The 557184-nt window shown below is 48.0% G+C and overlaps 14 protein-coding genes and 5 long non-coding RNA genes across 57 annotated transcripts in view; 9 read left to right on the top strand and 10 right to left on the bottom strand.

Annotated features, from left to right (window-relative positions):
• The window catches only part of LOC308591909 (protein-arginine deiminase type-2-like), a 153215-nt gene extending 110773 nt beyond the window's left edge, over positions 1-42442 (top strand). For all 3 annotated transcript variants that reach the window (XM_081203052.1, XM_081203050.1, XM_081203051.1), the window contains 10 exons: positions 8942-9120; positions 11336-11439; positions 13247-13358; positions 14270-14377; positions 30996-31147; positions 32253-32397; positions 34023-34116; positions 38568-38653; positions 39858-39986; positions 41452-42442. In XM_081203052.1, coding sequence (XP_081059178.1) covers positions 8942-9120; positions 11336-11439; positions 13247-13358; positions 14270-14377; positions 30996-31147; positions 32253-32397; positions 34023-34116; positions 38568-38653; positions 39858-39986; positions 41452-41685 — 1343 coding nt within the window. In that variant the 3' untranslated portion in view covers positions 41686-42442. The remainder of the gene's footprint in view (positions 1-8941; positions 9121-11335; positions 11440-13246; positions 13359-14269; positions 14378-30995; positions 31148-32252; positions 32398-34022; positions 34117-38567; positions 38654-39857; positions 39987-41451) is intronic.
• On the bottom strand, positions 42062-58484 carry TRIM62 (tripartite motif containing 62). Of its 2 annotated transcripts, XR_014010301.1 has the most exons (6): positions 56584-58484; positions 55770-55865; positions 51415-51671; positions 49172-49287; positions 46217-47693; positions 42062-46072 (listed from the first exon to the last, which is right to left on the bottom strand). XR_014010301.1 is itself a non-coding variant. In XM_081203115.1 (5 exons), exons 1-5 carry the CDS (start codon positions 57028-57030, stop codon positions 47143-47145), a joined length of 1467 nt encoding a protein of 488 aa, XP_081059241.1. In that variant the 5' UTR covers positions 57031-57046; the 3' UTR covers positions 42062-47142. The 2 variants fall into 2 exon arrangements, 1 of the variants encoding a protein (XP_081059241.1); XM_081203115.1 differs by having other exon boundaries at positions 42062-47693; positions 56584-57046.
• An 845-nt stretch (positions 58485-59329) lies between these two features.
• SVBP (small vasohibin binding protein) lies at positions 59330-61383 on the top strand. Its single transcript, XM_081203316.1, has 2 exons — positions 59330-59529; positions 61014-61383. The coding sequence occupies exons 1-2, from the start codon at positions 59368-59370 to the stop codon at positions 61098-61100; spliced, it is 249 nt and encodes an 82-aa protein (XP_081059442.1). The 5' UTR covers positions 59330-59367; the 3' UTR covers positions 61101-61383.
• Positions 61384-62819: 1436 nt separating this feature from the next.
• On the bottom strand, positions 62820-82675 carry TMEM269 (transmembrane protein 269). Of its 4 annotated transcripts, none has more exons than XM_081203233.1 (7): positions 82433-82675; positions 78894-78954; positions 69108-69255; positions 68074-68171; positions 65995-66138; positions 64686-64886; positions 62820-63849 (listed from the first exon to the last, which is right to left on the bottom strand). In XM_081203233.1, the coding sequence occupies exons 2-7, from the start codon at positions 78916-78918 to the stop codon at positions 63740-63742; spliced, it is 726 nt and encodes a 241-aa protein (XP_081059359.1). In that variant the 5' UTR covers positions 78919-78954; positions 82433-82675; the 3' UTR covers positions 62820-63739. The 4 variants fall into 4 exon arrangements, with proteins under 4 accessions (XP_081059359.1, XP_081059360.1, XP_081059361.1 ...); XM_081203234.1 differs by lacking the exon at positions 82433-82675 and adding an exon at positions 72179-72243; XM_081203235.1 differs by lacking the exons at positions 78894-78954; positions 82433-82675 and adding exons at positions 72179-72316; positions 72349-72647.
• An 11547-nt stretch (positions 82676-94222) lies between these two features.
• On the top strand, positions 94223-100254 carry LOC308592095. The gene is made up of 2 exons (XR_014010371.1): positions 94223-94379; positions 99701-100254. It is a non-coding gene; the product is annotated as an uncharacterized lncRNA (long non-coding RNA).
• A 10036-nt stretch (positions 100255-110290) lies between these two features.
• LOC308591496 (proproteinase E-like) lies at positions 110291-135120 on the bottom strand (the record flags this gene model as incomplete). Its single annotated transcript, XM_081202259.1, has 9 exons — positions 110291-110359; positions 112525-112677; positions 115353-115495; positions 116479-116615; positions 118787-118921; positions 120078-120175; positions 122013-122098; positions 133769-133852; positions 135108-135120. The coding sequence occupies 9 exons, from the start codon at positions 135118-135120 to the stop codon at positions 110339-110341; spliced, it is 870 nt and encodes a 289-aa protein (XP_081058385.1). The 3' UTR covers positions 110291-110338.
• Positions 135121-136886: 1766 nt separating this feature from the next.
• On the bottom strand, positions 136887-148589 carry CELA3B (chymotrypsin like elastase 3B). The gene is made up of 8 exons (XM_081203239.1): positions 148533-148589; positions 147371-147456; positions 144881-144978; positions 143168-143302; positions 142128-142264; positions 141057-141199; positions 138075-138227; positions 136887-136957 (listed from the first exon to the last, which is right to left on the bottom strand). The coding sequence occupies exons 1-8, from the start codon at positions 148570-148572 to the stop codon at positions 136940-136942; spliced, it is 810 nt and encodes a 269-aa protein (XP_081059365.1). The 5' UTR covers positions 148573-148589; the 3' UTR covers positions 136887-136939.
• Positions 148590-159963: 11374 nt separating this feature from the next.
• HSPG2 (heparan sulfate proteoglycan 2) lies at positions 159964-384441 on the top strand. 17 transcript variants are annotated; one of them, XM_081202849.1, is made up of 106 exons: positions 159964-160375; positions 210657-210792; positions 213690-213773; positions 221064-221147; positions 228453-228562; positions 229530-229588; positions 231777-231937; positions 232043-232081; positions 237665-237790; positions 239054-239167; positions 240091-240351; positions 241883-242002; positions 243946-244077; positions 245680-245824; positions 245920-246071; positions 247443-247589; positions 249839-250002; positions 253261-253440; positions 255540-255736; positions 257628-257775; positions 257937-258064; positions 260232-260318; positions 261304-261362; positions 262963-263001; positions 264455-264522; positions 266393-266533; positions 267452-267634; positions 269907-270086; positions 273287-273405; positions 275322-275433; positions 275580-275693; positions 277674-277801; positions 277902-277988; positions 280490-280539; positions 280854-280939; positions 282538-282678; positions 283975-284166; positions 286738-286788; positions 289373-289465; positions 289928-290173; positions 291810-291908; positions 292859-292942; positions 295434-295526; positions 296508-296588; positions 299443-299673; positions 299754-299867; positions 300894-301021; positions 302619-302705; positions 304309-304367; positions 308269-308442; positions 310127-310237; positions 310616-310716; positions 312403-312583; positions 313659-313718; positions 314089-314211; positions 315028-315180; positions 316462-316604; positions 318414-318494; positions 320587-320722; positions 321550-321701; positions 322766-322913; positions 323717-323859; positions 323954-324089; positions 325304-325455; positions 327888-328017; positions 328160-328311; positions 331325-331463; positions 332197-332351; positions 332958-333093; positions 333794-333945; positions 334272-334410; positions 337133-337284; positions 338129-338267; positions 340155-340306; positions 341636-341774; positions 341868-342008; positions 343620-343754; positions 345531-345712; positions 346218-346410; positions 347987-348166; positions 354636-354896; positions 355665-355842; positions 356849-356946; positions 358309-358575; positions 358659-358774; positions 359627-359774; positions 360517-360633; positions 361121-361138; positions 361791-361875; positions 362110-362254; positions 363735-363834; positions 365134-365243; positions 365974-366082; positions 369035-369133; positions 369231-369452; positions 370799-371043; positions 371229-371400; positions 372360-372482; positions 372614-372670; positions 373530-373605; positions 375959-376037; positions 377239-377280; positions 378782-378852; positions 379184-379267; positions 380281-380384; positions 382290-384441. In XM_081202849.1, the coding sequence occupies exons 1-106, from the start codon at positions 160265-160267 to the stop codon at positions 382460-382462; spliced, it is 13659 nt and encodes a 4552-aa protein (XP_081058975.1). In that variant the 5' UTR covers positions 159964-160264; the 3' UTR covers positions 382463-384441. The 17 variants fall into 17 exon arrangements, with proteins under 17 accessions (XP_081058975.1, XP_081058966.1, XP_081058982.1 ...); XM_081202840.1 differs by having other exon boundaries at positions 289370-289465; XM_081202856.1 differs by lacking the exon at positions 221064-221147 and having other exon boundaries at positions 289370-289465.
• A 7988-nt stretch (positions 384442-392429) lies between these two features.
• Positions 392430-394557, top strand: LOC308591495 (uncharacterized protein). Its single transcript, XM_081202258.1, has 8 exons — positions 392430-392569; positions 392624-392738; positions 393005-393139; positions 393311-393436; positions 393606-393764; positions 393872-393975; positions 394093-394197; positions 394453-394557. Exons 1-8 carry the CDS (start codon positions 392562-392564, stop codon positions 394517-394519), a joined length of 819 nt encoding a protein of 272 aa, XP_081058384.1. The 5' UTR covers positions 392430-392561; the 3' UTR covers positions 394520-394557.
• Positions 394558-394567: 10 nt separating this feature from the next.
• On the bottom strand, positions 394568-410467 carry LDLRAD2 (low density lipoprotein receptor class A domain containing 2). Of its 5 annotated transcripts, none has more exons than XM_081203156.1 (6): positions 410148-410467; positions 401719-401848; positions 397792-398265; positions 397532-397681; positions 396539-396676; positions 394568-394811 (listed from the first exon to the last, which is right to left on the bottom strand). In XM_081203156.1, exons 2-6 carry the CDS (start codon positions 401840-401842, stop codon positions 394588-394590), a joined length of 1110 nt encoding a protein of 369 aa, XP_081059282.1. In that variant the 5' UTR covers positions 401843-401848; positions 410148-410467; the 3' UTR covers positions 394568-394587. The 5 variants fall into 5 exon arrangements, with proteins under 5 accessions (XP_081059282.1, XP_081059281.1, XP_081059280.1 ...); XM_081203155.1 differs by lacking the exon at positions 410148-410467 and adding an exon at positions 404194-404213; XM_081203154.1 differs by lacking the exon at positions 410148-410467 and adding an exon at positions 402574-402901.
• A 4379-nt stretch (positions 410468-414846) lies between these two features.
• On the bottom strand, positions 414847-416215 carry LOC308592065. 2 transcript variants are annotated; one of them, XR_014010335.1, is made up of 4 exons: positions 416148-416215; positions 415830-415978; positions 415604-415726; positions 414847-415007 (listed from the first exon to the last, which is right to left on the bottom strand). It is a non-coding gene; the product is annotated as an uncharacterized lncRNA (long non-coding RNA). The 2 variants fall into 2 exon arrangements; XR_014010336.1 differs by lacking the exon at positions 414847-415007 and having other exon boundaries at positions 415458-415726.
• LOC308592059 lies at positions 414995-415449 on the top strand. Its single transcript, XR_014010325.1, has 3 exons — positions 414995-415095; positions 415174-415292; positions 415406-415449. It is a non-coding gene; the product is annotated as an uncharacterized lncRNA (long non-coding RNA).
• A 3-nt stretch (positions 416216-416218) lies between the features above and the next one.
• Positions 416219-417259, bottom strand: LOC308591558 (uncharacterized protein; the record flags this gene model as incomplete). The annotated part of the gene is made up of 3 exons (XM_081202325.1): positions 416219-416568; positions 416835-416949; positions 417081-417259. The coding sequence occupies 3 exons, from the start codon at positions 417257-417259 to the stop codon at positions 416383-416385; spliced, it is 480 nt and encodes a 159-aa protein (XP_081058451.1). The 3' UTR covers positions 416219-416382.
• Positions 417260-418748: 1489 nt separating this feature from the next.
• LOC308592086 lies at positions 418749-421018 on the bottom strand. The gene is made up of 2 exons (XR_014010363.1): positions 420943-421018; positions 418749-420281 (listed from the first exon to the last, which is right to left on the bottom strand). It is a non-coding gene; the product is annotated as an uncharacterized lncRNA (long non-coding RNA).
• Positions 421019-427653: 6635 nt separating this feature from the next.
• Positions 427654-437362, bottom strand: KIAA2013. Its single transcript, XM_081203078.1, has 2 exons — positions 435372-437362; positions 427654-431174 (listed from the first exon to the last, which is right to left on the bottom strand). The coding sequence occupies exons 1-2, from the start codon at positions 436390-436392 to the stop codon at positions 430315-430317; spliced, it is 1881 nt and encodes a 626-aa protein (XP_081059204.1). The 5' UTR covers positions 436393-437362; the 3' UTR covers positions 427654-430314.
• A 135-nt stretch (positions 437363-437497) lies between these two features.
• On the top strand, positions 437498-476374 carry PLOD1 (procollagen-lysine,2-oxoglutarate 5-dioxygenase 1). Its single transcript, XM_081203033.1, has 19 exons — positions 437498-437705; positions 445135-445226; positions 446601-446737; positions 447538-447701; positions 451109-451221; positions 451737-451800; positions 453395-453492; positions 454203-454304; positions 457532-457663; positions 457813-457934; positions 458678-458782; positions 460785-460910; positions 463267-463408; positions 464632-464745; positions 466516-466581; positions 467933-468037; positions 471245-471391; positions 473119-473244; positions 475106-476374. The coding sequence occupies exons 1-19, from the start codon at positions 437624-437626 to the stop codon at positions 475259-475261; spliced, it is 2193 nt and encodes a 730-aa protein (XP_081059159.1). The 5' UTR covers positions 437498-437623; the 3' UTR covers positions 475262-476374.
• LOC308592072 lies at positions 445146-478578 on the bottom strand. 2 transcript variants are annotated; one of them, XR_014010345.1, is made up of 3 exons: positions 478470-478578; positions 477797-477928; positions 445146-445242 (listed from the first exon to the last, which is right to left on the bottom strand). It is a non-coding gene; the product is annotated as an uncharacterized lncRNA (long non-coding RNA). The 2 variants fall into 2 exon arrangements; XR_014010346.1 differs by lacking the exon at positions 445146-445242 and adding an exon at positions 473178-473300.
• On the top strand, positions 478569-520431 carry MFN2 (mitofusin 2). Of its 8 annotated transcripts, none has more exons than XM_081202999.1 (19): positions 478569-478657; positions 483765-483886; positions 487536-487714; positions 489251-489386; positions 495512-495674; positions 496724-496848; positions 498481-498589; positions 500663-500770; positions 500864-501017; positions 503239-503306; positions 504412-504533; positions 506230-506356; positions 507124-507228; positions 507661-507763; positions 508717-508937; positions 512142-512297; positions 513875-514071; positions 515568-515702; positions 517721-520431. In XM_081202999.1, the coding sequence occupies exons 3-19, from the start codon at positions 487540-487542 to the stop codon at positions 517788-517790; spliced, it is 2274 nt and encodes a 757-aa protein (XP_081059125.1). In that variant the 5' UTR covers positions 478569-478657; positions 483765-483886; positions 487536-487539; the 3' UTR covers positions 517791-520431. The 8 variants fall into 8 exon arrangements, with proteins under 8 accessions (XP_081059125.1, XP_081059124.1, XP_081059123.1 ...); XM_081202998.1 differs by having other exon boundaries at positions 478592-478692; XM_081202997.1 differs by having other exon boundaries at positions 478597-478663.
• Positions 520432-522988: 2557 nt separating this feature from the next.
• On the top strand, positions 522989-549557 carry MIIP (migration and invasion inhibitory protein). 4 transcript variants are annotated; one of them, XM_081203125.1, is made up of 10 exons: positions 522991-523165; positions 525144-525314; positions 528232-528708; positions 531575-531677; positions 532921-533032; positions 534370-534434; positions 535626-535755; positions 538771-538867; positions 540502-540609; positions 548982-549557. In XM_081203125.1, the coding sequence occupies exons 2-10, from the start codon at positions 525159-525161 to the stop codon at positions 549078-549080; spliced, it is 1347 nt and encodes a 448-aa protein (XP_081059251.1). In that variant the 5' UTR covers positions 522991-523165; positions 525144-525158; the 3' UTR covers positions 549081-549557. The 4 variants fall into 4 exon arrangements, with proteins under 4 accessions (XP_081059253.1, XP_081059251.1, XP_081059250.1 ...); XM_081203124.1 differs by lacking the exon at positions 548982-549557 and adding an exon at positions 544141-544524; XM_081203126.1 differs by lacking the exon at positions 548982-549557 and adding an exon at positions 543980-544284 and having other exon boundaries at positions 522992-523165.
• The last annotated feature ends 7627 nt before the right edge of the window (positions 549558-557184 follow it).

Genomic DNA, 557184 nt, shown 5'->3' with positions numbered 1-557184 from the left:
TGGCGGGAAGGTAAACGGCATTTCCGTGCGCTGCTCTGGTTTGCCAGAAGCGACTTAGTCATGCTGGCCACATGACCCAGAAGCTGTACGCCGGCTCCCTCGGCCGATAAAGTGAGATGAGCGCCGCAATCCCAGAGTCAGCCACAAGTGGACCTAATGGTCAGGGGTCCCTTTACCTTTACCTTTTAAGCTAGTGGCCATCACGGACCCTGTGGAAGGGAGTTACACAGTTTAACTGTGCGTTGCGTGAAAAAGTCCTTCCTTTTATCCATCCTCAAGTTCCCACCATTCATCTTCATTGGATGTCCACAAGTCACGAGAGAGATCGAGGATGGCTTTTCATGTCTGTCGTGTCGTCTCTTGCACGCCTTTTCTTGACGCCAAAATGTCCCCAACTCTGCGACCTTTCCTCGTAAGGGAGCCGCTCCATCCCCTTGATTGATTTGGCTGCCCTGTTCTGAACCTTCCTCAATATCCTTTTTGAAGTGAAGTGATCAGAACTGCCCACAATATGGCAAGTTTAGATTCACATGGGCAGTTTAATTTTGAGTTCCTTTTCTAGTGATCCCTGGAGCATGGACAACATCCTGGCACAAGACTCTTTGGGGGTTGTGCTATTCCTTTCCTCACTTTCCTGGGTGTTGACTGAGCCCCCTGTCTCTTTGGGACCACACTGCAAGGGGGTCTGTCTCCCTCTTCCAGCTTCTTTTAATTCAGAAGTTGGGTGGCATTGGTTGAGATTCCTGCATTCCAGCAGGTTGGACTGGATCGGGCATAGGCAAACTCGGCCCTCCAGATGTTTTGGGACTACAACTCCCATCATCCCTGACCGCTGGTTCTGTTAGCTAGGGATGGTGGGAGTTGTAGTCCCAAAACATCTGGAGGGCCGCGTTTGCCTATGCCTGGACTTAGATGACCCTCGGGTGTACCTTTCGAACTCTGATTCTCTTCTTCTCCCCTACTCCCCTAAGGCAGAAGAGGTGCATCTCTCTACTTCTGTTAAATCCTTTGAAGACAGGTTGCAGCCTCAGCAAAGGTGGCATTTTTCCATCTCCGCCATATTAAGCAGTTGGTCCCTTACCTCTCTCGCCCTGATCTGGCCAGTGTGATCCATGCAACGGTCACCTCCAGGCTTGATTATTGTAACTCAAGGGCTGCCCTTGAAGCTGACCCAGAAACTCCAGTGGGTGCAGAATGCCGCAGTAAGTCTCCTCACGGGGTCTCTGCCATGGGAGCATATTCACCCAGTGCTTTTCCAGCTGCGCTGGCTCCCGGTGGAGTACAGGGTCAGGTTTAAGGTGCTGGTTTTGACCTTTAAAGCCCTATGCGGCCTAGGACCCACTTACCTACGGGACCGCCTCTCCTGGTATGCCCCGCGGAGGACCTTAAGATCCACAAATGACAACACTTTGGAGGTCCCAAGTTGCAAGGTGGTCAGATTGGTCTCAAGTAAGGCCAGGGCCTTTTCAGTACTGGCCCCGACTTGGTGGAACGCTCTGTCACAAGAGACTGGGGCCCTGCGGGAATTGATATCTTTCCGCAGGGCCTGCAAGACAGAGCTGTTCTGCCTGGCCTTTGGTTTGGTCTCAGTCTGACCCTGATGTTTCCCTCCCCTTATGGTTTTGATCTATGGGTTACTTTCAAAATGAGGCTGCATTTTAAATAGCATTTTAACCTGTATTTTAAATTAGTTTCCTCCTCCCCCCCCCATTATGTTTTTAGTGTAATTTTACTGGTGTTAGCCGCCCTGAGCCTGGCTCTGGCCAGGGAGGGCGGAGTATAAATAAAATTTATTAATATTATTATTATTAGTGAATAGGTGGCACAATTTTTAACCTCATCTCCCCCCCCCCCGAGAAAGGCACATGTCACGTTAATTCTCGCACCTGCATCTCATTTGTAGCAAAGAGCAGCTTGGGAATAATTAGGCCTGATGGGTCGTCAACACATCTAATTAGAAAGGACCCCGGTGTCTTCAACATTCCAGTAGCTCCGTTGGCGCCCAGAGACGGGCCCACCGACAACTCGCTGAAACTAGGCATTGCAATTGGAGCCGGCCGAGGGGAAGGGGCGGCATTCCCTGGCAAGGAGCTCCAGAGGGGCTTGTCAATCAGCTGCTAACTCTGCCTCTGTCAGGAGCTGCTCTCTGAGAGATCCTAGGGAAGCCAGCCAAGCCCAGTGGCCCGGGGTTACCTCTCGGCGTTCTTCCTAGGGAAGGAGGCTGGCTGTTTGCTTCTCTGAGCCGTGGAAGAATTAAATGGGTGATCTGGGTGAAGGCTCCCTAAAATCTCTGGCGAAGGAGGACATCCGATGTGAAGCGGGGCAAAGAGGGAAGGGGTGAAACTTCTGAGCTCCCTCTTACTAATTTAAGGCTCGCCAGTTGGTGTTTTCATTGATATTTTCTTAAACTCAAGCTTGGCCAAAGTGGAGCAGGGATCGCATTTAAGCAAATATTGGCTCATTCGATCTTATTTTTCTGTTAAGCTACAAATGACTAGTTGAAAGTGTCCTGGGCTTTGTTACTTTCCGTGAACTCTTTTTCCAGAGTGCCTTAAGGGAAGAGATGTAGTAGCTCTGTGACATGCAGAAGGTGCCAGGTTCAATCCCTGGTAGAATCTCTAGAAAGGCACTCCCTGTCTGAAAACCTGGAGAGCAGCTGGAAGTCAGTGTAGACACTGCTGAGCTACATGGTTTGACTTAGCAAAAGGCATTTTCCTACGTTTTAAAATCAGCCCTTCATTCAGCACAATGAGGACTAGAATCTTGAGAGGGGGGAAACATAGCTTAGTTGGAGGTCACTTGCTTTGTGTGCAGAATGTTCAATCTCTGACATCCCCTAATTAACGGAGTATTTTTCAATTGCAAACAAGGTGAAAGGGCTCTTTTGGCCTGGGATTTTGGGCAGCAGCTGCTGGTCAGAGTTGGCAGCACTATTCTAGATGGACAAATAAATGCGAGTTGGTATAAGATTGTGTGTGTGTGTGTGTGTGTGTGTGTGTGTGTGTGTGTGTGATGTTGGTATAAGAGATATCTATCTATCTTATACCATCATAACATATTATATATATATATATATATATATATATATATATATATATATATATATATATATATATGCAGGTTTTGGTGTCTTCGGGTATCTTCCCGTGTAAGAGTTGGGGTGTCTAGGCGACGTTTCGACGAGGTCTCACTCGTCATCTTCAGGCTGGTGCTTTCGGCTTCTTGTTACTAGAACAGAGTTCTAGTAACAAGAAGCCGAAAGCACCAGCCTGAAGATGACGAGTGAGACCTCGTCGAAACGTCGCCTAGACACCCCAACTCTTACACGGGAAGACACCCGAAGACACCAAAACCTACATTCCTGTACCCGTGAAAATCTACGAAAGCAAATATATATATATATATATATATATATATATATATATATATATATGGGTGGGTGGCACTGTGGTCTAAACCACTGAGCCTAGGGCTTGCCGATCAGAAGGTCGGCGGTTTGAATCCCCGCGACAGGGTGAGCTCCTGTTGTTCAGTCTCAGCTCCTGCTCACCTAGCAGTTCGAAAACACGTCAAAGTGCAAGTAGATAAATAGGTACCGCTCCGGCGGGAAGGTAAACGGCGTTTCCATGCGCTTCTCTGGTTCGCTAGAAGCGACTTAGTCATGACCCAGAAGCTGTCTGCGGACAAACGCCGGCTCCCTCAGCCTATAGAGCGAGATGAGTGCGCAATCCCAGAGTCATCCGCGACTGGACCTAATGGTCAGGGGTACCTTTATACACACACACACACAGACACACACACACAATGATATCTTCCCATGTAGATTGACAAAGGAGTCAGCTTCTATCCATCTAGACATTACCCAGAATAGACCCATTGAAATGAACAGACTGAAGTTAGTCATCATGTCCATTAATTTCAGTGGGCTTATTCTGAGCAGGGCTCAGTTGATGGCAACGCTCAGTGTTAAACAACCGAAGGTCATGTTTTCAAGGTCTTCCAGTGATGGGCGTTTAGCTTAAACGGAGCTGCAGGTGGGTATGAGGCCCACCCACTCCAATAAAAGCCAACCTTTGGCGACCACCTCATTTTACAGCGGCCACAAGACATTTGCTGCAGCCCGTGACATCATCCCTCTGTTTGGCCTTCCCTAATCCCCAGGAGACATCTCTGCCCCCGACGCGCCTTGTTGTGTCTTTTATTGCGGGTTATAAAACCAGATTTGGTTACGGGGATGGGGCTGAAGAAGAGGATGGGGGCAGTGGAGAATGCTGCCTGTGTTGGAGAGGCCTGGCTGGTGGGACTTGCAGTAAAGCCAAGGCAACACGATGACCAAGTACAACAATGCAATATCAATATAAACTCTATATAGTCTATATGGAACATTGAACAATATGAGAAACCAAATAAACAGAAATCTTACAAATCTCTGAAAGTCACTAAATGTGCACTCTTGATAGATTCTCTTGAAAACATAGAAACAAATAAACATAAGTCTTATAAGTCTCTGAAAGTCTTTGAAGACTATGCAAGTCTCTGAAAGAAGCAATAGGTCAGATTCTTATCTGATGAAAACAAGCCGTAAAGCTTTATGACGTCCAACGCTGCTGAAGTGGTCCACAAACAGACGTAGTGAACAGTGAGTTATTGTAAGTTACCATGTATATGCTGGTCATCGTTTCAATAATTCATTTGTAGTCTATGAAACATTTCTGTATCCTTCTGCTGTGCTGAAGAAGAATTCTACGAAACAGTGGGTATATCCAGAATCACTGTTCACTGCGTCTGTTTGCAGACCACTTCGGCAGTGTTGGACGTCATAAAACAAAGCTCTGTGTTTTCAAGAGAATCCATCAAGAGTGCACATTTAGTGACATTCAGAGATTTATAAGATTTCTGTTTATTTGGTTTCTCATATTGTTCAATGTTCCGTATAGACTATATAAAGAGTTTATATTGATATTGCATTGTTGTACTTGGCCATCGTGTTGCCTTGGATATTACTGATAATTGTTTGCAACACAGGGGTTTACAGTGGTACCCCGCAAGACGAATGCCTCGCAAGACGGAAAACCCGCAAGACGAAAGGGTTTTCTGTTTTGGAGGCGCTTCGCAAGACGAATTTCCCTATGGGCTTGCATCGCAAGACGAAAGCCCATAGGGAAATGCTGGCGGTCGGGAGCAAAGACTTTCGCCCACAGCCGGCCTTCAGAAGAGGACCTCTTCTGAAGGCCGGCGGGGGGCAAAAGTCTTTGCTCCCCCCCGCCTGCCTTCCCCCCACCTGCCCCGGGCGATCTTAAAATGCTGGCGGGCGGGAGCGAAGCGTTCGCTGCCGACCCCCAGCATTTTAAAATCTCCAAGGGACAGCAGAGAAGTCTCTGTCCCGGGGAGGTTTTAAAATGCTGGGGGTCGGGAGCATTCGCTGCCGACCCCCAGCATTTTAAAACGATGTTCCGAAGTGGGGAGGTGGGGCGGGAACATCTGCCCCAGCCGCCCCACTTCGGAACGATGTTCCGAAGGGGGGAGGTGGGGCGGGAACAGCTGCCCCATCCGCCCCACTTCGGAACGATGTTCCGAAGGGGGGAGGTGGGGCGGGAACAGCTGCCCCATCCGCCCCACTTCGGAACGCTGTTCCGAAGTGGGGAGGTGGGGCGGGAACAGCTGCCCCATCCGCCCCACTTCGGAACGATGTTCCGAAGGGGGGAGGGGGGGCGGGAACAGCTGCCCCATCCGCCCCACTTCGGAACGATGTTCCGAAGGGGGGAGGTGGGGCGGGAACAACTGCCCCATCCGCCCCACTTCGGAACGCTGTTCCGAAGTGGGGAGGTGGGGCGGGAACAGCTGCCCCATCCGCCCCACTTCGGAACGATGTTCCGAAGGGGGGAGGTGGGGCGGGAACAGCTGCCCCATCCGCCCCACTTCGGAACGCTGTTCCGAAGTGGGGAGGTGGGGCGGGAACAGCTGCCCCAGCCGCCCCACTTCGGAACGATGTTCCGAAGGGGGGAGGTGGGGCGGGAACAGCTGCCCCAGCCGCCCCACTTCGGAACGATGTTCCGAAGGGGGGAGGGGGGGCGGGAACATCTGCCCCATCCGCCCCACTTCGGAACGATGTTCCGAAGTGGGGAGGTGGGGCGGGAACATCTGCCCCAGCCGCCCCACTTCGGAACGATGTTCCGAAGGGGGGAGGGGGGCGGGAACATCTGCCCCATCCGCCCCACTTCGGAACGATGTTCCGAAGGGGGGAGGTGGGGCGGGAACAGCTGCCCCATCCGCCCCTCTTCGGAACGATGTTCCGAAGGGGGGAGGTGGGGCGGGAACAGCTGCCCCATCCGCCCCACTTCGGAACGCTGTTCCGAAGTGGGGAGGTGGGGCGGGAACAGCTGCCCCAGCCGCCCCGCTTCGGAACGATGTTCCGAAGGGGGGAGGTGGGGCGGGAACAGCTGCCCCATCCGCCCCACTTCGGAACGCTGTTCCGAAGGGGGGAGGTGGGGCGGGAACAGCTGCCCCAGCCGCCCCACTTCGGAACGATGTTCCGAAGGGGGGAGGTGGGGCGGGAACAGCTGCCCCATCCGCCCCACTTCGGAACGATGTTCCGAAGGGGGGAGGGGGGGCGGGAACATCTGCCCCATCCGCCCCACTTCGGAACGATGTTCCGAAGGGGGGAGGTGGGGCGGGAACAGCTGCCCCAGCCGCCCCTCTTCGGAACGATGTTCCGAAGGGGGGAGGTGGGGCGGGAACAGCTGCCCCAGCCGCCCCACTTCGGAACGATGTTCCGAAGGGGGGAGGTGGGGCGGGAACAGCTGCCCCAGCCGCCCCACTTCGGAACGATGTTCCGAAGGGGGGAGGGGGGGCGGGAACAGCTGCCCCATCCGCCCCACTTCCGAACGCTGTTCCGAAGTGGGGAGGTGGGGCGGGAACAGCTGCCCCAGCCGCCCCACTTCGGAACGATGTTCCGAAGGGGGGAGGGGGGCGGGAACAGCTGCCCCAGCTGCCGGGCTTCGTAGCGCTGCTGCGAAGCCGGGCGGGGGGGTGGGAACACCTTCTGAAGGCGGGCAGGGGGGCGAAAGTCTTTGCTCCCCCCTGCCTGCCTTCCCAGGGGCTTTTAAATCGCCCCGGACAGCGGAGAAGTCCTCCGCTGTCCGGGGCGATTTTAAAATGCCGCCCGCCAGCATTTTAAGATCGCCCGGACAGCGGAGAAGTCCTCCGCTGTCCCGGGGTTTTTTAAAATGCTGGGGGTGGGAAGAAAAGCCCTTGTCCCCCCCCCAGCCTTCAGAAGAGGTCCGGGGACAGACTGTCCCTGGACCTGGTCTGAAGGCGGTTTCCCTAGGAACGCATTAATTGATTTTCAATGCATTCCTATGGGAAACCGTGCATCGCAAGACGAAAAACCCGCAAGACGAAGAGAATTGCGGAACGAATTAATTTCGTCTTGCGAGGCACCACTGTAATTGTTTGATTACTTATTGGCGGGATTTGCAGCCAGGCCAGGCGTGAGGTGGATGTGCCTGTCGAAAGGGGATGAGTGGAAGATGGATCCCCAGAGCTGGCATCTATCCACCTATGGGGAAGGTCGTAGCTCAGCAGTAGGACACCTGCTTGGCATGCAGAAGGACCCAGGTTGGATCCCCAGCACCTCCAGGTGAGACTGGGAAGGATTCCCTGCCTGGTACCCTGGAGAGTCATTGCTGCCAGTCCGTGCGGACGATAATTGAGCTATGCGGCCCAACAATCTTAACTCAGTATAAGACAGCTTGTCTGTATTCCTAAGTCCTACTCAGAGCAGGTCCACTGAATGAATGGACCTACCTCACACAGCTGTTGTGGGGATTAAATCAGGGGCAAAGAGAAAACCGTGTACACCACCTTGGGGGCCTCTGGAGAAAACGGTGGGATTGAAATGCAAAAATAAAATAAATACAGTGGTGCCTCGGGTTAAGTACTTAATTCGTTCCAGAGGTCCGTTCTTAACCTGAACCTGTTCTTAACCTGAAGCACCACTTTAGCTAATGGGGCCTCCTGCTGCTGCCGCGCTGCCGGAGCACGATTTCTGTTCTCATCCTGGAACAAAGTTCTTAACCTGAGGTACTATTTCTGAGTTAGCGGAGTCTGTAACCTGAAGCGTATGTAACCCGAGGTACCACTGTAAAATAAAATAAAATAAAATAAAATAAAGCTAGCTGAGTCTATTAACTGCAGTGGGTTTGCTTGAAATCAGGCTAGCTTTGGGTACAGCCTGGAGTAATTCCCACTCCCCCCAAAAAGACACATTTAATATTCTCCCCACCCCTCGCTTTTCCAGCAATAAAAGGTTTACCTCAGAGCATCTCACATAAATAAGCACTGAAATAATAGTTCCCTTTCAGAGAGCCCTCCTTTCTCCCTGGCCTCACAGCCTCTGCTTGTTTTTGAGTCCTGAGGATCAATTGTTTGGCGTCTCTCAAGGGCATCAGAGTCTGGTGACTGGGTGAAAGCTAAGACCTCTCTGGCCAGGTTGCCAAATAACTGTTCCCCGGGATTGAGTTGCAGGACCTTGAATTCTGGACATTCTGCTTTCCGAGCCAGGCATTCAATTAGCGTATTAATTAGCTGGGTTGGGGGAGGGCAATGGAGTTGCCTTCACCTCCTCAGTGGATAGCAGGGTTGGGTGGGCTTGCTCCTTGGGTGTCGGTTTTCTCAGACCCTGCCCAATCCCAATTTCCTCCCAAATCACAGGAAAGGAACTCGTATTTGAACCTGGCCTTCACTAACCCAGTGAAGATGCCGATGAAGACGCAGTGCTGTGGGTTGCGAACATGCCTCCCGCACGGATCATGTTCACAACCCAAGCATCCACTGTATATCATTTCCTGAAATTCTTTTGCTACCTGACATTTCCACCACATATGATAAAAGGTGCCTTTTCCCCCCCCCCTTACATTTCCAACATATATTTGACCCGCAGATCCCTTCTTTGGCCAGCGCTACATCCACGTCCTGGGGCCACGGAAGCTGTTCCACGTTGTGAAATACACAGGGGGCTCTGCAGAGATGGAATTCTTTGTCGAGGGTCTCCGCTTCCCAGACGCCGGCTTCGACGGTCTCGTCACCATCAACGTCAGCCTGCTGGAGCCAGTCGCTGAGGTTCGGCCAGAAAAAGAGGGGTGGGTTGGTGGGTGCAGCGGAAGCAGTGGAGATGCCTTCATCGGGCAAAGAGGATGCTTCAAATAATAATACTTTTTAAAAAATTTATATGCCGCCCATCTGCCTGGGTTGCCCCAGCCACTCTGGCAACCTTCCAACAAAATACTAAAACACAAAAAGCCCTTGAACATTAAAAACTTCCTTGTACAGGGCTGTCTTCAGGTGTCTTCTAAAAGTCAGGGAGATGCTTATTTCCTTGACATCTGACAGTAGGGCATTCCTTTTTTTATATAATAAAGCTTATTAGATTTTCACAAATTTAATGTATAAAATTCAGTGTTGCGTAAGGTTCCCATTCGGGCTGGTATGACATCGTCATTACAGTTTTAAGGACCACCTCAAGTGCTGCTTTTAAGCAAAAAGGTTGTGAAACGTAAGCTACAGAACGTTGATCAACAGCGCAACGCTGCGAGGGAAGTGAAAGGTCTGTGCGGGTAAGGAAGCTGGTATGGCAGGGCAGGATGTTAGTCTGATATTTATTGTATTCACAGCCCACCTTTCAAGCACATGGGTCTCCCTCTCCCAAGTTACTCCCCACAACAACCCTGTGGGGTAGGTTAGACAGAGGGCCAGAGGCTTGCCCAAGGCCACTCAGCGAGCTTCATGGCCAAGTAAGGGGGATTCGAACCCTGGTTTCTCCCAGCACTCTAACCACTATGCCACACTGTCTAAACAGCAGTATGCAGCCCTTTTAGCAAGCAGCTAATGGAAGTTGTTGCTTTCAGGCAGCCAAAAGCCGTCCCCTCCTCCTGGCCACTGGCATGGTGTAACTGCAGAAGGAGCTGCTTGCTGATGTTAAGGCTCGACACTTCACTTCACACTGTTAATGTGCCAGTTTTCCCTTGGCAGGTGGCGGGTTCGCTTTCAAGTTTCCCTTTTCTCTTTGTTTGCTACTTCAGCCACAAAGAGGCTGCTTGGTGTGTGGATCTCTCTCGCTGCCTCTCCCGCCCCCTTCCCACCTGCCTCTTCACCCCCACCCCAACAAAGCAATACGAATTGGGGGCCGCTAGAAGAAAAGGCCAGCTTTAAATTAAGCTGGACGGCCTTCTCATGTTCTCTCACTCGCCTGCTGGAATGCTGCGCATGACTCTCGTGGGGCCTGCAACTTCTATTAGCCACCTGCTAATCTGGCTAGGGATCCCTAATGGATCTGTGTTCCGCCTTCTGCTTCCTTGCCCCAGCAGACCTTTCTCTTCCCTCACAGAAGCTGTGCTGTTGATCAATGTCCCGTAGCTGCCTCTGTTTCTCTGGGCAGCCAGTTTTTTTTTTAAAAAAGGGCCGTCATGTTTAATGGATTGGTAGCTTTTTATCACCGGTGCATTCTGCAACATTTCATTGGTGCAATAACAGGGTATTTAGCTGACCCAGAAACTCCAGCGGGTGCAGAATGCGGCGGTGAGGCTCCTTACGGGGTCCTTGCCACGGGATCACATTCATCCAGTGCTTTACCAACTGCACTGGCTCCCGGTGGAGTACAGGGTCAGGTTTAAGGTGCTGGTTTTGCCCTTTAAAGCCATATGCAGCCTAGGACCCACGTACCTACAGGACTGCCTCTCCTGGTATGCCCCACGGAGGACCTTAAAGTCCACAAATAACAACATCTTGGTGGTCCCAAGTTGCAAGGTGGTCAGACTGGTCTCAACTAGGGCAAGGGCCTTTTCAGTACTGGCCCCAACTTGGTGGAATGCTCTGTCACAAGAGACTAGGGCCCTGTGGGACTTGATATCTTTCCGCAGGGCCTGCAAGACAGAGCTGTTCCGCCTGGCCTTTGGTTTGGTCTCAGTCTGACCCTTATGTTTCCTTCCCCATATGGTTTTGATCTATGGGCTGCTTTCAAAATGAGGCTGCATTTTAAATTGCATTTTAACCTGTATTTTAACTTGGTTTATTTTTTAATTGTAATTTTACTGGTGTTAGCTGCCCTGAGCCCATGCACCGTTCTGTTTCACCAGTTGTTCTGAGATGCTACTAGCCAGCGTGGTTCTCTGCCACCATGGTTGGAGGCAGCAATCCTTCTGAATACCAGTCCCTGAAAAAGAGCAGAAAGTTCTTCCTAATGTTTAGTTAGAACCTCCTATCTTGTAATTTCAATCTGTTGGTTCGGGTGCTGCCTTCTGGAGTAGCAGAATACAAGATGGCTCCATCTTTCTTCCAGGGTATTCCACAGACCCCAATTTTCACAGACACCGTAGTCTTCCGGATTGCCCCATGGATCATGACCCCAAACACTTTGGCGCCAGTCAGCGTTTTTGTCTGCAGGTAAGGTATCAGAAAAGGAGGAGGCGGTGGAACTTAACAGGAGATGTTCTTAATGCAGGGCTTGGTTTGAATTTGTAAAACCAGCTTTTGCGTCCTGAAACTCGGTTGGGGTTCAGGTTCTGTCTGTGGTGGGTTTCTTTTTTTCCAAAAACTAAGCATTCGACAGCAACGAGGGAGATGCAACAAACAGCAGCTGATAGTATAAAAAGAGAAACATTTTATTATGACCATCACTGATGTTTAATGCAAGTGCCATTTAATGACACTTTACAAAAGGATGAGGTCAGGAAGACATTCGATCCAGTTCGCATTGTAAAGCAAATCTACCTAATTCTCACCGCTCCAAATTTTGCAGTGAAGTTCCCTAACCAAGTTGTGTGTACAAAAAAAACACCATACACTGGTGCAAACTGTAAATGAATATCATACAAGAACGTGCTGCAGTTAGGGGAAATTGCTTTCCAAAATGTGTACAGTGGTGCCTCGCAAGACGAAATTAATCCGTTCCACAAGTCTCTTCGTCTTGCGGTTGTTTCGTCTTGCGAAGCAGAGCTATTAGCGGCTTAGCGGCTATTAACGGCTTAGCGGCTTTAAGAAAAAGGAAACAAACTCGCAAGAACTTGCAAGACGTTTCGTCTTGCGAAGCAAGCCCATAGGGAAATTCGTCTTGCGGAACGACTCAAAAAACGGAAAACTCTTTCGTCTAGCGAGTTTTTCGTCTTGCGAGGCATTCGTCTTGCGGGGCACCACTGTATTTACAAGAAGTTACAAGAAGTTCAAAATGCAGACTGACGTGGTACGTTAGGAGAAATTCTCCCTAAAATGCTGATGATTTTTTATTTAAAAGCTGGTGTGGAAAGGTGGAGAACTGAAGGGAAGGTTTGAAAAAGTTAGAAATCGAAATCAACAGGTTTTCTCATCCATAGGCATCATGCTAGGTGGTCTGGAAGGCAGTAGTGGGAGAAAAGGGAGAATTGTTTGTGATATCCTGGGGGTGGGGGGGGTAGCCTCTTGGCAGGGGCTTTGTCGACTTCAGGGGAGAGGAACATCTGCAGCACTCCAGAGGTTGCTGGACTCCAGCTGCCATCACCATCCCTTAAGTCATGCTGGCTGCTGGGAGTTGGGAGTCCAGTGACACTTAAGGGGCCACAGCTTCCCTGTCCTTGAACCCAGACCCACACTTGCCTTTGTTGGCCATACTTCGCACCTCAAACACTTGCCTTTATTACCTGCAGCTACCCCTTTCACAAGGACGCGGGTGGCGCTGTGGGTTAAACCACAGAGCCTAGGACTTGCCGATCAGAAGGTTGGCAGTTCGAATCCCCGCAACGGGGTGAGCTCCCGTTGCTCGGTCCCTGCTCCTGCCAACCTAGCAGTTCGAAAGGACATCAAAGTGCAAGTCGATAAATAGGTACTGCTCCGGAGGGAAGGTAAACGGCGTTTCTGTGCACTGCTCTGGTTTGCCAGAAGCGGCTTAGTCCTGCTGGCCACATGACCCAGAAGCTGTACGCCAGCTCCCTCGCCCAATAAAGCAAGATGAGCGCCACAACCCCAGAGTTGGTCACGACTGGACCTAATGGTCAGGGGTCCCTTTACCCCTTTCACAGCTCTGCCTCCTTTTAATGGGGAACTGGGGGTACCCTACAGATGTTCCCAGCTCTTGGCATCTCTGACCATTGACCATGACGTCAACATCTGGAGGGCCACAGCTGTTCCCCAGCCCTGCTCTGTGGAATCCACCCCACCCCACTTTCAAGCTGGCCATGAAAGCATCCCCAGTTAACCCATCTTTGTCCTCCCCTGTCAGTGTGAAGGATAATTACCTCTTCCTGAAGGAGATCAAGAACTTGGTCAGCAAAGCTAACTGCAAGATGTCGGTCTGCTCACGGTACATGAACCGAGGGGACCGGTGGATGCAGGTGAGTGGGTTGCCAGTCTTAACCCCTGGGGAGCCGTTGCTGCCAGCCAGTGTGGACAATACCAAGGTACTTGGGCCAACGACATGACTCAGCCTAAAGTGCCCAATCCACAATTCTGTCCACGCTTCCTGAACTGCAGTTTCCCAGGTTTTCAGTAAAGGTAAGCTGTAAGAAGAGATCTGCTGGATCAGGCCAATGGCCTATCTAGTCCAGCATCCTGTTCTTACAGTGGCCAACCAGATGGCCATGATGGGAAACCCAGGATTCCAACACAAGAGCAGTTTTCCCCTCCTGCAGTTTCCAGCAAATTGGAATTGCTGTTTCCAACTGCAGAGGTAGAGCATAGCCCTCGTGGCTAGTAGCCACCGACAGCTTTCTCCTCCTCCATGAATTTGTCCAGTCCTCTTGTAAAGCCATCCAAGTTGGTGACCCCGTCTTGTGGGAGAGAGTTCCACAGTTTAACTCCGTGCTGCACGAAGAAAGACTTGCTTTTCTCTGCCCTGAATCTCCCAACATTCAGCTTCATCGGATGTCCTCGGTTTTAGCTGTGGGCTCCCAGCTTCCTGGCAGGATGCATGTTTAGCATGCAGAGTTTTTATTTTTTTGGGGGGGGGGAGGAGAAAATGATTTCTATCCCCAGTGGGTCATTAAGGAACTGAGCTGGCTAGATTAAAGCAAAGCCCTTTGTGAGGAGGCAGCTCTGCATCTAATGTTACAAAAGTTGGGCAAGTCCCCCTCTTTGGCAAGAGCCCATGGGGTCCAAGCACTCACCCAGGGTCTGTGATCCTTCGGAGAATTGAGACACGGCAGAGATTGCCATAGCTTTAAGAAATATGGCTTATTCACCTATTTACACCTTCAGTCTGCATGGAGGGAGTCCAGATCTTGCTGATTTCTCTTTTCCTCTGCAGGATGAGATTGAGTTTGGCTACATCCATGCCCCCCACAAGGGCTTCCCGGTGGTCCTGGACTCCCCGAGGAACGGAGGCCTCGAAGACTTCGCTGTGAAAGAGATTTTGGTAAGAGCATCCTCTTCTTACCGCCGTTACCACAACATGTGATTTATCCTGAATTCCCTTGTGCGAAGGAAGTTTTGCTAAGGTAAGGTCTGCTCTCATCTGCTTTGCCATCCCAAACATGTATCCTGCCAGCAGTGGCGTAGCGTGGGTTGACAGCACCCGGGGCAAGGCAAGTAATTTGCGCCTCCTAACCCATGGATTTGCGCCCCCTAACCCGTGGATTTGCACCCCCTAACCCCCAGATGTTGCGCCCGGTGCGGCCGGCCCCCCCTGCACCCCCCACGCTATGCCACTGCCTGCCAGGAAGGCAGACTATGCTGGCAGAGAGCAGAGCCACACTGTCCGTCGGACGCACATCCAGCCCACTTTTAAAGCGCAAAATTTCCATAAGAACCTAAGGAAAGCCTGCAGGATCAGGCCAATAGCCCATCTAGTCTAGCATCCTGACCTTACAGTGGCCTGCAGGAAACCCACAAGCAGCGCAGGAGCTATCTCCCCTACTACGGTTTCCAGGAACTCATATTCAGAAGCTTCACACTGCAGAGGCAGAGCACGACCATCGTGGATAGTGGCCACTGATAGCTTTAACTTACTCCGTGAATTTGCCCAACCCTCTTTTAAAGCCATCCAAGTTGGTGGCCCTCCCTGCCTCCTGTGGAAGTGAGTTCCACAGTTTAACTATACTGTTGTTGGGCTCCCAGCTCCCGTCCTCATCCCTGACCGCTGGCCCTGCTGGCTGGGGCTGAAGGGAGTCAGAATTCTGCAGCATCTGGAGGCCAGCCCATTAGCTATCCCCTTGTGTGTTTGGCAGGGGGGCCAAATGTGGGTATGGGAACTCCAGAAGGGTGATGTTGACCCAGTGTGATGAGGGCTGAGCCTAGCTCATTTCTCCAGAGCCCTCACCAGACCTTGTGTGCTTTTCGCTGGGGAGAGAGGGCAGCAACGGAAAGGGCAGCAATGGTTAAGGGCATCTGGGAGCAGCAGGAGGCTGACATGGAACCCGCTGGGTCAGTTACCTGAAAAGAAATGGGTTTTTAATGCTGCTGTTTCGCTCTGTGAGATCACGCTGTCTTCATCTGCTCTGTTCCCCTTGGAAGGGGCAGAGCGAAGACACTGGATGATGCAGCACAGCTGGACTGCGTCATCTCCCCTGTTGCTCCCCTGCCCCCTAAAAACACCAAGATCCCCCCTTTTTAAAAGTTTTTATTATTTTATTTTGACAAAGTAATAATCATAAAAAAATGAGAATAAAAATGTGCACCCCACCACCGAGACCATTCCATTGTAACTTATCCAACCTCCCAAAATTTCAACACCTTTTGCTATGGTTTGACCCCTTTCCGTTTTAACAGTACAAATTCTACAAGCACCTTCCATATCTCCTTGAAATCATTTCTCCTGCATATTCCCCGTCTTACCTTAATGGCACATGTCAATTTACCATTAATAGCTATATCCCACGCACCTCTTTATACCATCCTTACATTTTATATTCTGCTTGCCCCTTCCACTTCTTAGCTATCATAATCCATGCCTCTGTCAATAAATTTGCGAGCAAGTCCTTCATAGCTTGCGAACCTTCCACCCCATCGTAAATTGATAATAATGCCACCTCTGGACTTTCGGTCAGCTTTAACCCAGTGATTTCTGTTATCTCCTTAAACACCCTTTGCCAGAAAAAATGTACATATTTATACCCCACCACATGTGAACATAATTCCCTGTTTCCTGGCATCCCCTCCAACATAACACCGAAAAGATTCCCCTTTTCTGTTTCCTTACAGTGAATAGAAATAAGGGGTCCGCAGTGGTTCCTCTGAGGCATCCCTTGACTCGTTTTTTAAAAGGCCCAAATTAACTCATAGGAATCTGCCTCATATTGGGTCAATCCATCTAGCACAGTATTGTCTGCACTGACTCTACAACTCTCCAGGGTCTCAAATAGGGAGTGTCTTCCCAGCCCTACTTCGAGATGCTATGGACTGGACCTGGGACCTTCTACATACAAACCAGGTCCTCTACCGCCCTGTTGTGGCCCTTTTACTAAAAGTAAAGCCAAGGTTCTAGTCCTCAATGGTTTTGGAATAAGGGGCTGACTTAAACAGCACCATAGGAGCTGCCTTTATACCCTTGGTCCAGCTAGCTCAGTATTGCCTACACCGGTAGTGGTAGTGGTTCTCCAAAGTTTCAGGTCTTTTCTAGCCCTACCTTAGGATGCTGCTGAGGACCTTCTGCATGCAAAGCAGATGCTCTGCATCACTCAGTTTTACAGCCCTTTCCCTTTTGGATCAACGGCAGCTCGGAAGGGCTCTCCAGGCCTTCTTGCTTTGGGATCGCACATGCCTTCAGTCGGAGAACATAAGGGCATAGTGGGCCTCCTCTTCTCACAAGGGCCCGCCAGATGCCCCAAAGCAAAACCAGCAAGTAGGATTCGCTCCTTTCTTGCCCTTTCCAGCAACTGGCGTTCAGAAGCATTTAATGCTGTATTGTTTTTAACACTCTATTGGGAGCTGCCCAGAGTGGCTGGGGAAACTCAGCCAAATGGGCGGCGTATAAATAATAAATTTATTATTATTATTATTATTATTATTATTAATTTATTTACTGCCTCCAAACGCAAAGCATGGTCATCGGGCTAGTAGGCATTGACAGCCCTCTCCCCTCCATGAATTTGCCTAATGCCCTAATCCTTTTTTTTTAAAAAAAAGCCATCCAGATTGATGGCCATTTCTGCCCCCTGCAGGAGTGAGTTCCGCAGTTTAACTCTGTGCTGCACAAAGAAGGACTTCCTTTTATACATCCTGAATCATCCATCCAACGTTCAGTTTCACTGGATGTCCGCCAGTTATTGTGTTACGCTTTCTCCTTGCCAGGCGTAATTTTATCACGTTGCCACCTTTTCTCTAAAGTCACAAACGCTGAAGCCTTTCCTCCTAGGGGAGTCTCCCTTTTCTGAACCGTTTCCACCTCTCCAGGATCCCTTTAGAGGTGAGCATCAAGAACGGGCGAGGCATCTAAAAACTGCCCCCTCTTGCCGGACAGCCCACTGACGGCTTGCGTCAAGCAATGTCAGCCAAGGACAGGCAGGAACCCTTGCCAGCAGCGAATCAGAAAAGTGGGCAGGGTGAGGGCCGAACCTTTGGCAACCCGTTAACCTCATTGGACCTCAAGTCTAGATTTGCACCACCAGATCTGGTCTGTGTGTGTCCTTCTAGCCTCTCGTGAGATGTCTGTACCCCTGAAATTTAGGGGGTGCCTGGGCACCAGTCTGTCTTGCCGCTGGGCGCCACCCCGCGTCGCTGGTAACAGGAGACGGCAGCGCGGAGCGCTGTTGCCACCCCCCTCATGGTCCGCGCCCGCCTCAGAGAAGGTTAATCGCTTTTAAACATGGTGAGATCTATCATTTATCATGCCTCGAATGAGTACAGCCAGTCCTGGATTTGTCATGCAGGAAAGGAATACCACGTTGATCTCTGGCTCTTACTTTGCAAATATATATAAATATGTATGCAAGCAATCGCCCCTCTAAAAGGGGGGGTGGGTGGAATAATAGCATTTAGAAAAGCAATTTTGGACTCTGGAGCGAGCTGAACGTATTATATTCCAATTGTTTGCTTTGAAGCCTCCTCTATTCTGCCTCCTATCTTTTCCAATCTCATTTTCCAGATGGGACACTTTAGCCAAATATTCTCGCCCCCTTCTCCAGCAAGGCACACGTGGCCATCCATAAGCCCTTTGTGGGGCTTAATGGAAAAACTGAGAGGCGGGGGAAATTATTTCTCTGCGCAGAAGGACTTGGCTTGAATGAACCAAGGGGAGAAGCAGTCCTAGCCGCAATGGTCCCATCTGAGCCATTATAGGAATGAAACTGGGATCTTTCCCGAAGGACCTTTCCTAAAAGCGGCAAAGTAGTTAGAATCTCAGAGCGTCTCAGTGAAAAGTCGCGGAATTGTGGAGTTTCTAGAAATTGGTGTTCAGAATTGATGCTGCCTCCAACTGCAGGACAGAGCTATATCTAGTAGCCGTCACTAGCCCTCTCCTCCTCCCTGAATTTGCCCAATCCTCTTTTAAAGACATTGGCGTTGGTGATTATCACATCCTCCTGTGGAAACAAGTTCCCCCAGTTTAGCTCTGTGCTACGCGAAGAAGTCCTTTCATAATTTTATCAGCCCTGAATCTTCCAACATTCAGCTTCAGTGGAGTTCTCGCTTTATGAGAAAGGAAGAAAGCATTTCAACTCCTCTATCGCATCACCTCTTATTTGCCTTTTCTCTGAACTAATAGGTCACAAACACTGCAACCTTTCCGTCCCCTTGATCATATTGCTTGCACTTATCTGGGCCTTCTCCAGCTCTGCCATCTCCTTTTTGAGGCAAGGCCTCGGGAGCCGTGGGTTTTGGAATCACCCCACCCCCACCCCTCGGCAGCAAAGTTTCAAGTCTCCAATCCCCCATGAGCGTGAAGAGGAATGAGAAGAAGGCTCCATCCCATCACCTCCCGGAGTTAATTGCCTCTCCGCCATTTAGGGGAAGCAAGTGGAAACCCAGGCACTAACCCAATACATCCTCATTCCTGCATAAATCATCCTTATGGCAGCCTCCCTCTCCCCACTGTGCCCACCAGAAATTGTGCCCTCGGGCATGCGCAGAAGGACGCTGCAGTCTTCTCTTTCCACCAAGCGCAAGATAAACAAGGGCTGTGATGGTTCAGGGAGCTGCTGCAAGAGACGGGGTGCCAGGAGCCTGCCCCACTTGGTCAGGTGGTGTCGACTCCTTGGGGTGCCCCCTTTTCCCTACCTTATTGTTTTGTTGTTTTTGTTTTAATTCTTTAGTAAAGGTAAAGGGACCCCAGACCATTAGGTCCAATCGTGACCGACTCTGGGGTTGCGGCGCTCATCTCACTTTATTGGCCGAGGGAGCCGGCGTACAGCTTCCAGGTCGTGTGGCCAGCATGACTAAGCCGCTTCTGGCAAACCAGAGCAGCACACGGAAACGTCGTTTACCTTCCCGCCACAGCGGTACCTACTTATCTACTTGTACTTCGACGTGCTTTCCAATTGCTAGGTTGGCAGGAGCAGGGACCGAGCAACGGGAGCTCACCCCGTCACGGGGATTCGAATCGCTGACCTTCTGATCAGCAAGTCCTAGGCTCTGTGGTTTAACCCACAGCGCCACCCGCGTCCCAATTCAGTTTATTCTGTGAACAAACCTGTGATCTTGTAATGAAGGGTGATATATGCGTTTAAAACATCAACATCATCATATACCCGTGTGGTGTTGCTGCAAGATTTCTCTGAAAAGATGTACTTTATTCAGCGACTTTTTGAAGAAGCACACACAAAATTAAAATGTCCACAGGAAGACAGGAAGCTGGGTTATACTGAGCCAGAGCCTTGGGTCCACCTAGCTCAGAGCTCTCCACACAGACTGGCAGCAGCTCTCCAGTGTTTCAGGGAGGGAGTCTTTCCCAGCCCTACTTAGAAGATGTCAGGATTGAACCTAGGGCCTTCTGCAGGCCAAGCAGGTGCTCTGCCACTGAGCTGTGGCCCCTCCCTGCTTGGAAATGCTGCCAGCATTGATTGAAATGGGGTCCTCGTCCGCCACGCAAAGCAGGGGCTATACCGCTGAGTCACAGCCCTGTCCGAAAACAACTGTGCAATGATTGTAAATCTCACCAAGACAACTGATTAAAAGTTTCTGACATATTTATTTCACAAAATTTATGCACTGCTTGATTGTAAAAAGGGGGGGGCGGAACCCTCAACACAATTATCCATCAGAATAACAAACAACAATCTTCCAATGCATACAGAAAGTCACAAATTTGCAAGAGCAAAATGTGCTGGGGTGTTTTGTTTAGTTTTTGAGGTTCTTTTGGGATTTAACACAACATCTCTTGACCCAACTCCACCCAGGCAGATGCCCTTATTAATGCCATTTAGTGGCCCTCCCCTCCCCTCCAAAATCTTCCAGTCCTTGGGCTCCAGCGATGCAGCTTGCATGCTGCCCCCTTCCCAGGGAGGCTTTTGCAGCCCTCCCCATACCACGAATTCGTAAGATGGCATCGCAATTGGCTACGGCCACGAGGCCGCCCCAGTTATCCTCGGACAAGCAAAACAGGCCTTCGCAGTCAGGATTATTGAATGACGAAGGATTAAGGCGATGAAACAGATACCCTGAGTCATTCTGAAATCTATTTGGAGGTAGGATTCGTACGGGGAGCTCTGGTAATGTTATCCAGGCAAAAGACTCTGCGCTTTCTCTGGTGGCTTCCTGGCCATTCCGAGCCCACAAGGCCTTTAAGGAAAAGAGACGTTTTGTCCAAGGACATCACAGGGAAGGAATCCCAGTTCTTTCCTGGCCTTGGGATGAAGCCGTCAAGCTGTCGTCGGCCACAACTTTGCTTTCTCCTTGGCTGGGTTGGCGCAATCGCCGAAGCATCTTCTGGCAGGAAGAAAAAGGGCCCTTCTGCGATGCACTTCGTTGCACCGCCCGGTAACCTAATCGCGGAGATGGGATTACACCTTGCAAAGTAGGTTCAAACAACCTAATATCCTGCCAGGCCGTTTTTCAGTGCCAAGTCTTGTTGAAACCTAGACCCTTTTTGTGATTCCTTTCCATCTTTCCTGCTCTGAATCCCTGTTCTCCTTTCTTAAAAACATAATAAGAGCCCTGCTGGATCAGGCCCAAGGCCCAGCTGGTTCATAATAATAATAATAATAATAATAATAATAATAATAATAATAATTTTTATTATTTATACCCCACCCATCTGGCTAGGTTTCCCCAGCCACTTTGGGAGGCTTCCAGCAGATAAAAAACATAATAAAACTTCAAACGTTAAAAACTTCCCCATACAGGGCTGCCTTCAGATGTCTTCTAAAAGTTGTGTAGTTCCTTATCTCCTTGACATCTGGTGGGAGGGCGTTCCACAGGGCGGGTGCCACTACCAAGAAGGCCCTCTGCCTGGTTCCCTGTAGCTTCACTTCTCTCAGGGAGGGAGCCACCAGAAGACCCTCAAAGCTGGACCTCAGTGTCAGGGCTGAATGATGGGGGTGGAGATGCTCCTTCTGGTATACAGAGCCAATGCTGTTTAGGGCTTTCAAGGTCAACACCAACACTTTGAATTGTGCTCCAAAACATACAGGGAGCAGATGTAGGTCTTTCAGGATCGGTGTTATATGGTGGCTGCTCCCAGTTACCAGTGTACCTGCCGCATTCTTGATCACTTGTCATTTCTGGGTCACCTTCAAAGGTAGCCCCACGTAGATCACATTGCAGTAGTCCAAGGAGGAGATAACCAGAGCATGTACCATTCTGGCGAGAAAGTGCATGCGCAGGCAGGGTCAACCGGTGTACCAGATGGAGCTGGCTGGACCAGATAGAGCATCCTGTTCTCACAGTGGGCAACCAGATACCCATGGGAAGCCCACAAAGAGGATTTGAGTGCAAATGCAACTCTCCCCTCCTGTGGTTTCCAGCAGCTGTTATTCAGAAGCATTGCTGCCTCTGGCTGCAAAGGCAGAGCCTAGTCATTGTGGCTAGTAGCCAGGGATAGCTCTCTCCTCCACAAATTTGCCCAGTCCTCTTTTTAAAATATCAAAGTCGGTGACTGTTATGGCTTCTTGTGGGAGCGAGTTCCACAGTTTAACACTGTGCTGTGTGAAGAAGAACTTCCTTATATCCTAAATCTTCCAACATTCAGCTTCATTGGATGCCCACAAGTATTGTTTTCGGAGAGAGGGAGGAAACTTTTATCTTCCCACTCTCCATGCAGTTCATTTTTTAAAAATAATGTTTATAAATCTGTCTCTTAAATCATTCCTGTCCTAATCCCTGTTGGCCTTTCTTCAGCCTCGGAAGTTGACCCATGTTAAATTGCTGTATACAAGCAGCACGCGGGTGGCGCTGTGGTCTGAACCACTGAGCCTCTTGAGCTTGCTGATCAGAAGATTGGGGGTTCAAATCCCTGTGACGGGGTCAGCTCCCATTGCTCTGTCCCACCTCCTGCCAACCTAGCAGTTCAAAAGCACGCCAGTGCAAGTAGATAAATAGGTACTGCTGCGGTGGGAAGGTAAATGGTGTTTCCATGCACTCTGGTTCCTGTCATGGTATCCCGTTGCGCCAGAAGCGGTTAGGTCATGCTGACCACATGACCCAGAAAGCTCTCTGTGGACGATGCCAGTTCCCTCGGCCTGAAAGCAAGATGAGCACCGCAACCCCACAGTCACCTTTGACTGGACTTAACCGTCCACGGGTCCTTTACCTTTTACTTTTCTACAAGCAGAGCATTTGTGTGTATTCACCAGCAGTGCATGGGGTGTCTCAGGTCTAGATCAGTTACTCCTCTCCTTTTCCACTTAGAGGCAAGGAAGAGGTGAGAACAATAGATAGAATCATCTGCAGAAGTCAGTGATGGCCACCAACTTGAATGGCTTTAAAAGAGGGTCGCACAAATTCACGGAGTAGAGGGGTGAGCTCAGTTGGTTAGAGCATGGTGCTGATAACGCCAACGTTGCAGGCTTGGTCCCGGCATGGGACAGCTGCATAATTCTACATTGTGCAGGGGGTTGAATGAGATTATCCTCAGGGTCCCTTCCAATGCTACAATTCTGTGATGGCTACTAGCCACCATGACCGTCCTCTGCTTCCACAGTCAAATGCAGCAATGCTTCTGAATCCCAGTTACTGGAAGCCACAGGAGTGGAGAGGGCTCTTCTGCTCAGATCCTGCTTACAGCTTTTCCAAAGGCAACTGTGAGAAGAGGATGCTGGGCTTGTTGGGCTGTATGATGCAAGGAATTGTGGGAGTTGTAGTCCAAAACAGCTGGAAAGCATCTAGCTGCTGGAGGCTGTATTGAAGGCTCTTGTCCTGAGGTCAGTGTGGGACCTTTTAAAAATAAAAATCCACGAACTTCCCTGTGTGTTTCTCTCCCTCCCCCAGCCAACCCCTCCCCTTCAAACATCTCCTTTTCCTTTTTGGGCAGAGATTTTTGAACTGCCAAATTGCAGATTCCCTCTCTGCCACTCGTAAATCTTCCTGGTGCTGACTTGAATCCATGACATCTTATCCCTGCAAGACAGCTGGTCCCCCAGCAGTTGGTGGCTACCGGCTTTCAGCACCGCAAACCTCCGCATACACGCAGACATACACACCCCAAAAACGGAGGAATGATATGTTCGCGTCCTCGCTCGGGGGAAGAAGGCAGGTGGGCTGGAGATGTTTCCCTGGGTACTGAGACATCGTTTGAATTGGTGGCCTCTGTGAAAAGTTCATGGAAGGGCCATAGCACAGTGTGGTACTAGGGGCACCTGCTTGGCATGCAGAAGGTCCCCGGTTCAATCCCCGCTGGCAGCATCTCCAGGTGGGTCTGGAAATCTCCCCTGCCTGGAACCCTTGAGAGCCATTGCTGCAAGTCAGTGTAGGCAACATTGAGCTACAAGAACCAATAGGTTTGATTCAACGTGTTGTAAACAAAATCTGCCCTTCTTCCCTTATGGGGTATCCAAGAGCCCATATAGAGTCCTTAAGTGGGTTCCCTATTGGTAGGAGAAAATAACAGAGGCCAACCAGAGAATATTGAGAAGCAAAGCAGCTAGTAAGCCTGATCTTTATTGATCTGTTGCAACAGGGTGCTCCCCTCACCCACAGGAAAGGAGGAGGACCCAGAAGAAAGGTGTGCCTGCCCTTATATAGACATTTTAAATTCCCTGCCCTGGAGCTCAAAACCACCCCTCCATACATCATACATACATCACAGAAGGGGTATAACCCAAGACCAACCCCCACAAACATCATTGCCTTTCCTGGTAGTCTGCCCATTCCTTTGAGATGGTGATTTCCCAGTTCCTGAGACAATGGGAAGGCTCCCTGACCCCCTCCCTCCTTGCAGAGAAAACATTTGGTCAGTTTGGGAGTTAAAATGGTTTCAGGTTGGTCTTCCTGTGCTGATCTATGTACGTGCTTGGTTGGTACATTTATGAACATTTATTATATATGTAAGACCTTAAATTTTATTATTACAAACGTAAGGCTGCTTCCAACATTTCAGTTTTATGCCCAGTATGTAGCTCTCTTCGTGGCCCCCAAATTTGGACTTAATTCCAAATTAAGCTGTGTGGCTTAATAAACAGAGGCTATGTGCAATTTTCTGGCTGCCGTCTGTGTGCGTTTAAGTAGATATGAGCTTGGGTTGCAGATGTGAGCTTGGATTAGGTGAGGCAGGGTGGGCTCTTAGCCCAGACCTTACCATATTTAGGGACGTTCGTCCTGGAAAGATGCATTTGCTTCACCTGTTCCCTTTCCCAGTTAAAGATCCCTTTTATACTTTGCTTTGGACTGCAGTGCAAAGTCAATAGCAAGAGTGCCTCTGAGCATATGTTGTTCCTGTTTCTTCTCACTTTTAACCCTGCTCTTCCCAAGGAATCTGTTTAAGATTTTAACCTTGTTGTGGTTTTAGACTGGTTTGAGTGGATGCCTTTTTCCATTTATATTTGTGGCTCTGAGTGTATATATATGAATGATAATAGCAATAAGTTAATTCATTAAAAGCAATCTCTTTTCCCCGACACACACAGATGCAAATAATCCTCAGAGAATTGCCACGAGCTCAGCAGATAAAGTGAAAAAGTCAATGAGGGGGGCAGGCAGCCCACCCAGCTGAACTCTAGCAGATGCCCTCCAAATGGAGCTTATGGGGGATTTAAACAGCTCAGGGAACTGCGGTGGGCCTCACTGTGGAGACATTTCATGCTTATTAGCAGAGTATTGTGACATCTTGTCTGTCAGGACAGCTGCTTCACACCTCCAAGCCCTCTGCAAGATAACATTAGGGCAACACGTGCCTTTTCTGCCCTTTAGAGCCCAGGAAGACTCCCTGAGTGAGTGCTTGTGGGCCCTGCTTTTGCCACTTACCATCTGGCTTGAGGCGGGGCCTGGGGCCTCACAAGGACTGCGTGCTGCTTGCTGCCTGCTGCCCAGGAAGACTCCCTGAGTGAGTGCTTGTGGGCCCTGCTTTTGCCACTTACCATCTGGCTTGGGGCGGGGCCTGGGGCCTCATAAGGACTGCGTGCTGCTTGCGGCCTGCTGCCCAGGAAGACTCCCTGAGTGAGTGCTTGTGGGCCCTGCTTTTGCCACTTACCATCTGGCTTGGGGCGGGGCCTGGGGCCTCACAAGGACTGCGTGCTGCTTGCTGCCTGCTGCCCAGGAAGACTCCCTGAGTGAGTGCTTGTGGGCCCTGCTTTTGCCACTTACCATCTGGCTTGGGGCGGGGCCTGGGGCCTCATAAGGACTGCGTGCTGCTTGCGGCCTGCTGCCCAGGAAGACTCCCTGAGTGAGTGCTTGTGGGCCCTGCTTTTGCCACTTACCATCTGGCCTGGGGCGGGGCCTGGGGCCTCATAAGGACTGCGTGCTGCTTGCGGCCTGCTGCCCAGGAAGACTCCCTGAGTGAGTGCTTGTGGGCCCTGCCTTTGCCACTTACCATCTGGCTTGGGGCGGGGCCTGGGGCCTCACAAGGACTGTGTGCTGCTTGCTGCCTGCTGCCCAGGAGGAGTCCCCTGAGTGAGTGCCTGAGGGCCCTGCTCCTCCCTGCCACTTACCACCTGGCCCGGGGCGGGGCCTGACAGGCCTCACTAGGACAGTTGTTACTGCCGGAGGGGCACAGAGTGTTTTTAAAATGTTTTTAAAAAATTTTCTTTGGATTTTTTGTATGTGGGGGGTGGGGGTGGGATGGATGTTTGGTTGGGCTTGGGGAATTATTATTTTTTTTATTTTGATGTTTTTGTAATTTTTACATTTTTTTTGTTTGTATTGTTTTATTGGTTTTGTTTGTTTGTTTAAGGTGTTATTTGTTTTTAGGGGGAGGGTTCAGGGCTGCCGGGGAGTGGGCCCCAGCCCACAAAATGGCTGGGGCATGTTCCACAGGGGGGGATGCACTGGGACAACCGATCTCAGTGATCACGGGTAGGAGGAGGAGTTACGCTAAGACCAGACCATGTCATTACAGAGGAGGCAGGTTTAGTCGTTGTCTGAGGACTATCCCTGCCTCCGGGTCTGGTCCTGTCCGGATGGATACTAGAATCAGCAAGGGATACCCACGTGACCTGAAGGTGCTGCTGTGCAATGCCAGGTCAATGATTCGTAAGACCACTGCCATCCATGACTTGATCATGGATGGAGGATTTGACCTGGCATGTGTAACAGAGACTTGGTTGGATGAAGCAGATGGGCCTGTCCTTGCCGCTGCTTGTCCACCAGGTTTCTCTTACGCACAGCAACCCAGGTCACGTGGGCGGGGAGGGGGGGTTGCAGTGATTTTTAGGAAGTCATTAGTTTGCACCAGGCGTCCTATTGGGAAGACCCAGTTTTCTGAGTGCATGTTCTGGAAGTTGGGCAATAGGGGCAGTACAGGATTCCTTTTGGTGTACCGACCTCCCCGCTGCACCAAGGATTCCCTGCCCGAGCTGCTTCAGGTCGTGGCGGATGTTCTCCTGGAGACACCTAGCCTGGTCGTCCTAGGGGATTTAACATCCATGCCGACACGACCTTACAAGGGGCCGCTCGGGACTTCGTGGAAAGCATGGCCTCCATGGGGCTGTCCCTGAATAAGTCTGGCCCAACCCATAGCCGTGGACATGCCTTGGACCTGGTGTTTACCTCTATGGATGTTGGTGATCTGACACTAAGTAAAAGCGAAATGAAAGAAGTGCCATGGTCAGATCACTTCCTGGTGCAACTGGACTTCTCTGCGACCCATCCCCTCTGCAGGGAGGTGGGACCAATTCGGATGGTCCGCCCCCGCCACTTAATGGATCCAAATGGTTTCCAGAGAGTGGTAGGGGATGCTTTATCCCATGTTGATGGCCTTTCAGCCGATTCCCTGGTGGCCCGCTGGAATGTGGAGTTAACCAGGGCTATTGACTGTTTGGCTCCGAAGCGCCCTCTCCGATTGCATGGAGCCCGGACAGCCCCGTGGTTTTCCACGGATCTGAGGGCAATGAAACAATCGTTGAGACGGCTAGAGCGCCGGTGGCGGATAACTCATTCCGAATCTGACCGGACACAGGTTAGAGCTCAACGTCGAGCCTACCAAGTGGCGATAGCGACGGCGAAGAAGAATTTCTTCACCGCCTCTATTGCATCTGCAGAAAACAGCAGCAGGAGACTTTTTCAGGTGGTTCACAATTTAGCGGAACCACCTGCAACATCGGGGCCCAGTACGGGCCACATGTTCTCCTGCAATGATTTTGCAAAGTTTTTTGCAGATAAAATCGCCCAGATTCGGGAAGAAGTAGACTCCACCGTGGGAGCAGGGCCGGGGCGGGAGAGTGCTAGAGTTCTGTCTAGTCAAGTTGAGTGGGATCAATTTCAACCTGTTACCTCCGAGGATGTGGACAGGCTGCTTGGACGAGTGAAACCAACCACCTGTCTCCTGGATCCTTGCCCATCCTGGCTTATAAAAGCTAGCCGGGAAGGACTGGGCGATGGGCTTCGTGGGGTGGTGAATGCTTCCCTCCGTGAGGGAGCCTTCCCAGACCCGCTGAAAGAGGCGGTTATTAAACCGCTTCTTAAAAAACCATCTTTAGATGCGGCCACGATGGCCAACTATCGCCCAGTCTCAAATCTTCCATTCCTGGGCAAGGTGATTGAGCGAGTGGTTGCTGAACAACTCCAGGCACGCCTGGAAGAAGCGGACCATTTGGATCCCTTCCAGTCGGGATTCAGGCCTCATCATGGGACTGAAACTGCCTTGGTCGCACTGGTTGATGATCTCCGGCGGGCTAGGGACAAAGGTGAGAGCTGTTTCCTAGTTCTGCTGGATCTCTCAGCGGCGTTTGATACCATCGACCATAGCATCCTTCTGGACCGTCTTGAGGGGCTGGGAGCTGGGGGCACTGTTATACAGTGGTTCCGCTCCTTCCTCCTGGGCCGTGTTCAGAAAGTGGTGGTGGGGGATGAGTGTTCAGACCCTTGGGCCCTCACTTGTGGGGTGCCTCAGGGTTCTGTCCTCTCCCCCATGCTTTTTAACATCTATATGAAGCCGCTGGGAGAGATCATCAGGAGGTTTGGGCTGGGTGTTCATCAGTATGCGGATGACACCCAGCTCTACCTCTCTTTTAAATCAGAACCAGTGAAGGCGGTGAAGGTCCTGTGTGAGTGTCTGGAGGCGGTTGGAGGATGGATGGCGGCTAACAGATTGAGGTTGAATCCTGACAAGACAGAAGTACTGTTTTTGGGGGACAGGAGGCGGGCAGGTGTGGAGGATTCCCTGGTCCTGAATGGGGTAACTGTGCCCCTGAAGGACCAGGTGCGCAGCCTGGGAGTCACTTTGGACTCACAGCTGTCCATGGAGGCACAGGTCAAATCTGTGTCCAGGGCAGCTGTTTACCAGCTCCATCTGGTACGTAGGCTGAGACCCTATCTGCCTGCGGACTGTCTCGCCAGAGTGGTGCATGCTCTGGTTATCTCCCGCTTGGACTACTGCAATGCGCTCTACGTGGGGCTACCTTTGAAGGTGACGCGGAAACTACAACTAATCCAGAATGCGGCAGCTAGACTGGTGACTGGGAGCGGCCGCCGAGACCATATAACACCGGTCCTGAAAGACCTGCATTGGCTCCCAGTACGTTTCCGAGCACAATTCAAAGTGTTGGTGCTGACCTTTAAAGCCCTAAACGGCCTCGGTCCAGTATACCTGAAGGAGCGTCTCCACCCCCATCAGTCTGCCCGGACGCTGAGGTCCAGCGCCGAGGGCCTTCTGGCGGTTCCCTCACTGCGAGAAGCAAAGCTACAGGGAACCAGGCAGAGGGCCTTCTCGGTAGTGGCGCCCGCCCTGTGGAACGCCCTTCCAGCAGATGTCAAAGCGATAAACAACTATCTGACATTCAGGAGACATCTTAAGGCAGCCCTGTTCAGGGAAGTTTTTAACGTGTGACATTTTACTGTATTTCTGGTTTTTATGGAAGCCGCCCAGAGTGGCTGGGGAGGCCCAGCCAGATGGGCGGGGTATAAATAATAAATTATTATTATTATTATTATTATTTGTGTTGCCCAGCAAGGTTTGTTTCAAGACCCTTCCCTGTTATTGACCTAAGGCGCCATCTGCACTGTGCATTTAAAGCACTATCATCCCACTTTGGCTTCCCCAAAAAAATCATGGGAGCTGTAGTCTGTTATGAGTGGTGAGGGTTGTTTGGAGAGTCCAGTTCCCCTCTGAGAGTTCCCAAAATTTCCCTACAATTCCTAGAGTTACCTGGGAAGAGGGATTAATTATCAACCCATGAAGGAGCTCAGAGACAATTTATTGATGGTTATGGCTATTATTTCAGGCAGCCCTCTGTTGGGAGGTTTTTAATGCTTAATGTTTTTATTATGTTTTTAGATATGATGTAAACTGCCCAGAGTGGCTGGGGAAATCCAGCCAGATGGGCAAGGTATAAATATTAATAATAATGATGATGATGTTATTTCAATTTATTTTTGTGGTACCTTGGTTCTCAAACTTAATCCGCTCTGGAAGTCCGTTCCAAAACCAAAGCATTCCAAAACCAAGGTGCGCTGCACTTTCCCATAGAAAGTAATGCAAAATGGATTAATCCGTTCCAGACTTTTAAAAACAACCCTTAAAACAGCCATTTAACATAAATTTTATTATCTAACGAGATCATTGATCCATAAAATGAAAGCAATAAACAATGAACTACAGTGGAACCTCGAGTTGCGGACGTAATCCGTGATGGAAGCATGTCCGCAACCCGCAGTGCTGCGCCCGCACACGCGCATGACATGATTTGGCGTTTCTGCGCATGCGTGAAGCATGATTGGCAAAACCCGGAAGTAACCCTTTCCGGTACTTCCGGGTTTCCCATGGTACGCAACCTGAAAACGCATAACCCGAAGCATTTGTAACCCGAGGTACCACCGTACAGTAACACAATCAATCAATCAATCAGTAGCTGAACTGAGTTCCACAGAGCCACAAAAAAGGAGCCGCAAAAACAAAAAAACAAAATAAATAGGAAAAACAGACAGACCTCAGCGTAGCACTCAAATCAGAAGTGTGGCACTCAAATCGGAAGCGTAACACTCAAATTGGAAATGTGGCACTCAGAACGGAGCACGTTCAGCTTCCGAAAAAAGTTTGCAGACTTACTTCCGGGTTTGCAGTGTTTGGGTTCCAAACTGTTTGAGTACCAAGGTACCACTGCAATGCCCTTTATCAAAAGATGTCAGGGCAGTGTACAACATTAAAGCACGAATTACAAAGCATCCGTGATAAAAACATAGTAAGAAGCATGCTGACAGACAGACTAATGGTAAAATAATCATAATAATAGCAACCCTTTCCCCCACACTTTTACAGGCCATAGATTACTTAATAATCAGAGGCCTGGGTAAAGAGGAATGTTTTTGCCTCATGTCTAAAGATGATGGCACCAGGTGAGTCTCTCTGGGGAGAGCATTCCACAATCAGGGAGCCACCAATGTTTCAATGGAATCTCTGAGTTGAACCCTTTCAGCTGTACACACAGGCATTCACCATTTCCGTGTCAATTTAACAATGATACTTAACATTGTAGTGGGAGCCCTGTGACTGAAGCAGATATCTTTCCCCTCTGCAGGGCCCAGATTTCGGCTACGTGTCCAGGGAGCCCCTCTTTGAAGAAGTCACCAGCTTGGACTCTTTTGGGAATCTGGAAGTCAGCCCGCCAGTGACTGCCAATGGAAAAGAGTACCCTTTGGGGAGAATCCTCATTGGAAGCAGCTTCCCTCTGTAAGAGAGTGCATGCGGATGTCGATATTGTAAAAGACCAGACGACCTGAATTTCTGGTTTTAAAAAAAGACAACTCAAAACCCACCACTGACCATTATCAATCATAGGGCTTGGGCACCTTTTTTTTGCCTTGTGCAAAGCCTCCCGCTGTTGCCTGCCATCGTTGGATGAGAACAGAGGCTAAAGGGGCATGGGAAGAATTAAGATAAATATGCATTTTCCTGCAAAGGACAAAACATTCAGCTCTCTCTGTGGCCAGAAGCTGGTTGAACGGGCATCTGAGCCTCATGTCAATGGTGGCAAGAGGGATTGCAGTGAAAGCAGTGCAGAGGCGAAGATGAACTCTGGCAAAAGAGAAGATCTGCCACCTGCCTCACTACTCAAATGATAGGGCCGGCCCTGTAAATACATGTCTGTTTTCACTGGCCCCATTTCTCTCTCTCATTCTTTTCCTTCTCTTCTTCTGGGGGAATGTGTTTATATAACTAAATATCCAAAGATATTCCAAAGCACTTATCATCCAATAGTTTTTTTATACAGTCAAACCTCGGTTGTTGAACGTAATCCATTCCGGAAGCCCATTCAGCTTCCGAAATGTTCGACAACCGAGGCGCAGCTTCCGATTGGTTTCAGTAGCTTCCTGCACTTGGTGGAAACCATGTTGGATGTTCAGCTTCCAAAAAACAGTCGAAAACCGGAACATTTACTTCTGGGTTTTCGGTGTTTGGGATCCGAGATTTGACTGTACATACATAACCTCTTCTTGACATCCCACCCCTCCTTTCCTGATGTTTATTTTTATTACTCCTTTTTATTAGCTGCTTTAAAACACACATATTTTTTATTATCTAAGTCCCAATATTGCTAATACTTTCAATAATCTGCTGCTTATATTTCAAAACCTGCCTGTGACTTCATGTATGGGTGATAGTTTAGTAGATAACCCATCAATGGTTTCCATTCTCCCTTAAACAATTCATCATTATGTCCTCTTCGTTTAGCAGTCATTTTCTCCATTTCAGCATAGTCAATCAGTTTCATAAGCCATTCATCCTTAATTGATTATCCTCCTTCTTTTTCTTGTGGGGGTGTTGACCTTTTCAGGTCCGCAGGGCGGAGGATGACCAAGGTGGTGCGGGATTTCCTCTATGCCCAGAAAGTCCAGTCACCCATCGAGCTCTACTCTGACTGGCTGACGGTGGGCCACGTGGACGAGTTTGTGACTTTTGTCCCCATTCCTGGCAAAAAGGTGAGCATCAGCTGTGAAGGTCTGTGACCCTTACGCGTTGTCGCTAGTTAATTATGTGTTTTGGGCTGAGAAACAGTGATGAAAGCATAGCTGGTGTGGCCATAACCTTCTCCTCCTATGGATTCATTCAGTCCTCTTTTAAAGGATTGGACGGAGACTATGGAAGAGTCATGGGGACACACAGGGAGTCACACTCTCCTGAGTGTGCATGTGTGAATTCAGCAATGCTTAGCTTGTTTTGGGTTCTTAGTTCGTTAATGTTGTTAATATTGTTTTGTGAGTTATGAGCGCTGTAACGCTTTGTGAATTTTATAATACAGTGGTACCTCGGGTTAAGTACTTAATTTGTTCCGGAGGTCCGTTCTTAACCTGAAACTGTTCTTAACCTGAAGCACCACTTTAGCTAATGGGGCCTTCTGCTGCTGCCACACCGCCGGAGCACGATTTCTGTTCTCATCCTGAAGCAAAGTTCTTTGCCTGAGGTTATATTTCTGGGTTAGCAGAGTCTGTAACCTGAAGCATATGTAACCTGAAGCGTATGTAACCCGGAGTACCACTGTACGACTTTTCTTGTGGTTGTGTTGTTTTCTAAGTGGTTTTGTTAATGGTGATTAGTTGATTATTTTAAGTGATTTATGTTGCGGTTGTGATGATGATGATGATTAATAATAATAATAATAATAATAATAATAATAATAATAATAATAATAATTTATTTGTACCCCGCACATCTGGCTGGGTTTCCCCAGCCACTCTGGGCGGCTCCCAACAAAGATTAAAAATACATTAAAATGTCACACATTTACAACTTCCCTGAACAGGGGTGCCTTCAAATGTTTTCTAAATGTCAGGTAGTTGTTTATCTCTTTGACATCTGATGGGAGGGCGTTCCACAGGGCGGGTGCCACTACCGAGAAGACCCTCTGCCTGGTTCCCTGTAGCTTTGCTTCCCGCAATGAGGGAACCACCAGAAGGCCCTTGGCGCTGGACCTCAGTGTCCGGGCAGAACAATGGGGGTGGAGATGCTCCTTCAGGTATACTGGGCTGAGGCTGTATTCTGCTGTGTTATTATTTATGGCATGTAAGCTGCTTTGTGACTCATGTGAGTTAAAAGCGGCATAGGTATATAATAAATAAACCAAGCAAGCAAGCAAAGGTAAAGGGCTCCTGGCCAGTTAAGCCCCGTCAATGGCAACTGTGGGGTTGCGGCGCTCATCTCACTTTCAGGCCAAGGGAGCCACTGTTTGTCCATAGACAGCTTTCCAGATCATGTGGCCAGCATGACTAAACCACTTCTGGTGCAACGGAACACCGTGATGGAAACCAGAGTGCACGGAAACGCCATTCACCTTCCGCTGCAGCGGTACCTATTCATCTACTTGCGCTGGTGTGCTTTTGAACTGCTGAGTTGGCCGACCTTCTGATCGGCAAGCCCAAGAGGCTCAGTGGTTTAGATCACAGCATCGCCCACATCCCCGATAAGCAAGCAAGCAAGCCATCCAGATGGATGGCCAGCATGGCTTTCTGTGGGAGGGAGTTCCATAGTTTTCACCATGAGCTGCATGGAAAAGTCCTTTCTTTTACCTGCCCTGATACGGTCCTTCATTTCCCTTTCCTCCTCTCAGCAATTCCGGATGCTCATGGCCAGCCCTTCTGCCTGCTACAAGCTGTTCAGGGAGAAGCAGAAAGAAGGTCATGGAGAAGCCGTCATGTTCAAAGGTAGGCTGTTCAGACAGACCCAGAACAAGAGTATAAAAAGAAACCCTGCTAGATCAGGCCGGTGGCCCATCTAAGCCCAGCATCCTCTTCTCACAGGGGCCAACTAGATGCATGTGGGAAACCCGAAAACAGAAGCCAAGCACAATAACCCTTTCCCCTCCGTTTGATGTTTAGAGTATAGCCATCGTGGCTCGTAGCCATTGATAGCCCTCTCCTCCTCCATGAATTTGTCCCATTTTCTTTTAAAGCCATCCAGGTTGGTGGGTCGTCCTGTGGGAGGGAGTTCCGCAGTTCAACACTGCACAAACGACTTTCTTTTACCAGTTCTGAATTTTCCGACATTCAACTTCGCTGGGCGTCTGCGAGTTGCAGTGTTACGAGAGAGGGAGAAAAGCTTTTCTCTAGCCACACTCTTCATGCCAGGCATAGTTTTATATACCTGTCGTGTTGCCTCTTACTTGCCTTTTCTCTAAACTAAAAAGTCCCCAAAATGGCAATCTTGCTTCGTGTAGCTGCCTTGGAACAGAGTCCTGCCTCTGAGGAGGGAATGGACTCTCTGGCATGTTTGCATTCGTTCATTTTTTAAAAGAGCTTGTACAAAATTGGCTCATCAGTTTTATCGCTCGTTTCGCAAAGCACTTTGTAACACAACCCAAAACTCCCCCCCGTGTGTGTGTGTGTGTGTGTGTGTGTGTGTGTGTGTGAGAGAGAGAGAGAGAGAGAGAGAGAGAGAGAGAGAGAGAGAGAGAGAATCACACAAGTGGCTTTGCCCATCCTTATTCTGCACCAATGTGTGGGGAAGGAGGACAAAGATGTCTCACGGACGGCTCCTGCAATTGCCTTATGTCCCAAAGAATGGGGAGGGGAGGCCCATAGTTGGAACACATCATGGACCCTGGCTTCAAATTATCCAGCCTCCTTGTAGGGGATAATCAGATCCACTTCTTGCCTTGGACCCCCCAAGCTGAGCGTTTGCTATGTTCGAAATGCAGCTCCCCCCCCAGCAGATACTACTGCAGTCTCAGCTGTGTACGATAATATTGGCAACATTACAGAAGCAGCAATGGTCACACCATGCATTTAAGGTCCATTTAAAGTACAGTGTTCTCCCCCCTCCCTCCCAAAAAACCCAATAATCATGGGAAGTATAGTTTACACTTTGGAACTCCCTGCCTATTGAGATCAATCAGGCGCCTTCAGTGTCCTCTTTTCAGCACTCGCTAAGAACATTTTTCTTTGGGCCAGCCTACCCATACAGTATATTCAGTATCCATTCTTAATTTGCGTCGACAGGCAATTCGTTCATATGTGGCTAGTCTGTCCATATTGTCAATCCATGTGCTCAATGGAATCTTTTTGCGGCTCTTCCAATTCATCAGAACATGTTTTTTTGCTTCAAATATGGCAGTTTGTTGTTTTAACTTGATTATTGTTAATGTCCCTTTTGGTCATTTTATTGCTTAAACTTTTTTAATAAACCACTTCGAGCTTGGGGGGGAAATAGCAATCAAGCAGTGCATAAATTTTGCGGAATAAATAGCGTACCTCTCACAGAGCTACAATACCCAGCACCCTTAAACTACAGTTCCCAGGATTCACTGGAGGGGAGACGTGCTGTATTTCAGGGGTTCCACTCAGAGAGGTGGTCATCGAGACTTGGGGGTCTTGAAAACCAGGCACCCGGTTTCCTAAATTGGAGTCCCTGGAGCATGTCTTTAGGTGCAGAAACTTCTCCCCGACCTGGTTCATTCCCTAGCTCGAAACCACACTCCAGAGATTAAGAGTCTCATGCTCTACAAATGGGGTCCTTGAATTTCAGGTCGTGCCTTAAGGGAGAGAGAGAATGACACTGTGCTTGTGGAGATGAACCTCTCTCCAGGCGATAAGCTCCAGTGGCAACAGCTGGAGGGTCACCACGGCCGCGAACTTCCCAGCACCTTTGCATCCTGTCTTAACAGCTGTGCCACCTCGCCTTTTCAAAAGAAAAGGGAGAGGGAGACTCTTTTAGCGTAACCAGGCTCAAAATAAAGCCTAACACTTTCCAAATCATTACGGGAGTTTGGCTCGCGTAGTTCAAAGCCTACAAGCCCTGGGGCGCCAGCTCTTCAGCTTAGCTGGTGTATCTACTTGGCACGCAGAAGGTCCCGGGTTCATTCCACAACTTGACAGACTCCTGCCTGAAACCCCAGAGAGGTGTGCCAGGCAGCACCGGCAATGTACTGAAAGTGCAAATCAATACATTTATTAGGTAAAGGTAAAGGTACCCCTGCCCGTACGGGCCAGTCTTGACAGACTCTAGGGTTGTGCACTCATCTCACTCTAGAGGCCGGGAGCCAGCGCTGTCTGCAGACACTTCCAGGTCACGTGGCCAGCATGACGAAGCTGCTCTGGCGAACCGGCACCAGAGCAGCACACGGAACGCCGTTTACCTTCCCGCTAGAAAGCGGTACCTATTTATCTACTTGCACTTAGAGGTGCTTTCGAACTGCTAGGTTGGCAGGAGCTGGGACCGAGCGACGGGAGTGCACCCCGCTGCGGGGATTCGAACCGCCGACCTTTCGATCGGCAAGTCCTAGGCGCTGAGGCTTTAACCCACAGCGTATTTAAATGTAATAAAAATACATTTATTAGAATCATAGAATTGTGGAGTTGGAAGGGATCGATCCCCAAGGCTCATCTAGTCCCACCCCGTTATTTTATTATTAGTCCTTTCTTTCCTCTGTCTTGAATCTTCCAACATGCATCTTCTCTGGATATTTGAGCAAACAGACTGACTTCATCTAGTTATTCACTTAGAAGGGCTTAGCTCCCTCTGTAGGTGATTTATAGCCTGCAACAAACTCATCTGCTTGCTCCTGAGAAATACCATTGCATCCTCTTATAGCTGCCAATGTGTTTTCTTCTAGTGCCATCGCTGTCCAAGACATTTCATATTCATGTGTGTGTGTGTGTGTGTGTGTGTGTAGTGCCAAATTTATGTATAAGCTTGTTTAAGCTATAGCTTAGTGCTCTACTCTCTTGGGGGCCCAAAAATTTTTTAAGGGAAAACAAAACACTGGATGTACATTTCCAAAATATAAGATTAAAACAAATAAAATAAAACCCACATACAGCAACAGTGTTTTGTGTTGTGTAGGCTCCTATGATGTAAGTAATGGGCCCCGCCTGCTAGCCTGCTCCCTAAAATATCACTGGTTTGCTCATTTCTATATATAGGGTGCCTACATTCTGCTTGGACAGGTTGCATGGCAAGATGTGCAAATGGCTTTAGATACCTAATAGGTCCATCAGTTACCATATAGAATATATTCAACACAAAAAACAGTGACAATTTGTTGTTGAGAAAGGACAGCTGGACATATAAAAAGCCCCATTACCTGTCAGGAGCTTGTCCTACACTCGAGTAGGACCCTGGCAGGGACACATGCCCGACTGGCATGTTCTCTCCCTCCTGGTCGATCATTCAGGAGCTTCAAAAGCTTTCTTCTGCCTGAACATCACAGCGACTGATGCCAACAGACATCGGCACACTTAGGGATCCGCAGAGTCTTCACAGCTTGCGTAACAGACCTCAGCAACTCAGCATTTTGGCTAATCTACTTTATTTACATATAAACACACACGGAGCACTGCAACATGGCTCCCTCTCTCTCTAGGGCAGTGTTTCCCAAACGTTTTTGGGCAACGGCACACCTGCTTACTGAAAAAAAATCTCGCGGCACACCACCATTAAAGCCCCGCCCCGTGACGTCAGCGCGCAGCGTCACGCCGGGAGGGACGCACAAAAGTGAAAGTTTTTCCCCTCCCCCTTGCCGGGGAACCTCCAAGCTTTGGGCAGGCAGGTAGGCAGAGCTGGGAAGGGGGTTTCCAGGGGACACGGCAGCTCCTCGAAAGGCTTCTCTCAGCTGCGCTCAATCCTCCTCGGAGAGGATTTCCCCTCCGGTCCCATGCCTTCGTTTGGGGCATCGCTCCGGCTGCTCCCTCTCCCGCCGCGCAGGAGCGATGCCTCTCTCTGGCTCTCCCTCCGCGCAGGCTGAGGGAGGGAGGGAGGTGCGCGTGTGACCCGTCTCTGCTGGGAGACCAAACCCAGCGAGGCAGAGTCGCACGGAGGCGCCCAGGCAGCGCTGCCGGCTGCGAGGAGGAGCGCCAGGCAGCAGCAGGAGGCGCGGCCTCTCCTCGCCGCCGCCGCCCCGCCTCTCGCCGCCTGACTCGCCCGCCTCCCTCCAGGCATCTCGCGGCACACCAGCCGATGTCTCACGGCACACTCGTGTGCCGCGGAACACCGGTTGGGAAACACTGCTCTAGGGCCTCATCAAGCCTAAATCCAGCCCTGTGTGTGTGTATGTGCAGTAACATTTGAGTTCCTTTCAGAAAATAAGAAGCTGCCAAGCCCTGTGGGTGGCTTCTAGGAATAACCTTCTTCCCCCCCGCCTTTTGTTCCCCCACCCCAGGGTACACCGGCACAGACACGAAGCGCGTCACCGTCAACAAGGTGCTCTCCAACGAGGTCATGGTGCAAGAGAATCAGTATGTGCAGGTATGTCAAGGATTAAAGGTAAAGGGACCCCTGACCATTAGGTCCAGTCGTGGCTGACTCTGGGGTTGCAGCGCTCATCTTGCTTTATTGGCCAAGGGAGCCGGCGTACAGCTTCCGGGTCATGTAGCCAGCATGACTAAGCCGAGCAGCGCACGGAAATGCCGTTTACCTTCCCGCCAGAGTGGTACCTATTTATCTACTTGCACTGCATGCTTGCACTGCATGCACTGCTAGGTTGGCAGGAGCAGGGACCGAGCAACGGGACTCACCCCGTTGTGTGGATTCAAACCGCTGACCTTCTGATCAGCAAGTCCTAGGCTCTGTGGTTTAACCCACAGCGCCACCCGCGTCCCTAGTATACAGTATAAAGCCCTTAACAACTTGGGACCAGTTTTAACTACCAGATCACCTTACCCCACACAGGCCCATTCAACCGCTTCAGTTGGCAGAATTGGCAATACTACACATAACCCTCGTTGTACATTTGTAAGAATTTGGTATTTTAGTATGGCAGCATCTATCCTCTGGAACTCCCTGCATGTTGACATCAGGTGGGTGCCTTCACTGTGCTCTTTTTGGCACCTGCTGAAAATATTTTTGTTTAGAACAAGCCCACCCAGACATATAGAATGTTTCAGGAAGCATTGCAGTGATTCCCAACCTTATTTTGGCCATGCCCCACCTAAGCATGTCTAAAATCCTGATTCCTCCCCCTGCCATGACAAATAATTCTTAATATTCAAAAAGTGAACTCCTATTCACTTGGAGGAAGCCTAAAAAGCCATTCACTGTTAATAACTCGTTCTTGAATTCCCCCCCTTAAAAATCAAATTGACCCCCTGTGGGGCGTGTGCCCTACATTGGGAACCACAGGGTTTAAGTTTGATGTTGTTCCTTTATTTTTGTTAGAAGCTGCCCATCAATCAGATGGGTGGGGTATAAGAAATTATTATTATTATTATTATTATTATTATTATTATTATTATTATTTATTATTATTTCTATTGCTATTTTTAGTTCATTGCTTTTTTATGTTTTCAAGAGTTGCCTTTACTGCTAATTTATGGTTTTATTCTCTTTGTAAATCACACTGAGATTTTTTTTAATTTTTTTTTTGCAATCAAGCTGTGTGTAAATTTTGTGAAACAAATCACATTATCTGAGGTCACTAAATCTGCACCTGTCACTTCTGAACCTTCCCCAGCGGTGCATTGACTGGAACCGGGACATCCTCAAGAAGGAGTTGGGTCTGGCAGAAAAGGACATCATTGACCTCCCAGCCCTCTTCAAGATTGACAAGCAAGGCAAAGCAATGGCTTACTTCCCCAACATGGTGAGAATTGTCACGTGGGGTATTTAGCAAAAGAATTGGCTGGATCCCAGGGCTAATCACAGTCTCCAGCAAAAGAGAGTCCCCAGCAGAGTTTAAAAAGTGTAGCATTAAACCTTTTAATATCCTGTTTGGTCCGCTACCAGAGCTTCTCCATTTCTACCGCTCTTAGCATTAAACATACCAGACACCTTAGTAAGTTTAAAAGCTGTACTTACGAAACTCCAATGGTCAGATTCAAGCATTATTCTGTGCAGCAGCAGCAAGAAGAACGCAGGCAGAAAGCCTACATCCTATCTCGGGGAATTCATATAGTGAAAGACAAAGGAGGAAACTTAACTTCCTTCCAGGTGAGGAGTGTGATCTAATTGATTAACTAGCATATCCAAAGTAGAGCCTGGATAGCTCAGTTGGTTAGATCCTGGTGCTGATAATGCCAAGGGGTCCCGAGGGCCATCTAGTCCAGCCCCCTGCAAATCAGGAATATGCAGCTGTCCCATACAGGGATTGAACCTGCAACCTTGATGTTCCACACTCTAACCAACTGAGCTATCCATATTTATTTACAATCAAGCGGCATATACATTTTATGAACTAAATAAATGAACCAAATAAGATGGGTGCTGGATAAAGCAGTTGGCTGGAGGAGACAGCCCAAGGAAGTACCGCAGCCTGGTCTCTTTTTTTGCTCTCTCCGTCTCCCTTTTGTTTTGTTTTGATATATAGTTTTATTAAATCTCCAAAGATATTTCAAAACACTGACCACCCTAAAGAGTGTTTTTTTATACATGGATGACGACTTCTTGACTTCCCACCCCTCCTTTCCTGATGTTTATTTTTATTACTCCTTTTTATTCGCTGTTTTAAAACACACACGTTTTTATTATCTAAGCCCCGGTATTCTTTCAATCATCTGCTGCTTGTATATCAAATCCTGCCTGCGATTTCATGTATGGCCGATAAGTTTGATAGATAACCCATCAATGGTTTCTTTCCATTCCCCCTTAAACAATTATGAGGAACGGCTAAGGGAGCTGGGCATGTTTAGCCTGGAGAAGAGGAGGTTAAGGGGTGATATGATAGCCATGTTCAAACATATAAAAGGATGTCACATAGAGGAGGGAGAAAGGTTGTTTTCTGCTGCTCCGGAGAAGCGGACACGGAGCAATGGATCCAAACTACAAGAAAGAAGATTCCACCTAAACATTAGGAAGAACTTCCTGACAGTAAGAGCTGTTCGACAGTGGAATTTGCTGCCAAGGAGTGTGGTGGAGTCTCCTACTTTGGAGGTCTTTAAGCAGAGGCTTGACAACCATATGTCAGGAGTGCTCTGATGGTGTTTCCTGCTTGGCAGGGGGTTGGACTCGATGGCCCTTGTGGTCTCTTCCAACTCTATGATTCTATGAAAATTCATCGTTAGGTCCTCGTTAGCTCAGCAGTCAATGTCTCCATCTCCTTTTGCATCCAGGTGAACATGATTGTGCTGTCCAGAGACCTGGGCATCCCCAAGCCATTTGGGCCTATCATCGAGGCGGAATGCTGCCTGGAGCAGCATGTCTGCTCCCTCCTGGAGCCACTGGGCCTGACCTGCACCTTCATCGACGACGTTTCGTCCTACCACAAGCAGCTGGGGGAGGTCCATTGCGGCACCAACGTTCACCGCAAGCCTTCTGCCTTCAAATGGTGGAACGTGACTCCATAGTAATAAGGGGAGATTTCCTGAAAACTGACCCCGGGGGTGGGTGGGGAGAGGATTCGGACAAGCAGTTTTACACCCCACGTGCCTTTTTGACCCGAGTCCACCAATCCCGAGTTTCGAATCGGGTTGGTGCCATCCCAGGCGAACGATGGACTCAGGAGACCTCTGTTGGTTGGAGGAGCTGCACAAATCAATAGATGCTTTGTCGGGTGAGTGGGAGAAAACTGTTTGCCTGAATCCTCCAGCAGATGCAGCTTTTTTTCCCCTGTTGTTTTCCGTTGCTCGAGGACTGGTGGAGCTCCTTTGGGGTGTGTGTTAACTAGATTTGTGGGGGCTTTCTTTTTCACTGACGACTTTGCGGGTGCTGTGTGCTTCCCCCCCCCTCCCTTCTTTTTGCCTCCCAAAGTCCTTCAGCAGAATGCCAGCTTCCTTTCTCTGTGCATGCAAAAGAAGAAAAACAGAAGACCCGAAGCCCATTCCATATTCTGTGTGTTTTGTGTGTGTATATGCTATAGCTTTTTGGAAGTCGTGGCAGCTGGAGACGGGGGCTCGTATCTAGAGAAGTCCTCCCTGGCTTGTAGGCCCCTTAGTGTATTAACTTCCATGGGTCTACTCTTGGGTAGGATCGGATACAAGCCTATATAACTGGTTTGGGGCATTATACCAAAAATAGTATCATAACAAATGGAAAGACGCTTCTGAGTTGGTAACAATAATATTAATAAAATGGGGAAAACGCTCTTGTTGGTCTTTTTAAAAATGGTTGTATTTGTGCATTCCTTTGGGTTGCCAGGATTCTTTGGGTTCCAGATCCCTTACATTCAAGGTGTTCAAAGCAACCTTCCTCAGCCACCAGGTCAGTGGTGTCTTCCTGATGTTCTCTACACACATTTATGGCCCCTCGAAAGCACGGAGGTTATTCGTGGAGAATTAGTCGTAGGGTGCAGATTTCCACAAGAACCTAAGCAGCACCTCTTGGATTGAGCCAAAAGCACCCTGTTCTCCCCCAAAGGGAGATCCAAAAGCAGCACCCAAGTCCAACGCAAGAAGATCCATGGGGAGAGGCAACCCTCTGGGCCCAGGACCTTGAAATCAGCAAGGCTGTTGCCAGAGAGGCCCGTGCTTTTGACCCTATGAATCTGAGGTTTTTATCTGCGCCAGCCACAGACACTGGTGCAATTGCACAGCTCGCCAATCGGTGTGGAAGAGTGAAAAGGTTTGCAAGCATTGGAAGAAATTGGTCTTCCTCCCAGAAACTTGAGGACTAGAAACTTAAACCTTTCTGTAGGAGGAGAAAGAACAGGTTCCCCAAAAGAATGAGGTAACAGGCCTCCTCCGAGGAAAGGTATTCTTTGCATGTGCCACATTAATATCCAAATGTGACATATACAGAGAGAAAGAAGAGGCCAAAATCAAGAGCCCCCTGCCCCTGACAGGGGTATCAAATGAAATGAAATGAGGGAGATCGGATTAAGAGGGCCGCAGGGGTGATCTGAGAAGGCCCCCAGCTGCCGTTAAAAAAGTAAATTAAAAACCCCCACAAAACTTCCCAGGCATTCGGACAGCGCCACCGCTGACAGTAATGTCAGCCGGAGCTGAGCAATGGAATTAAAATTAGTCCCGTGTCTTTCCAGTGGGGTTAAGCATCTCACATGGTGCACGACCCTCCTCTCAAATACCGGCTAGGAGAGAGAATTGCAATGACATGGCCGCCTCTGCTTGGGCACATGCCAACTCTGGGAAGCTGAGATGGCGGCCTGAGATGGAGCGCATAACTCCCTGGAGTCGCGATCGCCTCTCCCCCTTTGTTGTGGGCGAGGGTAGGGTTACCCACCAGCAGCTGGAGCTGCAGCAGCTGAGCCCAACGAAAGGAGAGGTGGCCCTGTGTCAGGACCTCTGGCTGGCCAGCACATCGTTGCCCCCATCCCACATAGATGCTAATCCCGGAATTATTGACATGTCGCATGCCTCCCAAACGAAGGGATCTAATGATGCCATCTAATACATGAAAAATGTTGGCTGAGGACGACCCCCGTTCCCGGCCCCAGCTAAAGCAAGGAGGGCCAGAGCTGGATCCCTGAGACAGTGGATCCACAAGGGTGATGAGGGAAGGGGGCCGCAGATTCCAACTAGCCCTGGAATCCCCTTTCCCCCCTTACTTAAAACAGTGCCCCCTTTCCCCCAGTCCTGCCTGACACCACAGCTCTCCTGTTGGTGCAGAGCACAGGAGCTTGCCAGCTATGGAAGTCAGTCTTTTACTCACAGTGGTGAGGACTAGAAACTTGCAACTCACCAGCCGGGTGCTCACATTGCAGGCAGGTCCCTGGTTTTCTCGCCAGCATTGCCAGGTACAGCTAGGAACGTGCCTGAAACCTGGGACAGCTGATACCAGTCAGAGTAAGCCAAGGTTTCCCAGACTTGGGTCTCCAGCTGTTTTTGGACTACAATTCCCATCATCCCTGACAACTGGTCCTGCTAGCTAGGGATGATGGGAGCTGTAGTCCATAAACAGCTGGAGACACAAGTTTGGGAAACCCTGCTCTAAGAGCCTGACTTGACATAAGACACTTTCCTCTGTTCCTATTTAAGTCACCCCTCAATTTGCAGCGATAAAAACAAAGCATGCTTCTAGTCCTTAAGGGAAAAGATGTTCAGTTCTTGACATCTCCAGGCAGGGCTGGGAATGGAACCTGCCTGGAAACCCTGAGAGCTGAAATCAATTACCATTGCTTCTGGCAATTACAGAACACAAACAGAAAACAAACCAAAAACCCCACCCTCTGCCTTCCCCACCAAGCACCTGACATGACCCACTCAGCTCCTTTGCAAGATAAGGTAGCCCTGCTGAATTTTGCACAGCTCAACTACAGAGCTTTTCCCCCTTTTCCTGTTTTGCATCCATTGAAGATGATGATGTCTACGTTCACTGCAACAACTTGAGCAGGGAGAGTCAGGCTACTGACCTCCAACCGTCATTGGTTGGCTGATGGTCATGCATGAAGGGAGCTGGCATCCGTGCATGAAAAGAAGGCAAAGTAGTGATGGCCGGAATTAGGGGCAGTAAAGGCAAGTGACGGCAAAGGTGAGTGATGGTGGGAGGAGGAATCAGGCAACACCAGGGGGGCTGCGGCTGCTACATCCCTGTGTGTAAGGGAGGCAGAGTTATGATGGAGACCCAGGGGCAGGAAAGGCAAGCGATGGTCAGCCTGCAACAGCGGAACCTGTGGCCCTCCATACATTGGCAGATGCCAACTCCCAAGATCCCTGCCAGCCGGCATGCCCAGTGGTGAGGGTCGCTTCAGCTCAGTAACCTTCAAAAGGCGCCAAACTGGTGAGCCCTGACCTAGAGAAAGACACCAAAGCCATCATTCTGCCGCCTACAGGATGAAACATCACCGCTATTTGGACATGCCTAGCCAAGCAATCAACGTGGGGAGATACTTTACATTCCTTGCTGAAAGGGAAATAATGCCGCTCCCCCAACTCACTGCGATTAAACTGTTCACTTGTGGCACAAATTCAGGAAATGCTACCCTCTTCTGGACGGTTTGGCTAACACAGTTTGTCACCTCAAATTTCAGGGGCGTCCTATGTGAAGCCAAAACCCAGCCTTCCCTGTCTCCCCGCCTCTCGCCTTCCATTGGATGTCGTACTTGCGACACCCCACAAGCTCTACATATCGGTCGTGCCCCCCTGGATGCACCTTTAGCAAACTGAGAGGCAAGCATTTCCACCGCACACAGAAAACTTGCACCAGCCGCCTCCTGCTTGCAGCTGCTCAGCATTGCCAGAACCATTCCTCCCACAGCTGTGTTCGCTTGTTAATTACCACAGAGCCTAGGATTTGCCGATCAGAAGGTGATCGGCGGTTCGAATCCCCGTGACGGGGTGAGCTCCCGTTGCTCGGTCCCAGCTCCTGCCAACCTAGCAGTTTGAAAGCACATCAAAGTGCAAGTAGATAAACAGGGACCGCTCCGGCGGGAAGGTAAACGGCATTTCCATGCACTGGTCTGGTTCACCAGAAGCGGCTTAGTCATGCTGGCCACATGACCCGGAAGCTGTACACAGGCTCCCTTGGCCAATAAAGATGAGTGCCGCAACCCCAGAGTCGGCCACGACTGGACCTAATGGTCAGGGGTCCCTTTACCTTTACCTTACTCCACCACTGAGCAGCAACAATCCAGCAAAAGGGCCTCATGGCTCCCAGATGCTGGGAGCCGGAGTCTAGCAATTTATTGAGAACCACAAGCTCTCCATACTTGAACTGGACCGTCACTAGCCTTCGCTGCCCCTAGCTGCCATCATGCTAGTCATCATCCCTGAATATAGGCCAGGCTGGCTGGTGCTGTTGGGAGTTGGGAGTCTAGCAATTTCTTGAGAACTACAAGCTCTCCATCACTTGCCTTCACTGTCCTTAGTTGCCTCCAATGCAACTATGGCTTCTTTAAACACAGGGACAAGGAATCTTCAACCATGCAAATGTTAGCATGGGACAACTCCCATAATCTCTGATCGTTTGGAGTCTCTGGAAGACCATCGTCCCTGAACTGGACCATCACTTGCCTGCCCTGCCCTGAGCTCAACGCTTTCCTTTAATGCAGGGGTGGGGAACCAGTGGTTAGACTCGCTCCAAGCCAGCTTCAAGGATCTCAGGGCGGCAGTCATGTTCCATCCCAAGACTCTCCCATAATCTCACAACAACCCTCCGAGGTAGGTCGCGCTGAGAGATCATGATTGGCCCATGGCTGGGGAAGAGAACAGACCACAGATTTGAACCCAGGTCTCCCTAGTCCTAGCCTGACACTGCAAACAACAACAACACCAATCTGCACACCCCACAAAACATCCAGCAAGGTTTGGGGCCCAAACGTTCCATTTATTTCACCGTTTCCTTCTTTCCTCCCCCTCCCCGGTGCTCCCCAGACGCCATTTTCCTCCCAGCCTCCCCAAACAGGAAATCAGACCAACTAATACAAGTCCATACAGACATAAACCCGTTCCCACTTAAACCAGCCAGCGGTGGGGGCCGCGAGGTTTCGTTCTGGTACATGCACCTGCCTGTGGGCCTGGAATCTGCGCCACGCGGACTTTGCCGGGAAAGAAAAGTTCAGAGCTCTGTTCCCTCGCAAAAACGCCTCGTTCCTCAGCTGGCCCACCTCACTGCACCATCGCCGGCCGCCCACCAAGCTGCGTCGAGGGGCAGCACCCAGAAACGCCACAAGCAAGAATCCCGACTCCCCTCCCCTGGTGGACCTCACGCCAGTTTTCTGTCCCTAATTGAAAAGCCCCGCTCTTCCGGAAGCTCAAGCAAGGAACCCTGCGTGTTCACCCCTGTGTTCTGCCAGTCAAGAACAGAACCACAGAATGGTAGCATTGGGAGGGACCCCCAGGAGTCAGGCATCACGGCTCACAACAGTCAGTGCCGTGCCACTGACGGTTCCCCCACCCAGTCGGCAGCCCTTAAATGCGGACAGTGTTGATCCGCAGCGGCTGCACGTTCTTCCCGTTGGCGTGGCTCTGCCCCGGGCTGAAGTAGGAGCAGAGCTTGCCCGGGAAGCGCTCCCGGAAGGTGTACAGCCAGGACATGTCGTCCGCATTGTAAAAGATCAGGAGGCCGCGGTCGTAGTCCAAGAAGACGCCCACCTTCTCCAGCTTGCTCTTGACGTTCAGCCGGGTCCAGGGCTCCGTGCAAGCGCTGTACTGGTTGCCGTCGTGCATGACGATGCAGTAGAAGCCGCGGCTGGGCTGGATCTGGATGCTGCCCTTGCGCGTGACGGCCTCGTGCGCCAGGCCGATCATCCACTGTGTTTTCTCCGAGACCACCACCTCCCAGTAGTGCACCCCACCGCCAAAGGCCTCCGAGCCCAGCACCGAGACCTCCACGTCAAAGCGCTTGGGGGAGTCCTGCAGCGGCTGTGGGTGCAGGTTGCCGTAGGCCACGATGGTGCAGTCGTCGGAGAGGATGAGGCGCTGGTGGGCCGTGGAGGGGTCCAGAGTGAGGGTGGCAGGCACTGTGGGGAGAAATATGTTGCTATTTATTCATTTTGTAATATTTCTACACCGCTTGGTTATGGGAGGGTGGGAACTCCCCTGGGCCGTGTTCAGAAAGTGGTGGTGGTGGGGGATGAGTGTTCAGACCCCTGGGCTCTCACTTGTGGGGTGCCTCAGGGTTCTGTCTTCTCCCCCATGCTTTTCAACATCTACATGAAGCCGCTGGGAGAGATCATCAGGGGGTTTGGGCTGGGTGTCCATCAGTATGCGGATGATACCCAGCTCTACCTCTCTTTCAAATCGGAACCAGTGAAGGCGGTGAAGGTCCTGTGTGAGTATCTGGAGGGGGTTGGAGGATGGATGGTGACTAGCAGATTGAGGATGAATCCTGACAAGTCAGACGTACTGTTTTTGGGAGACAGGAGGCAGGCAGGTGTGGAGGAGTCCCTGGTCCTGAATGGGGTAACTGTGCCCCTGAAGGACCAGGTGCGCAGCCTGGGAGTCATTTTGGACTCTCAGCTGTCCATGGAGGTGCAGGTCAATTCTGTGTCCAGGCGGCTATCTACTAGCTCCATCTGGTATGCAGGCTGAGACCCTACCTGCCCACAGACTGGTACATGCTCTGGTTATCTCTTGCTTGAACTACTGCAATGCGCTCTATGTGGGGCTACCTTTGAAGGGGACCCGGAAACTACAACTAATACAGAATGAGGCAGCTAGACTGGTGACTGTGGGCAGCCACTGAGACCACATAACACCGGTCTTGAAAGACCTACATTGGCTCCCAGTACATTTCCAAGCACAATTCAAAGTGTTGGTGCTGACCTTTAAAGCCCTAAACAGCCTCGGCCCAGTATACCTGAAGGAGCTTCTCCACCCCCATCATTCAGCCCGGACACTGAGGTCCATTGCCGAGGGCCTTCTGGAGGCTCCCTCACTGCGAGAAGCCAAGTTACAGGGAACCAGGCAGAGGGCCTTCTCGGTAGTGGCACCCACCGGTATTTTAAACTTTCACCACTGTAACTAAGCCAAGTTTTACTGCCTCTGCAACTTTTTTCTGAATGCTGTATGGAATAGCACATGAGTGTGACCTTTGGAGAGTTTGTAAGTATACCATTTTTAATTTCCCAAACATGTGATCTTTTTAGATGCGAGGGGAGTTCTGAAACTCACAAGGGCATATTTCAACGGTCTAACAACCTATATCTCCATGCTTTACTTTGCTGCGTCCTTTGTGATTTTAAATCTCTTCTTGGGTTCTCTCACCAAACGTGGATTGTGGCATTCTACTTTTACACCTATTTTTTTTCCTTGCACCAACACCAAGAACCTTCCTTTCCCAACAACACCTTTGAAGTGGAGGTCTTTTATCCCAGTCTACATCTACCTCAAACTTGCAACTGTCACATAAAGCTGGTTTTGTTGTGGCCGTTCACTGTTAAAATCGGGATATTTTTACAGGAAGCAATTCAGAAATGAAGCAAACACATTCGCTCACCTGGGTGGATGTCCTGAAAAAGAGATTTCCAGATCGTGTACTGCAAGGGACCCATATACTTGGAGGTGGGGAAGTCCTCGTACGTGAGGTTCGTTTCGTGGATCTTGCCCTTGAGCCTTGTGAGGAGGAAGAGAACCAGGGTGAGCAAGGAGCACGTGGGCTGCACACACTTTCAATGGGTCGACTTGATGTTTGCTAGACACGGTGGCTGTACTCTGTCTCCATGGCCAGAGGCAGTGATGCTTCTGAATGCCAGGTGCTGGAAAACACACCTTTAGTTTTTCCTTCCTTTCCCTTCTCCCTCTCTCTTTTACTTGTCTTTTCTTTCTTTTTGTCCTTTTTTAGACTGTTTATCTTAATATAGCATAAAAAGTAGCTGTTTTGTCTTCGTATTTTATAAAAAAAGATGCTTTGCAATGGCTTTGTATTTTTGTATAGCTGTGAATAAACATCAAGCTGAAAGAATGAAGGAACACAGGAGGGGAGAATTGGTCTTTTACTGAGTTCCATCTCACTGGAGCATCTGGCTGGCCCCTGAGTCAGTAATATCCAAGGCAACACAATGACCAAATACAATGATACGATATCAATAGACACTCTTTATATGATATGAAATACCATATTTTTTCTCTATAAGACACACCCAACCATAAGACACACCTAGTTTTTAGAAGAGGAAAACAAGAGCAGAAGGATACAAAAATGCTTCATAAACCCATCTATATGGTGAATGGAAAAGTACCGTATTTTTCGCTCTATAAGACGCACCGGACCACAAGACACACCTAGTTTTTGGAGAAGGAAAACAAGGGAAAAAAATATTCTGAATCTCAGAAGCCAGAACAGCAAGAGGGATTGCTGCGCAGTGAAAGCAGCAATCCCTCTCGCTGTTCTGGCTTCTGGGATAGCTGTGCAGCCTGCATTCGCTCCATAAGACGCACACACATTCCCCCTTACTTTTTAGGAGGGGAAAAATGAGTCTTATAGAGCAAAAAATATGGTATAACAACAATTGCTATGAAGCAGTGGTCATAAAGTTATGAAGAATAATTCCACGAAACAGTGGGTATATCCGGAATCACTGTTCACAACGTCTATTTGCAAAGTACTTCGGCAGCGTTGGACGCCATAAACAAAGCTTTACAGCCTGTTTTCACCAGATAAGAATCTGATACATTGCTTCTTCCAGAGACTTGAATTGTCTTCAAAGACTTTCAGAGACTTAGAAGACTTATCTTTATTTGGTTTCACGTTTTCAAGAGAATCCATTAAGAGTGCATATTTGGTGACTTTCAGAGATTCGTAAGTTTTCTGTTTATGTGATTTCATATATTTCATGTCGGATTCTCAAGCCTCAGTCAGAGGAAACTGGCCACTCTCCAGGCACCTGGCTTGAGATCCTTGTTGACCTCCCCGCCTCCCTGCTCACGGTGGCCAGCGTGATTGATAACCCCTGGGGAGTGTGCCTCCACCGCTCGTCTGAGGTCGGCAAACACCTGGCTCGAATCCTGCTCAGCCGGCACCAGGTAGGAAGGTGGCTTGACGGTCACAGCCCAAGTCCAAGTGTGCCTGAGCTGGGGAAAATCTTGTCAGGATTCTCAGCCACAGTCAGAGGTCACTGGCTGTTGCTCCAGGCATTCGGCTGTTGACCTCCCTGTCTGCGTCTCCCGGCAGGATACAGGCGAGGTCACTATCAGCGATCCCACTCAGCGTGAGAGGGACACACCACTCCTCCCTCCTCCCCTCAGGGAGGGGAAAGAGACAGACAGAAATCTATTTACATGTCTTTATTTCTGTCATTGCAGCAGTACAGAGAAACGCGTCTGCACTCTCCAGACTTCAACAGTAGAGAGAGAATAACTCCACCCCTGTACTTCCAGTACAGGTCAGATGACACTCTGAGCTAACATCCGGTGCTCAGAACAGTGAATAGACTGCCCCTTCATTCCCACAGTACAGTCCCAAACATTCACATCCTGTTTTGCTTTGCAGCCACCTGCAGCTCGCTCTCGCATTGCTGCTTTTTCCTGACATTTCATATTCTATAAAGAGTGTATATTGATATTGTATCATTGCATTTGGTCATTGTGTTGCCTTGGATATTACTGACTACTGCAACACAGGGGTTAAATTGTTTGCCCCCTGTGAGAACAGGAAGCTGGCCTACGAGTGATGTTTAGTCTGAGGCAGCTGGGGAAGGCTGCTCTATCCCTGGTGTCAGCCGCCCGCGCAACTCGGCCTACCTCTCGGACAAGGACGCAATGCCGGCCAGGAAGGAGTGCTTGTCCGCCTCGGCCAGCCGCTCCTGGAGGATCTGGCTGCCCTCCTGGACTTTGCGGAGCTGCTGGCTGTAGCGCTGGATCTTCTGCTCGATGTCCGTCAGAGTCCGGGCCGTGTCCGCCTCCAGCTCCTCCAACATGGCCTTCTGGCGCTCGCGGAGCAGGCGGTGCAGCCGTTCAAACGCCTCCCCGATCGTGGCCCGCAGGCTCTTGGCGGAGGACTGCGTAGAGAGAATGAGATGCAAGCAAGTCATGGGCAGAACTTGGCTTCCCCCTGATGAAGACCCGTGATCGCCTCGATACCACCCTGCAGGATTGTACTGCGAAGACGGGGATCTTGCGGATCTTGTGACTTGTTTAAAGCCGTGGGGGTGGGGGACGGGGTGGGGAAAGAGATCTCCCATTTTGATGAGAGGTGTGACTTTAAAGTTGCAAAATAACCAAGCACGGGACTGAGTGAGGGAGAAAAACAATGGGATATCAGCTCTGCCCAAGGCATGACAGATCACAGAAACAACTGGGGAAATATATATATCCCATTTTACAAGGACAGGAAAAAACAATATGGATGGAATAAATGTCACACACGGGAAGAACAAGGATATAGTTTTGAGATCCTCACTTGTAGTTTCATAAATCATTTAATGTGTCAACACAAATAGAAATTCTAAATATTGCAGCTGTTGTATTATTATGACTGGAATGTAACTGAAATCAGTAAGATTTTGGAATGCAGAAATAAAGAAAATCATCAATTCTAGAATGTGGGGGGCACTTTATCTAAACTATATAATTTGGTATTTAAATGACTGATTTTAGTAATTGTATTATAAATTGGTATTGTTATAATGAGGCTTTTAATGAAGGGGTGGAGAACCCTGGGCCCTCCAGATGTGGACGGCCTCCTTCAACTCCCTTCATCCCTGACCACTGCCCATGCTGGCTGTTGGGAGTTCGAATCCAGGAACATCTGGAGAAACACAGGTTCCCCATCCCTGCCTTAAAAGAAGGGCTGCAGGTCAGCGGTAGATGCCCAGCTCCATTTGCAGAAGGCGCCAGCTTCAAACCTCAGCAGCACCTTCAGGTAATACAGTGGTAAAAGGTAAAGGTAAAGGGACCCTGACCATTAGGTCCAGTCGTGGCCGACTCTGGGGTTGCGGAGCTCATCTTGCTTTATTGGCCGAGGAAGCCGGCGTACAGCTTCCAGGTCATGTGGCCAGCATGACTAAGCCGCTTCTGGCGAACCAGAGCAGTGCACGGAAACACCATTTACCTTCCCACCTGAGCGGTACCTATTTATCTACTTGCACTTTGACGTGCTTTCAAACTGCTAAGTTGGCAGGAGCTGGGACCGAGCAACGGGAGCTCACCCTGTTGCAGGGATTCAAACCGCCGACCTTCTGATCAGCAAGCCCTAGGCTCTGTGGTTTAACCCACAGCACCTCCCGTGTCCCTTAATACAGTGGTACCTCGGGTTAAGTACTTAATTCATTCCGGAGGTCCGTTCTTAACCTGAAACTGTTCTTAACCTGAAGCACCACTTTAGTTAATGGGGCCTCCCGCTGCCGCCGCACCGCTGGAGCATGATTTCTGTTCTCATCCTGAAGCAAAGTTCTTAACCCGAGGTACTATTTCTGGGTTAGCAGAGTCTGTAACCTGAAGCGCCTGTAACCTGAAGCGTATGTAACCCAAGGTACCACTGTACTGGGACATCCTCTCCATCGCAAACCCCTGGACAGAAAGTCACGGTCAATCAGGGATGAGGATCAGGTGGTCCTCCAGATATTCCGGAACTACCACTCCCAGCATCCCTGAACACTGGCCACAGTGGCAGAGGCTCTTGGGAGCTGGAGTCCAGCAACATAGCCACCTGCCAGGGATTCCTTGGCCGTGATTCCTGCATTTGTGGAGGAATTCCCTGGTCCTGAATGGGGTAACTGTGCCCCTGAAGGACCAGGTGCGCAGCCTGGGAGTCATTTTGGACTCTCAGCTGTCCATGGAGGCACAGGTCAGATCTGTGTCCAGGGCAGCTGTTTACCAGCTCCATCTGGTACGTAGGCTGAGACCCTATCTGCCTGCGGACTGCCTCGCCAGAGTGGTGCATACTCTGGTTATCTCCCGCTTGGACTACTGCAATGCGCTCTATGTGGGGCTACCTTTGAAGGTCACCCGGAAACTACAACTAATCCAGAATGCAGCAGCCAGACTGGTGACTGGGAGCGGCCGCCGAGACCACATAAACCCACATTGGCTCTCAGTACGTTTCCAGGCATAATTCAAAGTGTTGGTGCTGACCTTTAAAGCCCTAAACGGCCTCGGTCCAGTATACCTGAAGGAGCGTCTCCACCTCCATCGTTCTACCCGGACACTGAGGTCCAGCACCGTGGGCCTTCTGGCGGTTCCCTCACTGCGAGAAGCCAAGTTACAGGGAACCAGGCAGAGGGCCTTCTCGGTAGTGGCGCCCTCCCTGTGGAACGCCCTCCCACCAGATGTCAAAGAGAACAACAACTACCAGACTTTTAGAAGACATCTGAAGGCAGCCCTGTTTAGGGAAGCTTTTAATGTTTGATGTATCACAGTATTTTAATATTCTTTTGGAAGCCACCCAGAGTGGCTGGGGAAACCCAGCCAGATGGGCGGGGTATAAATAAATTATTATTATTATTATTATTATTATTATTATTATTATTATTATTATTATTATTATTATTTGACCCTTGGGGATCCCTTCCAGCTCCACAATTCTATGATTCTGTAACGTCAGGAGAGCTGCAGGTTTCCAACCCCTTGCTGCAGACACAGGCAGGTGACGCATCCGGACCATTGGCCCAACTAGCTCAGTGCTGCCTACTCTGACTGGCAGAGGCTCTCCAGTTTTCCAGGCAGTGGTCTCTCAAAGATGTCTTTGGGGACTGAACCAGGAGCCTTGCACAGATGCTCGGCCAATGAGCTACAGCCTTTCCTGCAAGGCAATGTCGAGCCTGGTGGACTCCAATGGTCTGTCTCACTGTAAGAAACCTCCCTTGTATGCTTCTGCATGCTTAGCACCCGAGCAACTGTCAGCAAAGGGGCCTTGGATGTCGAAACATGAGCAGCGTCACCACCACAAACCTTTTATCCGAAAGCGCTGCAGTATTTGCACTCTGGGGGGAGCGATCGGATCTGAGCAATGCTCCCAGCTCCCTTCAGTCCCCAGAAAACAAGGGGGCTATTCATTTGGTGAGAAGGCAGACACCTGAGGCTTCAAAATCTCTTCCGCAGCTGATATCAACAACTAGAAGGCTTTAAACTAGCATGGAAAGTTTTTTAAAGGGCTCCTTTTAGCAGAAGGCAGGAGCAAAACAGGTGAAAAATCTCTAGTATTGGTTTGCAGTCTTAGAACACGAGTCAAATTTTTCAGGGGTGGGGAGACAAACTGGCATTTATTTAAACCCCGTTTACTTAAAATCAAGAGTGGGGTAATCTGTGGCCCTCCAGATACCACAGAGCTTAAGTCACACCATTTGTTCAGAGCCTTGTTGAGGACTAGAAGCCTGTATTTTTATTTTTTGAGGAAAGGACCACAGCTCAAGGGCAGAGCATCCTCTTAGCATGCAGACCTTAGCATGAAGGTCCCGGGTTTCATATCTTGGCAACATGTCCCTACAGGGCTGAGACTGTCTCCCCAGACTAAAACCCTGGTTGGTCAGTGTTGGCGATACTGACCTAGATGGACCAAAGGCTTGATTTGGTACAGTGGTGCCCCGCAAGACGAATGCCTCGCAAGACGGAAAACTCGCTAGACGAAAGAGTTTTCCGTTTTGGAGGTGCTTCGCAAAACATATTTCCTATGGGCTTGCTTCGCAAGACGACAATGTCTTGCGAGTTCCTGCGGGGTTTTTCCCCTCCCCCCCTTTTTTCTAAGCCGCTAAGCCACTTATCAGCTGATCCAATCAGCAGATAAGCCGCTAAAAGCGCTAATCCTTCAATGGGCTTGCTTCGCAAGACGAAAAAACCGCTAGACGAAGAGAATCACAGAATGGATTCTTTTCGTCTTGCGAGGCACCACTGTATAAGGGAACTTCTTATTTAAACCAGCTCTTTGTCCAGAACAATGAGGACTAGAATATTACTCTGTTTTCAGGGGAGGGCTATAGCTCAGCGGGAGACACCTTGGTCCCAGGTTCAAACCCCAAAGGCACCAGCTAGGATGAGGAATGTCACCTGCCTGAAACTCAGCGTAGGCAATGATGGGTTTTGCTCAGGAGCAGAGGAAGCTGCCTTCTGCCATCACCCAGGTACACCTTTGGGGCCAGCCAAACCACCACCCCAGCCTTTACCTTTGTCTCGGCCAGCTGCCGTTTCAGGAGAGCCAGGGCTTCTGTGTGGCCGCGCTCGCTGTCCTGCAGAGTCTGCAGCTGCTCCTTAAGTTCCCTCTGAAAAATAGATGGGCAGCAAGGAGGTGATGCAGTGCCCGCAGTTTCAGCATCATCCATGTGGGTCTCGTACCCATACCCTGCTCTCGCTGCAGAGCTCAGGGGCCCTCCCAGAAGGAGGCAGTTAATCAGACAGCACAGAGTTAAACTACGGAACTCCCCACCACAGGAGGCGGTCGTGACAACCAACCTAGACGGCATTAAAGGAGGACTGGGCAAATTCATGGAGGAGGGGAGAGGTGGCTTTTAGCCACAATGGCTCTGCTGTTTGGCCACTGCGAGAACATATAGCTAGACTATATGGGCACAACCAGGGCTTTTTTTCTCAGCCCAAGATCACAATAACTTAGTTCCGGCACCTCTCCGGTGAGCGCCATCGGCGCTAAGAGAACAAGGGAGGAGTCCATGGTAAGCGCCATGGGACCCTTCTCCTCCAGCTCATACAGGGGCACAACAGGCACCCTTCTCCAGTTCCCTCCGGGGCAGAACTGGATCCCCTCCCCTCCTCCAGAGGCACAACGGGCACCTTCCTACAAGGCCACAACTGGACACGTCTCTTCCAGCTTCCCAAGGGGATAACAGGCATCCTTTCCCGCCAGCTCCTACAGAGACACAGCAGGCACCCTCCTCTCTCCAGGGGTGCAGCAGACAGCCTCCTCCCCATCCCGGCCTCCTCCTGCTGCCCAGGCGCAGCAGGCCCCTCCTCCCCTCTGCGCACCTGGAGCTCCTCGAAGGCGTCCTCGAGGCTGGTGACTTGGTGCTGCTCGTGCACGGCCGGCTCGTCGCAGAAGAAGCAGACGACGGCGCGGTCGGTGAGGCAGAAGAGCTTGACCTTGCCGTGCTCCTTGGCGCAGGCGAAGGCGGAGGCGCCGCGCTGCTGCGCGCTCAGCAGGATGGCGTCGAGGGGGAAGGCGGCGTAGCGCTCCACGATGTTGGCCAGCTTGAGGCTGGGCGCCAGCGCCGGCTCGGCGAAGGTGCGCCGGCACTCGGGGCAGTCGCGGGCCGGCGCCGCCTGCGCCTCCTGGCGGCTCCAGTGCTCCGTGATGCAGCGGCGGCAGAAGTAGTGCTCGCAGCCGAAACTCACCGGGTCCTGGTAGATGCTCAGGCAGATGGAGCACAGCAGCTCGTCCTTCAGGCTGCACGACGCGCCCGACGCGCCCGCCATGGCGCGCCACCACCTGGACTCAGCCGCGGCCACCGCTTTGCCCGATCCGGCCCGGCCCAGCAGCCAGGCGCCTTCTCCGAGCTCCCTTTGTGTCTCCTCCGGAGGACGGCGCGCCCAGTGGAGAGATGGAGAGGGGGCCGCGGCGGAGAGGAGCGCAAACCTGGGCGCCTGGACGGCGCGCCCGGTGGAGAGATGGCGAGGGGGCCACGGCGGAGAGGAGCGCAAAGGGACCGAGAGGAAGGAGAGATGCGTCCGCCGGCCGGCCTCGTCTTGCCTCCGCCTCCTGCTTCTCTACCTCCGGCTCCTCCCTGCGCCCCCGACGGGCTGCAAAAGGAGGAGCAGGACGAAGAAGAAGAGGCGAGATGGATCGGAGGAGCAGAGCCGGCGCTCCGCCTTCCCGTGTTGGACAAAGTGAGCCGGGATCGCAGGCTGGGTGGAGGCTGCGCGGCCCGCTAGGCGGCGCCGGGTTCCGGTCTCCGTCGTTTTCACACCATCCCCGAGGGATGTCACACAATCGCCTCTCCGCGCTTGTGACAACTCGGTTTTAGGGGGCCAAGCCTTTGGAACTCCCTGCAGAGGGACATCGGGCGGACGCCTTCGACGTACCCTTTCCGGAATCTAGCCAAATCCTACCCAGGTGGTAGGAAAGTTGGTGCAAGTTAAAAAAGAAAAAGAAAGGGCATACGCAAAAAAGGAAGTATGCAAACACAACTGAATTGACATTAAAACTAAACACGCATCCAAAATACGAATCTGGGTTGTTTAGTGCAAAATCCCTGGAAAGAATTACCGGTAGTATTGGCAGTGCTGTTTTCTGGAGGTACGCAGGGGTACGCACACCCTAAACATGTGAATCTTTGTACTTTTGTCCATTTACTGTGTTTATTTTTCCTGATTTGAACTATAAAATGGAGATTTTCTTGAGTCAAAATGAGAATACTGTACCCATAAACTTTTTTTTTTTTTAGAAAAAAGTATTGGGTATTGGGAAACCCAGCCAAATGGGTGGGGTATAAATAATAAAATTGTTGTTATTATTGGCTGATGCCAGTTTCCATCTGTTTCAAGTCTGTTGCTATTTTTAACTTTCTGATACAGTAGCTTTAAATTGCTGTTGTCGTTTTTCTTGTTGGTAATTTTATCTCATTTGTAAACTGCTCTGAGGTTTGTTTTGTTTTGTGGCCAAGCAAATTTTATGAAATGTAAATAAAAATGATGGGAGTTCTGGAGGTGTCTCCTCAGATCCCCTCCAGCCCCGGGCAGGACTCTGTTTCACGCTATGGCTTTTTCAGTGTTGTCGGGCCCTCATGGTGGTTCTCCATAAAACTTCTTGGCACAGGGAGCAAATCAACAAGGGTCGCAGGGGGTTGGACTAGATGGCCTTTGGAGGTCTCATCGAAATCTACCATTCCATGATTGGATGAGGATGAATGGCAAAGAGGTACAAATGAAAACCATAATGTTTGCATGTGTTGCATAGGGAGTTGAATAGGCAGAGGAGAGGCATGAGTTTGACCAAACTGCGGGAGGCAGTGGAAGACAGGAGTGCCTGGCGTGCTCTGGTCCATGGGGTCACGAAGAGTCAGACTCGACTAAACGACTAAACAACAACAAAAGCTCAAAAAGACAATGAGAAACTCAGCAGCCTTTACCAGTTGTATTACCTATTAATGCAAAAGGAACACAAGTAGATCACAGATCATAGATTTGTATGGTTGGAAGGAACCAGAAGGATCATCTAGTCCGACCCTCTGCAATGCACGACCCGGAGATTAAACCCTCCTTTCAGGCAGTGCATTGTTAAACTAGCGGCTACTCCAATCTCTGCAGAGGAGTCCACGAATACAATTCTTAAAAGAGGGACGGTTCCTGCCAAAGGTCTAGTCGCAGGGAGTTCCGCGGAGCAGGACCTATCACATTAAAGGCATGGCCACTAGTGAAGGCCAACCGAATATCGGCAACGGCATCCCTTTTTCTTTTGGCACAACTAGGCTAAAATCAAGGATTTCTCCATGGAGATATCTCACCTCTAAACGTGAGATATTTAAGAATGCTTTTATCCAAAGCGAGCCCGGAAGCGCCCGTTCCAAACTCATAGAATGTGTAACTCTTCCTATTCCTATCTCTGATATCACCGCAGCACCCGTCCTCGCGCATGCGTAGAGTCCTCACGTATGAGCGCCGCATCATAGAGACGAGGAGTGGAGGGGTAGAGCGGCTACCTCCCCAATCCCGTGCGAAGGTGCGCTTCTTGTCCCGCCCCCACTACGCTCCTCCCCCGACGCATGCGCCGTCCCTACCTCGGCCGCCATCTTCCTTCGCGGGAGGAGGAAGAAAATGGAGCCCGGCGGGGCCCGCCGCGAGAAGCTGCCGCCGCCTCCCATGCCGCAGCCGCAGCAGGGGACGCCTCCCAAGGGCAAGGACGGTCCCAGCAGCCGCCTGGAGAAGGCCAAGCAGCGCGCGGCCCAGCAGGAGCTCAAGCAACGGCAACGGGCCGAGGTGGGCGGGGCCATGCTAATTGGGCCGGCCGGTCTTCTCGGGCTTGCGCTGCTCTCGCGAGACATGACTGACGGGGAGGGGAGGGGGCGCCTTCTTGAAGGCAAGATAGGGGTGTGGCTGTGCTAATAAGGTGCGTACGGTGTTCTCGGGTCAGCGCTGCTCTCGCGAGACGTGGCAGGGAGCAGACTGGCGGAAATTCCGCCCGGTCGGCATCATTGAAGGGCGGCAATTGACCCGGGGAACTCCCTGCCACTATTACTGTTTCAGGTAGGTAGCCGTGTTGGTCTGACGCAGTCGAAATAATAAAATAAAAATAAAATTGTTCAGTTACTTAGAGACCCAACTAAAAGACCAACTATTATTATTATTGTTGTTGTTACAGATAGGTAGCCGTGTTGGTCTGTCATAGTCAAAATAAAAAAATTCCTTCCAGTAGCACCTTAAAGACCAACTAAGTTAGTTCTTGGTATGAGCTTTCGTGTGTATGCACACTTCTTCAGATACACTTATTGTTGTTGTTAATGATTATTATTATCGGCTTGTATGGGGCTTTAGGCGAGGGGCAGGGTGGATTTGATTTAAATCAAATCGATTTAAATCACTAGTCAGTAAGACTTTATATAATTATTTTTTTTTACAGAAAGACTTATTATTGCTGGTATAATCTTAATACAGTATTTACAATCAGATGAATATTTCATTTTTAGAATAATTTTTTAGAGCAGTTTTTACTATTATATCAAGAATTACTGATTTGATTATACTATTAGATATGCATAGACAGATAATTATGAAATTATTGTGAGGTTTAATAAGTTAACCTTATATTTGGACAACTTTTCTGCTGTACTTTATTGGAAGGAGAAAAATAATCACTTCCTTAAAAACAATTTAAACTATGTATTTAACTGAAGCAATAACATTATAGCATATGTATCCATGTTTGTTAACTGATGTGGTTAAACTTTTTTTAAAAAAAAAAACACTTAAAACAAATCCTTATTTCCTGATTAGCCTTTGGACTATAATGTAACCTAAAAAGAAAACAATCTTTAGAAAGGTTTTTCCTCCAAAAGCATTTTATTTTAAAAATCCAATTTCAATCAAAAACATCTGGATATTTTTTTTAATCATTGATTTTTATCCACTCTGTGGACATGTCATGCTCCTTCTGCGGTACTTTGACTATCTTTGGTCCCCGCTCTGCACTCAGCTCTCACCTGTGGCTTCTAGAAGCTGTCAACACGCAACGGCAGCCTCACCCTGGGAAACAGCTTTGTCCGGCTGCTCCTTCCCCCCACCCCTAAAGAAAGTTTGTGGACCCCTGAATTAAGCAGGAGCCTCTTGTGGCAGGGAGTTCAATAAGTAGCGAGGGCATTTGCGGTAGGAAGCTTGGCTGTGCTTTAAAATCGTTTGTATCTATTAATCTACTGCCCAGAGTCTTACGTATTAAAACCGTAGAGCTGTCCTTGTTGTGCCTGTAGATCTACGCCCTCAACAGGGTGATGACTGAGCTGGAGCAGCAGCAGTTTGACGCCTTCTGCAAGCAGATGCAGGAATCCAGCGACTGAGGACGGGAGCCGCGCTCCAGGCGGGCCGCTCAGAAGACCAGCACTTTCCCACCCATGGCTGCAGGCAGCGGCCAGGCAGAACTGAACACCCAGGAGCAGGGAGGAACAGCCAAGCTCTGCTTCCGATGACACATAGCTGACACTGCCTTACTGGAACATTCCCCTGCCAAACCTTCCATGAGCGGAGTTCTCCCTTGAAAACCTGTTTGTTTGTTTTTAAAAAAATCCTATTTATTACTTTGGTTTGAGAAATAAAGTTGTGTTTTTTCAAAAAACAAATAAATGCTTCGCTCTCTCTGTGATAGCATATTTCAGCCTTCACCAAGCTGCTGTCTTCTGGCTGCTTTTGACTGCAAATCCCAGCACAATTCGTAAGATGTTGGGGCTGATGGGAGGTGGAGTCCACAGCAGCTGTAGGTTACGGTACATAGCAAACATAGTGTGTTAAGGCTTTCAGAAGAGTCATCTGGTCTCAATAGAAGCACCAGCCTTCCATTGCCAATAACCACAGCCTTACAGTATGACATAAGGAGAGATCTGCTGGATCAGGCCAGTTGCTCTTCTGGTCCAGTACCCCATTCTTGCAGTGACCACCAAGATGCTTGCAGGAAGTCCGCAAGCAGGACTCTTCATTAGGAAGAATCCAGAGCAGGTGGAACTTCCAATAAGCAAAGTGGGGCATTATGTCATTCTTATCGCTGCTCGCTCCTGGCCAGTCTTTTGTAATGATAAATACTTACCGTATTTTTCACTCCATAAGACACACTTTTTTCTTCCTAAAAAGTAAGCGGAAATGTCTGTGCATCTTATGGAGCGAATGCGTGGTCCCTGGAGCCGAATTGCCCAGGGGCGAAAAGCAGATTGTGCTCTTTTTTTTTTTTTTTTGAAAGAGGGAAGTGGGTGTTGAAACAAAGCCGCTGATCGGCAAGCAATTGGGAGCGAGATAAGGGACGCTAGCAATAAAGGAGGCTGCCTGGGAGCGGAGAGGTCAAATTGCATATCATGTCTGTGGCCACAGCAAGAACCACAAAAATCATATACCCACAATCAGAATATTTTTTTTCTTGTTTTCCTCCTCTAAAAACTAGGTGTGTCTTATGGAGCGAAAAATATGGTACGTAGCTGAAAATCTTCCAGCCATCCTGCTCCTTTAGTTCTTCCTGCACCCCCCATCCAGGCCTGCTGACCAATCCCGTCGTTCTTTTTTGAACATCCTTTGTACCACTCAAATTATCCGTGATCTGAATGCTGCCGTTACGAATTGTCGCACGCATTCTGGATTTCCCTTTTTATCTGTCTATTCAGACCAGCTCCAGAGACAGATTGTTAAATCTATACGAGATCTTTTGGTACCGAGGGCCTTCTTGGTAGTGGCACCCACCTTGTAGAACGCTCTCCCATCAGATGTCAAGGAAATAAACAACTATCTGGCTTTTAGAACACATCTGAAAGCAGCCCTGTTTAGGTAAAGTTTTTAATGTTTGATCTTTTATCATCTTTTTAATATTCTGTTGGGAGCCACCCAGAATAATTAGCATCATCATCATTGGTTCCAGAAGCAAGCTAGTTTCATTTTCCCCACTTGATGTAACTGGTGCCTCTTCTCTGGGAGACTACTCCATATGGGAGTCTCTCCCCACCCCAAACCTTCCATTCCCCTTGCAGCTCTACCCCACTGCAAAAGAAACCCCTTTTCACACAATGCCAGATAGCAAAAACTGTGTTTTTAAAAGTTTATTTTTTAAAAAAATGCCAAAACAAAAGAACTTGTTTCAAATGTACATTTCCAGTAACACAAATCATCTCCCTTTCCATTATTATCCCCTGGGGGATGGGGGCAGGAAATAAGTTTTCCAAATATTTCAGTAATATAATCAATAAAACAAAAACATTGACGGTGCTCCCTGGCAGAAATATTTGATACACCCAATCTTAGAAAGGCAAATCTAGGATCCATACAGGTAATTTGATGGGTTCAATTTATTTTTGACCACCAAGCCTTTCAGGAGGTAAAGAGAGGTATCACCACCCCTTCCCCTATGGGCCAGCTTTCACCCCACATGCAGTGATTCTGCGGTGTTTCACCAGCCTGCTCAACTTAAGGTTTCAAATCCAGCTAGTTTGTACGCTGAAAACCCAGATGCTCTCTTTAAATAAGACTTTCTGGCGAGGCTGCAGGGACCTATCCTTGGATTAGTCGAAAAAGTTAGCTGGTGACGAGATTTGGAGGCCAAGTTCTTTAAAAAACCACCAGCGAGTAAAATTGTGGACTAAAAAAATAGAAATCTAAAAAAGCTGAACTCATTGTCAATCTTTTTCTATATACATATGTAAAGACTCTGTATATTCGTATGTACACCAAAAGTGGGGCTTGGGAGTGTTAGCCAGATCACTCACTGTGTTCCCCAGACGCCCAGCCTTCGCAGGGCAGAAATCCCACCCCCACGGCAGAGATCTCGCAGTTGTTCTGTTCCTAATCAGGACAGTGGAAATGTTTCTAGGAAGGTTTTAAGCGATGTGTGGATATTAATGCTAGGTAGGCATTTAGGGTCCTGGAGGGGGTGGCCCCACTGGGCAATTGCCCCACAGCGAGGTGCAAAAGCCGCTGTCCGTCCACGCATGACACCACGCTAGCAAGGTTAGACTCTGTGGCTCCACAGAGCAGTTGGGAAGAAGATATACGATGAGGACCAAAGCAGGTAGTAGAGCGAGGCGAAGTAGGTGGCAGAGAACATCACCATCAAGATCCCTGCAATGCCAGAGAGAGAGAGAGAGAGAGAGATTTCAGAATTGTAAAGTTGGAAGGGACTTCCAGGGCTCATCTAGCCTAACCCCAAGCAACGCAAGATTTTCAGCGTGAAATTCTGTTTCCGCAAAAACGGAAAATGCATGTTTGCTTTTAAAATTTCATTTATTCTGATACAGTTTTTTTAGACTATTTGCCGCCAACGGTTCCCCACCAGGACTTTCGACAATAAGCATGTAGACTGAAGCCATACATGATTTAAAATAACCAAAGAAACACCAATTTGTCCACGATCGTTGGACAAAGGCTTTCCAGGCTACCAGCATGCAAGTTAATCTAGAAGCAGGGAAAAATCATTTCTACAGTCAAACCTCGGTTCCTGGACGGCTCCGTTTTGAATCGTTTCGCCTCAAAAACCCAGAAGTAAATGATCTGGTTTTTGAATGTTTTTTGGAAGCTGAACATCTGACACGGCTTCCGTTTGAGTGCGGGAAGCTCTTGCAACCAATCGGAAGTCGCACCTTGGTTGTCAAACATTTTGGAAGCCAAAGGGGCTTCCGGAACGGATTTCGTTCGACAGCCAAGGTTTGACTGTATAAGGATTGCAGGTTTTCGGGCTGAACTGAATCATGGAATTGCAGAATTGTAGAGTCATCCAGCCCCAAACCCTGCAATGCAGGAACCAAGGTAACATTTTGCTGTGGCCTGACGACAACGTTTCTGCACGAACCCATCTTAGAAAGGTTTATTATCTTTAGACAGATGAATAGCGAGCGAGAGAGATTACAGCATGAGGGTATCATTATTTGAGCTGAAGGGGCCTGCTGCTCTGCACTCACCTCCTGCGAAGACGGCCTTCTTCCAGGGCTGAGATTCCAGCACCTTGTCGTGAGGGTAGAAGCCCTGGTCCACCATGAAGAGGATCATCACCATGGCGATGATACGCATCACCAGCAGGTTGCCTCCTGTCAGGAGGTAGGTGGCGGCCAGGACAGATGCTCCGTACGGGCAGGGCAGCCCCCGGTACATGAACGGCATCCCTAGGGAGACGAGAGGAAAGGGAGGTGGTGAGTTGACTCGGAGCGAACTGTTCGTGTGGATGCGCCAAAGCAGAAACATGCAAAACTAATGTGCGGAGGACAAAAATCAAGATTGGTTACAATACCACCAATTGAACGACATCTTTAAGATAGATTAAAAAAATTGGTTTTGTGACGGAACTATCAGAATTAAGAGAAAGGTCTATTAAAAAATAAAGACAAATTACTTTCCAGAATGTACAGGCTATTATTGTTAGACGGGAAATAAAAGAAGAAGTAAAATCGGTTATGGTGCAGTGGGCAAAGGACTTTGGATATAATCAGTGCCGGATTTACATATAAGCTTAACAAATTATAGCTTAGGGCCCCACTCTCTTGGGAGCCCCCCAAAAAATTAAAGGGAAAAAATGGATGTACATATCCAAAATATAAGATAAAAACCAAATAAAATGGCTTTAGATACCTATTAGGTCCATAAATTACCATATAGCTTATATTCAACACAAAAACAGTGAAAATTTGTTGTTGACAAAGGACAGCTGGAGTCCCATTACCTTCAGTAGCTTAGAGCCTCATCAAACCCTGGATATAACATACAGATGGCGGAATGGGAAAATTTATGGAGAAGGGAACTGAAATTTACGGCTTGTTTTACTGTAAAAGAAAACTTCATGAAGATGCTATTCGGATGGTAGATCACTCCTAGCAAATTGGCCAAAATGTACAAAACCAACTCAAATTTATGCTGGAGGTGTAGAGAGTTAAAAGGGAACAATGTACCACATGTGGTGGGGTTGCCAAAAAATAAAGAGCTTTTGGGAACTTATATATAATGAATTAAAAAAACTGTTTCAAATGAAGTTTATCAAAAAGCCCGAAGCCTTCCTCTTAGGTATTATGGCACCAGACATTCCTAGAGAGAAAACGAATATATATATTTTTGTACGTAACAGCAGCGAGGATGCTGATTGCCAAGGGGAGAAAAGAATATAAAATCCCATCAAAAGAGGAGTGGCAATTTAAGCTACTTGAATATGTGAAACTAGCGAATATGACCCCTGCAGCCAAACTTAACGGGGCTGTGTTATCGCCACAGCTGTGGACTCACCGCTAGAGAAGAAACACAGGCGCGTGAACACAGCCAAGACGTACACGATCACCAGAAGGCCGTCAAGGATCCCGTGGGCTTGCAAGAGAAGGGCGGTGGCCAGCCCAAATGAAGTGAAATCAGCAAAATCGTCCAGCTTGGCACCTACAGAATGTCAAAGACGGGTGCTAGTTAGTCCTGGGCAGGAGACAAGATGGGCACTCTGTAGAGGCCGAAATACGTAGTGACGTTTCTCCATTATGGCCCCCTGGAGGGCATCAAACTCGAAGGTTTAATTTATTACGAGTGTTAAGTCGTGGGTGAACATATCAGGCGACACAGCGATTCTTCAAACAGCTCTTGTTTACTCACAGGCCAGAACAGAACTGGACTGAAGGGTTCAGCCAGCCTGCTTATATAGAGCTCAACTACAAAGCAACAGTAACAACTTTCTGTAACTATCCAATCACTGAACATCACTTTCAATTCCTTATTTGCATATGCGGACCTGAGTGAAAACTATCTACAGTATCCCCCTGCTGGCCCAGGGTGAGAACTTCAGTACATAACAACGAGAGCCAGTGTGACGTGGTGGTTAGGCTGCTGGATTAGGACCTGGGTGGACCTGGGTTCAAAATCCCCCATGCAGCCATAAAGGTCACTGAGGGGCCAGTTCCTGTGCCTCAGACTAACCCACCTCGCAAGGTTGTTGGGAGGATAAAATGGGGAGAGCTGTGTGCGCCATCTTGGGCTCACTGGAGGAGAAGCTGGGATATAAATGTAATGAATAACAATAAATAAATATTGGTGGCCCCACCACCTTCCAAAAAAAGTCCCAGGAAGGGGTACCAGAATAATTAAAAAATACAGTTATATATCTAGAAAATGCATAAAGGCACCAGCCCAAAACAAAGAGCACAGTATCGGAAGGGGAAACTGAGCGGGCCTGAAAGCGATGGCTGTCTCCCCACTTGTGATTCCTAGCATACTGCCTTCGACAGAGGGCAGAGTATTTATTTCATTAAGGAATTTGTGTTTTCCATTCTGTGCCTCAAAGCGGCTTACAGTAAATAATAATAATAATCCCTAAAACATACAATATACAAGATTTAAAACAGAGCTTGAAACATCAGAAACGTACTTATTTCATAAAAGTTACATACCACTTGATTGTACAAACAAAGCATAATTTCAAAGCACTTTGCAAGAAGAATAAAACGATGACACGATCAGTATAAAAAAACCCAACAGTGTGAATGGTTCAAAAAATAATTGCAATAACTGATAAGCTAAAAGCCAGATTCAAAGACACCCCAGCTTTCTAAATGTCTAGGTAAAAGGTAAAGGTAAAGGGACCCCTGACCATTAGGTCCAGTCATGGCTGACTCTGGGGTTGCAGCGCTCATCTCGCTTTATTGGCCGAGGGAGGCGGCATACAGCTTCGGGTCATGTGGCCAGCATGACTCAGCCGCTTCTGGCGAACCAGAGCAGCGCACGGAAACACCGTTTACCTTCCCACCAGAGCAGTACCTATTTATCTACTTGCACTTTGAACTGCTGGGTAGGCAGGAGCAGGGACCGAGCAACGGGAGCTCACCCCGTCACGGGAATTTGAAACGTTGACATTCTGATCGGCAAGTCCTAGACTCTGTGGTTTAACCCACAGCGCCACCCGTGTCCCTAAATGTCTGGGTAGGCTTGGCTAAACATAAATGTTTTAAGCCTGCCTGAGGTCAAGAGGCAGGGAGTTCCAAAGTAGAAGATGGATATCTTACAGGACGAGTGATGTGTGGCACCTGTAACAGTCCCAGTGGAGACATTCAAAAGCTTTCTGCAATGAGGCTTGTTTTGACCTGGCACCCAAAACTTAGCAGGGAGAGTGCCTGTCTGATTTATCGCTGGTGGAGAGCAGCCATTGCTAGTTTTTTCCTCCTTGGAAATTTTTTTCTATAATCCTCTTTTTGGCACATCTTGTGCGAGCAAATGCCATCCTGCCTAACTATCTGATCAGATGAGATCTTCCGGATGAGCGCTTGTGAGCTTGCTAAGCAACGCAGGTCCAAGGCCAGAGCGTGGAGGCTTTCGCAAGGAGGTACTTACCCAGCGCGGAACAAGCGTTCAGCTGCCTGGCAACGGCGCCGTCCGCAAGGTCAAGCAAAAATCCGATCAGGACCAGCCAGCATGCATAATTATATTGCCTGGTGGGGGAAGAGACGGGAGAGTCCTGTTACGCATTGCCACGGCTGCCCTGCTGAGCGGCCTCAATGTTCCCAAAGCCGCCAAGCAAGCGAAGGAGCGGTCAAGCGCATGAGGAGGGGATCAGGGCCTATCAAAGTGTCTTCGACCATGGCCCTACCTCCTGCGCCGTGATGCATGACCCTGTGTGGATGAAGGCAGACCCTCAAATGTCCCTATTTTCCAAGGGACAGTCAGAAACCATCCTGGTTTCTGATTTGATCCTGGAATGTCCCGCTTTTGCCTATTTAAATCGGGAAAATGTTGGAGGGTATGGAGTTATGCCCCTCCCCCCCAGCCCCTGAGCCAAGGAGATAACTAACTATAAAACCTTTAGAAGATATCTGAAGCCAGCCGTGTATAGGGAAGTTTTTAAATGTTCAATGCCTTGGGCTCTTGGATAGGAAAAGGAGCAGGTGTTTTTTTTTACAACAGTGGCTGGGTCAGATGAGTGGGCTATTGTTGTTGTTGTAGAATAGGTAAAGGTAAAGGTACCCCTGACCGTTAGGTCCAGCCGCAGACGACTCTGGGGTTGTGGCGCTCATCTCGCTTTACTGGCCGAGGGAGTCGGTGTTTGTCCGCAGACAGCTTCCGGGTCATGTGGCCAGTATGACTAAGCCGCTTCTGGCGAACCAGAGCAGCGCGCGGAAACACTGTTTACCTTCCCGCCAGAGTGGTACCTATTTATCTACTTGCACTTTGACGTGCTTTTGAACTGCTGGGTGGGCAGGAGCAGGGACCAAGCAACGGGAGCTCATCCTTTTGCGGGGATTTGAACTGTCAACCTTCTGATCGGCAAGCCCTAGGCTCTGTGGTTTAACCCACAGCGCCACCCGTAGAATAGACACCCCTATTTTCACAGGAGAAATGTTAGAGGACATGTCCGGGGTCTGGCTTACCCATTCAGACTGCAAAGGACAGACGAGAGACCCATCACCAGGTTGGCCATAGAGATGGAGTTGGCGACATTCCGGCGCAGGAACTCCAGAGCCTGCGCCCGTCTGGCCTGATCGCTCAGGAACAGCTTCTTGGTGTGTTGGAATATACCTGGAAGGCGGCAGAGGAAGCAGTGAGTAAGAAAGGGGGAGATCCTGGGAGGGATGTCCCCTATGTGCTGAGCATACACCCCCAAAAAGGGGCAGGCATTAAAATCAGGTGCATTAAAGTTCCATCCCATCTGCCCTCCGCCAATCCCTTAAGGGGAATGTTGGGAAGCGGCCAATGGGAGCTGAGTGGAGGGGTAACCGGGCAGATCACCACTCCAGAATTTATGCTTTTTGGGAAGAGAGGGCCAGACCTACAGTGGTGCCTCGCAAGACGAAATTAATTCGTTCCGCAAGTCTCTTCGTCTTGCGGTTTTTTCGTCTTGCGATGCACGGTTTCCCATAGGAATGCATTGAAAATCAATTAATGCGTTCCTAGGGAAACCGCCTTCAGACCAGGTCCGGGGACAGTCTGTCCCCGGACCTCTTCTGAAGGCTGGGGGGGGGGGACAAGGGCTTTTCTTCTCACCCCCAGCATTTTAAAAAACCCTGGGACAGCGGAGGACTTCTCCGCTGTCCGGGCGATCTTAAAATGCTGGCGGGCGGCATTTTAAAATCTCCCCACAGCCGCTTGCTTCAAAAGAGGTCCGGGGGCAGCGGGAGCGCTTCCCGCTGCCCCCGGACCTCTTTTGAAGCAAGGGGCGGTGGGGAGAAGCGATCTCCCAGCCGCCCCTTGCTTCAAAAGAGAAGACCCGCTGTCCCCGGGGCAAGCTTCGTTTTGCGAAGCAAGCCCATAGGGAAATTCGTCTTGCGAGGCAACTCGAAAACGAAAAACCTTTCGTTTTGCGAGTTTTTCGTCTCGCGAGGCGTTCGTCTTGCGGGGTACCACTGTACTTGTGTGAGTGCCTGGAGGTGACTGGAGGATGGATGGCGGCTAACAGATTGAGGTTGAAACCTGACAAGACAGAAGTACTGTTTTTGGGGGAGAGGGGGCGGGCTGGTGTGGAGAACTCCCTGGTCCTGAATGGGGTAACTGTGCCCCTGAAGGACCAGGTGCGCAGCCTGGGAGTCATTTTGGACTCTCAGCTGTCCATGGAGGTGAAGGTCAATTCTGTGTCCAGGGCAGCTGTCTACCAGCTCCATCTGGTACGCAGGCTGAGACCCTACCTGCCCGCAGACTGTCTGGCCAGAGTGGGGCATGATCTGGTTATCTCCTGCTTGGACTACTGCAATGCACTCTATGTGGGGCTACCTTTGAAGGTGACCCGGAAACTACAACTAATCCAGAATGCAGCAGCTAGACTGGTGACTGGGAGCGGCCGCTGAGACCACATGAACCCACATTGGCTCTCAGTACGTTTCCAGGCATAATTCAAAGTGTTGGTTCTGACCTTTAAAGCAAGCCCTAAACGGCCTCGGTCCAGTATACCTGAAGGAGCGTCTCCACCCCCATCGTTCTGCCCGGACACGGAGGTCCAGCTCCAAGGGCCTTCTGGCGGTTCCTTCCCTGTGAGAAGTGAGGTTACAGGGAACCAGGCAGAGGGCCTTCTCCGCATAGCTGTCAACTTTTCCCTTTTCTTGCGAGGAATCCTATTTGGAATAAGGGAATTTCCCTTAAAAAAAGGAACAAGTTTGACAGCTATGCTTCTTGGTGGTGGCTCCCGCCCTGTGGAACGCCCTCCCGTCAGATGTCAGGGAAATAAACAACTACCTGACATTTTAAAAGACATCTGAAGGCTGTCCTGTACTGGGAGGTTTTTAATGTTTGATGTTTTATTCTGTTTTATCTGTTGGGAGCGGCCCAGAGTGGATGGGGAAACCCAGCCGAATGGACAGGTTATAAATATATCATCATCATCATCATCACCCTACAATTTGCAAAATTGTAAGAGAGAGATCGAGATCTACCTGGACTTTAAAGTTAACGCTTTGTTCTCAGTTTGAAAGGGAGATTTTCTGTAAGCCCCAAAAGGCAGCAGAAGGCGGAAAAGTCAACGGGTGTTTGGCTCCTGCCACTGTGCAGCCTCCAAAACACTGGCCATTTGGAGGGTGGCGGATGATCCCAGCAGCACCCCCTGGTGTTGGCTCCCATTAGTGCAGGAGAAGAGTCTGCTGGATCAGGACAGTGGGTAAGTAAAATCCGAGCACCAGAGCCCTCTCCCCACTTGCAGTTTGTCTAATATTTTTAAAGCCCTCTATGTTGGGGCAATCGTTGGCTCATGTGGGAAGGAGTTCCGTAGATTAACATGCACTGTTAAGGCATGCTCAACCTCCCTCCATGCTTGCATCACCTCCATGCCACCCCTGTGAGATTGGGCATGCATTAAGTTGTGTTTTCCCCTCCATGCTTTTGGGGTGGGGGAACCCATAAGTACAGCCTGCCAAGAACTTTGTACAGCTTTAGGGTATACCTCCCCTCCCTAACTGCTGGGCCAGGTGAGTCTTCAGCCTTAACCCTGGTTAGCAAACATCGTGCCAGTGAATCTTGCTTCCTGGGTGCATCTACTGCCTCCCAACCCAACCCAGGGAAGCCTTTAAAAGCCTGCAGTGGCAAGGTGCTTTGCAGAACTGCAAAACCATGCAGGCAAAATCTGGAAGTGGGATCCCCGCACCCCAAAATGGTACCAAGCTGGATTTATACCAAACACAGTAAGAGGCGTTTTAGGTTTTGCAGAAGATGAGGTATCAGCACAGAAGGAAGCGAACAGCAGCCCACATGCAAAGGTATAGCTCAGCCCGTCCCGTTAGCTTTTGTCTCCCAGCGCTGTGACGATCCCAAAAGCATCTTGTTCTTAGTGATGCTTCTCTTCTCATTCTTCCCCCACCCAATTTTAAACATAAAGACCAGCCCCGCTCACAATTCATAAAAAACAACAACAGCAAACTAACAGCCCTACTCGCTAACACTAAAAATATATTATAGTTTATCATAACCCCAAGGGGGAAAGGTCTGCTCTTGAGAAAGTGTGAGAAGGGACATGTCCTACTAGCATGTTTTGCACCCTGCCCTTGTCGCGTTTCCAAATCCCGGAAAGTTCGCGAGATTCTTCATCTGAAAGAAAACAGCAGATCAGAGCAACCCCGAAAAAAATAAATTTAAAAAAAATCACCCAGGAATGTGAAACCTGGGTTCACACACACACACACACACACACACACACACACACACACACACACAGGCACACACACAACTGCTTGAGCCCATCCCTCTGCCACCGCTGGGCACCCACCAAACCGCCATGATCAAAAAGCACCCGTCAGAATCATGGAATGGTAGAGTTGGAAGGAAAAACAGTGGGCATCTAGTCCAACCCCTGAAAAGATGCCCCTCTCCGAACTCTAGGTAAAGGTAAAGGGACCCCTGACCATTAGGTCCGGTCACGGCCGACTCTGGAGTTGTGGCGCTCATCTCGCTTTATTGGCCGAGGGAGCCAGTGTACAGCTTCCGGGTCATGTGGCCAGTGTGACTAAGCCGCTTCTGGCGAACCAGAGCAACGCACGGAAACGCCGTTTACCTTCCCGCCAGAGCGGTACCTATTTATCTACTTGCACTTTGATGTGCTTTCGAACTGCTAGGTTGGCAGGAGCAGGGACCAAGCAACGGGAGCTCATCCCGTCACGGGGATTCAAACCGCCGACCTTCTGATCGGCAAGTCCTAGGCTCTGTGGTTTAACCCACAGCGCCACCCGCGTCCCAACTCCAAACTCTACCCAATGCAAAAAACCCAGAAATGCATTTTGCTCATTCAAGAGCTGAACTGATTGTTGGGGCAGCAATTGTGTGTGTGCTTAAGTTAACAACCACCTCATTCTTTCTCCCCTTCCTTTCTTCTAAAACCAACAGTTCAGACTCTTGAATAACAGTGATTGATCGGTATAGAGCCCGCCATCCAAAATGAGGGTGGTTTTTTAATGACGGACTTTAGATCAAGCATACTCTTCCTCACTTGAGAGCGCTACCCAGCAGTAACTAGATTGGTGCTCCCACCGAAGGGACTGATTTCTATACAGTGGTACTTTGGTTCTCAAATGCTTTGGTTCCCCAAATGCCGAAAACCCGGAAGTAAGTGTTCCGGTTTACGAACGTTTTTGGAAAGTCGAACATCCGATGCGGCTGTCGGCTATTGTTTCTGGGGCGCCTGCACCAATCAGAAGCTGCGCCTTGGTTTTCAAATATTTCGAACGGACTTCCGGAATGGATTAAGTTTGGCGCTTCTGTTTTTGCCTTTTATTTTTTGAGGCTTTTTTGGTGCATTTGTTTTTGTGACTGTGTGGAACCCAGTTCAGCTACTGACTGATTGATTGACTGCGGAAATGGATAAAAAAAACCCATCCAAACAATATCATCAGTGCAGCTAAGAAAAAAAAATATTTTTCATTTTTATCATCTACAATCCTGTCTTATTTCTTTTATAGTACAGTATATTGATTATTGCTTTCATTTTATGGATCAGTGGTCTCGTTAGATAGTAAAATTCATGTTAAATGGCTGTTTTAGGGGTTGTTTTTAAAAGTCTGGAACGGATTAATCCATTTTGCATTACTTTCTATGGGAAAGCGTGCCTTGGTTTTGGAACGCTTTGGTTTTGGAACGGACTTCCGGAACGGATTAAGTTTGAGAACCAAGGTACCGCTGTGTTTACATCACACAGCTGAAAACATTTTCAAACACACTTTCCTCACTTCAGAACTTGCAAATACTTGCATTGTGAACTTGGAGAGAATTACTGAGTCCACCGCTCCAGCCAGGGACGGATAACAGCGACTGTTTTCACACCATCTCTGGGAGAGAGTCGGTGTCCCCAAATATCTGTGCCTTGCCCCCAAACAATAAGGCAGGCCACAGGTATTTTACCTGAAACCAGAGGACTTTGTGCCTTCGCAGTTAAGAGATGTCAGTTCCATACAGAGATTTATCAGCTGCAGATAAAACTCAAAGGTTGGCAGGTTGAAGACATACCCGTGGCTCCCATTTGCAATGTCCCCAGCCCCGGTTTCACTGGATAACAATGCAACAGGCAATTAATAAACCCTGTTTGTGTCATACCCATAAGTCTGGATTCCCCCCCATCTCTCCACAGACTTAATGCTGGCTGAAAATTTTTGGCAAAAGGAACAGAAAGCTGCTCTTGAATTTGGATGGAAAGCGGACCAGTGAGGGCCTTGGGGGGGGAGGGGACTTCGCTGCTTCTGGTAAAAAGGTAAAGGTACCCCTGCCTGTACGGGCAAGTCTTGCCAGACTCTAGGGTTGTGCGCTCATCTCACTCTATAGGCCGGGAGCCAGCGCTGTCCGCAGGCACTTCCGGGTCACGTGGCCAGCGTGACAAGCTGCATCTGGCGAGCCAGAGCAGCACACGGAACGCTGTTTACCTTCCCGCTGGTAAGCGGTCCCTATTTATCTGCTTGCACCCGGGGGTGCTTTCGAACTGCTAGGTTGGCAGGCGCTGGGACCGAACGATGGGAGCGCACCCCGCCGCGGGGATTCGAACCGCTGACCATGCGATCGGCAAGTCCTAGGCACTGAGGTTTTACCCACAGCGCCACCCACGTCCCTGCTGCTTCTGGTACTTGGCTGCATATATGGGGCAGTCCTTGTAGGCAGTTCATGGGTGGCAGCGGATGCAGAAGGTGGCAGATACCAAAGGAGAGGGTGCTGGGAAGGACATCAGTGTTACAACATACCCGCTTCTCATAATGCCCATCCCATAATAGTTTGCAAGGGCTGGCCTGGTCTCTGTTGCATTTACAACCAGATGGCTTTCCCAGGTATCGACTGGCAGAGCTTCAAGATCTTGAGCAGGCATTGGTGCACTACAACTCCCATCATCCCTGACAACTGGCCAGGCAGATGGGATTTGTAGTCCAGCAACACCTGGGCTTTATGTAGAGGGTGCTACTGTGCAGTGCTCCGTAAAAATAGAGTCCACACATTTTGAGGCAGGCAGGGGGACACTCCCAGACCTCCTTGCAGATGCTGCTGAGGACTGCACCGACATTCTGCATTCCAAGCAGGTGATCTGCAACTGGGCTACAGCCCTTTCCTTTCCCTCTGTTTGGGACTCAGGCCCTGGCTCAGTGGTAGAGCATCTGCTTGGCATGCAGAAGATCCCAGCTTCCGTTCCCCAGCAGCATCTCCAGCCTGAAACTGCTGGAGAGCATCTTGCCAGTCAGTGTGTGGACAATACTAGCCTAGATGGGCCAAGGCTGTGACTCAGTCTAAGGCAGCATCATGCCACATGTGAGTCTGACTCGGCCACTGGATGATCTGAAGACCGATCTTGAGATACGCAAGGCAAGTGGGGGAATCCTTTGGCATTGCCCAGATGGACAGAAGGACCTTTGTGTAGTTCATGGTCACAATTAGGGTTGTCAGCAGCATCCCAAACCCTGCGATTTCAGGGCCCAAACCTGAGACCTAGGGACAGCCCCTGGTGATATCACAGGAGAGAGGCATCCCCTGGAGACAGAGGTTAATTGGGACAGAGGAGGGCAGTGATGTCACAGGGGCAGGCCCGAGAGACGGAGGTTAATTGGGAGAGGACATGGGCAGACACAGATACAGACACACACACACACACACCTGCCCAAATATCTATGCTATAATTTGTAGCCAGCTCCTGCTGGGCTGAAGCTTGCAGGCTACATAAACAGACTTCTTAATATAATATAAAAGCCTCTCTCACCCACCTGGAGATTTCAAGCCCTGAACCTGCCGCCTGGAGGGGGCTAGGCATCCCTGGAGGCTTCAAGTCAGACGTGGAGGTCTGGCAACGCTTAGTATCCATCCCTGTTTCCTCGCCGTAAGATCCCTCCCCAAATTCCGTTGCCACCCCACCTCCCAAACAGACACAGCATCCTGCCTTCCTTTAAACCTTGCAGTCCAGTCTTCCCCAATGTCCTCCTACTGTTTTGAACCACAGTTCAAATGCCCCCTTCCCCAAATGCTTCACCATTCTGCTTATTTATAACTACAGTGGAGCAAACTCAAAAAAGCAAAAATCCACCCACATGCTAGTATTATTATTATTATTATTATTCACACAACCTCAGGCAAACCGGATCACAGCAGGCGTGAATTCTGCCGGAGCTCTAGGATTTTTCTGAGCAACAAATATATAAGCGTAGCCAGTTTTCCTCGGCAAACTGGATCCCAACTCCTGCCATTTGAGGCAGGTTTCTGTACTTATACTATGCACAGGGGGCTGATGGCCGTTGAAGTAATGAAAGAGTCGTAGAAAATAATCATAATTAAGTCAGTTCTGATTTGTCAAAGCTCAGAAGAACGGGTTGTGCCTGGGATCAGAGAGCTCCGTGGAAAACCTCCAAGGACAGAGCGGAAGGGAGAGGAACCAGAGAGGAACGGTTGTTTCACAGATATCTGCAACCACTTGACCCTTCTGCCTTCTTGGGAATGTGGGAGACACCCAAAACGAATTGGCTGTAAATGGTATTCACAACAAACTGATGGCACCGGCCTTTGATACTGGCATCTAAAGGGTCTGATTTTTTGAGGACATGTGGTGGATCCTCAGCCTGGGAGTCATAAATATATTTAATGGGCCCAAGTCAGCTGTGTCTGTTAATTTCAATGGGTCTGCTCTGAGTAGGGCTAGCATTGGGTACAACCTAATATCCTGGAGATTTCACTTTCTCTCTCTTTTTTAGTTTTTTATTTATACTTTTCAAATTTATACATTTCGTTAGTTTTACAATCAATTTAACATTTTAAAATTTGACTTCCTTCCCCCTCTTTCTGCAATTCCTTAATTTTTTTTAAATACCTTCTGCATATCCTAATAATAATAATAATAATAATAATAATAATAATAATAATAATAATTTATTATTTATACCCCGCCCATCTGGCAGGGTTTCCCCAGCCACTCTGGGCGGCTTCCAACAGAATATTAAAATACAATAACCTATTAAACATTAAAAGCTTCCCTAAACAGGGCTGCCTTTAGTTCATTTAACTTGCTCATTTAATTATATGCTATAAATAAATACTCTTATAAAACTGCAGGTCATTACAATAATCCTGCCAATGTTTTTATCTGTTTTATCTGTAAATATTTAATAAACCATTTCTATTCTTTTATAAAAAGTTTGCTATCTTGATTTCTTATTCTTCTGGTAACTTTTGCCATTTCTGCATATTCCATAAGTTTTTGTATCCATTCTTCCTTTACTGGGACTTCTGATTCTTTCCACTTTGGGGCAAGTAGCATTCTTGCTGCTGTAGTAGTATACATAAATTTCTATAAATTTAGGTAGTTCTGTCCCTAAAATTCCCAAAAGAAAAGCTTCTGGTATCATCTAGCCCAGAGTTTTCCAAACTGTGTGTTGTGATACATTAGTTAAAAGGTCAAGGACCCCTAGACAGTTAAGTCCAGTCAAAGGTGACTATGGGTTTGCGGCGCTCATCTCACTTTCAAGCCAAGGGAGCCGGTGTTTGTGCACAGACAGCTTTCTGAGTCATGTGGCCAGCAGGACTAAACCGCTCCTGGTGCAACTGGACACCGTGACGGGAACCAGACCGCACGGAAACACCGTTTACCTTCCCACCACAGCGGTACCTATTTATCTACTTGCACCGGTGTGCTTTTGAATTGCTAGGTTGGCAGGAGATGGGACAGAGCAAGGGGAGCTCACCCCATCGCAGGGATTCGAACAGCCAACCTTCCGATGGGCAAGCCCAAGAGGCTCAGTCATTTAGACCACAGCGCCACTAGTATGTCAGCTGCAGTGTGTAGGTGTGTCGCACAAAGGCACCCCGCATTCCTCCCAGAGCTGGAAAGGGGTTAGTTTAACTTTGCTAGCAAAACCAAATTAGGTAACGGTAAAGGGACCCTTGACCGTTAGGTCCAGTCATGACCGACTCTGGGGTTGTGGCACTCATCTCGCTTTATTGGCCGAGAGAGCCGGCGTACAGCTTCCAGGTCATGTGGCAGCAGGACTAAGCCGCTTCTGGCGAACCAGAGCAGCGCACAGAAACACCGTTTACCTTCCTGCCATTTATCTACTTGCACTTTGACGTGCTTTCGAACTGCTAGGTTGGCAATAGCAGGGACCGAGCAATGGGAGCTCACCCCGTCACGGGGATTCGAACCGCTGACCTTCTGATCGGCAAGCCCTAGGCTCTGTGGTTTAACCCACAGCGCCACCTGCGTCCCTGCAAAGCTGAATTACTCTGTCGCAAAATGCTGCCTGGCTAAAAGGTGTGTCACCAACATGAAAAGTTTGGAGAGCTCTGATCTAGCCATAAAGGATCCCTTTACAGGGATTGAGCCTACAACCTTGGTGTTCTCAGCTCCATGCTCTAACCAACTGAGCTATCAAGATGCAACCTGAACGCTGAAATCAGCTGAGAACAGTTTGCAGGCTGTCTTCTGATACAGTGTGTGTGTTTCGTGTGTCGAGGCCAGGGTAAAGAGGTGCAGTCTTCAGCACAAGACGCAGTGCAACAAAGGGGTCAGAAGCGCCTCCGTGGGGAAGCATTCCTCAGCACAGGGGCTGCCAGAACAATTCAAATCAAGTCACAAGACTACGTTTTTTGAAATATCATTTGGAATTTTCCTTCCTCTCTGGTTCCCAAGCAGGGGGTGGGGGTGGGCAAGGATATTCCACCCATCAAAAACCATCCATGAGTAAGAAGCAGCCCAGGAAGAGTGAGTGGGAAAGTGAGCTATATTTGAGACTCACCAGAAGGGGGCGACAGCATCCACATCTTTGCTGGATTTCAAGAGGACCCTGCACTCTGTAACTGGAGAGAAGAGAAAGGATGTTTAGAGATTTACAGGGAGTCACTTGCCAGGTTCTCAGGCAGTGGGAACACCATACACTTAAAATAAACCTCCCAAAAACTAATATACTACAGTCCGCATGATTCTTTTTGTTAAAGGTACTGGAGATTGTAACTCTGCAAAGGAAAAAGTACAGGTGCCAAGTTCCTTTTTGCAGAGGGTGCTGGGAACTGTAGCTCCGCAGGGAATAAACTACAGTTCCCAGAATTGGGGTTTTGTGTGTGTGGCTATAAACCTTATGCAGCCTTAGATTTCAGATGACGAACTTCAGCCAAGCAACAAGCAGGGGGGAATAAAATATCCAGGGAAGGTTTGTGTATATTATTAAACCATGAGTGAGATTCACCACCCACAATTTGGAGAAGTTCAGAAAAAGGGCAACGCAGAATAATCACGGCTGTAACCAGGGAGGGGGAATCTAAAAAAGCTGGGCTTGAGTGTTGCAGGTCAGTGATTAGTCCAATTCTAATCTACTCTGTTCTATGAATCGTAGAATTGGAAGGGAGCTTGTAGGTCATCTAGCTAAACCCTATAGGAGAGTCCACAACTTCCCGTGGGAGGTGGTTTCCCTATTGAACGGCTCTTACTGCCAGAAAGTTCTTCCTGATGTTTAGTCATAATCTCCTTCCTTGATGTTCCTTTTTAACCAGGCCTTTGGTCGACCTGATCGACATGCGATACCCTAAAATGTGGCTCTTTTGGGGGGGGTTGTTATTGGGTTATTGTTTTTATTTTGATTTTATATATTGTGATCTTTTCTGTGAACCGCCCCGAGACCTCCAGGTGAAGGGCGGTATAGAAAATTCAATAAACAAATAAAATAATAAATAAATTAAAGCTATTTTTCAGCTGGAACTAACAGGAACTCAGTTCACAAGGGGGTGTGCCACTGACATTCTAAGAGAACAAGGGAGGCATTCACGGAGAGTTCTGGCACCTCTTTTTCTAGAAAAAATAGCCCTGTTTAAATCCATCGGTTTGGATTTATTCCTAATTGCCCGCATAATCCTGGCAGAATAGAAAATCCATTTAAAAGGCGTCCGCTGGGTCTCTGTTGGCAGGGCATTGCACCAGACTGGGTCAATGACACGAAAGGTTCAGTTTGCTGTTAGCTGGCTCCGTTAATCACAGTGGGTGTACTCTTGAGTCGGATCCAGCCCAGGGTCTTAGACCCCGTCCTTGAGAAGGCAAAAGCATCTCTCAAACCCTTTATCAGACTGGTGTGTGTGTGTGTGTGTGTGCTTGAGAGATATGTTCCTCTTGAGAGAGAACAACACACACACACACACACACACACACACACACACACACACACTTTCCCAGGACCAAAGTCTTCTCAGCTGACGCATGTGAAGTCACATGGCACTGGGACAGAGGCCATGGAGTGCAGGGAGATGGCAAGGAGCCAAGGCCATTCAGCACCCCCGCCAAATGCTTCCCGACCCAGTGACCCTCTCCCATACGCATATCGCGTTTCCGAAACCCCAGCTCATTTCATGGGGTGTGCCTCTGTCTGGAGGTGGCAGAGTGCAAACGTCTGTCCCAGAATGGAAGATCTAAAGGGAAGCGGCAGGTTCAGGAAATGTGGGCGGCAAAGGGAGGGACAAGCTGTTCTGAACTTCTTGTCCCAACATCCAAAGTCCTCCTACAAGCAGCGCTGGCTTGTTTTCCGATTAGGAAAGAGGGCTGGCTTAAGCTGTTCCTCTTTTCTGCCCATCCCCGGAATGTAAGAACATAAGAAGAGCCTTTGTGGATCAGGCCAGTGGCTCATCCGATCCAGAATCCTGTTTCCACAGGGGCCAAGCAGATGCCCACCAAGGGGAGTCAGCCAGGAGGATTCGAACACAAGACCAGCTCTCCCCGCCTGCTGGAACTCCCCTCCCCTTTCCAGGAACTGGTATTCAGAAGCATTGCGACTTGGCAGAGTAGAGCCATCTTCTCCTTGTCTAATCCTCTTTTAAAGCCATCTGAGTTGGTGGCCATCACTGTTTCCTGTGGCAGGGAGTTCCGTAGTTTAACTATGCACTGCCTGAAGAAGGACTTTCCTGAATCTTCCAACCCTAAGCCATTAGAAACTCTGCCCCCACCTAAGGGTGTCTTTCTCCTCAGCACTATCACCCTATCGCCATGGCAACGGGGGGAACCGCCACTAGCCACAATGGCCAGGCTCCTCCTACCTGTTTGTGGCCTCCGAATAATACCAAGTGGGGAGAGTTTTGCAAGTGGGGAGAGTTTTGCTCTCGCACTCAGCTCCTGCTTTGGGGTTTCCCAGAAGAGGCATCGGGGCTGGCTGCTGTGAGAGAAAGATGCAGGGCCCAATTCTGGCCTGATCCAGCAGCCAGGCTCTTCTGATATTTGTTAGTGGGCCAATTTCATCTCAGGGTATCAAAGCACAGGAAAACCAAAGCAGCCCTATCTGATCCGCGTGAGCATCCTGCATCTTCACTGTTGTCCAATGGGAATCCTTCACGAGAAAGCAAGAGCCCACCCCCTCCATCCTCTCCCAGTACCTGACGCTGAAAGGTAGACTGCCTCTGCAGCTGGAGGCTTCAACTGGCGATCCCACCCAACCGCCCTTAACAAAAGGGGTTCTTCCGAGTTGCAGAGGGGTCCTGACCTCCGCAATAGAAGGAAGACCGCTTCTGAGCAGGTGCAAAGTGCCCTTTCTGACTCCCTCTTTCCTGATGGGGGGGGCCACAACATACTTCTTCACTCTCTCCCTCCTCCAGGAGATTTGGAGGCTCGTGGGCGGCGGCGGGGGGGCTCTCACAGCGATGCCCAGCTAAGGTGGCGCGCATATCCCGCGGATATAGCACTCCTTAAGGGAGGGGTGCGGGCAGATGACTGCCGCTGCTGCTACTCTCCGGGGGCAGCCTCCGTCCCTCCCTCCCCCGTTGCATCCAGGGGGTGTGTATCACCACGTGCGCCAACCAGCAGGCCAGGACTGGAGCTACGACGCGTCTTTCCAAAAGCGCCCAGCGCTGTGCCCAGGGCGCACGGAGCCACGCGTCACCGCGCTTGCCTTGCGCCCATCCCCAGGAGATGATTCCGGGCGGAATTTATGCAAGGGCCGTAGCTCAGGGGCAGAGCTTCTGCCTTGCTTGCCGAAGGTCCCGGGTTCAATCCCCCGCTGCCATCTCCAGACGGGAGGGACAGATTCCTGCCTGAAATCCTGGACAGCTACTGCCGGACCAGTCTGTGCAGACAATATTGAGCTAGCTGGACAAGGGTCTGACAGCTATTCTGTGTGCTCTCCTCTCGGATGCACACAGAATCCTAGTCGAGTTGGAAGGGACCCAAGGGTCATCTAGTCCAACCCCCAGCCACGCAGGAATCAAAGTGGGGCTCGAACGCACGAGCCGGAGATTAAGCGTCTCCTGCTTTACCGACTGAGCTTCTGAGTAAAGGGGGTCTAAGCTCCGGCGCGCACTCACTCACCAACTCGAATCCGGTGCGACGCCGCTTTCACCCTCTCCGAGAGCTGCTGATGCGCTTCAACGCTGCGGCTGCTGCTTATATGTTGCGCATCTCTCCCCTCCTTCCCCCCCCCTTCCAGATCCAGAAAAATTCCACAGGAAGGGGCGTGGCTAGGGTAGGCACCCTTTCACACACACCCCTCGTCTGTCTCCCTCGCCTCTGGACTGCACCCCGAGAGGTCCATGCCCGCGGCACCACGCGCCCCTCCGGCCTCCGGACGCCTTGCAAGCGGAGACGGAGGGAGACGCGGGGGGAAGGAAGGATTAAAGCAAGATCCCTTGCCAAAGTGCCCTGATCCACTTCCTTCATTTGCATATTATGCAGATGAGTTGTTGATGCTGTTAATCACGTGGAACACGCACACCCCTTTCGTAAGCGCTGCAGCTTGGAAAGGAAAAAGCGAGATGCGTTTGTTTGGTTGGTTGGTTGTTCCACGGGCGTGGAAGCCCACAAAGGACTGTAAGGAACATGGAGCCGGTTCCATGCTGGTCAGGAGCCGGATGACACCAGCCCAGCCCTGCACGCCTTCCCGGGAGTAAAGCTCTCCGCACCACCCACCCCCGCCCTGTGCGCTCCTCCCGGCGCGCGTAATCTCCATCAGATGGTGGCAACTGGGAGCTATGGGAGCCGTAGTCCGCCTGGCTGACGAAGGCTGAGCTGCACGGTCGACTTATTTGGCTCTCCCCCCCCCCCAGCCCAACTGCGTTGCCGCTTTAAAAAAAAAAATCTGGGCATAGAAGTCCCTGAAAATAATTCCCGGTTCTGCTGGTTGCCTCCGGCTTCATTACCATGCAGAGCAGATTCATCCAAATGACCAGATCTAAGTTAGCTTCCATTCCTGGATCGCAGGGGGTTAGAGTAGATAACTTCGGAGGACCCTTGCAATGCTACAGTGCAATGATTCACTGGAGCCATCTGTCAGGGGTTCTTGAGCTGTGATTCCTAAATTGCAGGGGTTGGACTAGAATATTATTATTATTATTATTATTATTATTATTATTATTATTATTATTATTATTGGTAAAGGTATGGGGACCCCTGACCATTAGGTCCAGTCGTGGCCGACTCTGGGGTTGCGGCGCTCATCTCTCTTTATTGGCCGAGGGAGCAGTCATGTGGCCAGCATGACTAAGCCGCTTCTGGCGAACCAGAGTAGCGCATGGAAACGCCGTTTACCTTCCCGCCAGAGCAGTACCTATTTATCTACATGCACTTTGATGTGCTTTTGAACTGCTGGGTGGGCAGGAGCAGGGACCGAGCAACGGGAGCTCACCCTGTTGCGGGGATTTGAACTGTCAACCTTCTGATCGGCAAGCCCTAGGCTCTGTGGTTTAACCCACAGCACCACCCGCGTCCCTCATTATTATTATTATATTTGTTATATTTATTTATTTATACATACCCTGTCCATCTGGCTGGGTTTCCCCAGCCACTCTGGGTGGCTCCCAACAGAATATTAAAAACAGAATACAACATCAAATACTTCCCTATATGCTTGGGACGTAACCTTCCAGCTCTGCAGTTCTGCAGTTAATTCCAAGAGGCCTACTCTGAGTTGGAACTGTAAACAAGGATTACAGTCCTGTGTGAGTTGGGGCTATTTCCACCCACTGTCTTTAATAGTTCTACATCTGACTTCGATCCCACTCTAAATAATCATCATAATAAGCTACTAGCGGTGTTTCTTTACCCTTTCAGAACATAAAACTATTCTTCCCCACCCCATACACAAAGTCTGCTGCTGTTTCTCCTCCCAGAGACCTGTATTAATGTACTGTACCCTGGTTGGATGGAGCAAAGCTGCCTTCTTACTCCACGGCCAAATGCACTCTAAGCCCTCCTGGCATCCATTCAGTAGCTGGCATTTCACGGCCTTGCGCTGGCATTATGCCCGGCTCCTGGACTTTTGCCCTGGTACAACAGCAGGACCCCATTTCCCCACAAGGCTGTCCTTCCCCTGTTTACCAAAGAGGGAATTGACACATTTAAAAACACTTCTGTGTTCCAACAAGCCTATCTGGGACACAGTTTTAGTCTGGTGGCTCCTAAAGTGGGCAGCAGCAGCATCACGGGGTGGGGTGTTTGGCTTACCCAAGGGGGTGCTAAGAGGCAATGAGGGGCAATATATTGGGGGGGGGCACTGGAGGTGTCAGCGACCATCAGACTTAGAAAAGTGAAGCAAGTTCATCCATTTTGCTGAAGCAATTGAACTAAACAGTTTTTTCAAAAGGGATTATGAATTGATGTGCAATTGTTGCCGTTTTGAATTTTTGTCATGTTAACATCTCCCTTAGCTAGTTGTCCAAACTGCTGTTGTGAATCATGCTTTTTATGGGGTGAGGTAGGGGGTTCTGGGGATGAATTTATGGGACTGACACCGAGGGAACCGTGGTTTGAAAGTTTGGGAGCCACTCATTTAGGGCTCATCCACACTTTGGTGTTTCTAAGCACAGGTCTGGGACTTGAAGCTCCATCTCTGAGTGGTGATTGGGCTTGGTTTTTTTTAATCCCAGTATTTTCCCCAAGAAAACCTGTGTTTGACTGCTGAATAATCACAGCAAACAGCAGTTGGGCTCTTCACAGATTTATGTTTGCTCTGTTTCACATGCTTTCCCAGAAAAAGTATACACATTCTTTAAAAAGCACAGAGCAAAGGTTAGCGTGGATATTGTATTCCTTAGTTTCATCTGTTTTCAGTGAGGTTCCCTCCCCTTAATTTTATTCTGGCTTACGTTGCTTTTATTTTATTTCACATGATTTAAATACCATTCCATCGTAACGAAATCCTCGATAAGTGATTTACAAACAATAAAAATAAAAGGCAGTTCTAAACAGGTACTTAAAAAGCTTTAGCAAGCTAATTTAAGACAGCTAGCAAGAGATTAAAACACATGGCAACGTTATCCATGCCCGGATAGGCTTGTCTGAACAAAAATGTTTTATGTCTGTTTTAATAAAAACCTGCTCCTTTTCCCTTATGGGGTATCCAAGAGCCCGTATAGAGTCCTTAAGTAGGTTCCCCATCGGTAGGAGAAAATAACATAGGCCAGCCAGAGAATATTGAGAAGCAAAGCAGCTAGTAAGCCTGATCTTTATTCAACTGTTGCAACAGGGTCCCCACTCACCACACGCAGGAGGGAGGAGGAACCCAGAAAAATGCTGTGCAAGGCCTTATATAGACTTTAAATTGCCACCCCGCAGCCCAAGACCACCCCCCAATACATCATACATACATCAGAGAAGGGGCGGTCTACAACAGAATCCTGTCTGGCAGGAAACCTTTTGATTGGTTTCCTTGGCTGTTCATGGGTTTACCTGGAGAGTCTGGTCATTCTTTTGTGATGATAAATACTTAATTCCTGAATCCAGGTCAGAGGCTCACCCTATTCATATCTTAAACGTGCTCTTAAGGCAGGATTTGTGAGCAAAGAGACAATGGGGAGGTTTTTCCCATTTCCTCCCTCCTTGCAGAGAAATATTTGAGGTCAATTTGGGAGAGGCAAAATGGTTTCAGGACTTTTTTCCTGTACTGTTTCAGACATGCAGTTTATATATTTATGTATGTGTTTGCCTGGTACATGTATTTTATATCTTAGACCTTATAATTCCCATAACATGTGGCAGCCACTGAAGGTGCCTGCCTGATGTCAAGTGGCAGGGAGTTCCAAACTTCAGGTGATGCCCAAGCTACTCTCATTGGTTGCTCTCATTGGTGGCTTAAGTACAAAGAAAAGGGTGAGGGGTGGGTCTCTCTACAACCTACAGCATCTTTATTTCAGCCCTACTTGGAGCAGGCATGTCCAAAGTCCATTTTGGGGCCTAATTCGGCCCGCCAGTCAGTTTAATCCGGCCCTTGTGGCAGTTTATCTCCTGGGGTAAAATCATAAAAAAGCTCACCAACTTCAGTCCTAAAAAAAGCTCACCAACTTCGGTTGGTCCTTCGGTCGGCCCTCACGGCCCTTCACTTCATCAGATCTGGTCCTCTTTGAAAAAAAGTTTGGACACCCCTGAGTCTTAGAGGATGGAGCAAGAGGCAGCAGAGATCAGGGGATTAAGTTCTCTCCACCCTGGAGCACGGAAGGAACAGAAGGTTTCCCCCTTTAGATTATAGGCAGGGGCTGGGAGCAAAGGTCTCTCTCCCCACTCTCCGCCCCCCAGCTAGGAAGGATGAAGCAGATCAGAGGGCAGCCTTGGGTTGTGGAGCAGCCTTTGCTAATCTGGTGCCCTTTGGATGTGGTTGGACTACAACTCCCATCATGCCCCAACTAGTGCAGGCGTGTGTGTATGTGATGCGGGGGCTGATGGGAGTTGGAGTCCAGCCACATCTGGAGGGCATAAAAGTAAAGGGACCCCTGACCATTAGGGACTAAGCCGCTTCTGGCAAACCAGAGCAGCACACGGAAGTGCTGTTTACCTTCCCGCTGGAGCGGTACCTATTTATCTACTGGCAGGAGCAGGGACTGAGCAACGGGAGCTCACCCCATCGCAGGAATTTGAACCGCCGACCTTCTGATCGGCAAGCCTTAGGCTCTGTGGCTTAACCCACAGCGCCACCTGCGTCCCGTTCTGAAGGGCATATCCCTCCATTAAAAGAAGGCAGGTCTGTGATGGGGGCAGTAAAGGCAAGTGACGGTCTAGTTCAGGAATGGGGAGTCTGAGTTCCTGCAGGTGTGGCTGGGCTCCCAACTGCCAGGAGCACCAGCAGCCAGCAGGACCAGTGATCAGCATCTCAAGGGCACAGATGTTCCGAACCCTGCTTTAAAGCTTACCCTTGTATTTGAGGATCTGGAAGACATTTCTGCGCTCCCTCAACACAGCGGGCAGAAACGCGAGCGAAATTAGCTGGTGGGACAGGGAACCTGCTTCCTTCCCTCCCAGAATGCAACAGGGTGTCAAGAAACAGTCCTTTTTAGGGCTGGGGAGTCTTCGCATTGCAGTTCAGAGAAGATCCAAAAGGATGCTTGAGACCAGGGCGTCGTTTTTGGAAACAGCAATGCAAAAGGCCTCACCTGAAACTCAGCTCAGCTCCCTGCTGTGCCAGAGGAAGGTGGAGGAAAGGTCTATAGACTGAAACGCAGGTCAACCCTACAGAGCTAAATCCCAAACAAGTATATTTGAGGGGTTTCCCCCCGTTTGTGGTACCATCTGCCCAGGAGAGTAAACCGCATAGCCCGATCTCTGCTCCCAATGAGCTTCAGCAGACATCTCCATGAGGTGGGGTCATGTTTGCAGAACATTGATTGCTGATAAGCCACCCGTCCTAGGCAAGTTGGATATTCTACCTCTCCTTTAAATCAGAACCAGTGAAGGCGGTGAAGGTCCTGTGTCAGTGCCTGGAGACGGTTGGAGGATGGATGGCGGCTAACAGATTGAGGTTGAATCCTGACAAGACAGAAGTACTGTTTTTGGGGGACAGGGAGCGGGTTGGTGTGGGGGATCCCCTGGTCTTGAATGGGGTAACTTTGCCCCTGAAGGACCATGTGTGCAGCCTGGGAGTCATTTTGGACTCACAGCTGTCCATGGAGGCGCAGGTTACCTCTGTGTCCAGGGCAGCTGTCTACCAGCTCCACCTGGTACGCAGGCTAAGACCCTACCTGCCCGCGAACTGTCTCGCCAGTTCGGACTACGCTTGGACTACTGCAACGCGCTCTACGTGGGGCTACCTTTGAAGGTGACCCGGAAACTGCAATTAATCCAGAATGCGGCAGCTAGACTGGTGACTGGGAGTGGCCGCCGGGACCAAATAACACCAGTTCTGAGAGATCTGCATTGGCTCCCAGTGCGTTTCCAAGCACAATTCAAAGTGTTGGTGCTGACCTTTAAAGCCCTAAACGGCCTCGGTCCTGTATATCTGAAGGAGCATCTCCACCCCCATCATTCAGCCCGGACACTGAGATCCAGCGCCAAGGGCCTTCTGGCGGTTCCCTCGTTGTGAGAAGTGAGGCTACAGGGAACCAGACAGAGGGCCTTCTCGGTAGTGGCGCCCGCCCTGTGGAACGGCCTCCCATCAGATGTCAAAGAGATAAATAATTACCTGACATTCAGAAGACATCTTAAGGCAGCCCTGTTCAGGGAAGTTTTTAATATGTAACGCTGTACTGTTTTTAACACTGATTGGGAGCCGCCCAGAGTGGCTGGGGAAACTCAGCCAGATGGGTGGGGTATAAATAATAAATTATTATTATTATTATTATTCAGGTGGACATATTTGTCCGTTCCGTTTTGAAACGTAGTTAGGTCGCTTTCCCCCAGCTGCTCACAATTCGGCCCAGAAGACACAGTCTCCTTCGAACACAAAGCAGAAGTCTCCAGTGGGATTCAGAATCAGGAGGACTAGAATATCTGTTTTTAGGGGAACGGACTTAGATCAAGGGTAGATTATCCGCTCTCCATGTCCAAGATCCAGGGTTCAGTCCCTGGTAAGGCCTCTGCCAGTCTGCAAAGGCAAACCCTTGGTTATACAGCGGTAAGGTAAAGGTAAAGGGACCCCTGACCATTAGGTCCAGTCGCGGATGACTCTGTGGTTGCGGCTCTCATCTCGCTTTATTGGCCGAGGGAGCCAGCGTACAGCTTCCAGGTCATGTGGCCAGCATGACTAAGCCGCTTCTGGCAAACCAGAGCAGCGCACGGAAACGCCGTTTACCTTCCCGCCAGAGCGGTATCTATTTATCTACTTGCACTTTGACGTGCTTTCGAACTGCTAGGTTGGCAGGAGCAGGGACCAAGCAACGGGAGCTCACCCTGTCATGGGGATTCGAACTGCCGACCTTCTGATCAGCAAGCCCTAGGCTCTGTGGTTTAACCCACAGCGCCACCTGTGTCCCAGTTATACAGGGAATTGTACAGCAAATACAGCAGTTAACTGATGGCCTGACGAGCCAACTTCCTATGCTCCTATTTTAAAAACCAGCCTTTTACTCAATGAGGACTAGAAACTTGCTGCATTGGGAAAGGAAGGACCATAGCACAGTGGCAGAGCTTTGCAGGAGAAAGCTCCTAAGGTCAGCACCTGTTAGCATTTCCAGGTATGTCCGGGAACGTCCTCCGCCTGAAACCCCATTAAGCTGATGCCCGTCGGTTTTGTCAATGCTGAGCTGAGCGGATCATCGGGTTCCCTGAGTCTGCTCCCATGGGTTGTAGCCAGGGCTCGTCCTACTCTAGAATAGACCCGCTGAAGTAAACTGGCATGGCTAATTTAGGCCCTTCGATCTCGTTGGGTCTACTCAGGGTCACATAAGCAGGAAGTCAGTGGCGGCAAGAGCAGATCTGGTCCTGTGTGTACACTGTATTGCCTCTGTGTGACCTGAAGCCAACCTGACCTGGCAGCCTGCCACGTGGATGAGTCCTCTGCAAGCTTTGGTGGCCATGCCACATGACCTGTCATTCGACTCAGGTGACCTGGGAGGGGACCTCCCGTGGGATTTAATGTTTAACCCGTTTTTATTCTATACGCAAAGTATGGGCGCTGTGTGAAATGTCACAGTGACCCACTTGGAGCCTGCGTGGGTCAAGGAGGCTGCCGTAAAGAGGAGACTGTAGCCCAGAGGATGTACATGGGCAAGAAGGACTACAATCCATCCTCCCCTTGCCCATGTCTTTGCCATGATGGAACAACAGCATCTGGGCTACATGCACATTTATTATTATTATTATTATTATTATTATTATTATTATTAGTATTATTAGTATTATTAGTATTATTAGTATTAATTTTTATTGATACAGCAAGAAAAAAGAAAAAACACAAAAACCAAATTGCACACAGAAATAACCATAGACACATCATTTTCTTAACAAACAATAAAACATCTATTGGTCTTAACACGAAAGACCCAACCTCCCGTCTATTCCATATTTCGATTTCATATTACTTATTGCCAATACATACTTTTATCATAATTAAACTTTTTCTTAATATATCTAATTTCTTATATCTACCTTGCAACTATTACTGAAGTTCCTCAAATGCTGCAACAGAATTTAAACTACTATATTTATTTTTCAAACATTCTTTGAAAACCTCCCATTTTGAAACAAATTCCTGTTTTGATTTATTCTTTATTTTTTTTCTGATAGACAGTCTAATTTGGCATATTCTGTCAGCTTTTGGATCCAATCTTATATAGAGGGGATTTCATTACTCTTCCATTTTGCCGCGATCAGAACTGTTGCTGCCGCCGTCGCATATAAAAAGATACCCTTCCTCTTTTGCAGAATATCCAAATCTGTTATTCCCAGGAGGTAGGCCTCTGGTTTTTTATTAAAAGAGATCTTTAGCATTTTTTTGCAGTTCTGCATGGGCTGCATGCACATTTAAAGCACACTGACCCCATCTGCCCTGGGAACTGTAGTTTGTTAGGGGTGTTGGGAATTGTAGTGCTGCCAGGTACAAACTGCAGCTCCCGGGATTCTTTGGGAGAAGCCATGTGCTTTGAAGATTTAAATGCCCAGGCCTCTTTTCAAGGTTCCCTCCATCCCATCCATGGGGCTGGGGATTGTGTGAAATGGCGGAGATTGTACGAAAAAAACCCCGCAAGGGGGTTAACCTGCGCTCACACCAGGAGAGATCGCCCAAAGTCCAAGGTAAACAAGGTACTGTGGCAAGAGGTCTCGAGTCCACTCTGAGCCCAACTCTCTTTCTGCGCTTGATGGTTTATGACGGGGAATAAACCTGATAGCTGTGTAAGTTGCAGGAGGCCCAGGTTCCAGAAACACAACCCATTGCCCTCGAGAGAGAAATTGAGAAGCTGGAGTACAGTACAGTCAAGGTGAAGGCCATCACTCGCTTCTCTTGAGTGCTGAAAAACAACGCGGGAGAGCCTTCTGTGCAGGGAGGGTGTCGATAACCCAAAGAGGCCTACAATATGAGGCTGCCTCTTGCAGGAAAGTCTCCTTAAAGGAGGAGGAGGGTTTTTATGGCTATTACCGTATTTTTTCGCTCCATAAGACGCACCATTTTCCTCCTAAAAAGTAAGGGGAAATGTCTGTGTGTCTTATGGAGCGAATCATAGCTATCAACTTACAGATTTGAAAATAAGGGACCAGCAGCCTCGGAAATAAGGGATCAGCAGCCAAAATAAGGGATTTTCAGAGCACAGGGATGTTCGACTTCTGAGCCCCTCCGAGCCAAAGGCAGAAAGCCCAGCCAGTAGCCAAATGAAGCCTCAAGCGGTGGCTCCCACAGCGCAGCAACCCAGCAAAGGGGATGCAGCAAGGAAAACCACCGTCACCTCTCCGCTGGGAAGCGCTGAGCAAAGGTGAGTCTCCAGGCAACGCGGCCGATTTGATCGGCACAAGGCATGCAAGCTCCACCCCCCAGTCGTTCTTAGACTCCTTATTGGGTGAGCAACGCAGCCAAGCAATACAGTTGGAGCCTCCCTCCTTCCTGGCCAGCAGGGAGGGAGGGAGAGGAGCTGCTTCCTTTGAAACCCGGGAAATTTAAGGGACATCATCAATAAGGGACAGCAGCGGGACACGGCGCTGGAATAAGGGACTTTCCCACCAAATAAGGGACGGTTGACAGCTATGGAGTGAATGCATGGTCCCTGGAGCCAAATTGCCCAGGGGTGAAAAGCAGATCCTGCTTTTTTTTTTAAAGAAAGCGGGAAGGGGGTGTTGAATCGAAGCCACTGAGCAGCTGATTGGCAAGCGATCAGGAGGCAGATAAGGCTGAGGATAAAGGGGGCTACTGGGGGAGCGAGGGAGGTAAAGACAGCGAACTTGCAAGGGGAGGAGACAGGAATAGTAAAACAAGCAATGAGGAGAGTAATTAGAAGAAAAGGGGGAGCAAAAAACTGCTCCAGCTAAGGAAAAGACGCTAAGGCAAACAAGAAGGAAGGGGGTGTTGAAACGAAGCTGCTGAGCAGCTGATCGGCAAGCGATCAGAAGGGAGATAAGGGACGCTAGTGATAAAGGAGGCTGCCTGGGAGCTCACCGTCAAATCACATATCATGTCTGTGGCCACAGCATGAACCACTAAAATCATACATCCACTGTTTCATTCAGAATATTTTTTTTCTTGTTTTCCTCCTCTAAAACTAGGTGTGTCATGGTCAGGTGCGTCTTATGGAGCAAAAAATACAGCGATTTCCGTTTCCATTTTATTCCTTGGAGATGCGATAAGGCATTTTAGGCAGCCAGTGTCTGCGCGCTCGTGTAATTCCCTTTCTGCGTTTCGAAAGTTGTTTGTTGTGTTATTTCAGATCTATCATTCCTGCATGTACAGCGTGGAGGAAGCAAGCAGAGAAAAACTTTTATTCTCCCTCTCTTTTCCATTTAATCTTTATTGGTATACATGACAATTTTCTTTCTCCAACATAAAAGAAAAGAATACTTAAATGTTGAAAATTAAATAAAATTATATGCTAAAGTATTAAGACTTCCCTCCCCCCGATAGTGGGTCCTCTACAATTCTGTATTAGCTGCATATTTGAATAACATCTGGTTCATATTTATCCAATAGATCCATAAGTTTGTCACCTTGCAGGAGTCATTCAAGGCCTGCCAAAGATTTTGAGATTACAATGATCTTTTAGGTATTGTCTGTATTTATCCTGTTCTGGGTTAAATTATTGGTCACCATGATTCCTAACTTTCCCCATTAATCTAGCCCTTTAAGCCTGCTCGAATAATTGTGTCTGCAGGCAGGCAGGCAGAAAACTTTTCTTTTCGCATAACACTGGAACTTAGGTAAAGGGACCCCTGACCATTAGGTCCAGTCGTGGCCGACTCTGGGGTTGCGGCGCTCATCTCACTTTATTGGCTGAGGGAGCCGGCGTACAGCTCCCGGGTCATGTGCACAGCATGACTAAGCCACTTCTGGCAAAGCAGAGCAGCGCACGGAAACGCCGTTTACCTTCCCGCCGGAGCGGTACCCATTTATCTACTTGCACTTTGACGTGCTTTTGAACTGCTAGGTTGGCAGAAGCAGAGACTGAGAAACGGGAGCTCACCCCGCAGCAGGGATTCAAACCGCCAACCTTCTGATCGGCAAGCCCAAGAGGCTCTGTGGTTTAACCCACTGCACCACCCACGTCCCTCACTGTAACTTATGGACATCCAATAATGAAGCTGAATGCCAGAGGATTCAGGACAGTTAAAAGAAAGCCCAGTGTTAAACTGTGCAAGGAAACACCTTACATTTGTTTCATTAATAAAATCACGATGGTGTTTAATCACTCTAGCCTTTCTAAGCAACCATTTTCCCTGGCCACCAACTTGGATGGCTTTAAAATATTAGACAAATCTAAGGAGGAGGATGACTCTACTCTGGATCGAGTGACCCTTGAGTTTTGGAAGATTCAGGAAAGTCCTTCAAGCAGTGCTTAGTTAAACTACGGAACCCCCTGCCACAGGAAACAGTGATGGCCACCAACTCAGATGGCTTTAAAAGAGGATTAGACAAGGAGAATGGCTCTACTCTGCCTCCACAGTTGGAAGCAGCAATGCTTCTGAATACCAGTTGCTGGAAACCGCAGGAGGGGAGAGCTGGTCTTGTGTTCGAATCCTGCTGGCTGACTCCCCTTGGTGGGCATCTGCTTGGCCCCTGTGGAAACAGGATTCTGGATTGGATGAGCCACAAGGGCTCTTCTTATTTTCTTACGCTCCAGGGGTGGGCAGTAAAGAGGAACAGCTTAAGCCAACCCTCTTTCCTATTCGGAGAATAGGCCAGCAGTTGCTTGCAGGAGGACTTTGGACAAGGAGTTCAGAACAGCCTGTCCCACCCCGCTCCGTCCCTTCGCCCCCCACATTTCCTGAAAGAGCCTCTCCCCCCGAAATGGATGCTCTGTGCATCTTCTCTCCCCGCTGTGACTCAACTGCCCTTTAGATCCTCCATTCTGGGACAGACGTTTGCACCCTGCAACCTCCAGGCAGCACACCCGATGAACTGAGCCAGGGTTTCGGAAACGTGAGATGTGTGTTTCTGCGTGCCAAGTGTTTGCCAAGGCCTCCAAGCTCCCAACAGGGAGGGCCACTGGGTCAGGAAGCACGGGGGGGGGGGGTTGCTGAGTGGTCATGGCCATCTTTCTGCCCTCCAGGGATCCTGCCCCATTGCTGTGCGACTTCATCTGCAAAGATGGACCACCTGTTCTTGATCTATACCTTGCGGTTTCTTGAGAAACACGGGGGTTTGATGCGTTTCCCCCCAGAAACCAGCTCCCGTCTGATTTGCAGAGCTGATTGTTGAGCTTTTTTTATGATTTTACCCCAAAGTTGTTGAGAGCTTTTTCAGAGTTGGAGTTGTTTTTAGAATTTTACCCCAGGAAATAAACTGCCACGGGGGCTGGATTAATCCGAACGATTAGGCCCCCGGAACAGACTTTGGACATGCCTGCTTTAGTTCATGGGTAGGCAAACTAAGGCCCGGGGGCTGTATCCGGCCCAATCACCTTCTAAATCCAGCCCACTGACGGTCCAGGAATCAGCGTGTTTTTTCATGAGTAGAATGTGTGCTTTTATTTAAAATGCATCCCTGGGTTATTTGTGGGGCATAAAAATTTGTTCTTTTCTTCCCCCCCCCCCCAAATATAGTCCGGCCCCACCACAAGATCTGAGGGACAGTGGACTGGCCTGAGAAAGTTTGCTGACCCCTGCTTTAGTTCCTGACTCCAGGTCACAGGCTCACCCTATTCACCCACAAATATGCCCTTAATATGCAAGCACAAAGACAATGGGGAAGCTTTTCCCATTTTCCTCTCTTACTGCATAGGAATATTTGAGGTCAAAATGGCTTCAGGATTGCTCTCCTGTACTATTTCAGACACGTGGTTTATATACTTGTGTTTGCCTTTGTTGTAAACAAAAAAAATGCCCTTTTCCCTTATGGGGTATCCAAGAGCCCATATAGAGTCCTTACATAGGTTCCCTATTGGTAGGAGAAAATAACAGAGGCCAACCAGAGAATATTGAGAAGCAAAGCAGCTAGTAAGCTTGATCTTTATTAATCTGTTGCAACAGGGTGCTCCCCTCACAGGCAGGAAAGGAGGAGGAACCCAGAAAAATGGCGCACAAGGCCTTATAAAGACTTTAGAAATTGCCACCCTGTAGATCAAGACCACCCCCAGAAACATTATGCATACATCACAGAAGGGGTGTAACCTAAGACCACCCCTCAGATACATCATACCTACATCACAGAAAAGGCGGTCTAAACAGAAATTTAAATATTGTTTATCTCTTGTCCTTGTTTATCTCCTGTCTGGCAGGTTTCTTGATTGGATTTCCTGGGTTGCCTGGCCAGTCTTTTGTAACGATAAATACTTAGTTCCTGGCCAGGTCACAGGCTCACACCATATTCAAACACAGACATACCCTTAAGACAGGATTTGTGAAGGAAAAGACAATGGGGAGGCTTTTCCAGTTTGACCTTGCAGAGAAAACATTTGCTCAGTTTAGGAATCAAAATGGTTCCAGGTCGGTCTTCCTGTGCTGATCTATGTATGTGCTTGGTTGGTACACTTATGAACATTTCCATATATCTAAGACCATAAAATTCCTATTACACCTTGTACATTTATGAACATCTAATTTATATATTTGAGACCTTAGAATGCTTAGAACAAAGTTAAGCTCGCGTGTGTTTGAAACAGCCACTGCTCATGCGCAAAGGGCAAGGAAACCATATTTGACATGTGCAAAGACCTCCTTGTCCCTTCTCGGCTATGTACTATGAAGTGTTCATGATACTTGAAATGCAGCCAGGGCCACAGAATGACCTCGCTGGCTTTAAGCCTCTCCTGTGTACATAGGCTTAAATCTGATGAACCTGCAATGCTCGGTTTATGGCTCTAGCAGAGGTAGTGAGTATTTGCAGCGATTTAATTCATCAATCTCTGCCCCACCATTTAAGAGCAATTTTGATAAATTGGTCCTGATAAAGGAGACTTAGCACCTTCCTCTCTCCAGTCCTCTCTCACGTGCCAAGCAAGCTGGGTCGTCTTCCAGCTCTGCCTTGGCTCCTGGTTATTTAATGAATTTATACACACACACACACTTTGATGTGGAAGGATTTCTAGAGAGGCGCAGGTGAAAAGTCAAGCAGAACAACTGCAGCAAGTCAAACCTATAGAGCAGGGGTAGGCAACCTAAGGCCTGTGGGCTGGATGCGGCCCAATCGCCTTTTCAATCCGACCTGCGGATGGTCCGGGAATCAGCGTATTTTTACATGAGTAGAAAGTGTGCTTTTATTTAAAACGCATCTCTGGGTCATTTGTGGGGCCTGCCTGGTGTTTTTACATGAGTACACAGGTACCTCGGGTTACATACGTGTCAGGGCTGCCTCAGGTCTCAGCTCACGAAAGACCAACGCCAAGTTCTTCTTATATACAAGGATGTTTATTACAGTTCATAGTAAGTTCCACAACCGAGGCGTGCAGCCCCCACGTCTGTTAACCTTAGACGGTAGAAGTCCCCTCTGAATCCGTCCCTCCCCTACACCAGTTTAAGAGGCTTACGCTGCTCCACCTCTTTCTCTCTTTCCTTTTCCGCAGGGTCCTTCTGCCCGCTGGGGTTCCGCTCCTTCTGGATTCTCCTGACGCTGAATCCTCAGACTGCTCTCCCCCCCTCCTGCGTGCTTTGGGACCCTACGCTGCGCTTTGGTGGGGAAGCCGGCCCTGATTCCCAGCTGCCGCTTTGGGGTCCCCTGCTGGCCCCCCGCTCCTGACACTCTCCCCCTGGGGCTCCCCTTGCCCTGACCACGGGCGCCCCCTTCTGGGAATCCTCTGATTCGCTGGAGAGACTCATGGAATCCCTTGCATCATTGTCATCCTCTTCCTCGCTGTCCTGGGATTCCTCTCCATCGCTCTCCATCTCCTGCCTTCCCTGTGCCTCTGTCCCTGTACCCCTGACAATACGCTTCAGGTTACATACACTTCAGGTTACAGACTCCGCTAACCCAGAAATAGTGCTTCAGGTTAAGAACTTTGCTTCAGGATGAGAACAGAAATCGTGTTCCGGCGGCACAGCAGCAGCAGGAGGCCCCATTAGCTAAAGTGGTGCTTCAGGTTAAGAACAGTTTCAGGTTAAGAACGGGCCTCCGGAGTGAATTAAGTACTTAACCTGAGGTACCACTGTAGAATGTTTGCTTTTATTTAAAATGCATCTCTGGGTTATTTGTGGGGCATAGGAATTCGTTCATTTCCCCCCGCAAAATATAGTCCAGCCCACCACACGGTCTGAGGGACAGTGGACCGGCCCACGGCTCGAAAAGGTTGCTGACCCCTGCTATAGGGCATGAGACTCTTAATCTAAGGGTCGTGGGTTCACACCTCATATTGGGCAAAAGATTTCTGCATTGCAGGGGGGTTGGACTAGATGACCCTCATCGCCCCTTCCAACTTTACAATTATATGATACTATGCAGTGCTTTTTTCTCCTAAAGAATGTTTAGGGGTACTCTCATTTTCCTAAACCTGTTGAAATACTGCCCCACAATGAGGCCAAACTTAGATTCACAAAATGTTTAGGGGTATGCTTATCCCTGCGTCCCCCCAGAAAAAAAGCACTGTTTCTATGATTCTGTTGGTATATGGCACACATTTTAAAGCAGGAAGAATCCCAGCAATGGCAGTCTACCCCCTCACAGAGCTATAGTTCCCAGTACCCATAAAAAACTACCATTCCCAGGATCCTTTGTGGGACTAACCCCCTAGGTTAGTTACAGATAGGTAGCCGTGTTGGTCTGCCATAGTCAAAATAAAAAAATTCCTTCCAGTAGCACCTTAAAGACCAACTAAGAACTGGAACAGATGCGGCTGTAACGTAGTGCCTGGCTATATACAATGGACTGTTTGGTATGTTTGGGATGGTAGCTAGAGGCATGTAGATATGTTTGTCGGTATATATGATGGTCGGTAGATATGATGGTAGCTAGAGGCATGTAGATATGTGTATCTGAAGAAGTGTGCATGCATACGAAAGCTCATACCAAGAACTAACTTAGTTGGTCTTTAAGGTGCTACTGGAAGGAATTTTTTTATTACCCTAGGTTAGGCATCCCCAAACTTGGCCCTCCAGATGTTTTGGGACTACAACTCCCATCATCCCTGACCACTGGTCCTGTTAGCTAGGGATGATGGGAGTTGTAGTCCCAAAACATCTGGAGGGCTGAGTTTGCCTATGCCTGCCCTAGGTGGATCTACACACAGGGGGGAAATGCTATAAATAAGTCCAAAATTAAAACATAACACCACCACTACTATGGAAAATCACTTAGAAATTATAATTTTTTTGCCCCACATGGTGTTGCATCTTTAAAACATATTCAAAACACTTTCTTGACTAATGTAGCTGAGTCCCCTTGCCACACCGTACAATTAAATGGTATCATATCGCTTTAAACAATGATACCACTTTAATTCCTCCAAATAATTCTGGGGTCTGTAGCTTATGGCTGCTGAGAGTTGCTAGGAGGCTTCCCCACTATTCCCCTTCAAAGAACTACAATTCCCAGAGTGGGTTAACTATCATTCCCTCTTTACAGAGAACTCAGAAGAGTGTGGATTTCAAAGGAAATCTGTGCTTTGGATCACAGACACCCCCACCCCACCCCCGAAATTGTGAGCTGCATAGGCCCACCATTAAATTCCAGATGGGAAACCTAGCCAGATAGGTGGGGTATTTTATTATTATTATTATTATTATTATTATTATTATTATTATTAAACCTGAATGGAATTTCTCTCTCAGATGCAACTAAGCAGGCCTAGTTGCATCTGAGGACAACAGGCTAGGCTTGGGTTGTGGGTCAGCTCAGGTGATGTCATTATTCTTACTATTATCATTGTTTTTATTTGTATGTTTCCTTTTCCCCTGACGGAGACTCAAGGTGGCTTACAGCTAAAATAGAAACAGTCAAAGCATAGCAGGGAGGAGAAGCAATCATTCAAAAACAACAACACATTAAATGTTTATAAAATATACATGCTCTATTAAAACATACAGATGTTTTTTCTACAATCCAAGCAGTATATAAATTTTATGAATTAGAAAACATCACGGCACCACCAGCCCTTTCTTTTTTAAAAATAATTTTTATTTAAAAAATATTTTTACACACACAATTGTTTACATTTAACCATAGTGCATATCAGTACATTTATGGGGTTCCCTGAACCCCCGGACTTCCCCCTCCCTTGGCTGCCAAAATCTATCTTCTTTTTTTACTGCATCTAATTACATTTATCTAAATTATTACACTTCGGTTTTATCCTTTGTCGTTTTCAATTACAGGTGCTATATCGAACCTGCTAACGTAGTTAAATGTTTACCGTGCAACACCAGCCCTTTCATTGAGACACCATCAGTTCCCAAAAGCCTGTTGGAAGAAGAAAGCTTTCATCTGCTGGCGAAAAGGACAGCAAGGAGGAAGCCAGTCTAACTCCTCTACGGAGGGGATGGCAAAGTTGTCTGGGAGGAGCCACCACCGAGAAGGCCCTCTCCTGCGAACCCACCAAGAGTGCTTGCGAGGGTGGCAGCACCGAGAGAAGGGTTTCCCTGAAGATTTCGGAGCCTGGGAAGGTTTGTATGAAGAGTCCAAACTGGACCCTGAGATCATCTTCCGAGGCCCTCCTTCATTTGCGTCCTCCTCGAGAGGGTGGCAGTGCAAGAACAGGGCCTTCTCTGCAGTGGCTCCCCGTCTGTGGAATGCTCTCCCCAGGGAATTTCGCCTAGCACCTTCATAAGACACCTTTAGGTGCCAGGCAAAAACGTTCCTTTTTTAACCAGGCCTTTGGCTGATCTGTTTGACATCCTATACCCTTTTAAAACGTGGCTCTTTCATGGAAGGTGTGTGTGTTATTGTGTTGTTGTTTTCATTCTGATTATATATGCCATGATCTTTTCTGTGAACCGCCCTGAGACCTCTGGGTATAGGGTGGTATATAAACTATAATCATAATCATACGGTATGTCAGATAGCTTGGGACTGAGCCATGAAATTGGGGTGGGTGGAAAGGAGCAGAAAGAAGCCCCAAATGGACAGATTTGCCTGTTGCTAGTGTTGTAAACAAAATCTGCCCTTTTTCCCTTATGGGGTATCCAAGAGCCCATATAGAGTCCTTAAGTGGGTTCCCTATTGGTAGGAGAAAATAACAGAGGCCAACCAGAGAATATTGAGAAGCAAAGCAGCTAGTAAGCCTGATCTTTATTGATCTGTTGCAACAGGGTGCTCCCCTCACCCGCAGGAAAGGAGGAGGAACCCAGAACAATGGTGCGCAAGGCCTGATATAGACATTTTAAATTCCCTGCCCTGTCACTCAAGACCACCCCTCCATACATCATACATACATCACAGAAAGCGTGTAACCCAAGACTACCTCCCACAAACATCATGTCTACATCACAGAAAAGGTGGTCTACAACAGAAATTTGAATGTTGTTGTTTTTGCTGTTTGCCAGCTTATCTGATAATGCCTTATCTGATTGCCTTTCTTGGTAGTCTGGCCATTCCTTTGAGATGGTAATTTCTCAATTCCTAAGACAATGGGAAGGTTCCCTCACCCCCTCCCTCCTTGCAGAGAAAACATTTGGTCAGTTTGGGAGTCAAAATGGTTTCAGGACGGTCTTCCTGTGCTGCTCCAGACATGTGGTCCACATATCTATGTACGTGCTTGGTTGCTACATTTATGATCATTTATTATATATAAGACCTTAAATTTTATTATTACACTAGCAACCAGGCTCCATGGACTCCACCTTCTCCTGGCCTGCTATGACCTTTCCTGGTTTGGTACAGCCACGCGCTTTTTCATGGGCTGACTCGACGAGGGCCAGACTAGGTGCCTCCGAGGAAATGTGTGACCCTAAGCAAACAGCCTCCGCCCTCCCTCCCCTCCCGCAAGGGCGAAATGGATGCACAGCCCTGTCCCATCACGCCTCCCAAGGGTGCTGGCTTGATCTTTATCCTTCTCTTCCGCAGCATGCCAACATGATAAAGGCAGCCGGGACATTTGCGGCAATAAAGTTATACAGCCCTTTATTTAACTTGCCCAGCTGACGAAAACAAATCCCGCAGCCCTGTCAACAAGAGGCTGGCTGATCTTTCTGGCTGCTCATATTTCTAATTGTCCATGTTTTCACGTTAGTTTGTGGTGTGTGTGTGTGTCTTTAACATCCTTGTGAAAATTCACCAGCATTTTTGTGAGAGAATTTCCCCAGGACATGCACGTAGTTTCACCTGATATTCCCATTTTTGCCTAGCGATAATTTCCTCCACCATGTATGCATCCCTGCATGCTATTTGCACTGTTATAAGGCACTTTAAAGGACGCGGGTGGCGCTGTGGGCAAAACCTCAGCGTCTTGGGCTTGCCGATCGCATGGTTGGCGGTTTGAATCCCCGCGGCGGGGTGCGTTCCCGTCGTTCGGTCCCAGCGCCTGCCAACCTAGCAGTTCGAAAGCACCTCCGGGTGCAAGTAGATAAATAGGGACCGCTTACCAGTGGAAAGGTAAACGGTGTTCCGTGTGCTGCGCTGGCTCGCCAGATGCAGCTTGTCACGCTGGCCACGTGACCCGGAAGTGTCTGCGGACAGCGCTGGCTCCTGGCCTATAGAGTGAGATGAGCGCACAACCCTAGAGTCTGACACGACTGGCCCGTACAGGCAGGGGTACCTTTACCTAACGCACACTAAACTCCACTGCATGTGCTTTCCTACTGGAGAGATGTAATGCCAAGTTCAGAGAAGCGCAGATTGCAGACGGAATTTTGCTTTTGTTTCAGGGAGCGCAAATCGAGTGGGTTGAACTGAACCATATTTCTTTCGCAGGTCTGCCCAAGTTTCCCTTCCCTCTCCCAGCCACTTTGGACTTCAGGCAGCGTAAGAAACGGGTCTTTTGTTCCTCCGGCTAGCTGACAAAGAGCTCAGCCATTAATGAGGGCCCCAAGAGGAGCAACGGGCACGAATCCAGGCCAACCCTTAGGTAGAGAAAGTAGTAAATTTCCACCACGAGTGAGTGGCCCAGACCGCCCTTGAAACAAAGGCAGGCTTAATCCTCTGAGCCTTCCCTTCTTAGCGGAGAGATTATGGGATGCTGCTGGCTTGCCTTTGCTGGCAATCCCCTGGCTAAAGTCAAGGCTGCAGGAGCTGGGACCTGTGAGGAGGATCCTGCAATTTCACCAAGGAGGATGCACTCCTACCCGGAAGCTACAGATCTATGAGACTCATTGAAATCAGTGGGCCTAAGTTTAGCTGCATCAGTTATTTTGAGGAGCTCTGCTCTGATCCAGCCCAGCAAAACCACTGCTAGCCAACATATCTTAAAATATAAAGGTAAAGGTAAAGGGACCCCTGACCATTAGGTCCAGTCGTGGCCGACTCTGGGGTTGCGGCACTCATCTCGCTTTACTGGCCGAGGGAGCCGGCGTACAGCTTCTGGGTCATGTGGCCAGCATGACTGAGCCGCTTCTGGCGAACCAGAGCAGCGCACGGAAACGCCGTTTTCCTTCCTGCTGGAGCGGTACCTATTTATCTACTTGCACTTTGAGGTGCTTTCGAACTGCTAGGTTGGCAGGAGCTGGGACAGAGCAACGGGAGCTCACCCCGTCACGGGGATTCGAACCACCGTCCGTCCTAGGCTCTGTGGTTTAACCCACAGCACCACCCGTGACCCATATATCTTAAAATATAATAGAACATTTAACAGCTTCGCTATTCAGGGCTGCCGATGGCTTGAGGGTTGCATAGCTCCATACCCTCCAATATTTCTCCAATGACATCCAAAGGAAAAGCAGGACATTCCGGGATAGAATCAGAAACCAGGATGGTTTCTGTAAAATCAGGACTGTCCCTGGAAAATAGGGGCACTAGGAGGTTCCTTGAAGGTTTTAAAGGAGAGGTTGAGTGGCCATCTGTCAGGGGATTGGACCAGATGACCCTTGTGGGTCTTTCTGACTCTACAATCTTTTGGTTCTATGACTTTACCCCGTCCTTTCATCTCTTTCTTTCTTTCTTTCTTTCTTTCTTTCTTTCTTTCTTTCTTTCTTTCTTTCATCTTTATTGAAAGTTCAAAAAGCACATAATTATATGGTGAGACGTAAATAGAAAGGAGAAAAGGAAAAAGAGAAACAGAACCTGTGTAGAAGGGAAAATAAAGGGGATGTGGAACCCAAAACTGTATACTTTACAAGGTTGTTATTGTACTTCACCAGATCTTAACCTATTACAGTGGTACCTCGGGTTACAGACGCTTCAGGTTACAGGCTCCACTAACCCAGAAATAGTACCTTGGGTTAAGAACTTTGCTTCAGGATGAGAACAGAAATCGTGCGGCGGTGGCAGCGGGAGGCCCCATAAGCTAAAGTGGTACCTCAGGTTAAGAACAGTTTCAGGTTAAGAACAGACCTCCAGAATGAATGAAGTTCTTAACCCGAGGTACCACTGTACAGTATTTGTAAGAATGGATTCCAAATATCATTGAATTTGTCCATGGCAAGTCTGCGTTTATATGCAAGTTGTTCACATGTTGCGAGTTTATATAAGTCTTCAATCCAACCGTAGTAGGGAGCTGCATTTTTATTTTTCCAATTCATCACCATCAGTCTTTTTGCTGTGGTAAGGGCACAGAGAGTCCATTGGTATTGTCTTTTTGTAAGTTTCCATGTGCTGGGTATATAATTCAAGAGGATTTTTTGCTCTGTAAATGTAAGGTTGTTCTGTACAGTTCCGTTGATGGTTTCAGTTACCTTCTGCCAAAAATCTTTCAATATAGGACTGTGCGGGAAAAAATGTTTTAGAGAAGCATTATCCCTATTGTATCTCCAACAGTCCTTTCATCCCTGTCATCATTCTATAGCAATGGGGAAGGAGCGTCGCAGCTTAGATAGGAAGACTGGGTTGAGTCTTTGGGGAAGGTGTACAGACAGGACTAAGCTGTCATCATCTGCCCCATTCCCCAAAACTGCCCTCTCTACCAAGCAGCCAGCAGCCCACGGGATTTTGCTCAGCCCATCAGAGCTCTGAGGATTATGGCAACATGTCCCCCTCCCTCTGAGACTGCCTGGCTCCCGGTGGGCTCTGAGTTCGCTGGGTTCGCTGGGGCCAAAGAGTGCACCCGCACGTCCCACCCCCCCACCCCATTCCAGTGCCAACTCCAGCTTGACTTGACAATCTGATGTGTTGCTGCGCTTTGCCAGCTGACCCAGCAACCGCAATAAAAAGCTTCTAGCGCAAAGGCAACCTGGTTTGGCATGTTCTTGGCTGAGCTGCGTCATGTCTGCGCCAGCAGTGATAAACACTTTATCCCCTGCCAGCTCTGTATCGCCGGCGGCTGAGATAGTCACAGATGGGAACAGAGAGGATCAGCGGCCCTGGCTGTCGATTTGCACGCTGGTGCAAAGCGCACATTACCCACTTCCGGAAACGGCTAAAAGCTCCTCATCCCCCTCTGTTAGGAAACTGACGCGGTCAGTTGCAGCCCCATAACCTTTACGCAGGCCAAAATATTTGCTGGGGTCAGCCCTGTGGGCTAAAAATAGTGTCTTCTCAATGATTCAGCAAAGCGCCATCAGCTTATAGGTTGCACGGTGCATCGTGTACGTCTTTGCTTGGTACATTTATGAACATTTATTATATATATATAAGACCTTAAATTTTTTATTTCACCATCAAGAGCAGGTGACCTCCCAGCCATCTGGTCTAGGGAACCACCCAGTTTTGCCTGCCTTCTTAGCTTTGAACTTGTCACCCGGTAAGGTTGTTTTTCCCCAAAGCCTCCTGAGGACTAGGGTGTTGTCGTTTGGGGCCAAAGAGGCTTCCACACGCCCAGAGATCAAATTTACAATAAAATCACGCTGCTTCTTCAATAAAGAACAAAAGCAAGGGTCAGGATGAGTCAGGGCAGAGACACGAGGCCGAGGTGGTCATAAAGACTCATGTGAAAGAGGGAAGACGGAGATTGTTCCTCTTTCGGCCTGGAACGGATCTAACCATTTGAAAAACAAACTGGAGCAAGGTCTATACTGAATGCCTTGCTGGATGACCCTGAAAGATCCCTGTAGGCTAGTCTCTTGCTTCCTCCTTAAATACAGTGGTGCCTCGGTTCTCAAACGCCTTGGTACTCAAACAACTTGGAACCCAAACACTGCAAACCCGGAGGTGTGTGTTCCGGTTTGCGAACTTTTTTCGGAAGCCGAACATGCTCCGTTTTGAGCGTTATACTTCCATTTTGAGTGTTCCGCTGAGGTCGGTCTGTTTTTGCTGTTTATTTTGTGCTTTTGTTTTCGCGGCTCTTTTCCGTTTTGTTTCTGTGACTGTTCAGCTACTGATCGATTGATTGATCGGTTGTGTGACTGCAGTACATTGTTTCTTGCTTTCATTTTATGGATCGATGGTCTCGTTCGATAGTAAAATTCATGTTAAATGGCTGTTTTGGGGGTTGTTTTTAAAAGTCTGGAATGGATTAATCCGTTTTGCATTACTTCCTATGGGAAAGCGCGCTTTGGTTTTGGAACGCTTTGGTTTTGGAACGGATGAAGTTTGAGAACCAAGGTCCCACTGTACTTGTGCTTGTACCTGCTTCTGAGCATGGATGTCATAGGATTTCAGATAGATAGATAGATAGATAGATAGATAGATAGATAGATAGATAGACAGACAGACAGATTTCCTAGCATAAGGTTACCAGATTTTTTCCCAAAGAATCCAGGGACACTTTTTTTTTGAAACAAGGAAAAAAAAGTTATTAATTTTTTTTTTTAAAGAGGTAATATCTGCACCGCTGGGCAGTCAGCTGGGTGCTCTTGCTCCCGGCTCGATTTGGGTTGCAGCGGTGGGGGTCCAGCGGTTCCCCTAGTTGACATGCCAGGCATCCCTGGTTCCCACTTTGCAGTTGCAGCAGCAGTCTCAGCAGCCTGGAGCCAGCCTGGTAGCGCAGTTGGCTCTGGCTGGCATCAGGAGCTGCCCGCTGTCGTGGCGCTCACCATTTTGTCTCGCTGGAAGTCCCCATCTGATGTGTCTTGCGCTGTTGAACCAATCACACAACATTCATTCCCTACTAATAAATCTGCAACACTTAAAATATAAATCTGGGGACATTCCAGGGACGGATTTTGTCCGGGGACGATTTGTAAATCCGGGGACTGTCCCCGGGAAATGGGGACGTCTGGTAACCATATCCTAGCAAGATGTGCTGAGGCGCTTCTTGATGGCATCGGCCCATCCCATGATATGCCCTCGATGCCCTGTCTTGCAAAGTGATCAACCTCAAGTGGAAACAGAAAAGGACTGGACTAAGTAAGGAAACTGGGAATCAACACTTCAGTGATGGGGTGGGCTGTAAGGGGAGCCCTCTATTTTTATCCTAGTACTGTAACTCGTGTAAGACTCGAACTCGTGGGCATCCAATGAAGCTGAGTGCTGGAAGATTTGGGGAGGATTAAAGAAAGTCCTTTTCCACGCGCTTCCCGTGTTAAACTATGGAACTCCCTCCCACTGGAAGCAATGCGGGCTACCAACTGGGATGGCTTTAAAAGGGGATTAGATAAATTCATGGGGAATAACGCTGTGCTTTGCCCTCCACAGTTGGAGGCAGTGACGCATCTGCGTCTGAATCCCAGTTGCTGGAAACCGCAGGAGGGGAGAGATCTCTCATGCTTGGATCCTGCTTACGGATTTCACAATAGAGGCATCTGCTTGGCCGTTGAGAGAACAGGGTGCTGGACTAGGTGTGCCATGGGCCTGATCCAGCCAGCTCTTAACAGAGGCACCCAAAGGCTCCCCTCCTACCAGGAAGTACCAGCAGAATCCAGCTGAAATCCTTCTGCAAGATAAGTGAGAATTAAGTGCCCTGCAATTGCTATTATCTGTCCTGGTCATTAGCAATCTATCTGGGAAATAAATAAATAGATTGCAGTGGGCAGAAGTGCAAGAGAGAGAGAGAGAGAGAGAGAGAGAGAGAGAGAGAGAGAACGAACACACAGGAGGAGGTGTATATACTGAGGAGTTTATAAAACTGTAGAGTTGAAAGGGACACCCAAAGGTCATCTGGCCCAACCCCTTGCAGTGCAGGAATCACAACTAAAGCATCCCTGACAGATGACCACTTTGGGTCAGTCTGGATGACCCCCTGAGTCCCTTCCAATTCTTGGTGTCCGGTCCCCAATGAGAATCTAACGAGAGAAGCCCCACAGGCACAGCCCTCCCCTGTTGTTCCTTTCCCAGAATCCGAGTGCTCAGAGGTAGACTGCCTCTGACCCTGGAGGTTCAACATAGGCACCATGCTTATTTATTAGCCACGGACAGATCTGTCCCTTCAGGGATTTGTCTAACCCCCTCCGAGCACCCTTGTAATCTATAGCGGTCAGGAGGAGGAGGCACCCATTTTGGACACCCGGTCCCAAAATGTCCTCCACCCCTGCTTCAGGTACACCCCTAGCACGCCAGGGCCTCGCCAGGACACACTTTTGCCACCAAGTTTCAGCTATGAAAAAAAAAAAGAGTCCCCCAGATCATGTGCAAAGTGCTATCGCTGAAATCAGGGCATGCATAGGGTCACAGTTCCAGAGTCAGAGACTGTGAGGGATGTGGGGTTGTGGCGGTGGGGTTGGACTCAGCGCCTCTCTCCTTTCTGTAAAGGAATATCCCTTACCCCAGGGTTCAGTGATGAAACCCTTCTGAGTCTTAAAGGGGGGGGGGGTCTTTGGTCGCCCTAGCTCTGCTGCCACCTGCTGGTGAGAAGCCTTGTTGGCGTTTTGGACCTGGGGACTTTTCAGCTTACAGTGGTACCTCAGGTTACAGACGCTTCAGGTTACAGATGCTTCAGGTTACAGACTCCACAAACCCAGAAATAGTACCTTGGGTTAAGAACTTTGCTTCAGGATGAGAAGAGAAATCACGCAGCAGCGGTGTGGTGGCAGTGGGAGGCCCCATTAGCTAAAGTGGTACCTCAGGTTAAGAACAGTATCAGGTTAAGAACGGACCTCCGGAACGAATTAAGTTCTTAACCCAAGGTACCACTGTATTCTTCTTCTTTCTTCTTTTTAATTGGGTTTTATAAACAAGAATAATGTTTACAAATAAGCGTGCCAAGTTTTCTCATGTCATTTGTATATTAGCATAAGTAATGTGGAAAAAATATCTACAACGTATGTTTCACTATTAGTGGTCAATGTAAAAGGTAAAAAAGGTCAAGGACCCCTGGACGGTTAAGTCCAGTCAAAGGCGACTCTGGGGTTGCGGTGCTCATCTCGCTTTCAGGCCGAGGGAGCCAGCGTTTGTCCACAGAGAGCTTTCCGGGTCATGTGCCAGCAGGACTAAACCACTACTGGCGCATGGAGGACCGTGATGAATGCCAGAGTGCATGGACACACCATTTCCCCACCGCAGCGGTACCTATTTATCTACTTGCACTGGTGTGCTTTCAAACTGCTAGGTTGGCAGGAGCTGGGACAGAGCAACGGGAACTCACTCCGTCGTGGGGATTCAAACCACCGACCTTCTGATCAGCAAGCCCAAGAGGCTCAGTGGTTTCCACCATAGTGCCACGCGCATCCTAGTGGTCATTGTAGAAGTTCTTGGTCCGTGTAGTGGTTTAAACCACTAGGAAGAAGAAGTGGGAAAGGGGGGAAGAGGGGAGAGGGGAATGGTGAGTGGGGAGGGGTGGTTATGCTTCTATTCTTCTACTTAGTGTATGTGTGGGGTTTTGCGTCAGCGTTACTTGTGTGCATTCTCTTACTATTAGCTTGTTGTATTTCCTTGGTGGCGAGAGAGGTTTTGGGTGGCCTAGAGTGTGGTTGGTTGTCTTCGGTTGGCTGTAGTGAGATTTGTTTTAGTGTGAGAGCGGGGGGTGTGTATTTTTGAATCAGGAAAGCCAGATGGATTCGTATGCTGTTGGCTGATTCTTGTTGTTGACTCTTTCGGCTGTGTACAGTGGTACCTTGATTCTCAAACTTAATCCATTCCGGAAGTCCGCTCCAAAACCAAAGCGTTCCCAAACCAAGGCACGCAAAACGTATTAATCTGTTCCAGACTTTTAAAAACAACCCCCAAAATAGCCATTTAACATGAATTTTACTATCTAACGAGACCATTGATCCATAAAATGAAAGCAATAATGTACTGTACTATAAGACAGTATTGTATATGATGAAAATAAAAATTATTTTTTCTTTCTTATCTGCACTGATGATAGTCATTGTTTGCATGGGGGGCTTGTATTCATTTCTGTAGTCACACACTCAATCAATCAATCAATCAATCAATCACTAGCTGAACTGGGTTCCACACAGTCACAGAAACAAATGAACCGAAAAAACCTCAAAAACAAAAACGCAAAATAAACAGCAAAAACAAAAGCGCCAAACTTAATCCATTCCAAAAGTCCATTTGACTTCCGAAATGTTCAAAAACCAAGGCGCAGCTTCTGATTGGTGCAGGCCCCCTGGAAGCAATATCCGATGACCGCGTCGGACATTTGGCTTCTGAAAAATATTCTAAAACCAGAACACTTACTTCCGGCTTTTTGGTGTTTGAGAACCAAGGTACCACTGTATGTGATAAAGGGGAACCAAACCAGGGTGAAGGCGTCTTCTTCTATTTGTCCCCATGTCAGTTTCAGTTTATTGGTTAGTTTTTGTAATAGGGCTGTCAGGTAAGGGCGCTGAGGTCCGTTTTTTTGCCTACCGTGAAACACGGTGTTTGCACTGCCAAACGTTGCATGGGGCAATTTGCAGATGTTTGGCGCCGTTTTCGAGTGAATCGGATGACGTCAGAATTTTGGCGAGAACAGTGACCCCACGAGGGTGCTGTTTGGGTTGTGTGTGTTTTGCATTTGATAGAAGACGCCGAAATAAGCAAACGGAAACACCAGTGAGATATATCTCAGCTGCTTTTTATTCTGGGACTAAGAGGAGTCCTGCAAAAGGCAGGTCAGGTCATCATGAATGGTTAGTGATGGTCTGGAAGAAAAAAGGAAAAGTATTTTAGATATAACTCCTGATCTAGAATTAGAGGCTGGGTATAAATGATAGCATCACATTACAGGCAAGGGGAATTCAGTGGGGCAGCTTGTCAAAGGAGAAGTGTTCTGTATATGGACCCTCCCTGGAGTCGGATAATCGGTCCGGGAGCAAGGGATCTGAAGGGCTGACTCTCTGCGTAGGGTCTGTTGAACCCTTGCTTGAAACCAAACCGGTTTATTGTCATGGGTTATGTACTGTATACCGCTTGCTGGGAGGGCTCTTAACACAGGCCTGCAGCAAGGTTCCTTCTGGTCCAAGGGCAGAAGGGAAATGGAGGCCATGTGCCAGACCTCCATCACTAAGAATAAATGCCAGGGCTTGCTCTCTCCTCCTCCTCCCTCCTCCTCTCTTTTCCTTCTTTGTCATGTCATTTAGACTGTGAACCTGAGAGCAGAGATGATCTGATCGCTGATAACACACCCTCCAACATCTCTCTGATGAAAAGAGGGACGTCCTTTTAAATAATGGTAATAATAATAATTAATAATAATAATTATACCCTGCCCATCTGACAGGGTTGCCCCAGCCACTCTGGGCAGCTTCCAAAATACAGTGGTACCTCATTTTTCAAGCATCTTGAAAGCCAAACATTTTGGTTTCCAAACACTGAAAACCCGGAAGTAATTGCTTCCGTTTTCTAATGCGCCTTGGAAGTTGAACGGCTTCCACTGTGCATTTTTCAGATTTTTTGCAACCGAACTTGCAGCCAGCCCTTTGCGCCTTGGTTTTTGAACGTTACGTAAGTCGAACGGTCTTCAGGAACAGACTACGACCGAGAACCAAGGTACCACTGTATATAAAAACGCCCCTATATCAGATTGCCTGCAGACAGCTCAGGGGTCGGATAACTCCATACCCTCCAACATTTCACAGATAAAAATAGGGGTGTCCTGAGGGAAAGCGGGACATTCTGGGATCAAATCAGAAACCGGGATGGCTTCTGTAAATCCGGGACTGTCCCTGCAAAATAGGGACACTTGGAGGGTCTGCTGATATTTGAATAAAAACGATTTTAGTAAGAATAATAATGATTCAACCATCACTTGCAATGGTTAGGAAGCCCAGCCAGATGGGCGGGGTATAAATAAAAAAATATTATTATTATTATTATTATTATTATTATTATTATTATTATTCCTGGGGCATCGACAAAAACGCCCTCCAGTAACCCCCCAGCTCTTACTCCCAAGTAAACTTTTGAATGGAAGAGCCTCAGCTCAGGGGCAGAGCAGCTGCTTGGCAGGCAGAAGTCTCCAGGCACGGCTGGGAAGAACGACCTGCCTGAACCTGCAAGTCAGTGCAGACAATATTGAGCTGAATGGACCACTGGTCTGACTCTGCAGCTTCATACATGTTCCTATTCTTGGGGTCCCTCCCAACCCTACAATTCTATTCTAGGAAGACCTTGGCCCCAAGGAAGGCCTTGCTTGGATAATTTGGGGCTGAGTAAAGGTAAAGGGGCCCCTGACTGTTAGGTCCAGTCGTGGCCAACTCTGGGGTTCTGGCGCTCATCTCACTTTACTGGCCGAGGGAGCCAGCGTACAGCTTCCGGGTCATGTGGCCAGCATAACTAAGCCGCTTCTGGCGAACCAGAGCAGCGCACGGAAACGCCGTTTACCTTCCCGCCAGAGCGGTATCTATTTATCTACTTGCACTTTGACGTGCTTTCAAACTGCTAGGTTGGCAGGAGCAGGGACCGAGCAACGGGAGCTCACCCCGTCATGGGGATTTGAACCGCCAACCTTCTGATCGGCAAGTCCTAGGCTCTGTGGTTTAACCCACAGCGCCACCCGTGTCCTAAATCGTGCTTTGTGCATGCGCAGAAGTGCTGAATCACAACCCGTGCGTGCGCAGACGCGCCGCTGCGGGTTGCGAACGCTGTGGGTTGCAAACGTGCCTCCCGTACAAATCACATTCACAACCCGAGCATCCACTGTACTTGCGTGCAGACGCTGTTTTGATTTCACATCCAGGGGTTTGGGAGGAAAAGGAAGCTTCGGAAAGGGGGCTCTCCCAAATTATTTTCGATTGTCACCCCGCCGTGCTGAAATGCACTTCCAAGCATGGGAGCCACCGGGTGGGTCTCCTTCGCAACCGCTTACCTCCTGAATCCAGGTCTCGAAATCGGAGACGCGGGTGAAGACGGTGGGTTTCTTCAAGGCGTTACACCCCAAGGCGGAGACAAAGCTGGCGATGCCATGGACCTCCCATCTCCCGTCAGCAGCCTTGCAGTTCAGGGGGCCGCCAGAGTCGCCCTGGAAAACGCAGCAAAATATATATATATGGGGGTGGGCTAGATGACCGCTGGGTGTGCCTCTACAACTCTGCAATTGGAAATAAGCTGTACGGTGAAAGCACTGAAGGGGGAGATTCTGCTTAGGATGCGGGCCCCCCCAGCTACTACCCCGAACCGAAGTCTCACCCCCAAATACTTTGCGCTTCTTTGAAACTTGCGGCTCCCCCAGGTTTTGCAGAGGCAATGCCATTTTCGCTAAATCAGACTCCCCGCTCAGAAAACAATATTGCTCTTATGGAGTATACATACTTACCCACTATACCGTATTGGCCCGAATATAAGTCACACTTCCCCCCCCCCAACCCAAATTCCGACTGTGAAAAGTTAAAGTGCGGCTTAAATTTGTGACCTTGCAAAAATTGGCTTTTACGATATCGCTGCTGAAGCAGATTTACGGTAAAAAGGAACAAAAAAAATTTATTGGGAGCTTGAGGCTGTTGTGCAATTAATTCTAATGTCATTCATCGCATTCCCCGTATTTTACAGTGCAGTATTGTTTCATTTGTTTGTTTGCTTGTTGCATTTACGGTGCTACAGACAGGTGTTTAACCCACTTGTGGGTCCTCGCTAGCAGCTGTAGGATTTTCTTCTACATTTGCCATTTACGGGTGCCTGCGGAGTTTTAAGGAAGCGGCTTATATTCGGGTATTGCCTTTTTTTCTTTTTCCCCACTTGAATTTTAAAGGTGCGGCTTATATTCGGGCCAATACGGTACTTGCCAGAAATGTGGTTGCTGTCTTAAGCTCCCAGGAGGAAAGCTGGACTATAAATTCAGCAAGCAAACTAACCAACTAACAAGTAAGTACCTTGCATTGCCCTTCATCCTAAGGGGAATAAAAGGAGGCCAGCATTTGTAAGCCACTTTTGCACCGTACATTTAAAGTTCTAGATACCACTTTGAACAGCCATGACTTCCCGCAAAGAATCCTGGGAACTGTAGTTTGTTAAGGTAAGGTCACCGACCTTATACAGTGGTACCTTGGTACTCAAACGCTTTGGTTCCCAAACGCCAAAAACCCAGAAGAAAGTGTTCCGGTTTTCAAAGGTTTTTTGGAAACCGAACATCCAATGCGGCTGTTGGCTATTGTTTCCAGGGTGCCCGCACCAATCGGAAGCCGCGCCTTGGTTTTTGAACATTTCAGAAGTCAAACAGACTTTCGGAAATGATTAAGTTTGGTGCTTTTGTTTTTGCTTTTTACTTTGTGTTTTTGAGGTTTTTTCGGTTCATTTGTTTTTGTGGCTGTGTGGAACCCAGTTCAGCTACTGATTGATCGATTTTATAGTACAATACAGTGGTGCCTCGCAAGATGAAAAGAATCCGTTCTGTGATTCTCTTCGTCTAGCGGTTTTTTCGTCTTGCGAAGCAAGCCCATTGACGGATTAGCGGATTAGCGCTATTAGCGGCTTTTAGCGGCTTATCTGCTGATCTGATCAGCTGATAAGCGGCTTAGCGGCTTAGAAAAAGGGGGGGAGGAAAAAAAAACCCCGCAGGAACTTGCAAGACATTTTCGTCTTGCGAAGCAAGCCCATAGGAGATTCGTTTTGCGAAGCACCTCCAAAACGGAAAACCCTTTCGTCTAGCGAGTTTTCCGTCTTGCGAGGCATTCGTCTTGCGGGGCACCACTGTACATTGATTATTGCTTTCATTTTATGGATCAATGGTCTCGTTAGATAGTAAAATTCATGTTAAATGGCTGTTTTAAAAAGTCTGGAACGGATTAATCCATTTTGCATAATTTCTATGTGAAAGCGCATCTTGGTTTTGGAACGCTTTGGTTTTGGAACAGACTTCTGGAACGGATAAAGTTTGAGAACCAAGGTACCGCTGTAGTCCTCTCCCTGAGATATAGTTCCCAGAGTTTCCTGGGAAGAATGATTGATTGTTAAACTTCTCTGGGAATTGTAGCTCTGTGAGGGGAGGGCGATGGGGTGGGATTATTCTAACAACACTTGGCACTCCTTAACAAACTTTACCATTTGTTTTTTTAAGATTGTGAATATTTTGACAAGTGTTTGGACATGGTTTTAACCTCAAGAACAGAGTATTGCTCACGAGCTTGGCTTCCTAGCTGCAGTTTAGCTACTCCTCTTCCTCCCTGTCTTGTTCTCTTGACAATCACCCCGTGAGGCTGAGAGTGAGTGACTCAAGGTCACCCTGTTATGTACTGAAGTTCTCACCCTGGGCCAGCAGGGGGATACTGTAGATAGTTTTCACTCAGGTCTGCATATGCAAATAAGGAATTGAAAGTGACGTTCAGTGATTGGATAGTTACAGAAAGTTGTTACTGTTGCTTTGTAGTTGAGCTCTGTATAAGGAGGTTGGCTGAACCCTTCAGTTCAGTTCTGTTCTGGCCTGTGAATAAACAAGAGCTGTCTGAAGAATCGCTGCGTCATCTGATATGTTCACCCACAACTTAACACACCCATTGAGAGCTACCTGGCTAGATGGAGGGGGTAGGATTTGAACCCAGGTCTCAGTCCGATGCTCTAACCGCTATGCTACACCGGCTCTCGACGGCCACATCTGGAGGGCTGGATGCCACAGCACATCGGCTAGCCCTGAAAGCATCTTCTCCAAGACTCTTGTTCCTCCGTCTTCCAAGAGCCAAACTCCCATTTCCTCCCCGGACTTACATTGCAGCCGGCACGGATGTCCCCTCCTGCGCAGATCATGTTTTGCCGGATGACGCCTCCCCACCAGTCCTTCTGGTTGCAGTGTTTGTTGTCCACCACAGGAAGAATGGCCTGCTGGAGTTTGGATGGAAGGGGGCCGTTCGCTGCAAAGGAAGGCGCAGTTGGTCAAGGGTCAGGGTGGATAAAAATCAATGGTGTTTTTTTAAAAAAATTAATAAAATAAATTGGATTTTTAAAAATTTAAACTGGATTTTTTAAATTTAATTTTAATTTAAATTGGATTTTTGAAATAAAATGCTTTTTGAGGAGAGATCTTTCTAAAGATTTCTGTTTAAGTTATATTATAGTCCAAAGGCTGTTCATCAGGAAATAAGGATTTGTTTTAAGCTTTTCATGTGTGCTAAAACTCAGTCTAAGTTTTTTTTTAAAAAAAAAATTGTTTAACCACATTAGTTAACAAACATGGATATATATGCTCAGTGCTTTTTTTCCTGGGGATACGAAGGGGTACGCATACCCCGCAACATTTTGTGAATCTTTTACCTTTGTCCATTTACTGAATTTCCCCCCAATTTGAACTATAAAATGGTGATTTTCTTGAGTACCCTAAACATTGTTGTTTTATTTTATTCTTCTATGTTATTTTTGAAAAATTAATAAATTGTTATAAATAATAATAATAAAAGTCCACTATTACCAAAGAAAGAAAGAAAGAAAGAAAGAAAGAAGGAAGGAAGGAAGGAAGGAAGGAAGGAAGGAAGGAAGGAAAGAAAGAAAGAAAGAAAGAAAGAAAGAAAGAAAGAAAGAAAGAAAGAAAGAAAGAAAGAAAGAAAGAAAAGCAGGTGTTTTGCCCTTGAGCCCGTCCCCTAAACCAAAATCCCATTCCACTCTGTACAAACAGACAGGAGCGCCAAGGACACAAAGCTTGTTTATATGCGTGCACCGTAGCATTGTTGGGAAGGACCCCCAAAGGTCATCTATTCTAACCCTCTTGCGATGCAGAAATCGCAGCTCAAGAATCCCCGTCAGATGGCCACCCAACCTCCGTTTTTTTAAAAAACCACTAGCCTCTGTTTTAAAACCCTCTCTCTCCAGGCCCCCTTCAGATAAGGGCGGAACCACTTACTGTACAGCCGTCCCCAGCCGCTGATGTAACAGGGGTAATCATTGGGCAACACTTCCCCTGCGGGGGGGAGGCACCCCAGCTGAACCGTGTTGCTCAGCTCCGCAGCGCGGGACAGCTTCATCAGGGCGATGTCGTTGCTGGACGGAGGCAAGCAGGAGAGAGAGAGTCAAGAGGGTGCTCTCTGGGTGGGGCAGGCCAGGCCAATCCATAGGGCCAAATGTGGTTCTGCCCCGCCAGCTTCAGTTCCCCCAAACCCACTGGTCTGCCTTCTGACATCTGGGTCAAAGAATAGCCCTGCCTCTCCTCCTCCTCCTTGGTACAGTGGTACCTTGGTTCTCAAAGTTAATCCGTTCCGGAAGTCCGTTCCAAAACCAAAGGGTTCCAAAACCAAGGCACGCTTTCCCATAGAAAGGAATACAAAACAGGTTAATCCGTTCCAGACTTTTAAAAACAACCCCTAAAACAGCCATTTAACATGAATTTTACTATCTAACGAGACCATTCATACATAAAATGACAGCATTAATCAATGTAAGGTAAAGGTAAAGGGACTCCTGACCATTAGGTCCAGTCATGGCCGACTCTGGGCTTACACGCTCATCTCGCTTTATTGGCCAAGGGAGCTGGCATACAGCTTCCGGGTGATGTGGCCAGCATGACTAAGCCACTTCTGGCAAACCAGAGCAGCACACAGAAACACCGTTTACCTTCCCGCCGGAGCGGTACCTAATTATCTACTTGTACTTGACATGCTTTTGAACTGCTAGGTTGGCAGGAGCAGGGACCGAGCAACGGGAGCTCACCCCGTCATGGGGATTCGAACCACCAACCTTCTGATCGGCAAGCCCTAGGCTCTATGGTTTAACTAACAGCGCCACCCGCTTCCCTCTAATAATCAATGTACTGTACTATAAAATAAATAAGACAGTATTGTGGATGATGAAAATTAAAATTAATGTTTTTTCTTACCTGCACTATGATAGTCATTGTTTGGATGGGGGCTTTTATCCATTTCCACAGTCACACAATCAATCAATCAATCAATCAATCAATCAATCAATCACTAGCTGAACTGGGTTCCACACAGTCACAAAAACAAATGAACCGAAAAAGCCTCAAAAACAAAAATGCAAAATAAACAGCAAAAACAAAAGCGCCAAACTTAATCCATTCCAAAAGTCCATTTGACTTCCGAAATGTTCAAAAACCAAGGTGCAGCTTCTGATTGGTGCAGGCACCCCGGAAACAATAGCTTACAGCTACATCGGACGTTCGGCTTCCAAAAAATGTTTGAAAACCGGAACACTTACTTCTGGGTTTTCAGCATTTGGGAACCAAAGCGTTTGAGAACCAAGACATTTGAGTACCAAGGCGTTTGGGAACCAAGGTACCATTGTATACTCCGAAGGAGGAGAAGGAGGAGGATGGAGAGAAAATATACCGGTAACTGAGTTGGCTCTGCCTATCATTGACTCTGACGCCATCTGCTGGTCAGCTCCCTGACTTCCAACCCACCAATCCCAAGGGGCAGCTGATAGGGATCTGGCCCTGAAGTTTCAGCTGGCCCAGAATGCTGGTGCCGGACTAGAGATGGGTTTATTTATTTATTTCATAAAATTTATACACCATTTGGGGGGGGGGGGAATTAGCAGATTTTTTTTCTAAACAGCTTAACAAAATAATCACCACCATCATCATTAATTCAATTTATATAGCATCGTTTATCAGAAGATCCCAGGTACAGTGGTACCTTGGGTTACAGACACTTCAGGTTACAGGTGCTTCAGGTTACAGACTCTGCTAACCCAGAAATAGTACCTCAGGTTAAGAACTTTGCTTCAGGATGAGAACAGAAATCGTCCGGTGGCACCGGGAGGCCCCATTAGCTAAAGTGGTTCCTCAGGTTATGAAGTTTCAGGTTAAGAACGGACCTCCAGAATGAATTAAGTGCTTAACCCGAGGTACCACTGTACAACATTAAAAACACATTGCAGAAAACCAGTGATAAAAACATAACAAAGCCATAATAAAAAGCATACAGACAGATAATAAAATAGTCATCATAATAACAGTCCTCTCCCTCCCAGTTTCTCAGGCCATAGATTATTTAAAGCCATAGGCCTGGGTAAAGAGGAATGGACCAGACTGCCCCTGCCCCCAAGATGGAGCCAGTTTTTAATGTTTGAAGTTTTATTCTGTTTTTGGTGTTCTGTTAGGAGCCGCCCAGAGTGGCTAGGGAAGCCCAGCCAGATGGGCAGGGTATAAATAATTAAAATATTATTATTATTATTAGCCACAACTCACTTACCCACAGGCGGCACAAATAGAGATCCATTTGGGGTGCACAAAGATGTCATTCGAGTTCACAGGAATGTGCTGCTCACTTCCTTCTTCTGCATCCATGTCATATTCACCTACCACAACTTGATATGTCCGAGATTTGCTGTGAGAGTGTAGGAGAAACACAGAGAAGAGGCCATCATAGACTCATAGATTTGTAGAGTCATCTGGTCCAAACACCACCATCTCTGCAATGCAGGAAACATATCTAGCAGACGGCCATCCAAACTCTGTCCTAAAGCTTGCAGTTCTTGAAGGAGAGTCCACCACCTCTTGAGGGAGACCGTTCTACTGTCAAACAGCTTTCTTCATCAGAAAGGTCTTTCTAAGATTTAGTCGGAAATTCCTTTCTTGCAATCTGAATCCATTGGTTCGGGTCCTATCCTCCAGAGCAGCAAGACACAAGCTTGCTCTGTTTTCCACATGGCAACCCTTCAGATATTTGAAAGTGGTTCTCAGTCTCCTCTTATCCAGTCTAAACGTACCCAACTCCAGACCCGTCTTAGAGCGTCTCCACCCCCATTGTTCTACCCAGACGCTGAGGTCCAGCACCAAGGGCCTTCTGGTGGTTCCCTCGCTGTGAGAAGCCAAGTTACAGGGAACCAAGCAGAGGACCTTCTTGGTAGTGGTACCCGCCCTGTGGAACGCCCTCCCACCAGATGTCAAAGAGAACAACAACTACCAGATTTTTAGAAGACATCTGAAGGCAGCCCTGTTTAGGGAAGCTTTTAAAGTTTGATGCATTATTGTATTTTAATATTTTGTTGGAAGCTGTCCAGAGTGGCTGGGGAAGCCCAGCTAGATGGGTGGAGTGTAAATTAAGTTGTTGTTGTTGTTGTTGTTGTTGTTGTTGTTGTTGTTGTTGTTGTTGTTGTTGTTGTTGTTGTTGTTTTCCCATACCCTCCATCACCCTGGTCGCTCTTCCCTGCAAACCTTGCAGCTTCTCCATGCCCTCCCTAAACTGTGGTGCACCCAGAACTGGACACAGGACTTCAGGTGGGGTCTGACCAAGGCATCACGAGGCAGGACCATCCCATGTCACCTGCATCCCTGATGGAAACTGACAGAATACGAAATGGACCGGTTCACCTGTCTGTAAGGCGACCAGCTCCTTCTGCCTGTAAACTCTCTCTCTCTCTCCCTCTCCCCCCCCCTCTCTCTCTCTCTCTCTCTCTCTCTCTCTCTCTCACACACACACACACACACACACACACACACACACACCGTGCCCACCCCTTACCACCTCCAAGATAGCTTACGAGATGCAGTGGGCAGCAGTCATGACCCAGTTGGGGGCGATGAGGGTGCCCCCGCAGGTGTGACGGAATTCGCCATCCTTCTCGTACTGGAGGGAGATCTGTGGGAAGGCAAGAGAGGCGGCGGGGAAGGGATTAAGACACCATCCTAGACACAGATCTGTGAAGGGAGTCAGAATATACAGTGACAGAGATCAGGATGTGGGGAGGGGGGGCGACCTTTGTTACTGCTATAAGAAAAAAACTTCTCCTTTTCGCTTACGGGGTATCCAAGAGCCCGTATAGAGTCCTTAAGTGGGTTCCCTATCAGAAAAGGGCCGACAAGAGAATACAGTGGTACCTCAGGTTAAGTACTTAATTCGTTCCGGAGGTCCGTTCTTAACCTGAAACTGCTCTTAACCTGAAGCACCACTTTAACTAATGGGGCCTCCTGCTGCTGCCGCACTGCCGGAGCACGATTTCTGTTCTAGTCCTGAAGCAAAGTTCTTAACCTGAAGCACTATTTCTGGGTTAGCGGAGTCTGTAACCTGAAGCGTATGTAACCTGAAGCGTATGTAACCCGAGGTACCACTGTATTGAGAAGCAAAGCGTCTAGTAAGCCTGATCTTTATTAACTGTTGCAACAGGGTCCTCACTCACCACACGCAGGATGCAGAAGGGACCCTGAGCAATGGTGCGCAAGCCCCTATATAGACTTTTGAAATTGCCCACCCTGTCACTCAAGACCCACCCCCTAAAACGTCATACATACATCACAGAAGGAGGCGATCTACAGCAGAAATCCTGTCTGCCAGGAAACCCGATAATGGTCACTGATTGCATTACCTGGGCAGCCTGGGCATTTTTTTGTGATGGTTAATACTTTTAGTTCCTGACTCCAGGTCACAGGCTCACCCTATTCATACAGAAATACGCCCTTAAGACTGGATTTGCAAGCAAAAAGACAATGGGAAGGCTTTTCCCATTTCCTCCCTCCTTGCAGAGAAATATATTGAGGTCAATTTGGGAAAGTCAAAATGGCTTCAGGATTCCTCTCCTGTACTATTTCAGACATGTGGCTTATATACCGTATTTTTTGCTCTCTAAGACTCACTTTTTCCCTCCAAAAAATAAGGGGGAATGTGTGTGCGTCTTATGGAGTGAATGCAGGCTATCACAGAAGCCAGAACAGCAAGAGGGGTTGCTGCTTTCACTGCGCAGCGATCCCTCTTGCTGTTCTGGCTTCTGAGATTCAGAATATTTTTTTCCCTTGTTTTCCTCCTCCAAAAACTAGGTGCGTCTTGTGGTCTGGCGCGTCTTATAGAGCGAAAAATACGGTACTTATGTATCTGTTTGCCTTGTACATTTATGAATTATATATATATATACATATATTTGGGACCTTAGAATTCTTATAACATCTCTAAATTTGGGCTGTATCCCAACTGAGCTCTTATTGAAGAGAGCCCCTGTTGCACTAACTTCCCGCTTGTGGGCTTCCTAGAACAGGCATCTGGTTGGCTGCTGTGGGAACAGAGCGCTGGACTAGATGAGGGCCCCTTTCCATACCCCCCCCCCCAACATTTCTCCAATGAAATTGGAGATGTCCTAAGGGAAAGCAGGACATCCTGGGATCAAATCAGAAACCGGGACGGCTTCTGTAAATCCAGAACTGTCCCTGGAAAACTGTCCTTTGGAGAATCAGCCTTGGCCTTGACCCAGCAGGCTTTGCTTATGTCCTTATGGCTATTACTTCCAATGGGTATACTCTGAGAAGGATGAGCATTGGATAGGAGCCAGTGAGTATTTTATGCCATTGGATGCAAAAGGTTTGGAGATATTCCTCTAATTAAGTGGTATATAAGTTGTGTTGTTGATGTTGTTGTTGCTGTTTTTTTATTTTAAAAAAACGGATCTAAATGTGGCACAAGATAATAGAAGGAGAAGCAGCATCCTTACCTGCCAAGGCCAGCTGTAAGGGATGGCGTCTTCACCATTCACCACCCTGGCATTGGGGGTGTAGATAGGTGTTCCACAACTGGAGGCTGTGGGGAGAAGTCAGTGGTGGCTGTGAGTTGTGGGAGAAAGGAAGTGTTGCGTTCTGAAGGTAAAGGAAGGACTGGACCCTGATTAATACAATAGACCAGCAAGACCTCTGGGAGAAAGTGCGCTTGTCACCCCCTGGCCCAGGCCATTTTTATTAAGAAAAGAACTTTTACACAGCATTTGTAAAAACCAATCAGATTTCCTCTGAGCATTTCAAAAACCCCACGTGGGGACAAAGTCAGATCAGAGGAAGCCTCTTAACTGCAAAGAACTATTTCCTATTTGAGCATGCATTTAGGCTAAATAAAACAGGAACCAAGGAGGAATGCATTTAGCAAACTCCGGAGGTCATAAAAGGAAAGACAGGCATTTTACCACCTCCATGTGAACTCTGTTTCCTGGCCCTAAAGATTAACAAAAGCTACAGCAAAGCTACCTATCTTTATGTACCCAGGATGCCTGGTGAAGCAACTGGTCTGTGTAGAATGCTTATACGTGACTGCCAGGCATAGAGAAAATGGGGCAGAGTTGCAGAGGCTTGTGGGACTGAATCAGAAATCACGTCAATGACTCAAACCCAGTCAAAGCAATGCTTTCACCGCTGACACAATGGCTTGCTTCATTTTTCATAATTCCTCACAGCAATCCCACATGACCACCACAGGAAGGAAGGAAGGAAGGAAGGAAGGAAGGAAGGAAGGAAGGAAGGAAGGAAGGAAATCATAGAATTGTAGGATTGGAAGGGACTCCAAGTGTCATCTTGTCCAACCCCCTGCATAGCTGTCAACCGCCCCTTATTTGGCGGGAAACTCCCTTATCCCAGCGCTGTGTCCTGCTGCTGTCCCTTATTGATGATGTCCCTTAAATTTCCTGGGTTTCAAAGGAAGCAGCTCCTCTCCTCCCTCCCTGCCTGCCGGCCAGGGAGGAAGGAGGCTCCACTGTGTTGCTTGGCTGCGTTGCTCACCCAATAAGGAGTCTAGGAACGACTGGGGGGTGGAGCTTGCATGTCTTGTGCTGATCAAATCAGCCGCATTGCCTGGGGACTCGCCTTTGCTCAGCGCTTCCCAGCAGAAAGGTGAAAGGTGACGGTGGTTTTCCTTGCTGCATCCCCTTTGCTGGGTTGCTGCGCTGTGGGAACCACTGCTTGAGGCTTCGTTTGGCTGCGGGCTGGGCTTTCTGCCTTTGGCTCGGAGGGGCTCAGAAGTTGAACATACCTGTGCTTGGAAAATCCCTTATTTTGGCTGCTGATCGCTTATTTTTGAGGCTGCTGGTCCCTTATTTTCAAATCTGTAAGTTGACAGCTATGACCCCCGGCAATGCAGCCGTCACAGCTAATAATATACAAGCAATTACTAACAGGCACAAAAACAACCCCACTTGCTCTGAAGCTTTCCTCATTTTCAAGCCTCCCTCTGATGGAGGTCTGATTCAGAAGACAGCGCCACAGCAGATGGAGTCCAGGCATCAGGCATGCTGTCTGGCCGGCCCTACCACTAGCCAGGTGGCAGATTCTGGGTGGCAAGCCCCTGAGACCAACGCCGGTTTTAGAACAGTGCTGCACATGGCACTGAGCTGAGGGGGTGCAAAATTGAGAAGATCCGTTTGTTGGTGCCAAATTTTGGCTTCGCACAGGGCGCCATTTTAACGAAAGATTATCAAAGTCTGCCTCTTTGCCAGAGGACTTGCCCCTAGGTGGTTCCTCTCAAGTTTCTAAGCTACCCTACTTCTTGCCCTGAATAATTATCCCATTGCCGATGTCGAAGTAATATTCACCTTGATAACTCATTCAGTTGGAGCATGGTGCTGATAACACCAAGGTTTCTTCCTTTCTTTAGCAATTTAATCTTTCCTGATTTTATTTTTAAATATTAGGTCCCTTCACCACAAAAAGAACAAAAGGGAAAAAACCCAGATCCCATCGATTACAAAGAAAATGTTACATGTAAAATAACTTTGTTCCATATGTTGAGACTTCCGTCATCCTCCGTATGGGTCCTTTGTTTCCTTGTTGACTGCATATTTGTATATTCTTTAACTTATCATAAATTATCGATAATCTTTGTAGCATATAGCATTGCAGAAGTTAATCCAAGCATGTCAGAGATTTCATATGAGAACAATGTTCTTTTAAATATGGTCTGAATAAACCCCATTTTTTCTTAAACTTTTGGTTTGTCTGGTTCCTAATTTTTCCTGTCATCTTTGCCAATTCTACATACAGTGTTACCTCAGGTTAAGAACTTAATTCGTTCTGGAGGTCCGTTCTTAACCTGAAACTGTTCTTAACCTGAGGGACCACCTTAGCTAATGGGGCCTCCCGCTGCCGCCACACGATTTCTGTTCTCATCCTGAAACAAAGTTCTTAACCTGAGGTACTATTTCTGGGTTAGCGGAGTCTGTAACCTGAAGTGTCTGTAACCTGAAGTACCACTATATTCATATAATTTAACCTGCCACTCCCTTTTAGTTGGTATTTTATCTCCTTTTCACCATTTAGCTGTTAACATTCTCGTGGCAGTAGTTGCATACATGAATACCTTTCTCAGTTCCTTCGGAATATCTGCATCAAGGATGTCTAAATGAAAGGATGCCGGTCTTTGTCAAGGTTTCAGGTTCGATCCCCGTATGGGACAGCTGCGTATTCCTGCACTGCAGGGGGTTGGTCTAGATGACCCACAGGGTCCCTATCCCATCTACAATTCTAGGACTCTGTGATTCTAGGCTGCCGGTCCAGCCAGCTGGCAGGAAGGTAGCCTAGGGCATCTTGTCCTTTGCATCAAGCGGCAAAGTATCTTGGGCTAAGTCATGGCCAAGTGGAGTCAAGGGTGGGGCAATTATGGGGCAATTATGGGCGTCCGTGTTTTGAAAACAGGATGCTGCAAAGGCTGTCCCTGTTTTGGTTTGGGAGAGAAAAGGAGTCCCTCTTGTACGATTAGAGGCAGGGTAGGGCGAACGGTTGGCTCTCGCACATTGCATGAGCAGGATGAGAGGAAGAGAAAGATTAAGACAGACGGCAAGAAGTTGTTTCGATGCATGCTGAATGCTGGACGATTCAGGAGGGATAATAGAAAGTCCTTTGCGCAGCACGTAGCTAACCTATGGAACTCCCTGCCACAAGAGGCAGCGATGGTCGCTACCTTGGATGGCTTTGCAAGGCAAATTCGTGGCTTTATAAGACAAATTCGTGCTCTGCCGTCACAGAGGCAGCATCCCAGTTGCTGGAACCTGCTGGAGCGGAGAGTGGCTGTTGTGCTTGAATCCTACTTGCGGGTTTGCAAAATAGTGGCATCTGGTTGGTCACTGTGAGAATACGATGCTGGACTGGATGGCTCGCTGGCCGGATCCAGCATAGCTATCTTTTTCTGGGGGGACGCCGGGGGGATGCATACCCCTAAACATTTGGTGAATCTAAGTTTGGCCTCATTGGGGGGGCAGTAGTTCAATATGAGTAGGAAAATTAGAGTACCCCTAAATGTTTTGGTTTTTTTAGGAAAAAAGAAAGCACTGACTCTTCTTATTGGTTTATGTTAGAGAGAGAGAGAGAGAGAGGATCTCCTGGGTGCTGTGGCTTTCCCAATTGCCAAGGCCATATTAAAAACTAGGATATGGGACATAGATCGCCAGGAACTAATCTCAGCTGCAGAAGAAACATGCTCCCCTCTTTATTTTTGACTCTCTTGGGCGCAGGAATTTAACCTTAATTATTTACAATTTTTATTTAACCCGCAAGAAAGAAGGGCTTTTTCGCTGGCTAGGTTCAATTCTAATCCTTCTAACCTCCTTTGGGGTAGGTTTGCGGGTATGGCAGAAGGAGATAGGATCTGCCCATGCAATGCCCACCTGGTGGAAACTCTAGCTCACATGGCCCTTAAATGTAAAACGTATGATGATCTCCACCAACAATTTTTAGACCATCTATGTATTCCATATACATAGATCCGTATAGTTAAAGCTATGGTTTTCCCAGTAGTGATGTGTGGAAGTGAGAGCTGGACCATAAAGAAGCTGATTGTCGAAAAATTGATGCTTTTGTATTATGGTGCTGGAGGAGACTCTTGAGAGTCCCATGGACTGCAAGAAGATCAAACCTATCAGCCCTGATTGCTCACTGGAAGGACATATCCTGAAGCTGAGGCTCCAATACTTTGGCCACCTCATGAGAAGAGAAGACTCCCTGGAAACGACCCTGATGTTGGGAAAGATGGAGGGCACAAGGAAAAGGGGATGACAGAGGACGAGATGGTTGGACAGTGTTCTCGAAGCTACCAGCATGAGTTTGACCAAACTGCGGGAGGCAGTGGAAAACAGGAGTGCCTGGCGTGCTCTGGTCCAGGGGGTCATGAAGAGTCGGACATGACTAAACGACTAAACAACAACATGTATTCCAACATGGAAACCAGAGACAGAGGTTATACACTTCTTATTACAGGGGAGAGACCAGGAGCATACCATGACAGTAGCTAAGTTCCTCTATTTGATTTTTTGTACGCTACAGGATCCTGCCCTTGCTGGAGACCCACAGAGTTGAAATAGATTGCTTGCCTCTTCTTCCCTTTGGCAAATAACTGTACTGTTGGAATGGTGATGAGATCGCACTGGCCTATTTAGTCTGAATGTTTGTATGTGATGCCAATAAAGGTTTGATGATGATGGTGAGAGAGAGAGAGAGAGAGAGAGAGAGAGAGAGAGAGAGAGAGAGAGAGAGAGGAGGGAGGGAGGGAGGGAGAAAGAGATTCTTACCACCAGCCACCAACAGAACGGGTATCAACAGCGCGAGCATCTTGACTGGGAGTTGCTTAGAGGCGCTGCGAAACTTTTAATACCCCTCCTTATCAGCACCAGGAAGTTTGGGTGTCCTGCACAGGTGTTGAACTCTCTCGTTGCCAGCAGCCAAGGCCATTTGAGGGGGGGTCAGCAAGGCAATGGAAGGGAAAAAATCTACCCGCTCTTGGGGTGAGGAATCATAGAACTGCAGGAGGCCTCATTAGGGAAAGTGCGCCTCGGTATAAGAATGATTTCGGTTTAAGAATGGACTTTGTAAACCGATGTACAGTGGTACAAAGATTCACAAAATGTTTAGGGGTATGCACACCTCTGCGTACCCGCAGAAAAAAGCACTTTAAATATGTAATAAAGACATTTAAAGCAGTAATTTGGGAATTGCAGGGGGTTGGACTAGATGACACTTGTGGTCCATATAATATAATATAATATAATATAATATAATATAATATAATATAATAATAAAATATATATAATAAAATATATATAATAAAATATAATAATTAAAATTAGACAAGTCCCTTTGTACTGAAACCTCCCTCTTGCAGCAAGTCTTTTAAGGAGTTGTTTCTGGCTGGTTTTTTTAAAAAAAGACTTATCTTATTTTGGCAATGGCATTTTAGAAAGAAAAAGTGAGAAGAAGAACAGTTCATAATTTCTACTCAGCTACAACTTTGGCATTCTGGGGCGGAAAATAAGCCCCCGATGGCAGGAGCGTGCGAATCCAAGATCCGCTTTCTCCTTCTGTTGTAAGAGCTGGAAAAATTAAAAATTATTTTTCCACGAAGGTGAAACGCCCTTGAGAAGGAGAACAGGTGTCTCGGGCAGCTGGAATCTGTTAACAATTAACCCTTGTTCAAAAAGAGACATTTTTGCACAAGGACTAAACCCCACCGCCAACCCAACCGCCACGTTCTCAAGGTGCCGATAAAAGCCAGGGGAAGGCCAAGGCTGGATGCAAGACCTTGATTGATGGCTTGCTGGCTGCAGGCTGGGGAAAATGATATGCGTATAATTTTCGCCCTCTCTCTTTGGAAACTCTTTGGGTTTTCCTTCTAACCCGGGTGGGAAATGAGCATACTGGTTCTAAATCATCCATGGGAGTGTGCCCTCTGCTGTGTCTATGAAAGGCCCAGGGTCAGCTGCATGTAGTATTTTTTGCACCATAACACTCACTTTTTTCCTCCTAAAAAGTAAGGGGAAATGTCTGTGCGTGTTATGGAGGGAATGCCTACAGGTGGCATGCCTACGGATTTTCCTCCTCTAAAAACTACGTGCGTGTTATGGTCGGGTGCGTGTTATAGAGCGAAAAATACGTTATTTATTTTTTAATGGTTTTTATTAGTTTTACAAAACAAATCTCACATTTAAAAAATTAAAATTTCAAATTTAAACAAGATTATTCTGCATCTTAGGACTTCCCTCCTCCCCTCCGTGGGTCCTTGATAAATCAAGTGTATATCATAATTTCTCCGCATTAAAGTGCTCCAAAGTCTCTGTAACATTGCAGGAGTTGTTGAAAGCCTGCCAAAGAGCTCAAGTGATTACAGTGTTCTTTTAAGTACAGCTTCTATTTGTCCCATTCCCTATTGAAGTTTCGATAGTCCTGATTTCTGATTTTCCCCGTCAGTCTCACCATCTCTGCATATTCTAATATTTTCATCTGCCAGTCTGCTTTTGCGTGTTGAGACCTTTCAACCTCCCCCTTAAATAAATTCACACAAGACTCAAATTTTGCTTTGGTTTTTGGCAGAATTTAGGCCACAACTTTATTGATTACAGCAAGTGACTGGTTGCATAGTGTTATGTACTAAAGTTCTCACCCTGGGACAGCAGGGGGATACTGTAGATAGTTTTCACTCAGGTCCACATATGCAAATAAGGAATTGAAAGTGACATTCAGTGATTGGATAGTTTCAGAAAGTTGTTACTGTTGCGTTGTAGTGGAGCTCTATATAATCAGGCTAGTTGAACCCTTCAGTTCTGTCCTGTCCTGGGTCTGTGAATAAACAAGAGCTGTCTGAAGAATCGCTGTGTTATCTGATATGTTCATCCACAACTTAACACATAGGCTCTGGTTCAACTAGCCCCCTGTACCCTTGCAGGTAGCGCTGACCCAGGGCACCAGCCTAGGTCAGCCTAGGGTGAACACCTGGATAAGCGGAAAGCTGGGAGCAGGCTATCTCCGCCACCCAAATGCCCCCCTGGACTCAGGCATGGGCACAACCCCATCACAGGGTTGTCCAAACCTTCGAGTCCCTGGATTCCTTTAACGGAATACCCTTCACATAGGGATGGCAAGAGCATTCTCCCATCCCTATCACCTGAACCAGAGCCTATCTGCAACCTTACAAGTTGTCACGATTTGCTACGCGTCAGGCGAAACCCAAATGGCAACAGCCAATCAGCCAAAGTAGGGAAAATTCCTGCCGTGCCCCTGTCCCAACGACAGACGACACATGACGGCGTAGCAAGGTCACGTGCACAAGCCCTAAATATAGGGAATGGTGGGTGGGTGTTCTGGTGCACGAACCAAAAGAGGAAGCTCTGGGTCACGTGCATGGGTACCTCAGGTTAAGTACTTAATTCGTTCTGGAGGTCCGTTCTTAACCTGAAACTGTTCTTAACCTGAGGTACCACTTTAGCTAATGGGACCTCCAGAGCATGATTTCTGTTCTTATCCTAAAGCAAAGTTCTTAACCTGAAGCACTCTTTCTGGGTTAGTGGTGTCTGTAACCTGAAGCATATGTAACCTGAAGCGTATGTAACCTGAGGTACCACTGTAAATAGGTCCCTTGATCCATTTAGCCTGCGTCCCATTGGCTTGATTGAACCCTCCATCAAGGGACCTACCAATCGGGTATTGTGGCTATCCAAACGTACCCACCCACAAAGCAGAGTTAGGTTGCCAGGTCCCGCCACAACACGTGCCCTCTTTAAGGGAGGACCCGATTTCTCGGCGTCTTCTCCTCTTTCTACCGCTGGGCAAAGCAGCATCATTGCAGCCATAGCAGCGGACATAAATAGTTTTCTCAAATCTTTCGGTATATCTGCACCTAGAATTCCTAAGAGAAAGGCTTCTGGTCTTTTAACAAATGTTATTTTGAACATTTGCTTTAATTCGTTATATATCATTTCCCATAATTCCTTTATCTTTTTACAATTTTACAATTTTTGCAGTTCCAACATACATTCGAATTGGTGCTACACATTATCGCTAAACTACTGGGTGTTAAGTACCAATGGCACATCACCTTCGTGTGATTTTCTTCCAGCGTGTAGCACGCTGTAAATTTCAAATCATTCTTATGCTGCCAACTGTATATTATATCCAAAATCTCTTGCCCGGTGAATCATTACGGACTTAACATCTTACCGGGTCTTCTGTGTGTAAAGTAGGGGTTCGGCCACGGAGTTACAGGCTCTCATTAAAAATAAAGTAAGATTCTGCCGCTCAGATAAAGGGCAAATTTAAACTGGAGCAAAATAAACTGCCTTATGCTGAGTCTGACCCTTGGGCCATCTAGCTTTGAGGTTGAATCCTGACAAGACAGAAATACTGTTTTGGGGGGACAGGAGGCAGACGGGTGTGGAGGACTCCCTGGTCCTGAATGGGGTAACTGTGCCCCTGAAGGACCAGGTGCGCAGCCTGGGATTCATTTTCAACTCACAGCTGTCCATGGAGGTGCAGGTCAATTCTGTGTCCAGGGCAGCTGTTTATCAGCTCCATCTGGTACGCAGGATGAGACCCTACCTGTCCGCAGACTCTCTTTCCAGAGTGGTGCATGCTCTGGTTATCTCCCACTGGGACTACTGCAATGCGCTCTACGTGGGGCTACCTTTGAAGGTGACCCGGAAACTACAACTAATCCAGAATGTGGTGGCTAGACTGGTGACTGGGAGCGGCCGCCAAGACCACATAACACCGGTCTTGAAAGACCTACATTGGCTCCCAGTACGTTTCCGAGCACAATTCAAAGTGTTGGTGTTGACCTTTAAAGCCCTAAACGGCCTCAGCCCAGTATACCTGAAGGAGCGTCTCCACCCTCATCATTCTACCCAGACACTGAGGTCAAGCACCGAGGGCCTTCTGGTGATTCCTTCGCTGTGAGAAGCCAAGTTACAGGGAACCAGGCAGAGGGCCTTCTTGGTAGTGGCACCTACCCTGTGAAATGCCCTCCCACCAGATGTCAAAGAGAAAAACAACTACCAGACTTTTAGAAGACATCTGAAGGCAGCCCTGTTTTAGGAAACCTTTAGTGTTTAATAGACTATTGTATTTTAATATTTTGTTGGGAGCCACCCAGAGTGGCTGGGGAAACCCAGCCAGATGGGTGGGGTATGAATAATAAATTGTTGTTGTTGTTGTTGTTGTTATAAAAAATAATGAAATTATCATAGCTCTGTATTGTCCACACTGACTTGCAGTGGCTCTGCAGGGCTTCTGGCAGGTAGTCTCTCCCAGCCCTACCTAGAGTTGCTGCCAGCAATTGAACCTGCAACCTTATTCCACATTTGTCAGAACTCAAGCTTTTAGGGTGCTTTGGAACGTCCTGCCTGTTGATATTGTGCAGGAATCTTCACTGAACAGTGGTACCTTGGTTCTCAAACGCCTTGGTTCCCAAACGCTGAAAACTCAGAAGCAAGTGTTTCAGTTTTCGAATGTTTTTCAGGAGCCAAACGTCTGGCGCGGCTGTAGGCTATTGTTTCTGGAGCGCCTGCACCACTCAGAAGCTTTGCCTTGGTTTTTGAACATTTCGGAAGTCAAACGGACTTCCGGAACGGATTAAGTGTGGCACTTTTGTTTTTGCTGTTTATTTTGCGTTTTTGTTTTTGAGGCTTTTCCGGTTCACTTGTTTTTGTGACTGTGTGGAACCCAGTTCAGCTCCTGATTGATTGATGGAGTGACTGCGGAAATGGATAAAAGCCCCCCATCCAAACAATGACTATCATCAGTGCAGGTAAGGGGGAAAAAATTAATTTTAACTTTTTATCATCTGCAATACTGTCTTATTTTATAGTACAGTACATTGATTATTGCTTTCATTTTATGGATCGATGGTCTCGTTAGATAGTAAAATTCATGTTAAATGGCTGTTTTGGGGGTTGTTTTTAAAAGTCTGAAATGGATTAATCCGTTTTTGCATTACTTTCTAATGGGAAAGCGCACTTTGGTTTTGGAACGGACTTCAGGAACAGATTAAGTTTGAGAACCAAAGTACCACTGTACAGTCATACCTCGGGTTGAAGTAGCTTGGGGATAAGTATTTTTGGGTTGCGCGCTGCAGCGACCCGGAAGTAACGGAGTGCGTTACTTCTGGGTTTCACCGCTCACGCATGCGCAGACAGTCAAAATGACATCACGAGTATGCGCAGAAGCGGCGAATCGCGACCCACGCACGTGCAGACGAGGAATCGTGTCTTATGTTCGCTTCAGGATGCAAACGGGGCTCCGGAACGGATCCCATTCACATCCAGAGGTACCACTGTATCTGAGAATGGCCATTTCTCATCTGCCATAACCCCTGCCCCACCCAGGCATCCTCCTTCTTGCCTGGGCAGTTATGCAAGGGCAATGCTAGGGACAGGTCCAAAACATACATTTAAAGTGCATTCTGCACACATTTTAAAGGTAAAGGACCCCTAGGCGGTTAAGTCCAGAAAGGCTACTATGAGGTTGCACACTCATCTTGCTTTCAGGCTGAGGGAGCTGGCTTTTGTCCGCAGACAGCTTTCTGGGTCATGTGGTCAGCAGGACTCAACCACTTCTGCCACAATGCGACACCATGACGGAAACCAGAGTGCACGGAAATGCTGTTTACCTTCCTGCCACAGCTGTACCTATTCATCTACTTGCACTGGCGTGCTTTCGAACTGCTAGGTTGGCAGGAGCTGGTACAGAGCAACAGGAACTCTGTTGCGGGGATTCAAACCGCTGACCTTCTGATCAGCAAGCTCAAGAGGTTCAGTGGTTTAGACCACAGCACCACCCACATCCCATTTAAAGCACACATTTAAACCACATCCACCGCCTCAAATATTGGGAATTATTGTTTGTTAAGGGTAGAGGGTTGCAGGTGGCGCTGTGGTCTAAACCACAGAGCCTAGGGCTTGCCGATCAGAAGGTTGACAGTTCAAATCCCCACAACAGGGTGAGCTCCCATTGCTCGGTCCCTGCTCCTGCCAACCTAGCAGTTTGAAAGCACGTCAAAGTGCAAGTAGATAAATAGGTACCACTCTGACGGGAAGGTAAACGGCGTTTCCGTGCGCTGCTCTGGATTGCCAGAAGCGGCTTAAGTCATGCTGGCCACATGACCCAGAAGCTGTACACCGGCTCCCTCGGCCAATAAAGCGAGATGAGCGCCGCAACACCAGAGTCATCAGCGACTGGACTTAACGGTCAGGGGTCCCTTTACCTTTAAGGGTGCTGGGAATTGTAGCTTGGTGCAGGGGTAGATGCAGTTCCTGAAACTCTTCGGGGGAAGTTATTTGTTTTCAGGCGGGCCAGTGAGGGCTGGCAGAGGGCACATTGGGGTTGGTGGTGCCCTCACTTATCCTGATGGACCACCCTCTGCCTCAGTGACTGTCAGACATTTTCCCAGCTGAAGGGAAGGACAAGATGTGACTGACTGACCCCCCCCCCATTCCCCACTCCTTGTGCAGAAGGCATGGATGGACTTCGGGCTTTCGAATTCCAGCAGCATCCTGTAATACAACAAACTTTGCCCCCCCTTCCCCCGCGCCTCTTGTGTTCCTTTCTAAGTCATTGTTGTGGCACCCAATGTCAGCAAAGCAGTTGTGCGCCCCTAAACCCGTCTCTGCTGAAGGTGACTGGGCTGGAAGCTGAATCGTTCTTCCAGAGCACCACAGGGTGGCTTGAGACTAACTCAGCAAATTGTAGGAAAGCTCTGTGATCCAGTGCGTCACCCCCAGAATTTGCTGCCTGAAGCAGCTTGCCTTGCTGTTATGTACTGAGTTGAATAGGGTCCAAAATGCAGCAGCCTGATTGGTCCTAGAACAATAGGATCCAGAATGCAGCAGTCTGATTGGTCCTAGAACAATAGGATCCAGAATGCAGCAGTCTGATTGGTCCTAGAACAATAGAATCCAGAATGCAGCAGTCTGATTGGTCCTAGAACAATAGGATTCAGAATGCAGCACTCTGATTGGTCCTAGAACAATAGGAGTCAGAATGCAGCAGTCTGATTGGTCCTAGAGCAATAGGATCCAGAATGCAGCAGTCTGATTGGTCCTAGAACAATAGGATTCAGAATGCAGCACTCTGATTGGTCCTAGAACAATAGGAGTCAGAATGCAGCAGTCTGATTGGTCCTAGAACAATAGGATCCAGAATGCAGCAGTCTGATTGGTCCTAGAACAATGGGATTCAGAATGCAGCAGTATGATTGGTCCTAGAAGAATGGGATTCAGAATGCAGCAGCCTGATTGGTCCTAGAACAATAGAATCCAGAATGCAGCAGTCTGATTGGTCCACAGGAACTACCCAGTTCAGCTCCAGGTGGAAGTGAATCTGGGACTTTCGGGTTGGCGCCTCTGGCAATGGCGGATTTCCTCTGATCGGGAGGAACCCGCTCCGTGGAAAATAGGGTCTGAACCGCCACGGCGAGGCGGAGACCCGTCAAAAACCACAGGTGGGAGAAGCCTGTGGACGTGGGATTTGGCTAGCACCTTTGCACCCCCTCCACTCGCGGGGAAATCCTGTTTTGGGGATCCGGAGCGACGTGGGGTGAGTGGCGCGGTGCTTTGAATCGACTGCTTCTTTCACGGAGTGAAGCCGCATTGCTGTTGCCGGAGAGCACTGACTTTTTCCTGTGGACAATTGGATTTCAAACAACTGCCCGTGAGTAGAACGGAAAATTGGACTGTGGAAATTTTTTAATTAGGCACCGAAAGCGGGAAGGCCTAAACAGGAAGTCCGCCTTCCGCTTTTTGTAGATAGATTGAAGCAAAGACACGGCAAGCTAGAGTTCAGAAAGTCGTTTGTAAAGGACTAAATTTTCATCATTTAAAATAACTGAACCCCCCTTGGAAGCAGGAGAAGAGGGGGGAACCTTTTTTAGACTGTTTAAACCTGCAGAAGAGAGAGTAAAGAAAGGTAATTTCCCACCGTCTTGAACCTGGGAGCGGGGTGTCAAGACAGACGTTTTGGAGAAGTTCATTGACTATGGACAAACGTTTTTGACAGATAGGTAAAAGAATAGAAACATATTGATTCCATTGTTCCCTTTCGCTTTTAAAAGGAACAAAATATTGACAAAATATCTGAAAAAGGAAAACTTTGTTGCTAAATCTGCCTTTAAAAAAAAAAAGAGGAGGAAAAAAGACGGATACAAATAGAAATTGCTTCCCCTAGAGGGAGCTTGTGAAACTTTTTTTAAAGTCGAACTGGGGAGTTTTGCAGCTGTAAAAGATTAAAGATCGTGGGACCAGACTTCAACCTTGAACAAGAATGTGCTCAGAGGCTTTGGTGCTTGCCTTTTGGAAGACAAGTGCTTTATTGGAACAGTTACATGAGAAAATGGATTTGATGACAGCTGCGATAGGAAATTTTGGACAGGCAGTGGGTACCTATATAGAACCCACTCAGGAATTAATCCAGGAATGCGCTTTGACAGATGAGATGAGGGAGGAGGCTGTTGCTGGACCTCGGGTGGCAGAGATGGAGGGAGCTGTGGCCCAGCAGGAACATGAGTCGTTGGACTTGATGAATGAACCTGGAAAGAGTCAGACTTGGAGAGATGGAGTTCTGCTTGGCTTGGAGATGGGGGGCTGGATGGACCCCCCCCCCTATGCAGAGATGTTTTGACTTTTCAAGTCTGGCTTTAGGCCGGGGGGAGCTCGGAGCTGTGGGGGCCCCTAATTTTGGAGGGGCCTTGAAACATGCCTTTAAATATCACGTGGATTTCAGTGTTGACTATGGAAAAGGGGTTGACTTGTCGAGAAGGGACAAAAATATTGTCAAGTTGGAGTCTCCCAGAGTGAAAGGAGCAGAAGACAAAGTAAAGTACAGGTATAAACATGAAGTAGACCTGCGGAAGGTACATGGAAAAGACCTAAGAGCCTCGGATATAAGGTCACCAGGTTGATAGACTAGATGGATGGGACAGAAAGGACTGACAAAACCCAAGACCAGGAGAAGAGACGATGGATGAAGATTGGAAGAAAGTTTTAAAAATTTATTTAGAAAAGTATCGTAAAATTAATGAGTATTAGAAAAATGTTGGAATGAAATTATTTGGCTTTAGCAGAAATGTTAAAAAGAATTATGTAAGAATATGTTATGGTTAAAAGAATTTGGTATAAGTAAGATTTAAGTTTTAAGTTTTAGGGTTTTTTATGGTAAGATAAGGTTAAAATAGATTAAGGTAATTTAATGACAGAATATTGCGAAAGATGGAAAGGATTTGCTGAGATAATTAACAGCTAGTATACAAAAAAGGGAGGTGTGAGGAGGTTGATGAAATAAGTTAATGAAAGTTAAGGATTTGGGAATATTGGATTTGTTTTTAAATTTGTTGTATATTTTTGTTTTTTTGATTGTGTTGTATTGTGTGTTTTGTTTTTTCTTTTTGATTTTGGTTTCTATTGATTTGTATTGTTTAATTGTTACTTTTATCTACTGTTGTCTTTCTTTTTCTCTTTTTCTTGTTTTTTCCTTCTTTTTTTCTTTGTAATTTTAAATTTTTAAATAAATATCATTTTTTTTAAAAAAAGGAAGTGAATCTGCAACCTGATTGGCCTACAGGAGAATCCCAGAATTAGCCAATCACGTGGGGCCCATTGTGTAAATAATGTATATAAAGCAGACATTCTGGGGGAACTTCCATTCCTCCTCACCACTATGAGCTGAATAAAGACCATGAAATCCACTCTCAACTCCAAGTATATTTCACTTGCCTAACGGTAGGGCTGGCCCAGAGAAGCAACAAAGGTGAGAGAGAGAGAAAGAGATGGTAGGCAGGTGAGTGCATCTTTAAATTTTTATTCTGAAGAATCCATCAAGGAAGGGATTCGGCTGCAGTTGCTGCTGCTTGACATTAATGGCTGGAAATGGTCTGCAAGGGGGAAAAAGAGAGTTGCAGTGTTAGGAAATGTGCCAGAGGTCTTTGGGCAGATCCACGCCATATGCTTAAAGCATGTGGCTTCCCCAGAAAGAACCCAGGGAACTACAGTTCCCGGCATCCTTAAACTATAGTTCCCAGGATTATTGGGGTGGGGAACCATGTGCTTTAAGTGCATGGTGGCTGGCCACTGTGAGGACCAGATACAAGACTAAATTGGCCATTGGCTTATTAGGAAACCAATTACATAGCCAATTATAAATTTGGGGTGGCTTCCCATGTGCTGTACTTCAGGGTCCGATTCCCTTTAATTCTGCCTCCACATTATTGCTCAAACTAAATACAACCCATTCTTGATAAAACCCCTTATTCCACAGCTACAATGATTAACTTCAATTCACAGCAACACATATAAAGGTAAAGGGACCCCTGACCATTAGGTCCAGTCGTGGCCGACTCTGGGGTTGCGGCGCTCATCTCACTTTACTGGCTGAGGGAGCCGGCATACAGCTTCCAGGTCATGTGGCCAGCATGACTAAGCCGCTTCTGGCGAACCAGAGCAGCGCACAGAAACGCCGTTTACCTTCCCACCGGAGCGGTACCTATTTATCTACTTGCACTTTGACGTGCTTTCGAAGTGCTAGGTTGGCAGGAGCAGGGACCGAGCAACGGGAGCTCACCCCGTCGCGGGGATTCGAACCGCCGACCTTCTGATCGGCAAGTCCTAGGCTCTGTGGTTTAACCCACAGCGCCACCCGTGTCCCTTTTATCAACACATATAGTAATTTGTAAATTCGCAAATGAAGTTCTCGTTTCTTCTTCCTCTGTGAGGTTTTAATTTCCACCGATTATTCCTTTCTCAAATATGATGTCCATATTAATTATTCCTGATCTCCTTTGTTGACTCGGAGTTACTCTGGAGAGGTCTTTTTCTTTGTTCTCAACTTTTCTGATGTAAAATTCCACCTTTGATTTCAAACAGGGAGTCACCTGCCAAAGCCCTGGCAGACCTCCAAGTTCTCCCCTCTGCCTCCAGTCGAAGCAATTAATTATAATTATTTGTAAAAGAACGATCTGGCGGCCCGCCAGATCCCTTGCATGCAGGACGTACCTCTTCAATCCAGTTGTTGAAAGCAGAGACACGGGTGAAGACGGTGGGCTTCTTCAAGGTGTTGCACCCCCAGGCAGAGACGAAACTCGTCACCCCGTGGACGTACCACCTCCCATCAGCAGCCCGACAGTTGAGGGGGCCCCCGGAGTCACCCTGAAATAATAGGCAAGGTGTGAAAAGGATCTCAAAAGCTGCACCCTGTTCAAATGATGATATTAGATCCATGTTGTTAACTTCCCTGATAATTTCTTAAAGTCTTTAAATTTATTACTGGAAGAATCCGTGATCAGAAAGAGGAGGAACATCAAGAAGATTGGAAGAAATTTAAGGAATATTTAGCTAAATATTATAATATAATATAATTGGAAATACTTGCAAGTACTAAATTGGTTTAGGATTAAAGTATGTTGAATGGTATAATACTATGGATTGAGAATATTATGAGAAGAAAGGAAGTTAGTAATTTGAATAAGTTAATTTTATTAGAAAGTGGATATTGGAAAATTGCTAAAATGAGATTTAATGAAAATCAGTTAGGAAGGATTCGAGGAAGTCACTTAACAATGAAAAGTAATTTGGATTTTTAATAGCAAGAAGTTTTATATGTTTGTTTGTTTTGTTTTTTAATATGTTTTGTTAGTTTGTGTTGTGTTATATTTGTTATAAATTTGGAAAATTAATAAAAAAATGAAAAAAATAAATAAAGCCTTTTAATTTATATTCTCCTCCCTCTTGTTTTAATAAATTTCTGTAAGTTGTCCACCCTTCTATCATATTCTTTTCCTTTACCGCTACAGCTTCCAACGGTGAGAGCCAAAGTGGTGCTTTTGCCTCGAATAAATTATTGCATTTATCCCATACTCTATACATCCCCCCAATTATATGATTATGATTATGAACTTTCGCCTTTTCATACCATAAATATGCATGCCAACCAAAAATATTGTCACGACCTTCCAAGTCTAGAATACATGAATTCTCTAATGTCCTCCATTCCTTCAACCAGCAAAGACAGGCTGCCTCATTGTATAGTTTCATATCCCGCAGGGAAAAACCTCTTTCTTTTGCATCTGTCAATATTTTAGATTTTATTGTCAGTTGGGAAATGTTAAAATGATTGTAAAATTAGTGAAATGTATAAATCTGAAAGGCATAAATCATTTTTTAAAGAAAGCTGCTCCCCGGGCAGTAATTGGCGAGGTCTGTAGCTCTGCAGTAGGGTAGATCATTAGAACTTGTATACTATCTATTAAATTCATATACCACCCACGAGCTGAAGATGGCAAAATGAATAACGCCAAATGAATCAATCAGTCCCTGTAGAAACGAGTCTTGGGTGCAATTGCTGCCCCACAGGGGGTTGGACTAGATGACCCATGAGGGTCCCTTCCAACTCTACAATGCTAGAGTTCAAAAGTAAATCTGACCTTTATTGCTCCGCCCACCTTTGCCTCTGGCCACACCCACCAATGGCACAGGGCACCCCCAGGAAGTTGCCCAGAAGGGAATGTGGCGCCCCCCAGTTGAGAAGGGGTTCCTGGCTCCTGGTTCAAAGTGCCGCAAGACCCTTTGCTGCGTTCTTGTGCAAAAGACTGGCTTTGCATCCTTACCGTACATTGCAAAGCACACAACTCCCCCCTGCCGCAAAAGGATCCTGGGAACCGTAGTTCCCCCCTTGCGGTGCTGCAATTCCCAGCAGCCTTAACTACAGTTCCCTGCATTCTTTAGGGGAAATAACATGCTGTTAAATAAATACTATGCCCGTTTCCTATAGGCAGTGCCTCCTCTGGAAATCCTTCCTTCCTCCCCCGCCCCAATTATATTTCATTAAGTTTCAACATTTTTAACACATGCAGTCAAAACACAATTTCGTCTTTTATTTTTCTCGACTTCCCACCCCGTTCTCCACGGACTTGTTATTTTATCCCTTCTGCTGCACCCTGTCTTCTATCTATCAAATCAGAACCACAATATTATAATCTAATTTCTTCTTTTGCTTGTAGCTCAAATCCTGCTCATGAGTTCATCGTACCATAATATTATAGTATAATATACTATATCAGGCGTGGCCAGCTCACAAGAAACTGTGATCTACTCCCACTATAAAAAGAACTGGCAGTGATCTACCTGTTGGATTGACCAAAGTTGTTGAGCTTTTTGTGGGGGGCCATCAGCAAAGTTGGGGGAGAAAGGCCCAAAGTTGTCGAGCTTTATTATTATTATTATTTATTTTATTTTTGGGCCAGTCGATCAGGATCACGCGATTGACCGGGATTGGCTAGGGACACCCCACGATCGCGATCAACCGGTTGGACATGCCTGTACTATATACTATAATGTTTCCTTAAAAGGTAAAGGGACCCCTGACCATTAGGTCCAGTCGTGACCGACCCTGGGGTTGCGGCACTCATCTCACTTTATTGGCCGAGGGAGCTGGCGTACAGCTTCCGGGTCATGTGGCCAGCATGACTAAGCCGTTTCTGGCGAACCAGAGCAGCACACAGAAACGCCGTTTACCTTCCCACCGGAGCGGTACCTATTTATCTACTTGCACTTTGACTTGCTTTCGAACTGCTAGGTTGGCAGGAGCAGGGACCGAGCAACGGGAGCTCACCCCGTCGTGGGGATTCGAACCGCCAACCTTCTGATTGGCAAGTCCTAGGCTCTGTGGTTTAACCCACAGCGCCACCCGTGTCCCTTAATGTTTCCTTAAACAATCTGGAAAAGGCATCCTATGGAAATCATTTCCCTCCTTGGGAACACTAGTGGCTCGGTGGCTGCTAACCAGAAGGCTGGTGGTTCGAGCCCCCCAGGATCCCTTCCAACTCTACAGTACTATAGTTCTACGACCAGCCCTTTCTGCCTTCCACTGTCTTGCCCTCAGGATAGCTGGAGATGGGGCTCCATCGCTCAGCATCCTCTGGGGCAATAGCACCGCTGGTCCCTTATACAGTGCCAGCCCCTTCTTTGCGGTTTACTGACGTTGCAGCCAGACCGGATGTCTCCCCCGGCGCAGACCATTGTCTCCTTCACGGTGTAGCTCCACCAGTCCGGCTGGCTGCAGTGGGCGTAGTCCACCGACGGGAGCAGGGCTTGCTGAAGGATGGAGGGGAGTGGCCCGCCAGCTGTAAGAGAAGGGAAGGGGTTTTGGGAAATACAGTGGTTCCTCGGGTTATGGACGCTTCAGGTTACAGATTCCGCTAACCCAGAAATAGTACCTCTGGTTAAGAACTTTGCTTCAGGATGAGAACAGAAATCGTGCTCCGGCGGCGCAGTGGCAGCAGGAGGCCCCATTAGCTAAAGTGGTGCTTCAGATTAAGAACAGTTTCAGGTTCCATTATGGAGGGGGTGACAAATTATCAAGGAACAATTACTGCCCTACTAGGGTGGTTCATAAAACACTTAAAAAAAAAAAAAGCCTGCTCCAAAGGTCTTATCTTACTACACTAGGGATTATATATCTATATGTGAAATTTCATGCATATCGGTTAATATCTTGACCCTCCTCCACGAAAATAGCTGTTTACTTGCCTGTTTTCCTATGTCGGGAAGGCTGAAATTTAAATTCAGTGGAGCGCTTACTGTTCCCAACCCTAACCCAGCGGAAAGCCACCTAATTAGACTTTAATTTGATTTTGACATGTTTTTAGGAGGTAATTTAATAGTTGTTTGATTTTATACCAGTGTTATGTATCTGATGTTAGCCGCCCTGAGCCCGACTTTGGCTGGGGAGGACGGGGTATAAATAAAAGTTTATTATTATTATTACTTCTTATTATTATTCCTTTGTAAGAAAATATGAAATAATGTAAAACCATTTTTGCAGGCAAAAAATGAAATAAAAATCAATGTGGGGGGGGGGTGGCAAGAAATTTTCCACACCAGATACCACCTGACCTTCCTATGCCTCTGCTCTCAGCCTAACCTACCTTGCAAGGTTGTTGTAGGAATAAAACAGGAAGTTGGAGTACCACATTTGCCCCCCTGGAGTTCCTCAGAGGTTCAAAAAAAGGGGGAGAGAAATGCAACAAGTAAATAAATAAGGTCACGTACTGTAGAGGCGCCCCCAGCCGCTGATGTAGCAGGGGGATCCATTGGGGAGCAGGTCTCCCGGGGGTGGGATGCAACCCAGCTGCACTTTGTCGTTGAGCTCTGCGCTGCGAGAAAGCTTCAGCAAGGCAATGTCATCCCTGAAAGAGGAGGAGGAGGTTTTGTGTTCAAAATGCAAAGGGAAGGAGGGTACTGTTTACCATATGTGGTGGCCATGTACACGGCTAAAGGCTTCCTGGGAAATGATATACTGTATTTTTTGCTCTACAAGACTCACTTTTCCCCTCCTTAAAAGTAAGGGGAAATGTGTGTGCGTCTTATGGAGCGAACGCAGGCTGCGCAGCTATCCCAGAAACCAGAACAGCAAGAGGGATCGCTGCTTTCGCTGCATAGCGATCCCTCTTGCTGTTCTGGCTTCTGAGATTCAGAATATTTTTTTTCTTGTTTTCCTCCTCCAAAAACTAGGTGCGTCTTATGGTCTGGTGCATCTTATAGAGCGAAAAATACGATATAATGAATTAAAGAAAACGATAAAATGATTTAAAAAGTACCATCCTTCTCTTTGCATTCCCAACACAAATTTGAACTTGTTTTGTACATTTTAGCAATTTTAGGTAAAGGTAAAGGGACCCCTGACCGTTAGGTCCAATAACGGACGACTCTGGGGTTGCGGCGCTCATCTCTCTTTATTGGATGAGGGAGCCGGCGTTTGTCCACAGTTTTTCCGGGTCATGTGGCCAGCATGACGAACCAGAGCAGCACACGGAAATGCCGTTTACCTTCCCGCCAGAGCGGTACCTATTTATCTACTTGCACTTTGACGTGCTTTCGAACTGCTAGGTTGGCAGGAGCAGGGACCGAGCAACGGGAGCTCACCCCGTCGCGGGGATTCGAACCGCCGACCTTCTGATCGGCAAGCCCTTGGCTCTGTGGTTTAACCCACAGGGCCACCCGTAAAAATTAGCAATTTTACTTGATGTTAAATACCAACAGTGTATCATTTTCATATAAGAAAAAAGATAAGCAGTTCTCCTTCCACTTACCCACAAGCCACGCAGTTGCCGTTCCAGCCAGGGTGCACATAGATGTCCTCTGAGTTCACCAGGATGTGCTGCTCTGGGCCTTCCTCTTTGCTCCGGTCGTACTCACCCAGAACCACCTTGTATTTGCGGGATGGTCTGAGAAGAGAGAGGTGCGTTAAAAACCCTCTGGCTTTTGTGTGGCTGGAATGTAAGTTCACTGTAGGAACTCCTTGCCTATTGAAGATCAAGCCGGCGCTTTTGCCGTACTCTTTTCAGCGCTTGCCAAAAACACTCTGGTTTAGACAAGCCCTTTTGGACAGTCAGTGCGAATCTTAATCTGATTTTAAGTCTATTTTTTAAAAACCTTTCTGACGTTTTTAAATTATTTCTGCTCTTTTTTGTAAAATGTTACCGTTTTATCTACTTTGTAAACCATTGTGAGGCATTTTATACAATCAAATTTTATGAAGTACAGTGGGACCTTGGCTCTCAAACTTAATTCGTTCCGGAAGTCAGTTCCAAAACCAAAGCGTTCCCAAACCAAGACACGCTTTCCCATAGAAAATAATGCAAAATGGATTAATTTGTTCTGGATTTTTATAAACAACCCCCAAAACAGTCAATTAACATGTTATTTACTATCTAACAAGAACTCTGATCCATAAAATGAAAGCAATAATCAATGTAAAAAGGTAAAGGGACCCCAGTCATGGACAACTCTGGGGTTGCGGCGCTCATCTCGCTTTACTGGCCGAGGGAGCCGGGGTTTGTCTGCAGACAGCAGTGGCCAGCATGACTAAGCCACTTCTGGCGAACCAGAGCAGCGCACGGAAACGCTGTTTACCTTCCCACCGGAGCGGTACCTATTTATCTGCTTGCACTTTGACGTGCTTTCGAACTGCTAGGTGGGCAGGAGCAGGGACCGAGTAACGGGAACTCACCCCATCGTGGGGATTCGAACCACCGACCTTCTGATCAGCAAGTCCTAGGCTCTGTGGTTTAACCCACAGCGCCACCCGTGTCCCATAATAATAATAATAATAATGTACCCTACTATAAATAAACAAGACAGCATTGTAGATGATTAAAATTAAAGTTAAAAAACAAAAGTGCCAGTCCGTTTGACTTCCAAAATGTTTGAAAACCAAGGTGCAGCTTCTGATTTGTGCAGGTGCCCCGGAAACAATAGCCAACCGCCGCATTGGACATTTGGCTTCTGAAATACATTTGAAAACCGGAACACTTACTTCCGGGTTTTTGGCGTTTGGGAACCAAGGCGTTTGAGAACCAAGACATTTGAGTACCAAGGCGTTTGAGAACCAAGGTACCACTGTAAACGTTTCAGCATAGCTCACTTGGTTAGAGCATGGCGCTGATAACACCAAGTGCACAGGTCTAGGACAGCTGCACATTCCTGCATTGCAGGGGGGTGGATTCGATGATCTTCAGGGTCCCTTACAACTCTACAATCCAAATTTTAAAGAAATATACCTGCTCCTTCCCCCGCTTTCCCTTCTGACGCTGCCCCCCACTGCCGTGCGACTCTCGGGTGATTGCCCGTGTGGTCTCAAGGTACCAAGGTATGCGTCAAATCCATTACCCTGCCTGCTAGGCCCTCCTAGCAGTCCATGTGGCCCTTCATTGATTGACCACATGGCCCCCGGGTTCCTACCCCCGTTTCATGGGTGTGCTCAGTGCTTGGCTCCGGCACGCCTTGAGAGAGACCGCACTTACGAGATGCAATGTCCAGCCGTCATGACCCAGTTGGCATCGATGAGCGTCCCTCCGCAGGTGTGGTGGAATTGTCCTCCACTTTCATATTGCAGGGAGACCTGTAGAAGAGGGCGTAGATGATGGAGGAGCTGAGATCTGGCCAGGCTGGGAGGTCTTCTCCTTTCCTCCCCACCTGAAAGGACTTTCCTTTTTTTAAAAAATAAATTTTTTATTAGATTTTCCACAATGATAACACAAACCACAAAGCAAAATGATACACAAAAACAGAAAAAGAAAAAGAAGAAGAAAAAAGGGAACAAAGATAAACAATAACAACAAACTTAATTCTTCACAAATCCAACCTTTTAAACATCTTGGTTGACTTCCTCAAATCCCTCCCTTCTGAGTTTCCTTGTAATTAAAAGTAACAGCTTTCCAATATCATTACTAAACTAAAACAATTTCCAATTATAGTCCATCTTATGCACTTTTCTTAACATTCTAAATCCCATTTATTTAATTATAACTTAGTTTAATCTTAGGCCTATTTGTTTCTTTCAAGTAATTTTTAATTTTTTATATTACAATATTTATTCAAATAGTCCTTAAACTTCCTCCAGTCCTCTTGAAACTCCTCTTCTTTCTGGTCGCGGATTCTTCCAGTCAGGTCAGCTAGCTCCGAAAAGTCCATCATCTTCATCTGCCAATCTTCCACTGTTGGTAGTTCTTGTGTTTTCCAATTTTTAGCAAGTAATATTCGGGCGGCCGTTGTGGCATACAAAAATAATTTAACATCTTTCTTGGGCAATTCCAAACCTATTATTCCAAGAAGAAAGGCCTTTGGTTTCTTAATAAATGTATATTTCAATATTTTTTCCTGTAAGGACTTTCCTAACCCTTTCCCGCTCCGTTCCTCAAGAACGGGGGCAGCTGTCCAGTTGCCGCTGAACTGCAGCCCCCAGCAGCCCCAGCCAGTGGCGTAGCATGGGTTACCAGTGCCCGGAACAGGGCAAGTGTTGTGCTTTGGTCGGGGCATGTGCCGGGGGGGGGGGCACGTGCTGAGTCCACTTGGAGGCTGAACCGATTCTGTCTCCAACAGGGATGATGGGAGTTGTAGTTCAGCCATATCTGGTTAACCAAAGGCTCCCCACACCTTCTCAAGAGGTCTGGGACGGTGGGCGATTCCAGACTGTTGCTGTGTGTGATAGCAGCTAAGAAGGCTGGATGAGGACTTCAGAGCCCCGGATTCAAATCTCCACTAGGCCATGAAGAAGAGTTTGGATTTGATATCCCGCTTTATCACTACCCTAAGGAGTCTCAAAGCGGCTAACATTCTCCTTTCCCTTCCTTGCCCACACCAAACACTCTGCGAGATGAGTGGGGCTGAGAGACTTCAGAGAAGTGTGACTGGCCCAAGGTACCCAGCAGCTGCATGTGGAGGAGCGGGGAATCGAACCCGGTTCACCAGATTACGGGTCTACCGTTCTTAACCACTACACCACACTGGCTCACTGGGGTGACCCTGGGCCAATCGCTTTCTCTCTCAGCCTGGCCTACCTCACAGGATGGTGGTATGGATAACAATAGGAAGAAACTTCGAACTTTATGCGGATGTGACCACAGCTAAAATGAAAAGTCTCCCCACCCGTTAGTTGTTCCTCGTAGGGGAGTTTCCCCAGTGCCCCCCCCAATTGCTCCAGTCAGCCTTCCGCTTTCCCAGTTCTAGAATAATAATAATAATAATTTATTATTTGTACCCCGCCCATCTGGCTGGGTTTCCCCAGCCACTCTGGGCGGCTTCCACAAAGACCAAAAATACACTAATATGTCATACATTAAAAACTTCCCTGATCAGGGCTGCCTTAAGATGTCTTCTGAATGTCAGGTAGTTGTTTATTTCTTTGACATCTGATGGGAGGGCGTTCCACAGGGCGGGCGCCACTACCGAGAAGGCCCTCTGCCTGGTTTCCTGTAGCTTTGCTTCTCACAATGAGGGAACCGCCAGAAAGCCCTCGGAGCTGGACCTCCATGTCCAGGCAGAACGATGGAGGTGGAGGCGCTCCTTCAGGTATACAGGGCCGAGGCCGTTTAGGGCTTTAAAGGTCAACACCAACACTTTGAATTGTGCTCGGAAACGTACTGGGAGCCAATGTAGGTCTTTCAAGACCGGTGTTATGTGGTCTCAGTGGCCGCCCCCAGTCACCAGTCTAGCTGCCGCATTAGTTGTAGTTTCCGGGTCACCTTCAAAGGTAGCCCTATGTAGAGCGCATTGCAGTAGTCCAAGCGGGAGATAACCAGAGCATGCACCACTCTGGCGAGACAGTCTGCGGGCAGGTAGGGTCTCATCCTGCGTACCAGATGGAGCTGGTAAACAGCTGCCCTGGACACAGAATTGACCTGCGCCTCCATGGACAGCTGTGAGTCCAAAATGACTCCCAGGCTGCGCACCTCGAACACTAAGGTGCGATGACACCACTAGGCAATGCTCCCCCGTCCCATGGAGGTACTCACTTGCCAGGGCCAGCTGTACGGCACGGCATCTTCGCCGTTCACCACTCTCCCCGTGGGGGCATAAGAAGGTTGTCCACAGCCATAGACTGATGAGAGAGAGGAAGGCATTTTGTGTTGGGGGGTCATTGATGGAAATTACCGAAATCCTCCTGCAGATTTCACTTTCCCTGCGATTGCCTGCAAGGCAGGGAAGGTAACCCACATGCCCTCCAACATTTCTCTGATGAAAATAGGGACATCCTATTCTATATTCCCCCCCCCCCTATTTATAACCCGCCCATCTGACCTGGTTGCCCCAGCCACCCTGGGCGGCTCCCAACATATATATAAAAATATGATAAAACTTTTTAAAAAACACCCCAAAGGAAACCCCCTTCCCTATTGGGGGTCGGATAACTCCATATCCTCTGACATTTCTCCGATGAAAATAAGGACAGGAAAAGGGGGACATTCCGGGATTGTGTCAGAAACCGGGACGGCTTCTGTAAATCCAGGACTGTCCCTGGAAAATAGGGGCACTTGGAGGGTCTGAAGCCAGGGTGGCTCCAGATTAGGCCTCAAATACCCCGATGCCAAGGGACGCGGGTGGCGCTGTGGGTTAAACCACAGAGCCTAGGACTTGCCGATCAGAAGGTCAGCAGTTGAGCTCCCGTTGCTTGGTGCCTGCTCCTGCCCACCTAGCAGTTCGAAAGCACGCCCAAGTGCAAGTAGATAAATAGATACCGCTCCAGCGGGAAGGTAAACGGTGTTTCCGTGCACTGCTCTGGCTCGCCAGAAGTGGCTTAGTCCTGCTGGCCACATGACCCGGAAGCTGTACGCCGGCTCCCTCAGCCAATAAAGCAAGATGAGCGCCGCAACCCCAGAGTCGGTCACGACTGGACCTAATGGTCAGGGGTCCCTTTACCCTTTACCTTACCCCGATGCTAGCTTTGCAACTGGCTCCAAACCCCTGGAATCAGGGCCAAAGCAGACGCGTTTCCCCGCATTTCTGCTCTCAAAGCAAACAGGGGAATCTGCATTATACTGCTACGTTTATACCCTCAAGACCACAGTCCACCAAGCGGGGGGAGGCCCAGTATGAAAAATGACTACAGGCATGGTGGTGGTCTCAGGTGAATTGAGGAGGTGGGCTTCTAGGTTGCATGCGGGGTGTGGACGTTACCCTCAGCTGCCAACAGGAATGGGACGAGGAGCCTCCACATTGTGGCGCGAGCGACCAACTGTCTGGGAGAGCGAGAATAAGCGGCAGAGCCTTTAAATACCACCCACCCTGTCTCCAAGTGGGCTGGTTCCTAGCTATTGCAGGAGCCGCCAAGGGCACTGTTCAGCCTTGGAGGCTGCATATCTATTTTCCCAGCGCAGAGGGACATTAAGGTAGCAGGAGGAGGTCAGGGCAGCTGTCTGGAGTGGGGAAGGTTCCAGTTCCACCCCGCCCCCAGCACCTCCAGGGACAGCTGTCGGTGGAAATTGTACAAAGATGCTGCCAGCCAGTGTGGGCAACACTGAAGCAGTTGGTCCAAGGGTCTGGCTTGGGATAAGGCTGGTTCCTATGTTTCTATTCAGATCAGATCTTTATTCAGATCTGAGCATGAGACTGAATCTCAGGGCTGTGGGTACAAGTCCTGTTTTGGATGAAAGATTCCCGCATTCCCAGGACTTGATGATCCTTGTGGTCCCTTCGAACTCTTTGTTTGTTGTTATTGTTTAGTCGTTTAGTCGTGTCCGACTCTTCGTGACCCCCTGGACCAGAGCACGCCAGGCACTCCTGTCTTCCACTGCCTCCCGCAGTTTGGTCAAACTCATGCTGGTAGCTTCGAGAACACTGTCCAACCATCTCGTCCTCTGTCGTCCCCTTCTCCTTGTGCCCTCCATCTTTCCCAACATCAGGGTCTTTTCCAGGGAGTCTTCTCTTCTCATGAGGTGGTCAAAGTATTGAAGTCTCAGCTTCAGGATCTGTCCTTCCAGTGAGCACTCAGGACTGATTTCCTTAAGAATGGCTACAATTCTATAATTCTACCTTATTTTTAGAAGGAAGCAGTATCTCCACAGCATATCCAGGAGTGTTTTTCAAATGTCCCCGTCCTGGGGAGCTGCTGCCAACCTGTGTAGACAGTATTAGGTTAAATGGACCCTGTCTCAGTACAGGGCATGCTTCTGTGTTCCTAGAACGATAGGAAAATCTTTCTCGAAGCGCCTCTCAGGGCTCAGTCCTGGACATCAGCTTCTGAAGATGTGAACTGTCCAGGAAAAGATTGCCTCTGAATATAATAAGAGTGCCTTGCCTTTACCTCTGGGCACAAGAAGACCCGCAAAGGCACCCTGAGGCATTTCCTCTCAGCAGGTTTAATCAGAGACACCTTGGGTTTTAGAAATGAAACCCCAGCAGTCTGATTTTCATGGCCATTAATGGTAATATGCGGTGCTGCGGTGCTGCTTTTTTTAAACTCGCCAGCTGAAGCATGAAAGGGGGGGGGGAGAAACTTCCCAGCTTTTGCAGAGATCACTAGTAAAATAGGCAACAGCTGTGAATTAAAATGGCATTTGTGAACCACAGGCTCCTCTTTGGTCTGGACTCCAGGTTATATACGAACCACCCCAATCGCCAAGCAGTCTCCAGGAGCTTTCCCAGAGTTCAGTTTCCTTGGGATGAAGGTTGGCAGAGATGATGGTGTCTTTAGGATACAGTGGTACCTTGGTTCTCAAACTTAATCCGTTCCAGAAGTCCGCTCCAAAACCAAAGCGTTCCAAAAGAAAGGTGTGCTTTCCCATAGAAAGGAATGCAAAACGGATTAATCCGTTCCAGACTTTAAAAAACAACCCCCAAAGCAGCCATTTAACATGGTTTTTACTATCTAACGAGACCACTGATCCATAAAATGAAAGCAATAATCAATGTACTGTACTATAAAATAAATAAGACAGTATTGTAGATGATAAAAATGAAAATTTTTATTTTTTTCTTACCTGCGCTGATGATAGTCATTGTTTGGATGGGGGGGCTTTTATCCATTTCCGCAGTTACACAATCAGTCAATCAATCAATCAATCCGTAGCTGAACTGTGTTCCACACAGTGACAAAAACAAATTAATTGAAAAAGCCTCAAAACCAAAAACGCAAAATAAATAGCAAAAACAAAAGCACCAAACTTAATCTGTTCCAGAAGTCCGTTTGACTTCTGAAATGTTCAAAAACCAAGGCATGGCTTCTGATTGGTACAGGCGCCCTGGAAACAATAGCTGACAGCCGCATCGGATGTTCGGCTTCCGAAAAACGTTCAGAAACTGGAACACTTACTTCCAGGTTTTCGGCGTTTGGGAACCAAGGTGCCACTGTATCTAGTTTGACTCACACATATGCACAACCTCAGCATGAGATGAAGGGCTCACGGCATTGACACCCCAACACATTTTGCATCTTCATTAATCACTGCTTTGGCTCCAGCATAGATGAGGCAGGTATCTGGGTCTCTATCTACCATCCTCAGCTCTCTGGCTCTTGTTCTCCTACCTAGCAGCTAGGAGAGTGGAGTCCATGGGCCTGGAGGATACAATCCCTCATAGCCTGGCTCATTCTTTGGGGATGTTGATGAAGACACTTAAATGGCCAGCTAAAGCCATCATCTTACAAATAAACTTGTCGGACCAGTTCAGTGATAGAATCCTCTCTTAGATTCTAACCCTCGCTTTCTCGAAAGATTGGAAAAGACTCAGGGCATCATCCATACTGATATTGTGAGGCTGCATCTCTGATCAATTCTTGGGAGGCAGAGTGGTAATGGAGGACGTTTGGGGCAGTAAGGGCAAGTGAGGGTCTAATTCAGGTTTGGGGAACATCTGTGGTCCTGCAGATGGTTTTTGGACTGGCATATAAATCCCTGAAATAAATGAAGGTGCTCTGACTCCAGCTCCCATCAGCCCTGGCAACTGTGGTCCGACAGTGTCTGTAAGGTCACAGGACCCCTGGCCCTGAACTTGACCGTCACTTGCCTTTAGTGCCCCAGTTTTAGGAGTCAATAAAAGATGCCGCCGGCAGAGAAAGCACATTTCCCCTTGAACAGGACAGAGGTGAGAGATCAGTAGTCATAGCTGTGCCTTGGAAACCACAGAAGAAGAAGAAGAAGAAGAAGAAGAAGAAGAAGAAGAAGAAGAAGAAGAAGAAGAAGAAGAAGAAGAAGAAGAAGGAGATTTATACCCCGCCCATCTGGCTGGGTCTCCCCAGCCACTATGGGTGGCTCCCAAAAGAGGACTAAAAACAGAATAAAACTTCAAACATTAAAAACTTCCCTAATCGGGGCTGCCTTCAGATGTCTTCTAAAGGTCAGGTAGTTGTTTATCGCTTTGACATCTGATGGGAGGGCGTTCCACAGGGTGGGCGCCACTACTGAGAAGGCCCTCTGCCTGCTTCCCTGTAACCTCACTTTTCACAGGGAGGGAACCACCAGAGGCCCTTGGAGCTGGACCACAGTGTCCAGGCAGTATGATGGGGGTAGAGACGCTCCTTCAGGTATACTGGGGTGAGACCGTTTAGGACTTTAAAGGTCAGCACCAACACTTTGAATTGTGCTCGGAAACGTACTGGGAGCCAATGTAGGTATTTCAGGACTGGTGTTATATGGTCTTGGCAGCCACTCCCAGTCACCAGTCTAGCTGCTGCATTCTGGATTAGTTGTAGTTTCCTGGTCACCTTCAAAGGTAGCCCCACGTAGAGTGCATTGCAGTAGTCCAAGTGGGAGATAACCAGAGCATGCACCACTCTGGTGAGACAGTTTGCGGGCAGGTAGGGTCTCATCCTGCGTACCAGATGGAGCTGGTAAACAGTTGCCCTGGACACAGAATTGACCTGCACCTCCATGGACAGCTGTGAGTCCAAAATGACTCCCAGGCTGCGCACCTCGTCCTTCAGGGGCACAGTTACCCCATTCAGGACCAGGAAGTCCTCCACACCCGTCTGCCTCCTGTCCCCCCCAAAACAGTACTTCCTGTCTTTTTTCCAGTACTAAAAACATTTTTCCTGTCTCTCCCCCCGCTTCGCCTCCCCTCTTCTAAACTTGCATGGCCTGGGACCCATAGCAGGTGTCAAGGCCGCTGGGATGGCAGATCATTAACCAGCCGTTGATCTGGGAAGGTTACCCTGTAGCCAGCTGGGCAAGCAAAGAGGGGACGTGGGCATCTGCAGTTGGGTGGAGAGCCAGCTCTGTGAAATAGCAGTGGGCTTCACCAGTGGGTGAAGTCAAATGAGGACGCCGGGTATTAGGCGGGGGGGGGGGCAGCTGCGGGGGACGAGCAGCAGCTCCCTCATCATTCCCTTTAAACTAGCCTGCTCTGCGCCTCCAAAGCTACAGACCTGCAACATCAATTCCTTGCCCTCTGATGCAGCTGCCACAGAAATGTCCCCACCTGAAATCCTGGGGCTCTGCTGCCGGCCAGTGTAGAAAATACTGAGCTAGATGGACCAAGGGTCTGACTCAGCCTTCCAGCCCCACATCTGGGGTGATGGGGGCAGCGACTTCGGATTCCACAAGGGGGAAGAGGCTGCAATCTGTGAGCTCTTCTGGCCTTAACCCAGGATGAGCGATTATGTCAAATTCAGTTTCTCCTTTCCCCAATCTTGAATTCAGTTCTGCACATCAGCCTATGTATCACAAATCATCGTTATTATTTTCAATGTGCATGTTTTTATGCCATTTTTTCCCCCTGACAGAAACATGTTTTGCAAAACAATTTTCCTTAATACAATGCATCTGCAGATTCAGTATGCATTTTTATGGACACTTTACCCCAGGTGGCACTGTAGGTTAACCCACAGAGCCTAGGGCTTGCCGATCAGAAGGTCGGTGGTTCAAATCCCCGTGACGGAGTGAGCTCCCGTTGCTCGGTCCCTGCTCCTGCCAACCTAGCAGTTTGAAAGCACCTCAAAGTGCAAGTAGATAAATAGGTACCGCTTCGGCGGGAAGGTAAACGGCGTTTCCGTGCGCTGCTCTGGTTCGCCAGAAGCGGCTTAGTCCTGCTGGCCACATGACCCGGAAGCTGTACGCTGGCTCCCTCGGCCAATAAAGCGAGATGAGCGCCGCAACCCCAGAGTCGGCCACAACTGGACCTAACGGTCAGGGCTCCCTTTACCTTTACCCCAGTGCTTTTTTTTCAAAAGAAATGTTTGGGGGGACTCTCTACTCATATTGAAATACTGCCCCTCAATCAGGCCAAACTTAGATTCACAAAATGTTTAGGGATATGCACACCCGTGTCCCCCCAGAAAAAAGCACTGCTTTACCCTAGTTATATGTCTCTCTCTCTCTCTCTCTCATATATATATATATATATATATATATATATATATATATATATATGATACACAAATACTTGGCCATAGAACTGCATTGCAAATTCTGGAGAAGTGCAGATTTTCGAAGGTTTGCCATGTTTCGGCTCCCAGAAAGTGCTAACCAGGTAAATGAGAAGTGAAGTGAATTTCTCCTGAAAGCTTTGGCTCTCTCTCTCTCTCTCCCCTAAACCTTCACTCTATTTTCCTCCTTCCGCCAGAGGGAGCAGAGTCGTCCCTTTCTCTCTCCTCCAACCTTTTTGTCGCTCCACAAACCCTTGCCCCCCCCCCTTCTCTAGGGAGAGGTCTTGAACTCTGCAGACCATCCCTCCAGTTACCTTTGACCCTCCATTTAATCTCCCTGGGAAGGAAGGAACTGGGGAGGGGGGATAGTGTCCCAGCTAAGCAGGAAAAAACAAGGCAAAGTGAATTTCTCCTGAAAGCTTTGGCTGCCTCTCGCTCTCCCCTAAACCTTCACTCTATTTTCCTCCTTCTTCCAGAGGGAAGGACCCATGGAATCCCTTTCCAGCCCAAGCAACCCTGGCCAAAGGTGGCAGTCGGCTCTCCCAGCAACTCTTGGCTATTGAGCATCTTTCCTTTGGACCATGGCTGCGGACAAATTTAGAGCACACAGATTCCCCCAGAGAGAATCCTGGGAATTATAGTTTGTTATGGGTGCTGGGAATTGTAGGTCTGCGCGGGCTGAGATACAGTAAGTCTCTGCAGTCTGCGGGAGAGTTTCAGCTGCAAGTCCCATAGATCTCAGAAGCCAGCTCCACGGTGGCTCGGAGCAGGGCCTTTGGTGTGGCTCCCCTGTTCCGCGGTGAAATATATTTGGAGCTGAGAGTGGATTTCATGCTCTTTATTCAGCTCATAGTGGTGAGGAGGAATGGAAGTTCCTTCAGAATGTCTGCTTTATATACATTATTTACACAATGGGCCCCACGTGATTGGCTAATTCCGGGATTCTCCTGTAGGCCAATCAGGTTGCGGATTCCCTTCCACCTGGAGCTGGATTGGGTGGCTCCTGTGGACCAATCAGACTGCTGCATTCTGGACCCTATTGTTCTAGGACCAATCAGACTGCTGCATTCTGAATCCTATTGTTCTAGGGCCAATCAGACTGCTGCCTTTTGGATCCTATTCAACTCAGTACATAACATGCGGAACAAGGGGGAGAAAATATGGCTTCACTTTACAAAGACGTATTTGTTCCAACAGGCTTTCCAAGCTGCATCAGTGGGTCTTTGCCACAAGGGTCCCTCAAATGTAGTTGTTGTTTTTTAATGCCCTTTTATGTAAATCACCTTGAGACAGGTGATTTTAGGAGGCGATTAAGAACCTAAGAAGAACCTGCTGCTTCTGGCCAATCTAGTCCAACCGCCTGTTCTCACAGGGGCCAACCAGATGTCTATGGGAAGCTTGCAAGCAGGATTCGAACGCAAGAGCGTTCTCCCCTCCCCTGAATAGCAACTGCTATTCAGGAGCATTTCTGCCTCCAACCATTACCGCTAATAACCACATGAATTTGTCCAATCCTCTTTCAAAGCCATCTAGGTGATCATTGCTGCTTCCTGCGGAAGTGAGTTCCATAGCTGAACTATGCGTCCTGTGAAGAAGTAAAATAGGTCAGTGCTTAACAATAATTGATAATGATGATGATGATGATGATGATGATAATAATAATAATAATAATAATAATAATAATAATAATAATAATAATAATAATTTATTATTTATACCCCGCTCATCTGGCTGGGTTTCCCCAGCCACTCTGGGCGGCTTCCAACAAAGTACTAAAATACAGTGGTCTGTTAAACATTAAAAGCTTCCCTAAACAGGGCTGCCTTCAGGTTTCTTCTAAAAGTCTGGTAGTTGTTTTTCTCTTTGACATCTGGTGAGAGGGCGTTCCACAGGGTGAGTGCCACCACCGAGAAGGCCCTCTGCCTGGTTCCCTGTAACTTGGCTTCTCGCAGTGAGGGAACCGCCAGAAGGCCCTCAGCGCTGGACCTCAGTGTCTGGGTAGAACGATGGGGGTGGAGACACTCCTTCAGTATCATCCGAAAACCACAGCCACCCCTCCAAAGTGAATAGTTTTGTTTTGAATCAGCCAGTTTTCATGACAGTTAAATGAATACAGTGGTACCTCGGGTTACATACACTTCAGGTTACATACGCTTCAGGTTACAGACTCCGCTAACCCAGAAATAGTGCTTCAGGTTAAGAACTTTGCTTCAGGATGAGAACAGAAATTGTGCTCCGGCAGCGCAGCAGCAGCAGGAGGCCCCATTAGCTAAAGTGGTGCTTCAGGTTAAGAAGAGTTTCAGGTTAAGAACGGACCTCCGGAACGAATTAAGTACTTAACCTGATGTAGCACTGTATTAATAATAGAATGGGGGTGTACGGTGTGTACACAGCTCTGGTTATTAAAACTGCTACACCAGACAGCCTGGATAGCTCGGTTGGTTAGAGCATGCTACCAATAACGCGAAGGTTGGGGGTTCGATCCCTGCATGGGACAGTTGCATATTCCTGCACTGCAGAGGGTTGGACTGGATTATCCTTAGGGTCCCTTCCAACGCTACAATTCTATGTTACACAAAGGGAGGGCTAATGGGACCGGAGGTGGGGTGCATTACAATATATCACCCCCTCCCCGCAAGAAACACATCAACATGACACGTCAGAAAACCACAGCCACCCCTCCAAAGTGAATAGTTTTGTTTTGAATCAGCCAGTTTTCATGACTGATCAGATTTTCCCCAGTTAGGGAAAAGCCACATAAACCAGCAAGGAGTGAGAGGTGTAATTGGGACGTGTTCAACGTTAGCACGGCAGTCAGTGCCTGGCAATGTCAGTGTCCTAAAAAATTACCCCCTGGGCTGGAAGGAGGTAGGGCAAGGCAGGGCTGAGGTGCCTCCATTGCCTCTTTTTTCCAGACTGCCTTGGAAAGAGTCAATTCCGAGAGAAAGAAGGAGCGTGTCCCTTGTCTGCCGGGAGAGGGCAGCCGCGAGAGATCTTTCCTGCAAGCCTGTATTGCACTTTTTAAAAAAAATTCCCAGGAAAACATCAGAAAGAGCCAGGGCGAGTGGATCAGACCAAAAGGCCATCCTGTTGTGCCCCATCCTGCTTCACACAGCAGTCAAGCAAGGGAAAGGCCTAAGCTCAGTGGTGCTGTGGGTTAAACCACAGAGCCTAGGGCTTGCTGATCAGAAGGTCGGTGGTTCAAATCCCCGTGATGGGGTGAGCTCAAATCCCCGTGATGGGGTGAAACCTAGCAGTTTGAAAGCACATCAAAGTGCAAGTAGATAAATAAGTACTGCTCTGGCAGGAAGGTAAACGGCTTTCTGTGCACTGCTTTTGTTTTGCCAGAAGCAGCTTAGTCATGCTGGCCACATGACCTGGAAGCTGTACGCCGGCTCCCTCGGCCAATAATGCGAGATGAGCGCCACAACCCCAGAGTCGGTCACGACTGGACCTAATGGTCAGGGGTCCCTTTACCTTTACCTTAGAATCATAGAACTGTAGAGTTGTAAGGGGTTCCAAGGGTTATCTAGTCCCTAACAGCCCAGTTTAGGGAAGTTTTTAATGTTTGATGTTTTATCGCTTTGTAATAAATGAAAATCTGCCCTTATTCCCTTATGGAGGACACAAGAGCCCTTATAGAGTCTTTTGCAGGTTCTCTATCGGTCGGAGAAAATATCAGAGGCCAACCAGAGAATATTGAGAAGCAAAGCAGCGAGTAAGCCTGATCTTTATTGAACTGTGGCAACACACAGGAGAAGGAGGAGGGCCCAGAACAAAGGTGTGTGTGCCCTTATATAGACATTTTAAAATGCCTGCCCTGGAGTCCAAGACCACCCCCCAGACACATCATACCTACATCACAGAAAGGGCGGTCTACAGCAGAAATCTGAGTGCATTGTTTACCTCCTATCTGGCAGGTTACCTGTTAATGCTTACTTGATTGGATACCCTGGGGAGCCTGGCCAGTCTTTTGTAATGATAAATACTGAGTTCCTGAGCCAGGTCACAGGCTCACCCTATTCATACACAGACATACCCTTAAGACAGGATTTGTGAAGGAAAAGACAATGGGGAGGCTTTTCCATTTTCCTTGACCTTGCAGAGAAATCATTTGGTCAGTTTGGGAGTCAAAATGGTTTTCCTGTGCTGCTTCAGACATATGGTTATATATTTATGTATGTGTTTGCTTGGTACATTTATGAACATTTATTACACCGGTATATATAAGACCTTATTTTTTTATTTCAGCTTTATTATTATTATTCTGTTGAGAGCTACCCAGAGTGGCTGTGGAAACCCAGCCAGATGGGCGGGCTATAAATAATAATATATTATTATTATTATTATTATTATTATTATTATTATTATTATTATTATTTTGATGAGGACGGTATTGTGTGGATGTTGTGCCCAACTTCCGTGCCTGAGCAGCAGCGAGTGCAAAATGAAAGGCCTTGTGGAAGGAACACACCAGGAAAGGGGGGGGGGTTCTGTTTCTCAGTGGAGAGGGGGGATGGGGTCCGGCAACAGCAACCGGGGAGGAACAGGGTCTGCAGAAGCTGCGCCCACATCAGGGCAGAAGGCGGAAGCAGCACACTGGGGCTACCTGGATAATCTTGGGGCCAACCTTCCACCTGGCTTACCTGCTCCCACAAACAGACAGCTTCTCCCTCACTCAAACAAGATATGGGGAGTGAATCATTAACGGCACTCAGATTGCTGAGGGCTGGGGCCTGATGCGTAGACCCCTAGGGGTGGGATGGGGAGAATGGGACAAGCAGAAGGAGATACCTAACAATGTAAGAAAAGCGCCCCCTGGGTCATGCCAATGGTCCGCCTGGGCCTGCCCCCTGGAGAACCCCCTCTCCCAGGTGTGGGGCACTGAGGAAACAGCTCTGTTTGCTCCCCCAGTCATGATGGAGAGCCATTGGTGGGTCCTGGGTCCTCCCAGGAAGAACAGAAGTGAATGAGTACAAACAGGCAGGATATATGTGTGAAATATACTTGGAGTCGAGAGTGGATTTCATGCTCTTTATTCAGCTCATAGTAGTGAGGATGAATGGAAGTTCCCCCAGAATGTCTGCTTTATATACATTATTTACACAAGGGGCCCCACTTGATTGGCTAATTCCGGGATTCTCCTGTAGGCCAACAAGGCTGGATTCTATTGTTCTAGGACCAATCAGACTACTGCATTCTGAATCCTATTGTTCTAGGACCAATCAGACTGCTGCATTCTGGATCCTATTGTTCTAGGACCAATCAGACTGCTGCATTCTGAATCCTATTGTTCTAGGACCAATCAGACTGCTGCATTCTGGATCCTATTGTTCTAGGACCAATCAGACTGCTGCATTCTGAATCCTATTGTTCTAGGACCAATCAGACTGCTGCATTCTGGATCCTATTGTTCTAGGACCAATCAGACTGCTGCATTCTGAATCCTATTGTTCTAGGACCAATCAGACTGCTGCATTCTGAATCCTACTCAACTCACTACACAACACCGTGGTTCCTTCCTTCCCAACTGCTTCTGACTGGTGGGAGAAAACGCAGGACCGATTGGATGGGCTCTACTTTCCTGTGCATACACAAACACACAGGGAAGAGTTGCAGCCCAGCAGGAGAGCACCTGCTTTGCATGCAGAAGGCCCCAGGTTCAGTCCCCGCTGGCAGCATCTCCAGCCAAGGCGGGGAGACAATCCCTGTCTGAAACCTCTGAGAGCAACCGTATTCTGCCAGTCAGTGTAGGCAACACTGAGCTAGATGGACTCAGCAACAGGCAGACTCCTATGCTTCCATTTAAAGGAGCCCTTTCTTCATGAGGACTAGGAACTTGCTTTGTTTTTAATTTTAAAAAGACCACAGCTCAGCCGTGGGTGGGGGGGGGCATCTACTTTGCATGCAGAAGGTCCAGGGTTCAATCCCAAAGAAGGCCTAATCCAGTCCAGCCTCCTGTTCTGACAGTGGACACAGTGGTATTCTGAACCATCACTACCTTAGAGGCAGAGCCGAGCTAGTAGGCATCGGGAATAGTGGACGGAGGCCTGCCCCTTCTCAATGGGTGGCGGAAAGAGGGCTTTACTCCCCAGGCCAGGTCTTTGGGGGGCGAGGGGAAACGCCCCCTTCCCCTCCCCATCTCACCCCCGTCCCGTCCCGAGAAACTCCAGGCCAGCTTTGCCGGGAGGCTGGTGGAGCCAGAGATTTGGGGCGGTGCTGCTTTGGCAAGGGAGGGGAGGAGGAGGAGGAGGAGAGGCGGCCGGGAAGGAGGGGTCGGGGTGGGGGGAAAGAAAAAGTTTTGCTGGGACCGCCGCGGGCTCGCCCTTTCGCCCGGCGAGCGCTCTTGCAGGAGGAGAGCGCGCGAGAGGCGGCCGATGCGCGGACGGGGCATCTTTGGCGACATCCCCCCCAGCTGCAGCAGCAGCGACCGCGCCGTCGAAGAAGCGAGGAAGGAGGAGAAGAAGGAAGGCTCGGTGCGCGCTCCCGGGCGCAGGCGGAGGAGGAGGAGGAGAACGACCCGAAGCTCTTGCTGCTCCGCGCGCTGCAAATGGGAGCCGGGAAGAAGGAGCGGAGGAGGTCGCTGGGCTCCCCCTCGACGGCGCGCCCCTCCGGCGGCTGCTTCTGCTGGGCGCTGCTCCTAGCCGCCGCGCTCCTGGGCGTAAGTGGCGCTGGATGGTGGTGGTGGGGCGCTTGGCCAAAGCGGATCGGTGCTGGGCGTCGGGGAGATCGGAGGTTGGAGCGGGAGGGGGGGGGCGTCCGGAGATGCCTTCTCCTTTCTTCCTGCCCCCTTCCCTGCGCCTGGCTGGCTCCTGCCCCTCCCCGGCCGGCCCTGGGTGGGGTGCCCGCCTGCCTGCTCGCCTCCGGGGCGTCTAATTTTAAACGTGGGGCTGGGGAGGCTATTCATGGCGCGGCTGGCGTCGGCGGGCTGGCCCAGGCCCGGCTCGGCCGGCCACCGGGCTCCGCCACGTCCCCGGTGGAGTTTGGACCATGCTCGGCTGGAGGGCGCGCGGCGGCGGCGGCTGCCAGGTGGAGAAATGCCGGCGTACCCAGGGCACTCTCCATCCTTCTCTTCTCCTGGCCCGGCTCTAAATTTAAATGCTGACGGGCTCCAGAGAGAGAGACAGGGAGACCCGTAAAAATAGCAGTCTTAAAATAAAATGGAAAAGTGTTCGGAGCGGCAGAAACTTGGCCGCGCTCTTCGAGGGGCGAACATTGCGCCCGGATGGAGAGAGAGGGTGAAATTTGGAGAGGTGGGGAAGACCTGCCCACCTGTGGTGCCCCATTAGGGGGGATTTGCCCCCTAATGTGGGGTTCTGAGTGTTTCCACACCACTGGTACCCCCTCCCCAAACCACATTCCTTTAAGGGAGCCGCGTCCAGCAAAATGGCGAGATCGCTGGGATCCAGTTTCTGCGCGCCGTGGGCGACTGGGTTTTGCTTCCTGGCGAGCGGAGAGGCGAAAGGTGGCAGCCCGCTATGTGGTCTGTGGGCTTTTGAGCTGGGGCAGGGGTTTGAGGGGTCCGACATTGGCGCCCCCTAGGCAGGTGTCTGATTGGAGGGGGGGTCCTTCAGCGGCGACAGACGGCTCCTGAATTCAGCGCGTGGTTGTGGGAAGAAGTTGCTTTCTATTACCGAGTCAACGCCTTGATCCAACGCCTGTGTTGTCTGCACAGACTGGCAGAAACGGCTCTGTCCGGGTTTCAAATGTGGGGCATACCTGGAGGATGCTGTGTGGGGATTGAACCTGGAGCCTTATGGTTCTATAGGGGACTGCATTGACCCATTTAGACCCAGACCGGCAGCATTGATCCATTTAGACACTGACTGGCAGCAGCAGTGGCTCTCCCCAGGGTTTCAGGTAGGGGGGAACAGCCCTGCCAGGAGATGGAGGAAACGTACAGGCCAGGGAGATGGTCCGCCACTGAGCTTGCCTCCTTTCCTCATTTGAGGTTTTCACGTCAGGCACCAAGATATTAATTTGGCTTTTCCAGCCAACCACACACCCCTCTCCTGACTCTGCCCTCTCCTCTCGCTGTGCCAGATTCTGCACTGTTGCTGCTTTTAGAAGATGCTCCATTCCGAAGCCATGAGCTTTTGCCTCCCATGTTTAACCACCCGCCCCTTGGCAGCCAGCTGTTCCAGCAGCCTCAGTTCCCCCTTACTTCAGCCTCCCAGCAAGCCCAGTACATTTCCGAGCACAATTCAAAGTGTCGGTGCTGACCTTTAAATGCGTCGGCCCAGTATATCTGAAGGAGCGTCTCCACCCCCATCGTTCAGCCTGGACGCTGAGGTCCAGCGCTGGGGGCCTTCTGGTGCTTCTCTCCCTGCGAGAAGTGAGGTTACAGGGAACCAGGCAGAGGGCCTTCTCGGTGGTGGCACCCACCCTGTGGAACGCCTTCCCATCAGATGTCAAGGAAATAAACAACTATCTGACATTTAGAAGACATCTGAAGGCAGCCCTGTTTAGGGAAGTTTTGAATGTTTGAAGTTTTATTCTGTTTTTAGTGTTCTGTTGGGAGCCGCCCAGAGTGGCTGGGGAAACCCATGCAGATGTGCGGTGTATAAATAATAAAATTATTATTATTATTATTATTATTATTATTATTACCCACCCTCTTGACCTGCTGCCTTTGCCATCAGGGGAGGGGGGTGACTGGCAGGCCAGCCTGCTCTCCCCAGGCTAGCCAGCCTGCCTTTCCACCCACACAGCCAGACCTCCACACTATGCGCCGCTAACAATGGCCTGCTTTGTGCATGGCTCTCCGAGGGTTATGGGAAGAAAGAAGGGGGGAGGTCCATGGCCAGCCACTCCTCGCCCTGGCTGGGCCCTTTTCCTGGAGGGCACATTCCTCGAGGCCTCCCCGTGGTATGGCCACACCCTTGGCAGAAGGTGCTGCCGCGCCACTATGTGCTATGCACACAGCCTGCTGGTGTGCGAAGGAGGGGGGCCAGCTGGGGACAGGGGTTGGGGTGGGGGAGAATGTGCCATGGGGTTTGGGCCAAGTCGAGGGAAGTGGGGGCAGCTTGGCGTGCCGGGCAGGGCTGTGGCATTCGGAAAGCCCCCCGTTGGTTGCTCTGGAGCGATGGAAGGAGGAAGCCGCCTTGTATTGAGACAAGACAGCCGCTCCACCTGGTTCAGTAGTGCCTGCACTGGTTGGCAGCAGCTCTCCTGGAGACACCGGGGACCTTGCACATGTGAAGCAGGTCCTCTGCTGCTGTAAAACGAAACCAAGTTGCTAGTTCTCATGGTCGGATTTAACGAGAGGCTCAGGAAGCTGCCCTATAGTGAGCCAAAATGTTCCATTGCTGGCTGGCAGCAGCTCTCCAGGGTTTCAGACAAGGGGGCAGTGGAGAGATGCTGCCGGGGATTGAATTTGGGACCTTCTGTCTGCCAGGCAGGTGCTCTCATGCTGAGCTTCAGCCCTTCTCTCAAACACAGGAACGGACAAAGCTGCCTTATGCTCAGCCAGACTTTTCCTCCCTCAGTATTGCCCACACTCTCCAGGGTTGCAGCGGGATTCCAGCCCACTGTGAAAATGTGAGAGTCTAGTCCTCGTGGTTCTGCAAAAGGGCTGATTTAAATAAAAGCTGCCTTATTCGGAGTCAGACCATCGGCCCATCCCACTCAGTATTGTCTGCACTGACTGTTCGTGGGATTTCTCTTCCCAGCACTACATGGGCGTGTTGCCAGGGATTGAACCTGGGGCCTTCTGCAGGCCAAGCAGTTGTCCTACCACTGAGCTACGTCTGTTCTCCAAAGGCCTGCCTTCTGTCTCCTCTTCTCCCACCCCCAGTTTTTAGGGGTGCCTGTCTGGGCTGGGGACTCTGGAGAGAAACAGCAGGTTGGGGGACACATGTCCTTTCCTGGGGGGGGGACTAGTTTCCTCCTCCTTTCCCCAACCCCCACCAGCCTGACTTCTTCCTGCACCCCACCCAACACACACACATGCCCTGGCTTGCTTTTGATGGGTGGTTTGATTGTGGAATTTGCATGCGGGGGGGGGGGAGAGGAATCCCTCATCCCAGGGTGGGATCCTGTTTGCGCTTCTGTGTGAAGTGGGGAAATGAAATACGAGGCATGGCGGAACTGTAAACAGCTCTCTAAATATAACCCATTTTTTGCGCCTGGGTTGGCGAAGCTGGGAACGCCCTCTTTCCCCCCCCCCTCACCCCCCGGACTTTATTTGGGCCTTGTCTCACTGGCAGGCAATCTCTCAGAAGTGCTGCGGGAACCCAGAATTTGCAAAGGCGGTGATGGTGCGGTTTCTGGCTGCTTCGGAGGCATGCGCAAAGTGCCTTCTACCCCATAAACACCAGGAACAACTCTTGTTCTTGAATCTTGCTTGCTGGTTTCCCCAAGGCATTTGGTTGTCTGCTGTGAGAACAGGAGGCTGGACTAGGTGGGCCATTGGCCTGATCCTGCGGGCCTCTCTGATTAGAGCCAGGGATTGAAATCAGCTAGGCGCATTTTGCACCTGGCTGTCGGCCACTTGCGACCAAGTGAAGATGCCAGGGCTCCAGGATCGTGCCTGACATCTCTTGCGATCTGGAGCTGTGTGCCTGGGGATCCATAGATCTTGCCTGCTTTTCACATGCTAGCAACACACCCCGTAGAATTCTGTCTGAGATTTTTTTTTTAATCTGCACAATCAGAACGAGATTCAGGGACCGAAATGTATTGGAAAATACGACTGGCCACCCAAAATAGCAAACTAGACAATTCGTTTTGGCGACTGTAACCCTGGTTTAGGAAGCCATTTGACACCTAGCTTATATATCGTGAGTTTCTAACACTGGGTAGCATACAGATTTCAGACTTGGTGTCTCTTTCTGCCCGAGGGGTGACTCCCCAAAGAATGGGGGAGCTAGATTGTTAGTACACTTATTTTTTGGCTGGGTGGGGGAGTTTGGGGTGGGTTAAAGATAGTCATGGAAGAAATGCTCCCAGGGTTGGAAAAAAGCTGTTCTCCAGAAACACAGGAAACCTCTTTATACTGAGTCAGACCTTTGGTCCATCAATCTCAGCATCTCCTACTCTGACTGGCAGCAGTGCCACAACATTTCAGGCAGAGAGTCCCTCCCAGCTTTGCCCAGAGAGATCGCTGGGGATTTATTATTATTATTTATTTATTATCTTAGTTCAGGGCTGGGGGAGATCTGAGCCCTTCGGATTCCCTTATACTATGAACTTGCATTTTCCCAGCCCATTGGCTGTGCTGGCTGCTGGGGGTTAGAGTCTAGCAACACCTGGAGGCCCGCAAACTTCCCATCCCGGAACTAGACCATCCCTTGCCTTCACTGTCCACTAGCTACCACCATCACATCTCTGCCTTCTTTTAATGGTAAAAGGTAAAGGGACCCTGGCCATTAGGTCCAGTCGTAGCCGACTCTGGGGTTGCGGCGCTCATCTCGCTTTATTGGCCGAGGGAGCCGGCGTACAGCTTCCGGGTCATGTGGCCAGCATGACTAAGCCGCTTCTGGTGAACCAGAGCAGCGCACGGAAACGCCGTTTAGCTTCCCGCCGGAGCGGTACCTATTTATCTACTTGCACTTTGACGTGCTTTCGAACTACTAGGTTGGCAGAAGCAGGGACTGAACAACGGGAGCTCACCCCATCACGGGGATTCAAACCGCCGATCTTCCGATCGGCAAGCCCTAGACTGTACGCCGGCTCCCTCGGCCAATAAAGCAAGATGAGCGCCGCAACCCCAGAGCCGGTCATGACTGGACCTAATGGTCAGGGGTCTCTTTACCTTTACCTAACTGCCCATCCAGGATATTTAAGCACCTGTCTGATTGTTTAGCTTTCTTACTTTTCTTTTTTTTAAAAAAGAGAGATCTCAACCCATTTTCTTTACATGCGGAGATACAAAGGGGGGGGGGAATATTGAGGTTGTATTGTACACAATTAAATTTAATAGACTATCTGTCCTGGCTGTTGTGTGACTATTCCCCCACTCCTTTTGGCCCCCTCCCCTATTTCCAGCTCCAAGCCAACATCTCTCTCCTTCCCTAGGTGAAGTTGACCCACCTGAGTTTCCCTGCAGGGATCCCCAAAGGATCCCCTGGAGAAGAAGGTTTGCTAGATGACTGTTAAAACACTTATGGCTTTTCAGTTGAGAGAGCAGGATGGAGGCGCAGAAAATGATGGAGAAAGCGGGCGAGGAAAAGGGACTTCTCCCTCTCTCGTAACACACAATAACTCGGGGCTGCCCCATAAAGCTGAATGTTGGGAGATTCAGAACAAAGAAACGCCCTCTTCACGTAGCATATAGATGGACTATGGAACTCCCTCCCACAAGAGGCAGTGACAGGCACCAACTTGGATGGCTTTAAAAGAGGTTTGGGCAAAGTCACACAGGAGGAAGGCTCTCCAGGACTACTAGCCAGGATGCCTATGACCTGCCTTTGCCAATAATAATAATAATAATAATAATAATAATAATAATAATATATTTATACCCTGCCCATGTGGTTGGGTTGCCCAGCTGCTGTATTGTTTTCAACAGATCCAGACTGAGCAGGACTTGGAAACCAAATAATAATAATAATAATAATAATAATAATAATAATAATAATAATAATAATAATGATGGTAGTAATAATTTTATTATTTATACCCTGCCCATCTGGCTCGGTCTCCACAGCCACTCTGGGTGGCTCCCAACAGAATATTAAAAACAGAACCAAACATTAAAAACTTCCCTAATCAGGGCTGCCTTCAGATGTCTTCTAAAAGTCAGATAGTTGTTTATTTCCTTGACATCTGAGGGGAGGGCGCCACCACTGAGAAGGCCCTCTGCCTAGTTCCCTGTAGCTTCACTTCTCACAGTGAGGGAACAACCAGAAGACCCTCGGCGCTGGACCTCAGTGTCCGGGCAGAACGATGGGGGTGGAGACGTCCCTGAATATCAGTTGCTGGTAAAGTACAGGAGAGGAGAGGTCTCTTCTGCTCAGATCCTCCTTGCAGGGGCCTCAGGTTGTGATTCCAGGCTAGCTGGGCCCTCCATTCCCCTGATCCAGCGGCCGGGCTCTTCCGAGGGTGCGGCTTTCGAAGGGAATGGGGTGGGCTCACAGTTTTGAGGCAGGTCTGGTATGGCCTTCTTAGCGCATTCTTCAGGGAGGCTGTGTGTGTGGCTTCTCTGCCTTTCCTGGGTGTGTGCCACCCCTTGAAGGGGTTAAACCGCACCGTCCTTTCCTCCCCCCACCCCCTACCTCTGCGGAAGAGGGCAAAGGGCACCAGCAGGAATGTCTGATAAGCCAGGTGGGGGCTGCAGGCAGCAGCGCCCATCAAAGGCTCCCAGGCTCTGGCGGGAGGGAGGTGGCAGAGAGCAGATCAGACTGGGGAGGGCCAGAGAAATGAGAGGCGGGTCTTCCGTCCTCTGGCATGCAGGCAGCTGGCAGGGCTAGCTAGCCAGCATCCATGGCCTTGGAGGTATCAGGGCAATTTGTCCCCATGACTGCTGCTGGGTCACACCAGTGACCCACCTCGTCGGGCATCCCGTTCTCACACTGCCTGATCAGATGCCCATTCAGTGGGAAGCCCTCGGAGCGGGACCTGAGCGCAGCAGCCGCTCTCCCTTCCTGCGGTTTCCAGAAACTGGGATTTGGAAGCATCTTTGCCTCCGACCGTCGAGGCAGAGCATGGCCAGTAGCCACTGACAGTGTTATTACTGCCTAATCCTAGACAGCATCTTAAAAAGCAGAGACATCACCTTGCCAACAAAGGTCTGTATAGTTAAAGCTATGGTTTTCCCAGTAGTGATGTATGGAAGTGAGAGCTGGACCATAAAGAAGGCTGGTTGCCAAAGAATGGATGCTTTTGAATTCTGGTGCTGGAGGAGACTCTTGAGAGTCCCATGGATTGCAAAAAGATCAAACCTCTCCATTCTGAAGGAAATCAGCCCTGAGTGCTCACTGGAAGGACAGATCCTGAAGCTGAGGCTCCAATACTTTGGTCACCTCATGAGAAGAGAAGGCTCCCTGGAAAAGACCCTGATGTTGGGAAAGATGGAGGGCACAAGGAGAAGGGGAGGACAGAGGACGAGATGGTTGGACAGTGTTCTCGAAGCTACCAGCATGAGTTTGACCAAACTGCGGGAGGCAGTGGAAGACAGGAGTGCCTGGTGTGCTCTGGTCCATGGGGTCACGAAGAGTCGGACACGACTAAACAACAACAACAGTCCTCTTGTAAAGCCAGCTTGGTGGGCATCGCTGCCTCCAGTGGGAGGGAGTTCCGTAAGCACACAAGGAGAACCTGCTGGATCAAGCCCACCTGGTCAAGGAGGTGCCCCCTGAGCCTTCTCTGCTCAGGCAATCTCTCTTTCTCCCTCCCTCCCTCCATTCCCGGGGCCCCACCCTGCCATGACTTGCAGGGAGAATCCCTCAATCGCCTGCAAGCGTCTTGAGGGTATCCTGGCAGCGCCGGACGTAGGATCTCTCACCCGAACCCTCAGGGCGCAGGCAACATCTCTTGATGTCAACGGTCATGCTTGTGGCCTTTGTGTCTCTCCCCCCCACATCCCCTCCACCCCCAATCCTCTCCTTGCAGCAGCTGCTATTTTTGAGCCGGCCGTGACGGATAAATTAGGCACTGTTGCTCGGGAGAGGAATGTGCCCATTCCTGGTCCAAAGCCCAAGCAGGGAATAGCCATGGGTCTTTAAAAGCTATTCAAAGATGGGCCGAGGGGGTGGGGGGAAAGGAGGTGAAGGCCGGCGGCGGCCTGAGGGAAGTCGGTGAGCCTCTGAGCATGTGCAGAGTGTGCACTGCCTCCTGGGACGAGCTGCCTTTGCACGCTGACCTGATGTTCCTGCGTTTGTGCAGAGTGTGGACCCCGGTGGTTTGCCTTGGACACACCGGCCCCCTGATGCCCAAGAGGAGCCAGTTGCCCCCCTGCACGAGTTCATGTGCTCAAGGCGAATCGCACGTGTGAGGGGAGAATTGCTGTTGCACTTGAGTTCTGCTTTGTTGTTGTTTAGTCGTTTAGTTGTGTCCGACTCTTCGTGACCCCATGGACCAGAGCACACCAGCCACTCCTGTCTTCCATGGCCTCCCGCAGTTTGGTCAAACTCATGCTGGTAGCTTCGAGAACACTGTCCAACCATCTCGTCCTCTGTCGTCCCCTTCTCCTTGTGCCTTCCATCTTTCCCAGCATCAGGGTCCTTTCCTGGGAGTCTTCTCTTCTCATGAGGTGGCCAAAGTATTGGAGCCTCAGCTTCACGATCTGTCCTTCCAGTGAGCACTCAGGGCTGATATCCTTCAGAATGGAGAGGTTTGATCTTCTTGCAGTCCATGGGACTCTCAAGAGTCTCCTCCAGCACCATAATTCAAAAGCATCAATTCTTCGGCGATCAGCCTTCTTTATGGTCCAGCTTTCACTTCCCTACATCACTACAGGGAAAACCATAGCTTTAACTATACGGACCTTTGTTGGCAAGGTGATGTTCTGCTTGTATAATAATAATAATAATAATTTATTTATTTATACCCCACCCATCTGGCTGGGCTTCCCCAGCCCCTCTGGGTGGCTTCCAACAGAACACTAAAATACAATAACCTATTAAACATTAAAAGCTTCCCTAAACAGGGCTGCCTTTAGATGTCTTCTAAAAGTTTGGTAGTTATTTTTCTCTTTGACATCTGGTGGGAGGGCGTTCCACAGGGCGGGTGCCACCACCGAGAAGGCCCTCTGCCTGGTTCCCTGTAACTTGGCTTCTTGCAGTGAGGGAACCGCCAGAAGGGCCTCGGCGCTGGACCTCAGTGTCCGGGCAGAACGATGGAGGTGGAGACACTCCTTCAGATATACTGGACCGAGGCCGTTTAGGGCTTTAAAGGTCAGCACCAACACTTTGAATTGTGCTCCAAAACATACTGGGAGGCAGTGTAGGCCCTCTGCCTGGTTCCCTGTAACTTGGCTTCTTGCAGTGAGGGAGCCGCCAGAAGGCCCTCAGCGCTGGACCTCAGTGTCCTGGTAGAACGATGGGGGTGGAGACACTCCTTCAGATATACTGGGCCGAGGCCCAGCTTGGGGAGCTTTCCAAATGGGAGAACGGGATGTTGGACTCAATGGGCCCCCTTTGGCCTCATGCAACTGTAGGGCTCTTAGGACCGAGGTTCTTAGACAGGTCCCCTGGCAGTAAATATGAGCTTCACGCAAAGGTGGAGCTTCCGTGTCCAGAGGCAGTCTACCTCCAAATGCTGGTTGCGCTGCATGTACAGTATGCCAAATGCTTGGATGTTTGGATAAAACCTCCCTGTCCAGTTGCGGATACTCAGGTCCTGTTTGCAAGCTTTCCAAGTAGGACACCTGGTTGGCCACTGTGGGAAGAGGATGCTGGGCTGGACAGGCCCGGTTTGGCCTGATCCAGCGCCTGAGCTCTCCTAAGGTCTTTGTCCTGGCACTGGTAAGGCTTTGCACTCTCCTTCGCTGGAGGGTTTCAAGCAGAGTCTGGATGGCCATCTGTCATGGATGCTTTAGTCGAGATTCCTGCATTGCAGGGGGTTGGGATAGATGACTCTTGGGGTCCCTTCCAGTTCTATGAGCTAGGCTGCTTTTCATCTTGGGGCCACCCTGCTTCCCTGCCCTCAGCCTTGTGAACATAAGAAGAGCCTGCTGGATCAGACTGACCAGTTGTGGGAAATTTGCAAGCAGAATTTGAGCACACGAGCCCTTTCCCCCGCCTGTGGTCTCCAGCAAGTGATATTCGGAAGCCTCCAACTGTAGAGGCAAACAGAGCATAGTCACCATAGCTAGTAGCCATTGATAGTCCTAACTGTGAATTCGTCTAATCCTCTTTTAAAGCCGTCCCTGTTGGTGGCCATCGCTGCCTCCTGTGGCAGGGAGTTCCACAGTTTAAAGGTACCGCCTGAAGAAGTCCTTCCTTTCAGCTGTCCCAAATCTTCAAACATTCATCTTCGTTGGATGTCCGCCATATTATAACTTTTCTCTATCCACTTTCTCCATTCCATACATAATTTTATAAACTACTGCATCGCCTTGCCTTTTCTCTGAACTTTCTTTGCCTTCCTTGCCTTCTCTCTGAACCTTCTTTGCCTTCCCTTCCTTTTCTCTGAACTTTCTTTGTCTCCCTTGCCTTTTCTCTGAACCTAAAAGTCCCAAACACCGAAACCGTTTCTCATAGGGGAGTCACCGCTTTCGCTGAGATTCCTGCCTTGCAGGGGGTTGGACTGGATGACCCTTAGGGGTCCCATTCTACAATTCTATGATTCCCCACCCCTGATCACTTGGGCTGCCCTTTTCTGAACTTCCTCCAACTCTGCAACACCCTTTGAGAGGGGAGGCGACCAACACAGTCCGCAGCGTTATTCCAAATCCCCATAGACTTGTAGGACAACGTCCTGCTATCGGGAGGTTTGTTCGCAATTCCTTCCCCGCGGACGTTCTGGTTGCCCTTCTGCCAACCTGTGGCCCAGACTGAGTGCTGCTTCCCACCTGCTCCTCCGTCCATCTTTCCGCCCCCCCCCCAGGGGCTGTGCTCATCTCTCCCTTTTCCCGTTCTGAGCAAATAAGGCAGATTAGGGCTTGTTTTGACTGGGGTCAGTGGGCACGATGCCCGCACGTTGGCATCTGGGTGCCAAGTTATGCACGCTCTGGGCTGGGCTGGCCCTTTGCCCAAGGGAGAGGAGGAGGACACGGCTGGGTTGGCATGAATGGGCATGATCGCAAACAGAGACACAATCGCCTCTTGGCAGCCGCGGAGCCAAACGGGTGGCCCCGATTCTGGGCTGAGGGCATCCCGCTGCCTCACCCCTCTTGAACCTGGGTCGGCAGAGGGATTTGGGGGCCATTCGGGACAGGAAAAGGAAAAGCTCCGAAGGCCCCGCTGACGTGGGTCAGCCTTGGTGTGCAGGAAGCAAGGGGGGGTGGGACTCACTATAAATAACCTCCCCTCCCTTTCTCTGAGAGCTGGCAGTTGCTCTGCTCAGATCTCCTGGGCTGTCTGGGCCGTTCCCCAGCCTGGTGCCCACAAAGATGCTTTGGACTTCAACTCCCATCAGCCCCAGCTCTTTTGGACCACACCCCCCAGCCCTCATGCCCATGGATGTGAGTCAGGTGTTGCAGCCCCTGCTGCCTGGACGCAGGGCTCTGGCCCAAGAACATAGGGTGCTGGTCCCTCTAGCTCGCCTACACTGGCTGGTAGCAGCAGCAGCAGCAGCACTCCAGGGTTCCAGGCAGAGTTTCTTTACCCATCCCTCCCTGGAGGTGCTGCCAAGAATCAAACCTGGGACCTTCTGCATGCCAAGCAGGTGCTTTACTGCTGATCTGTGTGTTCCTCTAACAGCAAAGAAATATTCTAGTCCTCATGGTTCTCAAAAAAGGGCTGATCGATTTGGAAGCAACCTTAGGCAGAGGCAGAGCACTGGACTGAACCTGGGACCTTCGGCATGCCAAGCAAGTGCTTTACTGCTGCATACCTTCCAACACTTCTCTGATGAAAATAGGGACGTCCTGTTCCATAACAACAACAACTTTAATAAAAAAAATTCCTTCCAGTAGCACCTTAAAGACCAACTAAGTTAGTTCTTGGTATGAGCTTTCGTGTGCATGCACACTTCTTCAGATACACTGAAACAGAAGTTGCCAGATCCTTCTATATAGTGAGAAGAATCACAAAACAGAGAAACCAGTAGGAGAACACTTCAATCTCCCAGGACATTCTATACAAGATCTCAAAGTAGCTGTTTTACTACAAAGGAATTTCAGAAATAGACTGGAAAGAGAAGCTGCTGAATTGCAACTCATTACCAAACTTAAAACCATGGAGAGACCTGGTCTGAACAAAGACATTGGATTCTTATCTCATTATACATGACTAAGCCATTTTTCACCTTCTCACCCCTTGCCTTTTCCTGTAAGACCTATTACAGTCGTTAAGAGTCGTCAACAAGCTCATCTCAGCTATCTGCCTATCTCCCATTCCCACCACCCTTCTGAGTAATACCCCTCCCCACCTTCTCACTATATAGAAGGATCTGGCAACTTCTGTTTCAGTGTATCTGAAGAAGTGTGCATGCACACGAAAGCTTATACCAAGAACTAACTTAGTTGGTCTTTAAGGTGCTACTGGAAGGAATTTTTTTATTTTGACTATGGCAGACCAACACGGCTACCTATCTGTAACAACAACAACTTTATTATTTATACCCTGTCCATCTGCATGGGTTGCCCAAGCCACTCTGAGCGGCTTCCAGCTAATAATAATAATAATAATAATAATAATAATAATAATAATAAACATTAAGGATGGAAAAAACTTCCATATAGAGGGTGCCTTCAGATGTCTTCTTAAGCAGGTGTCAGCAAACTTTTTCAGCAGGGGGCTGGTCCACTGTCCCTCAGACCTTGTGAGGGGCTAGACTATATTTGGGGGGGGGGTGAACGAATTCCTATGCCTCACAAATAACCCAGAAATGCATTCTACTCATGTAAAAACACACTGATTCTCGGATCGTCCGCGGGCCAGATTTAGAAGGCGATTGGGCCAGATCCAGCCCCCGGGCCTTAGTTTGCCTACTCATGTTCTAAAGGTTATACAGTTATTTATTTATTTATTTATTTATTTATTTATTATAATATCTTATTAGGTTTTGACAGTAGAAAAGTCTAGAAAACACAAAAGGCAAATGCAAAACAAATACAAAAACACAAAAATACAAAATACAAAAATACAAACATTAAACACAAAAAGTAGAAAAAACACATATAAAAGAAAAACAAAATTTCTCTCTTTCTTAATCTCTCCACTTTAAATTAACTTATTTTCCTGACTTCCTCGCGTCTCCCATTATTGTATCCCTTTTAAATTTAGTTCAGCAAGTTATACAGTTATTTATCTCCTTGGCTCAGTTGTCGTATAGCTCTATACCCTCCAACTTTTCTTTGAAAATAGAGACCCTCCCCCCAACATTTATCTGATGAAAATAGAGACATCACCCCAACTTTCTCCGATCAAAATAGGGGCGTCCTAAGGAAAAGTGGGGCATTCTGGGATCAATTTGGGAACTGGGATGGCTTCTTTAAATCCAGGACTGTTTCTGGAAAATAGGGACACTTGGAGGGTCAGTACTGCTGATCTGTTTTGTTCTAACAGCAATGAAACATTCTAGTCCTCACAGTTCTCTTTTTATATAAATTTTTATTAGTTTTTTACCATATCATTTTCAACAATACTTTAACATCTTAGACAGTTTTTTTGACTTCCATCAATCACATCTGAAAATTTTCCAATCTATTCACTTAATATACATTTCTTACTTTCACTATTACATTTAAATCTCATAACTGACATCTCTATTCTTTTTCTACTTTGCAATATTCCGTATATTTCTCCTTACAAAACTTCCTGTAGTCCTAATAACGTAACTTGATTACAGTTGCTCTTCAAATAGTTCGGATATTTCTTCCAAGCTTCTGTGAATCTCTGGTCCCGCAGGTTTCGAATCCTTCCTGTCATTTTATCTAATTCGGCGTGGTCCATTAATTTTGTCTGTCATTCTTCTTGAGTCCTCACGGTTCTCAACAAAAGGCAGAGATATTTGGAAGCTACCTTAGGCAGAGGCAGAGCTCTGAATTGAACAGGGCACCTTTTGCATTCAGGGCTCTACCCCCAAACTGTGGCTCGTGCCTGTTTTGCCGAAGCCATTTTGGGACCCTCTGTGAGTATTGTTTGTTCCTCCCAGGCAGGCCCCGGGCTGCTTCCCCCTCCCCATTCACTTTGCCGGATCTGCTACTCCAAGGTTGACATGTAACATTAGCCATGCCTGTCCTAGAGGAAGCAGCGAGGCTGAAGTTACACTCCCACCCCCTTCTTCATAGGAAGCCTTTGCCAAAGCCTCAACTTTCAATAACCTGCAGTGGCAGGTTGACTTCGGCGCTCGTGGAAAAGAGCAAATCTTTTGCAAAACAAAAAGAAAAAGTTTTTGTTTTCTTAATAAGCAAGATAAGTCAGGGCTAAAGAGCATAAAGAAATTGTGTTGCAGAAGGTTGAAAACAGCCTAAAGTTGGACATAATAATTGATCCCGGTGTTGCAAAACATTATAGCAAAATGCCCGTTTACTCATAAACCTGCATTCCCCCCCCCTTCCTTATGAACAGGGGTGTGTGTGTGTGTGTGGGTGTATGTGTGTGTGAACTGAAATCGTCCTACCCAAAATGGCAAATATACTCAGCCCAGGTTGAGACAGTAGTGGGTATTTCTACAGTGGTACCTTGAGTTAAGTACTTAATTTAAGTACTTTAGCTAATGAGGCCTCCCGCTGCTGCCGCGCCGCCAGAGTAAGATTTCTGTTCTCATCCTGAAGCAAAGTTCTTAACCTGAAGCACTATTTCTGGGTTAGTGGAGTCTGTAACCTGAAGCGTATGTAACCTGGAGTGTATGTAACCCGAGGTACCACTGTATTTATCTCTTTCCCACTCATGCAGCTCCTGCGAATTAAAATGACCCTGATAAAATAATAAAGAGCTAAAAATATTTTGTTGATTCGGAAGAATCTTGTTTGGTTTTAAAATTCAAATGTGAGATTTATTTTGTAAAACGAATAAAAATCATTTCAATTTTTTAAAAACCATATATATATATATATATATATATGCAGGTTTTGGTGTCTTCGGGTGTCTTCCCGTGTAAGAGTTGGGGTGTCTAGGCGACGTTTCGACGAGGTCTCACTCGTCATCTTCAGGCTGGTGCTTTCGGCTTCTTGTTACTGGAACAGAGCAGGATCTCAGTGTTTGAGTTCCTATAAATACTGTTGAGGGGGTGTGGTGTATAGCCTCCAACGTTCTGGGCAGAGAGGAAGTTCCCAGGTTAGTGTGCCTTTTCTTCTTTTGTTCATTAATTACTTGAGGGATATCTTGAGTGATTTCTTGAGTGATATTCTGAGTACCACCGGATGCTGCACCCCCCTGCAATCCCTACACAGATCTGGCTGGCACAGGGCACAAAACCACAGCTCGCCCCTATACACGAAGCCAAGCCAGAGCACAACTAAGTGCAGTACAGCCATCTTCTCAGAAAAAACTCTTCACAAGCTCAAGAGGTCAAGACACGAAAGCTTTAGCAACTAATCCACACCTAATGACCCTCCTAAGTGGTACTCAGAATATCACTCAAGAAATCACTCAAGATATCCCTCAAGTAATTAATGAACAAAAGAAGAAAAGGCACACTAACCTGGGAACTTCCTCTCTGCCCAGAACGTTGGAGGCTATACACCACACCCCCTCAACAGTATTTATAGGAACTCAAACATTGAGATCCTGCTCTGTTCCAGTAACAAGAAGCCGAAAGCACCAGCCTGAAGATGACGAGTGAGACCTCGTCGAAACGTCGCCTAGACACCCCAACTCTTACACGGGAAGACACCCGAAGACACCAAAACCTGCATTCCTGTACCCGTGAAAATCTACGAAAGCAAATATCTCACCTCTACGGGGAGGAAACCTTCCAGCTGACAAGAACCTACGAGAAACTAGAAATCCGAAGAGCCACCATCTTATGTGATCTCTTGTTCCTACGCAACTGCCGAGACAACAACTTAATTCCCACATGCTTCCAACTTAAATTCCACTCTAAAACCCCAGCTACCGAAAGGATCCTGAAACGAACTGAACTATCCCTAATCAGAAACGAACTACATAAGAAAAGATACCTACTAAACCAAACCAACAAAGATCTGCTCACTCTTCACCTCAAACTTTGTAACAAAATCCACCCTGCACTCTGGGACAAATGCAAACAACTAGCCGTTTGGAGAGCTGAAACGGAGTCCTCACATAAGACAGACACACACACCAACAAACTCCACAAACTAGAGAAACGCCAGAAGCCCAGCCATCCTCCACAACAACCCATGAAACAAACAGTACATAACATATCAGACAGGATCCTCACCTCAACTGAAACCAAAGTACTCTCCAAAGGTTTCAACTTTGCAGTCGCCCCGAGACGCATCCCCACGGAAAACATCATATGCGGAGTCGAAGCTAGCCTAACCAAAATCAACCCAGATGAAGCCAATAAAATCAGACTTGAAGTCACCAACATCCTCTGCTCCAGCAAACCACCCAGAAGCAATTTACACAAAGAAGAACAGAAAGCACTCACCAACCTGAGGAAAGACAACAACATAATCATTCTCCCAGCAGACAAAGGTAATGCCACTGTTGTGATGAACACATCGGACTACCAAGCAAAACTATCAAATCTACTCCAAGACCCTACCTACCAACCTATAAAAACAGATCCCACCACCTATCTGGAAAAAACCACCAAATCCAAAATAAAAGCCTCTCCTATCAGTGAAGAAATCCAGCTAAGAATCATCCCCAGAGAAAAATCATCCAGATGCCCCAAACTCTACGGTCTCCCCAAGATACACAAAGAAGGAACACCACTCAGACCAATAGTCAGCTCCATAGGCTCACCTCTACAAAATCTCGCTAAATTTCTCGCTAAGCAACTTCAGCCCTATGCAGAATCTATCGCTTCACACGTTACAAACTCCTTCCAGTTCATAGAAACAATAAAGAAGCAAAACCTACATCCCGACGACCTACTTGTGAGCTTCGATGTTGTATCTCTCTTCACACAAGTGCCCATTAATGAAGCCTTGACAGCCATTCAAAACAAATACAATCCCCCCGAATACATCCTGGACCTGACCAACCACTGCCTAACCAACACGTACTTCATCCACAATGGACAAAGATACAAACAGATAGAAGGAGCACCTATGGGATCACCCCTCTCACCGGTCATCGCAAATCTGTACATGGAACACTTTGAAACCAATGCTTTAGACAAGTCAGAACACAAACCCAAACTTTGGCTCAGGTATGTTGACGACACCTTTGTAATTTGGCCACACGGGAAGAAAAAACTAGATAGCTTCCTCACACATCTCAACAGCCTACACCCCAAAATACAATTCACTATGGAAATAGAAGCCAACAACCAACTTCCCTTCCTTGACGTCCTAATCTACAAAAAACCTGATGGCTCCCTAGGACACACTTTCTACCGGAAAAAAACACACACCAACCGCTACTTACATGCACAATCACACCACCACCCTGCACAAATAAACTCCGTAGCCAAGACTCTCATCTCCAGAACCAAACGCCTGGCTGACAAAGACCACTTGACAACTGAGTTACAGAATCTCTCAAATGTGTTAATCGCCAACGGATACCAGCAAAACAGGGTTACGAAGCTAATCCAAAAAGAAACACCCCCCAAAAACCAAGACACAGAAGAAAACAATGGCATGGCCCTCCTTCCTTATATCAAGGGCACTACAGATAAAATTAGCAAAATCCTCCATAAACACAATATCAAAACAGCCTTTTGCACCAACCAAAAAATAGCCAATATCCTCAGAAACCCCAAAGATAAAATCCAGTTAGAAAACCAAGGGGTCTATGAAATACCCTGCAAAGTCTGCCCAGCCACGTACATTGGACAAACAAACAGACGAATAAATGCACGTATCGCAGAACACAAGAATGCCGTCAAAAAAGAAGAAAAAACTTCCTCTCTTTACCAACACATGAAAGAAACAGGACACGAAATCAATTTTTCAGATTCCAAATTGCTCTTTAACATGGAACACCACCACAAGAGAATAATCATGGAAGCCATCGAGATAGAGAAACACCCTCACAACATGAACAAGCGTGACGATACGTCCCGCCTGCCAGACATCTGGAAAATAGCCCTCCCCACAAAAACCGACACCAGAACCAGAGGCACACAGAACGCCATCTCCAATCAACCACACCAGACCCAAACCCAGACCCTCTCCACAGATAAATTACAGACACCATCCAGTAGCCAAACCATAGTGGCACCTCCGGATGCTGCACCCCCCTGCAATCCCTACACAGATCTGGCTGGCACAGGGCACAAAACCACAGCTCGCCCCTATACACGAAGCCAAGCCAGAGCACAACTAAGTGCAGTACAGCCATCTTCTCAGAAAAAACTCTTCACAAGCTCAAGAGGTCAAGACACGAAAGCTTTAGCAACTAATCCACACCTAATGACCCTCCTAAGTGGTACTCAGAATATCACTCAAGAAATCACTCAAGATATCCCTCAAGTAATTAATGAACAAAAGAAGAAAAGGCACACTAACCTGGGAACTTCCTCTCTGCCCAGAACGTTGGAGGCTATACACCACACCCCCTCAACAGTATTTATAGGAACTCAAACACTGAGATCCTGCTCTGTTCCAGTAACAAGAAGCCGAAAGCACCAGCCTGAAGATGACGAGTGAGACCTCGTCGAAACGTCGCCTAGACACCCCAACTCTTACACGGGAAGACACCCGAAGACACCAAAACCTGCATTCCTGTACCCGTGAAAATCTACGAAAGCATATATATATATATATATATATATATATATATATATATATATATATATATATATAACAAATAGATTGAAATGCAGGTGGTAAAAACAACACAACACTATTTAAAAGTCGTTTCCTGAAAAGCAGAGTCAGCCCCCGAAAGCCTGTTGGAGTAGAACAGTCTTGTTGGAAGGGCAGCAAGGAGGGAGCCAGCCTGGGAGCAGCCACCACTGAGAAGGCCCTGCCTCTACAGTATTTTGAGTGGGGGGCAGAGTTGCCAGGGGCTCAAACCTAGGGAGTGGGTGTCGTGGAGAGTCAGGAGCGTGGCCTGGAGAAAGTTGCCTGGGCCACAGGGAGAGAGAAATGTCCCTGTGGAACATTTTTGACAAAGCAAAGGTCCAGGAAAGACAGAAAAAAACCAACAACCATGATGAATCTGGCCCTCATCAGGGAGCTACCCCCTTGTAAAATTTCACAATCTTGTGAGGTAGGTTAGTCTGTGGGTAAGTGGTGGATTCAAGGATACCTAGTGAGCTTCAACGCTGAGGAAGGCAGGAATTTGAACCCTGGCCTCTCCCAGGGTTTCCCAAACTTGGGTCTTCAGCTGTTTCCAGACGGCAACTCTCATCATTTGATTCCCTCCCCCTCTTTCTTTTTCCTTTCTCCTCCTGTGATGAGGCTGCATTTTAATGTTTTAACGTTGTATTTTAATCTTGTTTTTTTAAGTTGCATTTCAATCAACTTGTTTTTTATTGGTTGTTAGCCGTCCTGAGCCTGGTCTTGGCTGGGGAGGGCGGGTTATAAATAAAATTGTATTATTATTATTATTATTATTATTATTATTATTATTATTATTATCATCATCATCATCATCATCATCCCTAGCTAGCAAGACCAATGGTCAGGGATGATGGAAATTATAGTCCAAAAGCAGCTGGAGAATCATAGAATCATAGAGTTGGAAGAGACCACAAGGGCCATCGAGTCCAACCCCCTGCCAAGCAGGAAACACCATCAGAGCACTCCTGACATATGGTTGTCAAGCCTCTGCTTAAAGACCTCCAAAGTAGGAGACTCCACCACACTCCTTGGCAGCAAATTCCACTGTCGAACAGCTCTTACTGTCAGGAAGTTCTTCCTAATGTTTAGGTGGAATCTTCTTTCTTGTAGTTTGGATCCATTGCTCCGTGTCCGCTTCTCTGGAGCAGCAGAAAACAACCTTTCTCCCTGAAAAACACAGCCCTAGTCTAACCACCAGGCCATGGTGACCCCTCTTTCCAGCTCCTGGCTCATCGCTTCTGGGGAATCTGCGAAACTCCCAAGAGGGTCTGCCGCATTGCCTGCAGCCTTTCTTTGTGGCAGAGCGAACAGCCCCTGAGTTTGTGAGCAGCTCCTCAGAGGAGCAACAACTGCCTCTCCGCTTACGCAGAAAACTCTCCAGCCAGTCTCATCTGGCCTGTGTTATCCCTGCGTCTTATGCAATGTGGGAAAACCATCTGGGAGGGAGGGAGAGTCATAGAGGCTTTTTGGCTTTTTGGACAGCTAGGCGCTGTCTTTGCACTTAAGGGAAGTTGGCTGTGAGCCCGTTCCTTCCAAGGAGAGTCTGGGCTTTGTGACGTGCCTCCCGCCATGCCGCTAGTCCTCATTGCCGAAACCCAGTGCATGTGTGTTTGTGCGCAAGCTCGTGCATTGAACCTTGCATTGTCCGCTGTCCTGGTTTTGGAGATGCCCGTTGGACTCACCCCCCCTTACTGCCCCCCCACCCCACGACTGCTCTGCCTTGAGAGGATAATAACATCCCTTACATAAAGCTGCTCTGTGGCCACATCTGGAATAGCAAACGCCTTTCTGGTCGAAAGAAAAAAGAAAATGATATCATTGCGATGGAAAAGGGCAACCCGGATGGTTTGGGGCACGAGTGCAGGGGATGCCTGCCTCCCTGCAGATGTTGTGGGCCCTACCGGCCAGCATGCCAGTAGTCAGAGCTAGCCATCACTCCTAATTTCAGGGTTGTGGGTTCGAGCCCCACTGGGCAAAAGATTCCTATATTGCTCTTCCTCTTGATCAATGAAGGAAAACCAGGGATGATCAAGTATTTTTAAAAGGCTGGAGTAATTTTTAAAATTTACTTAAAAGACCACTGTAAATGGTTAAAATCATTGGCAGGGATGTAATGACACAAAGCAATGACAAACCTAGACAGCATCTTAAAAAGCAGAGACATCACCTTGCCAACAAAGGTCCGCATAGTTAAAGCTATGGTTTTACCAGTAGTGATGTATGGAAGTGAGAGCTGGACCATAAAGAAGGCTGATCGCCGAAGAATGGATGCTTTTGAATTATGGTGCTGGAGGAGACTCTTGAGAGTCCCGTGGACTGCAAGAAGATCAAACCTCTCCATTCTTAAGGAAATCAGCCCTGAGTGCTCACTGGAAGGACAGATCCTGAAGATGAGGCTCCAATACTTTGGCCACGTCATGAGAAGAGAAGACTCCCTGGAAAAGACCCTGATGTTGGGAAAGATGGAGGGCACAAGGAGAAGAGGACAACAGAGGACGAGATGGTTGGACAGTGTTCTCGAAGCTACCAACATGAGTTTGACCAAACTGCGGGAGGCAGTGGAAGACAGGAGTGGCTGGTGTGCTCTGGTCCATGGGGTCACGAAGAGTAGGACACAACTAAACGACTAAACAACAACAACAACGTCGAATTAACTACGGTAACTGTGGATAATACAACAGATGGACAATGGTAAAAACTGCAGTAAATTTAATCTTAAGCATGGAACCCAGGGAGAGAAGGAGGCCCGAAGGTTCAAAAGAACCTTTTATTTTAATGTTTGAAATGGTTAAAGTTGAAATGTATAAAATGGTGAAAAATCAATTTTAAAAAATAAGATTCCTGCTTTTGCAAGGGGGTTGGACTAGATGACCGATGGGTCCCTTCCAAACTCGATACGATTCCACCCTGAGTCGAGTTGAAATCTGTGGGCCAGCGCAGCTGCCTTGCCGGGCTAAGATCCATCCCTGGCATTGCCTGGTGTTTTGCAAAACTCTTCCCAGATTATCAGCCGCTGGTCCTCGGAGGGATTTGCTGGGCTTTTGCGGACAGGATGTTCTCCGTAAGATTCCAGGGCAGGAGGTGACAGGCAGCAAGCAAAGAAATGTGCAGCTTCCGGTAACCGGAGCCCGGCGGCAGCAGGGGCTCTCTCAACCCCTTCCTCCAGGCACCCCTCCCAGCCAGCCAGCCGTGGCGGCCAACAGGTGCTGTGCGACTTTTTATACTCCATCCAAAACTTCAGAGCCGCAGCCCTGGAGATGTGTACATGTTCAACTCTCCTGTTGTTCTACTGAGAGCTGCATCCTTTGGCAGGGGCGGTGTTCATGGCGAAGGGGATCTGTGCTTTGCCCCAGGCAGGATACGGCCCCAGCAGAAGCCTGCTGCATTGATTTGTTCTTTGTGTTTACAGTCATACCTCGGGTTATAGATGCTTCAGGTTATGCTTTTTCGGATTGCGGACTGCCGAAACCTGGAAGTACTGGAACGGGTTACTTCCGGGTTTTGGGGGCCGTGCATGCGCAGAAGTGCTAAATCGCGCTTTGCGCATGCGCAGAGAGCCTTCTTGGTAGTGGCACCTGCCCTGTGGAACGCCCTCCCACCAGATGTCAAAGAGAACAACAACTACCAGACTTTTAGAAGACATCTGAAGGCAGCCCTGTTTAGGGAAGGTTTTAATGTTTGATGTATTATGGTATTTTAATATTTTTTTGGAAGCCGCCCAGAGTGGCTGGGGAAGCCCAACCAGATGGGCGGGGTATAAATAATAATAAATTATTATTATTATTATTATTATTATTATTATTATTATTATTATTATTATTATTATTATTATGGCTAGCTGGGACTTGTGCATGGCAGCGGTTTGGGCTAGATGACCCTCGGGAATCCCTTCCGACCCTACGCTTTTAGGAGGATGAAAGGAAGGGGTGGGGATCTGCGCCTCCTGGAGAATGGTGGTGGGGCTCCTATGGTTGCCTTCCCGTGTAGGAAGTGGGCTCCTCCTTGCCCTTTCCCAAAAAGCGGCCGTTCCCGCAGGCTCCCCTGCGTCGCCACCCTGACTGCCGCCTTGGTCGGCTATTTTCGGGAGGCTTCTCTGCTTTCACCCGTGGCCACCGTTGACTCCTCTCTTCTGTCAGGTCCCGTTTTTGTTTTAAATGTCTGTGGCTCGGCTCGGCTCGGCCGAGTTCTGTTTATCACTGGGCGACGGCTCCTAAAATTAACGCAGTAGGCATTGAACTGGCGAAAGTAAGCGATCCATACAGGGGCCGAATTATGGAAGAGTGGAAGCCTTTTCTGGCCTATTTGGGGGAAGAAAAATAGCCAAATGGAATCATGGGCAGCGCTTTAAATTTGAGCCACGAGAAGAAAATGATCAGATATGAAATGGAGGAATATGTATTAGATGAGATGTGGGATATGATGCGGTTTGCATAAAAACAGCACAGAAGGGGAGGTGGGAAGTCAAATTAGAAGAGAAATGTATAGCAGATTTTGAAATTCATCAGCGTTATGAAACTCTCAATAAAAATCTTAAGTAAAAAAAAAAAAAAGGTTTATCACTGTGAGGACTGCAGATCATTGCTTAGCATGCGAAAGGTCCTTGATTCAGTTCCCCCATGGCTTCTGCAGGTAGGGCTGGGAGAGACCCCTCCCTGAACCCCCACAGAGCTGCTGCCAGTCAGTGTTGGTGGGTCAAAGCACTGAGTGCCCAGCAGGCCTGTGTTTGAATTGGCCTTTCTGTTCAGAACCCGCAAGGACTAGAGTCGTAGGCTCAGTGGCAGAGCGGCTGCTTGGCATGCAGAAGGGTGCGGCTGGGAAAGACCCCCTGCCAGATACCCTGCAGTCAGTGGGGATAATACTGAGTTAGATGAATCAGCAGAATGTTAACCTATTTAGATCAGAACAATGAGGTCTAGAATCTTGGCTTTGATTTTAAGGAAAGAGCCATAAATCTGAGCAGAGCCCTTGCTTTGCACTCTGAATGTCCTGGGTTCAATCCCCATGGGTGTAACCTCGGGGGGGGGGGTGCCCTGCCTGACACTCAGGGAGACGTTGCTGCCAGTCAGTGTCGACAGCACTGAACTAGATGGGACCCCATGGTCTGACTCTGCATAAGGCAGCTTCCTAGAAGGGCTCAGCAGTAGACCAGCGTTTCAATCCCACACCACTGATTTGCAGAGCGCCCTTAACCGTTATTTGCAGTTTTGTTTTCCGCCTCTTTCCAAACGCTCCACAATATCCTTTAAAAAAGAGGACTGTGCCCAGTCTTCCAGATGTCCTTCAATCTGAGGCTGAGAAGACCTGAGAGGGTCCCTGAGGAAGCAGAGAGCTGGTTGCTTCCCGTACAAAGGAAATCTCTTTAAAAGAAAAATCCCCGCAGAACTGGTGATTTTGTCCAGTCCTTAAAAAAGAAAAATACAGCCGAGAGGAAGAGGCCGAACGGATAACAGTATTTCCGAGAGCAGCTGATTCCTGGCTGGGGGATAACGGGAGGGGGGGTTGTGTGTTTTTTTTTTTTGGGGGGAGGCCTCTGTAGTGGGGCAGGACGGGGGTTCCCAGAGGATGGGCGGCTGCCAATCTGTGCGTGCACAAAGGGCTGGAGGTGTCAGGATGTTGCAAGTTCCTCAGCGGAAAGTTCCCTTTGTCCTGATTCTGTTTTTGCAAGCAGGAGAGAGCCCTGGAAATGGAAAGGGTTGATTTTGGAGGCCAAGGATAATGTTTGCCCTGCGAGGGGGTTTGGAAATCTGACTTCCAGGAGGCAGATAATTAGAGAGGAGCCTCTTCTGAGGCGGCAATTGCGGGGGGGGGGGCATTTTCTCGGTTTGATTTTCGTCTCCCCGCCCAAGGGTTGAGGTGGTGGCGTCTGGCTGTCAGTATGGCCCCGTGTAAAAAAATGCTGGGTGCCTATATAGATTGGGTGGGTGGGAGCAGAAAAGCCCGGTTTGAAACCTCTACCTCTTATCCCATAATTTGCAAGAACAGCTGCAATGTCTTTGCGTAAAACATGTGATCTGCAGGCCCTTTGGTGACTGAGTGGCGTCATCTGGATTCTCCTTCTCCTTCTTTATCCTTTTTTTTTTTTTTTTTTTTTTGCTTTCTGTGGAGAGACAAGGCATTTGGGAGATTCCTAGGCAAGACCAGAATATTGGAGGCCACGACGGGTGGGAGACTTTAAAGCCCTTGGCCCATTGGACCAAACTCAGGAGTGTCTTGCTTTTTGATTTCACTTTAATTCTTTCTGGGAGCCTTTTTTGGCTGAAAAGCAGGGTGCAAATGCTCAAAATAAATAAATAGAACAAATAATGGAGGAGAGAGCCGTCAAAGGCTGCTAGCCATGATGTCTTTGCTCTGTCTCCTTCTTTGGCGATCCCTCGTAGCCGAGTAAGATTGTCTTCCATAAACACGGTTTTAACAATGAGTCCGTAAGTGACTGTGGAGGCCAATTCTGGATCCACTTGTCCTTCCACAGTGGGGACATTGGTTTCCAGGCGGGAGTTGATCACGGTGTGGATTTGCCAAGTGTGCCTTCCTCTTAGCACTTTTCTCCCTTGCGTCCTGAGTTCAAGTGTCTTCAAAGCCCGTGACATCTTTGGTAAAGGCTGTTCTCCAACTGGAGCGCTCGCAGGCCAGTGTTTCCCAGTTGTCAGAGTTTATACTACTTTTTTTTAGATTTGCCTTGAGACAGTCTTTAAACCTCTTTTGTTGACCACCAGCATTACGCTTTCCATTTTTAAGTTCGGAATAGAGTAGTTGCTTTGGTAGATGATCGTTTCGTCTGGTGGTTGTAAGTTGCCCATGACTCACCTTCATAAAGCAGCGTAAGCCTGGTAGACCTTCATCTTGGTATTGGATGTCAGCATCACATTCTCCCATACCCTTTTGGAGAGGTGGGCCATTGCCAATGCAGTGGTTCCTCAGGTTACATACGTTTTAGGTTACAGACGCTACAGGTTACAGACTCCGCTAACCCAGAAATAGTACCTCGAGTTAAGAACTTTGCTTCAGGATGAGAACAGAAATCTCGCTGCTGCAGTGCGGTGGCAGCAGGAGGCCCCATTAGCTAAAGTGGTGCTTCAGATTAAGAACAGTTTCAGGTTAAGAACGGACCTTCAGAACGAATTAAGTTCTTAACCCAAGGTATCACTGTACGCTTGTCCAGCTCAGCATTGATGGAGAAATTGCTGGTTATGGTGGAACTCGGGTAGTCAAAATGGTCTACCACAAGTGTGTGGGTACCAGCGTTGATGTATGGAGTGCTGGCGACATTCCCACCCAGAATGTTGGTCTTCCAGCAGACTCTTCTTATCTTTTTTTGGTTCTGAGATTTAATGTCCAGGAAGCTGTTTTCCAGCGAACTCTGTCCTGGCTCTGGAAATTGCATTTTGATGTCCTCCTGCAATGCCTGGCTGTATCCAGAGTCCCCTTCTGGAGACCTGCTTCCTTGTGATGGGCCATCCTTCTTTCCTTCTTCTTTTGTATAATTTTTTAATTTGATTTTAAAAAGCATAAACATACAACCAAAAACAGTTCCGAATCCAAATATCGAGATTGCTCTGAATCTCCTGACTTCCCCCATCCCTTCCTAATGATATTTTTTACAACTGCATCTCAATACTTATCCAAAATTTTAATCCTTCTAAATCATCCATACTTTCAAGTGTGGCTAAAATCCTGCTAATGTTTTAACCTGCTTACAGTGGTCTCCTTAACAAACTATAAACTTCCCCATTCCTTGTTAAAGTTCTTGTCTTCTTGATTTCTGAGCTTCCCAGTTAATGTTGCCATTTCGGCATAGTCCATCAACTTGGTTTGCCATTCTTCTCTGGTCGGGGTAGTTTCTTCCTTCCATCTCTGAGCATCCTTGCGGCTGTTGTCACAGGTGAGCCATCCTTCCTTGCCAAGGCTCCAGAATCCCCCTTCCTCCTTTAGCTGTGATCCCTTCATTGCAGGGGGCTGGACCACCCTACAATTCTGCGATTCCCCCTTCCTTCTCCCCTGTTTGTCCGTGTTTTATTCCGCCGCCAGAACAAAGCTCAGTGTTTACTGTGGGTCAAGAGGAAGATGGATGGAGTCCCCGAGCCAGTCATTTCCTCGCCTTCCTGTGTGGGGCCTGTGTTAAGTGTCAAAGGAGGAAGCACGTGGTTGTCACGCCCGGCAACCTGGAGTGGTTGTCCTGATGTTTTCTGGAGCGGAGTCAAGTGGCGGAAGAGCTCCGCCTGCCTGTCTCCATCCCTCGCTCTCCGAGGTGGTGCTGAAAGCCTGCAAATGAGTCAACAGGGCTTGGGCATCTTGAGAAGGCAAGGCTGGGCTGCTCTCTTGCAAGGGCAACAGAGAGGTTCTTTGGATTAAGGGGGCTGTGTCTCAGTAGCAGAGCCCCTGCGTGGCATGCAGAAGGCCCCAGGCTCAATCCCTGCTGGCAACAACCTCCAGATCTGCGTTCGAAATTCGCTAGGCATCAGACACATTTTGCACCTGGCTATTGGAGACTTGCGACCAAGCGAAGGTGCCAGGGTGCCAGGATGGTGCCTGACGTCTCCACCATCTGGAGGTGCTTGCCTGGGGTTGCTTGGATTGGGGCTCTTTTCACAAATTAGCAACGCATCCGGTCGAATTTTGTTAGATTTTTATCTGCACAATCAGAAGGAATTTCAGGAACCAAAAATTAATATTGAAAAATAGGGCTTCCTAGCTGTCTGGCCCCAAAATGGCAACTGGACATTCCCTTTTGGCAACTGTAACCCTGGTTTAAGGAGCCATTTGGCCCCTAGCTGATATATCTGAGTTTCTAACACTGACTGGTTCTGGTCCTGCCATCTGGAACAGCCGAAAGCAAAGCTTGCTCCATTTACCATGGGACAACCCTTCAGATATTTTAGGATGGCTGTCATACCATATCATCTCTCTGCCTCCTCTTCTCCAGCCTTAACATGTCATCATCATCATCATCACTTATTATTTATACCCCGCCCATCCAGCTGGGTTTCCGCAGCCACTCTGGGTGGCTTCCAACAGATTAAAAACAGAATAAAACTTCAAACATTAAAAACTTCCCTAAACAGGGCTGCCTTCAGATGTCTTCTAAATGTCAGGTAGTTGTTTATTTCCTTGACATCTGATGGGAGGGTGTTCCACAGGGCGGGCGCCACCACCGAGAAGGCCCTCTGCCTGGTTCCCTGTAACCTCACTTCTCGCAGGGAGGGAACCACCAGAAGGCCCTTGGTGCTGGACCTCAGTGTCCGGGCTGAACGATGAGGGTGGAGACGCTCCTTCGGGTATACTGAGCCGAGGCCATTTAGGGCTTTAAAGGTCAGTACTGACACTCTGAATTGTGCTTGGAAACGTACTGGGAGCCAATGAAGGTCTTTCAGGAGTAGTGTTATATGGTCTTGGCGGCCGCTCCCAGTCACCTGTCTGGCTGCCACATTCTGGATTATTTGGGTTAGCCTGGCTCCCTCAACTCTTCCAACTATGGCTATAACCGTTTCCAGCATTAGTCCTACTCTGAGTAGACCCTATGAAACTGAACGGGGGGCTGGGCTGGGCTTACCCAAAGCTGGGGGGGAGGAGAGAGAAGGGAGACAGGAAGGGCGTTGGAGTGCCAAGGGACCCTCGTCTTCGCGAGGGATTTCCCGTGGCTACTGTTTGCCAGTTCAGCAACTTCCGCAAGACAATTTCCGGAAGAGAGTCAAGGCCACCAGACGGCGATTCTCCGGCCTTTAAGTAGCCGGGCAGTTTGGTTCTGGAAATAGCTGCCATTGTTCTGATGGGTGGCTGGACCAGAGAGCAGGATGGAAAGTCGCTTTTCCCAGACGGCAGGAAAGGAGACAGTGCGGGGAGCGGGGAGGGCGCAGAAACATCAGGTTTCCAGAGAAGGACAGAAGCAGAGCAGTCGACTCGTTGCTTTACGTGGTTTGTTAAATTTGTGTCCCCAAAGGAGCCCAGGGTGGCAGGTAGTCTGTAGTCCATGCATTGGTAACGTTGCAGCTAGATTACTGCATTGCGCTGTTTGTGGGCCTAGTTGGGAAGCTTTTAGTCGAGAACATGGGGCCCGTTGTTAGAACATCTGCCCTGGCTGCCCCTCTACTGCCGAACCATGTTCAAGATCCTTGTGTTTATTTATGGAGTCCTGAACAATTTAGGGTGCCTTGGGGACTGCCTGAACCCTTATACAGTGGTGCCTCAGGTTACAGACGCTTCAGGTTACAGATGCTTCAGGTTACAGACTCCGCTAACCCAGAAATAGTACCTCGGGTTAAGAACTTTGCTTCAGGATGAGAACAGAAATCGTGCGGCGGCAGCGGGAGGCTCCATTAGTTAAAGTGGTACCTCAGGTTAAGAACAGTTTCAGGTTAAGAACAGACCTCCAGAACGAATTAAGTTATTAACCCAAGGTACCACTGTACCTTGGTTCTCAACCGCCTTGGTACTCAAGCAACTTGGAACCCAGCTATGCCTTGGACTACTGCAATGTTCTCTACTTGGGGCTACCTTTGAAGGTGATCCGAGAACTACAACTAATCCAGAATGCGGCAGCCAGACAGGTGACTGTGAGTGACTGCCAAGACCATATAACACTACTCCTGAAAGACCTTCATTGGCTCCCAGTACGTTTCCAAGCACAATTCAGAGTGTCAGTACCTTTAAAGCCCTAAACTCCCTCAGTCCTGTCTACCTGAAGGAGCGTCTCTACCCCCATCGTTCTGCCCGGACACTGAGATCCAGCTCCGACGGCCTTCTGGCAGTTCCATCCCTGTGAGAAGTGAGGTTACAGGGAACTTCTCGGTGGTGGCACCCACCCTGCGGAACGCCCTCCCATCAGATGTCAAGGAAATAAACAATCACCTGACTTTTAGAAGACCTCTGAAGGCAGCCCTGTTTAGAGAGGTTTTTAATGTTTGATGTTTTATTGTACTTGCAATTCTGTTGGGAGCTGCCAAGAGTGGCTGGGGAGACCCAGCCAGATGGGTGGGGTAAAAATAATAATAACAATGGTGATGATAACTTGGAAAAAGTAAGGTAAAGGGACCCCTGATGGTTAGGTCCAGTCATGGCCGACTTTGGGGTTGTGGCACTCATCTCGCTTTATTGGCCGAGGGAGCCGGCGTACAGCTTCCGGGTCATGTGGCCAGCATGACTAAGCCGCTTCTGGTGAACCAGAGCAGCGCATGGAAATGCCGTTTACCTTCCCGCTGGAGTGGTACCTATTTATCTACTTGCACTTTGAGGTTCTTTCAAACTGCTAGGTTGGGCAGGAGCAGGGACCGAGCAACGGGAGCTCACTCCATTGTGGGGATTCGAACTGGCGACCTTCTGATCGGCAAGTCCTAGGCTCTGTGGTTTAACCCACAGCGCCACCCGCGTCCCAACAACTTGGAAAAGAGGAGCAGACAAATTCATGGAGGAGAAGGCTATCTGTGGCTACCAGCCACAGTGGCTATGCTCTGCCTCCACAGCTTCTGAATATCAGTTGCCAGAAATGGTGCTCAGGTTGTGCTTGCTAGTTTCCCACAGGCATCATGGTTGGTCAGTGTGAGAACAGGATGCTGGACTCGTTGGGCCACTGCCCAGCAGCCAGACTACTTACGTTCTTATGGAACCTCCAGTTCCAGAGGCAGTCTATCTGTGTTCCTCTGTTCTTAGAAGGTATTTGGCTAGTGTGGTAACAGATGAGATGGGCTACTGTCCTCAATTGGCAGAGCTTGTTCTGGTGCTCTTATGTCCCCACCCCCCTGCTCCCCATGGTGTAAATTCTGATTTGAGGTTCCCAGCTCTTTCCAAGTGAGTTGCAGGGTGACCTGTGGCTTCTGTTGGTGCAGCGGCTTCTGAATTGGAACACAGATCTCCTGTTTTTGCTCCAGGCCGCTACTCTGAGGCGATTTCCTTCCAAGCTTCATGAAGAGACCAGGAATCAGCAGTGAAGTCAGTGTTTCCAGGCTGCAGAGAGGACTTGAGCAGGGACGCTTTTGCAGAGAGAGAGAGAGGGGGGGGGCTTTGAGTGCATGCTTCTGGCTTGGCACCCACGCTGTCGACTACGTGAGAATCTGCCCATCAGAGGGGCAGGATCTCCCCATAACCTCTCCCACCACCCTCCACTCCCCGGCAAACCACTCTCTCTCTCGCTCTCTGCCAGTACCAGACGCCGCCTCTCGCCTCCTCCTCATTCCTTCCTTTGTAGCCAATGCCAAAGAAGTCTTTTCTTCCTGGTTCCCAGCTGGCACCAGTCCCTCCGCACTGCAGGGCAGGAATTTCCAACCGTTAGTCAGCAACTTACCTGCCTCCCTCGTGGCTCCAGACCGCAAGCCCGCCCTCGGCAGAGTTGACACACACAAATAGTGCTGCCTTTCAGGTTATTTACTTTGTGTGCCCGCTGGGAGCTTTGCCACGTGCCAACCAGGGCCAGGGGCCGCCCTAGACACAGCTGAAGCATCTTCCCTCACCCCCCCCCGCAAAGAAACAGCTTATGAAACAAAAATGAGATTTTGGGAGGTGTTGAAACAGGAGGGGCATGGCAGAGAGAGGAATCGGGCTTAATGCCCAATTTATGCCTTGGGCAGATCCACAATGAAATGAATGAAACTTGAGTTTCAGGGCAATGAATCCACATTGCTTAAAAACAAAAAAATCAATGCAATGGTCGACCCGATTTGAATCACATGGCTTAAACAGATTAATTTCTAGTTGCATATATTTCCACAATCCCAATGTTGTGCAGGTGCTGCCAAGGCAGCAGTAAGTTGGCCGTTCTGCTGAAGAGTGCTGAAATTCTTTCTGCATCTCGTATCTCGAAAATGAGCTTGCAAGGAAGCTCTCCAGACTTGAATATGTTGCTCGAAAAACCAGGAAAAGAATATTTTGCAAAATGCGCTTTCCGTAGTATGTATTCTTACCGGTGTCTAAGACGAAAGAGGATATTCTCTGGTCTTTTTTAGGCTTTATTTGAGCTTTTGCAACAGAGGTTGAAAAATCTGTCAGAGATTCTTGAGCTGCAATTCCTGCGTTGTAGCGGGTTGGACTAAATGACCCTCGGGGCCCCATCCAACTCGGCCATTATACAATTCTATGACTTAGAAGGTGTTGGGCTCATCTTCCTTGGAGGTTTTAAAGCAGAGGTTGGGATTCTTCCTTTTAGTTCTGTGCGTATAGGATTCTGGCAGCTGTTGTTGCATACACAATTTTTTAAATCGTATTCTTTGGGACACTTGGCCCCAACATCCCTAGAAGGAAAGGTTTGGTTTTCTTGGGAATTGCCAGTTTTATCTTCTTCCTGAATCTTCCAATGTTCAGCTTGCGATCTTGGGAGAGCGAGTGTGGTGTAGTGGTTAAGAGCATTGGACTCGTAATCTGGTGAACCGGGTTCGCGTCTCCGCTCCTCCACATGCAGCTGCTGGGTGACCTTGGGCCAGTCACACTTCTTTGAAGTCTCTCAGCCCCACTCACCTCACAGAGTGTTTGTTGTGGGGGAGGAAGGGAAAGGAGAATGTTAGCCGCTTTGAGACTTCTTCGGGTAGTGATAAAGCGGGATATCAAATCCAAACTCTTGGGAGAGGGAGAAAAACCTTTCTCTGTCCACTCTTTCAATGTTATCAACTTCTATCACATCGCTTCTGACTAGATTGCAATGTTAAAAACAGCTGTTGCCCAGCCCTACCAGCGACTTGGAGATGTCATTGCAGATTGTGCATGGGTCCGTCTGCATGCCAAGCAGCTGTTCTGCCACTGAGCTGTGGCCTAGCCAGAAGTGTCTGCTCACACTCTGCCTGGTGCTCAGAATTCATTCCTGGGTTCTGGGCTGAAGCTGTGAGGATTCCTTTGACTGCCTCCTTTGAACCCTCTTTCCCCCTTGGAGTGAACCTCTTGCAGCTCAAGAGAGACTTTGAACAGCTTCTTCTTCTTCTTTTAAGTTTTTTTTATTCAAAATTAGAACAAAACATATTATCCAAAAACATATCACCCTTGTTTCCTCCCCCCCCATTTTTCCTCCCTCCCCCTCCCCTCCCAAACAAAACCCACCCACCCCCACTTCCCGACTTCCCTCAATTCCAGTCTTTGGTTTCTCTGAGACTGCTGTTTTCTGCATGTTACAAAGTTATATAGATCCTCAAACTGTTTAGCTGATTATTATCAATAAAAAGTTTGTGAATGTTTATTCAAAACCTACCAATGAGTCCAGTTCGCTTTGTTGCGTCTTCAGATACTTTGTAAAGGGTTCTCATTTATCTTTAAAGTCACAGTTATCCTTGTCCCGTAGCTTATATCAGTGTTTCCCAACCACTGTTCCGCGGCACACTAGTGTGCCGCGAGATGTTGCCTGGTGTGCCGCGAGATGTTGCCTGGAGGGAGGCGGGCGAGTCGGGCGGCGAGAGGCGGGGCGGCGGCGGCGAGGAGAGGCCGCCCAGCGCGGGGCTCTCGCCGTCTGCCTGCCTGGCTGCCTGCGAGCTCGGCGGGCAGCGCCTCCGTCCGCAGCGCCCGCCTCGCGGCTCTCATTCCCTGCCCCTGCCAAAGCTCACCCAGCCAAGACGCGCTCTCCTTCCTGCCTCGCTTTGCTGCCTCCTCCCCCCCACCCCCAAAGCTTGGAGGTTCCCCGGCAGGAAGGAGGGAACTTAATCCTCTCCAAGGGCTGCGGAAAACAGACATGCAAATGGGGGCTTGCCAGCTCTTCAAGCGCCGCCGGCTTTCTTCGGGAATTACCGCCCGCCGAGCCCGGTAACGCTGACAGGCCGAGCCGCGGGGCTTGGCAGCGCAGCCGGCAGAGTGTGGGAAAGGGCGGCCGCCACGTGCCGGGCAAGGCGAGACTCGACGGGGAGGACACCGGCAGCAGCGCCCCCCCCCCCGAAACCCGCTCCGGGCAGGTAATTCACAGAGAGTGGACAGAAGGAAGCCTTAAAGGGCTTCAGCCTCCCAGAGTGGCGGGGAATAATAATAATAATAATAATAATAATAATAATAATAATAATAATAATAATAATTAAAAAAAAAATTGACAGGTGGTGTTTTTCTAGGTGAGGGGGTGGGGACTGTAATAACCAAAAAATCAGCTGTATATCAACCGCTGTTTTGCAATGAGGAATTGCAAATAAGGAAGATCAAAAGGAGAATGTTTTTTTGGGGGGGACTCTATTCCTCTTCCTCCTCCTCCTCTCGTTCTTGCTCCTCTTCCTGGCAAAAGGGCTGCTGAGACCCCTTCTCTCTTGGGTGCCGGTGGGTGCTGTGACGTTGACGCTGCTGTGGCAAGTGCCTTTACTTAGCAGAGTGCATTCCCCTTTACACAGGAGGGGAGGGGAAAAAATTGAAACTTACACTTTCGTGCGTCCCTCCCGGCGTGACGCTGCGCGCTGACGTCACGGGGCTGTAATGGTGGTGTGCCTCGAGATTTTTTTCATCAAACAAGTGTGCCTTTGCCCAAAAAAGGTTGGGAAACACTGGCTTATATGTCAATTTTGCCAGTTCTTGCATAGTCCGTCAATTTTTCTTGCCATGATTCTTTAGCTGGGGTGTCTTCAGTCTTCCATCCTTGTGCTACCAGAACTCTCACGGCTGTTGTCTCATACATGAAGATGTTTTTCAGCTTTTTGGGCAGGTCTTTCCCTACAATTCCCAACAAAAATGCCTCAGGTTTTTTAACAAATGTTAAATGGAACATTTTCTTCAATTCATTGTATATCATTTCCCAATTTTTTAAAATTACATTACAATCCCACCACATATGATAAAATGTCCCTTCCTTTTCCTTACACTTCCAACATATATTTGAACTAGTTTTGTACATTTTCCCTAACTGCACTGGTGTTGTGTACCATCTACACATCATCTGATAAGCTTCTTCTTAATTCATCTCCAACTGCTGTGCCCAGTGCTTTTCATAGAATCACGGGATGGTTGAGTTGGAGGGGACTCCAGGAGTCATCTAGTCCAACCCCACTCAGTGCTAAACACTCCCAACTAAAGAATCCCGAACAGAGGGCCACTCTGCTTAAAAGCCTCCGAGTTTGCCCCCCTGAGAAAGTTCTTTCTCCTGGTTAGCCACACTCCTTTTTTCCTCCCCGGTTGGCATGCCTTGCCTGTGCCACCAGGACGGATGGGTGGCACCCCTTTGTGCCAGGAGCCCGCTGACCGGCGCCAAGGCCACTTTCTGGCCAGCCTTAGCCTGGCACAGGCCACACAAAGCCCACGGAAGAAGCAAGCCTCTCTGCAGAGAGCCCGCTCTGCCTGGCTCATCTCCCGCCGCTGGCATGGTGCCCTGTTGGCATTTGCCGCCGGCATGGCCTGCCAGCTCCTGTTTCCCATCTTGCCTTTTCACGCCCTTTCAGGCGGCCCGGCCCGGCTAAACCCCCTTTTATGTCTCCGGCCGTAGCCATTGTCCCGGGACCGCCCAGCCTTCAATAATGCGCCCTGCCGTGTTTGTACAGGGGGCAAAATTGCTGCCGTGTTGAATTCCTGGCGCGGTCTGCTGCCCTCGGACGCCTCCGCTGCCAAGGACGGGGCCCAGGCAGGCTTTTTCCCACCTGAGCAGGGAGGGCACTGTTTGCAGGGGGCTGGCGGAAGGGCGAAGGAGAGGCGGGGGGAGCAGTGACGACCCCCCACCCCAAGATCACTGCAGAGGATCTTGGGAAACAGAGTGAGATGTGCAGATATCCCCTGCTGTGGAAAGCACTGAGTCAAGATTATTATTGTTAATATTTCAATATATTAGTAGCTCAACACATAAGGAACCTTCAGGGGACCTTCCATTGTGCTCATTGTTTATTTATTTTCAATATCTTTGTCATTGGTCCTGTAAGGATCCTCTGGCATTTCAGCTTAGTGGAAAGTTGAGTCAGAGACGACATGATAGACATTTTTAATATGATGCAGGGCAACAGAATCATAGAATCATAGAATAGAATCATAGAGTTGGAAGAGACCACAAGGGCCATCGAGTCCAACCCCCTGCCAAGCAGGAAACGCCATCAGAGCACTCCTGACATATGGTTGTCAAGCCTCTGCTTAAAGACCTCCAAAGTAGGAGACTCCACCACACTCCTTGGCAGCAAATTCCACTGTCGAACAGCTCTTACTGTCAGGAAGTTCTTCCTAATGTTTAGGTGGAATCTTCTTTCTTGTAGTTTGGATCCATTGCTCCGTGTCCGCTTCTCTGGAGCAGCAGAAAACAACCTTTCTCCCTCCTCTATGTGACATCCTTTTATATATTTGAACATGGCTATCATATCACCCCTTAACCTCCTCTTCTCCAGGCTAAACATGCCCAGCTCCCTTAGCCGTTCCTCATAAGGCATCGTTTCCAGGCCTTTGACCATTTTGGTTGCCCTCCTCTGGACACGTTCCAGTTTGTCAGTGACCTTCTTGAATTGTGGTGCCCAGAACTGGACACAGTACTCCAGGTGTGGTCTGACCAGAGCAGAATACAGTGGCACTATTACTTCCCTTGATCTAGATGCTATACTCCTATTGATGCAGCCCAGAATTGCATTGGCTTTTTTAGCTGCCGCGTCACACTGTTGGCTCATGTCAAGTTTGTGGTCAACCAAAACTCCTAGATCCTTTTCACGTGTACTGCTCTCAAGCCAAGTGTCACCCATCTTGTATTTGTGCCTCTCATTTTTTTTGCCCAAGTGCAATACTTTACATTTCTCCCTGTTAAAATTCATCTTGTTTGTTTTTGCCCAGTTCTCTAATCTGTCAAGGTCGTTTTGAAGTGTGATCCTGTCCTCTGGGGTGTTAGCCACCCCTCCCAGTTTGGTGTCATCTGCAAATTTGATCAGGATGCCCTTGAGTCCATCATCCAAGTCGTTGATAAAGATGTTGAATAAGACCGGGCCCAAGACAGAACCCTGTGGCACCCCACTAGTCACTCTTCTCCAGGATGAAGAGGAACCATTGATGAGCACCCTTTGGGTTCGGTCAGTCAGCCAGTTACAAATCCACTGAGTGGTAGCATAGTCAAGACTGCATTTTACCAGCTTCTTTACAAGAATATCATGGGGCACCTTGTCAAATGCCTTGCTGAAATCAAGGTAGGCTACATCCACTGCGTTCCCTTCATCTACCAGGCTTGTAATTCTGTCAAAAAACGAGATCAGGTTAGTCTGACATGACTTATTTTTCAGAAATCCATGCTGACTATTGGTGATCACAGCATTCCTTTCTAGGTGCTCACAGACTGTTTGCTTAATGATCTGCTCCAGAATCTTCCCTGCTATTGATGTCAGACTGACTGGGCGGTAATTATTTGGGTCCTCTCTTTTCCCCTTTTTGAAAATAGGGACAACATTTGCCCTCCTCCAGTCTGCCGGGACTTCGCCTGTTCTCCAGGAATTCTCAAAGATGACTGCCAGTGGTTCTGAGATCACATCTGCCAGTTCTTTTAATACTCTTGGATGCAGTTCATCTGGCCCTGGAGACTTGAATACATCTAAACTAGCCAAATATTCTTGTACTATCTCCTTAGTTATTCTGGGCTGTGTTTCCTTTGCTGAATCATTTGCTCCAAATTCTTCAGGTCGGGCATTGTTTTCTTTATCGGAGAAGACTGAGGCAAAGAAGGAATTGAGGAGTTCAGCCCTTTCTGTGTCCCCTGTTTGCATTTCACCATCTTCTCCTCTGAGTGACCCAACTGTTTCTTTGTTCTTCCTTTTGCTACGAACATACCCATAAAAGCCTTTTTTGTTGCTTTTAACCTCTCTAGCAAGCCTGAGTTCATTCTGTGCTTTAGCTTTTCTGACTTTGTGTCTACACGTGCTGGCTATTTGTTTGAATTCCTCTTTGGTGGTTTCCCCCCTTTTCCATTTTTTGTACACATCCTTTTTTAATCTTAATTCAGTTAAAAGTTCTTTAGATAGCCACCCTGGCTTCTTTAGGCACCTTCCATGTTTCCGTCTCATTGGTATTGCCTGACGTTGTGCTTTAACTATCTCCCTCTTAACAAACTCCCAGCCATCATGAACTCCCTTTCCTTTTAGTATTGCTGTCCATGGGATCTCACCCAGCACTTCCCTAAGTTTTATGAAGTCGGCTTTCTTAAAGTCAAGAAATTGAGTCCTAGTATGCTTGGCTGCTCCTTTCCGCTGTATAGTAAACTTCAGAATAGCATGATCACTCGCGCCTAATGATCCTTCCACATCTACCCCACTAACCAGGTCATCAACATTGGTTAGGACCAGATCTAAAATGGCTGTTCCTCTTGTTGCTTCTCCCACTTTCTGGACAATGAAGTTGTCTGCAAGGCCAGTGAGGAATCTGTTTGACCTTATGCTCTTGGCTGAGTTTGACGTCCAACAAATATCCGGGTAATTGAAGTCCCCCATTACTACTATCTCCCTTCCTTTTGCATGCTTGGCCATCTGTTCCAGGAAGGCATCATCTATGTCCTCCGTTTGGCTTGGGGATCTATAGTAAACTCCCACAATGAGGTCTCTGTTATTCTTCTCTCCCTTAATTTTGACCCAAATGCTCTCACTTTGGCTTTGAGGTTCTAAATCTTGGATCTCTTCACAGGTATACACATCCCTGAGATATAACGCCACTCCTCCTCCTTTCTTGTCTGGTCTGTTTTTCTGAAATAGATTGTATCCCCCCATTATTACATTCCAATCGTGGGACTTATCCCACCAGGTTTCAGTGATGCCTATTATGTCATATTTAGTTTGCTGTACCAAGAGCTCAAGCTCATCTTGTTTATTTCCCATGCTTTGCGCATTAGTGTACAGACATTGAAGTCCATTAATCATTCCCCCGTGTCTCTTATTTAAGGATTTTTTCCTCCTACCACTAGGTCCGCGTGCTGTTTGCTCCATTTGGTCTATGACATTTGGATGATCATCTTCATCAATTGATAGACTCCTACCTTCAGGAGCACTGTCTCCCTCCCCCACATTAGTCAGTTTAAAGCCCTCCTGATGAGGTTTCTGAGATTTTTGGCAAAAACATTTCTCCCAACCGTTGTGAGGTGCAGCCCATCACTTGCCAGAAGTCCATCTTCAAGAAACTGCAGTCCGTGATCTAAGAATCCAAACCGTTCCTGTTTGCACCATTTGCGAAGCCAGCTGTTCACTTCCACTATTTTCCCCTCTCTCCCTGGGCCACGTCGTTCAACTGGGAGGACAGACGAGATGACAATTTGTGCAATTAGTTGCTTCAATTTCCTGCCGAGAGCCTCGTAGTCTCTTTTGATCTTCTGGAGGCTATTGCTTGCAGTGTCATTGGTTCCCACATGAACCAAGAGGAAGGGGTATTTGTCAGTGGGTTTTATGATTCCTTGCAGTCGTTCAGTTACATCTTGGATCTTAGCCCCGGGGAGACAGCACACTTCCCGAGACATCTTGTCAGGCACAGATCACTGCTTCTGTTCCCCTCAGTAGGGAATCCCCTATTACCACTACACGCCTCCTCTTGGGTTTGGTCGGGGTTCTTCCGTGAGCTGTCTGTTCCAACAGACCCTCCCAAGTGTCATGATTTTCCCAGGACAGCCCCAGATTTACAGAAGCCATCCCGGTTTCTGAATTGACACCAGAATGTCCCACTTTTCCACAGGATGTCCCTATATTCAAGGAGATAAGTAACTATGCAACCTTTAGAGGGCATCTGAAGGCAGCCCTGTATAGGGAAGTTTAAAAAATAAATAAATTAATGTTTTATTATGCTTTTATATACAGTGGTACCTTGGGTTACAGATGCTTCAGGTTACACACGCTTCAGGTTACAGACTCCACTAACCCAGAAATAGTACCTCGGGTTAAGAACTTTACCTCAGGATGAGAACAGAAATTGTGTGGCGGCAGTGGGAGGCCCTATTAGCTAAAGTGGTGCCTCAGGTTAAGAACAGTTTCAGGTTAAGAACGGACCTCCGGAACGAATTAAGTTCTTAACCCAAGGTACCACTGTATGTTGGAAGCTGCCCAGAGTGGCTGGGGCAACCCAGTCAGAAGGGTGGGGTAAAAGGTAAAGATAAAGGGACCCCTGACCATTAGGTCCAGTCGTGGCCGACTCTGGGGTTGCAGCAATCATCTCGCTTTACTGGCCAAGGAAGCCAGCGTAGAGCTTCTGGGTCATGTAGCAGCATGCCTAAGCCGCTTCTGGCAAACCAGAGCAGAGCACGGAAACGCCGTTTACCTTCCCGCTGGAGCGGTACCTTGTACTTTGACGTGCTTTCAAACTGCTAGGTTGGCAGGAGCAGGGACTGAGCAACAGGAGCTCACGGTGATTCGAACTGCCGACCTTCTGATCGGCAAGTCCTAGGCTCTGTGGTTTAACCCACAGCGCCCCTATTATTCTTATTCTGGAATAGGGTGTCTGTTTTTTCACCAGAGAAATGTTGGGGGGTATGAAGGCATGCCTGTTGTTTTTGTCCATGGAGTTTTCTTGGCAGGGATACTGGAGCGGCTTGCCGGTTCCTGCTCCAGGTGGATCACGTTTAGTCAAAACTCTCTAGTATGACCCATCCGTCTTGCGTGGCCCTGCACGGCATAGCTCATAGCTTCTCTGAGTTATTCAAGCCCCTTTGCCACGACATGGCAGTGAGCCATGAAGGAGACAGGAGTGCCTGGCGTGCTCTGGTCCATGGGGTCACAAAGAGTCTGACACGACTAAACGACTAAACAACAACAACAACATGAAGGCATAGAGAGAGTGGCGACGGAAGAGCTTTTCCCTCCCTCTTTCATCATGCTAGAACTCGAGATTCAGGGAAGTTCAAAGGAAGTCCTCCATCACGCAGCGCAGTGTTAAACTGTGGAACTCTCCTCCACAGGAGGCAAGTGACGGCTGCCAATTCAGATGACTTTAAAAACGGATTGGACAAATTCACAAAGAGGACTATCAAGGGCTACTTAGCAATGCTTTTGGAGGCAGCTATGCTTCTGACTTGAGAGGCAGGGATGGCCACCAATTTGGGATGGCTTTAAAAGCGGAGGAAATCAGTATGGGACAACAGCTGCTTGGATGCTTTTAGCCCAGGGATGGAAAGAAAACAAAGTCCCTACCAGAGAGTTAAACTGATGGAATATGCTGAAACCGCAAAGCTGACTTGAAAGCTCAGGAACCAAGAGGACAAAAACTTGTTAAAAGAATGGGGAAAACATTAGGGTTTATTTCGGAGACTACTGTAAGCAGATGGAAACATTAGCGGGATTTTAATCTCAAATGTTATGGATAATTTGGATTGATGTAAAATATAGATTATTGAGTGCCAGGAACTAACAGTAGCAGCAGAGAAAACATGTCCCCCTCTTTATTTTCAACTTTCTTGGGCACATGAAACTGACAGTTTCCCTTGAATTTCTGCTTAACCCTCAAGAAAGAAGGGCATTTTTGCTGGCCAGGTTTAATTCAAATCCATCCAACCTCCGTTGGGGAAGGTTCTCAGGTAGGGTGGAAGGAGAAATAACTTGCCCATGTGAAGACCACCTGGTGGAAACCCTCACATATGGTTTTCAGTTGTAAACTATATGCTGATCTCTGCCAGCAATTTCTAGATCAACTCTGCATCCCATGGAAACCAGAGTTGGAGGTCATACATTTTCTATTACTGGGGAATGATCAGGAGCTCACCAAGTTAGTAGCTAAATATCTCTACAGTGGTACCTCGGCTTCAGGTTACAGACTCCGCTAACCCAGAAATAGTACCTCAGGTTAAGAACTTTGCTTCAGGATGAGAACAGAAATTGTGCTCCGGCGACGCGACGGCAGCAGGAGGCCCCATTAGCTAAAGTAGTGCTTTAGGCTAAGAACAGTTTCAGGTTAAGAACGAAGTAAGTACTTAACCCAAGGTACCACTGTATTTGGTTTTTTGTCATCGAAATACACTGCAGACGTCTGATCTCCCTGGAGACCTCCTAGAGATGTGACGATAGGCTGCTCTGCCTCCTTTCTTTTAGCAAATGTTTTGTGCCAATGGGGAAGTGGTAATTCTGTATTGATTTGTTTTGGATGTTTGGATGTGATGCCAATAAAAGGTTTGATGAGGATGATTAGGTGATAGCATGCAGATTTTAATGTTGATATCAAGACCCAGGGACTGGGTGGGGCTAAGTCTTGAGATGCAAAGTCATCTCCTTTTACGAATATGTATTTGGATTGTTACAACTTTATATTTGTAAAATAAAATAAAAATAAAAGCGGAGGAAATTGGCGCACCAACATCCCTGAGCCTCGGTCCCTAGCCTGCCACATTGAGCGAGCTGCTCCGTGTCCCTGCAGGGGTCAGAGGTAGCAGCGGTGGTCAGCTTGCAGCCTCTGGCCCCAGAGGAGGGGGGTGGGAAGAGCAAGCCCCTTCCTTCCTTCCTGGCCTGGAGGTTAGCAAGCCCTCAGACTGCCGTGGGAGGCAAGTGATGGGGAGATGAGCTCACCGCCTCTCCATCTTCTCCCCCTTCCTCGGAGATGACTCTGCTGCTCAGCAATGTCGGGGAGGTTCTTGCCAGGAGGTTGTTGCAGCTGCAAGGCAGGAGCAACGGGGCTGGGGGGGCTGGCCGGAGGTGAAGGGAGCTCTCCTGTGTGCACAGTGGACAGGGGCCAGTTGGCCTTCCAGCCATGTGGCTGCTGCGACGCCGCTTTTGGCCCGCGGTGGACGTGAACTCTCGCCACCTCCCTGAGCTGCTCTGCAGATGCACGGCCTTGCATAACAGACCCAACATGCGCGCTCGCACATAACAGGGCCGCATGACTACCGCCACAGGGCTGACTCGCTAGGTTTCTGAGACCCAGCAGAGTCGGAACAGGGATGCGAGCGAGCGATGGATGTGGCCCCTGCAGTGCTTTTTTTGTTGTTGTTTTTTGTTTTCCCCCAGAAATTTTTTTCTTGGTTTTCCAAATTTATAACAAACAAAAAACTTCAAAAACAAACAAGACAGACAGACATTTATCCTAACTATAATAGTTCCACTTTTGTTAACATTGTTGGGTGACTTCCTCGAATCTCCCTGGCTGAGTTTCCATATACAGTGGTACCTCGGGTTACATACGCTTCAGGTTACAGACTCCGCTAACTCAGAAATAGTGCTTCAGGTTAAGAACTTTGCTTCAGGATGAGAACAGAAATCTTGCTCCGGCGGCGTGGCGGCAGCAGGAGGCCCCATTAGCTAAAGTGGTGCTTCAGGTTAAGAACAGTTTCAGGTTAAGTACAGGCCTCCAGAACGAATTAAGTACTTAACCCGAGGTACCACTGTAAATCATTGTAGTTTTCCAAAACTATTTTCACAAAAAAATTACTTAGTCAATTAGCATCTTTCTTTTCCTTTTAACTTTTAACATAGTATTCTACAACATCACATATTTAAATCCTAGGCCTATCTGATACTCGCAAGTAATTCTATTTAAGTTATCTTAACATATTTAGCCAAGTAATCTTTGAATTTCATCCATTCCTCCTGGTACTCCTCCTCCTTCTGGTCGTAGACTCGTCCGGTCAGGTCGGCTAGCTTCCAAAAGTCCATCATCTTCATCTGCCATTCCTCCACTGTTGGTACTTCTTGTAATTTCCAATTTTTGGCCAACAAAATTCTAGCTGCAGTTGTGGCATACAAAAACAATCTGACATTTTTCTTGGGCAATTCCATAACAACTCCCGTTTTGTGCCAGATGTGTTCTCAACCATAGCGCCTTTATTCCCTGAAGGTATCTTTTGTTTTCCACCCAAAACAAAACACCTGGTCCTCGAGTGAAATCAGTGGCTTTCTTGAATGTGCAAAATTGCACCTTCCTATTCTGCATGCTTTTGGCCGTGCTTCTAGTCCACATGAGGGCGGCGCGGCAGAGCTATGCAGAACTTCTGCCAGAAAGAGCTGGACTCCTTCAGAAGGCAGAAGACTCTCCTTCATTGTAGGTTTTTTAAATAGATTGCCTGGAATTCTTTAGCTGTGACTCCTGCGTTGCAGGGGGTTGGACTAAATGCCCTCAGGGGTCCCTTCCAATTCTGTTATCTTGCGGTTCTATGACCTGTGTGCTCTGGGCTCCATCGCAGGCCAAAAGTGGCGTCGCAGCAGCCACACGGCTGGAGGGCCAATGCGGCAGCTAGACTGGTGACTGGGAGCGGCCGCTGAGACCATATAACACTGGTTCTGAAAGATCTGCACTGGCTCCCAGTACATTTCCGAGCACAATTCAATGTGTTGGTGCTGACCTTTAAAGCCCTAAATGGCCTTGGCCCAGAATACCTGAAGGAGCATCTCCACCCCCATCGTTCAGCCTGGACACTGAGATCCAGCGCCGAGGGCCTTCTGGCAGTTCCCTCCCTGCGAGAAGTGAGGTTACAGGGAACCAGGCAGAGGGCCTTCTCGGTAGTGGCGCCCATCCTGTGGAACACCCTCCCACCAGAGTCAAAGAAAACAGCAACTACCAGACTTTTAGAAGACATCTGAAGGCAGCCCTGTTTAGGGAAGCTTTTAATGTTTAATAGCTTATTGTACTTTAATATTCTGTTGGAAGCTGCCCAGAGTGGCTAGGGAGGCCCAGCCAGATGGGCGGGGTATAAAATTTATTATTATTATTACTATTACTATTATTATCATCATCATTATCATTATCATTACCATCATCATCCAGCCCTTCGGTGGCTCCTGATATTTGATCAGGCAACACTGTGATGCCTTCAAGGTTTATCCCGGTCATAAGGACTAGAAACTTGAGTAGTTCATGAAAGCAGAGTCAGAGGGAATCCCCACTTGCACCATTTGGCTGGCGATAGTTCCATCTATTCTGTCCACTTCAGCAAAAAGGTGAAGAAAGGTGAAGAAAGATGGGAAAACCAGCTTTCAGGAATGTGCCATTTGTAATCCAATAAACAGACTCGTGCTTTTGCTCCGGAGAGGCTTCCCCCTCTTATCTGTGTTTGCTCAACCTGAACAGCCCTCCTTGGAGCAATCTGCTTCCTGGCCTCCCGGGTGACTCAGAAAAGTGCCAAGAGAGGCAGCCATGCTGAGCCTGGAGCAGCAAAAACCTGAACCGGGCGCCTCACAGCGACCTTCGATACAGAGCAGATTTGTTACAGGAAAAGCTTTTGTGCAACGAGAACCACTTTGAGAGATGCATGGAAGGCTATCCTCAGTTGGCCGATATAAAAATATATTTAGAGAGAGGGAGAAATTGTCAACAGTGGAGTCAGAAGTCCAGGAAAAGGAGAGCAGCGCAGCCTCTCACATTCCCGTGCGAAGATCTGATGTGTACAGAATAAGCCCTGAGGCTGCACGGAACAGCAGGAAACTAGAAATGCTGTCCTTTCCCAAGCAAAATCTTACAATCGTAGTTGTGGGAGAGGAAGCCCTGGTCTCTGCTGATCCCTGAACAGGTAGCGTGAAACTTGGGAGGAAATTCTAGTTTCTCCTTGGAGACTTTTTTAGTCAGATCTTTTTTATTAGGCTTTACGCTACGGATTGACGTTCAAACATTAAGCACCAACATCATCATGAGGATTCCCTGAATCCATCGACTCCCCTCCGACCTTCCATGGTTTATCGATCTTTTTTCAGCTGCTTCTCTTATTTTCTCTATTTTTCTTAACAAACCCATTTTTACCATAATTTTTGTACACTACAAGCGTTACTCAGATCCTGCCAAAGTTTGTTTACAGTGTTCTCCTAAAAACATTATAAATCTCCCCCACTCCTCCTTAAAATTCTACTCTTCCTGGTTTCTGATTTTCCCGGTCAGTTTTGCCATTTCGGCATAGTCCATCCTCTTCATCGGCCATTCGTCTCTGGTCGGGGCTTTATCTTCTTTCCATCTCTGGGCCAGTAGTATCCACACTAGAGATGGGAAGGCCTGGGAAAAAAACAAAAAAAAAAATTGGGGGGGGAACGACCCCAGATTCCCCCCTCCCGTTTCCCCCCAAAGCTGGTTTTTTTTTAAGAAAAATTGGGGGGAAGTGTGTGGAATATTCAAACTATATTAAACTGTTGTTTTCCAATTTTTCCAGGAAAAAACAGCATTGGAAAAAACCTGGTTCCCCCTCCCAATCCCCCCCCCCCCCGGTTTTAATCTGCACTGGAGACTTTTGCTGGGAAATGGTGATAAGAACCTAAGAACAGGCTGCTGAATGAGGCCAAAGGAGACCCATCCATTCCCTGCATCTTGTTCTCACAGTGGCCAACCTGTAGAAAACCCACAAGTGGGATTAATAACAATGCTTTATCCATGGCTACTGCTATGTTTACAGGTACAGCCGCTGCCTCTTCACGCTCTGATTCCAGCAACGGGTTAAGACTTCCTTTATCTATCTTGGCACGTTGCAAACCACCCTGTGGTCATGGGATGAAGGGTGTTATATAAATTTATTCATAATACTAATTTGAAGGGCTTTCTGCCAGCTCGATCGTTGCATTTTAAGCTACTCCCCCTTCCGGAGTCCACGCTGCCTTTTCTTTGCCTCATGCCACGTTCCAGCGGGCGCCGAGAGTTTATTTTAACGGTTCAGCCGGCTGCTTTTATTCTTGCGCCCTATAACCGGCCCGCTGGAAATCTTGTACTGGCAAAGAGTGAGGGGGATCAGTCTTTTTAATCTATGAATCCACAAAGAGGAGGATTTGGGAAACGCAGAGTTGTTCTGGGACAACAGCAAACTTCCTGCTCCGGGTCCTTAAGATTACAGTGGTATGTCGGTTTTCGAACGCCGTAAACCCGGAAGGAAATGCTTCGGTTTTCAAACATGCCTTGGAAGTCGAACATGGCACAAGGCTTCTGCTGAGTGCAAGATCCGGAGGCCTAGCTGTCGGCTATTGAGTTTTCGGTTTTCAAAGGTTTTGGAACTTGAACAGTCTTCCAGAACAGATTATGTTCCAAAACTGAGGTACCACTGTATACATATCTTGTTGTTCAGCATGAGCTCGCTGTGCATGGGATGTAGCGCACAAACACACACACACACACACACACACACACACACACACACACACACACAGTTGGGCCCTGCATTCCAGTTTCCTGCTTGTAGCAGCTCCTTGCTTCTCTTCTCCTTATCAAAGCCTCTCCCAAGTGACTTGGCTGTTCCCCAGTTTGTTCTTCCAGGCAACTTGAGCACTCTCAGCTCGGCTCCTTGACTTCAAGCATCGCCCAAGGAGGATCTTGGCATCCTGGCGCCGCCCGTTCTGTCTCAGTCCCCTTGGTGTTGCGGCAGGGAGACCCTTTTCTCCCCAGGCAGGCACCAAGGGGGGTGGGTCTCTGCAGTAGCTTCATTCCCCGCAGCCTGGATCAGAATGGGCCTTTGGCTTGATTTGTCTATGGGGCTCTGCTCATATTCTCATGTCGTTCCTCCACTATCCGTGGCAGTACAGTGGTGCCTCGCAAGACGAAAATAATCCGTTCCGCGAGTCTCTTCGTCTAGCGGTTTTTTCGTCTTGCGAAGCAACCCTATTAGCGGATTAGCGCTATTAGCGGTTTAGCGGCTATTAAAGGCTTAGCGGCTAAAAGGCTATTAGCGGCTTAGCGGCTTAGAAAAAAGGGGGGAAAGCGAAAAAAATCGCAAGACTCGCAAGACGTTCTCGTCTTGCGAAGCAAGCCCATAGGGAAATTCGTCTTGCGAAGCGCATCGAAAAACGGAAAACCCTTTCGTCTAGCGGGTTTTTCATCTTGCGAGGCATTCGTCTTGCGGGGCACCACTGTATACCCTTTAATGTCAGTTTTGGGGAATCCCAAGTTTCTGCTCTGCTCAGAGGGTTCCTTTTGGGGTTCCTGGTTGGCTGCTGTGAGATGAGGAGTCTGGACTAGACAGTGCCCCTGGGCCTGATCCAGCAAGCTCGTATTTATATATATATATATATATATATATATATATATATATATATATATATATATATATATATATTTTACCAACCACCAAAACACAAACAGTGAAACCCCCCAGGCGGCTGATACATTGGGTATACAATATTCAATAATATACATATTCAATAATAACATATTCAAACTAACCATATGTACACTTCTATATACCTTAACACTCCTCCTTCCACAAGGTTTATTTAACTTTTAACGTTTTAATTGCCCCAAATTGTTCAAACCTACTCAAATAATTCAATATCTTCTCAAACCAATCCTCCTCTTTCTCACTGACCTTAAACCCTTTCATTCTATGTATCTTCACAGTTAGGTATTCTAAAATTATAATATTATTCAGTTTTCTCCTCCATTGGTTCACCCCTAGCTCTTCTGCATTTTTCCAGTTACTCCCAGCAAGCTCTTATTATATCGAACCACTATCAAAAGCAGTATACCTCTAAACACCAGTTGTTGTGATGCATGATAAGAAGCTATGTAATTTGATATACGTACCTAAACGTTATCCCACCGCGTCTGCTCTGATTAATTTGAAGTATTATTACTGTATATATACAATTGGCAGATATTGGATGGGAAGCCCATTTTTTTATTGTTTTGTTATTTTGGGGTTTTCCTGTTTTGCCCTTAACTTAGCTCTTTTTGTTTTTAATTTTTTTCTGAAGTCCTCTACCCTGGACTGATGAGGACATACACAGAGAGAGGACAGGTGGGTGACGAGGGGCTCTGTGTGGGAGACTGGGGAAAGAAACAGGAATTCCCAGGTGAGAGCTGGGTAAGTCAGCTTTTCTGTACACTGGTACCTCAGTTTTCCGTTGACGGAACGTTTTGGAACTCACACGCCATAAACCCGGAAGTAAATGCTTCCATTTTCGAAAGTCAAACTGCTTCCGCTGTGTGTATATGTTATTTTTCCTCAATTTTCTCTATTAAATTTGCCGACTGCCCTTTGCGCCTCGGTTTTTGGAACTCGAACGGTCTCCCAGAACGGATTATGTTCGAAAACTGAGGTACCACTGTATGTGGATAAAGAATATGGCACAATTGTGATGAGAGGGTTTTTATATCTTTTTTCCCCTTCTCTCTCTTGCCTTTTGGTTTTTTCTCTTATTTTGGGCTTTTCTGTATCTTTCTCTCTCTATATATTAGATTGGCTTTTATTGTATCGCATGTTGAAAACTTTCAATGAAATATTGAAACGCCAGTGGCTGGGGATTCACAAGTTCGGAGATATGCTCAGTCCTTGCTTGGGGCATCTTTGAGAACAGGGCATTGGGCTGTATGGATCACTGACCGGATCCAGCAGGATCTTCTGAGGTTCATCGATGTCTCTCGTCTTCCCATTGAGGCATCGAAAGAGAAGGACTCATCATATCCAGGGGCAGTCTACCTCCAAGTCCCAGTCCCTGGAAAGCGCAGGAGTGGAGACTTTGCTCTTGTGTTCGAATCCTGCTTGCGGGTTTCCCATTGTGGGCAGAAGGCCTTTGGACTCAATCCACCCTCAGGGCTCTTCCAACAATTGGGAATGTTCCATCTGGGCCTGGTTGCCATCTTTGGTCTGGAACAAATACAGTGGTACCTCTGGTTGCGAACGGGATCCGTTCCGGAGGCCCGTTCGCAACATGAAAAGAGCGCAACCCGCAGCAGCGCGTCTGCACACATGCGGGTTGCGATTCACCGCTCTGCTTCTGAGCATGAGCGTGACGTCATTTTGCGCTTCTGCGCATGCGCGAGCGGCGAAACCCAGAAGTAACCCTTTCCAGTACTTCCGAGTCGCCACGGGACGTAACCTGAAAGAACGTAACATGAAACAAACGTAACATGAGGTATGACTGTATAGGTCAGGGGTGGGGTTTGTGGGGCACACATACTTGCGCCACCAAATTCTGCCCCATTGTGGAGGAGCTCTAGCTTAGGGCCCCACTCTCTTGGGGGCCCCCAAAAAATTTAAAGGAAAAAAAAACTGGATGTACATTTCCAAAACAAAAGAGAAAAAAATAAAACCTACATACAGCAACAGTTGTGTTGTGTTGTGTAAGCTCCTATAATGTAAGTAGTGGGCCCCGCCTGCTAGCCTGCTCCCTAAAATATCACTGGTTTGCTCATTTCTATATATAGGGTGCCTACATTCTGCTATTTATAATTATTAGTAGTTTGCATCATAGATTGACACCTATTATTATTTCATGTTATAGCAAGTTTGTAGAGACTATTATAAGTCTTTGTAAATTGCGTTTCTAAAGAAACTTTTGTTATTGCCAAATGCCAGTGTGTTTGCATTATTAAGTTTGTTATGAATAAAAAAATCATTTTAAGTTAGAGCTTAATAATTATTTCACTATTAATATATTTCTTCTTAATTGTATTTCAGTTCAACAATTACTTTGATAAAATACACATTTTGTTATGTGCAAATGGCTTTAGATACCTATTAGGTCCATCAATTACCGTATAGCATATATTCAACACAAAAAAAACAGTGGCAATTTGTTGTTGACCAAGGACAGCTGGACATATAAAGGGCCCCATTGCCTTCAGTAGCTTAGGGCCTCACCAAACCGAAATCCAGCCCTGTTGGGGTGGCAGAGGAGGCTAAGTTGCAGAGAATCTGCACCAGGCTAGAACGGCAGGTGGTGGCAACCCTTCCTGGGACGGATCCTGGTAGGGGAGAGAGAAGGTGGGTGCTCCATGCTCAAGACGAGAGCAGCATCCTTCTTCCACCTAACCGCTCTTCTTTCCCTGCTCTCAGGTGGCTCACACGTCCAAGCGGTCAGATGAGTCCTCCTTCCCTGAAGACACAGAATCGGAGGCCGTGCGCCAGCGCTGGAGGAAATACGCGGAGCTTTCCGACGATGAGGATCTGCTAGCGGACGAGGCGTCTGGAGGTGAGGGTTGGGCTGGGGAAATTTCCGCCTCTTCCAAAGCACCACGTTTGGCTATGCAAAGAACGTACGGCGGAGCTTGCTGCAATGTCCGAATCTCGTTTTTGCAAAAGCTGTGTGTCTGAAGATTCAGGGCAGACAAAATAAAGTCCTTCACCTGTGGAACTCCCTCCCACAAGAGGCAATGACAGCCGCCACCTTGAACAGCTTTAAAAGAGGATTGGACAATTTCGTGGAGGTGGAGGAGGCTCTCAGTGTATTTATATTTCATTTTCAGTGAAGAAATAAATAGGAGATAAAAAAACAGAAAAACTGCATTCCAAATGTCATATTTATCCATTCACAACATACGTCTAAAAGCAATCTGTTCGTATGTCACAAGAAATATCTTCTGTCATATTTTCTATTTATTGATCAAAGGGGGGGATAGTATTATCTTTCCAATGGATTAATATCAGTCTTTTGGCAAAAGTAAGGGTAATCTCTGTTGACCCACTGTCAAACCGCACATACTTAGAGTGTGGTTTAGGATAATATTATCATCTGACAATTTTAACTCCCACCCCCCCATTAGTATTTATACATCCAAATACTTTTCTCCTTGTTTAATTGCGTTTTTAATAATGATAATCTTGGAGTTGAAATAGGCATTTCTTTAATAATGAGCTTATTTTCTGGAAATATTTTCTGGGAATATGGACTGTGATTCCTCTTGGGATATAATATGGGAGTAATATTCATTTACTCTTCCCCAAAGGGTAAGGTTTAATGACTCCCACCAGTCAGTGTCTAAGGAAACCTCTTTGATTCTTTTGTTCCTATTACCTGGTTTTGGTTCTGGATTATATCTCTTGGAATTAAAATACCAAAGTACTGAACTAATAATAATAATAATAATAATTATTATTATTATTAATAATAATAATAATAATTTATACCCCGCCCATCTGGCTGGGTTTCCCCAGCTACCCTGGGAGGCTCCCAAAAGAATAATGCGGAACTGATATTTCTTAAATGAATGTATTAGCACCTTTTCGCCCATTGGCACCAGTTCTGATTTAACCCAGTTAATAGAGTAGCCAGAAATTGACCAAAAGTATTTATTGTTTGCAACAGCCTTTGGATACCAGTGCGAGGTTTTGTGATAAACAAAAGTGTAACATCTGCAGATGAAACCCACTGATATTCAACTGAGTTGTGAACTGCTCTGTAGATCTCGCTATGTTGTCTAAAAGCACAGACCAAGGGTTCGAAGCAGAACTCTTAATGTGCCCTTGGAAGGGGGTGGACTCTCCATCTCTGAAGACGGTTCAGAGACTTCAGCTGGTGCAGAATTAAGCGGCCAAGTTGCTCACCGGAGCTAGACGGTTTGAGCACATTACACCAACCTGGCCTGATTGCACTGGCTACCAAATTGCTCCCAGGCCCAATTCAAAGTGCTGGTTTTGACCCACAAAGCCTTAAACAGCTCAGGACCGCAATACCTCAAGGACCGCCTCTTCCCATATGAACCTACCTGGACCCCGAGATCATCTTCTTAGGCCCTCCTTTGTGCGCCTCCTCCTTGAGAGGTCCAGAGGGTGGCAACACGAGAACGGGGCCTTCTCTGCAGTGGCTCCCCGTCTGTGCAATGCTCTCCCCAGGGAAGTTCACCTGGTGCCTTCATTACACACCTTTAGGCGCCAGGAAAAAATGTACTTTTTAACCAGGCCCTTGGTTCATCTGTTTGACATCCTATATCGTTTTAAACTGTGGCTCTTTTCTGGGGGAGGTGTTATTGGGTTGTTTTTTTAATAATAATAATAATAATAATAATAATAATAATAATAATAATAATAATATTTATACCCCACCCATCTGGCTGGGTTTCCCCAGCCACTCTGGGCGGCTTTCAACAGAATATTAAAATACAACAATCTATTAAACATCAAAAGTTTCCCTAAACAGGGCTGCCTTCAGATGTCTTTTAAAAGTCAGATGGTTGTTTATTTCCTTGACATCTGGTGGGAGGGTGTTCCACAGGGCGGGTGCCACCACCAAGAAGGCCCTCTCTGCCTGGTTCCCTGTAACTTGGCTTCTCGCAGTGAGGGAACCGCTAGAAGGCCCTCGGTGCTGGACCTCAGTGTCCGGGTAGAACGATGGGGGTGGAGACGCTCCTTCAGGTATACTGGGCCCAGGCCATTTAGGGCTTTAAAGGACAGCACCAACACTTTTATTCTGATATATCTTGTGATCTTTTCCATGAACCGCCCTGAGACCTCCAGGTATAGGATGGTATATAAACTCTAATTATTATAATTATTATTATTATTATTATTCTGCTGCGATTCCTGCATTGCCGAGGGTTCGGCTAGCTGAACCCCAGGGGTCCCTTCCAATTATTTTTTTTATAAAGATATTTATTAAATTTTTCCATTTTTTTACAAACAAAGAGAAAAAAACAGACATAAAAAGAAAAAAGTTAAAAACACATACATTTCGCAACTTATTTTCTCATAACATATTTCCCTGACCTCCTCATGCCTCCCCTTCTTGTATATCCAGTTCAAATTATTTGTGCAGCAAATCCATATCTCAAAGCATTACAGCTTTAAAGACAAGAAAACCCCTTATTTTCTCTCCATCATCTTAGGCTATTATAACCTTAAATTCTTACTTATAAAAAGAAAACCATTTTATCATATTCCTTAATTACCATTACAGCTAGAAACCACTTAATTTCAATCCAACATCATTCAACATTCCTTAATTTTACAGTATTTTTGTAAATAGTCCTTAAATTTTTTCCAATCTTCTTCTGCCGACTCTTCTCCCTGGTCACGGATTCTGCCAGTCACAATGCTACGACTCTATGCTGGCTCAGGTGACACTCACATCGTGGTCCTTTCTTTCCCTTGCAGATGGGTATGGAAGTGGCGAGAACGGCAGCGGAACAGTCTCCCCAGACAAGCCTCTCCCCACTGTTGAGCCTCTCTTCCCCACAGGTAAGAGGCCAGTTGGGTTTTGGTCTAGTGGTGGGGTACAAGACATCTCCAGATTCAATCCCCAAAGTCCCCCTTCCCGAGGAAACTCTGGCTGTAGAGCTGGCAGCAACCTGGGGTGCAGCTGCTTGCAGAAAGTCCTGAGCTGGGTGTAACAGGGCTCCTAACAGCTTCATACATGGGTGGGCAGGACGGGGGAGAAATTTGCAAAGGTCCCTCAACCAAACTGGCCAGTCCTGGACATACGTGTGGGTCAGAGCGCAGATATCAGTTGGATTGCAAATGTCAGAATGCGGGTAAAGGTAAAGGTAAAGAAACCCCTGACCATTAGGTCCAGTCGTGGCCAACTCTGGAGTTGCGGCGCTCATCTCGCTTTATTGGCCAAGGGAACCGGCGTACAGCTTCCGGGTCATGTGGCCAGCATGACTAAGCCGCTTCTGGCGAACCAAATGCCGTTTACCTTCCCGTCGGAGCGGTACCTATTTATCTACTTGCACTTTGACGTACTTTCAAACTGCTAGGTGGGCAGGAGCTGGGACCGAGCAACGGGAGCTCACCCCGTGTCGCAGATTCGAACCTCCGACCTTCTGATCAGCAAATCCTAGGCTCTGTGGTTTAACCCACAGCACCAACCACGTCCCTTTTTGACCAGAATGCGGGTATCAGTCATTAAAAACAACAACCCTGGGCGGTTAAGTCCAGTCAAAGGCAACTATCGGGTTGCGGCGCTCATCTTGCTTTCAGGCCGAGGGAGTCGGCGTTTGTCCACAGACAGCTTTCCAGGTCATGTGGCCAGCATGACTCAACTGCTTCTGGCGCAACAGGACACTGTGACGGAAGCCAGAGCGCACAGAAATACTGTTTACTTTCCCGCCACAGTGGTACCTATTTATCTACTTACACTGGTGTGCTTTCGAACAGCTAGGTTGGCAGGAGCTGGGGCAGAGAGACGGGAGATCACCCCGTTGCATGGATTCGAACCGCCGACCTTCTGATCTGACCCAAGAGGCTCAGTCATTTAGACCACAGGAGAACCTCAGAAGGTGGTGGACTTGGAGATTTTTAAACAGAGGTTGAATGACGTGTCTATCAGGAATTCTTCCGCTGTGATTCCTGCTGAGCTAGAGGACCCTGTAGTTCTCTGATGGAGATTTTAGCTCCTAAATAATACAAACAAGAGCTTTTACAGGGGAAATGCAGAATAAAAGGGTTGCGTTTAATGAAGCTCTAAGTTACCATCAACTACCGGGGTGCTGCGGCATGGGAGAATGAATATTGCAGGTTGTGGGTGACTTAGTTGAGCTTTGTTGAGATTGCATGATCTGTTATGTGCTGAGGCCTTTGGATTTGGTGCAGTGTTAAATCCGCAGTGAAATTTTGCTCAAATGGTGCTTGCTGGTTTCCCATAAGGGAAATACAAAACATTAAACAAAGCCACAAAGACTTGCGAACTACCCAGCCTAAAATGAACTTATAATGTCTGGTTTCAATAGATTTTTCAAATGCTTAACTCAGTCTATTAAATAAGTTCATGAAGATACCAACAAAAGGTAAGTTCGATGATATTCACAATACTGAGAGATGCTAGTAGAGTTGTAAGGTAAAGGTAAAGGGACCCCTGACCATTAGGTCCAGTCGTGGCTGACTCTGGGGTTGGGGCGCTCATTTCGCTTCATTGGCCGAAGGAGCCGGCGTACAGCTTCCAGGTCAAGTGGCCAGCATGACTAAGCTGCAGCGAACGGAAACGCCATTTACCTTCCCGCCGGAGTGGTACCTATTTATCTACTTGCACCTTGACGTGCTTTCGAAGTGCTAGGTTGGCAGGAGGAGGGTGAAACAGGTGCAAAACGCCGGACCCTGTCGTCTACAACTTCATTGTCTACATCTTTATTAACATCTATCTACAACTCTACTAGGGGGCGCAGGGGTGCTGTGTTCTATACCACAGAGCCTTGGGCTTGCCGATCAGAAGGTCGGTGGTTCAAATCCCCGTGACGGAGTGAGCTCCTGTTGCTCGGTCCCTGCTCCTGCCAACCTAGCAGTTTGAAAGCACGTCAAAGTGCAAGTAGATAAATAGGTACCGCTCCAGCGGGAAGGTAAACAGCATTTCTGTGCGCTGCTCTGGTTCGCCAGAAGCAGCTTAGTCATGCTGGCCACATGACCCGGAAGCTGTACACCGGCTCCCTCAGCCAATAAAGCGTGATGAGTGCCGCAACCCCAGAGTCGGTCATGACTGGACCTAATGGTCAGGGGTCCCTTTACCTTTACCTTATAGGTCTACTAGCATCTCTCGGTATTGTGAATATCGAACTTACCTTTTGTTAGTATCTTCATGAACTGACTGAGTTAAGCATTTGAAAAATCTATTGAAACCAGACATTATAAGTTCATTTTAGGCTGGGTCATTTGCAAGTCTTTGTAGCTTTGTTTAACGTTTTGTATTTTTCTCGGAAGGTTGATAAAGAATGTATAATTCTTGTTCTGTGTACATTAATCGCCAATGTGTTGCATGAGTCACACTACTTCTTGCTGCAGCAGCGATTGCATTTTTCTAGCAGGTTTCCCATAAGGGGCAACTGGGAGCCACTGGGAGAAGGGGATGCTGAACTGGACAGGCCACTGGTCTGGTCCACCATGACTCTTCTTCCTCTGTTCTTCGTCTCCCAATGCTTCTCGCCCACCAGACGTTGCTCCTGAGCTCCCAGTTGGGGCATCTGGTCTGTGCTGGCAACCGGCAAGAGCCTGCGGCATGCCCGGTCGTGCCATGGAGGGCGTCTGGTTCCGGATTCCTGCCTGAGCCGTGGGCAGGAGAGGCCTGGGGCGGTTTCCAGAGCCGCTGGCGAGATGAGTCCCTGCCGGCCCCATCCCATTCCCGACCCATGAGGCCCATCCATCTGTGGGGGAGGCTTTTTGGAAAGGCGGAGGCCTGTCTTGTCTGCGGCGTCTCGGCAGGAGAAGTCGCCTCCGGCCCCTCCGACTATCCAGAGCATCTGTGCTCATTTCCAGCTTCCTGGTTCCTTTATTTATTGCCATTCTATCCTACCTTTTCCTCCAACATGGCCTTTCCCCCCATTCTATCCCCACAACAACCCTGTGAGGTAGGTTAGACTGAGAGGCAGGGATTGGTCATCAAGGTCAACCAGTGAGCTTCTTGTCTGAGTTGGGGGGGATTTGAACTTTGGTCTCCCAAGTCCTGGTCCGACACTCTAACCACTATGTCATACTGCCTCTCAGTGCGGGAGTTGGAAGCTTGGGAGAGAAGGAACAGAATCCACCTTTATCTGTCCCTGAACCTTTTTTTTTTTTTTTTGGACAACCAACCAGGAATAGGCCAGATTCTGCCTTCTAGCTTAGGCTGGCGCAGGGCGTGTGTCGGCCCCTCTGCTTAGGAGCAAGGCTGAGAGCGCTGAGATTATTTCCTTTGCCAAAAGACTGCAAGGCCCTGGGTTCTATTTCTGGCAGCATCTCCCCGTAAGGATGCAAATACCCGAAACGCCAGAGTGTTTCTGCCAGCCAGTGTTGATGTTACTGAGCTCAATGCGGTGTATGTATGACTTGGCATAAGGCAGCTAAGGTGGGGGGGGCATGGGCTTCCCCTCTTTATTCCCCCTGCAGAGATGTTGGAGTGCAGGGCCCCCCAATACAAATGGTCATGTCCTAATTGATACAGAGGTGTGCATTTGGAGTGAATTTCAGAGGGGAGAACAAACACTGGCTGCATACCACCCACCCAAAGAAGAAATCTGGGAATTGTAGTTTCTTGTGGGTGCTGGGAACTGTAGTTTCTTGTGGGTGCTGGGAATTGTAGTTTCTTGTGGGTGCTGGGAATTGTAGTTTCTTGTGGGTGCTGGGAACTGTAGCTCTCTTGGTGGGCACCAAACTACATTTCCATGGGGGGAATGTGCTTTAAATTTGTTGAGGCGCATCGAGTCACATTCTCCTCGAAGCGGACCCACTGAAACGAATGAACCCAAGTCATGCATGCTCATTAGCTTCAGTGGGTCTACTCTGAGTAGGGCTAGCATTGGCGACTACCCTCCCCGGTACACCAGCTACACCACTTGCTGCCAGAGACGTTTTGCGTGCAAGTCAATGGGGCCCTCTTGCAAACAAGGCAGCAGCTGTTGCGTGCGTGTTTGTGTTTTTCATCCCGTAAGCAAAGCTTTTAGAAGAGAAAACAAATTACTTTTAAAAAGCCGAGGGGGGAGAGAGAGAGAGAGAGAGAGAGGTCTAGATCCCTGCTTGCAAAAGCGGGCTGGGTGTGTAAAGTTTATGTTGGGTGCAGTCCCTCCTCTGCTGTCTGGGCCTGCTACAGAATTTGGGTCTCTGCACATGCATGTATTTTTATTTTAAGCCGCTCCCCTCCTTTTGACATCTTGGTTGGGGGAAAACCCCAGACCATCTCTGCTCCCCGGGAGGCATTCCAAGGGGAGATGGGATCTGGTGGGGCGAGTCCCTTGGAAGTTTGGGGCTACGGCCCTCTATCTGGGAGCCAAGGGGGTTGCCAAGATGGGGGGGTTGAAGGCGGGGAGGGGGATAGATCCGGTGGGTGGGTGGGGGCGTTGGAAGCACAAACCTCTGCACACACGCCCATGCAGTTTCATGTTCCCTTCCCCACACAGCCCTCAGACACACCCACAGACCTGCAAACCTGCGTCAGAATTCAGAGGAAATTCAAAACAATGTGCAGAGCTCATTTCCCCCCCAGATGTTCTATGCTGAACCATGCTTATCCTTCGCCTGCAATTGTAAACACCTCTGGTCTGGTTGGCTTTGGGGAGGTGGGGGTGCAACTGTTTCTGATGTCATCACCCATTTTGGGAGAGCATCACTGCGGGTGTGGAGGACCACAGCTCTCCTGGTAGGCAAACTAAGGCCCGGAGGCTGGATCCGGCCCAGTCGCCTTCTAAATCCAGCCCGTGGACAGTCCAGGAATCTGTGTGTTTTTGCATGAGTAGAATGTGTCCTTTTATTTAAAATGCATCTCTGGGTTATTTGTGGGGCCTGCCTTGTGTTTTTACATGAGTGGAACGTGTGCTTTTATTTAAAAGGCATCTCTGGAGGCGGTTGGAGGATGGATGGCGGCTAACAGATTGAGGCTGAGTCCTGACAAGACAGAAGTACTGTTTTGGGGGAACAGGAGGCGGGCAGGTGTGGAGGACTCCCTGGTCCTGAATGGGGTAACTGCGCCCCTGAAGGACCAGGTGCGCAGCCTGGGAGTCATTCTGGACTCATAGCTGTCCATGGAGGTGCAGGTCAATTCTGTGTCCAGGATGGCTGTCTATCTGCTCCATCTGTTACGCAGGCTGAGACCCTACCTGCCCGCAGACTGTCTCGCCAGAGTGGTGCATGCTCTAGTTATCTCCCGCTTGGACTACTGCAATGTGCTCTACGTGGGGCTACCTTTGAAGGTGACCCGGAAACTGCAACTAATCCAGAATGCGGCAGCTAGACTGGTGACTGGGAGCGGCCACTGAGACCATATAACACCGATCTTGAAAGAACTACACTGGCCTGCCCGTTTCCAAGCACAATTCAAAGTGTTGGTGTTGACCTTTAAAGTCCTAAACGGCCTCGGTCCAGTATACCTGAAGGAGCGTCTCCACCTCCATCGTTCTGCCCGGACACTGAGGTCCTGCGCCAAGGGCCTTCTGGCGGTTCCCTCGCTGTGAGAAGCCAAGTTACAGGGAACCAGGCAGAGGGCCTTCTCGGTAGTGGCACCCACCCTGTGGAACGCCCTCCCACCAGATGTCAAAGAGGAAAAAAACTACCAAACTTTTAGAAGACATCTGAAGACAGCCCTGTTTAGGGAAGCTTTTAATGTTTAATAGATTATTGTATTTTAGTGTTCTGTTGGAAGCCGCCCAGAGTGGCTGGGGAAACCCAGCCAGATGGGTGGGGTATAAATAAATTATTATTATTATTAGTGCGGCATAGGAATGCGTTCATTATTTCCCTCAAAAAAATATAGTCCGCCCCCCCACAAGGTCTGAGGGACAGTAGACCGGCCCCCTGCTGAAAAGGTTTGCTGACCCCTGTCTTGGCGGAACAGATGGGGCAATGGAAGCGTTTCCCATGGGTGGGGGGAGGCAGGAGGGCTGCAGGGAGGGGGTTGTTAGGGATATGCCTGGGAGGAAATTTAGGTGGGGTTGTTGTTGGGGAGCATAGCAGTGAGCGTGCCCATGCTTGGTCCTTTCATCTTCGCCCCCCATCCTGCCCCATATGTCTACTTCCTTCCCTCCTATTGATGGCTGACAATTCAGCACTCAATAGCCAAACTTCCCTGCCCTTCCTACCTTCCTCAGTGGGTTAGAGCATGGTGCTGATGATGCCAAGGTTGCAGGATCAGTCCCCATCTGGGACAGCTGCATATTTCAGCATTTCAGGACTAGATGACCATGTTGTAAGGGGGGGGAAACCCTGCTCTTTTTCCCTTATCGGGTATCCAAGAGCCCAGATAGAGTCCTTAAGTAGGTCCCTATAGGTAGGAGAAAATAACAGAGGCCAACCAGAGAATATTGAGAAGCAAAGTGGCTGGTAAGCCTGATCTATATCAAACTGTTGCAACAGAGTCCCCACTCACCACACGCAGGAGGCAGAAAGAACCCAGAACAATGGTACATAAACCCTTATAGACTTTTGAAATTGCCCACCCTGGAGCCCAAGGTAAAGGTAAAGGGACCCCTGACCATTAGGTCCAGTCGTGGCCGACTCTGGGGTTGCAGCGCTCATCTCGCTTTATTGGCCGAGGGAGCCGGCGTACAGCTTCCGGGTCATGTGGCCAGCATGACCAAGCTGCTTCTGGCAAACCAGAGCAGGCACGGAAACGCTGTTTACCTTCCCGCCGGAGCGGTACCTATTTATCTACTTGCACTTTGACGTGCTTTCGAACTGCCAGGTTGGCAGGAGCAGGGACCAAGCAACGGGAGCTCACCCCTTCGCAGGGATTCAAACTGCCAACCTTCTGATCGGCAAGCCCTAGGCTCTGTGGTTTATATCCTTATGTGTGTGTTTGCCTTGTAAATTTATGAACATATGATTTATATATTTGAGATTTATAAATTCTTACAACAACCTTCAGGGTCCCTTCCAACTCTACAATTCTATGCTTCTGTTATTCTTTCGTCAGCTGCCTCAATAACCAAACCTCTCCATCCTTCCTTCCAAATTTCTGTGTCCTTTTCTGTTACTCTTAGTTGGGCACTAGAATTTTCAATAACAAAACTGGTTTTTCCTCTCCTCTCCTTCTTCTCTTCTCTTCTCTTCTCTTCTCTTCTCTTCTCTTCTCTGCAGACTTTCCATCTCCTCCTCCTGTCGGGCTCCCTCCCCCTGCAAGTATGACGGGTGCAGAAACCCCTGAGGACGACTCTCTGCTCAGTAAGTGGCTAGTCCCTAACCCACTGTTATAGAAAAAACTGCTCCTTTTCCCTTATGGGGTATCCAAGAGCCCGTATAGAGTCCTTCTGTGGGTTCCCCATCGGTAGGAGAAAATAACAGAGGCCAGCCAGAGAATATTGAGAAGCATAGCGGCTAGTAAGCCTGATCTTTATCCAGCTGTTGCAACAGGGTCTTCACTCACCACACACAGGAGGGAGGAGAGACCCAGAACAATGGTGTGCAAGCCCTTCTAGAGACTTTTGAAGTTGCCCACCTTGTAGCCAGAGACCACCCCCCAAAACATCATACATACATCACAGAAGGGGGTGGTCTACAGCAGAAATACATCACAAGAGGCAGTCTCCAGCAGAAATCCTAGGATACCTGATAATGGTCACTGATTGCTTTACCTGGGCAGCCTGACCATTCTTTTGTGATGGTAAATACCTGAATTCCTGAATTCAGGTCACAGGCTCACCCTCTTCATACACAAATAACGCCCTTAAGACAGGTTAAGCAAAAGTCAATGCCATTTCCTTCCTCCTTTCAGAGAAATATTTGAGGACAATTTGGGAGAGTCAAAATGGTTTGGGAGAGTCAAAATGGCTTTAGGATTGTTCTCCTGTACTATTTCAGACACGTGGTTTATATACTTATGCATGTGTTTGCCTTGTACATTTATGAAGGTTTATTTAATATTCTTAAAACACCACCCAGCATGGGTCATTGCAGCCTGCATGTGAAGAAAGCCAGAGGCTATGCTGCCAGGAGGGGGCTGAGTTGCCCTGTTGTGCCCCCCCAAAGCCATTGTTATGGTCAGAAGAAAGATTTTTTTTGGTGGTGGTAGGGCAATGGAATAATTAGCTGCCTGCTGGAAATTGTCTGGCAGGGAGAGGGGTGTCGTGGAGCGGGTGCAATGGTGCTCAGTGGTTAGAGCGCCTGCTTTGCAGGTTCAGCTCAGGGCGGCGTCACCAGGTAGTGCTGGAAATCTCCCTGCAGAGCTGCTGCCAGTCAGAGTCAACATTATTGAGCTAGGTGGACTGATGGTCCGATTCGGTCGACGAAGACAGCTTCCCGTGATTCTATCCGAGAACAAGTTGGGTGCCCAGGAATTTTTGGGTGGGCGTTTAAGGAGTGCCTTGTGATGATCCCATGGGCGATCTCTCTACCCCTGGACTTTTGCAATGAGGGAAGGGGAGGTTTGGCCAGCCAAACTGACTCAGCCAACAGGAAGAAGCCCACAGACCTCTCTCTCTCTCTTTTATTGTTCTCCTTCTGCGACTCAAAGTGATTTTCCAGCTCACCCGCCCCAGGGAGCGAGAGGCGAGGCACTGAGCGCAGGGCTCCTTAAAAGGAATCAAAGATTTGGGGCTGATTTTTACACGACTGGAGCAACTGCAGGGCCGAGGGGGGGGGGGGGACAGTTGCCAAGCCTTTACAGGGTGCAGGCGGATAAATCTGCCTGGATATTTGCCTGGATTTCTCTGGTCCTCTGCTCCGCTGCCCCCACCCTGCTGCCTTTGCCAGGCCTCTTCCCTCTCTTTAAGAGCCTGGCGGCCGAATCAGGCCAAAAAAACTCATCTGGCCCAAGCTTCCGGTTCTCAGCTTGGCCAAGCAGATGCTCCAACAGGCAGCAGCCCCAGGGTGCAGCAGCAGCACCCTCCTCGCTTGTGAGTCACAGGGATTTGGAGGTAGACTGCGCCTGCACCTGGAGGCTCCATCGGTTGAGCGTAGTGAAGCTAAGAAGCGGCGAAGGGCCTGGTGGATCAGGCCAGTGTGCCCCATCTAGTCCACAGAGTCCTGCTCTCACAGCGGCCAACCAGATGCCCATTGTGGGAAGCCCGCAAGCAGGACCCGGGTGCGAAAGAAGCTAGAATCCCCGTGATTCCCAGAAACAGGCATTCTGAAGTATTAATGCTCCTGATTGTGGAGCTTTCCCCCTTAAAATCCTTCCTTTGTTTAGAAGGGGCCTGCCCCCCACCCCACCTTCTATGGGTCTGCTTGTAACTCCTTTTGTAACTCCTTTCCAGGAGTTGGGGCCAAGATGGCTTCTCGCAAGCCCACATCTGGCTCCCCAGATGTGCCCCAGGCCTTGTCCCAAACAAGTGAGGCTGTGGCAGGAGATTCAGCCTTGACATTGTTCCTGGGGCAGCAGGCTTGCCCCAGGCCGCTGTCTCATCCCTTGCCCTGTTCAGAGGGGGCCACACCCCCCAAAATGCTTCTTTGTCTCTGAGAGCCAGTGTTGCATAGTGGTTTCATCATCGGACTTGGATTCAAATCCCTCCACTCGGCCAGGAAGTTCACTGGGTGTGGCCTTGGGGGCCAGCGCCCCTGCCTCTCAGCCTGACCTACCTCACAGGGCTGTTGTGGGGATTGAAATGCGGAAGGGGGAGAAAAGTGGGATATGAACATCGTGAAACAGAAAGAGATAAAGGCTGCCTGCCTATTCCCTGACAATAGCTGTGCCCTAGCAGAGAGGGAACTGCACTCTACATGCACTCAGAGGAAGCACTTTCCGCTGCTGTTTTGCTCCCACCTTCCAGAGCTGAGTTTCCAGCACTTAAAATCATCATCATCATCATCATCTTTTATTATTATTATTAATAATAATAATAATAATAATAATAATAATACAGTGGTACCTCGGGTTACATACGCTTCAGGTTACATATGCTTCAGGTTACAGACTCCGCTAACCCAGAAATAGTACCTCGGGTTAAGAACTTTGCTTCAGGATGAGAACAGAAATCGCGTGGCGGCAACGGGAAGCCCCATTAGCTAAGGTGGTGCTTCAGGTTAAGAACAGTTTCAGGTTAAGAACAGACCTCCGGAACGAATTAAGTACATAACCAGAGGTACCACTGTAATAATAATAATAAATTTTATTTATATCCTGCCTTCCCCAGCCGAAGCCAGGCTCAGAGAGGCTAACAACAATAAAAGTAACACAGCATTCTAAAATCAATTCATTCTAGAATCAATTCAAAATCGAATTAATGGCAACCGTTGGGCTGGAGTTCTTGGAGGATTACCGAAGGAGGGAGTCAGGCTGTGCCTTGGCCAAAGGCCTGGTGGAACAGCTCTGTCTTGCAGGTTCTGCGGAAAGATGTCAAGTCCCACAGGGCCCTAGTCTCTTGTGACAGAGCGTTCCACCAGATCGGGGCCACAGCCGAGAAAGCCCTGAGCTTCAAAGGGCTGGATTAATCCTTGGGGTGATACTAACCCTGGAGGCAACAATCTGGGTCACCCCCCCCCCAAAAAAATGTTGCAGAACCTGGCATGAAAGATTTGCATGTGGCTGTGGCAAGGAAGAGAGTAAGGCAATGGGCTTTTTTTTTGGGGGGGGGTGAGAGAACCGCCCCTTTCCATTTCCTCCTCCCAAACATTCATCCCCCTTAGGAAAAAAATACTGTTAGGGCATTAGAAAGGGCTGGAAGAATGGCAGATGAAGGTGATGGACTACATGGAATTGGCAGAAATGACTGGCAGAATCCGAGACCAGGGAGAAGAGTCGGTGGAAGAAGATTGGAAGAAATTTAAAGAAATTTAAAGAAATTTAAATATTTAAATTTAAATATTTACAGAAATATTGCAAAATCAATGAATGTTAGAATGATGTCAGAATGAAGTTAAGTGGTTTAAGCAGCAATGTTATAAAGGTGTATGTAAAAATGGACTGTAAACAGGTGAGAATCCAAAGTTATAATATATTATGTTAAAGGACTAAGATAAAAACAAAGAGGGAAAGAAATTGCTGAATTAACTAACTGAATTGGAATACAAAAAAGGGAGGCGTGAGGAGGTCAGGGAAACAAGGAAATGAATGTAAGGTATGGAAAGACATGGTTTTTTTAAAGTTTTTTTTGTATTTTGTATTTTTTCTTTTGTCTTTCTTTTTCTTCTTTTTTTAATTCATGTAATTCTTTTCTTTGAAACCTTAATAAATATCATTAAAAAAAGAAAAAAGAAAAGGCTGTTTGAATCCATGGGCATGGCACATTCTTTGGGGGTGACTCTGCAGGCAGGGAGGAGCGGGCAGCTCTTGCCAGGTCATGGGGGCACAGTGGCACATGGGGCATCTGAATGGGGCCTTTGTATGGGTCGGACAACGGGTACCCCTGTTTGCCCGGGCTGCATTGGAGTGGGATACAGGCACCCTGGCATTGGGTTGCTGTCCTGGGAGTTGGAGAAGGAGGGCTAATGCAATTCTGGGCTGCATCCACAGAAGTCTAGTGTCCAGACCAAGGGAAGTAATACCGTATTGGCCCAGATATAAGCCGCACCCACAAATAAGCTGCACCTTTAAAATTCGGAGGGGGGGGGGAGAAAAAAAAAGACAATACAGTGGTACCTCGGGTTAATAACTTAATTTGTTCTGGAGGTCCGTTCTTAACCTGAAGCTATTCTTAACCTGAGGTACCACTTTAGCTAATGGGGCCTGCCGCTGCCGCCATGCCGCTGCCACACGATTTCTGTTCTCATCCTGAAGCAGAAAGGCAGCATGGCATGTCAGATTAAGACCTTGGAGAGACCCCAACTCAGCCATGAAGCTCCCTGGGTGATGTCGGGCCAGAGTCACCTCTCAGCCTAACCTACTTCACAGGGCTGTTGTGAGAGAAAAACAGGGAGAGGGAGCTCACTGGAGGAAAAAAGTGGGACAGAAATATAATCAATCAATAAATAGTCCTGCTCAGAGTGGGTCTGTTGAAAACAATACAGCAGCTGGGAAACCCAGCCAGATGGACAGTGTATAAATATATTATTATTATTATTATTATTATTATTATTATTAGTAGTAGTAGTAGTAGTAGTAGTAGTCTCAGGGTTCCTGTTTTGACTCACTGCCTAGCCTTGGTCACATCACCTGCCTCTTCCTAGATGGCCACCTGTCATGAATTCTTTAGTAGAGATTGCTGCATTGCAGGGGTTTGGACTAGATCACCCTTAGTGTCCTCTTGATTCTACAATTCCCTGCTCTTTGTCCTACCCCAGGGCTGCTGTGCAGCCAGACACAAGACCAGCCGGGTAGTGTCCTATCCCCCCATTGACAAAGTGCAGTTAAGGGGCCCAGTTAACTGGAGTTAAGATTATCATGTCTCAAGAGCGGGGCCTTTTCTGCAGCGGCTCCATGGCAATGAAACGCACTCTGCTAAGAAACAGGCCTCTGATCTCCCCAGATCTCCTGCTGCAGGCAGTGAAAATGTGTGTTTAGGGACAAGGACAAGCAGACCACTTTGCCTAGCTTACAATACACTGTTTAAAACAATTGTAATTTAATTTGCGTGTGTGTGTGTGTGTGTGTGTGTGTGTGTTATAAAGGTGGCTTAGAAATATTGCAAACAAGTAAAGGAGTACATTTTAAAATTAGCCTTGCAATGAGCTAGCGGGTCTGGGAGCCCATCTCAGTGCCAGACTCAGCAGAATCGGCCCTCTTTCTTCTTCCCCCGGGAAGTCAGAGCAGCAAACACCTTGAATTCTGCAGAAGCTGGAAGCCAAGGGGCCAGTCACTACCCTGGCAGTAATTCCCGCATTGCAGCGGGTTGGACTAGATGACCCTTGGGTCCCTCTTCTAAATCTGTGATTCTGCGATTCCCTGCTCTTTGCTCTTTTTATAACTCTGCCCTGCCTCAGGGCTGCTGTGCGGGCAGACACAAGACCAGCTGGGCGGTGTCCTATCTCCCCCATTCAAAAAGTGCAGTTAAGGGCCCCAGTTAACTGCCTCGGATGAAGGGTAGCAGCCAAGCAGAGCTGCCTCTCGCCCCCATTCCGTTTCCCTGCAGGGAAAGCGCCTGATGCAGACGCGGCTCTCGCTGCAGAGGCACCTGGAGCCCCGAAAACGTTGCTGTCGCACACCCTTCCGTCGCTTGGCTCTCCTCGCAGCTGCGCCTGGGAGCTGCCGCTGGCCAGTGCTCCTGGCAGGCAGCCTGTGTGAAATCTGGGGGTGGCGAGGCTGATATCCAGGGCCTTTTTGTCTCTCTTTCCCTCCCCTTCACGGACTTCCACCTCATCTCCCCATCTCGGAAGGAGGGGTCTGCTGAGGCCTTGCATGCCTGTGTGGGGGTAGGGAGGCATGTCTCATGAAAGCTATCGCCTGGGTGGGGTGGCATATTTGGTGCCTTTCATTTGAGACACACACACACATTCTCTGGCAAGAGTTCCCTTGCGCTACAGTTAGGGCTTTGAAATCCTTCGCACTCGCATCTCCGGCAGCTTCCATTTTGCAGGAAGTCGGCGACATGTTCTTTCTGCGGTTCCGGCAACTAGGCCCTCACTTGTCTTCATTGCCCTTTGCTTGCTTCCATTACCCCACTGCCTTCCTCCGATGCAGAGCAGGGAACAATGTGGCTCTTCAGATGTTCTTGGACTCGAATTGTCTCTTACTGTTGGCCATGTTGGCTAATGGGAGCTGGCGTCCCGACAGTGCCAAAGGTTCCCCCTCTGTGAACTACTTCTTCTTCTTCTTCTTCTTCTTCTTCTTCTTCTTCTTCTTCTTCTTCTTCTCCTCCTCCTCCTCCTCCTCCTCCTCCTCCTCCTCCTCCTTCTCCTTCTTCTTCAGCGATCCCTCGTAGCCAAGTAAGATTGTCTTCCATAAACACGGTTTTAACAGTGAGTCCATAAGTGACTGTGGAGGCCAATTCTGGATCCACATGTCCTTCCACAGTGGGGACATAGGTTTCCGGGCGGAAGTTGATCACAATGAGGGTTTGCCAAGCGTGCCTTCCTCTTAGCACGTTTCTCCCTTGCGTCCTGAGCATAGCTGTCAACCTTCCCTTTTTTTGCGGGAAGTTCCCTTATTCCAGCGCCGTTTCCCGCTGCTTCCCGCTGCTATCTCAGATTATTAGATATCCTATATACTGTCCCCGGGACAGGTGAGGCTGCTGATCCCTTATTTTCAAGGCTGCTGATCCCTTATTTTCAAATCTGAAAGTTGACAGCTATGGTCCTGAGTTCGAGCGTCTTCAAAGCCCATGACACCTTTGGTAAACGCTGTTCTCCAGTTGGAGCGCTCGCAGGCCAGTGTTTCCCAGTTGTTGGCGTTTATACTACATTTTTAAAGATTTGCCTTGAGAGAATCTCTGTGAACTAGGCCATCATTTGCCTTCACTGCCCCTCTCTACCTCCATCAGTGGGCTTCACTGTCTCCGATGCTGCCTTGCAGTAAGGAAACTTTCGACACACACGAGAATTCTCATTAGTATCTGTCGTCGTGAGTGTTTAGGTAAGAGAAGGCTATCTTCTGTATTAAGTCACTAACGGGACCAACAATCTCCTAACTATCTCCTTTCCATCATCTCTCCCCTCTAGTCTATTTCCGGGCCCTGGTGAATTTCACAAAGTCCATCGACTACAGCTCCCGCCTGGATGATGTCAACTCAGAGGAGTTCCAGGATGTCTCCAAAGCGGTGGTGGACACGGTAAGGCCTGATTCTGTCCCATTTCCACAAAGGAGCTGTCCCAAGGGGACAGAGATCATGACCCTTTGGACAGTCTTATCCTCCTCTAATTTTATACCCCTGTGCGTTTGGATCAAAATAAGCACCTACTCCCATAAGATTCCCTTGAACTCAATGTTTTAACATCTGCTAGGGTATCCCTGTTCCATGTTCCACCCTCCCTGGAGTTAAGATGATAATGTATCAGGAGCAGGGCCTTTTCTGCAGTGGCACACGCCTCTGATCTCCCCAGATCTCCTGTTGCAGGCAGTGAAAATGTGTGTTTGGGGACAAGCAGGCAGCTTTGCATAGCTTTCAGTGCATCGTTTAACACAGGCTTCCTCAACCTCGTCCCTCCAGATGTTTTGAGACTACAATTCCCATCATCCCACTGGTCCTGCTAGCTAGGGATCTTGGGAGTTGTAGGCTTAAAACAGCGGTTCTTAACCTGTGGGTCCCCAGATGCTGTTGGACTACAACTCCCATCATCCCTGAGCTCTGGCCTTGCTAGCTAGGGGTGATGGGAGTTGTAGTTCAACAACATCTGGGGACCCACAGGTTGAGAAAGGCTGGCTTAAAACATCTCGAGGGCCGAGGTTGAGGAAGCCTGGTTTAACACAATTGTAATTTAATTTGCTTTGTATTTTGTGTGTGTGTGTTTTAAAGGTGGCTTAGAAATATTGCAGATAAGTAAATGAGTACATTTTTAAATTAGCCAAAGAGCCTTGCGAGGAGCTAGCAGGTCTGGGGGCCCCTCTCAGTACCAGATGCAGCAGAATTGGCCCTCTTCCTTATCCCCCAAAAGGTCAGAGCAGCAAACACCTTGAATGCTGCAGAATGGTTCTACCCTGGCAGGGATTCCTGCATTTCAGGGGATTGGACTAAGCGACCATTTGGGCCGCTTCCAACTGTGCAATTCTACAAGGCTGATGCAATTTTCTCTCCGCAGCTGGAGTCTGAATACTACAAGATCCCCGGAGAGCAGGTGGTTAGCGTGGTCTTCATCAAGTGAGTCCAGGGGTTGGTTTCCATGTCCAGGGTGCCACGGAGGCAGGATTTAACCCCCGCCTTTGCTGTTTACTTTTAAGGAGCTTGCATTGCAGGCCGAAGCTCTTAACTGGGTGATGTGAGATTGTGGGAGCAAGCAGAGTGTAGGAGAAAGACCAAGAAGCCCCACCAAGAATGGCCCAAATCCTTAGAAAAAGGATGGGGGACACCTGGGCTGGCGCAGAACTACAACTCCCATCTCTACAATGGGCAATGCTAGTGGCCAGGGCTGGATGGAGCTGGAGTCTAGCAACACCCAGAAGGCTGCCATCCCAGAACTAGACTGTCACCTGCCTTCACTGCCCCTAGCTGCCTCCATCACAGTCTTGTTTTGTTTTAGAAGAGGGAAAGGGAATGTGTGGCCCTCAAGACATTGCTGGGCTCCAGATGACGTTGGATTCGAACTCACATCCTTCCTGACCGTTGACAACAATTTATTATTTGTACCCTGCCCATCTGGCTGGGCTTCCCCAGCCACTCTGGGCGGCTTCCAACAAAGATTAAAAATACATTAAAATGTCACACATTAAAAACTTCCCTGAACAGGGCTGCCTTCAGATGTCTTTTAAAGAGAAGATAGCTGCTTATTTCCTTCATATCTGAAGGGAGGGCGTTCCACAGGGCGGGCGCCTCTACCGAAAGGGCCCTCTACCTGGTTCCCTGTAGCTTTGCTTCTCGCAGTGAGGGAACCGCCAGAAGACCCTCAGAGCTGGACCTCAGTGTCCGGGCAGAACGATGGGGGGTGGAGACGCTCCTTCAGATATACTGGACCGAGGCTGTTTAGGGCTTTAGCACCAAAACTTTGAATTGTGCTTGGAAACTGGGAGCCAATGTAGGTCTCTCAGGACCTGTGCTATATGGTCTCGGCAGCTGCCCCCGTCACCAGTCTAACTGCCGCATTCTGGATTAGTTGTAGTTTCCGGGTCACCTTCAAAGGTAGCCCCACGCAGAGTGCATTGCAGTAGTCCAAGCGGACAACATTTGAAGGCTACAGGTTTCCCATCACTGAAGTAGACCATAACTTGCATTCAGTGCCTCTGGCTACCTCCAATCAACCTCCTTTTAATGCACGGACAGGGAACCTGTAGCTGTCCTTGGACTCAGCCTCCCACCCTCAGCCCTGACCACTAGGCATGCTGGCCGGGGCTGGTGAAAGGGAAAGTTTTTCCAGCATCTGAAGGATCATCCCTTTCCCAGCCTTGCTTTAGAGAAGACCTTGTCCCAATGTTGACGAGATGACGAGATCCAGAAACTTGTTTCCCCTCTCCTGTTTGTTTCTTTTAATCAACAGCTGCAAATTGAGATATTTTAGGAGATGCAAAGAGGTTGAGGGAAGTTCTTTCACATGTGGTGGACTTGTAAAAGGGTAAAAGAGTATTGGGAAATGATCCGTAATGAATTGGAAAAAAATGTTTTAAAAGTACTTTTCCAAAACAAAACAAAAACAGAGTCCATTTTCTTGGGGATACATTCAGACTGAAATTCCCAGGTGTCAAAAAAGGTTATTTATGTATGCCACTACTGCAGCCCGTGTTTTGTTAGCCCAAAAATGGAAAACGAGCGAGGTCCCCACCAAAGAAGAATGACAACTTAAGCTGCCGGAATATGTGCAGCTTGCAGACTTAACATATAGAATAAGAGAACAAGAAGAACATATGTTTAGATAAGATTGAAAAATGTGTATTGAATATATGGGAAATAATTCTGTACAGCTGAAAACGTTGGCAGCATTAAGATTAATTCAGTGTAAATAAGTTTTGATGGATGTAATAATGGTTTAGTTTTTGTAAAACATGCAGGGATTTATGATATGCAAAATGAACCAAGGAAAGAGAAGAAGGGAAGTCATTAATATTTTAAGGATGCTTAAATGAGTATTCTAAATTGTAAAACAGAAAATTTAATGAAAAATTATACAAAAAAGAGAGTGAGATATTTTAGGACAGTGGTTCCCAAACTTGGGTCTCCAGCTGGTTTTGGACTACAACTCCCATCATCCCTGTTTTAGGATCTGAACAGCACAATCCCTGGAAAGGAAGAGTCAGGTGGGAGGTGGGAATTGGACCCTGTCTCCAGACTCAGGTTTTACCCCCTTCAGCACATGATGGGTCCGTGAATTGTGCCCACACACCTCCTTCCCCCCCCCCAGAGAGATTGACGGCTACATCTTCGTGGAGCTGGACGTGGGCTCCGAAAGAAACGTGGACGAGGACCAGATCCGCCAGGTTCTTTTCTCGGTCATTGAGAGCGGCTCCATCGCCTCCTACGTCACCTCCACGTGGGGATTCCAGTTCCGCCGCTTGGGAGCAGGTGAACCAGACTGGAACCTATATGTGGGTTAGGATGGGGTGGAGTTTATTGTGGAAATGGGTGCCCCCCCGTCCCATTCACCATTAACTGTCCATTTGCTTTCAGCCCAAACCCCGCCTCCCCCCATTACAATGGAGCCCCCAGGTGAGTGTGGCGTCAGAGGGGTGCAATGGGACCTGGAGGCTTCTGTCCCGGGGGCAGAATAGGGTCGGGGAGCCCCTTTCTCACCAGGCACCTCCCCTCTCAGTTCGAGGGAAGGTGGGGGCCCCCAGATGTTGTTGGACTACTATTCCCAACATCCTCAGCCAGTGTAGGCGATTGTCTGGGCTGATGGCTGTGCAAGAACAAATGGGGACCCCTAGTTGAAGTACACTGGTCTTTGTGGTTGGGGGAGAAATTCGCATTCAGTTCACTTTAGAAGGGAGAGCCCTTCAAATTCACACTTCGTGAAACACAAACTGAAACATCGTCATCCTTGCAAGCTGGCACTTGTGCAAATTTCAGGACACCGTTTTCCAATCAAGCGATGTGTGCAAAAAAGTATATATTGTGTGGGGGGCGGGGGCGGGAAATATGAGCGAAATAACATGCCCCAAATACATTATACTAGAGAAAATCCCTTGCAGAACAGTGTCAGAAACACTATTCAAAAATGAGTTTGCTGAGAGAAGTTTGCACTAAAGTGATGATCGGTTTTCACAAGTGTTGTTTCTCCCTTGCTGCCAGCCAGAATTGCAAATTGCTGTGGAAATGTGGAGAAACTGATTAAAAAAATAATAATCTTCAATTAGAGAGAACCATAAAACAAATATAAAACAGATCAGAAACAAAAGCAGCTATCGTAGCAACAGTCAAAATACCAAAAAGCAGGAGATCTAAAACCAGTTCAAATCCTGAAACTGAATTTAAGATAGGAAAGGAGAGAAACTGGGTTGAAATGGACAAATTTACCCATCCCTAATGATCACCCCCCTCCCAGGAACCGTCACCCTCCCCCCTTTGGCTCCTCCTCAGCACCTCCTTGGAATCCCGTATGGAAGAAAACATCCGAGATTGTTCTTGCAGCTGCAGGGCTCACGTTTCACCATCTGTGAGGTCTGGCCAGAGTGATCTTTGCAGATTGTAAGAGGGAGGTTTCAGAGCAACCCTATGCTCTCCACACAGAGACAGCACACACTTCTCTTGCTCAGCTATATAGCAGGAGAGGCTGCCTCCATAACGACATATTTCCACTACGGCTGTGCTAGAGGTGCTTCCGAGTGCCGGTCGCTCAAAACTGCCGGAGGGAGGAGCTGCTACTGCACTCTCAAGTCCTGTTTTGCGGTTTCCCATAATCTCATCCCACTTTTAATTTGCACACCGCCTTTCTATATGAACATTCGCAAGGCGGTTTGCAAGCTTGAGGAATCAGCAAGGATTGCACACCTTCTGACAACCTGCTCCAATACCAAAAACATGTCATAATAAAAATAGAACAACAATCCATTAAAATATACAGTGGTACCTTGGTTCTTGAACCAAGTTTCTTGACCCGTTTTGGAACGCGAATGCCGAAAACCCACAAGTAAATGCTTCCGTTTTCGAATGCACCTCAGAAATCAAACGGCTTCTGCTGCATGTTGTTCCATTTTCTCAATTGAATTTGCAGATAGCCCTGTTTGCGCCTCGGTTTTCGAACGTTTCGAAACTCGGAACGGTTTTCCGGAACAGATTACGTTCGAGAACCGAGGTACCACTGTAACAGCACACTGTAAAATTAAATATCAGCACATAATAATGAAGCAGAAATTCGTTCTTAGCAATTGCAATAGATAATTTCTAAACTATAATCAACAAAAAATAACGGGCATAAAATAGCACAATACAAATTGAGAAACAAAGACACACAAAATTATTTTTCAGAAATATATACCTGAACTCCTTTCCCCCCCAGGTGCTTCTGCTGTTCCTAAAGTCATGGTCTGGGAAATGCTCCCAGGACTGGAGGAGGCGGGCCGAGGCAGGTGGCACAAGTCATTGCCTGGTGGCCAGCACAAAGTCTCTCTCACCTGGCATCTGTTTGGCCACTTTGGGGACAGGATGCAGGACTTGATGGGCAGAACTTCATTCAGCATGCTCGTCTTATACGCTTGTTGTTGTTTAGTCATTTAGTCGTGTCCGACTCTTCGTGACCCCATGGACCAGAGCATGTCAGGCCCTCCTATCTTCCACTGCCTCCCGCAGTTTGGTCAAACTCATGCTGGTAGCTTCGATAACACTGTCCCACCATCTCGTCCTCTGTCGTCCCCTTCTCCTTGTGCTCTCCATTTTTCCCAACATCAGGGTCTTTTCCAGGGAGTCTTCTCTTCTCATGAGGTGGCCAAAGTATTAGAGCCTCAGCTTCAGGATCTGTCCTTCCAGTGAGCACTCAGGGCTGATTTCCTTCAGAATGGATCGGTTTGATCTTCTTGCAGTCCATGGGACTCTCACGAGTCCCCTCCAGCACCATAATTCAAAATCATCAATTCTTTGGTGATCAGCCTTCTTTATGGTCCAGCTCTCACTTCCATACATCACTACTGGGAAAACCGTAGCTTTAACTATACGCTTAGGTTCAGCTAAACAACCTCCCTATTGCGTCTCCTGAACACACTGCCACTAAAGTTGCAACGGGCAACCCTGGATCTCTAGTGGGAGAAAAACATCTCTGAGCTGTGCATGGACTGGCAGAGCTACCTGCCTGTTGCACAGCCCTTTTCGAGGGGTGGGGTGGCCTCCAGGTCCCTTTGCGCTCGCCTGCTTGTGTTGTGCTGTGTGTTTCTCTGCCAGTGTGAGTGATGGACACCCCTGGTTCCTCCCTTGGGATCTGTGAATCATGCCCGAAGGAACACAAGCCTCTCCCTCCAGCTGGGCTGTGGCACGCAAGGGCAGGGACTGGCGTGTTGCTTCCTGATGCCCGCCCCGCCGGGCAGAGTGCAGTGCCTGGTTTACAGCAGCGTGGCGTGGTTGGGAAAGGGCCGCAACTCAGTGGGCAGAGCCCCTGCTTGGCATGCAGAAGGTCCCAGTTCCAGTCTCCAGGAATGTATCTCAGTAGGCTGGGGGGAAATTCTCTGCCTGAAACTCTGCCGAGCCATTGCTGCCAATTATTATTATTATTATTATTATTATTATTATTATTTTATTTTATTTATATCCCACCCATCTGGCCACTCTGGGCGGCTCCCAACAGGATATTAAAAACATGATAAAACATCAAACATTAAAAACTTCCCTAAACAGGGCTGCTTTCAGATGTCTTCTAAAAGTCAGGTAGTTGTTTATTTCCTTGACATCTGACGGGAGGGCATTCCACACTGAGAAGTCCCTCTGCCTGGTTCCCTGTAACCTCACTTCTCGCAAGGAGGGAACCGCCAGAAGGCCCTCAGTGCTGGACCTCAGTGTCCTGCCTGAATGATGTGGGTGCAGACGCTCCTTCAGGTATACTGAACCAAGGCCATTTAGGGCTTTAAAGGTCAGCACCGACACTTTGAATTGTGCTCCAAAATGTACTGGGAGCCAGTGTAGGTCTTTCAGGACCGGTGTTATGTGGTTTTGGCGGCCGTTCCCAGTCACCAGTCTAACTGCCGCATTCTTGATTAGTTGTAGTTTCTGGGTACCCTTCAAAGGTAGCCCCACATAGAGTGCATTGCAGTAGTCGAAGCGGGAGATGATCAGAGCATGCACCACTCTGCAAGACAGTCTGCGGCAGATTGAGCTGGTAGACAGCTGCTCTGGACACAGAGGACCATAAGAGAGCCACTCCTCTGGCTTCCTGGGCTCCGTCTGGATTTGGGGACTGCAAGGCAAGGTCCTTGCCTGCACCAGGCAGGTCCAGGAACATTGGGAGCTGCGTTGTGCTGAGTCAGACTACCAGTCCATCTAGCTCAGTGCTGCCTACACTGGCTGGCAGCAGTGGCCCTCCAGGGTTTCAGACAGGGGAAAGTTCCCACTTCTGTCTGGAGGTGCTGCCCTTAGGGCTTGAACAATGCGTGCCAAGCCGGTGCTCTGCCACTGAACCACGCTCCTTCCCATCACGATAAAACAAGTTTCTAGACCTCATGGTTCTGAATAGTAAAGGACTAATCTGAACAAGGCATGCTCCCTTATATCAATTCAGAGCACTGAGTGCACCTTGCTCTGTATTTTTCTACTCTGTGACTGGCAACAATATCTCTGTTGGGGACTGAGCCTGGAGCCTTCTCCATGCTGAGCCCCACCGCTGAGTATTTCCCCACTGAAGTTCCCCGAGTGCTCCACTGCCTCCTTCCTTGACCCCCTGTGCTGGGACGATGGAGAGTCTGTTTGTATTGATGCCAATCTGTGAAGTAACTGTGAAGCAGGAAGGAAGCTTGGAAGTCTGGGGCGTTTGTGTGGCTGGCTCTTGGTTTGCTTGGCTTGTGCTAGTAGCCCCCTAACTGTGTGCTGTGGGTTTAGGTGTGTGCCAAAGGTGGGGTTTTGCTTTCTGGGTGGGTGGGGGTGGAACACAGCTTGGAAGGGGGCAGGTTTGCTTGCCTGGGGGGTGCTGGGGTTCATTCCCAGCATGATGAATGCCCCCCCCCAAGGCTGGGTGAAGCCTTTCCCAGGAATAGTAGTCTAGCCCCCTGCAATGGAGGAGACACAGCTAATAGAATCACAGAATTGCAAGGGACCCCGCAGGGTCATCCAGCCCAACCCGCTACAATTCAGGAATTACAGGGGGCAACGCAGTTAATTCTAAAGCCAAGCTAGACTCTGTTAGGTTATTTAGGGTATCCTCAGAGATCATGGGAAGGTTCAAATTCATCGGCGCGAACCCTCACTCAACTGCTGTGGGGATAAAGGAGGCAGCCAGGATGGATAGGATGGGAGGAGGGGGTAGAATTCAGCTATTGCAGAATTCAGTGGTAAGGTTGCTCACCGGAGCAAAACGGTTTGAGCACATTACACCGATCCTGGTCGGAGTGCACTGGCTACCGATTAGTTTCTGGGCCCAACTCAAAGTGCTGGTTTCCACCTATAAAGCTCAGGACCGCAATAGCTCAAGGACCGCCTCTTTCCATATGAACCTACCCAGACCCTGAGATCATTTTCTGAGGCCCTCCTTCATTTACCTCCTTGAGAGGTCCGGAGGGTGGCAACATGAGAACGGGGCCTTCTCTGCAGTGGCTCCCCGTCTGTGGAATGCCCTCCCCAGGGAAGTTCGCCTGGCGCCTTCATTACAACCTTTAGGCACCAGGCAAAAATGTTCCTTTTTAACCAGGCCCTTGGTTGATCTCTTTGTCATCCTATACCCTTTTAAAATGTGGCTCTTTTCTGGGAGGTGTGTGTGTTACTAGGTTGTTGTTTTCATTCTGATTATATATGTTGTGATTTTTTTCTCTGTGAACCGCCCTCAGACCTCCGGGTATAGGGCGGTATATAAACTCAATAAATAATAACAATAATAATAGAAAGAAAAGGAGTCACTCTTGTCACCATTGTCAGCCCTTAAAGTGAGTGAGAGAAGGGAAGATTGCGCCCGTAGCTGCAAGAGACCCGTGGAAGGGGGCGGGTGACGACATACTAGTGCAATTTAAAGCGTGGCAAATTTGCACTGTGAGCTGGGTTGAGGTTTTGGTGGAGTCGCTCCTTTCCTCGAAAGGAGGGCTCCAGAGGGCAGCCAGCTTCTCCCCGCTACACCCCCAACCTCTCTCTGCAAGAGTGGCCCTGATGCCCCCCATTTGCTTTCAGTGACACCTGTGGTTCGCGCTTGCACAACCGATGAGTTCAGGTGCAGGAGTGGCGAGTGCATCTCCAAAGAGTTCCTCTGTGACAGCCGATCGGACTGCCGGGACATGTCGGACGAGCTGGACTGCGGTGAGCACGGCTGCGGGCTGGGGGTGATGGTTCGACGGCGCAACAACACTTTCCCCCCTTGGGCCCGCCCTCACCTAAATATAGTGCACCCACCTCACAGAACACCAATTCCACGAATTCCTACAAACTATCCCAGATAAGGGACACGGGTGGCGCTGTGGGTTAAACCACAGAGCCTAGGACTTGCCGATCAGAAGGTCGGCGGTTCAAATCCCCACAACGGGGTGAGCTCCCGTTGCTCAGTCTCTGCTCCTGCCAACCTAGCAGTTCGAAAGCGCATCAAAGTGCAAGTAGATAAATAGGTACCGCTCCGGTGGGAAGGTAAACGGTGTTTCCGTGCGCTGCTCTGGTTTGCCAGAAGCGGCTTAGTCCTGCTGGCCACATGACCCGGAAGCTGTACGCCGGCTCCCTCGGCCAATAAAGCAAGATGAGCGCCGCAACCCCAGAGTCGGCCATGACTGGACCTAATGGTCAGGGGTCCCTTTACCTTTACCTATCCTTTACTTTTACAGGGGTCCCTTTACCTTTACCTATCCAGATTATCTTGTGGCTGACTTGTGTGAGGAAAAACTTAATAATTTGGAGTCTCAGGCAGGATTTGATCAAACAAACAAGCGATTTTATTTAACAAAATAAGTTTATGACACAAAGTGGTTAAAACATAGGCTACTTCAGATTATAATGCTCTTTCTCAGCTGTTGCACAGCTGTTGCCGCTTAATACTTTGGTTCTTAAAGAAGGTGTTTTCTGTCAGTCACACACCCTTTTAACAACCCTACTCCAATCGCCTTCTCAATCCGGCCCGCGGACGGTCCAGGAATCAGTGTGTTTTTACATGAGTCGAATGTGTGCTTTTATTTAAAATGCATCTCTGGGTTATTTGTGGGGCATAGGACTTCGTTCATTATTTTTTCCCAAAACATAGTCTGGCCCCCTGCAAGCTCTGAGGGACAGTGGACCGGCCCCCTGCTGAAAAAGTTTGCTGACCCTTGCTCAAAATCCTCTCTTTTTCAAGTCCCCCTCCTGGAACCCTGGCCAATCAGAGACTGCCATTTGTTAACTGTTTGCTGGCAGGGAAAAAGAAAAAAAAAAAAACACTTGGGGACCCAACCTGCCCAGCAAAACAAACTTTTCCGTCATAGATGGCAGTGGGCGGGTGCAGAGAATTCACGGCCGGCATCCCTTTCACCCCCACGAGTCCGTAATGCCTGCATTGTTTGGGTTTGGACAAGATGACTCTTGGTATCCCTTCCAACTCTATAGCTCCCGAGTGCGGCAGCGATGAGTTCGGCTGCGACAACGGCGAATGTGTCCTCCTGGAGGATCGCTGCGATGGCCACGCCGACTGTGACGACGCCTCTGACGAGGACGGCTGCGGTGAGGAACGAGGCAGGGGGGCGGCCTAGGCAGAAGCTGTAGCTGCCCCCTGCCCCATTTGGGAAAAAGAAAAGCTTTTAGCACGTCTTCTTTTATTCTGAATATTTTTTATTCAATTTCACACTGTGCATTTGTATTCAGTCATTAATCACAATCATCAACATTTAGGATTCCCTGAATCCTTTGATTCACCCCTCTATGGTTTCCATTATCAAACTTTTTCTACTGCATTACATATATTTTCTCTTTTTATCTTAAAATAATCCCTTTTTTCCTTAATTTTTGAAACATTACAAGCATTGCTCAGATCCTGCCAAAGTTTTTAGTTGTTTACAGTGGTCTTTTAGGTAAATTGTAAATGTTTTCCATTCCTTATTAAAGTTTCTATCTTCCAGGTTTCTGGTGTTTAAATGAGTATTTTAAATTGTAAAACAGAAAATTTAATAAACATTTTACACACACACACACACAAACACACACACACACACACACACACACAGTGTCAAACCTCGGTTCCTGAATGCCTCCGTTATATTTCGGTTCCCAAACGCCCCAAACCCAGAAGTAAATGTTCCGGTTTTCGAACGATTTTCAGAAGCTGAATGTGCTACTGTTTTGAGTTTCCCTATTGTGTTGAGGTTTCCGCTTTCAGTTTTCAGTTGTCGAACGTTTTGGAAGTCGTACGGTCTTCTGGAATGGATTACGTTTGACAACCGAGGTTTGACTGTATATAAAATAAAGATGAGGAGAATTTGAATTCTCCTTATCCTTTTGACTTCCCGGCATCCCCCTCTCCATCAAGCCACAGCGAGGATCAAGCGATTCATCCTAGTCTCCCTTGCGTCGTCCGGGAGAGTTCGAGACCAGAACTCTGGAAGTCTCGGGACGAGGCCCTGACTTCCTCCTTTCTCCCCTCTCTGCAGGCATTACCACCCCTCGGCCACCTGTCACCTCCGCCCGGCCCAGCACCACTCGGGTGCCCGCTACCACGGCCTCAGTGACCACCCGCCGAGCCCCAGTCACCGCTCCGTCTGGGGTCTTCCCCGCCAAGCCCTCCCTGCCCCCCTTCCCGCGACCTTGCCGGAAGGACGAGGCCGTCTGCTCCAACAAGCAGTGCATCCCCCGGGACTACCTCTGCGATGGGGAGAGGGATTGCAGCGACGGAAGTGACGAGAGCAGATGCGGTGAGCGCCCGTTGGCGAGTTGCTTGAGGAGCCGGACCATGGATCCACCTAGCTCTGTGTGGGCTGCACTGACTGGCAGCAGCTTTCCAGAGTATCGGCAGGGGGACATTCCCAGCCCTACCTGGAGAATGGAAGCTGGGGCCTTCTGCATGCAAGGCAGATGTCCCACCATGGGGCTTGAAAGCAAATTTTCTAGTCTTTGTGGTGCTGAAAAATGCACTGATTGATATAAGGAGCAGTCTTGTACAGAGTCAGACCATTTCGCTCTGGCTACACGGACTGGCGGGACGCGGGTGGCGCTGTGGGTTAAACCACAGAGCCTAGGGCTTGCCGATCAGAAGGTTGGCGGTTCGAATCCCCGCGACGGGGCGAGCTCCCGTTGCTCGGTCCCTGCTCCTGCCAATCTAGCAGTTCGAAAGCACGTCAAAGTGCAAGTAGATAAATAGGTACCGCTCCGGCGGGAAGGTAAACGGCGTTTTCATGCGCTGCTGTGGTTCGCCAGAAGTGGCTTAGTCATGCTGGCCACGTGACCCGGAAGCTGTATGCCGGCTCCCTCAGCCAGTAAAGCGAAATGAGCGCCGCAACCCCAGAGTCGGTCACGACTGGACCTAATGGTCAGGGGTACCTTTACCTTTACCTTTTTACACGGACTGGCAGCAGTGGCCCATCAGGCAGGGGATATTCCCCACCTGGAGAAGCTGCCAGGGATTGAACCTGTGGCCTTCTGCATGCCAAGCAGATGTTCTGCTGCTGAGCTACAGCTTACCAGGGCCACAGAGTAATCTAGCATCAGCTTCTGTTTTGTGGGGCAAAGTAGGGCCTTGATTGATCATCGAGTCCTAGAATTGTGATCATAAACTATTTGCTACAATTTTAGCTAACAGATTAAAAAAGATGGTAACTACATCAGTCCACAGAGACCAAGCCAGGTTCTTACTAGGCCGACAAATGAAGTACAATGTAAGGTATCTAATTAACTTAATAGAGTGTTTGGAAGTGAGAAATGAAAAACAGGCCACATTAATATTTTTAGATGTGGAGAGAGCTTTTGATAATATTTCTTGGCCATTTTTGATTAAGGTATTAGAGAAAATGGAAATAGGGAAATCTTTCCTGGCTGGAATTAAAGCGATCTATACTGATCAATCCACAAATATTTTAATAAATAATATTCTTTCAGACAAATGCCAGATAGAAAAAGGAACAAGACTAGCTGGTCCCCTATCTCCATTGCTGTTTATTATGACATTAGAAATGATAAGTTGAAAAATACATTAGAAAAAATGTCTGGTTTGAAAATATGTAAAAAAAAGTTAGATATTTGGGAATCTGGCTAAGATATTTGGGAATCTGGTTGCGAGAAATCTCAACTTATTTTAACATTGAGTCCTGGATCTTAGAGTTAGAATCAACCCCTGGGGGTAATATTGCCCGTCCCTCTGCTGCTCAGAGAACTCCTGACAGATGGGGAGGGTTTTGTGGGTCATGGCCGGGTACCAGCTTCTGAATTCTCTCTCTGTCTCCCGGACAGGCACCCCCAGCCCCTGCGAACCCAACGAGTTCAAGTGCCGGAACGGTCACTGCGCCCTCAAGCTCTGGCGATGCGACGGGGACAACGACTGCACAGACGGCTCGGACGAGCTGAATTGCCGTACGTGTTTTGGGAGCGCCAGGGGTTTGTCGATTTGCATCCGGGTTTCGTGTTCCAGGGCTTAACACAAGCACTCCGGGTGACTCACCACAGCTGAGGCCCTTTGGAATGAATCCAGCGAAGTTCCCCCTGGAGCAGGCCCCTTGGAATTACAGTGGTACCCCGAGTTACAAACGCCTCAGGTTACAAACGCTTCAGGTTACAAACTCCGCTAACCTGGAAGAGTTACCTCGAGTTGAGAACTTTGCCCCAGGATGAGAACGGAAGTTGTGTGCCGGCGGCGCAGCGGCAGAAAGAGGCCCTATTAGCGAAAGCACGCCTCTAGTTAAGAACAGTTTCAGGTTAAGAATGGACCTCCGAAACGAATTAAGTTTGTAACTAGAGGTACCACCATAATGGGGCCGAAGTTAGTCATGCCCAGTGAACATCAGTGGATCTACATCGGTGCGTAGTGGCACCCATCCTGTGGAACACCCTCCCACCAGATGTCAAAAGAGAAAAACAACTACCAGACTTTTAGAAGACATCTGAAGTCAGCCCTGTTTAGGGAAGCTTTTAATGTTTAACAGACCACTGTATTTTAATATTTTGTTGGAAGCCGCCCAGAGTAGCTGGGGAAACCCAGCCACACGGGCAGGGTTGGTTCATCATAATCATCATCATCATCATCGTCATCATTATTATTATTACTACTACTACTACTCTGAGTAGGACCAGCAGCAGAGGGGGCCCATTGGAATTAATGGGGTGAAGTTAGGCGCTTCTGGTAACTTCAACGGGTATGTCCTCAGTATTCATAGAATCATAGAATTAAAGGGTTGGGAGGGACCCCTAGTGGTCATTTAGCCCAACCCGCTGCAATGCAAGAATCACTGGCAGGTGGCCATTTGGGCTAGCATTGGATACAACCGTTTCTTTCTTGTGTTTATTTGTTTATGTCTTATCAACTTTACTGAAAATTCTTAAAACAGTTGCCAAGCATATACATGAAGCTTTGTAGGCAGTCATCCACATGGCATCAAAACTTTAAACTACAGGTGCCATTCCAGTCCTTCTAACAATTTTAACTGTTTACAGTAGTCTTTAAGATAAGTTATAAATTCTCCCTATTACTTATTAAATTTTTGGCCTTCCTGCTTTCTGATTCTTCTGGTCATTTTTGCCTTTTCGGCCTAATCCATCAAGTTGATCTGCCATTCTTCTCTGGTTGGGAGTTTATATTCTTTGCATCTCTGGGCCAGTAACATCCGAGCAGCCATGGTCACGTACATAAATAGTCTTTTCTGCTCCATTGGGAAACGTTTCAGTAGGTGCCGAGAAGTATACAGTGGTACCTTGGTTCTCAAACTTAATCCGTTCCGGAAGTCCTTTCCAAAATCAAATATTCCAAAACCAAGGCGTGCTTTCCCATAGAAAGTAATGCAAAAACGGATTAATGCGTTCCAGACTTGTAAAAACAACCCCAGAAACAGCCATTTAACATGAATTTTACTATCTAACGAGACCATTGATCCATAAAATGAAGGCAATAAACAATGAACTGCAGTCACACAATAAATCAATCAGTAGCTCAACTGGGTTCCACCTAGTCAAAAAAACAAAACAAAAAGAGCCACAAAAACGCAAAATAAATAGCAAAAACAGACAGACCTCCGCGTAACACTCAAATTGGAAGTGTGGCACTCAAAACGGAGCACGTTTGGCTTCTGAAGAAAGTTTGCAAACTGGAACACTTCCGGATTTGCAGTGTTTGGGTTCCAAGTTGTTTGAAGACCAAGGCGTTTGAGAACCAAGGTACCACTGTACAATGAAGGCACCTGCCTGACGGTCAAGAGGCGGGGAGTTCCGCAGTGTAGGTGCTGCCACACTAAAGCAATATCAAGCTGGTGAGCCCGTTTCTTCACCCCAGGCTGCTCCGCTAATGCTCTTTGTCCTCTCTGCAGCTACCAAGGGCCCTGGGGACACCTGCGCTCCAGACCAGTTCGTCTGCGTGTCCACACGCACCTGCATCCCGGCCAGCTACCAGTGTGACGACGAGACGGATTGCGCAGATCGCTCTGACGAGATTGGCTGCAGTGAGTTCGGGGTGGGGGGTGGAGAGCAAGATGGAGTGGGAAGAGTTAAGCCCCCTCCCCAAAAGTGGACTTTGAATATGATTTGTGTCCTGAGGCACATGAACCACAAAGTTCCCAGGAAAACAATAAATCACCCTGACACGGAATATTTGGTTTATGGGTTCAAATAGGCCACAATTTTATTGATTACAGATGTGAGTGGTTTGTCTTAGGCACTGAGGTGAAGCCAGGCTGTATCTTGACTCCTACCTGCCTGCAGGGGTCCATGGAAGGGAAAACCACCAATGGGGGTGCCCTATGTTGTTGTTGTTTAGCCGTTTAGTCGTGTCCCCATGGACCTGAGCACGCCAGGCACTACTGTCTTTCACTGCCTCCCACAGTTTGGTCAAACTCATGCTGGTAGCTTTGAGAACACTGTCCCACCATGTCGTCCTCCGTCGTCCCCTTCTCCTTGTGCCCTCCATCTTTCCCAACATCAGGGTCTTTTCCAGGGAGTCTTCTCTTCTCATGAGGTGGTCAAAGTATTGGAGCCTCAGCTTCACGATCTGTCCTTCCAGGGAGCACTCAGGGCTGATTTCCTTCAGAATGGAGAGGTTTGATCTTCTTGCAGTCCATGGGACTCTCAAGAGTCTCCTCCAGCACCATAATTCAAAAGCATCAATTCTTCGGCGATCAGCCTTCTTGATGGTCCAGCTCTCGCTTCCATACATCACTACTGGGAAAACCATGGCTTTTACTATACGGACCTATATCGAAATATCACAATGTCTGAAATAAGGATGGAACTCCATAGAGGTGGACTCCAAAGTGGATCACAGCCGAATTGCAAAACTGCAGCTCAGTACAGCAGTCAAATACTAGAATCCTTTCAGAGCTTAATGCTATAATCCCAGCCAATATTTTATCGCGTTTATATCCCCCCTCCAAGGAGCTCAAGGTGGTGTTGGTGTGCATGATTCTCATTTAATCCACACTACAACCCTGTGGGGTAAGATAGACTTAAGAGGCAGTGACTGTCCCCCTAGGGCACCCAGTGTGCTTTGTGGTCAAGTGGGGATTCGAACCCTGGTCTCCCAGGCCCTAGTCCGTCATGCTGACCATTAGGCCACTGCTGGGTAGGCATTTCCATTTGCGGATTTCATGGTTGAGGTGGAAGGAGAGCACGAGAGAGATGCTCCCCCCTTTCTTTTGCAATTCCTGCCTTGCAAGAAGCTGGACTAGGTGGTACAGTGGTGCCTCGCAAGACGGAAAACTCGCTAGACGAAAGAGTTTTCCGTTTTGGAGGTGCTTCGCAAAACAAATTTCCTATGGGCTTGCTTCGCAAGACGACAATGTCTTGCCAGTTCCTGCTGGTTTTTTTCCCCTTCCCCCCCTTTTTCTAAGCCGCTAAGCCGCTTATCAGCTGATCCGATCAGCAGATAAGCCGCTAAAAGCCTCTAAAAGCCGCTAATAGCGCTAATCCGCTAATCCTTCAATGGGCTTGCTTCGCAAGACAAAAAAACCCGCTAGACGCAGAGAATCACAGAACGGATTCTTTTCGTCTTGCGAGGCACCACTGTACTTTGGTCCCCTTCTAACTCTATGATTCTTCTCCCTGTCTAGCCCCACCCCAGGTGATCACGCCCCCCGAGGAATCCATCCAGGCCGCCCCCGGAGAGACAGTCCGCTTCACCTGTGTGGCCGTGGGCGTCCCCACCCCCATCATCACCTGGAGGCTAAACTGGGGCCACATCCCCAGCAGCCGCAGGTAAGCCACGGGTGGTCTGGTCTCCACACACACCCCCACCTTTTTCTTCCACCACCTGGGCTTTGGGATGCTGACTCTGCCCCTTACGGCCACAGGGTGTCCATCACGAGCAAGAACGGGCGGGGGACACTGGTTATCGAAGACGTAAAAGAGGCCGACCAGGGAGCTTACACCTGCGAGGCCATCAACGCCCGGGGGATGGTTTTTGGCATCCCTGATGGAGTGTTGAGCCTCACACCTGGACGAGGTAAGCCAGAGGGGCGGGAAAGGCGGGGTGGGGACCGTTTGGACAGGTGCTGATCTATCCATCTAATTAGCATATCTGTTGAAGCATTTCTTTAAACAGCGCGTAGTTCTTTTTGTGTGTGTGTGTTTTTAAAAATATTTATTTGGTTTTTCAGATTAAAATTTTATAATCACATATCCAACAAACAACATAAAAACAAGATTCCGTAGAATCTCCTGGATTTCCCTCCTCCCCTTTGTGGGTCCTGTTATTAATCATTTCCTCCTGCATCTTTTATGATAATCCAAACTTTTACATCTCCATTGTGTCCAAAATTCACCCTTAAACTACAAGTGTTGTTCCAATCCTACTAACGATTTTAGCTGTTTAGAATGGTTTTTAAGATAGATTATAAAATTTCCCGTTCCTTATTACAATTTTGGTCTTCCTGATTTCTGATTCCTCCGGTTATTTTGGCTATTTCAGCATAATCCATCAACTTAATCTGCCATTCTTCTCTGGTTGGGACTTGTACACAGTGCGTAGTTAACCTGTGGCTTTAAAAGAGGATTGGAGAAATTCGCGGAGGAGAGGGCTCTGCTCTGCTTACAGAGTTGGGCGCAGCACTACTTCTGAATCTCAGGTGCTGGAAACCGCAGGCACTCTCGCACTCGGGTCCTGTGTGAACAGGAGACTGGGTCATTGGCCTGATCCAGCAAACTATTAATGCTCTTGTGAAAGGCTTACACTCTCAGAAGCTCTTGACATAGATGCTGCTGGCTGCCAGAACCTCAGTCATGAGACTCTTAATCTCAGGGTTGTGGGTTTGAGCCCCGCAAATGTTTCCTGCATTGCAGGGGATTAGATTAGATTACCTTTGTACCCCTTCCAAGACCACAGATCTATGAAATACCATAAAATTCTATAGCAGTGGAAATGATAATTTAATGATCGGCTCTTTAAACACTCCTTTTTCTGGTTATTGGCTATAGCTTTTGATAGAATATAGATAATTGAACAGCCCTTGTTGCATTACGTTCTTCATTAAATTATCTTTCCATTGATATATAATTTTATGGTATTACTCCAAAAGAAAGTGGTGTTATGAGCCACCAAACAACGAAAATACACTTTTCCCAAAAGGTTTCCACAATTTTGGCCACTAGTGTACATGCAACAAACACAGACACACAGGACTCCCTCTTGACAGGACACTTTCCTACTGGCCTTTAGTATCGTCCCAACCAAATTTCATGTCTCTCCTGTATATACTGTGCTGCTGTATTAATTTGTTTGATTTACATCACTGAAATCTTTTTTTAAAAACCTGCTGGCATGTCCATCCATCACCCTGGATCCCTGACAGTCTCCTCTTTCGCCCCCCCACCCCAGGACCTTGCCCAGAAGGACACTTCCACAACGAGGAGACCTCCCAGTGTTTCCCCTGCTTTTGTTTTGGCATCACCAAATCTTGCCGTGGCACTAGCCGGCACCGCAGCCAGATCCGCCTTCGCTTCGACACACCTGACAACTTCAAAGGTAAGTGGGTTGGGGGTGTTATAAGAAAAAACTTCTCCTTTTCCTTTTGGGGTATCCAAGACCCCAGATAGAGTCCTTAAGTGGGTTCCCTTTCGGTAGGAGAAAATATCAGAGGCCAACCAGAGAATATTGAGAAGCAAAGCAGCTAGTAAGCCTGATCTTCATCCGACTGTTGCAACAGGGTCTTCACTCACCACACGCAGAAGGGAGGAGGAACCCAGAACAATATAGACTTTTGAAATTGCCCATCCTGTAGCACAAGACCACCCCCCAAAGCATCATACATACATCACAGAAGGGGATGGTCTACATCTGAAATACCGTATTTTTTGCACCATAACACTCACTTTTTTCCTCCTAGAAAGTAAGGGGAAATTTCTGTGCGTGTTATGGAGCGAATGCCTGCGGGTGGCGGGGGGGATCTGCTGCAGTCGTGAGCAGAGGATCCATGGTTCCCTTTCCTTCCCTCCTCCGTGGTTACAAAGCATGGATCCACATGGATCCTCAGGATTTTTGCATTGGGCTACTCCAAACTCACCGTCAGATCACATGTCTGTGGCCACAGCATGAACCACAAAAATCATATATCCACTACGTGCGTGTTATGGTCTGGAGCGTGTTATAGAGCGAAAAATACGGTACATCACAAGAGGCTGTCTCCAGTAGAAATCCTGTTTGCCAGGATATCTGTTAATGGTCACTGATTGCTTTACCTGAGCAGCCTGGCCTTTTGTTTGTGATGCTAAATACTTTTAATTCCTGAATTCAGTTCACAGGCTCACCCTATTCATACACAAATATGTCCTTAAGACAGGTAAGCAAAAGACAAGAGAGAGGCTTTCTCATTTCCTTCCTCCTTGCAGAGAAATATTTGAGGTCAATTTCAGAGACTCAAAGTGACTCAAGGATTGCTCTCCTGTACTATTTCAGACATGTGGTTTATATACTTATGTATGTGTGTGCCTTGTACATTTATGAATGTTTATTGTATATTTGGGACCTTAAACTAGAGGTAAAGGGACCCCTGACCATTAGGTCCAGTCGCGGATGACTCTGGGGTTGCAGCGCTCATCTCGCTTTACAGGCCAAGGGAGCCGGCGTACAGCTTCCCGGTCATGTGGCCAGCACGACTAAGCCTCCTCTGGCGAACCAGAGCAGTGCACGGAAACGCCGTTTACCTTCCTGCTGGAGCAGTACCTATTTATCTACTTGCACTTTGACGTGCTTTTGAACTGCTAGGTTGGCAGGAGCGGGGACCGAGCAACGGGAGCTCACCCCGTGGCGGGGATTCAAACCGCCGACCTTCTGATCGGCAAGCCCTAGGCTCTGTGGTTTAACCCACAGCGCCACCTGCGTCCCACTTGGGACCTTAGAATTCTTATAACAGGGGAAGGGGGGGGAGGAGGGCTTTGGGTTTTGAGGTGGTCTTCCACTAACTTTTCCTCAGAGAATATCCGGTGGCATTAATAGGCCTCCGAAGAACCCTGCTGGATCGGGCCCCAGGGAGCCCATCTTGCCCAGTATCCTGGCCTCACATAGGCCAACCAGGTGCCCTGCGACATCCCCCTGCCATTGTTGTAAACAAAATCAATCTGCCCTTTTCCCTTATGGGGTATCCAAGAGCCCATATAGAGTCCTTACGTAGGTTCCCTATTTGTAGGCGAAAATAACAGAGGCCAACCAGAGAATATTGAGAAGCAAAGCAGCGAGTAAGCCTGATCTTTATTGATCTGTTGCAACAGGGTCCTCCCCTCACACAGAAGGGGTGTAGCTTAAGACCACCCCCCAGATACATCATACCTACATCACAGAAAGGACGGTCTACAGCAGAAATCTCTGGTTTCTCTTCAGATCGTATAAATCTTTCGCCTTTTACAGCAGAAATCTGAGTGCTTTGTTTACCTCCTGTCTGCCAGGTTACCTGTTTAATGGTCGCTTGATTGGATTGCCTGGGAAGCCTGGCCAGTCTTTTGTAATGATAAATACTTAGTTCCTGAGCCAGGTCACAGACTCACGCCCTATTCATATCTTAAATGTGCCATTAAGACAGGATTTGTGAAGGAAAATGCAATGGGGAAGCTTTTCCATTTTCCTTTGACCTTGCAGAGAAAACGTTTGGTCAGTTTGGGAATCAAAATGGTTTCAGGTCGGTCTTCCTGTGCTGATCTGTTATGAACATTTATGAACATTTAATATATATCTAAGACCTTAAAATTCTTATCACACCATTCCCGTGTCACTTTCCCCAGGGGTGAATGTGACGACCCCCTCTCAGCCCGGAACGCCACCCCTCTCCTCAACCCAGCTGCAGATTGACCCCGGATTGCAGGAGTTCCAGCTGGTCGATCTCTCCCGCCGTTTCCTGGTACACGACTCTTTCTGGATGCTCCCGGGGCAGTTCTTGGGGAACAAGGTGAGAGGAGCGAGTTCGAGTCCTCATGGCGCTGAATGATAGGCCAGTTTTAAGAACAGGATTAGCTGCCTTTTCTTTCCTTTTTTGTATTTGTTTTTTTGTTGCTGTTTTATTTTGACAAAGTAATAATCATACATAAATAAGAATAAAAATGTGCACCTCACCCCCAAGACCATTCCATTGTAACTATCTAACCATGTAACTAAGCCAAACCACAGGGTGGGGGAGAGGGGCTCAGAGCTTATGTCTTATTCCTTTTTCCAGGGATTCTGTCCTTTTTTCATATTTATTAATGTATTTATATAGGGTCACGAAGAGACAGACATGACTAAACGACTAAACAACAAGAACAATGTATTCATTTATTCATTTGACAAAGTAATACCGTATTTTGCGCCCCATAAGACGCTCCGGCCCATAAGACGCACCTAGTTTTTTTGGGGGGAAATAAAGGGAAAAAATTATTTCCCCCCCAGGCGCGGGGCTGGGGCAGCCCGAGCTTCCCCCGACCCCAGCCCGCAAACAGGCAGCTCTCTGCAAGCCGTGGGAGCCCAGCGGTGGTTCCCGCTGCTTGCGGAGAGATCCGCGAAGCCTGCAGGCGCTGGGATCAGCGCGGGCAGGCTTCGGGATGCCTGCAACTCTCCCCAAGCAGCGGGAACGTTCCCGCTGCTTGCGGAGAGATCCGCGAAGCCTGCAGGCGCTGGGATCAGCGCGGGCAGGCTTCGGGATGCCTGCAACTCTCCCCAAGCAGCGGGAACGTTCCCGCTGCTTGCGGAGAGATCCGCGAAGCCTGCAGGCGCTGGGATCAGCGCGGGCAGGCTTCGGGATGCCTGCAACTCTCCCCAAGCAGCGGGAACGTTCCCGCTGCTTGCGGAGAGATCCGCGAAGCCTGCAGGCGCTGGGATCAGCGCGCGCAGGCTTCGGGATGCCGGCAACTCTCCCCAAGCAGCGGGAACGTTCCCGCTGCTTGCGGAGAGATCCGCGAAGCCTGCAGGCGCTGGGATCAGCACGCGCAGGCTTCGGGATGCCGGCAACTCTCCCCAAGCAGCGGGAACGTTCCCGCTGCTTGCGGAGAGATCCGCGAAGCCTGCAGGCGCTGGGATCAGCGCGGGCAGGCTTCGGGATGCCTGCAACTCTCCCCAAGCAGCGGGAACGTTCCCGCTGCTTGCGGAGAGATCCGCGAAGCCTGCAGGCGCTGGGATCAGCGCGGGCAGGCTTCGGGATGCCTGCAACTCTCCCCAAGCAGCGGGAACGTTCCCGCTGCTTGCGGAGAGATCCGCGAAGCCTGCAGGCGCTGGGATCAGCGCGCGCAGGCTTCGGGATGCCGGCAACTCTCCCCAAGCAGCGGGAACGTTCCCGCTGCTTGCGGAGAGATCCGCGAAGCCTGCAGGCGCTGGGATCAGCACGCGCAGGCTTCGGGATGCCGGCAACTCTCCCCAAGCAGCGGGAGCATTCCCGCTGCTTGGGGAGAGGTCCGCGAAGCCTGGAGAGCGAGAGGGGTCAGTGCGCACCTACCGCTCTCGCTCTCCAGGCTTCAGCGAAAGCCTGCATTCGCCCCATAAGACGCACCCACATTTCCCCTTCATTTTTGGAGGGGGAAAAGTGCGTCTTATAGGGCGAAAAATACGGTAATCATAAATAAATAAGAATAAAAATGTGTGCCCCACCACTGAGACCATTCCATTGTAACTAGCCAACCTCCCAAAATTTTAAAACCTCTTGCGATGGTTTGACCCCCCTTCCGTTTTAACAGTACAGCGGTACCTCGGGTTACATACGCTTCAGGTTACATACGCTTCAGGTTACAGACTCCACTAACCCAGAAATAGTACCTCGGGTTAAGAACTTTGCTTCAGGATGAGAACAGAAATCGCACTGCAGCAGTGGGAGGCCCCATTAGCTAAAGTGGTGCTTCAGGTTAAGAAGAGTTTCAGGTTAAGAACGGACCTCCGGAACGAATTAAGTACTTAACCCGAGGTACCAGTGTACAGTTATACATATAATATCTATATGTTATTAATAATAAATTTGTGAATGTTTATTCAAAACCTGCCAAGGAGTCCAGTTCATTTTGTTGTTTCTTTAAATACTTTGTAAAAGGTTCCCATTCTTCTTTAAAGTCACAGTTGTCCTTACCACATAGTTTATATGTCAATTTCGCCAATTCCGCATACTCCATCAGTTTCTCTTGCCATAGTTCTTTAGTCGGAGTTTCTTCATTCTTCCAACCTTGTGCTATTAAGACTCTTGCCACCGTTGTCGCATTCATGAAGATATTCTTAAATTTCCTTGGCAGGTCTTTCCTTAAAATCCCTAACAAAAATGCTTCAGGTTTTTTAACAAATGTTAATTGGAACATTTTCGTCAGATAAGTTTTTGTATCCATTCTTCCTTTGCTGGGACTTCTATTCTTTCCCATTTTGGCGCAAGTAACATTCTTGCTGCTGTGTAAGCATACATGAATCAAGTTCTATATGATTTAGGTAGTTCTGTCCCTATAATTATGGCTCCCTCCTTTCAGGGTTTAACTTTCTCTCCCTCCACAACCCTGCATTCATCCAAGGAAGGTTCCCAGCTCACATTTCTGCTGAATGGGCACATGGGTTATTGTTATTATTATTTTAATAAGATATTTATTAAAGTTTAAACATTACAGAGAGAAAAAAGAAAAGAGAAACAAAAAAGAAATACAAGCAATATACAAGTACAAAACCTCAGAAACAAAAATAAATACAGTAATACAAAACATCAACAATACAAAAAAGGCAAAAAACAAAAAACAAAAACATTTAAGAAACCCAAAAAAGAACAAACAAAAATAAAAAGAACCCCGTATTTTCATATCCTTATCTTTCATTTGCTTATTTCCTCGACTTCCTCACACCTCCTTTTTTGTATTCTAGTTCAATTAATTATTCCAGCAAGTTCTTTCCCTCTTTCTCAAATTTAGTTCCATAATTTATCTTAACACATTTTAGCCTGAAATTTACCCCTTTACCCAATGTCAATCTATTCATACTTAATTCTTTATAGTATTTCTACTAAAGTCATGTAGCTTCTTTCCAGCATCCTTCTAACATTCATTAATTTTAGAATATTTCTGTAAATATACTTTGAATTTTTTCCAATCTTCTTCCACCGACTCTTCTCCCTGGTCTCGGATTCTGCCAGTCATTTCCACCAATTCCATGTAATCCATCAGGGTCTACGTTTGGGTTGTCCCCTGCTGACTTCCCTCCCTCTCTGCTCTGCCTGCAGGTGGACTCCTATGGAGGTTTCCTGCGCTTCAAGGTGCGCTACGGCCTGGCCAGGGGCCAATCGGAGCCTGTGCAGAAACCCAACGTCGTGATTGTGGGGAATGGGCAGAAGCTGATCTACCGCGTGCAGGTGCCCACCCAGCCCTCGGTGGTGAACCAGCGACAGGTCCAGTTCACCGAGGTGAGTGCGACTGGAACGGGGAGGGCTTGTTCCGTCCTGCTGAGGCTGAACGCTCCTCTCAACACCCTGCAAAGTAGGCTGGGTTGGGAGGGGGGAGAGAGAGTGGGCTCTGCCCTGCACAAAATTCTTGCCTGAGCAAGGATTTGAATCCAGATCTCTCCCTGCCCCTCAGAGGCTGTCAGGGAACTGACATCGGAGCGAGAGGCAAAGGGGAGGCTCCCAGATGATGCTGGCGAAGGACCCAGCAGCAGGGGGAGAAACAGCTCAGTAGAGGGGGAAGCCATTCAGCGCAACACCAGGGATGAAGGGGGGCAGACGGGGGAAGTGGAGAGAGGGCTCCAGGACTCTTCACTGGACATCAGTGAGGAGAGCCCAGGTCCTCCGCTACCCACGCCTTCCCTGCGCAGAAGACTCCGGTGCAGTGAGAGGAGGAGGAGACTGGGTGTCAAACAACTTTTATGTTGGAAGTGGTTCAAGAAACGCCCACTGACGGATTCTGCCAGTGACTGAGGCAGCCACCATGAGAAGGGGCTGTGCAGTCAGAAAGGTTTAACAAGGCAAATTAACCGAGAAAGGCACCAGTTTACGCACGAGTAACTCATACCTATTACAGAGGCAAATACTCATAACTGCCACATCACATTGAACTGTAAGGTGACTCAATGTTTTGTTGTTGTTTTAGTGTATAATAGTGTATAATATTAGTGTATTAGTGTATATTTAGTGTATAATATTAACTTGTAAGATATGGATTTTTGTTGTTTTGTGTGTTTTTTTTAGTTTTCGAATGTTGATTTTTGTGTGTTGTGTATTGTTATTTTTTGATATCTTTTGTGTTGTTGTTGTGTGGAAAATACTAATAAAATTCATTTTAAAACAAGAAGAAAAAGAATGGCTAGGCTGCTCATAATGCTATCAGCAACCATTATTAGGTATCCTGGCAGACAGGATTTCTGCTGTAGACCACCTCCTATGATATATGTATGATGATTCTGGGGCAGTCTTTGGCTAAGGGGATTAAAAAAAAAAAAAAGGTGACTCAAACAAGTGAGCCAAGCTGGGTTGGGTGGGTAGAAGCAACATTACCCTTATTTATTTTATACTTTGATTGGTTTTTTTCTTTCATAGAGACATTTTTTTTATTGATTTTCACAGGTTTTGCAAGTTTGCTTCTGTTTCAACATACGTTTTTCTTTCAATTTTGAGTTCCCACCTTTAATTCCATGACGTTTTCATTCCCACCTTATACCTACCGTGTTAGATGGTGGTACTTCATTCCGCTGCTCGTAATTCATAATTCAGTTTTTATTTGACCATAGCCATTCTTCAGATACAGTAGACCCTCAGGTTATGTTACTCTTGAGTAATGTAAACTTCGGGTTGCAAAAGCAGCAAACCCAGAAGTATCCAGAAGTGGTACCTCTGTTTTGTTTTGTTTTAAATGATATTTATTAAAGTTTCAAAGAAAAAAAAATTACATAAAGAAAAAAGGACAGAAATAAGAATAAAAGAAAAATACAAAATACAGAAAAATAAATAAATAAAAAACCCTTTTAAAAAATCAATCTTTCCACCTTACATTCATTTCCTTGCTTCCCTGACCTCCTCGCACCTCCCTTTTTTGTATTCCAATTCAGTTAGTTAATTCAGCAATTTCTTTCCCTCTTTGTTTTTATCTTAATCCTTGAACTTAATATATTATAACTCTGGATTCTCACCTGTTAATAATCCATTTTTATATACACCTTTATAACATTGCTGCTTAAACCACTTAACTTCATTCTGACATCATCCAGAAGTGGTACCTCTGGATGTGGATTTTTCAGGGTGCACACGGACCGCCAGAACGAATTAAATTCGTATCCAGATGGTCCACTGTAGTCCAAAAAGGGTCTCTCCCCTCTTGTTTTCCATATAGATTTTTATGATTGAAGTGGTATGTGTTGGGTTTTTTTAGTAGACCATTTCTTTAAAACATTGACAGCCACAAGATTTGTGGCCTTCTTCGCTAGCGCTCTCGGGGCAGCCCACGCAATAAGGGGATTTCTCCTGCAGCTTTCACTTAGCCCTTTCTTCACCCGCTGGGTGTCCCCCTGCAGGAGCACTGGGAGAAGGAGTCGGGAGCCTCCGTCAGCCGTGAGGAACTACTGCTCACCCTCCAGAACCTGGAGGCGGTTATGATCCAGACTGTCTATGACAACCGGATGGCCAGTGTGGGGCTGAGCGACATCGTCATGGACACAACCACCACGGAGGTCACCGGCTTGGGCCTGGCGCATGGCGTGGAAGAATGCAGGTGTGCCAGCGATGGGGGCACCTGCTGATATCCAGGGTGGTTCTGGGCAGGAAAGGGGGTGGGGCACGAGCCAGCCTGCTGCGACCCTGTGCCTGTGGGTTGTGTCCAAATTAGTCCTGCTCAGAGGAGGCTAATAATAATAATAATAATAATAATAATAATAATAATAATAATAATAATAATTTATTTATACCCCGCCCATCTGGCTGGGTTTCCCCAGCCACTCTGGGTGGTTCCCAACAGAATACTGTGGTACCTCGGGTTACAGACGCTTCAGGTTACAGACGCTTCAGGTTACAGACTCCGCTAACCCAGAAATAGTACCTCGGGTTAAGAACTTTGCTTCAGGATGAGAACAGAAATCGTAGTGCGGTGGCAGCGGGAGGCCCCATTAGCTAAAGTGGTGGTTCAGGTTAAGAACAGTTTCAGGTTAAGAATGGACCTCTGGAATGAATTAAGTTCTTAACCAGAGGTACCACTGTATTAGGTAAAGGGACCCCTGACCATTAGGTCCAGTCGTGGACAACTCTGAGATTGCGGTGCTCATCTCGCTTTACTGGCCAAGGGAGCCGGTGTACAGCTTCCGGGTCACGTGGCCAGCATGACTAAGCCGCTTCTAGCGAACCAGAGCAGCGCACGGAAACGCTGTTTACCTTCCCGCCGGAGCGGTACCTATTTATCTACTTGCGCTGCATTCGTTCAAACTGCTAGGTTGGCAGGAGCAGGGACCGAGCAACGGGAGCTCACCCCGTGGCGGGGTTTCAAACCGCTGACCTTCTGATTGGCAAGCCCTAGGCTCTGTGGTTTAACCCACAGCACCACCTGCGTCCCCAATTAAAAGCACAATAAAACATCAAACATTAAAAACGTCCCTAAGCAGGGCTGCCTTCAGATGTCTTCTAAAAGTCTGGTAGTTGTTTATTTCCTTGACATCTGATGGGAGGGCGTTCCACAGGGCGGGTGCCACTACCGAGAAGGCCATCTGCCTGGTTCCCTGTAACCTCACTTCTCGCATTGAGGGAACCACCAAAAGGCCCTCAGAGCTGGACCTCAGTGTCCGGGCAGAACGATGGGGGTGGAGACGCTCCTTCAGGTATACTGGGCTGAGGCCATTTAGGGCTTTAAAGCTGAGCACCACACCTTGAATTGTGTCTGGGAACGTGCTGGGAGCCAATGTAGGTCTTTCAGGACCAGTGTTATGTGGTCTCCTCGGCGGCTGCTCCCAGTCACCAGTCTTGCTGCCAGTGTACAGCTTCCGGATCAGTCTTGGAGCCAGTGTACAGCTTCCGGATCATGTGGCCAGCAGGACTAAGCCGCTTCTGGCGAACCAGAGCAGCGCACGGAAACGCTGTTTACTTTCCCGCCGGAGACCTGTTTATCTGCTTGCACTTTGACGTGCTTTTGAACTGCTAACTTGGCAGGAGCAGGGACCGAGCAACGGGAGCTCACCCCGTCCCGGGGATTCGAACCGCCGACCTTCTGATCAGCAAGTCCTAGGCTCTGTGGTTTAACCCACAGCGCCACCCGTGTCTCATACCTTCAAAGGTAGCCCCACTGAAATTAACCTGCTGACATTAGTATCTGAGTTGCAAGTCGCATCCTTTCTCCATCTGTATTGTCCACACTGATTGGCAGCAGCTGCTCTGCAGGGTTTCCGGCGAGGGTCTCCTCCTAGCCCTCACTGGAGATGCTGCCGTTGGGAACCTGGGGCCTTCTGCATGCCAAGCAGCTGCTCTACCACTGAGCCATGCTTCTTCAGCACATGCGACCTGCAGGCTGAGTTTGTCGCCTCTGCAGCCTGCCTTACAGAGAGTCTGCAGTGTCCTTCCTGGCAGCCCATAAACCCTCCTCTCTCCGCCGCTGTCTTCACCTCCCGCTTGTCTCTCTGCAGGTGCCCTGCTGGGTACGCCGGCCTCTCCTGCGAGCGCTGCGAGGCCCATTTCAAGCGAGTGCCCGGCGGGCCCTACCTGGGCACGTGCTCTGGCTGCAACTGCAACGGGCACTCCAGCACCTGCGACCCGTTCTCTGGCTACTGCCTGGTAAGCTTGCCAGCGGGTGGCGGGGGTGGTGACGGCCGCTGGAGGAGGGGCGCGAAGTGGGTTGGCGGGGGGAGGCGGGGGGAGGGATCTGGGGAAAGCTATGCCCTGCCCTTCACCTCCCTCTTCCTTTTGTCTCTTCCGCTTCTCCCCCTGCCCCACAGAACTGCCAGCACCACACCGAAGGGCCCCAGTGCAACAAATGTAAGCCGGGTTTCTTTGGAGACGCCACCAAGGGCACCCCCACCGCCTGTCGCCCCTGCCCCTGCCCGTACACCGAAGCCCCCCGCAGGTGAGTGAGCCGAGGGTCTTTGCATCACGGGTTATCGTCGTCGGGGTTTGTCCTGGAGGACGTCAGCAGCCGCCTGCCCTCTGCGGTCTCGGCAGGCTTTGCAGGAGAGGAAATTAGGAAAGGACTAAGATGCACAGCTTCCGGGGGTGGGTGTGCCTGCAATTTTCCTGTTGCCCTGAAAGCAAACCTTGAGCCTGCAGGGAAGGACAGTGAGTCCGGTGAGTCCATATCCATGAATTTACCTCTGGGAACACCTTGCCTTGGTTCTCAAACTTAATCCATTCCGGAAGTCTGTTCCAAAACCAAGGGATGCTTTTTCATAGAAAGTAATGCAAAATGGAATAATAATAATAATAATAATAATAATAATAATAATAATAATAATAATAATAATAATTTATTTGTACCCCACCCATCTGGCTGGGCTTCCTCAGCCACTCTGGGTGGCTTCCAACAAAGATTAAAATACATTAAAATGTCACACATTAAAAACTTCCTGTTCCAGGCTTTTAAAAACAACCCCTAAAACAGCAATTTAACATGAATTTTACTTTCTAACCATTGATCCATAAAATAAAATAAAAGCAATAATCAATGTATTGTACTATAAAATAAGTAAGACAGTATTGTAAATTAAAATTATTATTTTTTCCTTACCTGCACTGATGATAGTCATTGTTTGGGTGGGGGGGCTGTTATACATTTCCGCAGTCACACAATCAATCAATCAATCAATCAATCAATCAGTCAGTTAGTTCAATAGCTGAACTGGGTTCTACACAATCACAAAAACAAATGAACCGAAAAAGCCTCAAAAACAAAAACGCAAAATAAATAGCAAAAACAAAAGCGCCAAACTTAATCCGTTCCAGAAGTCAGTTTGACTTCCGAAATGTTCGAAAACCAAGGCGCATCTTTTGATTGGTGCAGGCGCCCCGGAAACAATAGCAGACAGCCGCATCAGATGTTCGGCTTCCGAAAAACGTTTGAAAACCAGAACACTTACTTCCAGGTTTTGGGCGTTTAGGAACCAAGGTGTTTGAGTACCAAGGCGTTTGAGAACCAAGGTACCACTGTACGCCTTTTTCTGGGTAATTCAATCCTCCCGAAAGGAAAGAGCCCCCCTCCTTTTAGTTGTGCCATGCGCTTCCAGGTCCGTCTTGCATCCACAAAGACCAGGGCTTTTAGTGTCATGGCACTAGCCCATTGGAATGTGTTCCTGCTGAACCACCTGCAGCGCTGGCATTCAGGTGCCCTGCTTAAAACACACCTGGCTTTTCCTGAAATTGAGCTGTGTGGATGTATCGGTCTGATCTACCCTTTTGTGATACATTTTGTGCTTCTTTTATGAACGTATTTTTTATCGTGAATTTTATGCTCTTTACCATCATGAGGTAGGTAAACAGGGTGAGTAGGTAAGTAGCTTAGGTAGGTAGGCAGGTTGATAGATAGATGATCAATTGATTAGGAAGGCAAATAAGAGTAGGTAGGTAGATTAGACAGGCAGGCAGATAGAGATACATAGATATATAATAGAAAATATATTTTAATGATGGTGGCATTGAAATTTGTGCAAATAAATAGATAAGCAAGGCAGCTATGAATGGGCCACTGACATGGGCCACTCAGTCCGCAACTGGGAAGCTGCCCTCGCCCACGCTCAGTGGCGTAGTGTGGGGGGTGCGGGGGGGGGCCGGCCGCACCGGGCGCAACATCTGGGGGGCGCTCGCTCGCACTCGCAGCTCTCTGCCCCTACCTGGCTCACTCACTCTCTCTCACTGCAGTGCTGGCTGTGCGAATCCGATCCGAGCCGCTGGGTCGCCGCCCACTGTGGAGGGGGTGGGTGCCAGGCTTGCGGTGCGGAGAGAGAGCGAGGGACTATCTGGGGGAGGGACAGTGCAGCGGCCGCCCAGCACAGCGCTGAGCGCGGGAGAGAACCACACCAGACCAGACCAGGCAGCAGCAAGAAGAAGCTGGCAGCGGTGGCAGGTTAGGGGGCGCAAATTACTTGCCTTGCCCCGGGTGCTGACAACCCACGCTACGCCACTGCCCACGCTCCAGGCCGATATGGGCCCTGCCAGCCATGCACCCAGCGGCCTGCATTCCCAGCGTTGTGGGGCAGAGGGATGGTGGTGCCCATGGTGACAGTGCCCTCTTCTCCTTTCAGGTTTTCAGAGTCCTGCTTCCTGGACACAGACGGGCAGGCCACCTGCGATGCCTGCGCCCCAGGCTACACCGGACGTCGCTGCGAAAAGTGAGTGGGCTCCTTGTAGTTTCAAATGGTATGTTGGAGCTGCTGGGAGTTGGAGTCCAGTAGTTTCTTGAGAACCACAAGTTCTCCATCCCTGAACTGGACCGTCACTTGCCTTCACTGCCCCCATCTGCCATCATCCCTGAATATAGGCCAGGCTGGCTAGTGTTGTTGGGAGCTGGAGTCTAGCAATTTCTGGAGAACCACAAGCTCTCCATCCCTGAATTGGACCGTCACTTGCCTTCACTTGCCCCAGCTGCCATCATGCTAGTCATCATCCCTGAATATAGGCCAGGCTGGCTGGTGCTGTAGGGAGTTGGGGTCTAGCAATTTCTGGAGAACCACAAGCTCTCCATCCCTGAATTGGACCGTCACTTGCCTTCACTGCCCCTGGCTACCTCCATCACCACTTTGCCATTTTTAAACACAGGGATCAGGGATCAGTTGGGGAGTCTTAACAACATCTGGAGGGCTACAGGATCCCCATCCCTGAACTAGACCGTCACTCGCCTTCACTGCCCACTCCATTGCCAGTCTGCCTTCTTTTAATGCTTGAATGAGAGAGGTGTGGCCCTCCAGATGTTATGGGACTCCAACTCCCATCATCACCCCTCACCTTTGGCCATGTTGGCTGCTGTGGCTGATGGGAGTTGGGAGTCCAATAACATCTGGAGGGACACAGATATGTTCCCCATCCCTGAACTAGGCCATCATTTGCCTTTACTGCTCCTGGCTACCTCCATCATAACTTTACCTTGTATTTAAAATACAGGACCTCACGTCTTCCATATGCTAGTAAGCTACAACTACTGCCATCATCCCTGACCATTGGGCATGCTGTCTGTTTGGGGCTGATGGGAGTTAGAGTCCAGCAACATTGGGGAGGGGGGCAGAGATGTTTCCTACCCCTGGCCACAAAGTGATTTCTGGGGGACGCTGACGCCCATCAGGAGGATAAAGTTCCAACTTAACATATTTCCGCCCCTAGATGTGCTCCTGGCTTCAAAGGAGACCCCATCCAGCCACGAGGAAAATGTGTGAGGATTGGTGAGTACAACCTTTGAACACACGCAATTCAGGTTTGACTCCAGAGTCACACTGTTAGAGCAAAAGCTGCGAAAACTCAGCATCGAAGACCTGCCGGCTGTCTCTGGTACTAGATCTATTGAAATGAAGAGACATGGCTAACTTAGGCCCATTCATTTCGGTGGGTCTACTCTGAGTAGGACTCTGTTGAGAACAACCTGCTGAAATTTCCTTCTGAGTATGCCTGAATAGGATTGTGCCATGGAGCAGAGAGGGAGAAATTGGCTAATGGAGATTGCGGACTGTCCCCCCACCCCACCATGGAGAAGAGCAATGTGCCTGTTGTTTTCCATTCGCAATCTGTCCTAGAAGGGATCCATGGGTCATCTAGTCCAACCCCCTGCAGCTCAAGCACCCATGTCCTGATGAAGTTTCTTCTGCTAATGAGGGCGCAGGCCGGTCAGGCCGGACGAGCTTTCAGGCCTTCTCAGGGGAACCTCGTCCAGAGTCAGACCCTTGCTCCATCCTGCTCAGTACTCCCAACTCTGACTGGCAGCAGCAGCAGCTCTCCAGGGTTTGAGGCAGGGAGTCTCTCTCAACCCTACCGGGAGATGAAACCTGGGACCTTCTGCATGCAAAGCAGATGCAATGCTGCCGAGCTGTGGTCTTTTTAAAAATTGAAAATAAAGCAAGTTTTTTTGAGAGATAAAATCGAGATATGGAAAATATCGATGAGAGATGAGAGGCAGGACTGAGGTTTGGATATGCTTCGAGGTTCAGACTGTGGGAAGCCTTAAAATCAAAATTACAATTTGGAAGACAATTTGATTTTTTTTAATTTTAGTTTTTTATTTTTATTGGATTATGATTTGATATGTTAGTTGGAAGTTTTTTATTGGAAAAATTAATAAACGCTCTAACAAAAAAGAAAGAAAAGAAAATTAAGCAAGTTTCTAGTCCTCATTGTTCTGAAGCAAGGGCTGGTTTAAGGAGGAACAAAGGAAGCAGCTTTATGCCCTGGGCTCCTGGCTTAAGAGCTGGCTTAACAATAGGCATTATGTGCATTTATATGTATTTTAATGAACTGTTTAAAGTGAACGGTTATGAGTCATGGGGGTGCGTTTGAATGAACTTAGTGCCTAGATTATATTTTCAGTTGCTATTTTGCTAATGCTTTTAATACCGTTTTGTAGATTCTAAATGCCGCATTGATTTGTTAATCACATGACTTGCCGTAATTGTGAGGTTTGGCTTATTTTTTTAGTTGCTGTTTTGTTCAGTTTCTTAAAGATTGAAACTGTTTCGCTGATAAATTGTGATTTATTTCATATGACGTGTGTTGTATTCGCGATGCGCTAGTATTTTGTTATGTTATGGTTATTTATTGGGTGTAAGCCTCTTTGAGATTCATTTGAATCAATCAATCAACCTTCAGCTAGGTTTGAGGCCAAACACGAATGTGGGAACCACGTTGTCACGTTCAATCTAAGTTTAATAGCGCTACCATCTTGCCACATCTCATAACTCTGAAGCGTTGGCCTGCTTCGCTCTCCCCACCTGGTAATATTTCATGTATTGCTGGCCAAACGTTTGAACGTTTCTTTCTCTCTCTGATTTCCAGGGTTCCCTCCTAGTCCTGAAGTTGATACTCTACTAGAGGGCAAGTCGTCATCACTATTACATTTGCATTTTCTTATCCTTCCCCCCTCCAATCCTCACTGTCTTTTTCTTTTTTAAAAAAGAGTTTTTATTTGATTTTACAGCTTCATTCACAATTGTAATCACAAATAATAAGAATTACACAAGATTCTTCTGAAACTCAAGTCTTCTCCCCTCTGTGGGTTCTTTGAGTAACTTTTTAAAACTGCATATTATAAGTCCATCTAATTTGCAATCCTCCATTGTATCCAAAATCTATGTAGCGTTGCAAGAGTTATTTAAAACCTGCCAAAGAGTTCAAGTGTTTACAGTGGTCTTTCAAATATAATATAAATTTGTCCCATTCTTTATTGAAGTTTTGACCTTCCTGGTTTCTGATTTTCCCAGTTAAACTTGCCACTTCTGCATAGTCCAATAATTTCATCAGCCAGTCCACCCTGATAGGAATTTTGTCGTCTTTCGAACCCTGGGCTAGAAGCATCCTTGCAGCTGTTGTAGCATACATCAACCATATTTTCAGTTCCTTTGGTAGCTCTGTACCTACAATTCCTAATAAAAAGGCTTCTGGTCTTTTAACAAAAGTTATTTTAAACATTTGTTTTCAATTCGTTGTATATCGTTTCCTGGAATTCCTTTATTACTTTACAGTTCCACCACATACGATAAAAGGTCCCTCCCTTTTCCTTACATTTCCAACAAACATTTGAACTTGTCCTGTACATTTTTGTTAATTTACTCAGAGTTAAATACCAGCGATGCATCATTTCCATATAATTTTCTTTTAATGTATAACACGGCATGAATTTCAAATCCTCTCTCCATAATTTTTCCCGTGCTGCAAACTGTACGTTTTACCCAAAGTCTCCTGCCCATTGAATCATAACCGATTCAACTTCTTCATCTTTAGTAAACCATTCCAACACTTTCTCATTTCCTATAACTGTCACCACCTCCTTTCTTTCACACGGAATTGCAGAGTTGGAAAGGGACCTTCAAGAGTCATCTAGTCTGACCCGCTTCAAGGAGAGTCCAGCCCCTCTGTCACCCACCTGCTTGCTCCTTGCACCCTGTCTCTTTGCCTTCCTCCTTGCACTTCTTCAGCTCTTCCAGGTTCTCTTCTCAGACGTTTCTACCCCCTTTCTCACCTTGTTTTGCTTCCTTTCGCCTGCTGGTTTTGCCTTCCTACACTGACCGGCTGAGCTTTCCGAGGTCTTTGCGCAGTCCTGCCTAGAGACACTCAGGATTGAACCTGCGGCCTTTTGCATGCAAAGCTCTGCCGCACGAAAATTCTAGTCCTCCTGGTTCTGCACGTCGGGATGATTTAAGTAGAAATACAAGGAAGCTCCTCTGGACTGACTTAGACCTTACGCTGGGTTTTAGCTAGGCCATGGTGGAAAAAATACATTTTCCTGCCTGGGTTTGTCTCTCTCAACCTCTCTTTACTCCTTGTGTAGGGCAGAGCACCATCGAGTGCGACAAGAGAGGCAGCAGCGAAGCATCAGATGGTGCTTGCCAGTGCAAGGTAAGCTGGGCCACAGCTTGGAGGTGCAGCAGCCAAGATTCCCCTGGGTTAGGCGTGGCAAAATGAGACAAAATGGTGAAACTTGAAATCCCCTCATTCACCTTTTGCGAATGGGAAGGCCCCAGATCTGTGGAGTCTACGGTTGGGTTTTTGCCATGATAAACGAATTCATAAATTAAATTTCAAGAGGAGCTCTGATAATAATGATAATGATAATAATAATTTATTATTTGTACCCCGCCCATCTGGCTGGGTTTCCACAGCCACTCTGGGCGGCTTCCACAAAGACCAAAAGTACACTAAGATGTCACACATTAAAAACTTCCCTGAACAGGGCTGCCTTAAGATGTCTTCTGAATGTCAGGTAGTTGTTTATCTCTTTGACATCTGGTGGGAGGGTGTTCCACAGGGCGGGCGCCACTACCGACAAGGCCCTCTGCCTGGTTCCCTGTAGCTTTGCTTCTCGCAATGAGGGAATTGCCAGAAGGCCCTCAGCGCTGGACCTCAGCGTCCGGGCAGAACGATGGGGGTGGAGACGCTCCTTCAGGTATACTGGGCCAAGGACATCTGCCCAGCTGCTGAGTTTCTGTTCTCAGCATGAGATTATTTCAGAAGTACAGTGGAACCTTGGTTCTCGACCTTAATCCGTTCCGGGAGTCCGTTCAACTCCTGAAACTTTTTGAAAACCAAGGTGCGGCTTCCGATTGGCTGCAGGAGCTTCCTACACTCAATCGGAAGCTGCTTCGGACGGGACGTTCAGCTTCCGAAAAAGTTTGCAAACCAGGACACTTACTTCTGGGTTTGTGGTGTTCGGGAGCCGATTAGTTTGGGAGTCAAGCCATTCGGGAAGCAAGGTACAGCAGGAATCAAGGAATAACACAAAGCTCCCAGACTCCCTTTTTTTCCCCTGAGAAGAAGCATTGATGTCACCTGCCAGACTGCCTGGGTCATTGACAGTCTCCCTTTGCCTTGGTGGGCAAAGGCGATGACGAGGCTTTTAAGTTGTACTCTTTTGTGACATATTAGCATGGCCTAGAATGTGACCCTCAGCTGAGCTGAACAGATTTATTATGCTATGGATTGCTGACATTTGGTGAGTCTATGAGATCCATCTCCTTTTCTCGTCCTTCTGCTGCAACGTCCTAGTAGCATTCCCAATGCAAGGAAGGATTGGACTCTGATTAATAAAATACACACGAGGCTTGATCAGCAAGACTCTGGGAGGAGTGCGTATAATAATTCCTGTCCACCCCTTGGCCCAGGTCATTTTATTCACAAAAGAACTTTTCACACAGTGTTCATAAGAACCAATCAGATTTCCTCTGAGCATTTCAAAAAACCCCATGTGGGACAAAGTCAGATCAGAAGAAATCCTCTTAACTACAAAGAAACTATTTCCTACTTGAGCATGCATACGTAGTTCAGAGTAAATAAAATAGGAAACAAGGAGGAGTGCTTTTAGGAAACCCCGGAGATCATAAACAGCAGTAAACAGGAGAGGAAGGACAGGTAGTATTTACCATCTCCTTGTCAACTCTCTTCCTGGCCCTAAGATTAACAAAACCAAGGAAAGGTACATCGGAGAAGCTATCTACTGTGTTTATGACCCAGGATGCCTGGTGAACAACTGGCCTGTGTTTAGAATGCTGATAAGTGCCTGTCAGGCATAGAGAAAGAAAATGGACAGTAGAGAAAATGGGCAGAGATGCAGAGGCTTGTGGGATCAGAAATTATTGTCAATGAATCAAACCCGGTCAACGCAATACTTTCATCGCGGACACAATGCCTTGCTCCATATTTCATAATTCCTCATAGTAATCCCACCTGATCACTACAGCCCTCTCCTCCTCCTCCTTCTCTTTCTCCCTAGCCCAACGTCATGGGACAGTCGTGCAACGAATGTGCTACGGGCTCGTTCCACCTGAGCCACGCAAACCCCGAAGGCTGCCTGCGCTGCTTCTGCATGGGGGTCTCGCGCCAGTGCTCCAGCTCCTCGTGGAACAGGGACCAGGTATTGCTCCCTGGGGCCGGGAAGGCGGGTCCTGCTATGTGCGAGGCTGGAAGCATCCTTCCCTATGCAAACTGCTAGGAGGGTCCTTCTCCACCCCCACCCCTCCTATATACATACCCATTACAAAGTACCGTATTTTTCATTCTATAAGACGCACCAGATCACAAGACGCACCTAGTTTTTGGAGGAGGAAAACAAGAAAAAAAATATTCTGAATCACAGAAGCAAGAACAACAAAAGGGATCGCTGTGCAGTGAAAGCAGTGATCCCTCTTGCTGTCCTGGCTTCTGGGATAGCTGCGCAGCCTGCATTCGCTCCATAAGACACATACACATTGCCCCTTACTTTTTAGGAGGGAAAAATTGAGTCTTATAGAGCAAAAAATACGGTATATATTTATATTATGCAGTGGTACCTCAGGTTTTGAACAGGATCTGTTCCGGAGGCCCATTCGCAACATGAAAAGAGTGCAACCTGCAGCAGCGTGTCTGTGCACGCGCGGGTTACGATTTGGCGCTTGTGCGCATGCGCGAAGCGTGATTTGGCGCCGCTGTGCATGTGTGAGCAGCGAAACCCGGAAGTAACCCTTTCCGGTACTTCCGGGTCACTGCGGGACGTAACCTGAAAAAAATGTAACATGAAGCAAATGTAGCATGAGGTATGACTGTACAGTCGTACCTCGGATCCCGAACGTCTTGTGAGTCAAATGTTTTGGCTCCCGAATGCCGCAAACCCGGAAGTGAGTGTTCTGGTTTGTGAACGTTCTTTGGAACCAGAACGTCTGGCACGGCTTCCCATTGGCTGCAGGAGCTTCCCATTGGCTGCAGGAGGCATGACTGTATTAGCCTTTAAAATCTGTTGTCTCAATAGATGTCCCATCAATATATGCATCTGACAGCTTCTCTCCTTGCGCTCTAGGTGCGAGTGGGGTCTGAGGACGCTGAGAGAGCACAGTTCAGCCTCTCCAACTCGGCCGGCTCCCGGACGATCAGCGAGGGCATCCGCTTCACCGGAGCCTCGGAGCTCAGTTTCTCCTCCTTCCACACTCTGCCGCGTGACGTTTACTACTGGGTGTTGCCGGAGCGCTTCAGGGGAGACAAGGTGCCACTCTCAGGGGTGCTTCTGCCGTAATTCCTGCATCGCAGGGGGTTGGACTATAGAGGACCCTTGCGGGGAATCTCCCAACCCTGTGATTTCCGGACAAGGAAAGGTTTCATTTGAGGCTGAAGGAGGCACTCGTAGGGCAGAAAACGGGTCATCCCAAGTCAGGCATTTGGTCTGCCTGGCACAGAACCGTCTACTGTGGCCTCAACCACTGAGCTTCTTGGGCTTTACGATCGGAAGGTCGGAGGTTTGAATCCCCATGACGGAGTGAGCTCCCATTGCTCTGTTCCAGCTCCTGCCAAGCTAGTAGTTCGAAAGCACACCAGTGCAAGTAGATAAATAGCTACTGCTGTGGTGGGAAGGTAAACAGTGTTTCCATGCACTCTGGTTTCTGTCACGGTGTCCCATTGTGCCGGAAGCAGTTTAGTCCTGCTGGCCGCATGACCCGGAAAGCTGTCTGTGGACAAACGCAGCTGCCTTGGCCTGAAAGTGAGATGAGTGCCGTGTTATAAGAAAAAAACCTGCTCTTTTTCCCCTTATGGGGTACCCAAGAGCCCATATAGAGTCCTCTTTTTAGGTTCTCTATTGGTAGGAGAAAATAACACACGCCAGTCAGAGAATATTGAGAAGCAAGGCAGCTAGTAAGCCTGATCTTTATTAAACATGTTGCAACAGGGTGCTCCCCCCACACGCGGGGGGAGAAGACCTCAAGCACAGGCGTGGAAGCCCTTATATAGACTTTGCCCACCTTCAAACTCCAGACCAACCCCAGAAACATCATACATACATCACAGAAGGGGTGTAGCCCAGGACCCCCCCCCAAAAAACCATCATACATACATCACAGAATGGGTGGTCTAAAACAGAATCCTGAGTGTGTTGTTTATCTCCTGTCTGGAAAGTTAAAGGTAAAGGGACCCCTGACAGTTAAGTCTAGTCGCAGACGACTCTGGAGTTGCGGCGCTCATCTCGCTTTACTGGCCGAGGGAGCCGGTGTACAGCTTCTGGGTCATGTGGCCAGCATGACTAAGCCGCTTCTGGTGAACCAGAGCAGCACATGAAAACGCCGTTTACCTTCCCGCCGGAGCGGTACCTATTTATCTACTTGCACTTTGAGGTGCTTTCGAACTGCTAGGTGGGCAGGAGCTGGGACCGAGCAACGGGAGAGCTCACGTCGCAGGGATTCGAACGACCGACCTTCTGATTTGCAAGCCCTAGGCTCAGTGGTTTAGATCACAGCGCCAGCCATTATTTGGGTTTTGGCCACTCTTTTGTTATTATAACTACTTAATTCCTGAATCTAGGTCACAGGCTCACACCCTGTTCATGTCTTGAATGTGCCCGTAAGACAGGATTTGTGAGGAAAGAGACAATGGGGAGATTTCCCCTTTTGACCTTGCAGAGAAACATTTGAGGTCAATTTGTTCAGGACCTTTTCTGTGGGGTTTCAGACATGTGGTTTATATGTACAGTTATGAACATTTTTTAAAAAAATATATATGACCTTAACATTCTTATAACAGCCGCAACCCCATAGTTGCCTTTGACTGGACTCAACCGTTCAGGGGTCTTTTACATTTACCTTTACCCTGCCTGGCAGCAGCACTCCATGATCTTTCCCAGACCTGCCTGAAGATGTTGCCAGGCATTCACCTGGGACATTCTGCCCACAATGGAGATGCTCTACCAATAAGCTGTGGTCATTCTCCTAAAGTCCTATTTATTTCAATGTTTATGCCAATTGACTGTTAAAATGAAACATAGCCCAAACATCAAAGTGGTTTCTAGTCCTCATGATTCTGACTAAAGATTCTAATCCTTATTGGTCTGACTAAAGAGTTGATTTGAATGGAAACATGGGAAGTTGCTATTATTTACTATGATTTTAAAGTGCATACAGATCCTGGTGTGTTTTTTTACTATGGTCTTCAGAGCGAACTGTTTGGAACATCTAGCTCAGGACTGTCGACTGGCAACAGCTCTCTGGGATTTTGGGGCTAGGGAGGCATTACATGCTGCCAGAATTTGAACCCAGGACCTCCTGGAGCCGAAGCAGGTGCTCTACTCACTGAGCTATACAGCCTCTTCCCAAATGAATGGCCTGTGGTGGCCTGTCCTTCGCTGGAGGTTTTTAAGCAGAAATTGGTGTGCCATTTGTCGGCGATGCTTTAACTGAGGGTTGGACTAGATAAGCCTTGGGGGTCCCCTTCCAATCTCTGTGGTTCTGCGGAATGGCTCTGACGCTGCCCCTCTGTGCCTCTCTCTCCAGGTGACCTCCTACGGCGGAGAACTGCGCTACACCATCACCCATGACACCTTCCCTGGCTCCCCGGCGCTGCGTGGCCAACCTGATGTTCTGCTGCGGGGGAACGAGATCTTCCTGGAGCATGTTGCTGAAACGAGTCCCCTGCCTGGCTCGCCCACTACGTTCACCGTGCCCTTCCGGGAGGTGAGGCATATAGCGCTTTGGGCTCCTTGGTCGGCGGGTGGACGTGCAGCCCTAGAAGGAGCCAGGCCTTTGGTCCATCTTGCTCAGTATTACCTGCACTGACTGGCAGCAGCTCTCCAGGATTTCAGGCAGTGGGTGTCTGAGCTTTAAAGCCCTAAAGGGCCTCGGTCCAGTATACCTGAAGGAGCGTCTACACCCCCATCTTTCTGCCCGGACACTGAGGTCCAGCGCCGAGGGCCTTCTGGCGGTTCCCTTGCTGTGAGGAGCCAAGTTACAGGGAACCAGGCAGAGGGCCTTCTCGGTAGTGGCACCCGCCATGTGGAACGCCCTCCCACCAGACGTCAAGGAAATAAGCAACTATCTGACTTTTAGAAGACATCTGAAGGCAGCCCTGTTTAGGGAAGTTTTTAATGTTTGATGTTTTATCGTGTTTTTAATACAGTGGTACCTCGGGTTACATACGTTTCAGGTTACATACTCTTCAGGTTACAGACTCCACTAACCCAGAAATAGTACCTTGGGTTAAGAACTTTGCTTCAGGATAAGAACAGAAATCGTGCTCCGGCGGTGCAGCGGCAGCAGGAGGCCCCATTAGCTAAAGTGGTGCTTCAGGTTAAGAACAGTTTCAGGTTAAAAACGGACCTCCGGAACGAATTAAGTACGTAACCAGAGGTGCCACTGTATTCTCTTGGGAGCCGCCCAGAGACCCAGCCACATGGGCCGGGTATAAATTATTATTATTATTATTATTATTATTATTATTATTATTATTATTATTATTATTATTATTATTATTATACTTGGAGATGCTGCCACCAGGGATTGCTCCTGGAACCTTCTGCATGCCAAGCAGGTGGTCTACCACTGAACTGAAGCCCTAGTCTAAGTAAGGGTTTAGTCCTCATGGCCCTTTCCCATCATTTTGTCACGAGAATTCCTGGCCAGCCTGGAATGAGTGTTTTAGTTCCTAGTGAAAGCTATAGAACCTTCTGGCCGCTGTCCCTGGTTCCTCAGAGGACCCTATTTTTTCTGCACCCAGGAAAGGACCTCACTGACTTAGTGAGGTGGCAGCTTTGCAAATAAAATGGTACCTTGGTTCTCAAACTTAATCTGTTCCAAAACCAAAGCGTTCCAAAACCAAGGCACACTTTCCCATAGAAAGTAATGCAGAATGGTTTCATCCGTTCCAGACTTTTAAAAACAACCCCCAAAACAGCCATTTAACATGAATTTTACTATCTAACGAGACCATCGATCCATAAAATGAAAGCAATAATCAATGTACTGTACTATAAAATAAGACAGTATTGCAGATGATAAAAAGTTAAAATTAATTTTTTTCCCCTTACCTGCACTGATGATAGTCATTGTTTGGATGGGGGGCTTTTATCCATTTCCGCAGTCACTCCATCAATCAGTCAGGAGCTGAACTGGGTTCCACACAGTCACAAAAACAAGTGAACCGAAAAAGCCTCAAAAACAAAAATGCAAAATACCGTATTTTTCGCACCATAGGACGCACTTTTCCCGTCTTAAAAACTAAGGGGAAAAGTCTGTGCGTCCTATGGAGTGAATGCAGGGGGGGAGGCAGGCAGGAAAAGCCCTCAAGAGCCCCACACAAGCGTCGCGCGGCTCTTGCGGGCTTTTCCCCAAGAGGGAGAAGGGACTGATATCGCCAGTCAGTCCCTTCTCCCTCCTCTAGAAAAGCCTTGCACAACCTCTCCAGCGGGGGGGGGGGGGGAGGCTTCGCAAGGCTAAAGAGGAAGCCAGCGCAGCGAACGGGATCCATCCCGTTCGCTGCCCCGGCTTCCTCTTTAGACTTGCGCGCCTCTGGGGGGGGGGGGAGGCTTCGCAAGGCTAAAGAGGAAGCCAGGGCAGCGAGCGCGATCCATCCCGTTCGCTGCCCTGGCTTCCTCTTTAGACTTGCGCGCCTCTCCAGGGGGGAGGAGGCTTCGCAAAGCCTCCTTCGCAAATCCATCCCACTGCCCTGGCTTCCTCTTTAGCCTTGCGTGCCTCTCCAGCCGCAAGAGATCTACTAGAGGTAGATCTTAACCCTTGCCTCACCTGGGAGCTTCTCTGGGCAGGAATTCCCTCAGCTTAAGTGAGGTGGGGGAAGTGTGGCAGGTAGGGGGGTACCTGCCTAGACACTGAAGCCACATGTCTCTCAGATGAAAATTGGGAGTGGGCATTGTGTGAAGTGCTCTGATGGTGTGGGCATTGTGTGAAGTGCTCTGATGGTGTTTCCTGCTTGGCAGGGGGTTGGACTCGATGGCCCTTGTGGTCTATTCCAACTCTATGATTCTATGATTCTAAGTGGCTGTGGATCTCCTGCTGCAGAACTGTAGGACTGTATGGAGTTGGGAGGGCCACCCGAGGGTCATCTAGCCCAGCCCCCCCACAATGTAGGAATCACAGCTAAAAAACGCCAGGCAGATGGTCCCCCAACCGCTGCTTAAAAGCCTCCAGTGGTGGAGACCCCAAACACCTTCCGAGGTCATAGAATTGCAGGGTTGGAAGGGAACCCCAGGAGTCATCTAGTCCAGCCCCGGTGGACAGCGGGCGCAATCCATCCCATTGCACAAGACTAAAGATGCTGCTCAAGGCTAAAGAGGAAGCCAGGGCAGTGAGTGCCTGCCCTGGACTGCCTTGTCTTCTTCTTTAAACCTGGAGAGGTTTAGCTCCTGGCTGGAGAGGTTGCGCGGCTATGGATCCCGTGCGCTGTCTTGGCTTCTTTGCTCTTTGGGGCTGGTAGGGGAACCCGGGCTTCCCCCGCAGCCCCGAGAAGCTCTGGGAGAAGCAGACAGGCTGTGCGCAGCCTGTCCGTTGCTCTTTGGGGCTGGGGGGAGGGATAATATTTTTTTCCTTGATTTCCCCCTGTAAAAACTAGGTGCGTCCTGTGGTCCGGTGCGTCCAATAGAGCGAAAAATACGGTAATTGGCAAGTACAAAAGCACCAAACTTAATCTGCTCCGGAAGTTGGTTTGATTTCCAGAATGTTCGAAACCAAGGTGCAGCTTTTGATTGGTGCAGGCGCCCCGGAAACAATAGCCGACAGCTGCATCGGATGTCCGGCTTCCGAAAAACATTCGGAAACCAGGACACTTCTGGGTTTTTGGCGTTTGGGAGCCAAGGCGTTTGAGAACCAAGGCACCACTGTATGAGGAAGCACAAAACTCACCCTCCTGCTGCCATTCCTTTCAGCAAGCCTGGCGCCGCGCAGACGGCCAGAAAGCCACCCGTGAGCACCTCCTGATGGCCCTGGCTGACATTGACGTTTTCATGATCCGGGCCTCCTACTCTGACCGGCAGGCGGAGAGCAGGTAAAAAGGGGTCTGTGTCCCTGACCAGCAAATGGGACCAATGGGGAATGATGCCAGATAGGAGCTGGGAGCCCAGGGGATTCTGGGAAGGCCAGCTTCTGGGGACTAGGTAGGGTGGAAGGATCCATGGGTGGTGGAAGGTTGGTGAGTGAGAAAGATATATTTTGGAGATTCACAGAAGATTGGAACAAATATGCAAACTATTTGAAGAGCATTTGTAATCAACAAATTACACTAGTGGGACTACAAGAAGCTTTGTAAGGAGGAATATATGAAATATCGCAAAGAAGATAAAGATGAAAGATATTAGTTATGATACTTAAATGTAATAGTGAAAGTAAAACATGTAAACTAAGTGGAAAAGATGGGAAAATTTTCAGATGTGATTGACGAAAGTCTAAAAAACTGTATAAGATATAAAAGTATGTTTTATAATTGTTGAAAATGATATGTTTATATATAGATATAGGTATAGATGTAGATGTAGATATAGATTTATATATATTGTGGCGACTTAATAGGTGTGGTTTTTTTGTGGTTAAAATGTCTTGGTATTTTAGTATAAACTTACATTTCCAACCCAAAAGGTTTCCATGGGGATCACAGAATTAGAAGGGACCCCCAAAAGTCATCTGGTCCATTTTAGTATTAAGTGCTATATAAATGTACCAAATAGAAAGGGTGGCAAGGAATAAAGAGGTTTAAAAAGAGAATTCCCTGGATGCCAAGATCCAGGTTTGGGACAAGTACTCTTCGGTGAGAGAACCCCAGCAGAGATTTAAAATCACAAAACATGCAGCAAAGCATGGAAATGTATGTTGGCCAATGGATTATTGTAACCAGAACGTCCAACACAGCTTCCGCTTGAGTGCATGAATCTCTTGCAACCAATTGGAATCCACGCCTTGGTTGTTGAACGTTTTGGAAGTCAAACGGTCGTCCGGAATGGATTATGTTTGACAACCAAGGTTTGACTGTATTCAATAAACATTTTCAAATCTTCTTTAAATGTACATTCATCTTGTTCTCATATTCTGTATGTTAAATCTGCAAGCTGCGCATATTCTGTCAGCTGTTGCCATTCTTCTTTGCTTGGGACGTCTCTCATTTTCCATTTGGGGGCTAACAAAACACGGGCTGCAGTACAGTCGTACGTTGGAAGGGAAACAGAATCCATTCAACTTCCAAAGCGTATGGAAGCCAAAGAGCGGCTTCTGATTGGCAGCAGGAAGTTCCTGCATCCAATCGGAAGCTGTGCCGGATGTTTGGCTTCCGAAAATCGTTCAAAAACTGGATCACTCACTTCTGGGTTTCAATCATTCGGGAGCTGACTTGTTCAGGAGCCAAGGCATTTGAGATCCAAGGTACGACTGTACAGCCATACCTCAGGTTACAGACGCTTCAGGTTGGCGTTTTCAGGTTGTGTACTGCGCCGAACCCGGAAGTACCGGAGCAAGTTACTTCCGGGTTTGCGCAGAAACGCTAAATCGCGCTTTGCACATGCACAGAAGCGCCGAATCGCAACCCACACATGCGCAGACGTGGTGCTGTGGGTTGTGCGTCCACTGTAGTAGCATACATAAACAACCTATTTTGACACCTGGGAATTTCAGTCTGAATTATCCCCAACAGAAAGGACTCTGGTTTAGGGGGAGGGGGGAGTACTATTAAACATTTTTCGCAATTCGTTATGGATCATTTCCCAATACTTTTACCCTTTTACAAGTCCGCCACATGTGAAGGAATGTTCCCTCCGCCCCTTTGCATCTCCAGCACGTATCTGATTCAGTCTTACACCTCTTGGCAAGCCTACTCGGAGTTAAATACCATCTGTGAATCATTTTCATGTCGTTCTCCTTCAAAGAATAACACGGGGCAGAGCCTTTTCACTATCTGTGGCCTCTTCCTCCTTGCAGGATCTCTGGCATCCACATGGACGTGGCAGTGCCACACACCACGGGACTAAGCCCAGCCCTGGAAGTCGAGGACTGCACTTGCCCGCCGGGATATCGCGGCCCCTCCTGCCAGGCGAGTGGCACGCTGAGTCGCATCCAAGTCCGACTCGGAGTAGAACCTCAGGGTTCTCAAGTCAATGGGCCCAGTGGGGTTGGGGGCTGATCCCTACACCACACCCTATTGTTGAGCCGAGCCCTGCCTCCCTCTCTCACCCCCAGGATTGTGACGTCGGCTACACACGCACCACCAGTGGCCTCTACTTGGGGACCTGCGAACGCTGTGACTGCAACCAGCACACCGCCGAGTGTGACGCCGAGACTGGAGACTGCCAGGTGAGACTTCCTGGGGTGGGTTGGTGTGGAGGGGAGCAGCTCCTCACTGGCCACACCTGTGTGGGCTCCTGTAGTAGCAGGGTGGTTTGGGGAGGTCCTGGGTGAGGTGGGAAAGGTGGTTGGGGAAACCCAGCCAGATGGGTGGGGTATAAATAAATTATCATCATCAACAACAACTTTATTTTACAATGGTACCTCGGGTTAAGAACTTAATTCGTTCTGGAGGTCCATTCTTAACCTGAAACTGTTCTCAACCTGAGGTGCCACTTTAGCTAATGGGGCCTCCCGCCACCGCGCGATTTCTGTTCTCATCCTGAAGCAAAGTTCTTAACCCGAGGTACTATTTATAGGTTAGCGGAGTCTGTAATCTGAAGCGTCTGTAACCTGAAGCGTCTGTAAGCCAAGTTACCACTGTATTGATTACAGTCATACCTCGGGTTGAAGTAGCTTCGGTTTGAGCATTTTCAGGTTACGCTCCGTGGCAACCCGGAGGTAACGGAATGCGTTATTTCTGGGTTTTGTGGCCGTGCATGCGCAGATGCTCAAAATGATGTCACTCGCATGCGCGGAAGCGGCGAATTGCGACCCGCAGACACGGGTTGCTTTCGCATCCGGATGGGAACGGGGCTCCGGAACGGATCCCGTTCGCAGCCAGAGGTACCACTGTATTATTAATAATAATAATAATAATAATAATAATAATAATAATAATAATAATTAATAATTAATAATTAATAATAACTAATAATAAATTTTATTTATATCCCGCCCTCCCCAGCGAAGCCGGACTCAGGGTGGCTAACAACAGTAAAATAGTACAACATTCTAAAATCATTTCATTAGAAAATTAATTCGAATCAAATTGATGGCAACCATTAGGCTAAAGTTCTGTGAAGATTGCCAAAGGAGGGAGTCAGGCTGTGCCCTGACCAAAGGCCTGGTGGAACAGCTCTGTCTTGCAGGCCCTGCAGAAAGATGTCAAGTCCCGCAGGGCCCTAGTCTCTTGTGACAGAGCGGTCCACCAGATTGGAGCCATAGCCGAAAAAGCCCTGGCTCTAGTTGAGGCCAGCCTAACCTCTCTGTGGCCTGGGACCTTCAGGATGTTTTTGTTTGAAGACCGTAAGTTCCTCTGGGACATACCAGGAGATGTGGTCCCGTAGGTACGAGGGTCCTAGGCCGTATAGGGCTTTAAAGGTTAAAACCAGCACCTTAAACCTGATCCTGTACTCCACCGGGAGCCAGTGCAGCTGGTATATCACCAGGTGAATGTGATCTCGCAGCGAGGACCCCGTAAGGAGTCTCGCCGCGGCATTCTGCACCCGCTGGAGTTTCTGGGTCAGTCTCAAGGGCAGCCCCACGTAGAGCGAGTTACAATAATCCAATCTGGAGGTGACCGTCACGTGGATCACAGTGGCTAGGTCAGGGCGAGAGAGGTAAGGAGCCAACTGCTTAGCTTGGCGGAGATGAAGAAATGCCGCCTTTGTTATAGCTGCAATCTGCGCCTCCATGGAAAGGGAAGTGTCTAAGATTACACCCACACTCTTAACGGACGGTGCTGGCACTAATTGCACCCCCGCAAGAGATGGGAATTGCCCCCCCAATCCCATATCGTCCCCTCCCAGCCAAAGGACCTCTGTCTTCGAAGGATTTAGCTTCAACCGGCTCCCACGTAACCATCCAGCCACAGCTTCCAAACATCTGATCAGTGTGTCTGGGGCCGAGTCAGGATGGCCATCCATCAACAGATAGAGTTGGGTGTCATCACCATACTGATGGCAGCCCAGCCCAAAACTCCGGACAAGCTGGGCGAGGGGGCGCATAAAGATGTTGAAAAGCATCGGGGAGAGTATCGCACCCTGAAGCACTCCACACACCAAGGAGTGGCGCAATGACAATCCCCCCAAATATTATTATTATTATTATTATTATTATTATTATTATTATTATTATTATCATCATCATCATCATCATCATCCACAGGCCTGCCAGCACAACACAGAAGGACAGAGGTGTGAGCGCTGCCAGCCAGGTTTCTTTGGCGATGCCAGGCGTGGGACCCCCGGAGACTGCCAACCGTGCCCATGCTACGGACCCTATTCTGCTAGCCAGTAGGTACCGCCTGCCAGCCATTCTGCCTTCCTCCTCCCCCCTATTGAGCGAGGGGTGGTTTCTCTCGGCTGCTAACTCCCCACCCTTCTCTTCTCCCAGGCCCGCCAAGACCTGCTTTGTGGACACAGACGGGCAGCCCACCTGCGACTCCTGCGCCCCGGGCTACATCGGGCGCCAGTGCGAAAGGTAGGATGGCCGTGATGACTCTGCCAGGGAGGGGTGTAAGAATGAGCCCTCAGGCTGGAGGTGGGGGAGAGAAATTGCCCACTCCTGGTGTGATTGGATGGCCGGTGCCTTCTTCCTTTCGAAAATCCAGCTGGAGCTCAGTAGGCAAGGAACTAGTGGGCTATGGTGGGGGAGAATGGTGGGACCATGATCTGCTTCACTCTCTTTCACTCGCAGGGTTGTTGTGAAGATCAAATGGGGAGGGTGTTGCCCCGAGACCCAGCAGAGATGTGGCTGGCAGCCTTGCTTCTGACTTTCAGAGAAGTTGTTATGCCAACAGACCATTGCTTAAAACTTTTTTTAATGATTATTATAAATTGGTTTACCTGGTTTTTCAAATTAAAATTTTACAGACATATATCAAACATAAATCACAAAAACAAGATCCCAAGGAATCTCCCGGACTTCCCTCCTCCCCTTTGTGGGTTCTACTTTTAATCTAGGCCTAGGACCCACGTACCTACAGGACCGCCTCTCCTGGTATGCCCCGCGGAGGACCTTAAAGTCCACAAATGACAACATTTTCGAGATCCCAAGTCACAAGGTGGCTAGGGCCAGGGCCTTTTCAGTACTGGCCCCGACTTTGTGGAACGCTCTGTCACAAGAGACTTTGACATCTTTCTGCAGCGTCTACAAGACAGAGCTCTTCTGCCTGGCCTTTGGTTTGGACTCAGTCTAACCCTTATGTTCCCACCCGCTCCTTTATGGTTTTGATCTATGGGCTGCTCTTAAAATGAGGCTGCATTTTAAATTGCATTTTATTTTATTTATTTATTTATTTTAAATGATATTTATTACTTTTCGAACAGTTTCAACACAACACTACAAACAAACAAAGAAAAAAAGAAAAAAGAGCAATACAAATACAATACAAAAACACTGCATACAAAACAAAACAAAAACAATTTAAAAACACCTCAAACATTTTCAAATATCTTATCTTTCATTCGCTTATTTCCAACGACCTCCTCTCACCTCCCTTTTTGTATTCCACTTCTATTAATTGTTTCAGCAATTCCTTTTCATCTTCCTCTGTTTTCTATCCTATAATTATCTTAACACATTCTTGCCTTATTTCTTCCTTTAATTTTCTGTTAATCTATTTATACTTAATTCCTTATAACATTTCTACTAAAGCCATATAACATATAACTTCATTCCAACATTCTTCTAACATTCAATAATTTTACAATATTTCTATAAATAGTCTTTAAACTTTTTCCAGTGTTCTTCCCCCGACTCTTCTCCCTGGTCTCGGATCTTGCCAGTCATTTCCGCCAATTCCATATAGTCCATCAACTTCATCTGCCATTATCCAACACTTCAGTGCTTTCAAGAAGCAACCATTCTCTCAGCCATTAAAAAGCAGATGGTTCACAACAAAGTTTAGGGGTCTGGCAGGGCAAGTCCACCTCCTTCTTTGGCAATTTTACTCGAGGCATTTTAACCTGTACTTTAAATTGGTTTGTTTTTTTCCTATTATGTTTTTACTGTAATTTTACTGGTGTTAGCCGCCCTGAGCCTGACTTTGGCCGGGGAGGGCGGGGTATAAATTATTATTATTATTATTATTATTATTATTATTATTATTATTATTATTAATTTTATCATCCTCATCATTTCCTTCTGCATCTTTTGTGATAATCCAAATCTTTTACCTCTCCATTGTGTCCAAAATTCACCATTAAGCTACAAGTGATACTCCAATCCTACTAACGATTTTAACCATTTACAATGGTCTTTAAGATAAGTTATAAAATTTCCCCCTTCCTTATTACATTTTTGGTCTTCCTGATTTCTGATTCTTCTGGTCATTTTGGCCGTCTTGGCATAATCCATCAGCTTGATCTGCTATTCTTCTCTGGTAGGAACTTTATCTTTCCATCTCTGGGCCAATAACATCCGTATAGAGGTTCTCCGCCGAGCGAAAATGGAAGCAAAAATCTTAAGATATCAGAGATTAGGAATCGCATAGAGGCAGAAGGAAGTCATTAAATAAATCACGGGAATAAAACCAGAGACTAGGCATAGATAAGAAAGTGAGAGTTGCGAGGAAAAAAGGATAACATGAAGAGAAAATCAATCCTTACTGGAAAGATGTGTTTATAACAATGGCATCGACGGTTTGTATTTCTTAAATTACTGTATGTTTTTGACAAGATATGTTGTTTAACATTCTTTCTATTCTCTTTTTCTTTCTTTTCTTTTCTTTTTTCTTCCCCCCCCCTTTATAACAGAATATTGTGTCTCATTATGTGTAACTCCTAATGTGCAAATAAAAATTATTTTTTTTAAAAAAGGGGGGGGAACATACTCTCTTGCTCCCGGCAGCCAGGGAGGTGAACTTCGGTCCTTCCGAGCCTGGAAGGTGGTGGTGGGGGGACGATGGGCTGAAGCAGATCCTCAGACTTTGGCCCCTGCTCCTTTCATCCCCTTAACTCATCCCTCTTCTCTTGGGCCAGGTGTGCGCCAGGCTACGTGGGCAACCCCAGCCGGGGGCAACCGTGCACAGGTGAGTCCAGCTTCTGGGGCAAAGGGAGCCGTCTGCCAACAGAGAAACCAGGTTTCCGCAGCCAAGCGAACTTCGATCGTTTCTGGCATCCCATGAAAAGCCTCCCAGGAGGATTTGATTGTCGCAGCCTCCGGTGTTTTGGACTTCCAGCTCCCAAGCCGGGAGGTTGAGAAGTGTTGTAGCTCAAAATATCTGGGCTGGCGAGGGCAGAATCAAAGCCTTGGGGCGGGTGGAAGGGGAAATAGTCTCACTCTTGCACCTGCCAAGTACCCACTGTCCTCAGCAGTTCCCTTCCACTTCTCCCCCCCCCCCAGCTACAGATCATGGCACCCGATGCCACTGCGATCCACATGGAAGCATCAGCAGCCATTGTGATGCCAGCGGGCAGTGCCAGTGTAAGGTAAGGCAGGAGGGGGGAAGCACCCATCGTTGTGTGCATTCCCTCCCCAGCTCAGAAACCCATTTCCTTTTTTTTTATTCTTCTTATTATTTTCAAGTTTTCATTATTAACATCATTCAAACTTAAATTCAACAATATTTATACAGTTGTGTGGTTCCCTGAACCCCCGTACTTCCCTCCTCTCCCTTTTGGTTTTCCACAGATACATTTTTTTAAAAAAATTAACCACATCTAATTCATATATCCAACTTTGATTAAATCCTTATTTATTCCTTTACCTATTAAAAAATTACAAGTGCTGCTAACATCTTTAAATCTTTACATTGTTCCTTAATGTACTTTATAAAATTTACACCATTCTTTTTTAAATTTACTGTCATCTTGGTGTCTGATCTTCCTAGTCATTTTCTCCATTTTGGCATAGTCCCTCATTTTCACTATCCACTCTTCCTTGGCTTCTGTTTCCTCTTCCTTCCATCTCTGGGCAAACAGTATTCTTGCAGCTGTTTTTGCATACATTAACAGTCTTTTAAAGTCCTTTGGTATTTCTTCTCCTTTGATGCCTATCAAAAAAGCTTTGGGTTGTTGTTGTTTTTTACAAAAGTTAAACATTTTTTTCAGTTCATTACATATTATTTCCCAGAATGCTCTGGCCTTTTTGCGCGTCCACCACACGTGGTAGAACGTGCCTTCATTCTCTTTGCAGTTCCAACATACGTTGGTGGCATTTTTGTACATTTTCGCTAATCTTGTGGGAGTCAAATGCCATTGGTACATCATTTTCATATAATTTTCTTTCAACGAACAGCATGCGGTGAACTTCAAATAAATCTTGAGAGACTTTGTCAAAAATGTTGTTGGAATGGGAAATGAGAGATGAAGAGCAAAAAAGCAGGAATGAATCATTGGGCAAAAGGTGTAGGGTATAATATAGATTACAAGGGACGCGGGTGGCGCTGTGGTCTAAACCACAGAGCCTAGGACTTGCCGATCAGAAGGTTGGCGGTTCAAATCCCCGCAACGGGGTGAGCTCCTGTTGCTCGGTCCCTGCTCCTGCCAACCTAGCAGTTTGAAAGCACATCAAAGTGCAAGTAGATAAATAGGTACCGCTCCGGTGGGAAGGTAAACGGCGTTTCCGTGCACTACTCTGGTTCGCCAGAAGCGGCTTAGTCATGCTGGCCACATGACCCGGAAGCTGTACGCCGGCTCCCTCGGCCAGTAAAGCGAGATGAGCGCCGCAACCCCAGAGTCGGCCACGACTAGACCTAATGGTCAGGGGTCCCTTTCTAATATAGATTTTATGGAGGGAGGATTTGAAGTTCAGAAACCCATTTCTATCCCAGCCCAGCCCTGAAAAGTGCATGCTGTTTCCACTCACCTTTTCCAGCTGCCCTTTCCTTCCCCGCCAGACCCTCCTCCTTTTTGCGCCCGCTGCCTGGGGTTTGTGGATGCTTCGATCCTTCCACCCCAGAGGTTTGTGGATCCTGTGAACCTAAGTTTCCTGGCTGCTTTGAACCTTGGCTCAGCCAGTAGTGGAGTTCTGCCTGCCCACTGCCCTCTTTACTTTGCGCTCCAGCTTTTCTCCATTCCCTTTGCAGGCGTACACGGAGGGGCCTTCCTGCGGCAGCTGTCGGCCACACCACTTCCACCTGAGCGTGGAGAACAAGGAAGGCTGTTTGCCCTGTTTCTGCATGGGCGTCACCCAGCAATGCACCAGTTCTTCCTACCACCGGGACCTGGTAAGAGCAGCACAGCATCTTTTCTTTCCTGGACTTTCAGGAATTTCCGTCCTGCTGGTCTTGGGAAATGTACCAAACTATGTTTCACACACACTGTTCCCGGTGCCACATAATACTCTTTCCACATTTGTAAGAAAGCAGTCTTCTATCAAGGCACACTTTGGAACTCCCCGCCTATTGACCTTCGCTCTTTTCTTTTCTAAGCTAGCTAAATGCGTTTTTGTGTAGGTGAACCCTATCTGGATAAGCAGAATGTTGACAGGCTTTTTTTTTTTAATGTAGTTTTATTAAAGATTTTCTTGGTTTACAAAAGTATGTTCAATGTCTCTCTCTCTCTCTCTCTCTTTTCAAGTAACTTTTTTTACAGATCGGTTTCATTTGCTGACAGGCATTTTAATCTTGAGCAAAAGTATGAAATTATCAGCCAAATCACACCTTTAAAACATTCAAATGATAAAACCAGTAAACTAAAAGCAAATTGAAACATACATCCACATTCTACGTGTCTGGGGAGGTTTGCCTAAAGAAAAATGCTTTATACAGGTGCCCAAAATGTTTTAAGCGAAGGCGCCTTGCCTGATGTCAATAGGCAGGGGGTTCCAGAGTGTAGATGCTGCCACACTCAAAGATTAGTTTCTTACCGATGCAGAACTCGTCTTACGTGGCACCTGTAAGAGTCCCAGTTCAGCAGATCGAAGCTGCAGTTGGTTGCGACCCTCTGCCATCCATCTGGTTATCTCCCGCTTGGACTACTGCAATGTGCATACAACACCAGTCCTGAAAGACCTACATAGGCTCCCAGTACGTTTCCGAGCACAATTCAAAGTGTTGGTGCTGACCTTTAAAGCCCTAAACAGCCTCGGCCCAGTATCCCTGAAGGAGCGTCTCCACCCCCATCGTTCTGCCCAGACACTGAGGTCCAGCGCTGAGGGCCTTCTGGCGGTTCCCTCCCTGCGAGAAGCCAAGTTACAGGGAACCAGGCAGAGGGCCTTCTCGGTAGTGGCACCCGCCCTGTGGAACGCCCTCCCACCAGATGTCAAAGAGAACAGCAACTACCAGACTTTTAGAAGACATCTGAAGGCAGCCCTGTTTAGGGAAGCTTTTAATGTTTGATGGATTACAGTATTTTAATATTTTGTTGGAAGCTGCCCAGAGTGGCTGGGGAAGCCCAGCCAGATGGGCGGGGTATGAATAATAAATTATCATCATCATCATCATTCATAAATAAGAATAAAATATATTATTATTATCATCATCATCATCATCATCTGTGCCATCTCTGCTCTTTCCCCGCAGATCACCACGCCTTTCCTTCCCAGAAATTTCCAGGGATTCTCACTGGTCAACCGTCAACACACCACCCGGATCGAGACCGGCTTCACGGTGGAGATGTCCCCCGAGGGCCCTCAGCTCTCCTATGCCCGCTTTGGGCAGCTGGGGGAGGAAACCTACCACTGGCAGTTGCCGGAGACCTACCTGGGCGACAAGGTGAGAGCCCTGCTCTGTGGGATGCAGGAAGTGGCGCTTGCAGTTCTTGAGCCCATCCCTGTGGCGTCTGGTCATCCTCCCCGGACAGTCTCTTCGAATTGTGTTCCTCGTGGTCTGTTGTGAACCAAGGCACTGATTTTGGGGGCCGGGGGTGGGGATGGGAATTCATACGGTGTTTCCAGAGAGAGATGAGCCAGCCAAACTTTGGCTTTGAAGGTAAGTCCATGGGTACCAACTTAAAGAAGGAGACCAATGAGAAAGGAAGGATGCTAGGAGGCCGATGAGGATTCAGTCGGACCATTGGGTCCATCTAGCTCAGTATTGTCTACACTGACTGGCAGCAGTGGCTCTCCAGGACTCTAAGCAGAGATCTCCCCCAGCCTTACCTGAAGATGCTGCCAGCGGGGGTTGAACCCGGAGCCTTTTACATGCAAGGCAAGTGTTCTGCCACGGCGCAACGGCCTGTTTTCAAGCAAGGAGGGCGCACAGATCAGAGTGCACATTGGGTGCCAGACTAGGACCTGGGCGACTAGGGTGCAAATCTTCCTGGGTGCTGCTTCACGGTTTCTCTCTCCTCCTCCCAGCCGTCTCCCAAGAAAGAAGCCTCACTTTTCTGGCGCCCGAAGCTCGCGGGAGTGACCTTGGGCCACTCGCTGCCTCGGTCAGCCTAGCTTGCCTTGCAGGGTTCTTGTGAGGATTAAATGAGAACAGTGTAGCTCTTTGGAAGGCAGGTGGGACACAAATGTGGTGGTGGTGATTTGGTGGAAAAGAAGGGAGGAATTCCACCCCTTCCCTATTATTATTATTATTATTATTATTATTATTATTATTATTATTATTATTATTACTATGTCCCCATTCCCAGGGTTTTTCTAGCGGAAAACCACACAAATAGACTCAAGGGTTCCCCTGCGGATGTCCTCTTACAGTGACTGTTGTTGTGGGCTTCAGTTATGCCCGCATAGCACCCACAAGGACTCTGCCCCTCCCGCTCCCAGTCTTTCCAGCTATCTGACTCTGGTCATGTGCAAGCAGGCCCAGATAATAATAATAATAATAATAATAATAATAATAATAATAATAATAATTTTTATTTATACCCCGCCCTCCCCAGCCAAGGCCTGGCTCAGGGCGGCTAACAAGCAATAATAAAAACAAGTTGAATGAATACAACTTAAAAACAAGATTAAAATACAGCAATTAAAATATTGAAACATAAAAATATTAAAATGCAGACTCATCACAGGAGGAGAAAGGGAAAAAAGAAAAAAGAAAGAGGAGGAGGGAATCAAATTGGCTCCAAGCCAAAAGCCAGGCAGAACAACTCTGTCTTACAGGCCCTGCGGAAAGAAATCAGATCCCGCAGGGCCCTGGTCTCATGAGACAGAGCGTTCCCCCAGGCCGGAGCCAGTGTTGAAAAGGCCCTGGCTCTGGTTGAAGCTAATCTAACTTCCTTAGGGCCCGGGACCACTAGGGTGTTGCTATTTATGGACCTTGAGGCTCTCCGTGGGGCATACCGGGAGAGGCGGTCCCGTAGGTACGAGGGTCCTAAGCCGTGATGATGCAGCCCCTTGCCAGCAGAAGGTGGCACAAGCCTGTGTGGATCCTGGGTACTCCGAGCTCCCCCCATCCGTGCCAACCTTCCCCCAAAGCAAGCCGTTCCACGGGGCTGGAAGTGGGTGGGGACTGTTATCAGGGCACTCCTGGCGGGGCAGCAGAAAAGTGAGACTTCCTTCTTGGGAGATTGTTGTTGTTGTTTATTGGATTTACATACTGCCCTATACCCAGAGGTCTCAGGGCGGTTCACGTAAAAACATTGCAGTATATAAAATAAAAATAAAAGCAGAGAAGGCCCGTTCTCGTGTTGCCACCCTCTGGACCTCTCGAGATGGCTGGGAGCAGGAGAGAGAATCCACAAAGCAACACCCAGGAAGGTAGGCGGTTAGGATTGTGGAGGCAGACCTCCTTTGTTGCTTTACCCTCTGACAATCCTGCCTTCGGATATGAATTGCAGGAGGTGGACTCGGTGACCCTCAGTGGTCCCTTCCAACTCTAGAATTATATAATTGTGAGGAATGGGGTGGGTATCCCTAGTTTTGACAGCTCACAAGCCACCGGCAAGGCTTGCCATTTGTTGTGTATTTGTCTATAAGCGCATCGCCTGCCCCCAAACCCGTCTTGAATTAGCAACCGTTGCAACTTCCTGTGGCAGGGAGTTCCACAGGCTTACGCGTGAGTTGCACAAAGGTGTGCTTTATTTTGTGAGGGGATGACACTTCGAACTCGGAGGGGCAAAGGTTCAATGAGAGAGTCCTGCTGGTTGAGGGAAAATATTTTATCCAGCCCCCAAATCTGCTCAGAGCTCCTGCTTTCCTGCGCCATTTCAGAGCTGGCTAGAATACTGGGGGGCAAGCTGGACAGGGAGGAGAGTCTTGTTCCCAGGAGGGGCACCACAATGATGGGGCTGAAAGTATTTGGGGGTCTGGCATGGGCTATGAACTCTCCACCTTTACCTGCTCTCTCTCTCTCTCTGTCTCTTTTCGTTTCTCTCATTCTTTCTTTCCTGCCCAGACTGTTGGGCAGAAGGAAACCTACTTTGCCCGGATGCGCCGTGCCCACAAGGTACACGGGCAGAGATGCCCATACCGAAGCATGGACTTGTCGGGTTCTGGGGCATGCTATTGTATTGTGTGCTTCTAAACCGGGGTACGGGGGTGCCTGGTTGTCAAAGGCAGGAGGCCCCATGAGGATGACTCGCTAGGAGAAAAGGTGATTTGCAGTGTTTGGGGCTTTTCAGTTCGGAGGAAAGGCGAGTTGAGAGGTGACGTGATGGAACTGTGTGAAGTTATTATGCATGGCATTGAGAAAGCTGAATGTTGGAAGATTTAGGACAGATAAAAAAAGTAGGCCTGCCTTATGTTCTCTGGCTGGGATCTGTGCCAAAGCGGCTGCCATGCTTTGTTCAGAAGCCACAGAGCCTCCTCAGCCTTTTACAGAGTCAGACTTCCCTGGGCTACCTAGCTTTTAAAAACGTTTTTACAACCCACCCTATATTGAGATGGCCATTTCTTTTAAACCCTTTTTAATCTTGCATTTTAAATTATTGTAAACCTGCCCTGGGGAACCTTAGGGTGGGTCATGAATCAAAATAATCGCAGCAATAACAACAGCTCAGTGCTGTCGACAGTGACTGGCAACAGCTTTCCAGTCTTTCTTTTCTTTTTCCAAATATTTTTATCGGTTTTTACACAAACAAATTTAAAATAGTGGAAAAAAGAAGAACTTTTAACATATCCACACATGAGATTCTCTGAAGCTCGTGACTCCCCCCCCCCCCCCGTCTCCTACATGGGGTCCTTAAAATATTTTTTCTAAAACTACATATCATTACATTTTCCACAGTTTTCATTTCTCTAAATTGTCCGTGTCTTTTGTTTCTTTACAAGTTATTTTTTAAGTCCAGCTGACGTTTTTATTTGTTTGCAATTATCTTCTAAGTAAGTTATAATTTTTTCCCATTCTTCTTTAAAGTCTTTATCTTCTTCATTCCTGAGTCTCCCGGTCAGTTTTGACCATTGGTAGCCAAACTAAGGCCCAGGGGCCGGATGTGGCCCAATTGCCTTCTAAATCTGGCCCACGGGTGGTCCGGGAATCAGCGTGTTTTTAAATGAGTAGAATGTGTCTTTTTATTTAAAATGCATCTCTGGGTTATTTATGGGGCATAGGAATTTGTTCATATTTTTTTTCCAAAATATAGTCCGGCCCCCTGCAAGGTCTGAGGGACAGTGGACCGGCCTCTGCTAGAAAAGTTTGCTGACCCCTGGTTTTGACATTTCAGCATAGTCCAGCAGTTCGGGACTGTTGTTTCCTTCCATCTTTGGGCTAGTAGCATCCTTGCAGCTGTTGTCACGTACATAAACAGTCTTTTCTGGTCTTTTGGAATGTTGGTACCTGTAATTCCTAAGAGAAAAGCTTCTAGGTTTTTTTTTACAAACATTTTCTCCCCCAGTTCATTATACTATACAGTGGTGCCTCGCAAGACGAAATTAATTCGTTCCGCAAGTTTTTTCTTCTTGCGAGTTTTTCATCTTGCGAAGCACGGTTTCCCATAGGAATGCATTGAAAATCAATTAATGCGTTCCTATGGAAACCGCTTGCCAGGCTGGGGGTGCGGAGAAGGGCTTTTCTCCCCACCGCAAGCCTTCAGGACAGGTACGGGAACAGAGGGGAAGGGGCGCAGCGCTTCTCCTCTGTTCCCGGGGCTTGCGGTGGGAGGAGGGTTTTTCCTCCCCACCGCCAACATTCAGAACAGCATTCTGAATGTTGGCGGTGGGAAGGAAAACCCTCCTCCCACCGCAAGTCTTCAGGACAGCCATCCGAAGGCTGGTGCGGGAAGAAGGGCTTTCCGCCCCACCGCCAGCCTTCGGAGGAGCCTTCCGAAGGCTGGTGCGGGGAGAAGGGCTTTCCGCCCCACCGCCAGCCTTCGGAGGAGCCTTCCGAAGGCTGGTGCGGGGAGAAGGGCTTTTCTCCCCCCCCCCGCCAGCCTTCGGAGGAGCCTTCCGAAGGCTGGCGCGGGGAGAAGGGCTTTCCGCCCCACCGCCAGCCTTCGGAGGAGGTCCAAGGACAGTGGGGAAGACACGCTGCGCTTCCCCGCTTCCCCGCTGTCCCGGAGATTTCCCTATGGGCTTTCGTCTTGCGAAGGAAGCCCATAGGGAAATTCGTTTTGCGAAGCGCCTCCAAAACAGAAAACCCTTTCGTCTAGCGGGTTTTCCGTCTTGCGAGGCGTTCGTCTTGCGGGGCACCACTGTATATCAATTCCCAAAATGGCTTTGTCATCTTACATGACCACCACATATGAGCTACAGCTCTTTTAACAGCTCCTGTGATTTTGAGTGTCTGCTGGTGTGGCGTGGCTGGGGTCAGTGCATGCCCCCAAGTCTGTGGTGTGCTGCCTCCTAAGATAAACAGACCCCTACCCTTCGTGCAAATTGGGGGGAGTGCCATTTGCCCTCCTATTGTGTTCCTGTCTGCCTTTCCCTCCCTTCCCTGCATGGGCACCCCATACTGAGCCCCCAAACAGGAGAGCATGGGGGGCAACAGTTAATGTTCAAGGGAGTCGGGTGTGGGGAGGCTGTCAACTTTGCATGGCCAGGCGAGAGGCCGGCCAGCTTTCAACATGCCCACCGCCCGTGTCCCACCCCAGCAGAACTCCACATCCCTCACAGAGGAGCAGCTGAGGAAGGACGTGGCAGCTGGCAGGATCCCCAGCTCTGGCGGCCGGGTCCGGCGAGCCACCCAGGTAACGAGTGTGAAAGCCGGCTCCATGGGGATCTGGCCAGCTGGGGATAGCGGCGTTCGCCCTGGGTTGGGCAGCCATTCTGAGCTCTGTCCTTTTCAAGGATGCCCAGCCGTTTTCAGGCCTACCAGCGCAAGTAGATAAATAGGTACCACTGCGGCGGGAAGGTAAATGGTGTTTCTGTGCGCTCTGGCGCTGGTCACGGCGTCCTGTTGGGCCAGAAGTGGTTTGGTCATGCTGGCCACATGACCCAGAAAAGCTGTCTGTGGACAAACGCAGGCTCCCTCGGCCTGAAAGCGGAGATGAGTGCCGCACCCCATAGTCGAATTTGACTGGACTGAATCGTCCAGGAGTCCTTTACCTCTCTGTACTGGGCCTGCAGGTCCTCTTTTGCTCTGCCTGTCTGCCTCTCTCTCTCTCTCCCCCCTTCCTTCCTTCCCTGACTCTCTCGCCTCCATCCTTCAGGTGCAGGAAGCCCAGTTGAGACGTGATGCTGAAATCTGGGAGATGCTGTCCCGCTGGCAGGCCTCCTCCCGCAGGGCACCCCCTCCTCCCAAGGAGAAGGAGGAGGGCACCCCCAAACCCCCTCCAGCAGGACTGCGGACCCCCTCAGCTGCCCAGGCAGCCCACCTTGGCCCTCCTCGCTCCTTTGCCTCCTTGGCCAGGGCTCCTCTGCTCCCCGCTTCTCTTGCTGCTGCTCCCGGCTCCCAGGTACATCCCTGCCCTTCCTTGGCTTCATAGGGGAGTCCTGGGTCTCCCTGCTTGGCCCTGTCCTGGGGCACACCTGCTTGCTGCCAGCGCACTGGCTGAAATCATACTCATCAGGGCCATATTGGTTTTGGAAGCCAAGCCACAGGGTGGGGGAGAGGGGCTCAGAGCTTATGTCTTATTCCCATTTCCAGGGATTCTGTCCTCCCTTCCCTCTGCCCTTCCTTCCATCCTTTTGTCTTGCCCAACCTTCCTATTCTTTCTTTTTTTTAAAAAAAAATTATTTATGTATTCATTCATTCATTTGACAAAGTAATAATCAGAAACAAATAATAATCAAAATGTGCACCCCACCCCGAGACAATTCCATTGTCACTATCCAACCTCCCAAAATTTCAACACCTCTTGCGATGTTTGACCTCTTTCCGTTTTGACAGTACAAATTCTACAAACACGCCCCCTTATCTCTTCAAAGTCATTTGTCCTGCGTATTCCCCTTCTTACCTTAATGGCACATGTCAATTTATCATTAATAGCTATATCCCACACCTCTTTATACCACCCTTCTATTTTATATTCTGCTTGCACCTTCCACTTCCTAGCTATCATAATTTGTGCAGCTGTCAATAAATTTGTGAGCAAGTCCTTCCTAGCCTGCGAACCTTCCACTCCATCGTAAATTGGTAATAATGCTGACTCTGGACTTTCAGTCAGCTTTAACATAGTGAGTTCTTCCATTTCATGCAGCTCAATGTGGTGCCTTCCATAGTTCTAGTTACAGCTTAGTTGGTCTCTTAATTGGTCTCTAAGGTGCTACTGGAAGGAATTTTTTTTAATTTTGTTTCGACTACAGCAGACCAACACGGCTACCCACCTGTAAATAGTGATTTCTGTTCTCCTTAAACACCCTTTGCCAAAAAAATGTTTACACCCCCACCACATGTGAATATAATTCCCGGATTCCTGACATCCCCTCCAACATAAAACTGAATTCCTTGTTTATTTGATTTAATCTGGCTGGTGTTAGATACCATCTCCAAACTAATTTATAATAATTTTATTTTATTCTTACAGACAACATTTTGAACATATGTTTCTCCCATATTTCCCCCCAGCTTTGACTATCTGCCCTGTGTGGGGAAAGGAGACAATCTTCCTGTTAAGTTGTGGGTGAACATATCAGATGACACAGCGATTCTTCAAACAGCTCTTGTTTATTCACAGGCCAGAACAGAACTGAACTGAAGGGTTCAGTCAGCCTGCTTATATAGAGCTCCAGTATAATGTAACTGTAACAATTTTCTAAAACTATCCAATCACTGAATGTCACTTTCGATCCCTTATTTGCATAACTATCTACAGTACCCCCCTGCTGGCCCAGGGTGAGAACTTCAGTACATAACACTTCCTTTTCTGCCTGCTTCCATCTTTCCTTCTGTTCTTCCCTCCTTCCTTTTCTCTCTCCTTCCCTCCACCCTGCCATCTTTCCCTTCAACTTTCTGTCTTTCTGTCTGCCTTTCCCTCCTCCTCCCCTCCTTCCTGCCCTCCTTTCTCCTATCCTTCCATCCTCCCTTTCCTCCCCACTACCTTCCTGTCTTCTCTCTACCTCTCTCACTGAACATCTTCTCTTGGCCTCAAGCCCCAGGGACAAGGAATCCCCGGCGGAAGGTCTTCAGACTCCTCCAGCAACCTGCTCTCTTCCTCCCATTACCGCCTCAGGGTGTCTGAGGCTAAAAAGGTATCCACAAGCAGGGCAGAGTGGGCAGCGAATGGAGCTTTGGCATGGAGAGGTGTGTGAGAAGGGGAGAGCTCTGCCACACAGCAAACACACAGCTGTCCAGAGCAGAGGCAGAAAAAGGCGTCCCCTCAAAAAAATATCTAGAAGGCATTTTTGAAAAAAAACAAAATCTGTGTGGAATTTGAGGGGCCATTGGTACCAAAGCTAGCTCCTCTTTTCTCCCTCTTGCCTTGGACTTCACCCTGCTTTTGGCATTGCTCATCTAGAAGATGCAAAGCAAGCATTGGCAGGGGTTGGACTGGATGATTGGGGAACATTCCAGATCTATGATTCTGGGCTCATGTTTGGCAGCACAGAAAGGTGGCAGCGCAGAAAGCACAGCGGTTGCTAGATCAGGTTACAAGTTGCGGAAGTGAAGTGGGTGACCAGGGAGGAAGTGGGCGAAACCCTTAATTGGGAGCACCGCCGTTCCTAGGAAATGGATTCTTTGTTCTCTTGCTGTGATCATTAAAATTTCTAACTGGTAAGAGGACGCTTTTCGTTTTGTTCTGCTTATCTGCTGCCAAAGGGTGGGGAGGAAGCTAAGTTCCAGAAGCCTGACACTGTGTTTGCAATTCACAACTCGGGGCTGATGGGAGTTGTGGTCCAAAGCAGCCAGAGAGAACCAGGCAGATGGAGAACGTGGTTGCGACAGCTCTTTGGGAGAGCGGGTGGCTGAGTGATAGTCAGTGGGTGGTTGTGCCACCCCACCCACCCCATGGGCTTAGAGTTTGGGGCATGTTCTGGGCAGTGGGTGGTTCTCTCTCTCTCTCTCTCTCTCTCTCTCTCTCTCTCTGAGCTGTGGTGGCTGGCTGGCTGTGGCACATGTTGTGGAGCAGTGTGCTTTGAGATTTGCCTCGCCTGTCAGCTGGTCCCCTCACTTTCCTCTGAATCTTCCTCTTCTGTCTCAGTACTGGTTACTCTACAAGGGCTTCTCTCTCCTTCCCGAAATCGCTTTCTACTGGAAGCTGCCGGACCCCTTCCTGGGGAACAAGGTAATCTTAACTGCATGGACTGTGGGGGGCAGGGTGAGAAGCAGGGATGAGAGCCATTCCAGGGGCTCTGTGCGTGTGTCTGTTTGCATGGCATTGGCATCAAAACAAAAGAAAGTCCTTGGCACAGCGCTGAGGCACATGGTCAATGTCTTTGCTGGCTTTGGAAGAGGATGAGACAAAATCAAGGAGGGAAGGGGCTTCTAGCCACAGCCAGAGGCAGCAATGCTTTGGAATATCAGTTGCTGGAAACCACAGGAGGGCGAGCGTTGCTCTTGAGCTCCAGTCCGGCTTTCTGGTTTTCCATGGAGACATCAGGTTGGCCCCTGTGCAAACAGGATGCCATTGGCCTCATCCAGCAGGCTGTTCCTTGTGTTCTTCTGAAAGAGGACAGAGAGCACGGTGCCGATAGATAGATAGATAGATAGATAGATAGATAGATAGATAGATGATAGATAATTTATTACGGTCAGAGACCAGCTTATAAAACACACTTGGGGGTACAGTCCCAGAAGGAAAACAAACATTTAAAACAATGTACAACAATAAATTTAAAATTTATAAATGCGATAAGCATACACTTAAAACTTTAAGCAGTGCCGATAATGCCAAGGTTGCAGGTTCGATCTCTGTATGGGACGGCTGCATATTCCTGCACTGCAGGGGGCTGGACTAGACCACTGGTTCCCAACCTTATTTTGGCCATGCCCCACCTAAGCATCTCTAAAATCCTGATCCCCCCCTCCCCCGTGACATATAATTCTTATTATTCAAGAAGTGAACTCCTATTCACGTGGAGGAAGCCTAAAAGGCCATGAACTGTTAATAACTCATTCTCAAATTGCCCCCCTGTGGGGCGTGTGCCCCCACGTTGGGAACCGTGGGACTAGACAATCCTCGGGATCCCTTCCAACTCCACAATTCTGTGAAATGAATGGTGACGCTGCAGTTTTGTGCCCCCTGTGCCAACTTTAAAGAGAAGGTCGTAAAGCAAGATATGTTAATATTTAAATCTTAGAATAGCTTTTGGTATGAATTGTGCATTGCTTTGTAATGATTTGTTGGGTCTCTGGACTGTAATAAAGATTGATGATGATGAATAGCTTTGGAAGTGGATATAGGCTGTAGGGTTAGAAGTAGAAGATAGTGTATTTTAAACTAGTATTACTTGTAAGGGATAAAATTTGGAGATTTTTATGGTAAAAGTAAGTGTGATTTAAAAAATGGTTAAAACTTATGATCTATGTAAACTGCTAAAGATGAGGTAAAATGAATATCAGATAGGGGGGACTAGGGGAAGCTCACCTAACAATGTTTAGAAAAAAAATGATAAGACAAGAATTTGTTTGTATTGTTTGTTTTTCTGTTTGTGTTGTTTAGTTGTGTTATAAAATGAATTAAAAAAAATTGGGAAAAAATAAAAATAAAGGGAAGGTCGTGCCTTGGGGGATCACAAAGAGAACACTCTGTGTGGGGGTTTTTTGCGGGGGGGGGGAGTGAAGCTTTTCATCTCTCGCATACACACACCTGTAGAAGCCACAATGCCTCTGAATAAACTAGCTGTGGGGAATCCCAAGTGAGGAGAAGGCTGCTGTTTTCATCAGGTCCCACTTGCGGGCTTCCCCTAATGGGCCTCTGGTTGACCACTGGGAAAACAAGGTGCTGGACTACGAGGCCTGATCCAGCAGCTTCCGGGCTCCTCTGAAGTCCATGCACAGAGCCCTCTTTGTTTTCTGCGCCAAGAAGCTGCAAATCTTTGGAGCAGGGTTGCAAGTTACTTCCAGCCTCGGGAGCCTAACCCGGCCCTCTAAGGTTCTTTTTCCAGCCCTTGAGTCTCTGCGGCACCAGTCAGTCACATCGACGGCCCCACCCACTTATGACTTTAGTCCCTCCCACTTTAGCCCCACCCACCGCCGAGGGAGACCCTTGGGCAGAAGAAGGTTCTCTACTGCTTGAGGCAGACACCTTCCTGATGACTTCTGTGTTTTAGAAGAACTTAAAATGTGGGGAGGGAGTAGGCGAGTGAACGGCAGCATAAAGGGGGTGCGCGTTGCTTTTGGGGGTGCCATGCTAGCCCCAGAAGCCGTTCGCCACCATGCACAGGGTGCAATTTCTTTGAAAGACTCCCCAAAGTCTGTTTTTTTAATTATTACTTGACTCTATGAAATGTGATGATATTGTATCTAGCTTCGTATAAACTGGGTCTGGTTAGAGAAGTCTTACTCGTTTGCGTTTCAGTTCAGTCACCTTCCTATTTACTTGATTTAAATTTATTTAAAAATTCCCCAGCCTGTCCTACCTTGCAAGGTTGTTGTGGGGATGAAATAGGCAGCATTTTGGGGGAAATGCAACGGTGGAGGGAAATTCACTTTTTACGAAGTTGAAAATTTCAAAAAGGGGGCCTTACGATGGGTGCATGAGACTTGTGCGGGGGTGCAGCCCCTGACCTGCATCAAGATGGAATGACCTGACCCCTCTCGCCCCACATTTGCAGGTTGGATCCTACGGGGGGCGCCTTCGCTACACCCTTTCCTACAATGCCGGAGGACGAGGCACCCCACTGCCGGACGCTGATGTGCAGATCACTGTAAGGAAGAGTTCCTGCTTGCTCAGGAGAGGGCTGGGTTTCTACAGGTTTAGCTAGAGAGGTTGTGGGGGGGGGGCATCCCCTGGAATTCACTGGGCATCGGGACCTGTATAGCAGCAGAGGCCCTCATTTCTGGGATTGGAGGAAGCTCTGAGTCCCACATACACCACTCCCATAAATGTTTATTTAGGCCTCTGATTTGGAGGCAACTAGATAAAGGTCTTTGGGGGGGGATTTAGCAGCCACTAGCAGAAATATCATGTGAGTAAGAAAAGGGACGTGGGTGGTGCTGTGGTCTAAACCACTGAGCCTCTTCTTGGGTTTGCCGATCAGAAGGTCCGAATCCCCGCGACGGAAGGAGCTCCCGTTGCTCTGCCCCAGCTCCTGCCAATCTAGCAGTTTGAAAGCATGGCAGTGCAAGTAGATAAATAGGTACCGCTGCGGTGGGAAGGTAAACGGTGTTTCTGTGCACTCTGGTTTCCATCATGGTGTCCTGTTGCCCCAGGAGCAGTTTTGTCCTACTGACCACATGACCCGGAAAGCTGCCTGTGGCCAAACGCTGGTTCCCTCAGCCTGAAAGTGAGATGAGCACCACAACCCCATAGTCACCTTTGACTGGACTTAACCATCCAGGGGTCCTTTACCTTTACCTTCTGAATAAGGTTACTAGCTATTGTGGCTACTAGCCATTGTGGCTACTAGCCACAAGCGCCATGCTCTGATTTCATGGGAGGAGGCAGCGACGCTTCTGAATCCCAGTTGCTGGAAACTACAGGAGCGTTGATCCCATGCTTGAATCCTCTTTGAGGGCTTCTCTTAGGGGCTGTTGGAATTCCTGCTCCATGATTGCAGTCATGGGATTGTTGTCTTTCACATGACGAGCTCTTGACAGGGGCATCACAGTGAACAGGATACTGGACTGATCCAGCCAGATCTTCTTATGTTCTTACATTCTCTTTTGGTGTCTCCCCCCCCCCCCAGGGTAACGACATCACCTTGGTGGCCTACCTGTCGGAGCTGCGGCCTCGGGAACGCAAGAGCTTTGAGGTCATCTTCCAGGAGGTGAGGCCTCCCTGTGCCGTCTGCACCTGAGCTCCGTGTTTCTCTTGGTGGCAATGAAGCCACCCCATATACCTGGGAAGGGGAGAGAGGTGGGGATCCAGGCAACACTGACACTGCTTTGGTGGAGAACGTGGGCGAATCTGGCTTAAATAAAGCAGCTGGAGGAGCAATGGATCTAAGTTTACGGACCCTGCAGTTTGTTTCCGTTGTCCATTGCCACTTGTCCTGTCCCTCTGCTGTGCCCACAAAATGAGCTTATCTGGCTCTGCAAGAACTTCTTCTTCATGGTCAGAGACTGCAATATTTCTGAATACTAGTTGCAGGAAAACTCAGGAGGGAAGAGTTGCAGTGAAGCCACTTCCATTACTGCCCCTTCCCTTCCCCGCTTTCTTTTCTCTCTCTCTCTCTCTATATATATATGGTAAAGTAATAATCATAAATAAATAAGAATAAAAATGTGCCCCCCCCACCAAGACCATTCCATTGTAACTAATCCAACCTCTCAAAATTTCAACACCTCTTGTGATGGTTTGACCCCTTTCCGTTTTAACAATACAAATTCTACAAACATATCTTCCATATCTTGTTGAAATCATTTCTCCTGCGTATTCCCTGTCTTACCTTAATGGCACATGTTAATTTATCATTAATAGCTACATCCCACACCTCTTTATACCGTTCTTCCATTTTATATTCTGCTTGCCCCTTCCACTTCCTAGCTATCATAATTCGTGCAGCTGTCAATAAATTTGTGAGCACGTCCTTCATAGCCTGTGAACCTTCCACCCCATCGTAAATGAATAATAATGCTACCTCTGGACTTTTGGTCAGCTTTAACTTCTTCTCTGCTTTCTGCTGGTACATGTGGAAATGTTAAGGATAGTAGGAAAGGATATATTGAATAAGTATTATTCTTCCTTTACTCATACTAGTAAGTCATGTAGCAGAGCAGATTCCCCTCAATATAGCTGGAAGCTAGTTTGCAGATTCATATGAATCTCTTAGTTAAGTCTATTCCTGGTTCCCCCTTTTGATCCCTTTTAAAAGAATAAAGACACGAGAGTCTTTCTGAGTAAAGTAACAAGTTTAGTCACATTTCAGTTCATGATTTGATCCCTGACAGGCAGGCTTCACTTGGTAGTTACATAAAGAAACTGTGAGTTTGTCTCATATGGAGACTGAACTGAGAGCCAGCAAACAGCAAAATTTACATTAAGATAACAAAATGGCTGCAGGAGAGCAGCATGCCAGCGAAAGAACAGCAAGACAATAGAAAGACAAAACGACTGGGAAAATGACTGCATGACTCAGCTCTTTTATGGAGTCAGACAGCGCCAAGGGCCTTCTGGCAGTTCTCTCACTACGTGAAGCAAAGTTACAGGGAGCCAGACAGAGGGCCTTCTCAGTAGTGACGCCCCCCCTGTAGAACACCCTTCCATCAGATGTCAAGATAATAAACAACTATCTGACTTCCAGAAGGCATCTGAAGGCAGCCCACTTTAGGGAAGCTTTTAATATTTGATGAAATAAAAAAATTCCTTCCAGTAGCACCTTAAAGACCAACTAAGTTAGTTCTTGGTATGAGCTTTCGTGTGCATGCACACTTCTTCTGCACACGAAAGCTCATACCAAGAACTAACTTAGTTGGTCTTTAAGGTGCTACTGGAAGGAATTTTTTTATTTTGACTATGGCAGACCAACACGGCTACCTATCTACTACTGGAATATTTGATGAATAATTGTATTTTCATATTTTGCTGGAAGCCGCTCAGTGTGGCTGGGGAAACCCAGCCAGATGGGCAGGGAATAAATACTATATCATCATCATCATCATCTCCTAGGTCAGTGTTTCCCAACCGGTGTTCCGCGGCACACTAGTGTGCCGCGAGACGTTGCCTGGTGTGCCGTGGGAGGGAGGCGGGCGAGTCGGGCGGCGAGAGGTGGGGCGGCGGCGACGAGGAGAGGCCGCCCAGCGCGGGGCTCTCGCCGTCTGCCTGCCTGGCTGCCTGCGTGGCGCTGACGTCACGGGGCTGTAACGTGCCCCACATTGGCACACGCGGGGCGGCGAGTGAGCTCCCTCCCACATCCCATCGCCGCTCGCTTCGGCCGGCCTACTGGGCTGTCGCAGGCGGAAGGCCTGCGCATGCGCGAGGTTTTTGCGCCTTCAGGATTCCCTTCACGCCTTCCTCCTCCCGGGTTCTTGAGAGCGCGGGAAGCGGCAGCGCGAGACCGGCGTTGAGCCTGGTAGGTATTGCGCTTGCCAAGGCAGTCATTTGGGAAATGAAAACTTGCAAAGCAAGCAACCAGTTCAATCTGAAGTACGTGTATGCTTAATATCCTGTATCTGAAACCTGTTCTGCCCCCTCCCCCACACTTGGTGCCATTTTCATCTACACATGCAGCAGAGTAAGTTGACCAATAGTTGAATAGTACCAATTCAGATGGCAGATGGGAGAATGACAGTGCTGAATGCTTTCCCATGTAGAACAGTCCCTGCAAATAAAAACCTAGCATATTTGGAAGAGGGATGCTAGCCTAACCATTACCTTCTATGCTGTTACTATTTTTTTATTATTTTTTTACATAAGTAAAAAGTGACCTTTCCCCATCTGGCATGGTGGTGTGCCTCGAGATTTTTTTCATGAAACAAGTGTGCCTTTGCCCAAAAAAGGTTGGGAAACACTGTCCTAGGTCACATGCAGGGGGAGAAAGTTCCAGACCAGTGGAACAGCAAGTTACCCTGACTGGATATCCCCCTGCTTGTGCCCACTCTAGAGAAATAAGGAATGTTGCATTTGACTGCGCCAATGGATTCCATCCCACAGTATCAACCTTCCCCCCTTTTTCTCCCCAGCAATACTGGAAGCGCCCAGATGGCCGGCCAGCCACCCGGGAGCACCTCATGATGGTCCTGGCTGACCTGGACGAGATTCTCATCCGCGCCACTCACTCCACCGAGATGCTGTCGGCTGGCATCACCGGTGTCAGCATGGAGACCGCGGTGCCCACCTACACCAGCCTGCCCCGGGCTCTGGAGGTGGAGGAATGCCGCTGCCCACCGGGCTACCAGGGTCTTTCCTGCCAGGTGAGCCTCTTCGCTGGGCCAGGCTGGGCACGTGGGCTCATGGGGCACTGTTTGCTGATGCCACCCTGTCCCTCTTGCAGGATTGTGCAGCTGGCTACACCCGGACAGGCGGTGGGCTCTACCTGGGGCACTGTGCGCTGTGCGAATGCAACGGGCATTCAGATTCCTGCCACCCTGAGACCGGCGCCTGTTCGGTGAGCAACTTCCATAGGCACATAAACTCGGGTGTAAAAGTGTATTGGGAAATGATCCATAATGAATTGAGGACAAAATGTTTAAAATTGATTTTCGAAAAACAACAACAGAATCCTTTCTCTTGGGGATAATTCAGACTGAAATTCCCAGGTGTCAAAAAAGGTTATTTATGTATGCCACTACTGCGGCCAAATGGGATGTGGGAAGCAAAGTTCTTAACCCAAGGTACTATTTCTGGGTTAGCGGAGTCTGTAACCTGAAGTGTCTGCAACCTGAAGCGTCTGTAACCCGAGGTACCACTGTACTAATACCAATCATTCAAGTACCAAATTATTCAAGTACCAGATCATTCATATAATTTAGGTGGCTAGAATTGATGGCTTGATGATTTACTTTATTTCTGCATTCCAAAATCTTACGGATTTCAATTACATTCCGGTCAAAATAACAATCCCTTATACAACTACTGCAATATTAATAACTTCTCCTTTTTAACTTTTATTAAACAAACATTACATACAAAAAAACCACAAACTAATCTTACATTGGATATTTCTAGACTTAAGATAGTTATTGCAATATACATAATCAAATTGTCAAACATCTAGAATAAGTGTGTATTATATAAAAGAAATAAAAAGAGAGAGAGAAAAGAAAAAAAGAAAAAGAAAAATGCACGATGATAAAACCAAAAAATTAACAAAACTAAAACTACCTATCAAACGAAAAAGCAGTATTTAGTTAATTCAAACCCGTATCAGGGTGTTCTGCTCACAAAGTCCCTCATACTGGGTTGAATGCCATTTTTAATTTGTTGGTTTGTTGACTTCCGTCCACTCTTTGCGGTTTCAGTTCAGCCATTTCTATCTTTGATCTGTATTTAATTATTTGTCTCCATCTTGGGATACCTCTGTCTGCGAAATCAGTCTAAACACAGCCAAGCGTTATTGTTGGAACCATGTTTATTCAAGTAATTTTAACAACTTCTAGTCTTGTTGACACATTAAATGATTTGCCCTTCCCAGAGCTGCCTTCATCATGCTGCTGGGGAGTTCTGTGAGAAGTGTGCACCCGGATTCTACGGAGACGCTACTGCTGGCACCCCAGAGGACTGCCAGCCCTGCGCCTGTCCGCTGACGGATCCGGAAAACCAGTACGATGTTGGCTCATTGAGAGAGAGAAAGAGAGAGAGACTGAGTAGATGGGGGCTTGACTGGGTTTCAGGATGGCAGCGGATGTGGATTTGTGGGCAAATCTGCTTTAGCTAGCCACTCCGGGTGGATAAAGGTATCAAGGGTTACAAAAGAGTATTGGGAAAGGGGTCCATAATGAATTGGAAAAAAAATGTTTAAAAGTACTTTCCCAAAAAAACCCAGAGTCCTTTCTGTTGGAGATAATTCAGACTGACATTCCCAGGTGTCAAAAAATGTTATTTATGTATGCCGCTACTGTGCCCGGGGTTTTGTTAGTCCCAAAATGGAAAATGAGTGAAGTCCCAGCCAAAGAAGAATGGCAACTTAAGCTGACGGAATATGCGCAGCTTGCGGACCTGAGATATAGAATAAGAGAACAAGAAGAACATATGTTTAGAGGAGACTGGAAAGCGTTTATTGAATAAATGGGAAATCATTGTGTACAGCTGAAAACGCTGGCAGCATTAAGATAAATTCAACAGTGTAAATAAGTTGTGATGGATGCAATAATGGCATTCAGAATGGTGCAGTTTCTGTAAAATATGCAGGGATTTATGATATGTAAAATGAACCGTGGAAAGAGAAAAAAAGGAAGTCACGGATATTTCAAGGATGTAAAAATGAGTACTTTGAATTGTAAAACAGAAAATTGAAAAAAATATATATATACCCCCCAAAAGCTATCAAGGGTTAGTAGCCACAGTGACTGCTCTGTTTTTTGGGCTTCCCATTGAGGCAGCTCGTTGGGCCCCGTGAGAACAGGATGCTGGACTAAGATGGGTCTGATTCAACAGGGCTTTTCTTATTTTTTCTTCCCATGGGGGCACCTAGATAGATGGTCTCTCCCTATCCAGGGGCAGTCTACCTTCAAATGCCAGTCCCTGGAAATCTCAAATGGGGAGAGCATTCCTGCTTGGGTCCTGCTTGGGGGTGTTATAAGAAAACATGCTCCCTTTCCCTTATGGGCTATTCCAGAGCCCTTAAGTGGGTTCCCTATCAGTAGGAGAAAATAACAGAGGCCAACGAGAGAATGTTGAGAAGCAAAGTGGCTAGCAAGCCTGATCTTTATTCAGCTGTTGCAACAGGGTCCTCACTCACCACACGCAGGAGGGAGGAGGGACCCAGAACATTGGGGCTTATATAGACTTTTGAAATTGCCCACCCTGTAGCCAGAGACCACCCCCCAAAAAACATACATACATCACAGAAGGAGGCAGTCTTCAGCAGAAATCCTGTTTGCCAGGATACCTGACAGTGGTCACTGATTGCTTTATCTGGGCAGAAGCCTTTCCCCATTTGCCTCTCTTACTGCAATGACTATTTGAGGTCATTGGGAGAGTCAAAATGGCTTCAGGATTGCCCTCTCGTACTATTTGAGGCACATGGTTCATATATTTAGATATGTGTGCATTTATGAATATTCTATATTTGGGACCTTCAAATTCTTATAACGGGGCTTCCCTGCTGAGGGGCATCTGGTTGGCCTGCTTAGATGGACTCTTCTGATATCCTTTAAGCCTCCTGACTCTTCTTCCTTACTTTATTTATTTTTTTCAGGTTCTCAAGGACGTGTGAGAGCCTGGGGGGCGGAGGCTACCGCTGCACAGCCTGTGAGCCGGGCTACACCGGCCAGTATTGCGAGCAGTGAGTATCCAACTGGCCGGCGGACAAGCAGGGATGTAGCTCAGTAGCTCTTTTGGTTGTGGATCTGCCCTAATGTTAGGATTTTTATCTATCCGAGCTGCTACAGCGAGTGGTACTATGATTTGTATACATCATGTGAGTGTCTGAGAGAGCGTGAGAAAGAAAGGCTGTATTATCTCTTCCTACTGAGTACTATTGGAAGTTGATTTCGCTTCTATGTGTGTCGAGGTTCTGTACTGGTGTTCAGAGAGCACAGACGTACTGATGGAGTCTCTGTATAGGTAAAGGTAAAGGGACCCCTGACCATTAGGTCCAGTCGTGACAGACTCTGGGGTTGTGGCACTCATCTCGCTTTATTGGCCAAGGGAGCCGGCGTACAGCTTCCGGATCATGTGGCCAGCATGACTAAGCCGCCTCTGGCGAACCAGAGCAGCACACAGAAATGCCGTTTACTTTCCCGCCAGAGCGGTACCTATTTATCTACTTGCACTTTGACGTGCTTTCGAACTGCTAGGTTGGCAGGAGCTGGGACCGAGCAACGGGAGCTCACTCCGTCATGGGGATTTGAACCGCCGACCTTCTGATCGGCAAGTCCTAGGCTCTGTGGTTTAACCCACAGCGCCACCCGAGTCCCCGAGTCTCTGTATATAAGACTGTAAATAAAGTAGTTTTTGTGGGAATGTTCAGGGATGCAGGAGAGGATATATTGTCTGATAATAGCCTTTCCAACTTGTGTTAACAAGTTCACAATTTAGCAGAGTAACATTCCCCTTTTTAAACTTGCAGCGGATGCGTTTGCTCATGCTCGCTAAAGCCTCTATAATAACTGTTCTGGTATTTTCCCCTTATTCCCTCATAAAAGATAAGACACAACGCAGTCTTCTACAAAAGTATAAAAAGAGTTTACTCACATATCATTCTGTTCACAATAGGATCCCAGAAGGCAGACTTAGCTTAGAAAAGTAACATTTACCTGGAAACTATCTCATAAGAAGACAGTACCTTTGTCCTCTCTTGGCTGGAAGCCAAGAGGGCATCTTTGGCTAAGCAGATGTTGCTTTTTTCGATGCCTGTAGTCAAAAAGAGAGAGATGGCTGCCCTGCCCTGTGCTTTTGTCATTACCTGCACAGGTGAGGCCACACCCACCCCTGGTCACATGCAGAGGAAGCCTGTCCCAGCCCAGAAGGAAACAGGAAGTTTACCTGCTGGCTGGACAAACATTCCTCCCCATGTGTAAACAAGTTCACTCTAGGAAAGTTGTACTTGACTGCTCTTGTGTTTCATATCCCACAGTTTTAGAACTACGATTGAGTCTTTCTTCTGCTATGATATACCAGAAGGCTGGCGTGCTCTTTTCAGGCGAGAAGGGTTGCTTATTACTGGCTGCTCTGGACTGAAGAAGATTTACAGCCAGAGAGGGCCACCGGGGAACGCTCCGGAGACTTTGCAGCCTTCCCAGGGCGTTTTTCCAACACCTAACTCTCAATAACTCTTCTGTCACCGCTGTTAGGGCTGTTAGGGCCACTGACTGGTCTCTTTCCCAGAGGTGTGACTCTCACCTGTCTCTCTCTCTCTCTCTCTCTCTCTCTTGCTTCCTTCTCAGGTGTGCTCCAGGTTACACTGGAAACCCCAATATCCGTGGGCAGAAGTGTGTGTCGCTGGGTGAGTACGAAGTCCGCCAGCTGGCCTCTGCCTTAATACACAGACACAGACACACACACACACTGCACACGCCACACTGCCAGCAGCGAAGGGTTGCTGTGTATAGATAGAGGAGCCCGCCAGGTCAGGCCGGTAGCATATCTGGCCCAGCTTCCTGTTCTCATAATGGCCAACCAGAAGCCTGTGAGAAACCCACAAGCAGGGATGCTTTAGCTGAGATTCCTGATTGCAGCGGGTTGGAATAGATGACCCTCAGGAGCCCTTCCAGCGCTCCAATTCCATTATCCTTTGATTCTGCACTGCAGTTTCGAGCAGCCAAGAGTCGGAAGCACTGCTTCCTCCAACCGTGGATAGCCATCATAGTTCATAGCCATTGGTAACCCTTTTCTCCATGAATTTGCCCCATGCTCTTTTAGAGTCATGTAAGCTGGTGGTCCTCCCTGCTTCCTGTGTAGGCAAGTTCCGTAGTTTAACTCTGCACTGCAGGAGGATGGACTTCCCTTTATCCTCCTCGAACCTTCCAAAACTCAGCTTCATCAGATGTCTGCAAGTTCTTGTGTTCTGTTTGTTTGTTTTGTATAATAATTTTTATTAGATTTACATATACAGTCATACCTCGGGTTACAGACGCTTCAGGTTGCCTTTTTTCAGGTTACGGACCCGCCGAAACCTGGAAGTACCGGAACTGGTTACTTCCTGGTTTTGGCTGTCGCTCATGCGCAGAAGCGCTAAATCACACTTTGCGCATGCGCAGAAGCACCGAATTGCAACCCGCGCAGATGCAGGTTGCGAATGCTGTGGGTTGCGTACATGCATCCCGCACGGATCACGTTCGCAACCGGAGCGTCCACTGTAATCACATTACGTAGCGTCATATCTTCTTATTTAACCTTTTTGGCTCAACTCAAGTTCTTGTATTCTGAGAGAGGGGGGTGGGGTGAGGAACCTTTTCTTTCTCTTTAAAAAATATATATATTTATGCTTATCAGGTTTATACATTTCACTAATTTTACAATCATTTCAGCATTTCAAAACTTGACTTCCTTCTCCCTCTTTCTGCGGTTCCTTAAATTTATTTTTAATACCTTCTGCATATCCAAATTAACTCAATTTGCTCATTTATTCATCTACTTTAAATATATACTCTTACGAAAATGCAGGTTATTACAATAATCCTGCCAATGTTCTTATCTGTTTGCAGTTTATCTGTAAATATTCCATAAACCATTTCCATTATTTTATAAAAAGTTTGTTATCTTGATTTCTTATTTTTCCAGTAAGTTTTGCCATTTCTGCATATGCCATAAGTTTTTGTATCCATTCTTCCTTTGCTGGGACTTCTTTCCATTTTTGGGCGAGTAACATTCTTGCCGCTGTACAGTAGTAGCATACATGAATAAGTTTCTATAAAGTTTACCGTATTTTTCGCTCCATAGGACGCTCCTGACCAAAAGACGCACCAAGTTTTTAGAGCAGGAAAACAAGAAAAAAAATCTGACTCAAATTTTGTACTAAACTATTTAAAACAGCAAAGTGTGTGGCTCCTGTCCACTTTGCTGCTTTAAAGCGAGCCATGGTATATAATGATGAGAATGGAAAAAGGACACATTCCATTATAATGTAGCTGTTTTCATTATCACTGGGAAGTCAGTATTGGCAGCAGTCACAAAAACTAAAATTTGAGCATTTTACTGTTATTAATCAAGAATATTAATAGTCAGGGAGAGAAACCAGGGCTGTGCAAATGAGAAGTGCTTGGAGTATGGAGGAACAGCAAAAAGATAATAATAATAATAATAATAATAATAATAATAATAATAATAATAATAATAATAATAATAATAATAATTTATTTCTACCCCGCCCATCTGGCTGGGCCTCCCCAGCCACTCTGGGCGGCTTCCAAAAGAATATTAAAATACTGTGAAGCTAAAGATCAAATGATTGTGCTCCAGTTCCTAAATCTCTGAAGTTTTCTCAAAACAGGCATGGTTGTTTTGAAAGGAAGATTCAAAATGGAGTGACTGAGCAAAGAACAGAGGAGGAATAGAGGGCAGATAAATAGCTTCCATTCAATACCAAGAGAACACAATGTTTTTGGCTTAGTATAGGTGGACTGTACTTGTAAGAATTTGTATAATGAATTATAGAGTTGGAGTGGAATATCAGAGCCTCTTTTCAGCAGTAAAGATTAGCTACTAGGAACATGGTCCACACACACACAGGATGTCTGGTTATAGCTGTGTAGTTTAAACTGTTCCTGAGCCAGATACCTGCTCAGTTTTAGCTGAAATTACTATTACTGGTTTGTGGAGATGCTTTGCATGTATTTATGACCATTTCCCCAAAACTGCTACTTGAAGAAATCCCCAAACCTACTATTTTTAAACTTCAAATGGAGCTCAGAATCCAGTTAGGCAATCCTTTGCAGTTGAATTAGGAGGCACTGAGAGACAGCAATTTGCTGCTCCCCACCCCCACCCTCCACCCCAGCAGCACACAATCTTCCCTCTGCTTGCAAACCTTGCAAACCTTGTCCGGACTTCAGGGGAAAGCAAAGTCTGTAGGCAGAGCAGTGTAGCTCCCCACCCCTCACCCCCAAAAAGCACCCCAGCAGCACACAATCTTCCCTCTGCTTGCAAACCTTGCAAACCTTGTCGGGACTTCAGGGGAAAGCAAAGGCTGTAGGCAGAGCAGTGTGGCTCCTCCCCCCACCCCCAAAGAGCAGCCCGGGAGCGCACAGCCTTCCCTCTGCTTGCAAACCTTGCAAACCTTGTCGGGACTTCAGGGGGAAAGCAAAGGCTATAGGCAGAGCCGCGTGGCTCCTCCCCCCACCCCCAAAGAGCAGCCCGGGAGCGCACAGCCTTCCCGCTGCTTGCAAACCTTGCAAACCTTGTCGGGACTTCAGGGGAAAGCAGAGGCTGCCGGCAGAGCACCGTGGCTCCTCCCCCCACCCCCAAAGAGCAGCCCAGGAGCACAGGACAACAGCGATTTGGCTCCAGGGAACACACATTCGCTCCATAAGACGCACAGACTTTTCCCCTTACTTTTTAGGAGGGAAAAAGTGCGTCCTATGGAGCGAAAAATACGGTAGGTAGTTCTCTCCCTATAATTCCCAAAAGAAAAGCTTCTGGGGTTTTTAAACAAAGGTTATTTTAAACATCCTTTTCATTTCATTATATATCATTTCCCAGTAAGCTTTAACCTTAATACAAGACCACCACATATGATCAAAAGAACCTTCTTTCTCTTTACGTTTCTGTCCCTATAATTCCCAAAAGAAAAACTGTAATTCTAATTCTTTTGGGGAAAATCTTTTCTTTCTCCACTTCCTCCTGGGCATGCATCTTTGCATACCTTTCTATCCCTAAACCTTTCTTCCTAGAGCAGTCGCCCTTGTCAGGAGTTCAGCGTACACTTGAGTAGGACCCTGGCAGAGACACATGCCCGACTGGCATGTTCCCTCCCTCCTGGTCATTCGTTCGGGAGCTTCAAAAGCTTTCTTCTGCCCGAACATCACAGCGACCAATGCCAACAGACATCGGCACACTTAGGGATCTGCAGAGTCTTCGCAACTTCCGTAACAGACTTCAGCAACTCAGCATTTTGGCTAATCTACTTTATTTACATATAAACACACATGGAGCACTGCAACATGGCTCCCTCTCTATCTAGCATCAGACAGCAAAGAGAAAAAGAACAAAGGACAATAGTCCCACTTCACGGAACACAGTAACACAAACATCCTGTCTCCGTCGCTTCCCGCTTTGTGGAGTCAAAACATATACCGTCATGTGAAAGACAACAATCCCATGACTGCAATCATGGAGCAGGAATTCTGACAGCCCCATCCCTTCCATCATTTTGGCTGCCCTAATCTGAGCCTTTCTCAACTCCGCAGGTACTCCAGACCAGCCAGGCCTCGTCGTGCAAGTCCATCCTCCGCGGACCGCCGTCTCGCAAGGCAGCGAGGTGACCCTGCGTTGCCACGTCAGCGGGGCTCCACCGCACTATTTCTACTGGTCCCGTGAAGACGGGCGCCCCGTGCCCAGCACCACCCAACGCAGGCAGCAAGGTGGGTTACTGTCAGGGACTGGGCAGAGGAGGAATGGTCGAGACAGTACCCCCAGTTTGACTCTTCCAGAGAGGAGGAAGAGGACGACATTTTAGATTCACAACAGGAGTTTGAGGGAGGTTGCCGCTCAGAGGCAGACGAGGCGAGAAGCTGGGAAATAATGTGAGAGGAGGAGGTGGAAGAGGAAGCGCCAGGGGGGCGACAGCTGATGGACACGGTGTCTTTAAAAAGCATTCCAGACCTCCCCTCCCAGAACCTGGCGAGCCTTGAAAATAGGGGATCAAAGAGCTCAAAGGCAGAGGGCAGCACCCATAGAAGTGACGAATGAGGAAGTGGGAGAGATGGGGGGTGGAGATTCACTCAGGACAACGCCATTATCCAAGAGGCTGGGTTCTATAGCCTCTCTCTGTAGATACGGAATAAAAAGTGGACGGCAAGAAACATTCCCTCGTCTTTGTACATTCCTAGGCAACCAGCCGGGAGTCGCTGGCAGCAGCCTGACAGTTACCATCAGGGTTTCAGAGGGAGGGTGGAAGCTGGCTTGGTAAATGAATAAATTCTGAGCCACTCAGTCTTGCTTAAAAGGAAGATGGCTACCTTCATTCATATGCTGCCTCAGTGGAGAATTGTATGTGTCTCCCCTCCTTACCCACTGTAACATTTACGCACAGACTCCCTCCCAAAGACAGCCTTCTGTAAATTATGTACAATTTTTCTGGGAAAGGGTGTTTAAGGAGATAACAGAAATCACTGGGTTAAAGCTGACTGAAAGTCCAGAGGTAGCATTTTTATCCATTTACAATGGGGTGGAAGGTTTGCAGGCTAGGAAGGACTTACTCACAAATTCATTTGATGACAGCTGCACGCATTATGATTAAAGGGGCAAGCAGAATATAAAATGGAAGGATGGTATAAAGAGGTGCGTGGGATGTAGCTATTGATGATAAATTGACATGTGCCATTAAGGTAAGACGGGGAATACGCAGGAGAAATGATTTCGATGAGATATGGAAGATATATTTGTAGAATTTGTATTGTTAAAACAGGTGCTGGAATTTTGGGAGGTTGGATAGTTGCAGTGGAACGGTCTCTGTGCTGGGGTGCACATTTTTATTCTTATTTATGTATAATAATAATAATTTGTTTATACCCTGCCCATCTGGTTGGGTTTTCCTAGCCACTCTGAGCAGCTCACAACAGAATATTAAAAACATGATAAGTTATCAAACATTAAAAACTTTAATAGCCTTCAGATACAGTGGTACCTTGCAAGACAAATGCCTCGCAAGACGAAAAACACGCAAGACGAAAGAGTTTTCCGTTTTTTGAGTCGTTCCGCAAGACGAATTTCCCTATGGGCTTGCTTCGCAAGACGAAACATCTTGCGAGTTCTTGCGAGTTTGTTTCCTTTTTCTTAAAGCCGCTAAGCCGTTAATAGCCGCTAAGCCGCTAATAGCTGCTAAGCCACTAATAGCCGTGCTTCGCAAGACGAAAAAACCGCAAGACGAAGAGACTCGCGGAACGGATTAATTTCGTCTTGCGAGGCACCACTGTATGATTATTACTTTGAATAATAATAATAATAATAATAATAGGAAAAAAGAAGGGCCTGCGGGGGGGTTGGACTAGATGACCCCTGGGAAACCTTCCAGCTCGTCTCCATCTCCCTTGATTTCCTCCCCAGGACTGGAGCTCCACTTCCCCAACATCCAGCCCTCCGAAGCCGGCGTCTACATCTGCACATGCCGGAACCCGCAGTTCAGCAATGCCAGCCGTGCCGAGGTGGTCGTCACAGGTGAGACGCACCTTCTTGCTAGGAGTGAACTTCCTTCACTGGGAAGAGCTTGTAAAGGTGCAGAGCTCGAGATTGGGGCAGGAAGGGGTGGGTGCCGATTGATGGGAGCCCCAGGAGTCGAGAGGGCTCTCTGCTATTTAGCATAACTCCTCCCCTCCCACCCCACTAAACGGACCACGTCTGAGGCTCCCTTTGCTGCCAAAGGCTGGGGGAAATAGGCAAGTTGCCAGCAATGGCACCTGACGCATTTCCTTGGGGAGAGGATTCCGGAAACAGGGCTGGGGAGAGGAAGCGAGACCGCATCCAAGGAAGGGCACGGATCTTGGCAAGGAGAAGGCCACGAGGGAGTCTTTCACACATCTCTCTCTGCTTCCGCAGAAGGCCCCAGCAAGCCCATCACAGTGACCGTGGAGGAGCAGAAGGTGCAAAGCGTGAAGCCAGGGGGAGACGTCACCTTTGTCTGCACAGCCAAGAGCAAGGTGAGCCCCTTTGGCCTTTGTGTGCTCATTTGCTTGCTTGCGTACCTGTACCTTTTGCTTCAAAGAGCTCCAGGTGGCATACACGGTTCTCACCCTTCCTCATTGAATCCCCACAACAACCCTGAAATGTAGGTTCACCTGGGAGGCAGCGACAGGCCCCTAGTGAACTTTGAGGCCAAATGGGAGGATTTGAACTCAAGGGCCTAGTTCAGGGGAGCGGGGTGGATGTTAAAGCCCCCAACCCCCTGTGTAAAAGTTAAAGGTTGCATTCAACCACACAATCCTCATTCCGCACTTGTAAGAATTGTCAGGAGCTAGTCCTACACTCGAATAGGACCCTGGTAGAGACACATGCCCGACTGGCATGTTCTCTCCCTCCTGGTCGTTTGTTCGGGAGCTTAAAAATTTTCTTCTGCCCGAACATCACAGCGACCGATGCCAGCAGACATCGGCACACTTAGGGATCTGCGGAGTCTTCGCAACTTCCGTAACAGACTTCAGCAACTCAGCATTTTGGCTAATCTACTTTATTTACATATAAACACACATGGAGCACTGCAACATGGTTCCCTCTCTCTCTAGCATCAGACAGCAAAGAGAAAAAGGACAAAGGACAATAGTCCCACTTCACGGAACACAGTAACACAAACACCCTGTCTCCGTCATTTCCCACTCTGTGGAGTCAAAACATATACCGTCATGTGATAGACAAAAATCCGATGACTGCAATCATAGAGCAGGAATTCTAACAAGAAATCGGCTTTTTAATGTGACAGCACTTTGCCTATTGACACCAGGCAGATGCCTTTGTTGTGCCCTTTTTGGCACCTGCTAAAAGCATTTTTGTTCAGGCAAACCTCTCCAGACATGTCAAACTTTATGTGTGTTCTTATTAGCTACCATTGATTTGGCACTGTGGTCTAAACCACCGAGCCTCTTGGGCTTGCCGATCGGAAGGTTGGCAGTTCGAATCCCCACAACAGGGTGAGCTCCCATTGCTCTGCCCCAGCTCCTGCCAGCCTAGCAGTTCAAAAGCACGCCAGTACAAGTAGATAAATATGTAGCTCTGCAGCGGGAAGGTAAAGGATGTTTTCATGCGCTCTGGTTTCCGTCACGGTGTCCCGTTGCGCCAGAAGCGGCTTAGTCCTGCTGGCCACATGACCCAGAAAGCTGTCTGTGGACAATCGCCGGCTCCCTCAGCCTGAAAGTGAGATGAGCTCCGCAACCCCATAATCCCCTTTGACTGGGCTTAATTGTCCAGGGGTCCTTTACCTTTTTTAAAAAATACCTTGAATATTCTTAAATACCTGTTTATGTTTCCAGTGGAGAGTTCTAATATTTTCTTCCATATTTTTCTTAAACCACTTGTAGAGGTTTTCTTATAATCAAGCTACATACAAATTTCATTCAGTTAAAAAAAAAACCCAACGCATTGAAAGAAATGTCTGTATACATGTTGCATGTTGAAAAACAAATTCTAGTATGAAAGTGCACATTAAAAACAAATGTGTATTGTTATTTTTATCATCATTACTACTATTCTCATTATCATCGTTTAATTTATTATTCACATCTCTGGTGTCAAAAGCGGGGGGGAGGAGGCTGGTAGAAAGGTAACACTACCTGTTGAAAAGCTGCCTGTCTTTGGAGTCCCAACTCTCTCCTCCCCTGGCTGCCCACCCCCAGTCTCCTGCCTACACCCTGGTATGGACACGCCAGAACAATGGGAAGCTGCCCAGCCGGGCCATGGACTTCAATGGGATCCTCACCATACGCAACGTCCAACCAGAGGATGCCGGGATCTACGTCTGCACAGGATCCAACATGTTCGACATGGACGAAGGAGTCGCCACCCTCTACGTGCAAGGTAGGGACGGAGAAAGGGGGCTGCATGCTCAAGGTGTGCCAAGGCTGCAGGCACAGCCGGATCGTGGCTTAACACCGACACCCAACGCTCACCCACCTGGCCACAGGCTGCTCTCGTAGCCCTGGGCACACGGCATCTGAGCACGCTCGTCTCTGCCAGAACGTCACGAAAGATGGCTCCCACCTGTTGCTTCTTGGGGGTAATGGGAGTTGGGGTTTCAGGCGCCGGGATCAGAGAGGTCCATTCACCCCCTTTCTCCTGCTCGGAAGCCAGGCGAGCCTCTGCCAGTCAGTGCAGACGATACTGAGCTGGAGGGGCTCCGTAGAAAACCGCTCCCTGCGGTCCCGGCTCTGAAGGGAAGGGTTTACAGCTCAGTTCTAGAGCAGTTGCTTGGCATGTAGAAGGTCCCACGTTCCATCCTGGGCTACGTCTCCAGGTAGGACGGGGGGTAAGGATCCTCATCTGAAAACTTGGAGAGCTGCTGCCAACCAGTGTAGGCAATACTGAGCTAGATGGACGTTAACTTAGATCCTGTTTCTGACTTTCTCAGTACCACGAGGACCAGAGGCTCTCTTTATTTTTAGTGTGAGGCAGTAGCTCTGTGGCAGAGCTGCAGTTTGCATTCAGAGGGTCCCTTGTTCAGCCCCCAACATACCGTATTGGCCCGAATATAAGCCACACCTGCAAATAAGCCACACCTTTAAAATTCAAGGGGGGGGAGGAGAGAAAAAGACAATACCCAAATATAAGCATCTCCCTTAAAATTCCGCAGGCATTCACACCAGTAAATGGCAAATGTAGAAGGAAATCCTACAGCGTGACCATAAAAGCCAGTTTCTGTAAGGTCATGAATTTGAGCCGCACTTTAACTTTTCACGGTCGGAATTTGGGGGGAAAGGTGTGGCTTATATTCAGGACAATATGGTACATCTCCAGGGACAATCCATTTCTGATCCACTGGGCAAGGATCTCCAGCTCTGGAAAACAGTCCCTTGGGTGCCCGGGGGTCCTTGCCATTGGCCAGGCCCTCCTCCTCCCTGGACCTGGTTTTCACGTCCCTCTCCCTCGCCCGCAGCTCCGTCTAAGACCCAGATGTTCTACGGACCTGTAGAAGTGGTGGAAGGCCACAGGCCCTGTAAGTCGGTTTTGGCCCCCACTTGCATGCCCCATTGTCCATCGCTGCAAGGTTTTGGTTTCATTCCCCCGTGCTGGAGTCCTATCCACCTCTTTCTCCTCCTCTTCTGCATGGGTTTTGATGGCATGTGTTGTTGACACTCCTGTTTTCTACACCCACCCACCACCCTGCGCTACAGTCATCAGCATCACACATACTTCATGTCTAGGGTGACATCCATTTGCATGGCTCGGTTCCTTTCCTGATTCTGCGGGGTCTTGAGGGCACAGCACAGGAGCCTTTCTCCATCCCTGTTCTGAAATTGCCACTGGCATGGACTCCCCACCCCGGCTTCCCAGAGCCGCCTTGAACTTTCCTCTCCCCAATTTAGCTGGACCCGCGGTGCACCCCATGGCCACCATTGAGCCCTCGCAGCTGAGCGTCCAGCCAGGACAAGCGGCCGAGTTCCGCTGCATCGCTACCGGGAGCCCAGAGCCCACGATGGAGTGGATTGGTAAGCTTCCTGCTAGGTGACGCCATGGCCCCTGTCTCCGAAAAGTCACCTTCCGTCAGGCATCCCCAGGAATTTTCCAGGGGACTTGGACTTGTAAATAGTTAAAAGACTATTGGGAAGTGATCCATAACAAATTGAGGAAAAAATAATAACTCCTCTCCTCTGAGAGCCAGTGTGGTGTAGTGGTTAAGAGCGATGGACTTGTAATCTGGTGAACCGGGTTTGATTCCCTGCTCCTCCACATGCAGCTGCTGGGTGACCTTGGGCTTGTCACACTTCTCTGAAGTCTCTCAGCCCCACTCATCTCGCAGAGTGTTTGTTGTGGGGGAGGAAGGGAAAAGGAGATTGTTAGCTGCTTGTAAAGGTAAAGGGACCCCTGACCATTAGGTCCAGTCGTGACCAACTCTGGGGTTGCGCGCTCATCTCGCTCTATCTATTTATCTACTTGCACTTTGACATGCTTTCGTACTGCTAGGTTGGTGGGAGCAGGGACCGAACAACGGGAGCTCATCCCATGGCGGGGATTCGAACCGCCGACCTTCTGATCAGCAAGTCCTAGGCTTGGTGGTTTAACCCACAGTGCCACCCGTGTCCCTTTTTAGCTGCTTGTAGGCATGGCCAAACTCAGCCCTCCAGATGTTTTGGGACTACAGTTCCCATCATCCCTATCAACTGGTCCTGTTAGCTAGGGATGATGGGAGTTGTAGTCCCAAAACATCTGGAGGGCCGAGTTTGGCCATGCCTGCCTTAAAAGGAGTGAAAGGCGGGATATCAAGTCCAAACTCCTCCTCCTCTTCTTCTTCTTCTCTCTATCAGGTGGACAAGGGGGCGTCATCTCCTCTAAAGCCGTCATCCAGGGTGGGATCCTGCGCTTCCCGGCAGCGGAGCCTTCCGATGAAGCCCAGTATTTGTGCCGTGTGCGGAATAGCGCTGGACAGCATATGGCCCGTGCCTTCTTACAAGTACACAGTACGTTGTGCCCTGGCGAGAAGTGGGTGGCGCGCCATCCATTTGACCCGTCTCGGGGGGTGCCGAATGTGGCCCTGCAGGAGGACAGAGCCCGCCTGCTCCTGGGTCAGGCCAAAGGGAGCCCACCCGGTTCAGCCGCTGATAACATTATCTTCCTCCATGTGTCTAATCTTCTTTTAAGTTGGTGGGGAGTCTGGGTGGATCAGGGTGGATAAAAATAAATGATTAAAAAAAAAATCGTATTTTTTTTAAAAAAAATTAAATCGGATTTTTAAAATAAAATGCTTTTGGGGGAAAAACCTTTCTAAAGATAGTTTTCCAATTAAGTTACATTATAGTCCAAAAGCTATTCATCAGGAAGTAAGGATTTGTTTAAAGTTTTTCATGTGTGCTAAAACTCAGTCTAAGTTTTTTTAAAAAATTGTTTAACCACATCAGTTAACAACCATGGATGCATCTGCTGTAATATTATTATTTTAGTTAAATAAATGGTTTAAATTGTTATTAAGGAAATGATTATTTTTCTCCTTCTGATAAAGTACAGCAGAAAAGTTGTCCGAATATAAACGGTTAACTTATTAAACCTCACAATAATTTCATCATTATCGGTCTATGTATTTCTAATAGCAGTGCTTTCCCCCCCTAAAAACTGTTTAGGGGGTACTCTCATTTTGACTCAAGAAAACCACCATTTTATAGTTCAAATCAGGAAAAATAAATACAGTAAATGGACAAAGATTCACAAAATGTTTAGGGGGTATGCGTACCCCTGCGTACCCCCAGAAAAAAGCACTGTCTAATAGTATAACCAAATCAGTAATTTTTGATATAACTGTAAAAACTACTCTGATAATTTATTATTCCAAAAATGAAACCTTCATTTGGTTTTCAATATTAAGATGAGACCAACAAGAATGAGTCTTTCGGGGGGGGAGAGATTTAAATCAGGCATAGGCAAACTCGGCCCTTCAGATGTTTTGGGACTACAACTCCCATTATCCCTGACCACTGGCCCTGTTAACTAGGGATGATGGGAGTTGTAGTCCCAAAAAATCTGGAGGGCCTGAGTTTGCCTATGCCTGATTTAAATCAAGTCTTTTTGACTAGTGATTTAAATTGTGATTTAAATTGATTTGATTTAAATCAAATCCACCCTGGCAGCCATCTCTGTCAAGTATCTTGGGGGGGGGTCTCTCCCTTCCCTAGGCCAGGTCAAGAGGGGCTGGGGGGGGCAATCGGAGGGAAAGAGGTGGGCTCACCTGCCGCTCTGCTCTTCCTCAGGTGCCAGCATCCCGCAAGTGCAGGTGAGCCCAGAACAGACAGAGGTCCACGAAGGGAGCACCGTGAGGCTCTACTGCCGAGCAGGAGGCTCCCCTGCTGCTACCATCACCTGGGAAAAAGAAGGAGGCCGTTTGCCCCCACAGGTGAGTCTCGGAAGAATAGGGGGCGATGGGCTTCTCTGCTTCAGAGAGGCCTCCCCACCACTGAAAATGTCAGTGTCAAAGGGGATTCAAGGAGGAGAGGGAAAAGGGGCCCAGGATGGGAGTTGCGGATGATGTTAGCGGGAAGCCGTCCCCACTGCTCCAAAAAAAGATCCCTAACGATGCTTCATCTTAGGGTTGTCTGCCCTTACTCAGCCGTAAAGCAGAGGCACTCTGCACGTGCCTAAGTCTACTCTTGTTCCTTGCTACTCCTTCGCATAGAAGCCAGCTCTACACATTTGCAAGTGATTGTGCTCGCCTAGTTGCATGTTTCGGTGAGCGTGTACGCAGGACCCCAGAGGGGGCATACTTTTGAGAAGTTACAGTAGGGGTGTTCGCACGTTACATTGAACCAGTGTACCATCTGAGTACCCGTTACAGTGGTGCCCCGCAAGACGAATGCCTTGCAAGACGGAAAACTCGCTAGACGAAAGAGTTTTCTGTTTTGGAGGTGCTTCGCAAAACGAATTTCCTATGGGCTTGCTTCGCAAGACGACAATGTCTTACGAGTTCCTGCTGGTTTTTCTTCCTCCCCCCCCCCCTTTTTCTAAGCCGCTAATCCGCTTATCAGCTGATCCGATCAGCAGATAAGCCGCTAAAAGCCGCTAATCCGCTAATCCGTCAATGGGCTTGCTTTGCAAGACGAAAAAACCGCTAGACGAAGAGAATCACAGAACGGATTCTTTTCGTCTTGCGAGGCACCACTGTTATAGAAAAAACTTCTCCTTTTCCCTTATGGGGTATCCAAGACCCCAGATAGAGCCCTTAAGTGGGTTCCCTATCCGCAGGAGAAAATAACAGGCCAGCCAGAGAATATTGAGAAGCAAAGCAGCTAGTAAGCCTGATCTTTATCCAACTGTTGCAACAGGGTCCCCTGCTCATCCCACGCAGGAGGGAGGAGGAACCCAGAACAATGGTGCGCAAGCCCCTATAAAGAGTTTTGAAATTGCCCACCTTGTAGCTCAAGACCACGGCCTAAAACATCATACATACATCATAGAAGGAGGCAATCTTCAGCAGAAATCCTGTTTGCCAGGATACCTGACAGTGGTCACTGATTGCTTTACTTGGGTAGCCTAGCCATTCTTTTGTGATGGTTAATAGTTTAGTTCCACAGTCCAAGTTAGAGGCTTGCCCTATTAATACACAAATACACCCTTAAGACAGGATTTGTAAGCAAAAGACAATGGGAAGTCTTCCCCCATTTTCCTCCCTTACTGCAGAGGAATATTTGAAGTCACTGGGAGAGTCAAAATGGCTTCAGGATTGCTCTCCTGTACTATTTCAGACACATGGTTTATATATTATATATTAAATGCATTTTAATATTTTGTTGGAAGCCGCCCAGAGTGGCTGGGGAAGCCCAGCCAGATGGGCGGGGTATAAATAATAATAATAATAATAATAATAATAATAATTATTATTATTATTATTATTATTATTATTATGATGATGATGATGATGTTTGCCTTGTACATTTATGAACAATCAGTTTATATTTGAGACCTTAGAATTCTTATAACTGTGTTCACAAATACTTGAGCTGTACAGCCTGCCCAGCAGTGACTTTGTCACTGTTCGACTTTTGTCTCCTGGAATTTGTGGGGGCTTGTTCCAGGCAGGGACCCAGGCCAGGGCTGCGAGATCCTTCCTTCCTCCCTCCCTTCACTCTCTTCCTCTTCCTTCTGTCTCCTCCGGGCTCCCCCTTCCTGCTCCCTTCCTCTCTTTCTTTCTTCCTCCTCCCCTGGATAGGCTCTCTCCGTCTTTGGCTTCTTCCACTTCCAAGGTGACAGCCTGGAGGTTCTCCAGCGGCGGATCCAGGAGCTCCAACAGGTAGCCCTCTGCACAAGCCTCTCTGTGGCCTCTTTCGCTTCCCTCTCCATTTCCTAGCTGATTTCTGTCTCTTTGTTCCAACTAAGCATACTCAGAGTAGAGCCATTGGAACCAATAGACCTAAGTTGGTTATGTCCTTTAACTTCAGTGGGTCTATTCTGAGTAGGGCTAGCACTGGACACAATCCCCGCCTCTCCATTTAAACTTCCTGTCCTTCTGGTTCTCCGGCAAGGATGGGCAGATTTGTCCGTTTCAATTTGTCATTTTTCCAGTTTTTAAGTTCAGTTCTCTACACCAGTTTGTAATTTATTTTTTAAAGTCCACATTAAAATTCATCAGTATTGAGTGCAGATTTCTCCCAATGCAGTCGTACCTTAGAAGTCAAACAGTATCCGTTCCGGAAGTCCGTTTGACTTCCAAAAAGTTCAAAAACCAAAGCTCGGCTTCTGATTGGCTGCAGGAAGCTCCTTCAGCCAAATGGAAGCCGTGGAAGCCCCATCGGACATTCGGGAGCCAAAACGTTCGAGAACTAAGCTGTTCGAAAACCAAGGTACGACTGTACACACTTTTTTTTGTTTTTTTAAAGCAGTTTGGTCTAAATTGCACATTTTTGCAAAGCAATAATTTCCCTAATGCAGTACATTTTTGTACATTATTTTCAATCATACATGCAGTTGTAGCCTCGATTTAGGCTAGCATGCGTGTTTTTATACTTACTGCTTAGCTGGGCAGCTGCACTGCGAAATTCAAAGGCGTGCGTACTTTGATGGGTGTTTGCATGCTGGGCTGCGTCCAACTTAAGTTCCTCAGAGCAGACCCTTTGAAATTGACGAAGCTGAGTTAGTCCTATCCATTCACTGGGTCTGCTCAGAGTGGCACCAGCACTGGGTACAACCCTATGTTTAAGAATTTCACCTTTTAAATGTGAACGCGATTGAATTCTGCTCCACATTTATTCTCCAGTGGGGAGGAAAGAGGTCCATTCTCATCAGGCCATCTGCCCCAGGCCTCCCTCCCTCATCTACCCCTCCTGAACATGCCTCAGAAACCACAAGCCACAGGGCTTATGTGGAATGTCTGCGTTCTCCACCAGTTGCAGCTTCAAGAGGGAAATGGGGCTCAATGTCCCTCCCCCTCCCCCATGACTGGGGGTAGGTAACCTGGTCTTCTCCACAGACCCTCTGTCCCCAACTCTGCCCTCATCACAGTCAATCAGGACTCCAAGGTGGATTTTCCCTTCCTCCGACCCGTCTTAACATTAATCTATTTGTTTGCTTGCTTGCTTATTTGGATAGAGAGGTTTGTATCAGCCTGCTTTCTCTCTCCAAAACGGAGCTGTCCGAAGCAGCTGTTTGCTAAGCTTTGGACTCCAACTCAGCCCCATGCTCCCATCAGCCCCAGTGCCATACAGCTGAGCTGGATTGGGCAGACGTAAAGTGTCTGAAGGGCAGCATGCTGGGACCGATTGAGCAAACACCACAATCAGCCAATAGCGTCACTTCACGGAAAAGCAAACTGAATCCTTCAAATGTATTTGTGGAGACGGCCCTTTGCTCAGTCACCATCAGATACTTGCTGTGGTTTAAAGGTAAAGTGACCCCTGACCAATAGGTCCAGTCGTGGCCAACTCTGGGGTTGCACGCTCATCTCGCTTTATTTGCCGAGGGAGCCGGCGTACAGCTTCCGGGTCATGTGGCCAGCATGACTAAGTCGCTTCTGTCGAACCAGAGCAGCGCGTGGAAACGCCATTTACCTTCCCACCGGAGTGGTACCTATTTATCTACTTGCACTTCGATGTGCTTTCGAACTGCTAGGTTGGCAGGAGCAGGGACCGAACAACGGGAGCTCACCCCGTGGCGGGGATTCGAAAAGCCGACCTTCTGATTGGCAAGTCCTAGGCTCTGTGGTTTAACCCACAGCGCCACCCGCGCCCTTGCTGTGGTTTACATGGCTTCATTTTAGGCAATCTGGCAGGGGCACTTTTTTGCACATCAGAGGCCTGCCTAGCAGCCAGCATGGCCTGTGGGGCATTGGAGCTCAGCCGCAGCTCCAGAAACACTCCAGTGACTCTCCTCTTCCTCCTTGCCCACAGTCCCGTGCAGAGAGGACAGACATTGCCACCTTGGTCATCCCCTCTATCACAGTGGCTGACGGCGGGGTGTACCACTGTGTGGGGAGCAGCGCATCAGGAGTCGGTCGGGCAAGAATTGAGGTGATGGTCATCCGAGGTAAGGAGAGGGCTTTCTTCAGACTGGGCCATCAGCCCCGTGCAGAGACTCCACCATCGGGGTCCTGGCAGGGGTTTTTGAAAGGACACATTCACACCGTACATCCAAGCACTGTGACACTACTTTATACAGTCATCATGGCTTCCCCCAAATAATGATGGGAGCTGTAGTTTGGTAAGGGTGCTTCGAGGTCTTAGAAGGTACCCCTCTCCGAGCTACAGTTCCCAGAGTTCCCTGGGAAGAGGGATCGATTGTTGAAATTATCTCTGAGGACCAGAGTTAACAGGGGTTCACTTCCAACGCTCTAAAAGGGCTGCTTTCTTGCCAAGGGACTGAGAAACCTTAAATGTTAAATGTTCAGAAAAAGTCAGAAGCCCAAGGCAGTATAAGTTCCTCAGCTACGTTTATTCAACATTGTCAGTGACAATGGCTCACTCATAGGAAAACAAAGCCCGAATTCCAGAAAACCCTTAGGGGGTAGACTGCAGACTTTTGGAGGGACATGTTCACTGCTTTAGTGAGATTATATATAAACCCACACGCTTGGGACAAACTCGCCAGGAAAAATATCCAGGAGTTTTGAGTGGAGAAGGAAAAAGAATCACTCAGCCATCAGTTCTTGGCCAATATGGTTGGTGGAAACTCCACATCCAGAGGCAGTCTACTTCTGATTGCCAGTTGTGGCAGGGAAACAAGGGGGGGCTTGTTGTGGGGAGACTGATGTTTTGTACTCCGGCACTGTTTGTGGTCTTGGCGTCCAGTTGTAAATTAGGATACCAGACTACATGGGCTCGCTTGGGCCTGACCCAGCTTGCTTATCCTTGTAGCTGCAGGCCTTTCCCCAACGGTGAAGATTGAATCATCATCCTCTTCGGTCATAGAAGGGCAGACCTTGGATCTGAACTGCATCGTGGCCGGCCAGCCAGCTGCATCCGTCACATGGTACCGGCGAGGAGGCGCCTTGCCTTCCAACCACCAGGTAGGTACAGGTTGGGCTGACAGGAGGTGAAGTCCATCAATTTTTGGACGCCTGCAGGTTCTCCGTCCCCAAGGCAGAGTTGTGAACAAGATAGGCAGGGGCAGTGAAGGCAAGTGACTGCCTACTTTAGGGAAAGGGAACCTCTCTCTAGATCAGCCTTTCTCAACCTGTGGGTCCCCAGATGTTGTTGAACTACAACTCCCATCATCCCTAGCTAGCAAGGCCAGAGCTCAGGGGTGGTGGGAGTTGTAGTCCAACAACATCTGGGGAACCGCAGGTTTAGAACTGCTGCTCTAGATGTTGATGGACGCTGAAATTTCATCATTCATTCCTGGCCAGCATGACTAGAGGTCATGGGTGGTGATGGGAGTTGTAGTCTAATAACATCTGGAGGGCCACAACTTCCTTGGACCTGAATTAAAAGGAAGAGGCGGTTAGGGGAAATCAAGGCCAGTGACGGTTTAGTTCAGGCACATTCAGAACCTGTGTGGTTCTCTTTCAATTAATGAAAAAAAAAAGGTTAAAAAGTACTTTTCAAAACAACAACAGATTCCTTTTTGTTTGGGATAATTCAGACTGAAATTCCCAGGTGTCAAAAAAGGTTATTTATGTATGCCACTACTGTGGCCCATGTTTCGTTAGCCCAAAAATGGAAAGCGAGCGAGGTCCCCACCAAAGAAGAAGGGCAACTCAAGCTGACAGAATATGCGCAGCTTGCAGACTTAACATACTGAATAAGAGAACAAGAACCCACGTTTAGAGAAGATTGGAAAACGTTTATTGAATATATGGGAAATAATTGTGCACAGCTGAAAACGCTGGCAGCGTTAAGATAAATTCAGCAGTGTAATTAAGCTTTGATGGATGCAATAATGGAATACTGAATGGCCTCGTTTTTGTAAAATATGCAGGGATTTATGATGTGTAAAATGAACCGTGGAAAGAGAAGAAGGGAAATCACTGATATTTTAAGGATGTAAAAATGAGTATTTTAAATTGTAAAACAGAAAATTTAATAGAAATGATATACAAAAAATAATATGAATGGTTTCCTGTATCCTCAGGTCTACGGGTCCGTCCTGCGCATCCTGCAAGTATCCGCGGCGGACTCGGGCGAGTACGTCTGCCGCGTCAGCAATGGGGCAGGCCCTAAGGAAGCCTCCATCATGGTGACCGTACAACAGCAAGGACATACACATGGTTCAGCACATGGTAACGCTTCCAGGACCTTTCAGGCCATGGAAGGGGAAAGGGCTCTTGTGTGTGCGCGTGCACACACACACACACACATACATATATCGTTGATTGGAACCTAATGATAGACAGGTGGCAGGGAGGACATAATGCTTGGAGTTGGAGTCTTTGGGTCTCTTCCAACTCTACAATTCTGTGATTCTATGACCTGCAACCCCAGGGCCAAAAACATTTCCCACCTTTGACTCAAAGTATTTGATGACTGTAGAGCAGTGGCGTAGCGTGGGTTGTCAGCACCCGGGGCAAGGCAAGTAATTTGCGCCCCCTAACCCGTGGATTTGCCCCCCCTAACCCTAACCCCCAGATGTTGCGCCCGGTGCGGCCGGCCCCCCCTTCACCCCCCACGCTACGCCACTGCTGTAGAGGAGTGTATTTTTTTGGGGGGGGGGAGCTGCCCCATAGCAGCTCACTTTACTCCATTGCCTCCCAACTTGTTACAAACTGTTTTTAATGTTGTTTTAGCATTGTATCTCACCCTGTATCTTAGGGTGAAGAGCGGGCAAGAAATAAATAAATTAATGCAGTGGGGTGGGGGCCCTGCCTCTCCCTGCCCACGCTATGGGACTCCCAAGGGACTCTTCTTCCATTTTTCCTTCCTCTCCGCAGGGAGTGTACTTCTGAGCACTCGAGTGCAAAGAATGGAGGGTGCGATGCTCCCCCCTGCAAGAGGGCGGGGCTTCCCAGAAGCTCCTGTCTGTCCCTGGTTGGGAGCAGGGTGCTGCGCCTCTCGAGTCTGATCCGGGCTCTTCTTGTCTCCGTAGACACCCCACCAGTCAGGATCGAATCTTCATCGCCGTCCATCACCGAGGGGCAAGACTTGGAGCTGAGCTGCCTCGTCACAGGCCAGTCGCGGGCCAGGGTCACGTGGTATAAGCGAGGAGGTTCACTCCCCGCAAATCACAAGGTATGGAGTTGGTGTGTGTGTGCCTGGCCAACGAGGCCCACAAACCCAGCTCCAGGGGGACTCAGACTGTCCCTTTGCCCCCTCCACCCTGCAGATATCTGGCTACCATTTGAGGATTTTGGCGGCTACGGCAGCAGACTCCGGAGAATACGTGTGCCGGTTGAGCGACGCCAGCAGCGGGGTGGTGCAAGAAGCCTCCATTGTGGTCACCGTCTACGGCACCTCCCAGAGTGAGTCAAACAATGCTCTGGCCATGCGCCGCCTCGCCAGTCAGAGGCAGTGAATACCAGCTGCTGGAAACCACAATGGGGTGGGGAGTTACTATTTTGCTCGGGTCATGCTTGTGGGCTTTCCTTGGGGCATGTGCTGGGCAGTGGTGTAGCAGGGGTTGCCATTTCCCAGGGCAAGTATCCTCAGAACTGCCCGCTGATGGGCTGGAACAAAGGGGCAATAGCTCGGTGACCTACCTGAGTGGCAGCCGTGGCAGCCCATGAGCGTCGAGCATTGCGGAGAGGGGGGCGGGGGATTGGTTGGGAGTCCATGTAGAAGGAGCCCTAGCAAGTGTCCGTCACCCATACGGACATTGGGAGATTTTCTGTGTGCCCTTGGCCTGCCCCAGTAGCCAGATGCTTCTTAGGGTTATAGGCTAAGCCAGGCATCCCCAAACACGGCCCTCCAGCTGCCTTGGGACTACAGTTCCCATCATCCCTGACCACTGGTCTTGTTAGCTAGGGATAATGGGAGTTGTAGTCCCAAAACAGCTGGAGGGCCGAGTTTGGGGATGCCTGGGCTAAGCGTTTAATTTCTTCTGTTGTGGTTATCATCCTCGGCTGCCGGTCTCCGGAGCACCCTTGAAAAAGGTACCCTCCAACCTTCAACCGAAGGTGCCACCTTGCTGCACCAGGTCCAGTGAGGTTGGGGGGCAATGGGCCACCTGCCGGTGTGGGGTCCATGTACCAGACCATGCCATCCCTTGATGCCGGTCCTGTTCTGGTCTTTAGCGTTTTGGAGAGGACTGCATCTCCATGGCAGAGCAACTGCTTGGCATGTAGAAGGCTCCAGGTTAAGTTCTCTGGCAGGTGGGGCTACGAAGAGACTCCCTGCCTGCCTGAATCCCCGGAGAAGCATTGCTGCCAACCAGTGCATGCAGCACTGAGCTAAAGGGAACAAAGGTCTTCCTGCGATCCTTTTAAAAGCAACCCTTCATTCACAATCCTGAGGACTAGAATCTTGCTGGGGGTTTTATGGGAAGGGCCTTAGCTCCGTGGAGCTTTGCATGGAGAAGGTCCCAAATCAGTCGCTGGCAGCATCTCTAGGTAGGGTTTGAGAAAACTCCCTGAGACTGTGGAAAGGCTCCACCGGTCAGTGCAGACAATCCCCAGCCAGATGGACCAAGGAGCTTATACAAAGGCGGCTTCTTCTCTTCCTCCTGCTGAACTCCCAGCCTCAGGAATCACCCCTCCGCTGAGGATCGAGTCTCCATCGCCCTCCATTGTCGAAGGACAGACCTTGGACTTGAACTGTGTCGTGGCAGGACAGGCAGGTGCCACAATCACATGGTACAAGCGTGGCGGGACCCTGCCGGCCAATCACCAGGTATGTAGGCAGTGCGGTCTGGGGGCTCGAGTTGGTGATTCTTCCTGGCCCCTCTCTTTCCTGGCCTTGCTGGCTGGCCAGCAGTAAACCTTGGCATGCAGAAGAACCCAGGTTCAGTCGCCAGGTAAGGATGGTAGGAAGCAATTTCCAATGCCTCTTAGACAGGCACTTTCTGCTGATATAGGAAAGCCCTCCATCTCTATTGGCCTTCTGCTGGTTTTGAAGGCACATCTGTTTAGACAGCCATTCCCTATTGACCCAAGTCTGCTGTTTTAATGGAATTGCTTTGCGTGGCGAGTTCCCAACCCCCCCAGGTGGAAATAATGACACAATTATTAAGGTTAGTGGGCTAAAAAAGGCCACAACTTTATCGGTTACAAGTGATGAGTGGTATTGGCTTAGGCATTGGTCCTAACCAACTATATTCGACTCCAGCCCATCTGCTTGAAGTCCCGGAAGGGTTAACTACCAGTAGGGGGAGTCCTGCTGATGCACATCAACTAGGAACTCCCCCGGGGTCAGCGATTGGGGGCGTGCCTTAGGCCCTCACCTCCCTAGACTTCGGACAGGGCCACGCCCCCTGAATCCTTTAACGGACTACCCTTCGATATACGGGGCAGGTGATGGCGCTACCTCCTCTCTTCCATCTACAGAACTATACCAATGCCTAACTGCCAATACCCAGAAAGTTGTGATGATTTGCTACGAGGTAGGCGAAAACCAAGTGGCTGGTGCCAATTTGACAAGTGGAAAAAATTCCTACCAGGCCCCTCAATGGCGACCAACCAAGGTCCATAGCAAGGTCAAAGGACGAAAACCTTATAGGGCGGGAGGATGGGAAAAACAGGAACAGCTGGTGGGCGGCAAAGAGGGAGGGCCTCATCCTGCCTATATAGGGCATGCCACACCCCCGAACCAGCCGATTGGCCAGCTAGGGGGTGATGTGGCCAGGAATCCCCCAATCGCACGGAGGGGCCATGAAGCCCGCAACCCCACCTCCTCCTTAAGGCGGAAGTGGCTTTATTGCACAGTGTAACCACGCCGTTAATTTTTCAATGATTAAGGCGATTGATTGCACATTTTAACTGTGGTGTATTTTTTAAAGGTGGTTTTGAATTTTAACAATGTTGCACAATTGGTTTTTATGTTCTGCAAAACACTTAGAAGCCATCCGATAGTTAAGCAGTCTTGAGCCAGTGTTGCGTAGTGTTTAGAGTGTCAGACTAGGACCTGGGAGAGACCAGGGTTCGAATCCCCACTCAGCCATGAAGCTCCCTGGGTGTGACTTTGGGCCACAGTCACTCACTCTCATCCTAACCCACCTCACAGGGTTGTTGTGGCGATTAAATGAGAAAGGGGAGATCCATGTACATCACCCTGAGCTCCTTGGAGAAAACAGTGATATATAAATTCTGCGCATGCAACCAGCAAACAAACTAGTGTTTGGAGGAACCAGAGAGGGCCTTTGCCTCTGGGCACGTAAGCCCAGAAACCCCTTGCCCCAGCAGACTCAGGCAGCCACTTCCCAGAGAGCATTTAGACTCCAGGCAGCTTTATTCTGGTAGAATAAATGGCCTGCTCATTTCTCGAGCCTTCTCTGAAGGCAGTGTGGTACAGTGGTTAGAGTGCAGGTGTGGGTGGAGTCTCAAGTCCATGGCTTGAATCTTAACACAGTTTTGGAAGAAGCCGGGGAAATCACTGTAGAAATGAAGAGGGCGCAAGAGTCCTTCTGGTTCGCAGGCTGAGACCCTACCTGCCCGCAGACTGTCTCGCCAGAGTGGTGCATGCTCTGGTTATCTCCCACTTGGACTACTGCAATGCGCTCTATGTGGGGCTACCTTTGAAGGTGACCCAGAAACTACAACTAATCCAGAATGCGGCAGCTAGACTGGTGACTGGGAGTGGCCACCGAGACCATATAACACTGGTCTTGAAAGACCTACATTGGCTCCCAGTACGTTTCAGAGCACAATTCAAAGTGTCGGTGCTGACCTTTAAAGCCCTAAACGGCCTCAGTCCAGTATACCTGAAGGAGCATCTCCACCTCCATCGTTCAGCCCGGACACTGAGGTCCAGCGCCGAGGGCCTTCTGGCGGTTCCCTCACTGCGAGAAGCCAAGTTACAGGGAACCAGGCAGAGGGCCCTCTCTGTGGAACCCCCTCCTGTCAGATGTCAAGGAAATAAACAACTACCTGTCTTTTAGAAAACATCTGAAGGCAGTCCTGTTTAGGGAAGTTTTTAATGTTTAATGTTGTGTTTTTAATATTCTGTTGGGAGCTGCCCAGAGTGGCTGGGGAAAACCCAGCCAGATGGTTGGGGTATAAATTATTATTGTTGTTGTTGTTGTTGTTATTAAATTATCATGTAAATGAATGAATAAATACTATTGAGAGAGATGATGATGATGATCCTGCTTCTCCCACCATTCCCAGATCTCCGGCTCTCACCTGCGCATCCCACAAGCCTCCACAGCTGACTCTGGCGAATACATCTGCCACGTCAACCTGGACTCCATCGTCAGAGAAGCCTCTGTCATCATCTCTGGCACCAGATCCACCTCCAGTAAGCACCGCCCCCTGCAGGAAGGGAGGGGAAACATAAACAGGGTGGGCTGGGGTGATGGGAGCAAACCTGCCATTCTTTGACGCCTGCTGGTCGGCTTGGCCTTCCTTCGCCTCTCTCTCTCTCCACCTGGCTCTCCCAGCTTTAGACATCACCCCCTCCATGAGGATCGAGGCCTCGTCCCCCCACGTTGCCGAGGGACAAACCTTAGAGCTGGACTGCATCATCGCCCACCAGGATCAGGCCACAGTCACGTGGTACAGGCGTGGAGGAGCCCTCCCTGCCAGCCACCAGGTATGCCCAGTTTTCCCCTGGCATTTGCCCCGAGTGCCAAGTCTTGAGCATTCCCAGTTCAAGATCTCCAAGCAGGGCTGGGAATGTCCCCTGGAGAGTTGATTCCACCCAGTGTAGTCTGTACTGAGCTAGATGCAACAAGGGGCCCAACTTGGCGTAAGGCAGCTTTTGATTTTGCTACTTAAGACAGCCCTACTTTTGCGACACTTTGGAACTCCCTGCCTATTGAGATCATGCAGTTCCCTTTGGGCGCCTGCCAAAAACATTATCATTTGCTTCATTTTTTCATTTCACCATTATTATTATTATTATTATTATTATTATTATTATTATTATTATATAAATTTATTTATTTGGTTTATTTATTATTTTCAGATTAAAGGTTTACAATCACCTATCCAACATACCTCATAAAAACAAGATTCCATGGAATCTCCTGGATTTCCCTCCTCCCCTTTGTGGGTCCTATTGTTACCGTACTTTTCGCTCTATAGGACGCACTTTTTCCCCTCCAAAAATGAAGGGGAAATGTGTGTGCGTCCTATGGAGCGAATGCAGGCTCCTTGGCTTAGCGGCGACGCACCTGTCCTGGAAGCCGGAGGAGGAACAGAAGGGTCTCCTTCTGTCCCTTCTCCAGCTTCGCTGAAGGGCGCTGCGCCTTCTCCCTCTCTGCGCAGCGCCTCTCCTGTGAAAGAGAGGCGCTGCGCAGAGAAAGAGAGAGAGAGAAGGCGCAGCGCCCCTTGAGCAACGCGCCTATCAAGCGAAGCCGGAGGAGGAACAGAAGGATCTCCTGTTCCTCCTCCCGCTTCGCAGCGACGTGCCTGTCCAGCGAAGCCCGAGGAGGAACAGAAGGGTCTCCTTCGCTGAAGGGCGCTGCGCCTTCTCCCTCTCTACGCAGCGCCTCTCCTGTGAAAGAGAGGCGCTGTGCAGAGAAAGAGAGAGAGAGAAGGCGCAGCGCCCCTTGAGCAACGCGCCTATCAAGCGAAGCCGGAGGAGGAACAGAAGGGACTCCTTCTGTTCCTCCTCCTGCATCGCAGCGACAAGCCTGTCCACTGAAGCCCGAGGAGGAACAGAAGGGTCTCCTTCTGTTCCTTCTCCAGCTTCGCTGAAGGGCGCTGCGCCTTCTCCCTCTCTGCGCAGCGCCTCTCCTGTGAAGGAGAGGCGCTGCGGAGAGAGAGAGAGAGAGAGAGAGAGAGAGAGAGAGAGAGAGAAGGCACAGCGCCCCTTGAGCGACGCGCCTGTCATGCGAAGCCAGAGGAGGAACAGAAGGGTCTCCTTCTGTTCCTTCTCCAGCTTTGCTGAAGGGTGCTGCGCCTTCTCCCTCTCTGCGCAGCACCTTTCCTGTGAAGGAGGGGCGCTGCACAGAGAGAGAGAAGGCGCAGTGCCCCTTCAGCGACGCGTCTGTCCTGGCTTCTGCTTTAGCCCTGCGCAGCCTCTTTGGGCAGGGGAGCCTTCATCCCGCTGCCCTGAAGAGGCTTGGCGCGGTTACCCCAGAAGCCAGAACAGCCACGCGGTATCCCAGAAGCCAGATCCCTCTTGCTGTTCTGGCTTCTGGGGTTCAGAAAATTTTTTTCTTGTTTTCCGCCTCCCAAAACTAGGTGCGCCCTATGGTCCGGTGCGCCCTATGGTGCGAAAAATACGGTAGTTCTTTCCTCCTGCATCTTTTATAGTAATCCAAACCTTTTACATCCCCATTGTATCCAAAATTCACCATTAAACTACAAGTGTCATTCCAATTCTACTTACTTACGATTTTAAATGTTTACAATGGTTTTTAAGATAAATTATACATTTTCCCCATTCCTTATTAAAATTTTGGTCTTCCTGATTTCTAGTTCTTCTGGTCATTTTTGCCATTTTGGCATAATCCATCAACGTAATGCTGATTTTTTTCATTTCACTTTTCACTTGTATACTGCCTTTCTGTATTACTATGCACAAGGCGGCTTACAAGATGAAGAAACAACAAAATAGACCGCAAAGGTTGCACATGTAATAATCTGATCCAATATGTTCTAGTTTCAATAAGCCTGTCTGAATTTTAACCTGTTTCAGTATTTTAATATTTTGTCTGTTTTAAACTGTTGCCGTAAATGTTCTCGACCTTATTGTTTTATCTTTTTGTGACCCGCTTCCAGGTTTACAGTGGTGCCTCGCAAGACGAAAATAATCTGTTCTGCGAATCTCTTCGTCTAGCGGTTTTTTCGTCTTGCGAAGCAACCCTATTAGCGGATTAGCGCTATTAGCGGTTTAGCGGATTAGCGGCTATTAAAGTCTTAGCGGATTAGCGGCTAAAAGGCTATTAGCGGCTTAGCGGCTTAGAAAAAGGGGGGAGCGGAAAAAAATCGGAACACTCGCAAGACGTTTTTGTCTTGCGAAGCAAGCCCATAGGGAAATTTGTCTTGCAAAGCAGCTCAAAAATGGAAAACCCTTTCGTCTAGTGGGTTTTCCGTCTTGCGAGGCATTCGTCTTGCGGGGCACCACTGTATTTCTTAGAATCAAATAAACAAAGGATGAGATGCATGCCTTTTTTTTTTTAAAGGACGTACACCATTGCAATTAGGGCATGTGCTTCAGGACCTGGTAACAACAACAACAACAACAACAACAACAACAACAACAACAACAACAACAACAACAACAACAAATAATTTTATTTATACCCCGCCCTCCCCAGCCAAGACCGGGCTCAGGGCGGCTAACACCAGATATAAAACAATTGATTGAAATACAACTTAAAAAACAAGATTAAAATACAACATTAGAATGCAGTCTCCTTTCAGTAGAAACTCAAATCAAAAACTTTTGGTAGGACTGGGAGAAACTCCCCAGGGAGCTGCTGGTGGTCAGTGTAGTCAGTACAGAGCTAGATGGACCCAGGTGTTGGGGTCTGATGGGAGTTGTAGTCCAAAACACCTGGAAGGGCCTGGGTTGAGGGATGCCAGATTAGCTTAGCCAGACTAAAAACTCACATCGTTAACGAATATGCCTTTAAATTGGAAACAACTTCCAGGCCTTCGGATCCCGCTTGCGGCTGGTGAAAGTCTCTCCGGCAGATTCTGGCGAGTACGTCTGCCGCGTCAGCCGCGATCCTGCCACCCAGGAGGCCTCGGTCTTTGTCACCATCCAGCAGGGCGGCGCAGGCTCCTTCCGTAAGTCTAACAAATGCTCAGTGGCAGAGCACCTGCTTGGCATGCAGAAGGTCCCAGGTTCCCCATTGGCAACATCTCTGGGTGGGCTTGGGAAAAGGCTCCCTGCTGGAGGGCCACTGCCGGTCAGTGTAGACATTATTGAGCTAGTTTGATCACTAAAAGGTAAAGGGGGGTGTGGGTGGCACTGTGGTCTAAACCACTGAGCCTCTTGGGCTTGCCAATCAGAAGGTCGGCAGTTCGAAATCCTGCGACGGGGTGAGCTCCCGTTGCTCGGTCCCAGCTCCTGCCAAGCTAGCAGTTCGAAAGCATGGCAGTGCAAGCAGATAAATAGGTACCACTGTGGCGGGAAGGTAAACGGCGTTTCCATGCGCTCTGGTTTCCGTCACAACATTCCGTTGCACCAGAAGTGGTTTAGTCCTCCTGGCCACATGACCTGGAAAGTTGTCTGTGGACAAACGCCGGCTCCCTCGGCCTGAAAGCGAGATGAGCACCGCAACCCCATAGTCGCCTTTGACTGGACTTAACCATCCAGGGGTCCTTTATCTATTTACCTTTTAGTTTGATCAGTGAGCCTCTGGCCTGATCCAACAAGCTCATCTTACACACTGAGCCTCCTCAGATTAGACCCACTGAAGTTAACAGACACAACTACCTTAGGGTCATCAATTTCAGCTGCTTGACTCTGAAATTGCACAATTTCTCTCTCCCTTCCCTCTTTTCTTTGGCAAAGCAGCCGCCGGTGTGACTCCCCCAGTACGGATTGAGTCTTCTTCCACCTCCCCCACTGAGGGCCACACGCTGGACCTGAAGTGCATCGTGGCAGGACCTGCTTCGCATGCCAGAGTCACGTGGCACAGACGAGGAGGTGCCCTCCCTGCCGGCCACCAGGTATGGGTTCAAGAGGCCTTGGAACCAAGACATGGTACTCCAATGTTGTCAGGGGCTGGACTGAGGAGGAATGGTGGGGGCTGCTGCCCCCTTCTCCTGAACCTTCCCAAAACAGGAGGACAGTATAGATTTAGATCAGTGGTTTGCAGAAGGGCATAGTTCAGAGGCTGCAGAGGGCAGAAGCTGTGAATTATTGGAAGAGGAACAGCAGAAAGAACCAGCAGCACCAAGGGAGGAACAGCTGACAGACCTTGGAAAGCATTCCTGACTCCCCCTCCCAGGACCAGGTGCGCACTGAGAGTAGGAGAACAGAAAACGCTGAGGCAGAAATCCCCGATTGGCCCACGCAGGGGTTAGGAGAGACATAGAGGTGTGGGACTTTACTTGGAGCAACGCCATTTCTAGAGAGAGACCGCGTTCCTTTGTCTCTCGCTGTGATTATTGAATAAATGAATTGGTAAGAACTCTTCTTTTTTTATCTGCTTCTTTGCTGCCACCGGGGGAGGGATCCGATTCCCTGAAGCCTGACAAATGTGCAAGATTCCCCCCCCCAAACACACACACCCTCTCATCCTAACTTGCCCCTCTCTCTTTCTCTCCTCCAAGGTCTCTGGCTCCATCCTGCGTATCCCACAGGCTTCAGCTGCAGACTCCGGAGAATACGTTTGCCGTGTCACCAACGGGACGGCCGTCCACGAAGCCTCCCTCATCATCACCATCCAGGGTGGCCCGGGCTCCTACTGTAAGTCTCCATTCTTTTTTTAAAAAATCTATTTATGCTTTTCACTAGTTTTGTAATCATTTTAACATTTCAAAACTTGACTTCCTCCCCCATCTTTCTGCAGTTCCTTAAATTTATTTTTAATACCTTCTGCATATCCAAATTAACTCAATTTGCTCATTTATTCATCTACTTTAAATATATACTCTTACGAAACTGCAGGTTATTACAATAATCCTGCCAATGTTCTTATCTGTTTGCAATTTCTCTGTAAATATTCCATAAACCATTTCCATTATTTTATAAAAAAGTTTGTTATCTTGATTTCTTATTTTTCTGGTACGTTTTGCCATTTCTGCATAAGTTCCATAAGTTTTTTTATCCATTCTTGCTTTGCTGGGATTTCTGCTTCTTTCTATTTTGGGACGAGTAACATTCTTGCCGTTGTAGTCGCAACGGTTCAAAAACCTCCCAACAAAAGAAATCTGAACGGCTCTTGACTTCAGAAAGATGTTTTGAATTGGTAAAACAGAAAGAAAAAGAAAGAAAGATATTTTGATTGTTTAGTCAGGGTCTCTTTTCTTGTTTGAGTTTGGGAGGGGTGGGGAGAACGTGTGTTTTCCGTCAGGTGAGTTGGCAACTTGGCAAAAGCTTTCTCTGCAGGAAACTAACAAATTCTCTCCCTCTTCCCACCTCCCTCCAACTCCTCTGGCTTCTCCAGCTGTGGGCGTCACCCCTCCGATACGGATCGAGACCTCCTCCACGTCTGTTGTGGAGGGGCAGTCAGTGGACCTGAACTGCCTGGTGGCGGGTCAGTCGCAGCCAAGGGTCATGTGGTACAAACGAGGTGGCGCCTTGCCCCTCAACAGCCAGGTAAGGGACGGACGGACTTGGAGCTCTCTTGGGTCAGGGATGAATGGAGCAGAGGAGGGAGGATGAATCGCATTGGACTGGAGGGTTCCTCCCATACTCCACTGAGAAGCCAGGAGTGCAGCTGAACCCGGAGAGAGCTTTGGAGTAAGGAACCCAAGGCCAAGGGATGGGAACGTTGTGGTTCTCCAGTTATTGCTGGACTCGAACTCACATCATCACTGACCATGCTGGCTGGGGCTAATGGAAGTTGGAGTCCAGCAACACCCAGAGGGCCACAATTTCTCCACCTTCCGCCTCCTGATCATTTTCTCTCTCCCTTGGAGCAGATCCTTGGATCTCGCCTCAGGATCCTGCAGGCCTCGGCGGCCGACTCGGGTGAATACATCTGCTACGTGAACGACGGCGACAGTCCACTGGAGGCCTCCGTTATTGTCTCCATCCCCGGGAGCTCCGGTTCTGCTTTTGGTATGTAGCCTGAGAAGCAGAACCCTGCCACGGGGCAAAGGTCCTGCAGAGAAAGGCCCCCAAATTATTACAAATCAAACCAAATTACTTCAATTTAATAATTTTGGACACTACTATAAAAATACAGGATGGACACATAGACACCACCTTATACCGTAAACCAACTGACTGACAAACATATCTACATGCCTCTAGCTACCATCCCAAACATACGAAACAGTCCATTGTATATAGCCAGGCACTACGTTACAGCCGCATCTGTTCCAATTCTACAGACAGAGACTCTCACCTAAGAGATCTACAGCAAACCTTTTCAAAACTAAAATACCCAGCAGATGAAGTTAGACAACAGATCAACAGAGCCAGACTGATACCCAGAGAGAACTTGCTGCAAGACAGACCCAAAAAAGAAAACAACAGAACACCTCTAGTCATCACATACAGCTCCCAAGTTAAAACAGTTCAACGCATCATCAGAGATCTACAACCTCTCCTGGACAATGACAGTTCTCTTTCTCAAGCTCTGGGAGGAAGACCTTTCATTGCCTACAGACAGCCACCCAATCTTAAACAACTCCTAACCCACAATAATACTACAACCAGACGTAACACGGACACTGGCACCAGAGCCTGCAATAAACCCAGATGCCAACTTTGCTGCCACATACACCCGGACAACACCATTACTGGCCCCAACAACATCACACATACCATCTCGGGACTATTTAATTGTTCATCGTCTAACATTGTGTATGCCATCAAATGCCAACAGTGTCCTTCAGCTCTCTATATTGGACAAACAGGCCAAACCTTACGTCAAAGAATAAACGGACAGAAATCTGACATCAAGAATCACAAAACAGAGAAACCAGTAGGAGAACACTTCAATCTCCCAGGACATTCTATACAAGATCTCAAAGTAGCTGTTTTACTACAAAGGAATTTCAGAAATAGACTGGAAAGAGAAGCTGCTGAATTGCAACTCATTACCAAACTTAAAACAATGGAGAGACCTGGTCTGAACAGAGACATTGGATTCTTATCTCATTATACATGACTAAGCCATTTCTCACCTTCTCACCCCTTGCCTTTTCCTGTAAGACCTATTACAGTCGTTAAGAGTCGTCAACAGGCTCATCCCAGCTATCTGCCAATCTCCCATTCCCACCACCCTTCTGAGTAAGACCCCTCCCCACCTTCTCACTATATAGAAGGATCTGGCAACTTCTGTTTCAGTGTATCTGAAGAAGTGTGCATGCACACGAAAGCTTATACCAAGAACTAACTTAGTTGGTCTTTAAGGTGCTACAGGAAGGAATTTTTTTATTTCAATTTAATACAATTTCTTAAAATCACGTTTCCCGCTCCTGTTGCAAACATATGTCAATCATTTCCACCCGTAGCCTCATCATCTCTTATTTCATATCCAATTGATCCTTCGCTTGTCCTTAGTCTATTCTTGCAGCTGCCCACATTCTTTCCCTCCTTGCCAACAGTGCCTCTGTTACATAATATAAATATAAAATCCATTTCATGTGTGCAGTCCTTCATTTACATTGCTGTTTCAGACCTGGTGTGCTGGGAGGATTAATTACTGTCTTCCATTCTTCAGTTCTTTGCAGTGTTTACTTTGATGGGACAAGGTCACATTCCATTCCTTTCACTGTTGACCAACTAGCGTACGAGCTGCAGCCATAAATAACATGTACAATCTCCGCCATTAAAATTCCCCTCTGGAGTTCTTCCTTGGCACACAGTTAAAACAAAGTCTTTTCTCAAATTCGGCCTCTTGCCAGATCTATTCTGCAGCCGTTCCTTCTTCGTGCTGTTGTAAATAAAAATTGCCCTTTCCCTTATGGGGTATTCAAGAGCCCATATAGAGTCCTTACATAGGTTCCCTATTGGTAGGAGAAAATAACAGAGGCCAACCAGAGAATATTGAGAAGCAAAGCAGCTAGTAAGCCTGATCTTTATTGATCTGTTGCAACAGGGTGCTCCCCTCACAAGCAGGAGAGGAGGAGGACCCAGAAAAATGGTGTGCAAGGCCTTATAAAGACTTTTGAAATTGCCACCCTGTAGATCAAGACCACCCCCAGAAACATCATACATACATCACAGAAGGGGTGTAACCTAAGACCACCCCTCAGATACATCACACCTACATCACAGAAAAGGCGGTCTAAAACAGAAATTTAAATATTGTTTTTCTCCTGTTGTTTATCTCCTGTATGGCAGGTTACTTGATTGGATTGCCTGGGGGGCCTGGCCATTCTTTTGTAGTGATAAATACTTAGTTCCTGGGCCAGGTCACAGGCTCACACCCTATTCATATCATAAATGTGCCCTTAAGACAGGATTTGTGAGGAAAGAGACAATGGGGAGGTTTCCCACTTTGACCTTGCAGAAAAAACATTTGGTCAGTTTAGGAATCAAAATGGTTCCAGGTCGGTCTTCCTGTGCTGATCTATGTACGTGCTTGGTTGGTACACTTATGAACATTACCATATATCTAAGACCATAAAATTCCTATCACAGTGCTCTGCCTTGCTCCCTCGCACTCCTGGTCCAAGTGGAAAGAGGGACCCCACACTCCGCGACACACAAACGGTTAAGCCAGCCTTAGCTTGGAGGGCATGGGGATCTTTGGGGTGGAGCAGCACAGCTCGCCCAGAACACCTGTTGAGCAGAGATACACATCCACACCTTTCTTTCCCTCCCACAGCCTCTGGCATTGTTCCACCCGTGAGGATTGAGTCTTCGTCCTCATCCCTGGCAGAGGGACAGACCTTGGAGCTCAACTGCCTTGTTGCTGGCCAGGTGCAGCCCAAAGTCACCTGGTACAAGAGAGGGGGGACCCTCCCAGCCAACCACCAGGTACGTGCGTTCCCCCTGGTACTTTCTGTTGGGATAATTCAGACTGGAAATTCCCAGGTGTCAGAAAAGGCTGTTTATGTATGCAACAAATGTGGCCCGTGTTTTGTTAGCCCCAAAGTGAAAAACGAGCGAAGACCCAGCCAAAGAAAAATGGCAACTTAAGCTGACAGAGTATGCGCAACTTGCAGGCTTAACATCTTGAATAAGATAACAAGAACATATGTTTAAAGAACATTGGAAAACGTTTGTTGAATATATGGGAAATAATTGGGTACGGCTGAAAACGCTGGCAGCATTAAGATAAATTCAACAGTGTAAAAGAGTTTTGATGGATGAAATACAGTTGGTTATAGACGCTTCAGGTTACAGACTCCGCTAACCCAGAAATAGTACCTCGGGTTAAGAACTTTGCTTCAGGATGAGAACAGAAATTGCATGATGGCGGCGCAGCGGCAGCTGGAGGCCCCATTAGCTAAAGTGGTACCTCAGGTTAAGAACAGTTTCAGGTTAAGTACGGACCTCCAGAACGAATTAAGTTCGTAACCCGTGGTACCACTGTAATGGAATACTGAATGGTATAGTTTATGTAAAATATGCAGGGATTTATGTTATGCAAAGTGAAGCATGGAAAGAGAAGAAGGGAAGTCATTGATATTTTTTAAGGATGTAAAATGAGTATTTTAAATCGTAAAACAGAAAATTTAATAAAAATTATAGAAAAAGAAAAAGAAAGAAGCTAGCATTTCCCTGCATTGCAGGGGTTTGGACTTGATAACCCTTTGGGTCCCTTCCAATGCCACGATTCTGAAGTCTTCCAATTCCTGTTTCTCCCCCCCCCCCCCAGGTCTCCGGCACCCGCCTCCGCATCCCACAGGTCTCCTCCGCCAATTCCGGAGAGTACGTCTGCCGCGTCAGCAGCGCCGCTGTCACTCAGGAGGCTGCGCTGGTGGTCACCATCCAAGACGGCGAGAGCCCTTCCCATCGTGAGTCTCCTCCAGCGGAGGCTGAGACCCCCCCTCCCTCTCCTAGCCCTTAAATTTGTGTTGATCTAGGCAGCCTTGAGAATATTCACTGGAGACCCTCATTGCTTTAAGGGAATGGCTCCCAAAGTGGGTGGTATCTCCCGGGGGGAGGGAATGGGATTACCTAGGGGACAGGTGCTAAGAGGCAAGCAGGTGGGGGCGGGGTCTCCAAGTGTGTCAATCACTTATGTATGATTGACCAATCCGGAACCTCAGTTGAAACGCCTTTCTTCCTTCATATTTAAAACTTCAAAAGAGGTGTGGGAAAAGGAGACAACAGGGCAGATAGATAATCAAAGCAGGGGGCAAATATGGGAGATACGTACATTGAAAATGATGTCTGTAAGAATAAAAGAAAATTATTGTGAATGAGTTTAGAGATGGTGTTTAACACCAGGCAGATTAAATCAAACAAACAAGGACTATTCGGTGTTATGTTGGAGGGGATGCCAGGAATCCAAGAATTACGTTCACATGTGGTGGGGGTGTAAATATGTAAAAAATAAATAAATGACAAAGGGTGTTTAAGGAGATAACAAAAATCACTGGGTTAAAGCAGACTATGCAGGAGAAATGACTTTGAGGAGATATGGAAGGTGTTTGTAGAATTTGTACTGTTAAAACGGAAAGGGGTCAAACCATCACAAGTGGTGTTGAAATTCTGGGAGGTTGGATAGTTACAATGGAACAGTCTTTGGGGTGGGGCGCACAAAATAATAATTTATTTTTTAAAAATTTGAACATTACTACACATCACATTCAAAGCTATTTCCTTTGGCCCTTTTGCTTATGTCTACCATTCGGAGTGGTCAGAAGATAGCCAGGTACTGGTAACAGCTGTTGATTTTATGGCAAGGTAGCTGCCTCTCAGCTGTGGTCAGGGAAGGCTTGTCCATGTATGTTAAGGAGCCACATAGAAATAATTATATCCTATGAGTTTCTTTCACTATTTTGTTTTGCTTGGTAAGAACGTGCAAAAATTATTTTTCATGCAATATCTGGCATCGCAGTTAAACAGCTGTCTCGGATTAATTACATTCAATAGTTGGATTTTGAATGCATGTGCAATTAGCGTATTTTTCACTCTATAAGATGCACCAGACCATAAGACGCACCTAGTTTTTGGAGGAGCAAAACAAGAAAAAAATTATTCTGAATCCCAGAAGCCAGAACAGTAAGAGGGATCTGGCTTCTGGGATAGCCTCTTGCTGTTCTGGCTTCTGGGATAGCCATGCGAAGCCTCTTAAGGGCACTGGGATGAAGGCTCCCCCTGCCCGGAAGAGGCTTCGCGTGGCTAAGCCAGAAGCTAGAACAGCGAGAGGGATCGCTGCGCAACGATCCCTCTTGCTGTTCTGGCTTCTGGGATAGCTGCGCAGCCTGCATTCACTCCATAAGATGCACACACATTTCCCCTTACATTTTAGGAGGGAAGAAGTGTGCCTTATAGAGCGAAAAATATGGTAATCGCTACTTTTCCTTAGCACAGTGGTGTCCAAACTTTTTCCAAAGCGGGCCAGATTTGTGGTTGATCTATTTTTTTAGGATAGAAGTTGTTGAGCTTTATTTAGGGTTGGAGTTGTTGAGGGTTTTTTTAGGATTTTACCCCAGGAAATAAACTGCCACAGGGGCCAGATTAAACCGACCGGCGGGCTGGATTAGGCCCCCGAAACGGACTTTGGGCGTGCTTGCCTTAGCGGGTCGTGCAAACCACTCTTCTGAATGATGCTTTTTAGCGGGTAGGGTAGAGGATACAAAGGGGAGAGTTTATGGAACCAAGGGAGCCAAAACCAAAAGAAAGTTTGGGAACTTTTGATCTTAGACTCCTGCTTTCTCCCCACATTCTTGCAGCTTCAGACACGGTTTCCCCTCTGAAGATCGAGTCTTCGTCACCCTCCGCTGTTGAAGGGCAGACCTTGGATCTCACCTGCACTGCCCCAGGCCAGCCCCAGGCCATATTCACGTGGTACCGGCGAGAGGGACCCCTGCCAGCTGGCCACCGGGTAGGGAAACAGCCAGGCCCAGAAGGCCTCTTTGGGCAGTGGGGGGAGGGCAGTGTCCAGGTTCACGTGGGGCACAAGCACTGTGGGTAACAGGGAGCGTTGGCACCTTTCTTGGGTACGAGATGCCAGGAAGATGCTTGCAAAGAGAGAACTTGCCTTTAGCTGTGACTGCAGGAGGGTTGGACTCAGTGACCTCCTCCAAATCTACGATTCCATGCAAAACAACGAAGCATGGGATGGAACAATGGAGAAAATTCTAGAACAACAATGGGATATCAGCTCCGCGAAAGGCATGAGGGAGAACAGCAACAACCAGAAAAAGATAGATACAGTGGTACCGCAGGTTACATACACTTCAGGTTACATACGCTTCAGGTTACAGACTCCGCTAACGCAGAAATAGTGTTTCAGGTTAAGAACTATGCTTCAGGATGAGAACAGAAATCATGCTCTGGTGGCGCGGCAGCAGCAGGAGACCCCATTAGCTAAAGTGGTGCTTCAGGTTCAGAACAGTTTCAAGACCATCGGAACGAATTACAGTGGTGCCCCGCAAGACGAATGCCTCGCAAGATGGAAAACTCGCTAGACGAAAGAGTTTTCCGTTTTGGAGGTGCTTCGCAAAACGAATCTCCTATGGGCTTGCTTCGCAAGACGACAATGTCTTGCGAGTTCCTGCTGGTTTTTCCCCCCTCCCCCCCTTTTCTAAGCCGCTAAGCCGCTTATCAGCTGATCCGATCAGCAGATAAGCCGCTAATAGCGCTAATCCGCTAATCCTTCAATGGGCTTGCTTCGCAAGACGAAAAAACCGCTAGACAAAGAGAATCACAGAACGGATTCTTTTCGTCTTGCGAGGCACCACTGTAAGTACTTAACCTGATAAGGACAGGAAGAAACTCCACTGACAGAATAACTGGCACACACAGGAAGAGCAAGGATATAGTTTTGAGTGCCTCACTTGTAAATTTATGAATCATTTTCATTTAATGCGGCAAGACGAATAGAAGTTATTAATATTGCAGTTGTTGTATAAGGGATTGTTATTCTGACTGGAATGTAGTTGAAATTAATAAGATTTTGGAACGCTGAAATAAAGAAAACAATCAATTCTAGCACACAGAGGGCCACCTAAATGATACAATTCGGCATTTGAACGATTGGTGTTAGTAAATTGGTATTGTTATAATGAGGCTATAATTGGAATGTAATTGAAAATTAATAACAATTTATTTTTTTTAATGGCGGGAGAGGAGGTAGGTCAAAGAGACACCAGGAGCCCCCTGTGATGTTCTTGTTTCATGCAGCCCTCTCTCTCTCTCTTGACACACACAGGTTGTCGGTGGTCGCCTTCGCCTGGTCCAGCTCACCCCAGCCGACTCCGGCGAGTACGTCTGCCGTGCGAGTGGTGGAGCTGTCCCGCAAGAGGCTTCCTTGGTGGTCTCTGTCCTTGCCAGCGCCAGCGCTGCCTCCCGTACGTCTAAGGTTCTGGGCTGGATGGGGGGCGGATAGGAGAGATGGGCGGTGTCTTCAGAGGGTCAGCCTTACCCTCGCTCCATCCCTGCAGGCCTCCAGAGTCCGGTCATCTCCATCGACCCCCACAGCACCGCTGTGCGCAAGGGAGCGGACATCTCCTTCAAGTGCCGGCTCCACGATGGCGCTCAGCCCGTCGAGATCTCTTGGAAGCTGCCCAACAACCAGCTGCCAGGTAGGCGGGCTCGCGATGGCCACCTGGACCTAGCGTCAGTTTGTAAGAAAGGGAGGAAGTGAAGGGGTGCGGGAAGCGCCTGTCAGCTCAGCTGACAGGCCAGCAACTTTTGGAACGGGTCAGTAGAGCAGCTTGCAGTCACTAAGAACTTCAGATTGAGGTTGAATCCTGACAAGACAGAAGTACTGTTTTGGGGGGACAGGGAGCGGGTTGGTGTGGGGGATTCCCTGGTCTTGAATGGGGTAACTGTGCCCCTGAAGGACCAGGTGCGCAGCCTGGGAGTCATTTTGGACTCACAGCTGTCCATGGAGGCGCAGGTTAACTCTGTGTCCTGGGCAGCTGTCTACCAGCTCCATCTGGTACGCAGGCTAAGACCCTACCTGCCCACCAACTGTCTCGCCAGAGTGGTGCATGCTCTAGTTATCTCCCGCTTGGACTACTGCAATGCGCTCCACATGGGGCTACCTTTGAAGGTGACCCGGAAACTGCGATTAATCCAGAATGTGGCAGCTAGACAGGTGACTGGGAGCGGCTGCCGGGACCACATAACACCGGTCCTGAGAGATCTGCATTGGCTCCCAGTACGTTTCCGAGCACGATTCAAAGTGTTGGTGCTGACCTTTAAAGCCCTAAACAGCCTCGGTCCTGTATACCTGAAGGAGCGTCTCCACCTCCATCGTTCAGCCCGGACACTGAGATCCAGCGCCGAGGGCCTTCTGGTGGTTCCCTCACTACAAGAAGCTAAGTTACAGGGAACCAGGCAGAGGGCCTTCTCGGTAGTGGCGCCCGCCCTGTGGAACGCCCTCCCATCTGATGTCAAAGAGATAAATAATTACCTGACATTCAGAAGACATCTTAAGGCAGCCCTGTTCAGGGAAGTTTTTAATATGTAACGCTGTACTGTTTTTAACACTGATTGGGAGCCGCCCAGAGTGGCTGGGGTATAAATAATAAATTATTAATATTATTATATTGTTATGAACCTGAGCTTGCTTATTTCCTCCTCCCTCCTGGTGCATTTTCCTTTTGCGCAACACACACATACATCCCCATGATCTCCTGACTTGAACCTCCTTTTTCTATTTTGTAAAATTTATTTATTTGGCTTTTCAAATTAAGATTTTACAATTGTATAGCAACATACAGTATAAAAACAAGATTCCACAGAATCTCCTGGACTCCCCTCCTCCCCTTTGTGAGTCCTTTTATTAGACCTTTCCTCCTGCATCTTTTATAATAATCCAGATCTTTTGCATCTCCATTATATCCAAATTTCACCATTAAACTACAAGTGCTATTCCAATCCCACTAACGCTTTTAGCCGCCTACAGTGGCTTTTCAGATAGATTATAAGTTTCCCCCATTCTTATTAGAATTTTCCTGATTTCTGATTCTTCCGGTCATTTTTGCACAATCTGCCATTCTTCTCTGGTAGGGACTTTATCTTCTTTCCATCTCTGGGCTAATAGATATGGCAGTCATGGTCACATACATAAATAGTCTTTTCTGCTCCTTTGGGATTTTGGCACCTAGAATTCTCAGTTGATATATAAATGAATAACTAAAAAGGGACAGGCCCGGACAGAGCTCTCTCCCACTTCCCCACTACAGATAACGTGAAGATCAGCCCGAACGGGTCTGTGGTCACCATCTCCAACGCCCAGCCCCAGAACCAGGGGACTTACCGCTGCCTCGCCTCCAACCGATTTGGGATAGCCAACAGTGTGGTCAATCTGATGGTGCATGGTAAGTGAGCATGTGGAGTGGAGAAAACCCCTTGGTTCCTGGAAAATATCAGGGTACTATTACAATGACTTGATTTGCAGTGTCGCCTTGAGCCTGAAGGCGGTGACTTACACAACACACAGAGCTAGAATAGTTATAGCTAAAAGTGCTCACACTATAAGCATCCTCAAAAAGGGCACATTTTCCTCCAGGGGTGGCAGCTGGTAACCAGTGGAACTGCTGGCATAAGAGGCAGGGATGCCCAAAAGTAGGAGGAGCCAGAGCCAGTCATTGGCTGAGCCACAGCCAATGAGAGTCAGAGCTGACTCATTCTCATTTTTTGCCCCCCAACCTCCACCCAGCAAAGTTTTGCAAGGGCAGCACAGAGGCCGATTCAAGTTGCTGGGAGCTGCAGGAGGGGAGACTTGCTCTTGAACTCAGGTCCTGTTTGTGAGTTTCCCTGCCCCTCCCGCCCCTGCCTGGCTGCCTGTTTAGAACCATTCCAGGGGGAGGCCCTGCCAGTGGGCATAGAATCATAGCCTCGTATTGCTGGAAGGGACCCCCTTGGTCATCTAGTCCAACCCCCTGCATTGCAGGAATCTCAGCTAAAGCGACTGTTACAGGAAAATCCTTGGGCTCCCTCAGATCGCCAAACAAAGACACCAGCCAAAAATATAAGAGCAAAACAGCAGCCTGTAGGCCTGATCTTTATTCAAAAGACGGCTGCAACAGGACTTCCACCACCATATGGAAGAAGTAGGAAGAAGCCCACAACACAAAGGGTGGCTCCTTTTTCTTCTACGTTTCCCTTTTTTACTCACAACACCCTTAGTGAAGCATTATACATCACAGCTACAGTGGTGCCTCGCAAGACGAAAAGAATCCGTTCTGTGATTCTCTTCGTCTAGCGGTTTTTTCGTCTTGCGAAGCAAGCCCATTGAAGGATTAGCGGATTAGCGCTATTAGCGGCTTATCTGCTGATCGGATCAGCTGATAAGCGGCTTAGCGGCTTAGAAAAAGGGGGGGGAAGGGGAAAAAACCAGCAGGAACTCGCAAGACATTGTCGTCTTGCGAAGCAAGCCCATAGGAAATTTGTTTTGCGAAGCACCTCCAAAACGGAAAACTCTTTCGTCTAGCGAGTTTTCCGTCTTGCAAGGCATTCGCCTTGCAGGGCACCACTGTAAGTCATAATCTGAAGGAAGGAGCCATGCTTTGTTCTGGGCTTCATCCTGCTTCTTCCACGTGGTGGGTGGAAGTCTTGTTGCAATAAAGTTCAGGCCTACAGGCTGCTGTTTTGCTCCTATATTCTTGGCTGGTGTCTTTGTTTGGCGGTCTGAGTGAGCCCAAGGATTTTCCTATGACACATCCGTGACAGACGGCCAGCCAACCTCTACGTAAAAACTTCCCAATGAAGGATAATCCAAGCCTGTGCCACTGTCGACCAGCGCTTACTGTCAGAAAGTTCTTCCTGATGTTTCGTCGGAATCTCCTTTCTCATCACTTGAAGCCTTGGGTTCGAGTCCTGCCCTCCAGAGCAGGAGGAAGCAGCCTGGCTCCTGCAAAACAGCCTGCCCTTCTTAGCCTGACCTCTGGGAGATATTAGATTTAGAAGCAGGAGCACCTCCTTGGAGAGAGCGATGCCGTTCCTGGGTGCCCAACTGGCATGGATGCCGGTGGAGGCATTGCACACAGCTAAATGGAAGCCAGTCATTTTGCTCTGCTCTGCTCTGCTCTGCTCTGCTCTGCTCTGCTCTGCTGTGGGGCAGCCGCTCAAGGCTCTCCTCTCCCCACCCGCAGGGCCGCCGACCGTCTCAGTGGTGCCAAAGGGCCCTGTGCAATTGAAGGTGGGCAAATCCATCAGCCTGGACTGCCTGGGGGCGGGTGAGCCCCGGGCCCTGGTGCGCTGGAGCAAGGTGGGCGTCCGGCAGAAGGTGGAGCACCAGACCGTGATGCCGCTGGACAGCCGGGCTGTGCTGCAGGTGAGTCGCAGGTGACACATTGTCCGCAGGGCAAGGGAGCAGGAGGAGGGGCCTAGTATATATGCACTGGGGATATAGGTGGAGCCTCCGGGATCAGGAGCAACATACCTTAGAGTGTCGGTTTCTGGGGGCTGGGAGCAAGCAGTGGGGAGGGGTCTGTTGCTGGCGGGCTTCCCAGAGGCATCTTGGTGGACCAGATGAGATGGTGATGGCCGCTAGCCACAATGGCTGTGCTCTGTGTCCATAGCTAGCAATGCTTCTGAATCCTGGTTGCTAGAAACTGCAGGAGGAGAGTTGTTTTTGTGCTTGAATCCTGCTTGCGGGCATCTGCTTGGCCACTGTGAGAACAGGGGGCCTGGCAAAATGGGCCCTTGGCCGGATCCAGCAGGTCTCTTACGTTCTTACGGTCCAAAAAAGGGGCTTGTTTTTGGTCCAAACGCAGCCGTGGCCCCATTCCTCGATTTGAAACACACACACACACACGCCAATACTGTTTCCGCTCCAGATCTCATCCGCGAAGCTTGAAGATGCTGGCACTTATGTCTGCATGGCGCAGAACCCCCTGGGGACGGCGGAAGCGCAGGTGGAATTGCTTGTGGAGGCCGTGCATGGGAGACCGGGCGCACCTGAGATTCATGCGAACCCGACGCAGACCGTAGTTGCCGGGCAGACGGCTCGGCTCCATTGTTCTGCCACAGGTAGGTGGGGGGCCTTTTTCAGCCCAAGGTCTGCATTCCCTTGGAGGAATCTCTCCCCCCACCTTGGGGAGGGGAAGGAGCCTTCGTATTCCAATAGTGGCCGTGGTCAGAGACAACCAGTGGTCAGAGCAGCAGGTGGGACTCTGAGCCTTCGCACAGTCGGTGGGCTTATTTCCTTTTAATTAAATGAGATTTGCATGCCGCTTAACTTTGAATGCAGCCTCTGAGCAGTTTGCGAGGGACGCAGAGTAGCGCACAGAAACATTTGGTAAAAAATCAGCCTTAGGAACAAGTGTATGTGGCAAGGAGACACGGAAGAGTCTTGATAAATAAAGGATTGGGATTGGACTTTGTAACTTTAGACGAAACAAAACAGAGAGGGTTTGTATTATATATAAAAGCCAAATTTGACCCAAAGCAGTTATTTAAGGACAGGGGAAGAATAATTTTAGTACAGATAACAGTACAAGGTGAGAAAATAATAATAGATGGAATATATGCACCACATGAGAGAAAATTGGAATTTTATAAAATGTTAAAAGAAAAACTATTTGAATACATGGGCTAGAAGATAATACTAATGGGAGATATAAATAGGGTAGTCTCTCTAGATAGGAATAGGACTATAAGAAAAAGTGACTCAAAGGAAGGGAGACTACCCGCAACTTTCTTCACAATAGTGGAAAATGTTAACCTGATTGATATACAGTGGTACCTTGGTTTATGAACTTAATCCATTCCAGAAGTCTGTGCTTAAACCAAAGTGTTCTTAAACCAAGGCATGTTTCCCGTAGCAGTGGGGAACTCAATTTACAAATGGAACACACTCAACAGGAAGCAAAACATGTTCTTATTCCAAGGCAAAGTTCACAAACCAAAACACCTACTTCCGGGTTTGCAGCATTCTTAATCCAAGTTGTTCATAAACTAAGCTGTTCTTAAATCAAGGGACCACTGTATGGAGATTTAAACATCCACTGGACAGAAAATTCACGTTCTTCTCTGAACCACATCAGTCCAGTGGAAAAAATAACTCGAGATGGACGTCTGGAGAATTATCAGTATATGTCAAAAAAGTAGACATATTACCAAGGACACTTTCGGATCATAACCCAGTATTACTTGAACTAAGAGGAGAAAAAAGCACTCCATTTAGATGGAGAATAAATGAAGGTATTTTAGATAATCAAATTATTTTTCAAAAATCAGAAAAAGCCCTGTTATAATTTTATACTCATAAAATCAAATAAAGCTGTCTGTGGACAAACGCCAGCTCCCTTGGCCTGAAAGGCGAAATGAGTGCCGCAATCCCATAGTTGCCTTTGACTGGGCTTAACAATCCAGAAATCCTTTACCTTTTTTTTAACCTTTACACACTGCCTACTGCTAGCCACATTCAGCATTTCAGGGCCAAGGCAAGGCAGATTTCCTCGTTCTGGGTTTTTCCTCCTGTTCATGGAAGCATAGAATTGCATAGAGTTGGAAGGGACCCAAAGGTGATCTCGTCTGAAGTCTTGCAGTGCAGGAATCGCAGCTGACCCTAACCCGCAGCTAACCATTGCTCTCTCCATCCCAGGCGACCCCTCTCCGACCATCCACTGGTCCAAGCTGAGGGCCCCCTTGCCCTGGCAGCATCAGATCGTGAACGGCACCCTCATCATCCCCCGGGCGGCCCAGCAGGACTCCGGGCAATACATCTGCAACGCCACCAACACCGCCGGCTTCACAGAGGCCTTCATCATGCTGGATGTGGAAGGTGAGGGAAGGAGGGAGGGAGGGGGCAAAGTTAGGGCACCCTGCTATGGAACTGGCCCTATTCTGAGCGCTGCATAATGCTCATTCCACATGGGTGAGAAGCCATTCTTGTAGCGTGGCAGCAGCACCCGAACTCCAGAACTTCCTGCCTGCTGACATCAGGTGGACACCTTCACAGTACTCCTTTTGGTGCCAGCTAAAAACACTTACGTTTAGGAAACTGTCTCTATGGATAAGTAGAACACTGCAGGTATTTTCATCTGGTTTTTAAGCTTACCACTGATTTTCATCCTTTTGTGTGTGTGTGTGTGTGTTCTTTTAAAAATGTTTTAAACCACGGGTGTCAAACACAAGGCCCGCGGGCCAAATCCGGCCCGCCAGACCTCGTCATGTGGCCCGTGTAGCTGCCGCCGGTGGCCAGCCTTCATCTTTTATTCTCGGTTTTGTTTGTTTTTTTGACACAAGGAAGTTTACATGGTGCGGCTCCCTACTCGCCTCCCCCCGTTGCTCTTAAGGACGTGGCTGCTGCTTCAAATGTCCCCGCGTCTCTCAACTTGCGCCTTCGTCGTCGGGGGCCGAAGCGAGGCGGGCAGCTGGCTTCTCTCTCCTGCTCACTGCTCAAAAAGAGCAAGCGGAAGGTCAGGTCTCTCCGTGCCGCGGAGGGGGAGTCTTTCTCCTCGGAGAAACTTTTTTATTCCAGCCTTGGATCTTCTCCGGGGTGCAAACTTGCCCTGCGGGAGGCGTCCTCTTCTCCTCCGCGCTGGATTTCACCAGCCCGGGGCTTCCCTTCCTCTTCATTTCGCCTCCCTCTCCATCTTTGCACAGCCAGCCTTTCCAGGACCGACGATGCCTGTGATCAAGTTGTTCTTTGGGAATATGGGGTGGCTGGTGGGGGGGGTGTGAGTGGGAGAGAGAGGCGCACGCACACACTCCAAACACCCTTAAAATAAATGTAAAGTGGGGGCGGCGATGATGATGGCCGTGATGGGAGGGGGCTGTGTTCCCTGGCACCCCCTCCACTCCCCGCCCCCCACCGCCGCCTTCCTCCTCCTCCTCTTGCAATTTCACGGCAAGCCAAGCGAGGAAGGCGATCTGGCGCCCGGCTCTCTATCTCAGCTCCACAAGTTGGACTCCGCGCCCGCGCAGCGGCGCTGGGCGGTTCTCCCTGCCTTCTGGCACATGTCAGTCCCGCTGGCACATTCCTGGGAGGAGATCGGACGCGGCTCCTTGCAGCCCTTCCATCACTCGGTCACACAATTGGGTGGCTCGCTCTCCGCCCTGCCAGCAGCTCCGCCTTGATCTCTCCCTCCTGCCTCGGGGAAGGACAGGAAGAAGCTGGAGATCCAGTTGCAGGCAGCGCGCTCGCACTCTTTCGCCTTTTGCGCTATGCAATGGCACCCCGATATGGGGGGGGGGGCAGGGGAATTAGCCAAGGAAAATGAGAGTGCACAAGGCATGTTGATGCTTTCCTGTCAGAGCTCTCTCCCCCCCCCCCACATTTTATTTACAGCCCCATGCCGTGTATGTTTACTCAGAAGCCAGCCTCACTTTCTTCGACAGGAGTTTCAAGTACAGTGGTACCCCGCAAGACGAACGCCTCGCGAGACGAAAAACTCGCAAAACGAAAGGTTTTTTCGTTTTCGAGTTGCCTCGCAAGACGAATTTCCCTATGGGGTTGCTTCGCAAGACGAAGCTTGCCCCGGGGACAGCGGGTCTTCTCTTTTGAAGCAAGGGGCTGCAGGGAGATCGCTATCTCCCCGCAGCCCCTTGCTTCAAAAGAGGTCCAGGGGCAGCGGGAAGCTAAGCGCTTCTTCCCCGCTGCCCCCCGACGTCTTTTGCAGCAAGGGGCTGCAGGGAGATCGCTATCTCCCCGCAGCCCCTTACTTCAAAAGAGGTCCAGGGGCAGCGGGAAGCTAAGCGCTTCTTCCCTGCTGCCCCCCGACGTCTTTTGCAGCAAGGGGCTGCAGGGAGATCGCTATCTCCCCGCAGCCCCTTGCTTCAAAAGAGGTCCAGGGGCAGCGGGAAGCTAAGCGCTTCTTCCCTGCTGCCCCCGACGTCTTTTGCAGCAAGGGGCTGCAGGGAGATCGCTATCTCCCTGCAGCCCCTTGCTGCAAAAGACGTCCGGGGGAAGCGGGGAAGAAGCCGCTTCCCCCGGACGTCTTTTGCAGGGTTGCCGCCATGCCGAAGCCTGCGCGCGCTGACATCAGCGCCGCGAAGCCTGGGAGCGCTGATGTCAGCGCGCGCAGGCTTCGGCATGGCGGCAACCCTCCGCCAGCAGCGGCAGCGCTGCCGCTGCTGACATCAGCGCCGCGAAGCCTGGGAGCGCTGATGTCAGCGCGCGCAGGCTTCGGCATGGCGGCAACCCTCCGCCAGCAGCGGCAGCGCTGCCGCTGCTGGCGGAGAGGTCCGCGAAGCCTGGGAGCGCTGATGTCAGCGCGCGCAGGCTTCGGCATGCCAGCAACCCTCCGCCAGCAGCGGCAGCGCTGCCGCTGCTGGCGGAGAGGTCCGCGAAGCCTGGGAGCGCTGATGTCAGCGCGCGCAGGCTTCGGCATGCCGGCAACCCTCCGCCAGCAGCGGCAGCGCTGCCGCTGCTGGCGGAGAGGTCCGCGAAGCCTTGGCCGGACAGCTTTTGAAGGCAGGCGGGGGGGGAGCAAAGACTTTCGCCCCCGCCAGCCTTCAGAAGAGGAAGGCTGGCGGGGGGCAAAAGTCTTTGTCCCCCCTGCCTGCCTTCCCAGGGGCTTTTAAATCGCCCCGGACAGCGGAGAAGTCCTCCGCTGTCCGGGGCGATTTTAAAATGCCGCCCGCCAGCATTTTAAGATCGCCCCGGACAGCGGAGAAGTCCTCCGCTGTCCCGGGGTTTTTTAAAATGCTGGGGGTGGGAAGAAAAGCCCTTGCCTCCCCCCAGCCTTCAGAAGAGGTCCGGGGACAGACTGTCCCCGGACCTGGTCTGAAGGCGGTTTCCCTAGGAACGCATTAATTGATTTTCAATGCATTCCTATGGGAAACCGTGCTTCACAAGACGAAAAAACCGCAAGACGAAGAGAATTGCGGAACGAATTAATTTCGTCTTGCGAGGCACCACTGTAAATGCACATAGGATTGCAGCAATTGTCTCATTAGGGCTCATTCTTTGTAACAACTTTGTTTCCTAGTTCTGCTGGATCTCTCAGCGGTCTTTGATACAATCGACCATAACATCCTTCTGGACTGTCTACATTATTACAAAAAACAGTAATAATTGAATGCAGTGACAATAATTTATGATAATAAAGAGTGGACACATACTCCTACAGATACAACCGGCCCTTTGAGGGTGACCAAACTGCAGACGCGGCCCCCGATGAATTTGAGTTTGACACCCCTGTTTTAAACTGTATATAACTGATAATTTGATTGTTTTATCCTTTTTTATTTTTAAAAAGTATATAAATTAATTAATAACCCCCCCCCCAAAAAAGAAAAGAATCCTGGGAACTTGGGGGTGATTTTTTTTTTTTGAAGGGGTGCAGAGAATTGTAACTCTGTGGAGGTGAGGATAAACTACTGCTCCCAGGCTTCTTCGCAGGGGTCGATGTGCTTTACACGTGTGGTTGTTTTGTCAAAGACGACCAATTTGAATTAATAAACCCAAATTTACCATTATTCATGTTTATTAACTTCAGTGCTGTTGAGTAGAACTGGCGTTACTATTATCAGTAATATTTAAATAGTTGTTTATACCTGTTTTTAACAGGGGGACACGGGTGGCGCTGTGGGTAAAACCTCAGTGCCTAGGACTTGCCGATCGTATGGTCAGCGGTTCGAATCCCCGCGGCGGGGTGAGCTCCTGTCGTTCGGTCCCAGCTCCTGCCCACCTAGCAGTTCGAAAGCACTCTTAAGTGCAAGTAGATAAATAGGTACCGCAAGTAGATAAATAGGTAAACGGCGTTTCCGTGTGCTGCGCTGGTGCTGGCTCGCCAGAGCAGCTTCGTCACGCTGGCCACGTGACCCAGAAGTGTCTGCGGACAGCGCTGGCTCCCAGCCTCTTAAGCGAGATGATCACGCAACCCCAGAGTCGGTCACGACTGGCCCTGACAGGCAGGGGTACCTTTACCTTTACCTTTACCTGTTTTTAACAGACAATTTCATTTTTCATGGTGTCATTCTTTTCTAAAGCACTTTGAGGTTTTCTTCTTGCAATCAAGCGGCATCTACGTTTTTCAAATGCAACGCATAGGGCAGTGTTTCCCAACCGGTGTTCCCCGGCACACTAGTGTGCCGTGAGACGTTGGCTGGTGTGCCGTGGGAGGGAGGCGGGAGAGTCGGGCGGTGAGAGGCGGCGGCGGCGAGGATCCGCGTCGAGCCGGGGGCGGCTCCGCGGTGGTGGTGCCGAGCGGCGGGGCAGCGCGTGCAAAAGGGAGGAGCGCGAGACAGCGGAGGAGGAGGAGGCCGGCATGTCCGGGCAGCAGCAGCAACAGCAGCAGCAGCAACTCCCGGCGACGGCTCCTCAAGCCCCGCCGCCGCCCCCTCCTCCGCCCGCTATCGCCGCCACCACCACAACAGCCGCCGCCGTCTCAGTTGCCGCCGTCCCTCAGTCCCTCGCTCTGCTGCCTCCTCCCACCCCCTAAGCTTGGAGGTTCCCCGGCAAGGGGGAGGGAAAAAACTTTCACTTTCGTGCGTCCCTCCCGGCGTGACGCTGCGCGCTGACGTCACGGGGCTGTAATGGTGGTGTGCCGCGAGATTTTTTTCATTAAACAGGTGTGCCGTTGCCCAAAAAAGGTAGGGAAACACTGGCATAGGGTACCCAAGAGCCCATATAGAGTCCTTATGTAGGTTCCCTATCAGTAGGAGAAAATAACAGAGACCAACCAGAGAATATTAGAAGCAAAGCAGCTAGTAAGACTGATCTTTATTCAACTGTTGCAACAGGGTCCCCACTCACCACACACAGGAGGGAGGAAGAACCCAGAATATTGGTGTGCAAGCTCTTACAGTGGTGCCTCGCAAGACGAAATTAATTCGTTCCGCAAGTCTCTTCGTCTTGCGGTTTTTTCGTCTTGCGATGCACGGTTTCCCATAGGAATGCATTGAAAATCAATTAATGCGTTCCTAGGGAAACCGCCTTCAGACCAGGTCCGGGGACAGTCTGTCCCCGGACCTCTTCTGAAGGCTGGGGGGGGGGACGACAAGGGCTTTTCTTCCCACCCCCAGCATTTTAAAAAACCCTGGGACAGCGGAGGACTTCTCCGCTGTCCGGGCAATCTTAAAATGCTGGCGGGCGGCATTTTAAAATCGCCCCGGGACAGCGGAGGACTTCTCCGCTGTCCGGGGTGATTTAAAAGCCCCTGGGAAGGCAGGCAGGGGGGACAAAGACTTTTGCCCCCCCGCCAGCCTTCAGAAGGTGTTCCCGCCCCCCCGCCCTGCTTCGGAGCACTGTTCCGAAGCGGGGCGGTGGGGGAAGGTGTTCCCGCCCCCCCGCCCCGCCCCGCTTCGGAGCACCGGGAGAAGTGATCTCCCCGCAGCCCCTTGCTTCAAAAGAGGTCCGGGGGCAGCGGGAAGCGCTTCCCGCTGCCCCCGGACCTCTTTTGAAGCAAGGGGCGGTGGGGAGAAGCGATCTCCCCGCCGTCCCTTGCTTCAAAAGAGAAGACCCGCTGTCCCCGGGGCAAGCTTCGTTTTGCCCCCCGCAAGCCCATAGGGAAATTCGTCTTGCGAGGCAACTCGAAAACGAAAAAACCTTTCGTTTTGCGAGTTTTTCGTCTCGTGAGGCGTTCGTCTTGCGGGGTACCACTGTATATAGACTTTTGAAAATGCCCACCCTGTAGTTCAAGACCACCCCCCTGAAACATCATACATACATCACAGAAGGAGGCAGTCTACAGCAGAAATTCTGTCTGCCAGATACCTGATAATGGCCACTGATTGCATTTTCTGGGTAGCCTGGCCATTCTTTTGTGATGGTAAATACTCAGTTCCTGAATCTCTTAAGCATAGTGTGCTCTGCTTAACAGATACTTGCCAGACTGTATTTGAAAATGGAGGTGTAAGCCCTTACAGTCCAAAGACAATTGGAAAGCTTTCCCCATTCCCTACTTCCTTGCAGAGAAATATTTGAGGTCACTGAAAGAGTCAAAATGGCTTTAGGACTGTTTTTCTGTACTGTTTTAGACATGTGGTTTATACATTTATGTATGTGTTTGCCTGGTACATTTATGAACATTTATTTTATATCTTAGACCTTACAATTCTCATAACACTGGTAAGGGACTCTTAATTACTTTGTTCTGCTGATTCACGGCCAAAGCGGGCGAGGAAGCCATTTCTCCGAAGCCTGACGAAACCTCTTTGATCAAGCAATATATAAATTGTATGAAATAAAAATAATGTTAGTTCTGGAGCCTGTCTGCCGAGAGGCGCCTGGAAACAATACCCTAAAAAAGAGCAGGGGGCTGTTTAACCCAGAGAACTTTCTGCTCTTCTCTCCCCCTTCCCAGCGCCGCCATACGCCACCACCCTTCCGGACTCGGTGTCGGTGCAGGCGGGCGAGGTGGTGCAACTGCAGTGCCTGGCTCACGGCACGCCCCCTCTGCGCTATGAGTGGACGAAGGCCAACAGCAGCCTCCCTGGGCACGCCACGGTGCGCGAGAGCGTCCTCCACATCAGCCCGGCCGCCCCCCACGATTCAGGAGCCTACCTCTGCCGTGTGAGCAACCGGGTGGGATCAGCCGAGGCCGTCGCCCACGTCCGAGTGCAAGGTGAGGACACGGGGAAGGTTCAACGGTGGTGCAGCCAGGAGGGAAAGGGTGGAGGCTGTGGACAAGGTGCTTGTCTGAAGGAAATCCTTTTTCACTCCGATCCGTGTCAGGCAGATCCATGCCATACATTCAACGCACACTCAAATCCACATGGATGGTCCCAGAGAATCCTGGGAGCTGTAGTTTTTTAAGGGTGCCACAAATAACTGTTTTGTGGTGGGTGGGTGGGTGGGTGGGTGGGAATCCCCATGGCTCCCAAGAGCCCTCTGCACTTGTGTAATGGCACTTCCCCAAATAAGTGCCGTGCAAGTCCTGTTGTGATGAAAACAGTTGGAAGCTTGCTATCAAGCCCAAAACGCAGGACCGCAATACCTCAAGGACCGCCTCTTTCCATTTGAACCTACCTGGACCCTGAGATCATCTTCTTAGGCCCTCCTTCGTGTGCCTCCTCCTCGAGAGGTCCGGAGGGTGGCAACACGAGAACGGGGCCTTCTCTGCAGTGGCTCCCTGTCTGTGGAATGCTCTCCCCAGGGAAGTTCACCTGGTGCCTTCATTATACACCTTTAGGCGCCAGGCAAAAGTATTCCTTTTTAACCAGGCCTTTTATTGATCTGATTGACATCCTATACCCTTTTAAAATGTGGCTGATGAGAGAAGCTGATTCCAGACTTGTGGGGCCACCATGGACAAGGCCCCTCTCTAGGCCCCTCTCGGTGTCTCTGGCAAGAGTCGGGAGCTTCAATCTGTCTTCCTCTTCTCCCCACACAGGTGCAGCTGGAGGACCTCTTTCCATCCAGGTCACCCCACGGAGAGACGTGAAGGCTGTGGGGGGCACCGCAGAGTTTGCGTGTTCTCTTGTTTCCGGAGACCCCCGAGCACGGCTGGAGTGGTCCAAGGAGGATGGGGAGCTGCCTCCTCAGCACACCATCCGCAACGGCGTGCTTCGGTAAGGAGAGCAGATGGTCCTGAGCCCAATGGGCCAACGGTCCAGTTCTGTACGAGGCAGAGTGCATCTGAGGGATGCCGTGGGAAGGATGGAGGGTGAAACAGGACCGAAGGGTGTGCCACTGTTGATGGACAGCTGAGCTAGACCAGAGTCCTTTTGGGAATTATAGGGACAGAACTACCCAAACTGTACAGAAACTTATTCCTGTATGCTACTACAGCGGCAAGAATGTTACTTGCCCCAAAATGGAAAGAAGCAGAAGTCCCAGCAAAGGCAGAATGGATAAAAAAACCTTATGCAATATGCAGAAATGGCAAAACTTTTTTTAAAATAATATTTTTTATTGGTTTTACAAAATAAATCACACACTTATCACAATGAAATTTTGAAATAGAACAAGATTATTCCAAATCTTAGGACTTCTCTTCTCCGTGGGTCCTTTAAATATCTTAATCAGCTTCATATTATATTTCATCCGAATTATAGTCCTGCAATATATCCAGAGTCTTTGTAACATTTCAGGAGTTACTCAAAGCCTGCCAAAGAGTTCAAGTGTTACAGTGTTCTTTCAAATACATTTAATATTTAACCCATTCTCTGTTGAAGTTTTGGTCCTCCTGATTCCCGATTCCCCCCCCCCCAAGTCAATCTAAACTTACCAGAAAAATACGAAATCAAGACAACAAACTTTTTATAAAAGAATGGAAATGTTTTCTTGAATATTTACAGATAAATTGTAAACAGATGAGAAAATCGGCAGGATTATGGTAATAACCTGCAGTTTTTTATAAGATTATATATTTAAGGAAGATGAATAAATGAACAGATTAAGTTAATTTGGATATGCAGGAGATATAAAAAATAAATTTAAGGAACCGCAGAGAGAGGGGGAAGGAAGTCAAGTTTTGAAATGTCAAAATGGTTGTAAAATTAGTGAAGTGTATAAATATGAAATGCATGAATGGAGATAGACCAGAGTCTAGTGACTCTCGCTGCTTCCCTGCAGAATTGAGAAGCTGGATCGGGGGTGCCAAGGTGTCTACGTTTGCCGAGCCACCAGCTACTTTGAGGAGGCTGAGGACAGGGCCATGCTGACCGTGCAGGGTAAGTCGGAGTGGGCAGCCACCGACTGAAAGGCCTTTGCTCTCTACTACTCTCTTGGAGGAAGTGGCTCCCTTGAGTGCAGTCAATCTCCCCCTAACCCCACATGCAAAGGTGGGGGGGGGGGCAGCAGTCAGCCACTAAGCCGCAGAAAAATCCCAGTATCCCAGTTACTAGACTGCTGTTGTGCATTTTAAATACAGTTGTACCTTTGATCCTGAATGCCTTGCAACTCGAACGTTTTGGCTCCCAAATGCCGCAAACCCGGAAGTGAGTGTTCCGGTTTGCGAACATTCTTTGGAACCTGAACATCCAATATGGCTTCTGATTGGCTGCAGTAGCTTCCTGCAGCCAATCAGAAGCTGCACTTTGGTTTCCAAACGTTTTGGACGTCAAATGGACTTCCGGAAGTGATTCCGTTCAACTTCCAAGGTACCACTGTACATGCTGGCAGAGCAACAGTGGTTCTGCTGGAAAAAGGGGGTGGGGGGCGACTCTTCCCCCTCCAGCTCTCCATCAGAGAGAAGCTGGTCTGCCATAGAATGCACTCCCCAGTCCTTGTCTTCAGACCATTCCCTGACATCAGGGCATATTCCAGCTTATCTCCAAAGAAGGGGAAGGGAAGAGTCCATCCCCACAGTTGCCATCCTGGTGTGGAACTGAAGCATTAATTCCCTGCGCTGCATAGCGAGGGCGGTGTCTTATAATCACAGATTCATAGAATTGTGAAGTTGGAAGGGACCCTGAGAGTCATTTGGTTCAACCCCCTTGCAATGCAGGAATCACCACCTGCTGTGAGAGAATGCTTTCATCCCCATGGGTGCCAGTCTATTGCCTAATAATAATAATAATAATAATTTATTATATATACCCTACCCATCTGGCTGGGTTTCCCCAGCCACTCTGGGCGGCTCCCAACGGAATATTAAAAACACAATAAAATATCAAACATTAAAAACTTATTTATGCAGCTGTTGTAATTTAGATATTATATTATATTTTATGCAAGGGAATCATTGGGAATTTTGGTTATTATGTATATATGTTAAGTTTCAATAAAGATCTTTGGGGGGGGGGCTTCCCTAAACAGGGCTGCCTTCAGATGTCTTCTAAAGGTTGTATAGTTGTTTATTTCCTTGGCATCTGATGGGAGGGCATTCCACAGGATGGGCGCCACCACCGAGAAGGCCCTCTGCCTGGTTCCCTGTAACCTCGCTTCTCACAGGGAGGGAACCACCAGAAGGCCCTTGGAGCTGGACCTCCGTGTCCGGACTGGACGATGGGGGTGGAGACGCTCCTTCAGGTATACTGGGCCGAGACCTTGAGGATCCGTTGACCTCTCCCTGTCTGCCCCCCTCTCCTCAGCACTGCCCAAGGTGATGATCAACATCCGGACGTCGGTGCAGACCGTGCTGGTGGGCAACGCCGTGGAGTTTGAGTGCCTGGCCTTTGGGGACCCAAAGCCCCAGGTCACGTGGAGCAAGGTGGGCGGGCGGCTGCGCCCAGGGGTGCTGTCCAGTGGCAGCATGGTGAAGATTGAGCGCGTGGAGCAGGCGGACGCCGGGCAGTACCGCTGCACGGCCACCAACGACGTTGGCACAGTCCAGTCCCACGTCATCCTCCATGTCCAATGTAAGTACCAGCAGGGTGAATACGCCCCTCGTTTCTCTCTCCTCCCTCCAGGTTAGCAAACCTGCTTCTTCTCTCTCCTACAGCTGTGCCCCAGATTGCTGCAGCCCAGCCAGAAGTGAAAGAGGTCTCCGCTGGGTCTAAGGTGGTCTTCCCTTGCTCAGCTTCCGGTTTCCCTGTGCCAGATATCACCTGGACCAAGGTAACTCTCCAGAGGGGCAGGGAGCCCTTCTGTGGGCTTTGCCCACCAAGAAGGGCCTGGCGGCTGACGACATGTGACGCCGTTGTCTATTTTATTTGTTGCATTTATTTCCCGCCTTTTCTCCTCCAAGGAGCTCGAAGGTGGCATGCCTCCCCCCTTTTATTCTCAAAACAAATTTGGTTAAGGCTGCAAGGCAGTGACTGGCCCCCAAGGTCTCCCAGTTGTGGTTTGTGGCCGAGGGGAGGATTTGAACCCTGATCTTTTCCCGTCCTAGTCCCCCAACAACCCTGTGAGGTAGGTTAGGCTAAAAGAAGGTTGAAACCAAGTGAGAGTCATGGCTGAGGGGGGGATATGGACCCTAGTCTCCCAGGTCCTAGTTCAGAAATAACCACTACACCACACTATCTCCATGTGCTTTCTGTAGTAACTGGTGATCTTTTTTTAAAAAAAGTCTTGTGTAGCTTAGTATCGGTTTGATCATATAACACTAATCCTGGCACAACTACACTGGCTGCCAATTAATTTCCGGGCCCCAATTCAAAGTTCTGGTTTTTGCCTATATACCCTTCACGGCTCAGGACCTCAATACCTCAAGGTACCTCTTTTTAGTTCTTTGTATGTTTATAAGCAAAATGAGATAAATAATGATAAGGCAGACAAGGGAAAAGGCAGAGAGTCTCCTGGGTTTGTGGGGAAGAGCGAGAACAGCCTCTGGGGAAGAGCAGCAAGATGGCGCACAGGGCAAAGGAAGGATGAACTGAGAAGGCTCAGTTGCTGGGCTGCCTTGCAAGGCAGGCTGTGCCCTGCGGGAAGAGCCTGCTGAGGGTTTTGGGGGCCGCTTCTGTGTTCCAGCTGGAAGGAGACCTCCCCAAGGAGGTCCGTGTGGAGAGCAACGTTCTGACCATCCCGTCCGCTCGCCCCGAGGACACCGGCATTTACGTCTGCACGGCATCCAACCGGCAAGGGAAGGTGACGGCTTTCTCCATGCTCAAAGTGCGCGGTGAGTTCAGCAGGCCGGTCTCTTCTCCCTCCGAAATCAGTTTCTCTGCCGCCGCCACCCAAACCATGGGAGGAATATTCAGAAAGGGGACAGGCAGTTGCTGGTCTCTAGAGTTTGACCTGGAGAAATCCTCCTCTGGGGCTCTCCAGTTGTGAGAGGGGAATGTCCTCTCTTTCCCCTTCCCCTTCTGGTTGTGTGGACTGTGTCTTGAATAGGGATGGAACCGGGCGGTGGTATTTTTCTAGAAAAAGAGGTGTCGGAGCTCACCATGAAAGGCTCTCTTATCATGACAACGGTGCCCATCTGAAAGGCATCAGAACTTAGTTCTGGTGAGTTCCAGGTGCAAAAAAAGAGCCTTGCCCGGGCTGTTGCTTCCTGCCTCCTAGCCTGGTGGCGGCTGCTGGTTCGAATCCTGCTGGGACTTCTGCGCAGGGGGGAAAGGGTCCCCGCTCAGCTGCATGCAGAAAGCCCCAGGTTCAACACTTGAACACCTCCAGTTTAAAGGAGCATGGGTATCTGGGCAGGGGGGAAGCACCCCAGAAGGCTGCTGCCAGTCAGAGAAGGCAGCATTGGGCAATATTGGGCAATGATGCAACCTGGCATGGTGGCAGTAGTGGGATTTCCTGTGGCTAAAGTGGACCAAATAGGTAGCCGGCAATTCCTCAAATTGAAAGGATAAGGGAGCTGGGAAATTGCGGCAGCTGCCCAGTCCTCTGACCCCCTGCCCTTCCTCTGCTTGTAGAGCGGGTGGTGCCATATTTCACCCAGAATCCTCAGTCCTTCCTTGTCCTGCCGACCATGAAAGACGCCTACAAAACATTCGCGATCGAGATCACCTTCCGACCGGACACACCTGACGGTAAGCGCAGGTGCTGGGGCAGGCGGGGAGGCCCTTCGGGGCAGGACTGCTGTGTGTCATCCCCCCTCAAATGTAGGCACTCCAGAGCTTCCCCACAAGTACGATAGGGCTGCCATATTGGGATTTCAGAGGCGAAATTGACATCCGGGAGGGATTTCCGAAATGCAGCGTTTTGTCCTGGATCAATCGAAAAGTGGCGTTTTTTGAAACAATTTTGGGGTGCCCTGGTTTTTACTTTTTGAAATATGACTATCCTAGTATATGAGCTCCTTTGTCCTTTTTTGGGTACAACCAGCCACCTTTCTCCTTGCTGGCAGAGGCCCGAGCGCTCTCTTTCCTAGGAATCTCTCTCTCAACACTCTCGTTTTCCCTCTTGCCTTTCCTCCCAACTCGTCTTACCTTTCTCTCCATCTCTCTTCCTCTCTCTCTCCTCTACACCTCTTCCTCCCCCTTCGTCTCTACTCCCTCCTTTCCCCTACTTCTCCAGCTCTCATGCTTTACTCAGGTAAGTGTCGTTTCTGCTGGGCTGCCGCTTCCTTTTTAGCAGTCCTAGGCGCCTCCCTTAACCCTTGCGGCGATGGAGCCTCGTGCCCGCGTGTGTGTTGTGAAAAGTGTGCCCCTTGGCAAACTAACTATTCCACTGGTGGAGCTGTGTCTTCGCTCAGGAGCCCTCCCAGCCCCTGTCCACCTGCTCACCGATCCGCCTAACGCCTTGCCAGCCAGGCTGCTTCTTTTGAGGCCCTGCCTAACCCCGATTCCTTGCCCAGGCAGGTGGGACATTCTCCCTTCCTTACCAGGAAGCAGAACTGTGTTGCATCCCAGGGACAGGAAGCCCAGGTGGATCTTGGCCTCCTCTTGTTGCGCCGTGGGGGCCGCCTGCCGTGCTGCGGGTTTGGGTCCAAAGGGAGCATAGCACATTGCCGTGGTCTCGCAGGCTGGTGGGCGCCAGCTTTTGTGGCTCGTCCACGAATAGGCCACTTGCGTGGGTGGCAATGGAGGGCTCTGAGCACTGCATGGAACTGGGGACTTCGGCCAGGCTGCCTTTCCCAGGCGTCGGAGGATGGCTCGGCTGCAAGTAGCTCCCTGGTGCTGAAGCTGTGAGCTGAGCAAACCCATGCCCCGCGGAGACCGCTCACCTTCCTTTGTGCTTTTGGCAGGGATGCTGGTGTACAATGGGCAGAAGAAGAACACAGGCACGGACTTCGTGTCCTTTGGATTGGTTGGGGGCCGGCCGGAGCTCAGGTGAGAGGCTGTGGGTCCTTATCTCAGCACCCTCTTTCTGGCTGGGTGTCAGTTCTAGCCTCAACCCATCCTTTCCTGCTTCTGAACCCAGAGCTGTGAGACGTGGGCCTCCAAAGTGGCCTGCGCCAAAATGGTCCAGCTTGCCGAAGGGGTCTTGCAAGGCATGCCAGGGCCTAATGGAGTGGGCGGGAGCCGAGGCAGTTTTGACCCTCCTGATCTGTCTTGGCATTGTAGGTTTGACGCTGGCTCTGGCATGGCCACCATCCGGCACCCTTCCATCATCAAGCTGGGCGAATTCCACACCGTCCGGCTGTACCGCAACCTCACCCAGGGCTCTCTCGTTTTGGACAACCACCCTCCCGTCAACGGCACGTCCCAGGTGAGTGGCGGGCTCAAGGTGGAGAGGGTAGGGGCGGTTTCTCCCACCTGTGGGAAATCTCTCTGGCATGTGGCTGCTGAAAGGGGCAGCGTTATAAGCCAGGGCAGGCGCTCTAGTTAGGGGGTCAACATGCTGCTGGGCATCTTCACCCCATCTGTGGGTCTGAGCTCTGCATTCTGTACTTGCCAGTGGCTACTGAACCAGGCCCAAAGGCGCTGGGTACTGGGAGCAGGATGGCAAGCCGGGCCAAGATGGAGCAGCCCCCTGCAAACTGGTGTTTCCTGTTGGAGACCCACTTTTGCTAGGTTTACATTTCTGTGTTATGGACTGGATGAGAGCCAACAAACTGAAGCTCATTCCAGATAAGACAGAGGCAGTGTTAGTGGGTGGTTCTCTAGACCAAATAGATGGGAGGTTGCCTGCTCTTGATGGGGTTACACTTCCTCTGAAGGAGCAGGTTCACAGCTTGGGGATACTCAGCTATGCCTAACTACTATTGTCTATGTTCTGGTAAACTCAAGGTTAGATTACAGTGGTGCCTCGCAAGACGAAATTAATCCATTCCGCGAGTCTCTTCGTCTCGTGGTTTTTCCGTCTTGCGAAGCACGGCTATTAGCGGCTTAGCGGCTATTAACGGCTTAGCGGCTTTAAGAAAAAGGAAACAAACTCGCAAGAACTCGCAAGACATTTCGTCTTGCGAAGCAAGCCCATAGGGAAATTCGTCTGGCGGAATGACTCAAAAAACGGAAAAATCTTTCGTCTAGTGAGTTTTTCGTCTTGCGGGGCACCACTGTACTGCAATGCGTTATAGGTAGGGCTGCCTCTGAAGACAGTTCAGAAACTTCAGCTGGTGCAGAATTCAGTGGCCAGTTTGCTCACCAGAGCAAGATGGTTTGAGCATATTACACTGATCCTGGTCCGACTGCACTGGCTACCAATTAGTTTCCTGGCCCAATTCAAAGTGCTGGTTTTGACCTATAAAGCCTTAAACGGCTCAGGACCACAATACCTCAAGGACCGCCTCTTTCCATATGAACCTACCCGGATCCTGAGATCATCTTCTGAGACCTGTATTCATGTGCCTCCTCCTCGAGAGGTCCAGAGGGTGGCAACATGAGAACGGGGCCTTCTTTGTAATGGCTCCCCGTCTGTGCAGTGCTCTCCCCAGGGAAGTTCGCCTGGCGCCTTCATTACACACCTTTCGGTGCCAGGCAAAAACGTTCCTTTTTTAACCAGGCCTTTGGTTGATCTGATTTACATCCTATGCCCTTTTAAAATGTGGCACCTTTCGGGTCAGGGGGCTATTGAGTTGTTATTTTTATTTTTATTATGTATTTTGTGGTTTTATATCTTGATTTTATTCTGTGAACTGCCCTGAGACCCCTGGATATAGGGTGGTATAATAATAATAATAATAATAATAATAATAATAATAATAATAATAATAATAATAATAATAATAATAATATTTCTTCCCCAGGGCAAATTCCAAGGTCTGGACCTCAACGAGGGGCTGTACCTTGGCGGGTATCCCAACTATGCTGCTACTGCCAAGACAGGCCTGACCAGCGGTTTCATTGGTGAGAGCTACACAGAGTCATAGAATTGTAAGGTTGAAAGTGAGTCCCTCAAGGGTCTTCTAGTGCAGCCCCCCTAAGGTGCATGAATTACAGCTGAAGGATCCCTGACAAAGTTTCATCCAGCCTCTGGCTGAAAACCTCCAATGAAGGAGAGACCACCACCTTCTGAGGACAAAGCGGCCAGTATATGCACGGGGGTTTCTGTGATCTGTGGCAGGTAGCCGGGCTGGGTTTTGAATGCACCTGGGCAGGATGTCCCAAGAATGACAGCATCAGGGACCGCACTGAGGAGGAATGGTGGGAGCCACTCCCTCCCCTCCTCCTGCTCCTGAATCTTCCCAGGAGTAGGAGGACAGTATAGATTTGGAACAGTGGTTTGCCGAGGGGCACAGTTCAGAAGGCAGAAGCTGGGAAATACTGGATGGGGAACAGCTAGGAGAAGAAACGCTGGAAAAGAGAAGGTTAACAGATTCACAGTCATTGGACATCATTCCTTCGCTCAGCCTAAGGTCAAGAAGAGCTCAGAAAGTCTCAGAACAGAAAGCACAGAGCGTACAAGCTTAGATTAAAAGACGTACGAGTGATGTAGATTAATACGGGTGGAAAGGGATATGATCCTTAATTGGGAGCACCGCTGTTTCTAGGAGATGTGTTCTTTGTTCTCTCCCTGTGATTATTAAAGTTTCTAACTGGTAAGGCATTCCTTTCTTTGATCTTCTTATCTACTGCTACGGGGGGAGGAAGCCAATTCCCTGAAGTCTGACAGACAGCTGCATAAAAAAAGCTACCCCACTGGCCCCCAGGTAGCCAGCACCTTTGGGGAGTGGCTGGCTTCCCTTTTCCCCTATAGGTTGTCTCCCTAAATAACAGATGCGGGCTGTGGTAGAAAAGGGGTGCTCGCTAAACGGTTGCATTTGAACCTTTTGGAGGGATAAAACGAATGCAAGTCGGCATGCACTGTTTTTCAACCCTTGCGTTTTCTTCCAAGCAAGCAACATCCCTGTGAGGTGGGTGGATTAGGCAAAGGGCCACAGCCAGTGAGATGCAGGAATCTGGGTTGCCCCATTCTGAGCCCCCCCCCACCAGCCACAGCATCCCCACTGGCTCTCCCCATTTATATGAGCAGTGGGTATTTACGGGGGGGGGGTGTCCCAAGATGTACAGCTACCTAACACAGAGGCCTTGCCAGCTCACCCCTGCTTTGTCGGCACATCTTTTCGCTCCCCCTGATTCCTCCCTCGCCCCTACCGCCAATCTCTCCCGCAACCTCCCATCGGCCTGCTCTCTTTCCCCTCTTAGGATGCGTTCGGCAGCTGATCATCCAAGGGAAGGAAGTTATCTTCAAAGACTTTGACCTCCAAGCTCACGGCGTCTCCAACTGCCCCACCTGCCAGGACCGTCCATGTCAGGTAAGCTCTCTGCATGTGTGCAGCCTCTGCATTTTATAGAGGGGAGCAGAATTCGGCCTCGTTGCTCGCTGCATTCCCCGTGGCCAGCCCTGGTTGGACATGGCAGGTGATTGGAATAATTATAGAGTGTTTGTTGTGAGGGAGGAGGGGAAAGGAGATTGTTAGCCACTTTGAGACTCCTTTGGGTAGTGATAAAGCGGGATATCAAATTCAAACTCTTTTCTTCTTTCCCTTCCTTCCTTCCTTCCTTCCTTCCTTCCTTTCTTTCTACCCCGCCCATCTGGCTGGGTCTCCCCAGCCACTCTGGGCGGCTTCCAACAGAATATTAAAAACATGATAAGTCATCAAACATTAAAAACTTCCCTAACCAGAGCTGCCTTCAGATGTCTTCTAAAAGTCAGATAGTTGTTTATTTCCTTGACATCTGATGGGAGGGTGTTCCACAGGGCAGGTGCCACCACCAAGAAGGCCCACTGCCTGGTTCCCTGTAGCCTCGCTTCTCGCAGGGAGGGAACCTCCAGAAGGCTCTCGGAGCTGGACCTCCGTGTCCGGGCTGAACGATGGTGGTGGAGACGCTCCTTCAGGTATACTGGGCCGAGGCAGTTTAGGGCTTTCGAGGTCAGCACTGACACTTTGAATCGTACTGGGAGCCAATGAAGGTCTTTCGGGACTGGTGTTATGTGGTCTCGGCTGCCAGTCCACCAGATTTTCCCTTCTCTCCCCTTGGCAGAATGGAGGCGTCTGCAGGGACTCGGAAAGCAGCAGCTATGTGTGCGAGTGCCCACAGGGATTTGCTGGAAGCAACTGCGAACACCCCCAGGCCCTACGCTGCCATCCAGGTAAGATGCGGCTGTCCCTGTTTCCATGTGGCGCATCATGTGGCAGGGACAAGACTGGGCGTCCCTTAGGAGGAAGGGCCGTGGTTCAGGGGCACGTCATTTGCTTGGCATGCGGAAGGCCCAAGGTTCGGTCCTCAGCAGTATCTTCTGGTAGGGCTGAATCCTTTGGGAGCCACTGCAGAGCAATGCTGACATTTTTATTTATTAGGAAATTGGTTTTAAACTGTTTTAATGATGGACTTTTTATAATTTTATTTTTTATTTTTTCAAAGTAATAATAAAAAATAAATAGGAATAAAAATGTGCACCCCACCCCCGAGACCATTCCATCATAGCTCCCCAACCTACCAAAATTTCAACATCTCTTGCGATGTTCCATTTCCATTTTAACAGTACAAATTCTACACACCTTCCATATCTCCTCAAAATAGAATAGAATAGAATAGAATAGAATAGAATAGAATAGATTCTTTATTGTCATTACACAAGTGCAACATTGTACAAAGTGCAACGAAATTGGATGCCATCCCTTAAAACATCATAAGCAAAACAACAACAACAACCAAACAAACCACATTCCAGCCACACCCACACCACACCCATCAAACTCCCAGGTCACACTATCGAGTTACAGCATTCAAAAAGGCCACAGCTCTTGGATAGAAACTGTTTTTCAGTCTATTTGTCTTTGACTTGATGTTTCTATATCTCCTGCCAGAAGGCAGTAGTGCAAACAGACCGTGTCCCGGGTGAGATGAATCCTGCAGGATGTTATTTGCTTTCCTAAGACAACGGGAACCGTACAGTTCTTCCAAAGATGGGAGAGGATGACCAATAATCCTTTGGGCTGTGGTTATGACCTTCTGGAGCACCTTCCTCTCCCTAGCTGTACAACTGGAGAACCAAGCACAAATACAGTATGTAAGAATGCTCTCTATGGAGCCTCGGTAGAAGCACACCAGCAGTCTCTCACTCAGATTGTTCTTCTTTAAAAGTCTGAGGAAATAAATTCTCTGCTGGGCCTTCTTCACCAGAGCAGTGGTATGTGCGCTCCAAGTCATGCCCTGATCGATAGCTACTCCCAAAAACCTAAATTCCGCCACCCTCTCCACCCGTTCCCCGTTGATATACAAGGGCTGAATGTCCGCCTTTTTTTTCCTGTAATCCACCACCAATTCCTTGGTCTTAGCCGTATTAAGAGCCAGATTGTTCTCTCCACACCAAACACAGAGCCGCTCCACCTCGTCCCGATAGGCGGACTCATCCCCTCCTGAAATGAGCCCTACCACCGTAGTGTCATCAGCAAACTTGATGATTTTGTTGCTGGAATAGATGGCTGTACAGTCATACATATAGAGAGTGTAGAGCAGGGGACTCAACACACAACCCTGTGGTGAGCCGGTGTTAAGGCTAAGGGCTGTGGACATGTGTGACCCTACTCTAACCCTCTGAGAACGTTCTGACAAAAAATCCAAAACCCAGAGACAGGTGGAGTTGGAGAGTCCAATCGCCTCTAGCTTGGACACCAGTCTATGGGGGAGGATAGTGTTAAAAGCAGAGCTAAAATCCACAAACAGCAGCCTCACATAACTCCCCGGCTGCTCCAGATGGGACAGAGCAGCATGGAGAGTGGTATTGATGGCGTCTTTCAACATCTCTTGCGATGTTCCATTTCCATTTTAACAGTACAAATTCTACACACCTTCCATATCTCCTCAAAATCATTCTTCCTGCATATTCCCCGTCTTACCTAATAGCACATGCTAATTTATCATTAATGATGTACATTAGGGTTAGGTTAACCTCTAACCCTAACCACTTTAAGGGCAGATAATGTGGAGTTTGGAACTGACAGGGTTAAAACTCCGTGGTGTCCTGTATCTGGGAGGAGCTTGACACAGAGAAGTGCGTCACAGTCTGTGTCACTGTTCAGACTTGCTTTCGCTTCTGCCTGAGACGCAGCTCAGCTCAGAGGCTGCGTGTGTGCTTTTGGAGCACAGAGAATGTCGGAGGTTTCTGATGGATTTACTGCTTTGTAAATAAACGCTTCTAGAGATAAGAACCGAACTGTCTCCTGACGTGATTTATCCCTCATCTCACACGGACGCAGGACCGCTGCTACTCTGCTCACCTGCCAGGTCAGCTCCTGAGCAGAGCCACGCAGGGAAGCCTGACTGGACGCAGGATTATTTACCCAAAGATAATAGCAATAATTAATGGACAATACTGAGCTAGATGGAGCAACCAATGGTTTGATTCTGGGGGTGGGTCCTGCAGATTTGCACCTCCCACCCTTTTCTGACATGGACCCACTTTGGACGCTGACGTAGAAGGACCAGTGGCCTGACTCTGTATATGGCAGCTTCCTAAGTTCAGGGGGCAGACAGGGAACCCTGACTCCCGGCCCTCTGCCTGTCAGGATGCTGTCCGCGGTTCCTGGCTGGTTGCCCAGGAAAGTATAAAGACAAGGGAAAGTTTCTTACCATCCTTTTTCATTTCAAATTTTACAGAAAGGGGCTATAGAACCCAGCCTCTTGGATAATGGTGTTGTCCTGAGTGAATCTCCACCTCCCCATCTCTCCAACAGCTTCCTCATTCATCGTCATCATCACCTGTTCTACGGGTGCGGCTGCGTGCCCTCTGTTTTTGAGCTCTTTGCTCCCCTACTTTTAAAGCTCGCCGGGTTCTGGGAGATGGAGGGTCTGGAGTGCTCTCTAATGACAACGTGTCAGCCGGGTGTTATTCTGTCTCTCCCATGATTTCCCAGCTTTCCCCCTCATCTGCCTCTGAGCTGCGACCACCCATCAACCCCCCGTTGTAAATCTATACTGTCTTCCTCTTCTTCCTCCCTGGAAGGGTCAGGATTTGAGGCGGTCTCCTCTATTCCTTCTCTGCCCCGTCCCTGACACTGCCGCCCAGAGTCTTACCAAATGACCCTCCCTTCCCTCACAGAGGCCTGCGGTCCCGACGCCACCTGTGTTAACCGAGCCACTGGGCAAGGCTACACTTGCCGCTGCCTCCTTGGGAAATACGGAGAGAAGTGCATGGACGGTGAGTAAGGCAGACACGCTGCCCCCCCCCCCCCATGGCCAGGGCAAAGCCTGAGCAAAGTCCCAGGCTGACCCCACCGCCCTCCTCTTTGCTGCAGGCACCACGGTGACCGTGCCCTATTTCCACGGGGGCGATGCCTTCATCTCCTACCCTCCGCTCACCAACATCCACTACGAGCTGCGCGTGGACCTTGAGGTCAAGCCGCTGTCCCCCGATGGCCTCATCCTCTTCAGCGGCGGAGATGGCTCCCCCGTGGCAGATTTTGTCTCGCTCAGCATGGTCAACGGGCACTTGGAGTTCCGCTATGAACTGGGCTCAGGTAATGAATCCACTCCCTGTTGCTAACAACAGATACCCGAAAGGCCGCCTCTTTCCCAGCAGCGCCTCTCGGGTGCTGGGATCTGCCCTCTTAGTGGTTGTCCTCAGAGGCTTAAGGGGTACAGGACAGGGCCTTCTCTGCAGCAGCCCCTGAGCAGTGGGAACTCCCTCCTGGCACCTTCATTGTGCAGCTTCCAGCAAATGCTGATGACGCCAGCCTGTTTTTGACCCTCAAGGTGTATGTTTTGAGAACCCAGCTTATTTTCATGGCCGTTAATTTGTTTTAAACTGTTTTTTTAGTATTGTTTTAAACTTGCCCTGAGACTTTAGGGCATAGGGCAGATAATAAAATAATGATGATAATTCGTAATAGTAAAAAAAAAGCGGGGGGGGGGAGTTCCCAGGCTGTCTAAGAATATGTGTCCGATATCTGTTCTCCAACTCCTCCTCTCATTACAGTGGTACCTCTGGTTATGAACCTAAATCATTCTGGAGGTCCGTTCTTAACTGGAGGTACTACTTTAGCTAATGGGGCCGCCATGGCGCCACCACTGTGCAATTTCTGTTCTCATCCTGAGGTAAAGTTCTTGACCCTATGTGTTACCTCTGGGTCAGCGAAGTCTGTAACCCGAAGTGTTTGTAACCCGAGGTGTTTGTAACCCGAGGTACCACTGTACCTCAAAACTTGGTAGTTTTCTGTCCTGTCGTAAATTAGTCCTGTCTCAGTCTCTTCTTGCAGCTATTGGAGAAAGGGGGGGGGCGATTCTTCCCCCTCCCCCTCCTTTTCAGAAAGAGGCAGAGGAGAAGGAGGGGTCATTTCCCAACCCTCCTCCACAGACCAGTCCCAAACACATACCATATTTTTCCGTGTATAAGACGCCCCCTATTTTGGGGGGTCTCTAAATTAAATAAATGGGGGGAGATTGCCCAGAGTTGCTGAGCTTTTTTGGGGGGGAGATTGCCAAAAATCACTCACCCGCCAGACCAACCACGACAATCATGCGCATCATAAAACACACTAGTCGCCTGCCTGCTAACTGACAGCCACCGCCAATCACCGCAGCCCCGGCAAATCAACAGCAGCCCTTGCCACAGCCACCAACAAATTCACCGCTGACAATCTCCTGCTTGCAGCAGAAACCAATCCCCCGTCCAAACACTGCTCTATCCGTGTCTAAGAAAAGCCCCAATTTTTGACATTATTTTCTCAGGAAAAAAACCTCATCTTATACACGGAAAAGTACGGTACGTTCTTAACTTTCGGGGTATGTGAGACAGGCCGGTTGTTGCAGGGAGAATCTTCCCCCAGCTGCAGAATCCAAACTCACGTTCCCGGTCCTCTTTTAGGAACGGCCGTCCTTCGGAGTGCAAAGCCCCTAGAGCTGGAACAGTGGCACAGGATCACAGCCGAGCGGCTGAACAAAGACGGCACTCTGCAGGTGAACGATGAGCGGCCCGTCAAGAGGTCCTCACCAGGCAAAAGCCAGGGCCTGAACCTCCGCACTTCCATGTACCTGGGGGGCGTCGACGATTCCGTCAGGCTGCCGGCGGCTGCCAACGTCTCCAGCCACTTCTACGGGTGCATTGGGGAGGTGAGCAACTGGGGGGCGCGACGGCAGTAGGGAGAGAAGCTGCCTGTTCCTTTTCCCTGTTTTGTGGTGGACAGTCCACACTTCCTCCTTGGAAGAGAAGGGGGCAGGAGGAAGGGAAGGGGCTGGCTGGCAAGATCCATGCACTCTGACTGGAAGCTGAAGCTGTTTGCGTCTTCCCACCCCAGGTCTCGATCAACGGGAAGAAGGTGGACATTTCGTACAGCTTCCTGGAGAGCCGCAGCATCTCGCAGTGCTTTGACAGCTCCCCTTGCGACCGCAGGCCCTGCCTGCACGGTGGCAAGTGCTTGCTGACGGGCGAGTACGAGTTCCAGTGCCTGTGTCTGGACGGCTACAAAGGTGAGAGCGCCACAGAGGGATGCGAGAGGGTATGACGCCCAGTAAAAAGTCTCTTGCGGTTTTTCCAGAGCTTCCTGGGGTTTTCCCCCACACATACCTTTTCCTCCGTGCTTCCCAGCAAGAGGTCTACACTTTAAAGCTCCGTTTTAGCCCTCTCTTTATTGCTCTGGAGCTTTCCCTGCGAAAACCTGTTCTTTAAAGCTGATTCGGAGCCAAGTGCAATCCATGAAAAAGCCAAATACAGTGGTACCTTGGTTCTCAAACACCTTGGTACTCGAGCAACTTAGAACCCAAACACTGCAAGCCCGGAAGTAAGTATTCAGGTTTGCGAACTTTTTTCAGTAGCTGAACGTGCTCCGTTTTGAGTGCCGTGCTTCCATTTTGAGTGTTACGCTGAGGTCAGTCTGTTTTTGCTGTTTATTTTGCATTTTTGTTTTTGTGGTTCTTTTGTTTTGTTTTTGTGACTGTGTGGAACCCAGTTCAGCTACTGAATGATTGATTGTGTGACTGCAGTACATTGTTTCTTGCTTTCATTTTATGGATCCATGGTCTCGTTAGATAGTAAAATTCATGTTAAATGGGTGTTTTTGGGGTTGTTTTTAAAAGTCTGGAACGGATGAAACCATTTTGCATTACTTTCTGTGGAAAAGTGCGCCATGATTTTGGAACGCTATGGTTTTGGAATGGATTTCCGGAACAGATTAAGTTTGAGAACGAAGGTAGCTGTTTGTTCCAGATCAGCTTTAAAGAGTGAGTTTTCACAGGGAAAGCTCTGGAGCAAAAACGAAAGGAAAAAGGTGTTCAGCCATGGAGCTTTAAAGTGAAGACCTGTTGCTTGAGTGGGGCTAAAGATAAGTGTGGTTAAGCCCTTAGTCTTGCGCATCATGCAAGTCCGCCCTCGCCCATCTCTACCTCTCCATGCTCTTTACAACAGTGTGTTTCTCTCTCGCTCTCTTCAGGGGAGCGCTGCGAGGTGTCTGAGGTCCAGTGCCAGCTCCAGCAGCCCTGCCTCAACGGGGGCATCTGCAAAGACACAGCGTGCGTCTGCCCTCCTGGCTTCCTGGGATTATACTGTGAACACGGTAAGTCTATGAGGATGATGGCTGGCTAGAGCGTGGAGCTGCGGAGGCAAACTGCCTCCTCCACCGCTGACACCCCGGAAGAAAGTTGTCTTCTGCTGTGTAAAGCGAGTGCCTGTTTCTCTGCCACGCAGATGCATCGCAGCACCAGTCAAATGCCGAGTGGACTCCCGAGGGCAGCGGAGGAAATGGTACGTCTCAGGACCCCTCTTTGTGCCACCTGCTTCTGCTTCTTCTGGGGTGAAGATCCTGCTTTGCAGACAAAGTCCTGACTGGGAGCTAAGGAGGATGTCTCCTGTAGTGAAGCCACTTCAGATAACCATGTCATCCGGGCAGAAGATGCTTTGATGATCCAAAGCCATTTGACACTTCCAGAAAACCAGTTCAGCTTCTCTTTTCCCCTTTTTAAATTTGTTTATTTGGTTTTACAATCACATATCCAATGAATATATAACATAAAAACAAGATGCCAAGGAATCTCTCTCCTGGACTTCCCTCCTTTCCTTTGTGGGTCCTATTGATAGTCCTTTCCAGTGCTTTTTCCCCCGGGGGGATGCATACGCCTAGACATTTTGCGAATCTAAGTTTGGCCTCATTGAGGGGCAGTATTTCAATATGAGTAGGAAAACGAGAGTACCCCTATTTATTTATTTATTTTTTGGGGGGAGCACTGGTCTTTTCCTCCTGCATCTTTTATAAGATAATCCAAATATTTTACGTCTCCATTAAACTACACCATTAAACTGTGTTCTTCCAGTCCTGCTAACAGTTTTAACTGCTTACAATGGTTTTTAAGATAAATTATACATTTTCCCCATTCCTTGTTGAAATTTTGGTCTTCCCAGTTACTGATTCTTCTGGTCATTTTTGCCATTTCTGCAAACTTAATCTGCCATTCATCTCTGGTAGGGACTTTATCTTCTTTCTATCTCTGAGCCAATAACTTCCCCGCAGTTCAGCTTCTCCCTCCCCTCCCTCCCATTGCCTCAGACTGTGCTGGAGTCCCTAAGTAGGTGCTGAGACTAATTCTCCTTTTCCCCCATTTACCAGATGCCCCTGGACAGTACGGTGCCTATTTCCACGACGGCGGCTATGTGGCCCTGGGGCGCCACACTTTCCCCAGGAGGTGAGTTATCTCTGATGCCATTGCAGTGGACGCTTCCCCACGAACGGCGACCAACCATCCTCAAGTGGCAGTGGGAGAACACTGCCAAGCTCCATTTACGATGGAGGGAACAGGCCAAGGCCAGTGCAGAAGGGAGTTCAGGGGAGGGACTTTTACCGTATGGGTTTACAGGTGAAACTCGGAAAATTAGAATATCGTGGAAAAGTTCATTTCTTTCAATAATTCAACTTGAAAGGTGAAACTAATATATGAGATATGGACTCATGACATGCAAAGCAAGATACATCAAGCCGTTATTTGTTATAATTGTGATGATCACGGCGTGGAGCTAATGAAAACCCTAAATTAACAATCTCAGAAAATTAGAATATTAAATGAAATCAGCAAAACAAGGACTGCAAATATACCAATATTGGACCTCTGAGAAGTAGAAGCATGCATATGTACTCAGTACTTGGTTTGGGCCCCTTTTGCATCAATTACTGCCTCAATGTGGTGTGGCATGGATGCTATCAGCCTGTGGCACTGCTGAGGTGTTATGGAAGACCAGGATGCTTCAATAGCAGCCTTCAGCTCTTCCGCATTGTCTCATGTCTCTCATCTGTCTCTTGGCAATGCCGGTTCAGGTCAGGCGAGTTTGCTGTCCAATCAAGCACAGTAATCCCATGGGCATTGAATCAGGTTTTGGTATTTTGGCAGTGTGGGCAGGTGCCAAAGTCCTGCTGGAAAATGAAGTCAGCATCCCCATAAAGCTTGTCTGTAGAAGGAAGCATGAAGTGCTCCAAAATCTCCTAGTAGACAGCTGCGTTGATCCTGGACTTAATGAAGCACAGTGGACCAACACCAGCTGATGACATGGCTCCCCAAATCTCTTCTCTGATAAGAGCAGCTTTTGCATCTCATTTGGAAACCAAGGACCCAGAGTCTGGAGGAAGAATGGGGGGGCACACAATGCCAGATGCTTGAAGTCCAGTGTGAAGTTTCCACAGTCTGTGTTGATTTGGGGAGCCATGTCATAGCTGTGATCTGTTTCTGTGATACAGCGGCATATAATTAATTTTTTAAAATAAATGCATAAAAACATGCCGTATTGGCCTGAATATAAGCCGCACCTGAAAATAAGCCGCACCTTTAAAACTGGGGGGGGGGGGGAGAGAAAATACCCAAATATAAGCTGCTCCCTTCCTCACTGCTCCTGGGTGTGTACTAGGCGGGGGGGGGGGCACTGCGTTGCCAGCAGCCTTCCCCTTTCCTCACTCTCTCCCTTGGGGGAGAGGACAGGGTACCAAGTATGGGGTGGGCAACGCTTTGCCGTTCTCCTGGTACTGTTTGCCCCACGTTCCTGGCTGCACACTGTAAGATTGCACGTATAAACTGCACTTTAACTTTTCACGGTTGGAATTTGGGGGGAAAGTGTGGCTTATATTCAGGCCAATACAGAAAAAACAGTAAATACCTGATGAAGAGAGCACAGCAGAGGGTATATTTTCGGAGAATCCTCCGGAAAAACAATCTCTCAAAGGACCTGTTGATGGCATTTTACCATTGCACTGTGGAGAGTGTATTAACTTATGGTCTGTGTGTGTGGTTTGGGAGCTGCACGGCCAGGGAAAAAATGCTGTCCAGGGTTGTAAAGAATGCGGAGAGAATAATTGGCTGTACTCTTCCCACCTCGGATCAAATCTATGCTTCCAGGTGCATTAGAAAGCTGCAGAGATAGTGCAGGATAGTGCACACCCCGGAAATTATTTCTTTCAGCTTCTGCCTTCTGGAAGAAAGGTACTGGGTTATAAAGACTAGGACTAGCCGCCTGAGAAACAGTTTCTACCCAAAAGCGATTTTGGTTTTAAATGCAGTGTAAGGAGTCTCTATGGGAGTATATTGTATTTAAAAATGGTGTGTCAGAGTTTATAGGGGGCTAACCAGGTTGTGATAGCTGGGATAGCAGGCTTGTTGGGTTTTGAATGTCTTATGTAGATTTTTCAATTTCGTTGTTCTGTATGGGACAATGGCAACAAAGATTATCGTATCGTAATAAGTGCCTTCAGCTTGATCAGTCCAGTGGCCCATCCAATCCAGCGTCCTGTGCTTGCGGGAGGGTTGCAGGCAGGGCACGAGTGCAACTCTACAGTTGCTGTTCGCCATCAGAGGTAGACTGCTCCTGGGCAAGGAGGTTCTGCTATTACAACGGGTGTCCCTAAGGAGAGCTTTGGTGGATTGGACCGAACGGCCGTCTCATCCAGCGTTCTGTTCTCCCAGTGACCAACCAGATGGCTGTGGGGAAACTGGCTAGCGCAGCAGAGCTGTGCACAGTCTCTCATCGCTTGGTCTCTTTTTTCTCTCTTGGTTGCAGCCTCCCGGACTCACCAGAGACAATCGAGCTGGAAGTGCGCACCAACTCAGCAAATGGGCTTCTCCTCTGGCAGGGCGTGGTGAGTGAATGCGACAGAGCAGGGGTCCGTCAGCTCAGTGTGGCCTACACTGGCTGGCTGTGGCCCCTCCAGGGTTTCAGACTGGTTTTTTTGTGGGGAGGGGATCCTTACTTGGAGATGCTATGGGGAAATTGAACCTGGGGCCTTCTCTCTGCCTCTCCCAGAGGCTGGAGGTGGAAACAGGAGATGTAAAGCTTTGGGTGAGGGGTGGAGGGCGAGGGGGCAGTTGGATCCTGGCAAAACTGAGCAGGGGGATGAAAATGCCAGCAGCCCGTGACGCCAAAGTGTTGGTAAGGCCTCTTCACTGATCACAAGTAAATAAAGGGCCGTCTTTGTGCCAGGCCTCACAAGCCAGTGCCATCTTGATGATTGGCGCTGCAAAGATCAGCAGGAGTGTGGGGACAGCTTCTGCTTCACCTGGGACACGGGTGGCGCTGTGGTCTGAACCACTGAGCCTCTTGGGCTTGCCGATCGGAAGGTCGGCGGTTTAAATCCCCACGAAGGGGTGAGCTCCGGTTGCTCAGTCCCTGCTCCTGCCAACCTAGCAGTTCAAAAGCACTTCAAAGTGCAAGTAGATAAATAGGTACCACTGCTGTGGGAAGGCAAACAGCGTTTCTGTGCGCTCTGGTTTCCGTCATGGTGTCCTGTTGCACCAGAAGCGGTTTAGTCATGCTGGCTGCATGACCCGGAACGCTGTCTGTGAACAAATGCCGGCTCCCTTGGCCTGAAAAGCAAGATGAGCGCCGCAACCCTATAGTTTCCTTTTACAGGACTTAACCATCCAGGTTTACCGTTTTTTTAATTTAAAAAATCTGCTTGATCTGCAACGTGGCAGAGAGAGGTTTGCAGCACTGGGGAGGGAAGGCTATCTTTTTAGTCTGGATGACTATAACATCCAGACTAAAAAGATTTGACGGCAGTAGCCCGCCTGCTGCTTTGACGGCATGCAAGTTGCTGCGAGACCCCGCAGGCTCCTCTGCTGTTGCCTGCGCATGATGTGCTTCTTTTGAGGAAGGCTGCTTTCTCCCAGCACCAGCATGTCTTATGCACACACCCTGCCCCGTTGCATGGATGCCGTTGCTGTTCACCTCTGCCGCTTCTCCCCCCCCCCCTTTCCAGGCATGCTGTGTTCAGCTGTCTGATTTGCACCCCCCACCCCCCAGTGTGGCTTGTGCTCCTCTTTTTCTCTCTCTCTTCCCAGGCAACCAGGGAGGTGGGCCTTGAGTCGCATGCTGCTAACGAGGTATTTACTGGCTTGGTTTTTGTGGCATGGCGAAGGGAAGGCCAAAAGCCGCGACTAGAGGGGGTCAGAGAGAAAGGAGCATGGGAGGCGGGGGCTGACTAACCCAAGTGCAGATGTGCTGGTTGAATAGAAGAATTTGTTGCTGCAAAAGCGCCAGGTAAAGCTCCACCACTGATCAGAATTAGCTTGGCAAAGGTAACAGGGAGATTTGCAGGAAAGCGATGTGGGAACTAGTCTTAAGAGGAGCTGCCTGCTCCAAAGCCTGTAGGCCATGCTCTCTGCTAACCTTTCTGTCTGACAAGCAATCATAGTATCACTGGGAGTGGCTGCCGAGACCACATAACACTGGTCTTGAAAGACCTACATTGGCTCCCAGTACGTTTCCGAGCACAGTTCAAAGTGCTGGTGTTGACCTTTACAGCCCTAAACGGCCTCAGCCCAGTATACCTGAAGGAGTGTCTCCACCCCCGTCGTTCAGCCTGGACACTGAGGTCCAGCTCCGAGGGCCTTCTGGCGGTTCCCTCCCTGCGAGAAGTGAAACTACAGGGAACCAGGCAGAGGGCCTTCTCGGTGGTGGCACCCTCCTTGTGGAACGCCCTCCCACCAGATGTCAAAGAGAACAACAACTACCAGACTTTTGGAAGACATATGAAGGCAGCCCTGTTTAGGGAAATTTTAAATGTTTTATGTTGTATTATGTTTTTAATATTTTGTTGGGAGCTGCCCAGAGTGGCTGGGGAAACCCAGCCAGATGGGTGGGGTATAAATATATTATTATTATTATTATTATTATTATTATTATTATTATTATTATTATTATTATTATTATTATTGGTGGGCAATAGACCGGTGCCCATGGGGGCAGGAGCTCTTGGGGTCCCTTCCTACTTCACAATTCTATGAATCTGTGATTATAAGACACCTCCCTCGCTATGCAGCGCGGGGACTTCTTATCATCATCATCATCATAGAATTGTAGAGTTGTAAAGGATTCCAAAAGGTCATCCAACCTGACCCCCTAATCACAGGAATCTGACAGGAATCACAGCTCAAGAATCCCCGAAAGATGGCCATCCAACATCAGTTTAAAAACCTCTGATGAAGGAGAGTCCACCACATACCAAAGGACTGTTCCACTGTTGCATTGCTCTTATTTAAGCCTAACTAAAATCAATCATAAGCTAAAAACACCTGTCAACATTTTTACATGTCTGGATAAGCAATTGTCTTTTTAAAAATGCTTTTAGCAGGCGCCAAATAGAGTACAGTGAAGGCACCCAACCGATGTCAGTAGGTAGGGGGTTGCAAAGTGCCGGTGCTGCCACACTCAAAGACGAATTTCTTACAAAGTAAAATGTGGCACCTGAGAAGCAGTACCAGTTCCTTAGCAGTTCATGGGTTTCTCTCCCTCTATGGCATGACCCCCCCCCCACTGATGCCTAAGGGTGCCCTCGCCTAAGGAAAGGAGAAGGTGAGAAACAACATTTGGTTTCTGTCACAGGAGGAAGGAGAGAGCGCCAAAGCGAAGGACTTCATCAGCCTCGGGCTGAAGGACGGGCACCTGGTGTTCAGGTGAGGGAAGACCGCGTAAGAGCTCACGCTATTGGCCGCTCTGCGTTGGGGCTCCGGAGTGGCCAGTGTGGTGTAGTGGTTAAGAGCGGTGGACTCGTAATCTGGGGAACCGGGTTCGCGTCTCCGCTCCTCCACATGCAGCTGCTGGGTGACCTTGGGCTAGTCGCACTTCTCTGAAGTCTCTCAGCCCCACTCACCTTGTTTGTTGTGGGGGAGGAAGGGAAAGGAGAATGTTAGGTGCTTTGAGACTCCTGAAGGGGAGTGATAAAGCAGGATATCAAATCCAGACTCTTCTTCTTCTTCTTTGACACTGGCCATGTGTTTCCTTCAGTTACCAGCTAGGAAGCGGAGAAGTGAACATCCTGTCTGAAGACCCAGTTGATGATGGAGAATGGCATAGAGTGACAGCCATCCGGTGAGACACGTGTAGAGAGATGTGGCTTGGGACACCCCTAGTTTGACAAGCCCAAGTGTTAGGGGGTGGAGAAAGGCATAGGCCCTGTTCCCGGAACAAGGCGGGTTGAGGAGCAATTTGTGTGCTTCTGGGGCTGGGGTGCTGTCCCAGCCCTTGAAGCTGACCCAGAAACTCCAGTGGGTGCAGAATGTCGCGGCGAGGCTCCTTACAGGGTCCTTGCCACGGGATCACATTCATCCAGTGCTTTACCAACTGCACTGGCTCCCGGTGGAGTACTGGGTCAGGTTTAAGGTGCTGGTTTTGACCTTTAAAGCCCTACATGGCCTAGGACCCACATACCTACGGGACCGTCTCTCCTGGTATGCCCCGCAGAGGACCTTAAGGTCCACAAATGACCACACTTTGGAGGTCCCAAGTCGCAAGGTGGTTAGATTGGTCTCACCTAGGGCCAGGGCCTTTTCAGTACTGGCCCCGACTCGGTGGAACACTCAGTCACAAGAGACCAGGGCCCTGCGGGACTTGACATCTTTCTGCAGGGCCTGCAAGACAGAGCTGTTCTGCTTGGCCTTTGGTTTGGACTCAGTCTGACCCTTATGTTTTCCCTCCCCTTACGGTTTTGATTCATGGGCTACTTTTAAAATGAGGCTGCATTTTAAATTGCATTTTAACCTGTATTTTAAATTGTTTCCCCCCCATTATGTTTTTATTGTAATTTTACTGGTGTTAGCCGCCCTGAGCCCAGCTCTGGCCGGGGAGGGCAGGGTATAAATAAAAGTTGTTGTTGTTGTTGTTGTTGTTGTTGTTGTTGTTGTTGTTGTTGTTGTTGTTATCATCATCATCATCATCATCCACGTGAGGATTCCCCGGTGGAATATCCTTGGACCACATTTCCAGTTCTGTTCCCATGGACAGACGACAAGCACTTCCTTATCCATGCTCATCCTCTCCAATCCAACCAACCTCACTCAAAAACACCTTCGTCCTTCTGACACACTCTCCCATTCCTCCTCCAGGGAAGGGAAAAGAGGCTTCCTTCAAGTCGATGGCGAGGAGATGGTCGCTGGGGAATCTCCTGGCAAGAACGTCATGGTGAATACCAAAGGTCGAATCTATATAGGTAAGCGCCTTCATCTCAACAAACCTAGGAACACTTTCAGGGCACTGTGGGTGTATCGGCTCATGAGGGATTCACATTTCCCCTTTTCATTTAGTTTTCAGCAGTCCTCATCAACTGAGTAGGTTTTCTTCTTCTGTTATGTTTCACTCGGGGGTACAGCCATGAGGTGGGAACAGGCCAGAGAATCATAGAATTGTAGAGTTGGAAGGGACCACACGGAACATCTAGTCCAGCGGTTCTCAAGCTGTGGGTCCCCACATGTTGTTGGACTACAACTCCCATCATCCCTGAGCTCTGGCCTTGCTAGCTAGGGGTGATGGGAGTTGTAGTTCAACAACATCTGGGGACCCACAGGTCGAGAAAGGCTGATCTAGTCCAACTCCATACAATGCAGGACCCTTTTGCCTCGATGTAGGATTCAAACTCGGGACTCTCATGCTCTACTGAGTGGTGATGGCCACGGCAGCAGCTTCTGGCAAGATCTTGCCAAGATCTCAGAAGATCTTGCTGGAACCCACTGTCGGCACCACCACTTTGCAGGTGCTGCCGCAGAACCCAGGTCAGGGCGCCAGCAGCGCAGAAGCACCTTCCCATTTCGCCTAAAGCAACAGAACAGGATGTGCCATCCATGCAGGAGGGCATCGCTTTTCATGTTTCCTTTCAATGTTGATTGCCACACTGGTTTTTGCCTGACTTCTAGAGCCTTTCCATGCAAATGGTGTAAAATTCACAGGTGCCGCATGACAACTTTGCGGCATCAGCCCTCCTAAATTTGGGGAGGCTGTTCAAAGGACCCTCATCCTCAAAGCTTTACACTTCAGTCTGGACTGTGTCAATGTCTTGTCACTTTCAGAGCACTCTCAGGGCCACCCGTGCCTACAGGATGCACCCGGGTGGACATTATCGATTTGCTAAGCAATGCTTCTTCAGGAACGCCTCCTGCAAATGGTTTATTGAATATTTATAGATAAATCGTAAACAGATAAGAACATTGGCAGGATTATTGTAATAACCTGCAGTTTCATAAGAGTATATATTTAAAGAAGATAAATAAATGTGCAAATTAAGCTACCGTATTGGCCCAAATATAAGCTGCACCCAAATATAAACCACACCTTTAAAATTCAAGGAGGAGAAAGAAAAAAGACAATACCCAAATATAGGCCACTCCCTTAAAATTCGGCAGGCACTCACGCCTGTTCCGTTTTACCATATGTCTGTTTCAGCAGCGTTATCGTAAAAGCCAATTTTTGTAAGGTCGCGAATTTAAGCCGCACTTTAACTTTTTCATGGTCAGAATTTGGGGGGGGGGGGATTGAGGCTTATATTCAGGCCAATATAGTAATTTGGATATGCAGAAGATATTAAAAATAAATTTAAGGAACTGCAGAAGTCAAGTTTTGAAATGCTAAAATGATTGCAAGATCAGTGAAATATATGGAAAGTATTAAAAAAAAACATTTAAAAAAAGAACACCTACAAAAAAAAAACCCAGGAGAAACACAACAAAAGGGTTTTAATGTATTTCCCTAACCGTGTTTCTACATTTTCCCTTAAGAAAACATAGAAAGCAGCTTGCATTAATTTCATTTTAAAAACGTGGTCCACATGGCAGCGACAGTAGCAAGTGACTTGTGGGCCCGAGATGAGGACGAATGGATAGCAATAGGAGAACCTTGAAAAGTTTGCACGCCTCTCTGAAGGATGCTGCGCAATTGAATCCCACAGCCCAAATGTGGCAGCATCGGTGATGATGCTGAAAATCAAAATGTTGGGATGGAGGCTGCGGTCTCTGCCAGCCTCCCGAATCCTCCCAGTGACTTGAGGAGGAGAAAAAGGACAACAGCCTCTCCCCTTCAGGGAACACACTTGCTGACGGACGGCTTTTCCTTTCCCCCTGCGCAGGCGGAGCACCTGACATCCAAACCCTGACCGCGGGAAAGTACATCTCAGGGATCACGGGCTGCATCAAGAACGTGGTGCTGATCAACGACCGGCCCGGCCAGCAGCCTCAGCAGCCCATTGACCTGCACCATCACTTGGAAGCCGGTCTCAACATCCAGGAGTGCTCCTCATAGGCCGGGCTTGCCTCTTAACCACACTCTTCGCTGTTTTATTTTTTTGTCATCAGGCCAATTGAGAGACATCTATTGTTATTATTATTATTATTATTATTTTATTATTATTATGAATTTTTTTAAAAAAGAGAAACACACACACACACTCACAAATGGTGCTTTGCTGCTACCAAAAGAAAATGGGGGTGGGGTGGGGAGACGTGGGAGGGAGTTGGTTTAAGGGTGTTTTTTTGTGTGGAAGTGACAGACCGATGGGAGCTATGCAGGGCCTGTCGTCGTCCCACCACCTTCCCCAGCCCTCACGTGGAACGACAGAGAGAGAGGGGGCACGGTGGACACTTAAAGGACTGGAGAGCGGCATTCGTGAGAGGCCCTTGGACAGAGCTGTGCCCGAGGTTTTCCAGGGAAGAGCATCTCAGACAGGGCCCAATGTGCCGCCTTGCCCTGAAGAGGCTGCTCTGAGGCCGAGGGGTGGGCAACGGGGTGACCGCGTGACTTCTCTTGCTTCTGCTGCTGGGCTGGGCTGGGCCAGGCAGGTTGTGACCAAAGATACTGTCCTGTCTTGCCCTTCCCCTCCTGTCTTGCTTGTGGGTGGGCGTGGGGTGGGTGGGTCTCTGTATCGTGGTGCCCCACGCCCAACGCCGTAGCAGCATCCAGCACTCCAGCCAGGGCAGAGTTCGCAGGAGCACCGAGGAGGGAGGGAGGTCGTTTGCCCTCGTCCTCCAGCATGAGCCAAGCTTTTCAACTTGGACAAGTTTGAGCTTCCTGCGTTTTGTCGCGGTGCCCCACGTGGCACTGCCCGCCTGGCACAATTGAGTTTGCTCCCGCCCCTCACTCATCCTGGCTATGCTGTGGTCAGTGTTATTTTTCTAGAAAAAGAGGTGCTGGAACTCACCATGAATGCCTCGCTGGTTCTCTTTTAGTGGCAATGGCGCCTGCCCGAGAAGTGCTGGAACGAGTTCCAGCCAGGAACGGCTGCGGCGCCTCAGAGCGTCCTCTCCACCTGGTCCTCAGTGACACATGCAAAGCCATACGGAGTTCCCCTATGCTCTGCCTGGCACGGAAAGCAGCCGAGAGCCCAACACCAAAAAGCGGGCAATGGTTCCCATGCCTTAAGCGCCGCAGGGCAGAAATGGGATTTGCCCCTCCCAAGCCATCAGTGCCTTATTAGTCTGCGTGGAGTCTCCCATAGATCCACACCTTGTTTTGCAGTGTACAGTCCCCCAGAGCTGCAGACACCCCGGGGCCTGGCAGGGCCAGTTAAGGAGCTGTTGCAGCCTCATATGCTGCCTGGGAAGCAGGCAGGCAGGTCTCTCATCAGCATTTCAGAGGACCCTTTCCGTGGGCAGGGGTGGGGACAAGAGTGTTGCAACGTGTGCAAGAGAGCTGCGATGGGCACCCCACACAGCAGCTCCTGCCAGCCTCCCAGTGCCACAAGCACTGGAGGGCAGGAGTTTCCCGTCCAGCGTTCCCAGGAGGGCGGTAAGATGCTTTGCGGGGGGATGAGAGGCAGAAGGAGCCCATTGCAGCTGGGGAAAGGGGTTTTGACTGCTGCCTTCTCCTCTCAGCCCCGAGACACTGTAGAGGGCAGACTTTGGAGCTGATCTTCAGCTAACTATACTGCCTTTCCTTCCCTCTTCAAACAGCCCTGGGTGTTGCCCCTGCAGACAGTGCTGGTGCCAAGCAGGCACTAGGGGGCTTATCTTTTGAGCTTGGGCCTCACAGGATTGTGCTCCAGCCAGCCTCCCACATTCCCTTAATGGTGTGGCTGGCTCTGGCTTGCCCCGTGTGAGCCTTTGCCACCAGTGTTCGCTCTGCCTTGCCCGCTTCCTTCCAGAACCAGAATTATACTGCCTAGGAGGCACCATGACGCTGGTGTCGCTCCAGAACCTGTTCCTGCCTTTTGCTTCCCCTGCCTGCCACCCCCATTTGTTCTTTTTCTTTCTTTCTTTCTTAAATAAATGGTGCTGAACCCCAAAGTCCGTGTGTCAAGTCTGTGGCTCCCTGTCTTAGCTGAGGTTGTGTGCAGGCCGCACATTTAAAGCACACATGCGCACACAAATCTTGGGAACCAGCTTGTTAAGGGTGCTGGGGACTAGCTCTCGGAGAGGCAAACAACAGTTTTTGGGCTTCTTTGTGGGACAGTTGTGTGCTTTAACGGGTGGCGCTGTGGGCAAAATCACTGAGCCTCTTGGGCTTGACAATCAGAAGGTCAGCGGTTCAAATCCCCGCAACAGGGTGAGCTCCCATTGCTCTGTCCCAGCTCCTCCCAACCTAGCAGTTCGAAAGCACGCCAGCGCAAGTAGATAAATAGGTACCGCTGCGGCGGGAAAATAAACGGCATTTCCGTGCACTCTGGTTTCTGTCACGGTATCCCATTGCACCAGAAGTGGTTTAGTCATGCTGCCCATATGACCTGGAAAGCTGTCTGTGGACAAACGCCGGCTTCCTTGCCGCAACCCCAAAGTTGCCTTTGACTGGACTTAATCATCCAGGGGTCTTTTACCTTTTGCCTTGGACAGCATTGCAACAGCTTGACCAATGGGAACTGAAAACAACACAGGAGGGCAGAGAAATTCCATACTGGTCTCTGGGTTGATTTTGTACATACCAAGTGTGGTAGATCAGCTGCACATCCCAAAAGAAGTAAAAAAAATCCCCTCCATTTCAGTAATTTCCCCAGTGTTTTCTGCCTTTCCTTGTGACTATGCTGGGAACAGATGAAGAACAGTCCTATGTTTTAAAACAGTGGGTTTCAACCGGTGTGCCATGGCACCCTGGGGTGCCTTGAATGATGGTCAGGGGTGCCAGGGCAACACTGGCCTCTGTCCCTCTTCCCTTCCTCCTCTAATGCCCTCTTGTGTCTCTGCCTCCCAAAGGCTTGTTTATTGCAGCAGTCCTGGCAATTGGTACCTCTGGGAAGCACCTCTCTTTGGGGCAGAGGGGCAGCTCAGAGACCAGGGGCAGCAGCAGCTGCTGCCCAGAGGACTCCCAAGGAAATGGGAGAGGAGAGCGGCTGAGGGAACACTCCACAAGGGAGGGTGTTTGAAAAAGGGCGAGAGGCTGCCAGCTCTGCAAGCAAGGGGTGACATAACTGGGCTCCTGAGCCCCACAAGAGGTGCCACAGAAAGGATGTAGTTGGTCAAGGGAGCCATGAACTCAAAAAGGTGAAAATGTTTTCTAAAACTTGATCTAAAATACCCACATTTCAAAGCTTGTCATTCCCAGTCATAGAATCATAGAATCATAGAGTTGGAAGAGACCACAAGGGCCTCGAGTCCAACCCCCTGCCAAGCAGGAAACACCATCAGAGCACTCCTGACATATGGTTGTCAAGCCTCTGCTTAAAGACCTCCAAAGTAGGAGACTCCACCACACTCCTTGGCAGCAAATTCCACTGTCGAACAGCTCTTACTGTCAGGAAGTTCTTCCTAATGTTTAGGTGGAATCTTCTTTCTTGTAGTTTAGATCCATTGCTCCGTGTCCGCTTCTCTGGAGCAGCAGAAAACAACCTTTCTCCCTCCTCTATGTGACATCCTTTTATATATTTGAACACGGCTATCATATCACCCCTTAACCTCCTCTTCTCCAGGCTAAACATGCCCAGCTCCCTTAGCCGTTCCTCATAAGGCATCGTTTCCAGGCCTTTGACCATTTTGGTTGCCCTCCTCTGGACACGTTCCAGTTTGTCAGTGTCCTTCTTGAATTGTGGTGCCCAGAACTGGACACAGTACTCCAGGTGAGGTCTGACCAGAGCAGAATACAGTGGCACTATTACTTCCCTTGATCTAGATGCTATACTCCTATTGATGCAGCCCAGAATTGCATTGGCTTTTTTAGCTGCCGCGTCACACTGTTGGCTCATGTCAAGTTTGTGGTCAACCAAGACTCCTACTGCTCTCAAGCCAGGTGTCACCCATCTTGTATTTGTGCCTCTCATTTTTTTTGCCCAAGTGCAATACTTTACATTTCTCCCTGTTAAAATTCATCTTGTTTGTTTTTGCCCAGTTCTCTAATCTGTCAAGGTCGTTTTGAAGTGTGATCCTGTCCTCTGGGGTGTCAGTCTTCTGATACCATCAGTGGAACAGGTGCCTGACTTGGTGCCTCGATATAAAACAAGAGCGGGAACATCTGTGGGTCTCCTTTGACTTGATTCCACAACTCGGGTCTTTTCCTTTTCTTACAGTGGGAAGTCAGCTAGATGAACACGGGCTTTCCTTCCCCTGTCATAAGCTGACTGCTCGCTTAAGAGGAAAGATCTCAGGCCCAGAGCAAAAGAGAAACCCCATCCACACACCAAACCTTTAAAGTGTTTTTGGGCCACTTGAATGGTCATGACTTCCCCCAAAAAATCCTAGGGGCTCTTAGCTCTTGTGGGGGGGCGTGTCTCCTAAGCTCCCTTAAAAGTACAGTTCCAAGAGCTGTTCGACAGAGGAAGGTGGTGGACTCTCCTTCCCTGGAAGATTTTAAGCAGTGGTTGGATTGCCATCTGTCAAGGATGCTGTAGCAGAGATTCCTGCATTGCAATTGGTTTATTCCACGAAACCCAAGTGGTATATGACACAAGAACTCTTGCACATCCTGAATGCTGGAAAATTTGGCCCCTGTCTGGACAGGGATAGCCTAACTACTGTTGTCTGTGCTCTGGTAACTTCAAGGTTAGGTTACTGCAATGCGTTATACGTAGGGCTGCCTCTGAAGACGGTTCGGAAAATTCAGCTGGTGCAGAATTCAGTGGCCAGGTTGCTCACCAGAGCAAGATGGTTTGAGCATATTACACCGATCCTGGTCCGACTGCACTGGCTACCAATTAGTTTCCGGGCCCAATTCAAAGTGCTGGTTTTGACCTATAAAGCCTTAAATGGCTCAGGACCGCAATACCTCACGGACCGCCTCTTTCCATATGAACCTACCCAGACCTTGAGATCATCCTCTCAGGCCCTTCTTCGTTTGCCTCCTCCTCGAGAGGTCCGGAGGGTGGCAACATGAGAACGGGGCCTTCTCTGCAGTGGCTCCCTGTCTGTGGAATGCTCTCTCCAGGGAAGTTCATCTGGTGCCTTCATTACACACCTTTAGGTGCCAGGCAAAAACTTTCCTCTTTAACCAGGCCTTTGGTTGATCTGTTTGACATCCTATACCCTTTTAAAATGAGGCTCCTTTTTTGGGTGGGGGGGGGTTATTGGGTTGTTTTTATTTTGATTATATATATTGTGGTTTTTATGTTGATCTTTTCTGTGAACCGCCCTGAGACCTCTGGGTATAGGGCGGTATAATAATAATAATAATAATAATAATAATAATAATAATAATAATAATAATAATAATAATAATAATACTTAGTGCATAGTTAAACTATGGAACTCCCTCCCACAGAAGGCAGTGGTGGCCAAGAATCTAGAAGGCTTTGAAAGAGGACCAGGCAAGTTCATGGAGGTCAGAGGCAGAGAATGCTTAAGAATTCCAGTTGCTGGTGTGATAGGAATTTTATGGTCTTAGATATATGGTAATGTTCATAACTGCACATACATAGATCAACACAGGAAAGCCAACCTGGAACCATTTTGATTCCTAAACTGAGCAAATGTTTCTCTGCATGATAAAAAATGGAAAAGCCTCCCCATTGTCTCTTCCTCACAAATCCTGTCTCAAAGATATGAATAAGGTGTGAGTCTGTGACCTGGCCCAGGAAATAAGTATTTTACCACTACAAAAGAATGGCCAGGCTCCCCAGAAATCCAATCAAGCAACTTGCCAGACAGGAGATAAACTGTGACAGGAGAAAAACAACATTTAAATTTCTGTGATGTAGGTGGGATGTATCTGAGGGGTGGTCTTAGGTTACACCCCTTCTGTGATGTATGCATGATGTTTCTGGGGGTGGTCTTGATCTAGAGAATGGGAATTTCAAAAGTCTTTATAAGGCTTTGCACACCATTTTTCTGGGTCCTCCTCCTTTCCTGTTTGTGAGGAGAGTACCCTGTTGCAACAGATCAATAAAGATCAAGCTTTACTAGCTGCTTTGCTTCTCAATATTCTCTGGTTGGCCTCTGTTATTTTCTCCTACCAATAGGGAACCTATGTAAGGACTCTATATGGGCTCTTGGATACCCCATAAGGGAAAAGGGCATATTTTTATTTACAACAGATGGCGACCACGCACGAAGGGACTTTTGGTTACCCGGATTCTGGAAGCGAGGAAGGACTGGTTATCCAGCGCGCACCAGGCAGTTTGCCAGGAGGAATAACCAGTCTTCCATCGGTCCCAGGGTCTGGAAATAACTGGAGTTTCAGCGGAGCTAACCAGAGGAAGCAATGCTTGATCAGGCCGGCCTTAAACAACCAGTCATGAGATCCCGGGATCACCAGGACAGCGCTTGCGAAGTGAGTATGAGTAGGAAAAATGGGTAGTGGGGTGGGATTCTGCAAACCACAGCAAACCTATACTTCTCAAATCCTTACTTCTTTCCTCACTTTAACTCTTGAAAAAATTGCCTTCTACTCCTTTCTGTCCTCTCGATCTCAACACCAGCCCTAGCCCTTCGGAGTATGCCCAGGCACAAGGTTGTGTGTGATTTCTTCCACTTAATTCTATATGCCAACCTATTCCTTCGGAGTTTTGCCCAGAAAGGTTGTGCAATTTCTTCTGCACTGAAAACTAACTCCCAGCGCAGCCGCACCTCTGCCATGGCGATCTTTGTTAGAAATGACCTGTGAACAGAGAACGCAAGGGCGCTGAATTCCTTTCCATCTTTCATATTCCAGAGTCTCAATCTGGCATTGCAAGTGTGCAAGCGTTCAGTAGGGACTCTGAGTTAGATTGTAAAAGGCAGGGAGGTTGCTGTGGGTTGTAGAATAGAGATTAAGTGAGGTATCCCCAGGTTTTTCCCCTCAGAGTTTTGTCCAGGTATCCCCAGGTTTTTCCCCTCGGAGATTTGTCCAGGTATCCCCAGGTTTTTCCCCTCGGAGATTTGTCCAGGTATCCCCAGGTTTTTCCCCTCGGAGTTTTGTCCAGGTATCCCCAAGTTTTCCCCCCTCGGAGTTTTGTCCAGGTTTCCGCTTTTCCGGACCCTTCAGAGTTTTGCCCAGGTCCAAACCCCTTTTAATTGAAAATGGGTGCACCTCAGTCAAAAGAAAAATAGTCCTCAGACCCCTGGCGTGAAAGAAGCCCAATTGGTGCTTACTTCCCGCCTGGACTCTGACAGTCCCCTTCAATTTGTGTTTAAGAAACGTTTTTCCTGTGTTTAAATTGTACTTGGGTAACATCCAGCAGCTGCTTATCTTAAATGTGCCATCTAAAATAAAAATGCAAGCTTGCTCAAAGTTCTAAATCTAAGGAAGCCATGTTGAAGCCTTATCAATCTTAAACAAGACAAAAATTGAGAATGAAGTGTGCAAATGTTTGTTATTTGAAAGAGGCTCTAAAAGAGAGTTTTTCTCCCAAGTGGTAAAATCCTGTATATGTGCTACTTGTGTTCTGAAAGGAGGATTACCCCACCTCCTTTCTCTAGTTTCAGTGGGGAGGGTGATTTTAAGTCTAATGGTAAATGATGTTGTGTTGTAACTTTTGAGTTTGTGAGTACACCTGTGTTCCAGTCTAAGTTAACCTAATGTTTCTGCTGCAAAAGCCTAGTTGAGCCAACTGCTCTCTCAAGCTAAAATGCAGTGTATGTATTTCATTAAGCATATGCCTATGAAAGTATGGTGTTCCTTCTAAGAAAAATATGTGAGTCCAGTTTTAACTTTGATTTGGTTGGACAGAAGAGTTATTGTAAGGCTCCTGATATCAGTCTCTATAAGACTTCCTGACCTCTTTTCTTAGAAAATGCCCCCCCCCCTTGTTTCATTCTGTCTCTTTCAGGTTTTTTCCCCCTCTTATTCTGTGCCAGGTAAATTTACTCCCGAGTAAGCTTCCTTTAAAGGAAACTGCAAAGGGGGGGGCATAGATTAGGCTTACTATTCCTCTGCAAGTTCAGGAAGTCTGTGTACATAAGTATGTGTGTGTTTCTGGTAGTACAAATCTTGCTATGAACCCTGTATTTTAGGGTTGGACTAGATGACCCCAGGGTCCCTTTCAACTCTCCCAATTTGTGGCTGTGTTGAAGGCCATGTGTCTGCAAGCACTGGAGGGTAATTCTTAAATTCTGGTGAGGTGATGTGTTGAAATTCAGCCCAGCTTTGCTCTTTGTTTTTTAAAAGGTGTGAGGTGAAGCCATGATGTTTGAAGCAGAACTGGTGATATCAGGCATTTAAGTGATTACAGTGTTTATCGTTTTGTCTATTATTTACAAAAATCAGACTTAAAGTCTACTCAAAGTTTAAGCACATACAAATGAATAATCAAGTAGAATTAGCCTTGACCATCCATCCTGTAAATAAAGGGCAGTAAAATTTGTCTGCAAATGGTAAGGCTGAAATGACTGAGAATGTTAAAAAAATCCTATGAATTCTGACTGGCCATTTTTACTCATAAATAAGAGAGCGGTTGATTGTTCCGCGAATGACCAGATAAAATGACCAATAATGATAGCCCTTTCCTGTACATAAAGGAAGCAGTCCCTTTTGCTTGGGCTGAAATTGCTAGCTTTGGTGAATACTGTACTTGAATTACTGAGTTTCTCTTTTTTGTGTTTTAAAATCTAACCCTATTTTTAAAATCTACCCCTTACCTTTCCCTTCCTTATTCTAATTGAGCCAAAAGATGCAACATTTTCAATGGTATAAAAGGTTTGCTGAGACATGAACTCTGCACATGCACAGAGGCTAGATCAGCTTACAAAAAAGAGAGAGCGAGAGAAAGGAGGGGGGAGAGAAGGTTTGGAGAGCATGAAACCTATCCAAATTTCCTTATGTAAAACTTGGAACCATTGAGGGAAATCACCCTTAACCCTTTTGCTCCAGGGGCTACGTAAGACAAAAGGGTTCGCCTCCCAATGGAATTTAAATTTTATAAGTTTTTTTTTTTTGTGTGTGTGTGTGTATATGCCTATACATTTTAGGAACAGCATTTCCTGACAGACCTCTCACATGAAATAATTTTCCCTTTTAACAGAGTGTCCTTTCTTTTCTCCCACAGCACAAATGATAATGAGGGGATGCAAACAGTGATTTAAATACTCTATAAAAAGTAATTGCATTTGTTTTTCTTTTGTCTTTCTTCCCTTAAAGCCAAACAGCAACTTTCTTTCTGTTCTGTGAAACAAGTCTGAATCCCTGCTGTATTAGTGACTTCCATCTCTTTGTGGCTTTGACACTTTAAGTTACAAATAATCTGTTTTCATTTATTTAATCAGTTTCTCCATGATGTCTATGAAGTTAATCGAAGCACAACCAAACATTGTTTGTGGAATGGTACTTGTTTACCTTTGGCCTGAGCATTTCTTACTAATTCTGTCATTTTGGCTAGTGCAAGGTACTTGCACAACTTTAAATTGCCATTCATTTTTTATTGGTATTAACTCATTTCCCAGTATTCCGCTATTAACATTACAGCTGATGTCACATCAAGAAACACTTTTATTTTCATTTGGGATGTTAGAATGCCAAAACAGATTACTTCAGGTTACTTATTGTGTGCCTTAGCATTTATTTATTTTTGGTTCCTCATAGCTCATTTTGTGTGTGTGTGTTTTACTTTGGGGACATGTTCATCACATGCTGAAAGTCAGTTTCATGAAGTTCTTTTATCAGATAGCACATGGTGAATTTTAAGTTTTTCCCCATTGTTTTCCCATTTTTTCAGTCCAGTAGTAATCTGTGCGGTTTTTGATAATATCTTTGTATTATTTAATAATAATTCTTTTCTAAATCTGATGTCTTTGTGTCAAGTCTGTTTTCATCTGACTGGTAATCTATTTTTTTTTGCTTTCTTTTTTATTTTTTAACCTTTGTATTTTTTTACAGTTGTCTTTCTATACATGTGGAGTAATTTTTATTAAGTGAAGGAAAGCAATGACCCTCCTGGTAAAACTGGTCTTGCTTTGCTTCCAGAGGGGCTAAGAAAGTTCTGCACCTCCTTCTTGGCACCACTGGAGAGCAAGGGGAGGCGGCCATCGTTGACCAACTTTTCTGCTGGGAGACTTTCAGCCAGGGGTTGTCTGCCATGGTGAGGTAAGAGGAAGAACGCGGTGACCTTCCTTACCAAGATCTGCTTCTCCATTTCAGAGCTGTCGGAAAGCGAAGCTGGTGGATCCCTCCCATGGTGGAAAGCATCATCGCTGCTCTCGAGGACCAGGATTTTGCCGGGATGCCACAAGTCGCGGCAGCTATCTACATTGAGGTGAGGGGCACTGACGCGGGAGGAAATGGGTGCAGCAAGGAGGCCCTGGCTTGGTTTCTGCCGAGTGTTGGGCTACTTTGAGCCTAAGGACTGTTGCCTGTTTTAGTGCTCCTCAGAGTAGACCCATTGGATTTGATGTACATGGCAAACTTTGGTCCATTCACTTCAGTGGTTTGCTCTGTGCAGAATTGCAAATGGTGGGTAAAAGGAGAACGTGCCTCAACCTCTCATCACTGAAGAGTTTCTTTCTCTTTGGGCCTCTTTAGCTGCTCAGCTGCCGTCTGGAGGTCTATCCCTGTAAAGATACACTGGAGCGGCTCCTCAGCTGGCTGGAACACAAACACGTGCAAGTCCGGGAGATCAGCATCAGAGGGATATCCCTGCTTCTGGACTCTGACATGGCAAGTGATGCTCAGAGGGAGGGAGGGAGGGAGGGAGGGAGGGAGGGAGGGGGGGTACAGATCTCGATTCTAATCAGGCCCAGCACTCTTTTGCTGGCACAATACTGAAGGGCCTGTGCTAAAAGGCGTGAGGCCTTTCAGGCCTTTGAAAAGATTCTCTCTTTTGTGTAGGACCCTTCGCTTCTGCCAGTCCTCCCAGAATTGATAGAGCTGGTACACCAAGCCTACCATTCCAGGGAGCTGGGAGAGGAAGACCTGAAGATGCTGGCAGAAACCTACTGCGGCCTGGCTGCCCATGTGAGTATGAGGGGAAACATGACATCACACCTGGTGGTGGAGGAATGCTTTGGAAGAGGAAGGGTGGGGTTTAGACTGGCATGCAGCGGAGATGTTCTGGCTTCAGGAGGGTGTTCCTCTGGAAAGTGATCTGATGAGAAACACAACCTCTGATATTTTCTGCCTATAGAAGGAAGCCTCCGTCCGGGCATCAGCCATCGAACATCTGGGGCTGCTTCAAAGCTGGGTGAGAGACCAAAGACTTCCCATAACATCAACAGAAGAAGAAGCCATTCACGAACTGGTTGTGGTCCTCATTCACCTCAAAGACAAGGACAAAGTGGCCAAGGTGAGGCCAAAGAGGTGGACTTATGCAGTAGGAGGGAAGGATTGTTCTCAGGAGCTTCCGAGACTATGTACTGCAATTTGTAACCCTCTTCTCTTCTTGTGTTGCAGGCCGCAAGGAGGGCTCTTTCCCATCTAGCCCCAGAAGTCAAGTGGTGGGCTCGTTCCAACAAATTTAGCCTCCACTTTGCTCCACCAGGCTGCCAAGCATATGATAAGGTCCCTCTGCTTCATTGGCAGCTTTGCCCAGGCATGTCTCTGGGAGTGCAAGGCTCTTCTGCTGCGCTCTCAAGCCTCTCTGATGCCACTGCTCCTTTGTCTTTGCCCACAGAGCAAGACCTTCAGCAAGGACATCCTTCGGAGTGCTGCCTTATCTTGCACGAAGCCGTCTGCCAACAGGCTGCCAGCAGTCTCCAGGGTGGCAGCTCTGCTTCTGGGTAAGTCAAGCAACGTTATTCCCTGGTAGGGATGGACAGAAACGTCTTGGTAACAATGGCAGGGAGGATGGACATGTCCCCAGGCCACCTGCTAGGTAGGCCTCCATCTGTGCCCAGATCTTGCTCTGAGTGCTCCGTGAGGGTGGAGGTCTCTAGACGCAGCAGAGCATACCTGTCCTCCTGCTGAGCTGCCTCTGTCTCTGCTTGCTTTGCACCAAGATGACGTCCCTTTTCTTGCCCCCTCTCTCTCTCTAGGTCATCTGGCTTTCCGGGATGCCAGTTTCATCCACAATCAAGACATGGCATCCTATGGAACATGTGAGTGAGACGTACGGAGGGCAGGGAGGGATGCTTCTGCTGAGAAAGTGACCGTGCCCCCCCCCCTCGTAGTCACACGGGTGGCTCGGTGCTTCCATGCGGGGTGACCTTGGGGGGCTGCCGGCGGGTGCAGCTGCGTGGGCAGAGGTGGCAGGCAGCGCAGACGGAATTGCAACCGGGCAGGTACCTGCAGGCGCCCATCCTCCAGATGAACCAGCCTGGATTCCAGCAGCACCAGAACACGAAGGCAGCGCCCAGGATGGCAGCCAGCGAAGCAAAAAGGGGTTTGCGTTTGTCTGCAGAAGGAGGAGAAGGAGCCTGGTGAGTTGCAGGAAAATGGAACAAATCGTGTTCCCCAGCAAACAATTGCCCCAGCTGTGCTATTTTGATACTGTTCTTCATTTCGTACCTACGGGACCGCCTCTCCTGGTATGCCCCACAGAGAAACCTACGGTCTGCAAATAATAACATCCTCAAGGTCCCAGGCCTCAGAGAGGTTAGGCTGGCCTCAACTAGAGCCAGGGCCTTCTCGGCTGCGGCTCCAATCTGGTGGAATGCTCTGTCACAAGAGACTAGGGCCCTGCAGGACCTGACATCTTTCCGCAGGGCCTGCAGGACAGAGCTGTTCCGCCAGGCCTTTGGTCAGGGCGCAGCCTGACTCCCTCCTCTGGCAACCTGCACAGAATTTTGCTTAATTGGTTGCCATCAATTTGATTTAATAAATTTTTATAATGAAATATTTTTAGATTGTGTGACTATTTGACTGTTTGATTATTTGATTGTTGTTAGCCGCCCTGAGCCCGGCTTCGGCTGGGGAGGGCGGGATATAAATAAAATTATTATTATTATTATTATTATTATTATTATTATTATTATTATTTCAAAAAACATAGACACTGCTTGACTGTGAAGAAAATCTCGGAGCAGTTTACACAAAGGGTAGAACAAGAAAATAAAAAAATTACAACAATAAAACCTACAAAAATTTAAAATACTAAGAGATTCAAATTCACTTTAACTTTATAAGCATGTGGATAGGCTTAGCTATACAAAAATGTTTTATATATGATAAATAATGAATTGAAAAGGATGTTTAAAATAACGTTTGCAAAAAAACAAAAACAAACCAGAAGCTTTTCTTTCGGGAATTATAGGGGCAGAACTACCTAAGCTGTACAGAAACTTATTCATGTATGTGACTACAGCAGTAAGAATGTTACTCGCCCCCAAATGGAAAGAAGCAGAATTCCCAGCAAAGGAAGAATGGACACAAAAACTTATGGAATATGCAAAAATGGCAAAACTTGCCGGAAGAATGAGAAATCAAGAATACAAACTTTTTAATAAAAGAATGGAAATAGTTTATTGAACATTTACAGATAAATTGTAAACAGATAAGAACGTTGGCATGGTTATTATAACCTGCAGTTTTATAACGGTATATATTTAAAGTAGATGAATAAATGGGCAAGTTAAGTTAATTTGGATATGCAGAAGATATTAAAAATAAATTCAAGGAACCTCAGAAAGAGGAGGAAGGAAGTCAAGCTTTGAAATGTTAAAATGATTGTAAAATTAGTGAAATGTAGACCTGAAAAGCATAAATATTATTTTTTAAAAATGTTTTTAGCAGATTTCCAGGCGAGACGAATGGCGGTTTGGCTGTCTTCCTGTTAGCTCCTGCTGACTTGGTGATTGATAACAGATAGTCTGACTATCACTCTGGAGATAAGGGCGATCTGGGAGTTACCCTCAAATGCTTTGAATGAGGCTGTTTTTCTGCTGTATGCACCTGGAGACTTGGATGGGGGTTAGAGTGAGTGGGCGAGCTGAAGAGTTGCCATTGTGCCAAACAACATAGAATCACCTTTTGTAGGTAAGAAAGAACTGTGGTTTTAGCTGAAAAGAGTACAGTGATAGCCACCTGCTTGGTATCAACAGGCAGGGAGTTCCCAAATGGCACACTATAAACAACCAAACAACAAACAAGGCCTCATTCCTGCCAGCAATGGTACTGCTGTACCTGTTTTGTCCCAGGTGGCAGTGCCTGGGGGCAGGAGCTGGCTTTCCTGGGGTCCTGCGCAGGTCACCTGACTTGGCAGGGCGTTAACTGCAGAAGAGGCCTCGGCATTATTCAAGGGCGGCTGGAGCGTGGGTGAGCCTGGAGTTGAAAAGGAGAAAGAGTCCAAAACAGTAGTGGCCTCTGTGCTGCCACGGAGAAACCAAAGCAGAGGGGCGTAGCCTCCTCCCTTTCCTAACAACTTAAGGGGCCGCTGCAGCCATCAGACTCAGGCATTCAGCCTCACTTTCTCACCCATTTTTTAAAGTGATCATGAGCAAGGAATGGCACTGTTATAAGAATTTTAAGGTCATAAATATATAAAATAAATGTTCATAACTGTATATAAACCACATGTCTGAAACCCCATAGAAAAAGTCCTGAACAAATTGGCCTCAAATATTTCTCTGCAAGGGCAAAATGGAAACTCTCCCCATTGTCTCTTTGCTCACAAATCCTGTCTTAAGGGCACTTTTAAGATATGAATAGGGTGTGAGCCCAGTAGTTATCATAACAAAAGAATGGCCAGGATCCCCAGGTAATCCAGTCAAGTGACCATTAACTGGCAGACATGATAAAAACAATGCACTCAGATTTCTGTTGTAGACCGCCTTTTCTGTGATGTAGGTATGATGTTTCTGGGGGTGGTCTTGGACTCCAGGGCAGGCAATTTAAAATGTCTATATAAGGGCTTGCGCGCATGGTTTGGGGTCTTCCTCCTCTCTCCTGCGTGTGGGGGAGCAACCTGTTGCAACAGTTAATAAAGATCAGGCTTACTAGCTGCTTTGCTTCTCAATATTCTCTGGTTGGCCTCTATTATTTTCTCCTACCGATAGAGAACCTGCAAAGGGACTCTATATGGGCTCTTGGGTACCCCATAAGGGAAAAGGAGCAGTTTGGTGTTTTTTTACTTATAACAGCACATACACACACCCTCTTCCTTCTACAGCCACCAACCTTTGCACCAGGCTGGGGACTGGGCAGCCTGGTCTGTACCATCCCCACAGTTATCGACACTGCTGCCATCGCAGACTAGGCTGGGAGGGATGCATTTTCCATTGTGGCAGGGAAAATACGACTCCGTGCTGCAGGCCGAAGCGTTCAAGCCTGCAAGGGGAGGGAAAGGCAGATTTTGCTGTTCTTGTTGTTTAATGTACCTATACAGTGGTAGATAGAGCGGCATTGCTCAGCTCATTTGCAGCGGCTTCCTGCCTTACCAGTTCGAACGGAGGTGAAGTCACCGACAAAGTCGACACGAGGCTGCTGGCCGCGAGTCACGAGCCTCAAGGTGAGGAAGTTGCCTGTGGAGGTGACGGGCCGGGGGATGTTCTTCCCGCACAGCGGCATCCCCAGGGGCTTCGCGGTGTGGTTTTGGCCATCGTAGAATTGCACGTAGGAGCCTGCTGTGCAAGGGTCAGGGGTCTTCCGCTCGCTTCTGGACTTGGGAAGGGCCAGAGTGGGGTGGTCGTTGCTGGCCCTGCTGGCCAGCGTGCTGGAAGGCGAGCGCACCATGCTGTACACCAGGAAGAAGCGGAACTGGAACTGGACCTTGTCTTTGGGGGTTGCCGCTTGCATGGTCAGCTGGCAGTCTGTGCTGGCCACTACAAAGTAGTAACGGCGGGAGTCTCGGTGGGATGTCAACACCATCCCATCCCCGTGCAGGGTCTGGCTGCAGAAATCGACCACGCTCACTGTTGGGCAAGAGGGAGAGGAAAAGGGAAAGTCATTGGCAAGGCACAAGGACATACATAGAAGAACCACCTTCTGGATCGGGCCAGAGCCATCCATTATATTATTATTATTATTATTATTATTATTATTATTATTATTATTATTATTGCTTTTCAGATTTATACATTTCACAAATTTTACAATCATTTTAACATTTCAAAACTTGACTTCCTTTCCCCTCTTCTTTCTGCTGTTCCTTAAATTTATTTTTAATACCTTCTGCATATCCAAATTATCTTACTTTGCCCATTTACTCATCTACTTTAAATATATACAGTGGTACCTCGGGTTAAGAACTTAATTCATTCTGGAGGTCCGTTCTTAACCTGAAACTGTTCTTAACCCGAGGTACCACTTTAGCTAATGGGGCCTCCTGCTGCCACCGCACGGTTTCTGTTCTCATCCTGAAGCAAAGTTCTTAACCCGAGGTACTATTTCTGGGTTAGCGGAGTCTGTAACCTGAAGCGTCTGTAACCCGAGGTACCACTGTACTCTTATAAAACTGCAAGTCATTACAATAATCCTGCCAATGTTCTTATCTGTTTACAATTTATCTGTAAATATTCAATAAACTATTGCCATTCTTTTATAAAAGGTTTGTTGTCTTGATTTCTTATTCTCCCGGTAAGTTCCACCATTTCTGCGTATTCCACAAGTTTTTGTATCCATTCTTCCTTTGCTGGGACTTCTGCTTCTTTCCATTTTGGGGCGAGTTACATTCTTCCTGCCGTAGTAGCATACATGAATAAGTTTCTGTACAGCTTAGGTAGTTCTGTCACTATAATTGAGTGAGAGTTCAGCCTAATGTTCCTGTCACAGCTGTTTGAAAATGGATGACTTCACCAAGCATTTATCAGCGTGCTAAATGAGCACACTATCACACGTGCTTAAATTATTTGCTTTACTAATTGCAACACCCAGCATATTACCATGGGCTCATCGGTGGCCCAGAGATGGCCGAAGGAAGCCTGTTTAACCCGAATAACACCCAGAGGATGGTTGCCTTGCTACTGTCGAGTGCAACAGAGGACAGGGTTGTTTTGTGGCAATTTAAAGTTGGTAAAGAGATTTATGGTAGTGGAAACCTTTGTGGCCTAAAGACCCCTTCTCCTTTAGTCCACATAAGTTTATGCCACTATAAATCTCTTGGTCTTTAAAATGCCACAAGACTCTATTGTGTTGCCTAATGTCAACTGCTGTCTCAATTACCCGGCACTCGTTTATTTCACTCCTTTTCACCATTACCCAGAAGCAACAAAACGGCCAGCACATTAAACCCAGGAATTCTGGCCCTCTAGTTCTTCCCATCAGCCTCATAATTTCCATACATCCTAGTGTGAAGAATGAGAGGCTGTACTCAAGAGGTCCCCACCCCCACCCCCGCCCACTACCAGCTTCTGGGAAATTTCACTTGGGCATTTTGTCACTGGCTCATTCCAACTTGCCAGAAGTGAGGGAGAACAGCCTCTGGAGACAGGTTTCCAAACACTTCTGAACCACACAGTGTTCAAGGTAGCTGTTATGTTGGCGTATAATTATGGAGGGGCGGGTTATTATTTAGCTGTTTTAATTATTTATATGTGTTTTTTCCTTGTATTTTATTCTGTGAACCGCCTGAGATCTTACGAAGAAGGACGGTATATAAACTAAATAAGTAAGTAAGTAAAGAAAACAAATAAACTTTGCAGCTTAATTGTTAGAAATGGTCATTCTGGAACCACAGCTTGACTGGGCGATAGCTGCTTTTCAGCATCGTGATATATCACCAGGCAAACACTGTGATATATGATATATCATGATGCCTGAAATAAGGATGGCAGCAATGTCTAGGCCATGTACATACGCAATAGACAATCTTTATAGAATTCCTTCAAACCATAACAAGTACAAAATGAAATCTTTAGTCTCAAAGTCTCTGAAAATCTTTAAATGAAGCGAGGTACCAAACTGTGTACGATGAAAGACAAGCTGTGAAGCTTTGTGTATTTATTCAGCAAATATGATGTCCAACACTGAACAGTGAGTCCGGATATTGACTACTGTTTTGTGGAATTCTTTGTCAGCGTGGTGGGAGGATATAGAATTGCTTCATAAACCCATCTTATTTAAAATGAATGTATGTAAATGAAAATATCAAATGCTGTGGAACAGTGCTCATGTAATAATGTAGTCATAAGGATGGAGCTATGTAGAGGCATTGCCTGGCTTCACAGTTTTTCCTGCATCGTATAGCATAGCGCGCACACAAATCATGATTCATGATATATTGCCAGGTCAAAAATTATGAAATCGTTATCACAATATGGACTTCAAACCAGCTTTGGACAATATATCACCCAGCCCTACTCTCAGCTCATGATTATTATCTCTCCTGGGGCAGTAAACACAGCACTCTGTGGCAACCTTGTTGTGCTACAGCCACAATCCAAGCCATATTGACTCCATGAAAACCAGCAACATGGAAAAAAGAGGCAGGCAAGGCCAGTTAAGATACCTGGATGCTACACTAGGTCTTTTGACTCCAGCTCCCATCACCAACCCAGTCCCCGTCTGGTAGAGATTTAGGGGCCAAGCCAAGATGTCAATCCAAAATCGCCTGGGAAGGAAATTGAGGAACCGGCTAAAGCAGAGCTTTCCAAACTCGGTGTCGCGACAGGTTACTGTGCTGGCTGCAGTGTCTTGTGCAAATGCTTCTCTTGGGACTGGAAAGGGGTTAGTTTAACCTCTGGTTCGTTAGTAAAACTGAATTACTGTGTTGCAAAATGATGCATGTCTACAAAGTGTGTCACCAGCATGAAAAGTTTGGAAAGCTCCTTTAAAACAAACAAACAAAAAAACAGAATCCTTTTTCCTGGGGATAACTCAGATGGAAATTCCCAGGTGTCAAAAAAGGCTATTTCTGTATGCCATTACTGTGGCTCATGTTTCGTTAGCCCAAAAATGGAAAAGGTCCCAACTAAAGAAGAATGGCAACTTAAACTGATGGAATACGCGCAGATTGCGGATCTAACATATAAGAGAACAATAAGTACATACATTTAGAGAAGATTGGAAAGATGTTTATTGAATATATGGAGGAAAATTGTGTACACTTGAAAACATGGGCAGCATTCAGATAAATTCAACAGTGTAAATAAGTTTTGATAGATGTAATAGATGTAGATTGATAGATTGATAGATGTAATAATGGACTACTGAATGGTTTAGTTTATATAAAAATGCAGGGATTTACGTTGTGCAAAATGAACCATGGGAAGAGAGGAAGGGAAGTCATTGATAGTTTAAGGTTGTTTAAGTGAATATTCTAAAATGTAAAACAGAAATTTAATAAAAATTGTGACTGTTGAATTGCAAAAGAAAAATGTAAAAGAAAGGAAAAGTTTGGAAAGTTCTGAGCTAAAGTTTCAGCCTACCTGTCTGCATGGTGGAGACTGCAGGGACAGCAGCGTTCAGGAGAAGCAGCCATTTCCCCCACGCCTGCAAGCCTCCTCGATGGGCTGGTTTGCTCATCTTGGTCTCTTTCGGGAGCCCCTGCATGCCAGGCTATAGCAGAGGAAAAGGCAGGAGTGTGTGAAATGGCAACAGCTGTGAGAAGCAGGGTTTAAATGGACCACCCCAGCCCCTGGTGACCAAATCAAGCCGGGGATTGCTTTTGCGTGATCTGACAAGGGAACAAAAGGAGAGGCTGGCAAGCTTATTGCAAAAGAGTCCCATCCTGGTATAAGTGTGTGGTTTTTCTAAACGGGCAGCTTAACTTTTGCCCTCCTTCATGCCGGCTTTTGCAGACGCTGTCTGCACATCGCTCAGTTGCCATGGGAATGACGGGAGATGGATGGAGCAATGCAAACATCCTGTCTCGGGCAATCTAACCGAACGCCTCGGGAATCTTGAACTGGGTCCTGGCATCGCCATGTGCCAGCTCGCACCTGCTTTCTGGACAATCCCACGCCTGAGGCTGGCAGTTTTGAAACGAATGCAAGATGGGTCTAAGCAAAGCCAGCCAAATGGGAAACAAGAGCGCTGACAGACACTGCTGGGCCGTTGGCTGAGGGTGGTGCCAATCCTTCAGGCTCACATCGGCACCATGCCTTTACAACGCAGCTTCCTGTTTTCCTATCCATATCTCTTGCAGCTAAAACCACAACTCTAGTCCGTGAAAGCTCAAGCCACAATGCATTTAATGGTCTTTGAAGGTGCACACAAGGTTCTGTGTTGCTTTGGGAAGAACATGTTGCTGCAGCTGCCAATGGAGACATATTCCAACTGACCTAGCAGTTAGATGGTGTGATTTTGTTTCCACCTGTTCCCTCTTGCTCTCCTTTTCTTTTCATTGCTTTCTCTTCCACAAAACCATTTTTCTTTCCTCTCTATTTCCCCCTTCTTCCTCCACCACTTCCAGTGACTTTCCTTGAGTAGGTTTCTCTCTCGTGTGATAGGAATTTTATGGTCTTAGACATATGGTAATGTTCATAAGTGTGCCAACCAAGCACGTACATAGATCAGCACAGGAAGACCGACCTGGAACCATTTTGATTCCCAAACTGTCCCAAACTGACCAAATGTTTTCTCTGCAAGGTCAAAGGAAAATGCAAAAGCCTCCCCGTTGCCTTTTCCTTCACAAATCCTGTCTTAAGGGCACATTTAAGATATGAATAAGGTGTGAGCCTGTGACATGGCCCAGGAACTAAGTATTTATCACTACAATCTAGCACTAAAAGGGTTTTAGAATTAATTCAAGAATTTGGTCAAGTAGCAGGATTTAAACTGAACAAGTTAAAAACTAAGGTTTTAGAGAAAAATTTAACACCGATTGAAAGAGAGAGGTTTCAGATTGAGACAGGTCTGACTGTGGTTAAGAAAGTGAAATACTTGGGGATTGTCATAAGAGAATCAGGGTCAGAGAGGGGAATAAAGGTAAAATGATCCTAATGATAACTGTCCCAAACTGACCAAATGTTTTCTCTGCAAGGTCAAAGGAAAATGCAAAAGCCTCCCCGTTGCCTTTTCCTTCACAAATCCTGTCTTAAGGGCACATTTAAGATATGAATAAGGTGTGAGCCTGTGACATGGCCCAGGAACTAAGTATTTATCACTACAATTTATCACTATCCTAGGCCCTTCACGGCCTAGGACCCGGCCTGGTGCAACGCTCTGCCTCATGGGACCAGGGCCCTGCAGGATTTTTTTCCACAGGGCCTGGCTTTTAGTTTGGAGCCAATTTGATTCCCTCCCTCTTTCTTTTATCTTTTCCTTCTCCTCCTGCAATGAGGCTACTTTTTAAAATTTTAATGTTTCAATATTTTAATGTTGTATTTTAATTTTGTTCTTAAGTTGTAATTATTCAACTTGTTTCTATTATTGCTTGTAAGCTGCTCTAAGCCCGGCCTTGGCTGGGGAAGGCGGGGTATAAATAAAAATTATTATTATTATTGTTATATGAGAGATAGCTTTGGAAGGATTTGTAAGTGAAAAGAACTATTGGGAAAGGTTTTTCCTTCAAGAGCCGAGTAAATATCTGGGGTCATTAAGAGGGTCAAGATGGCTTCAGGATTGCTCTGTGAACTCAAAGAAAGTGTGTCTTTTTTCCAGGGAATATTTTATAACTACAAAAGAATGATCAAGTAACCTGCTAGACAGGAGATAAACAAGGACAAGAGAAAAACAACATTTAAATTTCTGTGATGTAGGTGGGATGTATCTGAGGGGTGATCTTAGGTTACACCCCTTCTGTGATGTATGCATAATGTTTCTGGGGGTGGTCTTGATCTAGAGGATGGGAATTTCAAAAGTCTTTATAAGGCCTTGCAGGCCATTGTTCTGGGTCCTCTTCCTCTCCTGCGTGTGAGGGGAGTACCCTGTTGCAACAGATCAATAAAGATCAAGCTTACTAGCTGCTTTGCTTCTCAATATTCTCTGGTTGGCCTCTGTTATTTTCTCCTACCAATAGGGAACCTATGTAAGGACTCTATATGGGCTCTTGGATACCCCATAAGGGGAAAGGGCATATTTTTATTTACAACATTGTCCTCCATTAGTTGAATTGGTTTCTCTCTCACTAGACCATAGTCTTTCATTAGTTGATCAAACCACTTTAATTATCTTCTGGCTCCTCAGAATCTAGCACTAAAAGGGTTTTAGAATTAATTCAAGAATTTGGTCAAGTAGCAGGATTTAAACTGAACAAGTTAAAAACTAAGGTTTTAGAGAAAAATTTAACACCGATTGAAAGAGAGAGGTTTCAGATTGAGACAGGTCTGACTGTGGTTAAGAAAGTGAAATACTTGGGGATTGTCATAAGAGAATCAGGGTCAGAGAGGGGAATAAAGGTAAAATGATCCTAATGATAACTGTCCCAAACTGACCAAATGTTTTCTCTGCAAGGTCAAAGGAAAATGCAAAAGCCTCCCCGTTGCCTTTTCCTTCACAAATCCTGTCTTAAGGGCACATTTAAGATATGAATAAGGTGTGAGCCTGTGACATGGCCCAGGAACTAAGTATTTATCACTACAATTTATCACTATCCTAGGCCCTTCACGGCCTAGGACCCGGCCTGGTGCAACGCTCTGCCTCATGGGACCAGGGCCCTGCAGGATTTTTTTCCACAGGGCCTGGCTTTTAGTTTGGAGCCAATTTGATTCCCTCCCTCTTTCTTTTATCTTTTCCTTCTCCTCCTGCAATGAGGCTACTTTTTAAAATTTTAATGTTTCAATATTTTAATGTTGTATTTTAATTTTGTTCTTAAGTTGTAATTATTCAACTTGTTTCTATTATTGCTTGTAAGCTGCTCTAAGCCCGGCCTTGGCTGGGGAAGGCGGGGTATAAATAAAAATTATTATTATTATTGTTATATGAGAGATAGCTTTGGAAGGATTTGTAAGTGAAAAGAACTATTGGGAAAGGTTTTTCCTTCAAGAGCCGAGTAAATATCTGGGGTCATTAAGAGGGTCAAGATGGCTTCAGGATTGCTCTGTGAACTCAAAGAAAGTGTGTCTTTTTTCCAGGGAATATTTTATAATTTTTGAATGGTGAAGGATTGTTTTTCTCTAGGGTGTGTCATAAGAGAATCAGGAATTGTCATAAGAGAGACAGTTCACCTCAAGGTTGACTGAGGTTTTGAGGGAAACTCCTCATGTCTCCTCAATGGGGGGCGGGGGGGCATGTTGGACATCCAGACAACCACCAATTTGCTATGCCATATACATAACAACACTTATTTATTTTGATTTTTTTCTTCTTCTCCCTCCCTCCTTCCCTTCCCTGCCTTTTTCCCTGACTGAACTCAAGGCTTACTGTTAATAACTGCCTCAACTGACATAACTGCCTCTGGCAAAGGTGTATGACATCACAGAATTCAAGCTTACAATGCTATAGCCTTTGTGAGCATTAACCATTTCTTTTCTTTTCTTTTCTATTTTCTCCTCTACTTTTCCTTTCTTTTCTCTTTTCTTCCCTCCCACTTCCCATTGTTCATCAAAAGATCTCAGGGCGGTTTACTTTGTATTTTGGATGCTTTCATCCCACAAACCCCTTCTCAGACAAAATGCTATGTACAATCATTATTATCTTTAAACATTTTCAGTCCCATTTTGTTTTGAAGAGAGTTGAAACTTTCTTTTGCCTGAGGTTGCGTTAGACTATCTGCTATCATTTCCTTTGCAGAACAATATGACAAGTTTACAAGTTCTTCCCATATAACTTCATGTATGAAATGAGATTTCATTTTGGATATGCTTTGTTCTTGCACAAAATTTATCACTTTGAGTCAGCTCTAGACAGCTCTGGTTGTTGTGATAGGAATTTTATGGTCTTAGATATATAGTAATGTTCATAACTGCACATACATAGATCAGCACAGGGAAGCCAACCTGGAACCATTTTGATTCCTAAACTGACCAAATCCTTTCTCTGCAAGGTTAAAAATGGAAAAGCCTCCCCATTGTCTCTTCCTTCACAAATCCTGTCTTAATCTGTGTTTGAATAAGGTGTGAGCCTGTGACCTGGCCCAGGAAATAAGTATTTTACCACTACAAAAGAATGATCAAGTAACCTGCTAGACAGGAGATAAACAAGGACAAGAGAAAAACAACATTTAAATTTCTGTGATGTAGGTGGGATGTATCTGAGGGGTGATCTTAGGTTACACCCCTTCTGTGATGTATGCATAATGTTTCTGGGGGTGGTCTTGATCTAGAGAATGGGAGTTTCAAAAGTCTTTATAAGGCCTTGCAGGCCATTGTTCTGGGTCCTCTTCCTCTCCTGCGTGTGAGGGGAGTACCCTGTTGCAACAGATCAATAAAGATCAAGCTTACTAGCTGCTTTGCTTCTCAATATTCTCTGGTTGGCCTCTGTTATTTTCTCCTACCAATAGGGAACCTATGTAAGGACTCTATATGGGCTCTTGGATACCCCATAAGGGAAAAGGGCATATTTTTATTTACAACATTGTCCTCCATTAGTTGAATTGGTTTCTCTCTCACTAGACCACAGTCTTTCATTAGTTGATCAAACCACTTTAATTCTCTTCTGGCTCCTCAGAATCTAGCACTAAAAGGGTTTTAGAATTAATTCAAGAATTTGGTCAAGTAGCAGGATTTAAACTGAACAAGTTAAAAACTAAGGTTTTAGAGAAAAATTTAACACCGATTGAAAGAGAGAGGTTTCAGATTGAGACAGGTCTGACTGTGGTTAAGAAAGTGAAATACTTGAGGATTGTCATAAGAGAATCAGGGTCAGAGAGGGGAATAAAGGTAAAATGATCCTAATGATATCATCCTACCCCAAAGTCCCACAATAATAATAAACTGCCTTAAAATCAAAAGGTATAAGAATCAAGGCAGTCCCTTTGTTCAGGGTCTCTGACTCCGTGTCATTGCGTGAGCGGGGACCCTGTTGCAACAGTTTTTTGTGTTATTTTTTTCTGTTCTTTCAATAAAGATCAGGCTTTGCTTTTTCCAATCCTGGTGTGGTCTCTGTCTCTTCCCGACCGGTACAGAGCCTTCACTTGCGCTCCTTCCGGGGCCCTGGTCCTTCTCCTGAGGAGGGGGGCCCTTGGGGAGGCAATTACCGGTAAATATTTATTTCAGGTGCATGTCTGCTATGTGTGCACCTTCAGATCTGTGTAACACTCATGCCAACTTTGGTTGCCCAGTGCCTGCAAGCCCCCTGCTGTGACATCATAGAATGCTTGCAGTTGTTGTTTTTTTTAAACCACACCAGCAACTGCTCATCAGGAGCAAAACTGAGCAGCTTCTGTGAGTGAAGTAAAGAGCTGTTTCTCAGAAGGGGAAACCCTGGGAGAGACTAGGGTTCAAATCCCTCCTTACTCAGCTGTGCAGCTCACTGGGTGACCTGGGGCCAGGTTGTGGGGATTAAATGAGAAGGCGAGAACTATGCATGTCATCTTGAGCTCCTTGGAGAAAAAGATGGGATATCAATGCAGACGCCCTCAGAAGGTTTTTTATACACAAGAGGTTGGGTGGCCATTTGCAAGGGATTCTTTAATTGAATTCCTGTTTTGCAGGAGATGGGACTAGATGCACCTTGGGGTTCTTTCCAAATCTACAATTCTATGATTTTGTTTAAGGGTCATTTTATTGATTAGATTGGAAACCCCTTCGGGACTACTCTGAGATGCCAAGTTGGATATAAGCGCCATAAATGACAAAAGAGAGAGACATGGCAGCCTGTGAATGACCCCAGGCAGCTGGCAGAAGGCACATATCTCCAATAACCAGACTGTCTTATGTGAGGATATCCACCCCAGCCTCCCTACGCCTCTGCAAGGAGAAGCCTTTTGCGGGGGCAACCGGGGGGGGGGGGTCCCTTGCAAAAATCAGAAGTATTAATCACTTTTGCTTAGCTGAATATGTTAATCCCATATGGAGTCCTTAAGTAGGTCCGCTATCGGAAGCAGAAAATAACCGAGGCCAACCAGAGAATATTGAGAAGCAAAGCAGCTAGTGAGCCTGATCTTTATTAACTGTTCCAACAGGTTGCTCACAGCCACACACAGAAGGCAGGAGAGACCCAGAAGAAAGGTGTGCAAACTCTTATATGGACTTTTGAAATTTCCACCCTGTACCTCAACCCCCCCCCCAATAAATCATACATACATCACAGCAGAAGGGACGGTCTACAACAAAATCTTGTCTGGCAGGAAACCTGTTGATGGGTTTACCTGGAGAGCCTGGCTATTCTTTTGTGATGACAAATACTTATGGTAATTCCTCACAGGCTCACCCTATTCATATCCAAATGTGCCCTTAAGGCAGGATTTGTGAGCACAGAGACAATATCTGAGGTCACTGAAGTAGATAGGTAGCCGTGTTGGTCTGCCATAGACAAAATAAAAAAATTCCTTCCAGTAGCACCTTAAAGACCAACTAAGTTAGTTCTTGGTATGAGCTTTCGTGTGCATGCACACTTCTTCAGATACACTGAAACAGAAGTTGCCAGATCCTTCTATATAGTGAGAAGGTGGGGAGGGGTGTTACTCAGAAGGGTGGTGGGAATGGGAGATAGGCAGATAGCTGAGAGAGCCTGTTGACGACTCTTAACGACTGTAATAGGTCTTACAGGAAAAGGCAAGGGGTGAGAAGGTGAGAAATGGTTTAGTCATGTATAGTGAGATAAGAATCCAATGTCTTTTTTCAGCCCAGGTCTTTCCATGGTTTTAAGTTTGGTAATGAGTTGTAATTCAGCAGCTTCTCTTTCCAGTCTATTTCTGAAATTCCTTTGTAGTAAAACAGCTACTTTGAGATCTTGTATAGAATGTCCTGGGAGATTGAAGTGTTCTCCTACTGGTTTCTCTGTTTTGTGATTCTTGATGTCAGATTTATGTCCGTTTATTCTTTGGCGTAAGGTTTGGCCTGTTTGTCCAATATAGAGAGCTGAAGGACACTGTTGGCATTTGATGGCATACACAATGTTAGACGATGAGCAATTAAATAGTCCCGAGATGGTATGTGTGATGTTTGTTGGGGCCAGTAATGGTGTTGTCCGGGTGTATGTGGCAGCAAAGTTGGCATCTGGGTTTATTGCAGGCTCTGGTGCCAGTGTCTGTGTTAAGTCTGGTTGTAGTATTATTGTGGGTTAGGAGTTTTTTAAGATTGGGTGGCTGTCTGTAGGCAATGAAAGGTCTTCCTCCCAGAGCTTGAGAAAGAGAAATGTCATTGTCCAGGAGAGGTTGTAGATCTCTGATGATGTGTTGTACTGTTTTAACTTGGGAGCTGTATGTGATGACTAGAGGTGTTCTGTTATTTTCTTTTTTGGGTCTGTCTTGCAGCAAGTTCTCTCTGGGTATCAGTCTGGCTCTGTTGATCTGTTGTCTAACTTCATCTGCTGGGTATTTTAGTTCTGAGAAGGTTTGCTGTAGATCTCTTAGGTGAGAGTCTCTGTCTGTAGAATTGGAACAGATGCGGCTGTAACGTAGTGCCTGGCTATATACAATGGACTGTTTGGTATGTTTGGGATGGTAGCTAGAGGCATGTAGATATGTTTGTCGGTCAGTTGGTTTGCGGTATAAGGTGGTGTCTATGCGCCCATCCTGTATTTCACTGAAAGAGTGAAAATGGCTTTAGGACTGTTTTCCTATACTGCTTCAGACATTTTGTGTGTTTGTGCGCACGCATGTGCCTGCGTCTGGTACATTTATGAACATTTATTTTATATCTTAGACCTTATAATCCTCACAACACTTTGATAAAATACATATTTTGTTATGTGCAAATGGCTTTAGATGCCTATTAGGTCCATAAATTACCATCTAGCATATATTCAACACCGAAAACAGCGACAATTCGTTGTTGATAAAGGACAGCTGGACATATAAGGGCCCCATTACCTTCAGTAGGTTAGGGCCTCATCAAACCTAAATCTGGCCCTGGATGTGGAATAAGAAAGAAGAGTCAGTGAAGAAGAAATGAGGCCAAGAGAAAAGACAGATGGAAAAATACCACCATCTGAGGCAGGCAACTCCCTTGTTTTTCAAGCCAAACAAGAAAATGACTGAAGGGGGGGAAAATATGAGTGAAAATACTGAGAATAGGAAAAGGAGAAGGCAGGAGAAAAAGGAGATAAGAAAATGTGGCAAGCAGGTATTGTAAACAAAAATTGCCCTCTTCCCTTATGGGGTATCCAAGAGCCCATATAGAGTCCTTACATAGGTTCTGTTACGGAGGGGGGGGGGCATGTCTTCTTCACTACAATATATTTGCTCAATTTCTCTAGGACTCCATCACCCCTCCCCTGTCCTCCATAATCTCTCAAGTAATCCTGTCAAAATCACTCTGCCAAACCTTTCCTCCGGGCAGACTATGTGTACATGAACCATTGTCTTCTCAGGATGTGCTTATCTGCGCATATCTCCAGCTCTGCATATTCCCCCCTCCCTCCTCCATCCAGCACTCTGCATATTCCCCCCTCCCTCCTCCATCCAGCTCTCTGCATATTCCCCCCTCCCTCCTCCATCCAGCACTCTGCATATTCCCCCCTCCCTCCTCCATATGTTAATCTGTGTAACCCAACCTCTTAATGTATTCATGATGTAACTGGGATGTATTTTGCACTGTATTCTGGGATATGGAGGGAAATTTCAAAAGTTCATGTCACCCCTTTCTCGCTGTTCAATCTCGCCTTGAACCTGTTGCGCAATAAACTTGGATCTTCTGCAGTTTGCTCCTGCGTCCGGCTGAGCTCATTTTCTTCCGCAGGGACCCACGGACTTAGTCCGATGAGCTGGGTGGCAGAGTAACCCCGCACCCAGATTTTAGCCGTAACAGTTCCCTATTGGTAGGAGAAAATAACAGAGGCCAACCAGAGAATATTGAGAAGCAAAGCAGCTAGTAAGCCTGATCTTTATTGATCTGTTGCAACAGGGTGCTCCCCTCACACGCAGGAGGAGGAGGAGGGACCCAGAAAAATGGCGTGCAAGGCCTTATAAAGACTTCTAAAATTGCCACCCTGTGGATTATATGGATGCAAAGCATTGGAAGACACAAGACTTACCCACCTTGGAAGAATGGCAGATGCAACTAATAGATTACATGGAAATGGCGGAAATGACTGGCAGAATCCGAGACCAGGGAGAAGAGTCGGTGGAAGAAGATTGGAGGAAATTTAAAACTTATTTACAGAAATATTGTAAAATTTTTGAATGCTGATGACACTGAAATGAATTGAAGGGGTTCTAGCAACAAGGTAAAATGTAAGATGGGATTGATAATAGATAAACTAATAGGATATGAATTTGCTGAACCAATTCTTAAAAGGGATACAAAAAAGGGAGGCGTGAGGAATTCAGGAAAATAAGTTAACTAAAGATGAGAAATCAAAAAAGAGGGAGTTTTGTTTTCTTTTATATGTGTTTTTTCTTCTTTTTTGTGTTTAAGGTTTGTATTTTTGTTTTTTGTAATTTTGTATTTTTCTGTTTTTGTATTTTTCTGAACTTTTCTATTGATAAAACTTAATAAAATATTTTTTTAAAAATTGCCACCCTGTAGATAAAGACCACCCCCAGAAACACATCACAGAAAAGGCGGTCTAAACAGAAATTTGAATGTTGTTTTTCTCCTGTCCTTGTTTATCTCCCGTCTGGCAGGTTACTTGATTGGATTGCCTGGGGAGCCTGGCCATTCTTTTGTAATAATAATAATAATAATAATAATAATAATAATAATAATAATAATAATAATTTTTATTTATACCCCGCCCTCCCCAGCCAAGGCCGGGCTCAGGGCGGCTAACAAGCAATAATAAAAATAAGTTGAATGAATACAACTTAAAAACAACATTAAAATACAACATTAAAATATTGAAGCATTAAAATATTAAAATCCTGCAGGGCCCTGGTCTCATGAGGCAGAGCGTTCCACCAAGCCGGAGCCAGTGTTGAAAAGGCCCTGGCTCTGGTTGAACCTAATCTGACTTCCTTAGGGCCCAGGACTTCTAGGGTGTTACTATTTATGGACCTTAAGGTCCTCCACGGGGCATACCGGGAGAGGCGGTCCCGTAGGTACGAGGGTCCTAGGCCGTGAAGGGCCTAGGATAGTGATAAATTGTAGTGATAAATACTTAGTTCCTGGGCCATGTCACAGGCTCACACCTTATTCATATCTTAAATGTGCCCTTAAGACAGGATTTGTGAAGGAAAAGACAACGGGGAGGCTTTTCCATTTTCCTTTGACCTTGCAGAGAAAACATTTGGTCAGTTTGGGACAGTTTGGGAATCAAAATGGTTCCAGGTCGGTCTTCCTGTGCTGATCTATGTACGTGCTTGGTTGGCACACTTATGAACATTACCATATGTCTAAGACCATAAAATTCCTATCACACAAGAGAGAAACCTACTCAAGGAAAGTCACTGGAAGTGGTGGAGGAAGAAGGGGGAAATAGAGAGGAAAGAAAAATGGTTTTGTGGAAGAGAAAGCAATGAAAAGAAAAGGAGAGCAAGAGGGAACAGGTGGAAACAAAATCACACCATCTAACTGCTAGGTCAGTTGGAATATGTCTCCATTGGCAGCTGCAGCAACATGTTCTTCCCAAAGCAACACAGAACCTTGTGTGCACCTTCAAAGACCATTAAATGCATTGTGGCTTGAGCTTTCACAGACTAGAGTTGTGGTTTTAGCTGCAAGAGATATGGATAGGAAAACAGGAAGCTGCGTTGTAAAGGCATGGTGCCGATGTGAGCCTGAAGGATTGGCACCACCCTCAGCCAACGGCCCAGCAGTGTCTGTCAGCGCTCTTGTTTCCCATTTGGCTGGCTTTGCTTAGACCCATCTTGCATTCGTTTCAAAACTGCCAGCCTCAGGCGTGGGATCGTCCAGAAAGCAGGTGCGAGCTGGCACATGGCGATGCCAGGACCCAGTTCAAGATTCCCGAGGCGTTCGGTTAGATTGCCCGAGACAGGATGTTTGCATTGCTCCATCCATCTCCCGTCATTCCCATGGCAACTGAGCGATGTGCAGACAGCGTCTGCAAAAGCCGGCATGAAGGAGGGCAAAAGTTAAGCTGCCCGTTTAGAAAAACCACACACTTATACCAGGATGGGACTCTTTTGCAATAAGCTTGCCAGCCTCTCCTTTTGTTCCCTTGTCAGATCACGCAAAAGCAATCCCCGGCTTGATTTGGTCACCAGGGGCTGGGGTGGTCCATTTAAACCCTGCTTCTCACAGCTGTTGCCATTTCACACACTCCTGCCTTTTCCTCTGCTATAGCCTGGCATGCAGGGGCTCCCGAAAGAGACCAAGATGAGCAAACCAGCCCATCGAGGAGGCTTGCAGGCGTGGGGGAAATGGCTGCTTCTCCTGAACTGAATTTATTAAATTTCTGTTTTACATTTTAGAATATTCACTTAAACAACCTTAAAATATCAATGACATCCCTTCCTCTCTTCCCATGGTTCATTTTGCACAACGTAAATCCCTGCATATTTTATATAAACTAAACCATTCAGTAGTCCATTAGATCCGCAAGCTGCGCGTATTCCATCAGTTTAAGTTGCCATTCTTCTTTAGTTGGGACCTCTCTCCTTTTCCATTTTTGGGCTAACGAAACATGAGCCACAGTAGTGGCATACATAAATACCCTTTTTTGACACCTGGGAATTTCCATCTGAGTTATCCCCAGGAAAAAGGATTCTGTTTGTTTGTTTGTTTGTTTTAAAGGAGCTTTCCAAACTTTTCATGCTGGTGACACACTTTCATGCTGGTGACACACTTTTTAGACATGCATTATTTTGCAACACAGTAATTCAGTTTTACTAACGAACCAGAGGTTAAACTAACCCCTTTCCAGTCCCAAGAGAAGCATTTGCACAAGACACTGCAGCCAGCACAGTAACCTGTCGCGACACAGAGTTTGGAAAGCTCTGCTTTAGCCGGTTCCTCAATTTCCTTCCCAGGCGATTTTGGATTGACATCTTGGCTTGGCCCCTAAATCTCTACCAGACGGGGACTGGGTTGGTGATGGGAGCTGGAGTCAAAAGACCTAGTGTAGCATCCAGGTATCTTAACTAGCCTTGCCTGCCTCTTTTTTCCATGTTGCTGGTTTTCATGGAGTCAATATGGCTTGGATTGTGGCTGTAGCACAACAAGGTTGCCACAGAGTGCTGTGTTTACTGCCCCAGGAGAGATAATAATCATGAGCTGAGAGTAGGGCTGGGTGATACATCATCCAAAGCTGGTTTGAAGTCCATATTGTGATAACGATTTCATAATTTTTGACCTGGCAATATATCCTGAATCATGATTTGTGTGTGTGCTATGCTATACAATGCAGGAAAAACTGTGAAGCCAGGCAATGCCTCTACATAGCTCCATCCTTATGACTACATTATTACATGAGCACTGTTCCACAGCATTTGATATTTTCTTTTTCTTTTTTATAATAATCTTTATTAAATTTTCAAAAGGTTACAAACAGCAAAACAGAAAAGAAAAAAAAGAAAGAGAAAAAAGAAGAAAACCAAAGAACACACAAAAAACCAAAGGAAATTTCCAACTTTTAACACTCATTTTCAGTAACTTCTTTTCATGACTTTCATGCCAGTGTCTCTGCAAAGGAAAGCCAAAGGGTTAGTTTGGGTCTTGCTCACCCCCACCCCATGCTGGGATGCATTCTTCCAGTCTTACCTTCGTTGTGCCGCAGGATGGGCAGAAGATGGCAGAGAGCCTTTGCTGCCCTCTTCCAGGCGATTTCCTGTCTTTGTGCACTGGATCAAGACCCACAGAGCAGGCAGAGGGCAGCAAAGGCTCTCTGCCATCTTCTGCCCATCCTGCGGCACAACCAAGGTAAGACTGGAAGAATGCATCCCAGCATGGGGTGGGGGTGAGCAAGACCCAAACTAACCCTTTGGCTTTCCTTTGTAGAGAAACTGGCACGAACGTTAAGGAACCAAACATTCATCATCAGAGCTGAGAAGGTCCTCAAATCCACCGGAGGACCGGTTCCTGAACTGTTCGTGAATAATTGTTCCTCTCTTCTCAGGGTAAGTCGCTGTCTCTCAAGCCACATGTTCTGGGTTCCGCAGAGGCAGCACCTGGGCTTTCTGCTCCCCAGCCCTGCCCTGTGGGCATCTCTGACCTTCCTCTCTCACTTCAGGTCTTTGGCGCCTTTCTCCCTGCGGAGCAGCTCTTGGAGGCCAAGATTCGTACAAGATAAGGCAGCACTCCGAAGGATGTCGTTGCTGAAGGTCTTGCTCTGTGGGCAAAGACAAAGGAGCAGTGGCATCAGAGAGGCTTGAGAGCGCAGCAGAAGAGCCTTGCACTCCCAGAGACATGCCTGGGCAAAGCTGCCAACAAAGCAGAGGGACCTTATCATATGCTTGGCAGCCTGGTGGAGAGCAAAGTGGAGGCTAAATTTGTTGGAACGAGCCCACCACTTGACTTCTGGGGCTAGATAGGAAATAGCCCTCCTTGCGGCCTGCAACACAAGAAGAGGGTTACAAATTGCAGTACATAGTCTCGGAAGCTCCTGAGAACAATCCCTCCCTCCTACTGCATAAGTCCACCTCTTTGGCCCTCACCTTGGCCACTTCGTCCTCGTCTTCGAGGTGAATGAGGACCACAACCAGTTCATGAATGGCATCCTCTTCTGTTGCTGTCTTTGGTCTCTCACCCAGCCCTGAAGCAGCCCCAGATGTTCGACGGCTGATGCCCGGACGCAGGCTTCCTCCTATAAGCAGAAAATATCAGAGGTTGTGTTTCTCATCAGATCACTTTCCAGAGGAACACCCTCCTGAAGCCAGAACATCTCCGCTGCATGCCAGTCTAAACGCCACCCTTCCTCTTCCAAAGCGTTCCTCCACCACCAGGTGTGATGTCATGTTTCCCCTCATACTCACATGGGCAGCCAGGCCGCAGTAGGTTTCTGCCAGCATCTTCAGGTCTTCCTCTCCCAGCTCCCTGGAATTCTGGGAGGACATCAGCATCTACATAAGACAGGGATTCCAGCAGCGAGAGCCGCAGAAGCGAAGGGTCCTACACAAAAGAGAGAATCTTTTCAAAGGTCTGAAAGGCCTCATGCCTTTTAGCACAGGCCCTTCAGTATTGTGCCAGCAAAAGAGTGCTGGGCCATGATTAGAATCGAGATCTGTACCCCCCCTTCCTCCCTCCCTCCCTCTGAGCATCACTTGCCATGCCAGAGTCCAGAAGCAGGGATATCCCTCTGATGCTGAGCTTCCGGACTTGCAGGTAGTCATGTTCCAGCCAGTTGAGGAGCTGCTCCAGTGTATCCTCACAGGGAAGCAGATGGCAGCTGAGCAGCTAAAGAGGCCCAAAGAGAAAGAAACTCTTCAGTGATGAGAGGTTGAGGCACGTTCTCCTTTTACCCACCATTTGCAATTCTGCACAGAGCAAACCACTGAAGTGAATGGACCAAAGTTTGCCATGTACATCAAATCCAATGGGTCTACTCTGAGGAGCACTAAAACAGGCAACAGTCCTTAGGCTCAAAGTAGCCCAACACTCGGCAGAAACCAAGCCAGGGCCTCCTTGCTGCACCCATTTCCTCCCGCGTCAGTGCCCCTCACCTCAATGTAGATAGCTGCCGCGACTTGTGACACCCTGGCAAAATCCTGGTCCTCGAGAGCAGCGATGATGCTTTCCACCATGGGAGGAATCCACCAGCTTCGCTTTCCGACAGCTCTGAAATGGAGAAGCAGATCTTGGTAAGGAAGGGAAAGACACCGCAGGAAGCAAACGGGCACAGTCTGATCCCGTGCCTTCAGCTCCGTTTGCCAGACCACTGGGGAAGGTCACCGCGTTCTTCCTCTTACCTCACCATGGCAGACAACCCCTGGCTGAAAGTCTCCCGGCAGAAAAGTTGGTCAACGGTGGCCGCCTCCACTTGCTCTCCAGTGGTGCCAAGAAGGAAGGTGCAGAACTTCCTCTGGAAGCAAAGCAAGACCAGTTTTACCAGGAGGGTCATTGGCACACACTCAAATTCTTTCCCCATCCTTCCTCCCTAGCAGCCGCCTGAAGGAGAGCCTCCATTGGAAAACCAAGCTGGACTGGAAACCCCTTGAGGTTGAAGGGGAATTTGACCAAACTTGTATTATTGGCTTTGGTGAAAACCAACTTGAATTTCTGTTTTGCATTTAAATCTAACCCTGTTTTTTAAATCTACCCCTTACCCTTCCCTTCCTTTCTTCAAATGGTAATTTAGCCAAGAGGTGCAACACTTTAAGTGGTATAACAGATTTGCTAAATCATGCACTCCATACATGCACAGAGGCTATACTAGTTTAAAAACGAGAACCTGTCTAAACCTCCATAGGAAAAGTGCCTTGCAGGGGCAAGGAAAATATCCCATCTCATCACTAAAGAGTTTCTTTCTCTTCATGAGGGAGGGGGGAGTGGCCGGAGCCATAGTACCTACGAATGTACCCCCACCCACTAGGGATACACTTCATTTGCCAGTAGGTACATGGGGGGGGGGGAGGGAACAGCATTCACTTTCAGGCTTCCCAAAAGACATGAGTGAAAGGAAAATATATAGAAAAACACTTCTGTTAATAACCACCATCAAATAAAGAGATGTTACTACAAGTAGCTCTAAAACACTGGTTAGTAACAAAACACCTTTAAGTGCAGACAGGAACACTGTTCAATAACTCTGGTGCTATTGATAGGAAAACAGGATAGAACAAGTGGAGCACTGCTGCCCTCATGACCATCCTTACACGGTGCTAATAAATGTTGATGTTGCATTTGTTGTTTTGTTGCATTTGTTTGTTAATAAAAGCCTCATTTTTTTTCTATTTATCCACCAACAGCAGTGCTAATTTAGTGGACAACAAAAGTGTCTTAGATTAACGTTCCCCACACTTGTCAGGAGAGGAGTGTTTATGCCATGGCAAGTGCATAGTCCATGGCAAAAGTGCTCCTGTTTCCCAATATGCGTTTATACATGCCTAAATCTCTCTTCTTCAGCAGCAGACAGACCCTATCTGTACCTGATAGACTACACAAGATCTGGTAATCAGCCAGTGATACAACTGAGAGGGAGGAGAGAAGAATGGAAAACAAGAGCCAGCTTCTTCTTTTTTTCTAAAATAAAATTGTTCAGTAAAACTACAGATATACAATGCAATTGTTTGCTCTACAGAGATGTATTTTATACACCTTGAAAAAACAATTCAAGAAAGAGAAGAGCAACTCCTATGGTTTCTGGTAAATGTTATTTGGAAGCATTGCTGCCTCCAACAGTGGAGGGCAGAGCATAGCCATCACGACTATTTGCAAGGAGTAGCTCTCTCCTCCTCCTCCTCCTCAGATTTGTCTGATCTTTTAAAGCCATCTAAGTTGATGGCTACTTCTGCCTCCTGTGGGAGTTCCATGGTTTAACAATGTGCTGCATGAAAAAGAACTTTATTTAATCTGTCCTGAATCTTCCAACAGTACCTATGCTTTTATATTCTTCCTCCCTCCCTCCCTCCCCTGTCTTTTTCCCTGACTGAACTCAAGGCTTACTGTTAATAACTGCCTCAACTGACATAACTGCCTCTGGCAAAGGTGTATGACATCACAGAATTCAAACTTACAATGCTGTATCTTTAATTGTATTTTTAATATAACTATTCCTATTGCTTTTCAAAATGTATTAAAATTTGAATTTTGTACGCAGCTCCTGGCACATGTGCTAAACAACAGGCAGAAGAAGAAAACCATTAAGTGGTCTTCCACAAGACCCTTAGTAATTTTCAAGTGGTCTGGGTTAAGGTGGGGTTGTTTGAGAACCATTTCCTCTGGGCAAACCCTTCGCACCCTTTGATGAACTCATGAGGTAAATCTGTTGTGAATTTAATTTCATACTGTGGCTCATTAGGAAAGCCAAATGCCCTTGGAAGAGCTTCCACAAAATGAATATAAGCAAGGCCTTCTCTCAGGGGGAAAAAAAAACCCCTCAAAATAAAAACTCCTTTGAAGCCACATGACAAAACTCCTGAGGGAATTTGTATTTATTTGTTTGATGAACACGCTGTCTGTTATCCCTGTTGGAAATGCATCTCTGATCCTTCAGACCTTGAGAGGCAGTTATCTAGAGAAAATAATTTGAACTTTGCATTCAAGCGCCTTCTGTGGGGAAAAGAGCAGGAAACTCCTCAGATGGAAGAACACTCCCATGTCTCTGCCCCCCGGCCTGCTCAAACCCCGGCCTGCTCTCAGGAGAAAAGTGTGTTCTGAGGAGAAAAATCTTCGATATCTTCCCCACTGAAACAACACTGGCAATTGCTAGAATTCCCCACCAGACACATCACCCCAAATGTTTTTGAGGGGAACCGACAGTTCACCTCAAGGTTGACTGAGGTTTTGAGGGAAACTCCTCATGTCTCCTCAATGGGGGGCGGGGGGGCATGTTGGACATCCAGACAACCACCAATTTGCTATGCCATATACATAACAACACTTATTTATTTTGATTTTTTTCTTCTTCTCCCTCCCTCCTTCCCTTCCCTGCCTTTTTCCCTGACTGAACTCAAGGCTTACTGTTAATAACTGCCTCAACTGACATAACTGCCTCTGGCAAAGGTGTATGACATCACAGAATTCAAGCTTACAATGCTATAGCCTTTGTGAGCATTAACCATTTCTTTTCTTTTCTTTTCTATTTTCTCCTCTACTTTTCCTTTCTTTTCTCTTTTCTTCCCTCCCACTTCCCATTGTTCATCAAAAGATCTCAGGGCGGTTTACTTTGTATTTTGGATGCTTTCATCCCACAAACCCCTTCTCAGACAAAATGCTATGTACAATCATTATTATCTTTAAACATTTTCAGTCCCATTTTGTTTTGAAGAGAGTTGAAACTTTCTTTTGCCTGAGGTTGCGTTAGACTATCTGCTATCATTTCCTTTGCAGAACAATATGACAAGTTTACAAGTTCTTCCCATATAACTTCATGTATGAAATGAGATTTCATTTTGGATATGCTTTGTTCTTGCACAAAATTTATCACTTTGAGTCAGCTCTAGACAGCTCTGGTTGTTGTGATAGGAATTTTATGGTCTTAGATATATAGTAATGTTCATAACTGCACATACATAGATCAGCACAGGAAAGCCAACCTGGAACCATTTTGATTCCTAAACTGACCAAATCCTTTCTCTGCAAGGTTAAAAATGGAAAAAGCCTCCCCATTGTCTCTTCCTTCACAAATCCTGTCTTAATCTGTGTTTGAATAAGGTGTGAGCCTGTGACCTGGCCCAGGAAATAAGTATTTTACCACTACAAAAGAATGATCAAGTAACCTGCTAGACAGGAGATAAACAAGGACAAGAGAAAAACAACATTTAAATTTCTGTGATGTAGGTGGGATGTATCTGAGGGGTGATCTTAGGTTACACCCCTTCTGTGATGTATGCATAATGTTTCTGGGGGTGGTCTTGATCTAGAGAATGGGAGTTTCAAAAGTCTTTATAAGGCCTTGCAGGCCATTGTTCTGGGTCCTCTTCCTCTCCTGCGTGTGAGGGGAGTACCCTGTTGCAACAGATCAATAAAGATCAAGCTTACTAGCTGCTTTGCTTCTCAATATTCTCTGGTTGGCCTCTGTTATTTTCTCCTACCAATAGGGAACCTATGTAAGGACTCTATATGGGCTCTTGGATACCCCATAAGGGAAAAGGGCATATTTTTATTTACAACATTGTCCTCCATTAGTTGAATTGGTTTCTCTCTCACTAGACCATAGTCTTTCATTAGTTGATCAAACCACTTTAATTCTCTTCTGGCTCCTCAGAATCTAGCACTAAAAGGGTTTTAGAATTAATTCAAGAATTTGGTCAAGTAGCAGGATTTAAACTGAACAAGTTAAAAACTAAGGTTTTAGAGAAAAATTTAACACCGATTGAAAGAGAGAGGTTTCAGATTGAGACAGGTCTGACTGTGGTTAAGAAAGTGAAATACTTGAGGATTGTCATAAGAGAATCAGGGTCAGAGAGGGGAATAAAGGTAAAATGATCCTAATGATATCATCCTACCCCAAAGTCCCACAATAATAATAAACTGCCTTAAAATCAAAAGGTATAAGAATCAAGGCAGTCCCTTTGTTCAGGGTCTCTGACTCCGTGTCATTGCGTGAGCGGGGACCCTGTTGCAACAGTTTTTTGTGTTATTTTTTTCTGTTCTTTCAATAAAGATCAGGCTTTGCTTTTTCCAATCCTGGTGTGGTCTCTGTCTCTTCCCGACCGGTACAGAGCCTTCACTTGCGCTCCTTCCGGGGCCCTGGTCCTTCTCCTGAGGAGGGGGGCCCTTGGGGAGGCAATTAAATATTTATTTCAGGTGCATGTCTGCTATGTGTGCACCTTCAGATCTGTGTAACACTCATGCCAACTTTGGTTGCCCAGTGCCTGCAAGCCCCCTGCTGTGACATCATAGAATGCTTGCAGTTGTTGTTTTTTTTAAACCACACCAGCAACTGCTCATCAGGAGCAAAACTGAGCAGCTTCTGTGAGTGAAGTAAAGAGCTGTTTCTCAGAAGGGGAAACCCTGGGAGAGACTAGGGTTCAAATCCCTCCTTACTCAGCTGTGCAGCTCACTGGGTGACCTGGGGCCAGGTTGTGGGGATTAAATGAGAAGGCGAGAACTATGCATGTCATCTTGAGCTCCTTGGAGAAAAAGATGGGATATCAATGCAGACGCCCTCAGAAGGTTTTTTATACACAAGAGGTTGGGTGGCCATTTGCAAGGGATTCTTTAATTGAATTCCTGTTTTGCAGGAGATGGGACTAGATGCACCTTGGGGTTCTTTCCAAATCTACAATTCTATGATTTTGTTTAAGGGTCATTTTATTGATTAGATTGGAAACCCCTTCGGGACTACTCTGAGATGCCAAGTTGGATATAAGCGCCATAAATGACAAAAGAGAGAGACATGGCAGCCTGTGAATGACCCCAGGCAGCTGGCAGAAGGCACATATCTCCAATAACCAGACTGTCTTATGTGAGGATATCCACCCCAGCCTCCCTACGCCTCTGCAAGGAGAAGCCTTTTGCGGGGGCAACCGGGGGGGGGGGTCCCTTGCAAAAATCAGAAGTATTAATCACTTTTGCTTAGCTGAATATGTTAATCCCATATGGAGTCCTTAAGTAGGTCCGCTATCGGAAGCAGAAAATAACCGAGGCCAACCAGAGAATATTGAGAAGCAAAGCAGCTAGTGAGCCTGATCTTTATTAACTGTTCCAACAGGTTGCTCACAGCCACACACAGAAGGCAGGAGAGACCCAGAAGAAAGGTGTGCAAACTCTTATATGGACTTTTGAAATTTCCACCCTGTACCTCAACCCCCCCCCCAATAAATCATACATACATCACAGCAGAAGGGACGGTCTACAACAAAATCTTGTCTGGCAGGAAACCTGTTGATGGGTTTACCTGGAGAGCCTGGCTATTCTTTTGTGATGATAAATACTTATGGTAATTCCTCACAGGCTCACCCTATTCATATCCAAATGTGCCCTTAAGGCAGGATTTGTGAGCACAGAGACAATATCTGAGGTCACTGAAGTAGATAGGTAGCCGTGTTGGTCTGCCATAGACAAAATAAAAAAATTCCTTCCAGTAGCACCTTAAAGACCAACTAAGTTAGTTCTTGGTATGAGCTTTCGTGTGCATGCACACTTCTTCAGATACACTGAAACAGAAGTTGCCAGATCCTTCTATATAGTGAGAAGGTGGGGAGGGGTGTTACTCAGAAGGGTGGTGGGAATGGGAGATAGGCAGATAGCTGAGAGAGCCTGTTGACGACTCTTAACGACTGTAATAGGTCTTACAGGAAAAGGCAAGGGGTGAGAAGGTGAGAAATGGTTTAGTCATGTATAGTGAGATAAGAATCCAATGTCTTTTTCAGCCCAGGTCTTTCCATGGTTTTAAGTTTGGTAATGAGTTGTAATTCAGCAGCTTCTCTTTCCAGTCTATTTCTGAAATTCCTTTGTAGTAAAACAGCTACTTTGAGATCTTGTATAGAATGTCCTGGGAGATTGAAGTGTTCTCCTACTGGTTTCTCTGTTTTGTGATTCTTGATGTCAGATTTATGTCCGTTTATTCTTTGGCGTAAGGTTTGGCCTGTTTGTCCAATATAGAGAGCTGAAGGACACTGTTGGCATTTGATGGCATACACAATGTTAGACGATGAGCAATTAAATAGTCCCGAGATGGTATGTGTGATGTTTGTTGGGGCCAGTAATGGTGTTGTCCGGGTGTATGTGGCAGCAAAGTTGGCATCTGGGTTTATTGCAGGCTCTGGTGCCAGTGTCTGTGTTAAGTCTGGTTGTAGTATTATTGTGGGTTAGGAGTTTTTTAAGATTGGGTGGCTGTCTGTAGGCAATGAAAGGTCTTCCTCCCAGAGCTTGAGAAAGAGAACTGTCATTGTCCAGGAGAGGTTGTAGATCTCTGATGATGTGTTGTACTGTTTTAACTTGGGAGCTGTATGTGATGACTAGAGGTGTTCTGTTATTTTCTTTTTTGGGTCTGTCTTGCAGCAAGTTCTCTCTGGGTATCAGTCTGGCTCTGTTGATCTGTTGTCTAACTTCATCTGCTGGGTATTTTAGTTCTGAGAAGGTTTGCTGTAGATCTCTTAGGTGAGAGTCTCTGTCTGTAGAATTGGAACAGATGCGGCTGTAACATAGTGCCTGGCTATATACAATGGACTGTTTGGTATGTTTGGGATGGTAGCTAGAGGCATGTAGATATGTTTGTCGGTCAGTTGGTTTGCGGTATAAGGTGGTGTCTATGCGCCCATCCTGTATTTCACTGAAAGAGTGAAAATGGCTTTAGGACTGTTTTCCTATACTGCTTCAGACATTTTGTGTGTTTGTGCGCACGCATGTGCCTGCGTCTGGTACATTTATGAACATTTATTTTATATCTTAGACCTTATAATCCTCACAACACTTTGATAAAATACGTATTTTGTTATGTGCAAATGGCTTTAGATGCCTATTAGGTCCATAAATTACCATCTAGCATATATTCAACACCAAAAACAGCGACAATTCGTTGTTGATAAAGGACAGCTGGACATATAAGGGCCCCATTACTTTCAGTAGGTTAGGGCCTCATCAAACCTAAATCTGGCCCTGGGTGTGGAATAAGAAAAGACAGTGAAGAAGAAATGAGGCCAAGAGAAAAGACAGATGGAAAAATACCACCATCTGAGGCAGGCAACTCCCTTGTTTTTCAAGCCAAACAAGAAAATGACTGAAGGGGGGGAAATATGAGTGAAAATACTGAGAATAGGAAAAGGAGACGGCAGGAGAAAAAGGAGATAAGAAAATGTGGCAAGCGGGTATTGTAAAAAATTGCCCTCTTCCCTTATGGGGTATCCAAGAACCCATATAGAGTCCTTACATAGGTTCCCTATTGGTAGGAGAAAATAACACGAGGCCAACCAGAGAATATTGAGAAGCAAAGCAGCTAGTAAGCGTGATCTTTATTGATCTGTTGCAACAGGGTGCTCCCCTCACACGCAGGAGGAGGAGGAGGGACCCAGAAAAATGGCGTGCAAGGCCTTATAAAGACTTCTAAAATTGCCACCCTGTGGATTATATGGATGCAAAGCATTGGAAGACACAAGACTTACCCACCTTGGAAGAATGGCAGATGCAACTAATAGATTACATGGAAATGGCGGAAATGACTGGCAGAATCCGAGACCAGGGAGAAGAGTCGGTGGAAGAAGATTGGAGGAAATTTAAAACTTATTTACAGAAATATTGTAAAATTTTTGAATGCTGATGACACTGAAATGAATTGAAGGGGTTCTAGCAACAAGGTAAAATGTAAGATGGGATTGATAATAGATAAACTAATAGGATATGGATTTGTTGAACCGATTCTTAAAAGGGATACACACTGCTCCCCTCCCACTTTGCTGCTTCAAAGGGAGCCCGGGAGGAGGGAATCTGCTGCAGCCTCGAGCAGCGAAGAGGATCCATGGGTCCCCTCTTTTCCTCCTCCGTGGTTGCTTTGAAGCAGGAAAGTGGGAGAGCTGCTTACACGAGTGTAAACTGCCCCCCTCCCACTTTCCTGCTTCAAAGCAATTACGGAGGAGGAATCCGCTGAAGCCTCCAGCAGCGGAGGATCCATGGTCCCCTTCCTTCCCTCCTCCGTAGTTGCTTTGAAGGAGGAAAGTGGTAGAGGAGCTGCTTACACGAGTGTAAGCTGCTCCCCTCCCACTTTGCTGCTTCAAAGGGAGCCCGGGAGGAGGGAATCTGCTGCAGCCTCAAGCAGCGAAGAGGATCCATTGGTCCCCTCTTTCCCTCCTCCGTGGTTGCTTTGAAGCAGGAAAGTGGGAGAGGAGCTGCTTACACGAGTGTAAACTGCCCCCCTCCCACTTTCCTGCTTCAAAGCAATTACGGAGGAGGAATCCGCTGCAGCCTCGAGCAGCGGAGGATCCATGGTCCCCTTCCTTCCCTCCTCCATAGTTGCTTTGAAGGAGGAAAGTGGGAGAGGAGCTGCTTACACGAGTAAGGGAGCCCGGGAGGAGGGAATCTCAAAGGGAGCCCGGGAGGAGGGAATCTGCTGCAGCTTCCCCCAACTCCCGCAGAAGCCGCGCGCTCTTTAAAGGGGCTGTGCGGCTTCTCCTGGCTTTTCTGGGAGGTGGGGGGATTCCCCCACCTCGTAGAAAAGCCCGCAGGAGCCGCGCAGCCTTTAAAGAGGGTGCCGCTCTTGGGGGCTTTTTCCCCAGGAGGGAGAAGGTACTGCTGCAGCCAGTCAGTCCCTTCTCCCTCCTAGAGAAAAGCCCGCAAGAGCGCACAAAGCTTGTGTGCGGCTCTTGAGGGCTTTTCCCGCCTGCCTCCCCCCTGCATTCACTCCATAGGATGCACACACATTTTCCCTTGCTTTTTAGGAGGGAAAAAGTGCGTCCTATGGTGCGAAAAATACGGTACATTCTTTCACCTTTGGTGGACGTGCCCAAGGATTAAGACATTTTGGGAGATGATACATAATGAAATGAAAAAGGTATTTAAATATACATTCCTTAAGAAACCAGAGGCCTTTCTCCTGGGCATGGTCGGCCAATTGGTGTTAAAGAAGGATAGAACTTTTTTTATGTATGCAACAACAGCAGCAAGAATACTCATCGCAAAATATTGGAAGACACAAGATTTACCCACCAGGGAAGAATGGCAGATGAAGTTGATGGACTACATGGAATTGGCGGAAATGACTGGCAGAATCCGAGACCAGGGAGAAGAGTCGGTGGAAGAAGAATGGAAAAAGTTTAAAGACTATTTACACAAATACTGTAAAATTAATGAATGTTAGAAAAATGTTGGAATGAAGTTATATGGCTTTAGTAGAAATGTTATAAGGAATTAAGTATAAATAGATTAATAAGCTTTAAAGGGAAAAATGGTTAGAAGGTGTTAAGACAATTATAGGATAGAAAACAGAGGAAGATGGAAAGGAATTGCTGAAACAATTAATAATAATAATAATAATAATAATAATAATAATAATAATAATAATAATAATAATTTATTTATACCCCGCCCATCTGGCTGGGCTTCCCCAGGCACTCTGGGCGGCTTCCAAAAGAATATTAAAATACTATAATACATCAAACATTAAAAGCTTCTCGAAACAGGGCTGCCTTCAGATGTCTTCTAAAAGCCTGGTAGTTGTTGTTCTCTTTGACATCTGGTGGGAGGGTGTTCCACAGGGAAGGCGCCACTACCGAGAAGGCCCTCTGTTTACGTTCCTGAGATGGGAAAGTCTGAAGACAGAAGTTAGTCTTGTCTCTTTCCGTTACGTTGTGCTTTTGAACTGTGTTTCTCTCTGTGTGTCTGCTGATGAAGAAGAGAGCAGATGCCATTATGATTTGTCCTGTAAATATTGCAAAATAAATCTAAGAATGCTCACATTCACGCTTCCAGTCGTCATGGCAGACTCTGCTAATTAATAGCGTGCACAGGATCATCCGACCTGTGTCACTGAGCACACCGGAATGAAGACTGATGTCCATTCTGGGGAAGAGCAACACCGGACAATGCCAGGAGAGGTTTGTCACATACCGGGGACAGTGTGGGCCCCTAGGGCGTGTTACGGACAATTATTATTTAGGTTTCTGTTGAGAGCCAGTGTGGTGTCATTGGTGAGAGTGGACTAGGACCTCAGAGATCAGGGTTCAATCCCCACTCGGCCATGAAGCTCACTGGGTGAGTCACTGCCTCTCAGCCTAACCTACCTCACAAGGTTGTTGTGGGGATTAAATGAGAAAGGGGAGGACCATGTATGCTACCTTCAGCCATATGGAGAAAAAAGTGATATATAAATGCAAAAAATAAGCAAAAAACAAAACAACAACCCACCCCCTAAAATATAAAAAATGTTGATGGAGTCAGTAGGTATAGATTTGGAAAGTTTTTATTTCCTAGGAAAGAAAACAACCCACCCAACCTCAAAACCTTTGGTGTTTTAAATAAAACAAATCACATTCAAATCATCAGAAAGTCTATGCCTCCCCACAATCCAGAAGCTTAGAAAAGAGAACACTGCAACAGGTTTGGAGCAATAACTATTTCTCCCCCCCCCTTCCTCCAAATGCTAATTAAAGTAGACTATTTTGTACATTATGCTTACAGAGAAGGCAGAGAAATTCATTACCAGCACAAGCGTTAACCGGTGAGAGATGAACACATATACATTCTTAATTGTTGTTAACTCACTCTGCAGAGTAGCACTGCGAGTGCAAAGAATCAACATCACATTTTTAACAACAATAAATTAAAGTACATGAAAAGAATGAGCCAACATTCAATTATGGGGTGGGGTGGGGGAAATCTTGAATTAGATTGGGAACCAGCCAAAAAACACAAACAAAAAAAGAGAGGGGAGGGGAGAAGATGGGATTTTATTCATTTCCTATAAACGCTAAACATAACAAGCCAACATGTCATTTTCAAGTATTCTCCACTAAAGAGAGTAGATGTTAATGGAGGCCGACGGCCCTGTAAGAGAGCGATGTGGAAGAGAGAGACAGAGATGGGAAAGAAACACAAGTGCTAGAATAATTTCTTACCAGAGACATTTTCATTTCCCCCACCCACCCATGAACCCTCCCACCAAGGCACAAAAGGGCATATGTTGCTTTCAAAAAGTTCCTTGTTCTTCAGCTGAAGTCTTGTCCAGTGCTGGGTCACTGAGAGATCGGAGTCATTCACACTCTCAAGACACAGAGATCTTTTGGTTCAGTTAATAGCGCAGGGTGTCAGTCCACATTGTTTAGCTCACAGTCAGAAAAGACACTCAATTGCGCCCCCCCTTGAATGATGGGTGGGAGTGCACGCACACACAGAGAGCAGGAGCTCTCAAAAACTTTTAATGTTAGCAAACTGATTCTATCTCTAAAGCTGAACATTTTGCAGTGCAAAAACTCCAGGTTTTGTTTTAAGCAAGAAAACTGCTGATGGCACCGCTACAGGGAAAGGCAAACTCTTACCCCCTCCCACCTTCTCTCTTGGTAAGGTCTTTTGCCAGCCTTGTGCCTTCCAGGTGTTTTGGAATACAACTCCCATCAGCCCCATCCAGCACGCAGGGAGATGTAGTTCAAAACATCTGGAGGGCACCAAGAAAGACTAGCAAAGTCTCAAAAGTGTCTCTCTCTTCCCCACTCCCCAATCTTGCCTCCACCTCCTGGCCTCCGACCTGAAAGATGTTGAACGCTCACTGTGGTGTTGTCTTTCAGGTGTTGAGAATCTGCAAGCGGGCCCCAGGGGGGCTAGTGCTATGAGTGGCACCCAGGCAAACCCCCACCCTGAATAGAGTCCTCTTCATCAGCAACTTTTCCAGGTGACGACAATGCTGGTTGCACCAACTGCTTGATGGGTAACAGGTCTGCATTGCAGGGGGGGACCCCAAAAGAGGCAACAGGGGCCTCAGATCTTCCAGGAGTAAAAAGGACACACACCCTGAACAGTGGATGAAGAGAGCACACTGCGGGTTTCCGGGATTCCAGTAGTACACACACTATATGCAAAAAACTTCCAGCCACTTCTCTCCCTTGGTTGCATGCTTTATTTGGGTGGGGTGGGGAATGTAATTTTTGTTTTTTGAATGGAAAGAGCTGCCAACCTGCCACTTTTCTCCCCTATGTTTTAACACCAAAATCTGGCCTTTGGTGCTGTTAATGATGACATCTCCCTTTCAAGTGTCATCCAGAGCACCAAAGCGAAGTGCCTCATCAGGTCTTGTGGGATGCGTCAAAGTTCAAACCCCACATGCCATTTCAGCTCCAGAGGGGGGAAAAAGCAGGCCGGCTACCTGAAATCTCCCCACCACCACCTCTGGCAAACGCTGAACATTTAACCTGTCAAGGAAAGCCTTCTTTCCCCATAGGAGTTAGAATCAAAGGAGTTTTACTCCACTGGTTCCTCTGTACCTCCACTGCACCGTGAGCATGGCACTTCTCATCTAATAAGCCGCCACACACTTTCCTACCTCTAGGACTAGCAGCAGGGCCACCTGCGACACAGAGATGATCAATTTACAGGGAGCAGTTAACACCACCTGCTCTCCTTCAAGGGAAATTGTGTGCATGCCTATACAGCAAACACACTTAATACTAGCTTAGCAGTTGATCAAATCCCCTTTGTATTGAGGGTCCTGGGGCAGCAACACAGCAAGATCAGAGCATTATAGCTGGTGAGCTACCTTCGGGACAGCCACTGGGAGATCGTTTTAATGTGAAGGCCGTCCGCAAGGGACCCCAATGAAGCAGAAACTGCTGGTGTGGACCCACCCCAGATACTTTCTTGTAAAGGAGCCAACACTGCAATTTGGACAATTGAAAATAAAAGTGTTCAGACTCCTCTTTATAGGCTCCCAGGCAAGGTTTGGTTGCCTTCCACACAGGGATGCTGCACACCTGCAGGTCGTTCTAAACTCCTGGCTCCGTGGCTCCGGGACGGGGGGGGGGGGGGGTTGGATTACACACACACAAAAGGCAACCCAAGAGGCTGAGTCGGTCTGCTGAACATCAGGCATCTGAAGCAGGCCCAGCTGGCGAGGGTTTATACCTTGCTCCGAAAGAGCGGCTTGGCTCCTGGCCCGCAGTACTCGTTGTAGATGAGTTTGAAGAGGAACAAGTGGAACAGGGTGATGAGGGAAGCCACGCTGAACCAGAAGAGGAAGGGCAGGCCAGGGTACTGCTTGGCCATGTGCTCCTCGTGGTCCAGGATGGCTTTCAGGTGCAGCGTGTGCCTCAGGTCCTGCAGGTGGACCAGGTCCGTGGAGATGTAGAGCAGTGGGGTGATGGGCTGCGTCACCATGACAGGGAAGGTGTGTCCTCGTGGCTCCGATGTGAGCTCGATGGGGTCGTTGGCACAGCCTCCCTCACAGGCGTACAGCTTGACTGGCTTGTCCTGGAACTTGACCGAGACATGCAGGAAGGGCTTCCCGTCCGAGTCCAGCAGGACGGCCAAGTTGATCAGGTCCTTGTTGTAGTGGATGCCACGCAGGGAGTAGCTGTTGTGGAGCACGTCGGGGTCGGCCTGGAACTGGAGGTGGTTCTCCGTGAACTGGAGCCCGCCAAAGCTGAGCACCATCCCTTGCATGAGGCCATGGGCCCCTGTTGCGACCAGGCCTCTGCAGCCGCGCTTCTGGAGAGTCAGCTTCCACAAGTTCGAGAGCTGGAGGATCTGGGGGACAGTTGAGAGCCGGCCCGGCCAGAGGTTCTCAGCATGCATTGTGGCGTGGCCGCTGAAGCAGTGGTCAGCGTAGTTCAGGGTGGCCTCCATCTTCTCTCTCTCCTCGCTGCCAATGAGAGGGTCAAGGAGGGGAGAGGGCGTGGTGGAGAGGACATAATACAGGGTCATGTTGACGGTGTCACTTGAGGGGGTGTGAGCATCGGTGATCTTCCTCATCTCGACCCCTGAAACGGACAGAGGAATTATTATGGAAATCTTTCCTCCATAACTCAGAGCTTATATATAAGAACATAAGAGCCTGCAGGATCAGGCCAATGAGCCACCTAGTCCAGCATCCTGTTCTTTCACGGGCTGTCCACCATTTGATCCTTACAACCACCGTGTGAGGCAGGCTTGGCTGTGGACGAGCCACTTGGAATGGCCCACACATCAAACCTCAGAGAGGGACATGAATTATAGCTTGGGCTTCCCTCCCCGCTTTTGAAATCCTGTTTCTCTACTTCTCTAGCTCAGGCAGCTGCAAATTTAGAAGTGTGAAGGAACTGGAAGGCTGCGCTTGCACACAAATGAAAGGATCCTAGTCACAAGGCTGGCGGTAGGGAGTGAAATGTAACGGAAGAGTTAAGAGGAGAATCTCCTCCAAGAAACTGCACCTCTATATAGTCACATGCCTCCTATTTTAATCCACTTTGCAGCACTCCCAGGAAAACTATGCGGCTGAGTGCGTGACTAGTTTTTATAAGGCTGCAGTGTTTTGGTAATCAGACCTGAGGATCAACAAAGGAACATGATAACATAAGAAGAGCTCTGCAGCTGGATCTGGCCAAAGGTCCATCTAGTCCTCATCCTGTTGTCACCGTGGCCAACCAGATACCTCTGGGAAGTCTGTAAGCAGGACATGAGTGCAACAACACCGCTCACTTGTGATTCCCAGACACTGGCATTCAGAGGCACACTGCCTCCGACAGCGGAGGAAGAACCTAACCATGGTGGTTAGTAGCCTCCAAGCGTTTGTCTGTCCCCCTTTCCAAATTGGCATCCATCTCTGCAACTTGTGGGAGAAGCCAATTCCAGAGTTTATATGTCACGTTTATTTCTCTTGTTATTTCTTTGCTTCCTTGGTCGCCAGATATGAAGTATCTCAAGGCAACTAAACATACACCTTAGAAGCAGATATAAAGTATAGAAGCATTAATCTTGTGTTAAGTGTTGAACCAGAGGGTGAGATGATGGTTTGATTGACATACTGTTTAACCCACTGGAATGCTTCATGAAGCATGTGAGGAAAAGGTCGTATCAAAATTACCGTAAATTTCGCTCTATAACACGCAGATTTTTTGTCCTAAAAAGTAAGGTGAAATGTCTGTGCGTGTTATTGAGCGAATGTGTGGTCCCTGGAGCTCACTCGCCGGAGCGCAGGGGCAAAATAGGCAAAAATAAGATCGGGCGGGCGGAGGAAAGAGGGAAGGCAGAAGCTTTCCTGCATTCTGCCTCAGGGTCTTACTGCCCGCCTTCTTCTGTTGCTGCGTTTGCTCAAACTCAACAAAGAGCAGGGAATCCCCTGCCCTCCTGGCAAGCAGAGGGTTAAGGAAAGGATCGCGTCCTTCCTTCTAATCTTCCCTAGTCACACTGCATGCAGGCTCCAGCCCACCCCTTCCTCCTCTCCGTGCTCTAGGGACTCGCAGGCAGCCGAAAAGCATGCAGGTGGGAGAGAGAGGGCTGGCTTGGGTGGTGGTGGTGGGGGGAACGACTTTTGCTTTACAATGGTAGGTTTCTCATTTCTTTTCCAAAAGCAGAGAGCCCTGCCCCCAGGCCCCCTCCAAATTACAGCTTCTCCAAGCAATGTACTGCTGGAGGGAGACAGTATGCTTGTTTGGAAGAGAAACCCTGCTTCCCTGCTCGTAAGTAACAGCAGGCTGGATTGCAGAGTGAGACATGGAAATCTCTGGATTTATATGCTGTATATCAAATATCTTAATCTATACTTTCTACACGCGGCTGGTAAATCAGAATCTTTTTTTGCTTTTTGCTTTCCTTCCCTCCCCATTTAAAATGTGGTGACAAAGCACAGATCCACATGGATCCTCAGGATTTTTGCATTGGGTCACCCCAAATTCACCATCAGATCACATTACATGTCCATGGCTACAGTCTGTACCAAAAAAATCACGCACCCACTGTTGCCTGGGGCTGCAATGGTGCAAAAACGTGGTTACAAAGCATGGATCCACAGGATCTTTGCACTGGGTCACCCCAAATTCACCATCAGATAACATAGCATGTCCATGGCTACAGCCTGCACCAAAAAAATCACGCACCCACTGTTGCCTAGGGTCGCAGTGGTGCAAAAACGTGGTTACAAAGCATGGATCCACATGGATCCTCAGGATTTTTGCATTGGGCTACTCCAAACTCACCGTCAGATCACATGTCTGTGGCCACAGCATGAACCACAAAAATCATACATCCACTGTTTCATTTAGAATATTTTTTTTCTTGTTTTCCTCCTCTAAAAACTATGTGCGTGTTATGGTCGGGTGCGTGTTATAGAGCGAAAAATATGGTAGTCACTCTCATTAGTCAGGGAGGGAAAGGGAAGAGGAATTCTCAGGGAAGGGAAGCAGCCCAGTGGTAGAGCATCTGTTCTGCATACAGAAGGCCTCACCAGCCGCTCTGAGCCGGGCTTCAGCTGGGGAGGGTGGGATATAAATAAATAATTATTATTCTCATCATCATCATCGCCACCAGGTAGGGCTCCCTCCCTGAAATCCTGGAGAGCCACTGCCAGCTGGAGTAGGCAGCTAGATGGACCAATAGCTTGACTCAGCAGAAGACAGCTTCCTATGTTCCTTTGAACACAGTAAGTTGCCTTATACCAAGTTAGCCCATCTAGTGCAATACTGTTGACACTGACTGGCAATCACTTGCTGGAGTTTAGGACAGGAATCAAAGGTGCAGCATTCTGCAAACAAAGTGTGTGTTCTGCCGCTAAGTGACAGCCCCTCCCACTTCTCTGAAAGGGCATTTTATCAGGCCCATCCACATAAAATTCTGGATTATACAGCAGGGCAAAATGCAAGGTCACAGGGTTCTAACAACCAAACCAATATGTTACATCACATGCCCCAGAAGCTCTGTTCCTTATTTCCCAGAGCGTGGAAGTTGGCCACAGTTAATCAGTAAGGAAGGAGATGAACTCTGCATATGCTTAAGAAGCACCCTTGAAGAAGCCAGCACACATGCGGGAAACAAGATAGCCTAGTTGATGAGCAATATGGGATATCAACAGCCCCAACATCAATATCACACGAGTTGCTTGCTTCTGCTTAACAAGCCCTTAACCTTGTTTATTTATACTTCTTACCTCTCTCAAAACAGCCTACGAAAAGGACAATATATTATCACTAGCAAAGAAGTTACAGTGAAGCGTGAGCAGTTGGATGCAATCACATGCTCTTCTTTAAAAGGGAAAATTGTGTGCCCCTTCTCAAATCTTTTGTTTGCAGGATCATAACTAAAGAATAGCTAACTGCAACCTGCCCTAGAATGCCTCTGCCCACCAGAAAGAGAACTACTTCCTTCTGGAAAGGAAGTGGTAGAACATCCAATTTGCACACAGACAGTCCTAGGTTTGACCCCTGGCATCTCCACATAGGGCTGGGAAAAGACCCCTGGAGAGCCACTACCAGCCAGTGTGGACAATACTGAGGTAAATGGTCCAATATGTTAACTTCTATCTAAGACCACTTCTTATATTACTGGACATAATCCTCCTTGATTTCTGTGCACCAGGAATGCCGAACCTACGGGTGTTGCTGGGTGACAACTCCCATCAGTCCCGTCCCCCGGCCATGCTGAGTGGGGCTGAGTATGAGTCCAACCACATGTGAAGGCCTGCTTCTTCTTCTGCCCTGCTGTACATCAAGAAAGAGGCACCCCTCTGATGCAATGCCTACCAGGAGTAACTCCTATTGCTTTCACAGACCCAGGCCAATTGCTCATGGTTTATGCACATCTCCCAAATCTAACCTTCCCTACAATACCCTCAAAGAGACAGTGGAAGGTGCAAGTGACAAACAGCATTGATCCAATCTCAATTATGCACCGGTGCCGGCAGGTGGGCTCCAGCGTGCTGGTGGGGACTCAGTCCAAATGTTTCCATCAGCTCTTATTAGCACTAGGTGGGCACCAGCCTTTAAATGCCCCACATGCCTCTGATGTAGCATTGTTCTTTGGAAATTCAGAGCGCAGCTGCTACGGCCATCTCCCACTGCTGCCAGGACAGACCGAGACAGGAATAGGGGGCACTTTGCAAAAAGCCCCCACCTCGAACCTGGATCTGGCCCTGGCCTGAGGGGAAATCATAGAGCTTGACGTTGCCGTTTTGTTCCAAGCCGGGGCCGCGCCGGCCCAGCTCTCACCTGAAATAAACAGGTCGGCCCACGCCTGCCTGTGTTCCTGCACCAAGTCCTCTGTCCTCATCCTCATGACTTCCAGCATCTCCTTCTTGGCTGCCTCCCGGAGCCTGCCAAAGGCTTCGTCCACATGGGCGGCCTCGACGGGCTCTGAGGTGTGGACCACGGACAGCAGGGTCTCGTCGAACTGGGACTTGGGCGCCACCTGCACCCGGTTGACCAGCTTCTTGGCCGCCACCACCACCAGGACCACCTTGTCGCCCACGGGCTGCAGCACCCGCCCAGAGGAGAGGAAGAACTGCCGGTCTCCCGACTTCTCCATGCTGGTGATGAACTTCCCGCCGCCGTTTCCCCCGGAGGCGGCTGAGGCTGGGCCAGACACCTCGAAGGCCACCAAGCGGTCAGTGGGGTTGGCGATGGCTACTCGCTGCAGGTAGAGGTGGGGACGCCCGCGGTGGGCTAGCAGCTCCTCCCGGACGGTGACGCAGCCCCCGCCGGCCGCCTCGGAGGCTGCTGGCCCAGTCTGGACACACCGGGCCCAACGGACAGCGCCTTCCTTCAGCATGGCCACGGCAGCCCCCACTTCGGCGACAGCATTAGCCGGGGGCCGGAGCTGCGCCAAGGCGGCGTATTCGGTGGCGTGGGCCAAGGTGGGCGCCGGGCCTTTCCCCGCCGAGGCTGCCACCCAGAGCCGGTTGGCTGTGGCATCCAGTAGCAGGTAGCCGTTGCCCACCAGGGCGGGTGGGGAGCTGGCATCGTCGCTGCCCGCCGGGTGCCCGGGGGCCTGGGGCAGCAGCCTGGCTTCCCCTTGCTGCACCCAGGCCTGCCAGGCCCGCGTCTCGGCCTGCAGGCAGAGCCCCGCCGCGCCCCCGGGCGGCTGCCGGGAACGCCAGGGCAGGAGTCGAGGCCAGGCCCCTCCGAGGTACCAGTAGACCACCAGCAGGAAGCCCAGCAGGGCCAGCAGGCGCCTCGCCCAGCTGCTCGACAGCAGGCCCGGCAGCCCCTTCAGCCGCTGCTGCATCCACATGGAGGACGGCGAAGGGGCAGAGCAGTCAGGTGCAAGGAGACAGCAAGACGCCGCTCGCCGCCAGCCCGGCCGCTACCTCATGGCCCCCGGGCGGCGCGGCTACGCGAGGCCCCGGCTCCGAGGCCTAGTCGCGCTCGCCCCACCAGCAGCTCGCCCGCCTGCCCGCTCGGCGGCGTCGGCGGCTCTCTCGGAACGAAGGACGCAAGGGCGGAGCGGGGGTTGGGCGGCTTCTTCCCGGCCGCGGAGCGAGGCGCTGGCTTCGCCTCAGCCGGACGGGCTCTCTCGTGAACGGCGAGGCGGGGCGGTGGCAGCTGAGTGACGGCCCAGCGGGAAGGGCAAGCCCCGGCCGTCAGGCGGATCCCGCGGCTGGCGCTGCTCCTCCTCCTGCTGCCGCCGCCCGCAGAATTTTTTAATTTTTATTTTAAAGGGAGACTATGGTTAAAGTGCCTCTGGGCATCTGCAGAGTGCCCGTTTCCACAGCAGGAGCATTTTTCAGACAGGGAGTCTTTCCCCAGCCTTTCCTCGAGATGCTGCCGGGGATTGAACCTGGGACCTTCTGCGTGCAAAGCACAGAGTCATGGAATTGTAGAGCTGGATGGGATCCCACCCCCAGGGTCATCTAGTCCGACCCCGTGCAATGCAGGAATCTTTTGCCCGACGTGGATTGCCTTGAGATGAAGAATCTCATGCAACACACAAAGCTGCCTTATACAGAGTCAGACCCTAGCTCTGCATTGTCGGCAATGACAGACAGCTGCTCTCTTGGCTTTCAGCCAGGTGACAGTCCCAGTCCTGCCTGGAAGATGCTGAGGACTGAATCTGGGGCTTTTCTACATGCGGGTCAGGAGCTCGGCCACTTTCTTGCTCCACCGAGCTCAGTATTGCCGACACTGACTGGCAGCGGCGGCGGCTTTCCGCAGCTCTTCCTGGAGATGCTGCCGGTGTGGGATCTTCTGCGTGCAAAGCAGGAGCTCTGCCCCCGAACTGCATCCCTGCCCAGGATCTCGGTGTTCCAGGGGGGCAGAAACGAAAGTGGGGTGGGCGGGATACGGTGGGGCTGCGCTGAAGAAAGAGAGGAGGAGCTCCCCTCCGGAGGGGCGTTGTTTATTGCGTGGCACAGCAGCCCCGGGACGGCTGGGAGGGACTTGTGCAGTTGCATCCCAGATTCCTTTCCTTCTCCCCCGCGAAAAGTGAGAGTCGCTTTCGCCCCCGAAGCAGCACCGTTCCCACGATGCCCCTCCGGTCCCAGATGCTGCTGATCCTGCTCTTCTTCGCCGTCCAGGGCGCCCACGGAGGAGCCAAGCGACAGGACGGTAAGTCTCCGAGTTGGAAAACTCAGGCAGCGCCCCACATCATCGGGGAGCTTGCTTGGCACCCCTTTTCTCCCCTCAGCATGGAGACAAACCTCGATTTAGTTGCCTGTGCCTGTCATTGGATCTACCGGTTGGGCTCCCTGCCTTGTGCCTCGCCCTCACCAGGCCTGAGGGGCACTGGATTGCCCACCAATATTTGGCCCCTGAGAGTGCAGGATGCTGAATTTACGATTATGCACAAAAGTTCAGGCCTTTTTACTCCATGCTGGTTAATGTGGAATAGAGAACCACTGAATTTTTTGGAGGGGAGGGGAGGTGTAAATTCTGGCTGAAATCTGTGGTGATCGTACTTCCAAGAGAACTTGTTTAGGGTCAGGTCGGGCAAGCATTGGGTGAAGATCATATAAAGCATTTCCCCATTTAGACCTTGGGTATTTGCAGTCCGATTTGGGGTACGCCTCTGAATACAAGTTGCTAGGAATTACAAGTGTGGGGAGTGCTTTTGTGCTTCGTTCCTGCTTGGAAGTTTCCTTCTGGGGTGTCAGGAAGCCAGACTAAATGCTCCTTTGGCGTGATCCAGCTTCAAGACTCTGATTATGTTTAACCAAGATCATACAAGGGAGTTAGAAAGACGCATCTCTCTCTCACACACAGAAACCCTTGCAAGATACGTCCCTGCACTGATTTTTAATGTGTTTTGCTGGTCCCTAAAAGTACAAACTGGACTTCGGCGTGAGTGTGGGGGACAGGAAAAAGTGCTTGGGGTATGAGTTTGAGATTTATTTTGCCCTAGTAGAAAACACTGCATGAGGACTTGCTCAATGTTCCATGTTAGCGAACACAGCTTATGAAGCTGTCATCTGAAGAATGGGACCAAAAAAAATTAAAAATCTACCATTCTGATTCTTAAATGCAAAGGGGAGGGAACCCCACCAGCCAACCCTACGTGGACACCGCTTCAGGAGTAATGAGGGGCTGCCAGGAATTACGGTTGTAAAAATATTTTAGATTTTCGGCCGGCGAAATTTTTCCAGCTCTGTCGCGGCCACGCAGCAGAAAGCAAAAAGGTGGTTAAATTGCAATTCATTCATGCTGCAGGGAAGATTTTCTTCCTGGCTGGTCACCTGGGGTAATGATCTGTTCATACATGTCTGATTCGGGGAGGCAGGAGAGGAGAAGCACTCAGCCAGAGGGCAGGGCAAAGCCCAGGAAATGCCTCTGCTCCCCTGTTGTGTTGCATCGTACCCAAAGCCAAATTATTTTGACACCTAAGGCTGAGAGTTAGATAATGGTGAATAACTGGACAAAATTTTCTGCCTAAGGCTGGGACACTCATCCCTGCCCCATCTGAAATCACGCTCCGCACGTATGCCTTGGAAAGGTTTCGTGGGAGGGACAGTTGGGGGAGAGCAGCGTGGCAAAGCCCAACTTTGGCAAATGGTAGGGCTTTCCCCCCCTTTTCTTTCAAACTGACCTCCCTCCAGAGAGTGCAGATGCCAGGGAGGCATCAGGTGTCAGTCTCCTACAGTGCAGAAGAAAGAGGAATTCAGGAATGTGCTTTTCCTAATTCCATGGTAGTCTGCACAGTGAGACCTTTTTTCTCCGAAATATGATAGCTGCTTCTGTCCGGTCTGTCAGGGAGGTTGTCTGATTATTGCGGGCTGCCTTTTGCCTTGAGGCTCAGAGTTGCGTTGAATGGAGAGTAAAATGGATTGGCCTGAAAATGCATTTTGGCTCGACTTTTTCAAGCAAAGTTGCTATAACACAGGAAACTGCCTTATATCAAGTCAGACTGCAGGGCCCATCTAGCTCAGTATGTTTCTCAATTTTGGGTCTCCAGCTGTTTTTGGACTACAGTTTCCAACATCCCTGACCACTGGTCCTGCTAGCTAGGGATGATGGGAGTTGTAGTCCAACAACAGCTGGAGACCCAAGTTTAGGAAACACTGGCCTGAACTAAGTGCCAGTGTTTCAGGCAATGGATATTCTCATCTGCACCTGGAGGTGCTGACGACTGAACCTAGGACGTTTTGCAGGTAAGGCAGGGGCTCTGCCACTGAGCTGCGGTTGGCACTCTTTAAGGCATAGGAAGCTCTCTCTTATTGAGTCAGGCTATTGGTATGTCTAGCTCAGTATTCTCCACACAAGCGTTTCTCAAAGCTGGAGCTCCAGCTGTTGCTGGACTACAACTCCCAATATACCTGGCTAGCAGGACCAGTAGTCAAGGATGATGGGAGTCGTAGTCCAAGAACACCTGACCCAAGCTGACTCTACACCAGTGTTTCCCAACCACTGTTCCGTGGCACACTAGTGTGCCGCGAGATGTTGCCTGGTGTGCCGCGGGAAAAATTAAAAAATTCGAAAGATTTTTTTTTTTAAAGTCAAATTTTCGATTGGGGCGCCGTCACTAGATGACCCCTGGGGTTCCCTCCCTCCCTCCCGCTCTGCGCCTCCCTCCTCCTCCTCCTCCTCCTCCGGGGAGGCCCTTCCTGGCTCTCGGCCAAGGCTTGGCGGCTGCCACTCACTCACTCGCTCGCCCACCCGTCCCTCCATCCCTGCACCCGGCCTCTCCCCCTCCGTCCCCGACGCGGGGGCTGCCGGGATCCGTAGTCCCCTCGCCCTTGGGCTCCGCGCCCGCGCGGGGTGCGCAAACTACATTTCCCAGCGTGGCCTGGCGGGCCGGGCGTTTTGTTTGAAGCGCTCTTCTCCCGGCCATGGAATGAGCGCAGCGGCGGCGGCCGGGCGGGCAGGGGCTCTTCCGCGCAGACCCCGCGCAGCCTGCCTGCGCCCCCGCGGAGATCGGGCGGCAGGATGGAACCCGGGGATCCCCGCGGAGGCGGAGCGGCGGAGGCGGAGGCTGCCCCCCAGGTAGGGCTGCGTCGGAGTTTTTTTATTTTTGCAATGCTGCATCCGCGCCGGAGGGGACACATCGGACCGCAGGGAGACCCCTTGGCGTGCGTGCAAGGCAATGCATGTGTGCAGGCGTTGCATGGAGTGCAGTGCAATGCAATGGCAACGCGGCGCCCTGCATGCATGCATGCAACTTCCACCGGCGCTCCGGACTTGGCAGGTGAGGGGGGTCCCCAGTGGGCGGCAGAGAGAGCCGGGAGGGCGAAGGGGAGCCGGGGGGGAGCAGCGCTGTTCCCCGAGCCGAGCCCGGGGGAAAACTTCGGCGTCGTTGCGCCGGGTGTTGGAAGCGGAGGCTGGCGGGGGGCCCTCACCTGCAAAACCTGGTCGCCTCTCATATATTTCGTGCATTGCATTCATCGCCCGCTTTCTCCTCCAAGGAGCTCCCGGGGGCGCGCGTGGTTCTCCCCGTGTTATCCTCGCAACAACAGCCCTGCGAGGTGGGTCAGGCAAGTGGCCCAAGGGAGCACCCAGGGATTGTCCTGGCCAGGTGGGGTGATTTGAACCCTGCTCTCTGCCCGGTCTTCGTCCTCATTTAGCCCCCACATGTGCATGACTGTGCATGACTGAGGTTTCCCCCCCTCGTCTTGGCTATGGTGTGAGTCTGTCCTGTTAATTAATGGGGTTCTGCCTTCGGAGAAGATGAGCCAGCCCTCAAGGAGGTGATTATGTAATTTGCTAGCAATTCATGTCCCTCCCGGCGTGACGCTGCGCGCTGACGTCACGGGGCTGTAATGGTGGTGTGCCTCGAGATTTTTTTCATGAAACAAGTGTGCCTTTGCCCAAAAAAGGTTGGGAAACACTGCTCTACACTGATTGGTTGCAGCCTTCCGGGGGTTTTTATTTAAGAGATTCTGAATACCAGTTGCTGGAAACCGCAGGTGGGGAGGGTGCTTTTGTGCTCAGATCCTGATTGCAGGTTTCCAGCAGGCATCCGATCGGCCACTGTGATAACAAGATGCTGGAATAATAATAATAATTAAAAAAATAAAAAAATACTTATTTCCTGCCCTCCCCAGCCAAAGCCAGGCTCAGAGCAGCCAACAACAATAAAAGTAACACAGTTTACATAAAATCACAATCAACTACCGTAATTGAAATGCATTCTAAAATCAATTAATTCTAAAATCAATTCAAAATCAAATTATTGGCAACCATTGGGCTAGGGTTCTGTGAGGATTGCCAAAGGAGGGGGTCAGACTGTGCCTTGGCCAAAGGCCTGGTGGAACAACTCTGTCTTGCAGGCCCTGCGGAAAGATGTCAAGTCCCCCAGGGCCCTGGTCTCTTGTGACAGAGCGTTCCACCAGATCAGGGCCACAGCTGAAAAAAGCCCTGGCTCTGGTTGAGGCTAGCCTAACCTCCCTGTGGCCCAGGATCTCCAAGATGTTTTTATTTGAAGACCATAAGGTCCTCCGTGGGACATACCAGGAATAGATAGGCCATTGGCCTGATCCAGCAAGCTGTTCTTAGGGTTGTTGCAGATAGGAGTCCTTCTCAGCCCTGCCTGGAGATGCTGGGGATTGAACCCAGGACCTTCTGCATGCAAAGCAGGTGCTCTGCCACTGAGCTACCACCCTTTCCAATAAAAAAAAAATTCATAATATAGTTACTGCCTTCTCTCTTTTCCCCAGGAGATCAGATTCTGCATGGCCAGTGTGTTGGAGAATGCATTCAGGCAACGTCAGCAGATTTTAGAATGTTAGATATGCATGTGCATCTCCCAAAGCGGACCAGGTGTGCAGCCTGGGAGTCATTTTGGACTCACAGCTGTCCATGGAGCCACAGGTCAATTCTGTGTCCGGGGCAGCTGTCTACCAGCTCCATCTGGTACGCAGGCTGAGACCCTACCTGCCTGCAGACTGTCTCGCCAGAGTGGTGCATGCTCTGGTTATCTCCCGCTTGGACTACTGCAATGCGCTCTACGTGGGGCTACCTTTGAAGGTGACCCGGAAACTACAACTAATCCAGAATGCAGCAGCCAGACTGGTGACTGGGAGCGGCCGCCGAGACCATATAACACCGGTCTTGAAAGACCTACATTGGCTCCCAGTACGTTTCCGAGCAAAATTCAAAGTGTTGGTGCTGACCTTTAAAGCCCTAAACGGCCTTGGTCCAGTATACCTGAAGGAGCGTCTCCACCCCCATCGTGTCCAGCACCGAGGGCCTTCTGGCGGTTCCCTCACTGTGAGAAGCCAAGTTACAGGGAACCAGGCAGAGGGCCTTCTCGGTAGTGGCGCCCTCCCTGTGGAACGCCCTCCCACCAGATGTCAAAGCGAAAAACAACTACCAGACTTTTAGAAGACATCTGAAGGCAGCCCTGTTTAGGGAAGCTTTTAATGTTTGATGTATCACAGTATTTTAATATTCTTTTGGAAGCCGCCCAGAGTGGCTGCGGAAACCCAGCCAGATGGGCGGGGTATAAATAATAAATTATTATTATTATTATTATTATTATTATTATTATTATTATTATATAAAGCACAATGCAGGAACCTGTTCCTTACATTCCCGGTTGGCATATCCGGTGTCACTGATCCTCCTGATTGACACACCAGATGTTGTTTGCTGCTACATCTGGATGCATTTCCTGGACCTGCAGGAAGCATTCACTGGGCACTTGGGAGCAATAGCATTCCTGACTGGAGCATGTTTCTGCATGGAATGCTGGAAAGGCCTAGTAACCGGATCATCAGGGCATATGGGAACGTGGAAGAAATCCGACAGCGGGGCTTAAAAAACTTTCAAGGGCTTTACAGCTGTAGAGTTTCCTGGATCCTTTCCCCACAGCTGCCTCTCAGCTTTAGCTTTGCAGCGTTTTGTTGGGAAAGTGATTTTGTGCAAGACTCTCATTTCAGAGGGTCTCTTTTTGTACCCACCCACACTGGTGGTTGGCGCCCATTGAAACTGATGGGGCAGGAGGTGGGGAGCCCAACAGTAGGGGGCGCCAGAGCAACACTGAGACAAAGGAGAAAGACGCTGGCAGGCAGGGCCACCTCCTGGGCTGGCAGGTGGGTGGAGTAAGATTGAGGGTGGTGTGGCAGTGCCCCATTTGCCCTCATGGGCAAATGCCCTCCAGTGTCCATCCGCCACCCGCAAATATTTGCTTCTGTAAGAACATAAGAAGAGCTGCAGTGTCCCATCTAGTCCAGCATGCTGTTCTCACAGTGGCCAGCCAGGTGTCTGTTGGAAACCCCCAAGCAGAATTTGACCACAAGAGCATTCTGCCCTCCTGAAGTTTCCAGCAACTGTGGAGGCAGAGCTATAGGCATCTTGGTCAGCAGCCACTGATAGTCCTCTCCATCAATAGCTGTCTTCTCTGCTTAATAACCCATGGAACCAAATGGAGATTGCAGAATTTTTGATACTTTCCCCTCCCCCCCCTTGCCTTCTAAGTAGGCATGTAAGGGGATATGGGGAGAGGAGAGTTGCATTATATTTAGTCTGGATGACATCTGGAAGGCAGAACGTGACTGCCAGGGGCTGTAAGAGCAGGCCGCAGGAGTCAAAACACAACAGTAGCCTGCTCAGATGCAGGGCCAAAGGCACTGGTCTGTTACGCTTGCATAATGGTCAGAAAAGGAGCCCTTGAACGGGAGATTTGCCCATGTGAAATCAAAGGTAAACTTTCGTTCCCCTCCCCTTTAATCCAAGTTGACAAGCAGGCCGTCTCAGATGTGCAGATAAGCTTTCCGCTCCTTGATGCTTTGAGCGCTTCCTGTTTAGTTTGGTTCCTCTTCTCTAGCCTTCTTTGAAAGGCTTTGGTACAGCAGGCTTTGTTTCTGAAAGGTCCCCCCCACCCGAAAAAAATATCCACAACCAACTCTTCTGTTCAACTGCCCAAACAGTAGTAGGGGAGCTTTTCAGTGGAAGGGAGCCAAGAATTGCACTGACTCTCAGTTTCAGGGGGTACCTGAACCCTTATATCCTGGCATGATCACTGAGATCATCTGAAGGAGCGTCACTGGTCATTCCCTGACTTGGTGAGGCTCATTTGAAATCAACAAGGAACCAAGCCTTTAGTGTCATTGACTGCCACTAGAGATTCTGTCTCAGCTCTTAATAGCCTACTGAATTCTTTACTTTTCTGGTAAGGTAAAAGGTAAAGGAACCCCTGACCATTAGGTCCAGTCATGGCCGACTCTGAGGTTGCAGCACTCATCTCGCTTTATTGGCCGAGGGAGCCGGCGTACAGTTTCCGTGTCATGTGGCCAGCATGACTAAGCCGCTTCTGGTGAACCAGAGCAGCACACGGAAACACCGTTTACCTTCCCTCCGGAGCGGTACCTATTTATCTACTTGCACTTTTGATGTGCTTTTGAACTGCTAGGTTGGCAGGAGCAGGGACCAAGCAACGGGAGCTCACCCAGTTGCGGGGATTCGAACCACCGACCTTCTGATTGGCAAGTCCTAGGCTCTGTGGTTTAGGGCTCTTCTTAATATTCTTACCTTTGATTGAGTAAAAGTAGGACCTTCTTGATTGGGAGACGACTACCTAAATTTTCCTTCTTCCTCCTCCATCCAGATAATTTATTGGTTCTTACTGTGGCCACCAAGGAGACGGAAGGATTCAAACGGTTCAGAAGATCAGCCCAGTTCTTCAACTACAATGTCAAGGTGATGCCAGGAGATTCTGAGTTATGTGGAAATAAGGTCACAAGAAGCGGGACAGGATGTCAGACCCGTTGGTCCATCTAGCTCCATGTTTTTGCGTTGTTTTTTTCAAAAAAAAATATTTTTTTGGTTTTCCAAATTTCTTACAAACATAAACAACAAAAAAGAAAAAAATTACTATTAAAAAAATACATACAAACATTTATCCTACCTGTTATAATCATATTTTTGTTACCATTGTTAGATGACTTCCTCGAATCCCTCTAGCTGTATTTCCATATATCTCATTGTAGCAGTTTTCCAATACTAATTTCCAATCAATTTACCTTAGTCATCTAGCTTCATGTTGTCTACACGGACTGGCAGCAGCTCTCTGGGGTTTCAGGCAGGGGGCATTCCTAGCTAAGGTTACCAGATGCTCCCGTTTCCCGGAGACAGTCCCCAGATTTACAAATCAGTCCCTATACAAAATCCATTGAAATTGAGAAGTGTCCCTGGATTCATTGAAAAAAATCTGGTAACCTTATTCCTAGCCCTACCTAGAGATGCTGTGGGTTCAACCTGGAACCTTCTGCTCGCGAAGCAGATGCTCTACCACTAGGTTGTGGCATTTGCCTTAAGACACAGGAAATACCTTCTCCATGCAGCTTTCATCTCACATTCAAAGCCCAACTCATTTCACATTACACAATATGCCTTGTCAGCATACTGTGTTAATGTTCTGTGCATGACCTGTGATTTAAAGACACAGTTCCAAATGTTTTGGTTTAAAGATCCATAGAAAACTTGGCAGCTGCCTTCCTGCCCAGCAGTAAGGGAATGAAATTGCTACCTTTGGACTCCCAGTACGTTTCTGAGCACAATTCAAAGTGTTGGTGCTGACGTTTAAAGCCCTAAACGGCCTTGGCCCAGTATACCTGAAGGAGCGTCTCCACCCCCATCGTTCAGCCCGAACACTGAGGTCCAGCTCCGAGGGCCTTCTGGCGGTTCCCTCATTGCGAGAAGTGAGGTTACAGGGAACCAGACAGAGGGCCTTCTCGGTAGTGGCACCCACCCTGTGGAACACCCTCCCTTCAGATGTGAAGGAAATAAGCAGCTATCCTATCTTTAAAAGACATCTGAAGGCAGCCCTGTTCAGGGAAGTTTTTAATATTTAACGCTATACTGTTTTTTACACTTGATTGGGAGCTGCCCAGAGTGGCTGGGGAAACTCAGCCAGATGGGCGGGGTATAAAGAATAAATTATTATTATTATTATTATTATTATTATTATTATTATTATTATTATTATTATTTAAAATGCACAGGTGATAACCTGTTGAAGCAGAGAACTTGGGCAAAGAAAGGCTTCATTGCAAATCTGCTTTCACCCTCTAGGTCCTAGGATTAGGAGAGGAGTGGCACGGAGGAGAGAATAAAAGGACCACAGGAGGTGGTCAGAAGATCCGTCTCTTGAAGTCAGCTTTGGAAGAATATGCGGAGAAGGAGGATTTGGTCATCCTCTTCACAGAGAGGTAAGGAGACCATAAGCAGTGTGTTCTGTGCAGATTGGTGGTAAGAAAGGCAGGCAGGTGGAGGCTGGCTGGGGGCAGACAGGTTTGTGGGGGCAGCAACCCATTCTCCCGAACGCAGGTGTAGGAGAACCTTTCACGTTTCCAAGCACAATTCAAGTGTTGGTGCTGACCTTTAAAGCCCTAAACGGCCTCGGCCCAGTATACCTGAAGGAGCGTCTCCACCTCCATCATTCTGCCCGGACACTGAGGTCCAGCGCCGAGGGCCTTCTGGCGGCTCCCTCGCTGCGAGAAGCCAAGTTACAGGGAACCAGGCAGAGGGCCTTCTCGGTAGTGGCACCCGCCCTGTGGAACGCCCTCCCACCAGATGTCAAAGAGAAAAATAACTACCAAACTTTTAGCAGACATCTGAAGGCAGCCATGTTTAGGAAAGCTTTTACTGTTTAATAGGTTATTGAATTTTAGTGTTTTGTTGGAAGCCGCCCAGAGTGGCTGGGGAAACCCAGCCAGATGGGCGGGGTATAAATAATAAATTATTATTATTTTTATTTATTCTTCTTCATGCTCCAGATGTTGCTACGCTACAACTCCCATCATCCCTGGCCACTGGCCGTGTTTGCAGAGGCTGGTGGGAGTTGTAGTTCAGCAAAATCCAGAGGGACCTATCCCATAACTAAGCCTCCCTTGTCATCGACCAGTAAGGAAAAATAACTTCTCTACCTTTCCCAGCAGAAGCACCTCCTTGAATTCTTCTTCCTGCTCTTTCCGGTACCATCCTTTCCTCCCTGTTTCCTCCCCTGCAGCTATGACGTCATATTTGCTTCAGGCCCGGCAGAACTCCTGAAGAAATTCAGGCAAGCTAAGGCCAAAGTCGTCTTCTCGTCAGAGACCCTAATCTACCCCGACCGAAGGCTGGAAGCAAAGTACCCCCAGGTCCAGGAAGGGAAGCGATTCCTCGGATCCGGAGGTAAGAGGGACTGGAGCTGTGGCATGGAGCATTGGAGGAGTAACCAGGAATGAGAGAGCAGGCGGAATGGTTGAAATTTAAAGACTATTTAGTTAAATATGTTAAGATAATTTAATTGGAAAAAAACTTGCAAACACCAGATTGGTTTAGGATTTAACTATGTGATGTTAGAGAATAATATGTTTAAAGTTAAAATGAAAAGAAAGAAAGATGTTAAGTGATTAAGTTAATTTTATGAGAAAATTGGTTTTGGAAAACTGTTACAATGATATACACTGAAATTCAGCCAGGGGAATTAGAGGAAGTCACTTAACAATGTTACTAAGATTGGATTAAGTACAGTTAAGATTTATGTTCGTTTGTTTGTTGAAAAAATTTGGAAAATCAATAACAAAAATTGGGGGGAAAAGGAATGAGAGAGCAGGAACTGGGTTCAAGTTTCAAAACGCAAGAACACAAGAAGAAAATCCCAAGCAACAGAGCATTTTCTCCCTTCCTGTGTTTTCCAGCAACTGGTAACCAGGAGCTTTGCTGCCTCCAGCCATGTAGGCAGAGCACAGCCATTCTAGCTATAATAATAAAAATAAATAAATTGTATTTATACCCGACCAGAGCCGGGCTCAGGGCAGCTAACACCAATAAAATCACAGTAAAAACATAATGGGGGGGGGGTCAATTTAAAATACAGGTTAAAATGCAATTTAAAATGCAGCCTCATTTTAAAAGTAGCTGATAGATTGAAACCGTAAGGGGAGGGAAACATAAGGGTCAGACTGAGTCCAAACCAAAGGCCAGGCGGAACAGCTCTGTCTTGCAGGCCATGCAGAAAGATGTCAAGTCCCTCAGGGCCCTAGTCTCTTGTGACAGAGTGTTCCACCACGTCGGGGCCAGTACTGAAAAGGCCCTGGCCCTAGTTGAGACCAATCTAACCACCTTGTGACCTGGGACCTCCAAAATGTTGTTCTTTCTGGACCTTAAGGTCCTCTGCGGGGCATACCAGGAGAGTACGTGGGTCCCGTAGGTACGAGGGTCCTAGGCTGCATAGGGCTTTAAAGGTAAAAACCAGCACCTTAAACCCGATCCTGTACTCCACCGGGAGCCAGTGCAGTTGGTAAAGCACTGGATGGATGTGATTCCGCTGCGAGGACCCGCTAGTAGACATCAGTGACCGTTTTGTATTTGTCTAATCTTCTTTTCAAGCCATCCAAGCTGGTGGGCCTCATTGGCTCCTGTGGGAGTCAGTTCCATAGTTTGGGGACTGGTGAGTCACCATGTGAACCAATGGGTTTTGAGAGTTTGCTTCATAATACTGTATTTTTCGCTCTATAGGACACACTTTCCCCGCTCCCAAAATTAAGGGAAAATGTGTGTGCGTCTTATGGAGCGAATGCAGGCTCCTTAGCTTCAGCGACAGCAACGCGGAGCTTCCGAAACGCAGTGGGAGCGCTCCTGCCGCGCTCCGGAGGCTTTGAGTTGCTTTTGCTGAAACCAGGAGAGCGAGAGGGGTCGGTGCACACCGATCCCTCTCGCTCTCATGGCTTTGCTTCGCTGGAGAGGCGCTGCACAGCTTTCCCTCTCTGCCGCTTCACTGAAGGGGCACTGCGCAGAGAGGGAGAGATTTTTTTTTTCTTGTTCTCCCCCTCTAAAACAAGGTGCGTCCTATGGTTGGATACATCCTATAGAGCGAAAAATACAGTAATTCAGTTTCATTCAATACATATTATTGTTTATAGGCAACGACTATCACAATACAGCATAACCACATACCACACAGCTACAGAACAAAAGACATTGCAAGCACCAGAACGGGACAAATCTACAATGTCCAAAATTTAGTAACGTTCTTTCTAGTGCTTCATAATAATGAGATCTGGAAGCTTACCCCTTTCTGGGTGCACAGTGCAAGTCTGCAAAGGATACTGTCTTCTCCCTGAACTAAATAATCATTACTTGATCCTTCGTTGTGCAGCTACAACTGCAAAATGGCTGAAGGGATATACATTTCCTTCAGCAAACTAATACAGAAATAGAACATTTCCAGTTAACACAGAACGCCTTGTCTAAGCAGAACCAAAAGCGAGGGATGTGCTTCTACCCTGAGAAAGATGTAGGCTTTTTTTTTTTAAAAAAGCAATGATTCTTAATTACTTTAGGTAGTAGTCCCTTTTCAGACTTCTTAAAAAAACACACACTTCTGCTTAATGATGAAGAGTTCTGCATAGCACTGAGGTCAGCATGGAACTGGCTCCACAGGAGGCAGTGATGTCTAGCAACCTAGTAAAGGTAAAGGGACCCCTGACCATTAGGTCCAATTGTGGCCGACTCTGGGGTTGCGGCGCCCATCTCACTTTATTGGCCGAGGGAGCTGGCGTACAGCTTCCGGGTCATGTGGCCAGCATGACTAAGCCGCTTCTGGAGAACCAGAGCAGCACACTGAAACGCCATTTACCTTCCCGCCGGAGCGGTACCTATTTATCTACTTGCACTTTGAGGTGCTTTCGAACTGCTAGGTTGGCAGGAGCAGGGACCGAGCAACGGGAGCTCACCCCGTCGCAGGGATTCGAACCGCCAACCTTCTGATCGGCAAGTCCTAGGCTCTGTGGCTTAACCCACAGCGCCACCTGCGTCCCAATGTCTAGCAACCTAGATGGCTTTAAAAGAGGATTGGACAAATTCATGGATGAGTAGAGAACTATTGATGGCTACTAACCACAAGGGCTATGCTCTGCCTGCACAATCAGAGGCAGCAATGCTTCCGAACACCATGAGAAATCACAGGGGAGAGGGCTGTTGTGCTCAGGGCCTCCTTGAGGGCTTCCCAGAGGCATCTAGCTGGCCACTGTGAGAACCAGAGGCTGGCCTAGATGGGCCATTGGCCTGATCCAGCTGAAGGCACTTCTTATGTTCTTATGCACACTTCTCTTGCAGATCAACATGATTACCGTATTTTTCGCTCCATAAGACGCACTTTTTTCCTCCTAAAAAGTAAGGGGAAATGTTAGTGCGTCTTATGGAGCGAATGGCACTGCGCAGAGAGGGAGAGATGCGCAGCGCCCCTTCAGTGAAGCGCCTCTCTTGGCTTCTGTCCGCTGCCCAGGAGATGCTGCGCATGGCTATCCCAGAAGACAGAACAGCCAGAGGCTATCCCAGAAGCCAGATCCCTCTTGCTGTTCTGGCTTCTGGGATTCAGAATATTTGTTTTCTTGTTTTCCTCCTCCAAAAACTAGGTGTGCCTTACGGTCTGGTGCATCTTATGGAGCGAAAAATACGGTATTTCTTATTCTTTAGAAACCAGAGTTGTTGACACTTGCGTTTAGGTATTTAATGTGGCCTGGGATGTTTCTTGACCTTGAAGGCAAAAAAGGGAAAGTTAATTCTCTCTCGGTCTCTCTCTCTCTTCCTGACAGGGTTCATAGGCTATGCTTCACACCTCTACAAGCTTGTAGCAGATTGGGAGGGTCTTGACAGTGATAGCGACCAGCTGTTTTATACGAAAGTCTTCTTGGATCCAGAAAAACGGGTAAATTCAGGGCGCAGAGAAGTTGTGTGCATGTGTGCCAGGCAAGCTTTTTAAAATGTAGTTACTTTCCCCCCCATTTTAATAAAAATGAATATTTTATTTACAATCAATATAATACACATAAAACATAAAACAAGCTATTGGGTGCTCAAACAGCCCCTAAATTATATATATGTAATTAAAAAAAAGCTACTTGTTTGGGGACCTGTGGCACGTCAGCCAAACTTGGCCACCAGGATGCTCGTCGTTCGGCCCATAAGGATGTCAGGTGTGGGGTGGATAAGGCTTCTAAGGAACAATAGGGAGCTGAAAGTTGTTCCTTTGCTGGAGCTCTTTCCAAATTTAAAAATCCACCACCCACAAGCGGGCAGTATTGAAATGACTTGGTGGTCCACGATTTGTACCTGTCTGGTGTAAACAGACGTTTTGCTTTAGAGAGAAGAGCCAGAATTTCAAAACCCCTTTCCCAGCTCTTACGATAATGTGATTTCTATTTTATTTTGTCTCTCCCATAGACAAGCATCAATATCACTTTGGATCACAGGTGTCGGATATTTCAAAACCTGAATGGAGCCCTAGGTGAGCATCTGGGAAAGGAGATGGAGACGTGTCTTGCGTTTCTGCAACCTCAGTTCTGGGGTGTGTGAGGAGTCAGGTTTTTAACAGTGAAACTCCCTGCCTGTTGACAGGGAGTTAAATGATTTTATTTGATAATTTTAAAAAGTGCTTCCTGTCCTGGGCGCTTTCAGAAGGAAGGACGGGATATAAATGGTAATAAATGAATGGACCCTTTGAAATGAGTGGGCATGACTAACTTAGTTCCATTATTTTCAGTGGGGCTGCTGTAAGTAGTTGGTTTCAACCTCTTAAGTCATCTTGCAAAGTTGCAGTCAGGCATTGTGGAAGTTTCTTACCATATTTTTCGTCCTATAAGGCGCACCGGCCCATAGGACGCACCTCATTTTTTGGGGGGGAAATGAATTTTAAAAAATTATTTCCCCCCCCCCAGCCCTGGCTGCCGCCCCAAGCCTTGCGCTCACCTGCCCGAAGCAGGGGAAGCCCTCCGGAGGGCTCCCCGTGCTTCGGGGTGACAGGCTGCCGCCCCAAGCCTCGCGCACCCGGCGGGACCTCCTGCCGGGCGCGCGAGGCTTGCAGACACTCGCCCAAAGCAAGGGGAGCCCTCCGGAGGGCTCCCCGTGCTTCGGGCGACAGGCTGCCGCCCCAAGCCTCGCGCACCCGGCAGGACCTCCTGCCGGGCGCGCGAGGCTTGCAGACACTCGCCCAAAGCAAGGGGAGCCCTCCGAAGGGCTCCCGGTGCTTCCGGCGACAGGCTGCCGCCCCAAGCCTCGCGCACCCGGTGGGACCTCCTGCCGGGCGCGCGAGGCTTGCAGACACTCGCCCGAAGCAGGGGGAGCCCTCCGGAGGGCTCCCCGTGCTTCGGGCGACAGGCTGCCGCCCCAAGCCTCGCGCACCCGGTGGGACCTCCTGCCGGGCGCGCGAGGTTTGCATTCGCCCCATAGGACGCACCCAGATTTCCCCTTCATTTTTGTAGGGGAAGAAGTGCGTCCTATGGGGCGAAAAATACGGTAATCCATATCCTTCTGGCTGCTCTGATCTCTGCATGCCCTGAACAAAAGCAGGTTTTGGCTGAGCTTTTGATGCAAGTAGCTACAAAAAACTTTGCCTAAGGCTATGGCAGGAACCAAAACTAGATTGTAGGGGGTGTAGGTGATTGTTACTCTCTCAAAACATTGTGTTTTATTTTGTTTCTTTTTTAAAAAAGAAGTCAACAACCGATACGCAATTAATGACTTATTTCTTCATATTGTTTTGATGTTTTTGTCATAATCAGCAAGTGCGGAAATAACTACAGTGGTACCTCGGGTTACATACGCTTCCGGTTACAAACGCTTCAGGTTACAGACTCCACTAACCCAGAAATAGTGCTTCAGGTTAAGAACTTTGCTTCAGGATGAGAACAGAAATTGTGCTCTGGCAGCGCGGTGGCAGCAGGAGGCCCCATTAGCTAAAGTGGTGCTTCAGGTTAAGCACAGTTTCAGGTTAAGAACGGACCTCCGGAACAAATTTAGTACGTAACCAGAGGTACCACTGTACATGGAAAAGCATGGTAGTTCATTGTTCCCTTCTGTTCTCTCCCTCTTTTTTTTTTAAGATGAGGTGGTCCTGAAGTTTGAGAACGGGCGCGTGAGAGCACGGAACCTCGCATTTGACACCCTCGCGGTTGTCATTCATGGCAACGGCCCCACCAAGGTAAGGCCAGTCAGGGTGTTCCAGAACCATAGGGACCTAAACAGAGCCTAGCTGCTGGATCAGGTCAGTGGCACATCTAGTCTCACAGTGGCTGACCTGTGGGAAACCCTCAAGCAGGATCTGACCACAAGAGCTCTCTCCTCTCCTGTGGTTTCCGTCAGTTGGCATTCAGAAGCATCTGACGGTGGAAGCAGAGCCATCGTGGCTCGGAGCCATCAAAAGCCCTCTCCTCCTCCACGAATTTGCCTGATCCTCTTTTAAAGCCATCCAGGTGCGTGGCCACCACTGCCTCCTGTGGCAGTGAGTTCCACAGTTTAACCCTGCACTGCGGGAAGAAGGACTTCATCTGTCCTGAACCTTCGGCTGTGATTTCTAGTGTCACAAGAGAGGGAGAAAAAACTTTTTCTCTCCATGCCATGCATAATTCTGTAAACTTCTCCCATCATCTCGCCTCTCGCTCGCCTTTTTTTTCTAAAGTGTCCCAAGGAGGGGAGAGCGCTTCTTGAACTCGGGCCCCGCTTGCAGACTTCTATTTTTGGAGCACCTGGGCAGCCACTTTGAGAACAAGATGGGCCTTTGGAGCGATCCGGCTTCGTGTTCTGAGACTAGAAGGAAAGATGTCCTCGCTTGCAGACTTAACAGAGCAAAGCGAGTGTTTCCGTCCCAGCTTTGCCACTAAGGATCTGGGAATCTTTCTCTCTCCTCAAAAGCTGCAGCTGAACTACCTGGGGAACTACATCCCTCGGACCTGGACCTTTGAGACGGGCTGCACGGTTTGCAACGAAAGCTTGAAGAGCCTCGCAGACCTGAAAGTAAGGACCAGCTGGCTTCTTGGGGAGGCTGGGATACCTGTGGGCCCTGTTTCGGACTCCAACCCCCATCATGCCTTGTTCATCAGCCGTGCTGGCTGGTGGGAGTTGGACAACAACCAGAGAGTCACACACATTCTCCACTCGCTGAGCTAGACCGTCTCTTGCCATAGCTGCGCCTAGCTACCTCTGCTAAAACTCCCACCATCCCCATTCCCAGCCATTGCCCATTCTGGTTGGGGCTGGTGCAAGCTGGAGTCCCAGCAGGGCATTGTAGCGTACAGGTTCTCCTTCCTGGGATGAGGCCCTCACTTGCCGTCACTGCCCGCTAGCTATCCCCGTCGCGACTCTTGCCTTCTTGTGATGGAAGGATGGGAAAGCTGTGGTCCTCCCAATTTTGCTGGGCAACAGTTCCCATCATCCCCGACCAGTGGCCCTGCTGGCTTGGGCTGATAGGAGCTGGTGTAGTCCCCATGACACCTGGTTCCTGGTCTGTTGCCTTCATGTTGTGCTGGTGAGTTTCCTAGAAGTACAGTGGTACCTCGGTTACATACGCTTCAGGTTACATACACTTCAGGTTACAGACTCCGCTAACCCAGAAATAGTACCTCAGGTTAAGAACTTTGCTTCAGGATGAGAACAGAAATTGTGCTCTGGCGGCGCAGCAGCAGGAGGAGGCCCCATTAGCTAAAGTGGTGCTTCAGGTTAAGAACAGTTTCAGGTTAAGAACGGACCTCCAGAACAAATTAAGTACTTAACCCGAGGTACCACTGTACCTAGTTGGCCAATGTTAGAAATAGGATTCTGGAACCTGGATGGGGAACCTCACTTCCAGGGGCCTCAAGTGGATCACCGGAACCTCTCTCTTATTTTTAATTTATTTATTTTGATACTTATAAGCCACACTCCCATAACCAGTATTGCAAAGTTGTATAAAGGACAGTATTACAATCAGAAACATCTGGCTGCACCCCATATTTCGAGGCCACATGCCCCTCCTCTCCTTCACACCCCCATTATTTTGCTTCGCTTGAAATGCATCCTTTCCTACTTTAAAGGTAAAGGGACCCCTGACCATTAGGTCCAGTCACGGATGACTCTGTGGTTGCGGCGCTCATCTCGCTTTATTGGCCGAGGGAGCCGGCATACAGCTTCCAGGTCATGTGGCCAGCAGGACTAAGCCGCTTCTGGCGAACCAGAGCAGCGCACAGAAACGCCGTTTACCTTCCCGCCGGAGCGGTTCCTATTTATCTACTTGCACTTTGATGTGCTTTCAAACTGCTAGGTTGGCAGGGGCAGGGACCGAACAACGGGAGCTCACCCCGTTGCGGGGATTCGAACCACTGACCTTCTGACCAGCAAGTCCTAGGCTCTGTGGTTTAACCCACAGCGCCACCCGCATCCCATTTCCTACTTTAAGTGGCATAAAATGTAGCGAGGTTGCTTTACCCCAGTGCATTTCTTCCTTTCCTAATAATAATAATAATAATAATAATAATAATAATAATAATAATAATTTATTATTTGTACCCCGCCCATCTGGCTGCGTTTCCCCAGCCACTCTGGGCGGCTTCCATAGAAACCAAAAATACACAAAAATATCACACATTAAAAACTTCCCTGAACAGGGCTGCCGTAAGATGTCTTCTGAATGTCAGGTGGTTGTTTATCGCTTTGACATCTGATGGGAGGGCATTCCACAGGGCGGGCGCCACTACCGAGAAGGCCCTCTGCCTGGTTCCCTGTAGCTTTGCTTCTCGCAATGAGGGAACCACCAGAAGGCCCTCTGCGCTGGACCTCAGCGTCTGGGCAGAACGATGGGGGTGGAGACGCTCCTTCAGATATACTGGAGCAAGGCCATTTAGGGCTTTAAAGGTCAGCACCAACATTTTGAATTGTGCTTGGAAACATACTGGGAGCCAATGTAGGTCTTTCAAGACCGGTGTTATGTGGTCTCTGCAGCCGCTCCCAGTCACCAGTCTAGCTGCCGTGTTCTGGATTAGTTGTAGTTTCCGGGTCACCTTCAAAGGTAGCCCCACCTAGAGCGCATTGCAGTAATCCAAGCGGGAGATAACCAGAGCATGCACCACTCTGGCGAGACAGTCCGCAGGCAGATAGGGTCTCAGCCTACGTACCAGATGGAGCTGGTAAACAGCTGCCATGGACACAGATTTGACCTGCGCCTCCATGGACAGCTGTGAGTCCAAACTGACTCCCAGGCTGCGCACCTGGTCCTTCAGGGGCACAGTTACCCCATTCAGGACCAGGGAATCCCCCACACCTGCCCGTCTCCTGTTCCCCCTAACAGTACTTCTTTCTTGTCAGGATTCAACCTCAATCTGTTAGCCGCCATCCATCCTCCAACCGCCTTCAGACACTCACACAGGACCTTCACTGCCTTCACTGGTTCTGATTTGAAAGAGAGATTTTATTGAAGCTCTTTCATAATACAAGAAGAGAAAGGAAACTAGCTTTGCTGTCCAGCTGCTATTTAGATCAAAGTGGATGGCTCAGTTGGTAGAGGATGAGGCTCTTCATCTCAGGGCTGTGGGTTCGAGCCCCACATTGGGTTTAAAAAAATCCTGCATTGTGGGTGGTTGGAGTTTGTGGCCCTTGTGGTCCCTTCCAAATCTACAGTTCTGTGACTCCATGATTCTAAATAAAAACAAAAAGAGAAAAGAAAATGCAGGGTCCGCTCTCGAAGGGAGTTCTCACACAGAAAGAGGTGGACGCTCCCAGCTCTCACCTGGGAGCTTTCCTTTCTTCCCCCACCCTCCCACCCTGGGAGATCTTCCCTTCCCTGCCTGCCTCTTACTTAGGGTCCTTCACAAGCCATCCATCACCTTCATGTGTGTAATCTTTGGACCCCAGTAATGGCCCAGAGCAGAGAACATGCATCCTCGAACCCTGGTCTTTCTTGTCTGGACGGAGGACAGAGCGGTTTGTGTGTAGAAACTAACCCACTGTAGAAAGGTGAAATTCACACTCGTCGCTCCGCCCACTTTTGCCTCTGGCCCTGCCCACCACTGGTATCTGGCCCCCATAATGTTGTCCAGAAGAGAATGTGGCCCTCGGGCTGAAAGGGGCTCTCTATTGCTGAAGCAAGCCTGATCCAGCATATGTTGACATTCCTATCTGAAAATATAGGTTGCTCATCACGGCTGGCTGTCTTGGTCTGTCTCGTCTTATTTATGCAGTCTTGTCTTTTCTCCCCTCGTACCTGAACGCAGGAAGATGTGCTGCCTGTGGTCCTGATTGGCATCTTTGTCGAGCAGCCCACCCCGTTCCTCACCCCATTCTTCCAGCGCCTGCGGAAGCTGCGCTACCCCAAGAAACGGATCCAGCTTTTCATCCACAATCGGGTGAGTGCCTTCGTCCCATCCTTAGGGAGGGCCGTTCGCCTCCCAGAAGCCTTTGCTCCTTTAAGCTCTCAGCCGGTGAGCGTGGCTGTTTTGACCAGACCAGCCATAGCTCTGGTATAAGGTGTTCTGCTTTGTGTTGTTGTGTCCAGGAGGAGCATCACCTCGACCAGGTAGAGGAGTTTGTGAATGAACACGGGCAAGAATACCGCTCTGTCAAAGTGGTTGGGCCGGATGACCATGTGGAGAATGCTGATGGCCGGAACATGGGCATGTAAGCCAATTATTATTATTATTATTATTATTATTATTATTATTATTATTATTATTATTAAGCTCAAGGTGGCACACATTGTTCTCCTGGCCCCCTCGTTCTCTCCCCACAACAACCCTGTGAGGTAGGCGAGGCTGAGAGTGGTCACCCAGTAAGCTTCATGTCCAAGTGGCGATTTGAACCCGGGCCTCCCAGGTCCTAGCCCAGTACTCTTAATAATTATACCACGCAATCTCTCCTGATAGGGACGCGGGTGGCGCTGTGGGTTAAACCACAGAGCCTAGGGCTTGCCGATCAGAAGGTTGGCGGTTCGAATCCCCGTGACAGGGTGAGCTCCCGTTGCTCGGTCCCTGCTCCTGCCAACCTAGCAGTTCGAAAGCACGTCAAAGTGCAAGTAGATAAATAGGTACCGCTTTGGCGGGAAGGTAAACGGTTTTTCCATGCTTCTCTGTTTTGCCAGAAGCGGCTTAGTCATGCTGGAAGCTGTACGCGGGCTCCCTCGGCCAATAAAGCGAGATAAGCCCCGCAACCCCAGAGTCGGCCACGACTGGACCTAATGGTCAGGGGTCCCTTTACCTTTTTATCTCTCCTGATGCTGTAACGCTTCTGACATTTTGTTTGCTGGTGAGAGATGGCCAAGGTATAGGCAGTGACTCTTGATAGTATCTGCCCTTTAAAACCTCTTGAGCCAGCCACGGACTGACTGGCTGACTGACTGATCTGCCTGCTTATTGCCTCTTTAGGGACCTGTGCAGGCAAGACCCAGTCTGTGAATATTATTTCAGTGTGGATGCCGAAGTGGTCCTGAAGAACCCTGATGCACTGCGGATCTTGATCGAACAGAACAAGTGAGTCGCTTATCTCAGCTTCCTGTTCTGTGGGTGCCTTAGGTGTTGTAAATAAAAATATGCCCTTTTCCCTTATGGGGTATCCAAGAGCCCATATAGAGTCCTTACATAGGTTCCCTATTGGTAGGAGAAAATAACAGAGGCCAACCAGAGAATATTGAGAAGCAAAGCAGCTAGTAAGCTTGATCTTTATTGATCTGTTGCAACAGGGTACTCCCCTCACACGCAGGAGAGGAAGAGGACCCAGAACAATGGCCTGCAAGGCCTTATAAAGACTTTTGAAATTCCCATTCTCTAGATCAAGACCACCCCCAGAAACATTATGCATACATCACAGAAGGGGTGTAACCTAAGACCACCCCTCAGATACATCCCACCTACATCACAGAAATTTAAATGTTGTTTTTCTCTTCTCCTTGTTTATCTCCTGTCTAGCAGGTTACTTGATTGGATTTTCTGGGGAGCCTGGCCATTCTTTTGTAATGCTAAAATACTTATTTCCTGGGCCAGGTCACAGGCTCACACCTTGTTCAAACACAGATTAAAGGAAGAGACAATGGGGAGGCTTTTCCATTTTTAACCTTGCAGAGAAAGGATTTGGTCAGTTTAGGAATCAAAATGGTTCCAGGTTGGCTTTCCTGTGCTGATCTATGTATGTGCAGTTATGAACATTACTATATATCTAAAACCATAAAATTCCTATCACATAGGCAAGTTTAGGGAGAAGGTGTGGTCCTTCCGCGTTCCACATCTGGATGCAGCTGCCAGATTGAAACAAACCTCTCTTGATGCAACAGAACCTGTCTCCGTTTGGATTGGATTGTTAATTTTCGACATGATTCCTGCATTGCAGGAGTTCCCAACTATACAGTTCTATTATTCAAGGTGCCCCCCCCCCGCCACTCCACCATTTTGTGTGAGTTTGGGGGTGGGGGGAAGAGATATGGACTCCAGTTTTCCGAGCGACTCTGCTTTCGTATTTCAAATCTTTAAAAGATGCAAGTTTCTATCCCCTATGGAAGAGGAAATGTGCTTGAAACTGCTTGACTGGCTATCAAAACCCAGAGGAGTTGCTGAGTAAGGTTTTCCAGAGTTGGAAGTTCATTGTCCTGCATAGTTCCTTTCGCTTAGTAAATGCCACAATCTTGGAGAAGTTATGCAAACGTACTTGGCTTTATTTTATGCATGTTCTGAAGTTAATCTTGGGCCAAATAGACCTGGGAATATCTTGCCTTTTGTTACGGAAATTACAGGTGGGGCACATCTTTAAAGTTAAATATTACAAATATTATGCCTGAATATATCCTTCCAACTTGACAGCTCAGGGAAGTCACCTAGCTTTAAAAATAATATAAAATCATCTCCTTTCCCAGTCCCCCCCCCATTCCAAAGCTATTTTCCCCTTGCAAAAGGACTCCAGGAAGTTCTCAGAGGTGACAATTGCTGGGCTCATTGTTAGCCAAAGGAAGCCAAATCTCATCACCTGACTCGCCTCAGGCTCCAGACATGCAAAGGAACTTCTATTGTACTTTTGGGTGGTGGGTACTTAAGACATATTTGTCTATGCTAATCTTATACCTGAGTCTTGCCCCGCCATGTCTGCTTATGCTAATCTTGTACCAAGGACTTGTCTGGACCTGTTTGCCAAGGTTAACCCCTCCCCTTCGAACTGTATTCTGGGATGTGGTGGGAAAGTTTTAAAAGTCTTTGTCACCCCTTCCTCTGGGTTCCAAATTTGCTCTTTGAACCTATTGCACAATAAACTTTGGTCTACAGCTATTTGCTCCGGTTGGCTGGACTCCGTCCTTTATTCCGCAGGGAGCCCTTGGCTCTGCCCGACGAGCTGGGTGACTGAGCAGCCTTGCACCTAGATTTTTCCTTAACACTTTCATCCCACTGTTTCCCACCTCTATACAAGCAAAAGTACCTCCCCAAGGTTTGGGTTCATATGCACACTAATATCCCATTCTTTTCTGTGCCTTCTTTAACCCCCACCTCCCAGATTTGTGATTGCCCCACTTGTGAGTCGTCTTGGGAAGCTGTGGTCAAATTTCTGGGGGGCCCTCAGTGCCGACGGTTACTACGCCCGCTCAGAGGACTATGTGGATATCGTCCAGGGACGCCGGATGTGAGTACCATGAAGGATTTCAAGAAAGCTTTGGCTGCTTCTCCATGTCACACTAAACCATAGTTTAGCACAGAGTGTTGTAGAAAAAACAGGGAGTTTGCCTTTTGCTGCCCAACTCTCCAAGGGACTGAGTCCCCTAAGTCCATGATCGGTCAGAGATGAATGGATGGAGGCAAGATCCACAGAAAGCAAGACAGATCTTTATTTTTCTGTTGCAACAGAGTTCCCTCCCCCCATTGCAAGGAGGTAGGAAAGACCCAGAGCAATGGTGTGCAAGCCCCTATAAAGACTTTGCCAACCCTGTAGCCCAAGACCACCCCCCAAAACATCATACATACATCACAGTAGGAGGTGGTCTCCAGCAGAAATTTTAGAGTGTTGCTTCTTTCCTGTCTGCCAGGATACTTGAGAATGCCTTACTTGATTGCATTTTCTGGGTAGCCTGGCCATTCCTTTGAGATGGTAAATCTCAAATAAAAATAAAAATAAAATAAAAAGGTAGTTCCTGAATTTCTTACGCATATTGAGTTTGCTGAGCTTAACAGATACTTGCCAGACTGTATTTGCAGGGAGGTATAAGCTCCTACAGTCCAAAGCCAATAGGAAAATTTTTCCCATTTCCTTCTTCCTTGCAGAGAAATATTTCTCAAATTGGAGAGTCAAAATGGCTTCAGGATTGCTCTCCTGTTCTATTTCAGACACATGGTTTATATACTTATGTGTGTGTTTTCCTTGTACAGTTATGAACATTTATTCTATATTTGAGACCTCAGAATTCTTATAACAACAGTCCATGAGTAGGAACGAGCTGCAGGCTCACAACCTTTTCTCTCCGGAGCTTCTGCCTCTGGTTTTGCTTAATCACAGTTTGTTGTGTCATCTGGACCAAGCAAACCATGGTTAGCATGAACTTGAACCGTGACTAGTTTCAAACAAGCCAACATCATGGATTGAGTGATTCCCTATGAAGAAAGATTGCAGCATTTTGGATTTTATAGTTTAGAGAAAAGGCGAATGAGAGGTGACGTGACAAAGGGGTTTAAAATTTTGCATAGCACGGAGTAAGCGGATAGGGAAAAGTTTTCCTCCCTCTCTCAGAACATGAGAACTTGTGGACATCCAAGAAGCTGAATGTTGTAAGATTCAGGGTGGATAAAAGAAAATGCTTCTTTATGCAGCAATGCTGCTAACGAACTTAAAAAAAATCTTTAAATATACTTTTCCCAAAAGACCTGAAGCTTTTCTACTGGGATTGATTGGAAAGGAAATTGAAAAAAAAGATAGAAACCTCTTTTTATATGCCACGACAGCAGCCAGAAATATGTTAGCTCAGAATTGGAAAACAGACATAATACCGAATATAATGGACAGGCAGGTTAAAATGATGGACTACGCAGAACTGGCCAGACTATCAGGAAAATTAAGAGATCAGGACGAGCAGAAGTTTCAAGAAAATTGGAGTAAATATTTGATGTATATAAGAAACAATTGTAAATCTTTGAAGACACTGGTAAGGTTGGAATAACTCTTACAGCGTGTAGTTGATAATAAGATATATAGAGTACGTGATATTAGAACTTTATTTGATACTTACCAAAGAAATGGAGGGAAGTCAGAGGCATGATAGAGCCTAAGTTAAATATGTAACCTATATATGTGTAATTTATGAATATATGTATGTGTACTGAAAATCAATAAAAAATTAATTTGCAAAAAAGAAAGAAAAAAGAAAGCAGCAATGCTGCTTCTTTGGCTGATTTTTGAATCTGTTTTTTAATTGATGGAACAATTTTAAAAATCAGAATATAGCGTATTTTTTCCGTGTATAAGACGCCCCCATGTATAAGATGACCCCTATTTTTTTAAACCCCAAATTAAGAAATTAAGTTGTTTAGCTTTGGGGGGATGGGGTGGGGGAGGTCACTTACGCCAATTGCTCACCCGCCTGCCTGCCACTACTGATCGCTTGTCACAGCCACTGCCGATCGCACACCTTGCCGCGGCTGCCAATTGACTGCCTGCTCACCAGCCCACCCGCCCACTTGCTGCAGCCACCAATCACCTGCCTGCCTCGCCACAGCCGCCAATCGCCTGCCCAATTGTCGCTGCCAATCTCCAGCTTGCTGCTGCCATTAACCGCACGTCCCCCCTCTGCATTCACTATCCGCAACCCCCAATTTTTGCCTCTTTTTTTAAAAAAAGCAAAAGGCATCGTCTTATACACGGAAAAATACGGTAGCTGATGAAACTAAAAGTAATAATAATGGCAGCCTTAATAACTGTATATGGTAAAAGGCCTTGGGGGTGGTTAATGCGCCTTCATGCCTAATTCTTTCTCCCCACCCCCCTTTTTCAGTGGCCTGTGGAACGTCCCATACATCTCTAGCGTCTACCTGATAAAAGGTAGCATCCTGAGATCGCAGCTCGCTCAGACCGACTTTTTCCACAGCGGCAAGCTAGATGCAGACATGGCTTTCTGCCACAACATCCGGGAACAGGTCGGTGTGGCAAGAACAGAAGCGTCGTGGTGCAGGGTTGGGGTGGGTGTGCGAATTGCTGTTGTTATCTCTGCAGCAGGGTACTTGCCTTCCACATCCTAGAGCCACCGAATCAGCATGAAAGAGGAGCTTTTTTAGCCTCTGAGAAGGAATCTCCTCGCCCTTTGGTGCTGATTGGAGCTAGAGGGAAAGGAAGGAAGTGAGGATCAGCTCCTGGAGACACTCTGGAGAAGAGCAGCAAGGAGTTGGAGCTGTCCTGTATGCTTCTGTTTCAAGAGAAAAGTGTGCAAGTTCTGCAAATGGAACTTTGCAGAAAAAGCAACTTTTGTTGTTGTTTAGTCGTGTCCGACTCTTCTTGTCTCTCCATGGACCAGAGCACGCCAGGCACTCCTGTCTTCCACTGCCTCCCGTAGTTTGGTCAGACTCATGCTGGTAGCTTCGAGAACACTGTCCAACCATCTCGTCCTCTGTCGTCCCCTTCTCCTTGTGCCCTCCATCTTTCCCAACATCAGGGTCTTTTCCAGGGAGTCTTCTCTTCTCATGAGGTGGCCAAAGTATTGGAGCCTCAGCTTCAGGATCTGTTCTTCCAGTGAGCACTCAGGGCTGATTTCCTTCAGAATGGAGAGGTTTGATCTTCTTGCAGTCCATGGGACTCTCAAGAGCCTCCTCCAGCAACATAATTCCAAAGCATCAATTCTTCGGCGATCAGCCTTCTTTATGGTCCAGCTCTCACTTCCATACATCACTACTGGGAAAACCATAGCTTTAACTATACGGACCTTTGTTGGCAAGGTGATGTCTCTCCAAAAGAAGATATTGGATCACTCATAATTTACCCCTGCATTGGAGGGGGTTGACCTAGATGACTCTTGGGGTCCCTTCCAAATCTGCAATGCTAAGGTTCTGTGTATGTGCACAGAAAATAGTAGATCTAGCTGACAGGCAATGCATTGAGATCTGCCCTGATCGTTGCAATGCGTCCCTAATTATTGGATATTCTTAGAAGGTTGCATAATCTTAGAAGGGGGCATAGCTGTGGCTATCATGAAGCAACCCTGCACTTCTGAATTTGCCACTACACTCCTGGGCAAGAAGCTGTGTTGTTCTGGAATAGTGGGGAGGAAAACCACAGACTAGGCCAACTGGGAAAAGAAACCACAGGGTAGATGGGCTTCACGGGATACTAGTTTTCAATTGTGAGCAACAGTTCTCCTCATTTGCAGGGCATCTTCCTCTTTGTGACGAATCAGCAACAGTTTGGCCATATCCTCTCGCTGGAGACTTATCAGACAAGCCACCTGCACAACGATCTCTGGCAGATCTTCAGCAACCCGGAGGTGAGGTGTCTCTTGTGGAATAACCCGGCGGGCAGTACCTTTTGCAAAACTTAGGAGCTAGCAGGATTTGTCTAGGAACCAGTTTGAAGGGAGAAATGTGTAAGCCGAGCAAGAGGAGAGGTCCTGTGTTCGTGCTGCTGCTGTGTGTTCAGTGGTGATGTGGGTTTTCCGGAAAGTTTTAAATAGTGGCGGTGGGAGTTTGAATAATCCCAGCTGCAGGGATGGGAATCACAAGTGGGGAGAGTGATTCTGCGCTCAGGTCTTGCTGGTGAGTTTCCCATTGATTCATCTCGTTGGCCACTGTGAGAACAGCAAGCTGGACTAAATGGGCCATGGGCCTGATCCTGCAGCCAGGCTCCCCTTATGTTCTTAAGAGAATGGGAGCTTCCAATTTTAATTCAGCTGCAAACATTTGGGAGACATGGGGCATGCGATTTCCCCAGGGCCACCCGTTATGAGCTTAATTTTGAACCCCAGCCCAAGCTTTTAAAATTAGGGTGGATTTTTCTCAGACATGAGCCCCTGGGTAAGGTAAAGGTAAAGGGACCCCTGACCATTAGGTCCAGTCGTGGCCAACTCTGGGGTTGTGGCACTCATCTCGCTTTATTGGCCGAGGGAGCCGGCGTACAGCTTCCAGGTCATGTGGCCAGCATGACTAAGCCGCTTCTGGCGAACCAGAGCAGTGCACGGAAACGCCGTTTACCTTCCCGCCGGAGTGGTACCTATTTATCTACTTGCACTTTGACATGCTTTTGAACTGCTAGGTTGGCAGGAGCAGGGACCGAGCAACGGGAGCTCACCCCGTGGCGGGGATTCGAACCACCAACCTTCTGATCGGCAAGTCCTAGGCTCTGTGGTTTAACCCACAGCACCACCCTGAGCCCCTGGGTACCTGTCTCCAAATGGGCGTCTCGATAAAATTGACAATCATAAGCCATACATTCAAACATAGACGGAAGGACATGATATCTTCAATCCATTGGGTAATACATGGCGGACGCTTGTCTTTCCAGCCTTAAGTCTCTAATAGCCACCGTAAGGGCTTACACAAAACCATTTCTCCTGCCACCCGTTATTTTTTTTATTTATTTATAATAATGTTTATTAAGGTTTCACAATCAATAAAAAATTCCAAAATTTAAACATAAGAAAATCTACAAAAATATAAAAATACAAAAACACATAAAAAATACACAATAGAAGACAATTAACAAAGAAAGGGAAGAAAAAAGAAAGAATAAAAACAAAAGAAAAACCAAAAGACAAAACAGAAAATAGATTAGTATTTTCAAATCTTATACTCCATTCACTAGTTTCTTGACCTCCTCACACCTCCCATTTTGTATTTCAGTTCAGATATTAAATTCAGCAAATCCTTACCCTCTAACATTTATCCTCACTCAAGATATTAACCTATTATAAATATCAATTTTCCAATTATCAATCCCTATTTACATTTTCTTAAAAGTCTTTTTACCAATACCACTTATTTTCCATCAGACATCATTTTAACATTCCTTAATTTTACAGTGCTTCTGCAAATAGTCCTTAAATTTCTTCCAATCTTCCTCCACCGACTCTTCTCCCTGGTCATGAATTCTGCCAGTCATTTCTGCCAATTCCATGTAGTCCATCACTTTCATCTGCCATTCTTCCATCTCCTGCCACCCGTTAGTCCCCACACCACAAGGATATGATTTAAGAATGTGTCACCTTCCTCACCCACCCAGCCCCCCAACGTTCATTTGTTCTTATTTTCTCCTGACACAGGACTGGAAAGAGAAGTACATTCACGAAAACTACACCACAGCCTTGAAAGGGAAACTGGTAGAAACGGTAAATAGCCCTTGACTCTTTTGAAACGGGACTGCTGAATTGGGGTGTTGAGGACCTAAAGAGCAGCATAGGCAAACTGAAGGAGGTGCCTGCTGCCAGGGCCCCACGTTCGGGTGCGCATGGCCTTTTTGGTGGTGGCTTCCCCAGAGATACTCATTTGGCTTCGTAGCTGGAGGCACTAATGCTTCTGAATGGCAGTTGCTGGAAACTACAGGAGGAGAGAGGGATCTTGGGTTCAAATCCTGCTTGTGGGCTCCCTTCTGGGGCACCTGGTTGGCTGATGTTCTGATCCAGCAGGCCCGTCTTATGTTCTGTGTTTTGCTTTCACCCAGTTCTAATATGTGGTTATTTTTTTAAAAATCCTGTTTAGCAACACTTTCTGTGTCTGTGTGTATGGGAATTTATTTTATATTGCTTGTGTCTCAAGAGCATATTTCTTATCTTTGTAAGCTGCCTTGTGGATTTTTAAAAAGGTGGGTTATAAATCCTTCAACGTAAGTATCTGAATTCACGATATTTTATTTTGCAATCTATTTCTGAGACGTTTTGTTGCCTGCCATTTATTGGTTTATTTACCAAGTTTAAAAGAAAACGCTTTTCAACAAGGCATTGCTAATCCGATACGCAGTATACGATTAAGAGAAGATAATCAAAACAACGTATGAAAATAGAAATCAAAATGTCTTTTAAAAAGAGAGAGAGAGTTACCACACTTCCTCTCCTACTGCTTTCCCCCAGGGAAAACCACTCTTTAGCGCTCAATTGGAGCAAACAGTAATTCAGGTTTTCCCCGGATTGCCTTTTGTTCCAATTGATCGCGAAAGAGCAGCTTTTGCCTTGGAAAGCAGCAGGGCAAGGGGACTCATGCTTTCTAGGCACGGCACAAGCCGAAGTGTGGACGAGCCAAAATGATGGAAGAAATTCATCTTAGTCAGCCGATGGATGAGTGACAGAAAAGGAGATGAATGGAACTCCCCAAGGAAAAGCACCCCAGAGGGCATTCACATAGTAGCAGTGCCTCTTCTGTGATTGCCCTGGAGCTTTGGAATTCCCTTCCTCAAGAGATTCACTCATCTTCCTCTGCCCTCATTTGCTCTGCCCAGCACTGATTGGCTAGTGACGATTGGCTAGTGACTGTGACATACACAACAAAAAAGCAACGTTTGCAATGGAGATTCATTATAGGTTCTCAAACCTTTGTGGGGGGTCAGGAGTGGGGTGGGTTGTTTTCATACAATAGGTGATGCTTCCTGAAATATCCAGAACCCTGACTGTTTTGGTCTTTATTTCTGTTTTCCTTTGCCCTTCCTCTCATACTCCCTAAGCTCTTACGGTTCTTCTGTCTTGCTAGCCCTGCCCGGATGTTTACTGGTTTCCGATATTTACCGACGCAGCTTGCGATGAACTCGTAGAAGAGATGGAGAATTTTGGCCAGTGGTCCAAGGGAGGCAACACGGTAAGACAGCCCTTGGTGGTAAATCTACCAAATTCATTAACAGATGCATTTTAAAAGAAGGATTCTAATACAGTGGTACCTCGGGTTACATACGCTTCAGGTTATAGACTCCACTAACCCAGAAATAGTGCTTCAGGTTAAGAACTTTGCTTCAGGATGAGAACAGAAATCGTGCTCCGGTGGTGTGGCAGCAGCAGGAGACCCCATTAGCTAAAGTGGTGCTTCAGGTTAAGAACAGTTTCAGGTTAAGTACGGACCTCTGGAATGAATTAAGTACTTAACCCGAGGTACCACTGTAATTGTTTGAATCCGAGCTCTGCTTGTTTGTATCTCTGGGTTACAAATAATAATAATAATAATAATAATAATAATAATAATAATAATAATAATAATAATAATTTTATTTATATCCCGCCCTCCCCAGCCGAAGCTGGGCTCAGAGCGGCTAACAACAATAAAATAATTGAACGAAGACCTGAGAGACTGAGGTTTGAATCCCCACTCAGCTATGAAGCTCATCGGATAGAAGTTTAAACAGTGGACCCTCCGGATACGAATTAAATTCATTCCAGGGGTCTGTCCGCAACCCGAAAAATCTGTAGGCAGAGACATCGCTTCTGTGCATGTGCACGGCGCGATTGAGCACTTCTGCGGATGCGGCGAAACCCAGAAGTATACGCTTCCAGGTTTGCCGTGTTCGTAACCCGAAATTTACGTATCCAGAACTAAAGGTTCCGCTGTAAAATGACGCACGGTTTGGAGATAACGGATATGAAAAAGATTTTCTTCCTCTCTCGTAACACCAGAGCTCATGGGCATCCAATAATGTTGGAATATTCAGTGCATAGCCCTCTGCTCATTTGTTCAGTCCTCTTTCCAAGCCATCTAGGCTGCTTGGCCGTCCCTGCCTCCTATGGGAGCCAGTTCCATGCAGACTTCTGTGCTATGCAGAACTCTTCATCACTAAGCAAAATGTATGTTTTTTTAAAAAAGAAGCCTGAAAAGGGACTACCACCTAAAGCAATTAAGAATCTTTGCTTTAAAAAGAAAGCCTATATCTTTCTCATTGTAGAAGCACATAGCCCAGACTTTCCTCTCTTTTGGTTCTGCTTAGATAAAGCATTCTGTGTGAACTGTATTTTTTCCATTTCTGTATCAGTTGGTTGAAGGAAATATATTATAATATTATTATTATTATATATTGAATTTACCATATTTTTCCGTGTATAAGACTAGGTTTCCCCCCAAAAAATAATAATGTCAAAAATCAGTGGGCGTCTTATACACGGATAGTGCCGAGGATGGACTGGGGATTGGTAGTTGCCCGTCTTATAGATGGAAAAATACGGCATATACCACCCTATACCCGGAGGTCTCAGGGCGGTTAACAAAATAGGAAGCATTCATATGGGAGACCCTTTTGATTTTGGTAGTACTTCAGTTTGAAACTCTAGCCTGCATCAGTTATGTAATGCAAATCAGCATTGAAAAGTAACTTGAAATACCAAGTGACAAAAATACTAGGATAAACAGTATAATAATTTTGTTGAAGCAACAGTTCTGATCAGATGTTGAACTGTGTGGGACCACAAAGGTATGAGCACAAATCATTTAGACAAGGGCGTGGTTCCATTATTATTTTTAAAAATAACCTTTCAAAAGCACTTAATTATACAGGGCTAGTGCAATGCAAGCCGCTCCACATTTTTCAGGCGCACAGATGTGAATATTCTGCCTCATATATTTTAGGGATTAGAGACAATATATATTCCTTCAGCTGTTCTGCAGCTGTACGACGAAGGATTAAATAAGGGTTCTTTAGTCCCCCGAGAAGACAGTATCCTTCACAGACTTCTGAGGTCTGGCTTTCCTTGTACACACAGAAAGGAATAAGCTTCTAGAGAGCATCATTCTGAAGCAAACCCTCAAAAACCATTGGCTCGCAGTGGGGATGCTGAGTTCCCCGTACCCAAACTGTGGAACTCACTTCTGCAGGAGGAAGTGATGGGTACCAGCTTGGTTGGCTTTAAAAAAAAGGACCAGTTTGTGGAGGAGGTCTACTAGGCAAGCTGGCTATGCTCTCTCTCCAGTCAGAGGCAGGAATCCTCTTGAATGCCATCAGCTGGAAGCCACAGGAAGGGAGTGTGCTATTGCCTTGAGTCTTGCTTGCAGGCTCCCCACAACAGGCATGTGGTTGGCCACTGTGAGAAGAAGGTGCTGGACTGGACAGGCCACTGGCCCCATCCAGTAGGCTCTGCTTACATTCTTACTGGGTGTATTTTAAGGTTACCAGATGTCCCTGTTTCCCGGGGACAGTCCCCGGATTTACAAATCAGTCCCCTGAAAAAATCCTATCATTCCTATTGAAGTTGAAAAGTGTCCCTGGATTCATTGAAAAAAATCTGGTAACCTTAGTGTATTTGGGCCAGTCGTCACCCATTAGCCTCCCACTGTTGCTGCGATCAAATGGGGAGGAGGAGTCTGAATTATGTTGGGATACTGCCGGGAAGACGGGGGCATCAGGCAGGCCTCCAGCTGGCTCCAGCCACCGGCCGGCAGCCGGTCTCCCTTGGAACAGCATCAATCAGCGACACGAGCCTCAGATACTTTTACAGGCCGTGCATGCTCCATCAGCAGAGTGAATAAATCTTCTCACAGCAGAAGAGGGAGACAGAGAAATGTGTAAGCATAACGTACAGCATTTTATTCAGCATAGTTCAGGAACAAAGGAAAACATGTCTGCTTCCCTTTGTGTCCAGCAAAACAGCAGTGACACAAAAGCTATATACAAACGGAAGTTCCCAGCGAGAGCTGGAAGTAAACAGGCATGTGACACATAACGGTACCCTTTTAAGGTGGAACAGAACTATATCTTAACAGTGTACACCTCTGTTGCTCGTCGGAAGGGAGGTGGGATAGAAATGCAATAATAAAACTCAAATGCATAAGCAGTGTGGTGTAGTGGTTAAGAGTGGTAGACCCGAAATCTGGGGAACCGGGTTCGCATCTCCGCTCCTCCACATGCAGCTGCTGGGTGACCTTGGGCCAGTCACACTTCTCTGAAGTCTCTCAGCCCCACTCACCTCACAGAGGGTTTGTTGTGGGGGAGGAAGGGAAAGGAGAATGTTAGCCGCTTTGAGACTCCTTCGGGTAGTGATAAAGCGGGATATCAAATCCAAACTCCTCCTCCTCTTCTTAACCTGGCAGGACACCCGGATCCTGGGAGGATACGAAAACGTCCCGACGATCGATATCCACATGAACCAGATCAACTTTGAACGGGAGTGGTACAAGTTTCTCCTGGAGTACATCGCCCCCATTACGGAGAAGCTGTACCCTGGGTACTACACCAAGGTAAGGATCGGCTCATCTGTCGTTCTGAGAACATCCAGAATCTAATCAACAGGAATTGGGTCCTGCAGCAGGATTTGAACTGGAGACCCTAAGTTGGTGAAGGAGGGGGGGGATGCCATAGGAAGTAATTGCTGGCCATGGGAAGTAATTACAGGGAGAGGAGGTAGGTTGGAATATGCACAAATATGCTGTGGCGATCACACAGGGTCCCTGGACGTTTGACGGTCTATTGATCCCTGTGCCACCACTGTGATTGCTTCCCCGCTGCCACCAACCCGTTTCTCTCGCGTACACACAGAGTCCAGACAGTTGTTAACATTAAACCAAATAAACAAGTTTATTTTATAAGCCTGAACAGGTTTATGGTTTCAGATAATTTTTCTTGTCAGTTTCTTGATCTTAGCTTCTTTACCGGCCTATACCTTCCTAATAACTCTTAACTGATTATCCCAACTGTCTAGCTGACTCCTCTTAACAGATTCTCTCACTCTCTCACATCAAACTATCCCAACCCACAGATGTATCCTCCCTCTCCCTTCTCTAACACCCGACTGACTCCTTAACAACACTAACTCCTCCCCTTGGGTTCCCACTTGCCATTCACTTCACACTCATTTAACCCTTTCCTTATGACCCAGCATGATGTCACCTAGGAGGGCAAACGCCACATATGCGTTTTTAAAACCCCAAGAGGTATTGTGCTGTGGAAGGGCCGTAGAGCAGCTGTTGTGCATGCAGAAGGTCTCATCTTCAATCCCCAGGTGAAACTGGGGAAGATTCGTTCTTGAAACCCCGGAGAGCTGCTGCCAGTCAGCGCATGCAATACTGAACTAGATGGCCCAATACTCTGACTCAGGATAAGACGGTTTCCTGTGTCTTAAGAAAAGGGCTATAGTTCAGTGGTGGAGCACCTGCTTGGCTAGGTTCAGCCTTCAGTATCTTCAATCAGAACTGGGAAAGTCCCTTTTTCGGAAACCTCAGAGAGCTGCTGCCAGCCAGTGCAGACAGTTCTAGATGGGCCAATTGGTCTAACTCAGTTTAAGGCGGCACAATGGAGGGCTGTAGCTCAACGCCTGCTTGGCATGAAGAAGGTTCCAAGCTCTGGGTAGAGCTGGGCATCTCCCTTGTCTGAGAACCACTGCCAGTCCGTGTAGACAATACTGAACTGGATGGACCAAGTAGAAGACAGGATCCTGTGTTCCTGAGCCACCTTATATGGACTCAGGCTACCGGGCCATTTAGCTGGGCACTGACTGGCAGCAGAGTTCACCAGGGTTTCAGGCAAGAGATTTACCCAGGAAGACTTGGATCTTTCTCCATGCAAAGCACATCCTCTGCCACTCAGCTTCAGCTTGCTCTCCAACTAGTCAGCGTTTGGTGGGTGGGGGAATCAATTCGGGCAGGTTTGCTGTAGAAGCCAGCAGAGCACAGCACTAGTTGGCTGGCGGCTGTGACGTCTCAAACCCTCCCTTCCCTCAACTTTGCAACCTGATTGCCCCCCCGCCCCCCAAAAAACAAAAGTGCCAAACAATCTTGATATACTAGTGGCTGCACAAAGCTTACGGGGAGGGGTGAGACTGACGACTGAATCAGCGATGCCACTCTTCTGCACGTCGGTGAAATCTGCTGCCTTGCCATAGACAGATCCTGAGCCTGACAACGCTCTGTCTTCGTTCCAATTGGCATGGTGGCCCTTTTCATGATGTTCTGTCCGCTCCCCATTACAGACCCAGTTTGAGCTGGCCTTTGTCGTCCGGTACAAACCCGACGAGCAGCCTTCGCTGATGCCGCACCATGACGCCTCCACTTTCACCATCAACATTGCCTTGAACCGCGTCGGAATAGATTACGAAGTAAGTGCCATTGGAGATTGTTCTTCCGGTCCAAAAAGCATCTGGAACCTAACGGGCTGGGATTCACAAGAAAATAAGAACAGCCTGCTGGATCAAGCCAATGGCCCACCTAATCTCATCCAAGTTGGTGGCCGTCACTGCTTCCTGTGGGTGTGAGTTCCGCAGGTTAACTATGCTCTGCAAGAAGTCCTTTATTTTATGGATAGCTCAGTTGGTTAGAACATGGTGCTGATAACACAAAGGTTATAGGTTCGATCCCCATATGGGACAACTGCATATTCCTGAATTGCAGGGGGTAGGCAACCTAAGGCCCGGGGGGCGGATCCGGCCCAATCGCCTTCTCAATCCGGCCCGTGGACGGTCTGAGAATCAGCATGCTTTTACATGAGTAGAATGTGTGCTTTTATTTAAAATGCATCTCTGGGTTATTTGTGGGGCATAGGAATTCGTTCATCCCCCCCCAATATAGTCTTGCCCCCCACAAGGTCTGAGGGACAGTGGACCGGCCCCCTGCTGAAAAAGTTTGCTGACCCCTGGCCTAGATGATCCTCAAGGTCTCTCACAACTCTGCGATTTAATGATCTGTCTTGAATCTTTCAACGCTCAGCTTCATTAGATGTCCACAAATTCCAGGGTTATGAGAGAGGGGGGGGGGGGGGAAATCCCTATTCACTTTCTCTGTGCCATATATGATTTTCTAAATCTCTATCGTGTTGTCTCTTACTCGCCTAAAAAGTCCCAAACGCTGAAATCTTTCTTCACTAGCTGACCTCAGTTACCACTCACAGTTAGCCTGGAGAGAGGTAAACATTTTCTGTTTATTGCATTAATATCCCACCTTTTCCTCCAAGGAGCACACATAGTTCTTCCTCATTTAATCCCTACAACAACCTTGTAAGTTAGGTTAGATCGAGAGGCGGTGACTGGCCGAAGGTTCCCCTAATCAGAGTGGCATGGCTGAGAGGGGATTTGAACCCTGGTCTCTTGGGTCCTAATCCAACACTTACATAGAGGCACTCCCACACTTTCTAACATGCCCCCGTGTATAACACGCCTCCTATTTTGGGGGACTCAATATTAAGAAAATGGGGGGGATTGCCTCCGTGTATAAGACTACCCCTCCTTTTTTAACATTATTTTTTATTTTTAAAAAACCTAGTCTTAAAAGTATGGTAAATAAAGTCATGTTCTCTCAGGAAAAGCATGCCTGCATTATCAAGGCTGGATGTCTGATTTAGCAAGAAGAATAGGGTATCTCTTCTCTGTCTGGCTAGCTCAAGGCTGACTTTTTCCTGCACAAACATCCTTGACACATTCTCAAGACAGTCTGAGTAAGCAGATTCTCCTAACAAAATCCTTTCACACGCTTTTTAAAAAAACAAAAACCCTTTTCTTCGCATATAGGCTATCTATCAAGGCATATACAGTAAAGGTAAAGGGACCCCTGACCATTAGGTCCAGTCGTGGCCGACTCTGGGGTTGCGGCGCTCATCTCACTTTATTGGCCGAGGGAGCCGGCGTACAGCTTCCGGGTCATGTGGCCAGCATGACTAAGCCGCTTCTGGCGAACCAGAGCAGTGCACGGAAACGCCGTTTACCTTCCCGCCGGAGTGGTACCTATTTATCTACTTGCACTTTGACGTGCTTTTGAACTGCTAGGTGGGCAGGAGCTGGGACCGAGCAATGGGAGCTCACCCCGTCGCGGGGATTCGAACCGCCGACCTTCGGCAAGTCCTAGGCTCTGTGGTTTAACCCACAGCGCCACCCGCGTCCCTTCAGCATATACAGTACTGTACTATAATTCCACTACAAAAGCTTGTTGCTGTTTTTTTTTTTTTTAAATGTTATTCCTTCTTTTCAGGGCGGAGGCTGTCGCTTCCTGAGGTACAACTGCTCCATCCGAGCGCCCCGGAAGGGGTGGACTCTCATGCACCCTGGCCGCCTGACCCATTACCACGAGGGCCTCCCCACCACCAAAGGGACCCGCTACATTGCTGTGTCCTTCCTTGACCCTTAGAGCCGACTCTTCCGGAAGGACAGAGAACGGGGAGAGGGAACCCTTTCCTCCCATTTTTACGCCTCTGCAGGAAAAGCTCCACCAGGAATGAGGAATCCCTTGAATTTATGGAAAGGATTGGAGACAGATTTGTCATTTCTGCGCCCCACCTCTTGAGGAGGGTGTTCAGTTCCAAAGTCAGGGTGTTCCAGGCAGAATATTTCCTCCTCCTAATTAGCACCCTTCCTCCTAATTAACCTTTCACATGCGGCAGGATCCTTTGGAAATTTATCCTGCTCCAGCCTTGCTGAAACCCCCCATTTTGTTCCGTGAGGAGCGCTGCCTCAACAGATCCTGCCCATCATCATCCCTGGTGCTCAAAATTCCCCAGTCAGGGAAGCCGCCTCAATTTTTAGCCTCCAGCGAAGGACTTCTCTGATTCTGCTTTTGTAGCATCTATTTAGAGACAGCCCAAAGTGTTTCTCTATACCTCTAAAGCACATGGTTCCCTTGACACCAAGAATCCTGGGAAATGTAGTTTGTTAAAGAGTGCTACAAATCCCAGCACCCTTAAGTGTAAACTGCACTTCTCATGATTTTTTTTTGGGGGGGGGAGCCATGTGCTTTCAATGTGCCACTGTGTACGCAGCCCTAGACTTCCAGGCAGATCATCCAAATGGTGCCTCCCAGTTACTGGTAAATATCTAATAATAAACTGAATAATTTTGCGATTTGGTCCCCTTTCTCGCATCCCAGGGGCAGCCACAACTCGCCCTCCTACCTCCACCCTGACCTACACTGAAGTGGTAAGGCGATGGCAGAATGAAAACATTAGCTGACTTCACTTCCTCCTGTTCTGCAAAGTGGGCAGGAGAAAGTCAAGTCAGGCTTGACTTAACATTGGATCAGTGGAGGCACCAATTTGCTAGGCAAATTCCTAGCATTCTAGGAATTTCTCCCCTTGGTCTGACGTCACACCCGAAACAGGCAGGCCCCAGAGCGGCACTTTCCAAGAGCTGTACGTATTTATTTGGGAAAGTTGGCCCCTTCCTTAGTAGGATGCCTAGTTTTCCTGCACAAAAAGTTGTACAGATTTCGACCAGAGATTTTTACAGTAAAAAGTTTACAAAAACATCGCAGCGACTGTTGGTTTTCTTTACCGGTGGGGGCGCTCATGGAGGGAGGGGTCCCAATTCCCATTTCAGACACTGCACTGTGTGGGGAGTCCGTGGGTCCTACTCCTCTTAACTCTTCACCGGAATAGATTCATCAACAATGTCATGCATTTAAGCTCTGGGTAGCAAAGAACAGACAGATTTGCAAATTTGTGTGTGTGTGTGTGTGTGTATATGAGAAAAAGATACCGTATTTTTCGTTCCATAAGGCGCACCTAGTTTTTAGAGGGGAAAATAAAGGAAAAAATATTATATTCCCCCCCCCCCAGCCCCAAAGAGCAAAGAAGCCAAGACAGCTAGCGGGATCCATCCCACTGGCTGTCTTGACTTCTGCCATAGCCGCGTGCAGCCTCTCCCACCCGGAGAGGTTGCGCGCAGCTATGGCAATTCCCCCACCTCCCGCAAAAGCCCACAGGAGCCGCGCACCCTTTAAGGAGCGCGCGGCTCCTGTGGGCTTTTCTATGAGGAGGGAGAAGGGACTGACTGGGCGCGACAGTCCCTTCTTGCTCCTGGGGAAAAGCCCACAAGAGCTGCGCGGAGCTTGTGTGCCGCTCTTGGGGGCCTTTCCTGCCTGCCTCCCCCCTGCATTCGCTCCATAAGACGCACACACATTTCCCCTTACTTTTTAGGAGGGAAAAAGTGTGTCTTATGGAGCGAAACATACGGTAAATTCCAGAGAGGCCATCTTGTTAGGCTGCAATGGATTGGATTGGATTGCTTTGCAGTCACTTCAGCACCAGATAAATAAATATAAATCACCCCCTTGGCCCTTGCTTGCAGAGCACAGTGACCCATTGGCGTATACAGGACAACGTGATCTTTCAGGGATCCTGGTCCCAGGCTGTGTAGGGCTTTCAATACCCAACCCGCCACCTTGAACTTGACCTGGCAGCTCATTATCTGTGATCAAAGCCGTTGGCATCCATTTGTCCCAGAAGATGGTGGAAGAGAGCATCTTCGGGAGTGAAGTCACAGCATTGGAGAGTTTCAGCACCTGCTGTGGCCGTCAAGACAGATATGGGAGAGACATGTTTTGTTGCAGCTGGGGCAGGTGAGGAGTCTGGTTGTGCAGCTGCGAGTGCACTATGGAATTTTTCTCTGCGCAAAGTGCTTCTTCTTCTTCTTCTATTTATATTTATACTCCGCCCATCTGGCTGGGTTCCCCCAGCTACTCTGGGCAGCTTACAGCACATAAAAAATGGTAAAAAACATTAGATATTAAAAATTTGCTGATATAGGGTGGCCTAGTCTACATACAACGGTACAATAGCCATATGATTCAAAAAGAAATAGCAATGCAACATAACGTTAAAATTAAAAAATAAAAGTGTATCCCTCATGGGCATAGCCAGGATTTATGTTACGGGGCTAAGACACCCACCTGTCTTCATTGCCTGTCTGGCTCTGTCTAGCAGATTCGGAATGAAATGCCTCAACAGCCGTTGTTTTCAATTACTTTCTTTGGACCCCAATAGTTCAGAGAAGTCTGTCAGAATCTTCAGTCATTTGAAAACTAGGAAGTTAAAAAATTAACACCAGGGAGTACCTTTCATGTAGTTAATGAGTAAATTTTACAAAATTACAAAGAACACACATTTTTTTATCTTACTTTTAAAAGATCTAAGCTAAATCAAGTTTTCCTGGATTGCTGAAAACCATTTCAGCATTCCCTTCTCAAATTCCTCCTTTTTTCCCAATGCAGTTTTTCTGTGCACACTCAGTAAGCAGACTCCATTGTCTTTACTCCCCATAAGATACTGAATGAGCTCTGTAGGGTACATATGGCGCACGGATGAGATATCCATTTCAAATATTCTGATTATTTCCATTTTTAGTTAAGTATTTTTATTTATTTACATGATTTGCCCATGATATCACTACAACATCACTTAAACACATACATACAATTAATAACAATAATACTATATACAAATAATAATAATAATAATAATAATAATAATAATAATAATAATAATAATAATAATAATAATAATAATAATAATTACAGCCCACATATATATATATCCCGTTCAGCTTCCAGCACCGGGACTTACCTTTCCCTGCAACCTTGCATTGGAACTGGAAGGACGCAAGGGAAGGCCTAACAGGAAACTACATCTCCCATGAGGCAGTGGGGGTGGTGGCCGTCGCGGTTGGCGTGACGTAACCTCCCGGCGCTCCCCTCTGACGATACCCGGGGCTTGGTTCCTTCTCTCAGCAGCGCAGTCCGGGGGAGAAGAAGGTGAAGGTGAGAGGGCAGCTGCGCCAGGGGAGCGGGTGAGGCGAGTGGACGCGTGTCAGCGGGTTCAGACGTGGCAGCCCTCGAACCAAGTGCCGCTTCGCTAAAACCCCACTTGCTTGGGGTTTGGAGGAGGAGGGTGAGGGTGGCGGCGTTCCCTCGCGTGCGCGACACGTGTCGGCTCGGGTCACGCGTGCAAGGTGTGCGGCCAGGTGAGGCTCCGCGCACGTGGGTCGGGCATGGGCCAGGTGGGCGGGCGCTTGCTGGCTGCAGCCACAGTCTGAAGGGCGTGGCTGGCATGGGTGGCCTTGGGGCGGACTGGCAGGTGCGAGGGGTCGGGGTGAGGGTAGGATCCAGGTGCGGGAACCCCCTGCAAAACGAAAGACTGTTCCTTCTGCAAGGTATGAGCGTGAAGGTAAGCAGGTAGGGGTTGGCTGGATGCGGGGGGTGTGTGGTTTGGGCAGGGAGGGGCAGTGCCCCCCAAATCAATAAAAATGCATAGCAAACTAAGGTTCTGCGCCGCCTAACAAAAGGCCTGCCCCCCTAAATCCTGGCTACGTCCATGGGCCTGCAGTTCAGGGGCGGGACATCTGCTTTGAATGCAGAAGGTTTGATACCCAGAATCTGCAGGTAGGATTGGGGCCAGGGCTGGATTTAAGTTTGATGAGGGCCTAAGCAACTGAAGGCAATGGGCCCTTTATATGCCCAGCTGTCCTTTGTCAACAACAAATTGTCGCTGTTTTTTTGTGTTGAATATATGCTATATGGGGACGTGGGTGGCGCTGTGGGTTAAACCACAGAGCCTAGGACTTGCCGATCAGAAGGTCAGTGGTTCGAATCCCTGCGACGGGGTGAGCTCCCGTTGCTCGGTCCCTGCTCCTGCCAACCTAGCAGTTCGAAAGCACGTCAAAGTGCAAGTAGATAAATAGGTATCACTCCAGCGGGAAGGTAAACGGCGTTTCCGTGCGCTGCTCTGGTTCGCCAGAAGCGGCTTAGTCCTGCTGGCCACATGACCCGGAAGCTGTACGCCGGCTCCCTTGGCCAATAAAGCGAGATGAGCGCCGCAACCCCAGAGTCATTCGCGACTGGACCTAATGGTCAGGGGTCCCTTTACCTTTACCTAAGCTACTGAAGGTAATGGGGCCTTTTATATGTCCAGCTGTCCTTTGTCAACAACAAATTGTCACTGTTTTTAGTGTTGAATATATGCTGTATATTCCATTACTTACACCATAGGAGCCTGCACAACACAAAACACTGTTGCTGTATGTAAGTTTTATTTCATTTGTTTTTTATCTTATATTTTGGAAATGTACATCCAGTTGGTTTTTTTTTGCTTTAAGTTTTTTGGGGCCCCCAAAAGAGTGGGGCCCTAAGCTATAGCTTGTTTAGCTTATACGTAAATCCGGCACTGACTGGGGCAAAGTCCTTTGCCTGAAACCCTCAAAACACTCTGCAGGGTCTGATCCTGGATATGGCACCTTCCTATTTAAACCAGCCTTTAATTTGAAGCCAGGAAAACGATGGTCTTCCTTTATTTTGGGTGGGAAAGGACCATCTTTGATATAATATTAATAATAATAATAATAATAATAATAATAATAATAATAATTATTATTATTATTATTATTATTATTATTATTATTATTATTTGTACCCCGCCCATCTGGCTGGGCCTCCCCAGCCAATCTGGGCATCTTCCAACAAAGATTAAAAAATACATTTAAATGCATTTAAAAGGTCCTGGGATCAACCCTCAGCTTTTCCAGGGAGAGGCTCCTGGCCCCCCAAAACCCTGGTCAGCTGCTGACAATTCTGAGCCCCTTGTCTGACTCTGTATAAGACAGCTTACTGTCTAAATAAGCCATGAGGACTTGAATTCTACTTTATTTTGGGGCAGACCATATGGCTTAGGGATAGAACACTTGATTTGCAGGGGAAAGCTCCCAGGGAGAGGCTGCCTGCCTGAACCCTGCTAGCCAATATACCAAGGGCGCCAGAATCCGTATAAAGCACTTTTTCATGTGTTTTGGTGATAGTATGGTGGGTCCTTATGTGTGTGGGAGGGAAGCAGCTCAAGTTACTCAGCTGCAACATGCGGTTCATGGGGGATTTTTGAACAGAGCACTCCTCAGCCACGTCTCCTCAGAAGTAAGTCCTACCTAACTTAATGGGGCTTACTCCCAGGTCGGGTAGGGCTAGGACTGCCGCCTGAGTCTCTCTTTCAGTTTATATTTATTTATATCTTGTCTTCCCCCCCAGAACTGGGACTCGATGCAGCTCACAAAAATTAAAAACTGTTGGAAACATTGCAAAGCTAAAAACAGATATTAGCTCAGAAGTAGCTAAACTGTGCTAGAAACAGATACGATGGAAAGACAAATCTGTTAAAATGCAAGTGGTGCAAACTGCAACAGCCCTTCCTTACAAAAACCCAAACCAATTAGTCCCCAAAGGAATGGCATTGACCTGCCTGCAAAGGACAGCAAGGAGGGAGCCAGTCTGACTTATCTAGGGGGGGGGAGGTCCAAAGTCTGGGAGCAGCCACCGAGAAGGCCCTGTTATGCAGCCCCATCCAGTGTGCCTGTGGGGGTGGCAGGATCGAGAGAAGGGCCTTCCTGAAGATCTCAAAACCCGGGCCGGTTCATGTGAGGACATTGGATCTTTCACATAGCTTGGACCTCAGCCCTATAGGGCTTTATAGGTAGTGAGGTGAGGTGACAATATTCTCTGGAGAATATTCTCGAGAATGAGAATAATGATTTTTTTTGATCCAGTTACATTGTGCCATTCACCATTGGCAGTTCTGAAATGTGAGCTACAGAAAACTTTTTTTTTTTTTTTAGTTTTAAAAATGCTATTCATTTAATTTGATAAACATTTGAATTCGTATGTATTCCAACTATATGTAATAGCCTTTTTTCTACTTTGGTGTGACCTTATTCTTAGCAATTCTATACCCTTGGCCATACAGTGTGATTTTTTTACAGAAAGTAGCTTTAATGCTTTATACACTTAAAGTGCCTGGGCCTAGGTCTATACAATTATATGTAACAGCATGTGAGGTGGCCGTGATTTAAACAGTAGACGTTTGCCCATGAATAAACATGTATATTAACTAATTATCTCATTTTCAATGCATTAAAATGATATCATTTTCAATGCATTAAAATGAATATTCTCCTATTTTAAATGAAGATTCTCTAATATTCTCATTAATCGAGAATATTCTTGTGAATATTCTCCAAAAGATTATTCTCGAGAATTTAACCTCACTATTTATAGGTCATTACCAGTGCTATGAGTTGTGCTTGGAAACAGACCAGTAGCTAGTTGGGGTTTCTGTAGCAAGGGAGCATTCTGTTCCCCATAGCCAAACCTGGCCAATAATATGATTGCAGCTCTTTGGGCAGATTGGATTTTCCTAGTGCTTTGCATAGGCATGTTTGCTCCCTGGTCTGTGGGTTGCTGGCGCCATTTAAGTCCCCCTGGAGTCTTTGCTGATATCTTTTTGGCGCCTTAAGCCTTAACTTTCCCATCCACGCTTGAGATGGACTGAGCTGATGTTGCTCTGCTGTGCTGCCAAACCTTCCTGTAGCTGTTAGTGGGTTGTTTTATATGTCTGTATAAATCGGAGGTGTTCATATGACAACGTTTCATGTGAATTTTTGCTGGTGTCGTGGTTAAGTTTTAAAATGTAAGTCGCCTGGAGACCTGAGTGCCTAAACAATCTAATCTGATGATTGGTAGATTTATTTGCATGCAATTTTCTCTTTTTGCTGTAAGGGAAAGAGTTGTTGTTTCTGAATAGCATTAAGATATTCCGTGTCGTCGCCATCGTTTCTAAATGCATTAGAAAATACTTAATAAAATACGGTGTCGAGGAGAAAAATGGTGGAAAGGATGGTGTGTTTCTTAGTTGGATTCAGGCAACACCTGCGCTATTTACAGCACCTTAAACAGTTATGGCTTCCCCACCAAACCCCGTTTAGTGGTGTCCGTTTAGTCGTGTCCGACTCTTCTTGTCTCTCCATGGACCAGAGCATGCCAGGCACTCCTGTCTTCCACTGCCTCCCGCAGTTTGGTCAAACTCATGCTGGTAGCTTCGAGAACACTGTCCAACCATCTCGTCCTCTGTCATCCCCTTCTCCTTGTGCCCTCCATCTTTCCCAACATCAGGGTCTTTTCCAGGGAGTCTTCTCTTCTCATGAGGTGGCCAAAGTATTGGAGCCTCAGCTTCAGGATCTGTCCTTCCAGTGAGCACTCAGGGCTGATTTCCTTAAGAATGGATAGGTTTGATCTTCTTGCAGCCCATGGGACTCTCAAGAGTCTCCTCCAGCACCATAATTCAAAAGCATCAATTCTTTGGTGATCAGCCTTCTTGATGGTCCAGCTCTCACTTCCATACATCACTACTGGGAAAACCATAGCTTTAACTATACGGACCTTTGTTGGCAAGGTGATGTCTCTGCTTTTTAAGATGCTGTCTAGGTTTGTCATTGCTTTTCTCCCAAGAAGCAGGCGTCTTTTAATTTCATGACTGCTGCCACCATCTGCAGTGATCATGGAGCCCAAGAAAGTAAAATCTCTCACTGCCTCCATTTCTTCCCCTTCTATTTGCCAGGAGGTGATGGGACCAGTGGCCATGATCTTCGTTTTTTTGATGTTGAGCTTCAGACCATATTTTGCACTCTCCTCTTTCACCCTCATTAAAAGGTTCTTTAATTCCTCCTCACTTTCTGCAATGTTGTGTCATCGGCATATCTGAGGTTGTTGATATTTCTTCTGGCAATCTTAATTCCGGCTCCTTACAGAGCTTCAATTCCCATAATTCCTTGGTAAGAGGCATTGATTGTTAAGCCACTCTGTGCGGGAAACTGGAGTCCCTTAGCACCCCTTAAAAAACTACAGTTCCCAGGATGCTTTGGAGTAAGCCGGGGCTCTTTAAAGTGATCTGGCGCTGCTTTAAATGTGTGGTGCAGATGGAACCCTAGGGATACGCAGCGGCGGCTTGGGGCCACTTGCACCATTGGCAGGAAAAATGCAAACAGCAGCTGTGCGTCTGGGACATGTGCGTTCTCTAATCCTGTCCAACTTTCTCTCCTTGCAGTGACGGGGGAGCAAATTGGATTTGGAGCAGGGGAGGCAGCTTCTTCACCTTTTCTCTGAACCGCTTAGGAAACAAGACGCAGGACATGATCGCCCTTTGAGAACCCAGCCTGCGCCTTAGACGTAAGTTGGGCAGCGATTTGGGGCGGGGCGGGAGACGTTCCTCAAACATACATGCACCCATAATTTAATTTGTATGCCATAATAATAATAATATATTATTTGTACCCCGCCCATCTGGCTGGGTTTCCCCAGCCGCTCTGGGCCGCTTCCAACAAAGATTAAAAATACATTAAACCTTTCTGTTGTTAACACAAGGCGCCTTGCAACACGGACAAAATTGAATACTGCAACAAAAATAGTCGTAAACAATGGATAAAACACATTCAGAACGTGCGCAGCCAAATCAAACAATTCCCACAATAAATCATAGTAAGTTCTAAATTAAACACATACACAAAATTATATTGGTAACAGCAACAACTGCAACGATTCACAGCCAAGGTGTGGAACCTACATAGGAACCAACTTCATGAGACCAGGTTTATTTTGATTATGTAAGGCATAGAGAAAGCAGATACGGAGAGGCCCCCCCCCCCCCGCAATAATGCTAGAACTCATGGACATTCAATGAAGTTACCGTATTTTTCACCCTATAGGACGCACTTTTTCCCCTCAAAAAATGAAGGGGAAATCTGTGTGCGTCCTATGGGGTGAATGCAAGCTTTCGCTGAAGCTTGGAGAGCGAGAGGGGTTGGTGCGCACTGACCCCTCTCGCCCTCCAGGCTTCAGGAAGCTATCAGCAAGCCTGGGGAGCCCGCGGGAGTTCCTGCAGGGCCCCCTAGGCTGCGGATAGCAGCCTGCTGCCCGGAGCGCGGGGTGCGCTGAAGCAGAGTGCCCCGTGCTTTGGGCAGATATCCGCAGCCTGTTTTTTCCTTTATTCCCCCCCCCCCCAAAAAAAAACTAGGTGCATCCTATAGGGTGAAAAATACAGTAAATTTTGGGAGATTCAGGACAGAGAAAAGGAAGTGCTTCATGCAGCACTTAGTTAAACCATGGAACTCACTGCCACAAGGTGCAGCAGCGGCCATGGACCTGGATGGGTTTAACAGAGGATTGGACAAATTCATGGATGGCTTTGTTCACTGTTTTTTATTTGTTTGTTTTGTTTATTATTAAATTTATTTATACCCCACCTATTTATATCAAGCCTTTATCCCTGTGCGGGACCCAAGGTGGCTCACAACATCAATTTAAAAAGATAAATCGCTAAAATCACGCAGTAACCCTATTAAAAACAGCGCTGCAGAAAACTTTAACCACTTAAAAGCACACACACAGTAAAACATCCACCCACAGAACAATTTGGCAGAACAGTGAGGTGTGCCAAAAGCCCATTGGAAAAACAACAACAAAAAGGATTTGTCTTGCCCTACTCCTCATCTGAAAAAGGCTCCCAGAGCAACTTGTATAAGAGCAAGAATATGATTTACAGTCAATTAAAACAAGACAGTTCCTGCCCTCAGTTTGCATTCTGAAAGGCACAGCATGAAAGGAAAGAGCGAAGGGGAGGGATGAGGTCTCTTGGTGGTTTTTGTTATACAGCACCTGATATTTGGAGGCATACTTGCACTGTATGGGCTAAGTTTATTTTGCTCAAATAGCTCTCTGTGAATTTTATTTATTGAATTTCTATACAGTGGTACCTCAGGTTAAGTCCTTAATTCGTTCCGGAGGTCCGTTCTTAACCTGAAACTGTTCTTCACCTGAGGCATCACTTTAACTAATGGGGCCTCCTGCTGCCGCCGCACCGCCGGAGCACGATTTCTGTTCTCATCCTGAAGCAAAGTTCTTAACCCATTTCTGGGTTAGCGGAGTCTGTAACCTGAAGCGTATGTAACCCGAGGTACCACTGTACCACTCTTCGTTGCAGAATCCCAGGTGCAGTTCACAAAACCATTTTCTGCGATCATTTTTCAACACCATCTAAGCTAGCGGCTGTTGCCTTTCCTGGTGAAGAGTTTCAAAATTAAATGGGCTTACTATAGCCAGGTGTTAAGAAATACCTTGGGGGCCAACATTTTGGAGACTGGAATATTCAAAAGCCATTAATCGTCAGCACCAGTGTGATAGATATGCACATTCTTAATGGGGTTTTTGCACGCATCCTGCTTTTTCCAGCTCCTTGAACACTGTGACCCTCACTTGCTTTTCCTCCTAAGCTTACGGTTACGTAAGAAAGGTGCTGAGTTCCGTCCTCCAACCTTGGCTCAGCTGGCTTGTGCTAAAGATGGAGCGATTAACGGGAGCTACTCTCCCTCTGCCAGCCTGAGCCTGTTGCTCTTGCATTTCCCCCGCGAGCAGCAAATCTGAGCTCTGACTCCCCACTTTAAGCTGTCTCTATTGTTGGCGCTGTGGTTTAAACCACAGAGCCTTGCCGATCAGAAGGTCGGCGGTTCGAATCCCCGCGACGGGGTGAGCTCCCGTTGCTCGGTCCCTGCTCCTGCCCACCTAGCAGTTCGTAAGCACATCAAAGTGCAAGTAGATAAATAGGTACCGCTCTGGCAGGAAGGTAAACGGCGTTTCCGTGCCTGCTCTGGTTTGCCAGAAGTGGCTTAGTCCTGCTGGCCACATGACCCGGAAGCTATACACTGGCTCCCTCGGCCAATAAAGCAAGATGAGCGCCGCAACCCCAGAGTCAGTCACGACTGGGCCTAATGGTCAGGGGTCCCTTTACCTTTACCTATTGTTTCCTGTTCTGAAAGTGGCAGGACTTTGAGCAGGTGGGAGGGGAGAGTGGTTGAAAATAAAAACCTTTAGCATCCCTGGAGGATCCCCTTCTCGATGCAGCTGGTTCACGTTTCATTTGAGCATAAGAATGTAATAAGAACTTTAAGACAACAACCGAAGAAGAATGGCAACTTGAAGTTGACACAATATGCGCAGCTTGCAGACTTAACATATAGAATAAGAGAACAAGAAGAACATAACGTTTGGAGAAGATCGGAAAATGTTTATTGAATACAGTGGTACCTCGGGTTAAGAACTTAATTCGTTCTGGAGGTCTGTTTTTAACCTGAAACTGTTCTTAACCTGAAGCACCACTTTAGCTAATGGGGCCTCCTGCTGCCACTGTGCCGCCGGAGCACAATTTCTGTTCTTATCCTGAAGCAAAGTTCTTAACCCAAGGTAATATTTCTGGGTTAGCAGATTCTGGAACCTGAAGCGTCTGTAACCTGAGGTACCACTGTATATGGGAAATAATTGTGTACAGAGGAAAACGCTGGCAGTGTTAAATAAATTAAACAGTGTAAATAAGTTTTGATGGATGCAATAATAGAATACGGAATGGTATAGTTTTTGTAAAATATGCAGGGGTTTATGATGTGTAAAATAAACCATGGAAAGAGAAGAAGGGAAGTCATGGATAGGGAAGGAAGGATAGGGAAGGATAGGGAAGGATGTAAAAATAGTACTTTAAATTGTAAAACAGAAAATTTAATTAAAAATGATATACAAAAAAAAGAACGTTAAGACGAGTCTTGCTGGATCAGGATGGTCCAGCATTATCCGACCATATAATAATAATGCGTTATTATTAATAATAATGGTCCAGTCCTCTTTTACAGCCTTCTAGGTTGGTGTCTGTAAACACCTCCTGTGGCAATGAGTTCCATAGTTTAACTCTGCTCTGCATGAAGAACCACAGGGTTTATCTGACTGTTTGCTCCTCTCTTTCCCTCTTCCCTGCCCCACACTTGCCCCCCTATAGCGCAATGTCCCTGCTCTTCCCTTGCTCCAAGTCCATTGTCTCCGGCAAGAAGGACAAGAGACACATGGCGGAAGTCAACGCCTCCCCACTCAAGCACTTCGTCACCGCCAAGAAGAAGATCAATGGCATCTTCGAACAGCTGGCTGCCTACATCCAGGAGAGCTCAGCATTCCTGGAGGGTAAGGCGGCCTCTTCTGCGTGTCATGTTTTCAAAACAACTTGCCTGCTCGCCACGGGTGACGAGGAATTTGTGTAGGCGAGCAAGAGGAGAATAAATGAGGGCGGCCGGTTTAAATTGGAAACGTAAGCTGGTGTGTACGGAGTCGGTGCTAAAGATAAACCAAGAGTCTAGTCCTCGTGGTTCTGAATTTAAGCAGAAACCGAGGAAGCTGCCTTATACGGTGTCTACCTTACCTACGAAGCCTGCCCAGTCTGCGGTTCTCCAAAGTCTTCCTTCAGTTGCTGCTCTCCTTTTAACTGGAGAATCACCTTGCAAGATCCCCCTGGCCTGAAACTTTGGAGAGCTGCTGCCTGTCCGTGTAGACATTACTATTACTGAGGTAGATTGACCCAAGGGCAACTGATATTCAGAAGCATTGCTGCTTCAAAGCATCGTGGCTGGTAGCCATTGATAGGCCCCGGGATTTGCCAGACTCGGAACACGGTGCCTAATAATAATAATAATAATTTATTTTTTATACCCCGCCCATCTGGCTGGGTTTCCCCAGCCACTCTGGGCGGCTTCCAACAAAACACTAAAATACAATAACCTATTAAACATTGAAAGCTTCCCTAAACAGGGCTGACTTCAGATGTCTTCTAAAAGTTTGGTATTTTTCTCTTTGACATCTGGTGGGAGGGCGTTCCACAGGGCGGGCGCCACTACCGAGAAGGCCCTCTGCCTGGTTCCCTGTAACTTGGCTTCTTGTAGCAAGGGAACTGCCAGAAGGCCCTCGGCACTGGACCTCAGTGTCCGAGCAGAACGATGGAGGTGGAGACTCTCCTTCAGAAATACTGGACCGAGGCCGTTTAGGGCTTTCAAGGTCAGCACCAACACTTTGAATTGTGCTTGGAAACATACTGGGAGCCAGTGTAGGTCTTTCAGGACCGGTGTTATGTGGTCTTGGTGGCCACTCCCAGTTACCAGTCTAGCTGCCGCATTCTGGATTAGTTGTAGTTTCCGGGTCACCTTCAAAGGTAGCCCCACGTAGAGCGCATTGCAGTAGTCCAAGCGGGAGATAACTAGAGCATGCACCACTCTGGCAGGACAGTCTACAGGCAGATAGGGTCTCAGCCTGCGTACCAGATGGAGTTAATAAACAGCTGCCCTGGACACAGAATTGACCTGCACCTCCATGGACAGCTGTGAGTCCAAAATGAATCCCAGACTGCGCACCTGGTCCTTCAGGGGCACAGTTACCCCATTCAGGACCAGGGAGTCCTCCACACCCACCCGCCCCCTGTCCCCCCAAAACAGTACTTCTGTCTTGTCAGGACTCAACCTCAATCTGTTAGCCGCCATCCATCCTCCAACCATCTCACACAGCACCTTCACCACCTTCACTGGTTCAGATTTGAAAGAGAGGTAGAGCTGGGTATCATCATTCCTATGTTTCTCTTGAAACTAGAACTTGGTTAAGAACCAGTGAGGACTAGAACCTTACTTTAGGGAAAACGTGGCAGCCCTTGTAGATTTGGCTCCCTTTTGGTTTCAGAAACGCACAGGAACGTGGAGCTGGACCCCATCACCACAGAGGAGCAGGTGTTGGAGGTCAAAGGCTACTTGTCCAAGGTGGGCGGCATCAGCCAGGTGTTGGCCCGGCGTCACATGAAGGTGGCCTTTTTCGGACGGTGAGTGGGGCGCCAGGCAAGCGGTCTTGTGCCCGATCAGGAATTTGGCTGAGGGTGGAGGGAAGACTGCGGCAGGTGGCAGAAGCTCTACAGCGTGCCCTTCTCTGCCAGCAAATGCCAGCTTGATTGAGTCACCTTCTCCTTTTACTCTCGGCTGGAAAAAGTTAACACTTCTGAAGCTCAGATCCCTGCTCAGCCATAAAAAGGTGGCAGAGAAGCCTTTTCCCCCACCCCGAGGGCCAAATTCCCTTCTGGACAGCTTCCTGAGGGCCACATGCCAGTGTTTTGCAGGGCCAGAGGAAAAAGTGGATAGAGCAGTAACTGGATTTTCGACCTTTGTTTATATGTATGTATGTATGTATGTATGTATGTATATATATATATATGCAGGTTTTGGTGTCTTCGGGTGTCTTCCCGTGTAAGAGTTGGGGTGTCTAGGCGACGTTTCGACGAGGTCTCACTCGTCATCTTCAGGCTGGTGCTTTCGGCTTCTTGTTACTGGAACAGAGCAAGATCTCAGTGTTTGAGTTCCTATAAATACTGTTGAGGGGGTGTGGTGTATAGCCTCCAACGTTCTGGGCAGAGAGGAAGTTCCCAGGTTAGTGTGCCTTTTCTTCTTTTGTTCATTAATTACTTGAGGGATATCTTGAGTGATTTCTTGAGTGATAATCTGAGTACCACTTAGGAGGGTCATTAGGTGTGGATTAGTTGCTAAAGCTTTCGTGTCTTGACCTCTTGAGCTTGTGAAGTTTTTCTGAGAAGATGGCTGTACTGCACTTAGTTGTGCTCTGGCTTGGCTTCCAGACATCTGGAAAATAGCCCTCCCCACAAAAACCGACACCAGAACCAGAAGCACACAGAACGCCATCTCCAATCAACCACACCAGACCCAAACCCAGACCCTCTCCACAGATAAATTACAGACACCATCCAGTAGCCAAACCATAGTGGCACCTCCGGATGCTGCACCCCCCTGCAATCCCTACACAGATCTCGCTGGCACAGGGCACAAAACCACAGCTCGCCCCTATACACGAAGCCAAGCCAGAGCACAACTAAGTGCAGTACAGCCATCTTCTCAGAAAAACTCTTCACTAGCTCAAGAGGTCAAGACACGAAAGCTTTAGCAACTAATCCACACCTAATGACCCTCCTAAGTGGTACTCAGATTATCACTCAAGAAATCACTCAAGATATCCCTCAAGTAATTAATGAACAAAAGAAGAAAAGGCACACTAACCTGGGAACTTCCTCTCTGCCCAGAACGTTGGAGGCTATACACCACACCCCCTCAACAGTATTTATAGGAACTCAAACACTGAGATCTTGCTCTGTTCCAGTAACAAGAAGCCGAAAGCACCAGCCTGAAGATGACGAGTGAGACCTCGTCGAAACGTCGCCTAGACACCCCAACTCTTACACGGGAAGACACCCGAAGACACCAAAACCTGCATTCCTGTACCCGTGAAAATCTACGAAAGCATATATATATATATATATATATATATATATATATATATATATATATGTAGGTTTTGGTGTCTTCGGGTGTCTTCCCGTGTAAGAGTTGGGGTGTCTAGGCGACGTTTCGACGAGGTCTCACTCGTCATCTTCAGGCTGGTGCTTTCGGCTTCTTGTTACTGGAACAGAGCAGGATCTCAGTGTTTGAGTTCCTATAAATACTGTTGAGGGGGTGTGGTGCAGAGAAGAAGTTCCCAGGTTATTGTGCCTTTTCTTCTTTTGTTCTTTAATTACTTGGGGGATATCTTGAGTGATATCTTGAGTGGTATTCTGAGTACCACTTAGGTGGGTCATTAAGTGTGGATTAGTTGCTATAGCTTTCGTGTCTTGACCTTTTGAGCTAGTGAAGAGATTTTTCTGAGAAGATGGCTGTACTGCACTTAGTTGTGCTCTGGCTTGGCTCTTCGTGTATAGGGGCGAGCTGTGGTTTTGTGCCCTGTGCCAGCCAGATCTGTGTAGGGATTGCAGGGGGGTGCAGCATCCGGAGGTGCCACTATGGTTTGGCTACCGGATGGAGTCTGTAATTTATCTGTGGAGAGGGTCTGGGTTTGGGTCTGGTGTGGTTGATAGGTGATGGCGTTCTGTGTGCCTCTGGTCCTGGTGTCGGTTTTTGTGGGGAGGGCTAATTTCCAGATGTCTGGCAGGCGGGACGTGTCGTCACGCTTGTTCATGTTGTGAGGGTGTTTCTCTATCTCGATGGCTTCCATGATTATTCTCTTGTGGTGATGTTCCATGTTAAAGAGCAATTTGGAATCTGCAAAATTAATTTCGTGTCCTGTTTCTTTCATGTGTTGGAAAAGAGAGGAGGTTTTTTCTTCTTTTTTGACGGCATTCTTGTGTTCTGCGATACGTGCATTTATTCGTCTGTTTGTTTGTCCAATGTACGTGGCTGGGCAGACTTTGCAGGGTATTTCATAGACCCCTTGGTTTTCCAACTGGATTTTATCTTTGGGGTTTCTGAGGATATTGGCTATTTTTTGGTTGGTGCAAAAGGCTGTTTTGATATTGTGTTTATGGAGGATTTTGCTGATTTTGTCTGTAGTGCCCTTGATATAAGGAAGGAGGGCCATGCCATTGTTTTCTTCTGTGTCTTGGTTTTTGGGGGGTGTTTCTTTTTGGATTAGCTTCGTAACCCTGTTTTGCTGGTATCCATTGGCGATTAACACATTTGAGAGATTCTGTAACTCAGTTGTCAAGTGGTCTTTGTCAGCCAGGCGTTTGGTTCTGGAGATGAGAGTCTTGGCTACGGAGTTTATTTGTGCAGGGTGGTGGTGTGATTCAATCACACCACCACCCTGCACAAATAAACTCCGTAGCCAAGACTCTCATCTCCAGAACCAAACGCCTGGCTGACAAAGACCACTTGACAACTGAGTTACAGAATCTCTCAAATGTGTTAATCGCCAATGGATACCAGCAAAACAGGGTTACGAAGCTAATCCAAAAAGAAACACCCCCCAAAAACCAAGACACAGAAGAAAACAATGGCATGGCCCTCCTTCCTTATATCAAGGGCACTACAGACAAAATCAGCAAAATCCTCCATAAACACAATATCAAAACAGCCTTTTGCACCAACCAAAAAATAGCCAATATCCTCAGAAACCCCAAAGATAAAATCCAGTTGGAAAACCAAGGGGTCTATGAAATACCCTGCAAAGTCTGCCCAGCCACGTACATTGGACAAACAAACAGACGAATAAATGCACGTATCGCAGAACACAAGAATGCCGTCAAAAAAGAAGAAAAAACCTCCTCTCTTTTCCAACACATGAAAGAAACAGGACACGAAATTAATTTTGCAGATTCCAAATTGCTCTTTAACATGGAACATCACCACAAGAGAATAATCATGGAAGCCATCGAGATAGAGAAACACCCTCACAACATGAACAAGCGTGACGACACGTCCCGCCTGCCAGACATCTGGAAATTAGCCCTCCCCACAAAAACCGACACCAGGACCAGAGGCACACAGAACGCCATCACCTATCAACCACACCAGACCCAAACCCAGACCCTCTCCACAGATAAATTACAGACTCCATCCGGTAGCCAAACCATAGTGGCACCTCCGGATGCTGCACCCCCCTGCAATCCCTACACAGATCTGGCTGGCACAGGGCACAAAACCACAGCTCGCCCCTATACACGAAGCCAAGCCAGAGCACAACTAAGTGCAGTACAGCCATCTTCTCAGAAAAATCTCTTCACTAGCTCAAAAGGTCAAGACACGAAAGCTATAGCAACTAATCCACACTTAATGACCCACCTAAGTGGTACTCAGAATACCACTCAAGATATCACTCAAGATATCCCCCAAGTAATTAAAGAACAAAAGAAGAAAAGGCACAATAACCTGGGAACTTCTTCTCTGCACCACACCCCCTCAACAGTATTTATAGGAACTCAAACACTGAGATCCTGCTCTGTTCCAGTAACAAGAAGCCGAAAGCACCAGCCTGAAGATGACGAGTGAGACCTCGTCGAAACGTCGCCTAGACACCCCAACTCTTACACGGGAAGACACCCGAAGACACCAAAACCTACATTCCTGTACCCGTGAAAATCTACGAAAGCAAATATATATATATATATATATATATGTATGTATATGTGTGTGTGTGTATATATATATATATATATATATATATATATATATAAATAAAATGTATATATGTGTATATATATAGATGTGTGTGTGTATATATATACATACACACACACACACACACACACACACATATATATATATATATATATATATATATATGGGACATGGGTGGCGCTGTGGGTTAAACCACAGAGCCTAGGACTTGCTGATTATGAAGGTCGGCGGTTCGAATCCCCGCAACGGGGTGAGCTCCTATTGCTCGGTCCCTTTTCCTGCCAACCTAGCAGTTCGAAAGCATGTCAAAGTTCAAGTAGATAAATAGGTACCGCTCCGGTGGGAAGGTAAACGGCGTTTCTGTGGGCCGCTCTGGTTCGCCAGAAGCGGCTTAGTCATGCTGGCCACATGACCCGGAAGCTGTACGCCGGCTCCCTCGGCCAATAACGCGAAATGAGCGTTGCAACCCCAGAGTCGGTCACGACTGGACCTAATGGTCAGGGCCCCCTTTATCTTTACTATATGTGTGTGTGTGTGTGTGTGTGTGTGTGTATAAATATGTGTGTGTGTAGACACACACACACTTTTTTATTGGTTTTTGCATATGTTTTCCAAACAAATCATGTCATTTCATCTCATCTCATACATCATTTTGGCTATTTTAGCCTGAGACTTCCATCAACCACGTCTAATGATTTTCAAACCTCCTTTTTTAATCCTACATTTATTATCCTAACTATTACTTTTAATAGTCAGTTACTTAAAATCCATTCTCATAAATCTTTTCTGTAATATTTCATATAGTTCTCCTTGCGAAACTTCTTGTAGACCTTCCAGCGTAGTCAGTTGATTACAATTGTCTTCCAAATAACTCACATATTTACACCAATCTTTCAAGAATTTCTGGTCCCGCTGGTTTCGAATTCTCCCTGTCATCTTATCCAATTCTGCGTAGTCCATTAATTTCATCTGCCATTCCTCTTTTGTTGGTAATTCTTCCTGCTTCCATTTCTGTACCGATAATACTCTTGCTGCAGGATTTCCGTCTTTTGTTGAGCACCAGTAATAGCAGCAATTTTTTCTAGGGGACATGAACAAAATGACCCAGATTCAATGCTTTGTGTGTGTTTAATTTTCACAGAATTGTAGAGCCCAACCCCTCTGCAATGCGGGCATCTAAACATGTGGTCTCCCATCCAATTTGAAACCACCCCGGACCCTGCTTAGCCTTTCAAATGTGCTAGCCTTTTTATTTCCTTATTATTTCCTCCGCCACTCTGTGCGGCTTCCAGCACATAACAAAACGTCCAACAATATAAACTTCCTGATACAGGGCTGCCTTCAGACGTCTTCTAAGAGTTGTGTAGTTCTTTTATCTTCCTTATCTCACTCAGTTGTGTTGTTTTTCTTTGTTTCTTCTTGTGTGTTGCTGGAGCAGATTTTCCTGCTGATAGAAATAAAATGATTTAAAAAACGAAACAAAATCCCCTTCACAGCTGAGGAGTTGCGGGCAGAACTATGTGTGTGTTGTTTGTGGCTGTGCTCACTCCTGGCATGCAGCCCCCAGAGGGGCCGGTAATAAAGGGCCGGTAATAAAGGGTCAGCCTCCATCCCTGGTTTTACATAGCCCTTTTTTAAAAAAAACTTTTATTTTGCTTTAAACATGTGCATATAAATATAGGCAACCAGAATTTCAAAGGAAAATTCCTTAATAGTAATGGGGAAAAAACTTTAAAAACTACAAAAAATATTGACGTACATGACACAGAACATAAGCAACTATAGGAAAGATAAAAGAAAAGAAAAAAAGAAAGAGGAAGATGAGCCAAAGCGGGAAAGCTCATCTATTGTACGCTTCCGTCAAGCTCACAACAGATCATTACTCTTATCAATTATCTCTGCGTTCCAAAGGAATCCCTCATCTTTACATAGCCCTTTTGTCCAGGCAGGGCAGGTCCCCGCCCCAAGGACCTTACAGATGCGTTTGTGTTCTCAGGACGAGCAACGGCAAGAGCACAGTGATCAATGCCATGTTGTGGGACAAGGTCCTTCCCTCGGGCATCGGACACACCACAAACTGCTTCTTGCGCGTGGAGGGGACAGAGGGGCAGGACGCCTTTCTGCTCACCGAGGGGTCTGAGGAGAAGAAAAGCGTCAAGGTGAGGACATCTCCAGTCAGCGGAGGGAGACAGTTTTTGGAAGAGAGGGCGAGGAGCTCTTTCCATATGTTTTCAGTCTACAATTGTTTTAACTCCATGAAACTTTTACATTATTATTGCTGGTTTTTCCTACTGGTGATTTTATAGCTTTTATTTTTTATCTTTTTCTTTTGCAAGGTGCTTCGAGGAGTTTTTTCCTACAGTCAGGAACTGTGTAAATTTTATGAAATAAATAGTTTCTATACCACTTAATAGGGTGGCGCTGTGGTCTAAACCACAGAGCCTTGGGCTTGCCGATCGGAAGGTTGGCGGTTCGAATCCCCGCGACGGGGTGAGCTCCCGTTGCTCGGTCCCTGCTCCTGCCCACCTAGCAGTTCAAAAGCACATCAAAGTGCAAGTAGATAAATAGGTACTGCTCTGGTGGGAAGGTAAACGGTGTTTCTGTGCGCTGCTCTGGTTCGCCAGAAGCGGCTTAGTCATGCTGGCCACATGACCCGGAAGCTGTACGCCGGCTCCCTCGGCCAATAAAGCGAGATGAGCGCCGCAACCCCAGAGTCGTCCACAACTGGACCTAATGGTCAGGGGTCCCTTTACGTTTACCTTTATACCACTTAATGGTAGAGCGGGCTTCTAAGCCTCCCAAAACCACTTCCCACTCAAACCCATAATTTTCTTTGATCCTTTTACACGGTTTCGTATGTCCATGGTATTTTATGCATCGTGACTTGCCTTTGTTTTTATTGATTATCATTTAGTAATTCTCTATTGCGACTGATAAGTGTAAGCCGTTTAATTGTTATTATCTGATATTTAATTTTCCTGTTTTCACCAGATTCTAATGGATCGTTGAATATTGCTTTGTTTGATATAAGTTGTTTGTTTTTAAGTTATTGTGACTTTTTTGTACTGGATCAGATTGTTATTATTCATGTTTTACATTTCATTATTTTGGGGCAACCCAGCCAGATGGGCGGGGTATAAATAAATAAATAAAATAAATACTATTATTATTATTTCTCTCTTTCTATCTGCCAACCCTCTACGTCCAGACGGTCAACCAACTGGCTCACGCGCTCCATCAAGACGAACTCCTGACTGCCGGAGGAATGGTCAGCGTAATGTGGCCAAACTCCAAGTGTCCCCTTCTCAAAGATGACCTGGTTTTGATGGACAGGTGAGAGATCTCTCTTTCCCCCAGGCCCCTGGGGAACAATCCTCAAACCAGTTGGCTGCTAAGTTGCTTTACGCATGTAGAAGCACGGAAAACGACAGAGGTGTTTTCTCAGAAACTCCTCCTGTGCCGCTGGCCTTGTTCCAACTTCCTGGCTTAGCAGGCATTTAATTTGTAAACTGATGCTATATTCTCCCGGTGAGCTAATTGCAGCGAGCTTAGCCTTTCTCCGCAGGCGATTTGAGATAATGGCTTTAATTCCTTCCCTGCTTCTAAAATCTGCCCCTCTCTTTCTAAAAACAGTTTGCGCCTTTTTAAAAACTTCCTCTCTCTCCCAGTCCTGTAAACTGGCTGCTAGTTGTTAGCTACTGGTTTCTCAAAAGCATCCGTTTGGCTGAGATGAGAGAGCAGGATGCTATTCTCGGTATCTGGTACTCACAGGTAGACTCTGACTGGCCATGGAGGCTCGATTGAACTATATGCATACTAAGAGGCAGGATAAGGTTCTGTCTGTTGCAGGAATTATTTCTGCCCCACAGAAGCTTTCGCAAGAAACAGGAAGCAGGACTTGTTAGGCCTTCAGCTCTTCCATGTTTTTCCTTCTTCTTCTTTGCGTGTACCACCTGTGCTCAGAGATCTGTATTGGTGTCTGATTTGCTACCAGGCTGAGTTCAAGTTTTTATTAATAGCACATAAAACTCTTAACAGTTTTGGTCAAGTTTCCCAACAATATCGCCTTACCCCCAAATAGGCCAGCTTGACCTCTCTGATCTGCAGAACTGCCGCCGCTGCAGGTGCCAAATTATACTCCTTACGCATTTGTAAGAGGTGAAACTTCTATTGTGATGGAACCTGCACTTTGGAACTCCCTGCCACTTGACACCAGGCAGGCGTCCTCACTGTACTCTTTTTGGTGCCTGCTAAAATCATTTGTGGGAGGGACGCGGGTGGCGCTGTGGGTAAAACCTCAGCGCCTAGGACTTGCCGATCGCATGGTCGGCGGTTCAAATCCCCGCAGCGGGGTGAGCTCCCATCGTTCGGTCCCAGCTCCTGCCCACCTAGCAGTTCGAAAGCACCCTTAAGTGCAAGAAGATAAATAGGTACCGCTTTATAGCGGGAAGGTAAATGGTGTTTCCGTGTGATGCGCTGGTGCTGGCTCTCCAGAGCAGCTTCGTCACGCTGGCCACGTGACCTGGAAGTGTCTTCGAACAGCGCTGACTCCCGGCCTCTTAAGTGAGATGAGCGCACAACCCTAGAGTCTGTCAAGACTGGCCCGTACGGGCAGGGGTACCTTTACCTAAAATCATTTGTAAGGCAACCTGCCCACGTGTGTAGAATGCCAACATGTGTTTTAATCTGGTTTTTAGCACATTGTTGATTTTCTGAAGGTCTGATTGTTGCTGCTTTTTACAGATGTATATATATATATTTGTATACCATTTTGAAGGAGGGGTTTTTTTTTGCAATCAAGTAAATGTTAGGAAATAAATAGCTTTGAATCGAAGCCCTGCTTTCTCAGTAGTTCAGGGTGGGCTGTTGTGTTGTCGGGTTAAGGCTATTATAACAAGACAGCTGTCAATAACACTTTTTTCTGCATCTGGCATTCCTCCCCCCACCCCTTGCCCGTCCTGTTAGCCCCGGAATTGACGTAACCACTGAATTGGACAGCTGGATTGACAAGTTCTGCTTGGACGCTGACGTCTTTGTCTTGGTGGCAAACTCTGAGTCGACCCTGATGCAGACGGTAATGCTCACTCTTCGGTTAATTTACATTCTCTTTGCTTTCGGAGGAGACTTTGCCATGCCTCTCAATATTTGTTCGCTGGGAATCATCACAAGCAGCGAGAGTCACTATTGTGTTTGGGTGTTGCTTGCGAGTTTCTTTTTTTAAAAAAAAGATTAAAGACTTTTCATAATACAGAACAAACTAGTCTAAACAAACACATTTAGTTCCATTTCTTATTGTATCCCACTTCCCTTTGTATTATTCCCTTTTGATTTCTCATTATACATCTGTCCAGTAATGTATCTCCAGTTTAATACAGTGGTACCTCGGGTTACATACTCCTCAGGTTACATATGCTTCAGGTTACAGGCTCCACTAACCCGGAAATAGTACCTTGGGTTAAGAACATTGTTCCAGGATGAGAACAGAAATTGTGCTCTGGTGGTGCGGCGGCAGCAGGAGGCCCCATTAGCTAAAGTGGTGCTTCAGGTTAAGAACAGTTTCAGGTTAAGAACGGACCTCCGGAACGAATTAAGCACTTAACCCGAGGTACCACTGTATCCTGTTGCATCACTCTTATTTTTTATGATAGTATCCTGATCTCTTGATCTAGGCCAGAGCTTTCCAAACTTTCCATGTTGGCAACACACTTTTCAGACGTGCATCGTTTCGCGACACAGTAATTCAGTTTTACTAGCAAACTGGAACTTAAACTAACCCCTTTCCAGCCCCAGGAGGAGGGTTTGTGCGACACACCTACACACTGCAGCCGACACAGTTTGGAAAACTGCTCTCGGCCCTTTCGTTTTCCCAGTCTTTTTCCAGAGGCAATACCATAACTTTAAGAGCAACGTTCTTTTGAGTCCACTCCAGATTTTTAAACAGAGTCCTTTCTTTCTGCTTAAGCTAAAGAAAGTCCAGCGCCGAAATCCCTAACCCTTTCCCCCCTCTTCTGGCCCCATATCCAAATGTAGTCACCATTTGTAATCTAATCTTCTCCTTCTCCAAATCCTTGTATGGAGATTAGGCCTGGATTTTGTATCAGTGCATCGCCCAGGACCAGTTTGAGGGCCAGACCATGGCGGCGGCTTCACTGGGCAGTTTTATCGCGGGTGAAACCGTCGCAGCAGCTCCTGGAGTGACCAAACTGCTTTGCATGCAGCTAAGTCTCTGGACTCTGTTGCTTGCCAAACTGTGTGTGTGTATACAGTGGAACCTTGGTTCCCAAACGGCTTAGTTGCTGAACAAATCAGCTCCCAAACGCTGCAAACCCAGAAGTAAGTGTTCCGGTCTGCGAACGTTTTTCGGAAGCTGAACATCCGAAGGTTTAGGAGTCAAACGGACTCCCAGAACAGATTACCGTATTTTTCGCTCTATGAGACGCACTTTTCCCCTTCCTAAAAAGTATGGGGAAATGTGTGTGCATCTTATGGAGCGAATGCAGGCTGCGCGGCTATCCCAGAAACCAGAAAGCGAGAGGGATCGCTGCGCAGCGCTCCCGCTTACTGTTCTAGCTTCTGGCTTAGCCGCAAGAAGCCTCTTCAGGGCACAGGGAGCCTTCATCCCGCTGCCCTGAGAAGGCTTTGCACGGCTATCCCAGAAGCCAGAACAGGGAGAGGGAGTGCTGTGCAGCGCTCCCTCTTGCTGTTCTAGCTTCTGGCTTAGCCTCTCTGTCCCTTCCCCCACCTCCCGCAAAAGCCCCCAAGAGCAGCGCTCCTTTTAAAGAGCCGCGTGGAGGGGGCTTTTCCTTGGGGGAAAGCCTGCAAGCGCCGCACACACGCTCCACGCGGCTCGTGAAAGGGAGCGCTGAGCAGAGCCTGGGATGCAGACAGACTCTGCTCAGCGCTCCCTTTAAAGAATATTTTTTTCCTTTCATCCCCCCTCTAAAAACTTGGTGTGTCTTATGGTCAGGTGCGTCGTATGGAGCAAAAAATACGGTGAGTTCAAGAACCAAGCTACCACTGTAGAGGATGTTTTTGAGCGATGTGGAAGGGCAACTCTGGAGTGGGGAGGCCAAGGGGGTGCAGGCCTGGACCCAGTGGCACCCAGCTGCACACACCCAGTTCTCTGACTTCGGCTCTCCTTTTCCAGGAGAAGCAGTTCTTCCACAAAGTCAACACCCGGTTGTCGCGGCCCAACATTTTCATCCTGAACAACCGCTGGGATGCCTCCGCCTCCGAACCGGAGTACATGGAAGAGGTGAGGTTTTTGGTGGAAGCCGTGAAGGGCGGTGTGTTTGGGAAGGGGGGGGTTTCCGCCGTTCCTCACGTGAGCCCCGTTTCCCCCTTCCAGGTCCGGCGCCAACATATGGAACGCTGCACCAGCTTCCTGGTGGACGAGCTGGGCGTGGTGGATCGGGCCCAGGCCGGCGACCGCATCTTCTTCGTCTCCGCCAAAGAGGTGCTGAGCGCCCGAATCCAGAAGGCCCAGGGGATGCCTGAAGGAGGTAACTGGGTGGGACCCCACTTCCCAGAGCGGGAAGTCTCCACTGGGCGACGCTGGGTCACAACAGTCGCCGTCTGTCGGCCTAGTCTACCTCGCAGGGTTGTTGTGTAGCTAGATTGGGGAGTGGGCCTAAGAACAGGCTTTTTCTGTAGTGGCTCGCCGTTTGTGGAGTGCTCTCAGCAGGGAGTTTCGCCTGGTGCCTTCATATATTTTCTTTTTTCTTTTTTTAATAATATTTATTAAAGTTTCAGAAAAAAGAATTACATACAAACAAGAAATAAAAAAATAGAAGACAAAAATAAAAATACAAGAAAAATACAGAATAAAAAAGTAAAAACACTTACAAAGAAAAGGAAAAAATAATAAATAATAAATCGATCTTTCCAAACCTTACATTCATATCCTTGTTTCCCTGACCTCCTCATACCTCCCTTTTTTATGTTCCAATTCAATTAGTTAATTCAGCAATTTCTTTCCCTCCTTATTATCCTGATCTTTAATCTTAATATATTATAACATTAAATTTTTACCTATTTAAAAATCCAATTTTTCCATATTCTTTTATATCATTACAGCTAGAAACCACTTAACTTCAATTAAATATCATTCTAACATTCATTAATTTTGCAATATTTCTGTAAATAGTCTTTAAATTTCTTCCAATCTTCTTCCACCGACTCTTCTCTCTGGTCTCGGATTCTGCCAGTCATTTCCGCCAATTCCATGTAGTCCTTCACTTTCATCTGCCATTCTTCCAGAGTGGGTAGAGCTTGTGTCTTCCAATGCTTTGCGATGAGTATTCTTGCTGCTGTTGTAGCATACATAAAGAAAGTTCTGTCCCTCTTTAACACCGATTGGCCGACTATGCCTTCATATATTTTCATAGGCGCCAAGCAAAAATTTTCCTCTTCAATCCATCCCGCTGGCTGTCTTGGCTTCTGCCATAGCCGCGCAGCCTCTCCAGCCGGGAGCTAAACCTCTCCAGCGCGGCTAAAGAAGCGTGGCAAGGCTAAAGAGGGAGCCAAGGCAGCGAGGGGGATGGATCGCGCTCGTTGCCTTGGCTTCTTTAGCCTTGCGCAGCCTCCCCCGGCTGGAGAGGCTGCGCGCAGCTATGGCAATTCCCCCACCTCTCTCAAAAGCCCACAGGAGCTGCGCACCCTTTAAGGAGCACGCGGCTCCTGCAGCCTTTTCTACGAGGAGGGAGAAGGGAGTGACTGGCCGCGAAGCTTGTGTGCGGCTCTTGGGGGCTTTTCCTGCCTGCCTCCCCCCTGCATTCGCTCCATAGGACACACAGACTTTTCCCCTTAGTTTTTAAGAGGGAAAAAAGTGTGTCCTATGGAGCGAAAAATACGGTATTTTCCTTTTCTTTTCTGATTTGATTATTTACTTGTGTTTTATCTTGTATTTTATTCTGTGAACCTCCCTGAGATTTTTTGACGAAGGGCCATATATCAATTTAAATTTTACCTTGGTTTTCGAACGTCTCGGAAGCCAAACGTTTCAGTTTTCGAACGCCGAAAACCTGGAAGTAAATGCTTCCGTTTTCGAACACGCCTCATTTTTCGAATGTTTCAGAAGTTGAACGGCCTTCTGGAACAGATTATATACATACATACATACATACCACATTGGGCTCCTTCGAGGAAAGGTGGGATAGGAATAAAATACTGTAACTCCTTCTAATAACAAACTCAGGTGCTGAGTGCCAGCAAGATTTCAGCCCCAACGGGGTCAGCTTTTCATTTTATTTATTCCTGAAAACATTTGTATACTGCTATATCATAAATATCTTGAGAGGTTTGCCGCAATAAAAACAGAAAACCTTTAAAAAGTTAAAAGCAGACATCAATTAAGCATTGCATCCTTAATTGCCTGCATAGGCCTGGCGGAATAGGAAGGTTTTCGGCAGGCATTTAAAAGTCGGCACAGAAGGCACCCGCTGAATCTCCAGTGGCAGAGAGTTCCGCTGGACTAGGCTGACGACACTAAAGACCCGATTTCTCATTGTCGTCAAATGAGCTTCACCAACTTTGCCCAAGTTGGTGAGGACGTTTTGAGGTTCTTGGGGAAGACAGGGGCCACCAAAAAGACCCTGTTTTCGTTGAGAGGCCGCCTTTACGTGTGAGATGGGATCAGAAGCAGGGACTCCTTTGCTGATTTTAATTGGGGGGGGGGGATATCCTGACCATTTCAAGTGGATTTTGATGCTTTTTCCCTTCTAGGCGGGGCACTGGCAGAAGGGTTCCAAGTGAGGATGTTTGAGTTCCAGAACTTTGAGAGGAGATTTGAGGCAAGTCTTGATTTTGTCTGCTGAGCTCATTCCGTATACCAACCCCCCAGGGCCAGTGCATCTGTGCTCTGCAAGTGAAAGAACTTCCAGTTTTGCTCCTCAGCTTCTCCATTTATAGTAAGGCCTGAGCGCAGTTGATGGGAGCAGTTTCTCTGAGGCTCCTGCTGTCTGCCAGAGCCAGCAATACTGGTGTAGATGGGCCAAAAGTCTGAAGGCAGCTCCTTACGCCCCTGGGCAAGGTGGATTAATAATCTCCATTTCTCAAAACTCTGTGCAATGGATTTTAATTGTTCCTTACTTGCCTGAGCAAATTACTCTCCCCTTTTATAGTTTCCCCTCAAATCGCTCTATGCCAGCCTCCCCACAACCTGGGACCCTCTGGATTTTTTGGGACTACAACTCCCATCATCCGCAGCCAGTGCTGGCATTGGATGATGGGAGTTGTAGTCCAAAACATCTGGAAGGCCCCTGGTTGAGGAAAGGCTGGTTTCTTCCTATTCCCTCCTCCCTTGAGCTAAGAAATAATGGAAACTTCCTCACTCCCAGAAATTTGACACCAGGATAGCTATTGCATTATAGTATCTGAGTAAATAACCCACAATCTTTGTTTTGTGCATAGTGCAATTTTTTTTTTGAACTTGGTTATAGAGAAACCCCGAGAAACCCAATTTTCATTTAAAATAAAATCCAAGTTTGATGAGATGTGGTTCTTATATTAATGAGCAGATTGGTCGGTTTTCCCCTACCTGTCACTCAGACATGCCTCTGGGGAGGCAGCGTTTGACAGTAAAATCACAAGTTTGGGTAAGGAAGGCCCTGTCAAAGGGATTGCTGCGCAGACTGTTGGAAATGAAGATGTACTGCTGGGCAAATATTCACTGTTTACATTGTATTTTGGGGGGAAGGGGGATTGAGGAGAAAATCAAGTCGCTAGTCCTCAAGGTGGCAAAGTTAGGACTGAAAGTGGATCACCAAATGCCAGGCTTACGTCACCCCCTTGAGATTGCCAGAAGCAGGTAACCTACTGTATGTAAAACCTGCTCAATTTTTAATCTGTAAAATGCAGGTTGCTGAGCTGAACTTCCTGTTTCCTTTGCTCATGCAGGAATGCATCTCTCAGTCGGCGGTGAAGACCAAGTTTGAGCAGCACACGGTCAGAGCCAAGCAGATCGCGGAAGAGGTCCGCCACATCATGGACTCGGTGCATGTGGCTGCCCAGGAACAGAGGTGAGCAGCTGCAGAACAGCAGGAGATGGTCAGACGCGTTGCTTTCTTCTGAAAGTAGACATGCAACGTTGTCACTGTGGCTGGTTGTAGCCACTGATCAGTCTCCTCCATGAATTTGCCTGATTCACTGGTCCAAGTTTGATGCAGAGGTGGTTCAAAGTGAGCTAGGTGGGCTTTTAATCTCTTTTAGAGAATATACAAGAATATACAAGAATATAAAAAGTCACAGGTTAAGGGAGGATATATGCAGTAACAGCTCTTTGGCTCAGACTTCCAGCCCAAGATGCAGAATGCTTCAAAAATAAAGTGAAGTGAAGTAAAGTGGTACCTCGGGTTAAGTACTTAATTCGTTCTGGAGGTTCGTTCTTAACCTGAAACTGTTCTTAACCTGAAGCACCACTTTAGCTAATGGGGCCTCCTGCTGCTGCCGCGCCACCAGAGCACGATTTCTGTTCTCATCCTGAAGCAAAGTTCTTAACCTGAAGCTCTATTTCTGGGTTAGCGGTGTCTGTAACCTGAAGCATATGTAACCCGAGGTACCACTGTAAAATAAAGTAATAATATGATATGATACGATAATGTAATGTAATGTAATGTAATGTAATGTAATGTAATGTAATATGCTTGCACCCATGCACTTGTTAAATGAAATGAAATGGTTTGTCCCAATGGAAAACATTTGCCACTGAAGGGTTGATCGGAGTGGGGAGGCCTGCTTGCCGCTAAGGGGCTGATCGAGGTGGCAAGATCTGCTGACACGAAGGGGCTGATTCAGGGGGAGGTCTGTTGCCGCTAAGGGGCTGATCAGGGTGGGGAGTCCTGCCACTGTTAAGGACCTGATTGGGGGAGGCTTGCCACCACTAAGGGGCTGATCTGGGGCAGGGGCCTGCTGATGCAAAAGGGCTGATCAGGAGGAGATTTGCAATCTCTTTTGCTCTATGTCCTTGTGCATACAGAACTGCGAAAAACCCACTGGCCTGGTTGCCTAGCTCTGTTCAGTATTGTGTTGTTGTTGTTTAGTTGTTTAGTCGTGTCCGACTCTTCGTGACCCCATAGTCCAGAGCACACCAGGCACTCCTGTCTTCCACTGCCTCCCGCAGTTTGGTCCAACTCATGTTGGTAGCTCCGAGAACACTATCCAACCATCTCATCCTCTGTCGTCCCCTTCTCCTTGTGCCCTCCATCTTTCCCAACATCAGGGTCTTTTCCAGGGAGTCTTCTCTTCTCATGAGGTGGCCAAAGTACTGGAGCCTCAGCTTCAGGATCTGTCCTTCCAGTGAGCACTCAGGGCTGATTTCCTTCAGAATGGATCGGTTTGATCTTCTTGCAGTCCATGGGACTCTCAAGAGTCTCCTCCAGCACCATAATTCAAAAGCATCAATTCTTTGGCGATCAGCCTTCTTTATGGTCCAGTTCTCACTTCCATACATCACTACTGGGAAAACTATAGCTTTAACTATACGGACCTTTGTTGGCAAGGTGATGTCTCTGCAGAGACATCACCTGTTCAGTATTAGGTGCTCGTATTTCCTCTTCCTCATCTGGGCTAGCCAGCCCTCCTTCTCCTTCCTGCTAGGAAAGGAAGTCTCCCGGAAACCGCCAGCCGATCTCCTGACTTTCCCTTTAGTGCAAGAAAATGCATTATTTGTTTCTCTTCTTTCTCACCACCCAACACGCGCCTTGTTCCATCTCCCAGGATTTACTGCCTTGAGATGCGAGAGGACCGCCAGGAACGCCTGGGCTTCATCGACAAGCAGCTGGACCTGCTCACTCAAAACTACAAGCTGAAGATCAAGCAGATCACAGAAGAGGTGGAGCGGCAGGTGAGAGCATCGCTGCTGTCTGGGCTGGGCTTCGGGCAAAGGCCCAGGGTGCTGCTCAGCAGAGCCAGTAGCCAGGGCCTTTTCGGTTGTGGCGCCCTGCCTCTTCAGAATCCCCTCTGCTCTGAATTATGGCAAACAGGGCTGTGCTCCCAGGGACTGATGGGAGTTGCAGTTCAAAATCTCCAGAGGCTGCTCTGATCATGTTCCAGATACGCTTCTTTGTAGATTTAATTTTTTGAGAATGGAGGTTATAGACCTCCATAGGCAGAACATAAAATCGTAGAGCTTCAAGGGATGCTTAGGGTCATCTAGTCCAAAGCCCTGTGATGCAGGAACACTCCTTAGCAAAATCTTCCTCTTATTGGAGTGATCCAGGTCAGGAACCATGCAGAGCAATCCAGTTTCCCAGGTTTCAACATTCTGTGGCCGCTAAGAATGTTGAGTCTTCATTGTGCATTTGGAATACTTTGGGGGTTTCCCCAGCAGGGCTGATTCCTTTCTCCTGTTTTCTGAGTGGCCTTGATGTTGACTCCCATTTTCTGTTGCCCAACTCCCCAGCCTTCGTTTGTTATTAGAGTGATTCCTTCATGCAAAACCACACTTCCTTCGATTTGCACCCATCCTGCTTTTCCTTCAGTGGAGGGCAGAGGTTTGGAACACACACACACACACACACACACACACACGCACGCTCCGGGCACAGAGGGAGGCCCCCATCGTCTGCGCTTTGCTTTAGTCACCTACCATAACGCAATTGCACCTTCCAGGTCTCCAACGCGATGGCGGAAGAGATCAGACGCCTTTCTGTGTTGGTGGACGACTTCCAGCTAGATTTTCACCCATCTCCCGTAGTTATTAAAGTTTATAAAAACGTGAGTTGCTGCAATTATTATATTGTTGTTTTTACCTGTTGCTTATAAGCTTATAAGCGCACAAGGAATAGCTCAGAAGTTTGTTGTTACTGGGGTGGCTTGTAGCTCAGTGGTAGATTTCCCACCCCCACCCCCAAGAATCCTGGGAACTGTAGTTTGGGAGTGGTAGCTCTGCTAGGGGGTGGACTACAGTTCCCAGGACTAGGACCTGGGAGACCAGGGTTCGTTTCCCCAATCGGTCATGAATCTCCCTGGGAGACCTACCTTTCAGGGTCATCGTGAGGAAGAGCGATGTGCTCCAATGTGAGCTACTTAGAGGGGAAAGGCGGGATATCAATGCAAAAAAATTAACGGGGGAGGGTACTTCATGTAAGAAGGGCCATGCAAAAAACAGCTTTGAGCTCTACCTCTCTCCCCCCTGCCCCCCCCCAGGAACTCCACCGGCACATTGAGGAGGGTCTCGGCCGGAATATGTCTGACCGCTGCTCCAGCTCCATCACGACGTCCCTTCAAACGATGCAGCAGGAGATGATCGGTTCGTGAAAAGGGAACAGCTCTCCTGTTCTGCTTGGGAATTAAGTACCTGTATCTGAGCCAGATGTCTGGAGATCTAGGCTGCTTCAGAGACACCCCCTTTTCTGTTTTCTCACTTGTGGCGCTGTGGGTTAAACCACAGAGCCTAGGACTTGCCGATCAGAAGGTCAGCAGTTCGAATCCCCGCAACGGGGTGAGCTCCTGTTGCTCAGTCCCTGCTCCTGCCAACCTAGCAGTTCGAAAGCACGTCAGAGTTCAAGTAGATAAATAGGTACCGCTCTGGCGGGAAGATAAACGGCGTTTCCGTGCGCTGCTCTGGTTCGCCAGAAGCGGCTTAGTCATGCTGGCCACATGACCCGGAAGCTGTATGCCGGCTCCCTCGGCCAATAAAGCGAGATGAGCGCCGCGACCCCAGAGTCGGCCACGACTGGACCTAATGAGCCAGATGTTTGGAGATCTTGACTGCTTCAGAGACACTCCCTTTTCTGTTTTCTCACTTGTAAAGCAGAGCTAGGGAACCTGCAACTGGACCACAGCTTCTGTCACCCCAGGCTGTTGGCTATAGTGGCTGGGGCTGATGGGAGTTGGAGTCCAGCAATATCCAGAGGGCACCTTCACTTGCCTAGATCATCACTTGCCTTTACTGCCCCAGCGTCGTTTTTAATGCAGGGCCACGGACCAAGGGCTATGCCGGCAGGGGCAGATAGGAGTTGGGAGCCCAGCAACATCTGGAGGGCCGCAGGTTCCCCATCCGTGAACTAGGCCGTCACTTGCCCTCACTGCCCCTAGCTGCCTTCAGTGCAGAGACAGGCACCATCGGTCAGGCTGGAAGGGGCTGGCAGAAACCAGCCTACCAAAGGGGTTACTAATCTCCAGTGCATTTTGATACATTGGTCCGTGAATTGGGGCTTGTTCTAATAGCAGGTTCTGTTGCCTCTTTTCTCCTCCGTGAAGACGGCTTAAAGCCCCTCCTGCCAGCCTCCCTGAGAGGCCAGATAGACAAGCTCATTCCCCGGCAGTGCTTTGCGATGAGCTACGACCTCAACTGCGACAAGCTCTGCGCCGACTTCCAGGAGGATATCCAGTTCCACTTCTCTCTCGGCTGGACGATGCTCGTGAACAGGTTCCTGGGACCCAAGAACACCCGGCGGGCCTTGATGGGCTACAATGACCAGGTGAGAAGAGCCTTTTGGCTACCCTCCAGCACCCTGCTTCACCCAGTAGGTGCTCCTGAAAAGCCCCCCTTCCCAAGCAGCTTCCTCTCCTCTTCTTGGGTCGTGGAAGAGAAATAGAGCATCTGCCTTGTACGCGGAAGGTCTTGGGTTCGATACCCAGGTAGAGCCAGAAAGCTGGTATTATTAGGGGGCTCCCAATGTGGCTCAGTAATAATATTTTTATTATTTATATACCCGGACACTGAGGTCCAGCGCCGAGGGCTTCTGGCGGTTCCCCCACTGCGAGGAGCCAAGTTACAAGGAACCAGGCAGAGGGCCTTCTCGGTAGTGGCACCCGTCTTGTGGAATGCCCTCCCACCAGATGTCAAAGAGAACAACAACTACCAGACTTTTAGAAGATACCTGAAGGCAGCCCTGTTTAGGGAAGCTGTATTTTAATATTCTGTTGGAAGCTACTCAGAGTGGCTGGGGAAACTCAGCCAGATGAGCGGCGTATAAATTATTATTATTATTATTATTATTATTATTATTATTATTATTATTATTATTATTCCGCTCATCTGGCTAGGTTTCCCCAGCCACTCTGGGCGGCTTCCAGCACATCTAAAAACATAATAAAATGTCATTAAACATTAAAAACCTCCTGAAACAGATGTCTTCTAAAAGTTGTATAGTTCTTTCCTTGACATCTGATGAGAGAGTGTTCCACAGGGAGGGCACCACTGCTCAAAAAGGCTCTCTGCCTGGTTCCCTGCAGCTTCAATTCTTGCAGTGAGAAGACCCTCGGAGCTGGATCTGAGTGTCCGGACTGAACAGTGGGACTCCAGGTTTCACCATCTAAAAGGCTCGTGACATGAAAGGAAAGGGGAACTTGGAGGGAGGAGGAAAAAAGAAAACACAGTCTTTCTTCCATTAAGGGTAGGCAAGTGGTGTCCTCAAGACTGTGTTAGACTTGAGTTCCCATCATCTCCAGCCAATGTGGCCAATGGCCAGGGATGATGGGTACCACACGGGTGGCTACCACCGAGTTAAGTGGACTAGTGGCGTGACTCATTGCAAGGGCAGGTTCCTGTGCTCAGGGGCACCCAGTGCCTCCCAGTTACAGTGGCTCATTGTGTGCCCCAGTGAGAAGGAACCAGCACACAGGGGAACTTGCAGATTCTGCCACTTTCATTCTAAAGAACCCAAAATTATGGTGATGATTATTTATCAGATGTATATTATAGGATTACCTGACGTCCCCGTTTCCCGGGGACAGTCCCTGGATTTGCAAATAGATCCCCGGACAAATTCCATCCCGGATTTCATCTAATGTCCCTGGGAAATGCAGCAGCGGCAGTCTCAGCAGCCCGGAGCAGTTGGCTCTGGCTGGCTTCAGGAGCTGCTCGGAAGTCCCCATGTGATGGTGGTGCAGGGGCTCTAAGATTCAGCTTCCGGGCTGCCCCCACCTTCCCTGACCCCAGCAACTAAGCTGTGAAGGGAGGCTTCATGCTGCCTGTCGGAGCAGCCTCCCAACTCCTACTTGCGTGCAAGCAGGAGCAGGACGGGGATCTCTCAGTTAGCCAATGGGAAGCCTCCCTTTCCAGCTGAGGGATCCCCGTCCCCTCCTGCTTGCACACAAGTAGGAATGGGATTGGGGCTGCTCCGATGGAAAGGGAGGCATCGCGCTGCCCGAGCCTCACTGCCACTGCCGCTCTTGACCCTCCTTCTCTGCCTTCCACGCCTGACCCACTGCACACCGCTTCCCCACCACCACTGAAGAACCAACAAATCGGGCTGCCCAGGCTCATGGAGAAAGGAGATAGAAACCTTGGAGGAAGGGGAAACGTGGTGGTTGAGGTCAAGCTGGCGGCCGCCCCTTTGCCACCGCCATCGCTGCAGCATCAACGTCCCGAACGTAGTATTTATTTATTGGTAACCTTAGTATATTATCGCCCTTCATTAATAATAATAATAGTAGTAATAATAATTTATTATTTATACCCCGCCAATCTGGCCGAGTTTCCCCAGCCACTCTGGGCGGCTTCCAATCAAGTTTTAAAAACAATACAGCATTAAATATTAAAAACTTCCCTAAACAGGGCTGCCTTCAGATGTCTTTTAAAGATAGGACAGCTGCTCATTTCCTTCACATCTGAAGGGAGGGTGTTCCACAGGGCGGGTGCCACTGCCGAGAAGACCCTCTGCCTGGTTTCCTGTAACTTGGCTTCTCACAGTGAGGGGACTGCCAGAAGGCCCTCAGCGCTGGACCTCAGTGTCCAGATAGAACAATGGGGATGGAGACGCTCCTTCAGGTATACAGGACCGAGGCCATTTAGGGCTTTAAAGGTCAGCACCAAGACTTTGAATTGTGCTCGGAAACGTACTGGGAGCCAATGTAGATCATTCAAGACCGGTGTTATGTGATCTCGGTGGCCGCTCCCAGTCACCAGTCTAGGTGTCGCATTCTGGATTAGTTGTAGTTTCCGGGTCACCTTCAAAGGTAGCCCCACGTAGAGCTCATTGCAGTAATCCAAGCGAGAGATAACCAGAGCATGCACCACTCTGGGAGGACAGTCTACAGGCAGATAGGGTCTCAGCCTGCGTACCAGATGGAGCTGGTAAACAGCTGCCCTGGACACAGAATTGACCTGTGGCTCCATGGACAGCTGTGAGTCCAGAATGACTCCCAGGCTGCGCACCTGGTCCTTCAGGGACACAGTTACCCCATTCAGGACCAGGGAGTCCTCCACACCTGCCCGCCTCCTGTTCCCCCTAACAGTACTTCTGTCCTGTCAGGACTCAACCTCAATCTGTTAGCTGCCATTCATCCTCCAACCGCCTCCAGGCACTTAAAAGATCTCAGGGTGGCTTACAAGACAGAAACACAAGATAGAGGCACATATGAATAGTTAAAAACAGAAACAAAGTGCATTTGCATTCCACATACACCCTTCTCTCACACAATTCCTGCTGCTGCTGCCATTGGGGAGAGACAGTGATATGCAAAGTTCTGTGAAAGGGCCCTTTTACTGTGCCTTGGCCTCAATAACCCAGCCTGTAAAATGGGAAAAAATAGCCCAGCCTGTCTTGTCCAAACAAATGAAGAAACTAAGCATTTTGCATTGTACTGGAAGTTCTTACAAATGGAGTCAAACCGTTCGCTGAATCTTTTCTTTCTTCTCTCTGCACCTTCCTCTCCCCCCCCCCCCTTTTCCAACTTAGGTTCAGCGTCCTCTGCCTTTGACTCCAGCCAACCCAAGCCTGCCTCCCTTACCTCAGGGATCCCTGACTCAGGAAGAGCTGATGGTCTCGATGGTCACTGGGCTGGCCTCTCTCACCTCCAGAACCTCTATGGGCATCCTCGTGGTTGGAGGAGTGGTACGTTTGAAGGAGAACTTCGATATCTGAGGGTGTTTTGATTCCCTCGCCTGGCCCTCCTGTAGCTCAGTGACAGAGCATCGGCCCTGCATGCAGAAAGTGCAGTCCTTGGCATCTCCAGCTAGGCACAGACACCTGTCCGTAACCCTGGAGAGCTGCTGCCAGTCAGTGTAGACAATACTGAGTTGGATGATTCCTCCCCCCCCCCACACTATTGATGCTTCCAAAGACCTCTCCCTTGCAATGTAGCTGTAAGTCATGTGCTCCTCATATATAAGAAAACATGGGCTCTTTTTACATTTAAAAGTCCACCTTTTTACTCCAAGGAGTACTGTATTTTTCGCTCTATTAGACGCACCGGACGATTGGACACACCTAGTTTTTAGGGGAGGAAAACAAGAAATAAGAAAGCAACGCAAAGCATTCTGAGCTAAGAGGGAGCGCTCCTCCATCTTCACTCAGGAGGCTTTGCGGGGCTACCCCTGAAGCCAGGAGAGCAAGCAGGATCGGTGCGCACTGATCCCTCTTGCCCTCCTGGCTTCAGCGAAAGCAAGCCTACTGGCTTTCCTCCCACAAGAGCCGCGCGCTCTTTTAAGGGAGCGCGGCTCTTGGGGGCTTTTCTGGGAGGTGGGGGAAGGGACAGAGCCGCGCGAGAGCCAGTGTGGTGTAGTGGTTAAGAGCGATGGACTCATAATCTGGTGAACTGGGTTCACGTCTCCGCTCCTCCACATACAGCTGCTGGGTGACCTTGGGCCAGTCACACTTCTCTGAAGTCTCTCAGCCCCACGGGAGCAAGGAAAAGGAGAATGTTAGCCGCTTTGAGACTCCTTCGGGTAGTGATAAAGCGGGATATTACATTCAAACTCTTCTTCTTCTTCTTCTTCCCCCACGTCCCGCAAAAGCCAGGGATAGCTCCGCAAAGGCTCCCCGCTCCCCGCTCCCCTGCGGAGACTTCATCCCGTGGCTAAGCCAGAAGCTAGAACAGCCAGTGGGAACCCGCTCACTATCCTGGCTTCTTCTTCTTTAGCCGCGCACAGCCTTTCCCGGGCAAGGGGAGCCTTCACCCCCTGCCTGGGAGAGGCTGCGCACGGCTAAGGCTCTCCTAGGAGCCGCACTCCCTTCAAAGAGCGTGCGGAGCGTGTGCGTGGCTCTTGGGGGCTTTTCCCAAGGAGGGAGAAGGGCAGCCCTTCTCCCTCCTCGGGAAAAGCCCCCAAGAGCCGCACACACGCTCCACGTGGCTCTCTAAAGGGAGCACTGAGCAGAGCCACCTGCCTGCATCCGCTGCATAAGACGCACACACATTTCCCCTTACTTTTTAGGAGGGGGAAGTGCATCTTATAGAGCGAAAAATACGGTGATCTTACTCTTCGGAGATCATAACATGGCGACGACTTCCAATAAGTTGGGGCCCATTTTATTTTACTCTGTGCTACTTTTGTTCACTTTTGCCGTCTTATTTTGCCCCTTTAATGCTGGCCATTGACGGTAACAATAAAGATTTAATTTGATTTTTCAGGTGTTAGGTGTTTTTTTTTTAAAGGAAGAAAAATGACCATCACGTTTCCTCCTCCCTGCAGGTCTGGAAGGCTGTGGGCTGGAGACTGATTGCCCTTTCTTTTGGCCTCTACGGACTGCTGTACGTCTACGAGCGTCTCACCTGGACCACGAGAGCGAAGGAGAGAGCTTTCAAGCGACAGTTTGTGGACTACGCCGGCGAGAAACTCCAGCTCATCGTCAGCTACACGGGTTCGAACTGCAGCCACCAAGTTCAGCAGTGAGTCTTTCGCTTCGCTTGCATTCCGGGGGATGGGGGGGGGGAATTATCCGCAATTGTGGCCTTCTGAGCCTTGATGTGGCTCTCAGGAGCTCCTGTTCTTACAAACACACAAATGACTCCTTGCAGAGAGAGCCCAGCGCGCTCCGATGCCTGCCCTGCGTGTCGTGGCATGTTCACAAACATTCTAACCATTGTATAACCTCTGGAGCAATTGAACATAACTTTTATTTATTTATTTTTAGATACATTTCCAAAAACTTCACATGAACGTTCCAAGACATAATATAGTGGTACCTTGGTTCTCAAGCTTAATCCGTTCCGGAAGTCCGTTCCAAAACCAAGGTGCACTTTCACAGAGAAAGTAATGCAAAATGGATTAATCCATTCCAGACTTTTAAAAACAACCCCTAAAACAGCAATTTACCGGTAACATGAATTTTACTATCTAACAAGACCACGGATCCATAAAATGAAAGCAATAATCAATGTACTGTAGTCACGCAATCACTCAATTGATCAGTAGATGTACTGGGTTCCACTCAGTCACAAAAACAAAACAAAAAGAGCTGCAAAAACAAAAAAGCAAAATAAGTAGTAAAAACAGGCAGACCTCAGCATAACACTAAAAACAGAAGTGTGGCACTCTAATTGGAAGCAAAACACTCAAAGCAGAGCACGTTCAGCTTCTGAAAAATGTTCGCAAACCAGAACACACACTTCCAGGTTTGCATTGTTTGGGCTCCAAGGTGTTTGCGTACCAAGTCGTTTGAGAACCAAGGTACCAAGATTTTTCTTTTGTTTTAGCGACTCCCCATCCCATTTCCCATGGTGGTTTTTTTTTTTTATTTCTCCCCCTTGCTGCACCCTATCTTCCCTCTCTTATATCAAAACAATAATACAGTAAACACTAATTCCTTTTGTTGCTCATAGTTTGAATACTGCTTGCGAATTCAGCATGCTATACTATTTCTTTATTATATGGGCTAAATAACCCTGCATAGACATTCTTATCTCAAGGCCTGTCCTGGGTGTCATGGCATGTTCACAAACATTCTAAGCGTCGTATAAACACTGCAGCAATTTAACGTAGCTTTTAAATTAGGGCTGAATGGTTCAACCCACGTAAAACGCTGCTGCCTTATTGGACCAAAGAATCCTGTAGCCTTTCTGACTTCCAATTCCTGCCCTGGGTGTCATGGAATGTTCACAAAAATTCCAGCTGGTTTGTAGCCATTACAGGAATTTTAGCTCAGCGTCTGCTCTGCTTGCAGAACTTCCTGAGTTCAGTTCCCAGCATTGCCAGGTAGGTCTGGAAAAAGCCCATCTGCAGCCCTGGAGGTCAGTGCAGGCAACCCTGAGCTAAATGGACCAATGATCTACACTTGGTGCAAATCAAGCATCTTGCTGTGTTCGTTCTGTACCTTGCCATTTTATCCCTTTCCCTCTGATTGACCTCTTCCTCTTCTCCATTTCCCCGCTCTTTTTTGGGACAGGGAGCTTGCCGGGACCTTCGCCCAGCTCTGCCAGCAGGTCGACGTGACGAGAGAAGATCTCGAGAAGGAGATCACGGCCCTGAATCAAAAGATTGAGATCTTGGACTCCCTTCAGAGCAAAGCCAAGCTGCTCAGGTATGGAATATGGGAAGCAGGGCTGTCTCCCAGTTTCCACCTTCACTGGCTGCTCTGATAAAAGTGAAATACAATGAGCCGCTTCCATGGTGGCGAGTGTAGAACTTGGGAGGGTGGAATGCTCAGAAGGGCTTCATTTGCGGAAGCTGAGTGATGCTGGTACCATGGGAACTTAGAGGAACCTGCTGGCCAAAGGCCCATCTTGTCCAGCATCTCCCAGTCCTCCCAGGGGCCAAATCTCCCAAAGAACCCAGGAAACTAGATAGACTGCCTCTGCATCTGGAGGTCCCATAAGGACCTAGGAAAATCCCTGCTAGATCAGGCCAAAGGGGGCCCATCTAGTCTTGCATGCTGTTCTCATGGGTGCCAATGAGATGCCACCATGGGAAGCCCATAAGCAGGACTTGCGCAAGAGAAGATGGATGGATGGATGGATGGATGGATGGATGGATGGATGGATGGATGGTGTTGCCTGCCCTTCACCAGCAGGTCCCAGGGCAGGTTATGATGATTTCAAAGTCAGAATTAAAAACAATTACTGTATTTTTCGCTCTATAGGACGCACTTTTCCCCCTCCAAAAATGAAGGGGAAATGTGTGTGCGTCCTATGGAGCGAATGCAGGCTCCTTGGCCTCAGCGATAGCAACGTGAAGCCTCCAAAGCGCAGAGGGAGCGCTCCCTCCACACTGCAGAGGCTTCGCGTTGCTTTCGTTGAAGCCTGGAGAGCGAGAGGGGTTGGTGTGCACTGACCCCTCTCGCTCTCCAGGCTTCAGGGATAGCCGCCTGAAGCCTCCGGAGCGCAGCGGGAGGTCCCGCTGCGCTCCGGAGGCTTCGGGTTCCTTTTGCTTAAGCCAGGAGAGCAAGACTCTCCTGGCCTCAGCAGAGAGGGAGAGCTGCGCAGTGCCCCTTCAGCCAAGTGGGAGGAGAAATGGAAGGGGCTCCGTTTCTCCTGCCTCTTCGCTGAAGGGGCGCTGAGCAGAGAGGGGGAGATTTTTTTCTTCTTGTTCTCCCCCTCTAAAACAAAGTGCGCCCTATGGAGCAAAAAATACAGTAAAGCACTCCCCATCTCCCTCCCTCTCTCCCCTCTCTTTTCCCCTAACTGCACAATGTCTGTGACAATAATGTCTCATAACGAATGTAAACAAGCTGTGAAAAAGACACTACGAATTGATGGTGGAGATGCTATATGTACTTTTCCTTGTTTGTTTTGTAACACAAAAAAATGGGATGCGGGTGGCGCTGTGGGTTAAACCACTGAGCCTAGGGCTTGCCGATCAGAAGGTCAGCGGTTCAAATCCCCGCGACGGGGTGAGCTCCCGTTGCTCAGTCCCTGCTCCTGCCCACCTAGCAGTTCGAAAGCACGTCAAAGTGCAAGTAGATAAATAGGTACTGCTCCGGCGGGAAGGTAAACAGTGTTTCCGTGCGCTGCTCTGGTTCGCCAGAAGCGGCTTAGTCCTGCTGGCCACATGACCTGGAAGCTGTACGCCGGCTCCCTCGGCCAATAAAGCGAGATGAGCGCCGCAACCCCAGAGTCAGTCACAACTGGACCTAATGGTCAGGGGTCCCTTTACCTTTACATTTAAAGTACCTCCGTCTCCCTCCCTTTCTCTTCCCCTAACTGCACAATGTCTACAACAATAATGTCTCATGATGAATGTAAACAAGCTGTGAAAAAGACACCACGAATTGATGGTGGAGACGCTACATGTACTTTTCCTTGTCTGTTTGTTTTGTAACACAAGAAAAGCTTGCGTTAAAAACCTTAAAAGCAACAACAAAGCAGAATGCGACCACAAGTATTGGGGGCAGGCCCGTTAGCTTCTCTGTTGCAACGCCTGCTGAGTCTGGCAGGCTAAAGTTCTCAGAACTGAAATCGTTAGCAGTTGCATGCTCCCCTTTCTTTGGGGTGGTGGCGGTCCAAAATGTCATGCTTGTGCTTTTCTAAAGCAATGTCCGTTCATCGTTTTACCTACATCCTGGATACGACATCCCGTAATAGACGTATTTTCCCTCTGCAGGAATAAAGCCGGTTGGTTGGACAGCGAGCTGAACATGTTCACACACCAGTACTTGCAGCAGAGCAGATAAGCGAGGAAAGGCGGAGGAGGAGGGCAGATATTTCTGCTCGCCACTCGAGTACCCGCTTGCAGAACCTCTTCCAGGCAGTGGGGATCCCCCCACAGAGTCACAGAGGAGACAATCGCTGCCCTGTCTCTCGTTTTCTGCCACGAGACCGAGAGAATCACGCGGCCTCTGCATGGTTTATCCATTTCTACCCCCGCCCTGTTTGGCATACATATTATTTTAGAGTCCTCCTTCCCCACTCCTTCTTCCAATAGTGTTAATAAGCTAATAATTAGCAGGAGAGAAAATGCCTGTGTTTATACACTTACAAGGAGGAATGATAAATCTGGTCTGCGTTCCCCTCTTCTTTGTCTTTTAACAACAATGAAATGTCAAGATCAACTTGGGCAGATTCTGTTTGGATCCCCTTTCCCCAGCAAGTTTAGATGAAAATCAGCCCCAAAGCTCCCCAATTCCCACTCCCCTTTCCAATTCCAGGTCTCGATGAATTAATGCCCATCTATTCCTTAAAATAATAATAATAATAATAATATTGCATTCTTCGAGGTGCAGTCCAGCCAGAGCATTGTATCCCACAAAGGCCACATTTAGAGCACGGCGATACCACATTAACAGTCCTAGCTTCCTCCAGAGAATCCCGGGAACTGTAGAGGGTGCTGAGAGTTGTGAAGAGACCCCCATTCCCCTCTCAGAGCTACAGTTCCCTGTGGAAATGGGGTTGACTGTTAAACCACTCTGGCAGCAGAACAGAGGTCTCCTAACAACTCTCAACGCCCTGTACGAACTACAGTTCCCAGGATTCTCTGGGGGAAAGCCATGATTGCTTAAAGAGGCACCACAGTGGTGTGAATGTGTCCTGCTCTGATGTGGCCCATTTAAATTGAAGGGCCTAAGCTAGTCGAGAGGGTTAACTTCAATAGGTTTACTCTGTGCAGGGCTAGCAATCTGTCTCGCTGGAGTGGCTTTATGCCAAGCTGGGCTCTCGGAGGGAGCGTGGCAGCTGGGTCAGACCCACGGCATCCGAGAGGCAACTGTTTGCCCAAGCCATGCCCTCCCCTGCACGAGTTTATGTGATTATCTGAGACAGTGGCAAAGGGACTTCTGGCCTCTACTGAATTTGGCTGCCAGGTTGTTTTGGACAAACCACGTCTCTTACCTTCTGCCACGCGTGGAGACCTGCTGGCACCGATTTCCTGAGCTCTCGAGTCACCTGGTGCCAGGCGATTTGCAGGGGAGGGCAGCCTGCCCGCCTCTCGGAGCTGCCCTCGAAACCTTGCCCAGGCCTTTTAGGAAGAGGGTGGGGTCTGTCCGTTGGGCTTGGCCAGGGCAGGAAGGCATCCTGAGCTATTTTACCCAACTTCCAAACTTGGCAGAAATGCCCCGGCCTAGGATTGAAGCGACACGGGGCAATGTTATTGGGCATAGAGGTAGCTTAGATAGATCCTGACTCTTGCTTTGATGTTCCCAAGTATGTAAGGTGTGACTTGTTCAACATTTGGGTACCCACCCCTGTTCTAAAGATAAACGTGGTACCTTCCACATGTGGACTACACTCCCCATCATCCATACCCATTGGTCATTCTGGCTAGGGCTGATGGGAGTTGGAGTCCTCAAGGGCACCAGGCTGTGCTAGAAGTTAACAAGGGCACCACGTTGCCTACCCAGTCAGTTGGGTATGGTACATATATATAATAATAATAACTTTTTTATTATTGTTACCCCTGCTTTATAACAAGGAGGTTCACACATATTGAACAGGACAGATGAACATCATTATCCCCTGTGCCTCTTAATTCTTTTGAATTATGACTCTCCCCCCCCCCCCACCTTCCATTTGAGGGAATTTGTTTGTCTGCCTCTCATGCCACTAGTCATAGAGCACCACAAGCACTGACAAGATTCATTAGAGGGTGCACCTCCCAGGCCGAAGAAGTTATGCACGTAGCCGCGCTATGAATTGCAAGATGAGAAACCCGCCCCTCCCTACCTGGCTGAAATAAACTCCTTGGCTATTACAGGCCTCTTCAGGAGTCTTCTGGAACAGTGTGGATAGGCGACCCGACCGCAGTGGAGATTTTGATCCCTTTATACAGTTCATGTAATTTGTTCCAATGACATCCCACCCCTCCCCCTTTTTTAAAAAACACCCCAGTTTGGATTGATGGAGGGAATCTGAATGGGCTAAGCTAGTCATGCTCATGAACTTCAGTGGGTCTACTCTAAGTAGGGTTAGCATTGAATACAATCCTAGATCCTCCGCTTGGCCCATTCGCTAAGATATTTGATGCTCCTTTAAGATAAGGTCCGCTGTCAACCACCTTGATAATGACATATGAGGGGTGCCATTTCTGAACTTTGGTAGCCAATCCGCCACAACCAATATTACAGCAACCTGTTTAGCCAAATGCACTTTATTTTTTATTGTTCTATTGCTGCTAATTTTGATTACTCCATATAAATATATATTTCCTTTTCTGTCTTTGGATGAATTTGGGGCTCTCCAAAAATCCTCCCTGCGGTGTGTCTCTTCTATCTGCTGTTATTTACAATGGTAATATTTTTTATTTGGGCATGAATTACCTTTCTTGCTGTATCAGTGCTGTTAATACCCGAAACCAAACTATTAAAAGAAGGAAAAAAATCAGACTGAAGCTTCAGCCTTTTTTCTTTTAGCATTGTAGAGTTGGAGGTCATGCCAAAGGTCATCTAGTTCAATCCAATGCAGTGATTGGGGACTGTTTTCCTACTTGGGTTTATTGTCTTGCAGATGCTTAAAAACCACTCCCCTCCCATTTAAAGTTTAGATGCTTTAGAGCAGTGTTCCCCAACCTTGGGCCTCCAGCTGTTTTTGGACTACAACTCCCATCATCCCTCGCTAGCAAGACCAGTGGTCAAGGATGATGGGAATTTTAGTCCAAAAACAGCTGGAGGCCCAAGGTTGGGGAACACTGCTTTAGAGCAGGCTTCCTCAACCTCGGCCCTCCAGATGTTTTTTGCCTACAATTCCCATGATTCCTAGCTAGCAGGACCAGTGGTCAGGGATGCTGGGAACTGTAGTCTCAAAACATCTGGAGGGCCGAGGTTGAGGAAGCCTGCTTTAGAGGATGTTGAAAATTTGGAAGGGAACTAGTGGGTGATCTAGTGCAGTGTTTCCCAACCACTATTCCGCGGCACACTAGTGTGCCGCGAGATGTTGTCTGGTGTGCCGCGGGAAAAATTAAAAAATTCGAAAGATTTTTTTTTTAAGTCAAATTTTCGATTGGGGCGCCGTCACTAGATGACCCCTGGGGTTCCCTCCCTCCCTCCCGCTCTGCGCCTCCCTCCTCCTCCTCCTCCGGGGAGGCCCTTCCTGGCTCTCGGCCAAGGCTTGGCGGCTGCCCGGTCTTCGTCCTCATTTAGCCCCCACATGTGCATGACTGTGCATGACTGAGGTTTCCCCCCCTCGTCTTGGCTATGGTGTGAGTCTGTCCTGTTAATTAATGGGGTTCTGCCTTCGGAGAAGATGAGCCAGCCCTCAAGGAGGTGATTATGTAATTTGCTAGCAATTCATGTCCCTCCCGGCGTGACGCTGCGCGTTGACGTCACGGGGCTGTAATGGTGGTGTGCCTCGAGATTTTTTTCATGAAACAAGTGTGACTTTGCCCAAAAAAGGTTGGGAAACACTGATCTAGTGCATATGTACCCTCCAGGTGTTGCTAGACTACAAATTCCCATCATCCCTGATCATTGACACTCTTGGTTGTGGCTGATGGGAGTTACAGCCTTGATAACTTTTAAGCAAAGTTTCTAACTCTTCGGAAATGTCTTTGAGACCCTGAACCTTTGTCATCTTGATATTTTTTTCCTGCCAGGCACTCCCCACCCTCTCTGCAGGCAGAGACTTTCAAATTTGCCTCTGCAAGCTTGAGGACTAATAACTTGTTGTTGTTTCTAAACAGTGACCGCATGCATGTAATGACAACAAGGTCGTAGCAATGGAGAAAGAGTAAATTAGGGAAAAGAGAAAGGGAGAAAGCCATATGAGCCAAGATTAAGTGGCTTTGCTTCTTCCTGACATGCAAATTATAAAACATCTGGATCAGAAAACATGAAAGATGTTAGATTGTTTTTGTATGCCACAACTGCAGCTAGAATTTTGTTAGCTAAGAATTGGAAATCACAAGAAGTCCCAACAGTGGAGGAATGGCAGATGAAGATGATGGACTTTTCGGAGCTAGCCAACCTGACTTGGGAGAGTCCGCGACCAGAAGGAGGAAGAGTACCAGGAGGAATAGATGAAATTCAAAGACTATTTAGTTAAATATGTTAAGATAAATTAATTGGAAAAACTTGCAAATATCAGATAGGCTTAGGATTTAAATATGTGATGTTAGAGAATAATATGTTTAAAGTCAAAATGAAAACAGAAAGATGTCAAGTGATTAAGTTAATTTTATGAGAAAATTGGTTTTGGAAAACTGTTACAAATGATATACACAGAAATTCAGCCGGGGCATTTGAGGAAGTCACTTAACAATGTCACTAAGATTGGATCAAATACAGTTAAGATGTATGTATGTATGTTTGTTTAAAATTTTTGGAAAATCAATTAAATTTTTGAAAAAAGAAAAAGAAAACATGAAAGTAAAGAAGCACGTAGACAGGAATGGTGTGTTTACAAATATCCAAAGTTTGAGAAGATGCTTGTTGAAGATTTTATTTGCAGCATAAGAAATGAAATCATCCCACACCATAGAAAAAGAGTACCTTGAGGACTAGTAACTTGCCTTTTTAAAAAAAATAAAAGGAGGGCACTAGGTTGGTGGTGCTGCAAGACTCCCCAGCCCCCCTGCTCAGTGCAAGGAACCCACCAGCCCTCTAGGAACATCCCACGCTCTGGGAATTTCACTTTTTTAAGTTTGCAAAACAACATCAGCTGGCATTAAAAAATGAAAATATTCCATCAGCCCTAACCCACTGCTATGTATGCAGTAATATAGGTATACGTCCAAATAAATATCCAAATAGGGTTGATAATTATAAGATATCCATTTAGCTGTGGAAGGAGATATTGGGGAGCAATTGGATGTGTGGCAACCCTAACACACACACACACACACACACACACACACACACACACACACTGCTGCTCTTGACATTTAATGGCCATTTCTTTCATACATGGCATGATTTAATTTCTTACACAAATATTGAGGCCCAACGCCATATGCCGGCATTGGAGGCGGGAAGAAATGAATGAGAGCCGCCCCTTTAAGAGTGAAAGTAACAGGCGGTTGGTGCAATGCATGCTGGGTTGGGAAGGCGGAACCGGCCAATCAGGAGGCGCTCGGAAGCTTGGCTTTTCTACATAGTAGGAAACCGACGGGAGAGTTGAATGCGTGAGTGAAGAGGCGCGTCCCTTTGATCTGCGGGTGGGCGGTTGGAAATAGAGGTGGGGGGAGTCGAAGGCGCTTTAAGACGCGGGTGGGGGGTTTATTGGGCGAGGTGGGGGGTTACCCTGTTTATTTTATTTTTTAAAAAATAAAATTTTAATTAAATTTTCTGTTTTACACTTTAAAATACACGTTTAAACATCCTTAAAATATCAATGACTTCCTTTTTTCTCTTTCCATGGTTCATTTTGCATATCATAAATAGCTGCATATTTTACAAAAACATCCAGTATTCCATTATTGCATCCATCAAAGCTTAATTACATTGTTAAATTTATCTTAATTTTATCTTAATTTATCTTAACGCTGCCAGCGTTTTCAAGTGCACACAATTTCCCCCCATATATTCAGTAAACGTTTTCCAATCTTCTCTAAACGTATGTTGTTCTTGTTCTCTTATTCTATATGTTAAGTCTGTGCAGCGCAATATGCGGGGGTTACCCAGTTTAGTGGGGTTGGGAGGAAATAAGGGAAAATATACAGGGCTAGATATGTTGGTGTTTTTTTCCTGTGGGGGCTTGGAAGAAGTAAATAAAACTATATTGAGAAGTAATGGTTAGTAATTGAAATTAATAAGATTTTGGAACGCAGAAATAAAGTAAATCATCAAACCGTCAATTCCAGCATGCAGGGGAGCCACCTAAATTATATAATTTTGCATCTGAATGATTGGTATTGGTAATCGTATTATAATTTGGGATTGTTATAACGAGGCTATTATTGGATTATTGTAATTGAAAACTAATAAAAATTATAAAAAAGTAATTAGCCTTATAAAAGCCACAAAAAATACAAAAAATTGAGAATTTTTGTAATGCACACATTTTTTGTGTTCACTTTTCTACATGGGCACTATTTCTTGTTTCTTACTCTTTTTGTGCCTTGTCTTACTCTGCGCACTGCGGAGTAACTGCTGAGAATAAATAAATGCAGTGAAATAAATAGTCCAGTTGAAGTTTATTTTTTAGAATTATTGTGTAGGATCTTTTATTCACTTAATAGTTTGAAAACCATTTGATTCCCCACCGCCTTACAATAAAACAATGTGTACATTTTATGAAACAAACAAATAAATAACAAATGGTGCTTTAAATCCATGGTTGTGAGTGTGACCTGGGTTCGGATGTACGCCGTAACTAACGATCTCCTTTCTTTGCTCTCAAGCCTCCATATTTTCATAGAATCAGAGGACCGTAGCGTTGGCAGAAACCCAGAGTGCCATCTACTCCAGGCAGTGGCGTAGCGTGGGGGGTGCAGGGGGGGCGGCCGCACCGGGCGCAACATCTGGGGGGGGGGCGCTCGCACTCGCAGCTCTCTGCCCCTACCTGGCTCACTCTCTCTCTCTCACTGCAGTGCTGGCTGTGCGAATCCGATCCGAGCCGCTGGGTCACCGCCCACTGTGGAGGGGGTGGGTGCCAGGCGTGCGGTGCGGAGAGAGAGCGAGGGACTATCTGGGGGAGGGACAGTGCAGCGGCTGCCCAGCGCAGCGCTGAGCGCGGGAGAGAACCACACCAGACCAGACCAGGCAGCAGCAAGAAGAAGCTGGCAGCAGTGGCAGGTTAGGGGTTAGGGGGCGCAAATTACTTGCCTTGCTCCGGGTGCTGACAACCCACGCTACGCCGCTGAGTCCAGGGGTCTGCAGACTTTTTCAGCAGAGGGCCGGTTCACTGTCCCTCAGACCTTGTTGGGGGCCAGACTATATTTTTTTTGGGGGGGGGAATGAACGAATTCCTATGCCCCACAAATAACCCAGAGATGCATTTTTAATAAAAGGACACATTCTACTCATGTAAAAACACGCTGATTCCCGGGCTGTCCATGGGCTGGATTTAGAAGGTGATTGGGCTGGATCCGGCCCCCGGGCCTTAGTTTGCCTACCCATGATCTAGTCCCAACCCTCTGCAATGTTGTTCTCTTTTTAAAGCAAGGAGGTGAGAAGATGGACCTGGAGAGCCTGCGAAACTTGAACCAGGATCTCCTGCGGAGGCTGAGGACGAACCAAGAGGAGTTCAGGGAGCGGGTTCGAGTCAAGCTGTTGCCACCATCGCAAAGAGCAACTCCTCAAGGCGTGCGGGTCTCGGACAGCAAGGGCGAGGTGCGTAGGGAGACTGCTGGATCGTGTTTCGTGTTTGCATGTAGGTGTTCCTCAATCCATGGGGCCCTCCAGACATGCATGGGTCACAGCTCCCCAAGGGTGGGACTGAGAGCTGGCTGCTGGGATCTGGAGAGTCTGGAGGCCCATAACATGAGAACTTGTGGACATCCCATGAATGTCCTCGGATGAAGAGTATTATATAAATTCAATGAATGAACGAATAGATCAGAGCGTTGGAAGATTCAGGACAGATAATCCCATAAAAAGGTAAAGGTACCCCTGCCCGTACAGGCCAGTCTTGACAGACTCTAGGGTTGTGCGCTCATCTCACTCACGAGGCCGGGGGCCAGTGCTGTCTGGAGACACTTCCGGGTCACGTGGCCAGTGTGACATCGCTGCTCTGGCGAGCCAGCGCAGCACACGGAACGCCGTTTACCTTCCCGCTATAAAGCGGTACCTATTTATCTACTTGCACTTTGACGTGCTTTCGAACTGCTAGGTGGGCAGGAGCTGGGACCAAAAGACGGGAGCTCACCCCGCCGCGGGGATTCGAACCGCCAACCATACGATCGGCAAGTCCTAGGCACTGTGGTTTTACCCACAGCGCCACCCACGTCCCATAGATAATCCCATAGGAGACAGTGATTGCCACCAATGTGGGTGTCTTTAAAAGAGGATTAGACAAATTTGTGGAAGGGAAAGTTATTGATCGCTACCACCAGCCACAATACTTGGTGCAGGCCTTTAAAGCCCTAAATGGCCTCGGCCCAGTATACTTGAAGGAGCATCTCCACCCCCATCGTCCAGCCTGGGGCCTTCTGGTGGTTCCCTCCCTGTGAAAAGTGAGATTACAGGGAACCAGGCAGAGGGCCTTCTTGGTGGTGGCACCCGCCCTGTGGAACACCCTCCCTTCAGATGTCAAAGAAATAAACAACTACCTGACTTTTAGAAAACATCTGAAGGCAGCCCTGTTTAGGGAAGTTTTTAATTTTTTATTCTGTTTTTAATATTCTGTTGGGAGCCACCTAGAGTGGCTGGGGAGGCCCGGCCAAATGGATAGGGTATAATAATAAATTATTGTTATTATTATTATTATTATTATTAGTAGTAGTAGTAGTAGTAGTAGTATTCCTTATGCTCTTATGGAGGAATCAGATTTCTGCCCCATCCCTAAAGGTAAAGGGACTCCTGACCATTAGGTTCAGTCGTGACAAACTCTGGGGTTGCGGCGCTCATCTCACTTTATTGGCCGAGGGAGCCGGCGTACAGCTTCCGGGTCATATGGCCAGCATGACTAAGCCGCTTCTGGCGAACCAGAGCAGCGCACAGAAATGCCGTTTACCTTCCCACCAGAGCGGTACCTATTTATCTACTTGCACTTTGATGTGCTTTCGAACTGCTAGGTTGGCAGGAGCAGGGACCGAGCAACGGGAGCTCACCCCGTCGCGGGGATTCGAACCGCCAACCTTCTGATCAGCAAGTCCTAGGCTCTGTGGTTTAACCCACAGTGCCAACCGCGTCCCTGCCCCATCCCTAGAGACTACTAATAGTGATTCCCCCAGTTGATCTTATTCATTCAACTGGGGCCATACGTGGCATAAAGCAGTCCTTAAGGTATCCTGCGCCAAAGTTGTTCAGGGCCAGAAATGTGACAGGAGTGTCCTGAGGAAAGAGATGCGGAGGTGAAAATTGGCTGCCGTTCAGGGTGCAAAACGGCTGCTAAAATTCAGCCTATACCAATTTGCTCCTGTGAGCTGGAAACTGTGAGAGGGGAGAACCCCTTTGCGCTTGGATTCTGCTTGCAGAATATCTGTGAGAGCAGGTTGCTGCAGCAGATGGGCCCCTGGCCTGATCCAGAAGTGTCCTTCCTAGGCTCTTTAGTTCTTATAAAATGTTGTGTGTGTGTGTGTGCGCATGGCATTGGTATCAACTATGCCTGTGTTCTGTCCTCTCCCCCTTGCTTTTCAACATCTACATGCAGTCGCAGGGAGAGATCATCAGGGGGTTTGGGCTGGCTGTTCATCTGAATGCAGATGATACCCAGCTCTACCTCTCTTTCAAATTGGAACCAGTGAAGATCCTGTGTGAGTGTCTGGAGGCGGTTGGAGGATGGATGGCGGCTAACAGATTGAGGTTGAATCCTGACAAGACAGAAGTACTGTTAGGGGGAACAGGAGGCGGGCAGGTGTGGAGGATTCCCTGGTCCTGAATGGGGTAACTGTGCCCCTGAAGGACCAGGTGTGCAGCCGGGAGTCATTCTGGACTCACAGCTGTCCATGGAGGTGCAGGTCAAATCTGTGTCCAGGGCAGCTGTTTATTAACTCCATCTGGTACGCAGGCTGAGACCCTACCTGCCCGCAGACTGTCTGGCCAGAGTGGTGCATGCTCTAGTTATCTCCCGCTTGGACTACTGCAATGCTCTCTATGTGGGGCTACCTTTGAAGGGGACCTGGAAACTACAACTAATCCAGAATGTGGCAGCTAGACTGGTGACTGGGAGCGGCTGCCGAGACCATGTAACACCGGTCCTGAAAGACCTACATTGGCTCCCGGTACATTTCCGAGCACAATTCAAAGTGTTGGTGCTGACTTTTAAAGCCCTAAATGGCCTCGGTCCAGTATACCTGAAGGAGCGTCTCCACCCCCATCATTCTGCCTGGACACTGAGGTCCAGCTCTGAGGGCCTTCTTGATAGTGGCACCAGCCCTGTGGAACACCCTCCCACCAGATGTCAAAGAGAAGAACAACTACAAACTTTTAGAAGATATAAGAAGACAGCCCTGTTTAGGGAAGCTTTTAATGTTTAATAGGTTATTGTATTTTAGTGTTTTGTTGGAAGCTGCTCAGAGTGGCTGGGGAAACCCAGCCAGATGGATGGGGTATAAATAATAAATTATTATTATTATTATATTCCCAGAGAGAGAACAGGGAACGTTTTCCCAAAGATGCAGGTGATTCTGCGGTGATTGTGTCCGTGGAAGTGAGTCCCCGGCTGGCACGGCGCAACTTCGCCTCCCCCTCGAAACCCGCCGTGCCCCAGGACGAGCGAGAGGTCCGCCACCAAGGGCGCTTGTGTCCCACCACCCGGCAGACCGAGGTGATCCACATTCCATCGGCCGCAGCATCTGCCGGATCGACTCTCAAAACCGCCAGTGGCGGACACCCAAAAGGACCGATGAAGCCCAGAGTAACCGCGGGGCACACGGAGGCAAAAAGGCGCCCTCCATGTTTGCACGGCTTGCCGGAGATGGACAGGCCGCAGGCCAGAGTGGAGGCGGGCCCAGGGCGAGCCAAAGAGGGGAGAGGCAGGGCAACAGTTTCCGTGCGGATGTCGCCAGCCCCGAAACCAATCCTGCTCACGCCTCAAGCCAAGGAATCTAAAGAGAAATCGAAGGTGGGTGTGTCGCAAGTCTTTACTTAAAGGGTCGGCAGCTGGCGGTTATGGCATCGCTGCAGTGCTGGTGTTTGAACCCTCGTAGATTAGCAAGGATGGTGGTTGCTGGAAGGAAGGTACTTTTTTTCCTTTTTCCCAATAATTTTTATTAGTTTTCAATTACAAAATATCCAAAACAGACCTCATTAAAGGGTAAAGGGACCCCTGACCATTAGGTCCAGTTGTGGCCGACTCTGGGGTTGCGGTGCTCATCTCGCTTTATTGGCCGAGGGAGTCGGCGTACAGCATGTGGCCAGCATGACTAAGCCGCTTCTGGTGAACCAGAGCAGCGCACGGAAATGCCGTTTATCTTCCTGCCAGAGCGGTACCTATTTATGTACTTGCACTTGACGTGCTTTCGAACTGCTAGGTTGGCAGGAGCAGGAACCGAGCAACGTGAACTCACCCCACACGGGGATTCGAACCGCCGACCTTCTGATCAGCAAGTCCTAGGCTCTGTGGCTTAACCCACAGCGCCACCCGCGTCCCATACAAAATATACACTCATTATACCAGATCAAATAACAATTAACCAAATAGTCAATTATATAATTTGGGTGACCTCCCACTTGCTGGATTACAGGTTCAGTAATCCCCCCCCCCCCGCTTCCAAAGTCTTATTTGTTCCAGTTGTATTCCAGTCTTAATCATAGTCCCTTGTTCCACAGCTGCAATTTCTGTGACTTCCATTGGAATTAACATATTTAGTAATTTATTAATCCACAAGTGAAGACCTATATCCCTTCATCCTGCGTGTAATAATTATTCATCCATATTTTTTCTTCCCAAAAAGTTCTGTGTTGGTCCAGTCATTCTCTCTCCTCTCAATTATGATTATTAAAGGTAAAGGTAAAGGGACCCCTGACCATTAGGTCCAGTCATGGCCGACTCTGGGGTTGCGGTGTTCATCTCGCTTTATTGGCCAAGAGAGCCGGGGTACAGCTTCCAGGACTAAGCCACTTCTGGTGAACCAGAGCAGTGCACGGAAACACCGTTTACCTTCCCGCTGGACTTGCACTTGCACTTTGACGTGCTTTCGAACTGCTAGGTTGGCAGTAGCAGGGACTGAGCAACGGGAGCTCACTCCATTGTGGGGATTCGAACCACTGACCTTCTGATCGGCAAGTCCTAGGGTCTGTGGTTTAACCCACAGCGCCCCCCCCCCGCTTCCCAGTTATGATTATCATATACAGATAAATGCTTCAGCCTGGGGAAAAAGTTAACTGAAAACCCACCAGAGCTCTAGCAGGTTTCCGAGTTCCATTTCTTTGTCTGTACAGCTAAAGATGGCGCTCTACCAAAGTCTTGGCGCATCTCCAAAATCCAATATCTCTTACATTCCAAGATAACAACCTTTTCCCCTTCTCATCAAATAGTCGGCTTAGGTACTTTTATCCATGTCTGGTGGGAGTGCGAGAAGGTGAAAGAACATTGGAGGATAAGGGTGCAGATTATTGCTCAGATTATTGCTCAGTGGAAGAGCAGCTGCTTTGCATGCAGAATGTCTCAGGGTCCATCTCCATGTTGGGCTGGAGAGCCTCTGCCAGCCAGTGTAGGCCAGGATTCTTCATCCTTGTGTTCCTCGATGTCGTTGGACTACAAGTCCCATCATCCACAGTCATCTTTGCCAGCAGGGGATGATGGGAGTTGTAGTCCTACCATATGTGGAAACCAAATATTGAACAGTAGCGTATACAAATGGAAGAGAAATGGTCTAACTCACTGCGAGGCACCTTCCCAGGTGTCTCAATTGCACTGCAACTGTTTTGTGCGCTACATATCCCGGGTTCAATCCCTAATGGCTGGGAATTGTATCCTGCCTTTAACCCTTGAAAGCCACTGCTGCTCAGTGCAGACAGTACCAGGCTTGATAGGCCAATAGCCGGAACTTAAGATAACATTTTGTATTACTGGGAAACTTGCTTTGTTTGCTGTAAATATTTTATTAACTGCATGGTAGCATACCAACGGGACTGCCTCTCCCGATATGCCCCATGGAGGACCTTAAGGTCCATAAATAGCAACTCCCTAGAGGTCCCGGGCACTAAGGAAGTCAGATTAGCCTCAACCAGAGCCAGGGCCTTTTCAACACTGGCTCCGGCCTGGTGGAACGCTCTGTCTCATGAGACTAGGGCATAGCTGTCAACCTTCCCTTTTTGGGGGGAAATTCCCTTATTCCGGTGCCGTTTCCCGCTGCTATCCCAGATTGTTAGATATCCCGTAGACTGTCCCCGGGACAGGTGAGGCTGCTGATCCCTTGTTTTCAAATCTGAAAGTTGACAGCTATGGACCAGGGCCCTGCAGGATCTGATTTCTTTCCGCAGGGTCTGTAAGAAAGAGTTGTTCCGCCTGGCCTTTGGCTTGGAATCAACTTGATCCCCTCCCCCTCTTTCTTTTTTCCTTTGTCCTCCTGTGATGGAATTCCTATTTGGGGACTTCCCTGGCTTTTTTCTGGCCCATGTAGGACCAGTCTGGATAGTTAGCCTTGGTGAAGATTTGACGTTTTCATCCCCCCAAAAGTTTTTGATTTGGGTTTCCATTGAAATGAGGCTATATTTTAATGTTTTAATGTTGTATTTTAATCTTGTTTTTAAGTTGTATTTCAATCCATTTGTTTTTATATCGGGTGTTAGCCGCCCTGAGCCTGTCTTGGCTGGGGAAGGCGAGGTATAAATTATTATTATTATTATTATTATTATTATTATTATTATTATTATCCAAACATGGGCAAATGAAAGGTTTGTGCATGTGGCAGTTGCGATGGCAAAACTCATTGAGTCAGCTCAGTAAAAGAACCATCTGCCTGCATTTTCTAACCCTGTTGCAGAAGGAATCTGGGCATGTGACGTTCATGTGTGACCCTGAGGAATACGCCATCCCCACAGATGACTGGTCGGTCCGCCCTTTCCTGGGGTACGACTGGATCGCAGGTACGGCGGCTCAATCTATTTTGGAGCCAAGCAAAATAAATAAAATGAAAGATTGCGCAGCTAGCCTGATTCATCCTTACTGAGTTTTTGAAAAAAGAAAAAGAGTAGCCCTGGGGTGATTTCCAGAAATTGAGACGGCGGCTTATGAGAGCTAAATGGAGCCCGCCTGGTCAGAGGCAGTCTACCTGCAATTTTCAGGATATTATTTTGTTTATACCCACGTACAGTGGTACCTCGGGATACATACATTTCAGGTTACAGACTCCGCTAACCCAGAAATAGTACCTTGGGTTAAGAAATTTGCTTCAGGATGAGAACAGAAATTGTGCGGTTGCAGCGGTGCAGCAAAGGGAGGCCCCATTAGCTAAAGTGGTGCTTCAGGTTAAGAACAATTTCAGGTTAAGAACGGACCTCCGGAACGAATTAAGTACATAACCAGAGGTAAAGGTAAAGGACCCTGACCATTAGGTCCAGTCGTGACCGACTCTGGGGTTGCAGCGCTCATCTCACTCTATAGGCTGAGGGAGCCGGCGTACAGCTTCCGGGTCATGTGGCCAGCATGAATAAGCCGCTTCTGGCGAACCAGAGCAGCGCACGAAAACGCCGTTTACCTTCCCGCCGGAGTGGTACCTATTTATCTACTTGTACTTCGACGTGCTTTCCAATTGCTAGGTTGGCAGGAGCAGGGACCGAGCAACGGGAGCTCACTCCGTTGCTGGGATTCGAACCGCCAACCTTCTGATCGGCAAGCCCTAGGCTCAGTGGTTTAACCTACAGAGGTACCACTGTATTATTGTATGAAATTGCTGTGGATGCCTTGAAGATCATTTTTGCGGAAGGCAGGAGAAGGAGAGAGATTTATATTTTTATATGTATGAGGACTGGGAAAGGGTTTTTTTCCAAGTCCAGGGGCCACATTCCCTTCCAGGCAACTTTCTGGGGGCCACATGCCTGTGGTGGGCAGAGCCAGAAGGAAAAGTGGCCAAAACAACACATGTAAATTTTACCTTTGTATGGTAGGCCAGTTTCTAAACACGCACACACTCCTCTCTGTCCGGGCAAACGAGAGTTCACGGACATATTCCAGCCACATGAAAATATATGGGGTGTATATGAAGTAGGACCAGATAGGGGTGTGGCCTGCAGAGGGGTCCGAGGACCAAATGAGAGAAGCCTGAAAGGGCGACATTTGTGCCTTGAGTCTGACCTGGTGGGTTTTGGCTTTTCCTCTTCCCTCCTCCAGGGCTGCTTGACATGGACTCCTCCCTCTCTGAGAAACCCGATCAGTACTTCTCCGAGCTGCAGGAATTCCGGAAGGTGAACCGGGAGGCTTGCATCTACGACCGGGAGCTGCGGTAAGGGGGGCATGGATGATGATATTATCATTATTATTGTTGTTTAGTCGTGTCCAACTCTTCGTGACCCCATGGACCAGAGCACGCCAGGCACTCCTGTCTTCCACTGCCTCCCGCAGTTTGGTCAAACTCATGCTGGTACCTTTGAGAACACTGTCCACCCATCTCATCCTCCGTCATCCCCTTCTCCTTGTGCCCTCCATCTTTCCCAACATCAGGGTCTTTTCCAGGGAGTCTTCTCTTCTCATGAGGTGGCCAAAGTATTGGAGCCTCAGCTTCAGGATCTGTCCTTCCAGTGAGCACTCAGGGCTGATTTCCTTAAGAATGGAGGGGTTTGATCTTCTTGCACTCCATGGGACTCTCAAGAGTCTCCTCCAGCACCACAATTCAAAAGCATCAATTCTTTTAATTTCGTGGCTGCTATCACCATCTGCAGTGATCATGGAGCCCAAGAAAGTAAAATCTCTCACTGCCTCCATTTCTTCCCCTTCTATTTGCCAGGAGGTGATGTGACCAGTGGCCATGATCTTCATTTCTTTGATGTTGAGCTTCAAACCATATTTTGCGCTCTCCTCTTTTAATAGAAGGTTATGGCAAATAGAAGGTTATGAGCTACTTCTGTTGAAATCTACAATTCAATACAATGAATAGTATATATTATTTTTTCAAACATATAGCCGGTTACGTCTTGTGTGTGTAGGGAAGCTTTTAATGTTTAATGGGTTATTGTATTTTAGTGTTTTGTTGGAAGCCACCCAGAGTGGCTGGGGAAACCCAGCCAGATTGGCGAGGTATAAATACAGTGGTGCCCCGCAAGACGAAAAACTCGCTAGACGAAAGGGTTTTGCGGTTTTTGAGCTGCTTCGCAAGACAAATTTCCCTATGGGCTTGCTTCGCAAGACGAAAATGTCTTGCAAGTTTTTTTCCTTTTTCTTAACACCGTTAATACAGTTGCGACTTGACTTCGAGGAGCAACTCATAGAACGCGGTGTGGTAGCCTTTTTTGAGGTTTTTGGTGATTTTTGAAGCTTTTCCAAAACTTTTCCGACACCGTGCTTTGCAAGACGAAAAATTCGCTAGACGAAAAAACTCGCGGAACGAATTAATTTCGTCTTGCGAGGCACCACTGTATATTATTATTATTATTATTATTATTATTACTACTACTACTATTATTATTATTATTATTATTATTATTATTATTATTATTATTATTTATTGAACATGCTTCACATAACCAGAGGTTTATTGTTGTTTTGCACATGCAACACGACAGCTCAGCCACTGACTTTCAGGGAACAACCGAAAATGAGTCTTTAACGTTCCTCTCTCCGCAGATCAGACAGTCTGGGTTCCTCTGCTCACAATCGAGAATCGGACATGGACCCGGGTTCCCATCAGTGTACGGTCAGATTCCATCTTCCCATCTCAGCAGCCCAGCCAATCCTAGAACCTTCATAGAATTGTAGAGCAGGAAAACGACCCCAAAGGTCATCCATCCCAGCCCCCACCATGCGGGAACCACAGCTCACCTCTGCTTAAGAACCTCCAACAAAGGAGAGTCCACTACCCTCCGAAATATTCCATTTCACTGTCAAACAGCTCTTACTGTCAGAAAGTTTTTCCCAATGTTTAGCCAGGATCTCTTTTATTGCAGTTTTAATCCATTGGTTCAGATCCAGCCCTCTGAAGTAACAGAAAACAAGCTTGCTTGTGACGGCCCTTTAGATATTTGAAGGCGCCTATTTTATCTCCTCTCAGTTTCCTGTGTTCCACACTAAACATACCCCAGATGCTTCAACCATTCCTCATCCGGCTTGGTTCCTCAGCATCTCCTTGGCCTGTGTGGTTTCATCACGCCACGTGGCTTCTGGCTTTAAACCTCAGCAATCCTAAGGACTAGGAACTTGGAACGCTTACTGGGGTGGGGGAGCTGCAGAATCCCCACTGGCCCTGTTGAGGAACTTGAATAATAATAATAATAGTAGTAGTAGTAGTAGTAGCAGTAGTAGTAATAATAATAATAATTTATTATTTATACCCCGTCCATCTGGCTGAGTTCTCCCAGCCACTCTGGGTGGCTTCCAATCAAGTGTTAAAAACAATACAGCATCAAATATTAAAAACTTCCCTAAACAGGGCTGCCTTCAGATGTCTTTTAAAGGTAAGATAGCTACTTATTTCCTTCACATCTGAAGGGAGGGTGTTCCACAGGGTGGGTGCCACTACCGAGAAGGCCCTCTGTCTGGTTCCCTGTAACCCCACTTCTTGCAATGAGGGAACCGCCAGAAGGCCCTTGGCGCTGGACCTCAGTGTCCGGGCAGAACGATGGAGGTGGAGACGCTCCTTCAGGTATACTGGACCGAGGCCGTTTAGGGCTTTAAAGGTCAGCGCCAACACTTTGAATTGTGCTTGGAAACGCACTGGGAGCCAATGCAGATCTCTCAAGACCGGTGTTATGTGGTCCCGGCGGCCGCTCCCAGTTACCAGTCTAGCTGCCGTATTCTGGATTAATTGCAGTTTCCAGGTCACCTTCAAAGGTAGCCCCACGTAGTCCGCATATCCCTTCCTCTACCCGGCTCTCGCTCCACAGGTGTCTTCTGTTACCGGTTGAATAAACGCCTTTTTGCGACGCCTCTGGATTTGGAGTCTACCTGCCCCATCTGCAAAACCCCCAGAGCCCACCGGCCTCCAGAGACTCTGGTGGAGCCTGCGTTTGTCAGGTGAGTCCGTAAGCGATGGTGAAGACTTACCTGGGAAACTTGCTTTTGCTGGCTCAGACCCTTGGTCCAGCTAGCTCAGTATTGTCTACATTGTCCGACAGCAGTGACTTTCCAGGGTTTCAAACGGAGATCTTTCCCAGCCCGGCCTAGACATGGCAGGGATTGAATCCTGGTGACATCGCTGATAGCGGCTTTACAAATACAGTGGTATCTCGGGTTACGTTACCTTCGGGTAATGTAATTTCGAGTTACGAACGCAGCAAACCCAGAAGTGTATACTTCCTGGTTTCGTCGTGAGCGCTCTGCACGTGCGCAGAAGCCCTCTATCTCGCCGCACGTGTGCGCAGAAGTGGTGCCTCTGGATACAGATTATTCGGGGTAATTATGGACCCTCAGGACGAATTGAGTTTGTATCCGGAGGGTCCACTGTAATGTCAGAAATATGACCAGGCTTTTAATACAGTGGTACCTCGGGTTAAGTACTTAATTCATTCCGGAGGTCTGTTCTTAACCTGAAACTGTTCTTAACCTGAAGCACCACTTTAGCTAATGGGGTCTCCCGCTGCCACTGTGCCGGCGCTGCATGATTTCTGTTCTCATCCTGAAGCAAAGTTCTTAACCCGAGGTACTATTTCTGGGTTAGCGGAGTCTGTAACCTGAAGCGTTTGTAACCGGAAGCATCTGTAACCCGAGGTACCACTGTACGGACCCTAAGGATGAATTGAGTTCATATCCGGAGGGTCCACTGTAATGTCCGAAATATGACCAGCCTTTTAATACGTACCTTATTCAAATCACTGCATAGTCACTTGAGAACCTGAAATAGGGGTGGGGAGTGGAAGAAACAGCTCTTCTTCAGCCTCTGGCCATTTCCCCCACCTGGTCGCCTGGAGCGATTTCTCCAGTCGCCACAGGCAATCGCATTATTGTGGGTTCCCCTCTGCAGTTCTGAACTGCTCAGTGCTCCTGTTCACTCCATAGAGCAGTGGGTCCCCAGATGTTGTTGGACTACAACTCCCATCATCCCTGAGCTCTGGCCTTGCTAGCTAAGGGTGATGGGAGTAGTAGTTCAACAACATCTGGGGACCCACAGGTTGAGAAAGGCTGCTCTAGGGTCTCACTTCATTGTAGGTTTTTCCCCCAAAAGGAGTTACCTCACCTTTGCTGAGGGTGAACTAATCTCATATATATATACACACACACAATTTTATTTTCCATTTTAACAATCCAATCAGATCACATTAAATATTCCAAATTATACAGATACAGATCATATAGTCCAAATATTTTGCCAAATTATAAATTTTTGTTGGGGCTTCCCATGCTTTAAGTTCAGTGGGGTCCAATCATCTTGTTTCTATTGCCTTGAGTTTCCAATAGTTCCTTCTTTTAATCTTCCTGTTGTTATCCTTCCTTCTTTCATGGCCTCTGAGTTGTTTCCACAGGCGAGTTGAAGTAAGCAATAATCTGCTTCTGTGTGAAATTTGTATGACTCTCCTTTAGCTGGTAAATCTATTATTTGCAGTATATCCTCACACGCTGGTGTTTATGCCGAATCCATCCAAAAGTCCTTCTCTGGTGGCAGACGCCATCTTCTCTCAGTTCTGGTGAAATAAAATCTAGGCGTTCGCTCATTAATTTTCTCAGACAGGTTGCATCAAACATTAGTCTTTCCAGGGGAGGTTTGCCAAATCGGACTTGAAGTACAGATATAATAACAAATTAAGAGCTCGCCTCCCCCATGACTATTTATCTCTGCAACTCGGTCTATCCTATAATGGCGGATCCCAAGTAAATAGTGAGTCACATCACCCTTCTGGAGAGTCTTTTATCTTCTGAAGGCGAACTAATCTCAGAGGCCTTTCTGCTCAGGGCTGGTATGCATTCTCACAGAGCTTCCTGGCTCTTCTGGTCCTGTGTGGTGTAGTGGTTAAGAGCAGTGGACGCGTAATCTGGGGAACCAGGTTCGCGTCTCTGCTCCTCCACATGCAGCTGCTGGGTGACCTTGGGCTAGTCACACTTCTTTGAAGTCTCTCAGCCCCACTCACCTCACAGAGTGTTTCATAGAATCATAGAGTTGGAAGAGACCACAAGGGCCATCGAGTCCAACCCCCTGCCAAGCAGGAAACACCATCAGAGCACTCCTGACATATGGTTGTCAAGCCTCTGCTTAAAGACCTCCAAAGAAGGAGACTCCACCACACTCCTTGGCAGCAAATTCCACTGTCGAACAGCTCTTACTGTCAGGAAGTTCTTCCTAACGTTTAGGTGGAATCTTCTTTCTTGTACTTTGGATCCATTGCTCCTTGTCCGCTTCTCTGGAGCAGCAGAAAACAACCTTTCTCCCTCCTCTATATGACATCCTTTTATATATTTGAACATGGCTATCATATCACCCCTTAACCTCCTCTTCTCCAGGCTAAACATGCCCAGCTCCCTTAGCCGTTCCTCATAAGGCATCGTTTCCAGGCCTTTGACCATTTTGGTTGCCCTCCTCTGGACACGTTCCAGTTTGTCAGTGTCCTTCTTGAATTGTGGTGCCCAGAACTGGACACAGTACTCCAGGTGAGGTCTGACCAGAGCAGAATACAGTGGCACTATTACTTCCCTTGATCTAGATGCTATACTCCTATTGATGAGGCCCAGGATTGCATTGGCTTTTTTAGCTGCTGCGTCACACTGTTGGCTCATGTCACGTTTGTGGTTATTATGTTTGTTGTGGGAGAGGAAGGGAAAGGAGAAGGTTAGCCGCTTTGAGACTCCTTAAAGGGAGTGAAAGGCGGGATATCAAATCTTCTTCTTCTTCTTCTGTTTGGGATGCTTTCTATGTTTGACCTTCACTGCCAGAGGCAGCCAGCCATGCTTCTGAATCCCAGTTGCTGGAAACCGCAGGAAGGGAGAAGGCTCTTGTTCCCTGGTCCTCCTTGCAGGTTTTCCATTGAGGCATCCGGTCCCATTGGGCCCCCTTTGGCCTAATCCAGCAGCACTCTTCCTACATCTTTATTTTTCCCGCAGGGTCAGCATCCCAAGATCCACTTTGCTCCCTGCCTACAAGCGCAAGATCCACCGCAGGAAAAGCTACGAGCCTGAAGACAACCTGGCGTTGCCCTCGGTGAGTTTCTGGTTTGGGGAAGCCCGGTTCTTTTTTTATATATAAAAATATTTATTAAGTTTTCACAAATTTTAAAAACACATACAATACACACAATACAAAGATATACATATAATAACAAACAAACACGTTTAATTTCAACGCCTTTTTTTCCTTAAACTTACTTCATCGACTTCCCCATACCTCCCCTTTCTGCATTCCAATTCCCAAAATTATTTCAGCAAATCCTTCCCCTTAATTTTATCCGATTTTTCCCTTTTCTTTTCTTTTACTTAATCTTTAACAGCTGTAATTCCTTACTTTATATAACCACAACATTTTAACATTCATTAACTTTACAATATTTCTTAAGATAAATTTTAAATTTCTTCCAATCTTCTTCCGCCGTCTCTTTCCCCTGGTCTCGGATTCTGTCAGTCATTTCAGCCAGTCCCATATAGTCTATCACCTTCATCTGCCACTCTTCCAAGATGGGTAGATCTTGTGTCTTCCAATACTTTGCTATGAGTATTCTTGCTGCTGTTGTATGGGGAAGCCCGGTTCTTGCCGTGTGACCGGGCACCGGGAGCGGGGGGACACACCTTTCCCATCGCTGGCGTCTCCTCCCTTCTCCCTTTCCCTGGCAGAGCGAAGAACGTAGTTAAGAGTGGTGCATGCTCTAGTTATCTCCCACTTGGACTACTGCAATGCGCTTTACAAGATTGAATGTATTGCCCTCGGCTGTACTTGAGGGACGATTCCAACAGATTCCACACAAAAAACACTTATGTCCCTGTGGAGATGGCAGTACTGAATTGGTGGCGCATGCCCTTCTGGCTTGCACTCTTTATAAAGACTTGAGGAATGAGATTATCACCCCTCTATTATTGTCCATTCCGGGTCACCCAACCACTGCCACAGTGTCCTTTCTCTTGGCAGATCAGAATGAGCAGGTGACAACAAAGGTTTTTAGCTGAGGCAATCGGAATAAGATCCACTATTTGACTATTGATTCAAAACCTCAAAATGTATTTTATATACAGTGGTAAAGGTAAAGGGACCCCTGACCATTAGGTTCAGTCTGGCCAACTTTGATGTGCTTTTGAACCACCAGGTTGGCAGGAGCAGGGACCGAGCAATGGGAGCTCACCCCGTCACAGGGATTTGAACCGCCGACCTTCTGATCGGCAAGCCTTAGGCTCTGTGGTTTAACCCACAGTGCCACCTGCGTCCCTTTATATACAGTGGTACCTCAGGTTAAGTACTTAATTCGTTCCGGAGGTCTGTTCTTGACCTGAAACTGTTCTTAACCTGAAGCACCACTTTAGCTAATGGGGCCTCCTGCTGCCGCTGTGCTGCCACTGCACGATTTCTGTTCTCATCCTGAAGCAAAGTTCTTAACCCAAGGTAATACTTCTGGCTTAGCGGAGTCTGTAACCTGAAGCGTATGTAACCTGAAGTGCCTGTAACCCGAGGTACCACTGTAATTGACTTTTTATTTCTATTCTTTGTATATCATATTGTTGTTTTATTGCTATGGCCGATGGCTGATGCAAAGAAAGATTCATTCATTCATTCAAACAGCCCAAGCCTTTGGGGCTGCAGTTAATACCTGACATGAGACACTTTCCCCTTCTGTATGACCCCCCCCCCAGCACTGTTTGGCCGGTTGGGAGAACCCTGTTCAAGCTTTCAGCCCCACTCTGAGCAGCCTCGACCTTCACTCATCCCTCGGGGATGCACCGCCTGGCCGTACGAATCGGGTAAGGACGCTAAACAGCAGTGTGCTAAAATATTTAGGGCTTCATACCTTACAGCAGAATTCAGTCTGTGTTACCACAGACACGGACTGCGGGATTCTCGAGTTCAGTTTCTTGGTTCTGAGTTCCAGCTTTTTCCCGTCCTGATTCTTGATATTTTTCTTGAAGGGTTTTTAAATTTAATTTTGTAATGTGCATAAAACAGACAGAATGCTTAGAAAATTAAAAGGTGAAGAACAAAACTGTAAGAAGAGGCACGTAAAATGAGCAGAGTTGCATCTGAGTTAAAATTACAGGGTTCCAGTAAGAGGCGATCACTGCTGTCAGTTTATCTAGTTCCAGAATTGCCAGGCTTGTGTATGGAGGTCCCAGTTTTTGTCAAAATCTCAAATTATGCATGATTTTCTCCATTATAGCTGTATTCCATAGTGAGGGTACCATGTATCCTGCATAAGTTTTTGGGCTGTTTTCCATTGAGTTGCAATGACTGTGATTCTTGATTATTCATTTTATTTCATAAGATTTACATACCACTTGGTTGTTAAAAGCAAAACGAAACCTCACAGCAGTTTACACGGAGAACAGAACAATAATAATATTATCGGTAAAAGCAGCTCTTTAAAAACAATCCAAGAAATAAAATCGGAAATAAACAAGAAACGGGTTAAAACTTACATCAGCGTTCTACATGCCAGCTTGTCTGAATGAAAACCTTGGTTCAGAAAAATATTGTAGAGAAAGGAGAATTCCTGAATGGAAAGACCCAAGTTTGGGGCGAGTACTCTTTGGTGAGGGAACCATAGCAGAGATTTAAAGCTACAAACTAAAGCTGTTAGACCTTTAAAATGTCCCCGTCAAAAGTTTCTTTCCAAAGTTTCCCTGTTCCCCAGCACAGGAAAAGACCACAAGTTAGTGAATTTAAAAAATGGTTTACTTCCAAACTATCCGAAGGTCAGATTCATCTGCTTCAGAAAGGCAGTAAAACTAGGCTTAGTAACAAAGTGGTAAAGGTTTCTAGATGATTGGCAAAGGAACTCAAGGGTGGCTTGTGATAGCCATGCGGTCTGAGGTGGAGCAACCTTCACAGACTGAGCTTCTCAGGTAGACTGTGGAGGAACAATAGTCTTTCTTGCCTAGTTCCTCACAAGGTGAGGGGAAGTGGACATAGCTAAGCCTGTCAGGACAGCTTACTCTATGTCTATAAAATGTACCAGAGCAATACGCTACAGAGACAATGGGAGCCCAATGGTATTACTTAGGTAAAGGTAAAGGGACCCCTGACCATTAGGTACAATCGTGGCCGACTCTGGGGTTGCGGCACTCATCTCGTTCTATAGGCCGAAGGAGCCGGCGTACAGCTTCCAGGTCATGTGGCCAGCATGACTAAGCCACTTGTGGCAAACCAGAGCAGCGCACGGCAACACCGTTTACCTTCCCGCCCATTTATCTACTTGCACTTTGACGTGCTTTCGAACTGCTAGGTTGGCAGGAGCAGGGACTGAGCAACGGGAGCTCACCCCATCGCAGGGATTTGAACCGCCGACCTTCTGATTGGCAAGTCCAAACTCTGTGGTTTAACCCACAGCACCACCCGCGGCCCTTATGGTAATACTTAGGACCTTGTAATTCTGAACTGTTATTGTTTATTTTGATAGGGAAATTCATCCTGTTCTGTTTGGTCCTAGATGCCCCTTTTATTACTGGTGTTGGTTATATTTATCTATTACATTCCATTAAAAAGAAAATACCATAGTGGCTTGAATATAAGCTGCACCTTTCCCCCCCAAAATCCAACCGTGAAAAGTGCGGCTTAAATTTGCGACCTTACAAAAATTGGCTTTTACGATATCTGAAACAGACATACAGTAAAACAGAATGGGTGTGAGTGCCTGCAGAATTTTAAGGGAGTGGCTAATATTCGGGTATTTTTTTCCCCTCCCCCCCCCCCGAATTTTAAAGGTGCGGCTTATATTCAGGTGAGGCTTCTATTTGGGCCAATACGGTAATTAAAGTTGGGGTTTTTAAAGTACTCTTAAAACTACAGTATTACCCTGTAGGAGGGGACTCTTGTACTTAAGGTGGATGCATGTTCAAAAAGCTGCGTGGTTTTTTTGCTTCAAAACAACTGGGTTTTTTTTCTTCATATGCAAACGTAGGAAGATTTGGTCTGCTGGAAAGGGTTGTGACTTGGTGGTAAAGCCCCTGTTTTGCATGCGAAAGGTCGCAGGTTCAATTCCAGGCTTCTCCAGGTGGTGGTGGGGAACAACCCTCGAGAGCCATTTCCAAGTCAGCACAGATGTTATTTATTTTTTAATCGCTTCCTAAGAAGCGGCATAGTCATGCTGGCAACATGACCCGGAACCTGTACGCCGGCTCCCTCGGCCAGTAAAGTGAGATGAGCGCCGCAACCCCAGAGTGGGTCACGACTGGACCTAATGGTCAGGGGTCCCTTTACCTTTTTTTTAGGATGATAATGAGAGCCAGTGTCGGACATACCCTCCAACACTCCTCCGATGAAAATAGGGATGTCCTATTCCATCATCAGGGACGCGGGTGGTGCTGTGGGTTAAACCACAGAGCCTAGGACTTGCCAATCAGAAGGTTGGCGGTTCGAATCCCCGCGACGGGGTGAGCTTCCGTTGCTCAGTCCCTGCTCCTTCCAACCTAGCAGTTCGAAAGAACCTCAAAGTACAAGCAGATAAATAGGTACCGCTCTGGCGGGAAGGTAAACGGCGTTTCCGTGCGCTGCTCTGGTTCGCCAGAAGCGGTTTAGTCATGCTGGCCACATGACCCGGAAGCTGTACGCCGGCTCCCTCGGCCAGTAAAGTGAGATGAGCGCCGCAACCCCAGAGTCGGTCACAACTGGACCTAATGGTCAGGGGTCCCTTTATGAAGCATCTCAATGCAATTTTACAATATATTGAGAAAACACACACACACATCAATCATAAGCCGTTGCAAAGATGAAAACAATTTCAAATCCAGTACAAATGTCAATTGGCATTTTAAATAATCTCTGCTGAGGAGGCTTGTCAAAAAAGAAAACTGCTGAGCTAGCTGGATCGAAAAAGTCAATAAAATTTGGCTCCCTGTATTCCTGCGATTGGTTGGAACAGAACCGGTGATCTGGTTTAAGATTTCTTGCTTCGCTAATAAATCAAAACTGGGTCTCTGTGCAAGATCAGGGAAGGGCCTTAGCTCAGAACACCTTGGTATGCGGAAGATCCTGGATTCAGGTCCATCTAAGTTTGGGAGAGATTTCCTGTCTGAAACCCTGGAGAGAGTATCTGCCAGTCAGTGCAGGCAATCCTGAGCTAGATGGGCCCCAATGTCTGACTCGGTATAAGGCAACTTTCTATGTATTTCTGTTTAGATCATTTGGAATCTTGAGGACTAGAGTCTTGACTTTAGGAGCCTCGAAGACCGCAACTTGGCAGCAGACCCACCAAAGATTCTTAAGATAGTGCAGGCCTATACGAGATTGCTGCACCCCTTCTTTTTTTAACCCTTACACACAAAAAATCTGGCTTCCAGATCTCTGCCTCCAGAGTGTCAGGAGGAAACAGGACCGACGAACTCCTGGGCCTCTCCCGCGTGGCGGAATTTGAACTCTGCAACCTCTCCTGGCGGTGGAAGCGTCACAAGCCGCCATGCCGCAAAGCCACGTCTAATTAAAAGAGCTCGCCAATTCGAACTTCCCACTTTTGGTCCTCGATGGGGAATGAGGAGGAACTGCGTGTGTTTACGGATCAGGGCCTCCTCCTTTGTGAGGTTGCCTGCTAGCCTTTTTCATCAGGACGGCGCCCAGACGCTTTGCGACGTTTGAGAAATTGCAGGACTGGTTTGCCTTCCTTGTTATCTCTGGTCCACGTGCCCTTTCACAACTCCTGAAATGATAAAAGCACGGTTTGAAATCAAGAGATTAAAAAGTGTTGTGTTGTTGTTTTTTAAAAAAACAAGGATGGTAAAAGTTAAGGACATTTAGAGAAACACTAATTTGGTGAAGTAAAAGATGTGTCTCTTTGTGTGTCTCTTAATTGTCTTGTTTTTTTTTTAAAGTAAATAAATATAGTTTTGACTTTATTATTATTATTATTATTATTATTATCATCAACATCAACATCACCATCACCATCATATTGCCTTTCCCCCAAGGTGATTTGCAGAACTTAAAAGGACATAGATAAAATGCAAAAAGCTAAAAACACATAAAAGGCAATTGTTAAAAAGTAACCCTAATGGAATTAAAACAATATTTTTAAAAATCTACTAAAAGGCAGATAATAGACACAGCACTTGCCTCCAGAAGACTTTGTTGTCAAACAGTTGCAGGCTGCTTTTAATAATTGATTTTGTATGTTTAAGGTAAAGGTAAAGGGACCCCTGACCATTAGGTCCAGCCATGGCTGACTCTGGGGTTCTGGCACTCATCTCGCTTTATTGGCCAAGGGAGCCAGCATACAGCTTCCGGGTCATGTGGCCAGCATGACTAAGCCGCTTCTGGCGAACCAGAGCAGTGCACGGAAAAGCCGTTTACCTTCCCACCGGAGCAGTACCTATTTATCTACTTGCACTTTGACGTGCTTTCGAACTGCTAGGTTGGCAGGAAAAGGGACCGAGCAACGGGAGCTCACCCCATCACGGGGATTCGAACCGCCAACCTTCTGATTGGCAAGTCCTAGGCTTTGTGGTTCAACCCACAGCACCACCTGCGTCCCTTTTGTATGTTTATAGACTGCTTAAAAGTGTCCCTAAGCAGTTTGTAAAAAGGTTAACAAGTACGTCAATGCAAACAAACCATGAAACTCAAACATTGCCATACCTGATGAGCCAAAAACTTAACAGCATACTTTTAACTCCACTCTTAAGATCCTTAGGGGGTGGGGGACTGGATGTTGGGGGAGGGGGACTGCCTTGACTATATGTTAAATGCAGAAATGCTGGTTCATAAAATGTGAGTGGTATTCAACTAGGTTTTACTCAGAGTACGCCTTTTGAAATGAAAGCACCTAACTTAGTCGTGTCCATTTATTTCAATAGAGTAAAACTTAGTTGAGCACCACCTAGTATAAGCAAGGCAAGAATGAAGCAATGCCAATAATTTCCCCATAGAACAGCAGTGGAAAGAATGACGCCCATTTTACAGGTGGTGAGCTGAGACTGAGGAGCAGCAAACCTGGCCAGGGACTCTGGGCACCCTACTGCCGGGGTGGACAACCTGCTAGCCTAAGGCTCCCATCATCCCTTGCTGGCTGGAGCGGATGGGAATCCAAAGTAAACCAAATTAGCTAGTCCTGCCATGAAAGTTTGTTTTGGAATGGGGTGGGGTCTGTGCTGAAGATGGAGGCTATCTCTGGAATAAGCTATCCCTTTCTCTAAACTGCTTTTTACAGTTGAGCAGTGTATACATTTTAAGAAATAAATAAATATGGGCAACCAAAATTTGAACCTAGCCAAAATGTGGGAGCTATCCCTCTTCCCTGAGCACAGGAACACACTCCAAAGGATGCTACGGACATTCTTTGTGTGCTGATTGGCTCCTTCCCTGTTGCCACGGCGGCAGGTACGCAACCTCCCATCTACATGCTCTGCGGATGGACCAATTTGGAGCGAGCATCCGAGCTACAGAGCTGGGTCCGTCCAGAGGCTGGCGATGCTGCTTTTGCTGAGTTCTGAGCTGTGGCTTCTGGGTTTTGTCAGTAGCGCAAGTTTACGGCTGGGAAGCGGTAAAGATCTCTTAGGCTGCAGTCTCAACTTTTGGGTCTTCTCAAGAACATTGGGAGATCCCTGCGGGATCAGGCCAAAGGCCTGTTTTAGTCCTACCACTGTGAGAACAGGAGGCAGGAATAGATGGACCACTGACATAAGAGAATTAAGAAGAGTCTGCCAGTGGCCCATCTAGTCTAGTATTCTGCTCTCACAGTCAACATCCAGGTGCCTATGGGAAACCCATAAGCAAGATTTGAGCCCCAGAGCCCATCCTTTACTGTAGTTTCTGGCTACTCAGGGAGTCAGAAACACGTCGAGGCTGAGCATAGCCATCGTGGCTCATAGCCATCAGTAATAATAATAATAATTAATAATAATTTATTATTTATACCCCGACCTCTAACTGGGTTTCTCCAGCCATACTGGGCAGCTTCCAACGGAATATTGAAATACAATAACCTATTAAACATTAAAAGCTTCCCTAAACAGGGCTGCTTTCAGATGTCTTCTAAAAATCTGGTAGTTGTTTTTCTCTTTGACATCTGGTGGGAGGGCGTTCCACAGGGCAGGTGCCACTACCGAGAAGGCCCTCTGCCTGGTTCCCTGTAGCTTTGCTTCTTGCAGGGAGGGAACAGCCAGAAGGCCGTCGGTGCTGGGCCTCAGTGTCCGTGCAGAATGATGGGGGTAGAGACGCTCCTTCAGGTATACTGGGCCGAGGCTGTTTAGGGCTTTAAAGGTCAGCACCAATACTTTGAATTGTGCTCGGACACGTACTGGGAGCCAATGTAGGTCTTTCAGAACTGGTGTTATATGGTCTCGGCGGCCGCTCCCAGTCACCAGTTTAGCTGCCGCATTCTGGATTAGTTGTAGTTTCTGGGTCCCCTTCAAAGGTACCCCACATAGAGCGCATTTCAGTAGTCCACGCAGGAGATAACTAGAGCATGCACCACTCTGGAAAGAGAGTCTGCCGACAGGTAGGGTCTCAGCCTGCGTACCAGATGGAGCTGGTGGGCAGCTGCCTTGGACACAGAATTGACCTGCACCTCCATGGACAGCTGAGAGTCCAAAATGACTCCCAGGCTGCTCACCTGGTCCTTCAGGGGCACAGTTACCCCATTCAGGACCAGGGAATCCTCCACACCTGCTTGCCTCCTGTCACCCAAAAACAGTACTTCTTTCTTGTCAGGATACAACCTCAATCTGTTAGCCGCCATCCATCCTCCAACCGCCTCCAGACACTCACACAGGACCTTCACCGCCTTCACTGGTTCTGTTTTAAAAGAGAGGTAGAGCTGGGTGTCATCTGCATACCGATGGACACCCAGACCAAACCCCCCTGACAGTAGTCTTGTCTTCCATGAATCTGTCCAGTTGTCAGGGACTGGCTGGATGAGGAAGAGTGGTGGGAGCGCCCTGCCCAAGAGCCCCCCAAGGAGGGCACAGAAGACAGCAACTTAGATCCCAGTTCCTGGTGGTGGGACACGGAAGAGCAGTCTGGGGAAGGGATGAGCTAGAAGGTGCTAGAAGCGGGGGGGGGGGGGCAGGAGAAGGAGGGTCTTCCAGGACAGAGTTTGAGGCTGAGAGTCACAGTGTGAGCGCAGACTCAGACAGAGGGGAGTCAGAGGTTCCCTTGCTACCCAGCGGCAGGGCAGTCTCGGTCCTGCTGGCTCGCCTCCCCCTCGTGACACCCCCCCCCCATCTAGAAGAGTCCTTCACATGGCTGAACAACTGGCCAGACAGGTCCAGACACAGTCTTCGTCTGCTTGGGAAGGGATCCACAGAAAGAGGCAAGAGAGGGAAGGGCAGAGCTTGTGATCAGTTTCAGTACATCTTTTTTCTTTTTAAAGAAAAAAAATTACACTTTCCCGACTTATACATTTCATAAATTTTACAAACATTTTAACATCAGCTTGATTTCCTTCTTACTCTTTCTGTGGTTCCTTAAATTTATTTTTAATATCTTCTTCATATCCAAATTCATTTAATTTTCTCCTTTAAATATATACTCTTATGAAACGGCAGGTTATTACAATAACCCTGCCAATGTTCTTATCTGTAAATATTCAATAAACCATTTCCATTCTTTTATAAAAAGTTTGTTATCTTGATTTCTTATTCTTCGGGTTAGTTTCGCCATTTCTGCATATTCCATAAGTTTTTGTATCCATTCTTCCTTTGCTGGGATTTCTGCTTCTTCCCACTTTGCTGCTGTAGTAGCATACATAAATAAATTTCTATACAATTTAGGTAGTTCTGTCCCTATAATTCCTAAAAGAAAAGCTTCTGGGGTTGTTTTTTTAAAATACACTGGTACCTCAGGTTAGATACGCTTCAGGTTACATACACTTCAGGTTACAGACTCCGCTAACTCAGAAATATTACCTCAGGTTAAGAACTTTGCTTCAGGATGAGAACAGAAATCGTGCTCCAGCAGCGAAGCAGCAGCAGGAGGCCCCATTAGCTAAAGTGGTACCTCAGGTTAAGAACAGTTTCAGGTTAAGAACAGACCTCCAGAATGAATTAAGTTCTTAACCCAAGGTACCACTGTATGCCTATATGTTTTAGAGATGGTTTTTTTCTGGCTGAATGAATGAATGAAAGAAAGCCATCTAGGTTGGCTTCATTTATTCTTATGTTCTCAGTTGTCCTCATCTTGCCCTCCACAGAGGCAGCCAACTTCCACTGGAACCCCTGGCAGCCATGGGTCTGCATGTGTGACTTACACAAGCAGGCCCGGATCCGGCACTTTGTCGTGTGGGCCATGAACATCACGCTGGACCTCAAGGCCTCCGAGTTTTGGCAAGAGAAGCCTTGCAACTTGGACGACTGCGTCACGTGCTCGGTGGTCGAATGTCCGGGCAGCGGCGAGCGGTCCGGCTTCGTCCCGCAGTTCCGGAGCCTCTCGTCCCCCAAGCCCCATGAGGTTGAGATTCCTCTCCCTGTCCATTTGGAATTCCCTTCCTATGACAGCCTCCCCGTTGTCGACGACACCGGAGAAAACGGGCAGCCGTAAGACCCGGAGATGTTGACTTTAAGCAAAGGCGTATTGTCACCTAGGACTCCCACTGAGTTGTCGGGCTCACTTGCGGAGGGCAGCAGAGGCCTGGACCGCGGCAAGGAGCCGCCCGAAAGCCAACTCGCCTATGGCAATGCTGGACAGAGATCCAGGCGAGCCCATTGCTACAGCCCCTCATTGGCTCTGTTGGAGTCTTTAGTTGTCAATAAAGTCAGACTGAAACAAAGTAGTGTGTTTTTATTAAAAAAAATTACAGTGGACGCTCAGGTTGTGAACGTGATCTGTGCAGGATACACGTCTGCAACCCGCAGCGGTGCGTGGGTTGCAATTCAGCGCTTCTGCGCATGCACAAAGCGCAATTTAGCACTTCTGCGCATGCGTGACTGCCAAAAGCCAGAAGTAACCCGTTCCGGTACTTCTGGGTTTCGGCGGTCCATAACACGAAAAAACGCAAGCTGAAGGGTCTGTAACCCGAGGTATGACTGTACCGTAATTTTCTGTCTATAAGACGCCCCCATGTATAAGACTATTTTGGGGGACTCAATATGGGGGGAGATGGTACAGAGTTGTTGAGCACGCATCGCAAAATCCGCTTCCCGTGTATCCCATCGCCGGCAGAAGCTGCCAGTCACCCGCCCAACTACCGGAGCGTCAGCCAATCAACACTGCCCATTGACACAGCAATCAATAACACACTCAATAGCCTCTGACAGCCACAGCAGCAACCAATCAAACATCCACCCTAAGCACTACCCATGTATAAGACGACCCCCACTTTTAATGCATGATTTTTAAAGGAAAAGTACGGTATTTGTTTACAATTCGAACCACCTTTGTCCTTGGGGGGAGTCGCCTCCTAAACCACAGATCGCTTAGAAATTAGGGGTTGTGTTCAGGCCAGCCCTTCTCGGAATAGACCTGTTGATGTTAATGGACATGACTTAGTTCCATTCATTTCAGAGGGTCTACTCTTGAGTAAAACTTAGTTGGGTACAAGCACCTTAGGGCTGCAAGCAGTTCATTGGGGGTGGGACAAAGGGCCACATATTCACCAGGGGCAGAACTGAGAGGTATCACCCCATATTCTCACGTGCACACACACCATAGCCCCTCTTGGCTTTTCCATGCCAATTATCTGTGGGAAAGGGTATTATCCAATGCCTGCCCTACCCAGGGCAGACCCATTGAAATTCCTGTGCATGTCTAACCTAGGTAAAGATAAAGGGACCCCTGACCATTAGGTCCAGTCATGGCTGACTCTGGGGTTGCGGCGCTCATCTTGCTTTATTGGCCAAGAGAGCTGGCATACAGCTTCCGTGTCGTGTGGCCAGCATGACTAAGCCGCTGCTGGCGAACCAGAGCAGCGCACGGAAACGCCATTTACCTTCCCGCCGGAGCGGTACCTATTTATCTACTTGCACTTTGACGTGCTTTCGAACTGCTAGGTTGGCAGGAGCAGGGACCGAGCAACAGGAGCTCACCCCGTTGCGGGGATTCGAACCGTTGACCTTCTGAGTCCTAGGCTCTGTGGTTTAGACCACAGCTCCACCCGTGTTCCTATGTCTAACCTAGGTCTGTCAATTTTGGTGCGTCTACTCCCGAGTAGGATTTAGCTAGCTACAACCTTTGGAAGGCTGGGTGGGACGTTTGCCACCCTAGGGTTAGATGTGTCAATTAAAAGTCTTTTTTAATTGACTAAAAATTGACCACCCACAATCTCTCTGGGAACTCCTTTTTTCAAAAATAAAAAGAAATCTTACTTTATTTTAATAGATATACTTATTTAAACCACCAGAGGGCAACCATGAGTTTAAAAGAAGCAAATGCCACCACACAGATACAGATGCTGCCTCTGATTTTTCATATATATATATTAAAATACTTCTGAAAACACCATCAAGGCTGTTTCTCCCTCTCTCTTGTGTAGGTGGGCCTGGTTTTTTTTTTGGGGGGGGGGTTGAATATTTATAAGAATATTTATAGATCACACACACACACACACACACAAAAGTAAAGTAATTAAAATGTAACAACCAGGTTGTGTTTCGGCGCTGACTGCCAAAGATGGTAATTAACAGGCAGAACTGAGGCGATTGATAAATCCCAAGTGCCATTTTATATTGAATGAAATATTTGTTCCTTCTACACTCTGATGCAATTGTACTGAACACGAACAGCCCACAGGCTTTTATTGATTTATTGAACAAATTCCTAAATTATAAATGTCTCAAGGCAGCACACAGCAGTCTATAGTCCATGTGGGGAATGCTGCCTTAACCATGTGAGTTCAGGACAGCTGCGTGGGAGTGTAGAAACAACTCCTTTTTTGATTGGAAAGCTTTGAGAAGCATTTTGAGGAACAGGGAATGTGTGGGATGCCGCTGACCGAACTAGTAACTGATGATGCCACAAAAGCATCACCCTGGCAATGGATGAATCAGAGATTTCTGTCTTTCTTTTGATAGGAACTGTGGATAAGGTCTGAACTCACTGCCCTGTGGGTTCCTTGAAAAGGGATGATTGAAAACAGAAAGGTCAGGAGATGTCAAACAAAAAGTTCGTTTTTCTACTGTTAATTCCTGGCTGCATTTCAACAAATGTTGCCAACTGAATAATTCTTAATAGTTTTTCTCTTCCCACTTCATTGCATTCTCACTTTGAATCAGAACATGGTATCCTTTAGACATGTGGGTTTTCATCTATTTATTTTACTTTTTGGTTTAAGGAATTTATACCATACTCCTTTCTCTCAAACCACCTTACAGAAGGGAATAAGAACAGAAAAAACAGAAAAGAAAGTGTTATGCAAAATTTAAATTTATTTAAAATTAACTGACAAATGGTGCCCTTTATCTTATATGCCCTATCTTAGTGGAGAACTGAATTTAAGACTGGAAGAATGAGTAATTGGGAAAAACTTACACTGCCAGATTTTAATTTGACTGTCCCACGTTCCGGTATTTTGCCATTCCTATGCTGGAACTCGTGAAGAGAGACAGAAATAATCGGACTAAATGTCGACCTTTCCTTTAGATCTTGTTTAGTTTTTAACTTACCTTTATTCTTGTTCTGGGGATTCCTCTCCTGTTGTTTGCCATTTATGATTTGTAGGCACTTTCTGTTACAAAATTGATAAAAGCAAGGGGGGGGGGGCGGACCCACAGAAAATCTAGTATCTGTGCGGCCTATTATCAACCACACAAGGAAATGTGAAATCTCTCAAAAACATTAAGCGAGCGTGCTTTCGTAGACGCTGCTGTTGGGGGAAAGACAAAAATATACATCAGCTAAAAGTTGCAAGAAATCACGCAGAAAGGAAGCCCCCACCTGAATTCTTGCTCTTTTTGTGTTTTCCTGAACATGAAACCCCATTCTCACGTCAAATCTCCAGCCACACCTCTGATTGGTTCTCTCTGGCCACACCTCTGATTAATTTTACTCTTCATCAGAATTGTAAAGGTAAAGGGTAAAGGGACCCCTGACCATTAGGTCCAGTCGTGACCGACTCTGGGGTTGCGGCGCTCATCTCGCTTTATTGGCCGAGGGAGCCGGCGTACAGCTTCCGGGTCATGTGGCCAGCATGACTAAGCCGCTTCTGGCGAACCAGAGCAGCACACAGAAACGCCGTTTACCTTCCTGCCGGAGCGGTACCTATTTATCTACTTGCACTTTGACGTGCTTTCGAACTGCCAGGTTGGCAGGAGCAGGGACCGAGCAACGGGAGCTCACCCCGTCACGGGGATTCGAACCGCAGACCTTCTGATTGGCAAGTCCTAGGCTCTGTGGTTTAACCCACAGCGCCACCCGCATCCCTTCATCAGAATTTGTCCTCCATGAATTCATGACTTGGCACTAAAGATGCTTAGACTTCTTTTTGTTACCCTTCCTTTGCTTGCAACCTTCAGTTGCAATTTCGAACTTTTCTTTCGTTGCAATCTTCAGCGACAGATGATTCATGGCGGATGGAAGGAAGTCCTGCACTTGGCAGCCCGTCGCCGGTAATCTGTGGAACTCGCCGCTGCAGGAGGCCAGCAACTTGGATGGCCTTGAAAGATGGGCAAAAATGTATAGAAATCAGGATAAAAATTGTTGGAAATGTAAGAAGGAGGGGAACTTCCATCATATGTGTTGGACGTGTACCAGGGTGAAACCTATTGGGATCTAATTTACAATGAATTAAAAAAGATCTTTAAATACAATTTCAATTTAAAAAACCAGAGGTGTTTCTGTTAGGTTTAATTGGAGATGAAATTCCAAAAAAAGATGTGAATTTGTTTATGTATGCCACAACGGCCGCAAGGATACGTCCGGCTCAGAAATGGAAATCACAGGAGCTTCCAACAGTGGAAGAATGGCGGAGTAAGATGGTGGAATATGTGGAGTTAGCAAAGCTGACGGGGAAGATCCCGGAATCAGTGCGACGAACTGTTTCAAAAGGACTGGAGCAAATTTGTATTATATATGAAAGAGCATTGTAAACATCTGAAAACGTTTGTAGCTTTGAGTTGAAATGTTTTGTCATGTGATTATAAGGAACTGATTTACATTTAATGAGGGGAATTTTTAAAAAAAATATGAGAGAAGGTAAAAAAGTGGTTATAGAAATGCTAAGAATAAATATGTATGGAAGTCAGAAAGAGGAGCGAGAGGAGGTCGGTGCTCGGATAGAGCAATATTTGAGTTTATTGAATTATGTATGGAAATTGTAACTACGATAAAGTCGAAAATGCAATAAAAATTATTATAAAAAAGAAAGAAAGAGGGAGGGATGGGCAGATTCATGGAGGAGAATAAGGCTATTGATAGTTACTAGCCGTGAAAGCTATGCTCTGCCTCCACTGTCAAAGGCAAGAATACTTCTGAATTGCTGGAAACTGTAGGAGGGGGAAGTTGCTGTTGGGCTGTGGTCCTGCATACAGGTTTTCCACAGGAATCTGCTTGGCCAGTGCGAAAACAGGATGCTGGATTAATCGGGCAGCAAGACTCTTGTCAGGGGATGCCAACTTGAAAAAAATATGGGGGGGGCTGCAGGTAAACCCCACTCCGCATAATCACTCACAAGACATGGTCACAAACACCATTTGAATGGCAATGCCCATCAACTGGGGTTGTGTAGCTTCCTCAAAAATTTTATGGGGGGGGGGTGTCCTGAAGGGACCTTGGCTCCAAGGAGTTTGGTCCTATGCTCTTGTATCACCCTCTTTCAGCTTTCCTTATCAAAACAACTACAGTGGTACCTCGGGTTAAGAACTTAATTCGTTCTGGAGGTCCTGAAACTGTTCTTAACCTGAGGTACCACTTTAGCTAATGGGGCCTCCCACTGCCACTGCCGCACCACCACCATGCGATTTCTGTTCTCATCCTGAAGCAAAGTTCTTAACCTGAGGTACTGTTTCTGGGTTAGCGGAGTCTGTAACCTGAAGCGTCTGTAACCCGAGGTACCACTGTACTTCTTCCACAATCACTTATAGCCGAGTAAGATTGTTTTCCATAAACACGGTTTTAACAGCGAGTCCGTAAGTGACTGCGGAGGTCAATTCTGGATCCATACGTCCTTCCACAGTGGGGACATAGGTTTCCGGGCAGGAGTTGATCATGGTGAGGGTTTCCCAAGTGTGCCTTCCTCTTAGCATGCTTCTCCTTTTCGTCCTGAGTTCAAGTGTCTTCAAAGCCCACGACACCTTTAGTAAAGGCTGTTCTCCAACTGGAGCGCTCGTAGGCCAGTGTTTCCCAGTTGTCGGTTGCTTATACAGTGGTACCTCAGGTTAAGTACTTAATTCATTCCGGAGGTCTGTACTTAACCTGAAACCGTTCTTAACCTGAAGCACCACTTTAGCTAATGGGGCCTCCTGCTGCTGTCGCACAGCCGGAGCACAATTTTTGTTCTCATCCTGAAGCAAAGTTCTTGACCTGAGGTACTATTTCTGGGTTAGCGGAGTCTGTAACCTGAAGCGTCTGTAACCTGAAGCATATGTAACCCAAGGTACCACTGTACTACATTTTTTAGATTTCCCTTGATCACATGCACAACACTCTAACCATTAGGCCACAGTGCCTCTCCCTCCCTCTGCAAAGCATGGGTCGCAATGGGCTTTTTGACGAAGGACGTAGGTAAGGCATCAATCACATTCAAGGCACCATGACACCCCTTCGTTAACAGCCATGGCTTCCCTCAAAGAATCATGGGAACTGCTAAGGGTACTGAGAGTTCATAGAATCTTAAAACTGTTGGAGTCATCTAGTCCAATCTCCTTGCAATGCAGGGATCTCAACATCTCATTTTGAAACCAAACCAGACCCTGCTTAGCTTGGCGAGTGGGCTAGCAGTTTTATTGTTGTGCCATTAGCAGATCCCTTATCCTGCTCCCATCCCAGAGATATAATTCCTGAAATTTCCTGAGGAACAAGGGCAAAATCTGGATATACCAGCAGCTGGGAATCACATGTCTGGAGAGCGCTGCACTCATGTCCTGCTTGTGGGTTCAAACCCCGTGTTGGTCAAAAGATCCCGTTCCAACTCTATAATTCTTTGATTCTAACCTCAGGCTTTTATGTTCTTAAGGCAGGACCACTGGTCCCAGCAGTTGTTGTTGTTGTTGTTTAGTTGTTTAGTCGTGTCTGACTCTTTGTGACCCCGTGGACCAGAGCACGCCAGGCACTCCTGTCTTCCACTGCCTCCCGCAGCTTGGTCAAACTCATGCTGGTAGCTTCGAGAACACTGTCCAACCATCTCGTCCTCTCTCGTCCCCTTCACCTTGTGCCCTCCATCTTTCCCAACATCAGGGTCTTTTCCAGGGAGTCTTCTCTTCTCCTGAGGTGGCCAAAGTATTGAAGCCTCAGCTTCAGGATCTAACCTTCCAGTGAGCACTCAGGGCTGATTTCCTTCAGAATGGAGGGGTTTGATCTTCTTGTACTCCATGGGACTCTCAAGAGTCTCCTCCAGCACCAGAATTCAAAAGCATCAATTCTTCGGCGATCAGCCTTCTTTATGGTCCAGCTTTCACTTCCATACATCACTACTGGGAAAACCATAGCTTTAACAATACGGACCTTTGTTGGCAAGGTGATGTCTCTGCTTTTTAAGATGCTGTCTAGGTTTGTCATTGCTTTTCTCCCAGCTGTCAGCCACAACCAAATTGATGGAGCCTCCATATTTAGAGGCAGTTTACCCCCAAATGACTGTTTTGGTGGTGAATGGCTGCAGGTAAGTGGTCTTAAAGCTCGGGTCCTGGTTGGCCACTGTGTGACCAAGACGCTGGACCCTTTCAGTCTGACCCAGCAGGGAAAGCCCCCCCCCCTCAATCTTGCATTACTAAATAAATGAACCCACAGCCAACTATGAGAGTGCTCCAGACCAGCCATCAACCCTTGCTATTCATTACAAGTGTATCGCTTAAGCATAAATATTCTCAGGGTGTGTGTGATCTTACACATTACAAAAGGCAGAGTCATTTAATAGCGACACTTTTTTAAAAAAAGGCGTGACTTTCTCCCCCCCCCTAAAAAAAACCCTTTAAGAAATGAAAATAACACCCAAATAGTTCTGTTATCAGTCCAGCCTCGCCACACACTGCCTGCCATAAGAGATTACTTGCTGCAAAGGAGGGGGAAGGACAGAGAGCAAAGCAGCTGCATCGCACGGAATGAGACCCTTGGTCCCATCTAGCCCAGTGGTGTCTGCACGGACTGGCAGCAGCTCTCCAGGGTGTTAGTCGGCAGGTGCTGGGGGGGGGGGTTGAATCTGGGATATTCTGCATGCAGAGCGGGTGCTCCACCACTGAGCCACAGCCCTTCCCTTACTAAAGAAGGCTTCAAAATAGCACTTTTCTGTTTCTTTAAGCGCAACCTTATCT

This window comes from Podarcis bocagei (assembly GCF_964188305.1).
Source record: "Podarcis bocagei genome assembly, chromosome: 7".
Lineage (NCBI taxonomy): Eukaryota > Metazoa > Chordata > Lepidosauria > Squamata > Lacertidae > Podarcis > Podarcis bocagei.
The sequence above is the reverse complement of the archived record's forward strand: the minus strand, read 5'-3'. Positions and strand labels throughout refer to the sequence as shown.

Coding starts and splice junctions, on each gene's coding strand:
- HSPG2 (XM_081202840.1), top strand. CDS start 160,265: ATGGGAGCCGGGAAGAAGGAGCGGAGGAGGTCGCTGGGCTCCCCCTCG. Junction 264,523..266,392: donor ATGGTGCTTGCCAGTGCAAG/GTAAGCTGGGCC, acceptor CTTTCTCCCTAG/CCCAACGTCATGGGACAGTC. Junction 324,090..325,303: donor CGTCTACGGCACCTCCCAGA/GTGAGTCAAACA, acceptor CTGAACTCCCAG/CCTCAGGAATCACCCCTCCG.
- SVBP (XM_081203316.1), top strand. CDS start 59,368: ATGGAGCCCGGCGGGGCCCGCCGCGAGAAGCTGCCGCCGCCTCCCATG. Junction 59,530..61,013: donor AGCAACGGCAACGGGCCGAG/GTGGGCGGGGCC, acceptor TTGTGCCTGTAG/ATCTACGCCCTCAACAGGGT.
- LDLRAD2 (XM_081203153.1), bottom strand. CDS start 398,452: ATGATTGTAAAATTTGTGAAATGTATAAATCTGAAAAGCAATAATAAT. Junction 397,682..397,791: donor CTTCACCTCCGTTCGAACTG/GTAAGGCAGGAA, acceptor CTCCCCTTGCAG/GCTTGAACGCTTCGGCCTGC. Junction 394,812..396,538: donor TGCCACCTGGGACAAAACAG/GTACAGCAGTAC, acceptor CTCCTTCTGCAG/ACAAACGCAAACCCCTTTTT.
- MIIP (XM_081203124.1), top strand. CDS start 525,159: ATGGACCTGGAGAGCCTGCGAAACTTGAACCAGGATCTCCTGCGGAGG. Junction 525,315..528,231: donor TCTCGGACAGCAAGGGCGAG/GTGCGTAGGGAG, acceptor TTATATTCCCAG/AGAGAGAACAGGGAACGTTT. Junction 528,709..531,574: donor AATCTAAAGAGAAATCGAAG/GTGGGTGTGTCG, acceptor ACCCTGTTGCAG/AAGGAATCTGGGCATGTGAC.
- LOC308591495 (XM_081202258.1), top strand. Junction 393,765..393,871: donor ACAAGGACAAAGTGGCCAAG/GTGAGGCCAAAG, acceptor CTTGTGTTGCAG/GCCGCAAGGAGGGCTCTTTC. Junction 394,198..394,452: donor GGTGGCAGCTCTGCTTCTGG/GTAAGTCAAGCA, acceptor CTCTCTCTCTAG/GTCATCTGGCTTTCCGGGAT.
- TRIM62 (XM_081203115.1), bottom strand. CDS start 57,030: ATGGCGGGCGCGTCGGGCGCGTCGTGCAGCCTGAAGGACGAGCTGCTG. Junction 55,866..56,583: donor ACGCCTTCGAGGAGCTCCAG/GTGCGCAGAGGG, acceptor TCTATTTTTCAG/AGGGAACTTAAGGAGCAGCT. Junction 51,672..55,769: donor GGCAGCTGGCCGAGACAAAG/GTAAAGGCTGGG, acceptor CTCTCTACGCAG/TCCTCCGCCAAGAGCCTGCG.
- MFN2 (XM_081202999.1), top strand. CDS start 487,540: ATGTCCCTGCTCTTCCCTTGCTCCAAGTCCATTGTCTCCGGCAAGAAG. Junction 498,590..500,662: donor AGTCGACCCTGATGCAGACG/GTAATGCTCACT, acceptor CTCCTTTTCCAG/GAGAAGCAGTTCTTCCACAA. Junction 512,298..513,874: donor TCCTCGTGGTTGGAGGAGTG/GTACGTTTGAAG, acceptor TCCTCCCTGCAG/GTCTGGAAGGCTGTGGGCTG.
- PLOD1 (XM_081203033.1), top strand. CDS start 437,624: ATGCCCCTCCGGTCCCAGATGCTGCTGATCCTGCTCTTCTTCGCCGTC. Junction 437,706..445,134: donor AGGAGCCAAGCGACAGGACG/GTAAGTCTCCGA, acceptor TCCTCCATCCAG/ATAATTTATTGGTTCTTACT. Junction 468,038..471,244: donor GGTCCAAGGGAGGCAACACG/GTAAGACAGCCC, acceptor TTAACCTGGCAG/GACACCCGGATCCTGGGAGG.
- KIAA2013 (XM_081203078.1), bottom strand. CDS start 436,392: ATGTGGATGCAGCAGCGGCTGAAGGGGCTGCCGGGCCTGCTGTCGAGC. Junction 431,175..435,371: donor GGCCGACCTGTTTATTTCAG/GTGAGAGCTGGG, acceptor TGTCCGTTTCAG/GGGTCGAGATGAGGAAGATC.
- TMEM269 (XM_081203232.1), bottom strand. CDS start 69,385: ATGGGATGGAACTTTAATGCACCTGATTTTAATGCCTGCCCCTTTTTG. Junction 68,172..69,107: donor GTCCTTTGCAGTCTGAATGG/GTAAGCCAGACC, acceptor TTCCCCCACCAG/GCAATATAATTATGCATGCT. Junction 64,887..65,994: donor CCTGTGTTTCTTCTCTAGCG/GTGAGTCCACAG, acceptor TCGTCTCCCTAG/GGATGCCGTTCATGTACCGG.
- CELA3B (XM_081203239.1), bottom strand. CDS start 148,572: ATGTGGAGGCTCCTCGTCCCATTCCTGTTGGCAGCTGAGG. Junction 147,457..148,532: donor ATTCCTGTTGGCAGCTGAGG/GTAACGTCCACA, acceptor CTCTCTCATCAG/TCTATGGCTGTGGACAACCT. Junction 138,228..141,056: donor ACATCCGGTCTGGCTGCAAC/GTCAGTAAACCG, acceptor CTATTATTTCAG/GGTGACTCCGGGGGCCCCCT.